We start from the raw sequence: 576716 nt of genomic DNA, 5'->3' as shown, positions 1-576716 counted from the left end.
CTCTGGACTCAATCAGTGCTACTTGACTGGTTAAAATTTATGTCAGGAATACGTTTTTCTAAATCTTCACTGTGTGAAAATGGGAAAAAAAGTATTATTATGAGACTGAATGCAAATATGAATAACATATTTTTTTTGACTTTACCAGCTGAAGTCAGTAAATTGTCTAAATATAACTTGCTTGAGCTCAAAGACTGCTGTTAAACTACCACATACAATACTTTTATGTGTACTGCATACAGGTATAGGTGTGTACAGTGATAGTCAGCAAAATTCTGACACTGCAAATAATAAACATTGGCTTTATAGGCATAGTTTTCAATGCTTCCAGTAACACTTAACACTTCAAGGTATTTATTAAGAACATGATTATGGTTACAGGAATATTAAAAACAATCATACCATCTTTTCTGTTGAAAAGCTTTTATGCTCTCATGTATCAGAGACAAATTTCAGGGGTTGAAATTTGTCAGAGACTCATACATTGCCATGGACATAGTTTGAAGTGTCCTATAAGAAAAATTCTCCAAGCAGACTGTGGCATATGCCTTTGAAAAATCTTACATGCTTCTTACCCTGCAGTTAAAACCCCTGAAAGGGTATGAGCAGTAAGTACTCTGGAGTTGAGAGCTTCTGGAGACTGATCAAGATTTTCACCTGAAAATTCACTACCTGATTTTTCTGAAGTGCTGATTAGTCACAGTCACAAACTCCAAATTAGCAAAAAGTTTTTGCTCTTAAACTTGGTCTCACCAGATATCCTGCTGAAGAGTTCTTGTGACAATAAATTGAGTGAGGCTTATGGAACACTCCAACGATGTCTGTAAGGAAATCTGTAATTCTGTTTTGAAAAAAAAAAAAAGAGCTTGAATGGTATTCAGTGAATGTGAATAATGTGTGGCTGCATTGTGAACTGATGTGAAGTAACATGCCAAAGAGAGATTCCTAACACTTGTCAAATAAAAGTGGCTGTATTTTTTTTTTTTTTTTTTTAAATTATGTAATCAAGGAAGTGAAAACTGTGTGCTAAAGTAAATGAATAAAGGAGCTGCCTTAAGCTTGAATGTAAAACATTTAATTTGATATTTCTTCACTCCACAGTCATTGTAAATTCTTTCATGTTAGTTACTGTATGTAATGAAATATTTGCTATAATCTTATTTCCACTGTAAGACTGGAAAAAATTGTAGGTGGATAGATTTTCAGATTTGATACAGTAGAGGTTAGATCTGGAAATTTGTTTAAAACTAAGGACTTAAAATTAATACAAATTTTCTACAAGTTAAACACAGTTTGGAAATATTTTTGTGCATCACTTGCTCTATATTTTAGATAATTAAAAAACACTGAAAATATGTTATATATTATGCATATAGGCAGATAAAAGAATAGCATTTGCTATGTTTTCTTACACTCTTTTAAATTAAATACCTCTTAAACCAATCAGATTTTACATGACTTTTCTATGGGCTATATTTACTCTTGTAAAAGATTTCTCAAATTTGACTTGGCACCTCTTCATGAATGGAACGAATTTAAGAATCAACCACTCAAAACATTTTCCTGTTGATATGAGTATACTTGTTACATCCACAAACAATGAAAGAATTTGCAGACAAGCACTTTGGAGTTGGAGTACACCTAAATAAAAGCTATGCACACAAGCTTACATTTGTTTCTCTGTGCTTAACAGTTGAAGCAGTGCCCTGTACACCACCTTTGTAATAGATGACTGCATTTATTCTTTTTGTGTAGTGTTGCCTGCAGCACTCATATTTCAGATATGTGGGTTATATTTTCTGTTAAAATGAATAGTAAAGGTACTAGAAAAATGTGGATCTCACACAAAGCTCAAGACCATTTGTAAAGCAGATGTTCTTCAGAGAAAGGCCTTAATTACAGACTCACAGAATGGTTGAGGTTGGAAGGGACCTCCAGAGATCTAGTCCAACCCCCCTGCTCAAGCAGGATCACCTAGCATATGTTACACAGGATAGCATCCAGGTGGTATTATCTCTAAAGAAGAAGACTCTACAACCTCTCTGGGCAGCCTGTTCTAGTGCTCTGTCACCTGAACTGTAAAGAAGTTCTTCCTCATATTGCGATGAAACATCCTGCTTTAGCTTTCTTAACCTGGCTGCTTGAACAATTTCTCTGTATTCCTCCTAGGCTACCTATCCTTGTTTCCACCCTCTGGAGGCCTCATTTTTTTCTGCTTGAGTTTGACCAGAAACTCCTTGTTCATCCATGCAGGCCTTCTGGCGTTTTTGTCTGACTTCTTATTTGTTGGGATGCATCACCCCAGAGTTTGGAGGAGGTGATCCTTGAATCAGCCTTAATCTGATGATCAAGGTGATCCTTGAGCCAGTTTTATTGGGCCCCTGTTCCCTCCAGGACTTTGTCCCATCATACTCTACCAAGCAGATCCTTGAAGAGGCCAAAGTCTGCTCTTCCAAAATCCAGTATAGTGAGCCTGCAGTGCTCCTTTCTCTCTGCCTTCAGGATCCTATACTCCACATTTCCTGGTCACAGCAGCCAAGGCTGCTCTCGAGTTTCCCATTCCCCACCAGCCCATCCTTGTTGGTGAGAATGAGGTCCATCATAGCACCTTTCCTAGTTGGCTCCTCTACCACTTGGAGAATGCAGGTATCATCAATACATTCCAGGAGTCTTGTGGATTGCATGTGCGCTTCTGTGTTGTCCCTCCAACAAACATCAGGGTTGAAGTCCCCCATGAGGACCAGGGCTTGTGAATCTCAGGGTGCTCCTGTCTGTCTGTAGAGGGCCTCATCTGCTCAGTCTTCATGGTTGGATGGCCTGTAGCACAACCCCCTTGTCTCCCCTGTCTGTCCTTCCTCAAGTCCCTCTATCCCTCCATTCCAACATGCTTGCCATGGGAGCCATCCCACTATTATCTCTAATGCCAGTGAGGTCATACCTGTGGGTGTGCATACATCTCTAACTCCTCTTGTTTATTCCCCATGCTATGTATATTAGCACAGAGACATTTAAGTTAGACCTTTGATTAAATATTAAAGTGTACTTTTTGTTTTGTTTTGTTTTGAAAAGAAAGCATCTGTGCTCTTCTTTAATGGTGAAACTTGCTTAATTGCTTTCCTGCACAGGGGCTTAGATTGAATATTTAAGATTATTTATCTTGGTACTGTTTTGACCCTCTGCACTAGGAGAAAGGGACTGAATTTGTCACTGAAAATGTGCTGTATCTAGTTACCCCATTTGTACATGCAACACTGAATTTGGAGGGTTACTAAATACTATGTCCCCATATTGCAAGCCTTTAATAGAATAAACCTATCTGGCCTAAGAATTTGGAAGACTAGCCATATCAATGCATAGAGAACACTTCAAAATCCTCCAGAAATCCATGGGACAAAAGACAGTGAACACTGTGTGTGAGCACAAATTCAGGGTGTCTGAGAAAGTATGGCTTCTCCAAAAAAGAGCAGCCGAGGAGAACAGGTTGTTTGAAGCAGACAGCATTCTTATTATGTTAATAGGTTTTGTGCTAAAACAAAATCTGCATTAAAGTCCTGGATTTTGTAAACAAGCTGTCAACAACACTTTTTATGTATTCATATTACATTTTGTCTTATTATTCTTAGTAAAATTGATGCCAACTTGCATTACATTTGATTGTGAAATGATAAACACATCCTAGGGATAGAAGATAAAGGGATTCATACAGATTTATCCTCTATAAAGCTGAGCAAAATATCTTGCATACCATAAATATGCATTTAGTTTCTCAATGTGTTTAAGAGGAAAATGTCTCATAATTGCAGGAGGTAAGCAACAGTGAAGGCACTGTGTCTCATTACAATTCAGGGAATGATAGAGGAAAATGATGGCAAGAGGTCTGATGCAGCAAATGGAAAATGTATGTTCAATTTGAATTCTCCATGCCATTTAACAGTACAGTTGGAGTCAGACCTGTTCTATTTTCTGCAGTTTTAGTTATCCAGTGCCTAGCAGCTTGTTGTAAGCTTTTCACTTCTATTCGCTTTATCATCATTACATTGGGGAGATGAATTAATCAAAGCTACTTCAAACTGCACAGCAGTGACATTTGCTTTGGTAACTGAAGGATTACAGAGCTCAGGGGTGACAATGAAAGGAAAGAGGATAACCTTAGCCCTGCTTATGAGCCAGACTAACCCTTGGGATGGAGCCATCGATTCTGACATCAGACATGTTTGCATCTTGGTGGGCTTTGCAGCTCCCCATCACAGATCTAATTTAGGACTCTGTAGTAGATTCTCCCAGGCTGCAATGGAGCAAGAAGTAAGATTTTGCTTCTGGTGTGCTCAGGAACCAGTTCTGACTGGTAGCATGAAAATAACCCCTTACTACCTCCACCCCAAACTATCCAGCTGGTCACAGCTCCCAACAGCTCCTGACAGCAGCTTCATTTCATGCTGAGTTGCTCTGTTTTGTGGAAGCTATATTGTTTGTCATTACATCCAATGACAACTCAAAACAGCTGCTTAGTACAGCCAAGGGACCATCACAGAACCAAAAGCAAAAGGCAGCAAACGTTAAACAAACTCCCCAGAGAAGACCAATGAAAACAAAAAACAAACAAGAAAAACCCCACCAACAAACACAAACAAAATCATGGCTGCATGGCTCTTCTTCTAAGAAAGAAATGATTTGAACCCCACAGCCTACTGGAAGTGCCTGCTCTCCTTTTCTGGTGTAGTCACAAAGGCTGTAGAACATGGGATGAGGCTTCATGGCTGTAAGCAACTGCCAACCAATAGTGTCTCCTACAGCAATATCTCATGCCACAACTAATATGGGAGTGAGAGGGTAACCAAACCATGACCAAAAAGCCTGCAAGGTATCCTAGCAGTTATCTAGTCATTTATGTAATTTCAAATGTTTTTCAAATGTTTCCAGGGCAGGTGTTAGGTGTGTTTTATTTCTGATTTTGTGCAGGAGCAAATGATTGTGCAATGGAGGAGAAGCCATTTAAATCACTTGGCACCCATAAAATCTTGTATCCTATGCAGGTTGACTTTTTTTTTTTTTTTTTTTTTTTTTTTTTGTGGATGCATCTAGGGATGGGCCAAGGAACTGTGAAGGAAAAAAAATGATTCTTCTGGTGCAAGGGTGGCTCATACCTGTGCCTGTCTCCAGCCTGGAAATAAGCTTAGCAAGTATGATACAAACACTATGAGTTGGATAAATAGTTTTGAGGCAATAAATTAACACGTGCAGAGCTTAGTTCAATTCATACCTCAGTGGAATTCTCTGTTTAGGAGATGTTTTAGTCCCCATTAATTCTAATACTGCCTCTTCTGATCAAAATAGATGTCCTGACCTTTTAAACCTGCCTCAGCTAAGTACCTGAAGCCCTGAAGTGATCTTGTTGCAAATTTATGCTAAATGTTCATTTCTTCCCCATGCTTTTTGATTCCTCTTGTTTATTTCTGAGGAGTTCTCCCAAGTCTTCCTGCAGCTTGTTCACCTCTACAGTACAAAAGGGTACTTTAATGACTCCTAAATAAATGACCAACTAGCTTTGGAAATATTGTGGATTTGTGTCATTGTCAAAGGAAACTATACTCGGAAGCCTAAGCCATCAACAGGAACTGAAATTTCACTTATATGTGGAAAAATAGTAGCTCTTCTGATGAGATACACAAGTCAGAATACTAGCATAAAATGACTGACTAGACATACATCTATCTAGAGGCAACTTACACAAGAGGTCAGAGAAAACTGACACACAAAGGTCTACCTGGCTGTTACCTTTGTCACACCTGATGGTAACCTTTTTGTGACTCAAAATGCAGTCAGATAAGCCTATGTTTTTTACCCAAAGAAACCCGATCTGGCAAATTCATTGCACCTCTGTTATAAAGCACCTGTCTTTCTGATGAAAGGAGAATGAGATCTAACCTTCCCATACATCTGAAACAACTGTTGTTCAGTGGTCTGATAGAGACATAAATCCGCCTCTCTATCAATATCTTTTTCTCTAATAATTATTAGGTTATGTGTTAGTGTGTTAACATACACTTAGCTATGTTATTAATGAGCTTAACTTCACTGATTATACTTCATTATGGAAATGTCTGTAATATAGGGATGTCTCTATTGTTGTAGGACTGGGTTTATTAAAATGCAGAGTAGTGAGATGGGGCCATGTCACCTTTAAGGCTGACCTACCCAGGACCTCACTTTGGATCCTTGCATCAAGATGAGCTTCTGTGGTGATGTACCTGCTCACACTAGAATTAAAATAGGTGCTCTGTATTCACTTGGTGTGAAACTGAATATAAAAATTACAGCAGCTCCAACTCTGCTTCGACCTGGTTTGTTAAAAGTGATAAATTGATAGAGAAAACCCTTTTAGACATGAATACACAGTAAAAGAAAACCAATTAATTAGAGCTTGGATTAAACGAGCATCAGTGTTTAGTGAGGAAGTAGTCCCTGCTGCTATATAGAAAGCTTTAGCCCTCAAGAGGATGTGACTAAAGGACACCAGACTGAATCACTTAAGTAGTCATGCTGTCAGTAGACATTAACAAAGGTTGCTTTTGCATACTGATAATAGAGACCCTGGCCTGTATCATGTGAATCTTTATTATCTTCTATCTAAGAAAGCAAACCAACTGAAAAAAATGTTAATGGTAAAAAGGGACAAGCATAGCTGTAAGTGCTGATCAGCTGTGCTTGAGTTATCTGGCTTATCACATCTACCAAGACGCCCTTGTTGCCCAGGCACTGGTTCATTCAGCTGAAATCCACAGTGCCTCAAATGCAGTGTAATTGCTCTGAAACTCAAGAGAAAAGGGGATTAGTTTGTACAGCAATCTTGCTCTCTTTGATGTGATTCTTAACTGCATTGGAAAATGTGTTCAAAATATTTAAACACCAGGCTACCTCCCTGGAGTCCAGCACTGATTGCAGCACATCCCAGCACAGTGTATGGGTATTCCTGCCACCTACATTTGGCCTTGAACATATGTGCAGAAGAGGACTGAAGCTAGAAGCCCAGAGTTCCAAGTCTGCCCCCAGAACCTTAAGTGTGCATGCAAGGGGCAAATACAATTGCCTAAGCTGAAGAAAATATATCAGAAAGTATGCAGGCCAGGTCTGTGTCTGAAGTAACTTGGTGAGGGAGGGAAGCATATTTTGAACACTTTGGAAGCTGAGTTTATTGTTTGATTGTAGAAGTGAAACCTTTCTGCTATCAAATTTAAAAGGCACCATTAAAATGCTGCTCTGTTGCTACTGCTGAGCAGAATGTGCAATTTCTTATCTCTCTTTCCAACTTGACTGTTGCTTTGTCTTCACTGCTATTAGCTATATTCCTGCCTCGCAGATTTTCCATCTCTTTTATGAATATGCTCCACTGATACAAACACATTTAGATCTATACTGCTGAGTCTATGCTCAGAAGGTTTTACTAGTGTAACTACATAACATGATTAGAGTTTTATATGACATTTTGTGTCCTTATTCTTTCCCTGTGGCTGTTTTGTCTCAGATACACTTTCATTCAGTCTCACTAGAATTTTCCTACTTTTTCTCCTATTACATCTCTGTTTTATTTTCCCTTTTCAGATGTGTACATTAAATGTTTCTGTCTTTAATTTTTCTATTTTTTCTCCTCGTTTAATCTCTCTCTCTCTCTTTTTTTTTTTTTTTTTTTTTTTTTTTTTACTTTTTTTCTTTCTTTTCTTTCTTTTTTTTTTTTTTCTTAACTTCAACTGGTTCCACTTTTTTTTTTTTTTTTTTTTTTTTCCCATCTATTGCCTTGTATTCTCTTTCTGGCAGTTCTTCTCTTCTTCCAAATATTTACAGGCTTCTTGAGAGCAGAAATTGGACCATTTTGTTATTTGCTCACTCCTCAACTTTCTGACATTTCAGGTATCTACCAAAGGTTAATTTTGTAAAAAGATATTCATATTTGATGTCTCTATGTTCTTTTGAGGGAGGGAAGAAAAAAGATGCTACTGCTTTTCCAAGTCATCTATCACCCTGTCAGTTTTTCTATTTTTCTCCTAAAATTGTGGTAAAAGATTTTGGCTACTTGTATAAGATGATCCTTTAAATTCTACATTGTATGTGTGGTACAGGCATGGCACATATTTCTGTATAAGAAATCCCAGATAGGAAAATGAGTCTGTTACAGCTTACTAGCCAGGATGCCACATTTGGTCTGTTGAGTGGTGGCAGGTGTGTTTATAGCAGCATAGATCAGAATCCTCTCTATGAAAGTGTTCCTCACACTACTATTTTCATATGACTGCCACCTTCCTCCAAAGAGGGGCTTAAAAAAACCCATAAAATCTGTCTGTGGCAGGGTATATATGGTGTAAACAACACATGTTGCAGTACTTTTAAGCCAGAAATGATCCTAATGATGCTTTAAATAAAAGAGCTTTTGTGCATCACAATAGCACAAAATCAAAGACCTGTCAGGAAAAAAAAGGTTTTGAGAATATTCAAACAATACAACTGCAGCCCCAAAAAGAGATCTGAGACATCCGTAAATTATAAATGCACCACTTCGAATATAATTAGTACTAGCTTCCTTTGAGCCCAATTATAAGTGCACTAAAACAGTGCCACCTGCAACAGCACAGAATCACAATCACAGAATTTTCTAGGTTGGAAGAGACCTCAAGATCATCGAGTCCAACCTCTGAAATAAGCAAATAAGCATTTTGTAACACTGTGGAGGCATTTAACATTGTAACGCAATGCTTAAGCATTTTACAAAGGTTTGCAAGTGTGACCAAAGAAACAACAAAAGATTTGTGTAGCCACAGGTAGGAGACTTGGGAAAACATGTAAACAGGAACATAGATTGCCAAGTTTTAGGCAAAATAGCATTAGCAGGAACATGTTGTAAGCAAACTTGGTAACGGTTTGTTTTAAAGTTTAACCCTGGCCTAATTTGTCCATCTCTTAAACATTCCCATCATAACAACCTAATGGATCTGTATGCATATACCTACATGCACAGTTGCAATGTAGTGCATCACACTGTAAGAGAGGTTGATCTGAATGGGTTCTGTGCCTCAGAGTTGAAGCCAACACAAGCACCACTGAGGTACGTTGTTGCACTGACCAAACCAGCTGAGAGCAGGACTTGCTCTCTCTTGGTAGGGCTGGTGTTCCTGGGGAGATGAGAAATACCTCTGTAACCTCCATTATCTTCTTACACCTCCAAACTTGGTTCTTCTCAGAAGTCAAAACCCTTTAGCAACGTCTTGCAGATGTACAGGAAGGAGAAAATGCTCATTGTTTGCCTGTGACATGTGGGAGGTCTCAGCAAGGAAGAAGAGCTTTTTTCTGCTTCATTTGCTGTTACTCCTGAATTTCATCTGAATGGATGGTCCCCAGATCCCCATAAGTATCTCTTTTTCAGAGTTATCAGTGCAGGCAGTTTTGAGTATAGCAATGAAGATAAGTGTACTGTTTGATGCCCAGCTGGCCGGGGGCTTTTAATCTTTCCAGCACGTGGACAGCAACTGTTGAGATGGGACAGGGAGAAGGTAGCCCCTGTGGACATCAGCAGCCATGGGGATGTGATGGTCAGCAAGTGAGCACTTGGAGTCTTCTGGTGGGCAGGACGTTACTTGTTCAGTGGTTCAGGCCCAATGGACATCCTTGAAGTGGGGCTGGAAGGAGCCTGATGCTGGCCAAGAGGATTGTCGGAACCAACTGGCTGGGACCTGCAGAAGGATCCAGGAGTTAGGCAAAAAGGCTTCACAGCAGGTAGAGGAGAAGAGGAAAAAAAAGGTGAGCGTGGAAATTTATCTTGATTGAGTAGTATTTTTTCTGGCAAGGGAGGGAGAGAATATTTCTTTAGCCTAATGGGGCAGGAAGGACAGAGGAAGAAAAGGTCAGCCTGGAAGATGTGTCAGGTAGTGGTTAACCACAGTCCCAAAGGCTTGTGCTGCAGCAAGGGTTTTGTAAGCCAGGAAAAATACGCATGTGGAGCACTAGTAACCTCACCTTGGTGGTTCTTGCATTCCCTTTGGAAATATTTATGTGCAGCTCTTGGTGTCAGAGTGCAACCCTTTCAAATGTTTCCACTTTTCTTCCAGTAAAACACTTTTTCTTAGACACATAAATCATGAAGCTTAATTTTCTCTAACATTTCCTGAGATAAACACTGGCTAATAAAGTCCAAAGAGACATAAATGGATTCTCATTATTAAATTAAAATTGTAGGGTGCATGTCAGCAATTTGGTATTTGTGTACAAATATTCAGCAGTTACAACGAAAAATAATTCCAGGATTAAAATAATCTACATATTCATCTTTAGTTGTGTTCAAAATGGAAAACGGGAACACTTGAGAAATAAAGTTAGTTTAACTAACAATTTATGAATATTCTGAGTTTGATTAATAGTCTTTAAGTTGCCATTCTTCTACTGGAACAGAATCACCTCATCACAGTTCCTCTTATCTTTTACTTTATAGCAATGGTTGCTTTCATGTCTCGCTTGCTGTAGCTTGGATTTTAAATTTGTGTCTTATTCTCTCTTGACAGTATTTGTCTTTCTTTTTTGCCTCATTGGTTCCAGATAATTATTTATACCCATTTTACTTTCAGATTTTTGTAACCTTGACAGCTTTGCCTACAGGGATGTTTTTCTGTTTTACCACACAATTTCCTAACCACCTGGCTGTTCCGATGGGATTAGATTCTTTAATAATTCTCCTTTATTGACAGGGATAGGTAACTCGTGGTACTAGACTACATTTTGGGGTGCTGCCAGTCTCGAGTGACTCTTATGCTGCAGAGTGGAGAAATTTTGATTGCCTTTTATAATGCCTTTCCAGTGATGCTTTGTGGTGGACCTCAGACTTGTTCAGGCACTGTGACATTAAAGTTTTAGCACTGAAGTTTTGGTTTAAATTATTAGGGAAGTTGACTCTGGATGTTTACTTAAATGCTCCTGATATCATTTAAATTCTGTCTCTGCTACCACAAGAGTTATAGCTCTGATCACTTCTGATGTTTTAGTGAAAGACCTGGATGACATTCAGGTCCATAATCATCAAAGCCTATGCTGCAATGATTGTTTAGACTGGGGAATAGATGCCAGTTTCTATACAACAGGAACTTCTAAAGGAAATACATGTATAAGCAAGACAAAATAGGTTCTCCAGGAATTTTCCAGCCAAAGCTGGGAAGTGTTTAAGGAGTTGCAGGGCTTCCAGTCATGAGAATCTAGCACTGAGGACAGAGATAAGTTTTCGGTCTATGAGTATTGTAGATATTTAAAACATTTAATTTTATATATATAAAATGTTTGTCTGTGTATGTATATATATGTATACATGTATGTATATATATGTGTTGTCACAGGGATTACCAAAGTGGACTGAATTCTTTGCATAGTTTTGTAAAACATGACTGAAATACTCATTTTAGTCTATTGTTCTGTAGCAGAAGTGGTGTAAAGGATAAAGAACAAACTGTTGAGTACAGGTAGAGATAAGTGACTCAGAGCAAATGGGACAATTAAATTCTCAAAGATATTTGAGTGCCCTTTTCCTGTCTGATTATTTTTTCTATTTTTTTTTTTTTTTTTTTGAGACAATTGAGTTTGGCAGACTGCAACTATTGCAGATGATGGCAGAGAAAGGATGCATGCACAGTATCAGAGGCGGAAGCAGCCATCTACTATAACTACAACCTCCATGCATCCTAGTTCCTGTAGAAGGGCAGAGGGTTCATACAGGTAAGGTGCTGCTCTTGCCTCTACCACTGTGCTGAGAGAGTAAGTGGGAGAAAACTTTAGACGTTGCTTTTTTAAAAAGTAGTAATTCTATGTTTCCATTAAAAATAATGGAAGTTCTGCCACTAGATTGAAAAAATGTATGGATATGTTTTCTTTTTGTTTTCATGTTTTTCCAAATATTTATCTTGCAAATTGATACTGCTACAACATCTCCTAGCATTGACACTCTGGTGGCCTAGCGCTCTTCTCCTCTGTATATAGTGGGTTCCTTCAGACAGTTGCTGCCTCCCTTTGGGATGAGAAAAATCCCTATTGCACTGTCATACCTTACTGCCAGAGGCACCTGTGTGCCTTAGGGCATGCTACGTGCCCTCTGGGACCTCAGGTGAAGGAGAGAAGAGGCATATCAGGATGCGAATATATCAGGAAATCTTGACAAAAATAAGTGTGTGCATACTCGTATGTATGTATATATATATAAATGTGTATATCTGTATACAAAGTAGTTTTTGTAACCTTGGCATGCAGGAACCCTCTCTGTCTCCATGTTTCCCAATGACCTGCACTGGCTGTTGCTAGTGTGCAGTTCAGCAACCATTTCTGTAACAGACAGCTTCCTGTCATGTCTCTGTCCGGATGTCAATACACTTGTATCTGAATGGAGATTGACTAGAACATGCAGTAGGTATTTTTTGTTTTTACTTTTATTATTTGTGTGCTTACTCTCTGGCATTCTTCACATAAAGAAGAAGAAAAAAGGCCTGCAGCATATGTTTCACAATCCCATTTACTCCCATTAGCACACAGACATATTCTGTTTCAAATTGACTTTTAAAACAGACTTCATATCAAATCCATTTTAAAAATAGTTTGTACCTACCCCAGGGAGATCTGGAATCCTTTAAAGCCTACAGCAATTTGCATTCAGAAAAAAATGTTCAAGTCAAGCTTTATCAGCTCACGCTGTGCACAGTTTGGTGTGTTCAGAGAGGATTGTAAAAACTAAGAGCTTTGCAACTTGTAGCAGTGTGAACATAGGGCTGATACAGTGTTTAGGATAAAAGAACAGCTTCTTACTCTTAAATAAAAGGAACAAAATCAGTGTTTTGAACCTTGCATCTTCTCTGCTTGATTAGAGGTGTTAATTATTTCAGCATAATCACTGTCTGTGTTCACAAAGTGTGGTCCCCTCAGGACACTGTGCTACCTCTTATCAGCTGCCTTTGAATGGCACCACTCTGCTCAGCTGGAGTCGTGCTTTGCAAAGCGTGTCAGATGGGGTCAATAGATCTTTTCAGCTCCTGCTTTACAGCCGTGTATCTGCCTGAGTGCTCCTTGGTTATTCATCTTCTTTGTGTAACTGGGCATTACAGAAGGAAGTCATTTTTCCTTCTGCATGTTTTAGTTACACACAGTTCCATCCTTATTTTAAGCTAAGTTTTAGGGAATCATTTTGGGATAAAAGCAAAAAGGTTTATGGGGTCTTCTGTAAACCCACCTATAAAGCTTTCAACTGCCTCTTTGGAGTAATCCTAGATGTGTTCTCGAGGACCAAGGCCTTTGGACATCTGAGTTCTTGAGCTTCTGATGGGTGCAGCTACCTTTCTTTCAGCAACAGCAAATGTGAATTTACTAAGGGGACACTCTTTGGTCTTTGTGTCAACAGTGTGATTGATAAGCCTAGTATATGGAAGGAAAAGAACAGAAAAGTGATGGGCAACCCAGTCTTCTGAATCCAGGCAGCTTCAAGTGCTGTTTGCTCTTTGATGACTCTTCTACCTCTTCTCAAAGTCTTCAAGAATTTGTGCTCAATTTTTATTGCAACAAGCCTTTGTTGATATTACTATTCTTCAATATTCTCCTTGTTTTCTATATCTCTTCATGCCAAGTAATTGCTTTTTTACCTTGGCAGTTTTCTGCACAACATAAGCCGTCCTGGGAGAATTCTAAATATTAGCAGCAGAGCTGTGTCCTAGATTGGATATTATATTATAAATATATAATACAGAGTGAATATAATATTATAAATATACTCCGTACCTGAAAGTTAGTTTTCACTTTCTCTTCTCAAAGAGAATCTCTTCTTCTTTTACAACATCTCCCTTGAACTAAGTTTTCATGGATTGTAGCCATTATCCTTTGTCTTTCTGTATCCCTCACAAGAAAAAATGAAAGTCATAAGTATTTCTTTGTATTCTGTTGTCCTGATTTCTTCTAGGTTATTGTCAGGTTATAATTTTAAAGGCAAAACTGGTTGGAGAAGACAAATCATTTCCTGGTAGGAAATTTCCTAGTAGGAATTTGTAAATCAAGAAAGAAACACATCTTTGGACTGCGGTGCAATGTCTGAGCATTTTCAGTGAGCTGAAACATGATTCACAATTGTCTGCATATTGACAGAAATGTTCTTTGGCTCACTCTTGCTGCAGGTCCTATAATTCATACCCTTGAAGAGCTTCAGGAGCAAGCTGGAGCTTTTTAAATAATAATTTGCAAAAATGATAATTGCAGACCTGTCATACAGTGGATAATGCCATAGAGACATTCCGACAAGGGAGGCCTATGTTTTTTAGGAAAAAATCATGATTGCCTCTAAGGACAGATGAATTACAAGTAACTGTTCCATGACATGTCAAGAGAGCAGCTGGAGATCAAGCACAATCTGTAGCTGAAATATTTTAATGGTGGACTGCAAAGAAAAAATCTGACTTTTTGCCTTTTTCCATCATGTGTACAATTTTTCAAGGACTAATGGATTTCTTCTCTTTACTTGTTAGTATAATTAGCAGCTATGTCCCCTTATTCAACTCCCTTTAGCCGGAGAAATCTATTATTCACATGGGTGATCATAGAATCATAGAATATCCTAGTTGAAAGGAACCCACAAGGATCATCGAGTCCAATTCCTGGGTCCACACAGAACCACCCAAAAATTCAGACCATGTATTTGAGAGCATTGTCCAAACACTTTTTGAATTCCTGAAGGCTTGGTGCCATGACCACTTCCCTGGGGAGCCTGTCCTAGTGCTCAACCACCCTCTTGGTGAAGAACTATTTCCTGGTATCCATTCTAACTGTCCCATGTCACAGCTTCAAGCTGTTCCCTCGGGTCCTATCACTGGTCACCAGAAAGCAGAGATCAGCACTTGCCCCTCCGCTCTCCCTCGTCAGGAAGCTGTAGACCATGATGACACTTCTCCTCAGTCTCCTCTTCCTTGAGCTGAACAAAACAAGGGATCTCAGCTGCTCCTCATATATCTTGCCCTGACACCTCAGACAATCTTCACCTTATTATGCTTTTATCTAACTTACTCCTGACACCTCAGACAATCTTCACCTTATTATGCTTTTATCTAACTGTATTCTGGCCATTTTGTCCAGAAGGATACCGTGAGAGACAGTATCAGAAACTTTATTGAAATCCAGAAAGTTTACATCGTCTGATTTCCTTTGGTCAAATAGCTGGGTAATCTTGTGACATCAACATTTAGGTCTTTTAAAGGCCTTACCAAAACTGTAAAAGAAACTGAAACAGTTTAAGAAATCAAGGAAAAAGAGGCAGTTATAAGCACAAGACACATATGAGCACAATAAAAGTTGCCTTTTAGCACATGCATGAGCAGTGTTTTGTAGATAATATAGCACCATCACCTCTGCAGTAACAGGAAAATTGATGCAAGGGAAGGACTCTGTGTAGCAGAACCACAGCCTCCCTCCCTCTTTTTACTAACTCTGTGAAACAGGAGGGGAGATATGAAAAGGACCCACTTTTTAAGCTTTCTAACTCTGGTGGAAGAGATGATGCCCTGTGGGGCACCCACAGGAACGATCGGCTCCGGGCTGCCACTGACAGAGCTGAAGACTGGTCTGCCAGGGAACCTGCTTACTTCCCTCCCTTGCTGCAAATTTACTCCCCAAGAGTCTCATTTGTCTCTGTTCTGTATTCTCTCTCTATTTTTCACAGGTCTTTCTGAAGCATAGCTAACTGTTTCTTCCCTTCTTCCATAAATCTTGCTACTTGTTTTCATCACTCTGTGTGGCAGTGCTCTCCTATCTGAGACCATCTGAGATTGCCTTGCCATTTCTCTGAGACTGACTCTAGGTCTCCCCACTGACTTTTCTAAGTTATTCCTTCCTTCCATCCCCATCTAACTGTGGTTTGTTCTTTCATGAAGAGAAGAGAAACAAGGCACTGTTGCATACCTGAAGCCTGGGATGTCTCTGACTTGCCTGTCATGCCTGTTAGTCAAACTTCAACCATTTCTTTGTTAGAGCATCTTTTGACAGAGGATTCACCTAGGAGAATAGTGAAAACAAAGGTTATCCTGAATAATCACTGCATTATGCTTATGCTGCTTCATCTCTTCCCAGTGATTCAGTCTAGACTATTCCTTATTTGTATGTTCTAAAAAGATCTGGGAAAGAAAAAAGAAAAGGAAGGGTGGGGAAGGGGGGGGCGGAAGAGAGGTTGAAGGAAAATAACAACAAAAACAACAATAATAATAAACAGATTTTGTTGTTGTTGTTTCCCAGCAAGTAAGTTAACTTTTCTGCCTCCCACTGTTTCACCAAGTATGCCATTCCTTTCCATGTAAATCACTTTGGGAAGTGGATATGTCCCTTCTGTTCATCCAGGTTCAGCAGTTTCAGTGGTTCCATCATTCTGGTATCAGTGACAATGAGCTGTTTTAGTACTATACCACATTTAGGGACAAGCTGTGTCTAGCTGGGCATATATGAAAAATAAAAAATAAAAAATTCTTGAGACAGGAACTAACACTCAAAATCTAAACAAACTGATCTTCAAATTTCCAGTAACCTCATGACGAAAGAAGCCTGAACCTGTTAAAAATGCTAAGTAAGAAAATAATTTATTCCTTGAAGGTTGCACTCAAGGAGTTGTGGTCAACTCAATTTACAAGTGGAGATCAGTAATAAGCGGTGTTCTGCAGGGGTCGGTATTGGGACTGGTGCTGTTTAACAACTTTGTTAGTGATGTGGACAATGGGATTGAGCGCACCTTCAGCAAGTTTGCCAGTGACACCAAGCTGTGTGGTGTGGTTGACACACTGGAGAGATGCCATCCAGAGGGACCCAGAAAGGCTTGAGAAGTGGGCTTGTGTGAAACTCGTGACATTCAAAAAGGCCAAGTGCACCTGGGCTGGGGCAATCCCGAACACAATTACAGGTTGGGTAGAGAATGGATTGAGAACTTGTAAGCCAACCATATCCTGGGCTGCATCAAAAGCAGTGTGGCCAGTAGGTTGAGAGAGGTGATTCTCCCCCCTCTGCTCTGCCCTTGTGAGACCCCACTTGGAGCACTGCGTTCAGCTCTGGGGCACCCAGCACAAGAAGAACATGGATGTATTAGAACAAGTCCAGAGGAGGGCCACATAGATGCTCAAGGGGCTGAAGCACCTCTCATGTAAAGACAGGCCGAGGGAGTTGGGGTTTAGCCTGGAGAAGAGAAGGCTTCAGGGAGACCTTACAGTGGCCTTCCAGTACCTAAAGGGGGCCTACAGAAATGTTGGGAAGGGACTCCCCAGGACAAGGATTACTGGTTTTAAACTAAAAAAGGGTAGATTTATATTAGATAATAGGAATAAATTGTTTATGCAGAGGTTGATGAGGCCCTAGAACAGGTTTCTCAGAGAAGCTGTGGATGCCCCACACTTGGAAGTGTTTAAGGCCAGGATGGATGGGGCTTTGGACAACCCGGTTTGGTGAGAGGTGTTCCTGCCCATGGCCAGATCATCAATTAGATGATATTTAAGGTTCCCTCCAACCCAAACCACTATATGATTCTATGATTTTATGGTTCTGTGATCTTGCTGAACAGGGTACAAGGCCATCATAATAGATATAATGAAAATAACTAGAAAGATTATTTGCCCATTTATTCAGCTGCCTTTAAATCTGAGCAGATTATGATGTTGATATTTCAAAGTTGCTGAAAAATTGTGGAGACAAGCTCATGCTGCAAATCACAGCTTTTGAAATGACAAGTGATATTTCTCAGACTTCTGGAAAATGACATGCACTATTGCTGATGAAACAACAGATCCTGTCACACTAGCAGACAGTTAAAAGCAGAGCCAGACTCAGTAAAGATTTTGAAAATGTTGCAAGATCACTGAATTAGTTAAAGAATTGTCCAAATGACAAGGAGTACATTAAGATCTGAAATGTATTCTGATACTCCACTGGGCTATCATCCCGCTATCCACCTGCATGTTATAGCAGTATCAAAACATCAATTTCAAAATTTTAGGCATACAGCTATAACATGCTGTTCAGCTCCATGGACAAACAAGACTCCTCATATCCTGCATTTCAAGGAAAGGCATTCTGAAAAGGCAGTGAGTTTTGTTTTATTTATTTTTAATGACTCAAAGACTCAACAAAATGGAGTATCAGGCAGAATCTAAGCAAGAACTGTGCCTGGATTTATGCAAAATTTGAACCGACTGCTTTCAAAAGGAAAAAAAAAAAAGTATGAGGGAATTGCCTTTTGCATGCTTCTCCTGACTCAGGCATCTTTAATCTTCACATAGCCATTTGTGCATACTGTCAGCTGTGCATAAATGTAATTTTATTGTCTTAATTGGAATAGCACATATTTTAAATTCTCAGCAATGCAATGATTATATTTAGGAGATTAATATAATTAAATACTGTTTTCCCTTAATTTTTTTCCCATATATTGGTGCGTCACCTACCATGCTACATCATATTGTGTGGTATCTCATTGCAAAATGACCCCACATTAATTAAAACATTTTAAAAGGAATTTTCATAAAACTCCTTCATTGTTAAAAACCTTCATTTCCATCCAAAATGTCAAAAGACACAAACAGTGGTTAAGAATGCAAAGCACTGAAATAATTCATTTAATCAGGTAGTATCTGGTTTTGGCCTGAATCAAAATAATTAAAAATATATTTTGCATTAGAAATGAATCTTAGGTCTTTGTACAATTATCTGTGATTAATAATATGGGTGGGATTTCCTTTTGTTCCTCTTGCTTTTGTCTTCTTGTAGTTACAAGGAAACTACCTAATGACTGTTTACCTCACTTTCTGCACCTGTAAAATTGGAGTTATACTACTAATTCCTACAGTGCTCTTATATGGGTGAATGAGAATCCCAGAATTCCAGAATGGTTGAGATTGGAAGGGAATTCTGGAGCCCACCTGTTTCAAGCCCTGCTCCAGCAGGACCACCCACCTCAGGCTGCCTGGGCCCATCTCCAGGCAGCTTTGGAAGGCCTCCAAGGAGGAGACCCCACAGCCCCTCTGGGCAGCCTGTGCAGGGCTCCTCACCCGCAGAGCACAGAAGTGCTGCCTGGTGCTCAGAGGGAGCCTCCTGGATGATTGTTTGTGCCCAGTGCCTCTTGTCCAGGCACTAGGAACCACTGAAAAGAGCCTGGGTATTTCTTCGTTGCACCTTCCCTTCAGTTGTTTATAGGCATTGGTGAGATCCCCCTGAACCTCCTCTTCTCCAGGCTGAACAAACTCAGCTCTCTCAGCCTGCTCATAGGAGAAGGGTTCCAGTCCCTAAAAAATCTTTGTGGCCCTATGTTGGGCTCTTTTCAGTATGTCCACATTGCTCCTGTGATGGAGAAGAAGCCCCATGCAAGTTTTCTTTTTCTTTTGCTAACTCTTGAATAGAGAATTTTGAATAATTTTTTAGTTTCTCAAGTGATAATTTAGAATGTTGGGATAATGCTTTGCTAATACAGACTCCCCTCAACTACCACCAACAGAAGTTGGTGTCTCCCACTTGCTTCTATTCTCTTTTACCTTTGGCAAAGACTTTATGGGCACCTGGAATGCAACCATTAAATGCTGCTGGGATGAAACAGGGAAAATCTTTCCTTTGGACACTTGTTGGCACACACTACACGAGGACTTGAGCTGAAAAAGATTTGAGAAATCACGCTGGTTACACAGGGAGTTTTGAAGGTGGTGAGCTGACTTTTGTGATGCCACCAGTCACCTGGTAGCAGACAAACCCAGGGAGGGGAGAGATGCACTGAGGCTGCAAGCAGCCCTGGCATGTATTACAGAGGTTCTGGGTATGTTTTTTTTTTATAAAGACTGATTGTGTCCTTCAGCAAATTTCCTTTTACTAGTATAACATTTAATTTTCACATATGAACTGTAAAAGTTTCATCTGATGCTATCCACAGAAAGAAAAATCATTGGATTTTTCCAATTTTTTGTGTTTTGAAAAAACACAATTGAAAATTAAGTTTTAATTTCCATTTTTTAATTAGTCTAATTTTTGTCTGGCTATTAATTAAGGGAGAATGGGCTTGATTTTTATGCCTGTATTCAATGGTACATAAATAATAGGAAAAAGAAAACACACACACACACACAAACAACTATAACATACCGAATCTGACAGCCTGAGAGAGGTGAAGCTGTAGTAGCTCTATGCCCCAGGTCCAATCAGTAGTGGAGCTGAAAATGAATTTTCAGTAGGTTCATAGAGCACATATATATACCACATACATACTTATTTGCATATGTATGTGCATATATGCCTGTATACATGTCTGGCCACACAGATCACAGACAGAGAGAGCACTCACATACACACAAACAGCACAGATGGTCTTGTTCTGTCTCTACCCCAGCTGAGCAGGATGGAGATCCACTGGTGTGAACATACATAATATACATATGTAGACAATTACAGTGTGGATCCCTCCAGCAGCTGGGCTCAAACACTCACTCTGCCCAGTATCTATCCCTGGATCCCAGTCTCCCCAGTTGTTGGCCCCTGAACATATGAGTCCCTGAGGCCACGGATCCCTTCCAGTTGGTTCCTTCCCTAACACATCCCATAAAGCATCCTTCCTTAACATCCCATAGTCAGCTTTGTGCAATCCCCAGATGCTCTTCCTCTGTAAGGTGTCCCATGCACCTAGACAACTTCTTGGCCCAAAACATTCTTCAGACTTGATTCATCTTGATGGGTTTCATGTCTGGGTCATGGGGCTGAAGCTGTTCTGGGACAGCCCTGAGAAGAACCCAGACAAGTTGTCCCTTCCTCCAAGTAAGTCTTTAATTTGAGTTTGCTTTTGTGTCCCTGTGCTTCTCTGGGCTTGTGAAGATAGGTATTTGATGGGCTAACAGTGCCTTTGATGAGCCTAGGAACACCTGGGGCAGGGTGTGATGTTGGCTTTCCTCTGGTGCTCCTTTGAGGTGTGCTGACAAACTTTTATCACATAACCTATGATGAATATGTTCCTACTACTGCACCACCCTTTACATAAAACTCCTTCACTCCTCTGCAAATTTTACTTCTTTGAAAGGGTAGATTTTGTCTTTGGGCAATGCTAGGAGGCAAAATTTTCATTAGAATAGCTAACTGGTTTAAAGGCAAACTCTCTAAAAATCAGCATTACAATAGTGAAATTTAGTAAGTGTTTTCTAGTCATGTTTTAATCTCAGTATACCAGCAGAAATATTCCTCACACACTGTCCTACAGGCTCAGAATGACAGTACTAATGTAATTCTGCAAATGATGTATAAGCATGAAGTCTTCTATCTGAACAGGAGCCTATCAACCTCAGCAGACTCTTAGCAGGTGTAATAATGTCCTTGTAAATTCAAAGGTAACCTGCACAAATCAAAAGGTCCTCCGTGTGAATCTCTTCCTGTGTCCTTGGAAGAGATGTTGCTAACTTTCCTGATACTTGGTGTTGGTCTCAAAGCCCCTGAATCTTGGTTTTCATTTTTTCAATTTTCAGCATTGCAGAAAGAAACTCAAAAATGCCAGACCTGTGGCAACTTGAAGAAGAATAAAAGGAAAAAAAAAAAAGTTTTTTTTTTTTAAATGTTGTTATTTTTACACATCTCATTCAGTGTGTTTCCATGGCATAATGTATGAAATCTGGATAGCCACAAGAGTGTTGTAGAGAGGCAATATAACACATTTTTAGTGTAAATTATTATTAAAAATTGCAGTAGACTCCAAGGACAAGCAATTCAAAAGTTATGAAAAGAACCTTACACTGAGATGTAAAAATAACAGTTTATGTCATCTGGAAATAAAGCATGAGTGCTGAGGAAGGAAATAAAGTAGTTGCTTTCATAATTCATTTAAGACCATTTGGGCCTAGGCCCCAAATCCTCTCTCATTTTCAGTTTGGCATTCTGTACTCACAGTCCTCTGAGGAACTATAAAAGCAGTGTCTGCGCCCAACATACAGAAATAACATTTGAAGGCAGAATACACACTGGTAAAACCAGAGCATTTTCAAAGCTCAGTAAACAGCTCCTTACACTCAAGCTATTATTCGTGTTTCTACAAATATTTAGGAATTTTTTATTTTTTATTTTAGCCCAATGGCTAGTGGTAGATAATGATTCAACTTGGAGGCACAGTATGTAGGTTAGATACTGTGTGCTCATACATTTCTTTTTAGAAAATCTGTATTCTATAGCAAATGCTTCTAATAAATGCTCTCTCTTTCTTTTATCTGGAAAATGAGTAAATTATTAAAAATAAAATTGAAAACCATGTGGGTCTGTAAGTTCATCATTGAGAAAAACTGTCATTCTAGTAAACTCCCTGTTTTCTAAAACTTTTATCCATGATCTGGAAGGCTGGAAATGCTTAGTTATTAATTAAGAATTTTATTGTGCAATATGTCTATAAGTAGTAAATATTAATTTCTATAACTGAGAGGGAAGTAACAATGCTCCACCAAAGATGCTTAATACCATATCTTTATTTTATTTATTTATTTTTTATCTTCTTTTTAAAAGTACATTTCTCCCTTCCCCCTTGATAATCTGGGAAGATCAGATGTATGAAAATCTATCACATTACATTTACTTGTTGTAGGAAGTCAAACACTTAACAAATAAGATATTTACTGAAATTCTAATATAGCATCAGAGATGATATTTACATTCTCAGTTTGCCTTTTTAAAGGTGGATCTTAATGTGATAGTTCTCATTAAAATGCACCTACAAATGTAAATTGAAATAGAAAACTACAATTTTGTCTTCTCTAATAAGAGCAGCAGTAGGTTTTTTGACTTTTCTGATGTAGAAAAACTTGATCTCGGATTCACTGCTTTCACTGTGTAAGGATTTCATGATGTACTGTGTATACAAATACAAATCTTTTACATTTGACCTCTGAAAAGCAGTATGCTCTTACTGCTTGAAGAATAGTTTCCTTGCATTGCTACTTTTCTCTGGTGACAGTAAAGGAAATTCAAAAGTCTTCCAAATGTATTTTATATTTTTTGAGAATTTGAGGAGGAAACAGAGAAGCTTTTTGGTGGTATCTTTTTTTCTGTCTTCAGAAAGTACCATTAATTTAACTTCTCAGGAAATTATATTAGCCTCAGAACAACAAAGCCCCAGATTGCTTCTATGACATTCATTATATGTAGAAGAAAAAGAAATGAATGAGTATCTGGTCTAATTTTTTAAAACTCTGAAAATAAAAGAGCATGTTTGTAGTTCTCTACATATCCCCAGATGGCTGCTAGAAAAGGAAAATGTGCAGTTAAGGTGATCTCATTTGGAAATGACATCCCAGAGATCAGAGGCACTGAATTGCTTTCATCTCTGCCTACAATACATTTCCTTTTAGAAACCACATATGTTCAAATAAAAAACATAGGCCAAATTAGTTCTGTGTCAGCCAGATCCCTGCAAATGTACATCATCTTCAAATATGCATTGGAGAAGAGTTTAAATTTGTGTTTGTATCCTAATCCTCTCAGGATAACATTAGAATTATCCAGACACTGTCACTGCCTCTAGGTTAAGTAAAAGCTTCCAAACCTGCTTGCATCTGTCAGTGGCAGATTGCAACTAACACCATGCAATTGGCACCATGCAACCGGAGACTGATTAGAAAGAGCCGAGAGATTTTGCTGCTTAGTCCTATTCTTTTGTTTGTTAATTAATTAATGTATACATTAAATTAAAATAAAAACAAACAAAACAAAACAAAACAAAAAAACTAGTGCTTAACTTACCCAGTTTTGTTGAAGTCGTGTGTAATGAGGATGCATATATTTTGTATGGGTTTCTGTAGGTGTATGCTGTAATTTCCCAGAACATCAGAAAAATGTGATCAGACATAACTTTTTTCAATTCCACAACAGCTCTTTGAAAGATTGCTTTTTGGTTTATAGAAGAAATTTATTGCTGGACAGATTTTTCAACCTACTGAATTCCTGTTAACAGCTAAAAATATTGATGCCAGCTATTTCAGAAGTCTTCTATTTAGCTGAAGTATTTGGATAGTTATGTACTGTCCTCCTACTTTGAGACTTTCCTACATCTAAATAAAGATTTTTCCTACACCTAAATTGCCCATCAACAAGCAGTTGCTATTTGGCAGACAATTAACATAATGAGAAAAAAAAATGCTCATTGGAGCAGTATGCTTCTTTCAGCTGAGAAGAGGAACCCTTATAAACAGAAGCAATAAAGATATCCGATTTTATCTATTGCCAGTAAAGATGAGGCATTTGTTCAAAGTTAATGTATACTACACAATAAATTAAATACATGACTTTCTTTATCAGAGAAGCTGCAGGCATCTCTGGGAAACCAACCTCATTTATGAAGGAAGAAAGAGGAAAACCTGCAATGTAGTTTAAGATTAGCATCCTACAGCATGCTAATGCTTTTCTGCTTCCCCTCCTTGGTCCAAACAGAAGGCAGTAAGTATGGGAAGTGTTTTAAAAAGTGTTTGTCTCCATCTTCAGCATTAAACTCAGGCAAGTGACTGTGTGCAGAAAAAGTTGCTTTTAAAAAGAGGATTGCTCTTGGCTGATGTGTCTGGCAAGAACCTGCCGCTGTAGCTTCATATAGGGAAAAGAAAGCAGAGCCAGTCTTTTGGTCCTTTCAGTTTAGGTTCAAATTAAAGAATTAACAGATATTTAGAAAGCAGAAATACAGGAGATGATTAACTGAGTTTCTAAGAGCAGGTATTCAGCTTGCCCTTGGCTTGCCTAAGCTGTGGGAACATGAGAAAGTGATGCTCTGCAAAGCTGAAATGCTATCTGAATGAATCATGGAATGAATCATTGTCTTGGGTTGGAAGGGACCTTAAACATCACCTGGCTCTAACCCCCCTGCCATAGGCAGGGTTGCCATCCACCAGATCAGGTTGCCCAGGGCCTCACGTAACCTGGTCTTGAACACCTCCAGGGATGGGTCATCTACAGCTTCTCTGGGAAACCTGTTCCAGTGTCTCACCACCCTCTAAGTGAAGAATTTCCTTCTAACATTTATTTTAATATAAATTTAAATTTATACTTTTTTAATATAAAACTATTCCCCTTTGTCCTGTCATTATTTGATTGAGCAAAGAGTCACTCTCCATCTTTTTTATAAATCCCCTTTAAGTCCTTAAAGGCCACAATGAGGTCACCCTGGAGCCTTCTTTTCTGTAGGCTGAATATCTTCTTCTGTGTCAAAGGCCTTACAGGACTCCAGGTAGATGACATCATTCGGTCTTCCCTTGTCCAGTGATGCAGTCACTCTGTTGTAGAAAGCCACCAGACTGGTCAGTCATGATTTGTTCTTGGTGAAGCCATGCTGGCTGTCTTGGATGACCTTTTTATCTTTCATGTACCTTGAAACAGAAGATACGGAAACATCAAGAATAGAATACCTGCATCAACTACATCATCCATAAATCCATATGTCTTAAACTTCAGACTTCATGAACAATGTTGTGTTTAGACTTCATGGTGGGGCTGTTCTGGATGAGGGCTGAAAAGAGAAGTATCTGATGTGGGCACAGAACCATTTAGCTGGGTGGGATGGGAGGCTGGTGTGAGGGATGGGAAGGAGACCAGTGACAACAAGACAGGACATTGGCCTTTTCAAGGAAGCCTTTGCAAGCCTTCCAGCCATGTCCTCCAGACCTTTCAGGGCTGATATTACTCTGAGGGACGTTTGCAGAACCTTTGACCAAATACTTCTACTGTGACAGACCCCAGATCAGCCTTTCTTGCTGGTCCCTAAATCATCTGAATACCTACCAGTGAGGTGGGCAGTGCATTCCTACCATCTCAGCCTACCCTGAAGCCTGTGAAGAGTGGCCAGTTCCTGACTAAGACATACCTGGTGGTCCCTTGAATGTGTGGTGAGCGTTGGCAGTTGTGGAAGCACTTGACTTGTGTGCAAGGCATTCTGACATTCCTCCTAAAGACAGAAGACAGTTGTCACCTCTTCCCACCCTGTGACACTGATTACCCTTTGCCCAAATATGCAGCTTGTCTATCCTCACCACTGGGGCTGCTCCTTCCAGAGTAAGGATGAACCTTTTCATATGTAAGGCACAGGAGGCTATGTCTGTGCAGTTAATAGAATAAGTGAATAAGAGCAGGTCTGGAGACCAAAGAAGGAGGTTGTGAAGACCTGAAAGCCGCATTTCAGGGAAATTTATTTTGGATTAGAGCTGGTTTGCTCTTGCTCACTGCATGCCCAATAGGAGCTGGAGAGCTTTAGGTGTGCTCCTGGCATGAATCTTCTAGTTTGCTTTAATCCAAGAGTAACTTTGAGCACTCTAATGTCACTCCAGTGATGTGAACCAAGGTCACACCATACGATGCATGAGAATAAAATTTGCTTTAAAATTGTGCTTTCAGTGAGACACCAATGCAGACTCACTCAAAGAAACACAAAATATTTTAGACTGGAGAACCTGTACCCAGGGTGTTAAATATACCCCTTGAACGTGCCTTCTTTTGCTAGTCCAGGCCCTCTGTTTTGTGTATTTTGAAAGATGTACACAGAATGTGATAATCCTGTTGAACATAGTGAAATATTTCCTTGAGTTGACGTCTTCAACTGGCACTGGGTAGTCAGAACATCTGTGCCAAAAACTGTGATTAAAAAAGTCTCATTCAGGAAAGGATATAAAAAAAGAACAGAAGGGTTTGTTGACCTTTCTTTTGCTACAGAATACTAAAACCTGAATAAATGTTTAGGTGCATAAGTTTTCCTCCCTAATACACCTCTCATGATTTTATAGGGATACTGGGTGCACCACCTCATAGAAAAGCTGCACACTGAGTGCTTTGGAAATGTTATATGCAGGGCTTTTCCATAATCAGCAACTGTTACTGCCTTTTCCTTAGAAGACCACAACAAAACTGAGAGAACAGTAACATCTGAGCTGTACAACTGATTGAATTTCTTTTTCAGCCAATACAATGAAGCATTTACAAACATTTATAAGTTGATGTGAAATAAGGCTCTTCACTTATGGCTGTTTCACTTCACATTGCTAAATATTCTTCAAGCTAGAGAGAGGAAGAGTATCTCAGTGGTAAGTTAATTAAGGGCCTTACTGAAAAATGTAGTTTTAAATCCCTGTTTGTATGAATATTCAATTTACAGAAAGTGTAACAGGAGACACTGTACTTACTGATAAACTAAATATCTTTTGTGAGTGCTGAAATGCTTGCTGTTAGTCAGACAGAATGGGGACTTGAATGATGGCTTCTGGCTTGGAGTTGCCAAGGTTGGTTCCAGGGCTGTTGTGGAGGGAGGGAGGAGAAAGCAATGACACCTCTTTTCCCTTACTTTTATAAGGGAGTATGATCACATGCCTGGCCCTTAAAAAACAAAACTAAACAAAAAAAAACCAACACACACAATAATGCTGATGGGATGCAGATGCCTAAATGTGTCTAATGCCATTCTATCTATCTTAGGATAGGTGAACATGGAGTTAGTTGGAGGTTAGGTCCCAGGCTGCTTTACAGTTGGAGCCAAATGGGATATTCACAGGCATGTCAAATGACTTTAGGTATCATAATAGGTGGTGGAGCCTCAGTCTCAGTTTCAGAAATGCAAAAAGAATATACTGATTTTTAGTTTTTTGTACATGGCTAAAGTTGAGTGCTTATCAGACTATGTCTCTCAGTAATCTCCCTATTTATGTGACAACAGGTACTTACTTATATGATAATGAAGGATAAATTGCCAAGAACAATTGGCATGCCATTGTTGTAGGTAAAGAGCAAAAGAGATATTTCAGTCCACTGTTTCACTCACAGATACTTCTCTAGGAAATAAACACAGGAGCAGAAATTCTTCAAATGTCACAGGCAGGCTGACATTATGAAGCTTTAAGTGTCTGGAGAAAATGAGGTGGTAGCACAGGGCAGCAAATTCCCCATTTCAGTGGAAAAAACATCTCTGCGGCAACCAGAGTGATCCAGCACCAGCAAAGGTTTAGCACTGTATACCGTACTGGGCTTTCCTAAACAGGTATTTGATGCCAGCACAAAATCACATCTCAGAAGATAGAGGGATTTTGCTTGTCAGCTGAGATCATGTAATATATGGGCTTTATATAAAAATTCCTCAGGTTTTCTCAACTCAACTATTTGCTGCAGTGCATATGGCAGCTCAGACAAACTGGCACAGTCTCCCTGAAAATATTGGCTAAGTGCTTTCAATTTCAGTTAAAAATAATTTGCAGTTCAACTACAGTCAGCTTTGGTTACATGAAAAAACGGGGGATGATCAACAATATTAGCATTTAAAAGTTCACTTAATGAATGGAATTAGTGTTACAACGGGGACCATTCTGGTTTCCACATGATGGTCAGGTTTTTTACAGTTTATTTTGCATAGGTCTCTCTGGTGATGTCTGTGAGCTCAGATGCTGCCTGCCCAGGAGCACCACTGCTGTCTTTACATGGGCTGTCTGAGCAGCAGCACCACTTGTGCATTCCATTTCTAACACCTCCTCAAGTAGAAGAATGAGCTGAACAATGTCATATGCCCAGGGCAGACATTAGTTATCAGATTGTTGATATGTAGGTCACTGAATGCACAGCTTTGCTCAATGTTTTTGCAAGCCAAGACCCATGTGAGCATTACTCAGATATATTTTAAGAGGACAACCTCATAAGTTTTATAAAAGTTTGAAGAAATCTCATGCATTTGAAAGGTTGATATGAATTTCAGCATAGTCTGCGAGGCCAGAGACATACCTGACAACTGTTAGCTGTAAACCACAGTTGTATTAACACCTAAAAAATTCTCCATACTACATAGGTCCTTGGCCTATGTGGATCTTTTGGAGAATAATTTAGTAGTATGTGTGTATTTTTGAATTATGTGTTTCTTCCATACTCAGGACAGCTGATTAGTTAGTTTATGATCACATTACAATTTAATTTGTAAAATGGTTTATGTGGTCTCTCCTTATCTGGTTTAAAACTCATCTCAATGTGTCCAGTCAGTTGTCGTTGCAATTATTTGTGTGTCAATAAATAAAAACAAAATGTCCTTATGTTGAGTGCACCTTACAGTTGAGATGGTCTTTTCTTCAGAAAGTGGAACAACATATACTCACAATTGCTAAGTTGAGAAGGCTTACACTGTCTAAGTCAATCCTCTCCATCTTCTTGCATACACATTGCTAGGTTTGGAGAAAGTCTTTCTAGTAATCCTACTAGAGCCAGTCTACAAACTGTCACAAAGGTTTGCCTGGTATGATGTGGAAAGGTGCTAATTATTTTTCCTTGCAATTTAGAAACTCCCATTTTTCTTTGCTATACTCATGGCATAAGGAGACCCTGGGTCCAAAAAAATTATCTTTGCAATGTTAATCCTCACGATGTGTGGTGGTTTTACCCTGCTATGCAGCCAAACTCTACCACAGCCACTATCTCACTCCCCAACCTCAAAGGGAAAGGGGGAGAAAATATGATGGAAAGGTCTCAGGGGTTGAGATAAGGATGGGGAGATTACTCATCGATTGCCGTCATGGGCAAAACAGACTCAGCATAGGCAAATTAATAGATTTTTTTTTGCCTGTCATTAGCAGGCAGTGAGTAACCAAAAGCAAATAAAAAACACTTGGTCTGGATTATGTTTTAATGTGTAATTCTGCATATTACAACAGCAAATCTGTCATTTAATATATCTGTGCATAAGAAAATAAGGATTTTGTTTTGTTTTGTTTTCACTCTGGTTCTTTATGTAGAATTGCATAAAGCTTGACTGTGGTGGTATAGCTCTGTCTTGACCCAGGGATGTCTGTAAGAAACCTAAGGCTTCAATTCAGAGAAAAAAAAGATAAATAAATAAAAATAAAAGGTCAGGAAAGCAAACAGTTTTGCTGGTACAATCCCTTTTCATCATAGATATCATTTTAGTTGAAGAGCTCACTGCTCTGGGCTAGATTTCCTTTCTCAGAATATAAGTTTTTTACTCAGAAATTTAACTGGACAAGTAGTAGACTTTTCATTCTAGTGGCTGAGTAACAAATTAAGAAAAGTGTGAGACAGAACAAAAGTAAGCATGTATTTATGTATTTACTTAATTCTTGAAATGACATTTAAACATATACTCCCCCGAGTTGCACAGAAACATATTTGCAGGTCAATAAATGAAATTTACTTCAGTGTAAGTCAAAGGTGTTTTTATGTATGTGTGTATGTATATATTTCTTTATTTATTTTTATTTGTCAATGAGGAATTATTTACATCCATTATATACAGATTATTATTTTTTTCTTAATTTAATGTTTAAAACTTCTCCTGTCTGTCATCAGGACATGGCTTGAGGTCACTTATAATGCTGCCAGCCAAGCATATTAATCCATCCTGCATTTCAAATGTGGAAAGAAATAATTTACAGATACTCAGATTTCCTTTCTCCTTGCTCTGTTGGAACTACTGGGGTAGAATTTAGTCATTTCTTCCAGATTAAAGAAAAAAAAAAAAAAAGGAAAGGAAAAGAAAAGAAAAAGCAAATATTAATGTATCAAAGCTTGATCTATGGTGTTTGATATATATATTGGTCAGAAATGTCACCGTCTGGGCTGATCTGACCTAGGGAAAGACTATATGGTCTTCCAGACTTCCATTTTCCTCCATGACTCCCAGTGAGCCTCATTTCTTTTTGTGCCTGTCTCTGCACATTCAGGTTTGCAAAACACAGGCATCCTTTAAATGCTTTTGGTTCAAACTCCAGTAGCCCCGAGGTAAAGATTAGCAAGCTGCAGTACTGAGCTGGTCACTGTGACATTTTTCATATCAGCACCTGGTTTGGAACATTTTAAGGACTATAAGTAATGAGGTTAGCTTTCTCATTCAACCTGCTTTTGATTAATATGCTGAGACAAAATGTCCTCAGCAGTTTTTTTTTTTTTTTTTTTTTTCCTCATGGTGTTCTATATAAACAAAATATACTGTAGGAGTAAGTACCCCATGTGGCTGACTGAGCTAGGCTGTCCTGGGAAAGCAAAGGTTGTGTGTGCAATAATTTCTTACAGCACAGTCAGGAAGATGAGTTAGCAAGCCATAACACCTTAGTCACCCGAGTCCTCACAGCCAGCCCACAAAGTAACAGTACTGTGCTATTTATAATAAACATTATGTCTGTAGAAAGGATTACAGATGCTCTGAACTTTTTCAGTATTTATAAACCAAACAATACAAAAGTAAAATAATTCTCAGAATGGTACCCTAGATCTGAGGTGGGGATTTTGGGAGGTTCTGGTCATGTTTCTTGCCCATGACATTTTTCCCATATCTCATGTGAAAACACCATTCCTGTCTCATAAGCTTCACAGTGCTTCTCAAGTAGTTAAAAAAAAAAAATTTAAAAATTAAAAATGACAGCAACATTTGTCAAATAAATTTAAAATCTTCTTTTCATTTAGTAGCCTGTAATGTGAACAATGACTTCAAGCTAGTTTTTGAGACATCTTCGTAGAAGAGGAAGTCTAAGCACTCAAAGAAGGCTAAGCAGTGTGGATGTGTATTACTGAGTAAGACATCAGATATATAAATGACTGTTATGCACTATGTTATTCCTAAGTCTTTTTTTTTTTTTTTTTTTTTTTTTTTTTTTTTTTTTCCCTCTAGTGTAAGCTAAATTTTAAACAAGAAGGTATATGAAAAAGCAGGAAAGAAGAGGTAATTGTCATATCAGGGCAATCCTTTCCTCTGAGAAACCTGAAGCATCTTTGACATCTGAGTTTAGAGGTGTTATAGGTGGAAGGGCATGACAGTAACAGCATAAGGATATCAGCAAGAGAACAATATAGGGAAAAAAAGACACAGCATTTCAGGTGAAAGATTATAGAGCTGCAAGTGAAAGACAGACTACAGAACTGCAAATCTAAGATCTTTAACATCACAAAGGTTAAGGCACAGACCAACATGGGGACTTAAAGAATTTGATGGGACATCCATTATTCCTCAAAGAGAAGAAGACAAGATCAATAGAAGAATACATAGACCACTTGCAGCTTGACAGGGTTTTACAAGTTCCCTTAATTGCTCAGTTTGCTCCCTTTGCATCTTTCAAAACAATAATGATACCTGGTTCTATAGGTCAGTGACAAGAATCAAGAATCCAGTTTGACAACTTTGAAGGAGGAATTTAGATTTCAGTTTAGATCCCCTTCATGGTTCCCATAACTGCTCCAGGAAAGGGAGAAAATATTAGGTGTATGGTAAATATATGGTAAATATGTGAACAGATGTGGTTGATGGATGTTGACTTTTTTTTTTTGAGGATATTTGGAATCAGAATAATTCAGTGCTTTTTGGGGCTTCCTAAGCCTGAGATAATTTTATGACCATCATCTGCTGTCATGCAAAATGACACTGGGGGAGGGTCCCAGCTTCTTTGTCAGCCAAAGTTTTAACTGTAACTAAACTCAGGACAACCCTTGTGAAGCCTCCATCATTTTGACCACCTGGGGACACAACTGAAGAAAGTAAGTATTGCCAGGAGAATTTCTTAATCATTTTTGCTTAGCAGCAACAGCTTGGAGTATTGAAGCCAAACATCTGAAATGTTAAATAAGATGAGTAAAAGAGCTAACAGGTGGGAATCTGCAGTGTTGCTTCCTTGACAAAGAACAAATACCTGGCAGGGATTTCTATCATAAAAGGAACTTGGTGGTAAAGTAAATAGAGAGAATGGCCCCTCTCTGGAGAACAAAATAATGCCCTTAGTGGCATACACTGTGGTGGTCACTGATAGAGTACAGTAGATGCTGGTGGGTTGTTCAGACTCAGGTAATTGAAATGACTTTGTTGCTACTTCTTTGTTCTAAATATTTTCAAGTTACAGGTGTTCTGCTACTATAAATTGAACACAAATAATTTTGTGTAAGAGTAATAATTTAACAACAATTTAACAATCAATTATTTGTACACTGCCTAAAACCATGCTGCTACTATTCGTTTCATGGCTCAGTGCTCAAAATTTGTAAAGAGAGTGGCTCTACACTGAAAACCCTTGAGAAATGATTGTCTCAATTGTCTATTTGGGAATGACATTAATTAAAGAATACCCAGGCACAGTAACCATGTAGAAAGCCGTCAGTGACAATAGCATGAATGCTCCTAAGGGCTTTGTCCATACAACCTGCATGTTTTGCATCAATAAAAAGTTAATTAATAAGATGTCAGATTAAAAGGTTCTTTTTTTTCTAACCCTAAAATTCAAAACCAAGCATTGCTACAAATCTCAAAATTGTACTCCTTCTGTTATGATGCTTCTTTGGGCCATTTGTGCTGCACGTTTAGCCATTTACAGAGACTCTGCAAGCAGGGTATACGCATATTTAAATGATAAGAAAATTATATCTTGACCAACACACACAAAATTTAGCATGTATTTAACAAACCACATAATTTGTTATACTATCCACACCAGTAAGACATTCAGAGTATTTGCAGGCTGAGCAGGCATTAGTCAGAAAGGGAAGGATTGAATTGCTTTGGTGTATGGCATGGAACATGTTCCCAAGCTGTAAGCCTCAAACTTTTTATTTTATATATATATATATTTTTTATTAGAGATCCTGTCTCAGCAATCTTACCTTTGTGTGAAAAGTTATGTTCCTTATCTTTGTTCTACAGACTATTTCACAGTTCTTTCTCAACACTCAGCAATATCCACAGCACTCTGAACTAAGGTTATGCAGCTGGGCCATGTCAGTGGCTTCCCAATCCTGACATGCAGGAAGCCAAGTCCCTCAGACAAGTTACAGAAGGGTAAGGAAAGGGAGACTTACACTGTCTCCCATTTCATATTCCCCATTCAATTGAGGTCAATGAAACAAGGAACAGAAACTGCAGCAGAGACTTTCCCATATGCTGAAATTTAACTTTAGACAAGATGATAGTTGAAAGATATTCTGAGGTAAATCCTTTGATTTTTTTTCCTGACCCCTTTCAAATTGGATAGTTGGTATTACTCGAATTGCTCTGCACTAGTCAGATGATCCTGAAGTACAGGTTCAAAGTGATTAAAAAGCTACAGAAGGATCCCTGCATATGAGTTTGAGTTTCCTTCTGGTTGAATATCATCCATTCACAAACATGATGTCCCTTGTATTCTCCTGGCTCACACTAGACTGTTATAAGAGATATCACTATAATCTTTATATTGTTAAATTATTTATGGAATTGAACAATATTTTAAACCTCACACAAACCTCATATAGGTTTGAAGGAAGCTCAGGAATTCTCTAGTCCACAGCCTGATCAAAATAGTGCTGGCTTCAAAGCTGTATCAGGTTGCTCAGAGCCTGTTGCCCAGAGAAGTTTTGAAAACCTCCAAGGATGATGATCACAAAAAATCTCCTGGCAAGATGTTCCAGTATTTGACAGTCCTCATGGTGAATATCTTTTTCTTTACTTTCAGTCAGAATTTTTGCGGCAAGTTGTGCCTGTTGCCTTTTGTTCTTTGTAGTGCATGTCTGAGAAGAGTCTGACCCTATTTTCTCTGCAAACCCTTTTTACGTAGTATAAGATGGTAGTAAAATTCTCATTTTGCATTTTTTTTTTTCCAGGCTAAATAAGTCCAGCTCCTTTAATTTCATATTTTAAGCCACATGCTCCAGTACTCCTCATTTACCCTTCTCTGTACTCTCAAGTCTGTCAATGTCTTTCTTGTACTGGGGAGCCCAAACTAGACACTCCAGAAGTGTCCCCACAGGTGAACAGCAAGGAGAATAACCACCTCCCCTGACCTGCTGACTCTGATACTGCTCATACAGCCCAAGATGCTGTCTTCATCTCTGGTCACTCTGCTGACCTATATTCCAGTTGACGTCCACTAGGATATATAGGCCTTGTTTGCAAATCTGTTTTTTAACAGCCTTCCAGTTAGCCCCCAGCATGTTCTTATGCTAACCCAGGTGTAGGGCTTTGCACTTACGTATGTTGAACTTCATGAGGTTCCTGTCAGCCCTTTTCTCCAGCCTGTTGAGATCCCTCTGGATGCTAGACCTACCTTAGAGTTTATCATCCACTCCTCTATGCCTCTACTTTATAAATAATAAAAAATGACATACAAATGTGCATAATTTTCAAATTTACACTGTCCTTTTTCCTCAAATGCTGTCAGTAAGAATACAGTAGTTTTTCCTAATTACAAGGGATAAGAAGCAATCTTTGAGCTTGGGGCAAATTTTACAAATGTGCATTCACCTGATTATGTATAAGGTCAGATCTCCAGTGGTTATGCATTATTCCCTCTACTGGCTTTAATTTTTGCTTTTCCACTGCTTTTCTCCCCTTGCTTTTGGATGATAAGGAAAGAAGTGAAAGATATCCAAAGTTCTCCCAAAACAGTGGGAAAATCATCCTTTACTTCAATAGACCAGCATTCCCTTCAATATTTCAACTTCCCTGTTGTAAAAAGAAAAACTTCAGTTGAAAGAATGCAGTGAAGAACATAACAGGACATTTTATAGTTTACTCTGCTAAACAGAACAAAGCATAACAATCTTCAAAAATGATATAAAGACACAAGATGTTTACTATAGAATAACACATTTTGCACTTTATGTTTATTTTGGCTTCTAATTTGCTTAAAAGCCCTGCAGAGAGAAGCATTTACGTTTTGATAAAAAGGGCCAGCATATACATTAGCACACTTAGGTGGCCTTGTTTGCATGGGCAATGGAGTTTGATTTTAATCTCATCTAATCTAAATGATGTTTATGTTAGATTTTCCCAGAGAGCTGCAGTGAGGGATCCCATGTCTGTGCAGTGACGGAGGCACTTCCCAGATTTCTTAAAAGAAACACCATTTCCAGATGCCTTTGCTTATATTTTGTCCTTAGTTCAACTCAAATGTCAGAAAGCAATTAACTGTTTTCATCCTTGTTTCTGGCTGGATGCAGTCAGAAGGAAGGTGCTTCATTTTCAGAACATTTGATGTGAAGGGCTAAATTTTCACTTCAGTGCGTGGGCTTCGTCCCTCTGCCTCTTATTAACACTAATGGGGATCCCTTCACTAAATCCTCTGTAGTACACTGAAAATCTCTTCCTGTTTATAACTCAGTGTTATGTTGTTGTTTCTCCCCGGATTTTTTCTTGAGTGGATTATTTCCATTTTTATGCCCATGCTTTCATATAAAATAGGAGAAGGTTTTAACATTTCCAGGCAGTATAATTTGCCTTTCGTGACTTTAGGAGCTTTAAGATGATTAATATGTTGTAGTTTTCATTTCCCTTTAAACTTGCACATACAAAGAAGCACTTCTTGCTTCCCCCAAAAAGGAATAAAGTACACATCCCTAGGTTTTTTCTTCAGTTTTATTGCAAGTTACTTCTGTGCCTACTTCTTCAAGACACAAAATCCCAATATGTGGCTCATCCTCACCGACACCTAGCAAGAGTACATTGCAGTTCCTGCAGGGGCCATGTGCTCAGGTCTTATCTTAATGTATTGCTGGGAGTGTCGAGGAATTTGAAACACTGGAAAGCACTCTCAAATTTCACACCATACAAGTGCTCCTTCTGTGGAAAAGCATTGCTCTGGGCATGTGTAAGGTGTGTTACTGACTTGTCAGCTAGAGGTACATAATACCAATTAAATATAGAGTTATGTGGACAGATGAAAGCTGATCACAACTGCCACTTCAGGGTGGAGGAAAGCTGCAGCAAGAAATGAAGTGAGAAAGCTGTGCAAACATGAAGGTTTTAAGAAATACCTGAAATGTCTAGCATGCCTGGAGAGCAAAATGAACATGTTGTGTTCAAAGGCTATGTTTATAGAAGTAAATAAAACATGGCTAGGAACTATACTGGGCATTGATGTCAATTGGTGCTGACTGGTATGTTTCTCTGCAAAGGAACTGTCTTATTCTCCAAAGCAGTTTGCCTGTGCACAAACTGTATGCACACTGAGGATAGTCTCTGGCATGTGCAAACTCCTGAACCATGCCTGGGAATCATTTATATGACATGGGCCAGTTTGAGCCTGAACTGTTTCAGAGACTTGTCCACCTGCTTAACAGTACAGAGGGTTGCACTGCTTAATTCACTGGTATAAATATATCCATACTGTTTTCACATATACATTTGCCACTTTGGATGGCTGACATGAGAAAAATAGTAAAGGTAGGTCAGCTCAGGCTTTATCTGAGATGGCAGCCAAGGTGCAAAGTTTTGACTCAGCAAGCTGACTCTGAATGTGGCCTTCTAGTAGCACATGTTAACACTCAAACTATCCCATCTTTGCTGTTGTTGCTGTCCTTCCTATCTAGATTAAATCTGCCACATTCATTATATGATGTGGACAGATAATATGTTCCCTAGAATTCAATTTCCATTTTAAAAATCATTTGGGTGTTCAGCTTCCTAAAAGTCAGTAGAGTTTAGGTTTCAAACTATTCAGCCTCTTTTTCAAAGGCTGCTCTGCCTATCTCCCTGCGTGGCTCACTCCCTATTGCTTATGAACACTACCAGGAAGTCTCTAATAACTATAAATGGCTAGGGCTCATTATTGTGGTTCTCCACTGGAAAACAAACAAACAAACAAAACACACAAACAAACAAACAACAACAGAACCCACTAGTTTTTAGTTCACTGCCCATTAAAAGTATAACAGATTGAGTAGGATGGAAGAGTCCTGACAGCTGAATGATTCACACCACTCAGAGAAATCTTAATTATTCTGGCTACTGGCACTTCTACTTCTTTAAATAAGGACTGCCATTGTGTGTTACAAAATAAAAATACACTTTTAAATAGGAAAAAAAAAAAAAGAAGAAGAAGAGAAAGGTTTGGGTTTGTTGAATTTATGCCTGAAAACCATCTCTATGATATCTTTACTTGAAGATCAACAAAAAGCTCTAGCATTTCTCCTTTTCCCTTCCAAATAAACCCTTGCATTTTACAAAAAGTGTAGATAACATGCAGATGATTTTTAAATTCCAATTTAAAGCTACAAGAGGTGACAACAATTATCATAGAATCACAGAATCATGGAATCATTAAGGTTGGAAAAGACCTCCAAGATCATCTAGTCCAGCCATCACCCTACCACCAATGTCACCCACTGAACCATGTCCCTAAGCACCAGGTCCAACCTTTCCTTAAACACCACCAGGGAGGGTGACACCACCACCTCCCTGGGCAACCCATTCCAATGCCTGACTGCTCTTTCTGAGAAGAAATGTCTCCTATTTCCAACCTGAACCTCCCCTTGTTCAACTTGAGGCCATTCCCTCTAGTCCTATCGCTGGTTATCTGCGAGAAGAGGCTGACCCCCAGCTTCTCACACCTTCCTTTTAGGTAGTTGTAGAGAGCAATAAGGTCTCCCCTGAGCCTCCTCTTCTCCAGACTAAACAACCAGAGTTCCCTCAGCTGCTCCTCACAGGACTTGTGTTCCAGGCCCTTCACCAGCTTTGTAGCCTTCTCTGGACGCACTCCAGGGCCTCGGTGTCTTTCTTGTAATGAGGGGCCCAAAACTCAACACAGTACTTGAAGTGTGGCCTCACCAGAGCTGAGTACAGGGAGATGATCACTTCCCTGGTCCTTCTGGCTGCATTATTCCTGATACAAGCCAGGATGCCGTTGGTCTTCTTGGCCACCTGGGCACACTGCCTACTCATGTTCAGGTGAGCATAAGTCAGCACCCCCAGGTCCTTATCCTCTGCACAGCTTTCGAGCCACTCTGCCCAAAGCATGTAGCATGGGGTTGTTTTGACCAAAGTGCAGGACCTGGCACTTAGCCATTTTGAACCTCATCCCATTGGCATCTGCCCGTTGATTCAACCTGTTGGGGTCTCTCTGCAGAGACTTCCTACCCTCCAGCAAATTGACAATTCTACCCAACCTGCAAACTTACTAAGGGTGTGCTCAATTCCTTCATCCAAATCATCAATAAAGATGTTAAAGAGGATGGGCCCCAACACTGACCCCTGGGGAACCTCACTCATGACTGGTCACCTGTTACAGGAAGAACGGCCGAAAACACGACAGACACTATTATGGTCAAATCATGCTCTCCCTTTATTACCCAAATAGCCTGACTTTTATAGCAAACTTAACAGGGGTGGATAGTGTCTCACACAAGATTATTGGTCAAAAGCACTCAGACAAACAACTGCAAGAAAACAACCCCACCTGCAAGAAAACCACCCCCTTGTGATTAGCAGTCACATAGATCTTGTCCTTGAAGCCAGCTGCTGGCAATGATATTTTTCTAAATTCGTCAATTGGGTGATGTGGGAACACTGTCATGGGAACTTCTCATAGTTGTCCTGGTAGCTTGGTTTGCTCAGCTGCAGCAAGTCATGGGATCTTTGCTGTTTCAAAAATCCCTCAACAGTCACCAGCTGGATTTCACTCCATTCACCACTACTCTGGGCCTGGCCGTCCATCTAGTTTTTAACCCAGTAAGGAATGTACCTGTCCAAGCCATGGGCTGACAGCTTCTCCAGGAGAATACTGTGGGAGACTGTGTCAAAGGCCTTGCTGAAGTCTAGGTAGACTACATCAACAGCCTTTTCTTCATCTACCAGGTGTGTCAACCAGTCATAGAAGAAGATGAGGTTGGTCAGGCTGGACTTGCCTTTCATGAACCCATGCTGACTGGACCTGAGCCCCCAGTGGTCCCGCATACTTTCCATGATTGCATTCAAGATGACCCGCTCCATCACCTTTCATGGCACTGAAGTCAGGCTGACAGGCCTATAGTTGCCTGGGTCCTCCTTACGACCCTTCTTACAGATGGGTGTCACATTAGCAAGTCTCCAGTCATCCAAGACCTCTCTGGATGACCACGACTGCTGATAGATGATGGAAAGTGGCCCAGCAATCATGTCCACCAGCTCCCTCAGCACCCTCGGGTAGATCACATCTGGCCCCATGGACTCGTGACAGTCCAGGTGGAGCAGCAGGTCTCTAACTGTTTCCACCTAAAATGTAGGCGGGTTTCTTCTGCTCCCTATCCCAGACTTATAGGTTGGGAGGCTAAGTACCCCAAGGATAAGTGGTCTGACAAGTAAAGAAAGATGTGAAGAAGGCATTAAGAACCTCAGCCTTTTCCTTATCCTCAGTAGTCCTGTTCTCCCCTGTGTTCAGTAAAGGATGGAGATTCTCCTTGGCCCTCATCTTGCTGTTAGTATATTTATAAAAACATTTTTTGGGGGGTTATTGTATGTGTTATTATAGTTGCCATATTTCTTTCAGTGAAATATGCTTTGAACCAGATTCATTAGATGGTGGAAAAGACTGAAGTGCAAGTCCCTAAATATCAGAAAAAACTCACACAGACCTTCCATTTTTTTTTGTCAGCTCATGAATGAGTGTCAAGAATCATATTTCTGAGATTCACTGACTATGTTCCTGCTGGCTGTTAAAAGGCACTAGTAACTGCAGTTACATTTCATTTATCATTGTCTTCCAGCACTTCAGAGCATTATTTTCCCCCCACACATTTCAATGGATTTGATACCAATTTTTTTTAAAAATAGGGGGTAAGTTTATGACAGCCATATCCTGATAATGGAACAAGTCAAATCCTCAAGGAATGCTGGGAGCTCTTTTCAATTATCCACACAAACAGAGTCCAACTGATTGCACTTTACTCCCTTCACATTTTTCATTCAGATTATATTCCTCTGAGGCATACTTATTGTACTCTAATAAATTATGTTGGTCAATCTATTGCAAACAATATTTTAACTCATGAATGTCTCTAGAAATTATTGCTATATTTGGAGAGCTTGATGTCTTGTGGAAGATGACACCTTCTACAGAGCTCAGGTGAGTTGAGTTGAGCTTGAGTTGACAGACCTTGGACAGCTAGAAACCTAAGAGTTACATCCAGGTTTTGAAGGATTATGTAATGATGTCTTTTTCATCCTATTCTCCCCATGATTTTTTCCTATAAAAGGATATAATTTAGACAGAGGGCCTGTTTTTCCCGTGTTTCTTGTTCTGTGTTGAAATAAGGAACAGCACATAAAGAACAGAATAAAGAAAGAACAGAATAAAGGTTAGGAACTCTGTATTCCACCTGTTTTACTATTATTATTATTATTATTATTATTATTATTATTATTATTACATTCTTTATTATTTGAGGTTTTAAAAATTCCTTGTAATAGAATTAGTAAGTACATTTTTTTTCAGGATGTTAGTCTCCCACTTAAAAGGCATCATTTTCAAGGTGCTAAACCTTCTGATGAGTATTTTCAGGTAATCGCTGGAGGAGATTACTTGGTGGTGGATACTAAAATTGCCTTACTTTAGAAACCTCTGATAGGAATGTCATAAGTTTAGCAAGATCAGAACTGGGTAGAAGCAGAGAGACTGAATGACCTCTTGAGGTCTCTTGTAAGTCTGTTTTCTATGAGCTGTGTATGAGTTACTCAGAAAAATAAAACACGAAGTAAAATTACTTAGGAAGACAGAGGACTAAAAACAGTACTTCTGTTTCTCTTGAAGTTTGTAGAGTGAAAGCTGGAAAAAAGCCTTGATTATTGTACAAGATTTATGTGTACAAAATAAGCTTCAAACAAGTTTCAAAAATAAAATACTGCCCTTGGAAATCTGCATAGATATTCAACAAAATGACTGTATTGATTTGGTTACTGCCTTCTACTGTTTCTGTTTTTGGTGGCTTGAAAATTCTCAGAGACCATGTGAAATTTCTTAGGTTTGTCATCTTCCTTGTGGAGAAAAGCTCCTACCTGTTTTCTTCAAATATTAGAGTTCTGATATTAAAATTATTAAATTAAATGATATTATGTTATTAAATAAACTCACAATATGTGAGACAGATTTTTAAATCCCCTTCCATTTTACAAGACTAATGTAGCTTTCTACAGTATTAAAACTACAGCATCCACATAAGGACAATTTATTCAGCGTTTTACAGAAAAAGGACATTTTTATTTTTTTTATATATATGTTTCTTAAGATATAATGCAAAGTTGTCCACCGAATGTCAAAGACATATAATTGCCTCTGTAACTATTACTTCAGCTCTTTCCAGAATTATTTAATGACTAAGATGTACTTAATTAAAATGTTGGAAATCAAGGAAGCAAGCTCAAAAAATGTTGCTAGGGCTCACTGCTTGTGTTTCTAAGCCCTGTCTCTGCACACTTGAGTGAGTTCTGCTTGTTCTCTCTGTTTGTTGTCATTGTTTGTTATGTGTTTTGGTGGATGACTGTACCAGGAGAAAAAAAAAAAAAAAGAGAGAGAGAGAAAAAAAAAAAAAAGATAAAAAGAGGGAATACAGGTCAGAGCTGAATAAAGCTATCTCTTGGTAAGCTCAGATGTCTGGCAGTTGGACTAGAGGACCTTTGAAGGTCTCTTCTATCTGAACTGTTCTAGTTTAGTATAATCTAGTCTATGAAGGAAATCCGTTGAAACAAGAGCATATGAAGTAAAAGTGAATTACATATTATTTAAATTGCTCTCTATGTTTAGCTTTATAACATATTATATATTATAACATCTGTCTATATATTATGTTCCATCACTATAATAGTTTTTAAACAGTTTTTCAAAAAGGAAGAATTGTAGACAGTTATTTATGTCAAAGATATGCTCAAGAAGTTTGGAAAACAGTAAATAATTCAGGTTTTATGACCCATCTGCCAAGAAAAACTTATAGCATGGGCAGTTCTGCAATTATATTTCTAGAACGCCAAGTGGACTGCTTAAATGAGTTCTGGCTCAGCTTATGAGAGAAAGCTTGGTCTTGATTTCTGGCTTGTGACATAAGAATTCAGAGAACAGAAAACTCTCTCTACATAAAGAATATGTAGCACTAGATTTCCTGATACCTTTTTAAGATTCTCATGTCCTCTGAAGAAAGAAAAGAATGCTATCAAAACTTGCTAAAAAAATGCTATCAAAAAATGCTATAGTTCATAGAATCACGGAATATCTGAGTTGGAAGGGACCCACAAGGATCACTGAGTCCAACTCCTGGGTCCTTAAAGGACCACTCAAAAAATCAGACCCTACGTCTGAGAGCATTGTCCAAATGCTTCTTGAACTTCTGCAGGCTCAGTGCCATGACCACTTTCCTGGGGAGCCTGTTCTAGTGCCTGGCCACCCTCTCAGTGAAGAAACATTCGTTAATATGAGCCTCCCCTGTCACAGCTCCATGCCATTCCCATTGCTGGTCACCAGAGAGAAGAGCTCAGCACTGTCTCTCTGCTTCCCCTCAAAGGGTAGTTGTAGACTGTGATGAGGTCTCCCATCAGCCTCCTTCTCTGGGCTGAACATTCCAAGTGACCTCAGCTGCTCCTCATATGTCTTCCACTCTAGACCCTTTACCATCTTTGTTGCCCTCCTTTGGACACTTACAGCTTTATATCTTATACCATGGCATCCCAAACTGCACACAGTAGTGAGGCCACACCAATGCAGCATAGAGTGGGACAATCGCTTCCCTTGACTGGCTAGCTGTACCATGCTTGATGTACATGAGGGTGTTCTTGGCCCTCCTGGCTGCCAGGGCACACTGCTGGTTCATGTTCAGCTTGCTGTCAAGCAAAACACCCAGATCCCTTTCTGCGGGGCTGATCTCCAGCATCTTGTCCCCCAGTCTGTATGTGTAACCAGGGTTGCTCCTTCCTAGGTGCAGAATCCAATACTTGTTCTTGTAAAACTTCATATTGTTGGTGATTGCCCAGCTCTCTAATTTATCAAGATCTTTCTAAAAGGTCTCACTATCCTTGACAGAGTCAACAGCTCCACCCAATTTGCTATCATCCATGAACTTGTCCAAAAAAACTTCAAGTCCTTCATCCAAATCATTTATGAAAACATTGAAGAGGGCTAGTCCTAAAATGGAGCCCCTAGTTTGCATTCATTTTGCTATAGATGATACAAAGAGGTGGAGAACCTGTCTCCTGATATTTTTGCTGTTTAAGATGAGCAAATTACTTAGCCATGTTCACAGAAAATGAAAAGAGGTGAAGTCTCTGAAGAACTCACTGAAGGAACTATAAACTTCCAGTGAACAGAAGTGTGCTATACTAATATAGCAAGGATTTCCATATTTCTTTGCTCATAGGCCAGTATGGACAGAGAAGACAGCAGTGCTGTCACTGAACTGATGATCTATTTGTTTCATGCACTTCCAAAAGTTATCATGATTCATGCTGACACTTTCTCTGTGGTTTATTATTACATTGAAAAATAGTGTTATACATCAAGTTTTTCAAATTGGTCTGTGGAGACACATGCTACTTATGGAATCATATTTCAAAACCTCATTCAGTAAACAACGAGAAAAGCACATTTTCTTAGTATATATTGTGCAAAACCTATTATGGAAACTATTGATAGTTGTGATAAAGGTAAAGAGGTTAGGCCTCAAATTTATTCTAGACATGGTTATGTAAGCTTGAGAAGATGCATAGTATACAGTAAACGCATTCCTGTTCATTATGCTCCAAGCTTGGACATGAGATAGTAATAACAACTATAAAAATAGTTCTGCCACTAATTTTCCAGTTATATTAGGAAGACAGGATTTTCTAAAATCATATATCAAGTCTTTTCTGAAAAAGCCTGAAAGAATGAGGACTTGGGTGTAAACATGTTATAAGTTTACTATGAATTATTTTTGACTTGTGAAGTGGCAACAGTAGGACCTAATGGTTAAAGAAGTTATAAATGCGAGTGACAAACAAAAAGAAAGAACCAAAATTTCACTCACTTTAGGTCATATTTGAACGCACAAGCAAAATCTGTATACTGATGGCAAACTGATTTTGTCTTAATGATTTTCTTTTTACAGAATCACAGAATCACAGAATTTCTAGGTTGGAAGAGACCTCAAGATCATCGAGTCCAACCTCTGACCTAACACTAGCAGTCCCCACAAAACCATATCCCTAAGCTCTACATCTAAATGTCTTTTAAAGACCTCCAGGGATGGTGACTCCACCACTTCCCTAAGCAGCCTCTTCCAATGTCTAACAACCCTTTCGGTAAAGAAATTCTTCCTAATATCCAACCTAAAACACCCCTGGTGCAACTTTAGCCCATTCCCCCTTGTCTTGTCACCAGGCACGTGGGAGAACAGACCAACCCCCACCTCACTACAGCCTCCTTTAAGGTACCTATAGAGAGCAATAAGGTCACCCCTGAGCCTCCTCTTCTCCAGGCTGAACAAGCCCAGCTCCCTCAGCCGCTCCTCGTAAGACTTGTTCTCCAGGTCCCTCACCAGCTTTGTCACCCTTCTCTGGACTCGCTCAAGCACCTCAATGTCCTTCTTGTAGCGAGGGGCCCAAAACTGAACACAGTACTCAAGGTGCGGCCTCACCAGAGCCGAGTACAGGGGGACGATCACCTCCCTAGCCCTGTTGGCCACACTGTTTCTTATGCAAACCAGGATGCCATTGGCCTTCTTGGCCACCTGAGCACACTGCTGGCTTATATTCAGCCGACTATCAACCATCACTCCCAGGTCCTTCTCTGCCTGGCAGCTCTCCAACCACTCATCTCCCAGCCTGTAGCTCTGCTTGGGGTTATTGCGCCCCAGGTGCAGGACCCGGCACTTGGCCTTGTTGAACTTCATGCAGTTGACCTCAGCCCATCGGTGCAGCCTATCCAGATCCTCCTGCAGAGCCTTCCTACCCTTGAGCAGATCAACACACGCATCTAACTTGGTGTCATCCAAAGATTCTTTAGAAAGATTCTGACAGATCCTGGCAGATCACCTGGCACATCTACAAGTTACATGAGGAATCGTACAGAATGATCAAATTTTTCAGGGAACATCAAGGAGAAGCTCTTAAACACTCTTAGACACAGTTACCTGTGGAGGTTAATAATCAATAAAAGGCTGTCATGAATTAATTACAAATATAGGAATAACTACATTTTTATATTAACTTCCAGGATGTCATGCTCTATTCCTCTGGCAAAGCTCCCTGTTTAGTCATGTGGCATTTAAACTGAAATGTGGGTCCTGTTTGGAGATCTGAACTAGTGTGCAAGCATTGTTCTGGCCTTTGGTCCCCAAAAGAGAGGACTTTCACAGAAGATGGATATGGTTTTGTTAAAACATATACAAAATAATTCTGAAAAATAAGTTTTAATCACCTGATTTCACACACAACTAAGTTAAGTTAGGATTCTTTGATATAGAGTAGTATTCAATAGAATATTGAATAGTGTTCTTAGGGCAAGAATAACATTAGTAGCTAAGCATAAATGCATATTTTAACTTAACCTTTCAGTAAAACATACCTAATATAAGGTTTTAATCTTCTTTCCCATGGATGTTCTTTTGCAATGGACTCTTATTCCCTCCTACTATCTTCTCAGAAAAAAACAAAACACTCTGTATTCATGAATATGATATTAATGACTATTCAGAATGACTTTTGACCATAAAGATTCATCAAGAGAAGATAAACAAAATCCACCAGATCTAATGCTGTGAAATAAGAATTAACAGTTCAAGTTTGTTTAGACTATACAAGTATGTAAGAGCAATTATTATCCAAACACTCTATCCAGATGAGAACTGCACTGAAAATGGGATTTAGAATAAGTATAATAAATAAATAAATAAATAAATAATATAAATTTAATCTATAATGTATACTTTGGAGTACAGTTCTCATCTATGTTTGCTGATACTAAGACAACAGCTTGTCACTTACACAGGGAGATTTTCTAATGACATTAGCATTTTGAGTAGGTTTGAATGTGGCCAAGACCCTGAAAATAGCTGCTTTGATATCTGTGCGATATTCACTCTGGTTCATTTTTTGTGTATTTCTACTATTTTCATATTTACAGCTTTTTTTTTTTTTTTTTCATTTTTTCTTTTTTTTCCCCCCGCTGTGTTTAAATAACTCTTCAATTCTCAATGGCTGAACTTGCCACTTGTGTGACGTCAGCTGAGGAGTAGACTTTTTGTTCTTTTTATGATGGCAGTAACATACTAACTGGTTTTTATAAACTCACTTTACACCTCCCAGTGATGCCAATGAAGATGGCTTACTGTCTGACCTTTTTTATTCACAGAAAATTTTAAATCAATCTCATGTTGGACTTAAAGTAATTTTTGCTTTTAGCCACAAAAGACTAACCCTCCCAGTTTTCTCCTGTAGCCTCTGCCCCATAAATCCCTCATATTACTTTACTCCTTCCTGTGAACCTCAGAAGTGGTACCCTGCACTGTGTTTCCCTTGCAGAGCTAGCAGGATATCTCTGTGCTGGGTGTGAGCAGGGCACTATGAGAAGGGGGAGTGAGATGGGGAGCGAGTGTGACAGCCATGTTGGCTGGTCTCTACCTCCAGCCTACCTCAAAATTTGGAGTTTGGAAGTAGGGCTCTCACATTCTGACATACATGCCAAACAGAGCTGTGAGAGACATCTGTGCTGTTTTCTCTCATTTGTAGGGTTATAATGCTCAATCTGAAATTTATTCAGGACTTTTGCTTGCCTCTCCCTCCTTTTCTCTCTGAACCTCCTGAGAGTTTCCTCAAGTATTGAAGTTTGGGTATATAGGATCATTCTCCTAATGTACATGCTCACCCTACTAATTAAACCATTTGTTAACCAGTTAAACCATTTGTTCCTTGTGGAAGTGTACTTCAGTCTTCCTAACATGTCCTTCTGTCTTTCTGGTAAATTTTCATCATAATCTCTTCTGGCCTAGACTTCACCAGAATAAACACATTATGTTTAATCTCCTCTCATATAATACAACCTTAATTTTCCTCCTATGTTAACATCTCCTTCTGCACTTTTTCCAATTTCAATTTATTTTTTCTAATCATAGCTGACAAGAAACGTGTGCATTCCACACACTGTGTAACATGTAACACTGCAATAACACTTGTATTTCCCTGTGACCACAAACATCTCAAAGATATCATTTCACCTTTCTGAATGTAACCTTGTATTTATTGCACATAATTACGGTGTCAGTGACAAGACTTTCCAAAGCTTTGTCCCTGGCTCCTTTCCTACTTCAGAGTCCATCTCTTTGTGAGAGATGGAGAGGTGAGACTGTCCTATGTGTCACAACGTTTATCTAGTCAAAGAAATGAATAAGGAGAACTGAAGTTTATAATTTTCCTGGCAAGCACAGTTAAAAAAGTTATGGTGATAAAAGTAATGAAAAATCTATTGGAAAAAAATTCATCCTAATAGCTTCCAAAAATCTCACAAACACTTTAAAGAAACTTGAATAATAATTGCAGGGGAAAATGGGGAAAAGAGGATGAAGTAAAAATGGTATAATGATCACTTGCTAATTTTGGTTACTCATCCCACTGGCTAATTGACCCTGTGTATATTCCTCTGTGTTAATCACCATGCATTGTATATCATAATAGCTAAGAAGACCAGCATTTTCTTTTATTGCTATTTTTAGTAGGTTTTACTGGGTAATATTTGAATTCTTTGATAACCAGTAAAATTTCTTTCTGTCAGAGGAGATTTACACATTTTATTTCTTGCCTGGTTAATTGCTAGTTGTGTGTAGTACAAGGAAATAGTGCCATTTGCTAGTTATAAATAGATAATGACACCTTAAATAGTTGTATTATGACCTATACTCATAAATAATATTATGTTGAGTTCCTGAGGCTCTGAGTGAAGTAGATGGACAGTGAAAAAAGTATAGCTGTCTTTGAATGAGATTCTTTTGCTTCAATAATCATGACATTTTATTCAAAACTATGCAGAATAACTGCAGCCTGCAATGCCCTGTAGACACATTAAGAATGTTTCAACAGATGCTGATGCAAATCTGATATTTAAATCTAGCCTCATCTTTAGAATGATATTCTAATTTACTTAAAGTCCCCAGTTTCCAGCTGTGTGTGGTTTGTAAGCTGGAGAATGCATTATTGCAACTATATTCAGCAGAAAATATTCCATAATGGACTTAAAAAATGATCATAGTCAAGTAAATATATTCCTTTCTGAGTGGTGAATCAATATGCACATAAAATTTTGCAGTACGAGTGGATATGTTTCTTTTTGCTTCAGAGACATGAGAAGTCTAGGAAAACTTTAATGAGAAACAAGTGCATATAACAAAGGTTTCCTAGGCCTAGTTTATCTTCTGCAAAAGGAATGGAAGCTAGGCCTGGTGCTGTTGTGGAAGTGATGAACTGAAACATGGAATTAGCAAGATAATACTCAAGAAGGAGAAACAGAAGTTTCAGACTATAAAACAAATGGAAATACCTCTAATCTTTGTCCAAGTGATTTGCTTAACTTTCTGGTAACTTCCTCAGTCAGATATGACTTTCTGGGAGGCATTCTTAACAGACTAAGGAAAGTCTCAATAAGGAGAATTAGTTATCTGATTAATGTTGAGATGATACTTTGTGAATTAAGGACTTGGGCTGCAAAGTAACTTATTTAAATACAGTGATTTAGACTGATCAACTGTTACTCTGTGAATTTAGTGACAGCAGGTTTTAGATATATAGATATCTCTCAAGATTTTAGATATAAATAGCTCTCAAGCTATTTCCTGTAGTGATTGTAGTCCTGCTAGTTTAGTTTAAGCTCCTTCTACATTAAAAGGAGAGGCTCAAATTCCCAGACCAGCTTCTTAGCATATGTACACATGACACATTAAACTAAATGAATATCTGATCTCTCAGGACTCACCTTCTTTAACCGAGGTTAAATCTAAAATGTCTTTGGTATTCATAGTAGAAAGCACCTTCTTGTGAAAACTTTTCCCAAGAGTTTTTCTCTAGAGCTCCAGACCAGCTACTCTCTATTAACTTTTACAGCTTGAGCTATTCTGCAAGGTTAATAATTTTAAAAATGACCCTTTAAACCACCCATCTGGAATTCACATATACTTAACACCATTTGAATAAAAGCTGAACATGCTGACTTTTTTACAGACCTAGGCCAGTCACCTAGGCCAGTTTTCTTTTTTAATAGATTGTTAAAGAATGGAAGAACAGTCTTATCAGTGGAGACAAAAAACACAGTGAATCCTCTGTTTTGTACAGAAACTATAGCTTTCTTAATTATTAGTAGTAAAATGTGAAAAATACTTGAAAAAGATGTATTATTTTTAGAAATCAGGTCACATAATGATGCAAATGTTCCTAAATGGGGAAGTTTTATGTACTGGGACAATAGTGCTAATAACCGTGCACTGGGGAGTTATTAGGAATTTTTCTCCTGACCACTTCTATGTGGAGTATGAATAGTCTACTTACTAAAATTAAAGAAAAAAAGATTCCTCTAATTGTGTTGCTTTTGAAAGAACATTTATGCAATTAAATGGTCAGAAAAAAAAAATATCTCAGTAACCGTCTTGGTAATAAAGGGATATCTCTACATAAAGTGTTTCTGAAGAGGCATGCTCCAGGCTAGCCAGCAGCCAGCTATTAACCGTGGTGTTGCCAAGCAACACCACCTTGCTTTCTTAAAATTAAAATGAGATCCTCTCTCATTTTGCAGAGCACTGGGGTTGAAATGGAGGGGACACAGAAGCCCTTCAAGTGAAAAAAAAAAAGAGCTCGAACTTTGTGGAGTTACTTATTCTCTATGTAGTTGAATAATTTATGACTATTCTTATTCTGTAGCTCAAAGATTCATTTGTCGTGGCCATCACTGTAAAGTTTGAGCAGGTATGTATATCAGATGTAGCATACCAGCACTTCTGTATAGATTTATAAAAATCAAATTACAATCAAATTACATATTCTTAGTGTTTTGTTTTGTTTTGTTTTGTTTTTCAGTCACCGCATTGTTCTGTGTTAGTGCAGTTATCTTTCTATCATATATCTCATGTTGAACTGGAAAGTAAGATCGTGATAACAGGTGACTAACATAACAAAGACAAGTGTGGATTATGACCTCTTATCATCATCACAAAACAGCAGCTGCAGTCTAGAGGACCAGCTACTGTCCTGGTTTCAGTTAGAACAGAATTAATTTTCTTCCTAGTAGCTGGTGGAATGCTGTGTTTTGGCTTAGGATGAGAAGAGTGCTGATAACACCCCGATGTTTTAATTGTTGCAGAGCAGTGCTTATACCAAGCCAAGGACACCTCAGACTTTTGCTCTGTCCTGCCAACAGGCAGGCTGGGGGTACAGTAAGAGCTGGGAGGGGACAGACCCAGGACAGGTGACCCGAACTAGCCAAAGGGGTATTCCATACCATCTGACGTCATGCTAAACAATATATAGGGGTGGCTAGCCGGGGGGGGGGCGGCCGGACTGCTCGGGGTTAAGCTGGGCATCGGTCAGCGGAGGGAGGCCCTGCCTCCAGCCAGGGGGAGGAAAGGGATAATCGAGTTTATTGGACTGTGTGGATTCGATGGCCTGGCACATCAGACGCACAGAAGTATAAGGCTTTAGTAGACACCGGTGCACAATGCACTATAATGCCATCGAGCTATAAAGGACCAGAGCCCATCTATATTTGTGGAGTGACAGGGGGATCTCAGCAGTTGACTGTATTGGAGGCTGAAGTGAGTCTGACTGGGAATGAGTGGGAAAAGCACCGTATTGTGACTGGCCCGGATGCTCCATGTATCCTTGGCATAGACTATCTCAGAAGAGGATATTGCAAGGACCCAAAAGGGTTCCGGTGGGCTTTTGGTATAGCTGCCTTAGAGACAGAGGGCATTAAACAATTATCTACCTTGCCTGGTCTCTCAGAGGACCCCTCTGTTGTGGGGTTGCTGAGGGTCGAAGAACAGCAAGTGCCAATCGCTACCACAACTGTGCACCGGCGGCAATATCGCACTAACCGAGACTCCCTGATTCCCATCCATAAGCTAATTCGTCAATTGGAGAGCCAAGGAGTGATCAGCAAGACTCATTCACCTTTCAATAGTCCCATATGGCCAGTGCGAAAGTCTAATGGCGAGTGGAGACTAACAGTGGACTATCGTGGCCTGAACGAAGTGACGCCACCACTGAGTGCTGCAGTGCCGGACATGCTGGAACTTCAGTACGAACTTGAATCGAAGGCAGCCAAGTGGTACGCCACAATTGATATCGCTAATGCATTTTTCTCCATCCCTCTAGCAGCAGAGTGCAGGCCACAGTTTGCTTTCACTTGGAGGGGAGTCCAATATACTTGGAATCGACTGCCCCAGGGGTGGAAACACAGCCCTACCATTTGCCATGGGCTGATCCAGTCTGCACTGGAGCAGGGGGAAGCTCCTGAACACCTGCAGTACATCGATGACATTATTGTGTGGGGTGACACAGCAGAGGAAGTTTTCGAGAAAGGGAAGAAAATAGTCCAAATCCTTCTGAAAGCCGGTTTTGCCATAAAACAAAATAAAGTCAAAGGACCTGCACAAGAGATCCAGTTTTTAGGAATAAAATGGCAAGATGGACGTCGTCAAATCCCAATGGATGTGATCAACAAAATAACAGCTATGTCTCCACCAACTAACAAAAAAGAAACACAGACTTTCCTAGGTGTTGTGGGGTTTTGGAGAATGCACATCCCAAATTACAGTCTGATTGTAAACCCGCTCTACCAAGTAACCCGTAAGAAGAATGAGTTTGAATGGGGCCCTGAACAACGACAAGCCTTTGAACAAATTAAGCAGGAAATAGTCCATGCAGTAGCCCTTGGGCCAGTTCGAACAGGACCAGATGTAAAGAATGTGCTCTACACTGCAGCCGGGGAGAACGGCCCCACCTGGAGCCTCTGGCAGAAAGAACCTGGGGAAACTCGAGGTCGGCCCCTGGGGTTTTGGAGCCGGGGATACAGAGGGTCTGAGGCCCGCTATACTCCAACTGAAAAGGAGATACTGGCAGCATATGAAAGAGTTCGATCTGCTTCAGAGGTGGTCGGTACTGAAGCGCAGCTCCTCCTAGCACCCCGATTGCCGGTACTAGGCTGGATGTTCAAGGGAAGGGTCTCTTCTACGCATCATGCAACTGATGCTACATGGAGCAAGTGGATTGCACTAATTACTCAGCGGGCTCGAATAGGAAACCCCAGTCGCCCAGGAATATTGGAAGTGATTATGGACTGGCCAGAAGGTAAATACTTTGGGATATCATCAGAGGAGGAGGTGGGTCGTGCTGAAGAAGCCCCACTGTACAACCAGTTACCAGAAAATGAAAAGAAATATGCCCTGTTCACTGATGGGTCCTGTCGTATTGTGGGGAAGCATCGAAGATGGAAGGCTGCTGTATGGAGTCCTACACGACGAGTTGCAGAAGCTGCTGAGGGAGAAGGTGAATCGAGTCAGTTTGCAGAAGTGAAGGCCATTCAGCTGGCTTTAGACATTGCTGAACGAGAAAAATGGCCAGTTCTCTATCTCTACACCGATTCGTGGATGGTAGCAAATGCCCTGTGGGGATGGTTACAGCAATGGAAGCAAAACAACTGGCAGCGTAGGGGCAAACCCATCTGGGCTGCTGCATTGTGGCAAGATATTGCTGCTCAGGTAGAGAACCTGGCTGTGAAAGTATGTGACGTAGATGCTCATGTGCCCAAGAATAGGGCTACTGAAGAACATCAGAACAACCAGCAGGTGGATCAGGCTGCTAAGATTGAAGTAGCTCAGGTGGATCTGGATTGGCAGCATAAAGGTGAATTATTTATAGCCCGATGGGCCCATGACACCTCAGGCCATCAAGGTAGAGATGCAACATACAGATGGGCTCGTGATCGAGGGGTGGACCTGACCATGGACGCTATAGCACAGGTTATTCATGACTGTGAAACATGTGCTGCAATCAAGCAAGCCAAACGGTCAAAGCCTCTTTGGTATGGAGGACGATGGCTGAAATATAAATATGGAGAGGCCTGGCAGATTGATTACATCACACTCCCTCAAACTCGCAATGGCAAGCGCCATGTACTTACAATGGTGGAAGCAACCACCGGATGGCTGGAAACATACCCTGTGCCTCATGCCACCGCCCGGAACACTATCCTGGGCCTTGAAAAGCAAGTCCTATGGCGACATGGTACCCCAGAAAGAATAGAGTCAGACAATGGAACTCATTTCCGAAACAACCTTATAGACACTTGGGCCAAAGAACATGGTATTGAGTGGGTGTATCACATCCCCTATCATGCACCAGCCTCCGGGAAAGTTGAACGATACAATGGACTGTTAAAGACTACATTGAAAGCAATGGGCGCTGGGACATTCAAAAACTGGGATACGCATTTGGCAAAGGCCACCTGGCTAGTCAATACTAGGGGATCTGCCAACCGAGCTGGACCTGCCCAATCAAACCTGTTACGTACTGTAGATGGGGATAAAGTTCCTGTAGTGCATGTAAAAAATATGCTGGGTAAAACAGTCTGGGCTACTCCTGCCTCAGGAAAAGGCAAACCCATTCGTGGAATTGTTTTCGCTCAGGGACCTGGATACACTTGGTGGGTGATGCAAAAGAACGGAGAGGTCCGGTGTGTACCTCAAGGAGATTTAATACTGGGTGAGAATAGCCCATGAACTGAATTGTACCATCTTAATTGCTATATAATACTGTATGTTACCACTACCATGACTACTATAGGTGACTAATTAGAATGTATGGAAAAGAGTGTAACCTGAGCATGACATAAATGGTATGGAATAAGGGGTGGATAGATGTCCTGGTTTCAGTTAGAACAGAATTAATTTTCTTCCTAGTAGCTGGTGGAATGCTGTGTTTTGGCTTAGGATGAGAAGAGTGCTGATAACACCCCGATGTTTTAATTGTTGCAGAGCAGTGCTTATACCAAGCCAAGGACACCTCAGACTTTTGCTCTGTCCTGCCAACAGGCAGGCTGGGGGTACAGTAAGAGCTGGGAGGGGACAGACCCAGGACAGGTGACCCGAACTAGCCAAAGGGGTATTCCATACCATCTGACGTCATGCTAAACAATATATAGGGGTGGCTAGCCGGGGGGGGGGGGCCGGACTGCTCGGGGTTAAGCTGGGCATCGGTCAGCGGGTGGTGAGCAATTGCATTGTGCATCACTTGTTTGTACATATTATTAGTAGTAGTACTATTATCATCATTGTATTATTATTATTATTATTATTATTATTTTCCTGTCTTATTAAACTGTCTTTATCTCAACTCACGAGCTTCACTTTCCATTTCTCTCCCCCGTCCCAGAGAGGGAGGGGGGAGGGTGAGCGAACGGCTGCGTGGTGTTTAGCTGCCAGCCGGGTTAAACCACGACAGCTACTCTACAGTGTTACCCAAAAAATCAACTAATGAAGTCCCTGGATGAGGTTTGTGAATTCATAAACTAGGGAGAAACAATGTAATACACTGTAAAATCAGGGTGTAAGAAGACTTTCCCACTGGCTGCTTGAGGAAGGAGAATGTAGAACTTTGCAGGGTGAAAGCTTAGACATGGACCTGAGAGTTGCAACAGAAATATCTCTCAGGGATTCCCAGAAAGGGAGACTGCATTATACTCCATTGCTGCCTATCCATAGTGCCTTCCTGTGGGAGAGAGGTATTCGTTTGCAGATTTCCAAGAAAAGGCTGCATGAAATGTTCACTCCACTAGGTCTTGAAGAGAGAAATAATGTATTCACAGATTTTATCTTCTTATTTCTAGAAACATTGTGAGTGTACAAGAAATCTGGTAGAGACCTGGGAGAGCTGGCACTAATTTTTAGATGTAGGAAGTTGATTTCTGATTCATTGCTAGGGGTATGAAACTAGAAAGAGATCTCAAAAAATCCCCCAAAATCAAAGGGTTGGGTACAGCTCTGGATTGAGACACTAGTACTGTAGGTGTCCACATGTGAGACAGGTACCTAAGCCACTCTGAAGGAGCCAAAATAGCATAAGTACTTTAGAGAGTTACCCATCTCGTCCTCCAAGGATTGCTTAGGTGCCAATGTTTGGTCAACTGAACAGATGTCTTTAGGCTCCCCTGTCCTTACCGATAAATTCAGTTGCCTAAATCTAGGTGGTTGAGTGAAGATCTAGAACACCAGTGACGATAATGAACACTTAGGTAGCTCACAAACTAAGTCACAGACACTTGTTGATATCTGAATGTTAGGCTAAATAATTCCTCCCCATAGGAGATAATTCAGTTATCTAACATTAACACCTATTTCCATTCCAGGTCACTGGAGATAGCCACCTGGCTGCTAGGTGCCAGTTTTGAAGGATAAAGTCCTACATTCTTCTGCCATTTCATCTCACCCACAAATCTTGGACATTGCAGGACTTCTAAAAGAAAGCTGGCTGTTTTTTTTTTTTTTTTTTTTTTTTTTAATTATTATTTATTTATTTATTTATTTATTTTCCCCAGGTGGAAGATTCCATGACATCCACTGCTTTGCTCCACATGAAGAAACCTGCCACCTGTTTTCTGAGGATCTGACCAGTGCAATTCTAAAACAAAGGGTATGATTCGTCACATCAAACTTCAGAGATTAGAAGTGTAGGAGCAATTTTCAATTGCCAAGCATACCTTTCTAGTGCCATTTCAGACAGCCGATATGATCTGAGACTTCTGCATGGGCCAATTAGGTACTATACAGCACATACAGGAGGATGGGTCTGGAAACAAGGTGGGTTAATGTGGTGAATTTAAAATAGTAATAGGTACCAGTGTTTAGGTAACTAAATCCCATTATAGGTGTCTATATCCAAGCTAGATACTCTCTACTCCTTTAACTGTCTACATAGGGAAAGGGGGCCTGCAAAGGATATTTTTGAATGCAGATCTAGGTCTACTTCAGTAAAGCAGAATGAAGATGTCTCAAGAGGTGATAACACAAGATTCACCTATGGTTCTCATGACTATATAAGCATTACTATTGTGCTGAATATGTTCTGCAGAGGTCAACAACCTCCAAAGCAGTAAGGTAATAAAGCTTAATAGTCTAAGATATAGTGACATTTTTTATGCTGACATTATGTCATGCTCTCTGATCCACTGTGCCGCTTGCACTGCATGGTAAAGGTGAAAATTATTTCTGATCTAATTCATATAAAGTTTGCTCCTGTGATACTGTTTAAGCAAGCCTAATTAGTGAGGTGTGAATTAATGTAAAGCATTGCGTTATTACACAGTAGATGGCAGGATTTCCAGGAGTGAAAGGATATTCTACCTTTGTATTGTTTGTAGTCACAAGTACTTTTTTAACAGAAAAGCAAAACAAACAAAAACCAAATGATGTAAGTTAAAGACAATTACTGTTTCCCATAAGCAAAACAGAGAGTTTTTCTTCAGGTACAGACAACACAGCCCTAACTGTATAAGTGGAATTGATTTCCATAGTAATCTTTCAGTTGATCTGTCAGGTTTCTTCAGAGCCTTATAGAAGGTCATCTGAGGTTAACCCTTGTTTTTCGTGTTACACTAAGCAGAACACCTCTAACTGACAAGAAATTATTAATGTATATGTGGGACTTTCATAACCTCCTCTGATTACAAGCTGAAGATCTTTAGATCATTATCATATTTTGTTTCCCATACAGCTAAGAGGAAAAGTCCAGATTCAGCCCTGTTGAGGATAAGGTCCTAAATTAGGAAAAAATGGTGGGAAAAGACTATTGGTGTACCAAAAACTAAGAGGCCCTATTACAGTGTAGCTAATGTAGGAGATACTGACAGTCATATTTCCAAGAAAATTTCTATCCAATAACAGCATAAAAATCTCTTGAATTTTTTAATATATTTGTTTGTGTGTAGTGGCTTGATAATATTTTTTGTCATATTATTGATTACTATCTCAAATGATCTATTTTTTTCTGTGAGGATCTACTAAGAGGTTTTTACATGGGAAAAAATCTCTCTTTGCCAAATCACAGGATCACAGGATGGCTGCAGCTTGAAGACAACTCTGGAGATTAGCTCATCCAACTTCTTACTCAGAGCAGGGTCAGTTACAACAGGCTGCCTGGGGTTGTGCTCAAATATAAGTATTAATTGTGCTGATCCTCAGGGCTGGCATTTGAAAACATCTATGATACTTTTGTGATGCTATTTAGGCTTGAACTGGTGACTACCAAGAAAAACTGGTAGAAATAAAGTCTTCAGAAGATTAGAAGGGTTGAAATAACGGTTATAATTGTCTAAACTCATATACTATAAACAAAATAAGACATATACATATGACTGTCTTAAAACTTCTTTGAAATATCCTCTCAGTCTGATTTATAAAATGTACCACATTCTTTGAATTAGAATGACATTTTATCTCATTTAGATACATCTGGACCAGGACAGCTCCCTTATATTTTATTTATATGTGCCTGATTTTTCTCATTGTCCCATCTTGTCTTCATGGTTTTAATGAAACATTCGAGTGCCCAGTAGAGATAGTAAGAATGTCTGACATTTACAAATGCCACTTTAATAAACACCTCTGGAAATCCTGTGTATTGTCATTGGCTTGACTGAACATTAGAAGAATGAAAAGAAACTGTTCCTTTCCAGTTAGAGCTTATGAACCGTTATAACCTATGAATAGCAGAAACACTCTTCTGCCAGCTATCAGGATATACAGTGTACCTCAAAAGTACTTTCTTCATCATAATTCCTGTTGATTATCTTACAGAAACATACAGTTTAAAGTTCACTTGTCTTCCTCAATTACTTCTTCCAACTACTGTAGGTTTTTTTCACTTGGCTTTCATAAATCTTAATTTTAAACACAAGGATCTTTTTGACAGCTGTTTTTGTTTGCTTTCATTAAAAAGAAACTAGCACTTTTCTTCTAAATATACTTTCTCTTACTGTGTTTTGTACTTCTCTGACAAAAGTCATAGCAAGATTTTTCTTCTCTAGGTTTGGCTGTCCTAGAGTAGCCATGAGTACAGTGGTCACTTCTGCAGTATGTGAGAAAGAGACACAGATTCTCTGGGTATATTAATGTAATCTCTTGGGCTGCAAAGGTGATTTTAAATTCTTAGTAGAAAACACTACAGACTTAAAAGCCAAAGCTGCAAATCAGGATACATTCTACATTGTAGTATTTTTAAAAGACAATGCTGCAAATAACTAACATTTTATGGGACAGCTGCTATTCAATACCTAGAGGAGCAAGAATAAGTGTACTGTGGGAAAAAGAATTTCCTTGGCTTCTTTCTTATGGATATACTACAGTGTTACTGTCAGCATGAACTTGCTGGAAGAGAGATTGAGAGCTGTAGCTTTCTCAGTTTAGTGTTCAGGGACATCTGCCAGGTGGTGGAGAAATCAATGTGAATGAAACACTGGAGAGCGGCAAGCATGAAGGAACATGCAGGAACCTGTCATTTGGCACAAGGCAGTAGCAAAAATCATAATACATACAACTAATGTTGGAAACAAAGCAAATAAACTTAGGGAAATAATGTATAACTGAAGTGCCAACAAAACTAAGGATGATCTCAAATACCATTCTACTGCATGTTGCTGTAAAAATATTACTCTAATCAAGCCCTTCACATCCATTTGAAGCACAAAAGGTAAATATCATTACCCATAACTCACACAGAGAGAAATGAATCAGAGAGATTAGGTAACCCAGGATAACAGCAGAGGACATTGGCAGTGGGGACAGGATTATAACAAAGAATTCCTGGGTCCCCAAAAGATCAGACCCTTTTATGCCTGAAAAACAAAGCAGAAGATTTTAAAAGACTGCTGGAGATAGTGATTGGAGACAGAGAGAAGAATGATGAGGTAGGTGACAGTGTCAGGAACTGAAAGTTCCAAGAAAACAAGAAAAAGAAGATAAAGTTATCTTGAAAAATGAGGACTGCCTTAGTGTCTGAGTTGTGAATGTGCAAGAACTGAAACAACTCATTAATGCTGATATTTGCTAACATTCAGTGTTAATCTCATGTTCTATGCTTGAAAAATCCAGCACCCCATCGCTGTGGTGTAGAGAAAATTTGGGGAAATAAAAACCTTTTCCAGGTACCTATCATGAATATATTTGGTCCAAATATTAAATTCAGGGAAAAAATGCAAACATTTGTATTTTGGACTCCTGGCATTGATCTATATGCTGCTTTCATCCCAAGAGCACTTTTGACTCTTACTGATCATTCAAGTTAGCTGATAAAGGTGTTATTTTTTCTTTTTTAATTTTTTTTTAAAAAACAAACAAACAAAAAAACCACAACCATAAACTTTTGTTGTTTTTGTTTAATTTTATCAAACAGTTACTTTCCATCTTTCCATTCTATATGCTGTGTTTCCATGCTATTGCAAGCTTTGGGGTTCCTTTCTGATATCCATTAATAAAAAAGGAAAACAAGACTCTTCAGGGCAGCAGAATGGTCAGCAAACAAAAGCAGAAGCTTGGGTAATAAGAGCAGCTATTAGAGTCTTAAGAACAACAAAAGCCTTTGGTATATCTGAAGATTTGACTTGTGGGGAAAGAACTGTGAAGCAATGATATAGGTCTTTGAAACACCAGAAAAGATTAAAGTGTTTTGGGTAAAAGATAAGTAGCTTTGTTAGAAATTAGACATTGGAACAGGCTGCTCAGGGAAGTGGTGGAGTCACCATCCCTGGAAGTCTTTAAAAGATGTTTAGATGTAGAGCTTAGGGATATGGTTTAGTGGGGACTGTTAGCATTAGGTCAGAGGTTGGACTCAATGATCTTGAGGTCTCTTCCAACCTAGAAATTCTGTGATTCTGTGTGAAATGTTGCAGTGGCTTTCTAAGAGCTCCTTATGGCAATGGGTCTCTTAGGATCCTGGTGAAGTGTCACTTGACCTCAGACAATGGTGAATCAGAAGACAATGAAAGAAGTTCTACAGAAACACTGGAAATATCATCCCTCTAAAATGTTTTTTTTTTTTTTTTACATATGTTCCAGTGCCGACAAACAAGGAAAATGAAGCAAACTGCAAAAGATGAATAACAATTCAAAGTTTGGCTTTAATTGACTGTAAATGAAGAAGCTGTGCAAAGTGTTTGAAGCAGCTCCTTATCTCAAAAGCTAGGAAAGATTGTTCTCATGTTTATGAAGCACATTTTGATCATCTTAACAAAGCACAGTGTATTCTTCAGCTTGGATGAAAGCACAAATGGTTTGTGAATAATTAGCAACAAAGCAAGGATAGGGAACACTTCCATAAGTCGAAGGATCTGTTCAGCACTGACAGTGTTAATAGTTGCTGATGCAAGAAGCTATGTGCTGGTTTTGACAAAGTTTGCTTAGGACATCATAAATTACAGTCTGTAGCACGCATTGATTTGTATTTCTATCTTTCCCACCAAACCAAATGAACTGTAATTAGGAAGCGTTTTTAGCTGATCACTGTTCATACTTTATCTGCTAAGATGAAGCTTAAAATGATTTCATACTTCTGTGTGAAACTAGTGCTTGTGCAATCTCAAGGACTATGTAGAGATGAGTTACTCTCAACCACGTTAGTATTGTGCATTTTAGATTAAGGTTCCAACATTTTTAAAATTTTGAAATAAGTAACTGTTTCTTTTTAATCTTTGCCTGTGACCCTGAAACATCACTGTAAAATGAGTTTCATTTAAATTGGTGCAAATCTGTGGAGCAGCTTAAGGGACTATAAATTTGATTAGTGAGGGATTTAGGAGAATAACCACATTCACATACTTTCTTACACTATTTTCGATTTCAACTTGTTCTCAGTGGCTGTTTTCACGTATGAGATCACCTCAAAATTTCTATCCCAGAAGAGCAGCTTGCACATAAATCATTGTTATGTTGCCTCATCCAATTTGTTCATCATACTTAATATACTCTGCATTGCAATACCTTTTATCAGTTGTTTCAAAAGCAAAATAAACTTTTCTGATGTTTGGGTATGCAACACTGCATCCAGAGGAACTTTAGGCTACAATTCTGCTTTTCTCCAGTATTCATATTCAAAACAAGTTCTCCAAAGGAGACAATGAGATGAAAAGGACACATATAATGACTTAATTATTTTCATGTACTATGAGCTTGTCAGGAGAAAGCTATTGAAGTATGCTCTATTAAAACCTGTACATTTCAGCAGTGCTGTTACAGCTGCACAGTGAACACCTGGAAACAGAACGAACAAGAGATGAAAATGGGATGATGCTGTCTTTATTGTTCAATTTAAGTTGCTCGGGAGGGCACAAAACTCGATGTGGCTTGCCCACAGTATCTCTGTAGTGGGCCAAAAGCTTTAAGAAGCATTTACATTAGTGATTTTGACTGCATCAGAACATGTGTTTCAAGAAAATCTCTAGATTGTCCATACTTACCTCAACTTGATTCATAACCTGGAGCAACACAAGTGTGGAAATTGGATTCCTTTAAATGAAACTTAAAGTAGAGGTTGCCCAATTGCTAACTGTTAATTATAGGAACAGTTTAAGGTAGTCTGAAGGAACCCTTTATAAAGTGGATATATCAAGGATATCTAATACTTGGTATGAAAAGTCACTCTCCATATCACCTCCTACTGCACTATGCTATTTGCTAGTGGAGCCAGAATCATATTTATTGTCAGGGAATGGCCAAATCTAGAGAAGAAAACAAAGAAGCATCCAGAAAGGGCTTTCAAAATTTCCCTAGGAATTCAAAATCCATCGAGTACTCTGTATGAAGAATTGCACACAAATATTAAAATCATGAGTTATTAAGCAATCTGAATATTGTTTGATTGAAATGGGAGGCTTATTTGTACCAGGAACAGAGCTTCTCAGCCAAAATGGAGCTGTTGATGGTTTTGCAGGTATAGCGAAAGATCTGTTAGGTGGCATTTGGGCTAAGAGAGACCACATCATTTTTGTCAATCATGGAGTTAGTGATTGCCAGCATCTTTGACTATAAGCAAATAAGAACTGTTTTTGGTATGGATGTTACAACACTCTTTCTGTTCTTGGTCTTCCTTAGAATTAACAACAACAATAAAAGGGTGAAGCAGGGTGAGAGCGTGACTCTTGTCTCCTCTTGAGCTGTATCTGATGTTCAAGAAAAAGAAAGTTTATTTTTTATCCTTAGGAACCCCAAATATTTCAGTGTGATTGACTTAAAGAAGAGGCTTATCAGAAAAAGAAACCTCAAGAAACTGGCTGCTTGTGGCTTGGACTGGTGTACGCTTCATTGAGTTAAAAACTGACTGGCTGGATAGCCGGGCCCAAAGAGTTGTGGTGAAGGGAGTCAAATCCAGTTGGAGGCCAGTCACTAGTGGACTCCCCCAGGGCTTGGCACTGGGGCCAGTCCTCTTTAGTGTCTTAATATCTTTATTGATGATCTGGATGAGGGGATCGAGTGCACCCTCAGTAAGTTCGCAGATGACACCAAGTTAGGTGCGTGTGTCGATTTGCTCGAGGGTAGGAAGGCTCTACAGAAGGATCTGGATAGGCTGGACTGATGGGCTGGGGCCAACTGTATGAAGTTCAACAAGGCCAAGTGCCGGGTCCTGCACCTGGGGCGTAATAACCCCAAGCAGAGCTACAGGCTGGGAGATGAGTGGTTGGAAAGCTGCCTGGCGGAGCAGGACCTGGGAGTATTGGTTGATAGTCGGCTGAATATGAGCCAGCAGTGTGCTCAGGTGGCCAAGAAGGCCAACGGCATCCTGGCTTGTATAAGAAGGAGTGTGGCCAACAGGTCTAGGGAAGTGACTGTCCTCCTGTAGTTGGCTTTGGTGAGGCCGCACCTTGAGTACTGTGTTCAGTTTTGGGCCCCTCTCTACAAGTGAGGTGGGGGTTGGTCTATTCTCCCACGTGCCTGGTGAAAAAATGAAGGGTTATGGGCTAAAGTTGCACCAGGGGTGTTTTAGGTTGGATATTAGGAAGAACTTCTTTACTGAGAGGGTTGTGAGGCATTGGAATGGGCTGCCCAGGGCAGTGGTGGAGTCACCATCCCTGGAGGTCTTTAAAAGACGTTTAGATGTTGAACTTAGTGATATGGTTTAGTGGAGGACTTGTTAGTGTTAGGTCAGAGGTTGGACTCAATGATCTTGAGGTCTCTTCCAACTTAGAAGTTCTATGATTCTGTGATTCTGTGAAAAAATCTGATTTCATATTAAACAAGTTCAAAATTATATCTCTAAGATTTGTTAATGCAAGAGCTACATATCAGAGGTGGCTCAGGAAAATGCTGACAAGACTATGATTTTTAGTCATTTATGTTGAATTTTAGCAAAAGTTGGAAGGACTACAAGTAACAAATAACATAGGGGGGTTTGTTAGGAATATATTTGCTTTAAAACTGGTGAAGAGTTTGTTTATTGATAAGTGCAGAGAAAAGTGGGATTCATCTTACATTTGCATCTGACCTTGTTATCTTAGCTTTCTTCAGTAGCTTTTTAGAGGAATGGACAACTTCAGAGTGTAATTGTAGGCTTCTGCTTTAAGATAAGTATTAATTTTTCCATAAAGTTTGCAACTATAGGATAACACAGGCACTTCAGAAGGCACTGGGGAGCACAGTGCATAAACAGTCAAGTTGGCTCTACACATAATCAGATCTTACTTGGCTTTAGCATATTGTGGAATATAAATGACGTGCTTAACTTTGGACATGAATTAAGAATTAACCATATGCCTACTACTAGCTCAGCATGGCATAAACACAGTTATGTGGCTATCAGACCAGAAACAGTACTACATCTTACTCCATCTCCTTGAAAGACTTATGTTTGCAAAAAGCAGTCAGTAGTTGGAGGCAGGTCATTTTGTTCCCCTCCAGTCTTCTCAGGGCACAGTTTGAACCACTAAAAGAACCCAGACTGTCCATGGAAAAAGGCAGATGTGTCCACCCCATAGGACTTAGGTATGCTTCCCTTCATCAGTGCCAGATTTCTACAGGCCTAAAATCATTGTTTTCTATCTATTTATGAATGTCTCTTTTGACTTTATGTTCATAGCCATGTAAGTTTTTAATGAATAAATTACACTGAAGAAAGGCAGGATATAATTTAACAGTATCTAAGGTCCTAATAATTCATATATTATTTTATATGGTTAATGTATATTTAACATATTGTGAGCTAGGATAAAAGGTATTAGCTCTTTGAATTTTAGCTATTTGTCTTGTTGAGAGGGTGAGGGGTTTTTGCTTTAGTACTCTGGCACTTGTCAGCTGCTTATGATTATCTGCATCAAGTCACAGATTTGTAGTCCTAGGCTTTTGCCACAGACTGGTTCAAGCATTGGTAAACATCACAGACTTGTAATGTTCCATACCTCATGTGCTCTTCCCACTTTGCCTTTCCCTTTCCTTCCAATAAATGGGCACACAGTTTTCCCTGTCTTCTAGCCTACCACATTCCTCCTCCTTTCTGTGCTGGCCCTTCTTTCTATTCCCTTAACGGTCATCCCCTCTGCTTACCTTCCATGGTCATCTCAGTTCACTTCCTTGTTCCCTGTCACTCCTTGCTGTCTGCTACACCTTCCCATTTATTAAAAAGAGGTTTTATGGGGAAGACAACATGGTTGTGTGTTTAAATGATGCCTTAGGTGACTTAATACTGTAAGACTAGAGCTTGGTGACACATGCATTTTTTTCAGTACCCCAGATTAGCACCCCTTTGCGCTTAAAATCATGAGATAATATTACTAAATATACACACACACACAATATTCCTGTATCAAAACCTGTGTAGATTAAATATTTTCTGTACATACACACACATTTTTTTTCCTATTTTTGCTTTCTGGAATATAACTTCATGTGTTCAAATATTTTCCCAAAAAAAGGCAAGAAATCTGCTATTAAAAAAAAAAAAAAAAAAAGTAGATAAAAATATTGTGCAGATAAATATTGTGCAAATGTAACTTCTTTTTCATTTTTTTTTCCTTTGCTTAGATATATATGGTAAACGTAATTAGAGTATTTCACAGATTTAAGATGGAGTGAAATTTCATACTGAGACATAAGACCTAGACCTGGCTCTCAGTGCCCTGTGTGCAGCCAGAAAATGCATCTTGAATATGAAGTGACCACTGCTCCTGTTGTCATGTTAATGTGGCAAGCGAACACAGCACTTCCTAGTGACAAGGCGACACTTCTATACTATCTCATAAAAAGATTAAAAATATTTTTCTTATGAAAAGGACTTTGATGTTTGCATGCTATTTTTATATCTATTCATCAGCTTCTCTTCATACTGATTACACTTTTTAGTTAATATATACAAAAACTGTTTCCAGGCAAGTACTAATTAAAGCTATCTTTATGGACAAATAGGAGAAAAGAAAGAAAAACAGTTTGAGTACAGAGTTTTGCATTTAACCCTTTCATACCCAACTGGGAATTATCTTCACAGCTTTGTAAAGAAAAATTAATAATTCTTGCTACTACTTTGTTTCCTGGAACACATTAACATAATTATTTTTTCAACCATTACGATCCCCTAATAATGTAAGTAAATCAGGATTAATATCCCTACGTAAGAGAAGGAAAAATAGCTAAGTCCATAGAAAGTCAGGGAATTATCAAAACTCAAGAAATTCAGGGTTCACACTGTCACTGTGTCTCACTGCACAGAGATGCCAGTAACCTCTTCATATCTTCTTCACAAAAAATAGAGTTTCAGGATATTTTAGGCACATGTTCTGCTCATAACTTGGGAACAAATGTTGTGAAACCAGTTCCTAAAGCACATATATTGATGTATTTTTCTGACATCGGTGGAATTATAACACAAATTTGAAACACTAAAAATATTGCCACTCACTTTATTCAGAGCAGAAATGGGTTTAAAATGAGATTTTCAGTGCTGTTCAGAACACAAATTCTGATTGATTTAGCTAATTCAGTAATTCCCTTCTCAAATTTTAGTCTGATTTTGTAAAGAAACATAGCTAACAAGATTATTTATTATTTATTGAGTATTTATCTGTATAGTCCAGTGTGTCCAGTGAGATCTGGACAATATTTAAACTACAGATCAAATTCAGTCAAACGGATGGAGAGGGAGAGTTATGAAAATAGGATATCAAGTAGAGAATACAGAGACTTTGTTTTCTTATGGGAGAAAGGCTGAAAAAAAGCACACACACGCATCTTTTATCTCATCAGAGAATCAATATATGCTTTGCTGTATCATCTGCTCACAAATTTACTCCAGTGTGTTTTTCCATATCACTTGTTTATCCTGTGTCTGTAAGTTCTCGCATGAGTATACACAAATATGATTCACCACACTATCTTTATTCACCAATAAGCACATCCTTAGTGAACTATGTTTACCAGGATCTACTCACAGACTGTGTTGAATTAGATTAGGGTAAAAAAGATAAAAAAGATGGTGGCTGTTTGCATCCTCTTTGTACTCCTGAGTGACATAGGTTCAGGTTGGCAATGGTGTTGCAGCCACGCTGTGCAGAAGGACAGCTTGTTGGGGCAAGATTGCTAGACATGCTTTCAATTAGTTAATCTGGGTACTCAAAGTGTAGTGTAGTGTAGCAACTGCAGGTTTACCCTCCATGTGTGTGACTTCTTGATGCCATGGCTGGATTGCTTTGGACAAATTGGTTTGGACAATCAAATTTTTCTGGAGCAGTTATAGTCATGTATGACTTAGGCTGCCCGTTTGCTTTGGACATATTGTTTTGGTCGAAGGTGTGTTTGCTTTGTTATTATATTGTTGCTTGTATCAGACTCTGATCGGTCAATAACCCACAGTGAACAGTTAGTCACTGCAGGTTGACAGAGAACCTTGAAATAAGACATCTGAATTTAAATGTTGCTAGTTTCAAGGCTTGTGGGTATTCATTAGAGATAAAAAAAAAAAAAAAAAAAAAAAAAAAAGATATACATAAAATATAAAACCTTTGCAATTCCCAGTTCTTGAATGGAAGACAATACTTAAAATGAAGGGCTCGGTCTTTAACTTAGCCATACTGCTAGACCCCAGATCAAGAAAAATCTTAAAAGAACTTAGTCTTGATCCAGACTGTTCAAATTACATGAAGGTTACACGTGTGTAAGGACGTTGTTGTAACGGAATGACAATGTTCAGCAGAATTGGGCCAGTATTTCTCCAAACTGCAAATGTAAAACCCATCTTGGCAATTTCATGATGTAAAAGTGCAAATTCAGCCGGTTTTACTAATCAAATTAGATGAATATACTAACAGGAAACAGAACCCAGCTATATTTTTTTTGTGTGCTGACAGGTTATGAATCTGTGAGAAATGCAACTACATGCTAGGTCTGCATATGTCCACATGAAATAGGCCATGCATTTTGAAAAAAAATCTTTAATTTATAAAAAAAATAATAATAATGAAATGGTGGATGACTATAACTGAGCAAGTTGATTGCTTGAATATCCAGTATATATAAATACGCACATATATAATACAAATATGTACAAAATATTTGTGTTTGATGTATCCATCATTGATTTGACTTATAAAAGAATCTGTTGAAAGCTTTTAACATATTCCACACCATTTCATCCATATGCATTTTCTACTTTTTCCTGTGCTATGGAAAACAAAATGTCTAAATGCAGTTACTATATGTTTGGGTTGGCTCAATTATCACTAGGAGATTAAAAAAGAAATACAAAAAAAATTAATATAATCGGTATATTTGATTTTGGCAAAAGGTTAAATCCTTAGAGTTATACACAACTCTTGAATAATTCCAATTTGTCAATATACTCTTATTCTGAGTAAAATACATCTTAATTTGGCCAAGGACTCAGAACTTTTGAAGTTCCTCAGCTCTTCAAAATAAGGCTTTTGTGTGATAGAAATCATATTAAGAACCTGTTTCGGCTATGTATACATAAAAATATGTCTTGTAGACAAAAGAATCAGTGTTACTTTGATATTTTACTGCTAGGAGTTCACAAGGTCATGAGGACATGTACAGAAACACCCTTACAGTAAGCCAAACTATCATTATTTTTTAGCCAGACCATCAAGTAAAACATTAAATACTGTGATGTTGCCAATGAAAACACAGCAGAAAGTCCTAAAACTCCCTGCTCTTTTATTATTTTTCTTCATATAGTCTGTCAAATTTTCAATGACAAAAAAACCCACATTATTTCAGATGCAAATGTCTTCATTTGGATGTGTGATTGTAAATTTAGAGGCAGTCTATTTGCACGTTGACAGTTAATTTCATCTTTAAACACTCTACTGAACAAAGATTTCTGTGGACCTAAAATTTGTCAGTATTTTACGCTCCTTTGAATATGTAGCTGTCTTATATCCTGCACTTACTGAATGGACTGACATAAAATCATGACAAAAGTGTTACATGGAATTGTACAATGTTAATACACACAACTCACTTAAACTGGAAAGGTCATTTAATGGTAATGTTTTGTTGAGGTGAGTATGGTGAGGGTAGGGGCTGATTTAAATATTTGCCTTAGTAGCTGTACTGACTATGACTCAACATAAATTTTTGCTGGTAGTTTTTCACTTCCCTTTTATATTTTTTTTAAGTCTTTCCATATGAACCAACAGTCGTTTAAGAAAATAGCTACACTATTGCTTCACTCATATTAAAACAGCACCCCAGTGAGAGAGCTCTGGTAGCCTGTTGTCTTTGTTACAAACAAATGTCACAAATATTGCACTCTTCAAAATTTTTATGGACATTTTTTCACATTTGAAAGACTGGACGGGTCAATATTGATTGAGTGGCTGAGATAGCTGAAAGAAATGATTTAGTCCTTTTCAAAGTCATACATGGCTGCAAATAGACTGAGTTAAGAGGCCAAAGGGAAGACACAGAACCTGTAAGAACCAATTTTTTCATTTCTTTCCTGTTATGTGTCATTTATCTTCAGCTGATATGTTAAGGTGAATAATAATGAGAATGGGAAAAATGGTTATATTATTTTCAGGGCACATATATATATATAAATATATATATTGCTGCTTTTCTGCAGTATGGTTTTTTTTTTTTTTTTTTTTCCTTTGAAGTATGATAAAGGACAATAAATGCTTTTTTTACATCTGAAATTATGCATCATTTCATTAAGGTCAGTGAAGAGACCATGGCAATTTATCCCCTGACATTTCCTATACTAGTCTTTCCTGATTTCTAAGTATTGCAGCACTGCACACTTAGCTAGTAAAGAAGACACCTTGTGACTCCTATCACTGATGAGTTGCTTAAATTTATCCCAAAGCTTTAGTGGAAGCATGACTCAAAGTGAAGTTGAACACATGATTAGTCGAATAAATCATCAAGAAGTTTACCAAATACAAATGCAAAATTAATTCTAATATTAGATTAAATATTTTAACATCACTTATACGATATGTGATTTGGAAAATGTGTCTTTATTAGCTTAGTGTTGACTTTAACGTATTTTGTCTTCATATTGCACCTCCAAAATCATTTTTTAATTCAATAGATTTTTTACATTAGTACATCTGCCTGCCACCAATTTGAATTCTGTGCATGTTGGTTATATTTTTATATGAGCAATTATATTATTGATATTGCTGTGGTAATGAAAAATCAAATGGCCCTTCAATGTGTATAACACTTAATGGAAACAAATGTCATTCAAGCTAGTGAAAGTGCTGAGACCCACAAGGGTCCACAAAGAGACTGAAAGCTGAATAGTTTATCCTTGCAAGAGAAAGGAGGCTATTGCTGTGAGAAATTATAGCTCTCCTTTCATTCTCTCTACTGATCCAGCTCCTATTGGAATGAAAGGAAAGGCTCCTGTTGTCAGACTGGAGGTTTATAATGCAAGCAAGTTTCTGAAATAGAATAAATCTTCCTCTCTTGTTACTTTTTAGCTGCCTGATTTGTAAGTGCAGAGTTCTGCTGTTATCTTCCATGCTGTGCAATCCAAAACATCACCAAAGCAATTGTACTAGTTCCTCCATGCTCAGCCTCCCAGATGAAGTTGGTGCCATGAGTAGGATGTCAGAAGGGAAAATGGGTAGGACAAGATCCATGGTGCTTCTTAATGTAGTTCAAGGCACAGGTACCAAGAACTGAAGGGAGGAGACAGAGTGAACTGAGGACAGGATAAGGAACAAGTTTTTTTTTTTGTTTTGTTTTGTTTTGTGAAATTAAAGAGATGTATTAGAATCAAAGTAAGAACCAGAGTGGGGATAAATTATTGCTAGAGGTTAAGGAAATAATAATAAAAAAATAAATGGTTAATATATGCTCATCTTTAAATAGCAAACCTACTCTTGGCCAGTTCAGTACAGCACTTAAAATACTCTCTGTATGTTTGTCATCTAATCAGTTCCAGCTGGGATCAGAGACTTTATTTTCAAGTTTGCAAACCTATCCTGACACAGTGCTTTGTTGATTCAGGTACTAAAAAGGAAGTTTTCAGGACAATAAGATTCAAAGATTGCATAGAAGAAGAAGAAAAAAAAATCATTGCAAAATATTTTAAATGTATAGAATAAAGAACAGTAACATGAATCACTGGGGAGACACAGTGATTACAACCCTCTAACCTACTGCAATTACACAATTCTAATTCCACATTGAATTTAAATTCATTGAGAAAAGATATGTGGAGTGGGGATTACAATTTATTCACTAGAATTTCTGTGTGCTTATTATTTTTGCATTACGTTGTCAGGTACCTCATAGCACTTACTCAAAAAAGTGGGTTCAATTACTTGCTTTCAAACATCCCTCAAAACATACACATAATGATCTGTTTTGTTTAAAATACGTTTTGTGGAAAGGTACAGTTACGGAATAGTAACTAGGCTCATATCCTGGACCTTATTTTTAGATGAACACTCTGGATATGTTACAGCCATATTACAGTCTATGTCTAATACAATCTGTGTATTGCAGTATAATGAATATCAGCTTCTCCCCACTCCCTCCCTAGTTCTTAGTCCTAGTGTCTCAGTCTTACCAGAATAAAACCTGAACGAACAAGTTGCACAGGATCTCCAGCATAATCCAAACAGGTTTCCTATTTTCCATTGTTATTATTTATTTATTTATTTATTTATAGGGATAGAACTGTTCCTTCTTTTTTTCTGTAAGGCCACGTGCATTTATGAGCATGATCCATTAGGAATAATAAGATAGCATTTTAATATACAAAAGGAAAACAATAAACATAATATCCGATATACTGATAAATCTTATTAGATTTATTTAAATATGAAAGATGATCACTTTTTTCTTGACTAATAATGAAAATTTAATTTTTTCTTAATTTTTCTTTCTGTCACAGAACGCAATCAGCACCACTTACTAAGTAAGCACTGCCCCCAGTAAAGAAGAATGCAAGAACTCAGATAACACCTCTGGTTACTCTTTTTTTTTATTATTATTATTATTATTTTTTCCTTCTACCTCTTTGAGAGAACAAGCAAAGGTTATTGCCACTTAAAGAAGCAATTAATACAGGATCAGTTTTATGGCAAATATGCCTTCCAGAGCTTCTGTTAGTGCAGCTTCTCTCCTAAAGGAGCTTGCTCTTATTGTATTACCATCACTGCTGGTATGATGACTTGAAAGCATAGGAAGGTTCATGACCCCTCTAGAACCTTCCTAATGGCGGTATAGATCATTGCATTCCCTTCATGGTATGTCTCTTCCTACCCAAAGAACTAAGTAGTTGGATTTGTTTTACTGTATTTTATAATATGTTTAAGTGTCCTAATAACAAAACAGTGCTTCAAGAACAGTTTTTACTTCAATGAAACAAATCCAGTCACTCTTTTTTGGTGGAGAAGGTGGCAGACATTTGACCAAAATCAAAATATTTTCTCTATGACACTTATCTTCTGCTTCATTCCCTTTCCCAGAATTTAAATCTGCAACCTTCTTTCTCTTACCTATTGTTAATCTGGCTTGCAGAGCTTAATGTGACTATGTGTTATTCGTGCTTGGGGCAGGGAAGTCTGATTTTGCCTACTATGAGTTAAAAAGTTGCTAGCATTCATTCTTAACAATAAATGCTATCTTGGTAGAGTTAGCATTGACAGGTCTTCCTCTGTTGGTCAATTTCTGTCTCAGGTGTGAGCAAAACTCCAACAAAATATGACTACGTTTGTAATCTAGCAGATGAAGGATATTTTTCACCTTTATAACATGTATTTCCACTTGTGGAAGCAAGAGTTATTTGGCAGGGTTATTTGAAATGGATTTTAGGTATGAGTCGAAGCCTACTGTCAGTTGCATGCTGAAATGCAAATATTCATTATGCTTGATTTGGAGTTCTGTATGTGGGAGATGCTATGAATTTGTGAAATGATGGGACAATAGAAGTATATTTTGGGGATTTAATTTGTCCATAAATGTTAATTAAATAGGCTGAGTTACAAGGTATTTTTAATAAAATACTAATAAAAGCAAGGCATACAGAGATGTGTTTCTTCTCTGAGTTGCAACGGGTAATGTACCATTGAATATTTTGTATTGCACCATTGCAAACAAGTGAAATACAGTCTTATTCAGAGCTTTCTGTTCTTTTGTTTACTGCAATTACAGTAAAAAGGGTTTTAAGAAGTTTTACAAGCATTTGGAAACTATTCAGATTTTGTAGATGAATAAGCCAAATGCCATCTTCTAGTAGCCACATGGATAGGTCCACCTGGAGCCAGCTTGACACATCTGATCCAAGACGTCATATGATTGTTCCTGCACAGTGTAAGCTACATCACATGATCGATGAGACAGACTTCTTGCATATGGGGTTTCTGCAATGTCTAGCTGCTCAGTGCAGACCAACACTGAGTCTGGATCTACCAAAATGGAGGTGTGGTAACTCATATGTTGGAAGCTGTCTGGAGTTCACCAGGAGCTACCTGACCCTGATCCCCTTTGCATGCATTCTCCTGACTTTGTGGGTGCCATTCCCTGTATGACAGGAAGGAGGTTGCTGAGCAATGTGATGTGAAGGCCTCAACCTTGGCACAGGGTATGTGTGGGCAGCTTGGAAGAAATGGAAATGTGGTAGGATCAGGTTATTAATGTCTCAGTGTGGAGTGAATGAGTCTGGCTCAGCACAGCAGGCATTACAAGTCCTCAGTAGTTTCTTGTTTTGAAGTCAAACCAGTCTGTTTTGAAGGAAACTGATAAGGGAAGGCAAATCTGATGGCTTCCAGGATCCAAAATTTCCTCCCAGTTTAGACTAGACATTAGAAGGAAATTCTTCACTGTAAGGCTAGTGAGGCACAGGAACAGGTTGCCCAGAGAAGCTGTGGATGCCCCATCCCTGAAGGTGTTCAAGGACAGGCTGGATGGGGCCTTGTCCAACCTGATCTAGTGGGTGGCATCCTTGCCCATAGCAGCGGGGTTGGAGTTAGATGATCTTTAAGGAGCCTTCCAACTCAAACCTTTCAATGATTCTATAATCCAGCAGATTTCTCATCCAATTTCCTGTTTGCTGTTGTTGAGCAGGTTCTTCAGAGACACTAATACACACACACACACACTTCCAACAATGGCCAGCCAAAAAGACCAATAGAAAGTGAGGGAGCATTCCTTAACCAGCACAAGAACTTTGAATGGTGGAAAGGCTCTAACAGCATGTGAACTGTGCTTTATCACTCTTGAGCTTTCTCACCACTCACCTACACAGACACAGACTCCGGCTGTGGAGGCCCCTTTTATGTCTACTCCCCTCCATTTTCTTACACTTCTCCCTGCCTTTGGCCCTTCTCCTAAGCATCCTATAAAGAGCTTTGCATGTTCCCAAAATGCCTTTAAATAACCCTTAGTAATCTTGGTCTTCCCTTGTAATACTCATGATTATCTTCTTTGCCCCATTCTAACTTACTGAGATCTGTCTGAAACTCTTCAAGGCAACCAGATTGTCTTAAAAATTGTTCCCTTGACCTGAGGTAGGTAGACGCACCTTAGCTACCTAACACTTAATTAAATTTTGGAAAACCTTCTTAGATAAATTCTCCCTTTTATGAATTCTCTGATGAGAATAAATGGAAATAAGATTTTTCACATAAGTTTTTTTCTTAATCCCTTTTTTTAAAATTCACTATTTGAGGCTATGAAGTTATTTAATAAACAGGATATCTTGTAAGAATAAGAGTTGCAAAAGTAAGTTTCTTGGGCTTGAAACATGCTGCCTAACTACTTCTAGGATGTCTCTTCTTGCACTGTATAGAGAGTGTGAGTTCCTAAACTTGGAATTTACGTTTTTCTGAGTAAATGGGAGGGTCGAAATTTTGCTTACTCAGCTCTCACCATCTTATGAGCTCTTCTGTGGATGTAGCCCTTTATATTGTAATGCTGTTATTTATATTATTCATATTAAGACAATACATGTGGAAAAGAAACATTTTTCTTAGAAAGAAAAACAGAACTTGTGAGTCATTACACCTATTTTCTGATTTTTATATTCATTTTATGGACTTTCTCAGTCTATAAATTGGAAATAATCCCAGAAAATGAATAAATGGATTACTCTGATTACAATTTCAATTAAAAAAAAAAAAAAAGATGAAGAGAGAGAATGCACAGTGTAGTCAATCAGGAAATATTATGCTAATTACTGTAAAGATAACAGCTGTTCATACTCTTCAGATTATTAACACCTTCTACACTCCAGCAGGGAATCATCCCATGCAATGCTAATCTTCCATGTGCAAACAACTGCTGTTCCTTCACAGGGAAGTGGGTAATACATTCTTCTCTCTGACAGAACAATAGACAAGCAACAGCAGCCAGAACAGAAGTTTTATGACTTTCAAGATTTTGTTAATGTCATTGGTGCTACAAACTGTACAATACATATGCTACTATCAGAAAAAAAAATGTGGTTATTATAAAGAAAAAATCACATCCAGACTTTTATATTTAAATAAATTACTAGATTGTGCCATTTTTTTTTTTTTTCCTTTTCCTTCCTTTTTTTTTTTTTTGTTTACCTTTTTTTTTTTTTTTTTTTTTTTTTCCTTTTTAAATTGATTTAAAAATGGTGAATACCCAACATTAGCTCTGAACTGCTACTCTTAAAAGGTATGTTTTTGACTTAGTAAATCAGATCTATAACCAGATTACTATGCTGCTCACTGTTGTTCACTTTCTGGATTATGGAAGTAACTTCCAGCATATTGGTACCCTACATGTTCAGTTCATGCTACATAGCAGATAAAAAAATAAAAATAAAAATAAAAATAAAAAAATCTATTGAAAAATCATTTCCTATCGTGGAATATCTGCTGTGATGTGCTGAAGTGATGGAACAACATTTTATATACAAAATACACAACTTGAAAAACAAAAATCTCCACTCTACATCTCTGCAGCATAGGCTTTGAAAATGAAGTGATACATCCAACAGAAAAAACACAAGTGAGTTGTGGAATTAGCAAATATGAAGGCTCTCTGAGCTGTTCCACCTTATGAGAGTTAAATTAAAATTAAATGAGAAATTTAAAAGTTGTAAAGACTGACAAAAAGAGGGGAAAAAATCATGTAACCCTTGAGCAAATGAGATAATTGCATAATAACACTATCCTTTAGCATTATGTGTGGATTTTGTTCAGTGAATGAATCACATATCAGTGCAGGTGCTGTGTGCTAGTCTTTACAAAAGTGTAGGCAGGTTCCTGTGTTGTGGCTGGAAATTAGAAAGTTTGTCACACTCAGCATCCCCAACTCCTCTTCACTAGACAGAAAGTTGAAAATTGAGATTTCCTACTCTGATGCATAGGCAGTTCCCTCTAGTGTGGTCCTGTCAAAGTGCTCTACATCTGCTGTTCTTCCTCCCTACCCCTCTTGGAGCACTGTTCAGGTGCATGAACTATTTTGAGTCATTTTGACAGCAGTGGGACATCTTGAGAGCAGCTGTGTCAGCAGAACTGAGGGTTTGTAACTCTTGACAAAATTACTAATTTATAAGTTCTGAAGAGTTCAGTTTTCATTGCTCACAAACATTCATGTTTTGCTGTTACTTCTGGTCAGCCTACAGATAAGGAACGTCATTAACAGGGTGAGTCACTGGGTGAATCAGTTCTGCAGAAACTTGAAGTGTTGAAAAGGGTTATACTTCCTCACCTAGACTCGGACTGAGCTCAAGAAAAAAGCCAAATGACCTCCATAATCCACATACAGAAGGACAGCAGTGACGTACACTTAACCTTTTTCCTCTTTAGTTTGTCCACAGGCTTCATTATCTCAGAGATATTTAGTGCATCAGGCTGCTTTTTTGTGTGGATGATGAGCTATTCCACAACACATCTCAAACAGGAGGCCACTTTACTTCAGCATTCATGGGACACCAGAAAATGCAAAATGCTTTATTATTAACAGATCATCTAGAAAAATTATTTTAAAAAGAATTACACTCTCAGGTGTGTGACATAGATATCAGATGTAGACAAGCTGGTAGCAGACTGAGTTTAGCAAACTGATGATTTTTCAGGACATCTAAATAAATGTTAATATTTCACAGCTGATCTTATTGAGATTCTCTTCACCAAACCTTAGGTGTTTTCAGCATAGACATCTGAGCTAGCTGGCAGTCCTTGTGGACTTCTTGGCAGGCAATGGTTACTTTGAGGGCAAAAGTTTTGAAAAAACAAAAATTTGAGCAAATGGTAGTGCTAAATTTAGGATGAGGTCAAGTGAATTACTGAAATGCTTCCACAGTCTAAAAAGAGAGGATACAGATATTCACTGGCATGAATTGTCTCTATTCAATCAGATTAATACCATCTTTTGTATTAAATTTACAGTAAACTTCATTCTAATTTAGTTGAACATTAAAATACAGTAGATGCATCAGTGTATAATTCTACTTTAGAAATATACCATGCAATAACAACATTTTTAATGAAGAAAAACTTTCACAGAAGGTGACTTGTTAAGTATTGTCTTAAAATCTCCAGACATTTTTTAAAATCTGAAGCAAAACAAACATCCCTGCCCCCTCCCAGTTTTAATAAAGGACAGTGCCATATTAAAAGCTTCTGCAAGGTTTGTTCTCCTTTAGACATCTGCAGCTCTGTTAGAAGGAGTTTGTAATGAATTCAATTTTAAGAGTTTGTTTGGATATTTAAAATCTCCAAAGAGTGACTTCCTAGCTTCTGTGCCAGGGATTATGTGGTGCTTGATTTCTGAGTCCAACTCTTTCTAAGTAATTACTGTTTTAACTGAAGTGTAAAATTACGCATCTGAAAATGTGTACCTATTGATTATAGTAGTGAAGAGGAAAAGGAAAAGATAGTCTTTAAGAAGCTCTTATCTGTAAGTATGATAGAAACATGTGACATGTTAATGAAACATTTATAGTCCCCCAAAATGTAGTGCTACTCATGTTTCACTGTTAGGATGGAATGTACAGGAAGAATTTAAAACAGAAAGTATTTCTCTTGTGTACTAAGAGAGTCTTTAACATATGCTAAAGTTAGATGTATATGAAAACGATCTTTTCTACAGTTTTGACGGAAAAATACACTAGATACACTATCAATGCCATTCAAGTCATGAAGTTAAAGATTTCTCTGATCATTTCATCCGTTGTGTTTTTGTTTGTTTGTTTCTTGTGAGTATAACACTTTCTAACGAATATGTATACACATTTTAAAATTTAAATGTGGAAAAATTGGAACATTCCAGGGAAAAAAAACACTTATTAAATTTAGGGAAAAGTTGTCATGTGATGTACAACTTCCTTTTTATTTATTTTTATTTTTTATTTTTTGGTACCGCTTCCTGTAAGAAAATGAATGTCTCTCCTTATATATGTGTTCCCATGACCCCCCCGCCCCAGAACAAAACACCCCATCCTTTCATCCTTTCTGGTGGAGTTGTGTTCTCAGGAAAATATTTTGTATACTGTGTTCTGTGTTGCAGACTGTGGCTATACTAGATTTGCTCTGAGATAAAACCTTGACAATAAAGCTTGGGGAATAAAGAGTTTGGGGAACTCTGTGTGCATCAACATTTTGTCTGGTTCCTTCCATCAGCAGGAGTTGGAAAAAACTTACCACATTCATGAAGGTGTTTGTGTTGTGTTTGGAAGTATATGTTTTCTTGCTTTGGGTCATCTTGGGTTTCCAGTTCATGTGTCTGAAGCCTGTTTTTGTGATATATGTGTTAGCATTCTGTTATTCCATATGAAGTTGGCTGAATGTTTTGGGAAGCCTGGGATAGTTTCCAATAGTTGTTTATAATTAGGAACATCTCAAGTGGTGGTATTTTTTCACATCAGTGAAAAATAGGAAAAATAGTTACTTTTAGTACTCATTTAATCATCAGCATTGCTAAACTGTATTTTTTGTATAATCTTTTTCATTCCATGTATTATGCATTGCTCCTTTTCTTCTGTATTATTATTTTATTCCTCCTGCACAAGGACATTCTGTCATTTTGAAACAGGAGCTGCCACAATCTAGATTGAAAGTATCTGTCATAAAACTCACTTAAATTTTCACCCTGTGATTCCATGGGCTTTGAATCAATCCCAGAGAAACTGGTCATTGAGTTGGAGGTGGTTATTACTTCCACAACACAATTGCTAATTAATGCTGTACTTGCTTTGCTGATTCATGGGAAGGTGCTGAATTAACCAGAGCAAGTGATTCATGACATACAGCTGAGCAAAGACATAGTCCTCTGTAGAAATCTTGATTGTCAAGTTTGTAGCTTTCTTTCCTGTATTTAGAACCTACAGGAGGAACTGATACCTCCCTGCAAACTAGCAGGATTCTGGAGGATACTGTGTAATAACTGTCAAGGTTGGCTCCTGTGCTCAACCTTCTGCTTCCCAGTTCTTCTGACACACCAAAATTAAATTTTATCATACTCCCCTGACAAGGAGAAGTAAGTATACAGACAATTATCAGGTCTGGGACAAGGCTTGACTTCTCTTAATTTCTCAATCTAACAACATCCCCTCTGCTTTCTCAGGGCCTGGGTCACATGAGATCAGGAACAAGAAAGCCTCTTATCTTCACTGAAGCCAACTGTAGACAGAAATGACATTTATTAACAGGTTATTGTATCTGTATTCCACTTTCCAGGATAATTTATAGAGGTGGAAAACCTGCAAAGGATTTTTCCAGACTTGTCCAAAGACAAGTCTTTATCCTGGAAAGTGGTGAAGCTCTCTGCAAACCTGGAGGGGAGTCCCTGGCTGTGAAATGGGGCTTTGGAACCAAAATTATGTAGGTTTGCTAAAAGCTCTTTTCCTCCCTCTGTCATCGCCTCTTTTATACAGAGCAGTCAATTATGCTGTCCTCAGCCCACTTACCAGGTAAAGGTCCCATACTACCCTCACATCTTCTGGGGGGAGAGTACCGAGGAAACGGTTCTAATGACAGAATTAGTATCCAGATAAGACTGGGATGAGGCTATTTCTTGTCTAGTCAAGAAGATATTCTGTAGCTAAGAACATGAAAGACCAATTGCACACATATCCAGGTTAGGACTTAAAGGTATGGATGGCTTGACAAATACATGGACAAAAAGCTGGATGGATTATCAGCGGTTAACAGGTCATGCCTTACATACATGTAGATGCTTGTGATGTGTAGTGCAGAGGTGTGCCATGGGACCTGTCTTGTTTAACATCTTTGTTAATGAATAAGCCTAGCAGTGGGCCCAAAAGGTGGTAGGGCTAGGGCACTTGCCCCATGAGGAGAGAGGGAGGGAGCTGCCCTTATTCAGATTGCAAAAGGGATGGCACTGGGGAACCTAGCAGTCCCCCCATCCAATACCTTCACTGAGGAAATGCAAATGTCATGATGGTGGGAAAGGTAACAGACAATGGGCACAAATTGAAATAACAGAGGAGAATCTTTTCCCCATGAGCAACTTGATGAGGTCTCATAGCTGACCCTACTTTGGGCAGGTTTTTAGACTACCTGACTTCCTGAGGTTCCTTTCAACTTGCATTTTCCTTTAATTCCTATGATCCTCCAACATCTTATCCTAGACATTTTTTAACCAAGATTTCCATTGTTACAGCCTTTCCAGATCCTTTTACAGCAATTTTGACTTTTTCTATTTTATCTTTCTATTTTATCTATCTTTCTACTCATTATTTCTATCTGTGATTCTCTGTAAAGTGTCTCTTATCATTGGATGAAGAAGGAAATGCAAAAGTCAAATCACCTGACTGTTAGGATGTACCAGCATAGATCCTTACATTTAGACTACTTGCCTAGAGGTCCACTGTAACTCACAGAGAGAAAGAGACATTTTTGGAATTACATTCATCTTATCAGAAGGTGGACGTTAAAATAGGTTGTCTGGATAGTGTGTAAGAATACTTTTCTCCACTGGCTATTCAGGAAGTTTAGATGAATAGCTTAGATGTAGCTGCCTGTAATACAGTTGCCCACGGAGTTAAATGAGATCATTCATACCTGAAGTGCCTGCAATTACCCACTACCCTTTCTCCCTTCTCTTTACACTGAGAGCTGTATGACAGACTGAAACCAACTAGCTCCTGAGATCTTTTGCCTTTGTTGGTGGTGGCGTGTGAAGCCCTGTGGGAATAATTCAAGAGTAGCATGAATATGTGAGTAAAAATGGCTTTGCTCATTGTACAGAAACCATAAATGGCTGACAGGTCTTCAGAAAAAAATTGATCTTGATAACGCTAATGGCAATTTTCTCATACTTGTCATCATAGCATGAACTGGCCAGAAATATTTTCCCCTTTCCCCTACTTTGTATTTAGTAGAAGATAACTCAATTTTCAAGGCTTAATATTTCTATGGGTGGAGGAAAGGAGAAAAAATACCAGGAAAATGATGTTGCAACTCTATATCTTAAACCTACCAGCTGAACGATAATCCCAAATTATTCCTTCTGCTCACAGGAAGATCAAGAACTGATCCTGCATCATTCATTAGGTCTGTGCACAGATCCTCTGAGCCCATTAAATTTATGAAAGAATTGTATGCTGAAGAGTCTGGCTGTTGTTGCAAAATTTCAGGAGGAGGAGAGGAATACAATTTTAAGATTGAAGTCTGAGTGATCTTTTAAATCTCTTATATGGGGATATACAAACAAGTCTGCAGAATACCTAGGTTATGGGAAATTAATCATGCTATCTCCAGTTGACAGTTACAGTGATTAATGTGCAGAGACCTTTCATATCTCAAAGCACCAGCATATTAATCTCATAAATTTAGGCAAGTGACATCAGTTATATGCAGTCATATCGTAGCAGAAGTCTCAAATTTGCAATGATAGGGCTGTGTTAATTTACTGCCTAAGTACTGCATTGGCTTACAAGAAAACTTATTTTTGACTGTTGAAAAACACATAAGTTCCATTTCTAGGTAGGAGCTTTTCGTAACTAGATTCAATCCTGTAAATCAGAGTGAAAAATTTAATACTTTTGGTCCTGTTCCCATTAAGTCAATGGCAAAAACACAATTTTGCTCTTTATGTTCCTTTCAGCAAGTAATTTGTGACTCATAAATTTACTTATTATTACCTGACAATATTTTTCTGTCTTCTTCTCCCTTCTCCGTACTGTGTGATTTTCTGTGAATGGTTTGTGGCAGATAATGAAGAAACAGCATTTGAAACCAGATTTATTCTGGCCAAAGCTGTTTGGAATTTTTCTTTTTTCTTATAGAATGAGTATGTGACAGTCAGTATGAAGTGTACCTGAGAGAAAAGAGCATTGAAGATGTCACCAGGTAAGCAAGGAATAAGCCTGGAACAGGTGGAGGTTTAGACATGATAAGGAGGAGTTGGAAGAATTTTTGCAATTAAAAATTTTTCTTTTCTTCATCTAAACTATGCCAGTGAAGGAAAATAACCTAACATCCATGTTTCTGGCTCATTATTGAATAGAATTTAAGAATTTAATAAGAATTTAATTTAATAGAATTTAAAAGTAATTTTTCATTGCATTTGACCTAGGTAATTGTACAAACACATAATAGAAATGGGGGGCATATTTCTTCATTGAATTCACACAAAATAATTGTATGTAAGCATAATAAAAATAGTAGGTGTATTTTTGGTTCTGATCCTGTTAATTAGGAAGATAGTTGTCATTGATTTCAATGAAATGATTTCACACAAGTTCTTTAAAGTTTTCCAATCTAGGTAGAGCATAAACAGCACACATAGGAGACAAAAATGACCTATGGGCTTGAACTTCTTTTTTTGTACGTCTACAAATAAGTGTGATAAGTCTTGCAAATTTAAATTACTTCTGTACTTTTTTTTTTTTTTTTTTTTTTTTTTTTCAGGTAGAAATGGATAATGAAAGAATATTTGAAACTGTGGTTTATAAAGTTAAGGTTATGGAGCACTGAAAAGACCAGTTTTTGACACTTCTAATGAAAGAGAAGAACTTTAATGAATTTGTGGATTAGAATGGAAAGAATGTCAGCAACTGAAACGTAATTAAACCTGAAGAGGGAACAAAATGTAAAATGCAGTTATTGTGTAGCAGCACACAACTGGCAAGTGTGTGCAGCTCCCTGAAGTCTAAACATCATAGGAAAGTATTGACCAAATGATTACAGTGATGAGGGTCAGAGAAAGACACTTATGCCTCTGTTTATATTGAAGGATACTGAAAAGCTTTAAAAAATTACTTCTACCTACTGAAACAAGATGGTATGGATTTTCTGGCTTAAGAATATCTGAAAGGGAAAGAAAGAGAAAGGTTTATTTGCTCAAGCTTCATAGGAATTCCTACAGAAAGATGGGAAAAAAAAAAAAACACACACAAAAAGAAACAAACAAACAAAAAAAAAAAACACAAAAGAGCAAGAGAGAGAGAGAAAAGTTTTGGGATTTGAGTGGCATAGATTTATACAGTATATAATGACAACTACTTTAGCTCAAAATCATATGATTGCAAACCACTTATTTGGTACAGAGGGATAGAAAGGTCTTTATTTTTATGGATGTTTGTAAAAATCTGTCCTGGTATTGGCAGAGTTAGTGTTCTTCACAGAGGCTCATACAGCGCTGTGTTTTGAATTTGTAGTGAAGGTAGTGGTGCTAACACACTGATGTTTAGTTGTTGCCAAGCAGTGCTTGCACAGATTCAAAGACTTTTCTGTTTATTGGGCTGCCCTCCCAGCAAGGAGGCTGGAGGTGCACAAGCAGCTGAGAGGGGACGCAGACAGGACAGCCGATCCAAACTGACCAAAGGGATAACCCATACTGTATAGTGTCATGGTCATCAGTAAAACTGGTGTAAATAAGGAGTAAGTGGTGGATGTTGAAGTGATGGCATGTGTCTTCCCAAGAAAGGTTACACTCAAGCTTCTGCTTTCCAGGAAATGGCTGAGGGGAAGTAGTGAATTCTGTGTTCTGCTTTGCTTGTGCATGCAGTTTTGCTAGACCTAGTGAACTGTCTTTATCTCAGGCCATGAACTCTTGCACTTTTACTTTTCCAGTTCTCTTTCCTCATCCCACCTGGGAAGAGGGAGTAGCTCTGTACTGCTGAGCTGCCTACTGGGGTTAAACTACAATAAAGCTAGTGTTTACCACTATGTAATACTTCCCTGTTCTGTTCAATCAGAGAAGAGCTATTGAACTTATTGGGTAATAGACTGGCACTGGGGGATGTCACTGGTTGGGATGGGAGTTTCAGCATTTTGTCCTCCCATTACAACAACCACTCTTGAATAATGAAATAATTGTCTCTGCTAGCACCAAGCTTTGACTGCTGGAAGTAACAATAATACGGTCATACTGAATTAAAAATTGTTTTCCATTTAAATTTGAGAACAAGTTAAACCAAGAATCTTCTTCAGCAAAAGACCTGGAATCTCAGTTTTCACTCCTTTTCTTTTTTAAAGTCTCTGTTGTATTTATCCTGTAGAATGATGCATCCCTCAAAGACTTTGCCTGATCTCTAGTTCTGCTGAAATCAAATACGTCTGTAGAGACCAACAATGTCATCATAAAATACTACTATGTACTTTATAACACAGGGAATAACATTGTTCCCTGAAAGATAGAGAAAATTAGATTCATCGTAGGCAGGTGTAAGCATTGAGGATCATAGAAAGTCTTGTGCTTTGACACTATATATCGTCTTTGAACAATTCACTCTGATGTTCACTTTCCTTGTAGTCGATGAAGAGGAACAGGCACCTTTAGGGCATGATTAAGCTACTGTTTTAGATAACTATTCAGGATGAGTTCAGCTGCACATTTTTTTTTTTTCCTTTTACTGTAGGAGAAGCTTGAGGTCATTAACACCCATGTAGGTGCTGTAATGTGTTTAGATGAATACTCACTTGAGAGTCTAATTCTCTCTGCAGAAAATATTTCTGCCTTCTTTTCCACCTGTGACTGAACAAGCAGAACTGCCTGGCTACTTTGGGAAAACTAGATGGCTTTATGAAGTAGACAAATGCAAATATAGAAAAGCATCATCTGTCACCATCTCTAAACAAAACCATGGCAGCAGAGGAACAAACAAGTCCTTATATTAAAGAGCATTATATCCATTTTGGCAATGATGGCCAACATGGTAATTCTATCTACCAAAACCTGCAATAGTAGCTGGGTAAATTTGATCAAATATTGATGTTTATGGAAGATATATCAATCTGTTTCAGGTAAATGATATTTTTTTAATTAACAGTTGTGTGCATTAATTAATTTATGTATTTGTTGTTTTCCTAGTGACATAGACTTGTTTTTTAAACAAAATTTGTTTTTTCAGATAATCAAACTGTTGTGTTATCATCTCAATGCAGTACTGTATGTGCACAGGAAAATACAGAAATTGTTATGAGTCTTCCTTTCAGGATGAATAGAAAGATTAATACAGATATGAAACCCATTAATATGTTGATTTAGACAATAACAATAATAACAACAAACACTCCCCATAGTCTCCTGATTAATTTAGTCCACAATGTTCTGGGCCTACTAAAGTAAGAAACAAAGGACCAATGAGTACTGGGAGTATGAGTCTCTTCCATGTCTTTGGTTTTATTACTTCTCAAATTCATTCTTTGAAATGTACTGTCTATCAAGTATAACACTCTATTTGCACAAGTAGTACTCCAGCAGTGCCAGGCTCCCTCCTGCCACCCCAAAACTCCCAGGCCAAATCTCTCTGTGCAGGATGTCTAGAAGCTGCCCATACACAAATCCTGCCATACACATTGACAGCTACCCATGCAGATAGATAAGAAGAAATTAAATTGCCTCTGGATAAACACCTATTCCATGGAAGCTGCAAAGAATAGACTTAATTAGTATAGTGCACATAAAGGACACATTGTTCCACCTGGAATAAAAGCTCTTTGAACATAAACTCCCTAGCAACCATGGCACCGAAAGCCACAGCTCCCCCTGAAAAGTCATAGGGGGCACCCCTGTTTTGTCCAGTCCTTTTAATTACTAATCCTGCCAGGAGCTTGGCAAAGAGCAGGTTCAACATCTTTTTCAAAACAGACTACTATAATTCTAAAATTAACTATTGAAGCTGCCTCTGCCAAGTGTAAGTAAAGAGTTGAAAGACTATAGGGAACAAGAAGAGATGGAGCTGAAGCTTTGATCTTCTTCATGAATTCAATACCGATTGCAAGTGGACTGAGAACACTACTGTAACTGCACTGACATATCCTGCTTGCTTACTGTAGTGTGCCAAGATACTTTGGACAGTCTGCCTTTTCTGAAAGCGGGTCTGTCAAAGTGTTGTGGTACAGCAGTCTCTGAAAGTTTGACTCAGAGGAATATGCTAGAAGAGAAACAGTACCAACCGTCTTGTCTTCATCAGTAAGAAGACACAGACTGCTTGAGAAGTCCTCAATACTGTGTACAGCCACAGGCAAACACATGCTTCCTTACAGTGTCAAATAAAGTAAATGATTCTGATGCCTGCAGTGTGTTCATTCCTCTGCCATGCTTCCTACCTGCTATGAAGATATGGGACCATTGCTCTATGCCACTAAAAGCTCACCCCACCGAAATATGTACTGCACATCAGTCTGATTTACCATAAAAAGATGGCTTTATCATAACTTTTGGCAGCAGATGACTTTTCAGAAGCAGAATGAGTAATCATTTGTGCTTTCAAAACTCCTCACCTAGTTATTCAGCTGGCTTGCTCTGCATCCTCCCAGGCAGCTGTTACTTCCTCCATCTGGCTTACTTTGTCACCACCCCTTGCTGCTCCTTTTGGCTTTGTTGATTCTCTCCTAAGTTCCCTGACTACTCCTGAGTTTGTTGCACTTTTCAAACCCTTTCAGCTGGTGCTGTGATCTCTGGTTGTCCTGCAGTAAGTACTGCTAGGGCTGACTGTTCCACTTGGAGGAATGATCTCCAAAGAATATTTGAGTCCCTCAGGAAATGGCATAATGCAGTAGAGCAGTTAGTAATCTTTACAGGCATTAATATTAATCCAGACCTTGGCATCATGACAGCAAGCTGTGCTGCATGGAAGCTTTGTCTTGCTGAGGTGATGTACAGCTAAATGATTGACTATTCTTGGCTATTAATGAAATATTTCTTTTTGGGTCAAATGAAAATTGAAATGTTTCAAATGTATTTTGATTCAAGCTTATTTTTTTTTTCCTCTCCAATGTGATCATTAAACAGAAAAATAAATTATTCACACAGCCATACCGAAGATTTTTTTTACTCTCTTTCTGTTATTATCTGACACAAGGAACATTTAGTCACAATTCTAGACAGATATTATTTGTGCACAGCTAAGAGAAAAATCACCTTCTTAATCCTAAATCCCTGCAAATTGTAAGGGAAAATTGGAAGACAATAACTAAAAGACCAAACAAGAATGACCACTGAGAGAGGAAGTGCTGGTTCTTTTGCTACTAGACAAAGATCTTTTTTTTGTGACTAATACACGATGAACCTGTATTTGCATGAAAGCATATTTACCCCTAGAAGGTCCCATAGAAATGCCTGTAATTATTCAACTGAAATCTGCAAACGGTTGATAATATGAGGCACAGAAAATGAGAAGATGAAGGTAGAGCCCAATTCACAACACTTGCAGAGCCAAACACAGGGCAGTCACAGCCACTCATCAGCATGATAAAGGTTAAGGGAGCCACTGGAGGGCTAAGCTCTTCTGTGGACATCTCTCCAGCTGTAGGCAATCTTCCCATTTCTGTTCATTCCTTGGACCCTTAGTTTTGAGACTGGACAAAGATGTTTCTTTTTCCCTCCAATCCCAGTGGGACTAACTCAGAAAAGGAACAGTAAAAGGAGTCAAAAAGGATAGTAAAGGGTCCTCATCTGGAGAATGCTTATTAGAAGTTCCTGCAGTCTGTATGTTAAACACACACACAGAAACAAACACACAAATCATCTGCAGGGATAGACTTGTATAGTTGCAACTATTCTGTAAGCTGATAAAAACAAAGAAGGAAATAATTTATTTGGAAAGAGCAGAAAATTTGCCCCCTTACAATACTCAAACATCCGAATTCTGAAGTCCTTTGCATGGACAAAGATAATTACACAATCTTTAATCATTTCATGATGATCTTATATATTCTATTCCAGTTGTTACAGAGGTGTAATTAATGTATGCATTACACTTTTTTCCCTAATTTCTATATGTGAAAATTATTTTTAATAATTTGCTTTTAAAAGCAAAAACTTTTAAATTATTACTATCACTGAGAATGCAGACATGAAATTTGCTATTTTAACTTGTTTATGCATTTGTCAGTACATAGTTTTCATTGTTGTGTTTGCAGAAATAGGTCTGAAATCAATTTCCTTTGACAGTTTTACATTTTACACAGCAATAGTGTAGAAAAAGATATTTACAAACTAGGAAAATATCACACCACAGAAGTGTGCACAGAGGAACAAAGGCAAGAAAACACATGAAATTATTTTCACAGTATTTTTGTACAGAAGGACTAGAATTTACACCTTGAAACAGCAAATTATGTTAATATATCTTCATTCTATAAATAAAATATCTGAAGTACCTTAGAGCATTGCATGAATGAGAGAGGAAGAAGTTAGTAATGTTTTGATAGACACTTCTATGTGTCCTATAGCAATTTCATTAGACGAATGTGGGGTTGTGGACAGTAGGATTCTTCACAGCCTTTCTCTGTAAATATGTACTTTGAGCATATGATACAAACTGGACAGTAACTGAACTAGGAGTTCATGTAAAACTGAAATCGTGAAGGATGACTCTGGTACTTCAAGTACAGACAAATCAACTGCTAAAAGCAAACAGGGACAGATTTGTTCTGCTAACTTAAAATTTGACTAAGTTAATTAACACTGATTTATTACTGACTCTTACCTTGTGACCCCCATCAGCAGCAGCAGATCCTCCTCTGCAGACTTGCTGTTTACCCAGTCATTCAGACTTCATTCCAGGAGCAATACTTTAGATTTGACCCTACTGTATTTCACACTATTTCAGTTGAATGTGGAAGTGTTAACAGGTTGTTTTAATATTTTTAGTTCACATACATTAGAAATCAGTCGTATGAAGTTTTCAATACAGGTATGTATCTGAATATATTTTTCTTTCTCTACAGGCAGGACATTTATCTTAGTATCACAGTAGGAAACCTTCAGATAGCTGTGGTGAAATTCCAAGACGGAATGAAGCGAACAGCTTTCAAAGCTAACCACAAATCATAATCTGAATGTCACACAAGAGTTTTAGGAGGTGGAATTTCAAGGTAAATGCGATGCTTTCTGAGAAAGTTCCCTTCCCTTGCCTTGCCTTCCCCTCCCTTGCCTTATTCTTCCCTTATCCTTCCCTTCCCTAACCTTCACTTCCCCCCCCCCTCCCTTCTCCCTTTCCCCCTCTCTCCTCTCACCCTTCTCCCTTCCTCCCTCTCCCTTACTCTTCCCCTTCCCTTTCCTTGAAATTTAACTAACCTCAAAATCATAGAATAAAATATCCCATGTTGGAAAGGACCCATAAGGATCATCGAGTCTATCTCCTGGCACCACAGAGGTCTACCCAAAAATTCATACCATGTGACTAAGTGCACAGTCCAAACGCTTCTTAAACTCTAAGAGGCTTGGTGCTGTGACTATGTCCCTGGGGAGCCTGTTCCAGTGCCGACCTCCCTCTGAGTGAAGAACCTCTTCTTGATATCCAGTCTGAACCTCCCCTGTTGCAGCTTGACACCATTCCCTCGGGTTCTATCACTGGTCACTAAAGAGAATAGATTGGCACCTGCCCCTCTGCTTCCCCTCGTGATGAAGCTGTAGGCCACAATGAGGTCTCCCTTCAGGCTCCTCTTTTCCAGGCTGAACAGCTCAAGTGACCCCAGCCACTCCTCATACATCTTCCCCTCTAGGCCCTTCACCATCTTCGTAGCCCTCCTCTGGACACTCTCTAACAGTTCAATGTCCTTTTTGTTCTGTGGTGCCCAGAAATGCACACAGTACTCGAGATGAGGCCACACCAGTGCAGAGTATGGCAGGTCAAAAACTTCCCTCAACTGACTAGCAACGCCGTGCTTGATTCCTCCTATGATTTCTAATTCATTTTTGTGTCAAGTAGTATTGTTCATTATTTCAGATCTACTACTCTGGTTTATATCTTATGTTAAATGTGCCAAGTACTAAAGCTTCCACTACTCCTATTTTACCTTTTTTATTATTATTTATTTTTTTCTTTTTTCAACTGCCTTTTCTTCACACATGACAGGTGCCCCTGAGGAAACAGGAACTCTTCTCTTGTGCAGACTACTTGGAGAAATGTAAAAAAATTCCTTGTTTAAATGAAAAAGACCAGGGTACAAATAGTTCAGAAAAGAGTAAAATAAGCAAAATCACAACACAGGCATGCTCACATTCAAGGAGATCAATCCACTGTATACAGATCCTTCATTCATATCTTTCATGGAAGATTCATCTTACTCAGTTTATACCATGTAAGTCTCAAAGCACATCTTCTTCCTCTGAAGTCTGAGGTATCTTTTTCTCATCTCTTTTTGTGTGATGACTGATGTCTAGATAAGAGTAGGTCCACAGTAGGTCCAGGGACTTATTCTTCCAGGACAATTATTTTTAGATGCAGAAGAAAGTCAACCAGGACTCTGCAAGTAACTGTGTTTCTATTTATAATTAGCATCCCTTTCTCCAGCTGAGCACTGCAGCTTAAAGGTCAAGTGATGTTTGATACTACACACAGCTTTCCTGACAATGTCATTAAAGCCCTAACCACCTACAGAATTTGTTTTTAGACAAATGTTGATGTATTCTCCTTAATATCCTTCTTTATCCCAAAATAGATTAGGTGAATTCTAAAATCACCTAATTACAACAAGAGGACATTAATGCTTTATAAGAAATTGCCTATCGTGTGTACATTTTACACACTTTTTTTTTTTTTTTTCCCCCATAAAATTCTTCCAGATACAAATGGTTAAAGGGGAAGCTCATTCATACTTGCTGGGGAGGGGAGGGGGGGGGAAATCCCTTACTCCACCCATTTATAATTATATTAATTACATGCATATACAAATACACTGTTCCTTTGACATTAATTACTTACAGTAAAGAGCTTTGTGAAATATTCAGTGCTGCACACACAAAAGTGGCTAAGAAACCAATGGTCACAAATATAATGGGAACTCAAGTAAGGATCATAGAAAAGTTTCCTGTTAGCAGCTGAGAAAGAAACATAAAAATACAAAGATAAATAAGCTGTAGGTTTGTTTACAAAATGTAATTCAAACTGTCTTTGCAGATCAAATCTTTGATCTTTGTAGTAATTTTCCACTAGAATGGGTAGTCTGTAATATACTTTTAATTATTATTTGCGCGGGCAGGGCGAGCGGGGGGCCCATCGTCGCTCTGTTGCAGCTGCCTCTCCCTTCGGTGCTTGTAACCTGCTTGTGTAGAACCTGACCATGGTATCAACCAGACAGAAAAACGTGGCCTCCACATCTCATGCGGCATCTCCAGCCACGGTCACCAGTGTGGCTACTCAGACGGAGGGCTCGGGGAAACACGCAGCCATCCAGGTCCTGGGCTGCAGAGTGTGCCCCAGCCTTCTGTCAGTCTCTGACAGCAGTGGTGGGTATGCCTGTGGGAGGTGTGCCCAGGTTGAAGAACTGCTCAGACAGGTAGCGGAGCTCCAGGAGGAGGTGAACAGGCTCAGCAGCATCAGCGAATCAGAGAGGGAAATTGACTGGTGGAGGTGCGCTCTACCCTCTCTGAGGCAGGCTCACGAGCCTGCCACAGCACAGGCGTCTCCTGTTATGCAGAAGACGGAGGTTCCCTCCTCCTGCCAGGCAGCGGGAGGAGACCTAGATCAAGGGGGGGAATGGAGGCAGGTGCTTATTCGGGGTGGTAGGCGGTGCTTATTCGGGGTGGTAGGCGAGCCCTCTCTCTGCCCACCTCACCTTCTCATCTACCCTTAAATAATCGATATGAAGGACTAGAACAAGACAATCTGAATGACAAAGTAGATAAAAACCCATCCCAGTTGGAGGGGGTGCCTAAGACAAGGTGACCTACACATCGCTAACTAGAGTCGAAGGGGGAAGGGGCTAAAACCAGGTGCGCCAGTGAAGACCTAAGGGATGGTACGCTAGAATCAGAGGGGCTGTGTGCCAGTGGGGTCCTTTGGTCAGATCCACAAGGTGCTGAGTGTAAGGAGACCCACCTGAAGTGCTTTTACACAAACGCACGCAGTATGAGGAATAAAATAGATGAGCTAGAAGTCCTGGCCCAGTCCCGCAACTACGACATCATCGGCATAAGCGAAACCTGGTGGGATGAGTCCTGTGACTGGGGTGTTGCGATAGATGGTTACAGGCTCTTCAGGAGGGACAGGCAGGGTAGGCGAGGTGGTGGGGTGGCGATGTATGTGAAGCAGGGGCTGGACTGTGTGGAACTTCAGGTCGGCGATGGCAAAGTTGAGAGCCTCTGGGTAAGGATCAAGGGACGAACGAATAAAGGGGATGTCGTTGTGGGAGTCTATTACAGACCGCCTGGCCAGGACGATAGCGCCGATAAATTATTCTTTACAGAACTAAGAGAGGCCTCGAGATTAACTCCCCTTGTCCTTATGGGGGACTTCAACTTGCCGGACGTTAACTGGGAGTGCCACACGGCTGACACGAGCAAGTCCAGGAGGTTCATGAAGCACCTAGATGATAACTTCTTGGTGCAGGTGCTAACGGAGCCAACTAGGAAAGGTGCCCTCCTAGACCTGTTGCTAGAAAACAGAGAGGGTCTGGTGGGAGATGTGGTGATTGGTGGCCGCCTCGGTCATAGCGACCATGAAGTGGTTGAGTTCAAAATTTATGGTGACAGAAGGAAAAGTGCCACCAAAACCTCATCCCTAGATATGGGGAAAGCGGACTTCAGGCTGCTCAGGGAACTAGTCAGTAAGGTCCCCTGGGAAACTGCTCTTGAAGGCCTCGATGTCCACCAGTGCTGGTCACTCTTTAAGCGATGCCTCCTAGAAGCACAAGATCAGGCAATTCCTAAATATTGCAAGTCAGGCAGGCGGGGCAGGAGGCCGGTGTGGCTGACCAGGAACATTCTAATGGAGATTAGGCGGAAACAGAGAGTGTTTCGCTACTGGAAGGAGGGCCAGGTGTCATGGAAAGAATACAGGGATGTTGTTCGTGTTTATAGGGAGAAAGTTCGTGTGGCCAAAGCACACCTGGAGTTGAAGCTGGCTGTGTCTGTGAGAGAAAATAAAAAGGGTTTTTTTAGATATGTAAATGGAAAAAGGAGAACTAAAGAATACATAGGGCCGCTCCTTGATAGGGAAGGTCTCCTCACAGACAATGACATAGGCAAAGCAGACACGCTTAACGCCTTCTTTGCCTCTGTCTTCAATGCCGATGATGGGCTTCGGGACCCAGGGTGCCCTGAGCTGGAGGACCGGGACGGTGGGGATGACAAACTCCCAACCGACCCTGAACGTGTGCGGGATTTGCTACTCCACCTGGATCCCTACAAGTCCATGGGTCCGGATGGGATTCATCCCCGGGTGCTGAAAGAGCTGGCGGACGTCATCGCGGAACCTCTCTCAATTATTTTTCAACAATCCTGGTAATTTGGAGAGGTCCCGGTAGACTGGAAGCTGGCAAATGTTGTGCCGATTTTCAAGAAGGGTCAGAAAGAAGACCCTAGCAATTACAGGCCTCTCAGTCTCATGTCAGTGCCTGGTAAAATCATGGAGAAGATGGTTCTCGGACTTATTGAGGCGCACCTGGGTGACAAAGCAGTCATTGGTCCCAGCCAGCATGGGTTTGTGAAGGGTAGGTCCTGTCTAACTAACCTGATTTCCTTTTATGGTAAGAGCACCCGTATGGTGGACCAAGAGAAACCAGCTGATGTGATTTTTTTGGACTTCAGCAAGGCTTTTGACACGGTTTCCCATAGGATCCTACTGGACAAAATGTCCACCATACAGCTAAATAAAAACATCATACGATGGGTGAGCAATTGGCTAACGGGCAGGGCCCAAAGGGTTATGGTAATTGGGGCTGCATCAGGCTGGCGGGCGGTCACCAGTGGGGTCCCTCAAGGCTCCATTTTAGGGCTGGTACTTTTCAATATTTTTATAAACGATCTGGATGTAGGAATAGAAGGTATTTTGAGCAAGTTTGCTGACGACACCAAATTTGGAGGAGTTGTGGACTCGATTGAGGGTGGAAAGGCCTTGCAGAGGGATCTGGATAGGTTGGAGAGCTGGGTGATCACCAACCGCATGAAGTTCAATAAGAGCAAGTGCCGGGTCCTGCACCTGGGACGGGGAAACCCTGGCTGCACGTACAGACTGGGCGATGAGATGCTGGAGAGCAGCCTAGAAGAGAGGGATCTGGGGGTCGTGGTAGACAGCAAGCTGAATACGAGCCAGCAGTGTGCCCTGGCAGCCAGGAGGGCCAACCGTGTCCTGGGGTGCATCAAGCACGGCATCGCTAGTAGGTCAAGGGAGGTGATTGTCCCGCTCTACTCTGCACTGGTGCGGCCTCACCTCGAGTACTGTGTGCAGTTCTGGGCACCACAGTATAAAAAGGACATGAAACTGTTGGAAAGTGTCCAGAGGAGGGCTACGAAGATGGTGAAAGGCCTGGAGGGGAAGACGTACGAAGAACGGCTGAGGTCACTGGGCCTGTTCAGCCTGGAGAAGAGGAGGCTGAGGGGAGACCTCATCACAGTCTACAACTTCCTCGTAAGGGGGTGTCGAGAGGCAGGAGACCTTTTCTCCATTAACACCAGTGACAGGACCCACGGGAACGGGGTTAAGCTGAGGCAGGGGAAATTTAGGCTTGACATCAGGAGGGGGTTCTTCACAGAGAGGGTGGTTGCACACTGGAGCAGGCCCCCCAGGGAAGTGGTCACTGCACCGAGCCTGTCTGAATTTAAGAAGAGATTGGACTGTGAACTTAGGCACATGGTCTGAACTTTTGGGTAGACCTGTGCGGTGTCAAGAGTTGGACTTGATGATCCTTAAGGGTCCCTTCCAACTCAGGATATTCTATGATTCTATGATGATGATGATGATGATGATGATGGTGATGATGATGATGATTTTTAACCCTAATAAAGTTTAATGTTGTTAAAATTTTGCTTAAGTTTCCCCAACTCTTAGGTCTTTTTCTTTATATTTCCATTTCTGAACAATGGAGAAAATTTCACAGAACAAGTGAAGTGGGAAGGGACCTCTGAAGATCACCTGGTACAACCCTCTGCCGAGCAGGATCACCTAAAGCATATTGCACAGGATGGCATCCAGGTGGGTTTTGAATATCTCCAGAGAAGGAGACTCCACAACCTTTCTGGGCTACCTGTGCCAGTGCTCTTTCACCCTTACAGTAAAGAAATATTTTCTCACAAATTTACCACTGAAGGGAACAATGGCAGCATTGTTGCTTTTCTCCTTGCAAGAAATATTTTTATGGCTAAGTTTATGCAGGGGGGAAAATCCAATTAGAGTTAACCAAAGTCCCAGTAGTGAATGAAGTAGGGCTTAGAAGTACTAGTAGGGTATTACATGGAAGTTCCCTCAAAGGAAAAAATAAATCCTATTATGCCATGAGTGCCAGATTACCTATAGGTAGAGAAATTATGTCATTCCTCTCTCAAATTCCAGCTTGACATACAAGCATGGCATGTCTACTACAAATGTGTGTACTAAGCTGTTTTAACCACTGGTTCCAAATATCGTCATAGTTTCTGTACAGTTAATTTAATTTGAAGTTCTGTAAGCACTGCCACCTAAAATATGAAGTCAAAACAACAATTCCTGTATAATAATTGAGTACGTCCTCAAAAGTTCTGCACCTTTAAAGCAAAAAAAAAAAAAAAAAAAAAAAAAAAAAAAAAAAGAGGTGTATTTGAAATTAGGTGTATTAGGGAAGTACTCTGATTTTATAGCTTTGGTACAGAGGAAAAGACACAAGCAAAACTGAACACTGATTTCTGAATCTCACACAGATGACTGACTTCACAACAAAACCGCTTACTTCCTATAGTCATATGGAGATGTACAGTGACTTAGCTATAAGTAAATGGATATGTATATTGAATTCTAGAGGCTTGTGTGGTATAGTTGCCACTGGCTATGAGCATCAGTCCTTTCATCACTAAAGCCTTAAAACTCTTTCAAGCAGTAGATCAACACATCACCACCTTCCTTAAGGCTCCCATGAGAGACTTCACTGCCTGTATCCTCCTGCTTAACTACTACGTACGTTTGCACATCATAGGTAATTGTTTATATTTCTGCTCTTCTTCCTCTTTTTGCAAGACTCATTCTGTAATTGATAGATGTTTTGCAGGATAAAGTGTTCAGGAAAATTATGCTTGAACTTAAATATTGTTAGGTTGAATTTTACGGCTTTGTTTAGCTGTATTTGTTTAGCTGTATAGGTCAAGTGCACCAGTGTGATCACTGAAAGTGCAAATGAGTCACTGTTTTCTATCCTATTGCTCATCATTAATTCTAGAAAAATACCGGTTCTCTGTTGTGGAAAGGAAATGAAGTCTTTGAAATAGCTTGTATGCAAATGCAACTCTGATCCCAATAATATAAGTGTTGTAACAGGGGTTAACATTAATTATGTGTGGAAGGGTTTGCATGATCAGGCCTCCCATCTTTCCTCAGAGCAGAAAACTACTTTTACCTAATGAGTAGAGGTGTATTTAGTCCAAGCTTTCTAAAATGTTGGGTACCTCATTCAGTGAAAGCTAATTTGAGCTATTTCAAAGGAACTTATTTTACATATATAGTGCAAGAAATACCTCTTTGAATATATTAATCAGGTTTAATTTAGATATTTCACACTAGGAACCTAGAACACTTCTGAATCTTTTAAAAATTTATAGACATGTTCTTTTATTTTTCCAGAATTTAAGAAGAAATGGAAAACTATATGCAATTTTAGAGAAGGAAACAAAACATACAAGCTTTTTGCTATACATTCGTTTCTTCCCTAGACTTAGAATGATTATAGAGGAAAAGAATTTTCCTAAACTGAACTAAAATCTTCATGTGGTCTATTTAAAAATTCCATTTTCAGAAAGAAAATTGTCACTTTGACAGAACTTGCTTCTCCCAGGGTGTCAGTAATGGCTATCCGGAAAAAAAAAAAACAACAAACAAACAAACAAACAAAAAAAAACACACACATACCTAGCACATTAATCTGCAAAACCATCAGGGTATAAAAAGAACTGACTGTATGAAAGACATTGCAATAAATGCAGTCATTATCTTTACAGGTCTACTCAACTCATTTAAAAGTCAAACACTACAGCCTAGAAAAACGCATTATGACAACTTCTCTGTGTAGTGATTTCTCTGTTATATATTGAAATAAAGAATACAGTGTAGGAAAATGACTCCTATAACTATGTTTCTAGAGTTACTTTTGTCATTGTAGAATAAGAATATTGAGAATGTACCTTCTTTAGAAGATAACCCATTTTTATTTCGTGTCTTGCACTGAAAAATTATTCCTTAAGTGCCAGGAAAAAATAAATGAATAAAATAACTGGTGCTTCGCAAAATGTGTAATGTTTATGTTCCACACCTGCAACAGAAAATGGAAGGGCTTGATCTTTGAGTCAAGTCATATTCTTACCTTAACAGTAGCATTAGGTTCTTAACCTCTAGAATTTTGGCATAGTTTAGGCATTCTTCATTTTCTTTCTGAACTCCACCTTGAGCTGAACTAAGATTTATGTCATCCCATGTATGTTTTGTTAACAAATAATGTACTTAAGGAATAAGAACCTACAGAATATAAGAACCTACAGAATATATATATTTTTTGGAAGATAATAACTTACCTGGGTGTTTCATCTCAGAGGATTTTGTATGTTCCATGATTTTATAGCTAGCTATTTAATAATTGTCCTGTGTGAAATAAAATGGACATGCTGACGTAAAATCTATGGCCAGCAGAAGATTACCATAGTACAGAAGGCCAGCAGAGAGTACCGTAACTGACATATATTTATTTATTTGTTTGTTTGTTTATCCTGAATTTAAAGCCACAGGGGATTTCCAGTTCATTTCTTCTGACCTGTAGTATATCACAGGAGGTATATCATGTATAGATTGGCCTTCCAGACACCGTTATTTTATTAGTGTAGTATTTTTTAATAGTGAATGCAGAATGCACACTTTGCAAGTGCTTTTTTCCAGGTCAGCCCAGAATCTGTAAGAGGATGCTTGTCTCAACATGAAAAAGTAGGTAAGTGCATATTATTTTGGTAGTGCAGGTACAGATAGAAGAAGGGCGAGAGTGACAAGACACTGTGCAACTAGAAGATGTTTCATGATTTTTCTTAGGTTACTACACACAAATGTCTGACCCCCTTTTGTGAGAAAACTTAAACCTTGTACTTCTCCTGAAGCCATTGTGATGGTATTGAAGACTTAAAATAAATTTTATGTACTAGTACTGTTAAAAAGAGTGATGGGAAGGAAATTTCTGAGAATAAAATAAGCCTGAAGCTTATCTGGTATACCCAGTATACCCTTCTCTACCGACTGTTAATTCAGCAATGAAGGGGGTGAAAATTATATGCTGTGATCTACTTATTTTTTCCAGTTATTTTCTTATTGTGTTAATTCAGAATAACTAAATAGCTGTATAAGGCCACAGAACTGTGTCTTTATTCTCAAATAAACAAATAGAAGCAACAATTGTTTAACTTGGCAACTATTGTGTGGCAATGATGAATGTGAAAACAAAGATGCAAGGAACAAGCATCAAAATTGAAGCTCTCTTTCCATCTGTTTGCTTCGGTTTAAAAGAGGTTGATATGAGGGCATGACATCAATAAAAGTTGAAGATATTATCATTCCTGCACCCTTGCTATTTGTGCAATATGAGGAATATTGCAAACCCACCCTTGCAGAGTGGGATTTCAGGATGCTGTGATTTTTGCCATGTACAGATGTGTGAGACTTGTTTAACTGTGCAAGGTTCCCCATACACCTAAGGCAGGGATAAGTCATGAAGAGCTCTGCGGTGTTTCAAAGGAGACCCCCTAGCCACCACATACAGTGGGACAATCAATCTAGCTTGAGGATGATTCTCTCTGACACTCTCTGAGCTACTGAGGAGCCAACTAGCTCCAATCTAGCTGTTTTTAGCCCATCCACATATTTTCGTCCCTCCATAAATACAGAAAAAGCACACAGCAACATAGAGCCATCACAGTAAAACACACTGCTAGAAATCATGATTAAATGGGAATGATGTACTGAGTATGATTCACTCCACAGAAGTCTCTCTCAAGGCCAGGTGCTTCTTAGCTGTTTTCATTAATGCCTTTGCAAAGCATTTGATAAGTAAGGAGTGGGAACATGCTAGGGTTCACTGCTCAATATTGCTCGTTAGCCATCCTTTTAACTGTCTTTGTTCATTAGTTTTATTCCTAGCTTGCAGATAGCTTTGCACTTCATCAACCTGAGAGATGGTGTCTGTAAACAGTCAAAAAAAAAAACTCTAAAGTATAGACTAATTTTGAAAACCTCCCTACTTTGTAGCCTTAAAGGCAAAATTGCAATCATTGCAGAGAGGGACAACTTCTTTTGTTCTCATCAGTGATACTCCAAGAATTCTCTGCTCTCTTCATGGGTGTACTCAGGAGTCCTACAGGTCTTGTGGGGACCTAGCTCCTGGTTTGGTTGCAAAAGAAGGATTTCAGGATGAATTTTGCCATAGTTATTCAGCAGTTTGTGTTCAAGCACAATTTTTACTTTTGTATGTTTTAAGGCTTTAATAGCATCTTTTACAGTTTCTGTGTGCAAAAATTCAGCCAGCATTTGTTGTTGTTGTTGTTTTCCAAACCACATTTTAGAAGCTTGTAGACTGTTTGGATGGGATTCCTCTTACTGGGTTTTAGAGCTGGGATTTGTTTGCTCATCCACAAGCATATAGTGCAACTTGACACATCTGTTGATATCTCAGGCATCCAGGCTGACTGCCCATTTCAAAAGTCACTTATGCTGTTTTGTAATGACATTTCTTCCTTGTACCTACTGTTTGTACCTACTCTGTGTCACTTTATCACATAGACAATCACAGTGCAGTTTTTGGCTTCATGCACAGTATGTTGAGGAGTTGTGCTTTTGTCTAGATAAGTAACAAAAATATTCAGTTAAAGTTATACAGCAGTGGCAACATTAGCCCATTGTTGTTTTGTACATATAAACCAAAATCAAAACAAGTATGTCACTGGGCAGTTTAGTCCAATGCAAAGACTGGACGTGTTGAAAGAGAAAAGCCTGACTAAATTATTAGTTATTCATGGACCACAAGGACAGGAAAAAAGTGTGTACCTTTCCTTCCCCCCACTTGCCAAACAAAAGAAACTTACTCAAAGTTTGAATAATTGCACGTAAGATAAAGGGGAAAAATGCAAAACATTAACTAAGAATAACATGTAAGAATTTCTGAAGGTGAATTATCTGAGGAGAAAAAAATGCAAGGAAAACATCATCCTATTGCTCAATAAAAGTGGAAAGTTCTATAGCAGATGACTAGTAAAACAATTAATAAGAAGGTCAGTCTTTGCTGTCATTTTGCCACACTTCACTAAACAGGTCAATCGTAATCAGGTGGGTAGCTTTAAAAAAAACAAGTTAGAGAATATCAAAATCTGTCCTACATTATCTGAGTGACTGAAGGACTTTCAAAACTGCAAGTAGTTACTTTTGAAAATGTGAAGGAGATAACATTGAATTAAATATCCATGACTGGAAAAAGACAATGAAAATGCCCGTGTCCTTAAAATGAGAAGGCAAAAGAAAAGGAAAAAAAATAGAAAAGAAAAAAAAAAGAAAGAGAAGGATGACAAATGGCATGCTTAGATACTTTAAATTTCTGGAAAATAAATTAATTATAAATTCAAATATAATAAAGCAAAATTTTTTAAACACACATAAAAATAACTCTTCACAATTATAATTTATCAAATGTATCAAACCAATCTAATGCAGTGAAGTAAGAAGCCCTATGTTACAAAGGTTCTTATATCTATCTCACTTTATCATTTGGAATGCAAGCTAGGAAAATATTCAACAGAAAGGGTAGACTGAGGAAGGTAACATCAGACCTCCAGATATTCAAGGCCAGTTGAAGAAATGGTTCATCTCAGGATTCACTTCCATGAGAATGAGAACCAAGTGAGACCTGCAGGTGGGAACTGTGGGTTTTGCAAAAAGCAGGCTAGAGAACATCTGTTGAGACAGCAGCTCAGTGAATGAAGGTGTATAAACACCTCTATCATGTGTTTGGGACTTGAAATAATTCTTCCTCTTTGATCCTAGTAATACGCGAGCAAAACTCTGAGCAGTGTTTATTACATAACATAAATTCAACAAGTAGATAAATAAATAAATGCATACGTGGAGAAAATCAGATGGCAAGTATCGTTTAGAAAATATTATGAATAAGGAAAAGTTAAAGGTTTGGAGTTCTTTGGTTCAGAAAGGAAATAGCTTAATACAGTGATGAGATGACATTTCAAAAAGTTAGCTATAAAGACCAAAGGAATAAAGTCCTTATATTTTCTGTGAAAAGGACAAAATGCCACTGAAAGTCTTTAAGTATTTGACAGGACTGACATAAGTATAGCTGAACCTGCCTTGGGGAGGGACAGGGGATGGATGATCTAAGTGCTTTCCAGTCCTGTGGTTTGTGAACTGTAGCCCAATATCTATATTAAGTAAAGCTGAGATATTAATTTATTATTGATGGTGCAATTTTTAAGTGGTTTTATTTAAAAGCAGAATTTTTGAGATAAATAATCCGTAACATTCATACCTTTTTTGAGCTGACTTGGAGAATAACTATATAAATTGAGTAAGTCATCATTTCTCTGTCTGATCTCAGCTGGACATGACCAGAATCAATGCAAGAACCTGAGTCAGATCTTTAGAAAGGCTTCAATTATTTTGGATTGATTTCATTTTAAGGCGTTACAGTCACACTGTGATTAATGACTCTAGTAATGGTACAGTTTTTCACTGGAGCTGTCACAGGCAGTCCATTTTTAAAGAGATCCTTTGGGCTTTATTCCAAAGAACAAATGGGCAGCACTGACCCACCAAGAAAGCAATTAGTTATAACTGTTAGTATTTCCACATGTATTTGCCCACCAAAGCTTCCCACTGACACACATTGGTGTCGCCAGCCATTTCAGGTTCTTGTACCTAGATTCTTACCATTACACACCACATCATGCTTTGCTGGAGCATCCCAGCAAGAGTGTTCAAAATCTCTGTGTTTTCTGAGTCAAAGCATGAACTTGCATCCATGGAGATTCTATGTTTAGACATTGAATATTAGGGTGAGGTCTTTTCCAGATGCTTCTGCTTCAGGAGCATCATACTTTGCAGCAGGTATGCAACATTCACTTTGTCATGAAGAACAAGAGGTACCTGCAATCCCATTGCTTCATGTACTCACAGGAATGTGAATTCCATTCACCAAATCACAAAACAAGATTTTGGTTGGTGTTGAACTAAATTTGAAGTCTCCCAGGACTTAGAGGAGGGAAATGTTTATTTTATCTATCTGCTGGTTTATCAGCTAGGTATTTATTTTGTTTTTCAGCTGCTTGTTTGCATGGACATAGTGTGTCTTGTGGGTAGACTATCCCTGACTGAAGTGTGCTCTGGCCATTCCCCAGAAAGTTCAGTCCTGTGGCAGCAGAGGCTGGGGAAGGCTTAAAAATATTAAAAAAAAATGTCCAGGAGCTGTGACTGTGCTTGTCTTTCAAAAGCCTTGTGTATTAAACTGTTGGCCAGCATCTGCCTTCTGGCAACTCTGTACATACCAAACAGCAGTAACTGAAGAATTTGCTGCATAAGATAACTGCCAAGTGATGGGTTGAGATGCTTAGTGATGCTTTAAACCTTTAATGGCTTGTTCCAATGGTGAAGCAGGGAATTTGAATCCTTGAGCATTCCCGGTGTCTCACTGAAATCAGTTGTGCATCACCACTGCTGGAGACAGGGTGCTCTGCAGCCTCTGGAGGGCTCAGTCTCGGATTGTTCATTTGCTGTGTTACTGGTGGCTGCTCTACCTGAGCCTGCCATGCCCTCCCACTCCGCTCACAGGTTTGTGGGAGAAGCAGAGAGCAACAGAGCAGTACATGTTATTTATTCATGGCTTCTAAACATTCAGGAAAGCCTGTGTTAGGAAAGGGATTTGACCTACATCTTTGCTCTTTCAATATTGAGTTAGCATGAGTGGGGTTTCATCTGCTGAACTCTTGACTTCTGAAAATGTAACTAGTTGTCTAGACTCAATTTATTGTAAGAAAAAAGAGAAAAAGAATGTTTCAACAGAGCATTTGTTCTTACTTATTTTGGATGCCTGCTCTGAGGTTGCAGTGATTCTCTCTGTAAAGGTTAATATTGTGGGACCCCCAAAGACTGCCTTTGTTGGATAAAATGCTTGAGGTGTATATGCAGCACCTGTTCATTTACACCTTTTTATTTTTATTTATTTATTTATTTATTTTAATCACAGCCTTCACCTTCACAGGTGACTTTTTCTACCTTTTCTCTTTCTTTCTTCTGGTTCTTTAATATGTCTCCTTTTCTAAGAAGGTCAGCTGCATCCCAGGCTGCATCAACAGAAGAGTGGTCAGCACGTTGAGGGAGGTGATTGTGCCCCTATGCTCTGCTCTTGTGAGGTTGCACCTGGAGTACTGTGAACAGGTTTGGGGCCCCCCGGCACAAGAAGGATGTGGAGCTGTTAGAACAGGTCCAGAGGAGGGCTAAGAAGATTATCAAGGGGCTGGAGCACCTTTCCTATGAAGAAAGGGTGAGAGAGCTGGGGCTGTTCACTCTGGAGAAGAGAAGGCTCTGAGTTGACCTCATTGAAGCTTTTCAGTACTTAAAGGGGGCTTACAAAAAGATGGAGAGACACTCTTTGCTCAATCATATAATGACAGGACCAGGGGGAATGGTTTCAAACTAAAAGAGGGAAGATTTAGATTAGAGATTAAGAGGAAATTCTTCACTCAGAGGGTGGTGAGGCCCTGGAACAGGTTGCCCAGAGAAGCTGTGGATACCCCATCCCTGGAGGTGTTCAAGACCAGGTTAGATGAGGCTCTGGTTAACCTGATCTAGTGGGTGTCATATGGTGGGGGATTTGAACTAGATGGTCTTTAACATGGCTTCCAACCCAAGCCGTTCTATGATTCTAGGTGTCTTCCCAAGATCTGCATTATCCTGAAATATCAGCTTGGTAAATGCTGTGTGATAGCAGAATTGGCATCCCAGATGAATCATATTTGACATACATTAAAATTATGCAGAAACATGTAATAAAATTATGACTAATACAGGAATGACACACTGTCTGACAAGTTAGGCAAACATAAGTCACTACCCTTAAATGGAGATTCCAGAATCAGCTGAAAAGCAGTTAACTTTTTCAACCTGGAATAACACAACCTGTGTTTATTGATCTCTGTCTTTGTGCACATAAGAAGAAAGATTGATCTGAGATGTCTAAGCTCCTCTGTGAATGGTATCTATTTAAAACTTTTCAAGGCACAAAAATCCATCTCAGTGTTTTACATCAAAGTGGATATAACACAAAGTGGGTATTACTGGCCTGGGATGGATTCACGTGAAGTGAGTAGTGCAGGTGTTGTCTGCAGCACAGGCTCCACTGCCTCTAGGTACCCAGGGTCCCACTGTCCCCTGCCAGGCAGGGAGAGAGCCTCAAGCTTTAATATATAAGGCTGGAGAAACATAAACTTATGGGCACTGCAATAGCATGGCCACAGTAGTGTGGTGCTGTTCTAATTAGCCTCATCTGAGTTAATTAACAAACTTGTAAACTGAACTCAGTCAGATAGTGCTTTTGCCTCCAGTTCTGGAAGAAGCTCATTCAGAGCCTGTTCGGCGGTCTGTGCACTGAGCACCACTGCACCTTCTAGCAACACCCTTCAAAAGGCAGTAACCTAATGCCACTTTCTGGCTTCCTTTAATGCCAGCAGAGGCTCAGGGAGCCATCAGGACTCAGAGGGCATCGTCCAGCAAAGAGGCAAGGTCACAAGCAGTGGTGCTATGAAGGTTGTCTGTGCATTGGGGCTGGTCAGGGACGGTGAACTGGCACTGGCACAATGACAACAGTGGCATCAGAGCAGGGACTGAGGAGCTGCCTGCAGCAATGACTGCCCCTAGCAGTGGGCTTCCAAGCAGCAGGCTTCTCAGGAGACAAAAGCTGTGTCTTCACCACAGATACATGCTGCAGCTTTGCAGTCCCCTCTTATGCCATGTGTTGACCTTGCTTGTCTCCAAAGAAGGTAGGAATAACAGCAGCAACCGGAGCCCTGCTCTGTCTCGACTATTTTTTCCCCTTGAAAGAAAGGAATTAGTCTTTTCAATACAGTATAAACTATAGTCATACAGGAGCTTTTCTTATAAAACTTCTCATTGAAAAAGAAAAGGACTGAGGACATCATTAAAGTAAAAGCTTCCTTAATACCTTATATCAACATGGCCTTTACTGCTTTAATTTTCTTCCTTTCCTGCATTATTAATAGGTCTTATCAAGATTTTTAATTTTAACCATTACTGTGGAACAAAGCAACCCAAAATCACTGTTCAAATCCCTGAACTTTTTAACCCGTTTGTTGCTGTATCTAGTTGTCATGTTAACTCTGTTGTGACACTGGTCCCACTGGTTCTGATAAAAATAAAACACTGTAGCACAAACAATTCCAGCTTCTGGATCTGAATCTGCACCTGCAGCTCTCATAGGACTCTGCGGCTATGCACAACACTGCTCATTGTAGCTGAGGACCGACCAGAACCATCACAGGAGGAAGATTTTCCCAGTGTTACTTGATGTATCTATTAAAGAAACAAAGACAGATTTACACAGTTCTCCTAAGCTAGTTCAGAGTCTTAATTCCAGATCACGATGCCTACATATGTGCTGTTCCAAGGATGTTCAGATGTTCCAAGGAATGTTAAAATGAGTACATGCAATAATATATATTTAACAAATTTCTGGAACTTTTGTTTCTTTTCCTGAGTTTTTCAAATTTTGTATTTGAAAACCCTTCTGACTTTAAAATTTGTGTAACTTTTTGAATCAGTGCTAAAAGATAGTTTCATTAGCAGGTAACATCTGATGTGCTCTGGACCAAATATTTTTGAGGTGACTGAATTGTTCCTGGTCAAAACATGAGGGAAGACAACTTTGGGCCCCATTTTATGAGTTCAGAGAGCATTTATTTATCCATTCGAACAGTTATAAGCTGGGATACTTCAGTTATCACCAAATTTGCAATGTGATAGCCGAAGCATCACAAGGGTGACTTTTTTGTTTGTTTGTTTTTTCCTACCATAGGACAAAATATGAAGTTTCTCTGGTCAGTAATTTTAATTTTCATCTTTAATTTCTGAAAATCAATGCTCATACCACCCCCCCAGGGGGCATGTTTTCACAGGGCAAGGACAGATGATATTTTTAATGGGATCTGTGCAGCAAGTGTGGCAGAGCTTATTATTATTCTCTCATAGGGTGCATTGAAAAGTAACACTTAATAAAAAGGACCACAGGAAGCCAACATCAAGTGGTACCTTTTATTAAATACAAAGCATCTGTGCCTTACACATTTTGGGGAAAAGTGAAGCTTAGTCTTATCTTTTGTCTATTCTTTTAAATGCATCAGGAAAGAAATTACAAAGCTGTTTAGGGCCCTAAACACAGGCAAGCACTCAGATCCATCCTAAGCACTGGAGCATTGCCGTGCAGCCCTTAGCGGAACCTAACATTCAGGTACCAGATTTTCTAGAAGCAGCCACATCCAGCTAGTGTACCCCAGAACCCCTCCCCCCCCCCCCCCCCCCACACACACACACAGGAAGGGGGGAGTGTGTGACTGAATAAAGCAGCCCTGTCTGGAGTTATAGGTATTTTCTGTAGGGACTCTAGGATTTTTATTTTATTTTATTTTATTTTTTTAAATTGTAATCCACAGTTCTGCTGCCATCTAACACGTAAACCAAGATTATTATTTTTAAAATAAAAAATTATTAACTGTCATTGTTCCAGCTTCAGATAACTAAAAATGTAGGTGAATTTACAAGTCCATGTTCTGCATAAGGTGTTTCAACTCTGAGAATAGCACATACAGAGCACTGTTCAGTTTAACAAATGTAATATCAATTTTAGAGTGGTTTGAACAGGTCTCTGTACTTCAGTGAAGTGAGATTTACTTCCTAGACCAAATCAAATGCTTACTTGTGGGTGTCCAGCACCTTGTCAGCTGCTCTGAGGCACCTGGCTTGTTTTCCAGATGCCCTACCAGGGGTTCTGCCCATGTCTTGCAGGTGTCTCAGGTACTCACTCCATAGTACTTCTGTATGTATACCAAATGTGGGCAAATGACTCAAACTCACAGAATCACAGAATCACAGAATTTTCTAGGTTGGAAGAGACCTCAAGGTCATCGAGACAACTCTTCATTGTCTGTCATGGGAACTTAAACAGTCAGGGTGTAACTCAGTTGACTAACGCTAGCCAGTCATAGAACACCTTTTTAGGAACTATGGGAAATCTCTCTGGGCCTCCAAAAGTTGTCACAAAGGCACCAGTCCTCTGTCACATCCATGCGAACAGATCATAGAATCACAGAAAGGGACTTTAAAGGGAAATTGGAAGGGACTTTAAATATCATCTAGTTCCAACCCCCCACTATAGGCAGGGATACCACCCACTAGAGCATCTGTTGGCTGCAAAAGAGACCAGAAGGTTAACGTCAGCTCTCAGAGCTGTAATTTCATTGTCTTGACAGGCTTGGTTGGAGAAAACAAAACAAAACAAAAAAGGTCACTGAAAGCATCTGGGGAACTTTTTGATACTTCATTTTCAAAATGAAGGCTAAGCTGCAATGCAATCAGGTCATCCCAGAGGTGAGATATGCAACTGAGAGTTACTGCAAGCTGTGCTGTTTCAGTTGATTGCAAGACAAATCAGGACATTTTAGTAACTCACAACTGTTTTCAGGAGTTTCAGAAATTTTGTGAAGAAAAAAACTTCTGCTTGGAACCACTAGCTCCATGACCCTGAAATACTTCATTCAAAGCTTCTTGGAGTCAGCACAGTTCCTCTCTAGCCAAAATAGGTTTGTGCCTATCACTGAGCTATAGATTCTGTGAGCATCAGGTCAGAGTCTTGGCATCACACCAACTGATCTGCTGTGGACAGGAGAAAGAATAGTGAACCCCCTGCAACAGCTCTCATAAATCAATGTTGCAGCTATTTTTAGTTAAACTGTCAAGGATGTTGCTTTCTCAGAACCGTTGCTGGCTCTGGGGAATTTCTGCTTCACAGTAAATTTTTATAAAAGTGGGTTTTAATCTGCTTTGAATTAAGATCATATGTCAAAAAAAATCCTTTTACACTGAAAATTCTGTTTTATTGGCTACAGTGAGACAGGAAATCATACTGGAAAAGGGTGGTCAGAGTATAGCTGAAACTAAAGATGTCTCTGCTTTTACCATGCCATGTCTGCAATTGCCAAGCACTTAGAACCAGTACACATTCACTCGTTGATACTGGATTAAACCCTCCTGTTCATTTTATTAAATTACCCAGAATCAGCCTAAGGTATATGAAAGTAATTGGTTCAGTCGCAATGGCTCATCTAAATCCACATATTGAAGGAAAAAGGTAAAATATTCTTTCCATGAATTTCATTAGAAGTAATAAATAAGCAGGAGTCAATTCAACAAGGACACGATAGTTAGCTAATCCTACTACAAATTCTTCCAAATCAGTTAGGAGTAAATCTGTACAAATATCAAATTATGGGCTAAATAATATCATGTAACAATTTGTCAGTATCACTAGCAGTAAATCCTCAGATTAGTCAAAACCATCAAATGAACACTGCAAATAATCACTTCTAAATCCTAAAGCAAGAAGGTCAAGGAGGAAACCATTCATTTAGTTCCAAAACACAATTGACATACAGCCATGGCATAAATCCTTAGCTGGGTAAATATTTTAGCATAAAAAGCAAGTGAGCATATATCTACATTACAATCTCAGAAGCCAATTAATATTTTCTTTTGGAAGTTCACCATCTAGTACAAATGTTAATCAGCATGCTCTCTCCCAGGGAATATAAATATTACAAAGGTATATTGATGAGCAAGTATATCAGCAGTTCTCTCACTGATCTACTACTGACAAAAACCTAGGAAAATCACAATGTTTCATTGGAAAGGAATACATTTTACTTTACTGCAGATATATTCTCTGGTGCTTTCCTGTGCAGCTATAATTCAGACTTAGACAAGGCTACAAGGATTCCAAAGATTGCACACACACACACACACACCCTGCCACCCACCAATGGAGTTCAATGGAGTTACATGGATAACATAAAAGATATTCAAACATTTCAGCTCTTGTAGTCTGTGGACCTACTTGGAATGGGGAACTTCCACTGCAGTTAAATGTATTTCTGATGTTTGTTTTCTGCACTGCAAGGTGTCTCTAGATCTTTCCCTCATTTCAGACTGAAGAACGAGTGTTGTCATTTCTCCTGGGGATTTTGGAAAGGAAGGTTTAAAGTGATGGTGCCTGGACATACATGCAGGCCTCAGAGGGGCTTATGGTGGATGGATCATCCCTACCTCATCTTACCCCACTAACTCCAGTCATCAGTCAAACAGGGATGTCATATAACAGAGAGCAGGATCTGATGTCAATATAGTGACCACATGCAATCTGTGGCTAATTACAAAGTTGCTTTTGAAACCATCCATCTTTCACATCTCCTAATTTTGACTTTCATCCACAAATGAAGAAAAAACATCAGGTGAATCTTTGAGAATGAATCTAAGATTCGGATTTGAAGTTTCACTTCTTCAGCTTCTGGGACTGGTGACAAAACAGCACTTCACCTGGTTGTCCAAAACAGCACTTAAACAGCCACTCCAGAGAGCAGTCCAATAAACACATTTGTTCCCTTCACCTCTGTCAAACTTCTGTGCACACCTCAGAGTAAATCTGAATACATTTAATGACAGCTGTCAAATCAGTTCATTCATAAGGGAGAATTAGGGTAGTCTGGCTTCTTGTTTGAAGGCTAATAAAACATCTTTTATGTTGAAGGTCACTATATTTTCTGTATTCTAGAATAACAACAAAGTTTTTAAATGGTAATTAAACTAAAGCCATTAACATTTATTTAAGTCTGAATTTGTATAAGGGCCATATTTTACATTTATTCTGAATAGTTTATTACACATTACATTTCTTTCTTTTACCTCTTTCTTTCTCTCTCCTTTTTTTTTTTTTTTTTTTTTTTTTCTTTCTACATTGTTTTTAATGTCTTAAAGGAAGGAATTTTAGGTATTCAGATTATCTGCCTAGATCCTGCTTCCATATGAAATCCATAGCCCTGATGTTGAGCTACTGGGGCCTGCAGAAAAATTGCAGTTTTATAGATGAGTGCTGCTAACAGAGGTGAAGTGAAAAAATGTGCCTAGTAGACCCAATTCTCATATCTAAGCTCTGGAGAGGAGCTAAGATTTCTGATCTATTCTGGGCTTTAGAACTTACCACTAGGTATTTCCCTGCTTACCACAAAAAATTTGGAGCACCTCTAATTTGCAGTGCTCTCCATGCTGTCACTAGGATCTCTAGGTGCTTTGCATTACAGCTCAGGTAACTGAAAATGTAAACTTGATAAGTTACAGGAACAAAAGTCGTCTACTAGATCTGGCCCAAGGTGACTATCAGTTGGAATGAAAAGTTTACCAAAACATAGACATTGAGAACACCATAGAAAGCAATGTGAGCAATTCTGTTGTGTTCAAACACTTGTATGTGCATATATTTTAAATAAGAAAGAATTTTAAAGGAACTTATTCAAAATTAAAGTGAATTTTTCTCTCTGTAGCATTACAGACAAGTTTTCCCTCATCAAAACTTCAGCTGAAAGTGCCAAGACTCACAGTTCTTGACAGAAATTACTCTAACTGAAAACTGAATGAATGGCTTTGGGTGCAAAATTGATACTGTAGTGCAGTCAAGACAGGAGAGATCTGTATGTTCAATGGGTCCTATCTTTGTGAATAATACAAAGGAAAAAAAATAGTGTTGTCACATCAACTTAGATGAATGACAGAACATTAGGTCACACTGTCTAGATGTTCGTTTAAACACAGCTGATAGTTTGTTCCTGACTTTTTGAAAGGAACCAGTAGGCAAAGAAAAAGATATAACATTTATTTGAAAGGTTAAGATGTATCTTAGCTATGAACCGCTGTACTTATCTAGAAAAGATTCCTGGTGGAAAATGACAAGAAAAAGAAACAGTCCTACTGATATTAGGCAGACTTTTCAGACTGTAAACATTTTTAAGTCTAGATGGACCTTCATTTGAGGCCTGCCTGTTAGTACTTATCCAGTCACAACTATCACTCCTCAATGCCAGAGTATTATTCTCAAATTACAGTGATCTGAAACAGAATAGAGAAAGACAGATACCTCTGCAAAACTGACAGGCAAAGTGGAAAAGCTTTGCTGAAGATCATACTCTTCCTCGTCATGTGAGCTGGAGCACATACTAGCACAGATGGACAGAGAGGCAACCACAATGCCTTCAGCTTCCCCAGCAAATGATCTTCAGCTATTAAGTGTTGCATAACAGTTCATAGTTTTTGGCTGAGAGAGTGGTGCATCAAGACCTTACAAAAAACGATACTAGAGTTTCTTCAGGTTACACCTCCACTATACTCACAGTGCCATGATCTGTCACCAAGGTGAAGCCCCAGCTCAGTGGGATCCCCACTTTTATGGATCCCCAGAGGAGCTGCAGTGTCCAGTGGCAGATATAGCGACTGAGGTACTATTTCTCACTCTTCAGCCAAACTGGGCCACATACAGAAAATGTTCCAGCTGTTTGGATTGCTCTGATGGTATATATCATTCTGGGTGATATGTAATGCTTGGGAGGAAAGTGTCCCAAAGGCTAACGTCCATCTAATCTCTCTCTTGCCATTGTGTGACAGAGATTAAGTAGTAATGCAGCTACCAGCTGAGTCTGGTAATCTGAATTTAGATTACCATGCACTCTAAAATAAACATTTTTTCCAACTATATGGCAAAACAGTTTACATTTGTCATATCGAACTGGGAGACTGGTGAAACCTGCTAGCACAACAATGATCCCAGGTATGGTCTGAATAGAAAGCACGAATTCTGAGCAGTTCTACTGCAACATTTAATGAACAGTTTGTCCTAGGATTTAAAATGTTATTAATTAAGGTTCACAATTGCCCATAAGTACTGATTATCTTGTTATTAAAACCAATACCTGTAAATGGTATCATTGCTAATTGTCATGTTCCGTGTAATACTGAGTCATAATATTTAGGAGTATAAATGAAACTAAATAGTGTAACCCTTTTCCTGGTTTAGAAAGAAAACACAATTATTACGTCAATGTCACCAAAAAGAAAGGATTGCCAGTTAAGGTGGTTTTGAAACTATTGTTACTACAAGACAAGATATTATAATATGGAGCCATGAATAGCTACTGGAAGCTTCCATCAAGATTCCAGTCAACTTTATAGAAACTCTAAGACACAGTTTTCTGCAGAAAGATAGGTAGAAAATATTCAATTGGTATTGCTCAGTCATTTTAAGCCACAGTTTTCTTACAACAGTATTTAGCTCTCAACTACACAATATAAGGCAGCCTCTAGCCTTTAAATTGTCTTTAAGTGAGTTTCCTGTGGAGATAAAACAGAAAAGAAGCTATAAAATACAATCTCGGTAATGGATTGCTAGACTAGTGGTTCCCCAATGAATTTTGCAGCCACTGTGATGCTGGCTATCATTTGGACAGTTACTGTCTGATTGCTATTTAGGGTTATATATATTTTGTTACACCAGGAAATTGTTGCAGAAATTATTAACAAAAATAGATTAACATTTAACCTTTGAATTGAGTTGGGAAACTATTTTAAAATTTAGGAACGTACCCTTAGTTGACATATGTCCGTGTCTGTCAAAGACAAGAAAATATTTTACTATAGTTGAGGAAACAGGTTTGGGCTAATATGTAATCTGAAATATTTATATTTTACCTGTGCTGTACAGGGATTCATATTAAAAAACATCAAGTGGCCAGGAGATACACATAAATTACTACTGGTCTGCAGACTTGGCTTCCTGCAGTTCCCATATCTCATACCTGTAATAGTAGTTGTGTGTTCCTCATACACTTTTAAAATAGTGACCATAGTAATCAGAAGCCATTACATGACTAAATTATTTCACTGGTCTAGGTGAAATACTAAAAAACAAACAAAAAAACTAATTTATTTTTTTCTGTTTGCCTTGACTGGTACCCACACCAGAACTATTTGGGAGACACAGTGGAATCTCTAACACTGAGTAAGTGTCAGTGGAAGAGATAAGGGAACAAATCACAAAATTATTCTTTATAAATTGTGCTGTCTTTTCTTGCAATTCACCCAACAGCTCTCTAAATGAAGAATATCTGAACTGGTGCACAACATTAAGCTTACAATTACTTCCATGTTACAGTACCAGGCTATTGTGGCACAATTTTCTGTAAAGGATTCCAGGTTAGGTGCAATGAAATACTGAGCAGTAAGCAATTCGGAGGAACAACATTACATGGATAACTACTAATTACTGGGGAAGACTGAACACAGGTTTTGTAAAGGGAAGTCCCATCTCACAGAATTACTACATTACGGTGAAGGCATTACTGTAGACATGATAAGATCTGATTGCCAGATATATTTGGTGTTCTGAAAGCAATTTGTCCAGGTTCCTCACCAATGATAGATTCTTTAAGAGCATAACAGGGGATGCGTCTGCATATGACTAAAGAGAAAAGGGAAATAAATGTTCAGGATTCAAGCTGAAGGAAATAACCAATGAAGTTATCCAAGATAATAAAAATAAGGGTAAAGGTAAGGTGTAAAAAGAGTAAAGACTACAGAAGGTCCTAGTGACACAGAGTAGATGAAATAGCAGATGAAACTAAATACACATAAACCGCAGTCAAAGTTTTGGGACGGCTTCTGTGCAAGGAATAACTGAAATAGATACAGACTCTTCAGCCTTGAAAATAGACAACTGACAGGATACATATGATACAGGTCTAAAAAATCTTCATGGATAAGGGGTGCAGGAAACAAATTCAATGTAAGAACTAAATGGCCTCCAAACAGGCTATTTTTCCTCCACAGGAGGAAAATACAAAACATTGAAAAAGAGGTGACTCTTCAGTTAATATATTGTTAAACTAAAGATGTTGTAGACATGCAAAGTGTTGTACATGTAGATACTAGCTTACAGGTCTTCAAAGAGTTACTAGATGAAGCAATGGGAGACGAACCCACAGAAAGGTTTGAAATGCAAAGAGACCACTTCTGCTTTGGAGTGTCATGATATGAGATGTCTTGTGGTATACTCAGCCAAGGTGTATTAACTCAGCCACCTTGTATTTTTATTTTCATTTTTTAAATTGTTATTTTAAAGTAAAAAAGCAGGAGTGGGAAGAGGGAGTGAAGGGGCAGTATCAAGTCTGGAGTGGGAGCTCAGCTCTTTGCCCAGTCTGGCAGGGAGTTGCAGTAAATACTGGGAGTCCCCAGGGACTGGTTATTTCAGGAAGGAGATGACCAGGCTGCATCACACCATGGAGTGTGGAGCAGTAATGAATGATTTGAAGGTGTACATAATATCGACAAATCAAGATGCAGATAAGTAGCGATGGTGATGTATTAATATGTTAAAATAATTTCAGAATTGCAAGCTATTATACTGTTGCAACAACATTTGATGTATTACCATTTTGTTGAGCTATGAATTTGTTTCCTATAAATCCAATATGTTTAAAATCCTTGTGTTTCTCAAACTGTTTTGCAATTAAGAACATGGTGCTGTTTCATGTCTAATCAGTGACGTAAACTAAAATGAATAAAGACATTTTCATTTGAAATTAACAGAAATTGAGATCCTTTAATGAATAAAATATAAACTGCAGCCCCTTCACAGATAGCAATCACCTTCAAAAAGCCCTTGGTAAAGGTATGGCAAAGGTTGAAGATGTTTACTATAGAATATTACTGTTTTATTATATTTTCCCAAACAGTTCTAGTCTTCAAGCAGAGACAAGATATATAATGTCTTGGTTGCCTCTCTTTCTAAAAAAAAATGACTGATCTGGAAAGTATATACTCTAGATCCCTTTTCACCTATTTCTATCTGGAAGATAGTGGACAGCAAAACTTTTCTGGATTATCTGTTAAACTCTTTTCTGGTCTCTTCCTTCAAGTCTGGTAGAAATACTGAGTAGCTGTTTTAAATATGTCTCCTTGCTTTAGCCTACAGTCTTTTTTGGTATATCTGGTATATTTAATCTGCCTTACACTAATTCCCTCTCCTCATCACCAAAGAAGAGGTGCATCATTATAACTTTACCTAACAACCTCCTCAACCTGTTGAAATACACATAATACACTTTCATTGTTTATCATCTGATCCTTTTGCCTAACTATTCTCTGATCCTTTTGACCCAGTAATATTTAGATTTTTAAAAATCTGTCTTCCTCAGTCAGTGCTTTGACTATAAATTCAACTAAAATTAGGACTCCAATCCTAATATGAAATGATGGCTCAACAAGAAGTAGAGGAAGTGCTAGAGTTACAAATAAACACAGCAGTATTTAATTCATCTACTAATCAGTTCCTTAGGATTTTGAAAGATCTAAAACAGTCTGGTACTGAGTGACAGATGTTCAACCACTGTATCCGGGCTCTGAAGACATTGCAGCTGCATCACAAAAAAAAAAAATAAAAATTATGTGGGCTCTCCCCAGATGCAAATATGATGTAAATGCAAATTTATACAGTTAGAGGCTATGTGCAAACTTTCATGTGCAATCTTATTTGCTGCAGTTCCAATCAATGTGATTCTGTTGGATGAAAATCATGAACAGTGGGGCCATTAATCAAATAGAAGAAAGGGTCACCAGCACATCTGACCTCCATAGTGCCAACGAATATGAAATGTGAAAGCAGTAATTCTGAATGCTGTAGGATTGCTGATTGCAGAGTCTTTATGCCTCATAGTAATCCTGAGATATGCCATTTATTCTGTCATATCTGATAAGTCCTCCGACACTTGTTTTTGAATTCCCTCCCTTCCCCCTTCTGACTTCTATCTGACCAGATCTCTTAGCAGAGAGTCTCTTAACAAGCAGTGATTACATTTTACATCTATAAAAAATATCTGATTTTCCAGACACCTAGTTATTTAGACAGCTGGTGGCTTTTGTCAACTACATTGTGTAGATATGTGATCTGTGTCACTGCAATGAACTTTTTAACAGGACATGAAATATCTCAAGATGTGCAGATAAACCCTAGATTGGAAAGTACTTGAATTAAGACAGAATTAATAAAATGGGACTGAATGATTTGCTATTGACTGTTTTATTGATCATTTCTGCTCCAGTGATTTAACTATACAGTGCATTAGAAGCTAATTATTTTCTTGTAGCACTTAAAATGCTAATGAAATATGGAGTGCTTGTGAGCAAATTGCTTCCACACACTGAAGAGATAGCACAATTGACAGGCATCAGTCTGTCTAACTATCAGCTCCACAGAACATCAGGTGAACTTCACTAAAAGCTCATGTGAATATCTGTTTCCACCCTATAAAAAGTTTTATGCAAAGAAAATATTCTAGGTGTGACTGTTGTGCTCGAGACTGTCATGTAGAGTACCAATGACTTTCAAGTTGACCCTAATTTTGATTTTTGCATTGATGTTCTTGTCTTTTCTGTTTTGTATCCTTCTAACATTGATGTTTCTGGGAGGCTTCCTAGAGAAGTACTCTTAAAACCAAAACAAGACAAAACAAAACAAAATAAACAAACAAAAAAACACCTTCAAATACATCTGAAACTGAACAGTATTATAATTCTCATTTAACTAAAAATAGGTGAAACAGTGTATGCTCTTCGAGGTTATGTATGTTGTTTGTCTACATAATGCTCCAGTGCTTGGACTTCTCACAGATTTTAAGGAACTGTCCAGGAGATTGTTTGCAGAAAATGAAATTTGCAGTAACAAGGCCAAAATCACTAACTGGGTAAAGCTTGGTTGTTTTCTTTCCAATAGCACTTGCTGTAACTATTAACCAAAATTGAGAAAGGTGTTGTATGTTACTGCAAGTATAGGTAGTAGAGTGTACACTGATGGCCAGATTTCATGCTTACCTTATCTTCTTGGAAGGCTTCAGGAATAATAATGAAATAACCTCAACATAAACAAGGAAGTATATTGTTTCCCAAGGGATTTGTTAATTTCATTTTCATAATATGAGATTTCTTAAAATGAAAATCTGACAGTCTTTCTGACCTTGACAAAGTGATGAGCATTACCCTTCAGAAAGCAAAATTTCTTTGATATTTCTGTTTTGGCTAAGATTTCTGGCAATCAATACCTGCTGGGAAAAATCTTATTCTGGATAGGAACCAACAGAAAGGATGTCTGTTTTGTTGTTGTTGTTGTTTGTTTGTTGTCTCCTAAGTAGAAGAAGTAGATTTGTGCATAAGCTTACTTAACATGTCCAGTCTTCTGTGGCAGGAATAGAGTTAATATTGCAAGTAAGCTCCCCCAAGAAAGAAAGTCAATTAGCTGAGAAAAAAAACATTAACTGCATAATAACAAAAACATTGTTTTGAGCCTTTGGGGCTACGAAGTGACTGTTCTTAATCATTTAACCAAGAAACATCAGAAGAGAAGGCATAATATGTATTTAAAGAGAATAAAAATATCAGTGGACTGTTTTGGATCATCTGCGCCATCTTAAGTTCCACAGAGCACCTCTGGCACTTCATGCAGTCTTCCTCTACATGTGAGGGAGGTTGTACAGTATTACATAATTTCAGAAACACTTCAGTTTTCTTTTGCTAAGACGAAACAAAACAAACAAAAAAAAGATCTAAGATTCCTGCAGTTGGTAAAAACAGGGGATAGCAGGTAGGTCTCATACAGTGATATCAGATACTTCTAGCAGCTTCAAACAACAGAGTCAAAACAGCAAAATCATATTATTCTACTCCAAGATCCATTTGACTGCCACAGCATCCTGAAAGTTATATCAGTCATGGCAATGGGCTCGTCAGTCTGCAGTTTTACTCATAGGGATTCTTTGATAAATTGGGAGGGACCTCATACTTCAAATTCATCATTGTAGATAACACAGGTGCTTATTAGTGCAAGATATAAAGAATATATATATAAAGAATAATTTCTTTACTGAAAGGGTTGTGAGGCATTGGAACAGGCTGCCCAGGGAAGTGGTGGAGTCACCATCCCTGGAAGTCTTCAAAAGACGTTTAGATGTAGAGCTTAGGGATATGGTTTAGTGGGGACTGCTAGTGTTAGGTCAGAGGTTGGACTCGATGATCTTGAGGTCTCTTCGAACCTAGAAATTCTGTGATTCTGTGATATATGGTTCTGTATCTACCACACCTGCACAAAGCAGCCCTGCTGCAGGGAACGTGGGTCACAGGGGGGAACTGTACACACCTGGGCATTTCACAGAGCAAGTGAATGAAGTGGGCTTACTGTTTTGTCTCTCTTGATGTGTGCTGAGGAAGTTACATCTTTGGATCTGTGATTTCCAACCAGGTAAACCTCTTTTTATTTATTTATTTATTTATTTTTTTTGTGGCACAGAGCATTCATACTGGAAGGAGGGGAGACATCATGCACTGCTTCTTCCACATGCATGACTAGAAAGAGGTGAGGGAAGCTGGAAAACTGGGTGAGAGAGATACTTGATTTAGGTAAATCGTTTAATCAGTAGGAAGAGAGATCCTTGAGACTTGTTGTTTGTTTGTTTCCTGATTTCACCATTAGGAATGTTGTATTGTATTACAGAAAGTGGCTTTCATCTCTGATTCCATAGCCCCAGAAGATGCTAAGATATTATTTAAGATTGTGTATGATGCCTTCCTTAAACAGAGCAGGAAAAAAAAATCATACAGATTGAACTGTATAAGAACTCAGATAATTGCTCTATGGCATTTCCAGCTGTGAAAGACAACATATGTCTCCTGTCCTATTCATCTCTGGGAAACACAGGCTTCCTCCATTACCCATTTAAGTTTAGATCACTCATGTATATGTGGGTATTCACATGAAGGTTAACAACTTCTAAGGCTGTTAAAAGTTAAAGAACAGATACCTTCTTTATAAATCCCTGTAAGATTGTTTTATATTAAATAATGGTAGGAAAAAATGTTTGTAGCTTGCAGCATCTATTTTGCTGGCAAAGGGATAAATGTAATCAATATTGCAGATTTTTCCCAAGAAGATACTCATTTCCATCATTAATGAGCTAGAAAGTTGAACTGCCTCAAGTTTCATTTGACTGGCAGCTTCAGTGACTTGGTCAAAAACAAAGTGATGTTAAGAAATTCTGGGAAAAAAAAATCCTCTTTTTTTTCTTCCTTTTTTTTTTTTTTTTTCTTTTTCTTTTTTCTTTCTCTTCTTTTCTTTGAATGTTCTGAATTTGCTGATGCTTTGAAGCCAAACTTACCTGCAGGAAAGGCTTGTTCTTTTCAGGAGTTTGTGCTAATCTTAAGCACAATTGTTACTGAACTGGGGACTTCTACAACTGCACATGCTTTGATAACAACCACAGAATAAAGTACACATGGTTTTTGATAGGTTCAGTGCTGACTCAAAAAGGGGCTGAGAACTGTATAAATTTAATTTGGCTCCAGCCAGAGCCTGCTTGGTACCAGCTTGGTCCCCAGCCCAGGAATGCCTATCAGGCTCTAGTGACTCCATGCTCTTGGGCAGGGAAATTCTCTTCTGGGAACAGCTTTTCACATTTGGCATTTTAATGTCCAATGTTCATTACTGAAAAATGTTTTGCAAATAATAACAATGACAGCAACTACAATAATAGCAAGAAACAGGAAAAATTCAAGTAGTCTGTTGTTACCACTGATTTTATCAAGCCCTTGGTTTTCTGTTCAGTCATACTCACAGACATAGCATGCATGCACTATTTTAACAGTTAATTAATTAACTCATTAATACCTCAGAGGGTTCCTGCTATTGTAATTGTATTCGTAGGAGCTCTCTGTTCGCACCCTTTTTGGAATAAATGAGTTGCTCGTAGAAGTCAAACTGTGCTTTGTGGTATGCCTTTTATTTGTTCTTGAATAAATGTCAAGAGGGGCTTTCTTGGAAGCTTTATTGTGTTCCTTTGGCCCCGGCAAAAAAGACAGACTGCTATAAACTTAGACTGTTATCATTGAAGTTGATTACACTGTGGAAATTTTAGCATCTGACCACATGCTAGTTATCAATATTTTGTACCACTTCAGTGTTACACACTTAGATGGTGACTTTCAGCAAAAAAAATAACTTCTCATGCATGTTCCAGGTAAGTAGGATTTACACTAAAAACAAACTTAGAATGGAGAATTTTGCTGAATACTACAGCTATTTACAACAGGAGAAGCTCTGTCTTTCTGATTTCCAAACACTTTTTCTTGCATTTCCATATTTGGAATCAAGAACTTGAACAGGGATGTACTTATGTAATGCAACGCTAAGTGATACATCTGGCACAAATACTTCTTATTCATTAAAACAATGACTGTAAGTACTATTCATTCAAGAGCTGCAGTAATACAAACTCTGCTAAATATTTCAGATCCAAGTCCAACACAAAATGTAACAAAATAACTTGCACTATTGTAATTGGTCTTCTTACTAAATAATATATATATATATATATATATTTGTGGATGTGAAAGCAGCAAGCTGTTAATCATACTGCTGTTGGCGAAGGATAATTTGCATTACTGAATTTGTTACATATTTGATGAAATGCCAGGATAAGATATGTTGTATCTCTCACAAACAACAGAAGATAAAAATTATAAAGCTCTAGAGGCACATTAAGAAATACAAGCATTGGCTACTCGCTGTGGACCAGATTTTTATAGGTGTATGTGATAAGTACTGAATACATAATTTCTGGATATGCTTTCATTTCAATGTCTTAGATCATAAGCAATACAGTTGGATTAAATCAGTATTTGCCACAGTACAACTAAGAATAGAACTTGGAATGAAATGTGAGAAAAAAAAATTAAAAATTCTTATTTTCCTCTTAATAATATCATTACTGCCTTTTCTTGTTGTAACACGTCTTATCCTACATATTCATAATTACAATGAAAGTCTACCTTTTATCCTTTTATCATGTGTTAGAGATTCCAGTGGATATAAAATCATTTTTTTTTTTCTTTCTTTTTTTTTTTTTCTTATGGAATAAGGAAGCACATAATAATGTACAGGTGTTCATAGTCATAATTTCCCTTGCCCCATAGAATGCTTTTTTCTTTCAGAGATGAGAAGAATTTTTTTTTCTCCCCTCTGTAAAGGTGAGGAGGAATAAGGGATGGGGTGGGTGATGCTCTTTGTAGCAGAGGCAAATTCTGGAGCACTAGTAATATTTATGGCTCCAAATTGACAAGAGCTCACAGTGTCAGTTACAGATATTTAAATCCATGAGGTGTTATTAGATCACCTAGTCTGACTTCTGAATAACACCTGCATTACACTTAATCCATTTCCCTCTGTTCTGAAACTAGTAGCTTGCATTTAGTAAAATCATCAAACCTTGATGTGAAGACTTCAAAAGATGTTTTTCTCCCAGTTACTAGTCATATGTGCTTTCAAAAGTTTCTTCTGTATCTTGAAGCTCTGTGTGTGTCTTGAAGCATATAAACCTTGAAGCTCTACATGGTTATATAATTTGCATTGAGCCTTTCTGTTTTTACTTCTTTCTGTTCTTACTGCTTGGGATTTACCAATGCGTCAAGCAAAGGCTCTCCCTTCTGGGACGGGGACTAGGGATTGACTTCTACTCTAGATGGCCCTGCTTGGGCAGGGGTGGGACTAGATAATCTCCAGAGGTCCTTTCCAACCTCTGACATCTTATGACTCAGTGAAACACCTCCATGTGTTAGGTGGTGGCAAGGGCAACCTGGGCAGGGTTTTCAGGAGCACGAAGTGAAACCCTCTCAGAGCAGCTGCAGTCACACGGATGCAAAAGCTGATCTGTGAGCCTTTCTTATGACTCAGGTGAATATTTTAGAAGATGGTGAAGCCATGGAGTAAAAGCTTAAAACAACAAAACTGTTACATGGCTGGACTGAGATTATTTGCCACACTATTTGATGCAATGATTCATCCGTCAGCAAAAGCTCATCCATGGCTACAGATTTGTTCAGCAACCAGCCATCAGACAGCAAGGGGTCACACTGGTTCTGGAAATGAGGCTGTGAATGTGAGGTCACAATTCAGGTGCTACCCAAATTCAAAGGCATAGCTCCCTACATGTAGTAGCTGACTGTTTCAAACTCATAGGACTGGGTGAGGTTCTGGGAAATAAGATGTTCTTAAACCATTATGACACTGGCCTGTAATTTCCTATTTCCTAAACAGAAGTCCAGATGGTCAATAGCAATATTCTTCAATCAAAATGTAGATAAGTCAAGGGAAGTGCAGAAAATAAATAACATTTCATCTTTGACTGAGCTGTGAAATTCTTCTTTCATTCCAAAAAGACTAGTCTAACAACAAAATGCAACAAAACAAAACAAAACAAAACCAAAAAACAAACAAACATACAAAATAAAACCAAAAAACAAACAAACATAAAATAGTCCAAATTAAGCAAAATATGCAATTTTGACTGCATAAAACAGTCCAAATTAAAAACAAATCAAAATTCTGTCTTCCTCAGTATTGGTCTGTATAGTAAGAGTATGCTTTTTTTCTTTTTTCTTTTTCTTAGAAATTCACATTTATTTTCTAATGGTTATCACACAGTAAGCCAGTAAGACAGCAAAGACTAGAATATGTTCAAGTATTAGTTTCTACTTTATCACATTACATCTAAATTTATTTTTGGACTCTTTTGTCAGAAAAAAAATATAAATAAAATTGAAGTAATAAGTATGTTAAAGATAAATAGATTTTGTAGTAGCTAGGTTGACAGATGCACATTCGATTGTTTTCAAAATCAATTTTATCCAAAGTTGGTCTCAAGCATATGTATTCCCACAGGAGAACTAATCATGAAAACTCTGACAGCATTATAACTCAATGATGTTTGACCTATTTTTCACCAAGAATTTGTAAGGTTCTTCTAGTTTATTTACATTTTCCTACCATATACATCTACATCTGAGATGCCCTGACATGTGATAGAGGAAAATTGGCACAGTGAAGCATAAATCCTCTGAGCAGACAGAAAGAAGTACATCTTAGTGCAAAGGTTCACCCTTGAGCGTTATAGCCTTTCCTATCTGACAAAAGCAGGAAAGAAATGTGTGACTGTGGTGGTTTTACCGTGCTGGGCAGCTAAACCCCCCAACCGCTTTCTCACTCCCCCTCCTTTAGATGAGGAGGGGGAGAAGTAAAGCAAAGAACAACTCACGGGTTGAGATAAGGATAATTTAATTAAAGAGAAATAATTATAATAATTAAATAAAGACTACCGTGAACTAAACAATTTAACTAAGGGGAAATAAAAAGGGAAAGGGGAAAAGGGAGGGGAAAAGGAAAAATAAAAAGAAGGGAGGAAAACAAACAAACAAAATAAATGATGGCTATATGGAAGTGCAGAGGAAAGAAATTACTCTCTACTTCCCACAAATGAGCGATGATTGACCATGTCCTTGAAGCAAGGCCTCAACACACGCAGCCGGTGTTCGAGAGGAGGACCGACATTTTCCCAACGAGAGCCCACCCCTCCCCTCTTCTTCCTGTTTCCACCTTTTATTGCTGAGTGTGACACCACATGGTATGGAATATCCCTTTGATTGGTTTAGGTCAGCTGCCCTAGTGATGTTTCTCTCCTCACTTTTTGCCCACCCCCTAGGAGGGTTAGAGAAAGGCCCGATGCTGTGCCACTGCTGCTCAGCAGTAGACACAACACTGGTGTGATAACACTGCTGTTCCAGCTACAAGTGCAGAGTACGGCACTGTATGGGCTGCTGCAGGGAAAGTTAACATTCCAGCCAGACCCAGTACAGTGACTAGCTCTGAGGTAGCTACCAGCCTCAGCTGACTCCTAACCAAAACATCCTCACTCTTATGCCTCTTCAGAATTTCTGCTAGGATAAAGCTAGTATTTTCTTCCTCAAGCTGGCTAGAATAATGAAATAAAGAATTAATTAATTAATGTACACATCTTAAGCAGCTGTATTGATTCCCATTAATTCACCTACTTCATTTTTGTAAGAATGCAGATTTTGGTAGATAATGGTAATATACTACCTTCTAGGAGAAAATTTTTGTTGTCAAATTTCAATTAATTCTCTTGGATCAGAAAAACTATGGATTACAATATGTTATCCATATTTCCATGCAACTGGTGATCTTATAACATTAGCTAACTGTCAGTGAAATCCCAGAGGATTCCTAGCCTATGCAAATCATATTTTTTTTTTAAACTCCAAATTCTGAGCTTTGAGGGAAGAAATAATATTAAACTGCAGTTGCCAGAAACCCAAGTAACAACTTATTTGAAATGTGACAGGCTGAGACCAGAATGATAAATTCTATTTGACTTTGAAACCCTCCATGTGAGATTAAAAATGGAGTATACTTCAAGTATATAACAGGGAAAAAAAAAAAGTTATGTGATATTCATTCAGATATAGGACAAGTTCAGAAAATTATTCAGAAAAAAATACGACTTACAAAGTGTGTGCACTCTAATTGGCTTGAAATTTTTCGGAGAATCTGAAATGGTTTCCGCCTTATCAAAAAACACTTCCACAATAGAAGAAAATTGTCTTCCTATTGTGATTTCCCTACTTACAATAATCCTTTAATCAAACACTGCAAACCAGTCTAATAGAACAAATGAAGGGAGCTATATGATGTTTTAAATTTATTCAGGTCATAAAAGCCCATAAATTCTTTATGTATGCCTCTCTTTCTCTATGCTGCTCATTCTGGTTGGGAGTCAAGCTACAGGTAACTGAACCATGACTTTGGCTCACTGGTATGAAAGTTTGGGGAGAAACAAAGTATGTTCTGAGATCAAATGGGCTGAATACAAAATAGCATTTGGGGCACTACCATTGCTTATTGTGGAAACTTTTAGGAGTAGACCAGGCCCATACATCACACCAAAAGACAGAAAAAATCTTTGTGCTCCAGATGAGCTAAGTTATTTCAAGTGGTTCTTGTAAATGAAATGAGAGACAGAAAAGTGGGAACCATGAGCATATAACCAATGCTTGATAACTCTTCAGCACACACACTGTTGCCAAAGTGATAAATCTGGGTAGTGAGCAGTTGAGCAGTCAGCAGCTGAGACAAAGACAGTCTGTCCTCTAATAGAAAAGTTCCACTGTATATATATACTACTGTGTGGAACAAAGCAGTGATTTGTAGTCTCATAAACAAGATCTCACCAGATAGCCTGGGGCTCTCAGGTACCTGTTGTACATAAAAGCTCCAGCAGATTCCGATTCTCTAAGTTCAAAGTATTTGTAAGTCCAAAGTGGCCACAGGCTCTTTGCTCTCGTCAGATCTTAAAAATTTTCCAGTTCTTTCTCTGAGTCTGGTAATGCCTCTTTTTACCTCAGTAGTTGCTTATCCTGTTTCATCTTCATTCACTTCAGCTTCTTCTCTTCATCCAGGGGTGGGTGTCAAGAGGATGGAGCCAGTCTCTTTTCAGTTGTGCTCAGTGAGATGGTGAGAGAGATGGTGAGAGGCACAGACTGATGCACAGGAAATTCCAGCTGAATATGAGAGGGCACTCGGAGGATGACAGAGTACTGGGACAGGTTGCCCAGAGAGCTTGTGGGGTCTCCTTCTCTGGAGATATTCAAAACCCACTGGGATGACACTGGGTGATCCTGGTTGGAACAGATGATCTTCAGAGGTCCTTTCCAGCCTTGGCAACTCTGTAATTCTGCATTTCTCTGATCTTTGTGAGTTTTCAGTCACACACTGGCAAATAACACTTTCTAAGTTCTGTCATGATTATATATGACAACTGTTCCTCAAGTCAGTGACTATTAGCCATTTACAAAGCTGTTCTCAAGTGATAACAGAAATTAATGTTTATTAGTAGCACAACCTGAGCTCTCCTTGATGCTGTTTTGGGAGACAACAGTGCAATTATTCTGGTCTCCAGGTGATGAGAAGACCCTTTGGACTCACCGAGGCTGCAGGGCAGACAGTGGACTGGAGGGAACGAACAAGGAACAAGGACCCCCATCAATTTACCTCCAATTCAGTAAAGCAACAACAAACAAAACAAAACAAAACAAAGAAAAAAGGAATACTACTTCACATTAATCAGATTAACCAACGTGAGCAGTACTGGCCTTGCAGTGATGGAAACCAAAAACATCTTTCATTTTTGAGAACTGACTTACTGGGGGGGGGGGGGGGGGGGGGGAAGAAAAAAAAAAAGGAAAAAAAAAAAAGAGAAAAAAGAAGGAAAAAAAAAAAAAGAAAAAATAAGGGAAAAAAAAAAAAAAAAAAGGAAAAACAGAAAAAAAATTTGGTTGGAAACTATCCTGAAGCTCAACATTGTAACTTTTATAGTTACAATAACAAGCTCAGCTTATAGCTTCATACCAGTATGAAGCTTGTAGCTTCATACCAGTCTGTTTCTATAAAGAAGTTAATGTATATGGCAATCGCACAGTCTCGATGCTTGTTTATAAAGCAGAGAGCCACAATAGGAGAAAGCTCAGAAAAATACATACGAAGCAAGGATACAATGTGTAAGAGCTGAGGGCAAGAACACTTTCTAGATTTGACTGCCTGCTGTCTGCTTAACTGATGAATAAGTTTTTAGCCAGGCTTCAGAACCCAAACACCTTAAAACAAATGGGCCTGAGCACATATTAGAAAAAGGTTTCTGATTACAAAAATCCTTGGCTATTGTTTTCTGAGGTTATGCATTATCTTAATTATATGATACATGCTGAAAACACATTTTCTTAGCAGGTGTATATACTTTATCTATTGACATTTATATCAAATGTATTTTAATGACCAGATGCCTGGTATCGCAATTCTGTAACTATAAAAGCTGAAACAAACAACTTTCTATAGCACCTCTTGGCTTTGAAATTTGTGCATAAGAAAAACAAACAAACAAACAAACCAAACCAAACCAAAACAAAACAAAACAAAAAACTCACCTCACCAGCACATTCCCCCATACATTCTTGTTGTGTCACTGGAGTCTCCAAGGTTGGAAACATATGGTTTAAAAAACAAATAAAAAGGTTAAACAGTGCACTAGAAATATATAGAAATAATTATTCCTTAATGTATATAGAAATAAATCATTATTTCTTTGTTATTTTGTCATACTTTACTCAGAATGATCAGATTCCCCTGTGTAGCTAAAGGTGACATAGACTGCTGATTTTAAACAATCAGCAATTCAGATTTAGTCCAGGAACTCCCGAGAAACTCATCTGATTCCAACAAACTACAACTGAGAGTTAATTACTATATTATTAAAATATTGCTTTCATTATTCTATGCTGCAAAAGGAAATAGCAATGCAATATATACAGCACAGTATTGATGTATTTTTTAAATAGTCAGACTTTTTAAAATATCAAAATTGAGATGATCATATCCAAATACCCACTTGCTGTTACATGTGCTGTTTTCAAAGTGGAACTTGGATTAATTTCATACATAGCTGAAATAATTGATAGATATTCAAGTTAGGAAGAAGGGAGATACATTTTGAAAATAAATACATAAAATCCTACAGATTTAAATGTCTAACTACTAAAACCTAACCAGAATTTTGACACAGAAGATGCATATTTTCCCTGATAAGATTAGAAAGCCTCCTTCTGAAATGTGCACACATCTTCCCTTTGAGCAAGCTCATATGCTTTTGGAAAGATCTCTCCGTTCTGCAGGAAAGAGGTATATTTGTCATTTATAAAATTATTCACATGAAACATAATGTTTATATGCATAAATACAAGTTTTTTATTCATGTTTTATATGCACAAATACCTGAGAAAAAGAAAACAAATTAAAAATCAACCTCTGATCAAACAATAAATCCACTACACTCTAAGAAGGAAAGAACATGGGATATATGCTGTTCCAGGAAGGATATAAATAGAAGAGGAAAATATCAGAAATAAAATGTAAGTCCTAATTTTACTGATCAAAAAATGGTATTGTTATAAAAGTACTGCAAGTAATTTTTTCTGTTTAACAAAGGGTAAGATCATACAATCAGATGTATTGAGTTATTGCAGATTAGCAACATACTATTTCTCATCTGATATGGGCATTCTCCTGCTATTGAAAATGTCACCATCTACTTTGTGGCATAACTCATTCCTTTAGAGACATATGAGCAAACCCTAAGCACAAATTCTCTTAGGAAAAAACAATTACTAATTTTTTGTTTCCTGTCTGAGCCGGAATTTATACAACATCACTCATGCAATCATGTCTGTATCTCTACAAAGTAACCAGCATCATGCCATGAAGTATAATTCATTTGATGTATATGTCTCCAGGAAAGCTAGCCATTTAGACTCCTGTCAATGGCAATGGGGAGAAACTGGTGTTTCTGGACTGTCATTCAATTCCTTCCAAAGTAGCCATGTAGAATAAGGCAGGCAAATCATGATGACTTTTTCACACCACTGACTATAAAGAAACCTGAGGGTGACTACCTAAGATGTGGTTATCAATGTGGACTGGGCATTTAGAATTAGCTCATTCCTGAGCTAAAACTACAGCAAGCACTAACATATACAGGAAATTAAAGGAATTTAAAAGGATGTTTTGGAAGCAGAACCTCTAAAGATGAATTAGCGAAGATCCACTGATGATAGCAGTTATTCCTGTGGGCCTGGGTCTTCCTGGATAATCTAAGTGCTTTGAAGTTATGTGCTGCAGTACCTAAGTATGGAGTGGTTGGAACCCAGAATAAAAAGTGGAGCTTAAAGCAAGGTGACCAGAGTCACCTTGGCACCAAGTGCATTATATGAAATAGGCATCTACCTCAAAAAGACAGTATGAAATATCCTCACGATGAATGGCTGAGATGCATTTGAACTGCTGGTCTCTCTGGAGTTCAGGGACTTGACTGAGACCTTGCATAAAAGTACTTATAGTCACTTGTGAGTCAGACCTTTGTACCTTGCTTAAATCCTTGCCTACAACTCCTTTGAAAACACTGAGCTGAGATCACTGGACTCTTTGATTACTTCATGTCGATGTGTTGAGCTTTTACCTACCTATGCGTATTTTAAAACACCGCTGCAAATGTTTGCAAAGAAGGTGGGAGAGAACCTTTTGTGTTTAGATGGATGCACCATGCAGCAGAGAGTGGAAGATACAGAGGACAGAAGAGAACATTTGAACTTGCAGTGTGGAAACCCACACCTGACAAAGATTTCTTGGTACTCCCGTGCTTCTTCTGAATGTCACTGCAATCCTACCGTGTTAAAAAAATAATGTAAGGAGAAGAGAGTTCAAACATTGGTTAAAAATAGAAGCTCAGTCTTAAGACATCATAACTGAGAGGATGAAATCTGTGACATAATATATTGAATAATAATAGAAAAAGAGAAATATTGACTGGAAAATTAAGTGAACTTAGAGGTAAAGGACATGCTATGGTAATCATAGTTGCATTAACACCGCATTAATACTTCAGTCTTTTATGGAGACAGACTACATATTCTAGTTGCCATTAGAAGAATATTTATTCCATATCTGCTTTATTTAATAGTTATTTTGTAGAACAAGCATGAGAGCAATATGATAAGATGCACATAAATCTTCTGGAAATACATATATATATATATCAGCAGCAATGGAAAAAATATCAGTTTAATATACTTCATGCCCTGTCTCTGTTAAGCTACAGATTTCATTTACTCTACATACAAAGTGTCTCTACGTAAAGATACTGACTGGATCAACTAAAGCGTGGAAATTATGTTTTTATTAGGAAGAACAGTGGGGTGGGGTATGGACATTCAGTTATGTAGGGGCACTTTTACCTACTTTTTTTTTCCCCCCATTTTTTTTTAAGATGTCTTTCTCCAAAACACTCCAGTTTTAGAGTGTTTTGAAGTAGTTAACCAAGCATTGCTTTCAGAAAGCTCTTTGGACAGGATTCTACTATCACTGCTTTCAGAGGGTACAAAGTATCTCAGACTTGCTGTGATAGTCACAGATAGCCTCTGGCCTAATTTGAGAGGAATGGGTCATGGGTGGAATGAGCTGAATCAGTGTATGAGATCTTGAGACTAGAAAAGAAAAGCATTCAGATCCTGTGAATTAAACCTGGGCTGTAACAGTTATATTCATCTGGGTATGGTGGTCACGTGTTACGTGTGTCAATGTATATTGTCAAAGTTTTTATAAGTAAATTTGTGGCTTTACTGACATTGAGTTTTGAATGGACCTCCCCACTGGTATTTATAAATGCGTGAAATCTTGGGGATACACATACCTGGTGCTACTGGCAGTACTGTCTTTCCCATGTTTGTGATATACAACCTGACAAAGGTTCAATGTATGCTTCATCTCTGCTTCTTCTCTTTCTTCTCCCATGCCCATCCGTCAAATTGGTGCCACCAACATAGGGTACTCACTTACAAAGGAGAGGAAAAGTAGAGTTGTACTCATCCTTTCTCCTTCTCCTGGTGACAGTGTTTCTCTCCCTTTCAAGTAAAGCACCAGCAGAGAGCAGCTGTGTGCACAGGACCCAGGAAAAGGCCAATTGGATTGGCAGTCCTATTCCTAAGAGCAAGGAGGATCTTCCCTTGGAAGAAATTTGGGAATAGATCCAAAATAGTTCCATGGTCAGATTGGCTAGGATAAAAAAAGCAGAGAGAAGAGGCTTTGCATCCCCATCTACAAACATCTGCACTAACACCTATCTCCATCCAAGATCTAATAAATGTGTGACAGTCACATGAGGACTTTTTTTTTTTTTTCCTGTATCAATCTGACAAATACTCTGTATCAATCTGACAAATACTTTTGGGAGGATTGCGAACAATAATTATGAATCTTGTCAGTCCCATTTTAGATACCACATCATCTATCAGCATGAAAACTCACCAGCTTTTTGTCAGGATATACCCGTCTTCTCTATTATACCTGGGTAACAGAGAAGAGCAATATATTCTGCTAAATAATAGAATCATAGAATGGTTTGGGCTGGAAGGAACACCATCCAGCTCCAACTCACTGCCATGGGCAGGGACACCTCCCACCAGACCATGCTGCCTTAAGTCAGCATCCAACCTGGCCTTGAACACCTTCAGGGATGGTGCATCCACAGCTTCTCTGGGCAGCCTGTTCTAGCGCCTTACCACCCTCAGAGTAAAGTTAACTGTATATTTGAATGACTAATTCCACTCCATTTATCTGGACACTGAAACAGAACTGTTAAATAGAAAGCCTAAACATCACTAGTTTCTTGGTTATCTGTCACAAGTTTTCATGTTAAATAAGAATTTAATCTTCTGGTTGAATTTATGCAGCAAAGAAACATCACTGTCCCTCAAAATCAGTTTGCTGCACAAATTTTGTCTATGAATGTTGCTAAAAAAGTAGTTGCCATTCTACCAGGGCCTTTTTTTCCTGTCATATTATTAAGAATGTAGATGTATAAAAATGTACATTTAAATATATATGTGACAGTAGTCTGTCTTTAAAAAAAAACAAACAAAACAAACAAACAAACAAACAAAACAGTGCAATTAGTTTATATGATATACTCCATAATAAAGTTATAAAATGAATCTATATTATAAGTAGCTTCCAGTCAGAGATGGACTGAGCAGAATTACGATTACGTCTTTTGTCTCAGAAGGGATCGTTTCTCCTGTTTGCAGAACAGATTGACATTTATTTACACTGCAATAGCAAATCACCATGAGTTCCTTTTTAATATATTTATTATAGCTCTTGATTTTGTTTTCTGCATTATTGCTTTTCTAAACAGCAATTTCCAGCTTTTTATCTCTGCTAATTATTTTTTTTCTCCATAAATATATTACTTTACATTTATCTGTTTTAAGTCTCAACTACTTTTATCTGCCTCTGCTGTCTTGCCAATGGATCTGCAAGGCTGCTATATGCTGTTTTGGACAGACTTCAGCAGTTTACAGCCATTACCATTAGACCAACTCCTTATACTTTTTTGCCTTTTTTATTTTGTCTTCACCTGTTCATTCCTGTTGTATGATTTGTTTAGACTATAATTACTCATAATATTCATTTGGTAATTGCTAACTATATGACATTGTCCCCTGCTTCACTGCCAAGATTGACAAAAGGCCAACATTTTAATGCATCTGAATGTCACCAATATCAGCCTCGAAATGGACATGGTATGCCAAACTGGATTCTGATCTTCAGCTCCTCAAAGTGTAATGCTGTTCAGAATTGTTGCTTGGTTGCAGTTCCCACTTCTCAAGGCAGATGAATGTATGACTCAAAAAACCCCCACACCAACAACCAGCACCACCACCAAAAATAAAAACAACCAAACATAAAACAACAAAACAAAACAGAACCCTTCCTTAAAGGCTTTCTGAATTGCAAAGGGAAAACAGATTTTCTCTTTACTATTTTTCACTTTTGTCTTGTTATTTTGAGATCTCAGGCAGAAAACTGTTGGGCAAACTGTTTTTGACCTCTCCCCCAAAATGGTCATTTATAGTCATTCAAATCTTGTTCCACACTGATTTTCAAGATACAGTCTAGACAGGAGAAAACTATGCATGCCTCACAATACAGACTGTATACAAACTAGAAGAAGCTGGAAGAAGATTGTACCCTTCATGAGACACATGACGTATTGCCAGTTCAGAATTGTCTCAGTTCCACAGTTGTTCTTCCATTCATTAACACATGGAAATCAGATCTGTCAAATCATTAAATTGCCATTATGGCAATGTTATAGATATTAAATTCATAATTCGTTCCCAGATTTCTGCTTTACAGTTTCCTCATCATTCCAGGAGATATATATTACAATCAGGTTTGTGGGTTCAGCTATTATCATTTTGGACAAATTACAGAGGAAAAAGGGACATAAAAGTACAGATGTTCAAAACAACCTTTATTCTGTTTATTCTCTCAGTTCTCAGTGTTTCTCCACTGGACCTTTACCTCCTTCTGTGTCTCCTCTTTGCCCCTATGCAGGCAGCTCTGCTCCTGTTTGAGTGACTCAGCTGCTCTGGCTTTTTACGTCCCTTGGTGTTTCTCTTGTGTTCCTTCATGTCCCTTTTGCTCTGGCATCTCTCTCCTGCTGTGTTTTCCTGCTCTGCTGTCCCTCCTAACATCTTTCTCCACTTCTCTTTCTGTCTAGTGCTAACTACCCTTTCATAAAATGTTTTCACAGAGGTATCATAAACTCACTCCATTGGTTCATTTTGGGTTGCAGTGGGTTGCTGTGTGTCCAGTGCAGGGCAGTCGCTGTCCTCCTTCTCTAACGCAAGTCACTCCTCCAGCCTGCCCTGTTCTGGGGCACCCCTGGGCCAGTGTCTTCCCCAGGCAAGACATAACGACAGTGCTGACCCACCAGAAGTGGCAAGACCACGACTATTCCTCGATTCAGCAATGACCTGGCAAAAAAAAGTTATTTGCTCACTGCTCATATAGCTCATAAGATGCAAAAGAAAGACTTGGCAACAGAGGCAAACAAGAAAAAATGTGTAGTGACCTGGAGTTGAAACACACGTGCTTTCTGCATATGTGCAAAAAGTGTAAAAAAGTGTAAAAAACTTCCGAAGCTATTTAACCTCAGACTCAAATGATAATAGCTCTGTTGAACTGGCTAATTCATGATATTTTAAATACATTTACATATTTGGCATTAATTCACTACATAGTAATGGTTTGCTCAGAATCTGTCATTTCATATGTGAAGCCAGTATTCATTTGTCCCAGATACATTACTGTGAATTTACCTGGACTTGATTTTTTTTTTTTCCTCTAGTACTTGGTCTCCAGGCTTTCCAGCAACTTCTTATAATCAGACCTTGACTTTTCTACCCTGCATACATTAGTGCCATCAGTAAATTCTGTAACCCAAGCACGCACCTATGTGAAAAGCTCATAGACTGAGTTACTCCTGCATTTTGTGGAAATTAAGTATGCTATTTCTTTGCCAGTAGAAAAATCAGTGTAGGCTCCATTCACTCATTTAAGCAAGAACTTTCATCCCTTCCTGATGGGAGTTTAATCTTTGTTTAAGGGTAGAGGAAGGTCTGTTCTGTGTCTGACTTTGAAAGGAGGAATCTCTGTTCCTCTCAGATCTTTGTGACCAGCTTCTATTGCCTATCCTCATCTCAGTCCCAGTTGCAAAAGACGCCTCCCTGGCAAAAGCCTACAAGACTTTGGACATCTGCATTTAACTCACTTTAGTATGTCAAATTGCAGAGGATATTGCACTCACTGTCATTGGGTCCTTCACAGCATGCCTGCTAACTAACTAAATTTGCAGTCACTTTCGACTTGACTGATGATGTGGTAATACATTTGCCAAGTCCATCTTGAGTTATACTCAAGAATTGCATTTTCAGTTAAGGAGCGCTAGCAATTGTGATATAACTGCCTTTCAGCTATAGTTTGCTGTTTGAGCGTTTCCAAGCAGACAGGTACATTTAGCACACTTGCATCAGTTAGATGCTTCTGAAAAGAAAACAGGCATGCAGGCACATCAATAAGCACCTGAAACTTACTTTATTCCAAGGAAGTGTGGACTGCAGTGATGGACAGGTCTTCTACTAGTAGTGATTTATTTATTTTTTTTCCCTGCCTGAGAGTGACATACCTATTTAGGGTATTTATCATTAGCATTTAACAAAACTGAACATTGAAGTGTTGATTTAATATGAAACCTTTTTTTTTTTTTCAAACAAGCAGCTTAATAAATACTATCGACTCTTTAAATTCAGAGAAAATATTCCTTTGAAACATCTTGTGAAGATAAATTGATTTTTTTTTAATTTTTTTTTTGTAGATGGGGTGACTGCGAGGACAGGGATTAGAAGCCATGTACTACCATATCTCTGCTGGGAGAAGTCAATAAAACTGGAGGAGGAGAACTATTGATCTAGAAAACCTGTGTTCATGTCATTTGTTTTTTAGCTAGCCCAGTGGTAAAAATCGTACTTGGTTTCCTAGAGTGCTTACTACATTTCTTTCTGTTGTCCATGTCCTTTACCAGCACTATCTCTGTAAAAAAGGCTGCTCAGGCTAGGCCATACACTAACTTGGAAGATGAAGCTCCACAGCTGTCTCAGCATCTCTCCACCAGACCTTGGGCAAATTGTGCATCAATTTTCTATCCAGCATGTAAACAACCCATGCTTCTTTTCCACACCTTTCTGTTTTACCTTTTTGGACTCAGACTGCAAACAGGAGCTAGGAGTATCCAGTTCTATACAGTCCTTGGAGATAGAGAATAAATTTTGTGCTACAAATCTGATATAATTAAGTGTTCAGGAGCTCCTGTAATACAAATAATTACATTGAAAAAGTCATTTAAAATAAATATTCACACTGACAAATCAAGCCTCCAAACTTAGAATATATAAAAACTGAGCTGAAGGCTTCAAGGGAATCTCTCTTTTGTATCAGATACAAGACCTGCTCAGAGAAGAAAGAATGAAGTGGTAGAGGATTACACACAGAAAAAAGGCGTTTCATCATGCTTTCTAAGCTGTGAAAATTCTTGGCACAAGATGTTAAAAGTTTATGTGAATTCCAAAAAACAGTTGGAAAAAAATCATAGAAGAGAACAACAGTGGAGTGGTTCTTTCACTGTTCCCTAGGTATCCACTATTGGCTACTGTGGTATTTTTGAGGTGAATCTCCTGCCCAACCACACTTTCTGTGCTTTGGTTTGCATTGTGGATTTGTGTCAAAAAGCGTGAAGAGGATTCCTGCTATATTGGACTAAACAGGAAAGTGTGCTCTATGATCATGCGTAATGCACCATAACTACGCTGAGTCACTCAGTCCATGACCTACAGCTAGTCTGAAGTGTAAAAAGAACATTGACAAAGAACCAGTCTTCCTAACCATACATGCTACCATACTCAAGGGAAAAAAAAATATTTTTAATTTCAAAATAGACTGTCACACTGAGGTGGATACTGTACCTAGAAAGTTAAAAGTTGATGAGTAAAAATGAAACCTTAAAATGGCAAGTGTCCAGCTCCTTAACTCTACTGGTCACAGCTGTTGTTCCTTCCAATAATGTAAGGGTTAAACAATCCTCTGTATAAAGATAGATGCTAATTTTTATTGATGTTTTTGTGGGCTTGAGATCATCTAAAATGTGTCAGAATTTTTCTTTCTCCATTAGTAAGTAGCCAACTTGAAAAACAAGACAGGTACAAGATTATATATATACCTATGTTTTAATTTTTAATGTCAATTACATATTTACTTGTGAATCTTATCATGCCCTTTTCTCTCTCACCTTTTTGCCAGCATACCATTTACTCAAGCCTATAGGGCTCAGCTGGAGTCCTGCAGGGGTCAAACAAATTACATGGTATCAGAGTAGGGGCCCATTTTCCGGAGAACCATCCCACCCCTGACAAACACATACAGTTTTATTCAGTTTATAGTGAGACCTGAAGGAGAAGAAAATGAAGGACATTTCCCTGTACCTGGGAAGTAGTAGTGTTGTAATGATAAGTGAACCTCTCCTGAGCATCAGCCTGAGGAAGGCTGACTGAGTTCTTTGCTGGCAGAAGCAAACACAAAAAAAATGACAAGTTTTAGGGTGGTAATGGTGAATATAAGCCTAATCTTTCATATCAGGGTAAATATCACATGAAATTTCCTTTATAGTTTTTAAGTATAATTGAATGCTGGTATGTACCTGGGTGTAATTAGGTACAGAAGGAAGAGCTGGCAAAGTTGACTGAAATAAATATATTGATGTCCAGAATGAGAGAGCAGTTGATGAATTTCCTTTAAGCCACAGTAAAGTAGGTAGAGTAATAATAATAAGTATTGCAGAGGACTCCCTACTGGCTTAACTTATTAACGGATAATTTATTTGCAATCAGTGGAGAAGTCCAAAATAGAGTAAATGATTATTAATTTTCAACTTGTATGCACACATCTGATGGATTTTATTTTTTTTTTATTTTTCCCTGTGAGTCTTTCACATCTCAGGTAAGAATTTATTTTCTTTCTGTCTCAAAAGAGGGGAAAAAGTATTGTAAGCGTAAGGAAAAAAAAATCACCTATAGATGGCACCAGTGAGCAGGAACTATAGCTTAGTTGCATGACAGTTGTGACAGCGAGGGAAAGCCAGGAAAATAGTGTGCTGCGAAGATGTTACTAATTGGGCTTTCTTTTGTGTCCTTTAAATGAAACTAGAGGAACACGGGAATAATACAACTCACTTGTCATCACTGCAAATCTCAGTTGCACTTCTTCAGGTATCAGAGCAGGTCAGACAAAGGCATTTGTCAGGTGGCTTATAGGAACAGATGTGTCATGCCAGCTTCTCTTTGCTTCCTGGTAACATACAGGCAGTAATGTCCCAAAGCAACTCTTTGCAGAAATCACAGAGGATATAACATCTGGAGAGCATGTTTTTCCATCAGTTCTGGAAATATTTAACACATGCTAGAAAGACTTCCACAAATTCAAGCCCAGACAATTTAACAAAGACTTCCAAGGCAGCCTTCTGGTACCACCATCACTCACATCTGGGTTCATCCCAGACAGTCCATTCTCCCAGTCCTGACTGCTGGTATGAAGCTTTCTGTATGGCATGGCATTAAAAAATTGTACTCCTCAGAGATAATAAAAGAGATGTGGGACAACGTGGGATTTCCACTAGGATTATTTCACCATTTTTCTATTTCTAGTTTTTGTTGTTGTTGTTGTTTTGTTTTGTTTTGTTTTGTTTTGTTTTTTTAAAAGAAGGCATTATCAGGTCATGTTGCAAGTTGACAAAATAGGCAAAATATATTTTCATTTTGTAGCCTTAGGCTAAATAAAAAATATTGAAAACTTCATATAATAACTCACTTTGCCATTGAACTTTAATGTCTATGCTGGGCGATTGTGTGGAAATATGTGGTCATATGAAAGACTGAAACGTGAAAGTAATTCATTTATATTTCTACAGATTATGAAAGGCAGGAGACAAGCTAAATAGTATATATATGACAAATTCTCAAATCACATGGCTATGTTTTCTCCAGTTACACTAATTGTCACCAGTTTCTAGATTTCTCCATCTCTAGATGTAGTGGTACTCAAAAACAAAGGCAAGTATTTTAGAAAATTGGATAGGGGAGAAGCTAAGAACAAGGACTTGAAACAATGCAACATTTACGTAATGTATGCCAGAAACTTTTTCTTTATTAAAAAATGCTTTCCAGATAAATAACAGGCACTCAAGACAGCCATTATTTTCCTCTGCAATCATCCTTTCATGTAATCTATACAAGTATTCTCACAGGAATAATTACAAAGTATTTTGATGACTACTATTAACAATCAACTGAATTGCATTTCAGAATAGTTCCTCTCAGATTGTGACCATTTAAAAAGTATTGTCAACATATGCCCAGAAGTTTGGAGAGAAAATAGACTGAGTCTGCAAGGGAGGCGGAGAAAAGGAAAGATTGAGCCAGATAATTAAAGACACAGATGCAGAAGCTACATGTATGAAAAGAGGATGAATATAATTATAGAATTCAGGCTCATGAGGAAGAATTTAATTTTCCAAGCTTCACAAGAATAATCCTTATGAAAGCTTCTTAGAAAGTAAAAAATAGGGTGCCCTTTTCTGAATTAATTCCAAATTGTAGAAAAAAATAGGATTAAACAATAATTCAAATGACCACATCTGAGTTTAACTGCAGCACTTCAGTTAACATTATGAAGTGTATAGTAACAGGTAGTTTTGATGGCCTCTGTCCTAGACTGTGAAGGGAGTCAGCACAAGAAGTTGCAATGTAACATTATTTTTTCCATTTTTTTTTTCGTTTTTCTTTTTCCCCTTTAGTCTGTTATTTCAGGACTACTTCGATACTTGGAGAAGAGTAGCAAGTAGAATTTAAAGTGTGGGAGTGAAGTACGTGATTCAAGGAAGTAGATGTTATTGTGTTACTTGACATTATTATTTTATAAAATCCCAGAAGAGATTGCAAAGAAAAGCAGGAAAGGTGAAGACATGGTGTCTAATGAGAAGTTGAATACCAAAGGTAGAGCTGTTAGTCTGTTCAAAATCTTTGTTACTGCTAAACAATTTTTCAGAGATGGCTAATGCAGTGAGTTAATCTGTTTGTACTTAAATATTTTACCTAGTGTTCAAAGGAAATTTTTCGAGGCAATAGAAATGAATACAAAGTTGACTAAAGCAGAATTATCAGGATTGAAAAAGATGACCAGTGTATTCTTTAGGGATCAGACTTGAAATTTTCCCTGCTGCAGATATAATTTTTGACATCTAAGGTAGAACTAGGCAAAAGCTGCTGATGAAAAACTCAGACGTAGAGAGGTATTATTGAAGCTGAAGAGCAACTGGCAATAACACAAGAGGAATTGAATCTTTTCATCAGCTAGTCTGACTAGAGGCGGGATGAAATCTAACAGGAGAAAAATCAGAGCCCTATATTGGGAGGCCAATGATAAGGCTGCGAGCTTGGGAACTACAGGAGCCTTCAGCCACACAGCACTGAACCAGGCACAAAAGTAGACAGAGGGACCATGCTGGTAGGCCATGGCCCATGGTCACAGACAGGACACAGACTGGGGAGCAAGGTCACTGCCATCACCCCAGACTGGGGAGAAGCTGAAGGGAGATTTTCTTGTTGCTTATATTGGAACACATCATACCCACATGAGCTCAGAGCACAATGCCCATCTCCTTTTTACCAGGAATTAATCAGTCGTATATATGATGTCTATCTGTATATACAGTTATATGTACATAAGCAATGTACAAATGTGTAAATATATATTTCATTTATTTCTAAACAGATATACTTTACAGATGCATCTATGTATATGTACAAATCTATATAAATATATATATGTACATATTCACATATGTGTACACATGAATATGGCAAATATATACACACATAAAGATCACAGAATCATAGAATCATTTGTGTTGGAAAAGACCTTCAAGATCATATAAGTTGTATATCACATACATATATATAAATATACACATCATATAAGATATGTAAGTTAAATGTTCCTTAAAGTATATATATAAAATTCAGGAAAAAATCTTTAACAAGAGCTATTAAAATGAATAATTGAAGTTTAAATGTGAATAGAAAGTAAACACAAATAAAAGGCAGGGTCAGATCCCCTCACTTGACAAGGCTGCTGAACAAGCACTAGCATGTTGGGGTGTTGGGGGAGGAACATGCGAAAAGGTTTTGTGTGGTGGGGTGGCAACACTATGCTGGAACACACCCAAGGCCCATGGCCCTGTCTTAGGAGGTCACCAAAGGCTCCTACACAGCTTTACCAGGTGCCAAGCAGAGTCCAGTCCTTCAAGCCACACCAAGAGGCCCCTGCAGCAGACACCAGTCCAATGGGACAGCCCTGGACTGCTACCGGGGCTGCTTCTGATCTTGGCATGGGACTTCAGTGCATGGGCAACACTGTCTGAAAAAATATAAAAGCTGAACAAAATACTAGGTTCAGAAAAAGCGTGCATGGGACCAGTAAGGAAAAGCCCCAGAGGGGTTCCCAGGAAAGGCCACATGAACTGGAAGAACTGTCTGATGGGCCCATGAGACAGGTGAGCAGATAACTGCAGCTGGGTACTGGGTGTGCTGAATCGGTTTGGGAAGGACCTCTTCTTGAATGCAGCCCTGTGGAGCCAGGCATGACAGCACATGGGGAACACCATTGTGGGATGGGGTGTTTTTTTCCTCCAAGGGCTCCAGGAAAACAACATACAAGTTTTCTCTGTCCTGAGCTCTCCACACTGTCTAATCCAGGCAATGCTGGATGGGATTCCAAGGAGCTTGCTGTGGGGAGAGCCTCTGGCTCCTCTCCAGAACTCACAAACAGGAAAAAAGGGCATAATGAGCCCTCCTTGTTCTGGTTCTGGAAGGGCACTTGGAAGGGTTGTGGGAGGGCAGAGCAAGCAGGTTCCTCATCTGCTTGAAAAGTGATGGCAAAAGGAGGACTTGGAAGAAGCCCAGCAGCCTTATCTTTCAGAGTCATGCTCAGGGTCCCCAGTGTCTGCATCACACCTCCAGGAAGGCAGCAGGCATCTGGGCACTGCTGGCCCAGATCCTGCAGATCTACCTCAGTGGCTGAGGTACCCATTTATGTTAGAGCCCCTCTGGAACTACTGAAGCTAGAGTGAGTGTTGCCTGGAGCTGATGGAAAAGTATGTAATTTTGATCCATGAACACATGGATTTGTGTCTGTCCATCTTGGGCAAGGCAGTAAATGCTACAGCTCTTTGGCTCCTCCTTGGGTCCTTGGAAAGTGTTCCCCCAAAAGGCTTGCTCTTTCTCTGCCTTGCTGGGAGACAGACAGGGCTGAAGCTGAGCAGCATACACTAATCTCCCTCCCTACACAGCTGTCTCCTCATTTCTTTTTGGCAAGTTAAGTAGACTCGTCTATTACTCATCTAGTGAAACTTAGATCTCTGTGAAATTGTTGCCTACAAGTGGCTTGGCTATGTAGGATTCTTTTAAAGTCAGTCCCACGCTTGCACTCTAAAGCATATTTCAATTCTTTGGCCAATCTCCTTCAATGTATTTATTTATTTGTTTATTTTGCCATTTTTCATGCTTTATCTTAAATTGTGAATAATTGAATTTCATACAGATTTTTCAGAACATACTGATGAGTGGTCCAAAGTGAATTTGGAGTGTGTACTGCAAGGAAATATCCAGTTAGAGATATCCTGGAAACACCTCGGTATGGAAGAGAAAATACCTATCTAATTTTAAGATGTATCATGGCTGACTTCTGAGATGAATGCAAACAACATGATTGGGAATAATAAAATTAATCAGGATCAAGAAGGTCACTCCCTATCCTATGACTTATTCCAGCAAAAACTGTCCTCTGACACATGTAACGTTGCTATTGCTTCTCTACCCATTGCTCCCCTGCTGAGACATCCCAAGATCTCATTAGCCTTTTGACCACATTACAGTATATAAGTAGGTAATTTTGATCCTTGGGCCAGCAACCAGAAAGGTTGCAGCATCATTACGGACAATTAAAGAGAAAGTATGAAAGAAGAAATGCATCAATAGATGACTGTTCATTAATAAACAAATTTTGTACACTAAGGATGACATTTCTCAGAACAACTTCTTACAATGTTAATCAAATTTACATCACAATAAAGGTTCAGAATTCAGCTTGTCTGAGAAACTAGATTGATATTTTTATAGGCATTTCTGTGGTATTAATCTCCATGGCATTCAAGCACTTCAGAGGAAGAAATGCTGTGAGATAGTTTGAAGTGTGTTTCAGGATACTTTTGTATTTTTGAGTGCATTTATTCCTTTTCACACCATATAGGATAGGATTTTTTGTTGTTGTTGTTTAAATGATTGACATTGCAAAACCCACGTGGCTCCAGTCTGAAATTCATTTATGTATAAATAGCTGTCTATGAATTCCCCCATATAAATAGTTTTGTTTTATTTTTTTTTATACTTTTATTTTTATTTTCAAATAAACTTTATTATGCTCACAGGTTCTTTAGGCCTAAAGAAACAATGCTACATTTAACTTCTTATTTAAGAGGAAAGACTAAGCAAGCTGGGCCTGTTTAGCCTTCAGAACAGGAGACAGAGAGGAGATCCTATCAACCTCTATAAATACCTGAGGGGACAATGTAAAGAGGATGGGGCCAAACTCTTCTCAGTGGTGGCCAATGATAGTACAAAGGTTAATTGGTATAAATTGAACCACAGGAAGTTTCATTGCTGTATGAGGAAGAACTTTTTCATGGTTCAGGTGACAGAGCACTGGAACAGACTGCCTAGAGAGGTTGTGGAGTCTCTTTCTCTGGAGATATTCAAAACCTGCCTGGATGCCATCCTGAGTAACATGCTCTAGGTGACTGTTATTGAGAAGGGGGGCGTTGGACTAGATGATCTTTGGAGGTCCCTTCCAACTTCAACCATTTTGCGATTCTGTGAAGACCCCCCCCCCAACACATTTTTTTTTTTTTTTTTTTCCAGTCTGTGGACAATTTAATGAAAGAAATGGGGTTTGATGGTATCTATTTCTTTAGCACCCAGAAGGAGAAAAAGCAGGTTTCATCTGTGTTATTTAGAAGAACCTTTTAACTGTATTTTCTCACACTTTTTATTGCAGTTTCTAACAGTGCCTCTGAGTTAAGGAAATGGCATTTTTTTGTTTTGCAGACAAAGAGCTAAGGCAGTTTGCTAAGTACACAGCTTTGCAACCTGATGGCCACATCATTGCCAGACTGGAACTCTGCAACTGGAATCATTTTCTGTGTCCAAGTACCTAAATCACTATTTTCTCCTGCTGCTCTCAGTCAAGTGAGCTAAACAGATCTTTCCTGAGACAAAGGAGATGCCACAGAATAGCATAGCTTGCTGCAGCTTTCACTTCAGTGAATACATGCATCTGTCATGTGTCATGTCTGTCACCCAAGTGGGTGATCTGGGTACTTAATCCAGCTCTAGCTGTCTTTATTCCATTTACCTAAGGTAAGAGAAGTTATTTCTGGGGAATTTCATTCAAAGGTGAAAATCTAGTTTGATTCAGTTGCTCTTATATACATATGATTTATCATACAAGACTTCTGGAGGCTAGGATGGACAACCTGCTGGGCCCAAACTGGCATGAGAGCAAGTCTGAACAAAGAATTCATATGCTATGTCTGAGCAAAATGGTAAACAAAACAAAACAAAACAAAACAAACAAACAAAAAACCACAACAGAGTCCCATTCTTACCTACATATTTTTGTTAACTGTAAAGAGACTTTAGATGTCTAGATTAGTTTTAGCCATCTGAAACTGAGATCGATCCCTACCCTGGGCATGAGTGTTTTTGTTGTAGAGTTAGGTTAACAATATACACATATATATATTTTAAATATCATAGATCATAGAATGGTTTGGGTTGGAGGAGATCTTAAAGACCATCTAGTTCCAGCCACCCTGCTATGAAAAGGGACATCTTCCACTAGACCAGGTTGCTCAAAGTTCCCTCCAACCTGACCTTGAAACTCCTCCTGAAAAGATTACCAAAGCCCATGTATACTTTAGGTTAAGATCATGTTTAGTGCTATGAAAAACAAATGTTTAAAATGAACAAAGCCTGTAGAAACCATATGTGTACTGCCATTAGATGTGATGTGCAATTGGGTGTAATATACATCAGTATTATACATATTGTTATTTCTCTGTTTATATATTAAAGCGGCATGATTACAAAGTGTATGACTAAATCTGTAATAACATATGTAGCATAAAAAAAACTTAAATACTTATTATAGCATAAAAAAAACTTAAATACTTATTAATATGCAAAATACTTAATTTAAATGCTCCAGGGCATTAATAAGAAGGATATAATATCTTTTTTTTTCTAGCTGTAATGCATCAGTTAAAAACTTCATAATCTCAGAGCAAGGATGTTACAATGGGAAGCAAACCTCCTTACAGTATAGCACTTCACAGGAAAATAGGTCCAATAATTTACAGAATGATGAAATTACACTATTGACTGACAAATATGAAATTATTAAAGAGCATGGAGAAGTGCTCTCAACATGCTTACAAAGCTCAACTTCCAGAAACATTTTCACTAAAATGTATGTGTGCTGTTATGCAAAATGCTCCTAAGTGCTGAAGTACATAGTATTTTTGTAAGGTTTGTGTGGAAAGTACCTACAGTGTCTTCAACTATAGTTTTTTAAAAATTAATTTTGATATTACTAGAAATGCTGGACTATTTACTTAACTATTAATAGAGTATGAGTTACAGAACAGGAGAGCAAATACTCCATATGGCTCTAACCATGTGCTTCAAGTTTGACTTGAAGAACCTAAGCTGAAGGGTAGGAACCTTGAATATCTTGGCTGACTCAGCAAAGAAGCATGCAGTGCTGCTACCTATCCATCAGCTTGCAGAAACAAGTAATTATGCCCTCTTGTCTTTGTCTGTCAGGGTAATTTCCTGTAGAGTGAGAAAATAGTGATGAAAAGAGAGAAAGAGTTCATCTTATCCAGGGAAATGCATGAAAACTGTTTTTTAGTAATCCTCGAGGAACCCTGCTTAAACAAGCAGTGTTACTGTTTTCCAAAGGAGAAGGATGTAACTCCTGTTCTACAGGGGACTCTCAATGTAAGTACTGTGATCTCCACAGGTTATGAAAAAGGGGGGGAGGGGGGGATGCAGAACAGAAGTAAAAAACAGCCCTGCTGCAGCTGGATGGCAATAGAGTGAAGGGGAGCAGTTACACTGGAGCTGGAGGACAGGCTCAGCAGGGGCACCCTTTTGGCAGGCAAGCTTTAGTGGGATAAATTAAAACAGCTGGTTGGTTGCCTGTGGTGAGTCACACTGAACCAGCATTCAGACAGCAATGGCCATTGTCTGTCTCATACAATTTCTGTAGCAATTATGGCCAGACAGAAGTGCAGCCCTACTCCCTGTTATGCTGATAACAATGGCCACATCCCTGTTTGTGAATGGAGGCCAGTCTCTGTCAAAAGACTGTTGGATGATATATGAGAAAAGCATGAAAAACCATTCCAGCTAGGAATTCACATTCGTGTGGCTCTGCCAGCTCCGAGTTATTCTTTGCATTGTGCCAAGTACAGGATGAAATACAAGTCAGAAGGGGAGGATTGTGTACCTCCTGCAACAAACCATATGGATGTGAGAATCTACATGCTCCAGAGTTGTGCATGCTGAGCACTTTTCCTCCATACTTCATTGGTAAGAGTTTTTTCATACATAATGGTATGTATTCTCAAAGCAGATAGGTATACCCTGCTGTCCACTGAGGCTGTGTTCCTGTAAAATGTGATGGTCAATTATTCAACTAACAGGAAGGGAGTCTGTGTGCAGGGTTTGAGAAACTCACACAACTGAAAAACACAGGGACAGTAGGTCACTGACAATAACGTAAAGTCTTCTGATTCCAGTATCACTGCTGAAAAAAGAAAGATTTCAGTGGTATGAATGAAGAGCAGAGGCAAGAGTGATGCTGCTGCATAGCCATGCTCAAGGTTCTCAGTATGTTTCTGCTAGTGTTTGTGTGATGCACAAATAATATATTAGTGGAATATTTAAAATACTGTGTCATGGACTACTATGTTTATATTCTCAGCAGTAATTTTAGCAAACAGGTGTTTGGCAGGAACAGTTCAATATGACTGGATGGCTCAGGGTAGTTTTGATGGAAGAAGTAACAGTTATGACAACATTTAGCAGAGACAATATGAAATGATTGATGATGAGCCTCCAAAATGACGGTAGAAAAATGAGAGACACTGGGGAGCTGTTCACCTGAAGTCTGATGCATACCAAGGAGAGCAATGTAATGTGCAGCACATCACTTTACTTGAGTCTTCCTCATGTAGAACAAGTCATTGCAAGTCTGGTAAAAATTACATTAAAATCACAAGGCTGTACATAATCTCCAGAATGCAGTTATTTCCTGTTTCATATCATTCTGTTTTCGTAGTTGTTACTGTCTTTTGATCCTCACCCTGTTTAGAAAAGCTTGAGGTCATTCAGAACCTAACTGGAAAGATATTTAAGAGACATGGTGTCTGTTGCAGAGAAGCAACCATGACTTTTTGAGACTCCTGTGCCATATACTTTCTTTATATAGATACCTTTGGATATGAAATTGCTGCATGCTATGGTGAAATATAGAAATGTTTGAGCTGATTTTCTTCAGATGTCTTGATGTGGAGAGGTAGCCCAACCTCTTTAGCCCAGAGCTCCCTGTGCAGCAAAATAAGTGATCTCATGTACAGCTCCGTGTTGTCACAGTGAAAACACTCCTTGTACTTCTGCCAATGTAAGCAGTCTACACTTTGAAACTGCAGGCACACCATATGCACAATAACATAAGGTTATATATGTAGCAGGTACTGTAGACATATTGGTGTTGGTATTTTCCTTTAATCCTAAAAAGAACATGGAAATCCCTAAATGTTCTTCATGACTGTGCTATTGCTTATGGAACTTCCTTACAATATTATTGTTCTACATTCCTCAGTGTAGAATCCCTGCTTCTACTGTTTAAGAGATAATGTGCGTGGGATTCATCTTCCACAATTGTTTATGGCTTCTTTTAGGCTCCCTTTATAGTAGCTGAAAAATGAATGAATTCTTTTAGAGTCTGGTTTATGTGACTCCAGTTTCAGATGCCTACTTTAAGATGAGTTGTTTTCTAGAAGGAAGTGTCTATGTGTCTCTATCAGCTGTAAAGGGAATTTAGATGATTAACTCCAGTAACAGTGTTTACAGATTTCTATCTATATTTCTGCAGAAGAACTTTGTTTTGTGTATATTGCTTTTATTTATTTATTTATTTAAATTGAGTTTTTGTTTGACTGGACTTTTGCAATATAGTAATATGAATTTATTTTTGCCTGATAACCACCTTCAGTAACTCATACAATAGCGTGCTTGGAAAGGTCCTTTCTTTTCCTGCTCTCATGGGTCTGTTGCTCATAGGTGACACAGTGATGGTGTAGTGGGTTTACGTGGCAAGGTTTTGGTAGCAGGGGGCCATAGGGGTGGTTTCTGTGAGAAAGATCTAGAAGCTGCCCCATGTTTGGGAAGGGCCCCATTGTTTTCCAGATCTGAGCCAATAAGCGATGTTGTTTGCGCCTCTGTGAGAGCATATTTAAGACAGCGAAAAAAACGCTGTGCCAGACAGCAGCCAGGAGTGAGAGAACAGCCTTGCACATGCCAAGGTCAGTGTAGAGGGAGGGGGAGAGGTGCTCCAGGCGCCGGAGCAGAAGTCCCCTGCGGCCTGTGGTGAGGACCATGGTGAAGCAGGATGTCCCCCTGCAGCCCATGGAGTACCACGGTGGAGCAGGGTTCCACGCTGCAGCCCGTGGAGGAGACCACGGTGGAGCAGGTGGCCCTGCACCGACGGAGGCTGCCGCCTGTGGAAGACCCCTGCCGGAGCAGATTCCGGGCCGGACCTGTAGCCCGTGGAGAGGAGCCCACGCAGGAGCAGGTGACCTGGCAGGAGCTGCTGCCCGTAGGGGAGCCAGGTTGGAGCAGTTTTCTCCTGAGGGATGGACCCCGTGGTACGGACCCATATCTGGAGCAGTTCTGGAAGAGCTGCTGCCTGTGGGAAGCCCACTCCGGATCAGTTCATCAAGGACTGCATCCCGTGGGTGGGACCCCACAGCACAGGGGACGAGAGTGACCGAGAAGGAGCGGCAGAGAAGAAGAGCTGTAGACTGACCATAACCCCCATTCCCCCGTTCCCCTGCGCCGCTCGGGGGAGGAGGTGGAAGAGGGTGGATGGGGGGGAAGGTGCTTTTGGTTTGCTTTTTCCTTTGTTTTCTCATTTCTCTCGCTTGTTAGTATTAGGCAATAAATCTTACTATCTCCTTATGCCGAGTCTGTTTTGCCCGTTACAATAATTATTGCGTGATTTTCTTGTCCTTATCTCAATCCTTGAGCCCTTTTCACATATTTTCTCCCCATTCCTCTTTGAGGAGGGGGAGTGAGAGAGCGGCTGTGGTGGAGCTCGGCTGCCCACTCGAGCGGAACCATGACAGATGGGGACTTCTCACACCATGGAATCATAATGGGGTTTCAATTTGGAGTGATGGGGAGAGCAAAAGTGCTGATGATACCTGTGGTCCTATAGCATAGGAAGTAAAGCCTGTGAATATTCAGATTACCTGTCAGGATTATCAATGTCCTGAATAATAATCATTCTTTGAGCCTGAAGGCCCCCTTTTCTGTCTCAAGTACATTGCTTTCTGCTGCCTGGCACCTTGGGTTGTGGGAAAATTGCACTCCCTGTTGCTTTTGTAGAGCTGTAATGGGCAACTCTCTCCTGTCCTGCATGCTGACATGAACAAGCACTTCCTAAGCTACCTAAATGCCTAAGAGTTTAAGCTCTTCCTGGCTTTTGCATTTCTGGGGGTGTCATCTGTGTGCAAGTGCTCAAATCTGCTCTGTGACTTTGTGCTACGTTTTAGTAGCTTTCAGAGTTGCATTGTAAATTAGCTCATGCTGTGAATTCAACTCACCTTAGGATGTATCCTGCACCAGCCAATTTACGTAGATGCCACCTATCACTGTGTCATTCAAGACTTCGTGCCATGTCATGAGGACATTGTCAACATTTTCCAATACTTCATCCCTGGAATGAACTCTTAAACCCTTCCCAGAACCAGCTGCACAGCAGATGCTACTTGATTTGATTTGCTTGCACAAAGCTTAGACGTTCTGTTCTGGTAGGCTTCTCCTTAGATGTATGAAATCAATTCCTGTACTGGAAAGGTCTTCATGTGGTCATCAGTTTCAGTCTAGCTTTGTTTCATACATGCAGAACTAATGAGTTCAGTGTCCCTATTAATCAAATAGGTGTAGACACATGGCACAGGTACAGTAGCAACATTTGGGCCAAAGCTACCAGATAGAAATAAGCTCACTAACTCAGTTTCTTAATCTTTCTCTAAGTTTTCCATGTTCACCTATCCATATAGTCTCCCCTTGTGAATTGGCTTTGTACATGGCTAAAGAGGAATGAACTTAAGAATCTTGTAGGGAATCATTTTTTTTTCACCCTTTTGGATACAGCTGTCTACTGCACAGTAGTTACAAAACAAACAGACAGTTTATTTTATTTGTATATGTAATATATAAGAAGAGTAAAACAAAATCAAACAACCTCCCAACAAAACAAAACAAAAACAAACAAACAAATAAAAAACCCCACCAAAGTTGCTATCTACCTGTTACTGTAATGACTGTGGTTAGGTCTTTGGAAGATCTAGTACACATTACATGACAGTAAAGGCTAGACATGCAATTATTATTATTATTATTATTATTATTATTATTATGTGTGTTTGTTCACTTATTTGTGTGTTTTCATATACATAAAATTTCTTCCTATATGTTCACACAAGATGAAGATAGATATGAAGATAAGATACCTTATAAATCCTCTGTAACAATGAACCTATTACTCAGTCACACACCGCATTATTCAAAATTAATACCTCTGACTATTGCAGTCTGAATTTATGTAGAAATGTAATATGTATGTTATCCACTACAGCAGCTAGGGATTTTCCTTCATGTAACATAATATGTAAATCACAGAATCACAGAATCACACAGGATTTCTAGGTTGGAAGAGACCTCAAGATCATCGAGTCCAACCTCTACCTAACGCTAGCAGTCCCCACTAAACCATATCCCTAAGCTCTACATCTAAACATCTTTTGAAGACTTCCAGGGAAGGTGACTCCACCACTTCCCTGGGCAGCCTGTTCCAACGCCTAACAACCCTTTCAGTAAAGAAGTTCTTCCTAACATCTAACCTAAAACTCCCCTGGCTCAACTTAAGCCCATTCCCCCTCATCCTGTCACCAGGCACGTGGGAGAACAGACCAACCCCCACCTCGCTACAGCCTCCCTTGAGGTACCTATAGAGAGCGATAAGGTCGCCCCTGAGCCTCCTCTTCTCCAGGCTGAACAAGCCCAGCTCCCTCAGCCGCTCCTCGTAGGACTTGTTCTCCAGGCCCCTCACCAGCTTCGTCACCCTTCTCTGCACCCGCTCAAGCACCTCGATGTCCTTCTTGTAGCGAGGGGCCTAAAACTGAACACAGTACTCGAGGTGCGGCCTCACCAGAGCTGAGTACAGGGGGACGATCACCTCCCTAGCCCTGCTGGTCACACTGTTCCTGATAAAAGCCAGGATGCCGTTGGCCTTCTTGGCCACCTGAGCATACTGCTGGCTCATATTCAGCTGACTATCAACCATCACTCCCAGGTCCTTCTCTGCCTGGCAGCTTTCCAACCATTCCTCTCCCAGCCTGTAGCTCAGCTTGGGGTTATTGCGCCCCAGCTGCAGGACCCGGCACTTGGCCTTGTTGAACTTCATGCACCCATCGGTGCAGCCTATCCAGATCCTCCTGCAGAGCTTTTCTACCCTCAAGCAGATTAACACACGCACCTAACTTGGTGTCATCTGTGAACTTACTGAGGGTGCACTCGATGCCCTCGTCCAGATCATCGATGAAGATATTAAAGAGGACCGGCCCCAGCTCCGAGCCCTGGGGGACGCCACTAGTGACTGGCCTCCAACTGGACTTGGCTCCATTCACCACGACTCTTTGGGCCCGGCTATCCAGCCAGTTTCTAACCCAACGAAGCGTGCGCCAGTCCAAGCCAAGAGCAGCCAGTTTCTTGAGGAGAATGCTGTGGGAGATGGTGTCAAAAGCCTTGCTGAAGTCAAGGTAGACCACATCCACAGCCTTTCCCTCATCCACCCAGCGCGTCACTTTGTCATAGAAGGAGATCAGGTTTGTCAAGCAGGATCTGCCTTTCATAAACCCATGCTGACTGAGCCTGATCGCCTGCTTGCCCTGCAAGTGCTGCGTGATGACTCTCAGGAGGATCTGCTCCATGAGCTTCCCTGGCACTGAGGTCAAACTGACAGGCCTGTAGTTTCTCGGGTCTGCCCTCCGGCCCTTCTTGTAGATGGGCGTCACATTTGCTAGCCGCCAGTCAACTGGAACCTCCCCCGATCGCCAGGACTGCTGATAAATGATGGACAGTGGCTTGGCCAGCTCCTCTGCCAGTTCTCTCAGTACCCTTGGGTGGATCCCATCTGGCCCCATCGACTTGTGCACATCCAAGTGCTGTAGCAGGTCACCAACCAGTTCTTCATGGATAGTGAGGGCCACATCCTGCTCCCCATCCCCTTCCACCAGCTCAGGGTACTGAGTATCCAGAGAACATCCGGTATTGCCGCTAAAGACTGAGGCAAAGAAGGCGTTGAGAACCTCCGCCTTTTCCTCATCTCTTGTAACTAAGTTTCCCCCCGCATCCAGTAAAGGATGGAGATTCTCCTTAGTCCTCCTTTTTGTGTTGATGTATTAACATTAAATGGTATATGTTACAAACTTGCAAAGGGAAAATAAGATTGGGATCGTGTCAAATGCTTCTTTTAAGAAATTATATGATAAATAAATTTGTTTTATTTGCCAAAACCAGGACAGCAATATACATTATAAAAATCATTGACATAAGTTACATGTTCAAACTGAGACTTTGAATAGTCTTAAAAAAATAAATAAAAAAAAAATCAATTTCTACAGAGAGCACTGAGAGACCTCACTAGGAACACACAATGTGATCCTTGACATGGCTTAAGTGCTATATAAAGATAAATTGTTCAGAGACTGAACAACAGTGGCTTGTATGGTGGTTTCAGTTATGTCATTGTTCACTGCATATCTAGTTGAATATTATGGAAGAGATAACTGATCAAAGAATTCCTTTTATTGAATCATAGAAATGTTGATTAGAAGGTGAGAAGGTTTTTTCATTGGTTGGTTGTCTTTGTTTTTTTTTGTTGTTTGTTTTTGATGTTCTGTAGTTCAACTTCATGCTAGAAGAACATCATCAACATTAGATCAGGTTCTGTCCTGCCAGATCTTGAAAGCCTCAGTGGAGAGAGCTCCCACAGCACTTCTGGGAAGCCCTTTCCTGTGCTATACTGCGTTGTGGAAAAGCCATTCCTCATGTCCAGCCTGAGCCTCCCAAGGTGATATCTGTGCTCCTTGCTACATCATAGCAGTAATGAGAAGAGACTGAAATTCTGGCTGTAATTTTTTTGTAACTCCCTTCAGGTATTTGCAGTTTGTGACTGGAACATCCCTTAAGGTGCTGTTTATCAGTTCAAATGAACAGTTCCTCAGCTTGGAATCATAGAAACACAAGGTTGGAAAGGACTTACAAGATCATCTAGTCCATCCGTCCTCCTATCACCAGTACTACTCACTAAGCTACTAAATCATATCTCATAGCACCTTGTGGCCATTTCCTTGAGTCCTATCATTCGTTATCTGGGAGAAGAGGCCAACCTTCTCCTCATCATAACTTCCCTTTAGGAAGTTGTAGAGTGCAATGAGGTCTCCCACTTCTCACATTTCATCTGCTCTTGGTCCCTGGCTGTCTTAGTAGCTACCTAACTAGTCCCCACTAGTTTTTCAGTATCCCTCCTAATAATGTGATTTGGGGAGGACACACCATAACAGGCATATTATTTCATGTGTGGCCTCACCAGTACTGAATACAGGGTGATAACGAATTCCTCTGATTCTGGACATAGTCATAGTCATAGCTCTGCCCATTTCAGAGTCAGACGAGCTGTATTGAGAGCACATTGTTACCTTATATTCCACCTGCCAATCACAGTAATCTTCACCAACTTTTCATGCTATTCAGCTAGCTGGTTACAAGCCAGTATTGATGCATGGGTTTGATCATCAGCTGGCACAGTATATTACACCATTCCTTGATGAACTCCATGAGGTTTCTGTTTGCTTACTCCACAGATTAAGGTCCAGGAATGAACCATTTAATGGTTCAGTGGATTTGAAAGATGACAGTATTCAGAGATGTGCTGTCAATTGCAATATCAATTTTTAATAATGACAGCAAATTTGTAGTATGAATCCTAGGAGGTCTGGGGGGATTCTTAGTCAGATCCTATGTATAATCATTCAAGAACCTGTGGTAGTTTTACTCAGCTGGGCAGCTGAACTCCACCACAACAACCCTCTCACTCCTTCTCCTCAGAAGAAAAGGGGGAGAAAGAACTATGCTGGAAGAAAAGAAGGGTCACGGGCTGAGGTAATTTAATTAAAGGGAACAGTAAGAGGGAAAACAAAACAAACAAAACCAAACCAAAACAAACCAAAACAAAAAACAAACAAAAACAAAACAAAACAAACAAACAAAAAAGCAAAGTCTGAGTGAAAGGACACAGAAAGAAAAAATATATATTCTCTACTTCTCATTAATGAGCAATGTTTGGCCACATCCTGGGAAACAGGGCCTCAATAAATACAAGCAGCAGATGTTTAGGTGGACAAACATTTTCATAATGAGTTCCACCCCTCCCCCCCCCCCCTCTTTCTCCTTCTCCTTTCCCAACTTTTAAGGAATATTCCTTTGGTTCATTTAGGTCAGCTGCCCTGGCGATGTCCCCTCCCCACCTCGTGCCCACCCCCAGCCTGCTGGCTCTGGGGGGCGTTGGAGGGAGTCCTGATGCTGTGCCAGCACTGCTCAGCAATAGACACAAAGCTGGTGTGATATCAGGACTGTTCTGGCTACAAGTGCAGAGCACAGCACTGCATAGGCTACTTCAGGGAAAGCTAACTCCATCCCAGCCAGACCCAGTACAGAGGCATTACAGCTTTTGCTTGTATTTCAACTAGTATGAACACTAGAAATAAAGGGAGTCAATGGGAATTTTGTGTTTAGCTTCTACAGGTGTAATTTCTTTGAGTGGAAAATTCTATAAAAGACATTGGTCAAAACACTTGACCTGGCATTTGACAAGTTTCAATGTAGAAAATGAATGAGTATCTTTAAAGCAAGAGTATTTCATAGTCAAACATATGGAAACAGAATGCCTCAGGGCTTGGGAGAGGTTTGGGATGAGTACAAATACTGTCAATTCAGTTTCTACTTGAAAGTAGAAAGAATTCTGTAGTGCCCTGACCAACCCTTGGATGTATCAGGTCCAATCTTTCTGATAAAGTCTAACTTTTCATTAATATACTAATGTCTGCAGGAACTGAGGATACCTTAGGAAGGATTCCCTCACTTGCTAAAGAAGGGTGAGAATTTTATTTTTTTATTTTTTTGGTCTTTCTTCTGTGGTATTTGTGGAGTTTTGGTTGATGAGTACAAGAATCAAGAAAACCTAGCTGGACCTAAAATAATACAAATTCGGAAGACAACCTAAAAACAAAAGCTGATAAGGAATCTCTCTCTGTATGTGAAAATATGTGTCTATGATATGCGTTAGTTGTATAATGCTTGGGCTAATGAAATGACTCTTGGCCCAGACGTTACGCAAATGAAAAACTGCTTCTTTTAGGGCCGGTTCTATTGCAGTTTGGAGGAATATATAATAAAATATAATAAAAATAAGCAAACGTGCAAATGAATAAATAAAAGACCTCACTGGCACAAGTTGTTGCATATGAAACTTTAGCATATCTTACTTATTTTGCATAGTTAATGCAAATGACTTCCATTTGTAAACCAATTTTTTAAAATGTGAGTTATTTTACTATGGCTATTAACTGACGGTTGTCTTCTAAATACCTACCTATTGGAAAAAATTTTTTCTATTTGTTCCTTAATTTCTGAATAGCTCCCTGATATTCAGCTTTGCTCATTTTCCATTTCACAGCCTGAGCTTACTTTAACTGAAACTGCCAAACAGTAATTCAGTTCTTAACTAGATTTGTGGTGGTGAGACAGAGGGTAACATAAAAAGGCAGAACTTATTGGCACAATTCATCATACTAGTTTATTGCACACTTGAGCCTACTGGGCAGGAAATGTTATTAAATTGGAAGACATATCAGATCCTTATGAATTTGGCAGGATGAGCACCTTAAATCTCTGGAAGGTCTGATGTGCTCAACTCACATTTTGTCAGCCACAACAACTGACTGCAAGAATGCAGGTGGTCCAGGTTATGCTCTGCTACGGACTACAGCTGGCATTATGCTCACACTAGCAATGGTATGCTTTAAGGGCTAATGTGTAGAAGGCAAATGTCATGACAAAAATTATGCCTACCTGTTACTCTGGTGTTTGGGGCACAACAACTGCTACTGGTTATTGCACGTCAAACACTGTTAGAATAAGTGCCAGCCATTGTTAAAGAAGTGAAGTGCAGAATCTATGTTTAATTCTGAGTAGGTAGATCAGTACTAATAACCAGACATATTGAAACACAAATGGAGATAAAAAATGAATTGCATAGCAAACCAATAATTGGAAACAGTGGAGTTAATGAAGGTAAGGAAGATATCCTACTGCAAGTTTATGAAAAACTATAGAAGAATTAAGTGTACTTCTTGTTTGTGAAATGAAATAAAATATCTTTTGGAAAAAAAAAAAAAAAAAGGAAAAAAAAAAAAGGAAAAAAAAAAAAGCCTTAGTGGTAAGACCAAAAAGAAGGTGCAGCAAGTTTCGACAGGGAAATTCTTAGTGCACTTCCAGAGAAATCTGGGAAGTTTCTGCTTTATCTGTGGCCCCGGTATCAACTCCAGTATCACTATGGACTGGAATCCTGAAAAGAAGCAGGGATTTCACATCTGAGTTGGCTCAGACCTGGCAATTCTATGGTAATAAACATACAGAAGAAGGAATGAAGTTGCATTCCAAGAAGACACTCTTAATAATAAGTGACTGCCAAACAAATTATACTTGTAAAAATACTGAGAATAATTTTATCAGGAAATTTCATTGTGTACGCAAATCCAAAGAACTAGCGTTCTAATAAAAAAATGGATTAGATGAATTAGAAGAGTTTTGAAGACAAATTTGATCAAAGCTTTTAAATTATGAAGTGTTTATATTTAAGCAGGTTTTGCTACAGACACAGCTTATTTCTGGATTTCTCTTTACATTGTATAGGATATTCTTTCCACTTTGTACTAGCCCCATGAGTAAGCCTTAGTTTCAAATCTTTTTGCTTACTGGCTGCTTATACTGACTATAAAATATATTTTTAAGAATCTTCTGAAATTCATTTCAAAAACACCCTGTCAGAAGGGTACCACACTATATGTCTACCCTTAGTCAGATTTTCAGGTATTTGTTTCTGTTCTTTTAAGTTTTCATAAGATAAAAAAATAAATTTTCATAGGATAAGAAAATACAATCACATATGCACACAATACTTGTATTTTTTCTTAATGTGTATTTATTTGTATCCAGAAATACAAATGTTGGGATCAAAATACGAATATAAATAGTATTCTAGACGCACAGCCCTACTCGTTAACACAAAGTAAAGTGGAATGGATGTGGTCAATAGGGCAAAGTCATTGTCTGAGAACTTGAGGAGATGAAGCACACAGGTGTTTGTCTTTTCTGGTTAGGTCATTCTGGGGGATCACTAGGATGGCTATCTAACTTAGAAGGACAAACTGGTACTAGTGCTACCTGTATTATTCAAGGCACATTGGGCACATAATTGTACTTTCATTTCACTATGACATCACAAGCTGCACTGCTAGCAAAGAAATCACACACCCCTAAGAAAAACTTAGTAAGGAAGGATAATTAGAAATCTAAAGTTGTATTTGTGTTCAGTAAGAAAATTCAATTTGGCACATAGTTGGCAGAGTTTATGTGATTACTAAAATTGCACTCACCTGAAAATAATTAAAAAAAAAAAAATCCATATATTGTCAAGTATTGGAAGAAAAAATGTTTTGAAAAGAGCATACTGAGAGTTCAAAACAGGATTGTATGAGATGGTTGGTGACTGCCTGTGAAAGTCACAGACTGGACTCAAATTTCTTACAGTCTGATGTTCCTACCTGTGACAACTGCCTGTTGGCTCACGATTTAGGGTTACTATTGCACGTGAGCATGAATGACAATAAAGTCACAAGACTCCTTAAAACTATAGTAGAGAATATGGAGGCTGATACTGTAACCTCTCTGCACAAGATTTGCCACTTTTGTTCAGGGGAGCATTGCTTTGTGGAAAGTTATTTTGAAATGTTGTTCCCTTTTGGAGCACTCTGGTAGTGTTGTACTTCCCCATTCTGCTTGTGTAACTCTATTGTATGCAACTATTTTACCAACTTTCTATGAATTCAAAAGGAGCTCACACTGTAAAGATCCCATATTGTCTTTATGTATAGAATTGACTGTGTAACATGCTCTTTGCTGCATTCCTTTCTCAGCGATATTTTACAAATATGGTGTCAATATCAGTATCTCCATTTTCTTTGAAGGTGGAAGTTAGAAATTTTGGCATTCACCTGTTCTAGGCCTCTCACTTTACATGCATAAATTGCAAACCTCTCTCTGTGCTTTTAGGCCAGTCAATGGGTAGCCAATCCATCCTGAACAAAGCTCTTCCTTTTTGCTTGTAAGAATATTTTAACCTAACTCCCTCTTTTGTCAACAGCATTGAGGGTTTTTAACTCAGGTAGACCTGGAGACCTTCTCTTTTAAAACTAGTAATCATATCAGTCTCAATAATAATCAGTCACCAGCTTCACTGTGGATATTTCATCCTTTGTATTTTATAATATATTGTGTCTGTACAACTTCACCTATCGCAAGCATTGCCAAAGGCTGCAAGAAGGTAAAGAAACATTAAGAGAATATTGATTGCCTTGAAGAAGCTGTTGGAATTACTAATGGGGGCATTTGGGTTCCGCTATAGGAAGCTCTGCAGCCTGGCTTAGGCTTCCAAGAAAAGCTGAATTCTGTGACTGCTTTGATGGCATCAAATAGTCTGTTGTGGCTTCTCTGGCTAGTGTCATTCGTTACCTAGATAAAAGAATACCTGTCAAATAACTGACTGCATTACTGCCTGGTTTGCCTGTCTCAGTCCTTGAGAAATCCTGTTGAAGGCATATGAATAAACATAAGCACAGATCTTCCACTCTTTTACTTTGTCCTTCATAAACAGCAAGTGATTAGAAGATCAGAACACATGCTTTGACAGAAAGTAGAGTATTCTCAAATGTCTAGCTCTGAGGCACAGAACTTCATGATGAATTTTATTGTCTAATTTAATATATATTCTTGGAAAACCCTTGAGGAATCTAGATACATACAGATACTGATTTGAGAACCCACAACAAAAGAGGAAAACTAAAATAAAGTACAGTTTGTAGAAAGGAATGCATAATAACAGAACTTGGATATACCTCTTGAGGAATGATACTGGAAACTAGCGAAGTGCTGGAAGTCAGTCATAATCCAAAACCATTTAAAGAACCAGCTGCTAGGTAAATTGGATTATTAAAACCCATATTTAGGACTTATTATTAAGCCCTAATTTAGAACTTAGTCCTAAACTGCGTTACAGGGCATCATATCTCTTCCAGTAAGCCACCACAGGTACACTGTATAAAAACTCATTATCTCGTCAAAGCAATATTTTTTTTTCTCTGTTAAAACATGATTTCATTATAGATATAAAACATTGCTTTATTTTTAACATCCAAAACAATTGCCTAAATTAAGAGAAAAGTAGATTATGTGTTTATTCTTTCCAGACAAGCTATGAATCCCTGGGGAAAAGGCAAGAGTGTTAAGGCCACTGAACCTTGAAGGAAGGCCTTTATTTTTTGCTTATGTACAGGTGTCTCTGAAGAAGACAATGGGCTAAAAATCTTATATACATATAAATAGGCTATAAGACTAACGACACTATGCTTTTTCTAGTATGAAAGTGAAAATTTCAAACCTTGCTATTGAATAGGTTAGAAATCAGAATATTTCTGCTGTGATGTGATACAGCCTGCGACTGGATCGGTGGCACTTTTAAACATTGCTTCCAGCAGACCCTGAAATATGAAAATAAATGACATATGCTCTCCCCAGATTGTTTTCTCTTGTGTTCCCCTGTGTTTTCTCTTGCCTTGTGTCACCACAACCAAGTGGTAAGTCATTAGTGAAGGATCATTGCAGGATGGCCACTGTGCATGAGTCAATGTTTCAATCTGTTGGCTCCTCCTCAAATATCTTCTAGAAATACACAGTAAATATTTTGTAAAAGTTGACAATGAATGCCTTACTAAAAGAACACCCTATTCTTTGTGCTCTGCACTTGCTACTAGTGGTGGAGCAAAATAAGAGGTGGAGCAAAAGAGAAATTAAAAGAAAATAAAAGAGGATTAGAAAGTGTTGGCATATTTTTACAGTGTTGTCCTTGAAATTTGTTCAATGTATTAGAATAATAATATCAGAATAAGCTTCTAATCTATCACAGTCTCAGACTTCTGGGAAGTGGTGATTGAATTAGCAATTAAATGTTAACTGGAGAGCTGGAGCATGTCAGCATCACAAGTTAGGGCAATGCTGTCTACCCCAATAAAGTAGAGTGAGAGTTTAACCAGTGCCACAGAGCATGACTATAGTTCTCTGAAACACTTCAGTTTGATGTTCATTTTCTTTCAGTAAGATTAAGCCTGGCAATACTTAATAATTATTTCATTCATTGGCAGAAAATGAGCAATGGAGTCTACAAAGACAAGGTTGGTGGGGGAGTAACACTGAACCCTCCCACGTTATAGATGACAAGTATCACTACATTTGCCCAGCATTGGCTAGGAGAAGGTTTGTGTCTTGAGCAGCTGGTTCTCTCTGCACATCCCCTATGGCCTCCATTACGAGGACAGTTAAGGCAAAGCATGAAGATGCCTGAAACTAGTTTGCAGTTGCAGGACCAAACAGCAAAGGAATTGAGCTGATTTTGTGCTTGCCAATGATGAAGGGAAGGAGAGAAGGAAAGAAGGGAAGGAGGAAGAAGAGACCTAAACTGAACCAATAGAAGAAAAAAACACCCTCACCTTTCAACCATGAAATGCCTTTCCAGTGAATGGTCTGGTTTTTGCCTGCTTTAAACAGTCTTTTATAAAATGACCCGGATGAGGTAAATATCAGCCTTGAGCTGATGCTCAGCACTTCTCAAGTAGAATCAAGTTGCTGAGTGAAGAAGGAAGGATTTTGCTAAATTTCTGAAATCCCACTGCAGTTTTTTTGCTAGTTAAGAATTAAGGAAACTACAGGCTTCTTAAGAAATACAGAAAAATCAGTCAAGTCTTGGTGTGTAAGCTGATGACATCTAGAACAACGGTATTCAGGAAGAACTCCAGTAAGGTCTTTGGCCCTCTTTCTGACTCAAAGGCCAGGAATAGTATATCCTTCAATATGGAGAAATGCTAAAGGCACTAATGTAAGAGGCACAAAGATTTCACTGCTACCTTGAAAAAAAATCACTTACTTGAGTGAGCAGCTAAGATCATTGGACATGGCTTGCCTTTTTTTGTGCTTTATGGAAATAGAGAAAGAGCAGCCAATGGGAAAAGTACAGTGAATTATGGACAGCCTCTGCAAGTTGCAGTGAATGTTTGGTTGGCAGCTTAGTAGGTAATACCAACTGTCCAGATTGTGAGGCTGATGAAATATGTCTTAAAACATTTACAATCTTCCTTCCCACAGAATAACCAGTATGGCAAATATGATTTTCCAGAGCTGTTTTGCACTTGTTCACTTCAAGCATGGGCAAGCCACTCATCTTTCTAGATGTATGGTGAAATTTGGTGTAAAAAGGAGGTAAGCATGCTTCCCTAGGTCACAAAAAGATTGGGGAAGGTGAGTAGTAATAAATTCATGAAGCAACATGAGGTTTTAGGTTCATAGACAGATTAGAGATGTAAAAGTGTTGGAGATAGTTATCTGAGTTATTTGGCAGGATGCTTCCAGTTCCTGAAATATCATTTCTTATCAGCTAAAGGCTCATATGTCACTGCTGTTCCAGCTGATGAATACGTAAACCACCAGGTGGATGATTTGGAATTAGCTGTTGGTAGATGGTGTGAAAAACAGAATGAGAGGAGTGGGACAGCAATAAAAACAATCTCTTCCTCCTGTTTTTGTTTCACATTACTTGTCACTGTTTCTGTGAAGACAGTTATAGATTTTTGGATTCTTCCTGCTGTAATTGTAATCATTTTTATTGACCCAACATATAAGTGAGAGATGATGAGGGAGGAAAGAAAAATCTGAAAGAGAAAAAAAAGGTTAACAAAATGCCTAAGGAGACTTAATCTAAAAAAAAATAAAAATAAAATAAAAGATTTAATCTAAGAAAGTTGCACTAAAATTGTGTAGAGTATTTCAGTTCCACAGTACTGCTAGACATGGAGATAGCATAAACTGGCTGCAAGTTGTTATATACTTATTCATAGTAGAATGTCTGTAAAAGAAGGATGCATGTTAGACATCAACGCCAGAAGAATTAAGAAGAGTGAATTAAGCTTAAAACTAATTTTTTACATTCTTAATTGCCTTGAAAATGCTGCTTTTAATGCAGGAAAACACTGTCAATCAACTTTTAAGTGAAGGGAGAGAAATAAGAGGTTTGATTTTATGTCTAGTCATCTTGGAAAAGTTGGTTGTCTCACAGCAAAAAAAAAAAAAAAAAAAAAAAGCTAAAAAACCTTAAAAAACCTCACAATCTTTCTGTAACTTCAGAATGGAAAGAATGCAATGTGAAGTTCCTTGATTTTGTGGTTTTACATACTTATCCAAATACAAATGAGTTGATTTTAAGAATTTTTATTTTATTTTATTTTATTTTATTTTATTTTATTTTATTTTATTTTATTTTATTTTATTTTATTTTATTTTATTTTATTTTATTTTATTTTATTTTATTTTATTTTATTCTTCCCTTCCCTTCCTTGCCTTGGAAAAGTATAAAATATAACAAAAAGAAGTAGGTGAATAATTGCAAGTCATGAGTATGAAATCATCTGATTCAAAAACATTCTAGAAGGCTGAAAGGTGCTTCTTATATTTCTCGTGCACAGTAGTGTTAATCCTTTTCAATTTACAAAGGAAGTAAAAGAATATCTGGAGGTTAATAAGGATATTCCTTGCTACTACAGAAGGGTCTGGCAAACAGATATATGTGGACGATGTTATCTAGGTGTCTAGAATAACTACATTTTGAATGATGCAGAACCTAGAAAACTTATCTTCCCTGACCTCTATAGTTTCACAATTGCTGCCAAAGCATAGAGCAGTGAAGCAGAGAGAGCAAACCAAGCAACTAGGAGTAAGCAGACAAATGTATTCTGGAACATTTCAGCTTACAGCTACTTGCCTTACTTGCCTTTTGTCTTTTTTTTTTTTTTTTTTTTTTTTTTGTGTGTGTGTACTTAAATCCAGAGTAAAATATATTACAAAGTAGAATATGCCCTTTGTTGTCAGTATAACAGAGGAAACCAGTACTGTCTGCAGATTCTTTCTTGGTTAGGAGCATGGAAAAGAGTGGAATTATATGCTTTCAAGTTCTGCTTATGAAAGTAGTCAGAAAGAAGAGGCAATATAAATGGACTTAACCTTAGTCTTTCAAGTAAGGAACTGACAAGACTGTGTGCTTTTAGCTGTAGTGGACAGGCATGAGCAGAAGTGCATAAATACACACATATCATCAAAAATGGGAACATTTTACTTCCATACTTACTCTTGGGACATTCACTGATATGGAATTGCTAAACAAACTTTACTCATTCAGGATTTAGAACCATAGAATCATTAGGATTGGAAAAGACCTCCAAGATAATCTGGTCCAACCACCAATATCACCCACTAAACCATGTTCCTAAGCACCATGTCCAACCTTTCCTTAAACATCCCCAGGGATAGTGACTCCACCACTTCCCTGGACAACCCATTCCAATGACTGACTGCTCTTTCTGAGAGGAAATTTAATGGTGGAAGCTACCTCATTGTGTTTCATCTGTCTAAATACTCCCACCTAAATCAACTGGTTGTGCAGAGGGTTTGCAGGATCAGGTCCTCAAAAGGTAATTGTTTCCAATCTCGTATTTCGGCTTGATGTATTACTGGTATTCTTATAAAATATGGCGGAATGTGGCTGTTAGGATAGATTAAAATGTAATTCCAGACCAGGATATTAAACTTCAATTCAACCTCCTTCTTCCATTACTGAAAATACAAGTTTCATTCTTAAATAAAGCCACATTTCCAATGCAGGACACAAAGGTTTACATAGTAGTAAGTTTACAGAGTAATTTGTGACTGAAAGTTAGCAAAAGCTTCAACAAGTATTTTGAAATCAGAAGGTCATTATTGTTTTACAAGACATCAAAATGGGAAGATTTTTTTTCAAAATAAGGTTTTGATACTGCCCACAAATATTTCTTCTCTGTGTTTGTAATTTGAGTTTCATTAGTTCTTGGAGAAGTGGTTTCCCTCTCTCCCTAAACTCAGTTTTCATCGCTGATATTTTAGACAAGTAAAAAACAGAAGATAAACTAGATTTATCTTTCATATTAGTAATTTTTCTTAATTAAAATTTACTGGAAGCACAGGGAAACAGCAATGACAGACAGTGATGTTTCAAAGAACATGACAGCATTTCTCTTCTAATTATCATTGCAATAGCTTTTTCGTGTTTGCAGAATTTTCCTTCTGAGAAGAAAAGGAACTGCTGGAACTGCTCTTAAATCACATCTACAATTAAAAAAAAAAAAAAAAAATTCCAAATACTGTATGGAAGAAACACACTTTTTTTTTTTTTTTTTTTTTTTTTTTTTTTTTTTTTTGAGGTGAATCTGTCTAATCGTTTGTAACAGTTCTTCTGTAACAGTTTTGTTATCCAAAGGGTAGTGAAAAGCCATCGCTATCTAGTCTTGAATTTGTTTAATTCCTTAATAACAATTGAGACAGTCTGTAAAAAAAGTAATCTAGTTTAACACTGTAAAACTAATTGTTGAAAAAAACGGTCCTTTTAAGAATACAATGGTCAAAAGTTTGAAAAGTACAAAATACCCCTCTGTACTAAAATGTAGTTGGTAGTTTAGGAAAGATCAAGACAACCTTCTCTACATGTGCCAGCTATTCCATGTTTGATCCAGGGGTGACAGTCCCATAAAAGTATTCAGTCTTCAGGTCAGATCCAAGGAATATATGACATAAATAAGGACTGCAAAATTTAACTTTATGGAAGAAATTAAAATGGCCTTTGGCATTCATTTTTTTTTTATTATTTTTTTTAATTTTATTTTATAAAATAACTTTGGAAGAGAAAAGATAGGAATGCATGAGAGCACTTTTTAGTAAATTGCAATCTGAAGAAAGTCACATATTCCTAGTGCTATTATTATATAGTGATTTTTACTCATGGCCTATAAACTGTAATCTGCTACAATGACACAAACAAGCAGGAATCTTGTCCTGCTTCAAGTAGAGTACTTTAGAAATCAATGACCATCCTGTGTTTAACCAGTCATAAAAAAGACAGTTAAAAGCTTGAAAAACAGTAGAAGTTATGCCTAGAGTTGTCTCAGAGATAGTCAAGTTTTATTTATATCAAAATATTAGCGTTCTTAGAACTCTGCCTTTTCATCTCAAATTAAAACCAATACATTTGGTAAGTGGCTAATTCCACAAATCCCAGACCTTTGCAGTGAGTAGCTTCCCTGTTTTAATCTCACCAAAGACATTTATTACTGTCTTTTGGTGGTTTCTCTATATCAAGGAGATCATCAGGAAAATATTTCCTAGAACCTACGGGAAATAGCTCAAGCAAGTTTAAATATAAATGGGTGGTTTCACTGGCTTTAGCTTGTTTGCTAGTGCCAGTATATGTTTCTCTGAGCCTCAGGGATATGGCAACATTTTGAAGAAAGTATGGGAATGAAGAACAAAAATGACATACTTAACCCTTGCCTGAATTGTGTATAGCTTCTATGCCAAGGGAGAATAGTAAGAATTCTAATATACAATAATTATTCATAAACATTGCTTACACTACAAATTCAGCTGAATTTTGTAAGAATCTTTCCCTTAAAATGAATAGCAGTAAGGAGAGAATTCTTCCACATTTTTCTTTCTCAGGAAATTACATATTAAAATTCTTCATCAGGCTCTGTGATGGTGAAGGTTAATGTGGCCTCTATAATTTGAGATGAATCTGACCATGTCCTTCACTTTTTCTGCACCTCCACAGTGTGAAAACACGACAGTCTTCACCACTACAGGCAACATTTAAAGATAGAGGTATCCAACCCAGTAGACCAGGTTAAACAGCAGGAAGGACGTAGGAAAAAAGACCCTAGAGTAAGAATCAAGTTCTAAGATGTCTATGTGAATCCGTCCTCTCCTCCATGAGCCTGATTTACATTCTTCATAACAACAGAAAAAGCTCTGGCAGTCTTTCCCATCCAGACATTCATAGACACACGCCTCTTCAAATTCTTGCCAGTACATGGCATTGTTCAATGTGATGACTGTAGTTGGTGGTCTCATATCAAGTACAGAATAATTCTGAGGAGAGAAAAAGAAATCAACAGTTTGATAAACTTTTATGGATGATGCACAATTGATAATCATGGGAAAAAACACAGGAGACATGAAAGATGATAGGAGTAAGATGTCAATACCACAGGAATTCTAGATTTAGGGAACAACTTTCTTTCCCTCAAAGGATGCCTTTTCAGAAGAATTTCCATATAGATGTTGTGGAGTGGCAACTTAAATAAGCTGCATTCTCTTAACCTTACCATGATTTGTAAAAACAGATATGGTTAGCAACAGATAACTATGATTTCAGCACAGGATTTTAAATGCCACTCCTAGGCATGTGCCCTTAGTGGTTTTTGCACTAATCATGCTCAGAAGCAGGACACTTGGATATCATGCCTCAGAGTTTGACTCGCACTTACAGATCTCTCCTTCTTCAATGAAATCGCTATTTACATTTTGTCACCTTTCCTGTCACATCATTTCCTGTTCATGAAAGGTACTTTCTTATGATAATATCTCTCATCAAGCCAGTCACCTGACCCTCACAAAGGTCACCTCCTCTGCTGTCATCACCAGGAAAGCTAGGAAAGCTCCTATCTGCTTTGCTGCCTGTCTGCACCATCCTGACAAAGTAGACCTCAGCGCTGTCATCGTGGTTTTCTCCAAGTGTTTTCTCAGGGGTCCCTCCCCTTCCCATTGTATTAAGCATTGCCATTGCCTGGATGAGCATGTACTAACAAGCTACACATGCTCCTGCATCATGCCTCCTTACACTCTAGAGGGAGCTGTCTAGGAAAGTCCAGGCCCCTTCTATGCTTGCTATACAGAATATACCTTCTGTTGAAGGTGTGGAGACATACATGAAAACTTTCACCCTGCATGTGAAACAGGTCACAGTTAAGGTGCCTCTTAGGATATTTTCCTTCTTCTGTTTGATTTTGCATGCCACAGTATTACCCATCTCATTACATATGAGCTAAGAATTTGATGTGGGAGCTCTCCTGCTCAGATGTCGGTGTCTGTGATGTAGGTAACTACTTCTGAACATGGTCCCTAAGCTATCCAGCCATTTACTTCTTGGGCACAATTCATCTCAGTGTAAGTAAATAACTAAAATCTTCCAGGTACATTGTGAAATGAACAGCAAACAGATTCCAATTTAGAAGCAGATTATTGTGAATCCATTTATTGTGAATGACTATCTCTGAGATTAGATAACACAAATTACACTGTCCTGGTCTTCTCTTTCATTTGTAAAGTTTCAGGTGGCTGATGTCAGAATTTTACAATGGGCTGCCACATGGAAAAGGTCTCAGGTTATTGTACATTCCTGTAGCACTTTGGACAGAAAAATGGCTATCATTAAAGTATACATGGAATTGTGCTGTACTACTATATCATATATTGTCCATTTCCTGCATGCTTTTTGAAAATTTCCTACTCATGGACTAACCTTTTTTATATACCTGGCTACAATTTTTGTTTTAAAAAGTATAAAGGCAAATTTAGATCCCCCATATGATTTTGGAAAATGAAGAGAAAGAAATACCCTGGTTTTGCAAAGAAAACATTCTCATCTATCAATATATATTTTTTTAATTTGTTATTGTTTTGTTCTACCAAGTTTCTACTCATGGCATAAGATAAATATACCGATAAAACAATTAGGTTAATCTGGATGCTTTAATTTCTGTCAGTTAAGAAGGGTCTAGAGCTGACTAGATACCAAGTGAAGGTGAATGGTATCTGCTTGGTCACAGAATCACAGAACCACAGAATGGCTGAGTTGGTAAGGCACTACTGGAGGCCATCTGGTCCAACCCCCCTACTCAAGCAGGGGCACCCAGAGGCCTTGCCCAGGACCATCTCCAGGAGGCTTTTTAAAATCTCCAAGAAGGAGACCCCACAACATCTTTGGGCAGCCTATGCCAGCACTGTCACCTGCAGGAAGTACAGAAGTGCTTTCTGATGTTCAGAGGGAACCTCCAGTGTTCCATTTTGTGCCGATTGTCTCTGGTCCTGTCACTGGGAACCACAGGAAAGAGCCTGGCACCATTCTCTTTGCATGTTTCCTATAAATATTTATAGACACTGGTGAGATCCCCCTGAGCCTTCTCTTCTCCAGCCTGAACAGGCCTAGATCTTAGCCTTTCCTCACAAGTGGGCTGCTCCAGTATCTTTTCATTTTCACTGGAATCTCTCCAGTTCATGTCTCTCTTATACTGGGGAGCCCAGAACTGGACACAGTGCTCCTGGTATGGCCCCACCATTGCTGAGTAGAGGGGAAAGATTACCTCCTTCAACCCATTGGCAGTGCTTTGCCTAATGCAGTCCAGGATACTGTTAGCCTTCTGTGAGGCAAACATTTGACACTATTTTCCACAGCATTCTGCTAGTGAAACTGGCTGTTCCTGGCTGGGATGGAAGTAATTTTCACCAGGTAGAATACTGAATGGATTGCCAGGCCCAAAGGGTCATTGTGAATGGAGTTAAATCTGGTTGTCAGCCAGTCACAAGTGGTATTCCCAAGGGCTCAGTATTGGTGTGAGCTATGTTTAATATTTTTATCAATAATATTGATAAGGAGATTGAGTGCACCCTTAGGAATTTCACAGATGACACCAAACTGGGCAGGAACGTTGATCTGCTCGTGGGTAGGAAGGCTCTGCAGAGGGATCTGGATAGGCTGGATTGATGGGCTGTGTCCATTGTGTCCAGTCATTTAACAAGGCTAAATGCTGGGTATTGTGCTGGGTCACAACAGCCCCATGCAGTGATACAGGCTTGGGGAAGAATGGCTTGAAAGTTGCCTGGCAGAAAAAGACCTGCGGGTGTTGGTCAACAGCCAGATGAACATCAGCAAGCAGTGGGCCCAGGTGGCCAAGAAGGCCAATGGCATCCTGGCCTGAATCAGAAATAGCATGGCCAGCAAGACAAGGGAAGTCCAGAGTACTGCGTTCAGCTCTGGGCCCCTGAGCAACAGAGGGACACAGACTGAGGGTGTTGACATTGTTCAGCCTGGAGAAGAGCAGGCTCCAGGGAGGCCTTATAGCAGCCTTCCAGGACCTAAAGAGGGCCTACAGGAAAACTGGGGAGGGACTTTTTGTCAGGGAGTGGAGTGACAGGACAAGGGGTAATGGCTTTAAACTAACAGGGAGTAGATTTAGATTAGATATTAGGAAGAAAATCTTTACTCAGAGGACAGTGAGGCACTGGTACAGGCTGCCCAGAGAAGCTGTGGCTGCCCCATCCCTGGAGGTGCTCAAGGCCAGGCTGGATGGGGCTTTGGGCAACCTGGTCTGGTGCGAGGTGTCCCTGCCCATGGCAGGGGGTTGGAACTGGGTGATCTTTAAGGTCCCTTCCAACCCAAACCATTCTATGATTCTAAGTGATTGTCCCTCTGTACTTAGCACTAGTGAGACTACACCTTGAGTACTATGTTCAGTTTTGAGCCCCTCACTACCAGAAAGATAGTGAGCTGCTACAACGCATTCAGAGAAGAGCAATGAAGCTGGTGAAGGGACTAGAAAGTAAAACATATGAGGAGCAGCTGAGGAAACTGGGCTTGTTTAGTCTGGAAGAGGCTGAGGGGAGACCTGATCACTGTCTAACAACTACCTGAAAGGACATTGTAGTTAAGAGTGTGTTGGTCTCTTTTCTCAGGTGACAAGTGATAGGACATGAGGAAACAGTCTTAAGTTGCACCAGGGGAGGTTTAGATTTCATATCAGGAAGAATTTTGTTCACAGAAGAGTGATTGAGTATTGGAATGGGCTGCCCAGGTGTCATGGATAGGCTGGGATAGAGTTAATTTTCTTCACAGGTGCTCTCACAATGTTGTGTTTTGGATTTTTGATGAAAATAGTGGTGATAACACACCAATGTTTTCAGTTGTTGCAGAGCAGTGCTTACACAGAGCCAAGGAGTTTTCAGCTTCTCGTCCAACCCCTGCCAGCGTGGAGGATGGGAGTACACCAGGAAAGGTGACCCAGGCTGACCAAAGGGATATTCCATCCCATATGACATCATGCTAAGCAATACAAGCTGGGGTAAAGAAGTATTGGTATATGTGTGTGTGTGACATTTGGAGTGATGGCATTTGTCTTCCTAAAAAACATTACATATGATGAGCCCTGCTTTCCTGGAAGTGGCTGAACACTTGCCTGCTGATGGGAAGCAGCAAGTGAATTCAATGTGCTTTATTGACTTAACATTTCAGAAAATTATTTCCAGAGAATGACAGCAGTAGGAAGTATATAAATGCAATGTCTCCTGTAAGCCATTCATTATCAATAAGCAGACTTTCAATACTATATGAGCTCTTTATAGAGTAAAATAAATACTTCAGAAATCTTTTTTTTTTTTTTTTTTTTTTTTTAAGAGCATTTTTTTAAAAATATTTATAGAAGGTGAGCTAGTAACATGGAGCTAGCAGTTGTAAATCATAAAGTTCAGATTATACAAATCAAGAAATGTGAATAGAATGGTTTGGTTCTGTTGTTGTACTTATTTGTATCTGATTACTGAAAAACAGATCATCCAAGCAGCTGATTAATTGGCCCTCTGCCTACTTTGTGTATATTGTAGTATGTATCATGGTTACAGATTTCATACAAAATAGAGACACAATTTTTTGCTCAGTTTAAATTTTATTACAGTGGTACTTAAAGAAATAGTTACCTGGAAGTTTGAGGAATAGAATTAATTCTATTTGTAGATACAGTACTAACGCAACTCTGTGCTAAACTTTTGTTCCTAAAAAAAATTCAACTGAAAATTTGCTAAAGACTTTACAGATACACATAAATGAATTATTTTCTATGAAATTCAGTTAAATCTCCATGTACATTTATGGTAGGTCTTGTGCTTATTACTTTTTACTAGAATGTAATGAGAAACTGTAGTATTACATAAAGCAGACACATGACATTCCTAGGTAGAAATAGCACATAATGTTTACACTTCTCTTCTCCCTCCCAAATCATTTGATAAATCCTGATAGAAAGAGGCAGTTATGTTCCTCTGCCAAAGCCAAAAACAAAGTGACCTTTTATCAAAAAAGCAAAACAATATTTATAGTGAAGTCAAGGTAAAGCATAACATAGCAATACAGCTTTATCAGAAATTATTGCATATAAAAGTCAACCATACATTCCAGCCTCCATTGCTATCAGAGAATAAAATAGTATACTTACCATCACATGACCAAAACTGACATCAGGTAGCTTAAATAAAGATAACAAAAGAAATATTCAGAAGAAAACATAATTATTGCTTCATATTCATCCAATGTTCAATAATGTTTCTTAAAATAAACCCTAAAATGCATTTCTCCATAGAACTATTCATACTGAATATTCAGTATACTTAGCATAATATTCTGCACAATTTATAGCTGCATGAAACCTCAGCAGAATGTGCACCTAGTTTCCATCCACTTTGTCTTTATTCAACATTTTTTTTTTTTTAATTTAGCAAACGATAGCTAAGTAAGGATTTCTTCTTGTGTTAACCTAAATATCATCAATGTTGCATGTTTTCCCTCAGCTTCTTTCACATGTCTGGAAATATATCCAACTCACAGATACTAATGGCTTTTTCATTCAGTCTCCCTATAGGATGGCAATTTTAGTTTGATCATTAGCAAGTTCATTTTGACTGTCTCATAAATTTCTTTTGGTAACACTCTTCTTTTGTCTTTCTTGTGCAATGCATTTTTACAAGAAGCTATTAGAGGTTTAATGGAGTTTTCATTGACTAAGTTTATGGGTTTCTAGGCTTTCTCTAATTCCATATGCATTCTGTCTTTTCCTGCATTAGTTCTTCATTCAATCACTTTCTGTAGCACTTCATTCAATCCATTTCTGTCTCATGATCTATGATGCCTTGAACCTAGCCTTCTCTCTTTCCAATTTCCTCCTTCACATTTTTTCCTGTTATGCTTCCTATTCCTGTTTTCCTGATTTTTTCCTCCATTGCACAAAATGGCATCCAATCTCTCCAACTACCGATCTCAAACACAGATTTTCCAGTGATGTTGAGTGGACAACCTGCTTCCCCTTCCTGGCATTTAAACTGAGTTTTTCTTTTTCTTCATTATACTGCCTCTTGCCATTCTCAGTCAATTATGATGGACACCAGAAAATTCTTCCTACATGGCTGTTTTAATTCTACATAAAGAACTTTAGTGTTCATTAATCCTGGGTGAGTCTTTTTGTCCAAAAATGCAACCACATATAATACCTTTGTAAGTGATCTCATCTGTTTTTGTATGTGGAAACATTTGTGCATAGGGTTAAAAACAAATACTGGTTCCCACCCCCCTCCCCCCCAAAACAAAACAAAACAAAACAAAACAAAACAAAAAAAAAAAAAACAAAGAAAACAACAAAAAAAATGAAATCTCGTTTGTAAAGTTCACAAATATTTCCAGACCTGTTAAGCCACAAGATAACATATGAATTTGAATATACATCGATGTACCTATAATTGTATAAAAAGCTATGAACTCTCTTCCAGTGGAGTCCTTTTTGACTAACAGCACAATAATGGGAGGGAAAAAAAAATACATGGGCATGGCTTCTGCTTCATGGTCAGCAGAATGCATCTGTTAGGAAACTTTCTGAGCAGTTAGGAAAGTTTCTGAGCAAACTTTCTCCATTGGCTTTCAGTGCAGATCATACCATGAACTGGGAAAAGCTAGGACGAGTGGAGTGTCATGAGTGACAGGATGTCACTGAATGATTCTCTGCTCTCAGGGCCAGATACAGTCTCAAAAACAAATTAAAGCACTCCCATCTTACCGACTTTTTCTTCTTAGTACAGTTTGGTTTCCTGCAGCTGGAGTAGTAGTTGAGGGTTGCATACTCCATCAGAGCAGCGAAGACAAATAGAAAGCATACAGTCACAAACAAATCCATAGCGGTGACATAGGAGACACGGGGTAATGACTTCCTTGCAATGGTACTCAAAGTTGTCATGGTCAATACTGTGGTAATTCCTGCAGAGGAAATCTGATTTTAATTGTATGCAACATCCTTTCTGCAGCCACAGAATAACCTTTGGAAACCAACACATAAAACAGAGTGCCAAAGTCTACCCAATTAATTAAAGGAAATTCATTAATTTCATCTGGTAGTATAAAAGCAATGAAAAAAAATAACATCAGTAGAATCACTGGTACTTTGTAAACAAATATTTCCTCAGCTGTTTACATTTGTCTTTGCAAAACTGAGGTTCTCATGCCTCTCAGTGTGGTTTTCCTCATCTCTTCTTTTTCTGGTCCCAGTTAGGTTGGAGTTGGGGGTTCAGGAGGAGAAAATGAAATTTTTGAAGAAAAGTGTAAAGCTTAAAAGATATCGAACCCAGAACAATTAAAGAAGCAAAGAAAGAAGCAACAACAACAACAAAAGTAGAACAACAACAAAGAAGGAAACATGGAGTTCATCACAGCAATACTGCTGTAATGAAGAATCTTGTACTAAGCGGGAAGGGAAGGGAAGGGAAGGGAAGGGAAGGGAAGGGAAGGGAAGGGAAGGGAAGGGAAGGGAAGGGAAGGGAAGGGAAGGGAAGGGAAGGGAAGGGAAGGGAAGGGAAGGGAAGGGAAGGGAAGGGAAGGGAAGGGAAGGGAAGGGAAGGGAAGGGAAGGGAAGGGAAGGGAAGGGAAGGGAAGGGAAGGGAAGGGAAGGGAAGGGAAGGGAAGGGAAGGGAAAAAACTTGCTGCAAATCTCTGACTATGAAAAATATATTTTTTACAGTGCTGCTTTCTTGGGATTGCTCCATTGCTGTTTTCCTTCTGACTCAGGGAAAACAGACAAAATTCAGATGTAACCTTAATAGAAATAGCCTTTTCAATTTGTACAAAGCATCACATCTTAGATTGATTTAGTAATAATGAATAAAATCAGGATTACTTAAAGTGAAATATCCTGAAACAATAAAACCAGTATTAGAATGAAGTCTATGGGGTGTCAGTTGTTTGGCTGCTGGGGTAATTCATATCATTTGTGTTCATTTCTCAGCAATAGAAGTCTTTTCATTCCTGCTTTGGACTGATGCTTTTAATCATCTGTTATGTACTGCAAGCCTTCTGATAGAAAAAAAAAATAAAACTCCTCAATGATTTGGAAAGAAAAATAAAGCTCTCACTCAAATAAGTCTCAAGAGAGAGCCTGCTCTAAAAACAACATAACTGTAAGGTAATCTTGCTTTTTATAGTTAAAGTGGTATTTTGCAATGGTACACAGTGTTTGAAATGGCAGGGAATAACTGAAATTATGCCCTATAGTAAAATTATTTCCCACAAATGGCACTCTGGAGAGAAAGAAGTCCTATGGATTACTTTTGACTACTTTCTCTTCACAAAAGAATGCCCACCTTTGATTTGTAGCATTTGATAGAAACTACAGTAATTCACAAGAATAACCCTCCCCATTCAAATCATCAGAAAGTTCCTGGAAGAGCCAGAATAGTTCCTGAGCCTAGACCTTCTCTTACAACAAATAGCAAATAGAAATGGGAAAAAATGTTGCTGAAAAAATCACCACCCAATAACTAAGATCAAAACAATACTGGTAGGAAGTGGGAAACTCCCTTATTCAGTGCATGTAACCTCAATATTTGGTTGTGTTGCACCAGAATCCAGAGCATCCACTGTACTACATGCAAACTTTAAGCTAGCCAGTTCATCTGTCAATACAAATGTAACAGCACAAATAGTACAAAAGAGTTGCCCGAGTATTACAGATTTTTTTTTTCAACTTTCTCTGAGGTTTTGTGGCTTTCGCTAAATTACTACTACTACTTCAGTCTACATATGAACTGCAATTACATTTCTGAACTTCAGCATAGACATGTTTTTAGAATTTGTAAATGTATTTTGTATCTAAAAGATATTAGGAAAATATATGTTTCCTCTCAGCTATGCCACTTCCCAATATATGTGGCTGCCGTGATCCAGCTACAAGTCTCCAGGTCTCCATACCCCTCAAATACAGCTCTGGAGCTAACTGATGCTTCTAAAAGCTCCAGAGACAATCTCCATAGGTAACCATTCACCACAGTAGTCAACTGCACAGACGTCCAGCTGCAAAAGATGTTGGCTCACTAGCCTTGATTTGGCCCATACTAACTATAAGTTAATTTGACTTTTTGTATGACCATACCACAGGCCTTGGTGTTAGTGGCCACAGGCCACTATGATGAACTATTTTGTAGGTATCTGTAATGACAACCAGCTGCCACGCTGCATATGGACTGAAAGGTGGAGAAGTGAAAGAAAAATTGCCATTGGCCTTTGTACTTAAGTACAAAAGTCCTCAACTCAGACTATGTCTGTTTCTTAAGCCTAAATGTGATATCCTGACAGAATTATGCCCGAGACTGAAAACCTTAAAGCTTTAGCTGAGAACTAAGAAAAACCAACCCAGCAAATTGTGTTGTCTATACATCACTGCTACAGGTCTTGGAGTTTTGAGTGGCTACAGACCAATTTTAACCGATTGAAGCACAATAGTTCCACTAAATTTAAAGATTCAACAATGATATAAGATTTCTCTCTTTCTCCCTCTCTCTTTATTTTTTTTTTTTCCTTTTGAAACTGATACTATCCATCACTTTGACAACAAATCACATTTTGCTATCAGAATACAAAACCTCAGGGAAAGGAAAGCTTAATATTATCACACGCAGTCACAGTTTCTGGATTATGTGCCACATTTCAAATTATGGCAAGGACATGAGGTAAGTGCTAAGCACATAGATGGAAACATCTAAAGGTAAAAGAAACAGATCTCTACTTCTATTATTTTTTATAAAATATTTTTACAGTATATGAAATCCAACATAAAATAATCATTCTTCATTTAAACTGAGGATTGGACTTGGATTCCAACTCAGATCATAAGCAAATAAAGAGTTTTTGAAATAATTAAATTCTCTCTATCAATTTTATCAAATTTTATCAAATCTGACACATTGACACAAGTTTTGAAATATTAAACTGAGTCTTATGGGGACACATACAGAGAGCAAGGAGAATGAGGTGCACAAGATAATACAGTTTTGTATTCCTATTTATAAGTCAGAATATACAGATATGCACATACGCAACATCTATCATTTCCAAACAGAATATCTAGATACCTTACCCTTATCTCATTTTATCTATCCTACTGAGAAAAATTGGTTTGTTGACTGGTTTCAAATACAATAAATCTTGGCAGGTGAAACTGTTAGGTCTCTCACTTTGGGGATAGAAGGGCTGTAAAGTGAGCTTTGTGTCTGTTATTGAAATTTGCAGTCCTGTGAAACTGTCTTTGTCAACAGAAATCTATATTTAAGCCATAGACAGATTTGAAGTGATCTGGCTTCAAAATTTTCAGGTAGACACGTGTGAGTGGCAGCACGTTTGCGAATACCATTTGTGGCATTTATATTCTCTGGGCAAATTCCATACCAAAGATACTATTTAATAAATCAAAAGGTATTGTCTGGTAGATCAATGATGTAGGGATATATAAGGCATGAGAACACTTTAACCTTTAGATCATTGGTCTAAACAGTTATTTAAGATTATTACTGGCTGAAAGCTGCTTACTGTACAGCAGTTGGCCAAGTGAGGTAGCAAGACTATCAGTGTTAGAAACTCTTTGGTTAGGGAGGCTCAAATTTTCTTATTTTCTTGTGGGAAAATGTATACTGCCTTACTTGTTTATAAATTTCATCTCTTCAACATTTCTGGTCTGTCACCTGTTTTTTCCCCTTGTGAATGAGCTTAAGATGGAATGGTATGCAATGTTCATTTTTTATCAAACATCATCTGTATCTTCCTTTATATCAACACATTGCTGGTCTTGATACCCACTGCATTTTTTTTAACCTACAGTTTGAAGTTGCTGTGTAGCAACTGCCCAGTCATATTATATGTTATACCCATTTTATAAAAGCAGGGGAAAAGCTCAGAAAAAATCTTCAGTTTAACCTAATTCCCTTCATCCTTGTGAAAAGCAACCTCTTATTTTCCAAATCATAACTTTTCTTCAGACACTTGCTGTCTGCTCTTGACTGTGAACATTGGGAGAAGATCATTTTGATTACTAGAGATGGGCAGAAACAGCAGAGAGCCATTTTTTTTTTTTTTTCTTCTCTTTGAATGGAGAGGAATATAAGCAAGGATCACAAAACACAGTTCTCATCCAACACTCAAATTCTATTTCCATTTTCCCACTGACTCTTCAGGTGGCCTGGAATGAGTCACGTTGTCACTCTGGGCCTCAGCCCCTCAAAGAGCATGTTAAAAAGGGGTTATGATGCCAAGTCTTAAAGTGCACTTTGCTGCCTCTGGACAGTGCTGCTGAAAGGATTATTATGGTCCCATTTTTCCCCTCAGTCAAATATCCCTGATTGCATTTAGTTTTTCCAGTACAGAAATAGCTTATTACTTAAAGTTATTCAGAAAGGGGTAAAACCTGTCCTTCATGTAACCCTGAGTAGTTGCCAATAGCTTAGGAAATTACTCATTAATTTCAGAGAGTGAAATGTTTCCCTGATGCTAGTCCTTCACATTAATGCAGTTATACTTGGGGCATTTTTGGTGCACTGAGTCTACAATTCATTTCAACTAATTAGCGGGACAATTTCAGTGGTTTGCCTTTGGCTGTATTACTCACAGTTTTGCCATGCACCACTCTCCAAATGTGCATGTGTGTGTTGTTGCTCAGACAGATTTATAGGCTGCATTATACAAGGACACCTACAGTAAACTGGGAACATCTGCTTACTGCATCCCAAGAGTCAAGAGGCCATTTGCAATTTGGGAGCAACAGGACTCTGTGCACAGAAAGAGGTGACCCACATACATACATTTTGTAGTCATTCGACTTTATTTATTAAAAAAGTTATATTTTAGCCCAGTAATTAAATTCTCTATGAGAGTTTTAGGAGTTAGTCACTGTTACCACTGAATACAGCCTTGGAACATTTCAATTCATGACCTCAATATATGAATACATTTTTTCTCTGAAGTTCCTGCTGGTTATGGGGGTGAGGCAGGGAGAATAACACTGTTGTGACCAGAGCTCTAACCTACATCTGAGTCTAATTAATTGAAAAAATGAACTGTATGGTGTAGGGAACTTCCCTCAGGGACAGGATATGAACGCTTCTTCCAGAAAATTAGTAATGCAATCTGTTAGACACCTTTCTTCCCATTTTTCTTTTCTCTTAAATAAATTAAGCATTATGAACGATAAACCAAATTGATGTTGTGTGACTCTCTGCACACACATAGGGCTTTCCACTCCTAGTTAAAAAAGACAGAGCGTGGCCAATCTTTCCTTATCTCCATTGAGCCATCTAATTTAAGAAGAAAGTTCTTCAGCAGGGAAGTATGCTAAAGGCCTGTTGCTCAATTTTCTGGTCACTAGAGGCAAGTCTACTCAGCCAGCAACAGGCGAATGCACATCTGCTCCATCCTCACCTTTGGGCCATCTTCACACAGTCCAGGAAGTGGAGGGAGTCACAGAATAACTCTTAGTCTTAGGGTACATCATGTAGCCAGAGCCACAGTGTAAAGGCACTTTGGCATTCACAGAAGGGGAATGAAGACTGAACATTCCTTTCTCAGAAAATTACCTCATGAAACTGGACCCATGTGATGCCACATGGCTTTTAATGGTCTATGTTTGTTAGTTTTACAAATTTCTGGAGCAAATCCTGGAGATTATGATTTTGTGCTGACCTCATGAAAAATGGGTTTTAGCACAGAATTATCTGTAAAATATGAACCAGTGATCTCTGTTTGCAGTTGTCTTATTATAGGTTTTCTGAGATTTTTCTTCCTATTGATTCTGCTGTACAGCTCCATGTCACTGAGCTGCTCTTGGCTTGAAAGATGCCCTTTGTCACTTGCTAAGATTTAAAGCTGAAATAGCCTCCACCTAGAAAGGTGCCTAAGGACTGATAGCAGGAATGGCTGCCATACAGCTTAATTGCTTAAATAAAGCTGAGGTTATTAAGGAATTTACACTTAGAGGATACGGTAAGGATATGGTATTTTTTCTGTCATTCAGTGGAAAGTTAAGCTATTGAAACAGAAGTTTTAGGAGGAAGAAGGTTTTTATCCTATGCCTTAGGACACCCTGAATAGGTGGCCATATGCTTTTTTCCATAAGTCAAGGACTTAGAAAGTGACTTCTGTAAGAGTTCAAGGGACATAGCAGCTAAAATCTCATTCAAAATGAATGGGCTTCAAAATCTTGTTAACACTTCCCATTTTTTTTAATTTTATTTTTTATTTTTTTCACTTCATAGCCTTCAGGGGGTTTCTACTGGAAACTACAGTACTCTTAAAATTGGTGGCTGCTCAGATTTATTAGTGCAGGAGAGGGACAGACAGGAACAGGACAAGTCCTTTTGAAGAACTGTATATAAGCTGCACAGTTGAATAAGTTGTCTTCCTCCTGAGATCAAGTACTGTGCCTCTGCTTTGGTGTTTGGAAGGGAGCTAACAGAAATGGATTCACATGAGAAGTAACAAGCATTTCTGGTAAAGGCTTAGTTATTTGGGTGGAAAAGGATTAAAAGTACTGTTGGCCCTTGATCAGCTATTGAGGAGAGACAAAAGGTTCATACAAATGGCCTTTTCTATCCTGTGGCTAAATGAAGACCTGTGAGTACACAGCAGCCCTTGAGGACACCATGCCTGCTGCCTTCTTGTGACCTCTGAGAAGGTTCAGCTTGTTTGCAGCTTTTATTCTTCAGTAATTCCTTGCAGCAGTATCACCCTCTCAAACCTGGGGACTCAGGTTCTCTTACAAATGTTTCCTATCCATTTCTGTCCAAATATTGGGCAGGTGAGTATTTAATAGCTTGTTGGTTTGTATTTAAATGATACAGAGGGTCTAGCTGGTTAAATAGAGATGGTGAGAAACTCCAGCAGGAATAAGCAGTGAATAACTAGGAATGCTAACATTTGCTCTTAAAAACAGACATTTAAACCTTGACACAACCTCCCCTTTTTCCTAGACTTCTAAAAAATTTAGTTATTTGCGGCTCAGGAGTACAATGTTTTGTTTTGTTTTGTTTTGTTTTGTTTTGTTTTGTTTTTCCTTCAATTCTGATTTACACCTGTATTTGGCTATTATACAGCCCTATGCCCTTGGAGCTTGCAAAACTTGCAGGTTTTCATATAGACATAAGAGTAAATGGTCAAAGTTTCTGAGTGTATCCTAAAGAACAATGCTAAAATGCACACAACAGTCCTGACACAAATAAGATGCTCAGAAACCTTTTCCAGCACTTCTTCTCTACAGCACTTTTTCTTTCCCGCAACTTTTTCCTCTACAACCTGTGAAAAATATCTATACACCTAGTGTGGAGCTTAACTTCAAGTGTACAAGCTTAAAACATCTTGAATGAGTTAATGTTATTATATCCTACAGTTTTCAGGTTGCATAGGACATTATATCCTGTGGGGAAGCATTTCAGAAGAGAAGGAAGCCAGCAGTGCAATTAATTAATTCTTGAAAAATGTCACCAAAATATCATAGCGAGAAGAAAGAGACAGCCATTAATTCTAGAATATTATGCAAAATAGGTGGCAGTGTCATTCCAAAGGGCTGGGGTAGATTACTTTAAATTACCCTCTTAAAGGCAGAAAACCAAAGGCTTCAATGATAAATATATCCAGGTCTGCAAGACATGGTAGCATTAATCCAGAGTATATATCTTGCTGTGTCTTTGAAAGGAAGCTGACATTTTCAAATGATAGTGGAGGAACTACATGAAAAGAGCAGAGAAAGGAACTATTAACAACTTACCTAATGCTGTTCTTGCTGGTGTGGCATCTTTTTTAATCCAAAAGGATACCCAGGAAAGAACAACTGTTAATATACAGGGAATGTACGTTTGAATAGTGAAGTATCCCATTCTTCTACTTAAGTCGAAGTATATAGTCATGACTACATAATCACCTGCAGTAATAGCACAGAAAATAAATTGACATTGTGGTGAGATAAAGTCAGATGTTCATTGAGCTGCTCTTTTAAGCCTCATAAAATGCTGCATATGAAATATTTCTTAGTGTTTTGACAGCATCTGTATTGTAATACTTGTATGAAATAGAATTTAAATAAACATTTTCATTCTAATTTCCTTTATTTTTAGGTCTCTGTGGAAATGTTGACCTGTTTGGACAGAGGCTCTCAGGAATCATTCTGGATGAGAAAGTTTTTGAAAAGCATCTTGGCTTTCCAGAGTTGGTATTTCTGGATGGCTACGTGGCCACAAACATGAATCTACCATCACTCACCAGATGCTGTAACTAAGCACACAAAATCCCTCTTTCAACAAACTTTGCTTTCTCTGCCCTCATCTTAGGTTTGAGTGACTTCTGTTATCTTTTTCTGAGATTTGAGTCAGGTGGTTGGGGTCTTTATAGCAAGTGTAGCATGGACATCAATATGCCTTTACATAAGAAGTTATTTATAGACAACAGAGCTTCAGTGTTGGTGAAAGAGGTCAGACTGTATGCTTTTAAAGGTCTCATCACTACAAATCAAGAGTCTGTTTTTGTCATCATTCCTCCATCTCAAAGCAATAGTGGTCACTCATAGTATCTGTTAACTTTCAGAAGATGAGCCTGGATATAATGTTTATTATTCTGCTGGATACTAAAAATCATAATATCAAGAGCTCAGTAAGAAGTCTGGTTTATCTCACATTATGTGATTTTCCTCACAGTATCTCTTCTGCTAACCTTTATGACTCCACAGGGGATAATAATCTGTCCCTCTCTCTCTACCCAGTAGAGGCTACCGACCTTATCACCTCTATCCTTAGCAGTAACTCCCGCAGCTTCACAGCTGTTAACTATCTTTTTCTCTCAGACAGTCACAGTGATTAACAATAATGAAACTGAACTGAGACCAATATCTGTACTTTGCTTGAAGTATATTTGTTGATTCAATTTTATATGTGAATAGGAGTTTATGCATCCGAGAACTTTTTTTTTATCCGATTAAATCACTTAACTAATAAATTATATTGCTTCTTGTTACAAGCCTTGACTTTTTAGAATAAGATATTTGCACAAGAGATGATTTCCTATAGGTAGGTAAATGTGTCTTGTTGCTGTAAAACTCCATAAGACCAAATAAATTGGTAACAGAGATTAATCCTCAAAGAAATGTATACATGACTCTTCCAAGTAGAGGCAGAATGAGTTAATTTGGATTTGAGACAAATTAAAGCATATTTTTCTAGTATCAGAAAGAATATGAACAAAAGAATTAAATACAGTTGGTATTTGATTATAGCTAAATATGATGTAGAAAAGAAATTAATTCAGTACAAATAACTTCCACCCAAAGACACACCAAAGGCCAATATAATATGAGTGAACTACCATAAATGGCAAAGTAAAAGGTAAATAAATATATGAGGATGGCATCTGGGGACAGAAACTTAGAACAGTGTGTCAATAGGAATTGTTCTATGTGTAAGTACATCATTCTGAGAGAGATATATGGAAGAGGTTTGATAAGACCATAGGTGCTTCCATCACGCCTCTGTTAGATTAGCCTGTGCATTTTCATGAGTACTGTGCAAGTACAAACCTTATGACCCCGAGAAGTTGGACATCATTCCAAAAGATTCGGGTGTTTGGCATATAAAGGCAGAGCTTTAATGGAAGAGCCCAGTGCTGTTACAAGTAAGAAGCATTGAAGTACATCATGGCATAGAGAGTCTTGTGGGTTGTTCACAGGCAGGGGGTTACTTTCATTCCACTGATTCACAGCACTTTTCCCTGTGCAAGGAATGGCACCAAGGAATTGACATGGGTAAGTAACCATTGGTTCTTCTGGTTTATTTTTAAATTACATCAGTTTCCTAATCTGGTTTACAATAATGAAGAAAGATTTACTCTACAAGAGCTGAGGTCATTTGGCAGAAATAGGAGTACAAATTCAGAGGCTGTGTAAACCAGTTCTTCTAGTGACGGGAACAAACCCAACTACCATGAAAAAAGCATAAGATAATGTTTCAAATGCTGTCTGTCAAGGTAGATGGGTGAGCTAAAAAGGAAGTATGAGACTATAGGAAATGCAATATGTCCTTACTTTTTCTATTACTTCTTGCATCTAGAACTGCACAGCTACTGATAAGCTGCTTGAGAATAATAGAAACCAAAGCAAGCTGCTGACTTCTCATTGTGTACCACAATATATGATACACTCAATTCCAGTACACACACAGGTCTCTAATCCTCTGACTTGCATTACAGTGATATACAGCAGAGCAAATAAGAGTGAAGCTAGATATGGATGGCAAGATACTCTCTAGTAAGATAGACTCTGCTTCCAAGATCTTCAACAGAAACAAACCTGACAAACTGAGAGCAGTAGAAAATTAACAAGCATTTCAACTATTTTGCAGACAAGAACACTGAGGCATAGATTCAACGATGGAGAGAGTTCACATTTAGCTAGGAACTTATTCATTGTATTTCAGGTATGATTCACTTCACCTGTCTTTAGACATCTAAAAGGGAGATTCTACAAATGACCTGCACATTGTGGCCTCCTTTGTTTACCCAATGAAAAGAAACTGGTACTTTTAGTATGCGTTTTATCTAATCTGTTTTAGGGCTTCACTTCAGAAGGAAGTCACTCTAGAAGAAGGTGAAAGTGCCCAAAATATTTACATTTGTTGCCAAGGATTAAAAAAGGTGTATGATAGTATCAAATGTGGCCAAAGACACTGTAGATACTTAGATCAGCTTTTTAAAGGATATTTTATTTACTTTTCTCCCTTGTTTCATGGTTCAACTTTATGCCCTCTTTCTGGAAACCATGCACAACTTTTTATCTGCTTGTTCTCAGTTCATGTCAGTCCTCCATTCCTTCCACTACTTTTTCTTACAACAGACCTACTTTTTTTTTTTTTTTTTTTTTTTTTTTTTTTTTTTTTGTCTCAAATAAAGAAACGACCACAATATCCTTTATTTGCAGAAACCATGACTTGACTGAATTTTACAAAGAACTGCAAATTCCCAAATACCCAACAAAGTCCCATAGCTGTCTAATAAGCACCCAGTGAAGTGAATTAATCCTAGGATAATGACTGTCTACATTCATTTATTCACTAACCTATTTTCTTGTCTGAAATTCACACAAAAATTCTCATATGAAAAAGAGAGACCCAGTCACAAAGGCAGCGGCTGTACATAACCAACTTGTACTCTCTGTGCCATACTTTACCTTACACGCTGACAGACAATACACAAAGACATTGGGAGAACAGTTTGGTTCAGTGGAATTACTGGCACAAAGGGGAGGTAAAACTTTAAGATTAGAATTAGCTGTTTCTCCTACAGTACTCTCACAGTACTTGGAGAGGACACATCTTGGAGAATATGAATGTTGATGGAAATGCATAGGAGGAGGAGGAGAAAATCACTACTGCTGAAATGGCAACTGAAAGCACAAATGTTGGTATTGCTGTCAAAACCAAGCACTTTTCTGTACAATATGTACTAGATGAATTTTTAATAGCTATGGTAAATTATGTTTTGCAACTAAGTGACCACTTCAGTTCTTCTATCCTCAGAAAAGTCAGCTGCTTTTGAGACACCTGGATTGTCTCTTCGCATACAGAAGAACAGGCTTGTCTGTGAAATGGCTGTCTGTTTGATGTATTGTTTCAAAATGCATTATTGTTATTAAAGTCTAAATTACTCCTACAAACCTACATTATCCTCTATATATCTAAAAGCACTTTGCTTCAGTTTAATGGAAAGTAACCATTTTATGTATATATGACTTTCTCTATACACACAAAATAATTTGACAGGTATTTAAGGTTTATGGAGAACTAATTTTCAGAACAAAGAAACTCTATTCAAAGAGACCTGACCTGTGATCTGTTCTGTTCATCCTGCAGGCACAAGCAACCTGAAGGAGAGAAAAAGCTTTCAAACACTGCACTCAGCCTCCTCACTCCTTCACCGGCCTTCAGAGCTCCGCCTGCCATTACTGTGACTGCTAGGAGAGGAGCTGGGGCTCACTATGTGACAAAACCCTGCAGTGCAGACAAGATGGGAAAGCCTCCTTCCAAACTGCATATCATTAAATCAGTGTATTTGGTTTAAAAGTAGTCACAGAGTGATTGCCTGGCTATGAACCACTGAAATAGCTAATAGTAAGAAACTTCACTTTGAAACTCAGAGAGGAATTCTACTTTTTAACAGCTTGAAGAATTTGCTAGGAAGGCAAACTAACTTTTAACTGAACTATCAGACCAATTCACTGCAATAATGAAAATTACCTTGAGGCAAAATAGTGCCTGACCAGTTTTCTATAATGAGAACAAAAATGCATCTGGAGGCAACAAATCTGGAGTAACAGGAATAGTGCAGCCAGGCTTCCCATGAAACCAAAAGGACTGTTGTCTGTGACCCATAGGACTTGTATTCGTTTAACAATTTAGAATGAAAGTAGGACACCATTTGGAACAATCATGATTTTTTTTTTTTTTAGGGAATAACTACTGTGGATTTTGATGAACTAGGCTATAGTCCATTTCTATTTGCTGTTGAAGACTAATGCCATGGGTGACAGAACTGCTGGGAGTTTGCTTATATTTCACCAAGAACAGTGGCCTTTAAAGGTGAAATATTTGAGTAGAATGCCATTGGTTACTTTACTTTAAGAAAAGCTTACACAAATACAACATGATATATTGCAAATCATTTTATATAATACATAGATTCATTCTCCCATTATACTCTGAGGTTAACATGTACTGCAATCCCAATTATCTTAGAAAAAAAAAAAAAGTTAAGGATGAAGACTTTACAGAGAATGCAATATTAAACTACAATGTACACATAGAACAATTTCAGCATGTAAGTGGAAGTTTACACTGAAATTCTCCATCACCAGAACTGGGGAATAACAAGTGGCAGAGTTTATCCAAGTTGTTGATAGTTTTATTGCAGAGGAAAAACAACAACAACAACAACAAAACAAAACAAAACTAAAAAACATAATCATTAGAAGGAGGACTTATACAGTATGTCATGAGTATTTCTTTATCAGCAAAAACACCAAGAGTGCATTGAGGTATCGTCTTTATTATCAAATTTACCCAGCAGCAAGCAACCTAATTTTCTGATCTTCAGTGCTTTTTATTTATTTATTATTATTTTTTTTTCCCATTTTGTTTTTATTTGGAAGCCAAGAGAAGACCCTATTTAATAATGCCATTCACTCTTCACTTCCTCCCACTCTGCTTTTTAAATTTAGCTATCAAACTCTCCCTTTTTCTTTCCTGAACTAGGCTTCTCTAATTTCTTAATAAGTCGAAAATTTTCTACTAGTTTGGCCACTGCCCATCAGGCACACAGTAGTGTCCTTGAGTGACAAATGCCTTCATTTACAATTCTTTTCTTTGATGCCGTGGTAGAGCTGCATTATGGGTGATTTGAAAACTGTTAGATAAAGCCAAGGATTGCTCCTGTTGTTGAATACATTGGTCAGACAGATGACAAGTAAAACCAGTGGAAAACAAATTTTAATCTAAGTCAATATGTACAAAAGTTTTTGGGACTCATACTTGTGGTAGTGCTGGTATCAACAGGAAACATGCAAGTTTCAGGTTCAAGAGCTGATTTTGGGTTCCAGACTTTGCACAATCTGGAAAGAATATTTCAGTACAAAATCAGTCAGAAATAGAGACTGTGATACAAAATGCAATCCTGCAGCCCTGTCCAATTCAGAGAAAGAAAAGGAAAACAAACAAACAAACAAACAAAAAAAAGCAGCCTTCTGTATCTCAAAGTTTGTGAATTTATAATTGCCTTTGGCCTCACCAGTGTGTGTATGTGTATGTGCCTGTACACATGCACAAGCACAAGTACAGTGTAGCCCAGAGCTGGCTTTTAGTGCTTATACCTGCAACACAGATTTTCCAGAAATACATGCACACCATGAGTGCCAATTGATTACTTATGCTATCATAGACAGTCATATCTATGCCAGTATACAGCAAAAAGAAAAAAAAAAAAAAAAGAGACCTAACACCAACAGCACTGCTTCTTCTGGTAGACATCATGTGTAGTTATATGCAAATACATACTTGTAAGTGTGTGTAATAAAAATCAAATATTGTCATATTACTCTGGAGTGGGAAAAGCAAAGACCAGATCCCGGGTTGTCTGAACAGAACTTTTTTTTTGAAACTCAGGAAAGAACAAGACTTTGTCCTAAATTATCAGAACAGAAAAACTTAAAAGTTTGGTTTGGTTTGGTTTGGTTTGGTTTGGTTTGGTTTGGTTTGGTTTGGTGTGTGTGTAATGACATGAAGAATATAATATCAGGGATCATATTTTTATTTGAAGCTATCAATTTCTTTATATCACTATCAAAATTTGTATTTATGCTATTTGTTCTTTTGAAACTCCACACAGTGGAGTTTCATTTTCTTTGATACAAGGAGCATTCTCAAAAGATTTATGTAAAATGACAGTTTTGTTAAATGAACTACTACCTGCTTTTAAAAGGTACTGACTATATTTCCACCAATTACAGTTATTTCATTCTCTGATTCTGGCATTTATCATTAAATCTGGAAAAACAATGAAGTTATGTAAAGCTCTAATTTCTTTCTAATGATATTATTTTCAGAATTATTTGCATACATAGGTTGTATGATTGAACTTTTAATGAACAACTGAAATCGAATAATTAAAAGACTCTTTTATTTGTTGTGCCCTAACCAATTCAATGGTGTACCAGCACTTTCAAAAGCAGTTACTTTTGATTCCAGTGTTATCATTATGTCAGTATGTAGCTGTAGCCCAAATCCTGTGTTAAATTTATGGAATTCTTTGAGGGTACACAGGAGATAGATCAACAGACATTAATATAACTGACCTCCAAAATTATTTCTGAAAATACAAGCTTTGCAACAAAAAATATGAATGATGATAGCATTTATTTTCCTTATCTAAGAATGTTTTGCTTATTTGTGTACTTATATACTTACATGCTTTTATACTTATATAGCCTGCTCTGCCATATCCTACTATTCATTCTTCCCAATCCTGCTACTGCACGCAATACTCTCCTCCAAAGAAATCTATGTGAACCTATAGTATATTATTTCTCTATATGTTATTACAAGAATATTACAAGCATCTGGATTTGTTTCAGACTGTTCAGGCCTATTGTGTTTAGGCATAATGACATTTTTGTTTTAGAACATAAAGTATCGTTTTGTATATTCAAAATGGGATTTCAAATAGGATACTAATGAAGATGATGGATTTTTAATTTGACTATTATAGGTACTAATAATATTGGAAAATCCTCAAAAAATGCAATTTCATCAAGACATATAATGAGAATAAAAATATATATTACACTAAAGGCAAGAATTTGATCCATGGCTACAAGTCCAGCTTGATTCCTCACTTAATAGATGAAAAGCTTCACACATAACCTCCTTTTGCATTCATGCATCAAGCTGAGAGAAATTCAATAAATGAATATGGTGTAGCATGCATGATCCGTTGCTCTTTATTTGTAAGAAGATCTTGCTATTTACCATATCTAGATTTTTTTTTTTTCTTCTTAAAGAATAAAGCAAGCAAAAGCAGATGAAATAAAAAACAATAATAAATTACCTATGTTAAACTACCTATTATTAAAATAGATGCCTGTGGCAGTGAAAGTAGGCAAAGGATTGTAGTGAAAATGAGTGTCATTTATGTAGGGTCTTTTTTTTTGTTTGGTTGTTTGGTTGTTTTTTGTTTGTTTGTTTTTGAGAGAGTGCAGTTTTTTTGATGGGAAGCTGTGCAGTGCTTTTAGAACAGAACACTCTTGATGCTTCGTGGAGTATCAAATACTGTAGAACATCTGGAAAGATACAACATTAAGGACTGTGCATAAAACCCCAAGTTTTATGTCATCTGTAAATGCTCATCACTACTTTATTTAATTAGGAATGAATTTCTTACGAGAGCTGTTTTTTCTGGCAGGAGGCCCCTTTTACTGAAGTTTGTTCTGAAGTTCCACAGGACTGTGTTTGGTGAACTTGTAATTCCAGAAACAATTGAAATAGTTTTCATTTTATCAAAAATTCCCATGTCAACTTTTCCCAATGAAGTGATCTAATTTTTTTTTTTTTTTTTTTTTTTTAATCATGGAAATGCAACATTTTATTTGACCTGAAATATTGATTCTTTTTGGCCTTACCACCATTTGTGACTGTACTATTGACATATTTCACTTAACTGTGCCCATTTCTTTCTGTCTATAGTGACATCTTGTTCACCTCATCTGTCGCTAACGTATGCTCTTGTGGCATAATTTTTCTTATAATCTTTTCAGAGGTTGAAATGGTATCTCACCAGTGGAAGCTTACCCCAGTTCTTCTTATTGCACCCTGGAAGAGTCTATGGTGATCATGTGGTCTCACTTTCTCTGCAGTATCAGATTTCTCTGAACTATAAACCCAATAATTATGGATAAAGTAGAACATCTTTCAGAAAGGCATCCTATATTCATATAAGATTTTCTAGCAATGGGAGTTGTACTGCAGTCCTTGAAGTTCTTTCAGGGCTTACTCATTTTCGTTAATAAAAACAGGTGCTTTTTTTCTTAATCTGCAGTTGTCTTGCATAAACTCAGACCTTGAGCCTTAATGAATCTTTGCTAGACTGAAGGACTGATTGGTTTTCTTTTTCTTATGTAGGTATGTAGAGATGTTAATCAACTACCCTTTGTCCTTCAAGATAAACACTTATGGTCTCTTAATACAGGGAATGATTTCCGGTCTCCAATAAATCTTCTTACTCTTTCATGCATTTTCAAAATAACTCCTGAATTACAGTCATCAGAGTTAGGTCTTATTTTAATAGCAGTTGCCTATGATATAAAGATAGAATAAATGCCTTTCTTCTAGATGATATTTCTCTGCCTATGTACCCAATATCTGTGCTCAGTATTTTGGCCACACCAGGAGTGTATTTTAAACAGATTATTAATTGACAAGAAATATCCCAGAACCTTTAGACCTGCAGCACCCAGAATGAGAGGTCTCCAGTTCTGGGAAAGCAAAGTCTATGGGCTTCAATCCCGAACAGATGTCCAGTAGTAATGAAATACCTATTAGACATGAATTCAGGCTACAAAACTATCTGAACGTCTTTCCATCCTGACTTGTCCTTCTCATTATTGACGATTCCCTCTGTCATTGTGTCACCTATAAACGTAATGAGTTTTAATGTTACATTTGCTTTTCTGTTATTAATAAAAAGTACTAAACAGCATGAAGCCAGAAAGCATGGCATCTGAACAGAAGGTCCTGATGAATAATGTTTTTAAGCGATGTTAAATATTACCAGGTAGTCAAAATTTAATCCTTTCATATATGCCACAATGATTTTCTTATCACTGTAGCTTCTTAATCAAAATGTCATATTACATCAAGTGACATGTCTTAAAAATGTCCATTATAACAGCACAAATGTATAAACTCATAAGATGATATTGAGTTAGTCTGACAAGAGCTAGTTTCTATGAATCAATGTTTATTGGTGTTAATTATATTATCCTTTATGTTTGTATTAATCCATTCCTGGATCAGATGTCACGTTACTTTGATTGAGATCAATGCCAGGATAAAAGGCCTGTAATTACTTTGGTTGGTCTATTTAGAGATTTTTGAGTATGTAAAATAAAACCTAAATCTGTATTATTTCTCCTTAGTCCACCAAAATTTCCATGAAGTCTTGTTACAAATTGGCAGTAGTGATCCCTGGTCAAACCTTTAAACAATTATTATCAAGTTACTAAAGGCTTAATGAAGAAGTTGTGTTGAGGAAGTGGCTGGTAACATATATTCACAATTTCCCACAAATGGAAAAGAATAAGTGATTGCTCTCATTCAAAAACCGTATACTACTTTTTCTTTTACATTTTAATTTTCTATCTCACATAGAATTTCTGCATGCTAGAAGCAATGCTTTTTGAGCTAAGAAGTTGTAAAAGGCAATGTCAAGAAATTCCCAGAGATAATAGTGTTTGCAGAAGGGGTTTTCTGGTGTAGTCTTTCAGATTAAAGCTGTCATGCACAGCTATTTTTCACTTTACATTGTAGGTAGATGTGTTATGTTTTTCTACAGAGCTATCTGGTAGTCTGAAGCACATGGAAGCTTGCATTCTGTTTGCTTTTTATCTGCTAGAAGAAAAATATTGATCCATATGCATTCCTAATTATTTATTTCTAAGATATTTGATAGTTGGAAAAAGTTAATGCATTTTCTAAATGTTATTTTAGCTCCTTCTTTTGCCTACTCAAGCCTTTCTTACTGGATTATTATCAGTCTTTTTTACATTCCCAACAGGGACTATTTCATCTCTTCCAATTTCATTGATAACAACTTTTTAAAATGTATGTTCATAAAAAAAGCAATCCCTCTTACCTTTATTGATTTCCCTAGATTATACCTCTGGTATTTATTTCATGTTTTCTCCCTTATATCCCCTAGTGCCTTTGTTGCAATGTGCTGTTAATAAATTAATTTTGTGCTAACTAAAAGCTCCCTCTTTCCTGTTCCTAATAACCCTTTTTGTTTTAATGTACTGCCCTTCCGGATTATTTAGTCAGCCTTTTTAATACTTCCTAGTTCCTTTGTGATGAATGAAAAAGCCAGCCTAAATCTCATCCAAATCCAACTACTTCTCATATGTTCATCCCTATTTATGAGTAATATTTTTCATTTCTGTACTGCAAACTCACAAACTTTCACTGGTGTTCATCGGAAGTATTTCCTTCTTTTAGTTCAGCTGGCAATAAACTTGGCTTTAACTTGCCAATAATGTTAGCTTAAAATTGTGAAAGACATAAAATCAGAGATTTAGCCCATCTGTTGATATTGCTTGCTCTCTCTAAGGATTTGCTTTTGCTTATTGATGAATTCTCTTTATCTGATATTCTGCAGTGTGAAATATTTAAGTTATAGGAGAATAATATGCATTGAATTTTCAAGGGGCTCCTCTTAAATTACATACTGTCAGAAAAACTACTAGTGCCATCCCTGTTGCAAATTAAAGACTAGAGCTGTTTTCCCTGAATACCTTACAGTAACATGTTTTAATAAATCTCTTCACTCCTGGCCAAAGGCCTGAAGGTCTTTCTGCATCTTCCCATGCAGAAAGGAAGCGTGAGCATGAAGAACAGAAGAGAGAAGTTTTCATAAAATTCTGAAGAAAGGAGTGAGCAGCATAAGAGGTTCAGGGATTCTAGGGTAATGTTTCATTCACAGTTCTTGGTGGAACATAAAGTGGAGCAGCTATAGTAAAGGAACATACCTACATTCACTGATGCCAGAAATTAACTAGTTTTTGGCAAGCAAAAAGAGTTCTGTGTAATGAAGCCAGACCAAACTATGGATTTATTTTTCAACCATGCTAACTTTTTGAAGAGCTATTTCATCTATGTCATCATTATTTCATCAAAAATAAATACCAGTGAAATTACCTAATAATGTATGAATTCTGGTGGAAGTAGAATGGCCTGCCATACTTCGACCCACGAATCAACATGAAAGACATGGTCCATTCAAACAGAGATTGAGAATTGTGTCAGATCTGTGCAATTTAAAGGACACATGAAATGAACAGTAATTGTAATGTTAAAAGTTCTCAAAAATTCAGCAACTTCAGCTAACTACTTATAAGAGGAGGACAATCTGAGAATGGCTAAACATGGGATAATCTACTTTTTAAAAAAAAATATTTAATGACTGTGCTGCTGTGTTAGTTGGCACTCCAGTCTTCACATAGAAGCAAACAGAAGAGAGTGTAACTTATTTTTTCCTGTATGTCTGTAAAACATTAAGATTTCATATATATTTGATTGAAAGGGCCAAGTCTGTTTCATTCATGAAAAAGGGCTCAGATATTTTAAGAGCTGCTCTTGTGAAACAGAGTAACTGGAAGCTGGCAGCTGGTAATTTTTTTGTACATCTGGTTGCACCACTTGTTTTCTGTATGAACAGTCTTCATCTCCGGTCCTTGAAGGCCTGGGAATTGTAACCATGCCTTGATTTCATTAAAAAATGTTGCGAACTCTCGCCTAGACGATGTCTTCTGTTGAATGCAGCCTAAATATTGGTGGTAACACTTTCAAAAGCATTTCATTCTATTGAAAATCAATGAGGTACAAGTTTCTAAGTCACTTATGTCACCTATTTACAAGGAAAACTGGATGAGCATGAAAGAAGCTCTAAGTACAGTACGCTCTGTCACCAGCCCACATTACAGCTGTAAGAATGCCTTGGTAATACTGATGGATTGCCAATCTCAATAAGGTCACTTGGGACCACTGCTACCAGGCATCCACAGCATACAAGGCCCCTTATAAATATATTCATGCCACAGATTTACCAACAGGCACTTTTGAGAGTTTTGTCCCAGCACACTAAGTAACCTAGTACACTAGGTTTGTCCTAAGTACACTAATTTTACGTAAGCAAACACAATCTGTCAGCACTGGTGGTCTAATAAGAACATGGGAACAACATTCTTTATATTTCACTCATATTAAATCTGAAGAAGAACAAGTAGCAACGTTTACATTTCTGAAGGACTTAGGAACTCAAAAACTAGGTGTTTAATTTGGCACCAGATGGGCACCATCCCCCCCCCTTTTTTTTTCCTTTTTTTTTTTTTTTTTTTCCTTTTTTTTCCCCACAGCCAGCATTATCTTTGCCCTGTGCTTTGCTTCCACAGACAATCTGAATGCTGCAATATGTATACTGCATGCACAAAACAGTAACAGGTTAGAAATAACCAGCGGGGGTGATATGATTCATCCTTGTGAGGAGGAAACGGGAAATTCATACATAGGGTCCCATTTAAATAGGATAAGCACCTTTGCAACCTGACCACATACAGAATAGCTATCACAGTTGGGACCTGTTTTGTCTAAGAGCTACCTGAGCAAGAGTTAATTTTGGGAAAGACACATAAGCAATGTTTTCATATTTTTCTTCAGTAACTGTACTGATTTTAAATACCATCAAGACAGATTTGGGAAGTACATAATTTACACAGGTTGGTCACAAGTCTAAGATCATTAATGCTTAGTGTGCATCAACCTGTTTGGAAGAGCTGGCTTGAGGAATAAGACTGGTCTGAAGGTTTAGACCTTGAATCTTCCTTGAAGGATGCTCTAAACGAGTGCCATGGCTGGGTCCCCGCTGACAGCACCTGCTTACTGAACACTAGTTTTTGACCATTTGATGATGTGCAATTTACATAATATTTCAGAATGGCATTAGATTAGCCCAGAGTAGAAGTCAGCAGTGTTTAAATAGGTATTCCAAGAGTTTCTGTCAACATGGAGTAAAGATTGCTGTGTCCAGTTGTTCCAATAAAAAGTGTTTCAGCAAAAAAACTAGGGAACGAAAAACATACTGTGTCTACACTTTTTATGATTTTTTTTGTTGTTGTTATTGTTTGCTTGTTTGTTTTTGACTACAGAATTCAAGTCTCGACTACCAATAATTTGCCAAATATGCAGTAATTTTGTGATAGGAGTAATGGGAATAAACAGACTTGTGCTGTACTTAGGTAAAAGGCTATTGAGCTAAGCCATTACATGGTTTAGCCCCTGGAGTCAGGTTTCTATGGCACTGCCAATCAGTTATGGAAAACTTTGTGTCTTTGTACATAAATAAAATGTTAATGAGATTCTGAGTGCAACTCCCTAAAGTTGTCAGAAAACGAATAGGATGGACTATTAAAACCAAAGACCTTGGAAGGACTTGAAAAATTACATGTAATGAAAGCAGGTTGCTTTTCCATTAATCTGTAAGAGTTTCTTTAGGATAAGGACAACAGTACTGATACATACCAAATTGAAAATGACAAATCACCTATAAGCAATGCTTTGAGTTGTGGTTTTTGTTTTGTTTTGGTTTTGTTTTGGTTTTATGTTTGGTCATCATTTCTTTGCAATTTTAAGGATGCATGGGCCATCTGTAAAAATCTATTCAGAAATTAATTTTGGCAAACTGTGCTGCAGCCTTGAAGACTTTTACTTTCAGAACTTTCAGAAACATTACCCTAAATTAAGAAGGTTAAAAAGTTCTTATTCATAACCTGGTTTGATTTAAACTGATTTTGGTAGATATTGTAATTAATTACTGACATAAAGTAACTGCCAAAGCCAAAGCAATTATTTTATGTGCTAAAAACAGCACATTTGCATAACCGTAGTACTAAAACTACAACAAAAAGACAACAACCAAACCAAAATAAATCTGCTTTTATTCTGAGGACATATTCAAATGAATTTATGAAATCTCTAACCTCCTTGCATTTCTCCCTGAATCAAGCTTCATTTACCTGGTTTATCTCAGCTGTAGCTACCTATCCTCAGGCAGTCTTCATTTCTGTTTCACTAATTCCTTCATATGATTCCCTTCTTACTTTAAGCAAAGAGATATATGCAATTTAGCTCATTTCAACATATCACAGTTTTTTCCCCTCTAGTTTACTCTCTTTTACTCTCTGAATTACTTTGGAGATTAGCATTCTAAGAGTTTCCTATACATTTAATTTTAATGTCAGAAAATGCAATTTGTTCTTTTAAATAATCATTAAACACATTTTTTGCTGAAGCCAATAGAATTGATAACTTCTAAATACTAGCCAGAGTGACCTATACTCTTGCAAGATAACTGCATCAGAAATGGCAATCATAATTAGTTCCCATGAGCACTCAAATATCTGTCAATCCTTGTGGTGTTTTTTATAATGCCACCCATAAATTATGAATTTTAAGTGGTTTTAATCAAGGCCTGGATAATTTAATGCAGCAGACAATATTATAAAAATGTTTCTGATATATTTGTATGGCTGTGAAAACACATAGACATAAAAGATAGCTTTCAGGACTGCAACAACATATGAACATGGCAGTAAGATCAGGATTTGGTTAAACTTGGTATATATATACTGCTCTTGCTGTTGCACCCCGTCAACCTTGCAATAATGAACTTCAGCAATAGCTGATATTCTTACTAATATTCATAATTATGTATCTATTCCATCCTTGAATATCTACACAACCAGTCACGATTGTTCTTTTCCACAGATAGGCAGTCCTGGATCTGAAGTTTTAAATCTACCTACTGTATTTCTAATATCTACAATAAGACTTAGATGGATATAATCAAGAACAGCTCTAAATCTAAACCTAAATCTAAATCTGGTATGTTCTGTTTTCAGTTGTCAGCTGTATATCTTTTCCTTTGTAAGACTTTTTCTGGAGGAGAATTGCCATTCATTTTAGCCTGTCCTGCTAAATGAGGCTCTTCAGATTCTCTCTTGTATTGATTGTCTAGGGTAATTCTTTAAACAGGTTCATGTCAAAACCAGCAGAATACAATGTTAAGAGCTGAAAACTTCCTTTTTGTTCCCTGTGTTCTTCAAGGTGTCTTTCGGTACAGAGTGGTGCATTGTTAATGCAGATTGCCTTGATTTTCCCTGCAGGAGACTATCAAATCTCACAAAGCCTGAAGCCCTGCAAGCAGGGGATAATACACTTTTGGCAGTTCCCTCCAGATAGCAGTGAATGACAAAAGCTGAAATGGTCAAAGCTTTGTGGTTGTTGCATTTAGGCAGTTGTTTGCTTGTGATAAAACAAGAAGCCTCCTTTCTTGATCTTCATCCAAAGTTTTGCTAGATTCAATGGCTTGTATTGAACCTATCCACTTCCAAGTTCCCTTGGACCACTACTGGCTATGACCTCTTAAAACACTGTGCTAGAAAAGAATAAAACATTTCACCAGACATTTTGTTGATAGCAGAGAATTAGATATATCTGAGTGTCTTGGATTCCCAGGGTTTGAGCAGCAATGTAGTATTTTAACAATGGTTAATATATTCTGCCACTTTCCAAAGTCTTTTCTCACTCAGAGCTCTGACTTTCTAGTCAGTTTATGCAAACAGCTCCGATATCAGGTCATAGCTTCTTGTCCCACTCCCAGCCTCCTCATCCCTGCGCTAAGCCCCAGTCTTTCCAACATTGCACTGCTGCATTGCCCATAACGTTACAGTTTTCTTGTCCAGCCTTCTCTGTTTTCCATTTTCCTCCTCTCCTCTTGCACACATCTTTTACACTTTGTTTCTCCCTGGGTGTTAGTGACCTTGTCCAACCAGTCCCAGCCCCTGATCTTTTAAGATAGTTTAATTAATTCATTAATGACCTGTAAAGAGCAATGCAGCAAAATCACCAAATGAGGCATGCTTTCAGGTTAATTAAGTTTGAGAAAACTGGAGGAGAAGATTCATTTCACCCTGGATATAGAGGACATTTTTATGTTTGTCCTTCAGTGTGATCTTCTGACTGAAGGGAGCGTGGATTGGGCCCACAAACTATTCAAAGAGAACAAGGTGAGGGATTTTCACTGGAAAGCTGACACTGGATTTATTAACACTAAAGTACAAGATCTTCCTGGCATGCCTTAATTCACAGGATGACTTTACAGAGGCAGAGTGGGGACATTTTAAACTTTACTAGCCTTCTTGCTTCTTTCTCAAATTGATGCACTTTCATATACATTTATTTTAACAATTTGGTATTATTACAAGTATTTATTTTTTTTTTCATTTACTTACTATTTTGGAAGCACAATTTCTTCAGTTGCTCTTGTGCTTTGAACAAGAAGCAACTAAGCATTCAACAGAACACTCCACCGACCAAAACTGCTGAAAAGTTAGCTACCTAATGGACACACAGAAGATTGGACCATGATCCTAGAAACATCAGGGCATGCCAACTTATGATTTACATTGTTGGATAACATATTTCAAGAAAAAATGAGTGGAGGGCTAAACATCTTGTAGACACTTTGTTTACCATTAAGTCAATATTTCATTAAAATATTTCCAGGTGCTTAAGTATTTGCAGTATTAGGATTGTATCAGGCTTTAATTATATTTGGTTGGTTGAACGTTTGATTCATAACACTGCCACTTTTCATTATTAATGCTAAGGTTGTCAACTTAGTAAAAACTCTGAATAGGAACATCAAAGCTAGAAATCATCATAGATCCTGTAATAGTAATGCTTGAGGCTGCATTTACATAGAGCTGCAGAGGTAGAAAACTGTTTTCTTTCATCAGTGAAAAAAGTACATGTTTAATTCCACAGACATAAAGAGGTTTTCCTGTTTTTTTTTGTTGTTGTTGTTGTTGTTGTTCAGTTGATTGTTTAGTTTGTTCTTTTAATTTTAATTTTTATTTTTTGCTTTTACTTAAGCATATATAAGTGGTACTAGATGCAAACCTCAAATTTTCTATATTGCAGTGAAACAAATAAATCTTCCCTCTTTTCCATTTTCTTGTCTCCAATACTGCAAATCATTGTACATTTTTTTTTTTGTAATGAAAAAATGATATAAACGCATTTGTAGTTTTATAGTAGAAAACAAGTATACTTAAATTACATATAGTAAAACTTCTGAGGCCGAAACCCTATCTCTTCTTTTTTTTTGAAGTCATGCAAACCTAGATAAAAATATTTTAAATATTGTATTCTGATTGGTTGTCATTTTTACATTTCCTTTAAATAAGCAAAAGTTACTGCAGAAGGTTCAAGGGAAGAAAGAAGCACTTCCCTACCACATCTCTTTCTTCCCATTTTTCTGATTTTAAGTATAATAATAATAAAAAAAAAATACCTTTTAAGCAGTTTACCAAATTGATTTTGAAGTGTGAAAAGCTGCAGATGTCAAAAGACTGTTGTTGTTGTTGTTTTTATTATTATTATTATTATTATTATTATTATTATTATTAAAGAGAGAAAGTAGAGGAGGGAGGAAAATCTTTAAAAGTTCACTTACTCATGTTTAAAAATACGTTACTTACTCGAAGTTAAAAATATGTTTCCTTTTCTCTTCTTGATAGAAAGTGATCTAAATATCCAGTAACAGGATGTCTGGTAATATGATGTGGTGGAGAACTGGGGGAAAATGACGAAGAAATGGGAAAGAGAAAAAAGAAGCAAGCAAAGAGTCCTGAAGGGTAGGTGTGGAAATCTGAGTTGGCTTTCACATGTCAGAGTGGAACTGGCATAAAATTGGTCAATTAAGATAAAACCCAGCATTTTTGACTATACCTTAACTGCCATAGTGATATTATTAGTGATCTGTACTATTTACAATGTGTCTGTGGCATTTTTCATCCAATACCAGGAGCCATAAATGACACCACATCCCATTATTAAAATCTTAAGATTATAATTAAGTGTGATAGGCTAAAGAAGATCTCATCCCCTCTTTGGTTAACATATAATTCTCAAATTCACCTTGACTATTGCTAAATGGATTTGTTGTTATTTGTTTAGTATTTGCTGAATAGCGTCAACTAGTAATTTAACTATACAGTTATTAAAAAAACAAACAAACAAACAAACAAAAAACAAACAACAAAACAAAACACACACACACAAAGAACTTTATGATTTGTAGACCAAAATTTCATTATCTCTGCCTTAACTGTAAGACAGCTTTTCTAAATTGGAGAATAACAAATGACTTTAAGAACAAAGCAAATAGGAAGTAATAAAAAATGGCAAACCATTGTGTTAATGTGCAAAAAGATTTATGAATTACATTACATTACAAAACAATGAATGTAAAGAAAAAATCTTCAACATTATTCTTTTCTTGGTCAGTTCCACTCTGAAATGACTTAAGGCCTTCTTTACTTACAGAAATTCAAATGAAATAGTATAAGATGAAGGCCTTTCTGAATACATAATGCTAAAGTTACCTCATCATTGCTGTATTTCAGATTAGCTTTCTGAAGAAATGCTAAAAGTGATAATGGCATCTTACATCATCTACCCTATATCAGCTTGAAGTTTACAGTAAGCAGACAATGAATTTATTTTTTCTTTTTTTTTTTTTTTTTGTGAGCCAGTGTCAATAATTAAAAATACCTCAAATACTAATGATACCTCAAATACTAATGATAGTATTTTACAAAAATCTTACTGTCAAAGTGGAATTACCTCAAGAAAATCGTGACTTCAAAATTCTCTCTCTCTCTTTTTTTTTTTTTTTTTTTTTTTTTTTTTTTTTTTTCCCAGCAATGGGAACATTGACTTTTTATTGTCTTTGACTTTGACTAAGCAAAGTCTTCAATAAGTTTTTATTTCTGTAGGTTGCAGCACTTAAGATTTATTTATTTATTTATTTATTTTCCTTGCCAGATTGTTAAATTCTTTGGGAAGCAGTGGAGGAAATGTGCATATATTTTTGAATTCATGGGCTTGCAAAAGAAGTTTATCTCCAGGAGTTTTGATAGGAAGAAATTATCTTACAATGCAATGCTTAATAAGGTCTTAACATGTTTGAAACTGTATTGGGATGTTTTTGTTGGTTTAAGCTCAGATGAAACTATGGGAGTAATTTCCTCTTTCCTCAGGAGGACCAAGAAGCAGGTGCAGAATAATTGCCAGTGGTACTCATATTTTCAGAAATTGTTTCAAGTATAGGGCAAAAAGGGGGTCTACTGGCTGCCCAATATCTGAGAAAATCAGAAGTTACAGAAAACAGGAGCAATGAAAAAAGTATTCTTTGCTATAATTTCTAAACTTCTCAGGAGTGCTCCTGTCATAAAACATTATTTATTGTATTTGTTTTTGGTGGTGGTGGTAAGATTTTAGGTTTTGCACAAAGGAATTAAACCTGTATAAAATGCAGTTTTATTTTAAGGTTGTGACAATGCGAAAAACATTTCATTATGCTTTAAGAAATCCTCCATTTCTGGAAGATTGGGTATTTATTATCATCCTGTAATCCTTATTTATTTATTTATTTATTTATTTATTTATTTATTTATTTATTTATTTCTGCAAATCTCACCATGGATCTGATTTTTAAATGTATGATGTTAAAGAACGGGATTAAGCATTATGTATAACAGGCCTGAGTTATGAGCCTACAGCTGAGCAAAAGGGGTTTCTGTTATCTCAGATGACATGATTAAATCCAAAGTTTCTACAGCTGTAACTACAGAGTAGAGTGGCAAGACCAAAGCAGCTGTCAGCTACTTTAAATGATGCTTGAGAAAGCTAAAAGTCAGCTCTGCACCCTTGCTAGGGTTCCCTGAGGCTGATGGAGGGGAATTTCATCAGCTCAGTATTGAGAGTACTCTTCAGGCATGCTCTTCGTTGCAGACAGGGTAGTCCCACTGCACTATGCAGCCTCCCTGCTTCAATGTTTCTGGTGACTTCAAGGGGAAAAGAGAGCCTAAGATGGTTCCTTGAAGGCTTCTGATGAAGCCTGTGCCATGGATTGACACAGTCTGGAGATAGCTTGAGAGAGATTAATTAATTCCAGATGTGTAAAGCCTGATGTGTGCCCTGAAGTTCAGAGTCTGCTGGGGAGATATTTACAGGCAATGTTCAGATTTACTCAAGGACTCAGTTTTCACAGAAGTGCCCTTCAATATGTGGCATCAAGAATTAATCTATCTATTCACATAAATAAGAAGAAACTACAACAAAGTATGCTTCACATTTAAATGTGCTTCTATTTTTCTATTGTGTTAACACAGGCAACATTTACTGAGGTTTCCTCTTTTTAAAGGAGTCATTTAGAAAAGCAAACAGGCATGCTTTATCTCAGAGGAAGAACTGAAAAATAAGGATACAATAAAAAACCTGTATTGGGAGTGTATAAATTCGAATTAACACAAAAGACATTTGTACCAGTATTTTGTATTAGTAGACATATGTTTAACAGTATATATTTCCTGGGAGGTATTGTTATTAAAAAGAAAAATAAAGAGAAAAAGGAAAAAAAAAAAAAAAAGGAAAAAGAAAAAGACTACATGGAGAGGAATTCTAACAAGAGTGGACCAAGACACAGATTAAAACTATGATCCAGAAGTTTGGCTTCAGCTTTGCCTAAAATTTTTCATCATTTTGACAAGTATGCAACTGCTGCATGAAGATGTATAGGAAATATTTTTAATATCCTTACATGCTTTTAGCAGCCTCCATCTAGTGAACGATGTATAAGATGTATATTCTTTTTTTTTTTTTCTCTTCAAGCTGCTTTATAATTCTTCTATGATTCTTGTACATCATTATTCTAAGAAAATTTATGTTTTGAATCAATACTACTGAAGGAATAATTTTTCACACTGTTTATAATATGCAAAAGACATGCCTGAAGCTGTGAACATGAAGAGCAGAAAACTCTTTAGGTGGTTTTTTCACTCTAACTGCTCCTACTTGTAGGAGGCCTGCAATTAAGTTTGATAGTGAATTGAATTAGAATGTAGGTGGTGGTTCTGTACTTCTCAGATGAAAATCTTTATTTTATACTTAATTAAAAATACATTCTTCTCTGTATGCACAAAACTATACATTGTTTTGTTCTTGGGGTGTGTGTGTGGGGGGTGGGGATTGTGTTCCCCAGGTTCAAGGCAGGCTTGAAAAAAATGAATAAACTGAAGGGAACTTCCTGTAACTAAGGGTACTTAAAACTAACACCACAAATGTAGCTGTGGACTGTTTCTGTTAAAGAAAGAAAAAGTAGATGAGTTTGTGAAGCCTTCACACTGGGGAGGAGCATAGCTGCAAGTTTTCCAAATGCCAGTCTTTAGAGGTCAAATCAGAAAGGCAGTTTTGATTCTCCTCTCCACAAGGGATAAACACAAGATGATAATGTTCTGAAGAATGGGGAAAGGTTTGAAAAACAGACTGAATAGAAAATGTCCCACTATCATACAGAATTTTTCTATATAAGGATATTGTCCACTATACAAGGATATTGTCCAAGAATATCGTTCTACCAATGTTTAGTGTGACAAGATATAAAAAGACTAAATGGACTCAACTTGCAAGGTGGATTCAAAAAGGAAATGTACTCAGGAGGATTCATCTGCTCAGAAGCAGAGACACTGGGAGAACATAGTAGTGTATCAAAACACTCAGGTGTTTTGATATCCTTGGCTTGATGCAATTTACCTATCCACACTTGGGATTATGTATTTCCCTCTTGTGAAATAATGAAACAGGTCCACAGCTCCAGTTTGTCTCAAGAAGACTAAGACTGTTTCTCTGATATAATGGATGATAAACTATTTTGGTATCTTCTGCCAAGTTTATTTTGTAAATACCACAATGAATCCTGGCTGACACCAGCTCAGATTTTGTCACTGCCAAACTTGGCACAATTGGCAAGGGTTCTTGCCTCTGGTTTGCAGTGGGATGCTGTGGCAGCCTTGGTCATGATAGGCTTCCTCACATTTCAGGAATGCTGTTGCATGTTATCCCATATCAATATTGTTGTTGAATAGGAAGGTTTGGAAACTTCCTAAACACTTGTACTGTACTGAAATAGTAATGTCCTCTACTATTTCCTGAGCTACCTGACATTGTAGCTTTTACTTGCCAGCCTCTACGGCAGGTAATGGAAAGATGTGCATTGGGATAAATCCATCATCCGGCAACTGTTAATAGAAGAGATTTTGGTTCTTGCCAATGTAACTATCTCACAGAAGGTATTGACTGAAATGGAGTTGCTACTAGGAACAAGGTACAAATGTTGTGAATATTAGCAGCAGAAAAGGGTCCTAGAGGTAAAGACCTACAAATTACCACATGGTAGGAATCTGGAAACATGACCTGATGTGAAAGAGTAAAAGTTAAACTTAGAGAGACCGTGCTAGCATTTAACGAGTATGTGACACACTTTTTCTAAGGTATGCTAAATTAAAATCTAAAAAGCCACTTGCACCTTTCTGCTACATGTGAATAGTCATCCAATTTTGTATCTTAAAATTCTCATTAAGATCTCAGATTCAGCAGTGAGTAAAATATATAACATCATGTGCAATGCTAAATGCTAAATTAAGTCCAATTGCTGCTTTTTAAAGACTTTTAGATAACATTGTAGCAACCTTAGGCAAAGGCCAAACCTTCACAATTTGAATTAATGCAAAATTTTTGATTGAGCCAATCCTAAATCACCAATACAGCAGTGTAATGACACAGAAGTAGAAATAAAAGCCAGAGGAGCAACAAATACAACATTACCAATGCAAGACTAATTAATTCAAGAGCATCCTAAAGTTATATAGACATGAAACTTCTAAATATGGAACTATGAAAAGACTGTGTTTTTGCTTATATATTTATTTATTTATTTTCCATGCAATGTGAAAATCATTAAAAAAGACATTTTGAGATCCTTAACAAGTACAACAGGAGATTTTTAAGGAAAAAATAGTTTCCTGATGAAATTTTCCCTGGAGAAGAAAACACAGGTGAAGAGCTGCCTTTGAGACTTCTACTGTCTGCTTTTATCTTTTGCTTTTACCACGAAGTAAAGTTTCTTTATTTTTTAATCTCTCTCCCACATTTGCAGCAATAAAGGCCTATACAAGGGACACTACAAAGCTGTCTCCACAAGACAAAGAATAAGAATGAAATCAGTTATACCTGCAGTTCTGCCAATCATAACATATGGAGAGTAAAATCCACTTGACCAGTTCTAATAATCATTTGTATTATTCATAAATAGAAGAAGGAAGGTGTTTATAGAGCAGGTTATCCATTCCCTGATTGATAAGTTGAGCTTTCTTTGTTGCAAGTGACTGAACGATTACTTAGAGAGAACTGTACATTAAATAGCTAATTTCAGGCTTCTGCGTTTCAGGGCCTCATCCCAGGCCAGCAACAGTTAAAAGTTCCGTTAACCTTAGTAGGCTATGGATCAAGCTGTCAATCACTCTCTTCAATAGCTATCTTACATGAGACATTTTTATTTAAGAAGGGCTACTGCTAGATTTGCAGGGTGATATAAAAGTTTTGATTCTCAAAAGTGTCAGTCAAACTCATAATCAACAAAGAAAAACACTACTGGAATAGAAGTATTGTTAGTACTCATTCATTTAATTGTTACATTCCCAACCTCAGTGGCTAATGACAAGCTTATCAGAATCTATCATACAAAGTGTACAAACGCATATGAAGTGTACAACTGTTGTAAAAAAAAAAATAGTTGAAATTTCACTTAGAAAACATATGGCTTTTTCAAAATATTCATGCTGATTGATTATCATTTGACATGAATATCTTTTAAAAGTCAATATAGCCACTGTTGATTCTCTCTGCTAAACTGGAATTTGATTTATTGCAAATATTGTATCAGAGATAAAAAAAAAAAAGCAAATGAAAACATTATTGCTAAATCTTCTTATAATCAGTCTAGTTTTCTGTTTTCTTGTGAGTTGGTGTTTACTGTCAGAAAAGAAGTCTTAATATACCCTCATTCCAGAGGCAATTACAGTGGCAAGGACTGGGTTTAATGTATTTCATTAAGGACAAGGCTGTGGAGAAAGCTGCAGAAAAGACAGAAAAAATAAGTGAAAACTAAGTTGTGAATGCCAGGATGGTGTGCACCTCAGTGTGTGTGTGTGAAGGTAGCAAGCAGAGATATCTTTGGCACTGGAGATGGAGAGATGGAGTAGAAGGGCTTCAAAGGGCATGTTTCTGGTACTTACCAGTTGGCAATGCTGGGGCTGCTGTAGATGAGGGCCTATAAGCACAGAAGATGTGCAAGTCTGAGTCTGTATGTGTGTGCTTGTGTAGATAAGGTGAGAAAGGTGAAAAAGAGGGGAGTATGATACAGAGAAGTGGGCAGCAGAGTTTGGTGAAGTATCACCAAACTCTAAAGCACCTAAAGCATCAGTTCTCTCTTTATGGTTCTATTGCCTTGTAGTAGTTATACCCAGCTGGGCAGCTGAACTCCACTACAACTGTTCTCTCACTCCCCCTCAGAAGAAGAGGGGGAGCAGAAAGTATGCTGGAAAGAAGAAGAAAAAAAGAAAAAAGAAAAAAAAAAAAAAAGGCTTGCAGTTTGAGATAAGGATTATTTAATTAAAGGGAAAAGGAAGGGGAAAAAATATCAAAGGCTGTGTGGAAGCACAGATATAGAGAAAAATTACTGTCTCTTTCCCATCAACAAGTGATGTTTGACCATGTCCTGGTGTCCTGGGAAATGGGCCCTCAATATACATAGTGGTTGTTTGGGAGGACAGATGTCTTCATAACGAGAGCCCCCCCTTCCCTTTCCCTTTGTCCACCTTATATTGCTGAGTGTGACACCACAAGGTAAGGAATACCCCTTTGGCTGGTGTAGGTCAGCTGCCCTGGCGATGTCCCCTCCCCATCACTTGCCCACCCCCAGCCTACTGGCTCTGGGGGGCTTGCAGGGAGTCCTGATGCTGTGCCTGCACTGCTCAGCAATAGACACAACACCGGTGTAATACCAGTGCCATTCTAGCTACACGCGCACAGCACTGTGCTGTATGGGCTGCTGCAGGGAAAATTAACTCCATCCCAGCCAGACCCAGTACACAACTGTAAAAAAAAACAACTTATATTCATCTTCAAGACAACACAGGATTTTAGTTTGAATCCTGATTTCTTAAGAAGCTATGAGTCTAAATGACAGACACAGATTTTAGAAAGCCCAAACCTGATTTAATGAACTTTGGGAACAAATGCAAGCATAGCTTGTAGATTTGCAAAGTCTAAAATTCAGACTCCAAATTTCAAGAGCCCAAGGACAGCAATGAATATAATTACACATACAAGACATAAAGGAAGACCCCAGAACTGTGAGGATGAATACCTGAAGTCTCAAAAGGCCAGGGGAGGTGTGTCAGGACTGAAGAGCTGGAGAGAAGAGCATTTTGGTGGGATAATTCTCCCACCAAAAAGCATTTGCTGTTTTACCTCTTTGTGGAGGTGTGACTGACTCTTTCCACACACAGATGCCTGACAGACAGAAGTTTTATCTAGCACCAGGGGAAAGCAGGTTTACAACTCCTGGAATCCAGCTGCAACTCCACTCATACATTCAGACTTAAAAACCAAAAAAACCAATTATCTTTCTCCACTTCTGCACTTACATTAGTCAAGCAGGATGGGACAGGGGGAGAAGGGAACACTATTTGGAAGAGGAGAGGACACTATCTGGAATAATGAGAACCAAGAGTAGATGTCTGTTGAGGGCTGGAAACCAAACCCTAACCATTAGAGCATTTGAGATTATTTAATATCCTGGCAGAATGAGGCCAAGCTTCTACAAAGCCATGTATGTAAAAAAAAAAAAAAAAAAGGTAATATTTTCATGTGGTATGGGACATTTATTTCTCCACTTCTCTTTTGAATGCCATCTGACTAACAACAGCCTATGCAGCATGGCTGGCTGAGGTGAATCCCAACAAATTTGGTATTTGAGAAAGAAAAAAAATAAACACAAAAAATACAAATACACATTTGTCTTGAGAAGAATATACCAATGACAAGCACTCTCTGGTGTGCCATCAGGGCTCAGTAGGACATTAAAAAAAGTCAATGATGTTTAAAAAACAAAAGAGCTTCATGAATATTCATTAAGTAAATATCCTCAGATTAGTTAGTCTGTACAGGAGAAGATGTAGCTGAATCAGTTCATTAAAAACAAGCATGCACAGACTCACTCATATTCATCAGTTATGGCATCTGGTGCATCTTTTCTCATTTACTGTTGTGAGTGAACAAATTGCCCCAATCAGCCTGTGATCACCTTTCTTTGCTATCTCGCTTGCAATCCCTTCCCCATGCTGAGGGGCTCAGGTGCTTACTGTTGCCTGGCCTTGCTTCATCAACCTGATGTCCAGGTTGGGTGGTGGTCCTTCCTCATCAGCTCACACCTAAGGGGTAATGGCTGAACCCCAGACTGCCATGGGGCTGCTTGGCTCTTCTCATGTAGACACTTGTGAAACTTCTGCACCTACAACTGATTGACTGGGGGGAAAGTGACAATTAAAAGCAGAAGTGTTGATTTTGAAATGGTTTCTGAAGCCAGCTGTTCTTTGATCATCTAACTCAAGAGCTAGACACCTGAACATCTCTTCCTGTGGATAAGTCGCTGGGAGTGTGTTACTCTTGTGAAAAAGTTGAGAAACATCAGCTAATGCCTGTATTCACCTGACCCACCCCTTGACCTGATGGGGGCTCCCGCAGTGAAACTTGACCTTCCTATAAATTCATGCTTATTACTCCCTTCTCCTGCTAAAAGCTATTTTTGTAGGTGTTTGCATATTCTTGAAATACAAGCAGTGCTTGCTTTCTTATTTTTGTTATAGAATAGCTTTTTACTTGCCATTGAATGTCTCCTTCAACAGAGGACTTACTTTAGAATGTGTTGTTACTAACATTATCCCACAGAGCTTTACCTGAATGTGTGAAAACAGATACTGACCTTGCTTTGCAGTCCTGTGATGTAGGACTGAGAGCATTGCATAAGCTGAGGTTCTTGCTGAAACAGCAATTTCAAAATATAAAACACAATTTAAAAGTTATTTGACAAGAAGTCTCCACTAATCATCACCCACCTGTTGTATGCAAAGGTGTACCTTTTTATGGCAGCAGTTATGGCTATTTATTGGGTATGGGTATTACTTGGGGTTATTCAGAATGTATGAAATAATACTTTGTCTGATTCCCTGTATTTCATTTGTAACGATCAGCTATTAAGGATTTAAAACAGGGCACTTTTATAGTGTTCTGTATTTCCGATGCATTAGCTTGAACTTATTTATGCAAAAGCTTCTTTGGACTGCAAGAATCTCTCAAGCTAAAGGCATCTTAGGAAAAAACAAAAACAAAAACAAACAAAAACAAAAACAAACAAACAACAACAACAACAAAAAACATAAATAGAACTTATATGCTTCAAAGAAGTTTTCACATAAATTAAAATCCAATTCAGTAGCTACAAGGTCTTTGTGTTTATCTAGCAGTGTGAAAAACTAAGTGGTTTAAAAAGAATGAATACACTTTCCCTGGGGTGGGTGTGTGTGGGAAGCATGAGCAGAAAGCACAAGCTACATCTCACTCCATGAGATTTACTTGTGGATTCCTAATGATTCAGAGTGGTGTAAGGTGAAGGACAGGGGTTTTGTTTTTTCTTTGTTCCCTACTTCCTCCCCGCTCCCTTCCTCCCACCTGGAAAGACTGGGACTGGAAAACCTGTTGTTTAACACCTGGCTACCCAGCTACTGTCATCAAGAAGGCTTTGACTTTTGCGATCGTGGAAGGTACTTTGATGAAACAGGTTACTGGGGAGAAACGAGGCCTGGCTATCTAGGATAGATAGGAAGGAGAATCTTCTCTGGCAGGCTGGCTGCCTTAGTGAATTAGGCCCTAAACTAACAAACCTGGGTGATTGGGCCCTAGACCAGGCTATTCATATGTTTGTGAGCAACAGGGTGGTAGAGTGCACCTATCAGAGGTGAGGAATGTCCTCCAGCTGTCCAAAAAAGGCTTGGTCAAAAAGGATGGATAGCTGGTCCGGATTAAGTGCCTCTATACAACCACTCACAGCAAAGGTAACAAACAGGAGGAGCTAGTAGCCACTGCACAGCTGGAAAACTGATTTGACTGATACTTGGTGGGACAAATCACACAAAGGGAGTGCTGCAATTGATGGCTATAAACTATTCAGGAGGAAAAGTGAGGCAGGAAAGGTGAAGGAGTAGTTGCCCTCTATGAAAAAAAAAAAAAAAAAAAAAGGGGGGGGGAGGAGGTATTGACTGCATGGAGATGTCTTTGGGGAAAAACAACAACATACATGTTGACATCTTACAGGTGAAAATTAGAGACCAAGTGCAGGGTCCTGCACCTGAGATGGGTCAGTCACAAAAAAGGATACAGCCTGGGTGATGACTGGACACAGAACTGTCCTGTGGAGAAGGACCTTGGGGTACTGGTGGATGAACACCTCTATATGAGCCAACAATACGCATTTGTAGCCCAGAAAGTCAACTGTTCCCTGGGGTGCAACTAAAGAAGTGTGGCCAGAAGATCAAGGGAGGTGGTTCTCCCCCTCTGCTCTCATGAGACCCCACCTGGATTGCTGTGTTCAGGTCTGGGACCCCCAACACAAGAAGGACATGGCTGTATTGGAATAAGGCCACAAGAACGATCATAGAGCTGCAGCACCTCTTGTTTAAACACAGGCTGAGAGGGTTGGCGTTGTTCAGCTTGGACAAGAGAAGCTCCATGGAGATGTTATAGTGGCCTTCTAGTTCCTAAAGGGGACTACAGGAAAGCCTGGGAGGGATTCTGTCAAGGCATGTTGTGATAAGACAAGGGCTAATGGCTTTAAACTAACTGAGGGTAGATTTTGATTAGATATTAGGAAGAAATTCTTTACTCAGAGGACAGTGAGGAACTGGCACAGGTTGTCCAGAGAAGCTGTGGATACCCCCTGCCTGGAATTGCTCAAGGCCAGGTTGGATAGAGCTTTGGCAACCTGATCTAGTGGAAGGCATCTGGCCCATGGCAGGGGAGTTGGAGTTAAATGATCTTTAAGGCGCCTTCCAACCCAAACCATTCTGTGACTCTATAATTTACTGTGAACACACAGTGATGTCTCTAAATTATGACTCTCTCTCTCTCTCTCTCTCTTCTGTTTTCACGATCACCCTTCCATTGGATGATTTGCAAGTTTAAAATTTCAAGTTTTTCTCCTTATATGCAGTTCCTTTTTTTTTTTTTTTTTTTCTTCCCACAGCTCAGTGCCAGGTGGTTTAGTATTCCCTCTACTTTAATTATCTTTATAAACCTTATTTGACATTGTAGCATGAGAATTGTTCTTGCTATAGTATTTGAGTATCTTGCCAGATGGCAACAGGGGAATTCTCTCATACTTGTGAATTAGTTTGACATCACCTAACAGTGAGAGCTTGCTTAGGGTGTAAAGGTGCATGGCGACAGCACCAGCACAGTGAGCTCTGCTGTGCATTCCATGTGTTCATCAGATGTAGTAGGTATTAATTGGGTTATATGTGTATCTTAGCATGAAATTCAAAATCATCCTCAAGAAAAAAGATGAGTACCTCTTCCAGATGGCCATGAAAACTTTTCCTGGCTGACAGATTATTGTAAGAAAAGACAGTATTCTTGTAAGAGTAAAGCACATCACTGTGTTAATGCTTTAACTCACTGCTGGCACAAGGTAAGATATGTCAGCATTATGACAGTATTTCTCATCTTGCTTAGATTTCAGACATAGTCTTTGTTATAGCTGGCTTCCTACCTGTATAACTCCAAAACTGCCAGATTAACATAAGGGTTATTTAAATGTTTGGGGAAAAAAAAAAAAAAAAAAAGGAAGCCTGAAATAATATCAACTAGCAGAACTCTGCTGAGTACAAAATCTAGTCATTTGGGGAAAATGAACTGGCTTATACAAATACTGGAAGAAAAGCAACATGTTGCCGTGTGGTCAGTGTGACCTGTCTTCATTATCACTGTAACACTGCTGATAAGGAGCTTAAAAGGTACATCTGAACTGGATCCAGGTAGGTAATGCTGTGGCAGCTCCCATACTGTAGATGAACACATACTTTATTGAGAAGTAATAGTGTCATAAAACAGCAGGAGGATGTAAGTTAGAAGTAAAAAAAGATGTTAGGCTTTTGAATCCATCTTCTGTTAGTGGAGGACTGTGGAGGACTGTTGCCTGCAGTACATTTTCTCATACTTTGTCTGATCTACTTTGTCCTGTATAATAGTAGTTTCCGTAATTTCCCTGAGGAGGAACAGATGACAGTTTAGTAGCTCTCATTGTCAGGAAGCTGCTGTTGGTACTCTGCCTGCTTTCCTTTTCCCAACTCCATCTCATAACTCTGAACAATTTCCTGAGCTGCACTCTAAACAATGCTGCTCCTTCTGTCTCCACGCTGTAAAAGGATGGTGACTGGTGGGACATCTACAGGCTCCCTGAGGCTAGTCCATGGCAAGTGGCATCTCCAGGGAGCAGCCCAAAACCAAGGGAGCTCCTGTGTGTCCACATTACTGTAGGGGCAACCCTAACACAGCCTCCCTGTTATGCATATACTTCTGTGCTCACTGCAGGTAGTCAGAGAAATATCTTAAATTTTGCCTCTGAGACATATTCCACAGTCCCAGGCAGGCTTTATGCCCCACCCTCCTTTTGGGAATCCTTGCAATGTAGCATAAAGCATGCTCAAGGTTTCCCAATGCACTAGTTAGTTTTCCATACTCCGGGCCCTGGGTTGATGAGTGCCTCAAAAAGAACATAGGAAATATATTTCCTGAGGCATTAACAGTCATGCCTGCCTTAGTGGCACTAAGAGACATGGTTTAGCAATGGGACTCAGTAGGTCAGGCAGGTTATTGGACTTGATGACCTCAAAGGTTTCTTCCAACCTCAATGATTATATGATTCTATAAATAGATACTTTAATGAGTTATTATTTCATGCTTTGTTATTACTCAACAGCTCCTGGTTCAATTTATTGATTACTCCTCTGATAAATTTGCATTCCTAAGAAACTCACAGACTTCAAGGGTTTGTATCCATAACATAAAAAACTTTTACATACTTGTAACATTTTGATCTGCTAAATTACCAAAACAAAATATTCGCTAAAACTTTAGTGACGTTTCATTAAAAAATAAAATAAAATAAAAGTTGCTATCCAGTCCTGAGAATACATTAGTAATGTCAGTCGGTAGGCAATCACCCAACAGCAGTAGTTTCAGAGATTAATCATTTTTATTAATTGTTCAGTGTTTCCCAAATTGTAACATAACACTGCTTATAATAATAATAATAATAATAGTAATAGGATTTTCAAAAATTTACCATCAGTTAAGCAGGTGGTTACTTCTAATAGGTCTCTGGCTGAGAGAAGACTTAACAAATGATAATCATAGAGCTTACTACAGAATCAGAGTAATCATGAAGCTTACTTCAGTCATGCATAAAGTTTTGATAGTGTTTGAATTTCGTAAGAACTTATCCAGCTCAGCTAACATGCTATTTAAACACCTTTTTACCCATGTTGCTGTTATTACAAGAAAGAGTAATACTTCTGAAGGAATAAAAGAGGCATTATTAGATTTTAATTACAGTCAGTCAGTAAGGTCATTAGCAAAGGCATATATCAGCTGAGAAACAGAGTGACTTTGAAATATCAAGAAAAATACTAAGCCTGTGGCTAAATGATTAACTACTCAAGAAAGGTTCTAGCATCACTAACCCTACCATTGTGCTTAAAATCTTTAATTTATGGTGAAGATATATGTCTCAATGCAGGAATAGCTTAAATAAACTTAACCGAGAATAATATAAAAATTTAAGTATATAACAAACAGCCATGCCAAGGTATCATTTATTCTTTAGTTTGTGAAATTACATAAAGAGTAAAGAAAAAGAAAATGAAGTTAACCAAAAAAAGGAAGTTAACCAAAGCCAACAGTTTTAAAGTCTTCACTTTAGAGGTCTTATGTCAACATAGATACACATGACAATCAACTTACATTTGAATGAAAGCAAACTTGGAATAAATATTTTGAAATATGTAGTTTTCTAAAATAAGCACTGCCATTTGTGTCATTCTTACCTGCAGAGGTTTTCACAATTTCTGAAGTATTTCTGAGACCCATAAAGTCAAACTGATAGAGTCTCCAAGACTTCTGGTCAGCAGCCTCTACTGAGTTTTTTCTCCATCTGTAAATCATTTCTTCTTTAGGGTAGCCATCTAAAAATAAATAAATAAATAAATACATATATACATTTTATTTCATAAAAAGGATGGTGCCGAAAAGTATCTGCCTCATATTTGAGAACAAATCAATTTCTGATCTGATGCTTTGTCAGTGATCTTGGTGGCAGAATTCAACAAAAGAGTAACAAGGCACACAAAAATAGAGTTGTAATTCGAGGAATGCTACGATTCTGCATGATTTTTTTTTTCCCAATGGAGAAAAATTCTGATTTGTTCTATCGAAAGTAGATTTCTTCAGAGATGCCATTGATTTGAAGTCCAGACATCCAGACATAGTAAATATACTGATTTACATGCATTCTAAATAAGTTGTGAAAGCTAATAAAAGGAAAAAAAAATGTTGGTGGGGAAGATGTAAACAATTGAAAAGGACAGATTGTTTTAAATGTGACAATAGTTCTAATGGTATGTGTGCTACTATACTTCCAAAATGAACTCAAAACAATGCAGAAACTTGTGAATTTTTTAATTAGCCTGGGATTCTTAATGTGATTATGCCATCATCTTACTTTAAAGGCCACAGTATTTAACAAGGCATCACCTGATCTACACAGCTGAAATAGCTTCTGAAAGTCTTTATCAATTTAGAACTTAGAAAACAGAATTCTCATGCCAATATTTAATTTCTTTTTTTTTTTTTTTTGTAAGAGACTGCATTTTCCAATAGCAGTCCAACAGAAAATTTTCAACCAGCCCTAATCATAATAATAGACCATCTAGAAAACAACATGCCCACAACAGTTAAGACTAGATTGTTCTCTAATGCATAATCCAATACATTCCTATTCATCTAAAAATTAATACAGTAGGTGTAGATTACAAAGCAAATTAAAAACCTAACAACAATAGGCAGTTAATATACCTATCTCATCAGTATTTTTTTTCCCCATTAGTTACTAATAAGTTTTGATATTTACGTTGCAAAACATCTTCTGTGGTCATGGTGCTATTTCTTTGATGTGTTCCTATCTGCGATTTTGTCAGCTTGTTTAAAGTTTCATCCCACTGGGGCATTGTTATAAGGTGTACATGACCTCATTTATCCCTTTTCATAACACAGCATGAAAATTACCCACAAGTCCCTCAATTCTAATCTGTACAAAATTACTATGTGTTAATTCAAAATGTAACATTCACATATTTTCCATCAATGTAAATAAAGGAACAACACATGAAGAACCCAAATGAATAATAAGCACAAGCCCTGCCACTCTCCACAAGATCTCTTGCTGCCAAGCAATTTTCACTGCCAATTCTGTTGTGCCAGTTTGTGAGATTGATTTAAAGATTAATTTTTTTTTTTTTTTTGACTGGCAGATTACGGCAGAAGATGCAGAGGTACAGTGAAAGAATAGAGAGCTTTGCAGGGTCTGGTGGCCTTAGCCATGAATACTCTGAAATCTCCTTGAGCCTGGCTCCTATTTGACTGAGCACTCTGATCACATTTCTAACCAAACAATGTCTTTGTCTAACTGAAAGGCCTACATTTTACCTCAAAAGCCTTAACTTGGTTTAATTTGGATACTTTTTTCCCCACAGTTCAGGACAAAAGAGGCATCAGATGTCCTCCTCATCATGCTGTGGCTGCTGTGTTCTCACACCAGGTGGCAGTGGCAGAATTGTCCCCTCCCTTCAAAGCAGAATTGGGATTATAAGGGAGGCTGCCAATGTGTTCTGTACCTCCTAGTATGCATGTGCTACCCAATACAGAGGAAATGAAACCACTGTCCTCTTGCACTCCCTGCACCAGCTCACACTGCAGAACTTGTTGCCCAAAGCACTGATTTGCAGATTTTGTAGCAGGCAGGACCCCTTTTCTCAGGTGAATTCAAAAATATTCTCTCATAAAAATCACATTGAAGACACCAAAATATTAGGATCTTAAAAATGTGGGATTGTGTTTGCATTATGACAGGAGAAATTTGATCAGCAAGAGATAACTCCAGAGAGTATGGATCTTTCTTTGGTGACTCACTGAGTTCACTAATATTTTGGAAGGAAAGAACAGTTTCGGGAGAGTTGAAAGTGTCAACTTATTTCATTTGACATATTCAAAATTAAAGATTTCAGCTCTGTCATATTTCAGTCGAACATTTTAAAAATTAAATCTTTAAATTTTTAACTTCAAATATATATTTTTATTTTATTTTATTAAGGTTTAACCATAATTATTGCAAGTAAAAATATTTTAAATATCCTGGAAGTAACATTTTCTTAAACATATTATTTTAGATGGATCTAAAATGAACATTTTACTTTTCTTCCAAGCGTTACTGAAAAAGTTGCATCAGTTAGTCTTTAATTCAACTTCTTTGCCCCTTTGTATGTGCCACTAGTGAGACCGCATCTTGAGTACCGTGTTCAGGTTTGTGCCTCTTACTACAAGAAGAATATAGTTACTTGAGCATGTGCAGAGAAGAGCAACAAAGCTGGTGAAGGGACTAGAAAGGGACAAGATATAAGGAGCAGCTAAGGGAAATGAGGAGGTTTAATCTGGTGCAGAGAAGGCCTCATCGCTCTCTATTGGTACCTGAAAGGAGGCTGCGGCAAAAAGGATGTTGGTTTCTTTTCTCAAGTGACAAGTGATAGAAAGTAAGGAAATGGTCTCAAGTTTTGCCAGAGGAAGTTTAGATTGGATATCAGGAAGAAATTCATCATGGAGAGGGCAGTCTAGCACTGGAACGGGCTGACCAGAGAAGTGATGGAGTCCCCATCCCTGGATGTATTTAAGAGACATCTTTGTGGTGCTCAGGGACATGGTTTAGTGGTGGACTTGGTACAGTTAGGTTGGATCTGATGACCTTAAGGGTCTTCTTCAACCCAGATGATTCTATGATTCTGCCTGATTTTTGGTCTTTCTACTTCATCCCATGGGTAGCCCACCTAAAATTCATTACAGTGTCAGTAACATGTGAAACTTGCTGTTGTATGAAGTAAGACATAGCTATTTATCCTGGTACAAGTAGCACACAGTCAGGAGCAAGTTGATGATTCTTGTTGTTCAGTATTTTTCCTGTATTTTTGTCTAAGAGACAGATTCAATTTGAGAATGACTACTTTCAGTATTACTCATTGCCATTAGATAGTAAGTAACTGACTTCAGGAGACCATCATGCCCTTTCAGTAACACTCCCTTTTATCCACAGATACTGACATCTGCTCTTACAATGGCTGGGTTACTTAAATCACGGGAGGCAGGTATGTGTGGTTCAATGGGAGTTTCAACCTTTTAAATAACTGCTGTTATGTTCAGCTCCAGTGCTGGGTGACTTTCTTTTTCAATTCATTTAAAAATATAATATTTCTTATGGAAAAAATGACACATCTGATTGAACAGTATTTCACACCTAAGATTTATCTAACTTTCAGAGTGGACAATGACTGTTCACAATGGTACTTTCAGTGATAAGTAATATTTCTTGTATATAGCCTAATTACTTCTAGCACTATAAATGTATCATTTTAGAAAATATCAGACTTGGAGTTTTCAGTGTTTCCAGAAGAAAACACAAGCTCTACTATTCAGCCTACAACACAACTATGAATATAATATCTATAGAAATATCTGTTTTCTTTCACTTCATCAGCATACCAAATGGCAGTAAATTACCTTAAATTCTTGACCTTGTGGCATCAAGCCATCCATGCTAATCAAATTTCTATCAAATATATTTAACCTGACAATTTACTCTAGGGTATGTGAGAATATCCATTCTGCAGCAGAGCAAGACTCCAAGAGAACAAGGAGGGTTTTCAGTGTGTGCTAGTAAGTCAGCAAGGAAAACAGAATGGGAAAAAGACAACCCCAACAACCAAATGACACTTCTGTGTTACAGCTGTCCAAGCTCTGGTAATATGAAACTCAAGAGCTGTTCAGCCTAAGACCTCCATTCACCCTCCCCCTCCCATTAATTTATTTGTGTGCCTTTATGTTCTGCCTTTTTTTGGCCTGATAGTTGTTTTGTATGTTCTGTTGTAGCTATTCATATCTTCCAAAGGTTTAAGATTTATATTCTAATGTATCAAAGAGAGCACCTTGAACATTTTTTTTTTCATAAGACTGGCACTTACATGCATTTGTAAAAAGAAATCAAGAAAAAAATTGTTGAATTTATTTCTTTAAGAGCCGTGTAGGAAGTATCCATGTAATACCTCCTGTTTACTTTCACCAAACATATTTAATGGCTATTCCAGTTAATACAAATGATTGGTACCTTGATGTTTTACTCAAAGGCTTAAACATACGTATTTACAAAGTGTACCACTGATTTTAACTCCAGTAATGGAAACACAGATAAGTAATAAATGCATTTTTTGCTGTTTGGGAGGTAAACTTATTATAACAGAAAGCCAAATTGTCATGACAACCTGTGAGAGTCTGTGGATTTTGTTTTATTTCCCTTTTATTATTGGAATAGTTGAAGTCATGTTACCACATCTTCTCACATCACCACCATAGCATTTATAACTGACAGGTTAAAAATAGTTAAACTTAATTCTTCATGCTCATACTGCTTCACTTTCTCTGGAGACTAAGTGGTTTGCACAGAAGCCTCTACCAAACTGCTGGAGTAATGGTCAAGACCAGAAACATCACCAGGCTGGATAGATGTGTGCAGTCACAAGGTAGGAGAGAAAAATGGTGTCAAGTGGCACTTGAAGAACATCTGCTTCAGGAATCAGTCCTGATGAAACATCAGCAACTTCCATAATATGAGCATTGATATATTCATGCCTACTAGTGCATACTGACTCTAATCTTGATTTCCCCTGTGCTGTTGCTGTTTTGGGCATCTCTGATCAATGCTTGATTTCTTTGTGTTACCTTTTTTTCTGTGTGATAATGAATCTATTTTAGCAAGGGTATAGAAGGGAGGAAGACAGCAAAAAAGGGGTCATATCAAAAAGGACACAGACAACTGAAGGAACAAACTTCCATCCAAAAAATCTTTTATTGGAAACATCCTCCTGAAGTTAATAAAAATGAGAGACATGGAAAGAAAAAAAAAAAAAAAGAAAAAAAAAAGGAAGAAAAAAAAGTCTTTTGACTTTTTAGACATCTTTTTTTTCTTTTTTACTGCTGGTTCTTCTCACTTAGTATTCAAATATAACACAGACAGACCCTGCTTGTAGTAGAAAGAATAATGAAACAAGGAAACTCATATCTCCTTCCTAGATTTAGAAAAATTTATATGCCCAGAGTGAGCAATGAGGAGTTAATCAGCAGCAAAGCTGAAAATGTAGGGGAAGCAGGCAAGAAATGAAGAATCAGTTCGGTTAAGTATCTGCCAGGAGGCTGATGCTTGTGAGTGGAGTATATATTTGAAAAACATAGCTGGATTCTGGGAATGTTCTGCTTTTCCAGGGGTGGTAGAGATACTCTCGAAGTCAGGAGAAAGTGTGATCTGACAGACAAGCTGTCGCCATCAGCTAGTACTCAGTTTACACCACAGACATGGAGGGTGTGTGGTAGATTGAACTGCTACTGATTAACGTACTCCAGCGAGAGAAGGATACCCTGATGCAATTAGATACAGGCCATTTGAGATAGCCCTTTACACCTTGCAGCCAGCTGCTTCCATACACACTTTGCTTCCTTGGATGCAAAATTCTTCTTCAGGCTAATTGGGAGACCTGTGTCAACACTGCCTTGGTCAGACAAAGAGGATAATGAAGTCCAGAAATGCAACTTTCTCTGGTACCATGCTATGGATGGCAAATCAGATGCTGTCTGAGCTTTTTTCTTGCTATCTGTATTTCTAAATGCTTCCTCATTGGACAGCAAACTGCATTTAAAATCCTAAATTCTCTGTGTTTCAGAGGTAGAGGTTTCACAGTGTAATCCTGTATCTGTCTGATTTTTGTCCTCAAAAGGTGTATGTGCTTTTAACTAGAAGAATCCTTCAGGTTCCCCCATTAAAAATGACATTACCTTAGATTTCATGACTTCATGCACTTATTAAGCAAAATTGTATCACAGAAAGTGCAAAGTTCCATTTCAACTTGTTTAAGGTAGAATAAAATAAAAATAAGGGGTATAGAAGCTTCATTATGTCTTTTCAGAATGGTTATTAGGGTAGAGAGAAGTAGGGTAAGAGAACTGAGACATTTCTTTGTGTTTACTTAGGACCTATGGAAAAAAAAACAACAATTTAATGCAGATTGAGTTCTCTGTTCACAAATGAAGTGTTTTTTTTTTTTTTTTTTTTTTTTTTTTTTTTTTTCTTCTCACTGTTTTAAAAATAAAAAAGAAAAATGATGAGGTATTTCAAAAGGCAGCTATAATAAAAAAAGACAGACAGGAATGCTGTAAAGATAGCTTTAAAACCTGAAGTGATTTATTTCAGCAGTTGCAGATAATTGCACTTCGGTGATAACTACAGTAACTATAAATGTTATTCTTTGCCCTATTTTCTTTCATTGGTAATTGACACCTTATTAACTGTACATTAGCTCATGAAAAAATCGACCAACATAATTATAACTGTAGAACAATGGATCTAAAACTGCCCTGATTACATCTTTCAATGAAGAGAGAAAGATTTTCTACTTAAAATGTATTTTAATATGATTGTGATATCACTCTGGCAAAAAAACTAGAGGATCCAGTCACTATCATCAACAGTAATGATTAATTACCCTTTTACCCTGGACTAATTCTGTTTTTTTGAGAGAAGTGCTAGAACACTAATACAATTTACTGATATATTACATAGTAGCTTAACTTTTGGGAGGAAGTTGTGGCATCAGTGCATCTTTTGGGCCTTCAAAATAGAAAGGAGGAAAAGACAAGTGTGGCTGTCAGCAAAGGAAGTCCCAAAAGAAGGATTTTCTGTTAACTAGATCTTGCAGGAGGTATACATTTTCCTCATTTCTTGCAACTCATAGACAAATTCTAATCTCACCTCAGAGAAAACAGCAAAGCTAATAAAAGGTGAAAATGAGAAGGGAAAGAAGGAAAAAGAATGAACAAGACTAGACTGAGAAGAGAAACATGTTTTCTATTGAAGATGTTTTGAGATGTGGCTTTTCTGCTTGCTACTTTCTGAAACAATCACAGTTTTCTTTTAAAATCAAACAGATAGTTCTCATCTATGAGTGCTATGATTTGGTCACAAACAGCCCCAGTAGTGAGAAATCATATTCAATCATATCATAGGTGGAATAGTTTGAGATCATATTTAGAAATAATAGCAATTCTATTTCAACATCACATCTTTGCACGTCTTTATGCCTAACAAACATTTTTCCTTTTAATTCATTTGAAATTGGTACCAAGAGTGATTTGTTTTGGAAAACTTTTTTTTTTTTTTTTTGTCATATATTGTCCCTATAATCCCACTTTCTATTGTCTTGCAAATGACTTCACCACCACCCCCCCAAAACAAACAAACAAACAAACAGTTTTGTCATCGTCATCCAGCCTATCTTAATGTTTTGTTATGCATTTTTATTTATATACTTGTTTTTACTGCTTGCTAACAGTTTTATTTGGAAGGCAATTTTCAGAAGCCTCACATACAGCAAATGCTATTGCCTATCTCTTTGCACTGCTCTGGCTAGCAGATTATCTCACAAATTATTCCACTGATAATTAGAACACCTGCTAAATGTTCAGATTTGTCTAATTTAGCTATATTGCAACTCTGTTCTTATCATTAATGGCAGATGGGATCATCTTGCTCCTGGCTTACTGGATATAAATTGCACCTTTTCTAAGGAGCATTCTTGCATAGATCTATATACTAAGGGCGTATATAGAAATCTTGCTTAGCCATACACATTTCATGCTTTTTATGGAATAGATGCTTCACCCCAACCTCATGTTCTATAGTGTACAGAACAATGTGAAGATTTTACCTTTAGTTTTCTGCCACTGTCTTGCAGAGAAAAAATCAAGCCCTGAAATTGTTTTTCCTAGTCTGGGTTCTCTCCTGATCTGAATTTTTCTGGAATATATATTTGTTCTATTCTCCATGTATTTAGGTGCTTTCTGGTTATTACAAAGGTGCCAGAAAGAAATGGAATTTCATTTTCTCACCGTGTGCACTGATTTTTCCTTACTCACATAGCTATTTCATAGTCTTGCCTTTTCTCCTCTCCTTAATCTGTATTTAATGGGGCCTACAATATTGTCTGAGTGATGTTGAGATTTCAAGAGCTGTATTCTACTACTGAGAGATCAGCCTTATTATTGTACTGCTAAATGTATACATTGAGTTCCATAGTAGAAAACAAACAGTGCAAAATGAATATTCTAGCAGCTACATTTTTGAGTTTAGGTGATTACATGAACTCGAATGAGAAAACAAAAAAACAGTTCTCTATAGAGCTTGTAAGTGACTGTCAAATAATATTATGATGTATGCAGGATTTTCTCATGTTTCCAGAGGAGGTTCAGACTAGATATTAGGAAAAATCTCTTTGCCATGAGGATGGTCAAACACTGGAACAGGCTTCCTAGCAAGGGTAGGAAGCCCATAAATGCTCATTATCAACTTCAACTACTTTGGGTATTATAAGCTAGAAGCTATTATAAGCTACTGTACTATTACTAAGCTACTTGTAGTTATGCATTTTAATGGCAATAGTTAACTTTATCTTCAGTGATACTAGTACTTAGTACTAGTATCTAGATACTAGATACTTAGTACTGCTAAGATTTAGCTAAGACTATCCTAATGAGAAAGACAACATTGTTTACTTCATCCATTGCTTTGTTAGACAAATTGCTGGGAAAATGTGTTTTGTATCATCTGAAATCATATAATGAATAAGCTAAGATTCCGTCAGGGAGTCAGAACTCCAGTAATGTAAACAAGATGGTCATAAAGAGCTAAGAAAATTAAAAAATAAAAACACACCTGTAAAGTTTTCTGTTTTTTACTGCAAATGGGGGAAAAGGAGATAATTTACTTACAGGTTTCTTCCTTTCATTTGCAAGTAAACTATATAAGCTTTTTATTTCAATATTTGATATGAGGATTTTTTTTAACACTGAGCATTCATTTTATGTTTCTCACATGAAGAAGAAAGTGTTCAAAGATCATACTAAACACGCATAATCCTGATATTCCAACTGCTAATCAATTATAAGTAAGTTTATATTAAGTATGAATGCAACTAGACAAAGGGTATCCATTAACAATTTGATAACACAATATTATGATTAGAAATGTAGTTTATCAACATGTAAATATAAGTGAATAAGCTATTCCTTGTAAAAAGTAAATAGAAATAACTGGCAAGGAATATCCTACATTTCTTAAGAGAGGGAAGAATATTTTGTATTCTCAAACAAAATAATAATAATAATTGGGTAAGTATAGTTAAAAACAAATGACATTCACTGTTTGAAAGTAGCTGCTAAGATGAAATAGTAATAGCATCCACAGAAGTAATAACATCCACCTATTTACCAGTTCTTGGGGTAGAAATATACGGCAAACTATGCACATTTTCGCCTGTACATAAATTTTCTATCCTATTTCAATTACAACAATAATTGTAGTTATATATTAAGTTTACATAGTCCACAGGGTTTGTGACTAGCCTGTCCAATACATTTTAACACCCATGGAACCAGATATCAATAATGTTTTTATTTATTTATTTATTATTTATTTATTTTCTGAATTGCCATGAAACCCATTTCAGACTTCACTGGAAAACCACTGGAATACCAGAAAAGCCTATGAGCTTCCAGAAGCCTTCAGAAATGTGTAGTGCTTCATCAATGGAAGCAGGTTATGATTGAAGATTTCCGTGCAAGACTATCAAGTCTTCAAGTATTCTCAGAATGTGTCACAAATGGTTAATAAAAGATAATTAATTTGGGCACCAGAATGCTCAAAACTGAAAATGCAGCATCTTTTTCCAGTGTCATTTCACAGAACAAAATGACAGTTTACAGTATAAACTACATTAAAAAGAAAAAAAAAAAAAAAGGCATAAGATTAGGTGAGTTTATCTTTTCAAAGATTTTTGAAGTACTTTTGCAGCTGTTGAAAAAATCCACCACCACCACCAAAAACAAATAATAAAAAACATCCAAATAACCAACAATAAAAAAAAGGGGAGAGAGAAAAAAAAAAAAAAAAAAAAAAAAAGAGAGAGAGAGAGGAAAACCAACCATATATTTTTTTTTTTTTTTTTTTTTTCACTGAAAGACTCATTATTTCTCTTTCTGTTTTACATCACAATCTAATTTAACACGTGGAACAGTTATTTACATCTAGGTTCTTCCACTCAGATGTTTTCAGTCTAACAGCTCTTTACAAAGAAACAAAGAAAAAAACTTTATTCATGTGGTTGTTATCATTCTATAGGTAGATTTATCAGCATTTACACACTTTTTTTAGTCATTGGCACACATGTGAACTTTCATACAAAATGAAAAAAATATATATATAGCAGTCTAAAGTAAGGCAACAAAGATTCCTGTTATTTGTAATAGGAATATTATTTGTAGCTTGTTTCAATTTCAGCTCCCTGGAACTTGTCTGCACTTTACTGGCATAGCATGCAAGAGTAGGCAACTAATGATACATGTTAACACACTTTTGGAATCCCATAATGCTTACAGAAAGAGTAGTTTCTGTAAAGGCTATGTCTAAGATCTAGTAACAGCTCATTAGAAATTATCTGATGAAATGAAGTTTCACACAAACAGGACACTTTGTTGATTCTGATATATTTATATTCACACTCCATTAAATTAGGAAGAGTACTGCACACTGTTTTTCTTTAGACATCGGCAACAGTGTTATGATGAATTAGTATATACATTAATTTTGAATCCACTAAATACAACCTGCATCTTCTCTGGTAATAGTTATGGGCGCCTTGGTTTGGAAATTTACTTTCCAAGCGTCTCAGGGTTGTTGCTTCTCCATTTAATGCCTTTCTTTCCCAAAATCTAATATATATCTCATCTCACTCACTGATGGAAATTATACAATACTCCTGTGTAGTGCACCATCCCATGTCCTTTTCTCACATTTTGAGGTACACATTGATCACAGCAACATTACTGTGATGAGTCCGTGTATCACAGTGACTGTAAATTTCATTATATTATACTATACTATAGGATAAATTCTGAGTCTCTTGATAGCTTCTTTCTCAATTTTTGGTCCCAGACACTAATCAATTGATCAGTATGTACTCACTCAGTCAGTGGCATTCCAATACGTAAAGAAGGGCTACAGGAAAGTCAGGGAGGGACTCTATCGCAGAGTATAGTGATAGGACAAGGAGCAATGGCTTTAAACTAAAAGAGGGTAGGTTTAGATTAGATATGAGTAGGAAATTCTTTACTATGAGGATGGTGAGGCAGTGGAACAGGTTGTCCAGAGAAGCTGTGGATGCCCCATCTCTGGAACTGTTTAAAGCCAGGTTGGATGGGGCTTTGGGCAACCTGATCTGGTGGGAGGTGTCCCTGCCCATGTCGGGGGGTTGGAACTGGGCAATCTTTAAGGCCCCTTCCAACCCAAACCATTTTGTGATTCTATGATTCTATGATTATTGCTCTAAAATTGAAGGACTGTGGTGGAGCTAAGGCTGAAGAAGCCAACTCACCAATACTTTTGCCTAATAAAATGAAGAGATCAGATGTCATCCATGTTTTGGCTGGGATAGAGTTAATTTTCTTCCTAGTAGTTGGTATGGCGCTGTGTTTTGGATTTAGGATGAGCAATTAAAACTCACTCAAGTTTTAATTGTTTCAGAGCAGTTCTTACACAGAACCAAGCATTTTTCAGCTTCTTGTGATGTCCTGCCAGTGAGATATCAGCCCAAATGGATATCCCATACCATATAGCATCATGTTAAGCAGTAAAACTGGGGTGAGTTGGCCGGAAGAGCTGCCATTGCTCAGGGACTGGCAAGGCATCTCTTGGCTGGTGGTGAGCAATTGTATTACACATCACTTGCTTTGTTTATTCTTTTTTACATTATATATATATTTTTCCTTTTATTTCCTCTTTTTTTATTTTTCTTTAGTATTTAACTGTCTTTATCTCAACCCATGAGTTCTTGTACTCTTCTTTTTGATTCTTTCATCCCTCTGCAGGGGACAGGGAGCGAGCGAGTAGCTGTGCAGTGTCTAGCTGCCTGCCAGATTAAACCACAATAGCTGTACTTCCTTCATGCTTCCTTCATTTTTGCATGTGATGCAGTATTCCTCAGTTCTTAAGTTCATATAAAGTTCTTAAGTTCATATAAAGCATTGCTCATAGTTAACTCAGAAGTATTGAATTGTTCTTCAGTAACTTCTCTGAGAACAAAATAAGTCTATGTACCATCTACAGGTAGTTTTTTCTGCTTCATTTTCCCCTGAAGCTAAAGTGACAGTGTTGTATAGTAGCACACCACACAACTGACTTCAACAGCTCTGAATCCTCCAGAGGCTGTGGTCCCCCAAGTCCTTCCAGACCACCAGACATCCTTCTCAGCTCATAAAAAAACAAAATGTTGTGACTACAGAGGTGCTCCAAGCTATGCCAGAAAATCCCTTCCTCAACTTCTGTGGCACTGGGAGCCTGGCAGGCCTGCCCCAGGCAAAGGTGCTTTCTGGCCCTAGTTAATTCACATACCTGCCTTTCTTACAGCTGGTAAAAAGGCAAGGATACCACTTTCACAAAGCAGCTGCCAGGTGCTGTCAGAATCATTTGTTTTTGCAAAACATGTGCCCATATTTCTGAAAGAAAATATTATCTGTATATCCAGCTCATGGGAAACCCTTTTTAAGAAATGTTTGTGTGTGTCTGTATTTAGACCAAAAAATAAATGAATCTCATTACAGAACAATGAGATTCTTTGTGCAAGATCCTATTCGTGAAAATCCTTTTTTTTTGTAGACATTTGGGATAGGTTGAATCTCTGTTTCTCCCCAGGCTCTCAATTGCTCTGTACTCTTGTTAATCCTCACTTCCTGACTCTAACCTGAACACCTATCTTCTGAAAAGTGCACTTCATGGCTATTCCAGACCCAGTATAAATCATACTGACAAGTATTAGTAGGAAAAAAAAAAAAAAGTCAGAAAATCAAAAGCTCAGCAATTTTTGCTTCATGTGTCTCTGGGCCAAGTTACAGTAATTAAATCTTTTTTAGCATGGTTCACTTAGGAAATGAGGCTTATGTAATTATACTCCTTGTGTATGTTTGTGTCTGCCCTTGCTTCAATAACTTTGGCACCCATTGATGGGTTTTAGTGAAATTTGACGGAAGAAGGTAAACCTTACAGTTGATGTATTCTGTAAATAAAAGATCACAAACAGGGAAGACAGTTCTTAATAATGCCCCCAGAGGAGGAAAAGGCTGTAGACTTATTAAGGATCAGAGAAAGGCCACAAACACTCATCCTTAAGTTGCATGCCCTTAAGATACCAGTCTTTATTAGCTTCACTGTTCCTGCGGTCACAAATTTGGCTGATGCTGGGAATACCATGCTACTCTGACGGGTTTAGAGGACTCGTTCTGCAAAGAAGGGGAGGGGGAAAGAGCACCTGCTCTTAGAAATATAAATGTGGACTCATCCAGTCCCAATGCATGTTGCAGAGCTCAACGTCTCAATTTTCAGTCTCCACACATCTCCTGACCGTGTCTGTAGCATATCGGTTCCCTTGTGTTGCATTCATCATAAGTTTTTCCAGCAGTGCTACTTGTTTTACCATCCCTCCCAAGGGATCTTCTCCTACTACCACACAGTGATTTGGCAGATGGTGTGTCTAATTCAGATTTAACCTGCTCAAATGGCTTTGGCCAGGGACATGGATAAGTAAGAGACTGCATCCTTCAACCTATCGGCAGGAATGTGACTTCCTGGGCACTGCTTTCTGCTTTTCAGCAAGCATAGGTTTTTCAACTGTAACTGATGACCTTGCCTTGAAGTTCTATTGTTTCATGCCACATGTATTCATGTGCATATTCAAAATGTGCCCCACCCAGATCACCACTGACACCAGATCTTTTCCATTTACATTATCTTCACCCTTTTTAACTTCTGTCTTTATCTCAAATTTTAGTCCTGGACTATCTTTCCAGCCTATTGCACTGCCTTTCCTTGAAAGTATTTTGGAAGAGAAATATGTTTTAATTATCTCCTTTTCCCCCAGCTGTTTCCTACTCTTCCTGGTAATTTAAAATGCAGAGCAAGTGATCTTCATTCTGTCTGTCTGCTCATTGAGGACAGATTGCTGAAGATGCTAGAGGCAGCAATCATTCAAAATGTTGCCAGGATGGGAAGCCAAACTCCAAAAAACATGGCATGTCCTATGGCTGAGAGGATTCACTGAAACATGGAATAAAGCAATTCGGATGTAATGGGCTCAGATGGTGGGTCTAAGTCTTTAAATCTTGTACAAGCTTTCCAGGACTCTGGCATAGACAAAAGAGTCATCAGAAACAGGCACACTGCTGCCCCAGAAAGCAGACTGTTGCTGACTATGTCTGTCCTAGTGTTGCCTCTCTTCACTCGCCAGGAGGAGGCTTTTAAATCAAGGAAATAAAGATAGCAAGAATGAATGCACAAGTGAAGGAGGAGAGCAAGAAGAACCCTATAGCCCAAACTATGCTCCTTGACTTATACTTGCATGCTGGAACACGCAGAAGAATAGCAGGTGAGACAGGCACAGAAGACAACATTTGTTTCGTCTTTCAAATTGAATCCCAGTGAGAAAGGAACCAGATAATGTTCAAAGTGAAATCTGAATATCTTGAAAACTTGAACTAATCTGTTACAAGATTCCCAGATAAAGAAAGGATACAATTTTGTGAACATGAGAGCTCTATATCTTGAATAATAGACCAGTTATTCAGGCTTGACTCTACTAACAATGAAAACCATGTTTCTCAGTTAAGGGAAGGAGAACCGCCCACTCATTACAGCAGCATATCTATCTGTACAAGTCTCCCTGTCCTAATTGTCAAAGGTTTCCTATTTCCTTTGAAAGGGGTCACCTAAGCCCAGGGCTGCTTGTACAGAGTCAAGCAGTCCCCACACCTTTCATAGAAATTAGACCATCTGTAATGAAACCATCTGTCTGTATGTGATAAATCCTGCTCTTTTCTGCAAAAAGTTTCCCATGTCTGCTAATTTGGCAACATAAATAAACACATAGATAGAATAATAACCATCCTGTCTTCTCAGCTGGTTTGGCAGAAGAAATTTTCAAACAAAACAACAGTAACAGTAAGGCTATCACACTGCAAAGCAGGCAGTGCAGCAGCACTCACAGAATCAAAGGAATCCTCATCATTATTGACAAATAACACTGACAGTGGTCCCATGGACTTCCACAAACCAAGCTGTGTGATAGGTAAGGAGTGAAAATGTAGCTGAAGTTCAAGAGTCCAAGTCCATCAACTTCAGCATGGTTAGACAATTTGAACAGCATGCAAAACTAGGTACTGAACCTCAGAATAGAGGGAGATAAAACCTACAGTAGGTTAGGATAAGAGAATCATCTCCAGAAAATACTATGTCCATCTTCAATTTATTTATTTATTTATTTATTTATTTATTTATTTATTTATTTATTTATTTATTAAAGGATATATAACTTACACTGGATCAATCTTCAGTTTACCACACCCTTATCTGGATGCAAAGACTCAGAGAAATGGCATAGCGAGGAGAAAAATGAGAGAGAAATCGCCTATGCTTTCCAGTGGCAGAGAGAAGATAGGATTCTCTCTATGCTTCACTTACCTTGCTGAGGACATGAGGGTGGCACCCACTATTTAAAGTTTTTACTGGCAAGTAAGTTTTTACTTCAGTATCCTCTTCTCCTGCTGATCACTCTGTACACACTGCCATTTGCTCCACAGAGCTTCCTATTGTGATACTCAACTATTTCGAGCCTCTAAGCCATTGTATTATTAAAAGAAAAGTATATATTTCTCATGTTTCTAGAGGTGCTAATTAGTATGCTGGAGATGTTAATTAGCTGAAGTGCTCCTCACTTCAGAACAACAGGATGGCACATGTGAGAGGACACCATGCAAACATCCTCCCTTTAGGTGAAAAACCGGTCAGCTTTTTTTTTGTTCCTTGTAGCCCAGCCTTCTGATGCATGGAGACCCCTTGGTCTGCTTCTCTTTAAAAATATCATCCAGTTTCTGAGCAATTACTTCAAGCTTATATTTCCCCTTACTTTTTGATGAGATTAAGATATGGGTGAGAGTTATTTTTAGGAGGTTATAATAGCTACAGATGCTTTGAAGAGATCATTTCATGAGGCACGTTTCCTCTACAACTGTACAGAAGTCAAGAGAATTTTAAGAGTGAAAAGTCACTTTTCCAGACTCAGCATCTCATAATGAGATGGCACCTGCTGCTCATCTATATTATAATGAAGCAAAGCCAAGCCCTTTAAAGCTGGCTACATTTTGAAACCATTCTGAGTTATGACATATGGAGAGGTAGATGTTGATGCTGCAGCAAAGGCTGACTAGCAGATTGCTTCAACAAGGTGCTATGGGTAACTGGAATATGAAGTAAATTTTAATGACCAAAGGGGCCTTAAAGTCTCACCTTTAAAGTAGACTGCCATAGCAGAGTTTATATAAACCATGAGGAGATAAGGGCTGAAGGGAGAAATTCTTTTGTCAGTCACACTTCCAGGTGCGTTTTTGTATTAAAAAAGTACTGCTAGATAATTTTTATCAAGAAACAAACAACAACACAAATACAAAGCCAACCAAACAAAAATCCCAATCATTTTAAAAGCAGTGGCTGCCTTTTTTTAACTATCACAGGAAATGTGAACTATCCTGTGTATTTCTTGCATCCTTTCTAAATGTGACAGTGTAATTAGAAAAATTTCAGGGAAGCGCAGCTGCAAAGCTAAACTTGTCCTGTGGCTGAAGTGCACAGACAAAGTTAGAACTCTGGCAGTGATGATGGAGCTCATCCTCAGGAGATTTTTAAGACTTACTTGGGGTTTGACATGTGATACAGAGAAAGAAGCATGTTACTGTGCTGTTACAGAGCAAAGACCAAAAGTCACCATGATCCTGTTCCCAGATCTTTTTGCCTGAGGAGGCAGTCACATATGCTTCTGGTTGAGACTCTGCTGTTTCTCACACATTAGCTCTGTTGGTGGGTGAGAAGGCAAAGTAGAGCCCTCACCTGCTCCCTGCTCCTGGGGTAGAATACAGAAACGTTGACACCCTGAATTTGTTCTCCCTCTCCCTTCTTTCCTAACTGTACAGGCAACTCGCCCAGGGACACAAGGAGCCTGACATCAATCTCAGTCTGGATTACCATGAAAGTCATATGTTCAGTCTCCATTCCCAGAAGCTGCAATAGGTCTCCTACATACATACAGTTGCCCGATGCACTGGAAGCCCACACACACATCCAAATTACACCATCCTGATCTTTATGGTTGCTGAAAAATGAAAAATGCAGCTGAAGTTAGACACTGTGGTAGCTGATATTTATGACATACACAGCTTGAGCTCAGACCTCAGAAGTCCCTTCCATGGGACTATAAAATGAACATTTGCAAGAAAAGGGAGTTAGTAGAACAGCAGTACTGAAGATATGTATGACACCAAATTAGTATGTCAACAAAGTGCACAGACTACATGTAACAGGCTGCTCTAATAATTTTTCTGTATCCTTCCATTGTGCATAATTCTTTAGTTTGTATCTCACTGCATATCAGTCTGGACTACTATGTTTTAAAAACTAATAAGAATAGCACTTCTGTAAATCTTCAAAAATTAGTGCTTTTCTCAAACAGATAGGAACTTAAAGACTCATAGATTAGTGTTCTGAGTCAAAAAGTTCTTTTCTGCAGTTTTTTTTTTTATTTTATCAATCTTTACTTTTGAGAAAAAAAAAATATGAGGGGGCAATGCAGAAGCATGGTAATAAATTCAGAAACTCTATCAAATTTGGAAGGATTATCACTGCTTGCATAACAGCTTGTTTCAATAGGATGTCAGATATTGTTTTAAATGAATAGCCTGGCATTGTGGCTAGGTGTGATTCAAGACATTCAAGTTTCTAGGTGATCTGAGAGAAATTTTTTCTAATCTTCTTGCAATGTACTGTCAAATTAACAATTTTTCAAGATAAAAACATATTTCTGTAATGGAGAAGCAGATATTTTATGTCTATGTGGCTGAAGGTCTGATGTTGCTCAAGTTTTCTCACATCTGGCAGGACACTGATGCGGTAAATCTGAGCCTAGGAGTCTTGCCACAGTATGCCTGTTAAGGCAGGGCTGGAGATGGTCATCCTTGGGACAGAACAGCTTTTCTCTGAGGAAGTGGCAATCCCATTCACTTCCAATGTGAACACTGTCATTCTGCCACAGGGAATAATGCAGGTACACAAGCTCTTTTCCTCTAGGAGATTCAGGTGTGCAGCAGAAATATAAGATGTTAAAATCCATGTTGCCAAGAATCTTAATTCATTTATCCACCTCATAGCTACCCTACTACTTAGGGATGATAATCTCAAACATTTCACCACGAGCTTATTAGGTATCTGCGATCCCCTGCAACAACTCTTAAGAACTGACCGGTGGATCCCTTTCACTTCTTGGGTCTGTACCAGCATAACACACACCAGGTGGAAGACACTGAGTTACACAGTCAGCTTTCCAGAGTCTAAATTAAAGCTGTAACAGCTCTTGGAAAAGGTCTGGTAAGATCAGTGAAAACCTTGCTCTCCAAAGGGCTGCAGCAGTCAGAAAATAAATACAAATCAAGTAAAATGTAAGAACTAACAAGAATGGAAAAGACAGTCTGAAAATGTAACAATTCCATTGCAAAGTACACTGTCACCTGAAATACGGTACTCATCTCCAGCTGTCCTATTAAAAAAAAAAATAAGAAGAGGCAGCTAAGAGGTGAATGATCGGAATGGCTGAACTGAGAAACCTTTGTATGAAAAGAGATTGAAAAGTTTGGGACAGTTTACTTTAGGAAAAAATAATAATAAAGGACTAAGAGGTGTTGACAACAGCTTTCAAAATAACTGATGACATCTAGAAGGTGGCATGAGTGCTTCTACATGTGTCCCCACAGACTATAAAGAGGAGGAAACATGCTATTAAAGTCAGAGTGCAGAAAATTAAAAAGAAATATATAACTATTTTTCAATGAAGTACACAATCGGCCAATAAAGTTTATTGTCCAGTGACAGTTATTATCAAAACTATCATTATAAAACTCCAAAGACACTAAACAAGCCTGCAGTTAATCAAGAGACCAGGATGTATGGAATAGGTATTTAAGAAAAATGAAAGAGGCTCAGGAAAGTCATAAACCCTCTTCTTTTCAGCACACATCTTGACCTGTACCTGAGAGCATCAGGAAGCTCCCCTCTTGGGAGGAATGATGGGGTCCCCCCTGCGGAGAGGAAGGCAGAAGGGTTACCATAGGTGCTGCCAGGAAATCTACCCGTGTCAATGGAGGGTCTTTTCTTCCTTATCAGATTGCCTGTGTTGGCAGCTTCTCTCAACTCGAGGTGCATAAAATAGTACAGAAGTGCAGAAATCACCAGTCTTGTCTTCTTGTCACCTGGTTTACCTTGGACAAGTCTCTGGCTGCAGGGTAATTGTCTGGGAAGGCATGGATACCCACCATAGGCCTGACTCAGATCTGTGCAGAATCCACAAGCTTCACATTGGCAGATTCTCATATTAACAAATTATTTAATTCTCTCAGTTTCTCAAAAACGTCAGGTGTTACCTGTTGCTCGAACATGAGGCTGGACGAGACATAAGAGATGTAATGGTCTGTTTTGATCTAGTAGTTCTTGTGCTTCTGACAGAGTACTTATGTTAATAAAATGCTCTGCTTCTGCTGTCCTTGCACACCCAGGAGGTGTGAGCCAAGATAATTTTCTTCCTTGCAATATTGAGCAGAGCTAAAAGGGTGAGTCCTTTTCCAAAATAGCTTGGAGACACATTCATTATTTTAGTGTTCTTCACACTTTGCTGATAATGCATTTCTTGTTTATGTCTGGGAAGCAAATATACTCCCTTTTGTCATCAGTCTTAGATCCTGCTACACTTCTGCTGAGCTCTCTACCCTGGACACCATTCCACTGGTTATGTTGTAAATCATTTCTTTGCCTCAGGACCTTATATTTGCAAGGTCAATTGCCACTGAAATTATGATTACTATAAAGCTGCTATGCACAAAGAGGCTGACAATCACAGTGCCCTTGAGCAGTGACTGTAGGAGGTGGCTACCATCCCACTTTCTGCACCAGACAAAACTATAGTTAACCATTATAATGTTCACTCTGCAGTAGGGTCCCAGAGAGGGAAAACTGAAGAGCAGTCCTGTGATTTCATTGCTGGTATTAATATTAAACAAAAATACATTCAGAAAGGTCTTCAAAATTTGAGCTTTTACAGACATCATATTGATCCTGGCTCATAAACTTACTTCTTCTTAGATAATCTAAATAAAAGTCCCCTTACTGCACATTTTCATATTTATAGCTGGAACCCAAGACTAAATTCCTGATCTGCTACAGAAGAACAGAGTCTAATTTTTACTTTATGAATATAAATCTAAACAAAGTAGAGGAATAAGACTTTCTTATAGGAAAAATTCATAAGGTAACTGTTTCTGAACTGACACTGGATCATATTTGGGTAATGTCTGCTGAACCCTAGGTCTCAGGAGAGCAGAGAGACAAAGCCAACAAGCACCAGTACCCAGTGGCACGGGAGACCTGCGTGGAACCTCCTCCCCATTTCGGACAGAGACCAGCAGGGGAGGCAATTCAGAGAAGTGACAGCTGCAGGCCATCCTGGAAGACCAACAGTCATGAGAAGTAGAGGACTCTGGTGTCTCCAGCTACATAGAATCACAGAATTTTCTAGGTTGGAAGAGACCTCAAGGTCATCGAGTCCAACCTCTGACCTAACGCTAACAGTCCCCACTAAACCATATCCCTAAGCTATACATCTAAACGTCTTTTGAAGACTTCCAGGGATGGTGACTCCACCACTTCCCTGGGCAGCCTGTTCCAGTGCCTCACAACCCTTTCAGTGAAGAAGTTCTTCCTAACATCTAACCTAAAACTCCCCTGGCTCAACTTAAGCCCATTCCCCCTCGTCCTGTCACCAGGCACGTGGGAGAACAGGCCAACCCCCACCTCGCTACAGCCTCCCTTGAGGTACCTATAAAGAGCGATAAGGTCACCCCTGAGCCTCCTCTTCTCCAGGCTGAACAAGCCCAGCTCCCTCAGCCGCTCCTCGTAGGACTTGTTCTCCAGGCCCCTCACCAGCTTCGTCGCCCTTCTCTGCACCTGCTCAAGCACCTCGATGTCCTTCTTGTAGCGAGGGGCCCAAAACTGAACACAGTACTCGAGGTGCGGCCTCACCAGAGCTGAGTACAGGGGGACGATCACCTCCCTAGCCCTGCTGGTCACACTGTTCCTGATACAAGCCAGGATGCCGTTGGCCTTCTTGGCCACCTGAGCACACTGCTGGCTCATATTCAGCCGACGAACATCAGTCGTACATCAGCTACACTGCACTGCTCATCCCAGTGGGTCACTGGTTTCCCAGTGTCCTGTTGCACATTTGAGACGATCCTTTGAAATGTTCCAAAGTCCTGTTGTTACAGTAAGCATGTTTTCAGGTCCATACACTTTCCTAGTCTCTTGACATTCAAGCTTATAACCTCGAATATGTCAATTTGTTTGACTATTATTGAACTTGCCAACAGTTCATCCTATTCTTAAGAAACCAGACATCCAAAACCAGATGTCATATTCCAGTAGTACTTGAGGTGGGACTATCCAATAAAGGACAAGCATTTCACAACCTCCTCCTAGCTGGTGCTGGGAACACAAAGGGGCAACAGCACTTGTGCAGACACAGGCACCTCCAATTTCCACCTAGGTGCTCTTTCTGGGCAATGCCATTTTCCAGACACCTAGCTAAATGGCTCCATTTTCTCCAGAGTGGGTAAATATTTTAGGATAGAGCCCATTTCTAACCATATCAATTCAAAAGGACTGTAAGACATCACCAAAAAGTTAGTAAGATCCCTTAATATGTTCCTCAATCCTGTGTTACACCACAAACTGCACCAGCACTGGTGTTGTTCACCAATTGGGAGCTGGTGGTTTATAGCATGTTTGCACCTACAGTAATTCAAAGGAGGAGATATTACTGCTGATGCTTTATTTACAGGGCAGACCTGCAGATCCTTCAACCTGCAAGTTCCCTGGGAAGGCTAAGTAAATTCTACATTTTGGCTCAGAAGGAATTAAAACCAGACAAGGGTTTTGCCAAGGGCCACTCTGCAAACTTCACAGGAGAATTTTGGATGCATGGGACTACATTAAGGAAAGCAAATGGCATCTGTCCTGCTTCTCTCTCTGTGTTAATTTCAGAGCAAAAGGATTCTGTAATAATGAAAAAATATTGATAGCCTTTCCTCAGTAATGAATTCAAAGTTTACAGAACACAGCAGGGACTCTGGCATAGCAACATCGCATTCCTTAAGAAACATGGTTATTACAAAAGTATTAAATTATTTTTCAATAAAATATTTCACTTGCATAAACACATAAAGCAGCTGGAAAGAAAAATCAAATTCTATTTCTGTTTTTAAGCCCCAGTGATAAATGGTTTCCTTCAGATTCCAGAAGAGATAAATTTAAAGACAGGCTTGCACGCAGCCATGCTTTCTGCTATCCTCTCATCGAGGGCTCAGGAATGCCGTATTGAAGATAAAATTTAATTTTCATGAGAGGACAGGATGACTCAGGCACCTGATAATGACACGTAGAGCCTTTCGCCTTTGTAAGCTACTGGTTCAAGTAAAGGTCAAACTGTGGCTGATCTTTGCTCCCCTTTGATGATAGCTGGGTACATGGTCTGTGACAGGAGTTGCTCCTCCCCAGTTACTTTTTATGCCTTCACAGCTGGCACAGTACAAATTGTTTTACCTGCCAAATACTGCAGAGATATGGGGATGGTAGTGGTGGTGAGGAGGCCAACAACTTCTTTGTCATTGCTGAATGTTTGGCCTTCTTCCTTCTGATCAAGTTGGAAAATTTATATTTGGCAGCAGAATGAAGATTCACTACTCATCCTGGATGATTTCTGTGACTGGCAGAGAATTTAATTCTCCAGTGTTTTCAGCCCAAGAGCTTTCAGGAGGATTTGAAATCAATTTTAAAACAAATTCTCCTTCCTCCTCCCCCAACACAATGAATATTACATATACAAAAAGGAAAAAAAAAAAAGACTAAAAATATCTCCACCTTCCTACACGTGAGCTTCCCTTTGAATGACTATTGATCAGTGAATTTATAAGTGAACTGTATATTATTTAGCACTGACCAGATATAAGAGGGGAAAAATAAATATGTTCTTTCAAAATCAAAAGGTTCTTGTCATTCTGGCACACAGTCTGTGTGACAAAGGGGAAGAAAAGGCACTGAAAAGGTGCATCTCCCAGAAATTGAATGAAACCCAGTGACAGTTCTTCCCTGGAAGCTATTGCTACCTTACCATCCTGGTATGGAACTGAAATATTATCTGGAGTTGTATTTATACATGCTCACAGGAAAGACAGCTAATGTCTTTCCAAAGGAGAGAAAAGCTTACTCCATCAGTGGAGTCTGCTAATATTTTTATATTATTTTCTGTCTGAAACCTTCAAAAGGAGGATATGATGTTAAGAACATTTTTCTCAACTGTGCTACCTTCAGTCACCTTCAGAACCCTGACCTTTGTGAACACAAGAGGTTTATATTTCTATGCAGTGGAACAACACCATATTAAAAGCACAAGAAGTGCGGAGTGACTGCATATGATCTGATTTTCATGAAGGGAAAATAAAAGGCAATTTAAGTCTTTGAATTTTTTCTGTGTTTCTTCTTATGGAGGCAAAATGAGACTCGACTAAAAGAAAAGGCAGAAGTAGAGGAAGGATGACGTGCATCCTCATCTCCCTTTGTGCCTCTGCCTCGAGCTGAATCTGCTATCCTGCAGAGCCTGCTGCTCACAGTTGCCAAATCACTGAGTATATGTGAAGCACCTTGGTGTGGGAGGTTTTTACTATTTCAATTATTTTTCACATCCTACCTACAAGATTACCAAACTGTAGCTCTCTGTGGTACTGTAAGTCTGTACAGAACAACATGAAGTCAAAATCACATTGCTGTGACCTAAACTTAGGGTTGCCAGAAACATTGGCTATATCACTAATCAGCTTTCTGCTTCTTTTGGATCACATCAGAATTTCATTCCGCTTCTGTTACCTTATCAGCAAGATACATCAACTACAACAACAAGATTCAAACTGTAGTTTTGGCAAATGGAATTACTTGAACTACAGCAACATTAGAACTTTCTATATGTTTTACTATCTACAAATATAAAACACTCACTCTGTTTAGAAGAATAAAAATTAAAGGGCATTTAGTATCTCTCTGGATAAGCTTAATTTTACATGGAAAACTATACCAAAACATTTAACAAGAACATCTATCACTAATGTCATAGACATTAGAGAGATCAAGCAACCTATTTAGTTCCAGGAGGAAAGGGCTATGTTCAATGAAGAATACTTGGATATTTAATACAGTACATAGGAAATTACTCATTTATTATTTTTCATGAAATATGAATTAAAAATGACTTCCACAGCAGCTACATGTAGTCTTAGGGCATTTGTTTATTTTAATGTTAAGGAAACATTAAAACAAACAAACAAACAAAACTAAAAGATTTGGGGAAAATATTTTTTAATTGATTGAAAACTTTCTAGATAAAATTAATTTAAACTTGATTGCTTTTCAATTAAATAATTTTTGAACAGACTAATATAAATTTAATTTAAAATAAAGATTAAAAAAAAGTTCGCGTGCTAAAGTATATACATGTGTATAGTTCCCAGGAAAGACAAACTTCAGCATATACCTAATTTTTAGCAGATCAGATCCCTCAAGGTTAATAAGAAGTCAAAAGGGCTTTAGAACACATTTTTATGGGTCAGAAATCAAAATCGAAATGGAAGAGATCTGCAGATATTCACCTGTGGAATACTTAAAACTGGAACTCTCCCTTGGACAGAGAAAGACCAGATTCATCAGGATTTTGTCTTTTCCCCACTACACAAAGCCCAATGGAATCACTGATCAGAGGTATCACTGAACTGATACCACTCGCACTTCTTTCTCCGTATCACCACTTGCAAATTCATTTATGCATGAATTAATAATGATTATGCAAATCTATAGAAATACTCAAAAACACTTTAACACATTTAAATGTGTTGTAATTAATAAATTATTCTTGATTATCAGCAAATGTTCAGCCTAATGACATGAACCAGTACATTTAACTGGCATTTAAAAGTAATGCACAAAACAGGTTTGGAGATTTACGTCAAAAGATTTGCTGCTGTGCTTGTTCTAACAAAATCTGTTTTCTTTCCATAAATACTAACATGAGTTACTTCCCTATATATTCAAATACTGTTTATTGAAAATAAAAGCTTAATGTGGATGCACATGCAAACTGGAAGGGTTGCAGCTAAGATATTAGATTTCTTAGTTATTATTTGATTTTCAGGAATCCATTCAGAAGGAAAAAGTAATGTTGTGATGGCTACATACAAAACAGGTGTGTACAGTTAATTATTCCAGAGTGAAAGTTTTGCTTTTGTGTATGTTAGCACAAAGGATTCATTATCTGTCACAAGAAACATAATGGTAAAATGAAAATGTATTTATTAATTATTTATAAAAGCAAAAGTCATGTTGAAATGCAGAGGATCTATGTTACATTAATCACCATGTGTCCGGTTCTTCAATGATGCAGTCAAAAATAAAAATTATTATTTTTAATAATAATAATAATAAATGATTTCTTCATGACTTCAAGAGGCCAATGTGAAACTTTAGTTCAATGATTTAGTTTTTTTGTTTACCCTATGTTCTTGGTTCCATATTTCCCAACAAATGCTTTAAGCTAATTTTGTTGAGGAATATCCTTTTTCCTGGTCTGCTGCCCAAACAGCAAAAAGCACTTACTGTTATTTTCTTACTATGCTATCCAAAAATAGAATGAATGTAAATAAATATTCTATTCCTGACACAATCACTGGGGCAAATTTGCTGTGTAAATTCAGAGTAGCTTAAATAACAGCAGCAAAATCAGATATGAGCTGATATCAGTTCTGTACCTTGTTTTTTAAGACTAAATTAGTCAGATTAATATATTTGGGTTAACACTGAATTTTAGTGGGTAAATATATGCCTTCCTTCATTGGGGTGGCTAAATTTGGCCCACTCCACATAGGTTTGGATCAAGACAAATATGGACTCTACTTCTCCTGGAGCACTGCCCATTAAAAATGTATGTCCAGTTTCTATCACCTAAAGCTGATCCTAGTGATTAATGCTTAACTCTGAAAGCTCCCTTAGTTAGGACCAAGGATGGATCAAGAAGATGTAGCCTGTAGTGCCTTGACAGTATGAATCATGGTGTTCATTTTGTTCATTTTTCTTTTTCTTTCTTTCCTCCTTTTTTTTTTTTTTTTTTTTTCAATTGCCCTCCCTCCTGTCTTCAATGGATTCTTTGTGTGTTTCAGCAGCAGGCATTATGTAGTGAATGCAGCACTCTCCAAGAGGTCTGTTATAGCCCAAAAAGGACCAGCAACTCCATCCACTATAAGCAGCAGATGAAAAATGTTCATTATGTTTCTAGTGCAGCCTATGGCTAATTATATAGATTTATCAGTCCATGAGTTGCTCGAGGATGTCTTGAACCTTTTAAAGTAAACAACAGATAATTAATTATTCATTGAATAAATTAATGGAATAAATAATTGAATGAATTGAATAAATTGAGTGAATAATCTGGTATTTAACATGTATATCCATCTTCAAAAGCATCTGGGCTCATGCAAGTGTTCCTTATTGCAGAAGACTTTAAAATAATTACATTTTGGTTGAAGACAAAATGTGTCTATTCTTTCATACTGGTGGAGATTATAATACCAAGATGGTTGTTTTTTGAAGAAAAACAAAACACATAACACTAGGAATTGATTTTAAAATAACAATAATAGAATATATTTATCTTCTGCAGGAACATATTTTCTAAAAAAAAAATAAATAAATATATATATGTATAAATAAATCTTTTACCACTTCTTTCTGGGTTTTTGATTTGTTTATTTGCTTGCTTCCTTGCTTGCTTGTTTGCTTGTGGTTTTTTTTTTCATGGTTGAACCTCAGAATAACCCATTAGTCCTGTTTCACCATTAGGGAGCAGGTAATGGTATATATTCAAAATCAGATAGAATATTTCTTCTAGTAAATGAGAGCCTCAAAGAAATTTGGAGTTTCCCTAAAGAAGCCAGGATACAGTTAAATTTTCACCTCCTATGAATTTCTTGGTGTTCTTTAGGAATGTGTTAACCATACTATTTATTACTGAAATCTGTAAATAAGCATCACTCAGTCCAACAAGACATTAATTATAAATAAATCTTCTGCCCAATCTAAGTATTGGATGTTTATGGAATTTATTTGTGCATGTAGGGCAAAGACTGTAAAGCATAAAACCAGTCATTAACTTGAAGAGTATGTGCTTTTCTCATGTATTTCCTAACATTTTTCAATTACTTAAAGTTCCATTTTGTGAGGTGAATGATCTCTGTGGAAGCTGATTCCTTCAGCATTCATTTCTCTTCCCTGTCTCCTCAGGGCTTATATACTTCTTTTGCAAATTAAAATCCCATTTTTCTTCCAAATATTTATTTGCTTGTATAAATGCATGCATATAGCTACTCCATCAAATTTAAATGATATAATAGTCTGAATGAATATTATGACTTGAATATTAGGTTTTCTACAGCAGAGCCACTGAAAGTTTGTTGCAGTACAGATAAAGCAAAACTGTGACTAAGATGGAGAGTCAGACCAGTTAGCCAAAGCAAGATTTTCCAAAACTATTGCTCAGAAGTTAAAATAAGGTTGAACCCTTTGGGAGCAAGAAAGTATCATTATCTGTATCGCCTTATTTTACAGTTTTATGCTTTTTTCCACCTCTTCTGGTCTCCAGCCAGGATCATAAATGCAAAAAAAAAAAAAAAAAAAAAAAAAAAAAAAAAAAGAAAGGCAATGAAATAGGCTATTCTAATGCCACCTGCTCAGAAGCAGAATCCAACAATGTTCACAGCTGCTGCTGTAGGAGTTACAGCACAAGTTCATGAGTTGACGAGCATGATGTTTGGGGGACTGCAGATTTATAACAACTTGAAAAATTCAGTAAAGCTCTCTAGTTGTTCTGTCAAACTATATAATCTGTACCTGGACCCAGCCACATTCTGTCAAAGAATATGCATCATGTACCTAAGCACTTAAATCAGGAATAATGTGAGCCTGATTAAACCTGGACTCATTACGCAAGCTAGATATAAATCCAAGGAACAGCTAAACGGAAGCGAGGTAACAAATATGTCCAAGTATTAACATTCTTATGTATATTCTATATGTATCTCCAGATAGGTAGAGTGACTACTTTTACAATTCCTGTGAAACCTGGGCCTGTCTGCACAAACTATCATAGAGAGTGAAGCTGTAAAATGATGAAAGGGAAAGGGAAAGGGAAAGGGAAAGGGAAAGGGAAAGGGAAAGGGAAAGGGAAAGGGAAAGGGAAAGGGAAAGGGAAAGGGAAAGGGAAAGGGAAAGGGAAAGGGAAAGGGAAAGGGAAAGAGAAAGGGAAAGGGAAAGGGAAAGGGAAAGGGAAAGGGAAAGGGAAAGGGAAAGGGAAATGAGTGCTCTGAGGGTTAGATTTTTATTTATTTATTTATTTGTTCATTCATTTTAGCAATGGGGGAGTTGGTATTGGAAGTACTGTAATGGCCCTAGAGCCTTTTCATCTGTTCATGGACTGCAGAGAGACAGACTATTCCCAGAAGATGGTCCAGAGGTGGTAAGAAAACAGCCAGTACCAGAATCTACTTAGACCAAAGAAAAGTGTAAAAAGCATCTAAGTTCAACATTATTTGACCAAAATGTATGTGTCTAGAGAGTGTCCAAGTGGCTATGCTCCTGCAGAACTCTGTGGTAAAGGATCAAATTGGGTTGAATATTTTTCAGAAGTGAAATGTTTCTGATGACAATGTCACCTACACCAGACTTATCTTCTTTATCCACCCCCCCACCCTAAACATGCACTGGTTCACAGGTGTCCATTCCGGCTCCCAATTGCTCCCATACTCAGACGCATGGTGCTGGAAGTCCTTGAGTACCACCCCCCAAACTAGTGATGTTGCAGGACGTTTCACAGGCAGTGCTGCGAGGAAGTTCAGGGAGCTGTAGTGTTCCAATACAGGTATGTCCTTGCAAAGCTCTGTTTGAAAGACTACAACTCCCAGAATATTCCACTGTTTCATAATTGCTGCAGAGACTTTTGTAAGATGACACCTGCTACAGGAGAAAAAAAAATGCAGGGAATCAATTGTTAGTGTGGAAAAAGTAATCAGGAAATTGTAATTTCAAATTAACACTCCAGACATATTACATATTGAGTTGTTTTTAGATGGCTTGAGAGACTCAGGTACAGAAGAGGACTTTATACAAAGAGAAAAACAGCAATACAAAAATGATTATTTGTACTTCATGGATTTTCTTTTTCACATTCCAAGGTAGCACTGAAAAAGGGATCCTCTAGATCCCAGGTGCTGAACTCCAAAACAAAACTAGAAGACAACATTTGGGGCAGACATAACTATAGTCTGAATGGGAGAGCTTAGCAGCTGTACATACTTGGGTACACACTCCTCATTCTGGCAGGCATTCAGTGGCAGGACTATTACCCTGTGTCATAAAGAGACATATATCACCTCTTTCTATTCAAATACACATACAACTTTGTCTCACCAAATCACAGAAATCACCTAAGCAGTGCAGTGAAGAGTGCACTTGAAAGGGACTTCTCAGGACTTCTTTAAACTTCCAGTCCAGGGTTCCACAAATCTTCCCAGTCCTGATCCCCAAATATTCCTACAAGATTATTTTTGCTACCATGAACTTTTTTAAAAAAACAACAACACAAAAACCATCTACAGAAGATCAGATTCTAGCATATGCTAGAAGTTTCTATATCATTCTATTTCTTACCTAAAATTATGTGCTCCCAGACAGAGACATATCTAGAATATTTTTTACTGTGCAACTGCTTCAAATCATTTCCTGGGCTAAACATCCTGAAGACCAATAATAAACTGCACAACAACAAAATGAAATACCCGAGGACTAACACTCTAAAACTTTTCTGATGAGCAACAACATCCCTGAGAGAGGCCTGAAAACAGCAAGTAAAAAAATGGAAACTGACACAGAAAGAGATTCCTCCAAATTCTGAACACCTCTAGCTTCATATTTTATTCAGTATTTAATCAAGAACAGAAATACTTTGTCAATATGTATGCCACACCAAATTTTGAAGTTTTTTAGATTGGCCCCAGTTTCTGTGCGCATCTTGGACATTAACACTCTTCTGAGGATGAGGTTCCCTTCCTCCCTTTCCCCCCCCATTATTACAGAGCAACAGCTTCTCCTTTCCAGAATGCTGTAATCTGCAAAGACTAACATCAGCAGTACAGTGATAATGACAGTAGCCAACCCATGAATTGTTTGTTGTACTTGACTTCAATTGACCATGAAAGATACACACAACAGAAGATGAAAAGACTATCATAACTGTAAACATTCAGAGGATAATGTGTTATGTACTCTATTTGCATTTGCAATTTGGAAGAACAGCTGGAAAGTTAGACAGGAAATACTCTATGAATTTACATGCTCCATAAATAAGTCTATTGTACTGCAGGCTATATATCAAGGTCTTTAGCACATGAATCAATTGTACTGTAGATTCCTGGCCTGTCATAAGGGAGTCCTCTAACTGCAGAGAGGGTTTTCCAAGTATGTGAATAAATAAACTTCCTATGCACATCAGTGAAAGCCAACCTCTTTCAACAGACTTCATCTTCAGAGGTCTGCTCTCCTCCCCTCAATCAGGTTTGGTACCTGTACTTTGAGGCAGCGAGTCTCACCTTATATTGAGGAGTGAGAGCTACTGCTTTACCTTGCCCTGGCATTGTCTGCTCTAACGTAGCAGGCTCTTGTACCTGCAGAAGGTACAAGATATAGCCTTCAGGATCTACCAAAGATTTTCATTTTCATTTTGTCATCTACTTTTTTCTTTTTTTTTTTTCATTTTTCTTTTCTTTTTTTTTTTTTTTTTTTTTTTTTTTTCTTTTCTGGAACTTATCTGGGATTGGTCTGGGTGAAAACTGAAGAGAAAATTCATCTTTTAGTCTTTAAAATATTTTAACCTTTTAAAGCTAAGAATCAGTCAAAAAACTGAGGAGCATTAAATTTCATATTTAAGGATTTAAGGATTTCACCTTTTGATCTCACTGGAGATCAAGAGAAATATGTGTGTACATGTATGTTTTCATAGTGTACTAGAGAATGGCATGGATGGTTCATGGTGTGTGGATGCATTTCTTCCTGGGAAACCCCAGTATGTTAGAACCTCTAAAAGCAAGTAACATAGACTTTAATGTGGATCCTGGGCTCACTTATATGATGGAAAATTACCTTTTAATAATACTATGACTGTTCATGTAACCAGGAATCTTCCTATGCTAAAAATCACCATTGGTGCAGAGTTTACCAAAGTGTTAACAGTTAAAGTGTCAACAGCATCTTCTCTGAGCCCAAAGTGGGGTGTAGTATGAGGTACAGGAGTTCATGCTTCCAGCTTTGATTCTTCTATTCAGCCAGTAACATGTCAGACAATATGGGAAGTATGGCAGTCTTTTCTTACAACCAGAACTTTTTTCCATTTCATTAAAATACAGCTTTCCAGCAGATTTCAGTTTTACAAGAATATTTTCCACCCAGAATTCCAGTTTTGCATTATTTTACTACATTGTAGGGAAAAAAAAAATAGACTTTTCTACTTTTTTGTTTGTTTGTTTGTTTATACAATTTTACCAAAACTGAGAACATCTTAACCTTGCTGCTGGTAACCATTTGTTGCAAGCTCATCTTCTCAGAAAAAAATGGAAATGTAGAACATGTAACTCATGTTTAGTACCCATATACATTGCAGAAAGGACAGAAAATAACTTTGAATTTACTAGATGTGTCTGCTTTCAGAATAGGATCTTCAGAAAGGATTTAGCACTAGCTTATACTGAATAAGCTGCTTCTGCCTTAAAGAAAAGAGAGGTAAGAAAATAAATGAAAGTGTAAATTCTAGGATAACCCAGTATAATATTCAGATTAATCTCCCCCAGTTTAGGTATCTAAAACTTAGAGCTAGTCATCTGAGACTATCCAGACAATCTTTGTGTGTATGTCCTTAGAAGGTGATTCAGCATATCCTAAGAGTTTTCTTACACGTATCAATTGAATCACATTCTGGAGGTACATATTTTCCTTCATTTATGAAAGACCATGGGAACACTCTTCACTAGGTGAGATGGACCCCATCCTCAAAGGCCAAAAATTCAAAGATGGTTAAAAAATAGTTTAAAATATATTAGTTGATATATTTTCATGCTAGATTTACCTGTGCTGATAACTCATAGGACTCATATAACGATCTTGTTTTGGTTTCAAGGAGTGGAGCCTGGTCTACAGGTGTGGACTTCCTCATGTTCAATACAGCTGGTAGGGAGAAGAGACCCTAGAGCAAATAATCACTTTGTTGTTGATCTTGTTGGGCTTCTCCCAACTCTATAGAAACTTTGTGTACTAAGCCCACAGACAAGTCTGATGTCCATAAATATAGGGTGGTGGGGAAATTAGAGCCATGGAGCAAAAAAAAGGAGCAAAAGAAGCTAACAGTATATACACACCTATTAGTTCAGTATTGCATCGTCCCACATCTCTATAGTGATGGGATGAAGGAACTAAAGACCCATTAGATGCTACCTATCATGTGTACTTCTTTGCACAAGATATACATGCCTTGTCTGGTTTCAGAATTCCACACAGAAGAGGCTTGGTATGTTTCCTGCTTCTGTTTTTAATTAGCAAGAAAACAGAAGGGACAGAAGGTGCATGTTCTGTGTCACCTTTACAGTGGGTTTTCTGTTACATTTTTATTCCTTCTGTCCTTCTTCCCTGGTTATTTATTTTGTTAACAATCTGCCTGCAGCTACTTTTTTTTTTTTTTTTTTTTTTTAATTAGCACTATGTCTGATTTTAGTAGAAAAGCCAAAGAAGAACAATCAATGTGTAGAATAAATCCCTTCTATACAATCCCTTCAATATAATCCCTTCAATACATCATTTAATGCTTTGTTTCAGTAATCCTGCTTACAATCACTTGTCTTCATGTATCACAGCCATTATAGAGAGAGTAGTAGTATTACTGTGCAATAGTTCGGATGAAAAGACATTTGCAATGTGGATGGTGTTACTTCATTTGGGTGACTCGTACATCTATTCTTTCCACCATTCATGTAGCCATCCACCTATATACTACTACATAGATATAGATACCGGTTTCCGTACTGAATTATCATTCTTTCTTTAAGTCAATTAGTCTACCTTTTCGTTAGAGATATCTGTAATTTCTCCCACAGCTAATTAGCTGATGTTTGTACAATATCTAATCTGTTATGTTTAAATTCTCTGCTACAGTGTGCAGAACTGGAATGCTATGCTAGAGAGACATTCAACACCTTTACTGCTAGAAAGTAGCAGTAAATGGGTGATCTTTAGTCTGCAGAGGAGAAAAAAGAGGAAGAAGTGTTAGGAAAAGAACGTTGTCAGAGGTTTACACTGGTGAAAGACAATTTGATTTTAAATTAGATTTAAACTATGTACAGTGGAATGAATCATTGTTTGGTGGAAGAGGATGACTTTTTGTTCACCAAGTTAAAATCTTAATATTTTCTGCTCTGTGTCAGATCAAGAAATCAACCTGACTTCCATTCATGCTACAGATACATTGCATTCAGAGAAGGTAACTCTGGAGAACCACTGATAAACCTGCCTGTGGTGAATGCTGTAGGATGTATAAACTCATCTATATGCCAGATATAGGTTTTGACACTTCCTGTTATTGAGTACTATTGAGTTGTCAACTAAGCTGGAGCTTAGAAGTGTCAGATATAAAAAATGCAGATCTATGATATGTTTCTGATGAACATTACTTCACAGGTCACATTTTATTGGGACAGAGTAATGAGCTGACATGTAAGAAAGTTAAACTGATCAGAATAATTGTTCTTTGATCAGTATATATATTCACCCAGATTTAGCACAGGAATCAACTGAGCTTATGCTAAACTAGTGATCAGTCACAATCTTACATGTCACTATTTTGATATACAAGCTGTTAAAGAAAGATTAAAAGTAATAATTTCCTCCTTGCATTGCCTAACTTGGTGAACACAACCAAGGTTGATGAAATATCAAGCAAAGTGCTTCTTGATCATGTTTTCTCTCTCTCTCTCTCCTTTTTTTTTTTTTTTTTTTTTTTTATATATATATATATATATAATCCAAAAGGATAGATAAATGAAAAAGCACATTTAAAACATAAAGATTCACTAAGTTGAATGTGTTAACACTAAATCATCAAGTTGAGTCAAACTCAAGCTAAATCTGAGACGAGTTTTGTGAAATTAGACTTTGTAAAATATTACAGATTTCATACTTGTATTTGCTGAAGATGTTACAGTTACATGACTAAATACGTGTGCCTGCAAAAATGATCTTTTAGTATACCAAATACTACACAGATATGTAGCAAATATGAAGAGTATTTCACTGTCATTGTTTTCATATTTTTTTTACAGAGTATTAAAAAAAAGATGCAATTAAATCCACCAATGTGCTACACAAAATGTCCTGCAAGACCAATGACTGCATCTTCACTGTTTTAGACTGTTATACTGAGGGAGATAAAAATCTCACAGGTTCATACAAGATCTTTCATACAAGGCTTTTTCTCTGACTCCTCTGCTTCCATGAAATTTTTGGATCGATGCACCCAGCAAACTTTCAGTATTTTTCTGTTATTGTCTGCCATCTCTTGCTAACTGTTTCAGGTGACAAGCCACCTCCATTAATGATTTAAATACCAGCTAAGAGTGTACTTTAAGAACACTCAGAAACTCACTGAAATGTGCATGCTTGGTGGGAGAAGGGAAGATCATTGTGTAGAAATGTTGTCATGGCAGTGTTTTTGTGGCAGTCAGATTGAAAACACTCTTTCAGCTGTACTCCGAAAAGAGAATATCTGAGTTGAAAGAAAAGCTTGCTCTTTCACATGAACTGAGCTCCTTCAGTGAAAAAGTGAGTTCAAAGTGGAAAAGGAAGCTTGAACAGCCACTCCAAAGACTGCAGAGGTTTGGATGTGGGTCAGTACACTGATTTTTAGAAGTAATACTCTTTGAAGCATCTGGACTCATTGTATAATAAGCTCCATAGTGCCTTGTTCATAAATGAACTTCATCTAAGTGTAGATCTGAGTCTCTACTTGCATGAAGTATGCAATTACCTGTTGCAGACAGCACTCTCATATGTTAAAAAAGAATGAGTAGTGCTTTTCACTAGTTTCAGTGTGTGATGCTACTGTGTAAAAAGACCAGACAAGGAAAGCCCTTTATTGCTTAACAAGTACAGTCCTCATGAGAATTCAAACTCAATTCCATTGGCTTTACTGACAAATAACTTTTTAATAATGCATGTTCTATGTGAGCACAGTAAAGCTCACACAGAAAGGAAAGATAGAGCTGGGTTTTCTACCATGAGCTGCAAAATAATTTAGCAGTTTCCAGCTCAATTTCTCAATCATACTGCAAAACAGTATTTTTGGAGAAAGCATTTCTGGAGAGAATAAGAAAGGCATAAAATAAATATTTTTCATTTGATGCCAAGATTATATTGCAAATTTCAAAATGGAAAGAAAATATATCTTAATTTGAAAGTTGTGTGCTATTGCCATTGTAATACACATGACAGCCTCTTGCGCTATATTTTCCTGGACATTTCCCACACCAAAATTTTGCTTTAAACCTTTTATGTTAATGACATGAGGAATTCAGTACTTTGACAAGCTAGCAGCTCTGTCAAAGATTGCTCAACAGTTTTAGAGGCATTCATACCTGTAGAGTTAATAATACTTTTAACGTGCCTTGGGAACAAGAAGACAAGAGTTTTTCTTTGAGCTTTCTACATTTAAGGAGTTATGTCACACTTCCAACATCTCTTTGACAACACAGATGTCATTTTTACAATGGATTACTGTGTTGTTTCACATAATGGTATGCAGTAGTGAAGGGGCACTGCTTATGAATACTTTTTTCTCTTACCCATGTATTAAAAAAATGCTTAAAAATGGCTGCCAAAAGAAAGAAAACACACAAAACTTCTTGAGATGGTAGAGCTTTATCTGATTGTGAGCCTGGGCTGAAATCTCAGAGCAAATGAGTATTCTATTTGTGTTTTGGTTCATGAGCTGTACATGAAACTACTTTCTCCTTTGTCATCTCATATCATACTGAAAGACAACCAAGCAAACAAACAAAAATAACATAAACCCTTCACTAAAAAAAGAAAAAGATTACAATTTTTATATGGAAAAGTCTTCCATGTTGTGGCTAATATTCCTTACTGAGGGTATCATGAGATTTTCCCTCAGCTCACATTAACTGTAGCAGGATTCTTGAGTGCTAAGAATAGAGACTATTCCCCTTTCGTTTAATTTGTTTAAATATTAATAGAGCAACCTCACTGCAGGCCACACAATGACAAGAGGAAATTGTGACTTCAAAGAAGTTACATTCATAGAAACAGAGCAAAATTAATATTAGAAGGGATCTCAGGAAGTCTTTTTGTTCAAGCCCCTTTTTTGTTCAAAGCTGGGCCAATTTCAAAGCTAGATCAGGCTATGTCCAGCTGAATTTTGAAAATCTCTAGGGAAGGTGACTCCACAGCCCCTTTTGGGCATTTTTTCCTATACTTAGCTACTCTGACAATTATTTTAAAAAAAAAAAAAAAACTTATACCTTTCCAGGATTTCCTTTCCTGCAACGTCAGTCATCATTGCTTTGCATTCTTCTGCTATGTGTTTTTGAGAGTTTGGCCCCAGAAACAACATTTCCCCTTAGCCTTCCCTTTTCCAGGCTGAGTGAACACAGGTCCCTCAGCCTCTTCCCAGCCACCATAGTGGCATTCAGCTGGACTCTGTCCAGTTTGTTGATATCTGCCTTGTATTGAGGTACACAGAACTGGCCTTACCAGAGAGGAAGAGGAAGGAATAATCACTTTTCAAAAATCTGTTGTCTTTGCTTTTCTCGGTATTTCCCAGTGTCCAGTTATCACAAGAGTGCACTGATAAATCACATTCAACTTTCTATCCACCACGATAGCCAGGCCCTGCAAAGCTGCAATTTAAATCAGTCTATGCCCAGTCTAAACGTTCCTGGTCCCTTGATCTTCCACCATACCATCAGTTTCAGAATAGTTTTAAACAATATGCTCTCCATATTCAAAAGCATTCTGGTTAGGACCATATATCTCTTAAGCTATGAGGAAGACCAATCAAGTCATTGACTGGGGAAACTGCTATCTGTCTTGTCAGTGCAAGGCATTGAACTGGAATTAAATTGCAAACAAACCCTGTAGGAATTGCTGTTGGGACTTACGGTTTAACCCACCAGGAAGCTAAGCACCGCGCAGCTATTTGCTCACTCCCCCCTCATGGGATAGGGAAGAGAATCAGAAAACCAGTAAAATTCATGGGCTGAGATAAATATAGTTTAATAGAACTGAAAAGGAAGAAATAATAATAATTAATAATAATAATAAAATACACAAAACAAGTGATGCACAATGCAATTCCTCACCACCAGCCAAACAATGCTCAGCCAACTCCCAAGCAATGTCAGACTCACTGGCCAACTCCCTCCATTTGAATTGTTCATCATGATGCTGTATGTTATGGGATACCCCTTTGGCCAGTTTGGGTCAGCTGTCCTGGTTCTGTCCGCTTTCAGTTCCTTGTGTACCTCTATCCTCCTCACTGGCAGGGCAGTGTGAAGAATCAAAAAGTCCTTGACTTAGTGTCAGCACTGCTCTGCAACAACTGAAACATCCGTGTGTTATCAACATATATATATATATATATTTTTTTTTTTTTTCTGCTAAATCCAAACATGGTGCCATAACAGCTGCTATGAAGAAAATTAATTCTATCACAGCCACAACCAGAACAGTCCTGAAGCCCGCAGAGCCAGGGATAACCAAGGCCACAGGAACGGGGACACAGGGTGAGTAACAGGATCCCTGATAAAATCTACTAAGGCTTTTTTTCAATGCAAAATTTCTTGCCAACTTGTAAGTCCAATCTTTAAAGATACTCAGAGATATCTAATGGAGAATTACAGTGAAGGAGTTGAAGATTTTTCTCCCCACATCTGCCTCTCTTCTAGATATAACCATACCAGAAACAGGAAAGTATAAGGAAGTTAGATTTATTAGCCATATAGCTTAAATATGTAATGTACTCACTTAAACTGAAATTAGTGGGGCAGCCATTAAGATAAAATAAATAAATAAATAAATAAAAAATCTCAGCAGTATTCACAAGAAGATATTTGTCTAAGCCTTTGTAATTCTAGGCTGTCTGAATCCTGTTATCTTCTGTAGTTACTTGCCTGTGCTGCCTTAGCCATCTCTTAGCTCTGCTTCAAGAAGAACCAGAGCTATGCTGTTTTTGCATCATGACTCATTTTTCGCCCTAAGTGGTTTGTAAAGGTTCCTTTATGTATGTTGACAGAATCAAGATGCCCTTTTTCAACAGCATCTTCAAGCACTCAGCTATCAGTGAGATTCAGCAAGGTTTCAAAATATTTTCCAAGAGCACCTGGAGTGACTGTTTGCTGATTGTTTATCTGATTGCCATCCCACCTATAGATCTTACACACATACATGTATACAGGGAGGTTTTAAATTAAACTAGCAGTTGACAGTTCTGAAACAAACTGAAGGTGATATTTGTTCCCCAAAACATGGTACAATGATGGAAGTCATCAGCACAAGATGTTGTAGATACCAAAAGATAGTATAAAGTTTAAAAGGCAACAAGAAATATTATGGATGGAAAATGAAAACACAGATGAAAACACAAAGATATCATCTTTAGCTCAAGACTTGTGAGAAGTCATATAGAGGACAGGGGAATGCACAAAAGAGGAAAGACTATAAACTTTCCTGATTTTGTACTCTTTTCTAGGCATCTGCACCTGGCCACTGCTAGGAATTGATACAGAGCTGGAACTCTAGGCTGACTGTGTACAGCTGATCTTATGTTCACAAGTGAGTTGCTAACTATAGTACAGCAGTGATAAGAGGAAAAATAAAGCTGTAATTCTAGAGCTCAAACTATTCAGAAAGATATTAGAAGACCTGTGTATATCATATCTTATGGCCAATCCTGTCTACATAATCTATATATCATAAATAGCATATCTGTGAGATTTAAGATTCTGCACAGAATGCTCTGAATTTTCTTCCACCTCTAGGGAGTCAATCACCTACATCAAACACCCATTTGTTTTGTTGGATAACAGAGTTACCATACAAGAGTCCTGTAGTAACTCTTCCTGTTGAACGGTTCAATCACCACGTTTATTTTAGTATACAATTATTTCTGTCATGAAGCTGTATGAAGAAAAGATTTTTAAGGAATATTTCTGACAAAAATGCAGAATGCACATTATAGAGTTATAAAAGAAAGCAATACTCAATATAGAAATATGAACTGATTTATTTGGCTATAGGGACTCTGGGCTGGAAGTAGCAAAGCTTTTCTTAAGCAAGCGAGCAACCAAAAAAACAAAACAAAACAAAACAAAAACAACAATAACAACAACAAAAACACACACACACACACAAAAAAAAAAAAAAAACAAAAAAAAACAAAAAAAACACTAAACTTAAATTTATTTATGTTTGCAAAAGTTTACAGGATGACATGGCAGTTTTTCCTGGTATAATGTAAGTACTAAGGAATCACAAATTTATTGAGACTTGGTCAGTCTTTCACTTAAAATCAGTCTTATTTTACAAGAATAACAGAACTTCTGCTGTGCTTCTGGGGAACCAGGTAACCTTGTTTCAGGTCAATTTTTTTTTTGCCTTTCTCTCTACTTTCAAAACTTTGCTTTTAAAAAGCCTCCTAATGACTTTTGAAACCTCTATGCAATATATAACTGCTGGTAGACTAACTGGTAATGCATTATTTATTATGTAAATTGTTATTACACGCTAGCCTTGACATCCAATCTTTGTGGGCATGTGTAGGTACTTCGTAAAGCACTGGCATTTCTTCTGTATTTTTTTTTTTTATTTATGACATATAAAAGTCTGCTTGCTAAAAAGAAAAATCCCATGGTTCTGTGATGTGAGTACCCAAGTTATGCAGCATCAAGAATCTCAATTGAGTGGATTCAACAGTAGACTACCGAAGTACTTCTGAGCTTTTCACTCATTTTGGGTTTTATCTGTTCTTTGCTTGCATTCTGCAAGAAGAGGATGATAACTAAATGCAATTTAGGAACTTGTGTAAGCTCATCCTTCTTTTGTCAGGCAATTCAGAAAAATAACAGCAGCTTTCAGAAGAACTGCAAACATTTTGGAGGACTGGATCAGAGTAAAATGATCTGGATAAATTGGAAGTAGGGTCAATAGGGTCAAAAATCAACAAGATGCAGCTTGTTATAAACATATTAACTGTGTAGCTTAACGATGGCTGTTCAACAGCTTCGCAGATAAATACACAAACATCATTCAAGGTTCATGTCTACTTACACAGTGTGCCAGGCTTTATGAAAAATGCAGAAAAGCTGCAGAGAATTCTTCAGACAAGATGAGTGAAAACAGATACAGGGTGCATGAAGACAGGTTGGAAAAAATCAGATCAAAACTAAATGCTTAGTTTTGGGGAAAACAAATAAACAATCAAACAAACACTAGAAGACTAAAGCTTAAGTAAAGGAAAATTTGTTTACACTGTAGAATTCCCTCCTGAGGGTTTTTATTTGTTTATTTATTTATTTATTTAGAGCTGATAAAATCAGCTTTTATTAGGGTTGATATTGGTGTCCTTGACCCTCTCTCAGTGCAAAAGGTATTAGACAACCTCTTGATTTTTTTTTATTTTTTATTTTATTTTTTTAAAAGCACCACTGCCTTTAAAAAAAGAATGCACTGTGAAAGTCTCCAGGGCATCAGAAGCACTTCTCTCCAGCTACAAGAATGTGGCATTCCTGGTACATAGACATCTGGAACAGGTACAGTACCTGTAGGAGTAGCCACTTTAAAAATGTCACATTTTTGCTTTGCCTCTGAGGTAAGCTCATTCATAGCAATGGTGAGAGGAAAATCTGTATTTTCAGGTGTCTATTTGAGCATAATCAGGCTGATACTGGTTTACCATAGAGAACAAAAAGTTCCTAAATACCAACGCCATTCTAAATCAAAGAAGAATATTTGTTTGGAGGGTTACTGTCAGTGCTCTTCTGCCAGCAGATCTTGGGGATTTGAATCAGCTTCATTACTGGAGTTAAGTAAATAACTCTCTCTCTTTCATAAGTAGCCAGACCACTGCTATTTTATTGTTACTATCTTTTTTATTCTTGGCTAGACATTCACTATTTGAGTATTAAAACGACAAGAATTTGCAATGGGAAAAAAAATTAAGAAAGTTCTGATTTTTTCCTCTCCGTCTCTGCAGTGAAACCTTTCTATCGCAAAGAAAACATCCCGGGGACAATTCCAATTTCATAAGAGATGTGGTGTAATTGCACTGAATGCAAGAACTGTTGGTTTGTACCACTCTGGTCACTAATCCCTGAACGGATATTCAGGCTGTGCCTATTCAATGGAGTGCCCCCGTGTGCCAGCCCCCGTGTAGCCAGCTGACCAGATTTTGTGTTCACCAGAGTAACAATACCTTATACCGCACTCACAGTTGGGCAGTGTTGCCATGGTAACTGAAAAACCTGGTAGCAAAACATCTCCTGCATAAACAAAAGCTCTAATAATAACTAGCGAACTATTTACCTTTTTATCCTCAGTATCCAGCGGTACTGTGAGCTCATTTGTTAAGTATTTCCTGCCTCACAAACACGTTGACATTACTCAGTCTGCAAGGTCTCTAGCTGAGCTTTAGTGTCATTGTTAAGCAGACTTAGCAAATTGTCCTGGTTTCAGTTAGGACAGAGTTAATTTTCTTCCTAGTAGCTGGTAGAATGCTATGTTTTGGCTTAGGATGAGAAGAGTGCTGATAACATGTTGATGTTTTAATTGTTGCAGAGCAGCGCTTACACCAAGCCAAGGATGTTTCAGCTTCTCACTCTGTCCTGCCAACAGGCAGGCTGGGGTTGCAGCAAGAGCTGGGAGGGGACAGACCCAGAGCAGGTTACCCAAACTAGCCAAAGGGGTATTCCATACCCTCTGACATCATGCTAAACAATATACATAGGGGTGGCTAGCCAGGGGGAGGAGGGCCGGACTGCTCGGGGTTAGGCTGGGCATCAGTCAGCAAGTGGTGAGCAATTGCATTGTACATCACTTGTTTTGTACACATTATTAGTAGTAGTACCATTATCATTATTATTGTTATTATTATTTTCCTGTCTTAATAAACTGTCTTTATCTCAACTCACTGGCTTCACTTTCCCATTTCTCTCCCCCATCCCAGAGAGGGAAGGGGGAGGGTGAGCTATGTGGTGTTTAGCTGCAGGCCAGGTTAAACCAGAACACAAGTATACTTCAGAAAATGTATGTACCAGTATAGAAATTTTACTCCTGGAAACCAGTTTGGAGCATCATTCATACATTTATTCTGATATTTTGACTAAAAACAATATAACTTTTTTTGGTGTGCTAATTTTAATCACCTTACAGCAGCACAAAAGTAGAATAATATAGATCAGACAGGCCTCATGTATGATCCATTTTTGATGGTTCTTGCAAAAAGTCTTAATTTACTTGTTGTCAATTTAACTTTGCAGTCGGGTAATAGAAATTACAAAATGAACTTTTATACTCTGTTACTGTTTTGTTAAACATCAGATTAATTTGTGTTCTTCTGTGTTTGAATTTTTGAAGCACATTTATTTCAGAACATACTTAGTAGATAAACATCTGGGAAGTAAACCATGGGAATGCACCCACTCTGACATATACCCCTTGAAGAGAAGCTTCAATTCTGCAAAACATCCATACTTATGAGGGACAGGTTTTCATCTTTCCCAAGATCGTAAGTTAAAGTCTAGTGAAAATCACTGCAGTTGACTGATAACATCCTTTAAAAACAACTACATTACACAATTACTCTAAATATACCCTTTGAAAGTTCTTCACATACTGTATGTTCTGGTTTTATCTCTAAGAGCTCTGTAACCCTTTATTAAATACAGACCTCTGACACACTCTCTAAACAAGAACAGAGTATATTACTTCAGTAAATCAGGTTTGAAAACATTTTGCAAAGCAGTTAGGCATTAATGAAATTGTTCCAAAGGTCACTAGGTTTAGTTCAATTTCCTGTTAAGTGGAGATGAGAACTCAGTGTATAATTAATAGCAAATGAGTGAATCAATTTCACCTTCCCATTGTAGTTACAAGTTCTTTCAGCAAGTTACCATACTCTAAAGGATGTTCTGAAAGCATCGCTGCATTTCACAATTTCTACTCTTGTAGTGTTTGAGCTGGTTTGTCTCTTGGCATGACATTGTCAGACCCTACAGCACGTGGGCCTGCTGCATTCCCTCATCTCTCCAAGTTGCGCTCCCTCAGCTCCCCTTGCACTGGACATATAATACAGCAGCAGTACATGTACCTTGTCAATGGCAGAATATCACAGTTGATCAAACATACTGGAAAGAAATTAACTGTAAAAAAAAGGCTAACAATTGCCAGGAAGCTTTTGGAAGTTTTGAAGTCTAGGATCCACACTAAATGTGGAGTGGAGCCCCAGGATATGATACAATGCACATTGCATTTTTTTTTTTTTTTCAGGAAAAGGTTAAAGAAAAATCCAGGTATCTGAGGGGAAGATGCCTGCAGCTTTAAAGTCTAAAAAAGAATGCTCTGTCACTACATAGCAGTAACACTGGTAATCACTGTAATCAATTTTTTTAAAGCTAAGAGAGCAATTCAGCTGAATGATAAAACTGCTTACCACAGTGATTAAACACAGAGCATGCAGCATCATAAGAGCACCAGCCCATCAAAATCAACAACTCCAGGCTCAAAAGAGGTTGCAAATGTCATATGATAAACTGGGTAACTATATACACAGTAAAAAAGCTTGAGAAGGAAATCAGGAGCAGCCTGTCTCTAAAAACCTTCCGCAAGTCATCAGAAACTTCTAACACATGGAGTCCGAGGGATGTCATTGTAATATAAAGAGAGCATAGATCTTTTTGGTTACGCAGTTCATTTACAACTGCAGTTTTGTGTATGATTTAACTGGACTTCTTCCCATAACATGAAACTCAGTGACCGATTTTAGTGTTTCATCACATTTTTTTTCATTGCAGATTATAAAAAATGAACTGAATTCAGTGGTTGCCAACAATAAAATGAATACTTCTGATAGGCTTATCATCAAAATGAAGAACATTGTTGTCTTCCATATGTCACTGCATGTTCAGCTCTCTACCTAGCATTTTCAGCTTCTTGTGTATTTGTATTTGAAGCATGTCCAAGAGCAAATATAGACATACAATGGAAATGCTTAGGTTTCTCCACTGAACACTACTAACCCTCTTAATCCATATCTGTATCTAAAAATATAGCATAGGGACCTGTCGCAGAATGACAGAAAAATCAAGTAATACCGATTGGAGAACCACTGAGGTCAGACAACATGAGATCCTGAAGAGAAGACAGATTTTCAGTCCTTCCCTTCTGAAAACAACAACAACCAACAAACCAACCAAACAACAACAACAACAAAACCCACCTCCTTCTTCACTTTGTTTCCTCTGAAGGACTGAGAGTACCCATACATTTTTCCTTAGAATCTAAGATAAACAATTATTTTATCAAAAGCTTTCTCAAAGGAAGCTTCTGCTCAGTAGTTGCTGTGGGGATATTATTCCACAAAGATGTAGGAAATGTGGGTTCTTCTACCTTGCTGAATAGATAGATCCAAGTTAACTTACCCATGGTAGGCTGAGAAACTTTTTCTCTGTTCTTTAGACCAAGAACTGTTCGCTAAGGAACAAAGCCTGAACAACAAAAAAAAAAAGCCTGCCTGAGCTGGCAGGGCTCATTGAGAGGGCTTTAAACTAGGTAGGAAGGGGGATGGGGCTGAAGCGAGGATTGTTGGGGCTGTGCCAGGGGGAACAATGGCAAGGCCAGAGGATAAGGCAATGGCCCAGCTGAAGTGCATCTACACCAATGCACGCAGCATGGGTAACAAACAGGAGGAGCTGGAAGCCATCGTGCAGCAGGCAGGCTACGACTTGGTTGCCATCACGGAGACGTGGTGGGACCAGTCTCATGACTGGAGTGCTGCAATGCCTGGCTATAAGCTCTTTAGAAGGGACAGGCAGCACAGAAGGGGTGGTGGTGTGGCTCTCTATATTAGAGAGTCTTTCGAGGTTGTAGAACTCGAGGCTGGGAATGACAAGGTCGAGTCCCTTTGGGTTAGGATTGGCAGGGACAACAAGGCTAGTGTCCTGGTCGGGGTCTGCTATAGACCGCCGAACCAGGATGAGGAGACGGATGAGGAATTCTACAGGCAGCTGACAGAAGTCACGAAATTGTCAGCTCTTGTGCTCGTGGGGGACTTCAACTTCCCTAACATATCCTGGAAGCACAACACAGCCCTGAGAAAGCAGTCTAGGAGGTTTCTGGAGAGCGTGGAAGATAGCTTCCTGATGCAGCTGGTTAGTAAACCTACCAGGGGTGGTGCCCCGCTAGACCTTCTCTTCACAAACAGAGAAGGACTGGTGGAGGATGTGATTGTCGGGAGCTGTCTTGGGCAGAGTGACCACGAAATGGTGGAGTTCACTATTCTTGGTGAGGCCAGGAAGGGGACCAGTAAAACCGCTGTATTGGACTTTCGGAGGGCTGACTTTGAGCTGCTCAGAACACTGGTTGGTGGAGTCCCTTGGGAGGCGGTTCTGAAGGGCAGAGGGGTCCAGGAAGGCTGGGCACTCCTCAAGAGGGAAATCTTAATGGCGCAGGAACGGTCTGTCCCCACGTGCCCAAAGACGAGCTGGCAGGGAAGAAGACCAGCCTGGCTCAACAGAGAATTGTGGCTTGATCTTAGGAGAAAAAAGAGGGTTTATAATCTTTGGAAAAGTGGGCAGGCCACTAGGGAGGACTATAAGGATGTAGCGAGGCTGTGCAGGGACAAAATTAGAAAGGCCAAAGCTCATCTGGAGCTCAATCTGGCTACTGCCATTAAAGATAACAAAAAACATTTCTATAAATACATCAACACAAAAAGGAGGACTAAGGAGAATCTCCATCCTTTACTGGATGCGGGGGGAAACTTAGTTACAAGAGATGAGGAAAAGGCGGAGGTGCTCAATGCCTTCTTTGCCTCAGTCTTTAGCGGCAATACCGGTTGTTCTCTGGATACTCAGTGCCCTGAGCTAGTGGAAGGGGAGGGGGAGCAGGATGTGGCCCTCACTATCCATGAAGAACTGGTTGGTGACCTGCTACGGCACTTGGATGTGCACAAGTCGATGGGGCCAGATGGGATCCACCCAAGGGTACTGAGAGAACTGGCAGAGGAGCTGGCCAAGCCACTGTCCATCATTTATCAGCAGTCCTGGCGATCGGGGGAGGTCCCAGTTGACTGGCAGCTAGCAAATGTGACGCCCATCTACAAGAAGGGCCAGAGGGCAGACCCGGGAAACTACAGGCCTGTCAGTTTGACCTCAGTGCCAGGGAAGCTCATGGAGCAGATCCTCCTGAGAGTCATCATGCAGCACTTGCAGGGCAAGCAGGCGATCAGGCCCAGTCAGCATGGGTTTATGAAAGGCAGGTCCTGCTTGACGAACCTGATCTCCTTCTATGACAAAGTGACGCGCTGGGTGGACGAGGGAAAGGCTGTGGATGTGGTCTACCTTGACTTCAGCAAGGCTTTTGACACCGTCTCCCACAGCATTCTCCTCAAGAAACTGGCTGCTCTTGGCTTGGACAGGCGCACGCTTCATTGGGTTAGAAACTGGCTGGATAGCCGGGCCCAAAGAGTCGTGGTGAATGGAGCCAAGTCCAGTTGGAGGCCAGTCACTAGTGGCATCCCCCAGGGCTCGGTGCTGGGGCTGGTCCTCTTTAATATCTTCATCGATGATCTGGACAAGGGCATCGAGTGCACCCTCAGTAAGTTTGCAGATGACACCAAGTTAGGTGCGTGTGTCGATCTGCTCGAGGGTAGGAAGGCTCTGCAGGAAGATCCGGATAGGCTGGACCGATGGGCTGAGGTCAACTGCATGAAGTTCAACAAGGCCAAGTGCCGGGTCCTGCACCTGGGGTGCAATAACCCCAAGCTGAGCTACAGGCTGGGAGAGGAATGGTTGGAGAGCTGCCAGGCAGAGAAGGACCTGGGAGTGATGGTGGATAGTCGGCTGAATATGAGCCAGCAGTGTGCTCCGGTGGCCAAGAAGGCCAACAGCATCCTGGCTTGTATCAGGAACAGTGTGACCAGCAGGGCTAGGGAGGTGATCGTCCCCCTGTACTCAGCTCTGGTGAGGCTGCACCTCGAGTACTGTGCTCAGTTTTGGGCCCCTCGCTACAAGAAGGACATCGAGGTGCTTGAGCAGGTGCAGAGAAGGGCGACGAAGCTGGTGAGGGGCCTGGAGAACAAGTCCTACGAGGAGCGGCTGAGGGAGCTGGGCTTGTTCAGCCTGGAGAAGAGGAGGCTCAGGGGCGACCTTATCGCTCTTTATAGGTACCTCAAGGGAGGCTGTAGCGAGGTGGGGGTTGGTCTGTTCTCCCACGTGCCTGGTGACAGGACGAGGGGGAATGGGCTTAAGTTGAGCCAGGGGAGTTTTAGGCTGGATGTTAGGAAGAACTTCTTTACCGAAAGGGTTGTGAAGCGTTGGAACAGGCTGCCCAGGGAAGTGGTGGAGTCACCATCCCTGGAAGTCTTCAAAAGACGTTTAGATGTAGAGCTTAGGGATATGGTTTAGTGGGGACTGCTAGCGTTAGGTCAGAGGTTGGACTCTATGATCTTGAGGTCTCTTCCAACCTAGAAATTCTGTGTGATTCTGTGATTCTGTGAAATGTTGGAACTGACTTTGCTTTAACTTTTCTATTGGAATTTTTGGAAATGGAAGTTTACATCTATGGTATTAAGCTTCTCTTGTTGCACGTACAAGAAATGTTGAATTATCAACAGGGAAAATAGCACAATGCTAACCAAGATACTGAAAGTCCCTGGAATAGTCCAGGGACACCCCCTAGTAGGTAGGGTCTAGAGAACTCCCCTTAAACTGAAAAGAGTTTGATTTCAGGGCTCTTCTATTCTCTAGACAAACAACATAGTGACTAAGGATGCTACACTGATTCTTGCTGGTACACTCTCTGAAGTCCAGGGAGGTGGATCCAGCAGGCAACATAGTGGAATACAAAATCAGTATTCCCTAATTAGTGTCATAAGTGCAAAAGGTGCAGGACTCTGTCACCACAGTACAAAGATGCTAGTCTGTCTAAGGGCTGCTGTCTTATAATAACTGGGAGAAGCAAATATCTAAGCAAAGAAATTTCTACAAACTTAGATTGCCTGTGACAGTGACCTTTTCCAAAACTGTTTGCTAGCGTATTTAACAGAAACTGTGTGATGTTCCCTACAAAAGTGAATGCCATCTTATTTAGAAAGGTGGGAACACAATACATCCCCACCTTGTGGTGGTTTTACTCGAGCGGGATGTTGAGCTCACCACAGCCACTCTCTCTCACTTCCCCTCCTCAGAGGGAAAGGGGGAGAAAATGCGATGCAAGGGGCTCAAGGGTTGAGATAAGGACAGGGACATCGCTCAACAATTATCATCCTGTGCAAAACACAATCAGAGCAGGGAGACAGTAAAACTTACTGTGTATTACTAACAAGCTAGAGAAGTGAGAAACCAAGGAAAGGAACCAAAAACACCATCTCCACGTCCACCCTCTTCCACCTCCTCCCCCTCAAGTGGTACAGAGGAATGGGGGTAATGAAGGCTGTGGTCAGTCCCTAATGCTTTGTCTCCACTGCTCCTTCGCGGTCCCTCTCTGCCCTTGCTACACGTGGTGTCCCTCCCACAGGATGCCATCCTTCCTGAACTGAGCCTGCGGGGGCTTCCCACAGGCAGCAGTTCTTCAAGAACGGCTCCCACGTGGCTCAGTACCACGGGGTCCATCCCCCAGGAGCAAAGTGCTCCAGCACGGGTCCCCCACGAGCGGCAACTCCCCCCAGACCCACTGCTCCTGCGTGGGCTCCTCTCCACGGGCTGCAGCTCCAGCCTAGGGCCTGCTCCTGTGGGAGATGCCTCCTTGCTCTGGCTCCTCTGGTTTGGCTGTCAGTTGAAAGATCATCACATTGTGGTCAATGGTAACGATTCACCTCTCACCACCTAATGGTGAGAGCTAGAGCTATTTCAGTTGTGAAGTTGCCTAGAATTTCAGCCCAACACAGGCCTTAGGTCCCAATGGCAAGACTCCCTGTTTAGAATAACAGTAAAACAACCAAAGGAAAAATAAATATAAAACATGGAGGCTTTATCAGTAATGGTGGTGGAGTTTGGAGCTCAAACTGGCAAAAGATGATGAAGAAACAAGAATAATCTGTAAAAAGAATGCCAAACTCCCTCCCTCCTCCTAAAATGGGTTTCTTCTCTCTTTTAGACTTTAACTCTTTTGAATTTTGGGGAAGTGTCTTCTGCTTCCCTGCTACCATATTCACCTTGGCTAGCTATTTTTATATCTTTATTTTGATGCTTAATATCTCTTGATGTATTTTTTTTTTTTTTTCAGTGTGTAGAAGCTTGGCTAAGTGCTTTTTGAACCATATATATTTTTAGTCTCCGTAGCTCTGTGACAAAGAGTTTAAATATTAAATTGCATGGCATATAAGGGAAAGTAAAGCTATCTGTTTATAGAAAACCTGCCTTCCATCCTCTTCACTTGATGCTCCCCTGTTCTCAAGTTACTAAGAAACACAAAATAATCTTTTTTTTTTTTTTTTTTTTTTTTCTCATTCTTTGTGTCACTGATAATTTAATCCACTCTATGTAATCCATTCAACATTGTCATGACAACTTTCCAGAGCATTTGGCAATTTGGCAATCTTTTAGTTTTTTAAGCTTGAATACTTTGGTGGCATACACAAATTCTTTCTCCTCATTTCATCTCTCTTTTCTGGTCATTTATAAATATGGTGAACAGCAGAGCTCCTTCTGAGACCCCCACCTCTGCTGTTGCATGCATCACAAAACATTTTTTTTTTGCTTCCTACTTCTCAGCTTCCAGTAATGGCCACATTTCTGTTTGCATCTAGCTTGTCTTCCATACTTTGATTTAATCCTGAAATGATTTCTGGGAAATACTATTAGAATTTTTTACCTTAAAAATTCCATAAAGTTTTCTGTTAGTATATCTTATGACCGGAACAGAAAATTAGAATGGGAACCTGAAATGGAGTACTATTTTATGTTTAATTTACTTAAGTCTCTTTTTTCCCCTCTAATTGTAGATGTCAACGTGCTGCACTGACAAAATCCACAAGTTACCTAACTAAGAGAATAAGGACTGAGAGATACTGAGGGAAATAGTAGCAGGAATATCTCTGTTTAAGATTTGTGCCTGTTTTTGTGTTTGAAAAACAACTTTGAAAGAAGTGGGCTGGTTTGGAGTCCAGGTATTTTTGTGCCTTTGTTTGCATTTGGAATATATTAAAAGGCATGAGAGCAGCAGCTGGGAGGTAGATGATTAATCACAGAAGGAGCTAAGTTTAACTCCCTTGTAGGACCAGCTTTCTCTTCACACATAACCTTGTTCATGCTGAGTAGTATTTTGCTGCTGTGAATCATTCATATGAGATTAATGTTGCTGTTAGTTTCAAAAAGGAAGCCCTACTGAAGACATTGAGGTTTGCCAAGCACTTAATCTAAAGACAATTGGATTATATATTTAGCAGTGAAAGTACATTCTATCCTAGACTATGAGTGGCAATAATCAATTATAAGATAGAAAATAAAATTCACATTTTTCAGTCATTCTGATGTTCCTTGTTTCTGCTTCCATTCTATCCCTGATTTAGACTCATCTTCGTATACCTAGATGAAAAGTTCATTGGTGCATTATTCCTAATATAATAATAATTACTCCCTAATTCAGCTAATTATTCCCTGCTGCCTTCACTGCAAAACTCTCATTTTCAGTACACCCAGATCTTTTTTTTTTTTTTTTCTTTCTTTTTATTCTTTATATGTCTCAGCTCATCCCTTCTTTCACTTCAGGAAAGCACGAAATCTTTATCCACATATTCAAGAAGTTCCTCATCAAGGTCCTTAAGTACATGTGACTGGAGTCAGCAGGGCTACTGAGCTGCTTAATACAAGCACAAACTTTGGGAACAAAAAAACAAAAGTTTCCAAATATGTAGATAAACAATCTATAGAAGTTCAGAACTTCAATTAAGCTGGAATCAGAATGAGCAGAAGAACAGAATCTGCATTATAACTACAAACAAATGTGGGGCAGAACATATTTGAGAACTTAGTCTTTCTACTTCAAAATTGTGTATGAGCTGTATGGTATTACTGAGCCATAAGATATGTGAGACTTTTATGGGGCTAATTTTAGTCTGATTTCCAAGGAAATCAGCTATTCTCTTGTCTGTCTGCATGTCATCTCCTTCCACACTAATTTATGAACCAACAGGCCAGCTTCAATCAAATATTAAAAAAAAACAAAAACAAAAACAAGCAAACAAAAAAAGAAATCTCAAAGATTTGAAGTTTTTACAGGTTTCCTGAGCCAGTAACAGCTACAGCTCCTTGGCTATCTGAACCCTGTGTGCACAAAGTAAGTCTGTGTCCCCTGTCTGATGAGCATGCCCTAGGACTTGGGGCACAACCTGAGGATACTGTAGGTATTGGGGACAAAGTGTGTTGGAAATGGGGTTTTATTATCTCCATGTCTCATTGGAACAACAGGCTGCACTTAAACAACATGGGCAGTTGCTAAAATATAACTAGTATCCCAAGTACACTTGTTACGGGAAGCAAAAAATTACTATTTAAAGCACTCCTTTTTTTTTTTTTTTCCCTCCATCATAGACTTAATGAACTACAATACAATTTCTCCAAGAGTAGAAGCTACTTTAAGGATTTAGATACACATTTTCTGTTCCAGCTAAAAGAAACCTGGTATAAAATTGGCATTCACTAGGTTTTGTCAGTGAGTAAGTCATGCTGGAAGAGTGGCTTAGAAAAGACATGCTCATTTGACATTGTAAAATTCTGTAACCCTCCTGACTGCCTGTAATTCTTTCTGGTGGAAGGTTGAGCAGTACCATTCTATAGTGTCGTCTGTGCTGGTAGTGAATCAGAGTATTTTAATGTTTTATCTAATTTAGTAATAAGTGCTCTCTGCTTCCAGTGCAGTCATTCACAGCTATTCTATATCACAAATACATGTACTAAGTCAGCCTCACACTTCAAAAGCAAATGCAAAATCAGACAGCTGAAGTCCTAGTTCAGAAAAACAAACAAACAAACAAATAAAACTAGCACCTTAAGCTATTTTAACATTCAGTTACATGCTACTATTCTGACTACTTTGGTTCCTCAGCAGGAATATCTTACTTGGAAATCACCTCTTGTGGTATTACCCTGTGGAACACTAATACCAGACATTAAAAAATATTTGCTCATTATCACACTGTAGATTAACATCCTTGAGGGGATTCTATAGAGAGAAACAGCAAGCAAGCAATTGCCTTTCATTAAATTATACCTAAAAGATTAATGTATTATGAAGGAGACAGAGACTACATGCATTCACTAACTTCAGAATCACCCAGAGGATGCCTGTTGAGCTGGGGTATGAACATAATAATAGAAGTTATTTTACAATCCCCCCCCCCCCCCCAAAAAAAAAAAAAAAAAAAAAAAAAGATTATTCAGCTTTTCCCGAAATGTAAACTATAATGTGGGCGGATGGTATCACCAAAGTAGACATATTTATATACATATACTATTATATTTGTATTTACAAATGGTTTTAGTATTAAAAATTACTCTAATCTTCAAATTCTACCTCTGCAAAATGTGAATTGCAGGTTGCACGATTTCCAAGTACCTCTAAATGAAGAAAGCACTACAGAGAAAACTTTACAGTTATTATTTATGCTTGCAGTTCTGGAGGAAGGAAAAAATGAGGAATTCCTTGACAATCCATTTATAACACTCAGTATCTGTGAGGCAGCTTCTCTTGTAACTGAATTTGAGACCAGTCAGGTTGTCAAGACTGTATTGAAAAATCTGTGCTAGTCATCAGTGACAGTCCTGCTACTGATATTCTGTCAAGGAAAAGGCAGAACACATGGCTCCATCAAATGCAATCCAGTGGTCTGATTATAGAAAGGTATCCACTCATAATAACGTAACAGTTATTAGAACAAATATGGAGAAAGAAAAAAAAAAAAACAACAAATAAACACAACACACACAGACAAAAAAAAGAAAACAAGATTGGTCTCTTTTAAAAGCCAATGGTCTCTTTCTTGGTAGTTCTTCTTCCCTTTTTTTTTTTTTTTTTTTTTTTTTTTTTTGAATAAAACACACATGCATTCACACACTTGTACAGAGAGGAAAATGGCAAAAAACAGAACAAGGTGGAACTGAATACAAAGTGAAGGGTGTCTTCTCTTGCACCTACAAGGAAGAGCTTGCTCTAAAGTTTTCATCTGAAATGTCATTTATCAATGACATTTGTATTTATACAATACAAACAGGACTGTAAAAAGATAAAGGGATATCCCAGTTCACATATATGTCATGCTGATAAACAGAGTAATGAATATATTTCCTGGAAACAACAGTTCAGTATATATAGTAGTAATCATAAAGTACATAAGGTCCAGAAACAAACAAATGAACAACAACAACAAAAGATTACGTAAATTTGCCAAAATGATGGAAATTATCTTCTCAACTTACATTCATCTCAAAGCGGCTCAAGACATCTACTTAACTATATAGTTTAACAAATGAGCAGTCATTCACCAGTGACAAATGAGCAAATGAGCAAATTCACCAGGCTGATGCAACAATTTAATAATCACTGAGTAGTTAGACTGGCTTTACGAAATATGACCAGTATCTCCAATAATGAAATGTGACAGACAAAACGTCAGTAAGATATCTTCAGATAACATTCCTTGAACAGTTGATATGTGAATGAAGATTGAATTTAGTCTCGTTCTTTACAGCAAAAACAGAAAACACAGTACAACAAGGTTTTGTTTTTTGTTTGTTTTTGTTTTTTCCAACGTTAACTTTCTCTAAGAGATGTTGCTTTCAGTTTCAGGAGTCAACAAATGATTCAGTTTTGCTAAAGGGAATGTGAAGGGGAAAAAAATCTCTCTCCCTCATTTCTGTTAAAAACAACTTGCAGTCCTTAATATAGTAGGAAGTCTACTGTATTAGTTTTCCACGGCAATCTCTCTACCAAGTCAGCAAGAACCATCATCAGCTAATAAATGATCCAAGGATGGTAACCGTGTTCTTCGGTGGAAAAATAAATACCCAGTTACAACAGTCCTTTGGGAGGTAACAGTAAATAACTGAAAACAGAACATCTCCACTTAAAATAAATTAAACTGTAATTCCTGGATGATTCAAAGTGGATGAACCTGGGGGAGAGTGAGAAATCCAAGCAATCAAAACCTATTAGTCGTATTTAGTAACAGCACATAAGAAGAATTATAACTGTACTCATTTATTCTGTCTAACAAATAAAATATACATAGCTCTTCAAATAAAAGACAGATCAGGTGAGGGATTCTCAAACCAGACTGATGATTTCCAGCAGTTGTTGCATATCTAAAAGGAGCTGAACTCTCCCAGGAGAATGCAGGTGCACAGCACAGCAAGAAACCAGACGATATGTTGTGCTTGCTTATGTGGCAAGGTTTTTGTAGCACGGGGATGGGAGGGCTGCAGAGCCCAGCAGCTGCCCCATGTCAGATCAGAGTCAGCTCCAGCCGACTCCAAAAGGGACCTGCTGCTGGCCAGAGCTGAGCCAGGGAGCGATGCTGGGTGGGCCTCTGGGACAGCAGATTTAGGGAAAACCAAACCAAACCAAACCAACCAAATAAACAAACAATAAAACAAAAACAAAACACCACCAACAAAACACCTGCTGCACAACAGCAGCTTACAGAATGAGAAATGAGGAACTTTTGCAGTCCCCAAGGTGAGTGCAGCAGGAGGGCAGGAGGTGCTCCAGGCACACAGCAGCAGTTCCCCCATGGCCTGTGGAGAGGCCCCTGGTGGAGCAGGGGCAGGGAGTGACTGTGAGGATGTGGTGGAGACAAAATGTTAGGGACTGACCACAGCCCCCATTCCCCAATGCCACTTGGGGGAAAGATATAGGAGAAAGGGGGAGGGGTGGGGAAGGGGGAGGTGTTCTTAGTTTGCTTTTAGTTCTCATTGCTCTACTCTGGTATCAGCAGGCAATAAATTATATTAATCTCCCTATGCTGAATCTGTTTTTCCCCTGAGAGTACCTGGTGAGTGATCTCCCTGTCCTCATCTCAACCCTTGAGACCTTTTTTCATTATATTTTCTCCCTCAGTTCCTTTGAGGATTGGAAGTGAGAGAGCAGTGTGGGGGAGTTGAACTAGCCATCACTGTGAAATCACCACAGGAAAATGGGATGCAAGTTCCCATGCAGAAAAGAAAAATAATACATAATTTCTTACACCCCCTTGAAAGCTAACTGACTAGATCCTTAGATATCTCTGTTTCTGCAGTGCAGCGGTAGAGAACAAAGCCCTCAGCTGAAAATCCAGAGTTAATCTGAGTAGCAGCACAAGACACAAGCTTCAAATACATATATGGAAGTATTCTATCCCCCTGTGCTAGTACTGACTTGATGGTTATGTTCTTTGCCTGCCCTCTGTCTCTCTCACCTCTACCAGTCAGTGAATGATTGTGCCCTAGAAGCTACTTCTTATCCTTCTTATCCACTTACAAGGGAAATAGCCTCAACTGTATCTCTGACCTTATGTTGCAATCGGTATCAGTGATGGTTCACCTTAAAGTGCAATTGACTTTAAAGGCCGAGAGACAGTGATTGTTCTCTCCCAACTGTAAATACAAGGGAATAAAATGTGTTTTCTGTGTTTTAGCTATTTCTCTGCAAGTAAAGACATTCACTGAAACTGTATTAGTGTTTCTGTTTATTCTCATTGCCCATCAAGTTTGGACATGCATAGTAATGGCAGTGTTCTTGTTCTAATTTGGTTCCTGTCACTATTGTGACTCTTAATGAATGTTTTGTGCACGGTGTTCCTGCAATTTGCTTTCAGGAAGAAGTTTTGCATTTGTTTGGGATGCAAATCAGCCAAGAAAAGATGAGAAATATAATACTACTGGAACTGTTTGTTTATTTCCCTTAGAATTCAATATAAGAAACCCTTTAGATATTTAGAAGAGAAACAAAACACTATAAACAATAGTATGAGTTGAAACTGTGACTTTATACTTACAGGGTTCTAAGTGAAAACTGCAAGTCATTGTAAGAATAAGTGAAAGACCAATTTCATTAGTTCAAGTTATTAGACTAAATAATTGTTTTTCTTTTTATTTGTTCAAAAACAAGTTAGGTATAATAAACAAATGAACCATATATTTTTAGCATTCTTTATACATATTCTATTCAAAGCATACAGTTCCTCTGGGAGTGTTCTTCACTTGAGAGAAATTCAGATTTTGCACATTCTATTTCGTCACATTATTTACTCATCTGTATCCCAGACTTTACAACAAATAGCAGAGTAAGAGAATCTACTGTAGAAACACTAAAGAACTTCATGAAATCACAACTGCCAACTTACTTCAGTCAGCTGTTCTTCACCTGATAAACTTCTGAAAACATCTGGCAGTCTTTAAACCTTTGTGAAATACCAGAAAAAAAGGTAATTTCATCTGAAAAATAATGACCTCTTTCCACATGGTCAAGATCTTTGTTTTCCAGGAACAAAGGGGGAAAATAATATACTTGCCTTCAGAAGCTTATCAGCCAAAGGATGCAAAGGATGCATAATTTAGTCAGATGTAAAAATGAGTCAAAAGAGAGCATATTCATTATTTACAAAAAGCACAGAAAAGTATGCTTCCATCTTTGCCCAAATTCCATATACAGATGAGTCTCACAGTGTTGCTGGAGATTCAGAAGGGGAGATGAGTCTTGTAACTGTAAAGGTAGAGTACTTCCATAGATGCTGGATTTATTAAAGTTGCAAATATTCATATATTTTACCCAGCAGAACTGCTATACAGGTAGTTCAGTCTACGCATACAGCAGGTACTTCATTTGGATAGATGGTTCTAATAAGGAGAACACCTACAACAGCCATCCCAGAAAAATAAACCACTCATTTTCAAGGAAAAGCACAAATGGTGTCAAAAAAAATCATCTAGGAGACAAACAAAACAAGCAAGTCTTAAGAAATCAAGGTTCCCTAAACAGAGTATCTAAACCCTCAAGTTCAGAATGAGCCACTATCTTGATTGTCATGCAGCTGGTCTGTTTGCAGGGCATCCACTTGGTGAGTTGCAGCTGTGGAAATGGGAAACTGAAACCAACATCTAGTAACAAGCTGTCACAATTAACAGAAGCCTCAGACAATTTCAATGTATATTTACTGGCAGTTAACTAAGTTCTCTGGTTAGCTCCCATTCCCTGGATCTCTGATTGTCCCTATTGCATGTATTTATTTCAAAACACTCATTTAAGATAAAACTGTTAACTTCCCAGATGAAGATACAGTACTCTTTTGGATTTGATTCACTCCAGGGACCAATCCTAAAAGACAGTATTGATAAATGTAAGCCAGGTTTGTTCCTTTCCTCCTTACATGGTGGAAATGTGTATCCATCCTGGCACATGACATCCTCAGATATTCCCCACACATTCCCATGCAAATCCAAATTGTGGACCTGGACATGGACAATAAGTGCTCTACTGCAATCTCAATAAATATCATTTTGGTGGTCTGCAGCACAGACCCATTCAATGCTGATATCAAAGAAAAAGACCCTTCAGAAAATACTACTCGTGTTTACAGACACTGCACCACAGTACAGAAAATTAGAAAGAACAAAAAGAAATGCAAAATAATACGCAACTCTGAAGTGACTGAAATTTGTACAGTACCTTTCATGTGTACAATGCCTTGCTCTCAAGTACTTAATCTGGACTCCCTACTTCTGGGAGAGGTGTGTGACTACCTTTGAAGTCCAGCAGTGAAATTGTCATAGCTGAGTAAAGTTATAATCCACAAACACGAGAGAGAGAGACAAAGGTGTAAAGCAGCACAAGCCTTAAATAACTGTAGTTAAAGCTCAAGCTCACCCTCCTAGAATGCTTCTTTGCTTCACATGGGAGGAAAGAACTCATATGCAAAGAAAATGATAGTTCAGTGTTTAATGGCAGATTGTCCCTGGAAGAATGGTGGTGGAGAAGTGGTTTTCCATCTAGACCAAAATAACTTATTCATAGCTAATGTTATCTTAATTAAACACAGTAATTTATTAAACACAATGATTAGATGCAGTAATTAAACCCATTAATTAAATACTGTAGCTTACCCCATTTTCCGTGGTGAGTTGTACCTCTTTACACAGTCCTTATAGCTGAGATGATTTGTTTCACTTTAATCATAAATAACAAAATCCACCAAAGCAATAAAACAGAATGAAAGCGCATCCGTTTCCATTTCTAACCCCCACAAAGCCTTCTCTTATCTCTCTGTGATAAACAAAGCACTGGAATTCATGAGGTGCTTCTCAACTTGACTTTAATTCTTATTAGAAGGCAGTATGTGACCAGAAGGTGGTTCAGACTGAGAAGACCTGATCAGAGGTCAAAACCTCTGCAGGGGAACACCTCCACTCTCAGAGCTCATTTTGGTGGACTTTTTCAGATCACACCTAAAAGACAAAACCTGAAACTGTCAGATTCACACTACATTCAGGTGAGACAACAGAGAAGTGATATTCACTGAATATTAGCCTAGAAGATATGAAAAAATGTAAAAAAAAAAAAAAAATAATAATCCTCTCTCAGTCTCTGGGGTTTCAAATCTACATGATCTACTAAATACAGGAGTGTCTCATGTTGTATAGAAGGCTGGGTGGATTAGGATTCCATACTGTCTGATAAGGACAGGCCAAATATAATCCAAGATTCACTGGGTTAATTAATCAATGGCATGACCTATGGTTAGGACAGACTTGGTCCATGTTCCCACATCTATTTTTGTATTTTTCCACTGTCAGCATTATATAGTGTGGAGAGATTTAAAGCCCTTGGAGATTAAAAAGAGAATGAAAACTATTCTCTTATATGTAGGGCAAAAGCTGCTACTTGATAGGGATGAAAATACTACTCTATACCATTTTCATAAAAAATAAAAAAATAAATAAAAAAAAAGATTTTATAAACCTAACCCAAAAGAGACTCTGGGGCAACAGTAGCAGACAGTTTTCTGAAGCCCTTACTAGATGTCTAAGGGCTGGAAAGAGAAAAGGTCATTAAACATCCCTCTCCTTACTTTGTCTAACACCTATCTCTAAGCAGCTTCAGTCTCTGAGTACCAGCCTTTGGGAATCCAAGCAGCCTGTGCTGAACTTCCCCTGCCATGGGGAATTCCTCTGAATTCCTCTGTGGAGATAAACTGCCTCATTTCAAACTTGTGAGCATGCCACTGGATCTAATAGAGACTCTCTGCTTGATTTAACTAATTTAACTAATTTAACTTGTTAACTAATGGGGAGATACCTATATAACAGAACATAGTGTCAATACTCGAACAGGGAATGCTTCTCTGTCAAAAGCAAAAGTGTTCACAAAGCAAAAGAGAATTAATGAAACTGTCCCTGAGTCTTTCTCTCCCTGAACTCTCCAAACATAGCAGCTTAACCTTCCTTAGAGACTCCTGCTTCACAGACTGAGATTTCCTAACAACTTCCCAATAGGCAAACTGTGTTCCTTTTCCTTAAAACATGAAGCATATATTTCAATTTCACCAAATAATCTCCATTCATCAAACAAGGACATTCCTGGTTGCATGTTTGAGGGCTACCTCTGTGCAGGGAGAAATACTTGGCCAATTTCCTTCTTCTTGGTTAATACTTTTCAGGCCACCAGAAGCCATGTAGTAAATAAAGCTTTAAATTCCACAACAATTCCACAAACTTTGTAAAATAGAGATTCTCCTTATTCTGGAATGGTTCCATGTAATACCATCATCCATGGCAAATAGGATGTCAACTGTGAAACAAGAGCTAGGATGTAATTACAGTAGTCTTGAAAGGAAAAGGAGCAACAATCAGAGAAGCAATCACAGCCTTGATGAAGAATGTAAAAACTCCTGAGAAGAATGCAAATATCAAACAAAACAAAACTATACCACCACCTCAAAACAGCTCCGCTCCCATTGCCCACTCCCCCTCAAAAAAAAACAACAAACAAACATAAAACAAACAAACAAACAAAACAAAAACAAGCAGATAACTTGGACAAAACAAAGAAAGACAAAACAAAGAGTTTTGTGCAGTATGTTCATTGCACTGTGGCATATGTAAGACCACAATCAAGCCGTTATCTGGAATAACATGTTAAAAAATGTAATTATGCCTAAATAAAGTTAATGGGCTAGAAAAATGGCTCAACAGCTTAAAATATCTAATGACTTTGAGAGCAGCTTAATTATAAATACATTAATTCTAGTCTTAGCTCATGAATATTTTCATCTATCGTAACAGTCATGAAAAAATGTTCAAGTTTTTGTTTAAAAAAAATCATTGCAAAATAGTATTTTCCTATTTCTTTCTGATCTACTTTCTATTACAAAAACCTGTGCCTGAACACAGTAAACAAATAGCAGTTTGAGCTGATGTTGCAAGTTAACCGGGCAGGCAGCTAAGCACCACACAGTTGTTTGCTCACTCCTCTCCCTCACCCCCAATCCCTTCCTGCCCAGTGGGATGGGGAAGAGAATTGGGAAAAAAAGCAAAATTCAGGCATTGAGATAGGGACAGTTTAATGGGAAAGAAAATTGTGTGTGGCTGGGGGAAGAGGAATATACAAAGCAAGTGATACACAACACAATTGCTCACCACCAGAAAGATGAAGCCCAGACAGTCCCTGAGCAGCAGTAGCACCCCCTGGCCAATTCCACCCATTTTATTGTTCAGCACAATGCCATATGGCATGCAATATCCCTTTGGCTAGTTTGGGTCAGCTGTTCTGGTTCTGTTCCATCCCAGTTTCTTGTCTACCCCCAGCCTCCATGCTGGCAGGGCTGCATGAGAGGCTGAAAAGTCCTTGACTTAGTGTATGCACCATTCAAGTGTGTTGTCAGCATTATTTTCCTCTTAAATCCAAAACACAGCACCACACAAGCTACTAGGAAAAAAAAATAAAATTAACTCTATCCCAGAGAAAAAAAGGACAGCTGGTATGATAGCAGACAGTGCAATATGATAAGATACCTGCTTGTGAAAAGCCCTGAGACTGAAATAGTTTTAGCCCAATATTGTGCTAATGTGCTGATTCTCCAAAAGAAAAACAAATGCAAGGTTAGTACACACTTTATCTTTCAATGGCACTTAGCAGTGCTTTGATGCCAAAACAGAAGGTACAGTTCCACAGAAGTCTGTCCTGGTTTCTCAATATTTTTACTAGTAGCAATAAAATAAACCAAAATTAAACTTTCCAATGACATCAAGTTCAAAATAAACTGGGCAAACTAGGGAAATGCCTTGAGGATAACAGGATATATAGTTCAATAGGAAGAAACACAGATATTGAATTTGTGATGTAAGTTTTCCATTCCATTTAATTTAACTTAAAAAAAAAATGTGAAAAGTAATTAGAGAGAAAATAACTATCTATCATTGATCTAAATACGTGAACTAAAAGTGTCTGTTTAGACTAGAGAAGATTATAGCAGGCATAAGAAACCTAGGTAATTTTTTCAGCTTCATAAAAAGACATCTCCTGTATGAGAAGAACAAAGAGTAATGGCTTTAAATTGCATGACATGAATTCATTCAGGTAAAAAAAAAAAAAAAAAAAAAAGCCCAGACAAGACAAAACGGACAAAACATAGTGGTAAGGACAGTGAAATGCAAGTACAGACTGCCTGGGCAGGCTGGTTCCAGCCTTCACAGCTGGCAGGCTGGCAGGTCTGAAGGTGTAGTGGGTTTACGTGGCAAGGTTTTGGTAGCAGGGAGCCATAGGGGTGGTTTCTGTGAGAAAGATCTAGAAGCTGCCCCATGTTTGGGAAGGGCCCCATTGTTTTCCAGATCTGAGCCAATAAGCGATGTTGTTTTGCGCCTCTGTGAGAGCATATTTAAGACAGGGAAAAAACGCTGCGCCACACAGCAGCCGGGAGAGTCAAGGGAGTGAGAGAACAGCCTTGCACCAAGGTCAGTGTAGAAGGAGGGGGAGAGGTGCTCCAGGCGCGGGAGCAGAAGTCCCCTGTGGCCTGTGGTGAGGACCATGGTGAAGCAGGATGTCCCCCTGCAGCCCATGGAGTACCACGGTGGAGCAGGGTTCCATGCTGCAGCCCGTGGAGGAGACCACGGTGGAGCAGGTGGCCCTGCACCGACGGAGGCTGCCGCCTGTGGAAGACCCCTGCCGGAGCAGATTCTGGGCCGGACCTGTAGCCCGTGGAGAGGAGCCCACGCAGGAGCAGGTGATCTGGCAGGAGCTGCTGCCCGTAGGGGAGCCAGGTTGGAGCAGTTTTCTCCTGAGGGATGGACCCCGTGGTACGGACCCATATCTGGAGCAGTTCTGGAAGAGCTGCTGCCTGTGGGAAGCCCACGCCGGATCAGTTCATCAAGGACTGCATCCCGTGGGTGGGACCCCACAGCACAGGGGACGAGAGTGACCGAGAAGGAGCGGCAGAGAAGAAGTGCTGTAGACTGATCATAACCCCCATTCCCCCGTTCCCCTGCGCCGCTCGGGGGGAGGAGGTGGAAGAGGGTGGATGGGGGGGAAGGTGCTTTTGGTTTGCTTTTTCCTTCGTTTTCTCACTTCTCTCGCTTGTTAGTAATAGGCAATAAATCTTACTATCTCCTTATGCCGAGTCTGTTTTGCCCGTTACAATAATTATTGCGTGATTTTCTCGTCCTTATCTCAATCCTTGAGCCCTTTTCACATATTTTCTCCCCATTCCTCTTTGAGGAGGGGGAGTGAGAGAGCGGCTGTGGTGGAGCTCGGCTGCCCACTCGAGCGGAACCACGACACAAGGACAGGCATGGGGTGTATTCATGGGGACACCATACATACACCTGGCTAGTCTTTGCTTTGGACCTCCCAGGCTTCCTCCACCTCTATTTTCTACTGCAACTCAGAGCTGTGGTTAGTTTACACCTGTCATGTTGTTTCTTGTCTAGAAGGAAATGTAGCCTCCCCATGGAGGCTCTTGAGAGTTGCCAGTTCCCTGCTCAGTGCTGTGGTGAGTAATTTACTGAAAACGGGCTGCTTCTTTATTGTTTTTTAAAAGTTTAAGAAATAAATACTTGAAAAAACAAAACAAAACAAACAAACAAAAACTTGTTATAATGTAAAGGGGGAGGGGAATGAACTGGTGTATCGTTCTTGTCATTTCTTTGCTGAAAGGCATAAGTTTAAGACAGCAACAGTAACAGAAAATGAATTGGCACTTCGCACTACACTATACTGTGAAGGGCAGAGGGGTTCAGGAAGGCTGGGCGCTCTTCAAGAGGGAAATCTTAATGGCGCAGGAACGGTCTGTCCCCACGTGCCCAAAGACGAGCTGGCAGGGAAGAAGACCAGCCTGGCTCAAGAGAGAATTGTGGCTTGATCTTAGGAGGAAAAAGAGGGTTTATAATCTTTGGAAAAGTGGGCAGGCCACTAGGGAGGACTTTAAAGATGTAGCAAGGCTGTGCAGGGACAAAATTAGGAAGGCCAAAGCTCATCTGGAGCTCAATCTGGCTACTGCCATTAAAGATAACAAAAAACGTTTCTATAAATACATCAACACAAAAAGGAGGACTAAGGAGAATCTCCATCCTTTACTGGATGCGGGGGGAAACTTAGTTACAAGAGATGAGGAAAAGGCGGAGGTGCTCAATGCCTTCTTTGCCTCAGTCTTTAGCGGCAATACCGGTTGTTCTCTGGATACTCAGTACCCTGAGCTGGTGGAAGGGGATGGGGAGCAGGATGTGGCCCTCACTATCCATGAAGAACTGGTTGGTGACCTGCTACGGCACTTGGATGTGCACAAGTCGATGGGGCCAGATGGGATCCACCCAAGGGTACTGAGAGAACTGGCAGAGGAGCTGGCCAAGCCACTGTCCATCATTTATCAGATGTCCTGGCGATCGGGGGAGGTCCCAGTTGACTGGCGGATAGCAAATGTGACGCCCATCTACAAGAAGGGCCGGAGGGCAGACCCGGGAAACTACAGGCCTGTCAGTTTGACCTCAGTGCCAGGGAAGCTCATGGAGCAGATCCTCCTGAGAGTCATCACGCAGCACTTGCAGGGCAAGCAGGCGATCAGGCCCAGTCAGCATGGGTTTATGAAAGGCAGGTCCTGCTTGACGAACCTGATCTCCTTCTATGACAAAGTGACGCGCTGGGTGGATGAGGGAAAGGCTGTGGATGTGGTCTACCTTGACTTCAGCAAGGCTTTTGACACCATCTCCCACAGCATTCTCCTCAAGAAACTGGCTGCTCTTGGCTTGGACAGGCGCACGCTTCATTGGGTTAGAAACTGGCTGGATAGCCGGGCCCAAAGAGTCGTGGTGAATGGAGCCAAGTCCAGTTGGAGGCCAGTCACTAGTGGCGTCCCCCAGGGCTCGGTGCTGGGGCTGGTCCTCTTTAATATCTTCATCGATGATCTGGACAAGGGCATCGAGTGCACCCTCAGTAAGTTCGCAGATGACACCAAGTTAGGTGCGTGTGTCGATCTGATTGAGGGTAGGAAGGCTCTGCAGGAAGATCCGGATAGGCTGGACCGATGGGCTGAGGTCAACTGCATGAAGTTCAACAAGGCCAAGTGCCGGGTCCTGCACCTGGGGTGCAATAACCCCAAGCTGAGCTACAGGCTGGGAGAGGAATGGTTGGAGAGCTGCCAGGCAGAGAAGGACCTGGGAGTGATGGTGGATAGTCGGCTGAATATGAGCCAGCAGTGTGCTCCGGTGGCCAAGAAGGCCAACGGCATCCTGGCTTGTATCAGGAACAGTGTGACCAGCAGGGCTAGGGAGGTGATCGTCCCCCTGTACTCAGCTCTGGTGAGGCTGCACCTCGAGTACTGTGCTCAGTTTTGGGCCCCTCGCTACAAGAAGGACATCGAGGTGCTTGAGCGGGTGCAGAGAAGGGCGACGAAGCTGGTGAGGGGCCTGGAGAACAAGTCCTACGAGGAGCGGCTGAGGGAGCTGGGCTTGTTCAGCCTGGAGAAGAGGAGGCTCAGGGGCGACCTTATCGCTCTTTATAGGTACCTCAAGGGAGGCTGTAGCGAGGTGGGGGTTGGTCTGTTCTCCCACGTGCCTGGTGACAGGACGAGGGGGAATGGGCTTAAGTTGAGCCAGGGGAGTTTTAGGTTAGTTGTTAGGAAGAACTTCTTCACTGAAAGGGTTGTGAGGCATTGGAACAGGCTGCCCAGGGAAGTGGTGGAGTCACCATCCCTGGAAGTCTTCAAAAGATGTTTAGATGTAGAGCTTAGGGATATGGTTTAGTGGGGACTGCTAGTGTTAGGTCAGAGGTTGGACTCGATGATCTTGAGGTCTCTTCCAACCTAGAAATTCTGTGTGATTCTGTGATTCTGTCTTCACAGTGCTATTCTTATTATTCTTCAGATGTTACCACTCCTCACACATCAGAGAGAGAAACACTCCCTTTCTGAGGCCTACATGTCAGTTGAGTCCTGGATAAGGTGCTAATGAAGATGGCAGTATCTGAATGTTGGATAGCTTGTGAGGTGGACAGGTGTTACCCATTCTCTGGACATGCAGATCTACTCTGCATGGCGTGGCTTCTCTCCAGTCTCAAGGCCTGGTTTTCTTTCCTTCAAAATGAAGGCTAAAAAAAGCTCATTTTTTTCCCCTCTGCCCCCAAAAGTAATAGGGTAATGTTGGGGACCATACTCATACCCTCTGCTGTCACTAACTTACTTCTAAACCTGGACTCTGTAGGGAGCAACAGACCAATATTTGAAGTATAAACACTATCATTTTGTTAGCCTCATCTTTACAAAACACCAGGGAGACTGAATTGTGAAAGAACCTAACCCTTGTACAGACATAAGAAGCATCCTTGAAGTTGAGATGTGATGCTGAAAACATCAAGGCACAAGAGCTCACACACCACTCACGATTTAGTGCTAACATTGATTTCAGATCAATATTTGGAAAAATGAACATTGCTTTACAAATAAATATTAAAGCTAAGGACTTTAAACAAACAAACAAACAAACAAAAAAACAACAACAACAACAAAAAAAAAAAGGAAACCTGAGCATTCAGTCTTTCAGCTTTGTATGTTTTATATTTGATTGCAGTGTTTAAGTTTAGGATAACCATGAGCATTGTTTCAATGGAAATGAAATTTGTAAAGTGCCCTAATATTCTGTGAATGAAATGCCGTATTGTCTTTTGGTCCCAAGAGACCATGGTTCAAAAATTAAGACTTTTATGGAATTTCCAGAGATTAGTAAAGCTAAAAGTCACCAAATAAATATCAGTATGATCACTTCTTTTTCTTACTTACATCCAGACCAAGAGGTGTCCCTTCTGCTATGCAACTGGGTGCACTGCGGGTTTTATCAGAGCCATTAGAGTAGTGTACCTAGGTGGGTGATGGAGTCTGACTGAAGGCAGGGCACTTCAAACAGGCCGAGACCAGCAATCACTCTTCAGGATGTATGATGTCTGGGTGTGGATGTTTTTTGTTTTTGTTTTTGTTTTTGTTTTTGTTTTTGTTTTTTCCAGCAGACATGGGACAAATAAGAAAAGATCTCTCCTCCCTGTTTACAGAAGCCAGATCAAATCTGACTGAGCTACTGACTTCAAAGGTCCAAATACATTGGCAGGGATTCACTTTTGCTGTGGGCTATGATATTGTATACTAAATATAAAGCTTGAGTAAACAGTCTGCTGGGCACACTTTGTATTTTACTTGTGATTCGTATCAAGCTGTATTTAAAGGGAAATTCGGTTCAATTTTAAGTAAACAAAACTGGCATTTAGAATTGTTTCAATAAAAATTGTTTCAATAAAAATACCTCGAATATGTTGTACATAGAACAAGAAAGCTTTATCAAAACATATTCTAAATCTGAACATAAGCTTTTTATTGAAGAAATTAAATATTATTTGTACTTAGTTAATTGAAAAAATTCTGTCAGATCATCCTAGCCAAGATTTTAGTGAAACTAATTCTGATCTGCTTGCATCTCAGATTAAATAATATTGCATTATTAGATTAAAAACACTCTTTTTTTTTTTTTTTTTTTTTTTTCCCCAGCTTCTACTCAGTTTGACTAGAAATGAAGCATGTATTGAATTGAACATGATGGATAATCTGGAGAGAATCATTTTTCTGAGGTTACGGGATCAGTTTTATCTGACGAGGGTTCAGTTTTGCATTGCTGTAAAACTTCAACAAAATAAAAGTTCCTAATTAGTGAAACTAATGCCAAAATGATTTGGTCTTTTTCAAAACTCCTCTTCTCTGCTTAACTGCTGAAGCATTTTTCTGCCTTCCAGTACAGATAATATTGGCTGATGCAAATATGATTTAAATATCTTCAGAACCAGAATAAACAGAATGGTACTTTAAAATAATAAAATCAACATTTAAATCCAGCATAAACTATTTATTTAGGCTGCTTCCATAGACTAATCTACAGTGCAGTACCAGAGATATAGTCACAGAAAATGTATATGCTTTGATTTCTCCAGGACAGGCAAAGCGTGTTTCTTGACTCTTCTTTCACTTTGTCCTCAACTTTTACTCCTCCTTAGCTGTGCAGAAGCAATTGCTGGTGCTGCACTCTGAACATGACCAGTGAAGTGAGCCAGCACCTGTGCTCACTTCTGAGAGGTCAGCATGTTGTGTTGGAGACAAGAAGAAATTACAAGCACCTTAGAAGTGGAAGCGTGTGGAAATTCTTACTCTGGTTTTGTTTGCCCTTGGTCTTACAGTGTGAAAGTGTCACCTATCTCACCTACAGGATATGTGCAGGCATGTGGTCTGCATGGTACTGCAGGCACCATGGTATTACAGGAAATCTGCACTATCATCAGCAGAGATACATGTATATGCACATGTATTTTACCTGCATCTGATGCCCACTTCAGAGGGCTTTCCATTTTGCCCGATGTGAGATGAGGAATTTTTCACTGAGTTACTAGCCCCAGTGGATGCCCCCTCCATGGAAGAGTTTAAGACTAGGTTGGATGGGGATTTGAGCAACCTGGTCTAGTGAAAGGTGTCCCTAGCAGGGGAGGTTGGAACTGGATGTCATTTAAGGTGTCTTCCTATCCAAAGCATTCTGTGATTCTATGGTTCTCTATTATAATATGGCTTTCACTGAGGTCAAGAGGAGCCATACGAACATAGAAGGGCAGAATTTGACCCTTTTGATTCTTTATTTTCTTGGGAGGCAATGAGAACAGAAATGTCATCATTGTAGGAATAAAAAAGTTATATTCACAGATCTGTATTTTTTTAGTATCTCAGCTTTGTATTTTTTGCTTCTTCAGTCTTCCTTTGACAAAGTTCTCAGAGTTCCAAAGTTCTCTGGTCCCTGAAAACCAGGACATGGAGGACACTGCCCTTTCACAATACTTTCCCATATAAATGCATGAATAAAGCACAAGTCACATTTGTCAGCTGGAGGGTCATATTGAAGTCATGTGCATGCTTTTCATTATTTCTAGTGAATAAAAGCCCTTCTGATGATATGCCACCTTTCACTCTTCCTTAACCAGCATGTAGCTATTCCGACAACTCCATGACAGCTGAATCCAGAAACTTTTCATTTATGTAATCTCCAAAATTCAGTATAAACAATCCTGTGCAAGGATCTAAACCTTCTGTCTTCTGTCATAAGCTATGGTTTAGTTATAGCTGATGAAGACTTGACACATGCATTGTAGTTATTAAGAAATGGTCATATTTCCACCAGTTTGTCCAATATTCTAATATGTTGTTCAATATTTTATATATATATATGTATAAACCGTTTGTTTTTTAATTATTTTTTTTCCCAACCTCTGAAATGTAGCATTTTCACATTTGTCAGTTACTCTGAGTAGTTGATTTTGCATTTATGGAACACCTTTATATATACTGCAGAACACATCCCCCACCCATTAAAATTTAGGTTATGAAACACTGAAAAAGAGAAGGGAGTTCTTGGTTACAGTTACGAAAATAGCATCATATTAGTATCATTACTGTCCCTGAACACTGCAAAATAAATACAGTAAATGCACTTAAAATCATTATGACACATTGGGATAAAATACCATATTGTTCTTTTTGTACTATTTATATGCCTATAAGCTTTGTTTTTAGAAGTTCAAAACACTATGTTGTGTTGTGTTTCAAAGATGTACTACAATGTCATAGAACCATTAAGTTTGGAAAAGATCTCCAAGATTGTCTGGTCCAACCATCCCTCTACCACCAATTTCACCCACTAAACCAGGTCCAACCCTTACTTAAACACCACCACCCCCACCCAGGGATGGTGATGCCGCCACCTCCCCAGGCAACGCGTTCCAATGTCTGACTGCTCTTTCTGAGAAGAAATGTCTCCTAATGTCCAACCTGAACCTCCTGTGGTGCAACTTGAGGCCATTCTCTCTAGTCCTATCACCAGTTATCTGTGAGAAGAGGCCAACCTCCAGTTCCTCACACCTTTCTTTCAGGTAGTTGTAGAGAGCAATAAGGTCTCCCCTGATCTTCCTCTTCTCCAGACTAAACAACCAGAGTTCCCTCAGCTGCTCCTCACAGAACTTGTGTTCCAGGCCCTTCACCAGCTTTGTAGCCATGCTCTGGACATGTTCCAGGGCCCCCGATGTCCTTCCTGTAGTAAGGGGCCCAAAGCTGAACACAGTACTCGAAGTGCGGCCTCACCAGAGACGAGTACAGGGTGACGATCACCTCCCTGGTCCTTCTGGCTACACTATTCCTGATACAAGGCAGGATGCTGTTGGCCTTCTTGGTCCTCTGGACACACTGCTGGCTTATGTTCAGGCAAGCATCCACTGACCCCCAGATCCTTTTCCTCTGCACAGCTTTCCAGCCACCCTGCCTCAAGCCTGTAGTGTTGCATGGGATTATTGTGCCCCAAGTGCAGGACTCTGCACTTAGTCATGTTGAACCTCATCCCATTGGTCTCTGCCCATCTATCCAACCTGTCCAGATCCCTCCAGCCAGTTTTTAACCCAGCAAAGAGTGTACCTGTCCAAGCCACGGGCTGCCAGTTTCTCCAGGAGAATGCTGTGGGAGACTGTGTTAAAGGTATACTACATCAGCTGCCTTTCCCTCATCCACCAGGTGAATCACCCGGTCATAGAAGGAGATGAGGTTGGTCAGGCATATGAGTGCCCTGCAACCAACATTTGAATTAGGGAGTTCCCAGCCCATGTACAAGGGACACTTCCACTTCAGGACATAAGATAAACCAAGGCATTAGAAGGCAATCTCATCCTCATTTTACCACCTTGTCACAGTATTGACATACTTTGGGGTAAATGATTAGACTACTGGTATAAATTCAACAGTCTTACAGGGAGTTTTAATTGCTTAAGGCTTAGCTTCATGAAATGTTAATCTTTTCCACTTAATATTTACTTAAAGCTTATTATAGTTCATCCTTTTGCACAGGAATTGAAATTAGTTATCTAATTGTCTTTCTGCAAATTTGTATATTAAGCATGGATTGGTGATTAGAATACTCAAAGAGCTGTGATTAATGCATTTTGCTGTATGCTTGGGGAACTTACAGTTTATCTAGTGAAAAGATGTAAAGCTCAAAAAGATTATTTTAAAAACACACATTAGAACTGACATTCCAGTTGTGTGAAAGATCTTTCTCTGAGGCAGCTGATAAAATATCAAAGGATGTTTGAATTACTCTAGTATTACATTCAGTAGGAAAATCTACTAAGGTGGTTATTAAATTCCTATCAGATACTAGTCAAAATACATAAAAAAGAAATAAAGATAAATCTAGGGACACATTCTATATGATGGGGAACTAAAATGCTTTATCCTTTCAAACAGAAATATATTTATTCAAATAAACACTAACTCAACCTTCATAACCATGCATTTTTTGACTGCATAAATGAAACTATATGGGAAAATAAAATTTATGGTTAGATTGATCTACTCTTATTTGTTCTTGCTGGTTTCTTAGTTCATTAAAAATGGAAGTGATTGAAGTGAGGTTAAAAGAACACTAGCTAAGGAAGCACATAGCTAAATACATGATTCTATTCTACATGTAAAAATCACAAATTACATTTTTTTGTTCTAAGATTAGACATGCTCAGAACAGTTCCATAATATTGAATCATGAGCTCAGTGGTACTGTAATTCTGCAGTTAAGAAACCTACTGACAGCACTCATTACTACTGTAATTCCAGAATCATGATAGTTAATTCAAAAAAGAAAAAAAGCTTTTAAAGGCTACCTAAAAATAATTTGGCTGAAGTATATATTTTTGAAACCTCTGTTTGAAAAGACAAAAAAATAATACATTGTATCCCTTCCTTGGAATTTTCAGACTGCTGCAGTGGAGGTATTATTTTAGTTTTACTTAAACAATACATAAACTCTTATCCAAGCATTTCAATTGTATTTCATAGACAGCTTAAAATCATACCTGGCATAATCTTATGTTTTTTGATTTATTTATTTTTTTAATTATACAGTAATGAATGACACTGGGTTTCACATAAATCTAATGTTTTGAGTTACATCACCTTTGTCTACAAAATCCTCAGTTAGAAAAGCAGTTAGATTTATCCTTCTTTATTCTATATGCTCACTGTCCTTTCCTAATCTTTGAAGTACGAAGCTATGAGTTGGCACAGTTTCAATGAAATTTGACAGAGAGAAAATCCTTATTTACCTGTCTGCAAATATACATGCTTTAATATTCTCTTAATTAGCTTAATGGTGTGTAGTATATGGGCGGACAATGGGTGGACAATGTTCCAAACATTTTCTTATGAAATATTCTGCTTTATTTACAACCTCTTAAAATCTGATCTCCACAAAATTTCCAGAAACCTTACTGTAAGAAAATTTTGCTTTAAATACATGTATGCGGAAAGTGTGCTACTTTTAACAAGACTACGTCTAACACCTGGCTAAAAAAAATGTCTACAGAGGAAATGCCTACTGCTGTGATGTTCTTGTTCTGGAAATATTATTAAATAAGCTTTATTTATTTATTTATTTATCTATCTATTTATTTATTTATTTAAAGAGCTAAAAATTATTGTATACTACAAATAATTCAGTTTTGCTGGATTACTCCACTGTTAACAAGTGTTGATTACACATATATGATTGGGTTGTGGTACAGCAAAGTTGATCAATCTCCCAGACTCCCAAGCCAGAAATCAAAATTGAAAGTAAATAGTGTCTGCACCTGATTCACTTTAGCTCACCTCATCATTCTTGCTAAGAAACTTCCCTCAGTAATAATTGTGCCTCATTGCAGTGAAGTTAATCCATAAGAGCAGGTAAATATCTACCTATAGAATCATAAAATCATCTAGATTGGAAAAGACCTTCAACGTCATCAAGTCCAACCATCAACCTGGCCTACCGAGTCCCATCCCTAAACCATGTTCCTTAGTGACACATCCACGCATTTCTAAAATACCCCCAGGGATGGGGACTCCATCACTTCCCTGGGCAGCCTGTTCCAATGCCTGACATTTCTTCTCTCTGTGAAGAAATTCTTCTTAATGTCCAATCTAAACCTCCCCATGTGCAACTTGAGGTTGTTCACATACTATCATTTTTTCACCTGAGAAAATAGACCAGCTTCTATCACTAAATGTATCACTGTGGTTAACTTCTCTAACACATTCCTATTAACAAGTTTTTACTTTGGTTGGTGGGTTTGTCTTGTTTGCAAATACTGCAACATATTGTTATTGGTTATTGCATTTTATGATAATAACCTGATGAGAAATCAATGAAGATATTTATTAAAATATTCTTCAAACATTGAACTTGCCAAAAAAATACTTTATCTTTTTTTTTTTTTATTATTTGATAACTGCTTAGTATATGATGTTTGCTTACATAATCTTCTCTAGAACACACAGTGAAATATACCTCTCTTAATATACATGTAACTTCTTGCTATTTCCCCTCTTTTTCTTTTAACCAGTGAGAGGACCACCACTTGTTTTATATGAAATTTCTTCTTAAACATTTCAGGACACAAGCTGTGATCCCGTGAAAATAACATATGACAGTATATGACAGTGTAAAACTGAATTACTATGTTATACTGAACTGAAGAGAATATTCAGATCAAGGTTTATTATAGGTTACTCTTACTTAAGATCATTTAGCCACAGCTCCAAGGTTTTCATGATTCTGCATACTGGAGAATACACAGACTTTGATCCACAGCCCTGTATGAGCAAACTTTGGGAAAATGACTAGACTAAAACTAATCCTACATGTTCTGCAGAACTATAACATTTGAGGCTTTCATAACAGCAAGGTATGCTGAAGCAATGATGATAATTTATATCTGAACTAACGATAAATCCATCAGAACTTATTACATGTCCTTAGAAGCATTTATCTTGCAAGACAACCGCTTTCTCATACAGACAAGTATTTCAGGCAAAGAGAGAACATTCAACTTTCTCAGTTATATAACAAATTTTATCCCTAATTTGATTATTATTTTATATTGGATTACTTAGAAGTAAACAGAATATGCTGACTTAATATATTTCTGTTCTGAAAAGTACATTGCTACTTTACTTTTCAAATAGCAGATTTTACATTTTGAAAGTAGTACCTTGTGACACAAGTGATCAAGGATGTTCCTCAAATTTGGTTTTTGTTTTTCCAAAATATTCCAGCAAATGAAGAGAAAATATCATTCAAATATTACAGACTGTTTATATACATGTATTTATACAAGAGCTTGAAAGAAAGTTCCAATGCAATATAATAAAGTGCATCATTTTTTTAGATCACAGCTCATGCACTGAGAATTTTTTTATGGAAGAACTACAGCATGTCCAAAATTCAAATACAATTACACTAGTACCTTTTGGACAAATTTAATGTCTCAGATGCTTATATTAGCAAATGGAATAGTGTTGTAAAAATAATCCTTTAAACCATGTATTCTGATGTTCAAATAAGCAGAAAAATAGAAAATTCAGACTACCACAATATACTGAAAATTAGCAGCAATTTTGTGACCTCTCTCTGTTATTATGTTTTCAAATTAGCCAAGCTTGCAAGGTTATCTGAACAGTATTTGAATCTCTATAGTTATGTTACTCAAATTATGATCTGTCCTTTACTAAATCTTCCATACACCTGTAGTAGGCTTATATCTACTGAATGTAATATTATTTTATTTATTATACTCCATTGCATTAGTCTAAATGGAATTATTCTGTAACAGTCTTTGAATTCATTTAACATGGCTTTCCACTGTAAATGATTTAACAAACAGACTAATACTTCTTGTTAGACATTTTATTGAATGCTTTGAATAGACAGAATTTCATGTCATAACTATCAATCTCTACAGTAACATGTGCTTAATTCTTAGTTAGTTGAGACCCCTGTCCACATCCACAAGTATATTTGGATAATATGAGCAATATGAAGCCTGAACCAACAAAGCAGCATACTCAGTTTGAAGCTGTAAGGCAACAAAATTGATATATTTGACCCAGAATTTTACAGTGGCCGATATATACTTCTGTTTGAATATAAAGTCAAGGCCCTGATTAATGTAGTGATAATTATTTTGCTTCTGCAGTGAGTGTCTGTGTACTCCACCACACCCAAGAACCTTTGCAGAAAAATGGAGTTTCTTTGTTTCTAGCAGATTTTTTTTTGATTGTTCATTAAAGCAGATGCACAACTGTAACAAACAGGAAATAAAGACAACTACCACCAAAAGTATCAAGACTGAATTCTGTTGAGAACTGCACATTGAAAAACAAGGAACAAATGATACTAAGGGCAGAACATGGCTACACAGCAGTACCTTCTGTAGATCTCCACCAGTTCAATTTCATAATATCCTAATGGGAGGTTCCACTTTTTAAGTAACAGATAGAAATTCTAATTTTTTCTTATTTATCTTTTATTTTTTTTTTAGTAATAACTCTGCGTGTTTGCATTTTGTGAGACAAAGGGGTAAAAAGATAATTATATTTGGGTGGAGGTTACCAGATGACTAATAACTATTTGAGTTGCCATCTCAACAATACTTAATCAGTAGGTTATGATAGAATTTTAGTTTACAACTATCCAGACATGAATATACATTTGGACATATGGGAAATTTAACACATGGAGGTGGAAGAATGATTATTTATACCATCTAACTTAAAATGTCTGACTTGTAAGCTCTCAAAGCAGCTGTATAGCTCAGTGCTCTGAATCATCCTGTTAAAAGCCAAACCTTCTTCACTGACTACCTTGAAAGTCTTCACTCAGAACTTTAGTAGCTCAGTTAGATGATGGAAATCTCCCTATTCTCCTCCTTCATCTTTCCTACATATCAATATATGCATATATCTCATACCTGCAAACATTTAGAAAGGGTGTAGTAATGAAAGAACAGAAGAGTAATGCTGTGTAGAGATCATAGGACACATTCAACATGTACTTCATCTAGGTTGTCATTACTAATAAAAGAAACCATATAATTTAATAACTGAAGGGGGGCTAAGTAAAATAATTGATTCTTTTACACAGAACTCAGAACCATGGGATGAATAAGGACCATATTTTAAGTGGAATACTTAAGGCAACAAAGGAATTTTTACTCCTGTGCAGGAAAGACTAGCGCACAGAAAACATCCTAAGGGTGAGAGATAAAGTACTAGGGTATGCAGAACAGTCTTAAAGGCAACTACTTAAAGAATAAATAAATAAATAAATAAATAAATATAAAAATCGGATAAAATTTTGTAGAATTAGAAAATGACATTTCCTTTTGCTGATCTTTTCCATAGACTCCTACATAACAGAGCATTAATCTCTAATTTGACATCATGCACTTTCATCTTGCTCTTATTGTCCCATTTTGGTGCCTAACATTTGGAAAAGGTCTTTTCTACAGAGTCTTACAAATCAAGAACCCATCCTTTAAAATGTTGCAACAGATGACAGCACTTTTGACTGTCAAAAAATGCTTTCTAATAATTCCTCTCTATATAAGCAATCTTTGTAAATAATTCACTCTGTGTATGTTCCATGACCTAACCTTATTGTTAGTTTCCCAAAGAAGGCAAGCTACTGATATCTTCACATACTCAGTATCACAGCTTTAAGTACCAGTTTCCACTGGAAACTTTAGCATTTCAAACATACCAATGAATAATATTGAAAATACTAAGCTATAAAAAAATTGTTAGACCTTTGTTATACATAAAATAAAATAGTTTCAATCTTAAAATACAATTCACAATCATCACATGATGCTACTAGTTCCAGTGAACAACACATTATTTCTTTAGGAAGTAGAAGTAATCGTAGAAGTAGTAGAAGTAGAAGTAATTGTAGAAGTAGAAGCAGAAGCAGAAGCAGAAGCAGAAGCAGAAGCAGAAGCAGAAGCAGAAGTAGAAGTAGAAGTAGAAGTAGAACACATGGATGTGCCACTTGTCAAATTGCCTGATTTTCCTTGGAAGAGGTTGAAATGCAATAAGATAATTCAAATACTGGTGAGTCTTAAAAGAAAATTAGGGAATGACTTACACTTCTCCATTCCCTCATGCACAGCCTAGCCAAGGTGATAATATCTACCTCTGTGCCTTTCAGAAGGAAGTAATGTGCCTTTGTGCACAAAGAAGCAAATAAGTACTCTCAGACTGGATGCAATTAGGGGTCAAATTACAGAAAGCACCTACCCTGAAATCTAGACACAGCTAAAATATTGATTCAAGTTAAAATAAGATTTATCTTGCTTGTAAAGATACTTTCTAGAAGTGGTAATACTTGAGCTAACTGAAAATTTTCCACCTGAATCTTTTTCTGTCAGAAAAGACGCTGTCAGTGAACTGAATTTCTCTGCAGAAACACACCGATTTCCACAGCAACAAAACCTGCAAAGTCAGTCATGAATCTCCTTCAGAGGAAAAATGTCTCTTGCACACTTGCACAGTTCTACTGATGGCTGCAATTGACCTGTTAACATACATGTATATATTTGGATTCAGATTGACAACACAAAAATGTATTTTATTTGTGAAATGTTACATAGTATAATACCTTAAGGCTATTAGAGTTGAACACAACTGTTAGCTGAACACAACTTGCATATGATTGCATATTTTGTGCTATTCCAATAATGGACAAAGCTAGAGATACAATGTGTTTGTTTTGTTTGTTTGTTTGTTTTGTTTGTTTGTTTTTTTTTCTTCTCCAAATTCACTGAATGTCAGAAAACTTCAGAAGAATTATTTATTTATTTATTTTTAACCCTGTTGCCAAAGGGAGTTTGTCATTGCCTTCAGAAGAGCAAGTATTTTTCTTCAGATACTTCATGAATAAGAAAAAAAAACCTTGTTTCCTCTGTTAGGGCCTCTAGTACTCCCTACAAGAGTTAGTTGCTCTCTACTGTCCAAGGCACATCTTCATAGATACTAATGTGATTCCTGCATAATTGTTCTAACTATGTAGTACATCCTTCTCTAATTTGAGAGATGACAAATTTTTTACAATCTTTTTTGACATCTATTCTTGTCAACCTACACCCCAGAGAGGGTGGTTAATGAGGGAAGCAAATAACTTGACTGAACGTTTTCTGAACTTACTCTGCTTCCCGGTTCTATCAACCTTTGTCCTTGTTCCAAATGAATCCAGGAAGAAATGATGAGCTTAGCACATTTGACAGGGAAGACTGGTGGTCTGAGTCACCTGCATACTATAAAATGATGGACAGTACATGATCTGGGAGAAGGCTTTGCTGAAACATGATCTCTTCCTTCTCTTTACTTTGTTAATACATTGCTAGAAACTGAATGGTAATAACTATTTTTACATTATTAATGCAGCTACAACAACATGTTATTTTCAAGCATGAACAGAGACACTCTTTATAAAAATGACACTTTGGGGGTTCATGGGACATTCAGAGATGTCTTCCTGTACCTTTCTGCATCCATATAATGTATGCCATTGCAATGGCAGCTATCCAAATGTACAACATCAGTAGGCCTAAAGGCAGCATCCCTGCTCCCAGGGCTCACTTTTAGGACCAGTCCTCTTCAACGTTTTCATAAAAGATTTGGATGAAGGACTTAAATGTTCAGGCTGGATATCAAGAAGAGGTTCTTCACTGGGAGGATGGTTTTGGCATTGGAACAGGCTCCCCAGAGAAGTGGCCATGGCACTAAGCCTGACCTAAGGCACTAAGCCTGAGTTCAAGAAGCACTTGGATAAGGCACATGCTCTGATTTTATTCATTTATTTACTTGTTTGACGGAAGGGGTGGGGAGGTAGGGGGAGGGATCCACTTGGGGCCCAGGATTTGGACATTTGGAATCAGTTATCCTTTTGGATCCCTTCCAACTCAGATATTGTATGATTCTATAATCCTCTTTGCAGTCTCCCATCAAGTATTTATACATGTTGATTAATTTCTGTCCACATAAATCACCAGATTTCTAATGTATGAGGAGAGATTGAGAGAGCTGGGACTGTTCAAATTGCAGAAGACAAGGTTCAGGGGAGCCTAACCTTCTGTCCAGATGCAGGAGTAAAGATAGTGTAGCCAGGCTCTTCTCAGCAGTGCCCAGTGAATGAACAAGAGGCAATGGGCACAAACTAAAATACATTGAAGTTCAACATAAACATAAGAAAACACTGTTTTCACTGTGGGCGTGGTTGAACACTGGAACAAGTTGTCCAGAGAAACTATGGAGTCTCTATCCATGGAGATATTCAAGACCAAGCTGGACATGGAATGGAGCAACCTGCTGTAGCTGACCCAACTCTGAGTAGGTGGGACTGGAAAATCCCCAGAGGCTCTATCCAACCTCAGACATCCCATGACTCCATGATTCCTCTTGCCCATTAAAAGCACAGAGCCTATGCAGAGAAATAAAATGCCACAGTAACAATTAGCTCCTTTGTGGATGCTGGGATGAAAGTAAATTAAACAGAAATATAGCCTTCTTAGAGATTTGAGAATGGCTTACATTACAGTTGGTTACATTTGTGGTAGATGACCTTGTGTTACTAGTGGTAATAGTCAGGACGCAATGCCCAGGGCACTGCTCTGAATGTACTTTATGTTTCTCAGGTTCTTATGGCCAATGTTTTCATTGCACCACACGTCTACTATGCAGTGGGAATTTCTTCATTTTACTTCAAATTGCATTCACACAGTTCATTCCTCCAAAGCAGTGAAAACTATCCTCTACTCATTTATTTTTTAACTTTGAAATTAACTGTCTCTGACTTTTCATACATTCAATTCACAGGGAAAATGTCATGCCTTAAACTAATCAGACCACCTTTAATTCAGGAAGCCACTGTCCCCTTTTACCCTAGATATCATCCAATATTAGACACTCAATGCAGTACTGAACCACAGGAAAGAAAGCTATAATTTAATTATAGGTTTGTTACAGTATTTTAACAGACACAAAATTGTTCCATCACACTTGTGATTTGAAACAATCAGTCAGTCCACCATTTGACTCTTTGTGGCTGAGCTTAAGAACAGAAATAGCTAGGTGCACTTACATTATTGTAGCTGGTTTAACAGTTAGTATAGGGGCCATTGTAAAAATGAAATGATAATTGTGAAGAACAGAAACATTGCTATTTTAAAGTTTAAGAATTAAAATTACGTTTAAAATAGCTTTTAATGGTTCTTTCCATCTGCAATAAATAGTAAAAATATTCATCTTTGCTCCTTGTTTCCAATTGAAATGTCCATTTATGCAACTAATACAGCAGATAGTGTACACTACTTGTGTAAGACAAGCTTTGTGCTGGGAAATAAAGAGGAGTTAGGAAGGTGCATCCATAGTCTACAGTAGACACAACAGAGACAGTAGAGACAATGCCAGAAGGAATAACTGGTAGACTCTTTGCTACTCATGAGTTGAGAACAAGTGGCCCAGGATTCCTGAACTCTTGGTTTTCATGAGAATGAAAATACAGGTGATTTTCCTACCTGAAACAGTTTCTCTAAATTGCAGGCTAGCTGATGCTGCCCTGGAGTTTATTTTCCAGTTTTCAGAGCGATCAGGTAAGCAACTTTCCATAAATTCACATTGTGGTGGCACTTCTACAAACTCTTTCAGTCCCAAGTACCTCTGAGAGCTACAATAAAACCCAGCTGGTAGATTTGGATGTTAGAGTGTTCTGTTGATCAAAGTCTGGAAAAGACCTGTTCTTTCTTTAAGCATTCTCTGCCCATGGTCTTCAGTTTTATATGGTATATATGGTTTACACCTTTGGTACCTTCCACCACCCCCACCACCCCTCTCCACCCAACTAAAAAAAAATTACCTTTGAGCAAGCAGGGAATATCCCAATGACCTATTCTAACTAAACTCTTGGTTTTCTTCCAGGAATTGAAATTGTGATTTGGGTTTGAAAAAAAAATAAATTAAAAACTCTCTGTTCAAAAGCCATGTTCGGAATAGTATAAGGAAGGATAGCCTTATCATATTGTTTGTATGTTGTTGGTTATCTTTTTGAACCATGTGGGTCATTTGAGGAATCACTGCCACTGTGATACTTGTCATGGATTGTACCTGACTTGAGAACAAGAAGACATCATTATTCCCATACGCAGGGAATAAAATGAGCAAAATGGAGTTAGGGGGAGATGGCGTCATTAGAAAATGTATGCCTCACAAATAACATCAGTAGCACGCAACAATATTGAGTTAGTATTTCAGAAGAAACTGAAAGCAGGAGGCAGCCATGGAAGAGAATCTTTTAGAAGATATGGCCAGGTACATATTGGGGAAAAGTATTAAAATATTACTCTCTGACAGAGTTTGGAAAGCAGACAACGTTCTCTCACAGACAGTTCACAAAATGCTGGTGGTTTTTGTTTGTTTGTTTGTTTTTTCCAAATTTTAAAATCCAATTATAAATATTTAAATGCAAAATGAGATTTCCCACTCCAAATCTGAAATTGCAAGTGGTTTAATCAGAATAATAGGAAAATGAAGCACCAATAAAAGGAAAAAAAAGTCACAAAATTCAGATGATATAAATTTGCTTAAGATGTAGCAAATACCATTTCTATTTGCCTCTAATCCAGAGGTGATATCAAACTGAGAGACATGGACAAAAAAAAAAAAAAAAAAAAAAAAAAGAGAAATGTCTAAATGCGAATAGGCTAGGCTGATGGCATTTTGCTTTACAAAAGTACTACTTTTCCTCCATTTACTAGGTTATTAAAATCGACATGCTGATGTATTGAAATAACCTTTTAAAGAAGAACGTGGCCTTGTGCCTGGCAAAGATTGACCTTACTGTGACTGTTTCAGTAGCTTGACACAAAAAGTCCAGTGACACAGGAGTGAGGACAAAACGGAGCTTGAAATCCCTTTTCATTCTTTTTTCCATTCTGTAAGTCTGCCTGATCTCTGTATCAAACACAGAGAGGGCCATTCCAGCCATTAAAAGGTATGTGGCTTTCAGGCAAAAAGTGAAGTTCCCAGTCTGAAGCATGTAGGTATAGGTTAAACATGGAAAAGAATAAATTCTCAGTTCAATCCAGAAAATTACAACTGTCAAAATAAACAGAACAAAGCTTTAACAGACATGCTTACTCCTGAGGTTTCCTCCTTTTGCTCAAGAAAGTCAGGAATTCTCCAAACTCTCTATGAATGCAGAATAGAGAAAATCAGATGGAAATGGACATTGCAATAAGAAACCAAAAAAAAAAAAAAAGTTAAAAATAATCTAAAATAATCTAAAAAAAAAAAAATAATTATAATTTAATCTGGTAAATCTGTAAAAGGTAGAGTTCAAAAAATGAGCAAAGCCACAGGAGAAAAAACCCTGATGGTTCTGTGAATTATTTTTCATACCAGTGTATAATTTTCTGTACATTAAATAGAAACACATTCATTACCTGATAAATCCTTTTTGTCTGAATTAGAACACAGCAGGACAAAAAATTTCCTGATTTTCCCCATCCTGATATCTGTATAGATTAATGCTGAGTAGGATAATATAAAGGTTAAGAACATCCTCTGTCCACAAGCATATTTAAAAAATACATTTTCTATATACAAAATTTAAAAAAAATAACGTAAGATGATTCACTTTAGCCCTGAAGAATTTTATCCTATTTTTCAATGAACTGCATCTGGAAACAGTGAGTGTAAAGTGACTAGTTTACTAAGTCTCACCAAGTTTTAGACAGTTATGCCATCTTCACTGTCCTTCTGTAAATGTGTAATTTAACGCTGTGATTAGCTACCTAATGTCTAAGAAATACAAAACTGGGATCCCTGTCTAATTTTAACAGGAAATAAAAAGCCAGAATTCTGTTGAGAAAGATTAATTAGTATAAAATTCAATAATGTTCAAATACCTCTAATGGAATTCACACAAATAAGTTTGTTTGTTTTTACAAAAAAATACTGATTTACAGGGAAAGTAGTCTCCATTAGTAACCTAAATACACAGCCAGTTTCCTGATATTCATATAGCCTGATCAATGGCTGCCTTACTTTAATTTCTTCACCAACAAACTACCACAAAGTGATGTTTATGAGACTTGGGCTGAGTTGTCCCTGTTAGTCACAAGTGGTCATCACCAGATCACAGCTAACTATAGCCAAATAGGCATTATTTTTCACTCCTCACAATTCCCTGAAGATCTGCTACCTCTTCTATGCTTGCTGGTGTGTGTGGGAGGGAAAAGTGCTCTTCTAACAGCAACACCTCTACATCAGTTGAGGACATAATATTCTCCAAGGCTAGATTAATCCACAACATATGGTTGATACAAAACAATGTGCACAAAACACAACTACTAAAATGTTCAATTACTGCATCCAATTAAAATAAATAAAATGCCAGTGATGTGCCACCCAAACCCAAAATAATAATACAATTAGATTAAAGAATTTAGTTTACTGCAATAAGATTTGACCAAAAAAAGGAAAAAATGAAAAAATAATTGCAATAATAATAATTAGGAAAACAAAAATAAAAACTCAACAACAAGAAAATAAAAATCTTTACAATTTATTTTTAAACTTCTATGGTCAAGCATTTTAGGAGATAATATTTCTAAAATATTTGCCAAGCTTAGTAATACTGCCATAGGTTTATTGCCACAGATAAAAGAAGAAGCAAATGTAAACAGAATTGAAAACCGAGGAGGCTATTTTCAGCGTTCAAGTGGCAGAAATGCAAAGAAATGAAGATCAACATTATCGGTGAAGAACAGATATGGTTTCTTTCCCACTTGCTATTCAGAAGAATACTATACAAACGGAAGTACATATCTGCTGAGAAGAATTATTGCCTATCTCATCCTCTTAGCGTGAAGACAGACTACATCAAAGCCTGTACCTGCCATCAGTTTTTACTTATGGGTCTTGGTTGAAGCTGATTCAGAAAATATATTGATTAATAAAAATATTTTTTTCTGCCACTCAACTTGGGAGATGACTGACAGAAAGTCAAGAAGTACATCAGGCAATATGGTGCTTGAATGACTTGTACTGCCTGGTCATCTGCTTCTTGATCTGTTGTTGACTTTTGGCTTAGAGAAGATGAAATAACCTTTACTGTTATTTGACTTCTGCAAAATCAGAAGCACTGACAGAACCAGGAGCACTACATTAGGAGTTAGCGAGTCCTCTTTCTAAAATTAACTCAGGCACAAACATTGTTTTGGAAAATGCTCAAAAAAAAAAAAAAAAAAAAAAAAAGTGAAAAATAACTACAGTCTAGAGCAAAATCTATGTAAGATACCCAAGAATTTCATTATGGGGAATACAAGTAGCAGCTGTAGAGCACTGTAAGCCTATATTTAACACACACATAGACAGCCACAAGTCTCTGGTGTGCATTCATCACAGAAAGGCACTGACACCATATTCAGAATGGGAAGGCAGCAGATGCTTCCTCCATGGTAACAGGTGGCAATTACTATGGAGACCAATGGGTCTCTGATACCAAATTTGCTTGCTATGCTGACTATGATTTTGTATGCAGAGTGTTTCTCTTGTGACATAGGAAAACAGCAGAGGTGGCGTAGCCAGAAACATTCAGGCAATAGTCTGAAGGCAGTATCTTACAACATCAGACTCACCAGTGACCAGGGGTAACTGAGAAAATAAAGAGGAAGGGGACAGCAGGAAGTAAATAAACTAAGACCCATGAAAAATGAGAAAGAGGGAAAAATAGATTTTCCTGTAGTCCTAAAGAGTAGACAATAATGGTAGAAAGTGGAAAATAATGACAGAATGGGTACACTTCCTAGGGAATGAACTGGGGAGAAATTTCCACCTGAGTTTTCCAGGGACATCATTTTTTTTGCAAGTTTATCTTGGGTTTTGTTTCCTTTTTATTTTATTTTATTTTATAATTTTTATTTTTATCTTCTAGATAATTATCTGGGTTGTGCGCCTTTGTGGAATGTTCTTTTCAGAAAAGAGGAAAGAATATATTATACAGAATCCCCATTAAATTCGAAACAGAGACATTTGTGCATCTTGACAGTCTCCATTTCATTTGCTAGCCATCAGGTATTTTCATCAATTTCCCTTTCAATAATATCATTATTGAAATTGTGAAAACTGAAGAATATTTTTTGCTGCAGAAATAACAGAAGAAATTTTAAAGACTTTACTAATTCTTCCTTTTCTCTCTTGCTTGGTTAATGAGATGAAGGAAAACACAACTAATGAAGACTGAATAGCTGAATGAATCTGTAGAACAGATATAGGGAATCTAATTTGAATAGAGACCATACAAATAATAGTTGATGCAAGCTTTTAATGTACGTTATTCAAGCCAGCCAAAAAGAAATCAAAATGTTATTTCCAGTTTTCAAAACCTCCTTTGAATATCGTGTGCCTTCGTGGGGAGTATTTGATTTGCAAATGAACTTAAATCTGAATACCAAGTTACATTTACTTTTGCCTCTTTCAAAAAAAAAAATTAAAAAAAAATAAAAATAAAAGGAATATATATATATTGCATTGCCCACCCCTATCTGTTTCACTGGCATTGCTTGTCAAATATTCCATTCATATGCTGGCAATTGAAATAGCAGTGCTTGATTTTAGTTTATTAATAAATGTTTCCTACAAAAAGATCTATGCCTATATTTTGAAAATTATTTCATGTCTGTTTTCCCACTGACACATGGTGTTTTCAGAGTTGTTCCTTCTCTGTAGAAAGTCCTCCAGGACAGCTAGGTACTATTTTTTTCAACTCTGCCAGTGAATCTACAGCCAGCAACCCCCTCTCACATGGGATTAGTCCATCTGAGATACAAAAATTTGCATTTCTCTGTGTTAAGCTTTATAAGATACCTGTCATTTCATTTCTCCAGCTTTTTTAGGGTCCCTATGTGTGGCAGCCTTGGACTCCAGCGTACTGCCACCAACTGCCCTACTCCCTCCACCCTTCCAGTCTGCCATCACCCTCAACCTTGCTGAGAGGTCAATGCTGTCCCATCATCTAGATCATCTTAAAAAGATATTAAACAGCATTGATGCCTGAGGGATGCCACTAGTAACTGTTCATCAGGTAGATTTTGTACAACTGATCCTTTGAGCTAGCAGCTCGGATAATTTTCCATATAACTTGCAATTCATTTATCTAATACATAGCTCACTAATTTGGCTACAAGAACGCTGTGGGAGACCATGCAAATGCTTCATACAACATCCACCATTCTCCCTTTATCCACAAAACCAATCATCTCGTCACAGAGGGCAATCAGGTTGGTCTGATTTGACCATGATAAATCCACGCTGGTTATCTCATGGATAAATCAAAGGTTTAATTTCTTTCCTGTGCTTGAAAACAGTTTCAAGGAGAACTTGCTCCATAACCTTCCAAGGGACTGAGGTTATGTTTCTCCTTCTTCAAGATAGCTGTGATATTGCTTTTTAACAGTCATCAGTAATCTACCTTAATCAACATGATCTCTCAAAGGTGATACAAAGTGTCTTTGCAATGCCATTGTCCATCTATCTCAGCTCTTCTTGATGCACTTCACCTAGTCTAATGGAATTGTGTATGTCCAGCTAGTGTAAGTGGTTTCTACTTGTCTTTCACAGTTCACTTCGCAGACTCTGCCAATAAGCTCAGGGACCTAGAAACAGTTTGTACTAGAAACAAAGGAGGAAAAAAGGCATTAAGTACCTCAAGTTTTGTCAATATCCTTTGTCACTAGGAACATTATCCTATGGAGCATCAGGCCCACATTTGCCTTAGCCTCCCTTTTGCTGCCAATTTTCTTGTACAAACTCCTCCTGTTGCTATTGCATCACTTGCTAGTTTCATGTTTAGCTACTCTTTGGCTTTCCTAACTCAATTTCTGCATGCTTCAACTTTATATTACTTTCAAGGTAACTTCTTCCTGCTTCTACCTTCTGTGTACTTTCTTTCTGCATTTGAGATCAGTCGGGAGTTTCCTTTCATCCATGCAGGCCTTCTGTCCCATTTATTTGACTTCCTGAAGACTGGAGCAGGCTGTTCTTTTGCCCTGATGTCAGAGTACATTACTCTCTGACCAGATTTTTTTTGATCCTCCGCATGATGAGGGATTAACGTTTCATATTAAGCTTACTTAGTTGTAGGTATTTGACATTACACAGGATTTTGATTTAGTAGAGTGCAATGGCAATGCACTGAAGTGACAAGACAAGTACAATATAGCAATTGCAATACACAGTTGAATTGCTATACAAATGTGATTCCCATTACCAATCTCTGTACACTCTACCATCATGACACTGATCTTCCACAGACACTGGGAAAGAATAACTGGGTTAAAGACATCTCAAGCACTTTGCTCTCCTAAAAGCACATTTTTTTACTTGTTCAGTGTTTATGTTGGGCTGAATAACACATGCACTTCTCCCCCCCCCCCCCCATACTGGTCTGGCTAGCTCAGGAAAACATTGCTTTCTACTAATTATCTCACAGAAGCTGTTTACAAAACCACATCCTGATGATCCACTAATACAGCTGTATACCTTAAAACAAAGGTCATTTTCCAATCCCTTTTGTGCCAAGATAATTTCATCTTTCTTTACAATAATTGGAGTCATCCATTGCTCCTCATTCTCACCCATCTCCTCTGAGCCTACTTCCCTTGTAGGGGTTTGTGGACACATCATACCTGAAAAGGCTGTCCTTGAAGGTCAGTGAACTGTCTTAAGCTCTGAACACCTCTGCAACCCCCATCCCACATCTCCCTTCTTTACCCCAGATTTTATTGCTGAGCATGATGTCATATGGGATGGGACGTCCCTTTGGTCATCTTTGGTCATCCAGCTGTCCTGGATGTGTCTCCCCAGCTCCCTACAAACCCACAGCCTCCCCACTGGCAGGGCAGCACGAGAAGTAGAAAAGTTCTTGAATCCATGCAAGCACTGCTCTGCAACAACTGAAAACATTGGTGTGTTATCACCACTACCTTCAGCAAAAATCCAAAACACAGTAATATTTAAGCCTCTGTGAAGAAAACCAACTCTAACACAGCCAAAAACAGACTGTTCCTCATTGAATAGGCCAGTAGTTTATATCAAGTTATATACTGTTATACTCAAGAATGAATTGATAGTCTATATAGCATGTGGGCAGAAGTGAAATTTAGAGGAATCCTAGGCTAGGACAACACAGAAGAAAAATGGTAATTGTATGAGACATTTTTCTCTGACTAAAATACTAAATCCCTCTCTTAAAAGCAAGAAAACCCAACAAATTAAGGAAATAAAAACACCAAAGCCAGAGATTTAAGATGTCCTGTGCTTTTCCTTTGTTATCCAGCTACATGCTATATAAAAAGCGTCTTGGTAGATCTGCTGTTTCACTTAAAGACCCAATGCCTATAAACAACAAAAACATATACATTCCTAAGCTGGCATTTTAAAATGAAATTTTCAAGTCTCACAGTTGCAAACTGACAACTGAAAATAAGACTCAGTGATTAAAGACTCAGTGAGTACAGAAATCCTCTGGAATGTCCCCTCTCTGATAATTTGGTCACCCGGCACCATTAAAATTCTTACATTTAATGTTGGCCATGCACAGCAAACTAATCAGTCAATGACTACAACATCAAGCATTACAAGTACTATGTGTTCAGTGATGCCCCTGCACATATTCATGGACCAGCTAGTTTTGCATTCAAAGATCTTTAGTGGAACTCCTATGCCATATAGCCAAAAGGATATCCACAGCTCTAAACTTCTTCAGATCTATCTCTATTCCATCAGGGCATGTGAATTTTGTGTCTCTATGCTATCACAGCACTTAAGTTTGGGGTTGGTTTGCAACATGCCATGACACAAAAGTCTCTCCTCCTCCAAGCCAATAACCTGAAGTCTTTCTGGAATCAGTCTATTAGCATTACAGATACCCATAGATTTCTTACAGTATCAAAGTGCAACACAGCAGTCCAAACTGAAACACTGACATCTTATAAATCCACCAAAGACAGCAGGGGCTTATTTACTTTTGCACAAACACTGAACACATTAAACCTGGGATAATATTAAATATAACTGAGGCTAATACTCAAGTAGTTATCCTTACCAAAAATAAAAATGCAGATAATACCACTTACAGCATTTTAATTAATTCCTGTACATTTTGCTAGATCTCTACTCAGCCTTTTTAAGTAGGTCTGTTGCTCTTTTCATTTATAAGATCATATCCCATTCACAGTGGTATAAGAACAAAAGAACAGACAATTTGTAAGATAGTAAAAATTAAAAAATAAATAAATAAATAAAATAAAAGAATAAAAGACCCAGACCCAGAAAGCTATGGTCTCTGTCAAAAGCTTTTCTATATAAAACATCACGTGAAAGGTTTAACAGCCAAATGAAGAAAGTCACACCAACTGTTCGATTTCTGGCTTTGCATGTAACATAAATAAGTCTCTCTTTAAATGTATTTATCCATTAAAAATTAAAGATAAGGAACTGTGAGAAGCAACTTCCATTACTTCTCTCTTGAGACAGATCAGCAATATTCATTTCATATGTTACAGCTTTATAAATGTGACTGCAGTATATCTTATGCAGTCACTAGTACCTGTAAGGTGTAAGTTCATCCTTGCAACTGTAATAAGTTTGGTAGGTATAAAATTGCTCTAACTTTGAAACTAAGAGCTTTAAAATCCTTCAGGACTGAAAATGAAAGTTATACAAAGAGAGAATGGTTATTGAAAAAAAGAGCTTGAAAATAATGACACTTGATAGATTAGATAAATATTTTAGGTCAGTTCTTGAAAGCCTCTTTAGTTTCTAATGGCCTTTTATAGTTGGGAAAGTAGCAATTAATTCACCTGACTTGAGAGGTAAAGGATACACTAAACACTATTTCAAAGAACTTACAAAAATCTCTCTGAAAGATACCTGAAACCTTGTTTCTCTAATTTTAAGGAGATACAAACTTTCTGACTATTGCAGGCATTGGGTTTTCTTACGGTTTCAAAAGTTCTTTAATCCTGTGATGGATATTGGTTTAAAGCTGAAGTTAAGATGAAAATTATTAAGCAGATTTGGAAGTGCAGTCATTCATGATAGTACTAGTATTATGAGTTCTTTCCAGAACTTCAAAAGGTTTTGTTTTGATAATCACAGAGAAGTGTATGTCTATCTGAACAATATTTCAGTCTCACATTCAGTTATCACAATTGTCCAGAAATCCTACAGAGGTAAAACCGCTAGTGAGGGATTTCTGATATGTCTTTCCTTTTCATTTGAGAAATACTTAGAGAACATTTTTACAGTATTTCAGCAATTCTGATCCAAGTTCTGATTAAAATGAAAAAAGAAAATAAAAAATATATGATAAGAAAACTATAGAACAGAGAATTGTTGAGTTTTTTGTTGTTGTTGTTTGTTTGTTTGTTTTGTTTTGTTTTTAAGAGAAATGCAAAAGCTGGCCAGTTTGTTTCAGTAAACGACAAAAATTTCAGCTCAGTTGAACTGATCTGAACTGTTTTGAACTGATTTTTATGAAATAGAATTTAGAAAAACAAGACCAAAGAAGCTATATGAATTCTGCATTAAGCATGTTTTCTCTCTTTTTATGTTTAAGCCCTAATCAGTAATATAATTATACATTTTATTTTTCTGTTGGTCTTCGTCTAGTTTGTGTACTAGCTTTCTGCCTTCTCTCTCTACTTCCCAATTCCAAACTTCTTGTTACTGTGAATACTTTACCCAGATATTTACTCATAATCATTCTACTTCTCCCTAGGTTTTTTCCTTATCTCCTTGATTTTCCGGACCTGTCCCTTTAAACACGCATACAATTATCCATTTTCCCCTCTGTCAACATCTGTATCATGAGAAGATTTAAGGAAAGTCTTTAGTCCTTAAATCTTCTTGTTCCTGTTTTTATTCCTTCAATTTTTCATTCTTCCTCTTTTTACTTGTCCAGCTGAATGTCACTTGAGACTTGCCATGCAGAGGCCACCCTGACCTTTCAAGCAGGGAGACTTTCTATGGTTTACCACTGTGGTTTCACAGGTGCATCTCAGCCTCTCAACTCCTTGCTGTTCCTTGCCAGAGAAGGAAGAAGCTGGAAGGAACGTCTTTCCTCACCAGACCAGATAAAGGGAGGGAATTCTGGCCACAGCCAGTCTACGCAGGAATGCAACGTAACATAGGGTAGGTGGAAAGAGGTAATAGTCATGAGGAGAAGACAATGGAATGAATGGAAAAAAGCAGGGATGGAGAGGAAAAAGGCAAAAGAGAAGAAAGTACATGGAGTGTGTGTGGAGGGTATAAGGAAAAATAAGAAGGAAAAAAAAAAAGGGAGAAAATGAAAGGGTTGTAGAAAATAGAGACACCTAGAAGACATCTGAAAACCATTGTGAAAGGTAAGAAGTGATTCTGTGAGAACTGACTAGATGCCAGAAAAGAGAGTAAACAGATCTCATGTACCTGACCTGTGACAAGAACTGGAATTAGTGTCTAATGTGAGTGGAGTGGAAACAACTGCTGGAGTCAGTGTCAGAGTCATTGCGTACTGGTGTGGTGTGAAATGTTGATAGCCATTGGGTGGAAAAATTAGCTCTCACAGCAGTATGCTGTGATGTAAAAATCAATTCCCAGAATCTGCAGAGAGTGGGAAGAGCTCTAGGGAAATCAAAGGATAAATTCTATATCCTCCCTGACTTTTGAACATATTACCCGATTATATTAGTCTTTGGAAGAATTGAAGGCTTTGATCAACAAAAGTTTACCTTACTTGCTAATAATATACCCATGACTGCTGGTGGTAATAACCATCATAAAATAAAAACATATAGAAACAGCATTACCATTTCTAATAGGACATACACTCAGTAATCCAGAAAAATAAACTGACTACAGGAAGCTGCAACAACTTTTCATTCTTTGCACTCCCTCATTCATTCCCCTTTTTTTGGTTCCTTATGAAAGCCAACATTGAAAACTGATTCTCTTAAAAAATTGACAAGGAAAGATGGTTTTCACAAACACAGATTTATAACTCAGAATATGATCAAATTAATTTATAAGGAAGATTGAATATTTACAAAAAAATATGTATCTTGTTTTGAATGTAAAAAAAAATGTATCATAGAGTCTCACAGGTTGGAAGGCACTTCAGTAAGTCTCTTGTTCAACCTCCTGCTCAAAATAGGGTTGACACTGAATTCAGGTCAGGTGTTTCAAGGCTTTATCCACTTGTGTCTTTAAAACCTCTAATAACAGAGACTGCACATTGCTCCCGGACAACCTGCTCCAATGCTTGACTGACATTTCTGGCTTGACTGCCAGAAGATTTTTTTTCTTTTACCAAGTCAGAACCTCCTTTGCTTCAATTAATGACCATTATCTTATTATACTGCTGTTCATGTTGGTGTAGTGTCTAAACATTAAAGATTACTACATCACTGGTTTGTGTTTTCTTTTGGTATATACGGTTAAGTAAAATACTCGCTGGAAGACACCTTTTTGTGGGTGTAATGAATCGCAATAAAAAGGATTATAAATAAATGTGCAACTGTCATTCTGGAATCACAGAAACACCTGAATTTTCCTTCTGAAACTCCCCTATGAGTAGTGATTAGTCTCATCTTGCTTAACATTTGAAATCTGATAGTATCACAGACAAGGATTTTTGGCTGTCAATTTTGCTAAGCCTTGACATAATAAATACTGCTATATTTTGCACATAAATCAATAGAAGCCTACAGTACAAATCCCCCAAACAACTTTGAGGTTTGCAAGTTTCTGGGAGCAGCCTTTTATCTTCCTCTCTGCAGTCTTGTGTAGGTTAGACAAGAAAACCTTTAAAGATTTCAACTCTGGACTTTAGGGAAAGGTTTTTGGGACAAAAAGAAAGAAAGGAGAAACCATGTTATGAAACACTTGGGTATCACAGTTTCCTTTTAATCATAAGAGACATTTATCCAAGAGTTTGCGGTTGCCTTCTCCGGCTGCCAGAGGCAAGCAATGTTGTCTTATTGAAATGTTGATTTTCAGACAACTGCTGTGAACAAATACACTGTTCAGATCACAAAGTTCCCTTCTGTTTAAAGTCATCACTATCAGGCAAACTTCTCCATGCTCATGTGGTCTAGTAGCTTCATTTAAAATCAATCAATACAGGAAGAAAGTACCCGTAAGATACAAACATGCACCTCTTGCTTCTTTCTTTCCTCTTTAACTTGAAAACGGCAACAGAGCTTACAGAATTTAAAAGTGGGCAACGCTGACTGTTTGCTCTAAATGATTACCTTTTTTCTTTTTTTTTTTTTTCTTCCCTAAATTAGGTGGCATTTCTGTTTTGTTTCAGACAAATGCATAGGAAGTACTGTAAGTGCAAAATAGCTATTATTTTTCCCTTATGTCTTATATTTTGAAATACATTAAGCACATGTTCTTCACATAAAACCTTTTGCAGTGAGAAAATCAGAGTCAGATATGATTTAAAAAAAATGTAAAACAGCCAGTATATGATCAAGCAAAATTTAGAAGTAAATAGAGAATCTCTCCATTGTCCTTTTCAGAAAAGATTTGAAACTAAGCATTATGTATTCAGTATTAAAGTGTTTCAGGATATCACAGGGTGCATCCCTCATTCTTATCAGGACAAAATATTCCTAAAATATTTCAGAAAGATAAAATCATCATAAATGAATCATAAATTCATCAAAAAGTTATGTTTATATCTCACAGGAATAATCTTCCTTCCCCCCTCCCCCCCAAAAAAAACAAACAAACAAAAAAAACAAACTGTGCAAATTCCTCCTCAGTTCTGACATTGTCTTCACCTCTTCAAATGGCATGATCAATGCAGAGTATACTATTGCAATTTACCTAGAAAATAATATTCCCCCCCCTCCTTTTCTATTTTTTAAGCACCATTATAGGAAATGTGCTTCCAAGTGTCAAATCAGTTAATACAGATAAGAGAGAGAGTTATAAGCATAGCAGCATCACAGTATCTCAAGGCTACAAGTGAATATTTATTTCATAGTCCCTTAAGAACAGCTAAAGTGCACTCAGTTTGTGTGTTTCAGGGGATTTGCAATAGGATTTGTTCCTCTTTTTGCTTCATTCTGTTTTACTCTAGGCAGCTTCTTGCATATTGCTTATTGCCTTATTAGATTATTACCTGCCAGTAATAAAAAGATTGAAAGCTTTTTATTCTTATCAATCTATTTTCTCATCCTCTTTCATTCTTCTTGGTTTGTGTACGTGATAGTAATTGTGCAGAAGTATGCATGCCCCTGAGAGAGAGAGATTAAAAGAGATTCTTTATGCAGGTTTGTAGTTATATTCCTTGACTTTTTACTGAGGACAAAACTGGAGCAGATGGAGACATCAGGATGGATGTTCTTTTCTAAGATACTCATCTACAAATAAGGACTATATCAACCTTCCACATTTATGTTTATCATCTACTCCAGTGCAGTAATACCTTTAATTAGGAATTTTGTAGACTTCAATATATCATGGGACATGGTATAGAATGACTTGAACTTAGTGACCCAGGCCAGAAACTTTGTTAATCTTTTCTTTCTATGAGAGGGCTATATCAGCCATGGAGTAACTCTAATGTAGTTTACTAGTAGCCTGTGTTGCTAAAGACAAAAATAGAAATATATTGATGACAGCACCTAAATACTGTGAATTTCAATTCACTCCACTTCCTGATAATCAAATTTGTTTTTAATGAGGCTTGTATTTTTTCACTGGTGGTGGTTTTCCAAAAGAAATAAACACAGACGTCCAATCCGGCTGCCAGAGTGAAAAAAATAAAGGGCATTAATTGGGATGTTCCTAAACTGATGCACTCAGGACTGACCAAGAAGAAGTTCAGCTAACTTTGTTTACCGGTGCCCAACAAAGGACATCAATGAAAGTGGCAGCAAAGCAATGGACGAATTAAACCAGTCTACTTAAGGTTATGTAGCAGCTGGTGGAGCTGGGAGAACTTACGAACTCCTTGGTGCAAAATCACACCTTAGACAGCTCTTAACTCCCATCAAGGCAAAACAAAGTGACACAACAGCCCTCCCCATAGTCACTTGGTTTCCCTGGGAAGGAAACTCAGGCAGAAGATGATGGAATGGATGGGACCTCAATGTTTTCTGCATAAGCCCTGTGATTTGTCCAATTGTACAATAAGAGCATGTACAAATGTACAATGTACAATAGTTCAATCTACATGCCTCCCTATGTAATATAGGGAGGTAATATACCTTCCTATACCTATATAAAGTTTTTATGTATATACATATATATATAAAGGTAATATACCTTTCTTATAATTGATGGAAAGATTTTGTGAGAAAGTCATCTGTTCCTGAACCATAACATTAGCAGCAAGACTGACAGAAGCCACAATATGAAAATTTAGGGAGAAGATAAACTATAATATTCATGACTAATGCAAACATTACATCATAACAATTTCCATTAAACAGTTAATGGGTGACATCGGTAGTAAGGTGATGGTTGGACCAGATGATCTTGAAGGTCTTTTCCAACCTTAATGATTCTATGATTCTATTTAGATATACAAAAGTACAGTGTTTTGTGAAACAAACAAACAAACAAACAAACAGAGGAATCAAACAAAAATCTAAAGCTTATGGGAGAATATAAAAATATTTAAGAATAAAGTTAAATTTGATGTCTCAATTTATGTTACTGCTTTTCTTCCATCTTAATCTTATTTCTTGTTTGTCTGAGAGGTTCTCTGATATTAAGAGATATAATGCCTGTGCATTTTATTTTGACAGATATATATGCTACACAACAAAAAAAAAAAAAAAAAAAGGATTCAAGTTTTAGTATTTTTCCTGTAGCTTGCCCATTACAAAAAAGTTAATTGCCTTTTAAGGAGATAGACCTGCCCTTCATAGCGAGGGATTCAGCTGGACAGACCTCAGAAACATCTTTCTAATGGGAGTAAATATAAAAGGCATTTCTATGACTGTCTCTAGCACTGACGACAAAACCGCTTTCAGAGCTGCACTACTGCATTAATTCCTTCCCTTTCTGTGTTCTGTGGACCCTGGTGATATGTTTTTGTTTCTCTGTTAATTTTGAAGAAGCAGAATCAATATGCAAGAAAAGGAAGTTTTCTCATGGAAGTTTCATGTTTCCAGGCTGACTTGTTTTGCCAGGCTGTGTTAAAGGTAAACACAACTGACAAGACTATCAGGCTGAGGACTTGATGCTTTCGCCTTATTTATTGAATCTGCTAGACACTTTTGATGGTTTCTACTAATTTCATCATCATTAGTCAGTCAAACTGAGCAAAAGTAACAACCATTGAGCAACAACCATTGACTGGATTCTAGCTAATACACATCTAATCTGAGAGTCAATAGTTTTTTTGTTGTTTGTTAGTTTGTTTAACTTCTGTAGCGTTGTGAAGGTTATCCGACCTTGCCCATTCATGTTTCTCCTTTATCTTCTTTTCTTACCTCCCCAGTGATTTTGCTTGGCATTTATCCTGCTTCTAACATTGATGCAGTATTTGGTTCTCAATGTGCTAAATGGCTTCTCTACCCTTAGAGGCAATTCTTCAGTATTCTTCACTTCTCATAAGATACCAGTGAATTCAAGTACACAGTTGTCATTGTTCAGAGATGCATCACTAAACAATCCTCAGTGTGGTTTCTGAGGCCTTTCTTCTTTCCAGAAGAAAGCATTGCATCCAATTAAAAAAAATAAAATAAAAATCCACCCATTACAACAACTAAAGTAATTAGAAAACTATGTGCTCTCCATATGGGGTAACACCAGTGTATATACAATAGAGCATGAATCTTGGAAGGTGCCTTAGGAAGTTTCATCAAGAATCAAGTTCACCACTAAAGAACAAAATCTGTCATAACCCAAACAAGAGTGAAATGTGCACAGCATCAGAGTTTGGGCATTGCTCACTATTGATCCATCTCTGATTATTGCCTGTAAGAGCAGCATGATGCTTGCCATTCAGTTTGCTTTCTCAAGTTGAAATAAAACACCCACAAAGGGGCACTTTTATCTTACTTACAGAAAATCTTATTGCTATGACTCTACAACTGCGACAGAGCAGATTTCTGTTCCAGAATGTCCCCACATTGTCCTCGTCCTGTGAGGCAACTGTTTCTTACAGAGTGCCAAAACCAGTCATTCTTTCTTATGGTAAAAAAATAGGATGCCAAGGAATGTGACTATCTCCTGATGCTCTGTATATATTACAAAGATGATCTCTATAAGTTAAGTTACAAATGCAGTGTTGCTAGGAGTTTGAGTGATGGATCAGTCTCGCCATAGAGATCAGATTCATTTGCAAACCAGATATCACATACCTAAATAAGCAAATAGCAATATGTACAATAAATATGTAGAATATAGTAGCTGTTATATTACATTTCCAGGTGAAAGTTATTTTCTTTCTTTCTGTGGAACTTTTCACATTGTCAAAAAAAAAAAAAAAAAAAAAAAAAAGCTCACACTGGCACATGGGAAGATGCTTAAAGGATGCTTAAAGCGGTTTTGGCTTCAAGTAAATAATGAATATAATGAGGCATGTGGTAAAATCATTGGAATGAACAATAACTGTCACATGACAGAGGCTCTTGTGCCTTCTGCTGATACCTTCAGCTGCCAGACAAGTGAAGAGCCACCTGCCTTCCTTCAGAGTTTTTCTCTTATTTTCCCCTGACACTGTAGATATGAATTAGTTGTCTATTTATATTCTTGATCAAAATTGCTCACTGGCATGTTTTTTCCAAACTTATTTTGGTACTGATTAAAAATAAATAAATAAATAAAATATAATCATTTCTTAATTATAAAAAAAAAAAAAAAAATAACAGAGAAAGAAGACTAGATTCTCTGGGAAAATAGATTGCCCCTGTTTTCTTGCTAGACTTGCTGTTTTCTTGTTTGAAAGTAAGTCAGAGCTGGGAATCCCAGCTATGAAATCCAGTTTCCTACCTTCAACATTGGATCCTGGAATGCTAACACTGTTCTTGCTCTGCAGCAGATTGCCTAGAGAGTTTGTCCCTGTGACACAGTTCTCCTATCTTCCTCAGACAGCCGTGCAGGGCAAATGGAGATATCACGGATCCTCAGAAGACTGCTGCAAAAATGGGGTAGGTATGAGCTTCCTGGAATAGCCTACCATCAATCCAGTCTCAGCAAGAGTTTGCTGGAGCTAGGATATAATGAGTCAAGCATTTTAGGCTTTTCTAATCAGCACTTGCTGTAATTTTACACTAAGGTTTCATTTTTTACTGGAAGTAATGGCAGCTGCTGCCTCTCCAGAAGAGCCCTCAATCTCATGGAGAAAAGTCTCAAGAGTCACTATAAAACAAGAGAGAGATTTGGTCTGCTATTAGCCCCAAACCTTAGCCCTCTGTGAGGAACAGAAATCCCCAGAAGAGCAAGGGATAATATATTAACCACCACCATCAACTATCCCTGATCTAGGAGACCTAGACATCCTTAACCTCAGCAAAGTTTCACTGCCTTTTCTGTTAAACAGAAATTGTGTGTGTATTAGTGGCTATGTACAGAGATAATATCAGATGGCTTTAACTCTGATACACTTGTATCACAATGTAGGGCTTAAATTTGGAATCGGGATAAAACCATAGAACTGTAAATGTTTAGAAAGATATCTCTGGTATACCTTATACAATATGCACTAGTTTGACATAAATCTACCAGAAATTAGATTTAGAAAGTATAACTTTACAATGAATGCACTTATATAATGGATGAATTTGGCCAATTTCATAGGTATATAGCACATCTTATTGGAGTAATTAGCAGAATGAAAATTATCAGAAATTCCGATTCAAATATCTTGTAAAATTTTATGAATCTTGGCTTGAGTAGGAGATGGAGGGTCATAAAAATCTAAAAAACACTTAACACAATGTCTGTTATGTATTGAGAAATGTATTGAGTCCTCCTAGAAGAGGAAAAAGCTGCAATAGCTTAAAATATGCTCATCACAAAACCTTAATCAAGAATTCCATTGATGCCCCATAACCTGGTTCAGCCCACTACAGAGAGCACATATGGGAAGTTCAGATTTGGATTAAAGTTCTTTCTGTGCATTGCAAAGTCTTCCTAGCATCTTTAATGCTGCTCCCCTTGAGATGTGAACATTAAACAGTGTTCCTTCTGGCCAGTTCTTCATCAGGAATAAAATTCTGCCCTCAAACTTTGTTTAATGATTCTACTGGTGATACATGAGATGAAATAAAGCACAACTCATTCCACAAAACCAGCATTTCCTTTTCTAGGCTAGAAGGAATAATAAAGAAACATATTAAAATTGGTGATGACAGCTACTTCTGCTGGAAAATTAATATGAGGCTCAAAGTACTGATCATCTAAATTGCATATCCATAAGTGGTTTCATGTTCAAAGGGGTAACATTTGATTGAACTATGTTTATATTTAGAAAATGGGCATCTTCCTTTTCAAGCACTGTGTTATATTTCGATGGATTCTTTTTAAATGCATTTCACATTTCCATACTTTTTGCTGCAGTACTTTACATGCTTTTGTAAGTCACTTTTAAAAAATACTTGAACTTTTTAGAAGGCTAAAAGTACATGCTTTAAGGCCTGTCTGAGCAAACTAACCGTCTACAGCTGGCAAATTTGCTTGCCCCTATCTTCAACCGAACTGAAAACATTTGGGTCGTTCATATGCATATTTTAGTGTTTGCAGTAGGAATGGCATTCCAGAGATGCCCACCCTTTCCTGCCTTGCATCAATCCTCCAATAATGGTCCACTCAGGACTCTGTAGACCTTCTCACTTGGTAAAAGATAAAATTGGCTACAAAAATACCATCGGTTCTATAAGCTAAATCTAAGGGGCTTTTTAAAATGAACAGTATTGTTGGGTTTTTATCAGAACAGCAGCAAGAAAAATAAAGCAACAAAACCCCATTAATCAACTCAGAGTGACAATTTTTATTCTGTCATCTTGCACTGCAGCTCAACATTACTGCATCTGGTAAGGCTTCATTTTTGGTGTGGCTGTCATATTGTCTCCTGAAGGAGTGTCACAAATCTAGGATAATCTTGAGCACTCTGTACAGAGTGATCTCTTTATGCTTAATAACTACCAATGCATTTCTCTTCCAATGATTTGTCCAAACAGTTTTGGATCTTAGTCAATTTTAACATCCAGAGTATCCTATGGCACACGTTTCACAACAAATTGCACTTCTCATTTCTAGTCTGCATTTTTCTGCTTGTGTTTTATTTGTTTATTCTTGTTCTGACACTGTCCTTTAGACAGAATGTCTCTTCTTCCTTACTGATATTTATGTAAATCCTAACTACCTTAATAAACTAGCTTTTCTGGCAGTACCCTGAAATGAGGATGAACAATCTACAATGTTCAAACCAGCATAGAATATATATAACCAAGGCAGTAACAGCATACTTGAGTACCACAAGTATCACAGCAGACTCCCTCAGCTCAGAAAGATAAATTAACCCAAATGAAGAACCACACTTATAGAATATTTTTATGCACCAGTAGATAGTACTTTAAAAGCATGTGAAGAATATGTGATCACCTAGAGCAAAATCTAACATGCCTGCTACATAGGGATCAAGTCACAGTATTCACTTTTTCTACCCATTCACAAGCAAACACACATCGATAGATTTCATTGGCATTTACACCAGTGTTGCAGCATCTCTGTATGAAGGAAACCTGCCTGTGACATGTGGTTATTCTGACCAGACTGGCTCACAGACTGGGAAAGATCTGCCACATCTCAACACTGATCAGACTGCTCCAGGAACGGTTCTTGAACAAGACTAGCTGCTCAGGCCAGCTGTTACTGTGGTTATGGTCCCCAGTCAGTGTCCATCTCCAAATTGTTTTTATGAGGTGTTCCTTAGATGTAACCAAAAAATAGGCACTCAAAAATCACTTTGGAGGAGGATAAATTATATGTTCCAAACATATAATTTGGAACATAAATAATGTTTGGAAGGGGTAGATAGGTTTTAGTAAGCCCTGTTAGCATGCTTAGCAGACTCTTTTTTATAAACTGTTGTTCTTCTTATTCTGGCAAGTGGATCAAGTACGGTTTAGTATTCCCACCCAAGGAATATTAGCTGTCTCCAGAGCAATGAAAGGGTTAGGGTGTAAGTTTGTTGGCACTAGAGGAAAATCCTCTAGAAATAATTTTAGTTTAGTTTCACATTTCTGAATTATCAAAGGAAATGTATATATGGTAAAAAACAACCAACCAGAAAAAAAAGAAAAAAAAAAAGGCAAAAAAAAAAAAAAAGGCACCACAAATATCAACCTTGTTTGTGTTTGTGTAGAGATGCGGGGAGTATTTTCCAGAACTTGTGCTTTTTTGTGCTTGCTTACAGTGGAAGCTGCAAAGATTTGTCTGCATGCAGGAGAACAAACAAAAGGGATTCAGAGGGAAGGGGTGCTACGCTGTGCATTCTACAACCATTTCTATTTTATCCAAGGATATATGTCTTGGAATCAGTAATAATCTTGTCTCCTCAGAAACTTATCATAGCAGGCAGTAATAAATCATTCAGGCATTCACTCAGTCATTCCCTTTCTAAGTCCCACTGTGTATCATGTATCTTGGGACCACTATGAATGCGCATAACACTGAAAATACAACAGATTAAGAAAACAAACCAGTCACACAGGAGATTGTCCTACGACAATTGTAGTGCTAAAAGAGTTCATGGAAAGGAAAAAAACTTGGTATGAAACTAAAGACATAGGCTCTTGTAATCAACATGAGCAAGGAGGATAACAAAGCTATAAAACGTTATTTTATTATTCTTCCACATGTTATTCCATCTGACAAGAAATTATAAGGAATACATACAGAAAAACTTAGTTGCATTCAGTACTGCCTAGCTACTAGTGAAGGTGAGGTTTGAAGTGGTTTCCTTATCTATTAGTGTTCACCTTCTTCTTTGGATATTGCTAATGCAGGACCTATCAAATTTCTGTGATACATTTAATTAGTATCTCTGGACTGGGACTCCTTTGCCAGTACTGGAACAAAAAAGCAGTAGTTTGCCACAAGGCAAGGGCAGCTTTATGCAATAACTAAGTGTAGCTGAGGTGCATATAGTTCAGTGACAAATATTCATTAGCAGGAAAGCTCATTCAGGAGGTACTTGCCTCCTGTCCACTTATATATACATTTATTGCACATATCCAAATTTAGCACATAACTGTGTATTTTTGCCCAGGCTCACTTATCTATGTAGATCATAAAACCCAGCAAAATAGTGTTAATATGTTTTGGGGAATTCAGATGTTTACATTGGCAGATTTTTTGTAAACACTTTCCTGGGGAAAAAGAAGAAAACCTGGATCAGCTGAAACCCAGAGCCAGTTTCTAATTTAGTGTCATTGTTTGCATAATATTCATAAAGGGAAATCAATACACTTCCATCACAGCAGTATATCTGTCATGAAGGTATTAAAATAGTTTTCTATCACTTCTTAATAGATAGTGAAAAAAATACTATTTTCTAAGTAGAAAGACAATACAATGCATTTCCTATTCACTTTGGGAAAACATAGATATTAAGACCTGTAGTTTATCAAAGGAAAAACCTTTAGTAGACACTCTTTTAAAATTGTTTGTAAAACATTTGTGTTGTATAACTTTGGATTACACGACTGTGCAGCTGTAACTATGAACAGACAGTTCTCAAGTTTTTTTAAATGAATCAGTATGAAATGAACTTTCTCTCACAGTAATATTAGATCTCAAGATAAATTTGCTTGACTTTTGTTTTCCATCCATTTCAATAATGCATTTGTTGATATCTGCTACATAGATTTAAAACAAACCAACAGTACATACAATACAACATTAGGATTACTGGACAAGATAAGAAATAAAATGGAAATAAGTTTCTAAGTATCTACTCCATTTACTTTAGATTATGGAACAGAGGCTACTCTGTGCTACTTGCTATACTGTGCTACTTGCTATAGACTCACACGTTCAGAGATTACTGTGTTTATCCCTAAACTGTGCACCTTCACAAGAAAACTGCAATTTATTTTCTCATTTACATGTGATATGATATTATAGATTAACACAGCAAGGAATGGCATGAGTATCTGTTTGTGCTGAAAGTGACTATAGGATCAAATAAAAAGGCCGGTTCTAGCAAAAATAAAAGAATAACTCTATGGAAAACTTCATGGCATAAATCCCTCAACCAGGAATGCTAGAGAGGAAACAAAAAAATCCTCTGAATATATAAGCAAACCTAAATTTCCTATACCTGTTGTGGAATGTTTGAGAAACCTAACAGAAATCAGAAATAAATTCATGCCTCTACATGCCACTCATGTACAACAATAAAGTGTCAAAATAGTACTTACAGCTAGAGAATATCAGTGGACATGAGTGTTCATCCATTGGGAAATTGTGTAGCTGCAGCTGGCACTCAGCGTTGATGGTAAGCCTGTAGAGAAACCAAGTGACTGTCACTAAACACCAGCAGAATGAACAGCTAGAGGAGGAAACTGGGCAACCTTAAGTGGTCATACCAGAGAGCTTTGATATTTGTAAATTGTCCATTGGATATTTAGGCCTACTCCAAAACAAATATCACTTAAAAAACATAAATAATTTCAATAACATCATTAAGACTTTCCTGATCCCAAGAAATTTGTGCATATGTTTTTCTTGATAAACACCAATCAATTCATCATTAAAGAACATGGGATAGAGACAACTATCCATTAAAAAAATAACAGAAAACTGGCTGATGTGGTTTTATGCAATTCCACAAAATTAAAATATCATAAAGAATCTGATGAGATTAGGAATAGTCTCTTCATTAATTTATATTATAGTGTGAACTTATAATTCATTCAGTCATTTTGGGATGTCTCTTAAAAATGTATAAAAACTCTGTATACCAGTCTCAGCTGTACAGATGTTGCAAACACAAATCAGCAGAAAGGTCTTCAGCTCCATTTGAAAAGTTTTTTTTTGTGATATCCTAGCCCAAAGGACATTATGAATGGACTTGATATAAAAACAACTATTATAAACAGGTAAATTTTATTATGAAAGATTACAAAGTGAATTTATAGTAATAGTAGATTACCTTAAATTCTGGTTTATTGTCTAGTGTTTTTCAGGAAACAGATGCTATATTAATTGCACGTCTGAATTTATGTAGCAAGTGTGAGGCATGGTTTTTGTTGTTGGTGGTGGTTTTGTTTTGTTTTTAATACTCAAAATCTAACAAAATGAATTGGCTAAGGTCTGCGTATCTAATTTAGGATGGGATGGAGAAAACCTCCGTGTCCTGGAGAAGGTCACTTATAAGGAACTTTGTGTTGATGTTAGAAGAGGATCTGGGGTGTTACAGCAGGAGTAGGCAGGCAAGAAGAGAGAGAGGCAAGGAGCGAGACTGAACCTTGTGCACAGAATTGTACTTTCTCCTGAATACAGAATGTTTATCAACACATCATAGAAGCTAGATATGCAATAATTATCACTCCCATGCCATACTGATTCTGTGTGGTCACCTAAGTCAAACAAATTAGTTGTTTCTGAATTAAAGAGTGTTATCTGTGAGCAATGGTCATTCTAACAGCCTCTTCCATGAGAAAAAGGAGGCTGACATGAGTGTAGAAAAGGATTCAGAACAGCTTTCACAGCCCGTTCAAACTTGGTCAAATAGTAATCCATTTTTAGATCGTTTGGGTAAATTTTGCAGTCCATGTGTCAAATAGTTTTTTTACATAAGTATGTAAGTCTAACAATCATTAGGGAGATATGCAACTTTTCCTGAAAACTAAAATAAGACTACAAAACAAACACACAAACAAACCAAACAAGCAAAAACACAATAGGTGATTACAGCTGTCAATTTAATCACCAAGGTCTTTAGCTAAAGGCTACTGAAATAAGCAAGAGTTCTGTCACTGAGAAGCAAGCCTAAGAAGGGCACTAAAAATGTCAATAGCATTTTCAATTGTTTAATTCATTATTTGACATTTCACTGACATAAATTTCACTATTTGACAAAGACTTGCCATTGCATGGCCATTGCAGTTGGGCTCCAACTGCAGTTGCAGGTATGACCAGAATATGCTGTTGCTCTGAGAAGGCTAAACACAATCAGTGCAGAAAACGTAGCATGAAAGATGCGTCTGAAAAAGTTTGCCTTGTGGAGTCTGGCTCATGGCAGAACTCCCTTCTGAACAATTCATCTCTTCTGTAAGTAAACATTTTGATTTCCACAGGCTCTTTTCATGCAAATATATACAGTATTTCTAATACCATACAGTCGATGGTATCACGAAGATTAGAAAAATTCTAAAAGCCTTTCCTCCAGCAATTCACCCTTGTGATGAGATGTGACAGACTATCTTTCACCGTGACTTATTTGAAGAATCAAGTATTGGCATTAGCATGAATTTAGAAATATTTTATCCAGTCCTGCATCTAACTCTGATCAGAAAGGTTTCTGGCAGATTTTATGGACTGCATGCTCCTGATTTTTTTACAAACCCTGAAAAAAATTACTTCTATAATTTACACAGACCTGTTTCCAATACTTAGAGTCTCATTTTTAAGAGACAAGACTTTGCTTCTAAACTGCAGTGCTTACACCTGAATATTTCACTGTTTTGTCAAGAAAGGTCAGGTAAGCATCAGGAAGAAAACAGCAGAGCAGAACAGGAAGAATGCTGAAAATTACTTTGGAGCTAATAGTGTGAGAAGCTTTCACCCAGTGCTCTGACTGCTCACCTGAGGGTGTACAGGATCTTGCCATCATTCCATATCCGGAGGAGCTGGTTGGGGGTGGTGATCCAGTGAGCTTCTGCCGTCTTGGAGTTCCGAAATATCGTGTCTGGAATCCAGATCAACCCAACCATGTTGCTGTTCAGAGTCAGTATTTTCATGGTGCTGTTGAAGCGAAGACGACTGTCTGTCCACGTCTGGGCAAAAAATATATCAATTTGATATTCCTGCAATGAAAGCATGATATGCAAATTGAAATCAATTCCACACTTCTCATTACTGTTTAATCTAGAGTAAAGGTTTATCTGGACGTAAAGTAGCAAGGCACATTCAGGCTAAGGGAGCTGTGTTTTCTTATTTATTGTGAGTTTTTTTTTTTTTTTTCCTTTAGAAAACAAGCAAAACAACCTCTCTTACTTTTGTCTTATGCTGTAGTAATTTCTGCACTAGCTCATTCTTTTCCATTTTCTCTAAAAATTTATAGCTACAAGATACAATTTGTAGAGACTTTGTCATCGGGCAGAATGATGAAAGAGGTGTGAAAAATGAACAAGAACAGCACAGGTAAACTGGGGAATTATAAATTCCTCTGACTTTTGCAATGCCTTTTGTGTGTGTGTTTGTGTGGTGTGTGTGTGTGTGTGTGTAAATTCAATAAATTAATTATTCTGTTTGTTACCAACTGTTTAACTACTCTTCCAGCAGAATTGAAAAGGCATGTTTGTGCTTCCTTAAAGACCCTCAAATGCTAAGAGATGTGCAGTCACTAACTTTCTGCCCTGAACAGATGAATATCATAGCTTAAATGAATCTCATTCTTTCTTTCACTCCCCTTTTAATTTTTTGTTACTGTAGGTAAGCAGTCATAGTAGGTATAACAATGCAGAAATTAAAATACACACAGACATAAAGATAGAGCTATATAGCTGAATACATCAACACACTGATATATGCATTTAATACTCCGTGGAAGAAACTGTTAAAACCAGTTTTGCATTGTGACCTGCAGTCATTTGAAGACAGAACAGCTCACATTTGCATTAGTCCCATTTCCTCACCATCCTTCCAGACTGCTTTATCTGCAAATCCTGTGAAGACATTTGATCACATTAAGACCCTCTCAGTGTTTCAGTATGGGTTGCATCCACAACAGTGGTGGCATTTGCTCATATGACGCAAAGTGTGTACCCTACAACACAGGCTAATGCAGGGGCTGAGCTACACCAGAGGAAGCAAGCTCCTTAAATCACCTGGTACATGCACTCTTGGTATATCCAAACAAAGGAGAATTTAGGCTCTGGAGAATTTAGGCTCTCTAGTATGTCTTTGCTTTTGACTGCTCTGAACTTGCTTTTATTGCATTTCTTTTTCTCTTTGTCTCTTCCTAAATTTCTCTTTTAAAAGGGAGTGTGTAAAAAGAAACGCTATTATACCAACAGTATTCTATATTGTTTTATTTATAGATTGTTAGAAGAGCTTGTAGTCTGAACTGAGGACAGCATTTTTGTTAAGAGCCATCTGGTTCTCCTGCACTATTAAATTTTTAGCAGGCCATCCTTTTAGAGCTGATGCTGTAACACCAGTAAACCTAACTCACTGATACTGTAATACCAATCCAAAACATGCTCTCGGCCTCTCATCTCTAAATGGCAAATGATCAATAGGTGATCAATACTAGTGGTGCTAGCATGTATCCAAGTATTAAATAATAGATCACCTTAGGAATTAAAGCCAAGCCACCAAATGAATTAAGGACCATGTTTCTTTGTAGCCTATCTCACTGCTGTTTTTCACTGTATTAACCTGATTTTCTTAGGGAAGTGGACAGATTTGAATCTGAAGAGACTCTTCTTTCATCTTGATGATCACAGTTACACATCTTCAGACACTTAAAGGCTGCAATGTATTGTACACAACACACTGTTATTGCTACCCAGAGAGCTGATCTTGTTTTATTACAATGAACTCTATTATTTTATCCTTGAAAGTCCAGTGACAAGAGTTAGTTTGGCATATTCTGCTTCTATAGAAAAGCATATGCCAGACATGTCTATAGGTTTCTCCAAATGCTGAGTGAGTAGAGTTGCTTTTTTTAGTTCACATGTGAGAATCAGTATTTATAGAACCAAAGACCATTTGTATACAGCTGGCTAATGACAGTTCTGTCTTTTCACAGGACGAGATTTTGCATGATATTCATATTTGAGGTTATTTTATATGAATGCTTTATTTTGGTTCTCAAATGTTTACTAAATATAGGGTTAGTCATAATTCCCTTCTGGTAGATTGTACATATGTGATGATATTTAGGATTTTAGGATTTATAATATTTAGAATTTCTCCCATACCAAAGGAAAAAAGCTCCTGAGCTATGTAGTACTGTGTCTTGAAGGGTACTGCAGCTAGATCTGAGCACAGTGGGCACCAGAAACAGCATAGATGCATCAGTGTGGTTTCTAGCCAAGCAGACTACTCTGGACGAGAAACAGATTACATTACCAGGACCATGCTAACACCACTGTCCAACTCCCACTCTGCCTTTCCTTCACTTATTATTGCAATTAAAACACCTCAGAAATGATCATTCATCAAAATATCTCTCCCATGGGATACTGTAGCTCTGCACATTAATAAAAATGTTTCGGCTCTGATTAAATGGTTCACAGATTTTCTGAGGTATTTAGGCATTTATTTTGTTACAAACCACTTTTCTTCTTACAAACCTTGGTCATAAAAAGCAAAATAATACTTCAAAAAGGAAAGCTGATGAAAACTTGAAATCAGATGCATTTATTTTGTCGACATTTTATCCCTATTTTTTATTTAAAATATTTACAATGCTTAGTTCAGAATGTACAAAAATTTGCCCCTATAAGACAATTTTTCTCAGTACAAAAAAGCACACATTTCCATTTAATATCTGAATTTCAATTTCATGTTTTATATTCTCTACATTAAACCTTTTTAGGAGCAGATGATCCTAAAACCTTTTTTAGGATCAGTACATCCTTTACATTACTCTTTGTAATTGCTTCAGTTTTCAACCAAGCAGATAATGGGGTGGTATTAACTCTACAACGAAGAGACCGAGGTCAGTTTCTAGACACTGGCACTCAGTTCTTCACTTCTAATGGAGCTAGTTGCTGGGCACACTTCAGCAAAATTACCTTTATCTTCACTGAAAACAGATACTCAGTTCCTAGTGAAGTCAAAAGCTTGCATACACTGCTTTGCACAAAGCTGGTACAGTGATCTCCAACACACAGCATCCAACAAGAATTAGCCAGAAGAAAGGTTTCTATGTTGTTCCCACATACAGGCCAATACAATAGAATACAACAAAAGAATGCTCTTCCTTTGCTAGCTAATAGCTGCCATTTAGATGAATGCCTATATTCAAAGAAAAACCTTTAGGAAAGGTGATGGTTGCTTTTAAGAATGTTCAGGCAAGTCTGGGTTTCAGTGGAAGGATGCTTCAGATGAAGCAACATCCTACAGCTCTAATAATGGTCTTTATGTGCTTGTCTGCCACCACACCAGAAGTGTTGCTAATACCCTTCTGCTTCTTTCTTTTCCTGTTTAATCTTTGGCAGCAACCACTGATTATTACAATGAACACTGGAAGAAATTGATAATAATAATACATTTTCAAAAGGGCTTCTCAACTGCAGAAAGGTGAAACAGCATTCTCAAAAATGTTTCCTTGTTCTACAAGCATCTGTCTTGCCATGCTACCAGTACCAATTTAAGATTTTTTTTTATTATTTTTTTTTGCTTATACCATGTATACACTGTATCTGGATATGTTAATTGTAGCTATGCTTCACCGCAGACACACTTCTGAAAAGATCTTGTTGTTGAGAAGACATAAGGGACAACTATATGGGGAAAAATAGGTCTACTTGTTAACAGGAAGGGAAATTCTAGGGAAATATTGTTTTCTTCAGTATAGCACATATTTCTGAAATAATATAAAAGTTATCTGATACCAAATTCAATTATAAACTTGAAGGCATTGATAGAAAAATACTTTATCAACTTTATTAGATGTCATTATGTTTGGCTTTTAAAAATAATTTCACAGAGCGTGTTACATTTATAATTTAAATTTCTTATGCTTGTAAAGTTCATCAAAATGGAATCAAAATGGAATCTGTTTGCAGCAGGGTTTTACAATCTTCCCAAATCTGATTACATAAGGGAAACATTTTTTCCCTCTGTGTTGTGTTCACAACATGGTAAATGAAATGAATTTAAGAAATTGAAAGAGCAAGTAGGTGAAACTAAAACATGAGAATGTTTCCCAAAAGAAGCCTACTGATACACACGAATACTCAGTTGAATTTCTACATTCACATCATCAGACCTTTTTAAAGAAATTTTATATTTTCAATAATTTTTTTGCTTCTGGAAAGTCTAACAATTTTCAGTAAAATTAAATCCATTAATTTTCTTAGATCATATCAAAATACAAAGTTTCATATCTAGCAGCTAATGCATAGCTGAGTAAAATATGTTTTGTTTTGTTTTTTTTAATTTTTATTTTTATTTTCTCCCATGATGACTAGCTTATGACCAAAGAAACTGTAATCAATTCTTTTTCTTTTTCTTTTTCTTTTTTTTTCAGTTTAACCTTAGGTGACTGCATTATCTTATACTTGTCATGATGTAAAAAGTCAGTTCTACTTTTAAGACTTATTTAGAAATATTTAGTACAATCTGAAAGCAATGTAAGTAACATTTTGTCACTGAGAAACTCTAGCACCTCCAACAAATTATCTTTATAAAGAAAACTTTAGAATTGGTGTTTGACAACACTCACTTAACTTCCAGAAGTAACACCCAAATCCAGGAAAACATATTATGGGCCTTGCACCTATACTGCAGCAAGTAATTGTCTCATGGAGAACATTTATTTCCATTCAAATTTTATAAGCACTCCTTTAGATCTGAAACTTTTGCTGAGAAAAATGTCTTCAGATAATGAGAAAAAGTGACTGACTTTTTTTATTTTTTTTCCCCAAATCAAATGATGATTTAATTAGAGTTGTTTTTTTTTTTGTTTATTTGTTTGTTTGTTTGCTTGCTTGCTTGGTTTATGGTTATGAACAGAACAGTAAGCTAGAGACAATTTTTATTTCTTTCTATTGATTTATGGGCAGAAGGACATAACCAAGAGGTAACACCAACATAACATCACCTGCAAATAATGACTCATTGGGTTCATTCTACTTGATTTTAGCATATTTTTCATATTTTTAAATATTCTTAGTATGGTTTCATTAGTGCCTTAAAAATCAAGCCAGCAGTGAATTATCTGCCCTCCAACTGTGCATAATGACTAATGATTGGAAACACCTTGAAAGTGCTGTGTCTTGAGGCATCTGTAGTCACAGAGAAAAATACACTGTTTACAACCAGGTCTTCAATTGTTTTCTCAGTCAAAAGAGGAGTTAACATGTGTTGGCAATACAGGAAGCTTTTCTCCAATCATGATATATCATTTTAGCTGTGGGTTAATCCTGGAAAATACTATTTAATTGACTGTCACAGTTGGGTGATCTATTTGAATGACTATAGATAATAGTATGGTATGCCTTTGTTGCTTCTGCTGCAGCCTTCTCATTTTCTGTGTTTTCACAATTCCTTACAACAACAATAACAGCAATGACAACATCAAGAGTCCTGTTCTTGGAAGACATGCAAGAATTTCCTGCATGATGCTTTCCAGATTCTTACTGTTGCCTATCAGACAAAATAGCACCACCACAAGACACTATTTGCCCACATTATATGACACCTCTAGGCTTCACAGCTATTGCTATTTTCCTGATCTTTTCAGAGTATTTTCTCCAATTCTTCCACAATTTTTTTTTTAATTGTTGAGACTGTTTATTTTGTTGATGGAGTAAGACTACCTGATTAAAGCTGTTACTGGGATTTCTATGAGGCTAGTACACAATCAACTAAAAATACCTAAATAATTAGAGTCCAGTGTAGATTATGACCATTCTGTGCCGTCCGCATCCCTTATGTAATAATTCAAACCACTGCAGATGCTGCTCCCATAAACTTGAAATTAGCCCAATAAACTGTGTAAAGGATAAAATCACCTTTAATTACAAAAAAAAAAAAAAAAAGGTTGACTGCACAAAAGTGGGTGATCCTGATTGTAAGTCTTTAACTGTTCTGGAAATAAATAAGTTCCCTTTTACATTTCATTACAAACCATTCTGTATGAAGTATGCCAAAAAAAAAAAAAAGAAAAAAAAAAGAAAAAAAAAAAAAGTAGTGTCCTTAAAATTCAACAATATAAATAATATTACAGAAAATTACAGACAGGTTTGTTCAGGGAAGCAGGAGAGAAATGAGAGAAAACTTCACAGCTTAAACAGAAGAAACTTTGTAGTTTGCCCTTTAGAAGCAGAAGACAAAGCAGTCTAAATTCAGTCTCCTATGACAGCAACTGCCTGTAACTTTTGTCTGTCATTTCTACTTATTTACATCAGCCTGGTCAGATCCTTCACAGCTGTAGCCCTGGTTTATGATTCAAGGTCATTTTCAGCCTCAGTTCTCTGAACCCCTCACTGAGTCCTTGTCTTCATCAGAAATTCGTTTCTTTCTCATTCAACAACATGGCTCTCTTGTCCTCCCAACACATTACACCACCCTCTCAGTAGAGGAAAATCTTTGAAGGGCGGGAGTTTTCCTCTTCTTATATTCAGCCACAGCACACACTAAAGACTCCCAGAAATGTTATTTCTACATGCCCTTGCCACACTCAGACTAAAAGTACAAAAATAAGGTTTTGAGATACTTTGTTTTATAAGAAATGTCCCAGAAATTGAAGAAACATTCATGATATCTGCTTGTTTAGTCTGCAATATGGTGCACTTGAAGAAGTCCATTTTCAACGAAAGAATATTTTTTTTCCAGCCAAGCTCACTGCTGAAAGGTATAAGTTTAATCAACAACTGAATTGCCAAAGATTACCCTGCAAAGGGCTGTCTGACTGATTCAGTCTCCTCTTGAGTTGTGTGACAAATAAAAGAAAGAAGAAATGCTCCCTGAAATAAGGAAAGAGTGGTTTCTTTTTCCTGAACCAGAAGATTCACACACCTGATTTCAAAATACCAAGAGTAATTACAAGGTGCACAGCCCACCTTCAACTTCCCTGATTTGTGATATCTTACCCTGGATAAACAGACCACAAGAAGGAGAGAATTGTCATCTGTTTGGGTGGAAAGCCTTCGGAATTGGCTTTTGATAATTTGAAAGGGAACAGGCTGTGCTCATGGCTAGATTTTATCTTGGTGGAAATAAATACTCCTACAGCAATTGCTGCATGATGTATGCTGTTTATTTCCCAGATTGCACTGTACAGACATTATAAAAAGCCAGGAATCATGGCAACTCCAGGAGAGACCTGTAAGGCTTAAAATGTTACCTCAGTATTTGTTTTTGAATCACAAGTGCAACTTACATTCTACTTTCAAAAAATTTGTAACAAACTCTCAGATATGCTATGGAAAGGAACTGAAGGTGTTGGGAGAGCCTAACACTTTCCAGTGAAGCCATTTTGAACCATAAACCCTTTTTTTTTTTCTTTTGTTTTGTTTGTTTGTTTGTTTGTTTGTTTGTTTTCCATTTTAATGTATAATGCAGGAAGAAATAAATTAAATCTGCTGGAGAAAACATGGTAAAATAAATAGCGCATTTCATTGGCAGTGTGTATGCAAAACCCTTTTTGTATCAACAGGACCCACACAAGCCTTCTGTGAGGACAACCTTTATCAGACACATCCTGAAAATTCACCTAGCTTTCTGCATGGGGAGTGGAGCCCACCAGAAGGGCTGCCACAAACTTGGCCTGAAGTAGCTCTGCCAGTGCAGAGCTATCATGTTTACAGAGGTTGTTCAGGAGCTGAATTTCAGGGATTTGCTTCACATGACCCACAATAACGGGTTTCAGGGCCTCAGGGATGGGACTTTATGGCTCATCTTCTCATTCTTCTGCAATCTGCTCTGTTTCAATTCTCCATGCTCCTGCTTCACCTCCAACTTCTGCTGCTATTATTCGTAGGCTCCGAGAGGTGGAAGAGCTCAAGAAACATTTCCCTACTTCTGAGCTTTTTTCTTCTCTTGATGAGTTTATCTTCCCTAGCATCATTGAGGCAGTACCTTTAAAAGACCTCCAAAATAAATATACAGACAAAGATACTGGATGATTAAATTTTCAGTGGCATTAAAATATGTATTTCCAAGAACTTTCCAAACTGTTTTTTGTTTAGAAATACTTTGAATAACTTGCTCCTTCAGGAGAATTTGGTTTAACACTTTCATAAAGCTACAAGCATGATTGTTACATGGAGAAAATACAAAGGAAAGAAAAAGTCAACTTTGAGATTGCCACCAGTGCTATTTAGGTTAACACTGGCAAAATATTTCTAGAAGCAGATACAATCATCAGCTGAACCCTTTGAGTCAATAAATAAATAAATAAAAGCTCTTCTCATTGTAACTTCAACAGGCATCTTAGAGCAGGGAGGACAGAAGCTCATCTTCTTCACTGTAGCTCTGCCTTCTGGCTGTGTTAGGAGATTAGTTCATTGATTTTTTTGCTGTTCTATGAGGCAACAGACAGCTAACCTCACGCTAAAAACAAAACATGCAATTAAGAAAAATCATGTCGCATTTCCTCTCCCTGAGGAAACATTTTTCTGTGTCACTGAACCTATTTTGGCTCCTTGGAGGCTAGCTCCAGTCTTCTTTATTCCAGACAACTTTTGACACTTGGTAGAAGGAAGGCCAGGAGATGTTTGCGATAGCATATTCCCATAGATACCTCCATGCTTCCTCTTTATTCTGCACTGATGAATTATCTCTTCTCGTTCAATCAACCATGCCACAATCAGAAACAAAGCATGAAATTAGAACAAATACTGCTTATTTTAGAAAACCAAATGTAGATCTGCTATTCTTTACCCATCCCTTTTGATGGAAGACCACCCATTCTTGTTGAATATTGCTGCCTACCATTTCTTTTGGGACTTGTCTGTTGAATACGTTTTCTTTTAGAACACTGCCAAAGACATCCTGATTGCTATCACCACTTCACAACTGCACTTAACACAGGGTGTGTGAAGAGGGATAGAGTTCATAACCTGATTCAGGCAGGGCCTGATGATAAACTCTGCCTTGATAATCCCTAACTATCTGTACATAAACTTGGCCCCTTTAGAAAAAGGGATGCCCAAAATATGCAAGGAAGGCACAAGGGAAATAGAGGTGGGGGGATATGTGGTAAAGGGCAGAGTTTTTGTCACTGTATGTTGTCAATATAATTCAAAATGGCAATCAGAATAGTCACTCCTAAAGAGACTGTTGCTTGAAGAAAAAATGTTGTTGGCATTGACAAAGAAAGTACAGTGGCCACTCTGACCTGTAATTTAAGTTTTACAAAGACAGCAAACAGTTTGGGATTTACTTAGAGGAGAGAGGGGGGAGAGTCTCTGGAAGTGTCATTCCATGTGGTAAGAAACCAAGGTTTCTTGTGAACTAACTTGTGATTTTAGTAAGATAGATGCATGAGGACAAGCTTAACTTCTGTAGAAATAGTAAAGAAATAAAAATAAATAATCACTGAACAGAAAAAAAAAAAAAAAAAAAAAAAAAGAAAGAAAGAAAACATGAATTCTGTGAACGTATGTTAATGACTGTACTTAATATAATAAAGTACACTATTAAGGTCTCCTAAGAATATTTGATATCTGAAAAAAAATCATAAAACAAATTATAATGATACTCAGTATTTTTCATCTATTATAAAAGACTAATCAACTTTATAAGCATACCTTTTGGAGTGTTAGCTTATTCAAAACAGAAGCTAAACTTCCCTGTTCCTGAAAATAAATGCACTCTCAGAGATTGCAGATAATAATACCTTATGCAAATAATCTCTGTATTAAAAAAAAGAGTATGTTTTAAAGATGGCGAGAAAGCCTGTTGGCCAAAAAAGTGTAAGAGCATTTTGAAACATCTTTTATGCCATTGGCAAAATAGAAAAGAGGAAGTTACCCTAATATTTGTATGCATATTGTCACTCAGCACAAGAACAGCTGTAACGAAACAGAAGACAGGGCAGTGATGAAAAGACACCCATCTCAGCCTGAAGGATCAGATACAGTGAAGGTCTCATGCAGAATTGGGAGTGAGAGAAGAATTGGGAGTAAGAAGCACTCTGTAAGGAGGAAGATGGCATAAACAGTTGGAGAAAAGTCCTGTTCGAACTGTCCCCCTTCACTGTCATTTTTAGGGTATCTTCTGAGGCTTGAGAATCCACACACTGCTCTACTACAGTAGCCATGTTTCACAGAAAGGTGCAACTCATCCTTATGACAACCTCATTAGGTAAATAAAATTATAAACTTCATTTTCTTTTTCAGAATCTGAGATAGTGAGGACATCAGTATTTCCTCCAGGGCTATGCAGGAAAGCTAGAGCTCACCAAGGATTTAAACATCTAGTCCTTCAAAACCCCTCCTGCAGGAAATCAGTTACCCATTACCAAACATTTTCAAGGGCAAAAATAAATAAATACATACAGTTCTGCATTTGTTGGACTTTCCTCAAAGACAGCACTAACACAGTGATTACACCCACACAGCTGAACACAGGGGGACTGCAGACATAGCTCAAGCACTGCGCTCCTTGTCATTCACCAGCTTCATTGCCAGCTGACTTTCTTGCCTTATTCCTTCCCAGGCAAATCTCCCACAGGTTCAGCTCACACTAAAAATCTAGACATACTCCAGCCAGTGCCACTGAGTCCTGGGGACAAGTATTAATCCCTGGCCATCTCATATTCACACAAATAGACATACCCTGGGCACAAAACCTAAATTAATTGCAACATAAATAGAATCTAAAAGGATGACAGAAATCAGGAAAATAAACTAAATAATAGTGACAGAGAGAGTTATATCCTACATCCCCAGCAATATTTGAATAGGTGCTATTGGCATCCAACAAAACGATGCACAAAAAAGCCAACAGCACTCAATATGCTAGAGAAAGCACATTTGTAAAAGCTCTCATTGGCATTTGAGGGAAATGCACTTGTATAACCACTTTAAAACTGAGAACAAGACTGTTTTGCCACAGAGACATGGAGAGACACTCTGCAATGTGCCTCAGCTGAGCTAAAGTTCTTTGTGCTTGCTCTCAGCCTCCTAAGGAGCTGGCACAAGTCTTCACTCCTTTGCACTGTTGGCTTTGGCAGAACCAGACCCCTGTGCTTCTGCCTTGCAGGGGGGCATGCTCAGAGCTGAGGCTCCATAGCCAAAATACATAGCCTGTGAGACTATGCTGGCTACCTTTAGCAGGCTGAGCCTAGCCTTCCCACATCTCCAAACAGAGGGCACTCCAGTTATCAGAGCTTAGATCTTCAGTCAAATAAGGAAGGGAAATGGCTTCAGTCTTCATCTTCACAACACAGGCATGGAGACATTTTATTGTCTCCATGTCTCTTCAGTGTCTCCACCTTTGGGGCTCTTTTTTTTTTTTTTTTTTTTTTTTTTTGATTCATGTCCAAAATGTCCTTGCATGCTGTTCCAAGGTAATCCCTGTGCTCCCCTCAGCCAGGTCTCAGCCAGGATTCCTTCCATGTCCTATCATGTTAGGTGGCTTGATACGCAGAATAGCTTTGTCTCCCTTTAAGACCCTACATTCCAAGCTAAATTTGATCAAATTCCAGCTCCCCCTAGATTTCAGTCCATTCTTTTTTTTTGATATGAGACTCATATTAAATCAGCTATTGACATTGGTAATTCTTCATTGTCCCTAGTCTGGGGGGAGAAAAGTGACAACAGATGAAATAGCAGATGGCTGATTGCCATTCACTGGGCCATTCAATGACAGCAATTTCAGGAGTCTGGGCTGTTCAGTTTCATATGAGCACATTCCCCTTATAGTCACTAACTCCATCACTCCCCAGCTGGGGAAATTCAAAAGGAGTTTACCAGAAATTTTCAATACCTGATATTATCAGAAAAAAAAAAATAAAATAAAAAATGGAGCACCTAAAGAAAAAAATAGTAAGATCTATCTTTCAAAGATCATTAGGAAAATTGAAATATTGTCAAGTAATGATGTGTATCGTAAACACACTCCCTACCACAGTTTAAACTCGCTTCCTATCTCAGCATCTGTGCTAGCACTGCAGGATTAATAACTGATACTGGATTGTAATTTTGCAACATATTTGAAAGAATAAGCAGTGATTCTGCTACTACTTGTGAACTGGTTATGCTCTCATTAATAAAAAGAGATTCCAATGAGTGCATCTTGTGTGATAAAAAAGCTTAATCTCTAGTACTGTCCCAGTGCCTAACTAGAAATGAAGTCAGTAACACACACAGGCAATAGCTTAGGTGCACCTTACACATTGTAGCTAACCCCCTGGTACCACCAGGGAATTAGAAGTAAGAGCAGCAGCATCTCCAGCCCAAGTGGCACTCCATCCTTTGCTGTGGAAACACTTCCATCTGCGCCCCCCTTCTGCTGGTCCCCTCCCCATTGCTATAGTAACCTCTTGACACCAGCCCCACTTCTGCAACCCCTGTGTTTCTCCGTAGTTCTGCTGGACACCCACCCAACCCTGCCTGGGTTAACCTTCCCTCAGCACTGCGCTGCTGGAAACGTAATGCAGGGAGGTGTAGGGAGAGCACCGGTGTACCTCAGACAGAAGAGGCTGCAGGGGTGTTGCTTGTTTTATTTGGATGCACTTCTGCAGGGAAATGCTACAGAGGAAAGGAATAGGGTCAACATAATGCTCATATGTCACTTTCTGTGGTGTACAGACTCAGGCCAATCCTTTGCACAGCAGTGAGTGTCACTGGTAATTAATTTTAGTGCAGCCTCTTTGCCTGTATAATTTTGCCTGTATTATTTTAACAGCAGAAGAGAAGCAATAATATTGACCTAGCCACATTTATCTAACTCTATGTATTTTGGCTTTGGTCTGCCTTTCCTTCATTTCTGAGCACTCTTCTTATACTGATAAGAGTGTTACTTTTATTTCTGTTTTGTTTTGCTTTTTCCTGATTTTAACAAAAGGAATATGAAAATAAAGCTCAGTATCTTACAGTATTTATTGCTGAATCCTGTTAAAGGTTCTCCATCCTTGAACATTTTCCACTGCAACTTCATAAGCTGTCAAACACAAAGTTTTCTGATTTTTCTTAACTGCTTCAAACATTCCCAGCTTATTAAAGCTCCTTTCACCAGAGGAATATGATAAATCTTTGATGACCAATCCTACAACTGAACTGTAAGAGGCATACATGTATAACCTGATGTCCAGCAAGAAGGCAACTGGAAGTTTAAGGGCTAAAAATAGCTCCCACTTTTACCCAGTATCAATCCACATTCATGTTGTTTTCTTCACTTGTTTTCCAGACTTGGTGCTGATGTGACAGGAGTTAAAAACTCAGCTCTAATTCAACAACTTATCCCAGTATGGAAAAAGTGATCTATTTTCTATGGCAATTTGCTATCTCACTGTTATTCTCTAAAACATATTTTATAATGCCCAGCTGTGAAGTTTTGCTTTAAAAGTGTTTCATGAAACAATTCATAATACACATTCCAATTGCCTACGAAAGGGAAAAGTTATTATAGCAGTTTCAATACCAAAACTAGTTCATTGTGAACAACATGAAAGAAGTGGACATGTTTTTTTGCTAATGGAACCCTGCATGAATCCTTACTTTTTAATTTACTAGGATAACAGCAAGAATGAAAACAAAGGACCCAAAGCACAGATTGTTCTAAGCAGATATTTCTCATTCTTAAAATGTGGAATGAAAGCCATGAGAAAGATGGTTGAAATTGTTCTGGAGGCTATAATTGCATGAAAAAAAAAAAATGAACTAAGGAATGTAAGAACTCTTGAAAGCAGCTATTGAACTACAGAATTTTTAATTATGCATTTCTTAAAAAGCAACCTTCTGTCCTAGTAGATAAATACATACATATAAGCCAGCTGTCATTGGAATGAGCAAAACTTAATGCAGTTTATGTCTTTCTGTAAATCCATAAGAACAGTCATCAGGATTGCATAATGACCACCTGCTGCAACTTTGCTCATTTTAGTTTAGTGACCTTCATAATAAAAGTGGCATTACCAGACTGGGAGAAATGAGTGATCAAATAGTAAACCAAAGATTCTGAACCTTCATTTGTGGTTCATTTAATCTTGTTTTTATTACAACACAGAGGTTTAGAAATTCTTCAGAGATTAATGAGATTGAACAATCACAACAGCAAAGATGGGAATGGTTCTACCTGATTCAAACTCTGGACAGTTTTCAGTGCAATACAACTAAATGCATCTAAAATTGAAGACAATTGATCTGGAGACTAACAATGTCATGACAGCTGAAGACAAAAATGTAAACTTCTTCAAAAGCATGGCAATCTTTATCTAGATGAGAGTGAATATTCATCAAAATATTTAAGTACCTAAATCATGCTTCTAAGTTTAGAAGCAGAAGTTCAGGAGAACAACCCCAGACAGTTCTTATGAAATTTGCTGAGATGCTTCAGACTTCCTAAATGTCTTCCTAAATTCCTTAAAAATATGCCATGGAGCAAAGTCAGTACAATGTCAGTAGAGTCCTTGTTAGTGATGTGACAGGTAAGCAGGCCATAGCCAAAGGGGTTTTAACCCTGAGCTCCCAAATCCCAGAATGGAATATTGTTGGGGACAGGCTGAAGAAGATGGATGTTCTAGATGGTAACTAGAACACCCCTATGGTAACTAGATGGTAACTAGTCAACAGGAGATGAGCACTTCATATTAGGCCAATACTGTGTCTAAAAGAAAAAATAACACACTAAAGCTTTGTCCTCCTGCATCCTGCAACCCAACCTAAGAAAGTGCCTTCTGGCCCTGTCTTTCACAGTTTCACAGAAGCACTACTGGTTATGCAAAAGACAGTGATTCAAAGCATTCCTTCTCAAATAAAATGTACTTTTAATTAATTTAGGTACCCCAGAACTCAGATTAGTGCCATTATAAATGTAGAAGTGGGAACAAATCTCAGAACTTGCCCAGTGTTCGGGTACACAGGGAGGCAGTCAAGCATATGGATTATAGTACAAGAGACTGGAGATAAATGCTTAAACCTGGGATGAATACCACAACCCTTAAGACCTCTTATTTCAGTTTGACAAGTGTTGCAATAGACCAATAAATGTAGCAGAAAAAACAGTACTTTTCCACCACCCCTTGAAAGTTTCCATAATACATAGAAATCTATTTTTCATAACAAAGATTGAAATAAAAAGTCATTCAAGCCAGTTGAGTAAACCATGATATTTGATGTGGTTCAGTCAGCTTTCTTACATAGAAAAGTAAAGACATTAGAAATAAAGACAAAATGCTGATGTGACATTCAAATGCATTTAAGCAGGTGAGAATTCTTAAGTAGATCAAAGATAAAGTAATCAAATGGCAAACAGCCTAAACTGATCAAAATGAATAGCAAGCAAATGGAAGTAAATGATCAAAGCATTGCACCTGCTGCCCAAATGATATCTACGTTGGAAGTACATTAATACCCTAAAGAACTATCTCCATTCTTATTAGAGACCTAAATACTGAATCTGTTAATCACAAGCAAGCCCTCACTCCTGCCAGAAATAGTTTCATATATACACCCAAGTGACTTGTACTCAACACATTAATGGATCAGGAAAGGATTATAACAAACAGTAGGAACAGTAGTATATAACACCAAAAGTTCCAAATCTTACAGTAAAACAAGGTTCAGGTTAGAGAAATTTAATAGGAAATATAGTTCTATTATGTGACTAAGAGTTTATACATCAAAATCATTTTAGTATTTGCAAGTGAGGTTTATAATGACACTAGTCAGTATGGGTATCTGACTTGTCCCATTATAGAAATTTATTTTTAGTACATATTACAAATGCAGTATCAATATCAAGTAAATGACTCAGAATGACTCCATAATTATTGTTTTTATTTCAGTAAAAAGTACAGCCATTTCTGAGTATTAAGTTATAATAGCAACATCATCTTATTTAAAATTACAAAGTTCTTGAAAACTCTTTAGAAACATTCTTGTGATTTGGATCAAGAACACAGAAGTTGCATGGAAGGGTAGCTTTGTGTTAGAAAACATACTTCACTTTGTATGCTGAGAATCTGCCCCAAATGTGATCTAAAGAAAACTAAACTAAATTAAACTAAACTAAAATAATAAGAATAATAACACCCCACTCATATCACAGTTTGTGCATTCTTGCTAGAAATTTTCTAGATTCTTGCAGCTAAATTTTCCAGAAAATCTGTCCAAAGTAGACATTTTTCTCAGTTGGCAGTAAACAGGACTTTGTAATCATTGCTCTGAAGTGCCAAAGCCTAAGCTACTGGGCAAAAAGTAAATATCTCATCTTTTCTGATCTGCACATTCTATTACAGAGTGAAAAAAAAATACCCCTTTTCTGACCTGTCCATTATTTTCTTCACATGTACTGTGGATGGAGGACTTTTCTTTCAGAATTATACTTCAGCAGAACTCAGAAAGACTTCAGCACAACATTCCTAGCCACGTGGCAGAGATAAAGGAAAAAAAGAACTTGACCAAATAAATTTCCATCAATTTAAGAGTTACACAATTTCGCAAAGAGCACTGCATCACACCAGGTATTTCAGAGGTTATTCAATCTGCGCTGTTTACAGTGGGATATGGGCATGAAGAGAGAAATGACTGTGACTATGCATACAAATAGTTCAAAATGTATGTAAACTGCTGTATTGTTGCAGGTAAATGCTGACTTATATAGCAATGAACTGATAGATCTGATAAATCAATCTCGGTAAAGTATTGACTTTGGTTGGACAAATTGGTTTGGATAAATGCTAGAAAATGAAGGATAAAGATTGGACATGAGATTTCTGAGAAAAACTGTAGCAAATTTGGATTTATAATGACAAGAACTTCCTACAGAAAATATACAATTAAATTGTTTGGGGTTTACTAAAATATCAGTAAAAACTGAAGACATTCACAAAGCTTTCTTGCTCCTGCAAAACCTATGGAGATTTCATTTTCCACATAAGTAAGTTGAATTGAAGGTCCCACTACACATAAAATAGCTGAATTCAATCAGGTTTTCTTCCTTACCTCTCTCCCCCCACCTGCATAAGATAAGTGTTACTTGTCTTTTTCTAATATACAAATGGGACGATAATGCACAGAATTTAAGATACCTATTTAGAATTTTCATTTTGTACACAATTGTATTGGGTTTAAATGGCAAGGTTTAGGTAGCAGGGGGCTGCAGGGGTGACCTCTGTGAGCAGCGCCCAGCAGATGCCCCATGTCAGAGCGAAGCCACGAAACAACACTGGATGGGCCTCTGGGACAGCAGATTTAAGGAAGGGGGAAAAAAAGCTGTGCTGCAGCAGCTGGGAGGGTGAGGAGTGAGAAGCAGCCCTGTAGCCCCCAAGGTGAGTGCAGCAGGAGGGCAGGAGGTGTTCCAGGCACATAGAAGCAGTTCCCCTGCAGCCGGTGGAGAAGCCCCCAGTGGAGCAGGTTGATGTGGCCTGGAGGAGGCTGTGGCCCATGGAGAGCCCCCGCAGGAGCAGGCCCCGGGCTGGAGCTGCTGCCCATGGAGAGGAGCCCACACAGGAGCAGGGGGCCTGGGGGGAGCTGCCGCCCACCCGTGGGGGACCCCGGCTGGAGCAGTTTGCTCCTGGGGGATGGATGGACCCCGGGGTACATACGGAGCCATGTGGGAGCAGTTCTTGAAGAGCTGCTGCCTGTGGGCAGCCCCCGAAGGCTCAGCTGGGGAAGGACGGCATCCCATGGGAGGGACCCCACATGGAGCAGGTGCAGAGAGAGACTGAAGAAGGAGTGGAGACAAAGTGTTAAGGACTGACTGCAGCCCCCGTTCCCCATTTCCTTGTGCTGCTCTGGAGGAGAAGGTACAAGAGGGCGGATGTGGACAAGGTGGTTTTAGTTTCATTTTAGTCATTCACTGTTCTACATGTAAACTACTAGTGATAGGCAATAAATTACATTAATCTTCCTATGTGAAGTCTGTTTTCCACCGATGATAATTGCTGAGTGATCACCCTGTCCTTATCTCTACCCTTAAGCCCCCTCCATTGCATTTTCTTCCCCTTTCCCTTGAGGAGGGAGAGGAAGAGAGAGGTTGTGGTGGAGTTCAGCTGCCCAGGAAGGTAAAATCACAAAAACAATTTAGTAATGACAACACGGCTTCACTTAAGGGCACATTGTGCCTGACAGATCTGGTGGTCTTGTACAACATGGTTAAAGCATTGGTGGATGGGGTAGAGACACTGACATCATCTGCCTGGACTTGTGCAAAGTATTTGATAATGCCCTGCATGACATCCTTGTCTCTAAATTACAGAGACATGGATTTGACAGATAGACCACTCAGTGGGTAAGGAATCAGCTGGATGGTCACACTCAAAATGTTGCGGTCAATGGCTCAAAGTCTAGGGGGAGGTCAATGATAAGTCACATTCCTCAGGGTTTTGTATTGGGACCAGCACTGTTTAACATCTTTGTTGGTGACATGGACAGTGGGACTGAGTGCACCCTCAGCAAGTTTGCCAATGACACCCAGCTGTGTGGTGTGGTCCATATGCTGGAGGGAAGGGACCTGAACAAGCCTGAGAGGTGGGCTTGTGTGAACCTCATGAAGTTCAACAAGACCAAGTACAAGGTCCTGCATTGGGGCTGGGACAATCCCAAGCACAAATACAGGCTGGGTGGAGAACGCATTGAGGGCAGCTCTGATGAGAAGGATATGGGGGTGTTGGTTGATGAGAAGCTCAACATGAACCGGTAATGTGCAATTGCAGCCCAGAAAGCCAAGCATATGCTGGGCTGAATGAAAAGCAGCATGGCCAGCAGGGTGAGAGAGGTGATTCTCTCTCTCTACTCTGCTCTCATGAGTGCTCCACCTGGAGCACTACATTCAGCTCTAGGAGCCTCAGCACAAGAAGGGTGTGGAAGTATTTGAACAAGTCCAGAGGAGGACCATGAAGATGATAAATGAGGCCAGATGATAAAAGAGGCCAGAGCACCTCTCCTGTGAAGACAGGATGAAGGAATTGGGGTTGTTCAGCCTGGAGAAGAGAAGGCTTCAAGGAGATCTTATACTGGCTTTCCAATAACTAAAGAGGCCTATATAAAAGCTGGGAAGGGACTCTTTGTCAAGGAGTAATGGCTTTAAACTAAAAGAGAGTAGATTTAGATTAGATATAAGAAGGAAATTCTTTACTCAGAGGACAGTGAGGCACTGGCACAGGCTGCCCAGAGAAGCTGTGGATGCCCCATCCCTGGAGGTGTTCAAGGCCAGGCTGTGTGGGGATTTGAGTAACCTGGTCTAGTGGAAGAACTGGATAATCATTAAGGTACTCTCCAAAGCAAACCATTCTATGATTCTCTGAAATCCAAGTTTCATTCTGAACCCCTTATTTTGATTCCTATTTTTATTAGGCTATTGCTCCATTCTATACATTCAATGGATGTATCCATATTCTGCCTCTGGACTACTGAAAAAAAAAAAATCTATTTAATGTCTTAAGCTGTTTAAACTTCATCATCCTCACGTTCTCAAAGAGTAGTGATATTCTTCTTTGCCTTCTACACACTAAGCATTTTTTTTCTGTCTGCTTTTAAACATTTTGTAGACCACTGTGTGGAAGGTAAGCTTGTCTTACCTGCTTTCTATAACCTAAACAAGAACTAGTAAAATTAAAAAATAAAATAAAATAAAAATCAGCCCAAGCTAAAGCTAGAGATCTTCCCTTTTAATATATCAACCGACGTGAAACAAGTTAGTGTGTCAATATACACTAACAAACAATCCAAATTTTTATCTTTGGTGGTTGTACCACTGTGCTAGGATAAAGCTTCGATCAAGCAAAATAGTTTTGTTTTAGTGGCCTATCTGTGAAAAGGGTTTGTGTACCTTCCAACCCCTCTATATTTGGAGAGAGCACAGGACACCTTCAGGTGTCCTCAACTTCTGTTAAAACTCAGAACTTCAATCTATCATGAAACCATATAGGCTGTTTTTCAATACTTGTTGTAGAGAGGTGGATGTGGAGAAAAGCAGAGATTGCCTGAGCAGGTGTACAATATAATAGCAGGGTAAGGAGGAACAGCCCAAGTGGCTGCTTGACAGGATGCTTGACTGAGCCACAAGGAGAAAGATTCAAGGATCTGTGCTCTGACTCACATCAAAGTTAATGTTATGCTTTCATAAATATTATTATCACAAATATGAAAAAAATAAAGCAAATGATTTTCAGTTTAGGATCACTGATACAAATCACAAGAAGTCTTGTGAAGCTTCAGCAGAGGGACCTTGACACCAGAAGCCACCTGAACCAAGTGGTGAATCATGGAGCTTTTCAAGTTTGGAAAGCATTTGCAGCTGGTCAGAGGAATTGTCAAGAACACTCTGGTATGATTTACAGTAACATAGCTGTCATTAGCTCTTCTGTCATTTCTTGATTCTCAAGTAAGATTTATACCTTCATATGTTTGCAACAACAATGCATCTTCCATTACCCCTCTGTTCTTTCATTTGTTATTGACTTAAGCTCCTAAAGGTTAAAGGGCATACCCAGAGTGCTATATTTCTCTGTGTCTTTATTAAGTAAAGGCAGGACTATTTTTTGTTTTGTTAAACATTAACAACACGCTGAACAATGCTGCCTGTGTATTGTGCTAATTGATTTGCTCTCCCTAAAGTGCTATCATAAGGCAGGGATCTGTCAATCTCAAACTATTTAATTTCCTTACAACAGCTACCTTATCTGTACTATCTATTTTAAACAGTCTCTTGCAGACTGTTTAAAAGGCAACAGGGCTCTGAAAAAAACAACACAGTACATCTCAGATTTAACATCCTTTGCATGCTCAGTGTGACCCTTTGCTTTGGGTGATATGACCATACAAATTAGTGAGACATTTTATATGACAGAATATTATTATTGGTACTCTATAAGTTGCTGAAAAGGATTTAAAACGTCAGTTCTACTACTATGGCAGATTGGTACAAAATAAGAGAGATATTAATTGTCTGATTTTCTTTATGTACATGCAATTTTGATGCAACAAGTAAAATGATTTCAAGTATTACTTCCTAATGACTTCTGACATTAAAATCTTCAAATCAATTAGTGCACTTGAAAAAAATTACTTGCTACACTAGGCACTAAATAACTATATAAAGTACAAAATACATAGCTCATAATCAAACAGAATCACAGAATCACAGAACTGTAGGGGTTGGAAGGGACCTCGAAAGAGCATCAGGTCCAACACCCCTGACAAAGCAGGTTCCTCAGAGCAGGCTGCCCAGGTAGGTGTCCAGACAGGCCTTGAATATCTCCAGAGAAGGAAACTCCACAACTTCCCTGGGCAGCCTGCTCCAATGCTCCGTCACCCTCACCATGAAGAAGTTGTTTCACATGTCAGTGCAGAACTTCCTGTGCTCTAACTTGCAGCCATTGCCCCTTGTTCTATCCCCACAATCCACCGAGAAGAGGTTGACTACATCCTTCTGTCCCCCACCCCTCAGATATTTGTATACACTGAGGAGATCCCCTCTCAGTCTTCTCTTCTCCAGGCTGAACAGACCCAGGTCTCTCAGCTTTTCTTCATAGGGAAGATGCTCCAGACCCCGTATCATCTTTGTGGCCCTCTGCTGGACTCTTTCCAGGAGGTCCCTGTCTTTCTTGTACTGGGGAGCCCAGAACTGGACACAGTACTCCAGGTGAGACCTGACCAGGGCAGAGTAGAGGGGGAGGATCACCTCCCTTGACCTGCTGGCCACGCTCCTTTTAATGCACACCAGGATCCCATTAGCCCTCTTGGCCACAAGGGCACACTGCTGGCTCATGGTCAACCTGTCATCCACCAGGACCCCCAGGTCCTTCTCCTCAGAGCTCCTCTCCAGCAGGTTGTCCCCCAGCCTGTACTGATACTTTGGGTTGTTCCTTCCCAGGTGCAGGACTCTACACTTGCTCTTATTAAATCTCATTTGGTTTCTTCCTGCCCATCTCTCCAGCCTATCCAGGTCTCGCTGAATGGCAGCACAGCCTTCTGGCGTGTCAGCCACTCCTCCCAGCTTTGTGTCATTGGCATACTTGTTGAGGGCAGACACTATTCCCTCATCAAGGTTGTCAATGAAGATGTTGAACAAGACCGGACCCAGCACCGACCCCTGGGGAACACCGCTAGTCACAGGCCTCCAGCCAGACTCTGCTCCGCTGATCACCACCCTCTGAGCTCAGCCAGTCAGCCAGTTCTCAACCCACCTTGTCGTCCACTCATCTATCCCACTCTTTCTCAGCTTTGTTAGTAGGATGTCATGGGAGACAGTATTGAAATCCTTGCTAAAGTCAAGGTAGATGACATACACCACTCTCCCCCCATCTACCCAGCTGGTGATGCCATCATAGAAGGCAATGAGGTTGGTCGAGCACGACTTCCCCTTGGTGAATCCATGCTGACTACTCCTCATAACATTCTTCTCTTCCAATTGCTTGGAGATGGCATCCAGAACAAGCTGCTCCAATACCTTTTCAGGGACAGAGTTGAGACTGACTGGCCTGTAGTTTCCCAGATCCTCCTTCCTGCTCTTCTTGAAGACCGGAGTGACATTGGCTATCCTCCAGTCTGCAGGCACCTCACCCATTCTCCAGGACCTTTCAAAGATGATAGAGAGTGGTTCGGTGATCACATCTGCCAGCTCCCTTAGCACACGCAGATGCATCCCATTGGGACCCACGGATTTGTGTGCGTTGAGCCCACTCAGATGCTCCCACATCCACCAGGGTGGGAGCCCTCCGTTTCCCAGACCCTTTCTCCTATTGCCAGGGGTGAGGAGTCCCAGTGGATTGTCCTTGAAGCAAAGACTGAAGCAAAGAAAGCATTCAGTATCTCTGCCTTCTCAGTGTCTCCCATGACCAGGACACCCCCTCATTCAGCAAGGGACCCACATTATCCCTAGTCTTCCTCTTGCTATTTACATACTTGAAAAAACCCTTCTTATTATCCTTTATCTCTTTTGCAAGCCTCATCTCTAGGTGGGCTTTAGCCTTCCTCGTCGCGTCCCTGCAGGCCCTGACAACACATCTATACTCTTCCCAAGAGGAAAGGCCCTTTTTCCACATTTCATAGACCTTCCTCTTCCTTTTGATGAGCTCCTTGCTCATCCACACGGGTTTCCTGCCCGCCTTCCCCTATTTCCTATTCTTCAGGATGCACCAATCCTGAGCATGGAACAAGTGATGCTTAAATGTAGCCCAGCTCTCACAAGCACCCTTGCCTTCTAGCAACCTATCCCATAAGATACTCCCAAGCAAGTCCCGGAAGAGGTTGAAGTTGGCTCTTCGAAAGTCCAGGGTAGCAATCCTGCTTTTAGCCTTACCTCCTTTGCCTAGTTCCATCTGGAACTCCACCATTTCATGGTCTCTGCATCCCAAGCTGCCCCCAACCTTCACGTCCCTAACAAGGCCATCCCTGTTGGTAAGAACAAGATCCAGGAGCACCCCCTGTCTCATTGGCTCCTCCACCACCTGCATCAGAAAATTGTCCTCAACGCATTGTAGGAACCGTTTGGACTGCTTGTGCCTGGCCGAGTTGCTTACCCAGCAGATGTCTGGGTAATTGAAGTCCCCCATGAGGACCAGCGCTCATGATCGTGAGGCTACTAGCAGCTGCTCGTAGAAGGCCTCATTGACTTCCTCCACCTGATCTGGAGACCTGTAGTAGACCCCTGCCACCATGTCTCCCATACCAGTCCGCCCCTTAATTCTTACCCACAAGCTCTCCACTTGTCGTTCACCCTCCCTTAGCTGGAGCTGGGTACACTCTAATTGCTCCCTCACATAAAGGGCAACCCCATCCCCTCGCTTCCCCAACCTGTCTTTCCTAAAGAGGACATAGCCCTCAATGACAGCGTTCCAGTCATGCGAGCTGTCCCACCACGTCTCAGTGATCACAACGAGATCATGGCCCTGTGACCGAACACAGATCTCAAGCTCATCCTGTTTATTTCCCATGCTCTGCGCATTGGTGTACAGCCACTTTAGGGAAGCAGCAGGTGCTGGGGGGATGCAAGAAGAAGATAATGGACAGGGGATCAGGAACGCTACCTTCTCTGAGAAGCCCTCAGACAATCCTATGGGAGAGCTCAGAAGTTTTTCCCTGTCTTCAACAGTGACAGTAGTGACAACTTCCCCCAGCCCTTCTCTGTCATCTTTAGCTCCCCTCCCTTCCCCCATCAAACCTAGTTTAAAGCCCTGGTAATCAGCCCAGAGAGCTTGCTCCCCAACACTCTTGTGCCCCACTTGCTCAGTTGGAGTCTGTCCATAGCCCACATACCTGGCTTCTCAAAGGATGGCCCAAGATCAAAATACCCAGATCCCTGGTCCAGACACTGTTTGGGTTGCCGCCTCAGACCGACCTCTGCGATGGGTGCCCACCATGGCAAGGTCTAGGTTCTCCTCCCTGCCCCGCTTGAACTGCCCCACTCAAACTGCCTATGCTAACTGCCAAGCTGGTCCTGTTAGCACATCCTCTTTGCGGCTCTCCAATCATTTTTCCTTCACCCAGGACTCAATTTACCTTGTGAAAAATTTGCCACATTCTTGAAGCAGTGCCTACTTCTGCATTTGCAAAAGCAGTTAGCTCTAAAGCAGTTCATGCTGGATATATTTTTGTGATGTTGCTTGTTAGGTTTACTCCAAGCATTCACTCCAGTGCCACAAAATGGAACTTGAACTGCTCTGTTGCAAAAGTGGCAGCTCAGACCAAAAAAAAAAAAAAAAAAAAAAAAAAAAAAATGTTATCAGATTGATCAATTAATTGCATAAAAGGGCTGCTTATCCTGCAAAAGGCAGTCTCCAGAATGTCCTTCCAAAGTAGCAGCTATGGGTCCTCAGCAGCTATGGATTTAAAGAAGGACAGAGTTTTTATTACTGGTCTCTCCAGAATGATTTTGGAAGACATTATAATAAACTCCCTTCAAACAATTCACACAATGGATAAGGCTGACCCAGTGGAAATTAGTTCTCCTTTTTCAATTATAAGCCCTTGAAAAATTACCTTGTACATGATTACTTTAGCAGCACTAAGCTTGTTAAGTTTGCAGTTTAAGAACACATTGCTGTGGAGTGCCTGAGCACCCCAATTGTCAGCTGTGCAGGGAAGAGGAAGCTAAGACCTAGGCAGAGCATTACAAGATGCTAATAATAATAATAATAATAATAATAATAATAATAATAATAATAATAATATATGAGCCAGCAGTGTGCTCAGGTGGCCAAGAAGGCCAACAGCATCCTGGCTTGTATCAGGAACAGTGTGACCAGCAGGGCTAGGGAGGTGATCGTCCCCCTGTACTCAGCTCTGGTGAGGCCGCACCTCGAGTACTGTGTTCAGTTTTGGGCCCCTCGCTACAAGAAGGACATCGAGGTGCTTGAGCGGGTGCAGAGAAGGGCGACGAAGCTGGTGAGGGGCCTGGAGAACAAGTCCTACGAGGAGCGGCTGAGGGAGCTGGGCTTGTTCAGCCTGGAGAAGAGGAGGCTCAGGGGCGACCTTATCGCTCTCTATGGGTACCTCAAGGGAGGCTGTAGCGAGGTGGGGGTTGGCCTGTTCTCCCACGTGCCTGGTGACAGGACGAGGGGGAATGGGCTTAAGTTGAGCCAGGGCAGTTTTAGGTTAGATGTTAGGAAGAACTTCTTCACTGAAAGGGTTGTGAGGCACTGGAACAGGCTGTCCAGGGAAGTGGTGGAGTCACCATCCCTGGAAGTCTTCAAAAGACGTTTAGATGTAGAGCTTAGGGAAATGGTTTAGTGGGGACTGTTAGCGTTAGGTCAGAGGTTGGACTCGATGATCTTGAGGTCTCTTCCAACCTAGAAAATTCTGTGATTCTGTGTGATATTACTCCATTTTTTTCCTCTTTTTTTTTTTTTTTTTTTTTTTTTTGTGAAAAATTTACTACACATCTCTTGACCAGTGTGTCAGAATCCCCACAGAAGATTTATGTACAGATCCATCCATAAAGATATAGAAATTCTACTGATATAATATGAATTGAAAAGTTAGGAAACCTACTCATACTGCAAAGCTAATTGACATTTTGTAGTGGCTAGAAATGGCATCAAAGTCACATGAAGAGGTAATTGTAATACTATGGTGAAACTATATAGGAGAGGATTACTACTGACATTGCAATTCTAATATTGACATTTACTTACACAAGTGCTTAACTAAATCTATGTATATATTCCCTTGATATACTTGTAGAATAAGGCACTGCTGTTTGATGTAAACATATTTTTCCCTATAAGCTTCTAGGAGAATATTTAAGTATAAATTTGTGATCAGTGTTTCAAGTTTTGTTGCTTGTGTGTAGTTTCTGCAGCAACATCTATGCCACCTAAATGCTTGATTGGCAGAGTTGTAAGGCTGATAGCTGGCAGGACAAGCAATTACTGACAGCTGACAGGTAGGTGGTGCATACTTTTCAAGACAGCACTATGCATCTGAATGCATATATATGGTATCAAGCCAAAATTTGGGCACCCAAGTTCACATCTTTTACTCCATTTAACAATTAATTAACATAGTCATTTCAGTTTTTATATGGAGCAAGTATTCCAGGGTGGATTTACACCATTTGAATTATGGGCAGAAATAGAAGTTTAGAAAACATCCAGCCATTTCACTATTTGTGTTACAGGTCTTAGCTGGACCAACAAATAGCAAAGAACTCTATATGCTTCACAGATGGCAATATATTACATTAAAAAAGCCAGATAACAGAATACTGTCTTTTGCCAGGGAGAACCCCACTAAAGAAAATAAAACTGAACCAGAAAGCAGCTCCCCTGCTCTCCAAGGAGCTGCAGTACTGCACTGAAAGCTAGTGGCAAGTGGAGAAATTCCCAGAAGACTTTCTAGTGGCAGGAAAATTCCTCCTCACTGTGATAAATGTCTGTGACTCTCACCGGTCATTGGAAACAGCTGAATTCACAGTAGGAGATTTACTGCAGAAGGAAGCCCATGAAAGCTTCTGGCTGCAGGACAACAGCAGGGAGAAAGCTATCAGAAGCTCATACTTGTGTTACCTGAATTGTCCATTACAGAAAGGCAATGGTCTGCGTGAAGAAATCTGTGTCTGCAAACCTGTGACAAGTCCCCACTGTATGTCCTTCCAAACAAAAAAAGACTGCCAAAGAGGTCAGTTGTATATTGGTGGCTAGTCCAACAATTTTCCAGCCTCAAAGTAGTCCCCAAGGCAAAGGAGCAAACACCAACATCAAATCTTCCCCTAGAATGTAAAACAACATTTCACTATACTTGTTGGAACTGCAGCAATATGCAGCAGTACAGGTCTGAATTGCTCAGGTTCTGTGTCATGCCACCAGCATCTTCTTAGAGCAATATCCTGTCAATAGAGGTGTACAGTCTAAAATTCTTTCATTATATTCCTTCACCATAACCTACTTTTTTTTTTTTTTTTTATAAGCAAGTCCTGTTCTCCGATTAGCCTGAGGTAAAGACTTATCTGATTCTGAGTTATGATGGAAACAACATATCTTTGTGTACAAATCATTACTTCACGAAGCTTGTTAACAGAACACTATTCACAGTCTAAACACCCTTCATGGGACAGTTTCATGGAGACTTCCGTCTTGGAACAGTTTATTTCCATGAAGGAAATGCACTGAGTTAGGAAATCAGATCAGGACTAGCCTCAACTTTTTCATTCAGAACTATATTTGCTATGGGTGTATGTCATTGCCTCTGCTATCAAATATCATTGCACAATTAACCAGGGTTAGCCAAAAATTCTGCCCATGTTTTTGAAAGTTTTAAGGTACCAAGTCACTTTTTTCACTGTGACTCAGTAAGAAAAACTAAAATATCAGAATTGCTCACAAAGTAAATCATTCAAGACTATTTTTTCAACCTTCTAGAACTTGTTTATCCATAAACATCTTATCTTGATACATTATAAATCTGTCAAGAAATGAGAATCTCAATAATATTGTGCCAAAACCCCTTTTCAATGAAAGTTATATTCTATCCTAAGGTCTTAATTTAGTTGAATCAACATTTCCTAGTATATTACTGTGAGAATTTTTTCTCCCTGGCCTCAGGAAGCAATAGCATTAAATTATTTGTTCAGTAAATGAAAGGAAAACTTACAAGGTTACTCAGAGTGAAACTGGGAACAGAATAAGATTGACATCTTCCATATAATAGAGCAAAATATCACCCATTTATCCATATGGCCTACTAAAATCACTATGCCAAATCTTACAGTCTTGGCTACTGATATAAGGTGATACTAGTGTTTGATAGCAGATAACATCTCCACACCATTCAGCTACAGCTTGGTGGAAAAAGCAGTAATTCCAAACCTTGGTGCTTTAGGGTTGAATTATCAGTTTTGTAATTCTTACAGGAAAACGTGAATTACTACCTTTTACTAACTAGGGAAATTATTTACCTTTATTCTTACTCCTCTAATAGCAGAGGGGCACTTTGAGGCACTAATTGAACCAGCTTCTAAGACTGCACAAGACAGTTCCTTCCAGCTGAGCAGTGTAGAAGTGCTATGTGCTGTTTCCAGCTCTCCCTGAAATAAAACTATTTATTTAATTTACATAATAGGAAAACCAAATGCATAACAATTTTTAAGATCATAGAAGCATCATAGCATGCTGTAGAATATAATTATTAGTAAGCAACTGCTAACCATCAGATAGTTATTATTTCTGCTAGATTAAACAATATTAATTTATTTAACACCTGAAAAGATCTGGGCTTGGTCCCTTTTAGTCACCTCTCTCACTTTACCTCCTCAGATATGCCTCTCCTTCAAGCTCAGATATATGTGCAACTGCAGAGCAAGGCAAATCAACTTTTAAACAATGCAAAATACTAATTTTTACTACACTGACAACTGAATAAAGGGAATCCACTGAGTCTGGATTGCATAACAAATAAACATTTTCTGCTTCTGCAATGTCTTGTGTTTCTACAAAGGAGCAATGAAGATCCCTTTCACTCTAGACCACCACACATTGGTTGAGTCTCAAACACAATGCATGAATCTTGCAAGGCCTGAGCACGGCAGCTAGTGGGAAGGCACAGCAGCAGTGCCAGATCCAGCTCAGGTGGCTGAAGCTGATGTCTCTCCATTTCCATTGCTCCCCCTTCACCAAAGAAGATGCTCCAAAGTCAACTTGGGCAGGTCTGTACTCACATCAGAACATAACAGCCAATCTCTCTCTATAAGAACATATACACCACCTGTCTCCACTGTTAAATCTGTATACACCGTTTACTCATCCTATGGTCATTCACCACTGCCTCTCACAGCAGGCTTCTGGGGTTCAAAGATAAATTGACGCCAAGTTCATTTTATGTGTCTATCTAATTTTAACCATCATTTACTTAGAATGGCTTCTGAGAGGTGCTCAGTTATTAAAAATTCAAATCAAATTGTATCATTGGTGCTTTAAAGAATATCATGCTGACATAACAGGTACACAAAGCAGTAGTATATAGATGCAGTTAATAACCTATAACCAGAGAAGGCCATCAATAAAAATAAAAACAAAACAAAACAAAAAACAAACAAACAAACAACAAAAAAGAAAACAGCAACACAACTATATTCAAAAATAATGAAAGCTACACATTAGCTTATGCTCTCTGAACTAACTTGAATGGGCTGTGGCTTATGACCAATTTAGAATAATTTACCATCCAGATAGTCAGCACTGGAACAATAAAAATCCCATTTGTTTAGATTTATTTTAACAGCAAGATAATCATAGACTAATCACATATGCATCTTTTTCCCTACTGCATAATATACATTTTCATTTAGGCAAAATTATAGAATTTTAAATTCACTGGCCTTAGAAGAACAGAAAGGTAAAACCAATTATTTAAATGAATAAAAAAAAGCCTTTGGGTTATTGATAATTCAGACCTCTAACAGAGAAAAGGCAATAATATTACATCATAGATTTCAATATTCAAAGCAAGAAAACTGTCTGGTTTATTTTTATACTACTGACTTATCTCTGATTTGAAGATACACCAGTGTCATGCTAGGCACCTTTCTTAAAAATAAACAAGTTAAACAAAAGTAAGTTGGTAAAACTTAAACAAAACAACCTGAGCAGCCAAACTCAAACTGTCTTAGCTGTTTTCAGAATGTATCTTCACTTAAATAATGTTAACCCAAGATTTAGGTCTGTATGCAAGTGGTTAAATTTCATGCTAATTCGTGAAAATAGCAGGAATGATTTTATGGGTATTTTCTTCCATATCAGTGTTTCTTAAGTTGTTTTTCATAGCTCCAAATGGCTCCCTCAACAAATGTAATGTGTCCAAGGACAATGATGGGCCAGAGGGTGGCAGCTATTGGAAGGGCAACCCAGGAGACTGGCATTTTGCTAGCAGGTGAAAAGCCAGGGTAATATTCACTGTTCACCTCCAACAAAAGGTGGGGAAGCCTCCTGCAGAAACTTCACCAGAAGTAAATCAATGCTTTCAAAGCAGCAGTGCACAAGCAAAATATTTATTTGCAATGACTTTTTTTTAAAGCTTTCAGCCAGGAATCGTATTCCTCTATACAGTCCTGCATGTGTAAGTGGAATGCTGTCCCAGAGGCAGGAGCGCAGGGATGAAGCACCACTCCTTGTCTCTCCACTTATGGGCTCCAGCCACAGAGGAGAGCACACCTGGACAACAGGCCTCCCAGAACTGGTTATGCATCAAAGGTCTCTTTGCTGCACATAACCCTTGAACAGCTGGTAGCACTTTATACATTTTGAGCAATGGACATATGTTGCCTTGCAGGCTTTCAGTGCTCCGGCTCTTCTCTGATTTTCTAGGAACAGAACTACTCAATGATCACTTCCCCTCTGATCTTGTGGGTGACCTGCATTATTCATAGTTATTTCTCGACTCGTATGTTTGCAAACAAAGAGCTGTAAACATGAAGAATAATGAAGCCTGATATGCAAGAGGACATTAACATAGATATACATGAAAAATAATGGTGTCATTCTTTTTAATTAGACTTTGTGAACTATTCCTCCAACAGTACCTTATGGCTCTGAGGGTAAAATCGGTTAAGCAGCTAAATAAGCATGCTGTTGGGATGGTTACATCATGACAGACTTGTCTGTAAAAAACAATCCTGGGAAGAAGCTGATCTTTTTTTTACTGCTACTATTCATCAGTAACTGAAGCATAATCAGCTGTGACTGGCTGAGGAACCTGCCTGCATGTAATTTAGGAATTCTGGTTAATTATGTAAAATTGCTCAATATTTAATGTCTCAGTGTGTAATGAATCAGCCGTGAACTAGCTAAGTCCTTTTCAAATTACTGCCCACTCTGTCTGGAAGATGAGCCCACAGATAATGAAAGACAGAAGTTAACTGAAATATTTAGGGTTTGGATGAACCCCACGGTCAAACCAAAAAAAAAAAAAAAAAAAAAAAAGGAATTTGGGGGCAAGGCAGTGAGAAAAGGGAAAATCATTTTTGATTTGAGAGCAGCTGAGGAAAGAGACACCAACTGCAGAGAGGAGAAAGAAAGGGGTGACGACTGGATGACTGGCAGGAGATGTCAGTTGCAGAAAGGGCTGTAGGTGTCCTGGACCACCTGATAATGGACCTGGACCACCAAAGAATGAGGGAATTCAGGCACAAAAGATCATCCTGACTTGCTATTGTTTTGCTGAGATTTAGCTCTCTCTTGGACTTTCAAGGACAGAGAAAACTTCTCAAATTCCTTATTTCAACTAGCATTTGTCCTTGAAGAACAAAATCTTTTATCTAAGCACTAACACAATTAATTTCTGGAACAAGTGTCCTTCAGTTTCTGGTGTTTCCGTCACTATGCCCCTGACAGCCACTGAGGAATGATCTGTGCCAGTCCTGAAGGCTTCTCCTGGAGCCAGAGGGAAAAGAAAAGGTGGGGGGAAAGGGAAGCTAAGTAGCTCATCTGACCTCATCAAGAAGATTCAGCAGGGTAGGAGTGGACAGAAGACTGGGTTGGACCTCCTGGGTGTTAATATGAAGGTCAGTTTATGTGACCAGATGGAAGCTGTGCTTCTCCTAGTCCATCACAGAAACAGGTTCAGATGTCTAGTGTCTGTGCTGAGAAGAAATGTCACAGACCCCACAGAAAACAAGAAAACTCACACCTGGAAAAATTAAGGAATAAGTAGATGTAACACTGTGGGCCCAAACACAAAAGCATGGTGAACCCTGGGGACCTTGACTGAGGTTCTGAGGCTGGGTAGAATGGCCTTTCTTTGCAACCTCTCACTTCACTAGCAGGAACAAACAAATGTTCAGTTACTCACCTAGAAGAATTTTATGTTCTATGCAATTTAAATTCTCATTTTCAATATCATTAACTGTTTTGTTTTTGCAGGATAGAAAACTGATTAAGCTCCATTTCTACACTGTACTATCAAGTTATTTTTGATCGCATAAAGATGATTTTGAGGATACTGTCACTATAGAAACTAGTGTGAAAGGAAGTTCTTTTGCTCTATTTTCCCATTAGACAAAGCACAGAAAATACTGTCTTTATTAGCAGGTAGAAATGGATAGAGTTGCATTTAAATATTTTCCTCTTGCTCCTCTTTAACCACTTCTGTATTTGATAATATTGCCTTTTTAAAAGCTTTTATCATCTTTGTTTAAGACAGGGGTTTTCCCTTTTTCACCTGCAGGTTGTTCTGTTTGTATGTGCGTGTGCCTCTGCTTGAGTGTGTCACAAACAGCAGAGTACCAGACACCACGAACAAAATACAACAGAAAATCCTTTTAGATTGAAACTGATGTTGTTTAAACACATTATTAAAGAACATGCATTTTTGGACATGGGAAATCTCAAACTAACATTCTTTCCACAAAGTCTAAGTTTGTCTTCATGCATAATACACAAAGCAGTCAGGATGAGTAATGGCTTAGGAGTGGAATAAATCTGAAAAAATCATTTCTTAAATTATGATATTACTACGCATAGGATAGTAATATCTAGATGCTCTGAGACACACAGTCCCTATTTGTGCCCCCAGTTGTGCTAGAGTCTATACCTACACATTGTAAATCAAATTTTCACTTCTAAAAAATTTATGATTTCAGTATACAAGGGCTTTGGAATGATCCTGTGGTTTTGGTACCTTATCATTACTCTGCCTACAATGTGAGCATAGCCACCGTTTCTCCTTGCTGCCTGTCCCATGAGGAAAACCTGCCTGTTTTGTGAAGAAAGGGCTTTGAACCATTCTCACAAAGTTAGAGAATACCATCAGAAGGCAGGCACAAGAGCAATCAGAGTTGCACAGAGAACCTCAGCTGTGGCAGGTATGCAGGCTGTGTGGTCAGCCATGGGGGAGCGGTGACGGTCACAGAAGGAAGGTGATACACGACCACTTCTGCAACCGACTGTCAGCTGTGTCTGACTAAGCAAGTGCTCCTGACTCACTCTCCAGCAAAGCCAAACAGCTTAAATCACCAGTGCTCTGCACTGAGCATCCCAGCACCAGAAACTACAAGATCACAGCACTGCTGAGACAGGGAAAAGATTTTCCATGTCATGGTCTCACATGAGGTAAAATGCTTACCTAGGCATTAGGCAGGGCACAGGAACAGCTGTGGGTCATATCCCTGGGTAAAACATACCCCAAACATACATGTAACTGTTGCTCCATGCTCAGATCCCCTTCCAACCTGCCAGTAACAGAACATATGGGTCCCTTGTGACTTGCCTCATGGACATGTGGGCAACATCAGCAAGGATTTTAATCCAAAAGCCATCGTGAAAGAGACACCGATTGAAAAGGCATATTGATCATCTTTGGGAGACATCTGTGAATGAATGAAGACTGACTGGAAGTGAACACAATTTCAATAACTCAGACTTCCAAAGACCAACAGCCCCATTTTTTTTATACCAACAGTAAATCTTTTAAGACAAAGAAGTTCAACAAATATAAAGCCACTTTAGCACTATTCAAACATCAAGTGATGTCAAAGCCAATAGGAAGGAACTGACAAGCAGCAGAGAAAATGCTTGACTCCTTCCAAAAGCCAGTCTGGTATGATATTATCAAGACAGTTCAGGGTTGACTTGTTTAATGCCACAGACTGAAGTCATCATCTTGGCTTTGGTTTCTAAAATGCTTACGTCAATAAAATTCTCCTATCCCTCAGTTTTCCTTATGTCTTCCTGGGAACATGTGTAGCATTCACAACTTAGTTATGCTTTCTGCTTTTTAGATTATTTTACAGGGTTCTTTACCCATTTATTTTCATATTTATGGAGGACCAAGAGTGCACGAGGCAATAGAGTGGACCACTTTCTGCCAAAGTAGTAGGTTGCTACTTACAGATACATCTGCTTTGAGTGAAGGACGCTGACTTAAGGTGACCAGAAGAAAGGAAGAGAATGTTGTGGAAGGTCGTGATCTAACCCAGCCGGCAGCTAAACACCACACAGCTGTTCACTCACCCTCCCCCCTCCCTCTCTGGGATGGGGGAGAGAAATGGGAAAGAGAAGCCCGTGAGTTGAGATAAAGACAGTTTATTAAGACAGGAAAATAATAATAATAATAATAATAATAATAATAGTACTACTACTAATAATAATGTGTACAAAACAAGTGATGCACAATGCAATTGCTCACCACCCGCTGACTGATGCCCAGCCTAACCCTGAACAATTCAGCCCTCTTCCCCCAGCTAGCCACCCCTATATATGGAATCATCCAATTACACCATTTAATCCAGTATAGAAAACTGCATTGCACCAGTTGATACATAGAAAAATTATTTAAGTGTCTGCAGTGCTTTGCAGCAGATCTGTACCCATCTGTAAATGAAATGAAATGGTCTACCAAAATTCAATAGAAATCTATGCTTTATTCACTACTAATATCCTGCCAATAAAGTATTTAAAGTAAGAAAATGCTATCCTGAGAATCACTAGTGCAAACCGTTGATGAAACATACTGATTTGGTCTTCATAGATTATTTTTTAAATAATGTTTTGGCCTGAATTGGAAGGGACCCATAAGGATCATCAAGTCCAACTCCTGGCACCACACAGGTCTATCCAAAAGTTTAGGCCATGTGACTAAGTGCACAGTCCAATCGCTTTTTAAATTCAGTCAGGCTTGGTGCAGTGACTATGTCCCTGGGGAGCCTGTTCCAGTGTACAACCATCCTCTTGCTGAACCTCTTCCTGATGTCAAGCCTACATTTCCCCTGCCTCACTTTAACACCATTCCCTATCACTGGTATCATGGATAGGTCACCTGCCTCTCCACTCCCTCTTGCGAGGAAGTTGTAGACCACGATGAGGTCCCCCCTCAGCCTCCTTTTCTCCAGACTGAACAGGCCGAGTGCCCTCAGCCGCTCCTCATATGTCTTCCCCTCTAGGCCCTTCACCATCTTCGTCGCCCTCCTCTGGACACTCTCCAACAGTTTAATGTCCTTTTTGTACTATGGTGCCCAATGGATTTTTCCAATTGAATGGATTTCCAATGGAACAGGTTTTTCAAAAGAGGTTTTGGAGCTGAAAATACCTATCACTTCACTAAAATATTTTTTAAAGAAAATTTAACCTACATTGTCACAGACTATTATCTGAGCTCTCTCTATGGCCTTCATCTATAGTGCTCCCACTGAAGCTAGATGAATATCTTGCACTTTGTATAGAATTTGTGCAGATGCAAAAGGAAGGCAAAGTAAGGCTAAGTACATAAAATGTTGCCTATTTGCAGTAGTATAAATGACTTCAGAGTTGACAAGACATCAAAATATAGCTATGTAGTCTATACATTTTGTCAGAATTTGTCAGAAAGATTTCTTGTGACTCCAGGATAAAAATATTTTATGATTACAGGATGATGAATATTGAGTATTTTACCACTCACAGATACAACTATACTACCATATCCTGAACATGTGTGGAATAAATGAAGTCTTTTATGCTGAAAAACAATAAATATTCATAAATTAATGGGAACTACACTCCTGAGGTTAATGGATGACTACCTGGAATTTCTCACTTTTGTGTACCACAACTCCTGCAGATCATTTGTTCTTGCATAAATGGATATGTTAACAACCCTTATACAGCTACCCAAGCCAATGACATTTTATCATGATTAACATTTGTACTAAATAAAAAATATAAAAAAATAAAAAACATAACAACACTAACGCTGAGCTTTTAAACAAAAGCTAAGGAAATCTGCAGGAAAACTGTATTTGTTCCTAGGCAGTGCTATTTTCAATTACCTGTTTGTGCACACTGACATTTTATTTTTTAAAATTGTTTTAATAGAGCCCAAAGTAGCAATTTAAAACCGCAATGCCCAAATCTAAATAGAGCTGAAAATACCCCGAGGTGTTCACCAGGAGGCGGCTTTTTAAAATCAAATGATGCGCCTTTGGCACTCAGAACATCAACAGGTTGAACTCAGTGAAAGAAGACAATAGCAAATGATGGGCAGGGGATGGCAGAGCTCCCTCCAACTGAAATTGAATTTGACTGAGGAGAGATGGAGTGATGTAGTTGGAAACACTTCCATCATAATCAGAGATCATAACAGGCAATCACATCAAACTGTGTACTGCTCTTGGAAGGTGCTGTGGTGCTGCACTTAGAAGGCACAATTACAGGAATACCTGGAAATGAAAGCAATGTGTTGTTCAGTGTGAAAGGATACATAGAGAAAATATAGATACCGGCTTTTCAGAGCTGAAAAGTAGTGTTATGTTGTTGAACAGAAAGAATCTAACACTGATCCTTCTGGGGTCAGGTACTCCAAACATTTACCAGCTCTCAGATTTTGCCTTGTAAAATTTATTAAGAACTGCACTTGCAAAACAGCTCAGCATTGAAAGAATGGAGGACAATGAATAATTTAACTGTACTCAGTCTTCTGTGAAAATATATAGAACATCAAGAGATAAAAATACGTAAAGAAGATTTTAATATTATTACACGTTACACCTCCAAGATTATTCTTAGAAATATTCTGAAACAGAAAATGTATTTTTAAGATGCAAATATTTACATTTAAAGCTCTTCTCTCAAATATGCTTTCATACGTCCAACTTAGTACTCTTTTTAACAAAATCCACAAGTTCTGAAGCTTAGTTTTGTTTCAAAGTTTGTACTAGCTGTTCATTACTCACTCATTTATGGTTCACAACACACACACATTCTTTTTATCCCAAGGCATGCAGAAAAGAAAAGGTTCTTCTAGAAAGTGGGGAGAAAACTTTCAATTTTTGATTTCTGTTTTTATTTTTATTTATTTTAATCAAAATATTTTTCTCCAAGGTGTTTCAGTCTTTTTTGTCTTTACTGAATGGGAGGGCATAGAGAAAATGGAGCCAGATTCTCCTCAGAGGAGTACAGTGACAGAACAAGAAGAAACAGACACAAGGCATAGCAAGGGAGTTTCTGATCTGATGTTATGAAAAGAAAAAAATAGATAAAAAATACCATAACAGTGTCCAATATTGGAATAGTCTGCAAAGAGAGGTTTGTTGGAGATATTCAAAATCTGAATGAACAAAAGCTTGAGCAACCTGATCTGAGTCATCTGTGCTTTAAATGGTAAGTAGGACCAAATGACAACCAGAGGTCCCTTTAAGTCCATGTCATTTCATGATTCTAAAATGTAAGGTTATCAGATATAAGCTAGAGACAGCTAGTTGGCTTCATACCAAATGAATTAAACATGTTATCTTTAAAGCAAATAATAGGGAAAAAAAAAGTAAATAAATAAATAAATGACATTTCTACATAGCATGGAACTCATTTTTTAGTTTCTTTTTATACTAAATTCTGAATAAATTTACCATTAGTTATTGCAACAAAGATATGTAATTCCATGGAATACTGTTTCTTCAAAACTAATTTAACTAGCTCTGCTCTTTTGATCGCTATTCCTTTGGAACAATAATTAATTTTATATAAAAGCTAGTTTTTCAAAGCAACTAGTGAGTTGTGGTGTCTCTGTGTTGTAGTTCTTATGAGATACCCAAAGAGGCCTTGATTTTCAGAAAAGATGAAGAAAGTCACCACCTAAAAATTAGCTCCATTTATAGAGCTTCTTTTTTGGATTCAGTGGTCTTTTTTGTTTGTTTATTTTAATAATTCTGGCCAAGCAGACTATGAAAAAAACATGATTATCCTTCCTCCTGCCTTGTCTCTGTGTTCTTTGCCTCTGCCATTAAATATGTTATTTGGAGTTCTAGTTGGCAAAATATCGACTGTGGTAATGAATGATTTGTATAAATTCACTATCTCTGTTATGTTCACTACAAGTCAGAAAATTCAAGCAACAAACAAGGTTCGACTGGCCTTCTTCAGGCTTTAGATAAGCATTTTCTTCAAGCATGTCTTAAGCTTCAGGGTAATGTAATTAGAATGAGTCACCATGATTTTGAGATTAAGGTCTTTTATTTTTTTTATTATTTTTTATTTTTTGGTTTAACGCTCTGCTCAGTGCAGGTCCATGTAAATCAGGTAGAACAGGATTTTATGTAAAGGACCTCTTAATATCTCCAAGGAAGGAAATTTCACAGCAGCCTCTGGGCAGCCTGGTCCAATGTCTGGTAAAGCTCATGGTATTTTTTTTCCTTATATCAAATATGAATGTCTTCTGTTGCAGATTTTGTTTGTTGCACTTTTTTTTTTAATTATTTTTTATTATTTTTCTCCCCACTATGCACCAGACAAATCTGGCTCCATCATGTTATCTACAGTTGAGCTAAATCTAAGCTAAGGTCAACAATAAAGAAAGCAGGCAGATCCTGGGGAGAGACAAAATGCCTTAGGCCACATTTAAGCCTACTCTTAATCACATTATCTAGACATAACTTCAGGCATAGCAGAACTGGAAGAAAGAGAACTTCTTGAGGAGTAGTTCCTGTCTCAAAGATTTCAGCAAAGACAGTCAATTTGTTGCAGATTCAGAGAAAAAAAAAAGTGTATGAGTGTATGTAAACCAATGCTAACTAAGTATGGACTAAATTTAAAATGAAGTTTATCGCAAAGTTCTTGTGAACCTAACAAACTCCAGGCTTTGGAAATTGAAAAGATATGGCAAGAAATTAGTTAGTAGCAGCTAAAAGATAAGTGGATGGTGCATCTGTAAATAAAACTAAACTTGTGCGTTGAGACTGTTGTAGGCAAAACAAAACAAATGACAACAACAACAACAAAAACAACTTAAATTGTGAATGCTTATTAGTGGCAGATAATTAGATGTAAGAGGAGCAGGTGAATGTCCCAAACTGAACTTTTGAACTCTCACATACAAGTGCGCAGCTTGCTATCTGCAGACTGTATGGGTTAGCTGCAGATTTTGATAACAAAGGTCCGAAGAGGAGTGCTGTATCCTGAATCCTCCAATTAAAAACAAACATGAAACAGTACCACCAATTAGGATGATCATGCCTTGTGATTCTGGAAAAACTGGGTGCTAGCAGGTTAGAGTAAGGGTCCCATGAAGTGAAGATCCTCAATGAAAGAAAGACCCTTGAAGTATGGGAAAACTCTGGAGATAAGGGAGGTGCATGGGAACAAACACTGGGGACACTGAGGGACCTTGGTCACAAACAGATGAGACAGGAAAGCAGCTGCACAGCACAAACAGACACAACTTTCTGTTCCACCCTCCTAGAACAACAGCGATCTCCCTGATGGGAAGGGAAGCTGAGCCCTGTTGAATGCACTGCTGAGGGGTGAACAAGTGACTGTATGAGACAATCAAATATAATCTTAATTGTTCCTAAATAAAGCCAAGTATCCAGATGCACTATGGGTAGTTGTTCACTCTATCTCAACCATGGCAGAGACAAAAAAATAATAATTCATATAGCAACACTACCTGCCAAACGGAAAGTCTCTATCTTATCCTCAGTTATCTCAGTCTTCACAGCACTATACCACTCAGGTTATGTAGGTATGCAACAATGTAGTAAGACACAATGCTCCTTAATGCACATGACAGCACAGACAACATTTCCTTGTGTGCAACATAATGTGCAAAGCAATTCCCCAATTTTTGTAGCTGATCTGCAGTCAACAATGAGGATGTTTCCATTTATGAAAGGAGAAATCACAGCCACAGGTAATCAGCTGCACATTTTATTTAAGATATATAGCAGTTATCAATTTCAGATAATAGTTTTCTTACAAAATGAGAGCAATTGGCATGTTCAGCAGTGGCAATGCTTTACAATATGCAGAAAAAACAGCAACACAAACCAAGAGTCAATAGAAAAAATTAAGAAGAAAGGGAGAAAAGAATGTTAAGTCTTCAGAGGACTAATGAAAGGTGGCTTGCACTAAGTTTTTCTTCCCATTTCCATAAATGCAAGTGAGTCAAATACATTTGTTCAACCATTATCTCATCTAGAGAGGAAGTAGCCAATAAAAGCACCACCTATAAAGGGCAAAAAAAGGCCAGGTGAAGGCCAGCAACACAGAAAAATGAGACTAGTACATAGAAAAGAAAGAACTAATGAGGCTTTAGAAATAATTGAACCTGGTCCCTGTACCGGGAGGTCATGATTTTTCAAGTACTAAACCCAAATAATTTTAATCACACTATGCAGAAAAGAGCATTTACATGCAAACACCATCACCTACATTAATTAATATGACTCTGACAAGTTATTGTTCCTTTTTTTTTTTTTTTTTCCCTCCCCATTTATAACAAAGTTTAGCTGGCCCATGAACGAATCCACTGGCAAGCCAAGTTGCATGGCTACTGTTGACCTTTCCGATTACCTCGAAGAGAGAAACAGCCATTTAGATATGTTGCAATTTCATGACTGGTAAACTTTCCAATGCAAACACAAGCTACACTCCTGAAGGCATAGTTCTCGCAGTTGCCACTAAGTGTCACTGTTCACATAGACTCAAAATCCCCATTAGGATGCAAATAAAACCTGGGCTTGGAGAGGACACAGTGGGGTTGGGTGGTTTTGAGTGTAGAAACCTCTTGAGTTTTCACCACTCATGTCACCACAGTCAGCTACTGGATAACTATTGGGCTACTTCACCTCCCAGGTCACAGACTGGGATCTGCTGGGAGACAATGGTGAGAAGGGATCATAATTACTGAGGGCAAGCATAAACACTGGCTAGGGAGTGGTGAGCTAGAAGAGTAACATGCAGTGCAAGGAACTTGAGGTGAAATATTTGAGATTCAGTAAGAACAGCTCCTCACACCACCTCTGTTGCAATGACTGTGAAAACCTTTCTAGCCTATTTCACAGAAGTCAAACAGGTTAGCTGAAAACACCAGTCAGTTGTTATTCTGCATTGTAGCAGGGCCCACCTGTGCACTTATTTGGATTTTAAACAAACAAAAAAACAAAACAAACAAACAAAACAAACAAACAAAACAAACTAAACAAAACAAACTAAACACAGTAGCTTGCTGAGGCAAATGTAGAACAAAGGCTAAGCTTTTCTTGGGAAAAGGGTTCAATAGCATTAGTAGGTTTTGTTCCTGGAGTTGAATTACTTCCTAGAAACCAGATATAAACTAGAAAAAATTCTATTAATGGTGTTTGACCATCTATTTTCAGAACCAGTCTATATGTGAACACAAATCATGTTTAGAACCAAAGACAGACACCACCAGCATCTCCACTACAGAGTCATTCTATCCATCTTTCCTCACTCTGAAACACAGCACCAGTGTCCAAATGACCAACAGAATCAATAATAATGGTGGAGAAGATAATACTACCTCTAATATGGACAATGGTCTAGATACTTTATGTAGACCAATTTTCAGTGCACCTTGGATGAGCAGAACCTGCTGAGCAGTACTGGCTGTACTTATAAAAACCTGAGAGTCAAGAGTGAGTGAGAAAGAAACATGTATAACCCAGGTACAGATACTTCTTTCTCAGTCTGATAACAGCACAATTTTTTCTAGAAATTCAGCTGCAACTTTCTTCAACATGGGATGGGTTTCAATGATGCTAGCACTTTTCCACTCATCTAATTCCACTGTGAATTTGCTCAGACTCAGTTGAGTTATTTTTAATTAGCTCAGTCATTGCAATTATTTAGATAATACTTTATTCAATGTATATATAAATGTGCAATCTACCTCACCTATCTTATTCATACAGCATTTCCTTTGCAGATTCTCTCTCTAAAATACCTTTTGCCTTACTTTAATAGTCTTTGGATCTGACCTTTCTTTACATTCATTTATACATTGCTTACACCAGGACAACATTTGATAAGGACAAGTGAGATGCAAAAATAATCAGTCATACTGGGGTTACCTATAACGCTATATAGGTTGATCTTGAGCTATCTTAATGTCTTTCTTCTTTATATGTTAGTAATGTAATAAACAGAAGAAAAAAAAAAAAAGGCAAAACAAAACAAACAACAAAATAAAAACAGTAATAATATAAAACCATTGCCATTTTAGCTGCCAGATAATATATTTCTTCTGCAGAAACTAAGATTCAGTGAATATTTCTATGACCAATATAGAAATATCTGTCAAGGACTAGGAGCCCTCTCAATCTCTTTCAGCTTCCTCATTTCTCATAGTTTAGTCTCCATATTAATATTTATAAAAGCCTTACTTTTGGAGGATAGTGAACTCCCATTTTGTGCTATGAAACCAAGTAATTCTGGGTCATTTAATGCATCTATTGCTAATGAAATACAACACTAGGCACTCTATAACACTTTCCAAATATTAATTCAGCTTTAATACAGCATGTCCTTTGTCTCTGAAATATTTTCTAACCCCATAGTTCCCTTGTTCTATTTAGATGCAGTTCATGAGTCCAAATAAACATGTCTTGGTAAGATTTCCCAGCTTCTTATGCTCTAGTCAGATGCTGTTCTGGCTTACACTAGTTTGGGGCCTCAGAGAATGTTATCATTGTTGATGAGCCACAGTCATGTGAGGAAAGAAAATATGCAGAACGTGATAAAATGTGGAAGAAGGGTAGGGCCTGAAAGAGCTCCTGTGTAGGAAGAACAAGATATGGTACATCACAGTCTTCTCATACCTGATATTGAAGAAAGTCCAGGTGTCACCTGGATGACACAAGAAGAGATGTTTAGGTCTCTTTGGGTATATTTTCCTTGGCTATGAATTTCCTTGATCCCAGTAAATAAAAGTCTTTCTGCAGTATATTTCTTCATCATCTCTTATGTGCATTATTCCTCACATGTACACTAGCCTTTAATCAAATAATCAAATATATTCATTGCCTGGATGAACTGCAGGAACACAACAGTCTCCTCACCCAGCAGCCATGTCTTAAACCCACTTTGCATGGCACTTTCAATTAACTCTCCTGTTTATCAACTCCTCCCATTTCCTGCTTTTGAGTCTCTTGATAACATCATTAGAAGCGATATTTACATAAAATCTATTATTTGTTTATCTCTCTTGTATTAAAACATTTACTGAACTCATAAGAAAATAATGAAAGTGGTTGAAGATAATTCCGGTTCACTTGTTTAGTTAATAAAAAAAGGGGAAAAAAGATGACGGAGGTGGATTTGTAAAAGGCCTCTTTTCAAGTGCTCTGGTAAGCCTACTGAGGATGATTGTGGATATCTTTCTAGTCAGCTGCTCTTTTGATGTTTCTTTCACCTTTAAATGAGAATAGAAAATATTGTTTTTTGTTGTTGTTGTGTTCTCCTGGTCCTTTGCTTCTGGTGAGTAATTCTTTTCATTGCTTGTCTCTTTTCTATAAGACGGCAAATTTATGTTTTGTTGCTGTTGTTATTGTGTTATTCTTTTATATATATATAAATAAAATATAAATATAAAATATAATATATAAAAAATATATTATATTAAAATATATAAAATATAATATATATATATAAATAAAATATAAATATAATATATATATATATATTCCCTGGACAAAGAAATAATCAGTCCCCTGTAACTTCCGGCCCGCACCTTTTGATCTTTCCCATCAGCAGGAATTTCACAGACAGACGTTTGAGAAATAAAACCTATAGTCTGGGAAAGGAACACTGAAAAGTAGTTTGGAGTGTTGATCCTATTGGCCTATTTCTTTACCACTGCCTTCATAATTATTATAGATCACAGAACACCAGAGGGCTTTCTGGAGACCTCTAGACAAAATCATAAGAGTCTAATTGAGTTATGAGATAAGAGATAAGCAGATAAGAGTTTAACCTCCTCAGTAATGAACAGCGGAAAAGGGGAAAAGCCGATATTTATTTATTTTAGTGAATCCTATCCTACCTCCCTCTCTCTCTCCAAGAAACACTTGGTGCTTCTCAAACGCCTGCAGGGCAATACTAGAATTGGAGCCAGTCTCTTTGCTGGTGTGAGAGAGTGGGCTGCCAACAGACCCAATTCAGATATGAGCAAAAGTGCAAAAGCCAAGATAGAATCCAGAAATAACCAGGATATGGAGGTTGGGTTCAAGAGTCAGACTGAGCCCCAAATTAACACACATTCTACAAAGGAAAACAAAAAACTTCAATAGTTAAAAACAGCCTTTGAACTCTGATGATAAAGACCTTTATCTTGTGTTACTTCCACATTAGGAATAAGCTTTCTCTATTCCAACAGAAACCAGAAGCTTTCCTATTTCCAAATCTGCAAATGCATAAAAAGTTTCAGAGCTTGCCTAAGGTCCAGAGTAAAAAATGACAGGCACAATACATGTATTTATTGCCCTAGGAAAAGTACCAAACTGGAATATGGGAAAACTACATTCAAAACCCAACTCATGAAGTACTCTTATCGGTAGAACATTTATATTATTTGGTGTGTCTCCTTTCCTTCACCTCTCTTGAAGCTTTGTACAGTGAATAAAAGAAGAATTAAATCCTTACTGAAAAGATCTAAGCTCACATACAATCCTATTGCAGCTTTCTTTCATATTTTCAGTACATCTAAACAGACTTTTGCAGGCAATGATAGCACACTGAACTCCATGCCAAGTTTCTTAGCCAAAACATTGCAAGACAAGCTACATGGCTGCAGAGTTTCTGATTCAAATCCATCTGGCAGGTATGAGGTATATGCAGGCTTCTTTTGAATGCACTTTTAAAACTATCTATAAACCTATAAACACAGTGAAACTAAGCCCTAGAACAACAGATTTACAGGCATTTCAGAATACATGACTGCCTGAACTTCAGAAAATCATCTAGGATACCTACCTTTTCATCTGAATGAGCTGAGTGCTTTGTATGTGTGAATCTATGATGCCTTTCTTGAGCACAAAATTAATTTTCAAATACCTTGCATTTCAGTCTAAATCACATGATTTTATTACACATGGAAGCACACTTACAGGGCAGCTGATTCCTGATGTGAATTAAGATCTTGTCCCTTTGGAGCACACAAGGACCTATATTGTGCTCAGCTGTTCACTGATGTCTCCATCAATTAAGCTCCTAGTAAGTGTTCTCACCACTATATTCTCTCTCCTGAGGGCATGTAGATATTGAAGGATATTCTCTGCTCCAAGAAGCAGCAGCTTCTCAGACCATTCTGAGCAGCATGGTCCCAGGCTCCTGTCATCCTCGATGGACTTGCATATGAGGGCAATTCTAATATAGGACAAACTGCTGCCAGCTTTCAAAGTTTGAGTGGGTTCATCAGTAGAAATAAGATAGGAAACAGACCGATCACCTTTGCCTTTTGAAAATTTGCTTTGAATGGCTGAAACCATCTAAAGCTAATGACAGGCAAGGCACACTTTCAGCAAGGTTCAGGAAAATCTTGGGTAGAAAAACTAGGAATTTGGATTACTTCTGAGGATGGAAAGGCAGAGAGAAGACTCTTGGTCTTAGTTTCATTACATAAATTTGGCTGTCACGAATGATTGCAAAACAATCTGGCTTGAGCTTTGGGATAAGGATAACTATTACAAGCAAACAGCAACTGCATGTTGAAGAGCTTCTGGAAGCTAAAGAGATTAGGAAGAGTATGCGAACACAGTTCAAGTCTTCTGTCATTGCCACAAAACGACATTTTTAGTTTATTCTAGGACTGACTTTGAGCACCATTCTGCTATCAAAATGAAGCTAAGAAGCACAGAGAGGAAAAGAAGCATAATACTAACTTAACTTTGAACTCTGAAAGACTTCATATCTCTCACCCTACCAACTCTGAGCAAATGTCAGCTCTTGGTTCTTTTAACCCCTTTCCTTTGTAATTCTTCCCTAAGCAACCCAGGCGGCTTCCCCTCTGAGCCATCTCTTCCTGTCCATTGTGTAAGGAGCCTATCCACCCAGCTCAGAGTAGGTAACAAGCAGGTGGCAAGTTGTGAGGGTTTCGCTGACAAAGGGGACAACAGTTTTGCTACTGCCAAGGACAGTGGTATAACACATAATGATTTAATTTTTATACGAAAAAGCCATAAACTCATATTAGAACAAACAAAAAACCTCTCTCCCTTACCTTTGTGCATTTCTGCCCTTCTTATCAGATACAGTTAAAAAAAAAATCCTATTAAATGGAAAAGCAGACACTTGCCATTTGCTTAGCAAACAGATTTATTTTCATTAAATACACTGGAGAACAAGATAAGCAAGGCATCTAACCTGCTTCCAGCAATCCGAGCAAGAGCTTAAAAAAACATGTCTATACCCAGCTTTGTGTTCAGGCAACTTACAGAACATTCTCCAGCTTGAACAATCAGAGGTGCAGGCTGAGACATTATTCTATAAAGATTTGAATGCCTCTCAAGTCATTTCCCTCTGCTCTGTCAGTAGACAACTTTGATTTATAGACTTGTCACATCTTCATCAGCTATCACTGTTGAAAAGAAAATGACTTGAGAAGAAGGAGAAAAACTGTAGCAAGTGATTTCTGTAGTTAACTAATACGGGTGAGGAGTAAACTGACTGCAAGTGTTATAGAATGAGGATAGATAATTGGAAGGCAAGATGTTTTTCTAAAGCCTGGCTCCATCTGATTATCTCACACAACAATGAGAACAATGAGAAAGGACTGAAGAGCAGCAGTCATGGCATTCCCTCAGAAAACAAGAAGTGGAAAGTCTCCTGCTTCTCCCACTTGTCCTGATAAGCAGGCCCATCTTGCTTCAGCATAGTATCAGTAACACTTCCTTTCTATCTGTCACTGGTATTGACACATGCATTTCTGCTGCATTACAAAAAGGATACAAACAAATAAGCAAAACCAGGCCCATTGCAACATATAGGACTCTTTTTTGTTTTTTGTTTTTGTTTTTGAGGAAAAATGGGGATCTAGATCAGCTGCTTACAAAGACTTGACATCATCACTTATTTTTCTCACTGTTCCAAATAGCCATAGTCAGTTTATTGTCAGGGATTTGGAGTACTGTAAAACTATGCTTTGCAGTACTATGATACTGTTGATACAGCAGAAGATATGGCAGAAGGCAAACACAGTGGTATAGAATCATATCGTAGAATCATAGAACAGCTTGGGTTGGAAAGGACATTAAAGACCATCCAGTTCCAACCCCCCTGCCATGGGCAGGGATGCCACCCACTAGATCATGTTGCCCAGGGTCTTGTTCAGCCTGGCCTTGAACACCTCCAGGGATAGGGCATCCACAGCTTCTCTGGGCAGCCTGTGCCAGTGCCTCAACATCCTCTGAGTGAAGTTCCTCCTACACTTCTCTGGGTTCATTAATAAGGGCATGCCAGATCTTTCACACAGAGGCAACCATATGTTAGAATAAACAGGAATGTGGTGCACAGACATCTACATGACCCCAAAAAGCATTCAGTCCAACAGATATTACTATTAGTCCTGGAAAGCGTGAGATCTCATCTCCTAGAGATAGAGATATCCCTTCAGAACCATGGGCACATCTTCCTCACTAACTTTAAATGTAGGCAAGCATCAGTTTCAAGAAGAATTTTAGATCCAGATTACTCGCTTACTCTGGTGGTTGGCTGCTTTGGAAGGTTCATGCCAGAACTGCTAGATGGGTACAGTGTCACAGTGTACACCAACTAAGAGGCCCATCATTTTGATTAAAGGAGTAATTGTTCATGTCTCAAGTCTTCTAGAGGATTATTCTGTCCACTGTTTGTTGAGCTTTCTAGTTGTGTGCTCTTCGTAGTTGTTGGTTTTGTTTGTTTTTTGGGTTTTTTTTTTGTTTTTTTTTTTTTGTTTTTTTTTTTTGTTGTTGTTGTTGTTTTGTTTTGTTTTTTGTTTGTTTGTTTGTTTGGTTTGTTTTTATTTTATTTCTTCCCCAATTTTAAGCTTGTGTTTTTTTCTCTTTCTTATCTCCAAGGCTTGTCCTTTTTCTTATTTTTGAATTTAAGCCTGACCTTTCCTATTCTGTCACAGTGTTAGATGAGTTCTTTGTCTTTATTTAGTTAGATTTACTTTCCTGGGCTTTTCACATTTTACAGCTCGAGATTTCTCTCAGCAAATTAATACCTTGTCTTTAACAGACCATCTTTTTATCTGCATCATTAAAACTGCTCAGTGGCAGCTTTAAAGTTTTCTTTGTATTTTGAATGAAACCTAGCTATGTGGAAAAGAAATTATCCCTTTAAGCATGCTGTCCATTCAGCCCACATGCACTTTGTTGTCCTACGTTAGTTTTAACACATTTCAGAGTTTCAGATTTTAGAGAAACACAAGATGAACGATCAGACAACACTTGTAGGGTAAGATGCATCTGGATGGTGGAAATATATGTTACTTCATACGTTAAGTGAAATAATATCTCTTAAGACTACATGGATAGCACGCAGACTCAAAAAATGCTTTGCAGTTTGTGGATATTATTTCTATAATCACAATACAGACAGTGTTATCCCAGCCATTCCAAAATCAGCTGGGTTTACAGGCATGCTAGCTAGACTCGCTAAACCTAGTTTGCTTCACTCAAAACAGTGATTCACAGTCATGCTTTTCATTCTTTATATATTTTTAGTAGTGCCAATGCTAATACTTTGCACTGACTCAGAACAGCTTGCTGGAGCCACTAAATTCTCCAGTCTCTCTAGAACTGAGATAAGCTTTTTGTATTCTGGTTAGATATTGGCTGTCTTTAAAACTACTGCAGTTTTAAATTTCTCCAAGCCTCCTTGGTTTTATTCTTGTACACATGGTTTTATTTGTATTGCTCTTGTTTGTTTCTTTGTTTGTTGTTTGTTTTTGTTTTGCTTTTGTTTTTGTTGGTTGCTTGCCTTTTGTGTTGTTTTTTGGTTTCGTTTGGTTTTAAAGTGCCATCATATGCTTTTGTCTAGTCATAAAATTAATTGCAATTAAATGCTAAGGGAAGTGTTTGTTGTTTTTTTTTTTTTTTTACCACAGAGAGTAAGACAGAGGGAAAAAAAAGGGAATAGACAAAGTTTAGCATACCAAAAGAACTGTGGAAATTGGTGGAGATTGATGGAAGATATGCTTCGCAAGCAGACGAATTTCAGTATTTCACAGTGAATCTGGAATCAGAAAAAGCCTTTGGGGTATGGGATTATTTTGCTTATATGGAATGTTGGGTAACTTGCTACGACAAAGGAAATCAGTGAATGTGCTGATGAAACCAGGAAGGAGTCAAGTTTATGTTATATAAAAGTATCTGAAATAACATTTGTATTCCTAAATCAGTCAGTTTATTAGAAGAATTTGACATAATCTAAAATTAAAATCATGTTTCTTTTTATGAGTCCTTTGTAGAGAAAAAAATTCAAAGATATTTTGGTGCACTAACACACTTCATGAACACAGAGTTTCTTCTACCTACAATCTATCACCTTTTAAGAGGTTGAAGAAACATGACATTGAAAAAAAAATAGAATCTTAAACCAGTTGAGCTACAGGCTTTCTGCTCAAGTGTCCACACAGCAACGAGTACCTTAAAAGCAATCATATCAGATGTTCTGGAACAAACTTGCCTGAATGACCAGGCTTCAATCCAAATCATTGCTTTCAGAGTGGTGAGCAGTCAGCACTGTGAATAGGTATCCCAGTCCTGTTCTGCTGGGCACTCTATTTTGCATGATGTGCAGTTTTGCTCCATAGCATTTTGCCAGATAAATATCAGAAGCCACACACAGCCAACAAAAACTGTAAACTCAGGAGTTTAACTTCCAAAATAGGCTAACCACCTTGGCTAACCATCAGAGGTAGCAACATTTTAGGATTACAACTGGTCTTTGTTTGGAGTTACCCATGGATATCATCCATCTGCTCTGTTAGCTGTACCTGATACAAAAGCTTTCCTAACCATCTGGGAAAATGGTTTTTAATTGGCAATGGACACACCTCCTTCGCTGCTAGCCAAAGGATAACAAGTTTGTTCTTGGCAGACAGATTACTGCAAAACTCTTGATGGAGACATGAAAAGGCATACTTGGTATAGACTAAAGGAAGTTTCTGACTTGACTCAGAAAATGTATGGAACAGTATTGCTGATTTTCATTCCCTGTGCCAGGCTGGGATGGAAAAGGGCACTTTTCTGAATTGAACCTGTACGAATCACATGAATTAATTCAGAGTGAATTATTACATACCAGATGAACTACTATGTGAGGTCAGTTTATTCCAGGACTATGATAAATACTAATGATGTTTATATTCTGCATCTCTCCAGAGTGCTTTCATGCTGGCTGATGAGGCCATTTCCCAGCCAACCAGACTGTATGAAAGAACTACCTAAATATCATGGAAGAGCATACATTCAGGAGACAGCAGTGTCTCATGACAGGAACAGGAGGCTTGTGAGTAATCTCTGTCATGTTATGACGGATGCTGTGCAACACAGCATTTAGTTAAAATAAATGAGAAAACCTCACCCAGTGTGAGTGAACTAGATTATTATAACCCATGATGCCCTTAGTAGACTAATCCCTAGCAGAGCTCATTGGCCATATTGTAATTAAACAATGAGATGAGATCTAGTTACACATCATACCTTCATTGCTCCCAATTTATTTGGAAAGAAACCCAGGTGTGTGGTAGGATAACAGTTGTGGGAAGCTTCTGTAGGTCTCCCACTTGACAAGACGAGAAGGGGGGGGTCTGTTGAAACTGGTGCAATGTATACCTCTCCCACCACACAAACTCAGTTTATGGGGAATAGGTAGAAATCTTGCAGGTGTCTTCCAAGTGTTATGACACAGCTAATGACATAACCTTTTTTAACTTTAAATGTGACAGTCAGCAGGGGAAAGGAAATGCACCTGGGACTTCTTGGTCTGAACTTCTGCTCCCCAGCTGCAGGATTTTGGGGAATATGGGAACTGCTCAGATTCTGTGTTATTACAGAGGAGGAGGTTTGCAAAGGCAAGGTTGTCTCTGATCAGACTCTGTTATTGAACTGTCTTCACTCATTTGGCCAGAGGGAGAAAAGTTCTCCAAATATCTAGCTTCTGTCTTTTGTCTCCCTTCAGATTTTCCAGGAATCAGGGATCTGATCAAATTTCTCTCCTTGAGACTCTGGTAAAAAGGAACAAGTAACAAGCAATAGCTGGTTTTGTGTGTTTGTTTATTTATTTCACTATTTCTAGTGCAGAAAAAATATTTCAACTGAATTCTGAGTTGGCACAACTGCAAGTCTTCTCCCAGAACTGAATATCTGCACAAATGGCATAGTCAAGCTTTCTTCTCCATGAAGTGCTGCTACAGCGTTATGGTGTACAGCATCTTGAAGAGGCTAAAAGAGTGATCGAGTAAGGAAAATACAGAAACTATTCAAGATGTTGGTGATAGGAATTTACTTTGCTGCTTATGTTGTGGTTTTGTTTGTTTGTTTTTGTTTTGTTTATTTATTTTTGTTTTTGTTTGGGGTGGGGAAGGGGAAACAAAGGCAGAGTTAGAAACAGGAGGGTGGATAGAATAAAGGTTAAGAACTGCACATGCATTTAATGTCTCTCTTTCCTTTGGTGACATATGATCCTTGTGACCAAGAAACAGGAAGTACCCATTTAGGAAACCAAAGGAAAGCTCAACAGGAGGTGAATTAATACTACTCACCAGAATAGTCCCCACCAGCAGAAGTGGAAAGATTAAAGGACAAACTGAAATAAAATAACAAAGCAGCTCTGTCTAGTCCCTTTCATCCAAAAGAGAGCACTCACTGTACCTTGAAATCTATTTTGTGTCTCCTGCAGAAAGTCTGCTGTGAAAGAAATGGAGTTTTATAATGATTATTTGGAGCCTTAGGGGTTAAGAGCATCCTCTGGTTCACATTACTGCTGCCTTACTACCCCCAGCACATTTTCATGTGTATCCTAATCAGTTTATTTACTTTTTGGATGCTATTTTTGATACCAGGAAGAAATGTCTGGGTAGAACACTGTAAAATCTCTCCCTTCATAGTGAATGATGAAAATGCTTCAAAATACATTTCAGACTGCATTATAAACTGTATCTGATAATGTGAAAGCTCTGTCTTCAATCAGTGCATTGGACAAATTAGTTTTAGGCTCTGACTGCTCATCACAGCTTTAATATGTGGTCTTATTTTTTTAATCTGACATGTCAAAAGAGAGATGGCAGGTAGCACAAGGCTGCCCCTCAGATGTAAGGCATGCGGAGAGTTTCTCACAGCAGGCAATTGAAAGAAACAGCATCTAGAAATGAAAAGAAGGGGAGAAAGAAATATGTGAATGTCTCAGAAACAGCAGCAAAGCACCATGATTAGAAGCATGAGAAGCAAGAAAGGGAATTATGGCAGATGTCAGATGGGAAAGAAGAAAGATTTGTCTTGCCAAGAGATTTGATTATGAATGCAGTCAGAAAAAGAGCAACTAGGTAATGTTCAAACACTATGGTGGCATTTAGTAGACACTCATGCAAAGCACTTAATGTAACTTCTGTGTGATAAAGTTTCACAGAATCACAGAATCACAGAACTGTAGGGGTTGGAAGGGACCTCGAAAGAGCATCAGGTCCAACACCCCTGACAAAGCAGGTTCCTCAGAGCAGGCTGCCCAGGTAGGTGTCCAGACAGGCCTTGAATATCTCCAGAGAAGGAAACTCCACAACTTCCCTGGGCAGCCTGCTCCAATGCTCCGTCACCCTCACCATGAAGAAGTTAGTGCAGAACTTCCTGTGCTCTAACTTGCAGCCATTGCCCCTTGTTCTATCCCCACAAATCACTGAGAAGAGGTTGACTACATCCTTCTGTCCCCCACCCCTCAGATATTTATATACACTGAGGAGATCCCCTCTCAGTCTTCTCTTCTCCAGGCTGAACAGACCCAGATCTCTCAGCTTTTCTTCATAGGGAAGATGCTCCAGACCCCGTATCATCTTTGTGGCCCTCTGCTGGACTCTTTCCAGGAGGTCCCTGTCTTTCTTGTACTGGGGAGCCCAGAACTGGACACAGTACTCCAGGTGAGACCTGACCAGGGCAGAGTAGAGGGGGAGGATCACCTCCCTTGACCTGCTGGCCATGCTCCTTTTAATGCACACCAGGATCCCATTAGCCCTCTTGGCCACAAGGGCACACTGCTGGCTCATGGTCAACCTGTCATCCACCAGGACCCCCAGGTCCTTCTCCTCAGAGCTCCTCTCCAGCAGGTTGTCCCCCAGCCTGTACTGATACTTTGGGTTGTTCCTTCCCAGGTGCAGGACTCTACACTTGCTCTTATTAAATCTCATTTGGTTTCTTCCTGCCCATCTCTCCAGCCTATCCAGGTCTCGCTAAATGGCAGCACAGCCTTCTGGCGTGTCAGCCACTCCTCCCAGCTTTGTGTCATTGGCATACTTGTTGAGGGCAGACACTATTCCCTCATCAAGGTTGTCAATGAAGATGTTGAACAAGACCGGACCCAGCACCGACCCCTGGGGAACACCGCTAGTCACAGGCCTCCAGCCAGACTCTGCTCCGCTGATCACCACCCTCTGAGCTCAGCCAGTCAGCCAGTTTGTCGTCCACTCATCTATCCCACACTTTCTCAGCTTTGCTAGTAGGATGTCATGGGAGACAGTACTGAAAGCCTTGCTAAAGTTTAAAGTTTTTTTTTAACTTTTTTGAAAGTTTAATTTAGAGTATGTAAACATTTTGTACTGGGTGTAGATGGTTTTCTTTCAGGAGGTCTTTGTGTCTTTTGTCGAAAAGGGTGTTATTGCTCACCAACACCCTGGCCACCATCAAAGTCCTTAGTGTCTGTATTCTTCTGGTGTTATGCCCAGTAAAATGAAAATTGATGTTTTTTCTGAATAAGGTCATACCCTGTTCTCTGGAATAAGAGAAAGTGAAGTACCATCTCTAGTGTTCTTTTAAGCCAATACATACTTCTTCACCTCCATCTGGAACTGCATCTTTGTAGCACTGAGATTAAATACATCCTTGTTGTGATAACTATACTCAAACACTTTCTGACCCTTTGCTTCAAAGCTCAGGAGACATCAGCAATGAACAGTTTCCCAACCGCAGGCAAATACACAGGCACTCTGCAGATCCGTAAGTGTAGTAATGCAAATTACAAGATGACACTTCTAAGGCCAGGAGCCAAGAACTGGAAAGGATTCAACCACAGAAGCCCACCAGCCTTTAAAACGGGGTGCTTGAGGATAACCAGTCTATATGAAGCCAAAGAATATCAATGGACTTTTTTTCACTGAAGGTGTGAAAAGTGGTTTAGAACAGCAGCTAGTTAAACCACAATCTAGGGAGCACAGTAACATAACAGCCTGTTAAACCCATAATTATTTCCAAAAGGTATCTATGACATCTTCTAATTTCAGCATTTAATATACCCTTAGCTCATACTTGTGTGTAAAGGTCATTTCCATATGCAAGTCATTTACAAATTTAATGGAATAACCCTCCTTATAACTTAATACAAAAGTTATATCAGTTATATCAGAACTTCTTGTTAAGTTTGAATGGGGTTAAAATATCTGAGAAAGCATAAGATACTGCTGGTATTTTCCTTGGTTTATGGACTATGAACACTAAAAACAGAGCAGTTCTAGTATTCATTTTTTATATATCCCTTTAATGGAAATGCACCAACTAGTTGTGTTTTTTTTGTTTGTTTGTTTGTTTGTTTGTTTCTAGAACAAAGGCAGTGCCAGAACATAACTATCTGATATTTTACTGTGCTCTTCAAGTTCTATTGCACTTTCTTTTCTTAGAAGACACAAACCTGTCAAGGACTGGTTAGTACTTCACTGAATGCTTGATTTTCTAATGGACTCAGTGAAAAGATGGAAAATGGCCTCCTAAAAAATACTGACGCCTTTCTCCAAAAAAAAAAAAAAAAAAGAAAAGTCATTAAAGATAGGAATTTCATGTACAGTGAATTAAAGAAAATTTGTGAGTCCATCATGGATACAGGATTTCTTACTATTTCATTTCATATGAATTATATGAAATATTAGAATTCCTGAAGTTATACCTGGAACAGTTTAAAAGGATAGCTGTGGAGACAGGCATTGGTTAAAGCACACAGCCCTTCAAGAGGATCACTTTTTTGTACTCTCTCTGCTCATTCCAACACAACAAACCAAATTTTAAGTGAAAATGCTTGCAGAGAGCAAAATATCTACATTAATTAAAGTAATATGAAAAGTCTATATTTTGTTTCTTCTCTGTGTCTTCCTCTGGGAAGACTATATTTGTTTGAATCTTATGTGTTAAATGTAGCAGGAGGAGGCTGGAAGGTACTTAAGATGTTCACCTCATGTTTTTCGTGCACAGAAAAGAAAAATAACATAAATGTAGTCACAGCAATGGACAAATGGATAAATGGGTACCAGTTGGTAGAATGCTGGGCTTTACTTCTGGAAGAGGGAGTAAAGTACTAATCTGGAATATGTTGATAATATCAGTAGACTGAAATGCAGTTTAAATGCAGAACTATGCGCCTAGCCTAAGTTAGGTAACGTAGGTTACCTCTACAGTCACTGGACCTCATTATAACAAGCAGCCATGGATCTATGTATGTAAGCCAATTCACTTTAATGTAAGTGAAAGGATGATACTTCAAGCTTCCAGATTTTGAAGAGGGTAGACGCTGACTTAGTTGAACTGGAGAGCTTAAGGAATGTGATGCAGAGGCAGTTTTGAATTTGTATAAGCCAAAGAGATCATTACTGGTTCTTGACTAAGATAAGCGTTTGGTAGTAACCAAGAAGCTTACACTAATAAAGTGTATGGGGAGGCTGATCTACAAAACATTCTCTGAGGAATATCATGGGCACAGTGTGGATAACATTTGGTCTAAAAGCTCAAAGTTGTTCCTACTGCAGGAAGTCTTGCAAGACAGCTTTTCATCTGTGCTCCTCAGATGTTCTATGTTTCAGTTTCTTTGAAGAGGAGAAAGGAGGCTTCAGCATTCCTGCCTCATGGCAGAAGGAAACCTGATATAAATTAAAGACATCTGGGTGTCCTGAATGTCCAGTCAAAAAAGAATGGAGTCAGTATATTTCTTAGATAGGGACAATACCATAAAAAGTGATCAGAACAAAAGGGTAGATTTCAACAAATGTTCATAATGGAAAAGCAAATAATGTTTAGAACAACAAATAATGGACACCACTGAAGAACAACTAAAATTTGAATGCCGTCTTTTTAAAAACATAGAAGTTGAAACATAGAAGTTGTAAGACCCAGTCCAATTGCTGAGTAGTTGCACTAAACTCTAAGAGTATCAGCTAAGTTTAATAGTAAAAGTTAAATCCACAACTTGGGGTATTATAATACCCCAATCAAGAAAGACTGTATGTATACAAAAGCATCAATATTTTCTTGCAGATGTTCCAGCAATTATAAGACTGCTTTGGTAACTCAGTGTGTAGCTGTAGGCTGACACGGTTGCATGGTTTAACTAGCATTCATAATTATTAGCCTGCAATGCATGTTTAAAAAATTGATTTATTGTTCAACTGGTTTGAAAATGCTTCTGTGTCCACAGACTTTATGACCAGGAAAGGTTCTGAAACAGAGTACCAGTAGGACTTAGAGGAGAAAAACATTTAACTACTTTTAAGACTGAGCTATATCAGTTTATGAAGTGTATTGAGACACATCAGGATACCAGGAGTTGCTTTTACATTTTATTTTAAATAAAGGTATCAGGCATGCCTACAATAAAAAAAAAAAAAAAAAAAAAAACCACAATAAAAAAAAAAAAATAAAAAACTTTCAAAAAGCAGTGTTCTTTGACAGTACTACTAATGCTTACTTTGTATTGTATTCATTTTGCAGCCAGAATCAGCTCTGATTCTAAAAGATGCCAATAATTCAACTTACTTAAATAAATTTTAAGAAAAATATCTTGGAAAGAGAATTGCCATGTAGTTTGGTCATGTTATCTTTTGAAGTCAGCAGAGACTGTAACTCAGTAAAAAAATTTCACCTCTTATGGACAAATATTCTACATCAGTGAAGAATGATATATTATTTTCATTTACACGATGCATCCACCTTTATTTCCGAATTGGTTCCAATAAATTCACAGTTTTAAAATATATAGATTTATTTTTGAATCAGAGGAATTTCTTTCGGTTCTTTTTCCTCCACAGCCATAGTTTAAGAAAATGCTGAAATGATGGCTAAGTGCCCATCATAATAGATATATACTTTTTTATGATATTATAATTTATGAGATATCTTTGACAGTAGACTATGCGAATATATGAAAGAAAACTCACATGATGGATATGAATTATCAACCACACTTCTTACAGATGGAATTATTCAGTCTTTAAATATATTTATATATATATATACTTTAAATTGCTTAAATTCACTGATGCTACAGTGGAAAATGAATAGGATTATAAAGAGAACAGCATAATCATCAGGTACACTGTATCCCAAATTACACAGTATCAAAACCAATGGGAGCTTTAGGGATCTGAAGGCTAAATGAAAAGAAGGAATCACCCATAGAATTAGGGCAACAATACAATAATAAAAGAAGTATACTTGGTGTTCTTCAGGATGATCCAGAACAGATTTAACAAGAAACCATAGCACTCTTCTCACCATCTACACTATCTGGTATGCCTCATCTTCCAGGTCAGATGATAAGCCATCCACTGTACCACCATACAGTCATTACTCAATTCACAGTCTGGCTGCACCCAACCCTTGATAAATCTCATGCTTCTATACCATTTGCAACCTGAGAGCATTTGTATACATACCGATCAGGGAAAGTGTTATATGGCTGTGAAGACTTATACAAAACTTCGCATTAGTATTCAGACAAAATAATTCATATTGCTAATCTAGAAGCTCTTGGTGGGTTTAGGAGTCATCCAGTTAGGAAACTAAATAACTTAGCTGAGCAATCTCAGCATGAATAACAAATTAAGAACAGTCACAGAGAATAGCTTGAGAGTAAGCTGTAAGGTGAAAAGGCTCATATCAGAGTTTATGCTGAAGGATTCAAAGTAATCAACAACTCCATGAAAAAAGCAATGCCTGACAGTAGATTATTCACACATAGCAAATAAAGTTAGCTTCATTCACAGTGTTTGCTGTGAATAGCTGGTCTTTTGCTGCTCTGCTGTGTGAGGAAGAACTATAGCCATGCCAAAGCTGCTACAGCAACTGGAGAACCAGCATGCTCCCTGGGGACAAAACTGGCTTGACCAGTGCATCTGTGATGTTGTTTAATCTTAAAAACTCCTAAAGCTTTTAGAAATTATTTTTTTGACATTCAAAATCTATATTTTGAATCTATTTTGAATCTATTTTTAATTTTTTTTTTTTTTTTTTTTTTTTTCTAGACAGAACTTATTTCAGTGCACTTGGAAGAGCCCAATGAAACAAATATTTTTCTCAGTCAGTATATAAAAGAAATACATTCTGAAATTACTCTCATCACACAATGATAACAGAGAGCATGACACCATATACAAGTATACTTTGGGAAGTCTGGTAACTATTTAAAGTCACACACTGCACTTTCACAGAACAAAACCACTTTGACCACAACACATTGGGCATTAACATATTCTCCATAATTTTTCATTTGCTGATACAACCTTGCAAATGTGAGATCAAATAACTTTAACCGGATCTGATGTAGAGTCAAATGTGGGTTGGTTTGTTTGATTTTTTTCTGAGCGCATGGATGAGTAGCCAAGATAGATGCTAGCCACCAAGATGCCCCAGAAAATTCTCCAGTCTACCACTTTTTCCATTGAACTGTAGTCACTTCACAGAAATAAATATAGCTGGTTAGCTAGATAAACAGATATTAGTAATGTATAACAGTATTAGTACTACTGTAGCTAGCAGGCCCAGGGACATTCCTTCCCCTCGATTCAGCTCTTGTGAGGCCACATCTATAGAACTGTGTCCAGTTTGGGGCTCTCCACTGCAAGGAAGATAGTGGAACACTGAATTAAATCCTGTGGTGGTCCCAAGATGGTCAGAGACTAGAGCATATAACATGCGGGCAGAGGCTGAGAGAGCTGGGTCAGTTCAATCTTAAAGAAGTTAAGGTTTGGGGGGAGACCTTTACACTGTTTACAACTACCTTATCAGAAGACAGAACAAGATTCATCTTAGTGATGCGGAACATCAGGGTGAAAGGTAAAGGACCCAAGGTGGAACACATGAAAATATGATTAGATAAAGAGAAAAGAATATTTTACCTGTTAGGTGGTCAACTACTGGAAAAAGAACCCAGAGAGGTTGAGGAATCACCATCCCTGGCAATGTTAAGATCTGAATGGACATGGCCCTGAGTAACCTGATCAGACTTGCCTGCTTTAAGCATAGGATCGGACTAGGTGACCTTTGGTGTTACCTTCCAGCCTAAACTATTTTATGACTTTGTGATTTTAAATATATATACAGATATATAAAACAAAAAGTTAAACATTAGAGTACAGAAGTTACTCAAAAATCAGACCTCATATCTGGTGCTTGGAAGTAGGGAGAAGGAAAGAAAGAATATCAGATGTTATTATTTGAGGTTATACACTCTGCCATGCATACAACCAAGTGACTATTAGAATTTTCAGATAAATTGCAAATCATGAAAACAAGGAGAAATTAACACGAGTTTTCAAAGAAGAGGAGAAGCTTTCTAAGTATCCTAGTCATTTTACAGGGCTTTCTGCTTTTGAACCTACAGTCTCCCACAAAGACAGTTAAGAAAGTTTTTAATGGGATTTGAGAAATCTGCACTCTAAATGTATAGTTCATCTCAGTTCGTCCCATGTGATGGATGGAAAAGAACGAATTCAAAGCCACTTAAAATCACACCAGCAAGTTTGAGAACAGTTAACATTTTGTTTAGCCAGAAATTTAGGTGGGTAGCAATGTAATTTTTACTCATGACATGAAAAAATAAAAATCTCAAGTTCTCATGTGCATGATTTCAGTACTTTTACTGTTAAAATTACTTGGACAGGGCAGGGAAGTGGTTGTATTAATATGCAATACCAGACAGCTAAAACTATTGAAATGAGAACTAAGTTTAATACTGACTGCTTTAGTGGGTGAAAATGAATCATAAGTTCCCATTTCCCCATCCTGTAAAATACTATCTGCCTACATCCTTTGTAATGTGAAGGAAATGAAAATACTCAAATAACATTGTAAGGAAAGGAAATTACTAAATTATAGTTTTGTGATTAGCAACAATAAAACCACCACCCGTTGTTCAGAAAAGTCAAAAATTACATTTAGTAAAGGGTATTCCGAATGTCATAGTATTCAAACATAATTAAAATCGATATAAAAATATGCAAATAAACAACATTATCCTGCATTTCTTTCATTTTGTCTGCTAAAAAACAAAATAAATTCCCCAAACAGCTGTTGTTGGACTGGAAATATTTTGGCAATTTTTACTATCAATAGATTAATATTTATAGGAAAATATTTTGTATTTTGAGGGGGCAGTCTCTTGGGCTATCACTGTGCTTTTAGCACTGCAGATGTCTCTGAATATTTCCTTATAGCTAGCTGCTGTGAAAATAAGTACATACAGACGGAAGTACAGCAAGGCGATACAGATTTATAGTACCCCAGGCACTAATGTTTTATGCACTTTTTAATGTTACATTTAAAAATTTATGAGCATCTACTCTACTAACCAAGACCATCTCTATTCCTGGCAGTTAAAGTGGGGCTTTATATATAACCAGGTGAGCTGGTTTGGGAATCTAGCAATGAAGCCTGTTTTCAGAATCCCAGTAGTGTCTATATAACATAGTGTCTAATTAACATAGTAGGCTCTACATTAATTCCTTAAATTAAGTACTGGAAGAATAAGCATTGATTCTGTGGTCATTGAGATATCTGAGGTCATCTGAATGATCTAAAAATCCTTCTACCATTGTAATCTATGAATGTAGGCATGACTATTTGATTGAGAGTAAGCAACCAGGATAACAAATAAAACATAAAAACAAACAGAAAACAAAAGCAGCTTAATGAGAAAAGAGCAGCTTCCAAATGCTAATTAAAAAAAAAAAAAAAAAAAAAAAAGTGAAAACAGACTAAACACAGACTAATAGCATTACTAAAAACAAAACAAACAAACAAACCTCCCGTAAGTATTCTCTCTTATGTAAGTCCCATATTTGGCATTAAGCCTTTCCTTATTTATGGAGTCATTCCAAATTTGATTACTCAGCCATTTATACAGAATTTTTAATGTACAGAACTTACAGCACTGCTTTCCTGTTATCTTTGAGATGGGAAAACTGAGGGCAGAAGAGTGGTGTGAAACTGTGTTAGCTTTGAAATATATTCCAGTTCCCTGTTACTGCTTAACTACTTCCTTCTTCTTCAGAATACTTTCTAAGGCATTATGTGGTGTAGCTACAAAATGCAGAGGTGATAGCATGGGCAGAATGATTTCTGAACATACTTCCCCAAACATCAATTTAACCTTTCTTAACAATTATGAATTGGTTGATAGATGTAATTCAGTAAAGCATCTGATGGAACACAGTTTCAAAACATTATCAGTGGGTGATTTGCATTTAACATTTACTGTACAACTCAATCGCTGCTATTATATTAAAGGTGTGGTGATTTATCACAACATAATTAGCTGAAAAGCCTGGCAATATAAATTAGTCCCACTTCAAGACACTAAGAAAATTCAACCTCCTACTGAGATTTTTAGTTTATTTATTAAAGCTATGTAAATTTTTGTAAAAGAAAAATTCACACATAACATCTCTTGACTCCCTAACTCTTTTATAGGAAGACAGCAGATACAAGACATGACCATGGGAAGCCTAATACAACATCTCAGTTTCTTACAAAATCTTACATCCACACATGCAAGGATCGCTAGTCAGACTAAACCAGGACAGCCTACAATACTCATTTTAAAACAATGTCTAAAACTTCTAAGATGAGGCAAATGCAATCATCATCTACAGTGTTTTTTCATCACACTGTATTTTATGCAATACATTTTATGGTTAACAAAATGGTTAGGACCTGTAAGGCATGATTGTGTACTTGATATGCCAAGGAACATCAAATGAGAGTCCAAGTGCTTCCAAAGCACAAATTCCTGGTTAAGCAAATGTCATCATGACATTTAGATAAAAGTCCATATTGCTGTAACTGGAAAGGAAAATGTGGAATATATAATGAACTGCAAAGATATACATATTGGTTATCCTGTTGTAGTGCACCAGTTTATGCTGAAGAAGTTGGTCTTGCTCTACCGTAACACCAATTTTCATATGGAAATGTCTTCCTTGGTCTCAATACCCACATAAGTGAATACCAATTTGAACATCTCAAACACAAGTGGGGATAGCATACTATCGCAAATTTATTAGTAGATCCAGAGGTGATAGCTCTTCCTAGAATCTTAGAAAAAGAAAGAAACCTAATATATATATATACATACAACTATGGTATTTGCTTGTGGCTTAAAATTCACTGCAAAAATGGTTGGCAACCTCATTGAACTATATATACTAGAAAGCTAATTAGATACAACCCATTTTGTTAATTTACAAAAGGTCCTACAGACATAAATAAGCCCCATTACAACATATAACGAGTACAAAAAGAGAAATGAATTTTTGATGGTATTATAATACTAAATAGGGACACATAGATCATATCTAGTTATTCTGATTTCATAAAAGTAACAGAAAAACCTGGTGAAGTAAGTCAGGGAAAGTGCCTGCTGACACAGGCAACATATTGTAACGTATTGTAACATATTGTATTTATGTATGCTACATATTGTAACAATACAATATTTTGTATTGTTATACAAAATAGTAAAATGGAAGTTTCTAATTACTATTAACAATAGAACAGTAGGTTCTATTGTGTCTTCATATCTGCCCACCAATCATCTTAAAGAGCTGAAGCTACTTAGATCATACCCAGGTGATTTTTATTTTTTTTAAGTCTCTTAAAATCCAGTCATTCTGTTCTACAAGAATGACTACAAATCTGTAGAGGGCACATCCTCTTCCATTCCAAAAATATTCATGAAAGTAAGATGTAATTTATGACTGAACATCATTGTATTACAGGGTAAGTTATTTCGTCATTTCCATGTAACACTGACAAAATATAAAATCCTTAGGAGCATTAGGTATAAAGTTAAACAAAAAAATAGGACAGGTCCTGCTTAAAATTAGTTTGATGTGAAGGAATATTTTTAGACAATTCAGAAGGTCTTGTCAATCTCCAACAAAAGCAAGTAGTTGGCTGATTTAGATTCAGAGTATTAAAGCCTGTACAACTGAAAATCTCTTTAGGAGAGATATGCCTTTAAAAGACAATTTAGAAATTCTCCTCAGACAAGAATTTTATACTGGGAAAGTGTATCTGATGTCTCTTTGATGGCTGATAAGCTATTAACTGTCCACTGGAAAGCTCATTGAGCACCACCCTCCTTTCACTTCTCAAGAATGAAGGCAGATATTTGGTTGCAGTTTAGTGCACATTTGCAGTCAAAGTAGTACTTAATCACAGGTAACAGCTGAAAGCCATAATCTGGATGTAACCACTGAGAAAGATTTAAAATTGCCTCTGAATAAACCCCTGGCACAGGTGGGACAGAACCTTACCCCACACAAATACGTCTCACCCAGGTATAATGCATTACCAAGTATTCATGTATATCCAGTTGTTTGAAAGATGTTCCATGTATCAAACTCTATTCTGAGATTCCTTAGAAATACTCTACAAGGGTGTCTGATTTGGCCTATGATTTAGCAATACACTTTCTTACATAAAATAGATAAACATCAAAACAGCACAAAGTTTGTTAGTCAAGGGAATCCAAAAAAGATTGTGTAAAGGTATGTGTTGCATAGATTACTTCTCAGCTTACATTGTCAGACCTATCTGATGCTATCTGCCTTTACAAACTGGTCTGCTGTTCTCCTTTCTTATGGCTGACAGTGGTGCAGATGGCCACAGAAGCAATTTAGATAGGTGGGTGCCTTCCAACTAAGGGAGGAGAACATACTGAAGAGGCCACTTGCTCCCAGAGAACAGCAAATTAGCCAGAAATAGCGGAGAAAGAGGGAATAGCGGAGAATGAGTAGGAAAGGACAAAGAAATAAAGACTGACAGAAATTACAAAAGAGAGAAGGTTCTGGAATACCTTCTGAGTGGTGATTTAAAATAGAATTGATTGGTAGATTTAAAGTAGAAGTAAAATAAGAAGAATGCTGCCTCTTTAAAGGTAAATATTTCAGGTAGGATCTATCTTACTCAACATTAGATATGTACAAAATAGCTATCCACATGCCAACAACTCACTGTAGGATTCTCAGGAGAAAAACAGGTTATTTAAACCATTTATACTCTAGAAGTGTCTGGTTTTATTCCTCCTTGGAATATCCAGAGAGGATAAATGCCTTTTTCAGAATTAGAAATCTACATTTGAAACCTGTGGGGAAGAATCATACCCATAACTGATTTGAATGCATACCATATTCTTAAGGGGATGAAAAATACAAGATTATATGAAGAAACATGTTGAATTTGTGCACAGATTTACCAAATGTTTTTACAATCTTACATTTAGCAAGGGAAATTGTTTTTGTATTGTTTTGTTTTGCTTTGGTTTTGTTAGATTTTCATTTTTGCTGCACATTTATCTTAGGACAGGTACGCTGCATAACTTTGAGACATCAAAAAACCCTACTTTAATAACTCCACATACTGGAGCTATGCAGGCATTTGTATTGTTTGGTTAATAACCAATTACCTTTAAGCTTTGCTGCATCTGGCTTTTAGATTCTGATAATTGGTTTGGTCATCTCCACATTCCAAATAAGCCATTTTCTTTAATGTATTTTGAGACTTCTCATTTATTTTAATATTATATCCATCAGGGAATAGTGTAGAAAATTTCAGGGTAGCTTTGTCTGCTACATTCAAGGTAACCTACATACTCACTACAGTAGCCAAATGATTGTCAAGCACTTGATTTGCAGACATTTTATTTTTTTAAGGTCATGCTAAACTTGCAGAGATTGAACCTTCTGCCAATATAACTACAGAAAATAAAAAATAAAATAAAAAAAACTTTTGTCTAATGAAATGGTCTACCCTTGCAACATTTAACAGTAGTAAATATGACCTTAGGGTCATATTTCTCCCAATTCAATGAGGTCAGAATTTTATCTCTGGGAAAAAGTTTTGTCCTTTAGTTGAATTGAAAAAAAAAAAAAAAAGGTCATGCCTCAGATATCTTGTATGTGAAATGGACAAGCATCAGCAGGAAATATTCACAATACTATGTATATCACATGAATCGTCCTTTATCCATCCTTCAAGATCTGAGGCAGAAATGGGCAAAGGAACTGGAAAGGAAATTAAATTTGCATCAGTGAATGGAGAGGGGAAAAATATGCATATATCTAGTTGGTTGAAATTATTCTTTCTGCATTAAAAAAAAAAAAAAACAGCACTGACATTTTTGCAATATGAAGTATCCAAAAAGTCTGGCTGAGAGTGAGACTGAACCATTCCTATGGTTCATACAATGTCTGAATCAGTTTCCTTTGCTTATATAAGAGGCAGCAATTATATGTTAGCATGTCTAGTCAGTTACTGTTGTAATACATCTACCTGTTATTCTAGTCTTAGAATGGTAACTAAGAGTTCTTATTGACTTATAAAGTATGCACGTGCACTCTTTTTACAAATATTTTTTGTCCCATAACTTACACTCTGATATGTTCCATAAATTCAACTCTTTAAGTTGGGCTGCAAGTACACATAACACAGATATATTTCTCAAGTCAGTTCTAGTTTATACAGCAGGTTCACTTCATTTCCTGTGAAGAGAAGTTCTAAATGGTTTGAACTCCACATGCTCTTTGAGTTATCGACAAATTGTTTCACACCCCTTGCAGCATTTCTGAGAAAAGTTACATATTTACATTTCAAGTACAGTTTTGCAGTGCCTTACTATTGGTTTATGTATGTTTGTGAAGAAAATATGTATCTTTTCCACTTCCTCAAAGCACTGTTAGATATTCCAGCATTCTGAGACTTTTTTCACTTTTCTTTAAAAAAAAAAACTGAAACATTTAAAAACCACTATATACTGATAATCTTAGTCAGATTAAAACTGTGTGTTGACTGGTTCTATTTGCAGCACTTGAACAGTATTAAAATTTTAACTCAGTGAAGGAAAAGGCTTTTTCTCTTCTTTTATATTTATTTGTACACTTCTTGGGATTTTGTGCCCACCTATTTTCCACCTAGAGTTAGCTAAGAGCACGGTCAATAGGATCTTAATTCATATGCAAAACAGAACCACTCTGGTAGAAGCAGAGAATAATAGCATAACATTTATATTTATAAAAGTGCTCAATAGTTTATACAAAGCATGCTAGGGGACTGAATTAGAGGATGCTGTTCCATCCCCATGCAGAGGAGAAAATAACCACAGAGATGTACAATTCACCTACTTTTGACAAGAAATTTGTGTAGCAGCTAAGGTAACTTTACTTTTCTGTCCGACTAATCACTAAGACAGAAACACACTTTGTTGTTTTACTTGAAACAATTTGAACAAATTGACCCTAAAAATCTGTGTGCAACTGGCATTTATTGGAACAAAGCTTAAAGAAAATAACTGGTATAGCAAATAAAATGAAAGTGTATGAAATGAAAACCAGAGCACCATTTTATGTTAACAAAGTGTCTGGGACAAATTTCCCCCTCTGGTACCTGTAATATAATATGAAGTGCTATAACACAGCACAGTTTGTGAATTTTTTATGTTTTGTTCTTGATCAGAAGCTAAAGCAAAAGGAAAAAAAAAAAGTATTTTATTATGTACGAAAGTTGCGTTGACATGAAAGAGGTGAAATTGCTGCAGGACTACAGGACTAGGCGGGATAGATTTATAAAGTCATCTACCATTGTAGCAGAGAGATCAGCATAATGCTGAGAAAAGCAGCATGCATTTGCCATGGATTATTACAGAGAGATGGTTGTGTACTTTCAACTGGTCTTTGTGGGCATTCTCAAAAGAAAGTTATATTTGTGAAGAGGAGAAAGGGGGAAAAAATATATTAACCCCCAAGGTTCCCATTTGACTACCTAGTATACTCAATCATATAATAGGAACAGTTTCTACAGATAAAAAGAAACCTAAAACAGATCAGTTGAAGGCTTATAGACACTGATCTAGTCATACCAAGCATGCTACAAGACAATGAGTACTGCTATGCAACCCCCATCCCAAAGCAGTTGGGAATATTTGCATTAAGTTTGTAAAAAGTTGTAAAGTTGTTGTAAAAAGTGATAATCTCCATTCTTCTAGTTAGAAAGTAAGGGAATGATGTGAGAGTAGACAGACAGCAAAAAGGTGGAGATACTCTTTCCACAGCCTCAGATCTGCCTTTCCCAGGCTTTAGAGCACAGCAAACGTTGAAAAGACTGAAAAGGGAGTCTCATGCTCTGAATTTTTTAGTGTTAAAAAATAAAAACAAATCCAACCATCAGAGAAAAGCTTGTGACATACCAGGGTGGCTAGAGAAGCTTACAAAGAAGAAGTTCGGAAGCATGCATGCATCCATTCCTCAGGCAATAGACAAAATTGATGTTCATGAAGGGAAAAAAAAGGATCTTTTTCCTGCCCCTTCTTGCACTAGAGAATTTTTAAGAAGTAATTGACAATGTATCTAAACACTTCAGACTCAACAGGATTTTCAGACACACACCTATCTATATGCATGTTCCACAGATCTGAATTATTCAAGATGCTTGAGTCTTATAAAAACAAGGTTGAACAGACCTCCTTGATAAACTTATGCCACTTGCATTTGTGTTCATTGTCAAAAATATTAAACAACTATGTCAACTGGATATAGAGGAAGGGAAAAAATAAACAACAGGATAAAATAAATAAATAAATAAATAAATAAATAAATAGACCCTTTCTAAAATATTGCAGAACTTCAAGATTTGTTTTTCTTCTGTTCTATTTTCTTCTATTCTTCTAGTCTTCTATTTTTGCAACCCCTTCATGAAGGAATAACCATAGAATTGCTGTAGGTACCGCTGATGTGATTAACTTTATTCTTCTAAATATTAGCTGAACTGGTTGAAACTGAAGTACACATTTAAGAATTAATAATAATAATAATTAAAAAAATAATGTAAAGTTAAAAAACAAACAAACAAACAAAAAAAAAAAAAAAAACTTCTAATTATATAGGAAGCTGAAGCTTTCCCTTGTTTGTAATGAACAGAAACTAATATAGCTTATGTTTACCTGCTTTTGTAAATAACTTTTCAGAGATCTTAAAAATATTTAGTATAGAATATTGAATGAAGAAATATTTAATAATGATCATGGAGTACTTTGATTCCATAAACAAAATCCCAGCATAACTCCCTCACCAGTTTTTGGGGAGAATAGGGCTATATAATATCACAGTAAAAACAGTAATTGCTATTTTTATTTCTGATACCCCTTGCAGATTTTTAAACTGCTACATCTATACAAATAGGGAAAAAAATGAAAGGGAAGATGAGAAAGGAAAAGGGAGAGGGAAAAGGAAAATGAGAAGGAGAGGAGAGGAGAGGAGAGGAGAGGAGAGGAGAGGAGAGGAGAGGAGAGGAGAGGAGAGGAGAGGAGAGGAGAGGAGAGGAGAGGAGAGGAGAGGAGAGGAGAGGGGAGGGGAGGGGAGGGGAGGGGAGGGGAGGGGAGGGGAGGGGAGGGGAGGGGAGGGGAGGGGAGGGGAGGGGAGGGGAGGGGAGGGGAGGGGAGGGGAGGGGAGGGGAGGGGAGGGGAGGGGAGGGGAGGGAAGGGGAGGGAAGGGAAGGGAAGGGAAGGGAAGGGAAGGGAAGGGAAGGGAAGGGAAGGGAAGGGAAGGGAAGGGAAGGGAAGGGAAGGGAAGGGAAGGGAAGGGAAGGGAAGGGAAGGGAAGGGAAGGGAAGGGAAGGGAAGGGAAGGGAAGGGAAGGGAAGGGAAGGGAAGGGAAGGGAAGGAAAGGAAAGGAAAGGAAAGGAAAGGAAAGGAAAGGAAAGGAAAGGAAAGGAAAGGAAAGGAAAGGAAAGGAAAGGAAAGGAAAGGAAAGGAAAGGAAAGGAAAGGAAAGGAAAGGAAAGGAAAGGAAAGGAAAGGAAAGGAACAAGAGAGAAAGAGAGAGAAAGAAAGAGAGAAATAGGGAAAGAAGGAAAGAAGGAAGGAAGGAAGGAAGGAAGGAAGGAAGGAAGGAAGGAAGGAAGGAAGGAAGGAAGGAAGGAAGGAAGGAAGGAAGGAAGGAAGGAAGGAAGGAAGGAAGGAAGGAAGGAAGGAAGGAAGGAAGGAAGGAAGGAAGGAAGGAAGGAAAAAAGAAAAAAATCTCCACATCACTGTAAGTGGAGAAACTGAAATCAAAGGACTAAAATTGGTCCATTTGTCAAAAATCATAAACTTCTTTAGAAGAAAGTACACAAAATAGGTACTAAGGTCTGGATTTCTACTTATCTTACCTATGAAATCACATTTTCTTAAATGTGAATTGCATAGCTAAAATGACAGCCAGAGTCATGAAAGAGAAAGCAATGAAGACAGCATATGCATGTATGCACCCATCTGAGTATCTGCAGACCTATGTATTTATATACAACTTCTGTGAAGTCAAGTTGGCACACATAACTTTAGCCTTCAGTTCTAGGAGAAATCTGCAATCACCATTACTTTGTTCATGAAGAGTATACGTTCTTTTTACTACTGATGAGGGAAAGGGGTCCCTAGGCCTTGTAAGTCTCTTAAGTGGAGGAGCTTTTTTGTCAACCATTCATCTCAAAAACAAAACTACACCAAAAGCAGTTGCGATAGCATGTCTCATTTATTCACAATTTGCAGCATTTGCTCAGCTCATAAAAGCTGTATTATGGGTCACTGTGGATGAGGCTCTTCCCACGTTGACATGTTAATGACAGCTGCTGCCTCTCAGGTGAACTTCTCTTTGGTATCTACTCAGTCAAAATAATTATCAACAGTTTTTCTTCTGGCAATTCAAACTTCAGCTTCCTTTCATTAATGCATACCTGTGTGCAACTTCACTGCCATGAGTAATTCAGTTGATTTAAATGGAGATATTCAAACATTCAACTTCAGCAGCATACAGACAGCATTTGTGGGATTGGATCTTTGTATTAACATCAGTATCTTTCAATTTCTGGCAAACAAAAGATCTAAAGACCTGAATAACCATGAAGGAAAGTTGAGAGCTGCCGGCTGTCATGGCACAACTCATCAACAGCCTCCTCATTTAACTGTCCTGTTAGCATATTTATTTCCTTCTTTTATCCAGACAGCCATAAGTGAAAAAGCTCCCATAGGAATATACCGCTATAGGAATATTGCTTGCTCTGAACTTCTAAACTTATCAACTTATCTTGCACCTGAAATATTATACCAAAAACAAAACAAAACAAAACAAACAAAAAAAAAACTTGAAAATTTGCTTCTGAGATTTCCACAACTTTGAGTTTCTAACTTAAGAATTCTTCGCCAGCAGTGCATTGGTGCAATGACCATTCTGAATACATAGGACAAATGGAAGAAACCTTCCACAAATAAATACATAAATAAATAAATAAATAAATGATAATAAATTAATAGTTTTCAAGATTTTAAAAGGTCTGCTGATGTTACATGTATCTGAGGTGCTGAGAAGGAGCTATATGGTCTTTGATTTCCTTGGATAGCTTGGGGATGACTTAAGATCCATTACATGGACCTGGCCTCCAAATGTAACCTGCAGCCATGCCCTTTATTATACTTGAGATGAAGAACATGATGCTTCCAGGACATCTGTAAAAACAAACTTTTACCCATGTAATCTAAAAGCTCGAAGAACTACAAAGAAAGAGAAAGGGGACTGAGCTAATCCCTTGCCTTGGTTTGTCTTTACTATAAAAGTTGTTCAGATGCTTTGCTGGAAAAGAAAGAATGGAAAAAGAGTAGTGTACAAACTATCTGAAGATATCATCAATGGTATATCATCAGTGGTAAGCTAGTTTTAAAATTAAGTATAATAAAATAAGGAGGTAGTACATTTCTCTCCTGTAAAATGAGCTCAGAAATGCATAAGGATGCATCATATTACAAATATTGTTCACCTTGAACAGTTTCCTCTGTAATGAAGGGAAATTTTAAAGGTCAGACATACATTAGTTGGAAAAGAAATTATTGCCATAACATTGTTCTTGTTGAGAGGACTAATAGATTGTCATTGATAAATTTATTTCTGTAACTACAGTAAGCACCCTTTGTTAAAATTGGACAGAGATAAATTATATTTTTAAAGCTATCAGTTCTAGAAAATTAAATCTATGAGCTTTGAAGACTGCTTATAATTTTACACTCTCTGGTACAACAATGCTGTGTAATACTGTGAAAAGACTATCAAAGTTTTTACTTCATCCTAGCATAGATTTTATTTTCTATGCTATTAATGGTTTGCAGAAACACTTTTCCAGCAAAAAAACCTACTAGAAGCAAAGGCAAAATGACAGTCCAGAAAATGATCATTTGTGTGCAGGAAAGCACTCTGTCTACATTTTAAGAAATTCACATCACTGAAACTTTTTGCACATCACTACATAAATCGTGTTGTTAGTTGAACATATAATTCAAATGCTGTATAATAGGTATTTATGTATATGAGTACACCCAGTTATACTTCTAGGGCTTACTCTAAACCCTTGCAAAAAAATCCTGCTGTCTTCAAAGGGATTTAGATATACTTGCTAGCTATCTGCCTATAAAAGTTTCTGGCTCACCTGCTGCCCAAACAGAGATGCATTAAAGCAGGATAAAGAAAGGCAGAAAAAGAACTGAGCTCATTTTAAAGTGGCACAGAGTGAAATGGTCCTCTGCAGGCACATAAGGCTGCTACAAATGAATACATGGAGCCATTCCTACCTTCCCAAATTATTGAGACAAGCTAACCTGCTGCTTATAGCTCTAGAAAAGTACAAGTATAACCACAATTAAAATTTACAATTACCATATTTCACTGAGTAGCTCTGAACAGTATTCCAGATAAGCTGAAGAATAAACATTTGCTGGAAAATCTTCAATAACAGTTTGAACGAGAACATATCACACAGTTACACATGTAAATAGTGAAGCTTTGCCCTGTGCATTTTTTTTTCCTCCCGTTACATAAATGTATGCTTAAGGTGAGTAGACACTGTATTATTTTGTCCCATAGGCAAGACTAAGAAAGCTTTGAAATAATCACCTGTTCAGCATTCATCTGATACCCAATAAATTTTGTGAGGAATATGTCAGAATTCTGGTTTCATATCACTTCCACAATCCTGTGCATTTAGGACAGAATACTAATCATTTAATGCAGAAGAACTCACGCACAACCTGAAAATACCCATTATAATTCCTTATTAATGGACAAAACAGGCAACATAAGGAAGGCATGTAGAAACACAAGGGAGACCAGAATAGATGAAGGACATGAGAACTAAGAAAAATAGTTATTAACAGAGTTAAATAAAGAGAAATATATATATATATATATATTTTTAATGGTGTAGCAAAAATATAAAGAAAGGTAGTCCATAATCTGCAAGAATATAAGACTTTCCCAGTCTTTCCCCTTACCCCCCTGAAACATCATTTTAAAATTTTGCAGTGTAGAAAGGAAGGAAACATTAATATGTAACCTGTCTATCATGTTAATTGTGAACTGATGCTTCAAACTTGGCAAACCAAGTGTTTACAGATATTGTAGCAAGAGTCAGAATGTAAAAGAAAACAAAGATTTTGGGAAGAAAAAAAAAAGTATACATCTGGAAAAAAAATAAATTATACATGCTCTGTTGCATTCAGAAGCCTGTTAACTTATAATTTCTACTAGTATGTGTCTTACCTTGTCAGGTAGCCCTGCTGAATTCCATGCTCCTCTGGGTGCTGTGCATGCTTCTGCACCCTGTTGAAATGAATTATTCTATTGTGGAGTGAAATTAATGCCTTTCTAACTCAAAAAAAAAAAAAAAATATATAGAACCAGAACAAGGCCGAAGTTTGGAGTCTCACAGAGGCTTCACACTTATTTACTTTATTATTATTATTATTATTATTACTATTTTAAGGCTAGGAAGATTTGCCAGTTTTTTCTCCAGGATTTTCCTCACAGGAATATGATACATGTGTACATGTATGCATTGTATCATGTATGGGTGATGGGGACTTCAACAGCAACAACCCTACCATGACAGGAAAGGTTGGACATGTTTTAGTAGGTGATATTGGTAGTAGGGTGATGGTTAGACCAGATGATCTTGAAGGTCTTTTCCAAACTTAATGATTCTATGATTCTGTGACATATTAGCACAAGCTGTGCGTTGCAAGAAAAGCCTCTAATGGGGAGTATATGTCTATCCTCAAGTGGATGGTGAAGAGACTTACTGAACACTTGACTTATTGAACTTCAGCAAAATACTAGGAACCTTGGCTTTTATCCTATCTTATCTTTGCACAACTTCTCTGGTCTAGCCACCTACAGCATTGCAACTCCAGCTGTGCTTCACAAGCCACACATGTAAGAGAGTAGAAAGACTTTCTGTGTTCAGTTGCAAGTCCTTTCTCTCCTCCAGGAAAAATCTTAGAATATCAGTCTAAGTCTTAATGAATTTCATGCAAAGAGCATAGAGAGAAACATTCTGGAAAAAAAAAAAAAAAAAAAAAAAAAAAAAAAGTAATATGCTGCACTGTTGTGTTTTTTGTTGTTGTTGTTGTTGGTTGGTTGGTTGGTTGGTTGGTTTTGGTTGGTTTTGTTTTTTTGTTAAACCAGAGATAATTTCAGATAATGTCCTACAGGGTCAGGACACCTGAGTTTTAGATAATTCTTACTTGTTTATCTTTATAGATGTGATTAATACTTAGAGTTGAAAAAGAGCGTATCTACATTGAGACATAATTTAAAGAATACCCTTTGTGAATTTGGTGACACCTTGCTATATGCAAAATATGAGCAAAGTTTTTCAGGCTCTGTAAATTGCATTTTCTACTCTAAAACACTCAATTAATAGATATTTGAAGCTTCACAATTTCTATTTTTTCCAACTACTATATTAAACTTATTGCAGTGATTGACTGATAAGAGTATCAATTCTCTTCACAGATCTAACTTTAAATTTTAATTTAGAAGGCTAAGTGGTGCTTAATATATTAGATGGATCAAATTACTTTGTTCACATTCTGAAATTACTGTAAAACTAGTCATCAACATTCAGATATCTTTTCAGTCTAATCAGAAAAGTACTCAAGTCATCTTTCCTATTGCAATGTTGTCTTTGAAGTTTACTAATTATTTCATAGTGTCAAATTTCCTACTATCTGCCAAGAATCATTCTAGTTAGAGAGAAGTAAATATTTAATTTATTGATTCACTGGAATAAAAATATTATGTTAAGAGATGCTAATTCAAATTAAATTACTTCTTGTACCATAATACTCATTGCAACTTAAATATTTCGGTGTTTTAGTTACAGAATTAGAAAGCATCCATTTCCTTTAGATGTTTGCCACCTGAAACATAGCTAATCGAATTACATAATTGTTACATTCAAAAAGCACATGATCGTTCTACATATATCAATTTTATTATTTCAATACGACCCTACGTGGCAACTAAGTATCTATACAGAACCGTATTTATATATGCAGGTAGATACGAATCTACCTCTATTCAAACAAACAAAAATACTGCAATTGGAATGCAACGTTAATAAAAGTTATAATTAAAAACAAAAAAGCAATATATTCCTAAGTCAAATTCTGAAACTAGATTAAGCTTTACATAGCTAGCATGTAAACCTACTGATTACAGTTGTGGTCATTTCAAAAGAAAAGTGGTGGCTTTTTTTGGGGGGGGGATTACAATGAAAAATAGTGATACGGTTCAAGAAGCAGTATCAGTGAATACTTCTCTCCAGTTTTCATCATTAGGTGCTACTTCTAAACAATTCTATTTTCAGGATTGTAGAATAACACATTGATAAAGTACAAAAGTCTATTTCGCAGAGTCCTCTTGAAATAAGGCTACTTTAAAAGCTCTTGAGGGAAATAGTTTGTCTAATTTTTGATATATTACGAAATTTTATCACTCACTCCCTATATGCCTTAGAAGCAAGGATTCATTCAAAATCCAATAAATAATAATTACTCATTAAACAATAATTTTGTGATTCAGCAAAAGTGAGTTTTAAAAGTCTAAATTAGAGTCTGCATTTTCAAATCCATCACTATTTGCATTCACTTTTCTACTGTCTCTGACTGATTAAAGACTGAAGCTTGATCTATGAAGAGACTTCAGCACCAAAATATTGAATGTTGAAGCTCTCTGGCCAGGCAGTGACATTTGACACCCACATTTCCTATAAGACAGGAAGAGTCTTACCAGCTGTCTGACCATTGCCTATGGAAAAGGTAAGAAGAAGGGCTAGTTTTAAAAACTCTCTCTTTTCAAAATAAAAAGCTTTTTGTATCATAATAGCACATGTATTTATTCGGGATTCAAAGTTCCAAAATTGCTTCTGAAAGCAGGCATTTAAAAAGCCCTTAATTTAAAAAACAAACAAACAAAAGAGATAGTGAGGAGGTTATGAACATCATAACCTTTCTTTCCATATACGGTAGAAAAGGAAAAGGAAATCACTCATAAAGGAAATCACTCAAAATATACACTACAGGTCTACAGTTAATACTATGGTTTTATAATAGAGACTTGAGCTTAATTGCCTCATCTTCCTTGGACAGCTTGAACCCCATCTCAGGAGGACAGTCAGATCCAGAATACAAGGAAAATCAGTACTTGATGCAACTGAACCTATTAGGTCTTATATGCAATAAATAAATATTAAAAACAAACAAACAAACAAGTAAATAAATTATTGCAGGGAAAGATAGCCTACTAGCTTAGCAGTAAAGGCAGTCACTTGGGTAGAGGGACTGGGTCTCCTTGGAAGGCCATATATTTTCAATAACGAGATGATTTATAGAAGCAAACAAAAGTGCACACACGCTCCTTCACCTTACCATAGTGGCAAATGGAATTTGCAGCAACTGAATGGCAGTTTGGGGGATCTAGGTTTTCAATTTAGGTATCTAAGATCTAATGTTTCATTTCTTCACCCTTTAGTAAATACTGAAAGTTATCTTGTCCTCTCCTTCTGTTTTCTTCAGTTCAAGATCCTGGAGAATTACTAGAGCTTCAGAAGCATAAAATTTAACTCACAGGAAAAAGAAATTTCAGTTTAAAAAGACAACGTACAAATTGTACACTGAGAGAGATTAGGCATGCAAGCCGTAGAACTTAATGTGAGTAGAGAATAGTCAGTAGTGTTAATATAATGCCCAATTTTGCTGGTCAGTACAATCAGCAATGTATAACCATCTGCCCTTGTATCCCCCGATAGGCCTTGGCAAGTGGCAGCAGATGGGATGTAAAAGCAACAGATCTCTGAGTCTGTGAAATCTAAGTAAAAAACAGGGTGTGTTCACAATCATGTAAATCTTGGGAATGATCTTGAATTCAAAGGGCTACTATGGATGGCTCCCATTACTACTCTGAAACCACATGTTGAACCATCCAACATCAGTTCCCTAGCACTTGATTAGCTCATGAAGTTGACAGCCAAAGAGAACCAGGTGATCTTAATCTCCAGCTACAGAGCAATTTGAAAAAGTCATCTTTATCTGGATGTAACCAACAACACCTTGTCAAGTACACACAAACATTTACTTAGATAAGCAACTTTGGCCAAGACAGACAACTTCACAGAAATGTCTTGAAAAGTAGCCTACATACAACTGGCATATGAATAGCATATAGAGTGGGAAAAATAAGTACACACAGAAAAACACTTTTCCAATCTGTTTCCTAGGTGTGCATCACTCCATCCTGGATTTCAGAGCATGGGGCACAGCGGATAACACACCACTGTTATGCTACTCTGTGAATGAAGCCGAGCACTAAATCTCAGCAGGCACAAGATCCCAAAACTCCACTGAAATTATAATCAGAGCATGTTCTGAAAATTATTCATCCTCTAAGTTATATATTCCTTGGAAAATAATGGGAGTGATAGACAGGAAACTGTAGAATTAATTGCTGACAAAAACCCAGCACCTTCCACTAACACCTAAGTACTTTTTAAACAATTAGTTAAAATATACCATGTCTAGGAGAGCTGGAAGAGAACAATACACTTCTATGGACTTGAGCTACCTCATGGCTTGCAGCTCCAGTGGCTTTTGAAGACTGTTTGTTAATGACAGTTTGCAACATTGTAGCAAACCAAGGCCTGTAATTTTCAGATTTTATTTTTAGAAATAGTTATTGGAGCACTGTGGCATTGATGGCTATGAAAGAAGAAATAAAAGAAAGTGGGGGAAAAAAAGCCCATGCAGAATTAAAGGCTTTTCAAGTTTCCTGAAGAGAGTTTTTCAGAACAAGAGGTGGGTTGTGGGTTTATTTTTTTTCTGTTCCTCAGGGGAAGGGCAGGAATTTAAGTTCAAGGGCATAACATATGTAAAGCACAATCAGTGTGAAATGCCTGGCATTGTATCACATTCATAAAAAGTTACCACTAGAAAAATATGTGGTCGAATTGAAACACACACACAATTTCTACAAAAATAGGGAGAGAAAATATTAGCTAGAAAAAATGGTGTCAAGATGAAGAGTAGGCTTTCTTTCAGTCTTACTCAGCACTGCAGTCAGGGTCATACCACAAAAACAGATAGTCTGATCTCAATTAATTCCGAATGGGGTCATTAGAGGCAGAAAATACTCCTACATGGGTTAATTTAATTATAACTTCTAGCAACTGAAAAGCCTTTTAACTTTGCTTGAACATAGACTAGTTTTCAATAGTTTAGTCCAAATGCTCAAGCAGTTATTTTTGAATGAGTTTCTTTCCAGAGCTGACAAGTCTTGACACAGCTGCTTTTGTCAAGAGGGTCTGAAACCCACTTATATAGTTATAGCTTTGTTTTCTGTACCAGATATATTTGTGTTCACTGTTTTACCTTGCACTGTCAATTGTACAGCTACATGCTGTCTTAAAAATCATCTTGACATTAGCATATATCCCCTCTCTGACTGCCTGCTGAAAGAATGCAGTTTGTTAATGCCACACTGCAACCTGTTCCCTCTATTTTGCTTTTACAATTTCCTAAATACATTATGGTCTTCCCTGCAAATATGCAGACATTATCTTCACTAAACAGCCTCCAGAAGAGGAAAAATCACTGAAGTAAAGGTCATGACATATAAAACCAACCCTCACCTTTCAAATATCATCAATGAAATTTAAAAGTGCCAGGCCAAAATTTGCTTGGAAGGCCCTGACTGTGCACATCAACACTGTCACCATCCCAACCTGCTGGACCAGCTATCTTCAGAAAAAGTAAATGAAAAAATCAGCCTGCTTCCTCATGCTCTCTATGACCTTAAGAGTGATTCAAAACTGCAAAACAAGCAACTGGTTCATCTCCTGTCTGGGTAGATGATGTAACGCACAACTTCAAATAAAAGGCAATTCAGTCATTCACAGTAATTTCACTGTGCTTAAAAGTTCAAGAGCATGGACAAATCTTTATAAATCGTGTTTTAACTCACTCATTGTCTCCTGTCTCATTCTGTTCTTTCCATGGCTTTATGTGATATTAACTATGGGTTTCTGTGCAGTTCATAGCTAGGCTATTACTTCCAGAAGAACATGGAGGAACAGAGTCAGTTCAGAAGGCTTCCCAGAGACTTCAGGGGACTCTGGAACTGATAATATTCAGCAGCTAAAGTATCAGATCATGTAGGCTGCTTTATGCTCTTTAAATTACATCCTGCTTCTAAAAACAATTTCAAAAGATATTGCACAGCAGATCTCATTATGACTCTCATGGGTGGCTGGCTGGAATAAAAAATAAAAATGAAAAGCTCTTTCAAGACTGAATCTTTTTATTTCTCACTACAACTACTATGAGACCACCTGCCTTTTTACAGTGTTTGTAAAGCCAGTATCTTAACTATCATGCAAAAGTTTCCATTTATATAGCTAGGAACATTCAGTATCACAGTGTTTTCCTTTCGTTCTCTATACAGACGTTTCGATGAAAGCAGTTGTACAATCTCTCTTCCCAGTCAAATCCTGTCAAGTTCTGCCTAGACCTCCCATACAGTTTCTGGCATGATGCAGCAAGACATCATTTAATTGACAAAAACAAGGAAACAAAACACACTTTGAAAAACTGTGTTGCACAGTGTGTGGTGTAATTTGTCCTAGTTGTACATGCATCTTTTTCCCGATTCCTAAACAACATGTGCATGAGTATAAACACACTACATGTTTATTATTTTCTTCCATGTGGTCCTAAGAGGTTTATTTTTTTCCTCAAGCTCTTTAAAAAAGCAAAACAAAATAAAACACAAAAAAAATGTATTTGGGACAACTTCAGAATTTCTTCTTTATAAATAATGGCAATAATAATAAGACTCCAAACCTGTAATGAGCTCTGTGCAGAACATGTCCTTAGTTTGTCTGAAATCCTTCCACTTGGAATTTATGCTGCTTCAGAGATCAAAGCTCTGGGGTGTCAGATGGGTTGTATATTGGTACCTGGAGTTCATGGTAGAATTTACACCTGTTTTATAAGCCACAAACCTAGTTCATGGCACATATTACCTGTTTTCCATTGGCTCATTCTGCTTAGTCTACAACTTGCTGCATTATTCAAAAATAATTGAATGCCTTATTTGGAAGCTAAAACATCTTTCAAAGTGTTCAAAAAGTCATAAATAAATTTGCAAGGACTGTGCTTTCAATTGCTAAGCCAAACAGCAAAATATATTACTTACTCCATTGAGCTATCATCATTTCCTTCCTTTCCTTCCTGTACCTCTGATCTATTTATAAAGACCTTTATGTGCAAATGGTATTCATCTATCATCAATTTTTTATTACATTATAGTTGGTTTGAAAAATAATTAGTTAACTTCACTTCTTTTCTCTTTAATATCCTTTAGACTTGGTAGAACTTGTTTTTAAAATAATGGGTTTCTATGATTTTTAAGCTGTCTTGCTCAGTTCTACTACTCTTTCCCCTCTCACCCACCCCAGCTTGGCAACTATTGTATCTGTTAGAAATACAGGGGGGGGGGGACATAGAATCACAGACTGGATTTCCACTCACTGTAAAGAGATAAACTAATGGTTTATCAATTATTTAAATCAGTGTGAATTCTACCGTGATGTAGGAACACGGTATTTTTCCATTAGGGCTTTTTTTCTTTTTTCTTTTTGTTGTTTTACTGTTGTAAATATCTATAATGCAAATGTGTCTCAGACAATAAGGAAGCTATGCGGCGCTTCTGGCTGAATAGTAGCTTTAATTTGAATACATGTAGTCCAAAAGAGTAGAGCAACTAGCAAGCATGCATGAAAGCCGTATAAGTAATTTTGTTATAACTGTTCCTACATCAGCTAGCAGTACCTTCTTCCACAGTAGTCCCGTTACTTTGGATGCAATAGGCTGTTGAACTGGCAAATAACAGGTTCTAAATACCAGACAGTCAAACCAACAAATGGGAAAGAATTGTTAAGTGACACTAGTCCCCTCCTCAAACAGGACAGCTTAGATAATAAATAGATTTCCTCAATGTTGAAAGCAGAACACCACATCCAAATACCACAGAACTAATCAGCTTCTAGGCTAAAGAGAAGGACAATTATGTGGGAAGTTGTGAGTGCCCCCATCCTCACTAAACCTCTCTCCAAGAGTATTTGCTCTTTCTGGAGCTACAATATCCTGCATTTGTAGTGACTTAACTGCAAAAGTAGGCTTTTGAAAAACAAGACAGTGCTAAGAGCTTTTTTCTTCTTCCATTCCATCCTCTGGGCTGCAGGAGTATTCCCTACGCTGGTCCTGTAGCCATTCACATGTGCTTGGACATGAGGTATATCCCTGAGATGGAGAGATAAGAGAAGCCTGGCCTGTTTTCTACATCTTCCTGCTGTTCAGAAGAGCTCAGGCAGGAAGCACAATACCAGGGAGAAGCACAGTATAGAAGCACACAAAGTTAGTGCAGTGGATGCTGAAACAGCAATAGGATCTATAAAGACTGGTATTATTTGGTATCTATGGCCGTGTTTAAAGCAACAGTGCAAACCTTCTAAGCACTATGAGACCACCCAGTTATGAAGTGCTTGTCTAACACAAAGGAAATAGTAAGAATAGCTCTTCAGAAAGTCACCCAGCAGAGGTGTGTGCTCCCCTTGACAAGCTATCAAGAGAGGGAATGAGAAGGTCAAAAACAATACCTTGAGGTAACTCAGCTCACATTTACCCAGTTAAAAGGGAAGACACTTGTTGCAGGGGACAGGAAAGACAGAAAAAACATCTCTATCCTCTTCTCACTGAAAGTTTATTCTTGTTAACAGCTCTTCCAATAATGGGATGCTTCTTTTACTCCATGTAATGTAAATTGGAGGAGAGGACTATTGTACCGAGAAGCTGGTACACTTGGCTTTTCATTAACCTGGCCCTGAATGTACTGTTGCTTTGAAATGATGCCTCATTGCAATGATATACCAAAAATCACATCGACACAGGTCCATCTGCATCAAAATCCTGTGCACAGGCTCCTCAATGATGGAAATGATACTAATGCTATCACTGATTTTGACAAATTTCTAATGATTATAATAGAAAAATCAGATCTTTAAGGATCTGATGAAAACTTTCAGACAAAAATAACCTTTAAGCTTTTCATTTCCAAAGATAAGCCAGCAAAGTTTTAAAGGATAAGTGCAGCTATTTTCCTATGACAATCAATATATTTTACACACTTTTTTCTGCATATTATGCTATGCAACAGTCAGCTGAGAAACAGAGATTCAATGGCAGAGGTTGAAAACCTGAGACAACATCACATCCAAGGCAGCCTATTTCTGCATGTCACAACAATGATAGACAGTCTGAAAGGTGCAAAAATAAAGATTAGACAGTCTATAAATGTGTTTTTATGTGCAAAGTATACAATTTAAAAGCTTACCCATTATACAGGTTCAAAACAACCCTTTGAAAACAAAGAAAGAGCTTATTTGAATTGCTTCTTAATGCATCCAGCAAAACAGAAGTAGGAAATTAAGCAGATTGGGTATTGTCAGGAAAAGGAGTAATTAATGTAAGGAGATAGGAGGCAAGCTTCAAACATAACCATAGTAGCACACTGACATTATCAATAATAGATGAACTGATGTACTTAAACATAATACTGTAACTGAATCTCTGGTTTGATAGAAAAGCTGGAAAGTACAAAGTTGTATGCTCTAGAAGTGCCGATTTTCCTCCATTGGCCCCAGAGTGACTGCCTCCCCTGCAAATGGCATGCAACTTTGGTGGCATCCAACTGAAGTGGGAGATTCTGGTAAAGCCAGACCAAACAATGCCAATTCACCCTCAACAAAACTAATAAGAGTATGGTGATGTTACTACACAGACTTCAAATAAAGGATTAAGCAGCCAGTAATTTCATTAAAAGAATCCCACATCCTTATCAAATGCCAAAGGTAATGCCTTATCCTCTGCCCCAATTCAGTCCACACCATGCTTGCTCACAAAGTGCTAATATGGCTATTAATGTCAGCAAACAGTGTGTTGCTACCATTCAGATCCCAGAGGCACAAGAACACCCATTTAGTGTGGGCTGATGCTCCAAACACATCTTCATGTTTGTTGCCTGAGGATGACTGAAAGCTTGAGGTCAGAAAATAAAATAAAATCTGTCAGCATTTTCTATTTGAAAATCATCCTTATGACTGCATGACTTGGATGCTTACATATGATAATGTAGACTTTGAACAGCATTAAGCACAGAATACATTTGTTTCTAGCTGACAAAAAAAAAAAAAAAAAAAAAAAAAAAGTGCAAGAAATCCATTAGCACAGTCCCTGTGTTTTTTATGCTCCATTCAAAGAACACCAAGAGTCAGTGGGAAAGCTCCTACTGTGTGTGGGCTAAGTATTTCTCAGAGGAAGAGATATTTTTGGAGCAGCGGGGATTACTTAGGTTCTGGAATTTCTCTTATCTTGTCTATCATTTTTGCCACCAGCATAATAGTAATGATGATATTCCGTATGAATATCGAAAAGAAAAGATTGGAAGGGACTTTGTTGTTTCTTGAATCCTTTCCCCCCCCCCCCCCCCCCCCCCCCCTCCCCCCAGTTCCATTCTTTTATTAAAAAGTTATTGAAAACTGGAGTATTCACACCAAGAATTTTCCAGAAACTACCAACTGAGACTGAGGTTTTCACAAGGCCAGAGTCTGGGTATGAACCTCTTTGGGTTATATTGCTTTTTAATATCTGGCTGATTGACAGTCAATTTAAACTTCAGTGAGAGAGTCAGCAGCAGAATTACTGTAGTTCACTGACCAGCCTTCTTCCTTCTCTAGCCAGAAATCCTACTTCATACTCATTTAAATGGAAAATTTCTCCCTTCCAATCCAGTATCATTGCTGTATCATGAGTTGTCATGAAAAGAAGAAGGAAACCTTTTTATTTCATAACTTGTATAAACTTAAGGGTTTATGAGGATGTGACTTCACTTCTTTGAATTTGGTGAACAGTAACCATTTTTTATTCCTGCCAGCCTGTTAACAGGGTTTTAATGCTTGTTTAATGAAGCTTGGAGAAATGGAAATGTTATTCTGTTTCTGTCTGCTTAGCTGCTTTCTTAGGGGTTGTATTAGCTCTTTCAGAATTTTACATTTTTTTAGCAGCAATATTTTTCAATTTCACAGGAATTACAGCATATATTAGCCTTTTAAGGAATTTCCTTTTCTTTGTTTTAGCATACATTATAAACAGCCTTCCTGGGCATTTTGCCTTTTAATCTCATCACAATTATTTATTTATTTTTATCTACTTTCTCTTCCATTTAAATTAGGTATATCAAATAATGTAAAAAAATCCAAATTTAGGAAACAAAAAATTGTATCATATTGTTAGTATATCATGAATAAACATGTTTTCAGGACTGCCATTCCATCATTAAGATTTTTTTCCTCCTTCCCTGACTGTTTTTAGAGTAAACTGTAATTTAGTTATATTAGGGATTGTATTTATATAAAACTCATTTGAGTTATGCAATACCATCTTTACAATCCTCTTGGTTAGAACATGTGTTATTATTAGTCATTTCACTGAATAATACAATATTTGATACAAACAGATATTTCTTAGTTTAAACATTCGATTGAAATGACTGCCCTGAGGGTAAAGGTTTGTCCTTTATATAGATGAGCTTTCTCCAGGGATGGTTGAAGGCTATGGAGAGATCTCTTAAAGTATGAAAGGCAATAACGTTTTGAGCTCCCAAGTTCAAAAAAAGTTTCTTTGACCCTGCTTCATATAACCTATTTACAGTAAATATATACAGTATAGATTTCATAAAATAATACAAACAAAATATTTCACTGTACACACTTCTTCCCTTGGGGTATAGAGAAAAGAATAAATATGCGACAGATGTTAGTCATTGCTAAAGGCACTTAGATAGCATGGTGAAAAGAACAGCTTGGGAATCAATATACTCTGTGACTTCTCTATGATAGTTATGCAGCATATGCTTTCATTGCCATTCATAGCTCATTTTAAACAAGTATTTTTATTTTTTTTTTTTCCAGAGCTGATTTATTCATTTACTTTGCATCTCTTGTGCTGGGGATTGAGAGTGTAGTACACTATCAAAGTACACTATCAAAGTAAAAACTAGTAGGGTATCTTCCCTAGGAGCTTCAAACAACATTTACTGTCTCTCCTCCTGTTGTCCTCTCTCAATACCTTTAGGAATTTTAATGTAAACCCTGATGATGAACAGTACAAACCCTCCTGTCAAGAGTCATTCTACATGGCTCTGTGGATTCCAGAGGCTCATTGAAGACAGAGAAAGGGTTTTTTTTGTAGTAGTAGTTTTAGAGCTACAGTCTTAGTTGTGGAACTCTCCTACGTTAGATCCATATTTCACTTATATGCATCATGCTAATTTGGAGTCTCATGAAATATATTTTAACAGGATGAATAAGTAATACAATAAAAGTACCTTCACAGCTGAGATCAGAAAGGATTATTCTAAAACATTGTTTTGAAAAAACATTTTTCTCATTTTGGATGTACACCGCTTCTCTGTTACTTGTGTTAAAAGTCCCCATCAGAGTAACAACATCCTTTGAGACTAGGTAAAAACAATCTGTGTTCAAAGTAAAGTGTGAACTGAATCTGTAACATCAAACCTTTGCAGAGTTATTAAAATTCATGTTCTAGAAGATGTAGCTTGATCTTCTTTATTACATCATTTGGAAAAGGAACCAGTTTTTAAATGTTACTGAAAAATACAGTAGAAAAATGTAATCCAGTTTGCTTTCCAAGTCTGGAGGCTTTATATTACATAAAAATTCCAAAGGAATTTTACATACAGGTAAACATCAGATCTCTACTCCAAAACCTTGCATTTTCTGTGTGCAAAACTATCTTATCTTTTGTTTTATTTACTTGTGCTTCTTGATGGGGAAAAAACACCCACATAAAATATGATAATGAAAATCAGCATAATGTTTAATCTTGTGAAACTTCAACTGTTCTAAACCAGTATGATGCCTTCCACAGTTCAGGATATGTTACAAGAAGAGTCAATATTTCAAATATATTTTTTATCAATAGGAATTATTAGAACATCCAAATATTGGGCAGAGTTTTTAAACATAATTGGTTTCTTTTGAAAGGTCACCTTCTCTTTGAACAGGTTTTAAGAGGCTCTAACTTCAGGAAAAAAATAAAACAATATTCTAGAAGAGTAAAACTGACAAATTCCTGAGTCAGTCCAGATGGTGTGGGGGTTTGGTATTTTCCTTAAGTAAGTCTTTCTTCTACTTCATAGTTTGAAAACCTAGGTCAACACCAAATAAAAAAATAAATAAACTGTTCTGGGCCCTCGTTTAAATGTCTTTTCCAAGGAGTTCAAGCAATAGCTTAGATAACTGATGAGGGTGAACATGAAAAATACAATAAAATACAATAAAATACAATAAAATACAATAAAATACAATACAATACAATACAATACAATAAAATAAAATAAAATAAAATAAAATAAAATAAAATAAAATAAAATAAAATAAAATAAAATAAAATAAAATAAACCTTCTGGGATAATAGATACAGGGCTTAGAGTCCCCAAATAATCATAATACTTATTTTCTGTAGCTCTCTAAGTAGGCACAACTGATAATAATTAAGTTTGAAAGAGTGCTGTCTAAGGACAAAGAAAAGAAGTATAATCATTCTGACATTCAGAATTAATTCAGATCGAGGATTGTTAGTTGAGATCTTTCCCTTAACATTAATATTGATTACATTTATCATGAAATTGTATTTGACCCCCTCCTCACCCATTGTTACACATGATCCCAACAACAATGCACCTTTTCATGCACTCTTTCCCTTGGTCACAAGGTGAAATCAAGGTCTCATTGAAAATTATTTCCACTGTTATCTTTACAAACTATTTCCACTGTTTATCTTTAGTGCCACCAAAATAATTCAAATGATATTCTACCACTGTAAGAACTGAAAAATAAATTTCACCCAAACCAGTATTTATGGTGGAGTCATAGAATGGTTTGGGTTGGAAGGGACCTTGAAGATCATCCAGTTTCAACCCCCTTGCAGGGACATCTCCCACCAGACCATGTTGCTCAAAGCCCCATCCAGCCTGGCCTTGGGATGGGGCATCCACAGCTTCTCTGGGAAACCTGTTCCAGTGTCTCACTACCCTCTGAGTAAAGAATTTCCTCCTAATATCTAACCTAAATCTCCCCCTTTTTAATTTATAACAACTCCCTTTTGTCTTATCACTATCTGCCTGTTTAAAAAGTCACTCTTCATCTTTTTATAAGCCCTCTTTAGGAACTGAAAGGCCGTAATGATGTTTCCCTGGAGCCTTCTCTTCTCCAGGCTGAACAACCCTGCCTCTCACAGCCTTTCTTCATAGAAGAGGTGCTCCAGCCATCTGATCATCTCTGTGTCCCTCCTCTGGACCTGTTCTAACAGCCTCACATTCTTCATGTGCTGGGGGCCCCAGACCTGGATGCAGGACTCTGAGTGGGGCCTCACAAGAGCAGAGTAGAAGTGGACAATCACCTCCCTCTACCTGCCGGCCACTCCTCTCTTGATGCAGCCCATGAGTTGCATGAGTTGGTGTCGTGGTTTAACCTAGCTGGCCGCTGAACACTACACAGCCGTTCGCTCACCCTCCCCCCTCCCTCTCTGGGATGGGGCAGAGAAATGGGAAAGTGAAGCCCGTGAGTTGAGATAAAGAAAGTTTATTAAGACAGGAAAATAATAATAACAATAATAATAATAACGATAATAATAATAACAATTATGATAATAGTACTACTACTAATAATCTGTATAAACAAGTGATGCACAATGCTCACCACCCGCTGACCGATGCCCAGCCTAACCCCAAGCAGTCCGGCCCCCCTCCCCTGGCTAGCCACCCCTATATATTGTTTAGCATGACGTCAGATGGTATGGAATACCCCTTTGGCTAGTTTGGGTCACCTGTCCCGGGTCTGTCCCCTCCCAGCTCTTGCTGCACCCCCAGCCTGCCTGTTGGCAGGACAGAGCAAGAAGCTGAGATGTCCTTGGCTTCGTGCAAGCACTGCTCTGCAACAATTAAAATATTGGGGTGTTATCAGCACTCTTCTCATCCTAAGCCAAAACATAGCATTCTACCAGTACTAGGAAGAAAATTAACTCTGTCCTAACTGAAACAAAGACAGTTGGCATTCTGGGCTGCTAGTGGGCAATTGCTGGCTCATGTAGAGCTTTTCGTCCACCAGAACCCCCAGGTCCTTCTCTACAGGGCTGCTCTCAATGAGTTCTTCTCCTAGACCGTACTCATGTGCCCTGACCCAGGTGCAGCACATTGCACCTGGATTTATTGAACCTCATGAGGTTCACATGGGCCCACTTCTCAGGCTTCTCCAGGTCCCTTTGGATGGCATCCCTTCCTTCTGTTGTATCAACAGTTGTATCAACCACTCAGCTTGGTGTTGTCTGCAAACTTGCTGAGGGTACACTCAATTCCACTGCCTATGTCACTGATGAAGACATTAAACACCATTAGCCCCAAGACAGACCCCTGAGGGATACCACCCATCACCAGCCTCCACTTGGACATAGAGCAGTTGATCTCAAATCTCTGGGTGCAGCTGTCCAGCTAATTCCTTATCCACTGAATGGTCCACCTTTCAAATCCTTCTCTCTCCAATTTAGAGAACAGGTTGTCATGAAGGACCACATCAAAGGCCTTACAGAAGTCCAGGTAGATGATATTGGTCAGTCTTCCCTTGTCAAGAGATGCATTTACTCTATCATGGAAGACCACCAGATTGGTCAGCCATATTTGCCCTTGCAGAAGCCATGCTGGCTGTCTCTGCTCACCTTCTTGTCTTGCATGTACCTTGACATTGCTTCCAGGATGATTTCTTCCATGATCTTTCCAGGCACAGAGGTGAGGCTTATGAGTCTTCAGTTTCTACCCTGGGCCCTCTTTTCTACCCTTTTTAAAAATGGAAGTGATGTTTCCATTTTTTCCAGTCACTAGGGACTTCACCTGACTGCCAGGACTTTTAAAATACATGTATGTTGGAGGGAGGCTTGGCAACTACGTCAGCTAGTTCCCTCAGGCCCCCTGTCAGGACATGTCATCAGGTCCCATAGACTTGTACCTGTTCATCACCTGTTCCTCACCTGTTCATCAGGTGGTCTCGAACCTGTTCTTTGCTTACAGTGGGAGGGACTTTGCTCCCTCAGCCCTCACCTACAGGTTCAGGGAAATGAGAGATGTGGGAAGCCTGACTGTCAGCAAAGACTGAGGGAAAGAATTTGTTGAGTACCTCAGCCTTCTCCTTGTCAGTAATTAACAGCTCTTCATTATCATTTATCAGAGGGGGATCATTCTCCTTGGCATTTCTTTTCTGGCCAATGTACTCATAGAATTCCTCCTTGTTATTTTTTTCCTTCCCTTGCCAATCTCAGTTCCACCTGTGCCTTGGCTTTCTCACCCCCATCCCCACACATCCAGACAGCATCCCTGTACTCTTCCCAGGCCACATGTCCCTGTTTGCCCTGCCTGTGCATTTCCTTCTTGCACTTCAGTCTGATCAGCAGGTCCTTGCTCAGCCATCCCAGCTTCCCATCGTCCCTTCTGGATTTCTTACACATGGGGACAGGAAGCTCTTGCACTCAAAGGGAAGTGTCCTTACAGAGTTGCCAGCTCTGATCAGTTCCTTTGTCCCTAAGGACAGTGTCAGGATTTACAGTACTGATAGCTGCAGTTAGAATCCATAACGTATTTTCAGGCAACTAAATAAATGTATTCCTTTGCAAAAGGTTTGCATTCCTGGGAGATCACACCAGAGAAAAACATCTTATTTCCTTTCTAGAACTTTTAGAAGTAGTTCAGAAGGCGTCCTTTCTACAAGATCCTTCTTATAAGACAGGCATAGTCAGTGTCTTAACAGTTATGATTTTACCAGTGGTGGCATTCATTTCTGGGGGAATACTCCACATCTGAACTGTTGAAACACTTCTTTTGTTATCCTCCTTCAGACTGAATTATTTCCCAAGAACACTATAATTCATTCTTATTCTATAGTGTTTTAAGTTACCCTTATTTGAGTTCAGTTCTTGGAGAGCTGAAATCCTATCTAAAATATTTCCTGTGGTGTTTCTATTCTGATTTCCTAAAACAACATTTTCAATTTCATGGGAAACAAGTCATTCAGCTTTGAGTAAAAGAAAAAGAAATCCTTTGAATTCACTTGACCTTTACCTGAACAGGAGTAATTACTCCTATTTTCAAAGCTATATTGCACTTATAGAATATATTTGTTCACCTTGTGATGGAGATTACTGATGAAATTCCCTCTGAAAAGAAAACACATCTTTATAGCAAAGCTGGTCAAATACCCGAACAGGCTGCTCAGAAGGCTTGAGGAGTCTCAATGTGGAGATATTCAAAACCTGTCTGGACACAGTCCTGTGCAACCTGTTCTAATTGATCATGCCCCAAGCAGTATGTGGGATTAGATTATCCTTGAGGTGTCTTTTGAGGTGCCTTCCTGACTCAGCCATTCTGTGATTCTGTGATTCCATGTGAAATAGAAAAAATAAGGTTCTTCATCCATCAGGACAGGAAAAAAAAAAATCTGGAAGATTTGTCCAACCAAATGAAGGAAGGAAGGAAGGAAGGAAGGAAGGAAGGAAGGAAGGAAGGAAGGAAGGAAGGAAGAAAGGAAGGAAGGAAAATAATTACACTCACATCTAGTAAGTGGCTGGCTTTGAAACATCTTGTTGAGCAACTATTTGTTGAAATGTGTATCAACACAGCAAATAATAAAATCCCAGTTTAAAATATCTGATATGGAACCACAGGACCTTAAGTGATGTCCTCATTATACTATACTCTAGTGTCCTGTCTTTATCTGTAAAATATTTTACAGGTGTGTGAAAACATCTTTTAATCAAAGACATCACACATTGAGCTTCCTATATTTTACACAAGATCATATTTCTCTCTGTGCAGAAATCATTTACAAGTTACACTTTTTAATACAAGTCTGATTTAGAAATTGGTCAAGAAGAAACTTGCAGTGTATAGTCCCTTCCTCTTTCAAGCATACACTGTTCTCCCTCAAAAACAGCAATTCATAAAGAAATTATAAACTTTTCCTAACTGTATAGAGGGTTTTCATTTCCATCATTCCCCAGTGAGATGAGGATCTCATAGTCTGATGAGTAGAAATCTGAATTCCCAGTCTTCATTTGTTGAGAATAAATCCATGAATTTAAGTATTTCTGTTACATTTTTCTTCAATAAAAGTTGCAAAATTCTCACCCTTGAATCTTCTAATTATCAAACAGACAATTGCAAGGTAAATGTGCAGTAATCTATATTGCATGGCAGTCTTCCTCCATGAGAAAACCCTCTCAGAAAGCAGAGCTTCTGACCTGTCTGCCTATTCTAAAACACAAAGATCCCTGCAAGCAAAACTTTATTTTCCCTTAGTTTTGTCTTGCCTCTCTACAAACTTCTTTCCATGTCTCCCTCCTCATCTACAAAATTGTACGGCACACATTGCAAGCTCAGCTGTAGCTAACTTCTCATTCACCTGGACTTGATAGTTCTCCCTGGGCCCTACTAAAGAGACACTTTCTTTTCTCATCTCTCTCTGGCAAGTAGATTTTGAGCTGTTGCTACCTTTCATCAAACACTGCATTTTAGTAGTGAATGAAGCAATTTCTGAGTAATCAGTAAATTAGGCTATAGAGCACTTTGGGATGCTTCTGGATGACAGGTGTTATGCAAAAAGAAATCATTATAACCAAATCATTTGTGACAAAGTCTTTATTAGCTGATGGCGGGTTGGTAGTCAAAGTAAAATGAATTGCTATTCACTTCAGTAACTCATTTTGATTTGTCACTGCCTAAACCAAAAAGCCCATTTTGCAACACTAGTCGAGAAAGGTAGCTTTAGCCATAGCTATAACTTGGTGGTTCCTCGTGACTCGAGGTAAGCTTGTAGACCCCCTGCAATATAGCATTGGTCAAAGGGCATCATTTCAAGGGCAGAGCAGGTAGCTTAGTCTTTCTGCACAAGGCTGTCATCAGCTGAGCTCTCCATGATGCAAGGAAAAACATTTTTTTGCAGTGGACAGGCTACTTCTAGGTAGACAGTCCCAGGGCTTCCTGCCCAGTATTTTATCTCCAGAAGAGCCCCAGGCCCAAACAAACCATATTCACAATCTCAGTTAAATTCAGTTATAACTCATTTTATTTCTTGATGTATTTTAACTCACTGAAACTCAGTCCCAGAATTTGTGATGATTTTCATTATTCTGTTTGAAGTTTTCATTGACATGGGTTAAAATTCTTCTTCTTTGAAAGAGGACTTGAGTCATGTGTGGTTTTTGTGGGTGATGGTAAGTGTATCTACATAATTGCAAAAACAGCAATCCAGCAATCATTCTTTAAAAAGCAATCCATTTAATGTATTTATATCTTCTAGCAGTATTTAAATATCCAAGCTAAGTATTGCTTACCACCACATTTTATTAGATATGTAGTAAAGTATGCCAATAAACCAGGCAATAAATGGACTTTATATCTGATAATTCAACAGAAAAACAATCAATGAAGAATCAAACACTATGTTTTATAGTAATGCAAGAACTATACTAGCAAAATAAACGTGTTATTATTTCACATGATCAGTATTGTCTGCTAACTGTGTTTTCATATGGTAGTTTTCCAAGGAACGTGTTGGTGAAAAGACAAGCTAATGCAAAAAGTTTATGAAGAAGACATATCCCTCTGCATTTGCAAGTATGGCAATCTGCAGTCAGGTCCTGCTCTTCTCCCAGACACAATTAAGCTAGGAATCTAATGAAACTAAAATCTGTGTTACATGAAATCAATTTTTGTAGTAAAGAGGCAAATTAAGTTTAAATTAAAAAAAAAAAAAAAAAAAGAGCATTGCTTTAAAGACCCAGCAACTAATTTAATAGCTGTCACTTTAAACATAAAGGATGAAAATAAAACACCCGTGATTGCTGTGTTATTTACTTCTAACAACCCTTACCATTATAGATCACAAATGTATCTTTTGGGAGGCTGCATGTGACATATTTAATTGTTGTTACCCCATCGGAGTCTCTGGAGAACACTAAGTATGAAATTCACTGTGACTGAAAATACATAATACAGACAATTAAAAGAGTGCACAATTTGCCATCTCAGATTTATTACTCTAATGTAATCATTAACAATCACTTGATTTGGCTTATTAAAATTGCAGATCTAACCTCCTATAATCTCCCATCAAATCACATGAATGACAGAAGTCTAACCTTCTCATTTACAATAACCTATTCTTAACATTTAGGGATTGGAGTTAAAATTTTAAGTCGTGACTGCAAGAATGACACACTGAGAAGTATCATAATTCAAACACATTTCCAAATAGCCAAATAGAAAGCCCTACATTCATATACATATAATAAGGCATTTTATGCTGAGGTTGTACATTATCCCAGGAAGCAGTAACTCTGAAAATAATGTTGGGTCATGGAGGAAAAGCAACAGACAGGCTTCTGAGATTGATAAAGATGTTGATGTAACCAGTGTTTATTTGCACAAAGAATAACGGGACATTACCTGCGATTTTGTAATGGTAATGGTTCCCACATTTTAAATATGATATTGGAAATTCAGAGCTAATTCAAAGATATAAACAAAATTTGATATGTAAGATTAGATATTGATATTGATATATAGGTAGCAATGTTCCTATTTTCATTCACATTGGTACAGAAAGACTCATTTGTGATAGCAGAGATTGCTGATGAAATCAGTGACAATCTTTTGCTGGTTTTGGAAAAGAATAATTGTTTTCACACAAAATATAAATAATTTAAACTAAAATAAATGTGAAGGTCTAGATGCGAATATTATGACATTTAGACTAATGGGTATAGCTCTAATTCATCCATACAAGGACTCTTCTCCAATTCACCTATTCAAAGCATTTAAATTAAAACAAACAAACAAACAAAAAAAAATCTGAATAGAAAGGGAAGGGAGCTAGTTAAAAATAAGGACAGGAAAAAGGACAGAAAGACAGAAATGACAGGACTAGAGTGTAAAAAAATATCTGAATATTCTATGCTAAATATTCTAGGTCAAAGTTGTGATGGAAATGAACATATATTTTGAATTTACCATCTAAGTCTTCCTGAAATAGAAAGCACTAGAGCAGAAACAATCTTTGGAATACGTATTCCTCAGACTAAGAAAATCCACTACAATTTCAGATGTCATGCATTCCGTGTCATAGATATATTTATGGCAGTCTATTATCCAAACAGGCTGTTTGAACTTCACTCTGTTACAATCTATGACATATTCAATTTTCTGCCTTTGCTGCTTTCCACATCAATGGATTTTATATTGTCTACAAGAGGTTGAGGCATTTTCCTACTGCTCACTTTAGAAGATAGAGACAAAAACATGTCCTCACTTCAAACTAATTTTCAAACATTTCTCTTATAATTCAGACTATTTATTTCCATGACTTTTATTTGCATTTCCAGTCTCCCATAAGAACTGAACAACCTTTTTTCAGGTTTAACGGACTACATAAAAACAGAAGTGAGCTGACAGTTCAGAGATCCAAAAGTGTTTTAAAACAACCCCCAAACTATATTTACAGGTTTTAAGGGAAAACTACAAAAATAGATTAAATTTTTATCTCAGAAAGGACAAAGAATCACCATACTGCCCATGCAAAGTTTAGGTTTTTCCAAATTTGAAGTCTGCAAGGGAGATGTATACATGTATATACAAAATATGTACTGGGGGAGCATTTTGGATTGTGTGGTACTGCTTGTTATAACAAGTCATTCTCTTCCTCTCACTTCCATGATTTTTTGCCTGGTTCACCCAGCATTGTCATTGTGGCTTGGTTTTGTAGCTTCCACTTTTTTCATACAGTTTCTTTCTGTTTCACTAGCAAAACATAAGATAAAGCATGCTTGTATTTCACCAAAAATAAAGTGAAAAAATATCTAATACATCTGGCAACCTGCTCTAGGGAACCTGCTTTGGCAGGGGAGTTGGACCTGACAATCTCTTGAGGTCCTTTCCAACCCCTACAGTTCTGTGATTCAACACAAGAAGTGACAGTAGTTTTCATACATCCACCTTTGAAGGCAACTTTTTATTTGACTAGTTCAAAGATTTTATACTTTTAAATAACACCAGATAGTTTATAACTAAGTGCTCTTTTAATAAAAAGTATTTTGAGGACATTCATGATAACTGATGGATGAATTCCTAAGCTTTTGGGATTAAAAGGAATGGCTGCAGCCTACACTTCAGACTGGTCTGCAGAAAAAATGAGAAAGTAATCATGGAATACCTCTGGGTATAACCCACATTTTGGAAACTGAAAACCACCGACATTTCTTAAATAGTGGTCTTTACCAGAACATTGGATATATACTCACATTTTTTTAATAAAATCTATAGAAATACAAATTAGTGCTTTCCATAAAAATTATCAGTCCGTGGTGCCATGCATTAAGTAAGTCTTCCATGGCTAGTCTTCTTTGTTTTTGCAGTTCAGCCATTGTTCTGTTCCCGAAGCTAACTGGTTTCAACAATAATATAAATGACCACAGCAAGCACAGAGGTGTTTGCACAATACAGACCTAGACTACTATAACACAGTGTGGTGGTTTTACCGTGCTGGGCAGCTAAACCCCACAACCGCTCTCTCACTCCCCCTCTTTTTAGATGAGGAGGGGGAGAAGTAAAGCAAAGAACAACTCACGGGTTGAGATAAGGATAATTTAATTAAAGGGAAATAATAATAATAATTAAATAAATATTATTATGAACTAAACAATTTAACTAAAGGGAAATAAAAAGGGAAAGGGGAAAAGGGAGGGGGAAAGGGAAAATAAAAAGAAGGGAGGAAAACAAACAAATAAAATAAATGAAGGCTATGTGGAAGTGCAGAGAAAAGAAATTACTTTCCACAAATGAACGATGATTGACCGTGTCCTTGAATCAGGGCTTCAATGCACGTAGCCGGTGTTCGGGAGGAGGACCAACGTTTTCACAATGAGAGCCCACCCCTCCCCTCTTCTTCCTGTTCCCACCTTTTATTGCTGAGTGTGACATCACATGGTATGGAATATCCCTTTGGTTGGTTGAAGTCAGCTGCCCTAGTGATGTTTCTCTCCTCACTTTTTGCCCACCCCCTAGAAGGGTTAGAAAGAGGCCCGATGCTGTGCCACTGCTGCTCAGCAGTAGACACAACACTGGTGTGATAACACTGCTGTTCCAGCTACAAGTGCAGAGTACAGCACTGTATGGGCTGCTGCAGGGAAAGTTAACATTCCAGCCAGACCCAGTACACACAGTAATATTACTATAACATAGTAATCTTCCTAATCAAGAGCATTGGACAGCCAAAGAATGTTCTTATTGTTGATGGCCCATCCCTGCAAGTGTTCAAGGCCAGGTTGGATGGTGCTTTGAGCAACCTTGTCTAATGAAAAGTGTCCATACCCATGGCAGGGAGGTTGGAACTAGGTGATCTTTAGTATCCCTTCCAACCCAAACCATTATGTGATTATGGTATAACTTCCTAGAATCACATCTGTGCTGACAATATTTATACTGTTGGCACAGAAAGAGTAGCAGTCGGTAGGTGTTTCACTAGAAACTAAAGAAAGCCTTGGCTGTCTTCCAGTTTGCTTTTTTTTCCCTTCACTTACTCTTGTCAACATCTCCCTTGCTCCTAGTGGTAAATCAGATGCAAAGGCAGAACAAAAATAGTACCATGTCCTGCATCATATTAATCACTGATTCTCATAAATCTCCCAATTTACTGAACTTCCTAAAATGAGTCCAGAATGCTTTCACAAGAATATTTTCAGAGGGATTTCTCAGTCTGGGTCCTTCTTCTGATCAGATTTACCTAAGAATGGAAAAATCTCTGGAACAGCAGAGCTGACTGAGTGAAGACAAAATCCTTCTTTCTTCCTTCAGTTTGTCTTATCCTGTGTCAAGACACTGAAGCTTGAGACTGGAGAGCCTCCATTTACCTGCCCTGGCTAGTGGTAGTAGCAAGGGCTTAGTACTGATCACTGTCACTGATTCAGGGAATGTGCTATACCAGTGCTTCACAGGATAAACATTGACGTGTTTGGTTGTTATATATATGGCATAACACATATATGACACAGGTGAGGAATAGGAAATGCATAATCTTAGAAAAGGACCTCAAGACACGACCAGTTCCTCTCCCAGCACAGACATTTTGATCATGCATGCCCACTTTGATGCAGTCAGATTCTGGTCTAGTCTTCAAAACTGCTGGTTATAAGTATCCCACTACCTTTCCAGAGAGTTTCTTTCAGAATTTCATTGCACTTTGAAGTATAGCAAGTTCTTTCTAATAACCCAAATCTCCCTTTCTGGAAGTGAAACCAAAGTTTCTAGGCAAGTATGAAAACCAACCCCTAAATGACAACCTTCTTCTTTTCTGTCTGAATTGACAACTGTGTTGTTTCAGATGTCTTTCATGATGTCATAGCATCATAGTAAACTCCCTGCAGCTTCTAAAATTGAGAGACAATAAAACACATTTTATAATGTTCCCCCATAAGCTTAATCGTTGATCTACATGTATGATGCTGAAAAAGAGGAAAATTGTTTTCCAAGTTTCTAATTTACTAGTCCAATTCTTAGGCTAACCAAATCTTCTAATGGAATTTAGAAGAATTTAGGTCTTTTGTATTTTTTACCAAGTCCATATCTGTGTACTCAAGTGGTAACAACCAGTTTACGAATGATTACTACAGGTTCTTACTTTCAGAATTTCTGATGATCAAAATAATTGCAGAACAACCTTCACCTACCATTTCTCATGTGTTATTGTAATCTTATCTATTTATTCAATTAGTTTAGCCTTTTTTTTTTTTTTTTTTTTTTCTCTCTCTCTGAGAAGAGCTTTATTCTGATTGTTTTCTTTATTTGAAGATGTTTGCCAAATATTCAGATTTCTACATCTGGTCTTCCTAAAATATTGACTTCAAGCCTGCCTCTGCACCAAGAGAAGGCATTGGAAGCTTTAATCAAGAGGATAATGCTTACTGGCTATCTGTGGGGTATAATCACCTGCATCACAATAGTTTTGCTCCCTAATTAGTTAAATTAACTTCTATGACTATGAGAAGATGGGAAAAATCAAAGGCTTTTCAGAAGAGGTAGCTTAGATGCTGCCATCATTAATGTCTCCATGAATACACTAAAGAAGTTGAGATTTTTGCTTTTCAGATGCCTTCTTGGGGGCAAATCATTCACAAGAATGTTTGTATACAACTAATTTAAAGGGTGTTGAGCAGTATTGAAAGACTTTCACGGCTTTTACTAAAGGAAATAATCACCCCATGAAGCTTATTTCAAACAAAGAGTTCCATATTCAGCAGTAACTAATGAAGACTGCTTTTCTATACAGCCACATGCGCAGCAGTTGGATTCTGAAGTCAGATTATCATTTTACTAAGTTGTTGATGATTTTCATTATGGACCCCTTAGTGTTTAATAATATAGCTAAGTTCATGTCTTACAGGGACACTATTACAGTGACTCTCCTCTCCATACTACATTATTTTTTATGGAATCAGTAAGAGAGAGTAAATCTTTAAAACAATTACTCTTGTATTAATTTGGTATAAGCAAGTAGGTTTGGAAGTTATCCTGTGGTAGAATGAATGCAAGTAGAGACATTGCTTCTTCAAGAAAACCACCTAAGAACTGTAGCCTCCTCTCAGCACTTCATCGGCATATGTTTTATAAAATACAGGTTTTCTATGAAGTATTTTTAATCTGAAATGTAATATTGTTCTTAAGGAAGCAACACAGATGGTTGTCCAAGGTGAGATCTGCATTTATGTTTAGTTCCTCCCCAGCCTTTATTTAACAAGGCATCCATGGCACAGGGCAACCAAAAGAAGGTGTGGGATCCAGGAGTCTCTGATGAAGAAGTACACCAGACACACATTGTTTGCTTAATGCACGTTTCTCATTTCTTTAGGCCCAAGTCCTCTTCTTCTTCTGTATTTCAGCCAAAGACATCTAGTTTGCATAATAAAAGGAAGAATTTGTTTCATTTGTTTCTGAGGCACACTCAGAACCCTATATTAAAATGGAGCACTTCAAAACTTCAAAGTACCATCCTGATTTGTTTTAAGGAAAAGCTACAAATGGATTTGGCAGAGGAAAAAAAAAAAAGAGAGAGAGAGAGAAAGAACAGAGGCTACATGACCCTCTCCGCATACTATTATTGATCAAAATGAAAGTATTAAATCTTTGTTGTTCTGGCAAAATTCCATGTTAATAGCAGTTCTATAAATACACAGAAGGCCCAGATGGAGACCTGTGGATAAGTTGCTGGAAACAGAAAGATTGCTTCTTTCATTTGTCTGACAGTCCCAAACTGTAGCTTCAACATATAAGAAATACAGGGGGAGATGTGACAACTGGGAAAAGGCAAATATTGTCATCCATTTTTTTAAAAAAAGGCTGGAAGGTCAGTTCAGGGAACCACATGCCCATCATGCTCACTTTGGTTCTCAGGGAAATCACAGAGCAAGTCCTCTTGGAGTACATTTCTGGGTACAAGAAGGAGAAGGTGACTGGGAACAGTGAACATGGATCTACCAAGGATATATCACACCCAACAAACCTGCTTTCCTTTTACGATGAAATGACCGGACATGTGGGTGAAGGATGAGCTATGGATGTAATCCTTCAGCAAGGATTTCACCACTGTTTCCCACAAGATTCTTGTATCCAAGTTAAAATGATACGATCTGAGTGAGTGAGCAACTATACAAATAAAAAAAAGGTTGGATGATTAGGCTCAGAAGGTAGCTATCAATGAGTCATACTCTATCTGGAGATGAGTAACAACTGGAGTACCACAGAAGTCTATCCTAGGACCTGTTTAACATCTCTGTTAAGGATCTTGGACAGGTGACAAGGTTCAGTCTCATTAAATTTGCAGGTGTAATCAAAGTGAGCGGAACAGTTGATACCTTCAAGAGAAGGGACCATCCAAAGGGACCTGGGCAGATTGGAACCAACAGTAACCTCACACAATTCAGCAATGACAAATGCTATTATTCTATGGCTCTACTTTTTTTTTTTTTTTTTTTCCTGAATATAATGCTCTCTTCTTAAGAGCTTTTCAATTTTATTATTAGAACTCAGTCATTAGAGAGCAAGTCTTACGAGGAGTGGCTGAGGGAGCTGGAGTTGTTTAGCTTGGAGAAAAGGAGGCTCAGGAGAGACCTTATTGTACTTTGCAATTACCTTAAAGGAGGTTGTAGAGAGGTGTGGATAGGGTTCTTCTCCCAAACAACAAGTGATAAGATGAGGGGAAATGGCCTCAAGTTGCACCAGGGGAGGTTTATGTTGGATGTTAGGAGAAATTTATTTACTGAAAGGGTTGTGTGGCATTGGAATAGGTTGCTCAGGGAAGTGGTTGAGTCACCGCCCCCAAAAGTCTTCAAGAAATGTGTAGATGTACAACTTAGTAGCATGGCTTAGTGGTGGACTTGTCAGTACTAGGTTAAAAGTTGGACTAGATGAACTTAGAGGTCTTTTCCAACCTGAATGATTCTATAATTATAGATTTTTTTTTTCTTACTGTATACAGCTTGTTAAAATTGTAGCTCATAGTTCAACCATTTTATGTTGCAAGTTAGGTGTTTTTTTTTGTTTGTTTGTTTGTTTGTTTGTTTTTAGCACAGAACATTATATTAAGGGCTTAAACAGATGAACTGACACCTGTACGGCAATTAGTTAAAAAAGCATTCTCTGAAAATGGAAAGACAAGTAACAAAAGTCTCTCTTGAATGCCACACTTATTTTCCCCCCCTACTATGGAGACTATGGACTATGGAGAAACTATAGGCCAGATATCATCACAGTATCTTAACCCTTCTTCAAACATTTTTATGGGTTAGAAGAAACACTCAAATTTTCTGAGTTCTTTAAGAAGTAACTTGTCAACTGACATTTCCCCCTGTACTCAGCTCTGGTGAGGCCGCACCTCAAGTACTGTGTTCAGTTTTGGGCCCCTCGCTACAAGAAGGACATCAAGGTGCTTGAGTGGGTGCAGAGAAGGGCGACGAAGCTGGTGAGGGGCCTGGAGAACAAGTCCTACGAGGAGCGGCTGAGGGAGCTGGGCTTGTTCAGCCTGGAGAAGAGGAGGCTCAGGGGCAACCTTATCGCTCTCTATAGGTACCTCAAGGGAGGCTGTAGCGAGGTGGGGGTTGGTCTGTTCTCCCACGTGCCTGGTGACAGGATGAGGGGGAATGGGCTTAAGTTGAGCCAGGGCAGTTTTAGGTTAGATGTTAGGAAGAACTTCTTCACTGAAAGGGTTGTGAGGCATTGGAACAGGCTGCCCAGGGAAGTGGTGGAGTCACCATCCCTGGAAGTCTTCAAAAGACGTTTAGATGTAGAGCTTAGGGATATGGTTTAGTGGGGACTGTGCGTTAGGTCAGAGGTTGGACTCGATGATCTTGAGGTCTCTTCCAACCTAGAAATTCTGTGATTCTGTGATAACCAAATGATCTTGAGGGTCTTTTCAAACCTTTATAATGCTGATTCTACAATGTGCCACCAAAATGATTAGTCTGATATTGTAGTGTGCGCTTGCAGCTCAGAAGGCCAACAGCATCTAAAGAAGAGTGGCCTGCAGGTTAAGGGAGATGACTGTCCTCCTCTACTCTGCCCTTGTGAGACGGCCCAGGCTGACCAAAGGGATATCCCGTATGACGTGGTGTCATGCTCAGTCCACTTGGAGTCCACTTGGAGTCCAGTCAGGAGCCCCCAGCACAAGAAGGATGTTCAGAGGTGGGCTACAAAGTTGATCAGAGGGCTGAAGCACCTCTCCTAAGAAGAAAGGCTGAGAGAGCTGGGGATGTCGAGCCTAAAGAAGAGAAGGCTCCAGGGTGACCTCATTGCAGTTTTTAATACTTAAAGTGGACTTATAAAAAAGATGCAGAGCAACTTTTTGCTCAGGCAGACAATAACAGGACAAAGGTGAGTGGTTTAAAATTAAAAGAGGGGGAGATTTAGATGTTAGGAGGAAATTCTTCACTCTGGGGGTGGTAAGGCACTGGAACAGGTTGCCCAGAGAAGCTGTGGATGCTCCATCCATGAAGCTGTTCAAGGCCAGGTTGGACAAGGCCCTGGGCAACCTGATCTAGTGGGTGGTATCCCTGCCCATGGCAGGGGGGTTGGAACTAGATGATCTTTAAGGTCCCTTCCAACCCAAGCTCTTCTATGATTCTCTGACTCAGATCTAAGTTTGAAGAATACTTAAGAAAACTGGACATATATAAGTGCATGGGCTCTGGTGGGATGCAACCACATTGCTGAAGTAGTTGGCTGATGTCCATTCTTGAAAATCTTTGAAAAATCATGGAAATTGGGAGAGCTGTCTGAGAAATGCAGAAAAACAAATGTCACTGTCTTCAAAAAAGGCAAGAGAGGGGATTGAGGAACTACAGACTAATCAGCCTCACCTCACTCCCTGGGAAGGTAATAGAGCATATAATACTGGAAACCATTTCCAGGCATGTGAAGGACACAAAGGTGACTAGGAGCAGTCAGCATGGATACACAGAGGGGAAGTCATGCTTGACCAATCCGATAAGCTTATATAACAAAATGACTGATTTGGTAAATGAGTGTAGAGCAGTGAATACTGTCTACTTGGACTTCAGTAATACTGTCTCCCATAAAATCCTCATAGGAAAGCTGATGAAGTATGGCTTGGATGGGCAGACAGTAAAGTGGATTAAAAACTGGGTATATGATTGGGACCAGATGGTGGTGAGCAGTGGCACAAGGTCTGCTTGGAGGCCAGTAACTAGCAGAGTATGCCAGAAGCCAATAATGGATCCAATCCCATTCAACATCTTCATTAATGATCTGGATGATGGGGGTAGAGGTGTATACCCTCAGTAATTGTGCAGATGGCCCAAAACTGTGAAGAGAAGCTGATATAGCAGAAGGCTGTACTACCATCCAGAAGGACTATCACAGGCTGGAGAAATGGACTGACAGAAACCTCATGAAGTTCAACACATAGTGCAATTCCTGCACCTGGGGAGGAATAACCCCAGGCTGGAGGCTACCCAGCAGGAAAGCAGCATGATAGAAAAGTACCTTGGCTGTAAGCCAACAGTAAGCCAACAATGTGTCCTTGCCGCAAAGATGGCTAATGGTATCCTGGGCTGCATTAGGCAAAGAGTTGTCAGCAGGTCAAAGGAAGTGATCCCTCCCCTCTACTCAGCCCTGGTGAGGCCACATCTGGGGTACTGTGTCCAGTTCTGGGCTCCTCAGAACAAGAAAGGCGTGGACATACTGGAAAGTCTAATGAAGGGACATGAAGGTGTTTAAAGGACTAGAGAACCTCTCACATGATTGAAGGCTGAGAAAGATGAGACTGTTCAACCTAGAGAAGGCTCAGGGGGAATCTTGTCAATTTATATAACTACATAAAGGTAGAGTAGAAAGATGAAGGCAGGCTCTTCAGTGGTGCCCAGTGACAGGAAAAGAGGCAGTGGGCACAAACTGAAACACAGAAGGATCTGTCTGAACATCAGAAAACTGAGCACTGGCACCCAGAGAGGTTGTGGAGTCTCTCTCCTTGAAGATCTCCAAAAGCTGCCTGGAGATGGTCCTATGCAACCTGCTGCAGGTTGCCTTGCTTGAGCGGGGGGGTTGGACAAGACAACCTGCAGAGATCACTTCTCACACTACCCTGCCAGCCAGGACGCTCCACCAGGGGGTGCACCAGGCGCTGGGAGGGGCACAGTCAGGACACACGGCCCAGGCTGACCAAAGGGATATCCCGTATGACGTGGTGTCATGCTCAGCAATAAAAGCTGGGGGAAAGAAGGAGGAAAGTGGGGACGTTCAGAGAGGTGGTGTTTGTCTTCCCAAACAACCATCATGTGTGATGAGCCCTCTTTTCCTAGGAATGGAAAACTTGTGTGTCGATGAGAAGTTGCAAAGTTATTCCTTATTTGCACATGCAGCTTTTGCTTCACCTAGTGATCTGTCCTTAACTCATCCCATGAGTTCTCATACTTTTACCTTTCCGATTCTCTCCCCCATCCCACCTGGGGAGCGTGAGTGAGCAGCTCTGCCTTTGAATGAACTACAATCCCCCCTCTTGCCCTTTTTGAATGTGTACACATTCACACACTCAAGAAAGATACTGATAATTAAATTAAATATTAACTTTACTTCAGTGGAAATCTGGGAGAAGGGCAGTAAGAGCATCTTTCCAGACTATGAAAGTTCTCTTCAGGAATCAGAAATCAGAACTGAATAGGAATTTGAATGACAAAAGAAATAGAAAACTCTACAATCAAAACCACTGCTGCTATTGCAGTGGATACATATGGGAACTTAGAGGTAATCCTACCATGACTTCTCCCCCTGTGAGCACGTACACAGTTTGTGGACTTTAATATCACCATATGAATTCTGCATCTTGGCCTCCTGTCTCTTATGAACAAGTGGCATTGCCAACACTATCTGACTGCTACTTAAAAGCTTCAGGATGCATTTGTCTCAGTGAAATTTACAGCCTGTATTAGAACAGAGCCCAGAAGCAGTATTACAGATTTGTAATCAGCACATATTCTCTAGCAATGAGCATATTATAAAAATCTACAGCTAGATAAAGTAATTCTAAAAATGGACTGCCAAAGATAAAGGTGTAGATACTCCTACTGAGCTGAGTGAATGCATTTGAAAAGAGTCAGTATTTCACTGGGACACATTAACCTGTATAGAACATTAGCAGTAAGTTTCAATTCTGTATGTGTTTAAGCATAGATCTAATTTTAGTTCAATGTGGCTATTCTTCCTGAAGTCATGGAATCAAGGGAAATAACTCTGGAGAGGACTGGATATTTCACCATACCACCCTGAAGTACAAACATACAGTGACACAATTCTGAGTACCTTTGCACTGGTCTCTGTTCCATAGGAATACCCTGAGCTTTCATGTGCAAGGCCTAGTGTACAATGAGGGAAAAAAAAAAAATGTCTGGCCTAAAAGAAGCTAAGAAAATATTCTTAGCAATCCTAAAAGCCATATAGAGGACTGGTTGATATACTGGTTTTCTACTGATCTACACATCAGAAGAAAAAAAGTTTATAATAGCTCCCTGCAAACTAATACTATTCCAAGAAAAACTTGCTTTTTTTTCCAATATCACTATATCTCTGCAGGGGCGGGCATTGCATAAGAATATCACCTAGAATATTGCCTGTTTTTTAATGTTTGCATTTTTCCTGTAGAAATCTGACCTGTGATATATTTCAACAATGTGCATCAGGAAAAAAAAATAATAAAATAACATCAGCTCTCTGTTCTGCTACAGTTCTTGACCTATAAATCAACTTGACAAACAAACAAACAAAAAGTTATCTCTGCTTTGAAATATACTTACTGTGGAAAATTGTGGAGAAAAAAAAAATCTTTACAAAAGATTACACATGAATATTTCTATTGGGAGTTAAATAAAGTTGAGTTTTCCAAAGAGCATTGGTGTTATATGTGTCATTTCTCAGTAAAACCCATCTAATAATGATCCTTGAAACTATGAACTCACTTTTACTTGTCCTGTCATGGTGGTGATGCCAGTCACACTTCTGATGAGGTACTGTTCCTGCAAGGTGCCTCTGCTTCTCTTTCTCACTAGGAGGCAAATTGGAGAATATTTTCTTGTTCCACCTAACAGATATATTCTGGGTGACTAATTGGTTAGAAATGCTTACAGGGAATAGAAGTGCAAGTAAAACAAACAAACAAAAAATTGCATTTAAGCCTGTGCCAAAATTACAAGATTAGGAGGAGACATGGAAAAAAAAAATCAAATAAAGACAGTGATAAAATGGAAATGTAAACCTTATTTCAGCTAGATTAAGGAGATAAAGTTCACATTAGCAGCATTTACATGCAAACTACAACAGAAGTAAATTCTGACAGCACACTCTTCTGCCTTGCACACAAAGAGCTGATGTTTGTTCAACAACCTGCAATGTTTGAAACGAGATGTTCCACAGCAAGGACTGCAGGACGCTGGAGACAGAGCTTGTCAAGCCCAGCAGTGGAGAGAAGCGTGAAGATCCTAGCTTTTGATGGTCTGCTGGATTCTCTTTACACTAATCTTTTTAACCACTTGGCAATTTCACTGCTGAAAGCCTCTTGTGTCTGAAAAAGCAGAGTGTGCGAATGGAAAGAACTCATGTTGGGGTGATGCCAAGCTTGCAAACTGGGTTTGGAATTGTCTGCTCAGCACCAAGTGGCATACTTTCACTTATGTATAGCACTCTGGTAAGCAGCTGAGTCAAGACATGCTGTCTCACGGCTTCTCTCTTCTTCTGTTCCAGGCACTGTGAATATTGTCCAAGCTACAGCTAATGCGGAAATTCACAGTCTGGTGCTCTTCTTCAGTGCTATTATCATATTCATAGCTTTTTCTAAAGCCTTGAGATTTGCCACTATGTACACACAGGGTGGTTTTGGTACTGCACACAGTGAATTCAATGTGATCACAAGAGTAGTCCTGATCCGATGCCCATCTATTGCTATAGGTTAGAATTTGAAAAAGGGATGCAGATTCCTACTAAGATTTTTCAGAAGTTGTGTGTTTCCTAACTGTCAATGAAACACTAGGAACTGTAAATCTACTGACATGGTCAATTACTTGCTTTCGTCCTAGGAACTGTAAATCTACTGATTTACAGTAGTTCATTTACTCACATTGGTGCTCCTCTACTTTCTGAACTCAAGGACTTTTAAAATTTGGCCCCAGGTCAATTACAATTTACCATGAAACAATGTGCATAAAACCTAAAAACCTAAAACCATTTGTACTTCCCCACTGACTTACATACACAGTCTGGAAGCACAGCCCATTTGAAACTACAAGTCTCAGTAAAATTTGTTACTTCAATTCAGCTCTTAATTTGCGGTAGCTTTTATTTCCTCAGATATGGTAAACCACTGTTCATCTCCTGCCTGACCATTCAGTAACAAAATTTGTCAGCTTTGTACTTATGCCATTACTTCCAATTTATTTGACTGGTTAATTCTAATTGCACCCCAGTAGAAACCATTTATAATCCACTCCTCTGAAAAACTCCATAAAAACTAAAACAAAACCAGGGCATTTGAACTTCCTACTCAGCCCCAGAGTCTGGAACTGCTTCAGCTGCCATTTCAGTGCCTCTAATCTCTTAAAATGTAATTGCTTTTATTACATCAGTATGGACCTTACTGGCTGCCACTCTTTTTAACCTATTTCTTTCAACAATCACATTTAACCTTTGTCAGCAAGCGTGGATTATTAGTTGAAAGCAAGGGCATAGGCAGCACATTATGAAGAGAACTGTAATGGGGAGAACAAGAAAAATCACTTGCGGTAGGGGTTTTGAAAGTATTTTTCATCTAGGAATGCACGGCCACACACAGCCATGCCTGCTTCTCTGTGGGGAAAAACGACAGTGACTCCAGGATTTTACAAAAGGAGCTTTAGATTTCTAATCTGACTTTAAATCCAGCTGCTGGGAACTAACTCCGAAATTGTCATCGTCCTCATCATCTGTGTGAGGGGTACCTGCCCCTCACACAGATGAGGGGCTCACAGATGAGGGGCTCAAGAGTGAGCTCTCTTCTTGCCTTACCCAGCCAGCACAGAGGGAGATGACTGCTGTCACCCACGGCTCCAGGACTCTACAGGCAAGAATGCAACAAGTGTGAACAGACAGCAACAAGAAACAGGAACCTGCTATATGTACACTTTGCTGATTCAGACTCACTGCGAAGGCTTTATTTCTTAAATGTAGCAAAAAGTTATTCTCCAAGCCACCCTCAGCTTTCCTGCAGATACAAAACTCTTAGCTGTCTACAGATTCTGACCCCATTCAGTAAACATGACCATTTACACCAACAGCAAACCTCCTCCAGTCAGAATCCCCTCATTACTGAAGTGGCACAGGAACAGCATGCCTTGTCTTATGTTGTCTTCTCACTGTCACCGAGATGTGGAAAAATCTCCAGCAAAGATGTGTCCCCAGCACTACAGAACATAGCAACCCCACAAGCAGTTGAAGTAAGCTTCCTTGAAATGATGGATAAGTGATAAAAAAAGAACAGGCCTGCTTCAGTTTAAGAACAGTTTATATTGATAAAATATAGGAGCAGGTTTAAGCTGACTTTCACACTCCCATTCTAGTTTGTATCAGTCATAAACCAAAATGTATTCATACGAGCAGTGACCTTGCTTTAACTAGAACATGCTCAAAATAAACACATCCTAATTTGAGTTGCATGGTGTGATAACTTTATGCACGTCTCAGTGATGGAGAGAGATTTTTTAATAGGGACTGTAGTGACAGGACAAGGAAGAATGGTTTAAAACTAAAAGAGGGCAGATTTAGAATAGGTATAGGGAAGAAACTCAGAGGGTGGTGAGGCCCAGGTACTCAGAGAAGCTGTGGATGTCCCATCCCTGGAAGTGTTCAAGGCCTGGTTAGATGAGGTTTTGAGCAACCTGGTCTACTAGGAGGTGTTCCTGTCCATGGCAGGGTTGGTGGAACTAGATGGTCTTAAAGGTTCCTTTCAACCCAACCCATTCTGTGATTATGTAACTTTATGATTTACAGACAGATATTCAGCAATGCCAGCAGAAGACCACCATTGTCATCTACTGATCTGATATTCCCAAACCAAAAGAAAAAATACTAAAAACTCTCTTCTATGTTTAGGAACATACTACAAGCCGAGGGGACATTGAGAACTTTTTCTCTGGCACCAGTGGTGGTGAACGAGTTCAATAAGCTACTGAATATTTCTTTATAACAGATGTGAGGTCAACAGAGATGTCATGACTGTATTTCCATTTTTAAATACAAGGTCATAGTTTGGTAGGGTACTGGGAAGAGGAGGGCTGGTTTTATTTATTTATTTATATTAAAATCTCACTGCCTCACTTGGACACAGTACCCTAAACACTAAATAAAGACTTCAAAAATAGATTATGGTGAGATTGCAGTTCAGTCTGTTTCCTAGCAAATGAGAGAGAGAAGAACTATCCTGGGTAACTATCTGTCTTAAAAACATCATGAAAAATCGTTTGTTATATCTGTGTTTGTAAGTTTTAACTTAAGTGGTTTATCACAAGGTGTTATTGGAAGGCTGATAGTCATTTGTAAACTGTTAATGGAAAGCAAATCTCATATATTACTTCCCTCTATCAACAGAGAGCAGCTAGAATTTGAAACTTTGCATAAAAATAAGTAGTTAGACCAACTGAAGAAGCACGTTGACAGATCAACTAAACAGATTGTATGGCTGCAGGAGACAGATGTATTACAAGTAAAAGAATCTGAGCATTGGAAATGTCTTGGGGCTAGCTTGGCAACATGTTTTCTTGCTGAGAATATTCTACAAGACTGATTCTGGTTATTGTGCCTGAGAAGCACATATGAAATTCAGCTTAAGTAAACAGGAAACTTGTTTTGTTAAATTCAATGTTCTATGTCCATCTCTGTTCATGCCGAACACCATATTTTTAATAAATGAATACTCAATGTTACCCTGACACATTATGCAGAATTAAATCAAGATGAGTTAGGTAGTTACTGCATTAGACTGCACTAGCAGTCTTTGCTGAGGACTTCAAAGTTCTTTTACTTAGCATACCTTACATTTTTTTTTCCTAAGAAGACTCTCTCATGCAAGTTTCTCCTTGTGCAGGAAAAAAAAAAAAAAAAAAAGAAAAAAAAAAAAAGAAAAAAAAAAGTGTCATATGGTAGATCATATTGCTGTCACTTTCCTGGAAGCAGCTCAGACTTTTTGGCAATAGGCGCACTACAATGATATGAATAGAAGTTAATTGAGCACAGTTCGGAGAGTTATGTAAGTGGCATGTTATACATTTACCCATAGGGAGAACTCTAACAGCCATGTTCATTAGCAACAGTTAATGGGTTGAGTTAGGCATTCGAATCTCTTTGCCCAAACTGTAGTGAATATTCCACCCAAGTGGTACCATTAGCCTATTGAAAATCCTTTTCACAGAAAAAGAAATTGTATTGAAATATTCTTTCTACATGGATTCAGTAAGTCTGAAAACAAATACACATTTATTTTTTTAAATTCTGTAAAAATTTTTGATAGTAAAAAATATCCCAGGTAGTGATACAAAGCAGTGATACAAAGGTTTTAATTGAGAAGGAAAGAGACTGACTTTCCTGGATCCCCATTCCACTTTCCCTTGAACACCTAAACTTCCTCTACTAAGGTGCATGATGATGTATGTATATGAGCATGGTAAAATGATGCTGTAATATAAAACTACTTCATTATAGATTATGAATAAAACCAAACAGAAAAGCTGAATAAGACAAGGTATCAGGGAGGATTAATCTCAGTTATTATATAAAACTATTATCAAATAGTTTTATTAACTATACAAAAAATAGGTGCCACCACCAAAAATAAATAATTATTTTAAAAAGAATTATAACATTTTCAGGTGCAATGGAAGTGGCTTTAAGCAGTTACAGGACAGAATGAGAATTTAAAATTAAATTTTAAATTAATTTTAAACTTAGAAAATGGAGAATGTGCAGGAGGAAAACTAGATGAAATTTGATACAACGTATGTAAATTTCCATATGTAGGTCATTGTCTTCAGCTACACAAGCAAAAAGGGTACCTGAAAATATCCTTCTGCTTTATACGACAGTGGTAAGGCCTCAGCTATAAAATGAATCTGAGACCTACTTTCAAGCATGAAACCTGTATTGGAACAGACTGTCATGAAGTTAAAAGGCAACACAGAGTATGATCACAGAAGTAAAAGATCTCAAATTCCTGGGAAAGACTGAATGAACTGTTGAATTAGAGACATTAATCTGAAAAATAAGAGACTCAACAAAACCTCATAGTCTGCAAATATGCAAAAGGTTCATGCACTCTGTTCTCCATATTTGCAATGACCAATGCAGGAACGGGGTATTTGGGTTCCTAAGAGCATGGAGTATGAAGTACTGGAGTGTGAACAGTCTAGGGAATCTCCATCCTTGCATGCATAAAAATTGATAAAACAAGTAATGATATGGTGAGCAGGAAGATGGGCTAGCTCTCTTAATTCCAGACTTTTGATTTGATGTTGCATGGGTTAGCAATGAAGGGGAGGTTTACCAGCCTACTGAGCATAGGATACAAGCATAAAGACAAAAGAAATCATAGGGAAATGAATAATTCTCTCAAAGAGCCTCCTACATCACATCACTATCTTTACAGCCTCCAGCAACACTAACATTGACTATCTTCTTGTATGCAGTTCTGTGATCACAGATCAAAAAACATCTCCCCAAAACCTGCTGGCCACCGTTCATTCCTTAGACAGCACAGAAATGCACCATCTTTTCTAGATGTGTTTTATTTGTTGAGGTGAAAGACGAGATCTACAACCCCAGTGTCCTTGAGAACAAATTCCTCCACAAGGAGACAACTGTTCTCATTTCCATTTTCTGAATGCCATGACTGCTTTGCTGTCCATTCTGCAGTCCAAAACCAGCTTTTCACATGAAGACAGCAAGAGAGTAGGCCAAACATACTTACTAGGAGAGTCAACCATTTTGTTTCTGAACTCTGAATTGTATGAAGCATATATTGTAGAAGCATTGTATGATGCTTCTAGGCAGCCTTACTTGCGCTTTGCAGTTCGGTGAGATGGACAAAGTACTACCAGACTAGAACAATTTCAAGAAACTGGAAAAAAGAGGAAAGTAGATTGTCCTCAGATAGGGAGACAGTACTGGAGATGGGATTAAGATGAAGCAAACTCAACTTGAACTGTGATTAAAGATCACTAGCCATTACCTCCTATTAAAGTCAGTTTCTGCACTGAAATTTTCCATTTCTATCTGCACTCATGTCCACTTCTGCTTCTATGCAAAAGGATTCAAAGCATGCAGATTGTATTTAAATAATTTAACTATCATTACTTATCAAACCAGATCCACTATCCCTCTTGGTCTGATGTAGCTTCATTGCTCCAATACTGCATAAAGAAGAAGAAACACAAAGGAGAGAAATAATAACTATAATAACCACTTGCTGTTTGTTTTCTGGTTTTGCTCTTTATTAGTAATTTTATAGATGGTGTTTTCAAGCACATTTTTAAAAAAGAATTAAGATATATATTTTTCTCCAGGAATGATTGGAACTATTTTGTTTTTAGAGGATTTCATTAAAAGCAGCTGATGTGGTGCTCAGGACTATATTTGTCTTCTGCTTGTTCCTCACTTAACATAATATTCCTGTTTTTTATCTTTTAACTTCATGACAATTTACTCACCTAAGAAGTGCAAATAAGGGATGGCATCTTAAATATATATATATATATATATAAGGACAGCAACAATCTCTAAGAACCTAAGAGCAGGAATGGAGAAAGAAGTGAAAAAGTGTTACAACATATGTAAAAACAGAGAATTCAAGAACTGCAACGTAGCATTCATTTACGCTCGGTAAGTCTTTAAGGTTCTTTCATGAAAAGAAAAAACATTTTCCTGGGGCCTCTTGCTGACTAATTTTTTCTTGACTAAGTAATTCCATGTTTGCACTTCCAAGGTCAGGAAGCCTGGGACTGTTCCAGGATCAATGAAGACTCTTTTCCTGGTTTTGTTCAGGCACAATCTCTGTCTCTTGCTTGACATATCTCTATCTTTGGTGCTTGGACAAAAAAAATGTAAACCCCTTTTTTAGTTTATTACCTGTTCATTCTTGTAAGAGCACCACCTTGAAAGTCTTTTTTGGTGGTTTTAAATGTTAGTTAATATAAGGAGATTTCTCTCAACAACATATGCTTTATCTGTCCATCAAAAATGTTACACGCACTCAGTACTGGCAAAACCTTCAGACTTTCTTCCCCTTTGCTTTCCCATTCTGATATAAAAACAAGCAGAAAACCCACAAGCTATCTGCCATTTGTAAATATTTAATAAATACTGTAGGAGAAGATTCCAAGAATAATTACTTCAGATTATGTTTTGCTACACCACAGCTATCTTCATCAGTTGCCATGCTGAATGACAAACCATTATAAAAGCAAGCCTAAAGCAGTGAATATTTATGCTTGCATGTGATTTGCATGAAGAACAAACACTAGTTACAAGTAATGCAAACAAACTTCTTTGCAGTAAAATAAGGCACAAAGGATCAGCTAGCAGCACAAATGACTTTGGGGTACAGTTTTCCAGACTCTTACCAAACTTCACGCTTAAACGAATTATTGTTCTTATAATGTCTTTCTAAATTGTGAGAGCTTTGCTACTGATTTTAGTTGGAATCAAGTCAGTATTACAACAGCACAGCAACAATTTTAAAAGTATGTCTCTCTTGAAAAAATGTATCAGGACATATAACTTTTAACTTAAAACACCTTTCACTCAAGAATCCTACCACATTCAGAAGTGCTGGGACCATCTTTTTCTCCCTGGACACTGGAGTTTTTTTGTTTGCTTGCTTTATTCCCTGAGCTCATTTTGAGTAGATAAACTCCATGGAATCCTTAAGGAAACCAGTTTTTGTAGATTCATGAACCAAACCAAGAAAAGCTGAGGAGACTTGAAGAAAGAAAAACAGAAGAAACAAAATATAATACCTTAGCCTAAATAAAGAACAATAGTCTGGGATCTGCTAAAATCAAGCACATGGCTAAAAAAGAAAAATACATATATATTCTACAGAAAAAAAAAAAAAAAAAAAGTATATCAATGGATTTTTTCCAGTACCTACTGTACTCTGATAATAAAACTATAGATACCAAACTATCAGTAGGTAAAAGAGACAGGTGCAAATGTAAATCAGTTTTAATCTCGTGAAAGAGCTGTAGATCAACTTTGGTTTTTGTCTGTTGCAAACTAGTGTTCTAAACCCTGGTAGAGAGGTTCATAGACCAGGGTTTTCCCATATTTTATCAGTTGGTTAATCTTCCCACTTTTACACAACAAAAGCTGTCAGACTTTGGAAGGGTCTTGCCACATACCTTGCTTCCAACCTCTCCAGACAAAGGGAACAACAATCCAGTAAACTTACACCTTTGTTTCCCATTAACTCAGCTTTTTTTTTTTTTTTAAGTGAATACCAGAAATAAAGTATTTTGGATGGGACTAAATTAAGCTTTTCTGTCAGCAGACCATAAAACTCTGGGGTCTTCTTTTCTTAAAAGAAAAATCACTGAATTTTGTTAATCTGAAGTGATTCTTCCACTTCTCCCAATTCAACTGATTGGGAAGCTAAACTTAGTCAATTAGTCATATTCCCAAAGGGCAAATGCAAACGAGTTATCAATGTTTCTTGAAAAGCTGACAGACTACCTCTACTAATTAATTAGCACACAGTTCCCATTAAAATGGGTGGACTTGTCATTAAGTCATTAAATTCCTTGGCTACTTGCAGTGATTAAAATCCACATCCCCAAAGCCTTGAAGGATATTGCCTGTGTACATCAAGGTGCTACTGCATGAATGATGAGCAATAAAAATAATTTATAGAAGTCTGAATTTAATTGACCATGCTGCCAGCTTCCCTTTCAAGGGATTGGAGGGACAAGTTACCAGTTTAAATTAAAATCCCATGTATCATTACAAGAACAACAGAAACTGACTGCAACATCTCTTGATTACAATTCAGAGGGGATTAGAAGCTCTAAAAGTTTCATAATTCAAGAATATATGTCTACACATTGGTCAATCTACCACAATATCAGAACTCCTACTAGGAATACAAAGAATTTTTCTTAACAGGATCATACAGCTAGATCCAGAAAGAGAATATTTTAGTCAGTAAAAATAAAACATAAAAAAAAAAAAATTAATTTCACATTTAACACAAAAACAAATTAAAAACAAAAAGCACAAAACAGATCATTAATGCTTTTCCATGACCAGTTTTTAACTAAGTAGTGTTAAAAGATGCATTTTTATGTTCATAACACAATTAAAGACAATTTTTAATTTTTAATAACTTCAATACTTCCCTTTTCTCAGAGCCATAGTCTATTATTTTCCTTGTGTGCCCCTGTTATGGCCGAACTAATCACCCTGTCCTATGCAAAGGACTGTGATAAAAGTTAATGAATAAACACCTGCTGTGCAGATCTGATTACTAGTAGCACCAGCTCGCAGTAAGAGCACTAAGGGAAGAACAAACCTTTATTTGACTGTCTTTGCTTAAAAGGCATAGCACCACACTGCAAGCCATCATTGTGGCGCCAGGAGTTGGACCCAATGATCCCCATGGGTCAATTCCAACTTGGGATATTCTGTGATTGTGTGATATTCAGCAGCAAGTTGGTGGAGCAGGAAAGTCTGAAAGAATCTGACTTCCTTCCAACATAAAGAAAGTGAGGCTTGGGCATCTTGCTGACAATCATAGCAATTGGCAGCAACAGTCATTTTCTAGGAGCATTTTGAGCCCAATTCACTTTTAATGGGAAGAAAGTAAGAAGCACCCCAATAACATTTATAATGTATCAGAGGCAGGATCCTCACATGCACACACAAGCCCTGGAAATTTCTTACCTGAAAGTTAGGTAAGAATCTTCTCTTTTATTACATTACAGTATGCCAGAGTATCAAAAAGAAACAGAAACAGAAGGAAAGAAGGAAAGAAAAAGAAAGGAAGGAAGGAAGGAAGGAGGGAAGGAGGGAAGGAGGGAAGGAGGGAAGGAGGGAAGGAGGGAAGGAGGGAAGGAAGGAAGGAAGGAAGGAAGGAAGGAAGGAAGGAAGGAAGGAAGGAAGGAAGGAAGGAAGGAAGGAAGGAAGGAAGGAAGGAAGGAAGGAAGGAAGGAAGGAAGGAAGGAAGGAAAAAAAAATTAAACAAAAAGCAGTGTAATCCTGTTGCAATTGGTATATTCGGTATTGACTGTCAGAAAGATCATAAAGGATCTTGATAAAGGAAATGATGATAAAGGAAGGCATCTACAAGTTTTATTCTTGATCACAAGGATACAGACGCTGTGTCTGCTAAATAGTTAATGCTGTAGTGCTGCAACATTGTCTTTCTACAAACATCTATTTAGGTGCAGAGGAAAAACAAATAAACAAAATGCAGTCTCCGGAACTCATCTAATTTTGAGTCAGCTTATTTCAAATGCCCCAACTACAAAAAACTCTTAAAAATGCATTTATTTCTTAATCGCTCCTCTTTCAATTTTAACTATCACCAATGCTGCTGGACACATTGCTTACTAATATTAAATGCAAATTTTCCATGGCTAGAATTATACCCAGCTCCAAACTGAATTTTGGAAGAAATCCTTATTTTCTTTTAAACAGATAAGTATGAAACTCAGCATTGATCAAAATCCTAATATAAATACAATTAAATATGTTATGTAGAAGCATCTCCAAACTAAAGCAGGGTTTCATTTTTCTAAGCTGAACAGTTTTCAAAGCTCCTAGATCTGCATTTTGAGCTTCAAACTCAACTTTGAGTATAGTAGGTTCCTTTCTGGCAAAGCAGTGGTTCTTGCTCTTGACACTTGCCATGGATGCTAAGTTTAGTCTCCTAATGAACCAAACAGGACTTAAAAATATAGCAAAGAAACCATAACAGTTTTCAAAAAATTGCTGTAAAGTTGACCTATCTGATATACTCCAATACACATGTTTGAGGGACACAAGTAGAGCTGTCCATGCTTTGAGTGAAAGAGTAACAGTCTTCCTCTCAACTCATTAGAATCACATTAAATTTCTTTTATTTAATGTGAACTTGTGGCTAGAAAGGGAAATCCAAACAATTCTTCTTTTAGATAGAAGCATTGATCAGAAAAAGGTGGAGGAACAAGAACTGAAATGATAGGAAAAAATCTATGTCAAAGTATTACTTAAAAACTTAAATTACTGAAATACTCAATTGGAAATGAGTTGGGGGGGGGTGATTTTGCTTTTTTTGTGTTGTTGTGTTGTTGTTGTTAACGCATCAGCAGGTAGTGCTCTGTGGAAGAAATGGGTTCTTTATTTATGTCAGATGTTTGACAAACCATTTGTAGAGCTTAATGGATGTTTTTATAAATCATTTCCAATTCTTCCTTTGAGCTTCTTTTCAGCTATTTAGACTCTGAATGTTAGAAATATGTAAAGCTCATATTTCAACCACAGAAAGGCTTCATTGCTACAAATACCAGCAATTACCTCAGATTTTGTACTGCGGATTGCTGTTAGCTGAAAAGTGAAAAGTAATTAATATCTCTAATTTAATGAAAATGCTCTGTTAATTGAAAATGGTATTTCAGAAATTATTTGGATTACCTTAGCTATTATATCTTACTACCTTAATTTCTGTATCTATAGAAAGAAAAGCATCAACTTGTACATGGGAAAATAAAGTCTAAATTTTACACAAGGAAAAAATACAAAAGAAGTTTCTCAATATATTTTTCTCAACTACCTTTAGAAAAGCCATGAATGACAACAGGTGTATAAGTATTTAACTAAGTGCATGTCTTCAAACTCCATAAATTCAGGAAGTTTCCTTCAGTGACAAGGAGTAGTTAGAATATCACCATGCAAGGAAGGCTGTTAGTCTCCAGCTTAATGTCACTGAAGTTAACTTGCCAGTCCCCTTGGTCATGACACTTTAGAAATTTAATATTCTGATTACATTTCCCATTACAAACACAGGATGGTACTGGCAAATTCCTACAGTTTCTCAAATTTTGCTGTTGTATTTGAATAATGATCTGTTATGTACTATCTTTCCCACTCTCAAATCAGAGCAAATCTTGCAACATACCCAAGAGGGAATGGAACAGAAAATACTACTTAAGCCTAAGATTAAATGGAGAATTTTAATAACATATCTACAATATGCCTGCTCTGGGCTTTATAGTGGAGAAGCAGACCTGTACAGACAATTTCAACATATCTATCTCAGCCATCTTCTATCAACGTTTATAACACACTTTGCAGGTCAGCTTTATTCAGAAGGTCACAGGGTGGCTGAGGCAGGAAGGCTTCTCTGGGATCATCCAGTACAACCCCTGCTCAGGCAGGGTCAGCTACAGCAGGTTCTTCAGGTCCATGTCCAGTCAGGTCTTGAACATCTCCACAGATGGAAACCACAAAGTTTCTGGGCAAACTGCTCCACTATTTAACTAACCTCACCACACAGAAGTATTTTCTTATGTTTAAGTGGAATTTCTTGTATTTTAATTTGTGCCCATTGCCTCTCAATGGAAACCACTGAGGAGACTTCAGTTCTGTCTTTTTCCTTCCTTCCTTCAGGCATTTATACACATTGATGAGAATGCTCAAGTCTTCTCCAGGCTGAACAATCCCAGCACTCTCAGATGTTTTTGTAATGTTACAGGAAAAATTATCTTAATGGGATTCTTAATATTCATTTGTTTAACTTATGTTGCAATAAAATATAAGTATTCTGGAGGTCCAAAACCATTTATTAACACAGACAAAATTATGTTTGATTTAATCCATTTCTTCACTCATAGTAATAAGGAATTGATGCGTGTCTTCACATCTTCATACAATAAAATTGTGAATTAATAGCCTTAGACAATATAAAATTTGAAAAATATGTAAATTCTCTAGCAACTAGTCTTTAAAAAAATCTTTAAAAAGTCTACTGTATTTCATATGGAGATTTGTGATGATGAGCATACTGTTGCACTATTGGCATTTGGAGACGTTATTATTCCATAAAGAACTAAAACATGTTATGTGGCTGTCTTGCTAAAGTAGACTTCCCAAAGTGTCTAGAAGTTTAGAATAAGTACTGTGAAAGAAGGAGGAAGGGGAGAAATTTAAAAGCATTTTTATGAACTGCACAGAATATTCATCTGGCAAATTTCTGTAGAATGACTGGGAAATTCCGCAAGATGAATGTAGATATTTTGAGGTGCCAATGCACTTCCCCCTCTAAATTTGCAGAGAAACAATGAAACACCAATCTTTCACAGACTTGGCACATACACAATTAAAAATCTTTGCCAGAAGTGTCAAAGCAAACATTTCTTATACAAGCAGTGCAAGAATAGCTTCAACTTAAGCACAGGAATAGAACATGTAAGTTATTTTTTACCTCAATTTCTCTCATGTTATATTGGAACATGTTAAGATGTAGCTGATATGCTTCCATCACCCAAGGGTCCCTCTTTGGTCTCTTTCCTGTTAACAGTTCATTTTCTGGAACAAGGAGCCTCTGTCATCTCTCCTTCATCCTCAGCTTCACCCAAACCATCACTCAATTTCATTTAACAGAGATTGTTGTCATAGCCAAAACTTCCCCTACATGAATCTGTGCAACATCTTTCCCGCTTTGTTCTTTGGTTTGTTTCTTGGTGGAGGGAAAATATTTGTTGCCCAGTAATAAGTTCAAGCATCACTTAAATTGGGGGGCTTGGGAACTCTTCCAAGCTTCAGGGTCTGAAGCTATCCTACTCATATCTATAGCAAGGCAGGGCTCAGGCATACAATAGTCTTGCCTAAACCCTAATGTCTTCCTAAAGGAAACCCATCCACACAGGTTGAACAGGAGTCATAACTCACATTGACCAGGTCGCTACAGCATAGTCACTGTTTGGCTTAGAAACAACCTCAACTGAACAGATGGTGTCCCAGTTCAGGCAGCCTCATTACCTTTAGAGAGCACAGTTGTTAAGAATTAACTTCTCTGACAAGTTCTCTGTCTTCTTCCTGACAGGGTAGATGGTATGTGACAATTTTTTGTTGGCTAGTGGCTGAATAACAGACCCTTAAAAATCCAATGGTTTCAGATTTTTAAACTGCACAAATTGGGCAGAACCCCTTTCCCCCAGTCATCACAGAGTTGGATGATCTCTCCCTTTAACCAGATTCCCCAGTTCCTGCAAACAAAATATGCTGTTAGATGGCAAATTTTCTTCTCCCGAGTGTGTGATCACATGTAGCTATAAGCCATCCAGAAATCGTTGCCAGACCATGAAAAGATGAGGATTAACCCTCCATAAAATGTTATTTATAGAAGGCAAACCATTAACTATGGCCAAATTAGTGATTCTCTGCTGTTTTCACAGTGACATTCCATACTCAAACTTTCCTAAATTTCCCTGAATAAAGCTCTTAATTTTTTGACAATCATTTCTTCTGAGTTTCTTTTTCCCCCATTTTCATGGTCGTTGCTCTATTTTGACAGCAAAGTTTTACCTGCTGGTGAGGACTAGGCTGATCAGAGAGATTCTCTTGTGCGTTAGACTTTTCCAGTATGTATCATCACTGTCCTAGAAAGCCATGAGTCATGGACTGCTAAAAGTATTGTTCAAGTAAAACATGAAAAAAAAAAAAAAAAAAAAAACAACAAACAAAACAACTACAACAAAACTATACTACTCATTACATGCACACAACAGATTAAATGTGGTTTATAAATCATGCTAAGTGGTTGGTCAGATTTTTGGCTGGAATCTCTTCCTGCTTTTGATTGTTCTGCCTCATTATTTAAACACAAATTTGGGAAAAAAATAAATATTTTGAAATTTGTGTTAAAGCAGGCACCTATTCAGTAGATTCCTGATGTAGTAACTAGAAATCTGTATTTGCAGGGTTAATCTGAAACAGAAGTACATTCTATCAAGTATGAAAATTGAGTTTCAATCAGTGAAAGCAGCAATACAAGAAAAAAAAAATCCTAAAGTTTGATGTTTTCCCTTCTGTAAAATACTCAGATTGTTTTTCCAATGCCAGTATTTCTTATATCACATTGCTATCAGATTTTGTTTATCCATTTAAAAAAAAAAAAAAAAAAAGGAAGAATATAGCAAGTGTTTGATAAAATTGTAAATTATTTATGGGAATTATCCTTAACAACATTGCTCCATTAAGCTGTAGCCTGTTGGCTGAGATTTTAACCAGTCTCAGTTTAAAGTCTGAAACTGATCGATAAGTGATGTCCTTCATGCACCAGTAAGAAATATAACCCAACAGTGGTTTTGCTTGTGTGCATTATTATTCCTCATCTTTTCCTTCTTACGCCCCTGGGAAGATGCTAATGTTCCATCCAAAAATTGCTATTAAGCCCTTTGGGGCCAGAGGCAGAAAAGTGAGGGCCTTGAGTCCTTCCAGACTTTGAAGAGTACATGGTCAGCCTCCTATTCTCACTGTCATATGCATCTTGTAGTCCAAAACAAAAGTTAGACACGTCAAATACGATGCAAAAGAGCAATAACTGATAGGAAAGGTGATATTCCTCTAAGAGTCAAAACACATATTAGCCCAATTCTAACCTAAGAAATGGATTTCTGAGAATGTCTGTAAGCTAAAGGAAAATAACAGTGTCCAGGAAAACAATACTTTAAAAATACCTCTGTATATTATATTATACATTTACTTTTCTGATATACTTTCATGTTCTAATATACAGAATTTTGGATGTGCAATCTTTTACAACATCTTGATTTCAAATTCAAACAAGAAAACAGTTTAAGTAGTACATCAATATTTAATTAAAATCCTGTGTGCTTGCACATTTTCTTCCTGTTTTTAAAGGGAAAGAAACTAGAGCTATTTGTCTTCATCTTTTAAAGCACCACTGGCTATAATCAATGAACTTTGGGGCTTTTTGATCTCACAGCCACAAGCTAGACATTTCAGAGCCAAATTATGGTCATTTTTGCAGGAGAATACTTTGGGCTTTGAATACTTTGAATACTTTGAGTAATTACCAGTACTCAAGCCCCAAAATCAAATACAAGTAACTAATCTGTTAGCAGAGTACTAAGCTATGACATAGAGTTGCCTTTCCATCAGAGATTATTTAAATTAATTCACCACTAACAGGAAAGGACGAAACAAACAAAACCAAAATCTTTCTCCAGTCTTCTCAGGATTTCAGTCTCTGAGATCCACTTTAATTTTCCTGAACAATGAGGATGCTTATCAGCAATCCTACAAATAAAATGAATACAGATCCTGCAAATAGCTAACAAGTGGTACTATTCAGCATAAGGAGCTTTCCAAAATGAGATTTGTGTCAGTCATTTTCCTACTGCCAGTTTCTTCAAGGCTTTGTGATTACAGCAGGGGGTTTTGGGAAGAGTTACATGGAATGGTAAGTGATTGACAACTGGCTACACATTTTCCAAGGGATCTGTATTTCATAATTTAACTCCAAATGAATGCTTAATAGATGGAAATAAGCAAGAGAGGATGCCTTATTAGTATATGACCTGCCTTCTAATGAGAGGATTTAAAAAGGGAGGAAATACAAATCAGAGAAAACAGAACAGGAAAATTGAAGATGAAAGACAAAAGTGAAAAGCTGAGCTGACAAAACAAGAATGAGATAATCTAGTTTTACTCTTGCAATCAATAGAGAAGTCTACAGGCTATATTTTTAGACAGTCTTTTTAGAGGTGGCACTTCAGCCAGAACGTAGAGAATGTACAGGGACTCAAGGTATAATAGTCCCAGGTTTAACAAGATTTATAGTCTCCGAAAAGAAGAATAGGAAGCAACTTACTAACAGTGTCTTGCAAGACTAGAAGACTTGGAAATCAAAGAACTTAGTGGAGAGCAGACTCTACTTTACATGGAAATGAACAGCACCATCAAACAAGCTACATTTAACTGATATATTCTGTAATTAGTATTTCCCACTACGGTGCTTAGAGAAAGGCACGTATACCGCTTTTACACACTACATAAATAAAGTGTGATATGGATACTTCCTCAGAATTAAATACAGTCACATTGAAAGCCTACTGGTGTTAATGGAAATCAGCTTTGATTTAATCGTAATCCTCACTGTTAGAGATTTTGACTGTGTGAAAAATTCTGAAAAAGGCACAAACAAGTCACTATGAAGTATGATCTAAGATTATGTTCTCTTTACTCCTTACAGTTACTCATTACCAATTCTGTAGCAAAAGGTCTTGAAGTCTCATTTAACGCTTCTTTTCTATATGTTAGTGGTGAACCTTTTCTCTCTTATACTGACAAGGTAAAGTGACCTGTATTACCTAATAGAAGTGTAGAGGTATCTATGACCAAAGGAGCAATGCAACAGAACAAGCACAGAACAAAAGTACTTCTGAAAGAAACAGATGTGTTGGAGTGTGTCTCCTGATAGCCTCAGCAACATAGTACAAAGTCTCTGCAAGGCCCTTATTTGCCAATGTTTTCTCTCATCAACCTAATTTTGTGATACTACATCTTCCCAGGAGACAAAAAAAATAAATAAAAATAAAAAATAAATAAAAAAATAAATAAAAAAATAAAAAATGTGGAGTACTTCTAGCCTTATGGATTAAAAAGCGTCAATGTAAGAAGTGGTGGGCATCTTGGCAAAGAACCTGCACCCTTACTCATTGATCTACTTTCCTTGCAAGTCCAAAAGGAGATATAGCCTAGAGTTTTCAGTACATTTACAGAGCTAAAACAGCTCTGTAGAGCCTAAAATTAGGAGTTTCTGAATTTGCATCAAATTTCAGCAAGACAAGTCTTCTATGGCAAGCTAGTTTTCATGGTATGAGTAGCAATTAGTAGCCATTAATGTGCATTTTATTGAAGCTACAATGAAAACATATAGGGGATATTGCCAGAGCCCAAATCCTCCCCTCACAGTGATGTCACATGCACAGGACAGAAGCTGATGCAGAAGGCTACCTTTCTAGTTTGGTAGCCACACACAATAACTGTCACAGTAAGAAGAAAGTAAACTGAACCAAGCTACATGTATGCCATTTGTAATTTCAAGTAATTGTCAGCCCTGACACCACACTTCAAAAATGACGTATGTTCCACCTCAGTATTGATTGCTAAACCTACAAAACAAACAAAACAAATAAAACCTTCTATTTGTTCTATTTAATCAAGTCTCCAAGACAAAAAAAAAAAAAAAAAAAAAGTTATGTTCTCTAGATATCTGAACTGCAATACAGCAGTCATAGCAGAATGTCTTGAACATTGTCTTTACCAGTCCACTCCCTAGATGGATAGCAATACACACACCAAGAAATAGGTTTGGTTAAACACCTCAAAAATTATCAAAGTGAAAAAACACATGGCTGGGACATTGGTTTGTGATAGTCCAAAAATATACATATATATATATATATATATATATATAAGTAAAAGTGAGTAGCAAAATATTTGCTGTAAAAGACAAATATTTTAGATGCACAAATATCCTCATTACAGACAGTAAAGGGAAAGAATGTAGGAACTGAATTAGTATGTTACTGAAACTATGTTCAGTAACATAGTATGTTCAGTAGTATGTTACTGAAAACTGAGAAGTTAAAAGTAGTAAAATGTAGTAAATTGCTTCTGCAGTTGGCAGCACTGTAACAGAAGCACGGCGTTCTGAGCTGATCCTAGTATCTTCAAGATCCTTTAAGAAGAAGAGGTCACTGAAAAAGGAAAAAAGTTAAAAGCATATTTCTGTTTGTGGAAGAAACTATCCATTGTCTGAACTGCAAAATTCTTAGGTAACCTTTTTAGAAAAACCCAGACACAGCTGTGTTTACACTTTCAGATACATACTTATATTCATCTGAATATAACAGTAGTAGGTAATTTTACAAATTAATTAATCAAATGTGTTCTGTAGGAGTCTGCTGTCTCATGATACATTTTTATATTCTTGGTAGAAAGAAAACAATGCAGGCATTAGTATAAAACCTTGCTTATTATTCATAATGATCTCTCTGGATTCCTAGGTAACGAGTGCAAAAATACATCAGAAGCATCCTAGTGAAAAGAATTTCAAATGCATCCTAAGTCTAAACATTACCATCGTTTTGAGAGGTGCTTCCAAATGTCAGAAAGCAAATTACATTTGATGTTGAGCCAAAGCATTTCAGTGTAGAAGCATCACTTGAAGCTTCTATTAATAGTATGATCTATTTTAAGGAAGAAGCACTACTCTGATTTTATATGGTCTTCCTTAAAGTTTCAGGAATTCATCTTTAACATCTCACCGTCTTTTCTATCTAGCTCATTTAGATTTGTGGTTTTCCAGTGAACTATATGGCCATAGAGTGTGCTCTTGATTTCAATTAGATAATTCCATTATTTACTGATGTTTCCATTCATGGTCTCTTAGAGTACTTCTAAATGTTTAGGGTTAAGCAAATTCCAATCTGTTATCTTACAATTAAACATTAATTCAAATGTGAATTATTGTTCATCTCCAACCATAGCGTTATTGCTTCTGGCTTACACAAAGAAGTCTGCACGAGTTAAAGTGCTTACTGGCCAAGCTTTTAGAGATGGCAATGTACTTAGTATTATACCCATCTGAAGTATCTTTTAGCATTGAAAAGCATCCAAAGCTTTTCATACCTCATGCCTTAAAACATTCAGGCAATCTTTTCAGAATGAAAGAAGCTCTTTTCAAAGAGATCGCTAAGAATATTAAGAGACTGCTCCTAGCTGCTAGTTCTACTTACAAAAATAATCATTCTGTAGAAAGAACAGTAGTTGAAGGTGGATTTCTTTCAGCTTCATGAGAATTTTAGCACCTATAGGCCTTAGTCAATGAAAAGAGGGACAGGTTAGAATAAACTGTTCCTTGTAAATATATAGGATAGATGTCTAAAATGGATACCTTGGAGGAAATGGATCCTCTCTCAACCGGCTCTACAAAGGACCTAGATAATTAGTTAGATGTAGTTTCTAGAGGGCTTATGAGTAGCTAGAGTCTGTTAAGAGGCATGCCACTCAAATGCCTTCCTCACCTATGATACCAGTAAAGCCTATTGGGCTCTGAGGCAAACCATGGAGAGATGTTAAGGTAAATTAACACTTCTAGCGGTTATCCAGAGTCAATCAAAAAATGACAAAAGTTAGAACTTAGATGTTATGAGTCTTAACAGTATAACGTGGAGCATCCAGGACCTGCAAGCAAAATTAGGGGCAGTCGACCAAGCTGTCTTTGGATGTTGGACACTGTGCTCTCTTTATGTGGACTATATAGTTTGCATTTTTGATAATTAAACAGGATTTACAACATACTTATTAGCCCCAGATTAGCAGTGTTTAAAGACCCATTTTCTCAGATCTTTCACTCTTTTTGCTTCCCTCACTTAAAAAGTCAGTCACTTAGAGCAATGGAAGATCTGTTTACTTTCATAGTGCCTCAGATACTGGAGACGTGGTGGCTACAAAGCAGAAGTCACAGCACTAGCCATCCTTATCCTGGGTTCATATTTCCTGGACCCTTCCTGCTGAAAAAATACAGATTGAGCCATTCTTTCTACTTTGTGTTTTTGTCCTTTACCTCAATTGCTTCAAGAAATTATTTAAGTGATTAGTTAACAGGCTTTTCTAAAAGGTGTTTAATAACCTGTTTCATTATGACTTTCTTGCTTTAGGAACATTCAAGTGTCCATTCAAGTAACTCTTTGTTATTTATTTGACTCATCATACCTTTAAATATTTATGCATGCACCTGCACTGAAAGCTACTCAGTTTTGCATTGCTGGATTTATTCTTCCAGGACTCTACTCAAAGAGGACATTCAAGATATTGCTCTAAAAGAGCTTTGCATCAATGGTCTTTCTAATTGCAATGAACTCAAACTCTTAGATGACCTTTGGAAATCCCTATTTATGATATTTGCACCACATGCAATCAAAAAACATGTACTGTGAATGTGCAGAAAGTAGATTAGCATTTTTCATCTTTCAAAAAAATCAGAATTACATACATATATTTATTTTTCCTAGATTCTTTTCTCCTATTCATAAGTTTTATTTCTTTGGCAGAATTACTGCAACCAGCAGTTTCCCCAGTGGGAAAGGGTAGGGGAAGGAAAGATACACATTCCTTTCCCCAAAAATCTTAACTTCATTAGTCTAAAAAGTATCTTGCAATCTATACAAATAAAAACATCAAGCTATTAGGCAGCAATAGAGTGTTTTATTCATCTGTAGTTCAGACCTTGGAGTATTAAACATATCTGTGTACAAAATGTCTTTTTCTACTGCTAAATAAAGTCACCATGTCTTCTCCTGGCTCCCATGACGCAATAGGAACTAGCTAATTATAGCATATGTAATAAATGCTTAATGCTTTGCTACCCTTCCCTCTAGAAATTAACTGACCATGCATACATTGAAACCTGATGAGATTTCTTTGCTAGACCAAGTAGCACACATCACAATGTTCTCCACAGCCCTGGTCGTTTGTCATCCAGACTTCAGACCTGATCAGAGCACACGCTATTACTCCATTATGATCTTTCTGATGAAATGAAAGGGTATTGCGGTTTATTCCCAGCAGGTAGTTAAGTACCACACAGGCACTCGCTCACTCTCCCCAGGTGGGACTGGGGAGAGAATTGGAAAGATAAAAGGGTGAGAACTCGTGGGTTGAGAACAAGGAATTAATTCGCTACTTTCCGTTGTCAGGCAAGTGCTCAGCCACTTCCAGGAAAGCAGGGCTCATCACGCATAATGGGAAGACAAACACCATCACTCCAAATGTCTCCCTCCCCCTCTCTTTCTTTCTCCCAGCTTTTACTGCTGAGCATGATGCCACATGGTACGGGATATCCCTTTGGTCAGCGTGGGCCAGCTGTGCTGACTGTGTCCCCTCCCAGCTCCTGGTGCACCACCAGCCTCCTGGCTGGTAGGGCAGCATGAGAAGCTGAACAGTTCTTGGCTCTGTGTAATCACTGCTCCGCAACAACTAAACATCAGGGTGTTATCAGTACTATCCTCATCACAAATCCAAAACACGGAATTGAGAGAGCCTCTACAAAGAAAATTAACTGCATCCCAACCAAAACCATGAAAAAGGGAAAGCATTGGGGTTTTGCCTCACCATGATATTGGGATCTACCTAGGACTGCACCCAGACTTGTGAAAGTCAAAGCATTTCCAGGTCTACAGGTTTAACAGAGTCATTATTGTCACCTGATAAAGCCAATGGTCTAATGACTCAAGCAGTGACAGTTCACTGCATGAAAGAGATGCCCAAAAACAAAGCCAGCAGAGTGAGCAGTGCCAGCTACATTTCTTTACATGGCTCCTGCCACATTTCTTTAAATTCATGCAACCCTACATAATGGAAGTTTATGTCAATGTCTCAAGGTTTGTCAGTTTTACTTGTTCCATTACATATTCTACTACAAAACAGACCTCCCACCGTGGGAAGAATATCCAGAGCCACGGGTACATGGATGGTCTTCTACAAGTAACAAGAAGAGTATCCAGCATAATACACAGTTTTCTTGCTGATTTGGGCTACCTATTAGAATACAGTCCAGACAAAAAAATGCTATTAAGGTGCAGCCAAGACAGAATCCCAGCAGTACCTATGACAGGATTCTGCCTAAAGGGAGAGAGACAGATCTGTAGGTGAAGCTCTGGCATGATCTATGCCTCCTTTGGATAACTATGACACAGAGCCACATAAGTGTCTCTTTCTCATCAGGAAGCTTCAGTGAACATACCATACCAGCATTAACTACAGAACAGCAGCGACATATGCCCTTTAGTTCAGGGACTGGCAAGGTGGGCTTCAAATTACTCAAGAAGTGACAAGAACAGGTTCACAGGTGAATTTGGCAAAGAAAAGAGTCAAGAGGGGAAAGCAGGAGGTAAGGAAAGGGAGAAAAAATATTAGCAATATTCTGTTTGTGGAGAAGAGGGAGGAGTTGAACTTTTGGGAGGAAGGATACAATTGTGTCTGTGTTATTTCCCCCTCATTTTTAGCAGAGAAACAGTTGTACAGCATCATTTCTATTTAAAACAAATGCAGCTATCATGAATCCAGAAGCAATTACTTCTGACTTGGAACTAGTTCAGGCTTAACACCCTTCCTGTGCCATCTCAGGCTACAATTTGTTTGTGGGCTGTTAACTGTAGCTGCAAGATTGCTGAATTTTACTGCTTGGTGACCATTGAGTTATTATGAAGAACTCAAGTGGTTAATGAATTGTCACACCCTACAAACCTCAGAGAGAATCCTATGACCTCTTTGAGATCACCAGGATGTAAAAAAGTGCTCTGCAGCACAGAAGCAGTCCTGTCACTGGTTGATTGATATGAATCAAATTATTTGAACATGATCTTAAGATTAATACACTGAGGATAAGCCTAATACACCATTCTCACTGGGCAATATTATCTCCTGACTTCACTGACATTCACAAGCTGATCTGCTTTGAGGGTTTAAAAAGAAAAAAAAAAAAAAAGAAAGAAAGAAAGAAAGAAAGAAAGCTATTTTGAATATCTTTTCATCCTCTGAAAGATACAGCTGCCCTAAAATAGAGGACACTGTTATTTGTATACTACTTAAACAAAGCAAAATCTCTTTCACTTATTCATGTAAAAACTTATTATAGTTAATTTTTAGCTCCTGGTGCATTTATATAGCCTGTTTATGCCATTGCTATACCTGCAGAGCACTGTTACAATGATAGTTTAAATCAAAAAAAGACTAAGGTTGTTTCTCTTCAACATTCTTTTGTTGTATTTACATTCCCATCCTCAGCTAAAGACTCAGACTTTTTCCTATTCAGCTACATATTGAATCATCAATTTAGTTTTCACTTTGATGAAACTCTCATCTGGCTCAGGAGGACCTGTTAAATAATGGCCCTAACCTCAATGCAGTCTCTGTGGAGTATCAAGCTTGTTTGTGCAAGGCGAAGAACCTGTTGTAATCACTTTGGGAAACCGTTTATACCACATTGTGTTCTCAAAACCTGTGGTGTTCATAAGAGGTACTAGAAGGCTGAGAATTTTAAGGATATCATACCAAGAGATATAACATTTGAATCAACATCTTTTATCTACCTTAAGACACGGTAAACAAAAAGTTATGCTAACACCTTACAGTGGATTGGACATACAACTGCTAAAAGAAGACAGACTTGCAGAACGGAAAGCATGTCTCCCTTGAAAACCAGGAGAGAAAAATACATGCTTGGAAGGTTCAACTCATCTCATCCTAAAGTAGACAGCTATTTTTGGTCAAATGACAATTAATCCCAGAAATACTGTATACAAGTACTGCTACTAAATCAGAGGTAGCTGTCATAAATTAAAGATGAAATCTAACTGAAGTTTTTCATTCAAATTACTTTCCAGTTTTATTGTTGTAGCTAAAACAGAACTCTAGACAAAGTGAAAACAATACACACAAAATACAAATGTCATTTCCAAAATAATTATTGAGCATAGAGTCCTCCAAAAAGTCTGTTCATATTTTTTTCCTCTCCAGAGAGGCATCTAGCTGTTATTTCTATAAATAGGCCATTTCTTGTTCAGTCAGTTTCCTTTCTCTTCATGTAGTCATCCAGGGAAGCTGGATTTTCCTTTTACAAGACATGCTACTCTCTTCTGTCCAAATCCCTTGATCATCTATTCCTTCAGCATTTCACGACCTTTGCATTTTTACAACACTATCTTCTCTCTTCTGTTTCTAGGAAATTCCACTAGTCTTAGCTTTAATTCTCCTTCCTTATTCACCTTTCCTATGTCTCTTCTCTGTCCTCAGATGAACAGGAGCTCCCTTGATTAGAAGACTTCCATTACAAACAGAATTTCAATTTAAAGCAAGTGGTGGATATGCTTGTACCTCGAGTTGTTCAATAATATAAGCACACAATTTCTGGCTGACATTATTTAACAGGTCACACATGAACTTTCATGTAACCCATGGAGCCATGGACCACTGTTGAATATACTGCACTTTTTTTTTTTTCTTTTTTTCCCCAGAGTGTTCATGCATGGCTTACATGAGGATTGCCATCGCAGGATTCATCTCTCCAACCACGCAATATGAATCTCTTATTCCTTAGCATATGAATCTCTTACTCCTTACTCTCAGATGTCATCATGATAGTAACTGGAAGTGATTTTGAGATATATGCATTCCTGCAGTCTGAACATTTTGAGTGAAAGAGCTGAAAATGCTTTCTTCCCTGGAAAAGGAGAATGTGATCAATACTATTTCAGAAGTACAGATAGTAACAGACTTGTGTTCAATTAGAATTATCTTTAACTGACCTGAAGAAGATTTCTGAACAAAAGAACCAAGTTCCCAACTAGAATGGTAACACCTGCAAAACAGTGTGTTGTGCTACAAAAGGTCAAAGCAAGAGATGAAATGATAAAACACCCTCTTTACAGTTCTATCTCACTATTTCCAACTCGGAATAGTCCCTAGAGAAAATGATTGTGGGATAAACAAACTACTAGTCCAATTTTTATTACAAGTTTTATTCACTACTGAACACTACAACAAAGTTGCAATAAGTCATCTGAAATAATTTAAGTTCCCAGAGCCACCATGCTGAAGCATATAAAGTTAGATGTAATTCTGACAAAAGTTTAATAGTGCATATTAACTTATTCTAACATTAGATTCTGCACTCTGTTACATTTCCTTAGGTCTGGTTTCTTGGAAGCAAACTGTGGGTGGGAATACAAGTTTCTTTTTGTATAACCTTGAAACAAAATGGTATATATCTACCAGAGGGAAAAAAAAAAATCCTAAGTACTGAGGATTTCTGCAGCAGACCTCCTACTGCAAAACCAGAAATAAATTCTAGCATTAGGTTAGCTCCACTGTTGGAGGTAAACCCTAACTCCATGATGGTTCTCTAAATAGCTAGACTCCTTCAGCAGTCAGTTTCATGTTTAGGCACAGTAACAGGGAAATGCATCTGTTTATTACCTCTTTTAATCCAATATACCATACCACTGGTGCCCTCAGGATAAAAGCCTTACTGTCTGCTGCTCAGTATGCAGCTCTGTCTATGTTATGCTATAGTATAAAATGGTTCAGACTTAACACAGTACCAGAACACACAATAAAGATTATCATAGCACAACAAACTATTATATATATATTATTGAAATTAAACCTGTCTCTCACTAAGTAAAGAATGCACTGAAAAATCAGTTCACACCAAAGCAATGAAATATGTATATGTAAAAAACATACCCAGTCATCAAACATATGAGTACAACCAGACCAGTCCTTCAGCTAACTCCCCAGTAGTTTGTGCATGTAGGCAGTGACCAATGAATTATGGTCAAATACTAGTTTTTATATATATTTTAAATGTAATTTGTTTATCACTATTGAATTTACAGATGAAGGGAGAAAAAGGAAGAAAATAAAAAAGGAAGAAAGAAGAATTAAGCTAACACCAAATTACTTATGGATATAGAACAATCACCTAGATCCTCCATGAAAACCTATGCACCTCATTACTTATAAATACTGTTGCTCTTGTTCCTCCACTGTTGACAGATCTCTACCTTAAACTGACTTGGTCTGGGTAGCCTCACCATAAATGTACCCATCCTAACACTGTGTCAAAAGTCTTCTTACTTATTAGATAACATGTGGTACCTACTTGATAACGATGTAAGGAACCAAACCAGATAATGTTCCAGGCTAAACATATAATGTACAAGATGCTGTGAAGTATTTTATGATGAAAATGTTGGTGCAGACCAAGCATCAAAAAAAACCTCTTCCAGATAATAGCAGGTCATCATTCATTCAAATACAAATGAGAAATAGATACTAAAAAATACCGATGTCAAATGCTTGAAGTTCTTTCTAGGACAGATAATATACTATATTTTAAAGAATAAGAGTAAAGAAAGATTTAATGAGATAAGAGTCTTACTAAGTTAATTGCAGACCCTATTAGAAAACTCTTCTACCATGTCCCAGTCTGCTGATTTCAGAAACAGTGGGGCAAAGCAGCAACACGGACTCACAGCTCAGTTCCAACAGCAGCATAATCAATGTTCAGAAAGAATCAAGGAATATGACCCTTGCACAAACGTCAGAATTGTTTTAAGTATGTTTTCCTTGGGGTTGGGAAAGAAAAGCAAAAAGGAAATCTATTTTTATCTCAAACATTAGCCTTCAAATTTATTAGCTGTATACAATTTTCAACACCCAGACTAAATTTTAGATTAGCATTTGGTTTAGGATTTGGTATATTCAGGAACACGTTTTAAAAGAAGAATTAACTGTTCAGGCAATTTCTATTTATAACTGAAAGAATGCATTCAAATAGCTTTTGTCATGAAGAAAAAACTGAAGTGTTTTTTTGTAAGCCCACAAGCTGTAGGCAGTTAGTTCTTAATATATGCTGTTCCTTTGGGAATTTGAGGGCTGGAAAGGACAGTTAGAGAATCTGAAAAAGTTTAGGTCTTTTGCCTGAAGAGAGCTGCTGAGCAGGGAGGTCACTAACTACTTTTCGTTGAATGTTTAAAAAAACACATTAGTGCTCTATTCTGTTGTTAGTAGTATTATTATAAAAATGGGATTTCCCATTTCAGCACACAGTATTATTACTATTTATGTGGTGATACTGTAACACTTAACTGAATAATACATATTCATATTCTGACAGACTATGCTTGGAATTACAACAGTTCATGCATAGCCTGCAATTTCTGGCAATATGTATAGGAACACATTCTGGCAAAAGAATGCTCTCTTCCAGTTTCATTTTTATTAGCAAAGACCATAAAATATCCTGCTCATTAAAATCTGAATAACTTCCATTGGGAGTGCACTTTTCTGAAAGTGTTTTCTTACAGCTGGCTGCAAGATAGATCTGCTGGCTAACCAGGGCTCTAATAGGACATTATGCAATCTACAGCATAGCAAGAAGACAGTTGCATAATCAGAACAACTATTAACAACTCCACTAAAAATGGTAAGTGCTTAAGTGCAACTGAGTAACATGGAAGAAACAAAAGAAGCTAAGATTGTCAGTCTGAGGTCCTGAATTAAATGTTTACACATTATTTTATTGCTTTCATTGCAAGGATGCTAAGAATAAGTCCATCACAAAGGCAGCACCATATAAAATGAGACCATAATTCACATGTACTAGAAATGTCATTATTAACTGGAGCACAGGACTCCAGTGCAGATCACCATGCCTTAATTCTCAAGAGTTGCTCCAGTGCTTCTCAAGCCCAGGCAGCCATGTGATGAATATCTAGTTTAAAGGATCTACAGTACCTCTGCACCAGAGTGCTGAGTGCACTAACCACATTTACTTGCCCTGATCAGCATCACCCGGGACCCTCACTCATACTTTCTGCTCATGGGGCCTGATTTCAGCACATGCTGGAGCCATCAGTACCTGCCTCAGTAACCCTGCAGGAATGCTCGTCTCTGCAGTCATGCCTGTGTCCTGCCATGGATCTCCTTGATCCTGACCCTAATTTGCAGGCTGACATCCCAACCTGGACTAGGTGCAGCCCCACCAGCACTGAAATTTCAGGCAACCACTGAGTTTCCAGTTTGTCTTTTATCTTAGCTAGTTCAGTTATCTCAGTTATGCAGGCAATCCAGGGAATTAACGACTGATGTTTACTATGATGGTATGACAAATTGTTACAGGACCTCCCTGGGTGAGACCTTTGGAGAGAGTTCTAGAGATGTAGTGCTCTGAAGAACACTGTCCACAAGTCTTCTTTGCAACAACTGCATGAAGAAACAGGTAAATAGTTTGATCTAGAATTGTGCCTCAGAGCAACACAGATTTGTGTAGACACAGCAGCGCTTACAGGCTTCTATATATTCACTAGTCCCTGAGTACAGGGTCTCACTAGTCACTGAGTATATTCACATATATTCACATATAATCACAAAGTCCCAAAAGTACTGACCTCTCCAGTACTCTGGCTATTTCAATTAATTCAGACAAAATGTGTGCAAGCAGATATCATTTAAAATTCCCATCCTGTTACCAAGGTATAGGACACAAGAAATATACGGTGTGACCCCCTCACACTTCTGTTTGCAGCAAAATCTCAAGCAGCTCTTCCACCTTGGTATCTTACTCGACACAAAATAAACAAAGACATAAATATGTTTCAATGACTGCATGATGTAGTATTTAGATGTCAATACTCCAAAATTTCAGCCTAAAACAGCAACGGGAAGTTCAAAGTCATGCTTATACTGAAGCAGTTAATTAAGCCTCATTGCTCACACTTAATGGTAAGATTCTTGTTGTCTTTCTTATTTGTGGTCAAAGGACCACTACTGGCCTCAGATGTGGGGGAACAAATCAGCATTTTGATACCACATGGAAGTTTATTACAATAAAAATCCCTGCAGATCAACATAAAATTGAAAACTTTATGCAATATCTATCATGGTGATTTAGTCATATCTATATTCAAAAGTCCCAAAGTAAGTACTAAAAAAAAAGTGTTATCTAAAACCTTATTGAAGGCCTATGAACATTCATAGGAATCTTTCAAGTTTCTAATAAAATGCATGTTTTTCTGGAAGCAGATTAAAGATTCTGTTCAAAGGACTTCTAACAGATGACTGTAGATCTACTTCAATAAACTGCAAAGGCTAAGGGATTTAAGACAAGTGCCATATTGTTCAACTGGAAACAACCTGAAGTTAAAAGATTTTTTTTACATGACACTGAACATTATTACATTGTAAATCTACACGTAAATAGCAGAGCTATACGAGAAAGCACTAGGGAACAAAAAATGGATTAAATACTTTATTACAAGTAATCTGGTGATTCTGTGATAACATTTGTCACCTGGAATGATGGAACTGGACTAAATTTGATTAAATTTAGTCCTACATTGTGGCTTGTGACAGCTGAATATCATACCTTAACAAGATCTCTCAAAACCCTCTTACTTCTCCTTAGATAAGAGGATATTGCTTTAGTTTCACTGTTCTAATGGCTAGAAATGTTATTTTCATCCCACAAGGATTAATGCGTACCTATAACTGCATGTTTCTATTACCCTTGTGCTTTGAACTTCTTCTTCCCTGGTGTTGAGCCTCATAAGAGTATATAATGATCAGCAATCAAACATCATGTTACTAAACACATCAGACTCGCTTACATTGTTCAGCTTTACTGTTCTGGTGGAGCTGAGTTGGGTTAAATCATCATAATACAAATCTCCAGATCATCTATCTCTTCAAGTGAGGTGGCATAACCATGTATCAGCTCATTTCCTCATTTCTTCTCCCAGTTCTGCCAAAGTTATCTTAAAGCATTTTTCTGCAGCAGGATTTTCTGTTTTGACAGAAATGGGTTGGATAACACATAAACATAATATCTACTATGCTCAATTGCAGTCAAAACGGCTTATCTGAGATCAGCTTTCGGTTTTCTTCCTAGAAAGTAGAATTTTAGTAGCTCTTCTCCACACCTTTTCCATCTTTCTTAGAGAGTTTCAGCTCTCATCCCACCTTACACTATTATAGTCTTACGCTGGTGATAAATTTGAAATTTTATGCATCAGGTAGAGAGTGGCTAGTCTCTTGGCCTGACTGCACATTTGTACTTCACATCTTTATTCCTTCATTCCTTTCAGTTATTCTTCCTTTGCACAGTCTCCTAATTCAATTTAGCAAGTATTCATTTAATTTGTGGACCACACCACACCCCCAGTGCACAAAAGCCCTAGTTTTCCATAGTCTATTTGTACTTGGCAACTAGGAGTTTTGATGTTCTTTGCACAGCACTTTACCTTTTGAATTTCTTACTTTATCTCCAGACTCTTTTGATAAAAGTGCTGGCTTTTCACTGATTACTCCACTTTCCATTCTTAATAGACTATTTGCTGACTCCTAATTCCACTTTAGCTAGTTCTGGAGCCCTCTCCTTCATTATCCCTTTCACCTCCACCCTACTCCTCCTTTTGCTCGGGATACAAGTCAGTTTTATAACTTTGAAGTAACTACAAGCCTCTTTAACATTAAATTTCTTGAGATGTGCAATCAACCTGACTTCATTAAAGAATTCACTTAAAGTTCTGAAGATATGATTTTTAAAATAAATCAACTGGAAGGAAAATCGAAGCAGGTCTACAGTGAAAGTTAAGGAAAACCCATGTGTGACCCCTTAAAATAAACAGGTTTATTTCTCAAAAAATAAAATTTTCAATACTTATAAAACCCTGCATTACTGGGTTTTGGCCCAGTAATTATTTAGTAAAAAAGTCAGACTGCTATTACACCCAGGAATAAGTGAACTTTATGCTGACCTTCACACATTAGCTAAGAAAATTACAAGCCCTAAAGTGACCAGACTTTTTCATTAAAAAGTAAAATTCTTTTAAGCTAACAACTTAATTATGCAGTGCAGTCAGCAAGGGTAAAGCACCATAACAGGTATGACATGCTACACTGATAAGAAAGGGGTGCAAAAGATGTTTAACTAAAAACAGAATGAAAATAAAAGTCTAAAAAGGAAAGTAAATATTTAAAAACAAATTATTATTATTTCAAAGAACATTAAAATTACTTCTACAGGCAGAAATCTTATATAATCTATCTAAATTGACAACTAAGTTTCAAGAAAGCAATCATATGATCATACCTTCTTTTCTTTTAATTTCTGTTTGAAATTAAAAATATCAAACAATAATTTGGCACTCATACAGTTTCTTCAATTTCCTATATTACATTATATTATACACTATATTTAAACCTACTGAAAAGTTCTCATTAAGTTTTTCATTGTAGTTATAGGAAAACTTAAATTCACATATCAATAACAGTTCTAGCAAAACTTTTCACAATAGCATGTTGAAAATGTCTATTGCTACTAAAGTCCAATCCTAGGAATATACAGGACATCCTATATATCCTATATATGAAATTACTTTAAAAGGAAAAACAAAAGAAAACATCCAAAATCACCCAAACAATTATTTGCAAAAGGAAAAGGGAATTCAGACAATACCTGTTCCACCTCTACCACAATTTCATTATAGAGCTATCCCACAGCCAACCAACAACGCTATTAAAACATAATCTACCTTCCTGTAATAGTACATAACAATCAGACAGGTATCTCTCACTTCCGTAAAACATCTGTTGTCAGAAACTCTGGATCTTATAGGTGTTGTTGTAAAGAGACATTGATGCCCGTCAGAATGTTTCCCCCTGAAAGATAGTGAATTTTTTTTGTAGAAATCCTGGAACAATTGGTGGAGCGAGTATCTTTCAACCATGCAACCCACTGCAAGTTTTAGGAATCAGAGATTTCACATATCAATCAAGTCTCTATTTTAACAATCGGTTTTCACAGTAAACTGTTCTATGACAGTTCAGTTTGTTGCAGAAGGAAAAATCCTCCGTGTATCTTCTTTTACCTTTATTTCTTGCCTTCTCTTATGTTTTGACAGCTTCTCCTCCTCTGTTTCCAGTATATCCACCTCTTCCTCCATTCTCAGTTTATTCTTCAACTTCATCATCATGGTCATGTATTTCCCACATTACACTCCCAGTACAACATTCTCTTTAATGTTGTCTTGTTTTGTAGACAGCTGCAAATATTTGAGTTGTACCCAAAACTTTCACTCTGTTTTCTTACTACCCTTTAAATTTCAGCAACATTTCAGTTGCATTTTAGGCCTCCATTCTCTCTTTTGTAGAGGAAAAAAAAAAAAAACAGCCTTTCATCAGGTTCAAGTACAATGTCCCACATCTTTGGCATCCAAAAATTTAAGACTACCCTTCTTCAGACAAAGCATCCAAAATAAATTCCTTCATCCACTGACTCCTTTCATTTTGGCTTCTCAGTTTGACATTTTCTTCCCTAGTAACAGAAGTATCTTAGCACCAACACAGATTCCTGCTAACACAATGAGGATCAAAATGTCCAATTTCAGATTAAGATATACAGGTTCCTATTAGGACTCTATTTATTAGTATTAGATCTTGGAAATACTGCTGATCAGATCAATTTAGAGAGAATAAAGGTTTTGCAGCTAATCGATCAATCGGTTTAACTGTCATAGTACATAATACCTTAATCTTTTGGCATGCATGTATAAAAGTACACATAGATATTCTACTTTTCTACAGAAAAGCATTTCTGTAACATTTTCATGGTCTTCCAGACAGCAATATCCCAATAAGCATTATTACATAAATTACAGCATCTTTGGGATGGTCTTGTTGCATGAATGGTACCAAGAGCTAGTGCTTCAGGATTTCATGACTTTTTAAGGGTGTGATAGATTGGACATCTGGGTCTGATACAGGAAACAAGTTTGTTACAACCACACTCTGTTGTCTCTACTTACCCACAAGGAAAGGTAAGAAAAAGTACAGTAGAGAGAAGAGCAATTAATCAATTAAAATTGCATAATGAGCCTGGAACACAATCAAAATTGTCCAAGTCCCTTCGCAATGCTCTATACCCTACTCCACATCACAACTTGGTGTCATAAAATTTGAACTAAAGTGGACATTCCTTAGTTTCCCTACAATCAGGTCACAATTACAATGACAAGCTTTCAGAAATGAATACTCAGGCAATTGTAAAGAAAAGTAAAACTACCACAGCTTTTGCCAATCTACTTTGGCTGTTCCATGCTTTACGAAGTATGTCTTCTTTTTTAGAATTCTTATGAAGAAACCCAATATTACTATATTAGAAGATGCCTAATTCAGTTCCTAACACCTTACAGCTATACTTGCAAGCTAATCTGCAGACTTCAAAATCTGTTTAGATGACAGCTGGTTCAAAAAATCATTTAAAAAAAGTAAAAATATTTTAGTTTTTAGTATCTTGTGGTCTGTTATCTACTCAGCATTTTCCCTTCTGATGATTTAAGGAAATTTCTCTTTTATAGTTCATAGCAATATTTATTAGACTTGCAGATTTTTCTAATGCTAGCAAGAAGGAAGACCAATTCTTCCACATAAAGATGGATAAGGCAACTGTAAAATAAGTTGCCTTAATAAAAGCAAAGTGATATTAAGCAAGAACAGACTCAAGCATTGGAAACCATGAAAAATGGAATACAGCTGAGAAAAATCTACATAAATTACCTGAACGTACCTTTAAAATAACACTAGCAACTTTAAAAAGCTTCTCTTTCAGCTAGTTTCAATAATTTTAGATAGTCTAGAAGCCTTTGTCAGCCTTTCATGCCGTTCTTGTACATTCAAAACTCCCTTTGTTATGACCTACCCTGAAATTAATCTTTTTAAAATTCTTTCCATTATGGCATGGTAATGAGAGTCATATCTCTATGAATTATCAAAGGCTACTAAATTCAAGATAATCAGGCACAGCACAAGAAAATATGAGACAAGTTTGCCAAATTCCAGCATTTTTATTTGACTAATGCACTATTCAACATTTTTCAGTAACAAAAAGTAGTAGTCTACTATCGCATTGGCTTGAATGTTACTGTTGACATTATAAAAAATATATTCATATATTTTTATATTTATTCAAATATATTCCATAGCTTGAACCTAAGATCTTTAGAAAGGTATTAATATTTAGCAGTTAAACCCCAAGGACTTTCTCAGTTAGGCCCTCTTGCCACAACCTTTATGAGACTGAGGTATTTTCTCAAAAAAAAAAAAAAAAAAAAAAAAAAAAAAAAAAAAAAACACCTAATTCATCTGGAAACCCAGCTTATACAACAAGGATTGTGAACAGCATCTTAAAAGTAACAAGATGAAGTGGCAAAACTCTAGATAGAAGCCAGCAAACTTTGATAAATGCATGTAGATAAATTAAAATACTAGGAGTTGATAGGAAAGACTTTAAGATGTTTATTTATTAAACACTATTTTTACTATTAATTTATGAAATTAAATACATAGTATTTGTGAAAAAATACTCCAAGAAGCTAAAGGAGGCATAAGAACACTAATATCACACACTGCTGTTTACACACTGCTGTTTTTCTTATGAATTCAGAAAAGAGTTACAAAGCTGGAGCAGGGCCTGGACCACAAGTCCTGTGAGGAGCAGCTGAGGGAATTGGGGTTGTTTAGTCTGGAAAAGAGGAGGCTCAGGGGAGACTTCATTGCTCTCTAGAACTACCTGAAAGGAACCTGGGGGTCGGCCTCTTCTCACAGAAAACTAGCGATAGGACTAGAGGGAATGGACTCAAGTTGTGCCACGGGATGTTCAGGTTGGAAATTAGGACACATTTCTTCTCAGAAGGAGTAGTCAGGCATTGGGATGGGTTGCCCAGGGAGGTGGTAGAGTCACCGTCCCTGGGGGTGTTCAAGGGAAGGTTGGAGACATGCTTGGGGACATGGTTTAGTGGGTTACATTGGTGGTACCAGATGGACCAGATGATCTTGGAAGTCTTTTCCAACCTTAATGATTCTATGATGCCATGATAAGAGAAATATAATGAACAGGAGTTATTTCAAATTTTCTTAACTACATTATCATTAATGGTGAACAAGTAAATACCAGATGGATGATGGCATATAAAGTACACATGATTATCCAAAAGAGAAGGTAAAGTAAGAATAAACTCCAGTGACTTGCTAGATGGATAACAAGAATTCAGAACAGGTTGAGTATATCACTTCTTCTTGCCCTTTGAGTTCCTCTGCTTGATTACAGTATTCATCTCCCAGTCTTTCCATAAAACAACTCACTTTCTTCCAAAGAGGTCTCAAACATTTCCAGAATAGGTTTGACTATACAGAAATAGGTAGACTTCCATATTTTTGGAAGCCACTACTAATCTTTGAAAAGAAGTTTAGCAATGCACAGAGGAAACATAGGTTTTGTTCATTTTTCATTTTTCATCCTACCACATAATTACTTTGCACTGTTCTGTTGAATTCAAGAGAATAATTGCATGGTCATTTCTGCAAATAAATGTTTCATGAAATCTCTCATCATCTATCTCTCTTTAGCTTTTAGCTAAAGCAAGCCTTTACAAATAATATCTGTGACAGTAAGAAATGAGCTGTTTGCTATAGGTAAAATATAGTTTAATTTTACTTTTTTTTTTTTTTTTTTTTAATTTTACAGTTTACAGGACACTTTTTTTTTCAGCTCTTTTGCACAGCATAAATATATTGCCATGCTGAAGCCCCCTTGATCTGGAAACATCCCTCCACCCTCACAATGGGGCAAAGCCATGGTCTTCCTCAGATACCTTCCCATTCGTGAACCCCACATTCTTCCCTTGAAGGTCAAAACACACTAGGAACAATGCAGGTTGAGGTTTCCTCCCAGCCTGAAGCCACAACACAGTCAAGGTGTGCAACAGCAACTGGAAAGCGCATAGATATTTTAATATACTTCATATTTCTGAGCAACCAGTAAGAGAAGAAAAATGAGAAGAGGGAGACTGTCACATACATACAACCTGCAAAGTAGGTAAGTGACGAGGAAAGCTGGTGTCTTTTTCCTAGATCTCCGCAGTTTGATTTGGGAAGGATGGTCTTGAGGCAGCCTGCTGTCATGAAACTCTTTTTCTGTGACCTAGCATAAACATTTCTAGAACATGAGGAATAAGGTTATAAACTCATGGAGGATTACTGTAAACCTTTGTTAAGATATGCATAGAGGTGCACCATTTTTTATTTATTTTTTATGTTTTCTTAAATCAAAGGTAGAAAAAATGCAGAAATAAATAGCTACACATTCTTGTCTGTGAATCACTTCTGAGTTGCCAAAGCAGACACTTCACAATACTTTTAATGAGTTTGTCAAGGAGTTGTATCTTGCCCTAGTTTGCTGGTATCAAACGCCTTCAGGACACTTTGCTGACACTCTTATGATGATCACAAAGTCATGGTTATCAGGAATGAAGTACTGAATTGCTTAATTAGACCAAATACATGCACGTACATTTGCAGTTTGCTCAACTGTAATAACAGTTTATGAGAGCTGGAATAACTCCGTGATCAATATGGCTAATTTAGTAATAAAAACTAAACCCCAGGAAACAAAAAACAATTCCTTTTTAAAGGAAGCAAAAAATGATTGCTAAAGGAAAGAGCAGCTCTCTATGTTTAAATATCAGCAGTGTTATTAAACCACCAACAACTATTGCCAGCTTTAATCCCTTGGAAACAAATTGATGATATCTGCATTGCCATATATTTCTGTTGATAAACTGTCAGACCCTGAGAGATAGCCTGCTGTAGCTGGACTCGTACATACTTGGACTAACTTCTGCAGATACCAGGATTTCGTAGCTTCAAATGGTTGCCTTGGACACAAAGTGACCCAGAGTTTTAAAAATAGAGCAGTTTCTACATGTGGATTAGATAGTCAGCATTCTTTGAGTCAGCCGAATGAAGATAAATCAAAGCTCGGAAGGGCTGGGAAGAAGCTTCCTAGCCATTCTGTCTGATTGCTAAATTAAATCAACTGGGGTTGAAAGAATATTGCAATTACGCGTAGCTACACCATTATTTCCCCAATGGGAAAGTGTCCTTTCATCCATAGATTAGCTCAGCCAATAAAGGTATTGCACAGTTAACATTTCACTTTTGCTACAGTAAACTTATCAAGCAAGATTGGTTACTGCATTAGAAAGCCATTGAAAAGAAAACTCTGAATAATCTCTCGTGAGAGAGATTTTGACAGCCTGATGTGTAGCCCTTTCCCAATCCTCCTTCTCACCCTCAAATTAACTTTTCAAGGGTATCAATTATAACATATATCCTTCCATGACAACGATCAGCAACTCTCCTAAATAATAAGAAAATAAGAGGTACCCGTCCATTATCTTGCCCCTGTATATGGAATCCAAAAGCAACAACAACAACAACAAAAAAAAACAAAACAAACAAACAAAAAAAAACAATCATGAGACTACATATCTCTTAATATCTCTTAATATTCTTAATGCCTTGGTCAGTCTTACCCTGTAATAACTAACCACATGTTGCTACATTAAAACTGTGCTACCAAATTCATCACATATTTGTCTGACCCAAGCATAGTCAAATGTCATATTAAGAATGCATCCTTGATCTAGTGTGCACTTCCTATAGAACATTGGTCCTGCTTAGATCAAAGGAATAGTTGAATCCTGATTAAGAGCATACAAAAACACTAAAAGGGAAAAACAGAACTCAGAGAGGTACCATGAGATACAAATGTCACGAAAAAGACTCTCCCATAATGTGCTGACAGATGAATTGGTGAGAGGGTGATTCAGTAACAGGCTATGAAGTGGATGGAAGAGTGGCTGGACCACTGTGCTCATGTGGCTGTCAGCAGTGGTACAACGGGATCAATATAGTTCAGTCCACTATTATTTCAGGTCTCTGTGAATGACATGAGTGATGGGACATGTTTCGCTCTCAGAAAGCGTGGATCAAAGCGGGGGAGCGATGAACATGCAGGGGGACTGCGTTACTGTTCAGAAATACTTCAATAGGTTGTAGAAGTAGCAGACTGACAGAAACTTCATGAAATTGAACACAGACAAATGGAAACTTTTGCATCTGGGATGAAAAAACTCCATGGAATACAACAGGCTGGGTGCTGACAGGCTAGAAAACAGCTTCATAGGAAAGGGCTTGAGGCCTTAGGTGGACATGTTAACCATGAATCAGCAATATGCTGTTGCAGAGATAAAAGCCAATCACCCATGGAGCTGCATTGACAAGAGCATAGCCAGTGGGTTGAAGGATGTGATTATTTTGCTCTGTTCAGCACTCATGAAACTGCATGTGGAGCACTGTGCCAGTTTGGAGCTCCTCAGTACAAGACATTGACATGCTGGAGCAAGTCCAGCAAAGGACCATCAAGACCATCAGGAAACTGGAAAACATGACATGAATAGAGATGAAGAGAAGAGGATATGTTCAGCCTAAAGAAAGGGATGAGGAGAATTCATCACCTACCTAGTGGGAGGGTATAAAGAAGACAGACCCATACTCTTCTCAGAGGCACATAGAGACAGGATGAAAGGCAATGGACACAGATAGATTTCCAATTATATATATATTTAAAAACAAAGCAAAACAAAACAAAACAAAACACATGGCAGTGGTCAAACATACTGCAACAGACTGTCCAGAGAAGCTGCGGAATCTTCACCCTTGTAGAAACACTAATCTGCACTAGCTGAGGCCCCAAGCAACCTGACCAAACTGGACCTGCTCTGAGCTAGACTAGATGACTGGATTTCCAGATGATCAGATATGTAGATTTGTCCCTGCCAGCCTAAATTATTCCATGATTCTAAGCATGAATGCAGAATGTCATTTTCCTACATTTTTCAGATCGGTAGCAACATATTTTTGCTGATGAATTAAAAAGCAACCAACAATGTGTTTAATAACAAGTATTTAAACTTAACCACCTTTTCTCACCCAAGACGAGACCATGTTTGGTTGATTCACACATTCCTACTCAAAGCAGGATTGAAAGCACAAAACTGCAGTCATGCTGAAGACCAAAAACTTAAGTCACGTAATCATTTAGTGTACATTAAGTCCCTTACAAAACAGTCAGAGTGGTATGTAAAAAAAAGATACTGATTCAGACCCTGCAACTGAAAAAAACTGTCTGATAGACTGGAACACCACCCAGGTGTCCACCTCTGCTGACACAGGTCTGATCCTTCTCCTTCTAACTACAGAGAAACTGAGAATTCTCTCTGTTCAGATCCAAAGGAATCATCAGGCTAATACATTCTGCTTTAACTGTGATTTTTTTTTTAAGTTCTTTATATTTGGTCTATCACTTGAAAAGCCCAAGATTAAAAACTGAAAAAAACCACTGCCTGTAGAAAGGACTGCTCCCTGCTCTTGCAATCACCATTTAAAGATTTCTATTTAAGAAGAAAAATTGAACAGAGAAATATGAGAAACCTGAATTTCATCACAGTTTTTTCAGCTGGCTCACTGATTAGTCAAAATCATCCCCCCTTGATCCCTTCCACATGCCATTTTTGTAATTGCATGTATAATGAATGAGAGGCCTCTTCTGCTAATATTTTTTTCCAAGACCACATAAGCATGTCTAAACTGATGAAAATCTTCAATCATACACCTTGGGCAATGCTTTATTGCCCAGATTCCTTGGGGGCTGCAATTTCATCTTCAACGCTTTGGCATTTTCTTAGTTAATTCTGATCCATCTTGATTTCCTCTCCATATGCACATTGAAAAAAATCAATACTTTCTAAAAGCATATAAACTTTGGACTGATTAACTTTTGTGAACTTTGGAAAGTTTTAAGATTCATCCATCAGTGATTATAATGTACTTCACACACAGGCAAACACCATTACATAGCATACATTGACATTTGCAATCTTAAAATGTTACAACTGTAAGAGCTGACATTTATTCAAGTATTCCTCATATTTTTAATTTCAAAACAGACTGTATATTAGGCAAATAGTAGGCATTTAATATTAATCATATTTATTAGACAGCAATTATACAAAATCCACTACAGTCCTGCTGTACACACTGTTATAAATATTCCATGTCCTAAAGAATTGGTAGTTATGACAGAACAAGGGCAGAAAGAAGGCAAAAAATTTTGCACAGTTACAGAAGAGCAGCCAGCTAGGTAGCAGTTGTGCTGGAAGGGAGAAATCAATGTTATGAGGATGTGGAATGGGATAAGTAAGGACAGGATAAGTTGCACAAAAAGCCAAGAAAAGACAGAAACTGGAGTTTTCAAGAGAAATGAGAGTAAGAAATTAAGAAAGAACTGGTATAAAGGCGAATTAAATTGACTAGGGAGAAAAAAAACAGGTGAACAGATATTAGATTCCTTCGTTTGTAATATGTTCTCAGTAATGGATTTCAGTAGCTTTTCCATTCACTTGCTACACATTATTCTCATTATATATTTCTCTTATGTTAAATATAACCATATTTGGTTACTAATTATTGAGAATTTTTTCTTCCCCTTTACTAATTCAGCTTTGGTTACTGCCATCAGTGCTCCCTCTCAGGCACAGAGTTATTCCTTGCCCATAACAGAGTCTTTTTGTTCCTTTCAGACAAAGAAATCTCAGCCAGGGATTCTATTCCCAATGAAGCAAGCACTGCAAAAAGCACAGACATTGTCAACTCAGTGTTCACTAACAAAGACCTAGCCAATCAATATACAGCCATAACAAACAAACACACGATTCTATGGTCTACAAAGCAAGTGCCAAGACAGCTACTGTGAATTATATATTAAAGTAAGTGCAGCTTCATAGTCTTTATAAGAGCATGGTACAGAAAGGTCCCTCTGGTCACAAAGCCAACTGAGACTATCAGAGCATTCAAGACACACAAATATTCCTCTGACTTGAAGACCCATCTAGCAATCCACCTCTCTTTTCTTTATAGCACATCTTTTATTCCCTCCATCATGAAACATTACCTGTATTACATGCAGGACAACATCCAATACTTTTTCTATTCACAACTTCTCTGAGTTAGCAGTGACATCTCCCTGTCTGAAGCATTTAAAAAGCCTGTACTATATGTCTTGCATACCTGACATAAGAATAGTCCCAATGTTCCCACTTTGCTGAACAAAAGGCCTGACAAAATTTTATGGCCACAGCCTGTAGAGGGAATAACTGGCAGCAATAAATTGCCTATTACAACAGGTGGAAGACTGCAGGTACAAAGTGATTCTGTCATTTCCTTCCAGCATCCACAGGCAAATCAACAAATCCTCTCAGCAGGACTTTTGGAGTCTGTTAAATTTAACAGAATTATAGCATAATAGGAGTAGAAAGGACCACGTTGCCATGCACTTGATCCATTAAAATATGGAATTGAGCCACTGACCTGCACAGTTGAATCACATTAGAAAAAGTCAAACACACTTAAGATTCAAAACCACCTGAGAACTCCAAAAAACATTTCAACTTTTTATATTATGAGGAAAAGTGGAGGTATTCATGAGCAATCAGATCCCTCTTCCTGCTTTGAGCAGTTAACCTGTTCAGCCAGCTTAGCGTGACATACAAAAATATGATAACCTGATATAATGGAATGTTTTTGTTGAGGGGCAAGACAGGAATGGTCTCATCATAGAAATTTACTCTCTTTTTGTGTCCTCCCTGAGTAAGAACCAAATCTAAAAGCATTTCTTCTCACTTTGAATTTGGGTTCCTTATTAAAGGAGTAGGTTGACCTATCACATGAAGTTTGCTGTTGGCAGATTTTGTCTGTGAGCAGGCATTTAGTAAAAGAAATCACTGTTTTCAAAAGTTAGGACAGTTGTGCTAATTCAGTTCTCACATCTAAACAGTTTTCTCGGATTAAAATTTCTTTGCATTCATTACGCCTTTTTGTGTGGTTGGAGACAAATGTGCCTACAAAGCCATTAGTAAAGACCAGCAAGGAAAGAAAAAAAAACACGAAACAATAAAAAACTCTTGAACTGTCATCAGTGCAGAGGGGAAATAGACAATTGTTTACATGTAACAGCTCAAAATGTAATCACGAACACTAGAGTGAAACAAGACATGGAGAAAAAGAAAGAGAAAAAAAAAAAAAGAAAAGAAATAACCATGAACCAAGGAGACTGCAACTTTACCACACGGTTGTCCTCTAAAGAAAACAAACCTCCAAATCCCAAAACATCATTATCATCATATTTACTTCAAAGGCTTTATAAAAATATACACAATTTTTGAGAGGGAAAAAAATGGGTTGAGAAATATTCAGATGGAGAAAAAAATACAAACGATCTGCTGAGAATCTTTTGAATAAGCTGAAAAGCAGCATACTGTATTTCATATTGCCCTTAAGCTACACGTTGAGTAAGTCTGTCAGGTTTTGTTATCTCAAGATAAACATAGAGCTAAACAACCTCTCTGGGATGTAAAATTTTGTTTGTTCCACTCACGTTTCTTCTTCTTACACATACAAGCACTATTGACAGTATTATAATAAATAACCCATTAATTAACATCTTTTATGCAAAATTCCTTCTATTGAAAACAGCTGGAGATTGCATCTGTATGGATATTTAACAGTTTGGCCATTTACAAGAATAACATTAAAAATTGTAGGCTGATTTTACAAGGCACTGGATTAAATCAACAGGTGAGCACGGAAAATTTGTAAAGCCTTGCCTCCAACAATCATATTCTCTTAACATGGTATAGAATTTGCCATATACCTTCAAGCAACATACATTGAACATCAACCTAAACCTATCTTCATATTAAATTAGCATTCCTTGACTGTCTACATCAGAATATTTAGGAGGAAAGCAAAAGGAAAGATTCCTGCTAAATCTTTGGACCCCGCCAGCCCCAGCAACAGCATGCAATAAATTGTATGTAAATAGATTATGGGGAATTATTTGGAGAATATCAGTCTCTCACTTCGAACTATGGGTTGGGGCACAGAATATTTGTGGAGTTGACTGTGAAGTAGAAAAAAAGATAACTTAAAACTCACTAATTACCCATTTACAGTAGCATTCAGCTAAGAGGTGTAAACTCTGGTGTTCAGATTTCATCTCTTCCACTAAGGACAAGACAGCTGATCTGCACTCTCCCACCTGTCAGATGAAAGGACTCTGATTACTTCTTCAGTCACTGCGTTTCTACATAAAGTTCAAGAAATCCTCGTGATTCCTGAGTAGAAAACTGTTCTTTTAAAGACTATGTGAAACTCACAGGTTTCAGATAAAAAATGCTAGAGTTTATATAAAAAACATTAAAAGCAATCTGCTCATTCTCAGCAACCTCAGTTCTGCAATTCTCATCATTCAAGATCTCAGTGCTGAGCTGCCCTTCTGCCAAAGAGCAGGCTGCCACAGCTCTTGCAGGCTGATTTACTGTTGAATGTGGCAGTGTCTGGGTGAGTTCAGGCAACCTTGTTTATTTTTTTGTTTGTTAAAATCCAGTACTGGCACAGATCTAGCCAAACGTGCAGGCAATCCATCCCTCAGAAAAATTTTGTCTAGTCATGTGTATGTGGCTTCCACTTTAAAAACAACAGCTGAATTGCCACCAGAAAGTGAGATCCCCAGCTAGTTCCAACACCTCCTACACAGAGACATGAAAGGTATGTGGTAAAACTAAGATTAATTCAAGCACTTCACCAAAGATGGAGTTATACCTACACCTAACGTAGTACCCGTGAAGGATGCCTTTTAAGTCTCAAAGCTACTGGCCATCCCAGAAATTCCATGAGTGAACTATTAAAGAAATTACCACTTCCTTTAAAGAGTGACAGAATTTTAACACTTACTTAAACCATGCCTAATTGCAGAACTTACACCTTGCAGCTGTAGACAGAGGAAGATGGTAAAATGAGAACAAGGCAGAGTAGCTTTCAGTTGTAGATGAAAGCAACACCAAGTGGAAATTCCTATTTTCTAGTGCTCTTAGGAGAGCCCATGAAGTTTGTAGCTAGCACCAATTCACAGTCAGACAGGCACTTAAGGATATAGTAGAGAAAAATATATGGAAATATAAGATTTTATGGACAAGAATATATATTTTATGTATAAGAATATATATCAGAATGCTGTGAAGGTCCTTTCCATCCATCTTGTTTTAATATGTGTCAGGTAGGTTAACATACTCATCTTCCAATGTTAACTCAGAAAAAGAGCTCAGAGAAGTCTCGTCATACTCTCAGTCTGAGGCAGCAAATAAATAAAAAAATAATCGATTTTTTGGTGTTCTAAACAGAGGTCATGGTTTTCCTGAGCATTTTCTATTAGGCAATATGTAGAGCCACAGGACTTACCTTACATTCAAGATGCATCAGCTCAGTATCTATTGCAGTGTTGCATATCAGACCACAAGTGTCCAATTACATTCTTAAAGTAACAATCAACTTAAAGTAACAAAGCAACAATCAACTAATTGTTGATAAGGAACAAATGCACTAAGAGCCATTCTGAGAAGTTTGCTATAAAAGTCTTTTCCCATGTCTTACCAGATTTTGACAGAAGCAGAATCCAATTCTACTGAAGCAGCACCATGCTGCTTCAACCTCAAGACACACGTTGTCTCCTTACAAACACCTGCTTGTACTGCAATAGGAATAAAGAGAAATATTTAATGAACAGAGTTCCTGACATGTTTGTGTATGCTGATGGAGGAATTGTTTTTGCAGAAATATAGTAGATCAAGAAATGCTTGACTGCATTGTCATGCCTGACTGCAAGTGAATAAGAAATGTCAACCATGACTTCGATTTTTCAGTCAAAAAACAGTATTTAAATATAATTTTTGTGAATATTTTCCTAGTTTTTGATGTACAGAATAATCTACTATATGCCACCATACCATATGTAAGGTTCAAAATACTAGCTCCATTACATTGAGCTCTATTTGAGCTACAAGATCATCTTAGTTCTCAGTAACTATTAATCACTACTTGCCATCCTCTTCAGAGACCAGGAGAGTTTGCCAGTTTCACAAACATTTGATGTCAGGATAAGAATGGTAATGAATTTGGGGCAAAACCTGTACTGTTCACTCAGATTAAACATACCCAGGCCTAAGCCTAAATCATATGGTTCTCCTTCCAGTTATACACTGGCCCTGTACATGTATGCCAACATCAGAGTGATTCAGGTAGCTGTCCAGATAAGGAGAAATATATGGACACTAGTCCATAGCTGACAGCCATCCCCACTAGCAATATGAATAGAACAAAAAAGATAGTTAGATCCAAACTTGTGCACAGCTACCAAAAGAAATATAATCATGGCCTTCAATTCCCACTTAGGTTTTAAAGAACCCTGAAGGCTCTACTAATAGGTTTTTCGATCCATTCTCCCTAGCATATCCCCTTTTTTACCCCACCCTGCTCTTTCTTTTTATCTCCAGTCCAGATTTCTCCATACCCCAACTCACGGCCAGTCTCCTGTCCTACCTTTTACTCTCTTCAAGATGGCCATGTCTCAGTCAGTTCTTCCTACACTTATTTCATGCCTTTCAGCACCTGACACTGCCCCAAGCCCCATGTCCACTGCAGTCAGGCAATTCCCTCCTCCATGTTGCTGCAGTGCCGCAAGATCCCTTGGAGCAGAGAAGACCATTCTTTCAGACCAGCTGCAGCAACTCAAATGTAAACTCTCCAGGAAATATGGCCCACACTCAGAATGAAACATATGCAACACGGGTGAAATCAAGGGATTTAAGCTGCTAAAATCGTTATTCTCTGCAGAGAATGTGCAAACAGACTTGCAGGCAGGTTTTCACAGTGACAACAGAAGGCATCCCTGACATAGAGGAAATGCACTTGTCTCTCTCACCCTCCTCCCCAAAGCCTTAAAATTTTATGTCCTTTCCAACTAGCCTGAGGCAGTAAAGTTCAGGGAGAGGCAGAGGGCCGCTCACTTTTGAATGTGAAAAAACCAAACACCTCCTCCGAGTTTTGCTTCAGAAGGAGCCAAACAATTCTGTCTGAACCACCTGTGGCAAATAAAAGCTTGTTGCTGTATATCTGTTGTCAAAGATATACATCCCCAAATCTTCATAATACTCAACTGAAAACTGGTATTTATAAAGAAAAATATCACATATAACTTAAATTAGTTTCTATTATTAATTCTATTATTATTATCTATTATTCTTCTATTCTTAGTTCTATTATTATTATCTATTAGTTTCTGGTTTTAATTATTTTAATTCTTCTATTAGTTTCCATTACTTACAGTTTCCTAAGTAAAACTGACCTAGTCCTGCATCAAATCCTGGAAAACACATAATTAAAAAAACAACCAAAGACTTAACTCATGGAAGGGCTTCACTTTCTTAATGAAAATGGAAGCTAGTTTTGCAAGTTCAATTACACACAATAATAATGAAAAAACACTTTCAAATCCAGTTCCTGAACTTGGCTTCCATGTGATACTCTTCATAAATCATGCCACTTTAGAGGTTGACAGATTTTTCACAAGTTCCCTCCCGGTTATTTAATGTAGCTTTTGATTAATCAATGGTTTTTCATTTTATTAAAATATTTCTACAATGACCCTTGGTAATCTAGACCTATAGAGAGGTTTGAAATTTCAGAGATGCTAATCTGTGCTATTAGAACCTTCATGTATGTAACATGGTAAGATATATTAGCAACAGCAGAAAAAGGATTGCTGAATCCACCTTCTGACTCCACAAAGGGCAACCAGAGAATTAAGCCATGTATCTGAGAGCGTGTCCAAATGCTGCTTGGACTAAGGCAGTCTCTGTGCTGTGACCACTGCCCTGGGGAGCCTGTCCCAGTGCCCGACCACCCTCTGGGTGCAGACCCTTTCCCTAACCCCCAGCCTGACCCTCCCCTGTCCCAGCTCCATGCCGTCCCCTCGGGTCCTGTCGCTGTCCCCAGAGAGCAGAGCTCAGCGCCTGCCCCTCCGCTCCCCTCGTGAGGGAGCTGCAGGCCGCCATGAGGCCTCCCCTCAGCCTGCTCTGCTCTGGGTTGAGCAAACCAAGGGACCTCAATCCCTCCTCATATGTCTATGCCCTCCAGATCATCTTCACTGCCCTCTCAGATACCCTCTCAAATGTTTGATGGAATTTTACTGGCACAATGCTAATGTAACTGCCAGTAAAGTTACTTCTATCAGAGAGTTGTACCCAGTTGCTGATTGTCCCAGCACAGAGGGCTTCATTAGCAAAGCATGTTTACTCCATACTCTAGCTGTTGGCTTTTCTGATGAGGTACTCTGAAAGGAGTCCCTGTCCTAAACATTGCTATATCAGCAAAGGTTTCATGCATAAATCTGGGCTAATCTGAAGATCATTCACAAGCTGGCTAGTCAGTGCATCAACTGCCATTGTTCCCAGTAGCTGGAATATTCATATGATGCCAGTTTAGACAGACATTTTAGAAACCCAAAAGAAACTTTAAAATAATTCCTTTAATCAACTTCTCTTTACAGTGTATCAATCTAGTGATGGCACAACCTGTCAAATCTTTGTGCACTAGTCCAGTTAGGCACCTTCCAAAATACAGGTCTAATTTTATTTTTTAAGGAGTTCTCCTAGCCTTCTTACATTTGTTTTCACTTTCTTTATACCCCTTTTACAGAACCTTCCAGGTGGCAAAGAAATGCTCAGCCATATTTACACAAATACAGTTTCAGACACTAGAGAACGCATCGCAGGGAAAATAATGAAGATAAACTTAGCTACTTTCAGGTGAGTGCAATCAGACAATCCTGCAGTCTTCTTTTTCTTTTTTCTTTTTTTTTTTTTAATACACTCTACAAAAGATTTTAGTATTATGCAGAAAAAAAAGAAAAAACAAAAAAACAACAACAACAACAACAAAAAAAAAAAAAAAAAAAAAAAAAAAAAAAAAAAAACAGAAAGACAGAAAGACAGAAAGAAAGAAAGAAAGAACGAAAGAAAAAAACACTGACCTGATACCTAACTCTTTGATCTGGAAACAATGATGGACTAGAAGAGATGGGCACATTTCCATTTATGCTGATGCAGTCAGCTGTTTACATCAGGTGAGAACCTGGCCCCTCTGTGAAAATCAGTGCACAGCATCAGGCACCAGGCAGATCCTTCATTGCTGTGTACATCATGTTTATTCGGCCCCATCCAACAGCGTAGAAATTCCCCAGTTTACTGGTGTTTCTCTTTGCCCTTACCACAACAGTGCGAATTAAAAGAAAAGACAGAAGGCAGTGAGGATCCAACATGCTCAAAATAAACTTGGGTTTACTTTGGATCTTATTATTATGAGTCTCTCTGTACGGAATATTTTAGGAGAACACGGCTCAAATTTATGCCTGGCACAATTCCATTCACTTCCTGAGAGACTAATTTAGCTTTTTTATTGTTTATGCTGTTTCAAACATTACACATAGGTATCAGCATAAGTCAGGAACAGAGACAAAATCATTGACTGCATTTACCTAGATCCTTATGTATGCCCTAATTGAATCACAAGCAAAAATGATTGCATGAACTGAATTTTTCCAAAATTGTTAGTCTGATTTCAAACCAGCATCGAGACGAGAAGCAAGCCCACATTATTCTGACCAAACAATATAGCTTGATAGCTCATCTCAGTGTCTAATGAAGTAACGTTTGCATAATGCATGAAGGCCAATTTAGGAAAATTGAAACTGCTTTGCCTTAAAGATGGCCAGATGTTTAGTGAGCATGTGATCAAGTGACAATTTCACCCAGAGAAATGAAGATCAAGAACAGGGCAGGTAAATAATACAGGAGGAAATTTTTCATTTCCATTTACAGTGGGAAAAACCAGCAACCGGTTTGGTGATCTCAATTCTTCAATCACCAAAAGCAGTAAAATTAAGTAACTGACATTATTAGACAGAAAGTTGTTTTATTACAGTACAGTGATCTCTATAAATTGAAAGAATAAGGTCATACCTTTCTACAGTTCACAATTTTGATTGCCTTGTAATTCAACCTCAGTCTACAGACCTTCTAGGTAACAAAAATATCATACTGTGCCCATGCTGTAAATACACCTTGGGGAAATATCCACCTACAATTTAAAAGCACAGAACTATCAGTCTGATATATGGAGTGTGTGTAAGTGGATGGCAGTTATTTCTTTGTCTCAGTTGCCTGACACACCTTACCAAATATGAATTATCCCTTGAGCCCACTAGCTACTGTTTTCAAAAATAATTCTGAGAGGCAAGGTCTGAAAACATGGGTAATTTATTCTTATTGGGTAGCCAATACAGATGAAAAAAAATATAAAAAATAATAATAATCACAAAATCTTGGGCACTCATGTCCTTTTTCTGATCCAAGAGGGACTTTACAAATTCAGACCTACTGAGAAAAATATGTTCTGGGTAGAAATAAGTTACATTAACCAATTGACAAAAAAAGATAAAGGTTAGTATTTACAACTAAGGTAGAAAAAGGTGCAACTGACAGGAGAGGTGAAAAGTATTTGCCACTTGTGGAGGTTAGCAGGAGCATAAGTTGTTCTGAGACATAAAACCAATGTCTCAGAACCACTGTCAAGCCTATGCTTTTCCATGTTCAATAGAATTATGAATTTTGTTTCAAAGCTTCTTCTTTTGAAGATATTAAGTAATCTTTCTAAAGGATAAGGACCAGGAGGTCTGAAATTGCATAGCTGTCTTATAAAGCGTTCTCAAAATAGTACCCACCATTTTTGTCTTTCCCCCTCTGTTGCAGTTCACTGTGACACATCACATTTGTTCTGTTTCTCCCATACGGTCTTCACAAGAACTTTTGGCTTCACAGACGAATATTAATACAGAAGAAGATTACGCAACAGCTTAATATTCACCAGGTCTATCTCAAACATAATGACATGTCTGCATGACCAAGTGTGACCTAACTCCTGAACTTGACATAAGTCTTCCTCAGGCTTATTAACCACAGTAGGCCTCAATGTGATTATTCCCTAATCTGGACAGTTCATTAATAATAGAGCACCTGGTGAGTGCTCACAGCCTTGATCATGAACAAAGGGGGTACGGCCCTAGAGCAGGTGACCATTCAAGTCCCTTATGGGGAACTAAATTACATTGGAGGTCAAGAGCAATATGATAAGAATTCTAAGTTTGACTACAAGCCAATCACTTTATCTTATAAACACAGCAGACAGAGAAAGCCTAATTTGAGAGCTAACAAGGAGAGCTCCTTGCTGAAGCAGCAAGCTGCATGGCAGTGATCTCCTCTTGGGCAGGGATGCCTCTCAAGGTTACTCCTTGAGGTCAAGAGATCCTTGCTGACTCCGCTTGTTGGTGAGGAAAACTTTAATTTTTAATGGTACCTGATTTACGTTAACATTTAGCAACTTGAATATGCAGTAGACTAATCACTATAACTCTTGTCATCACAATGAATTAATGATATCAGTCTCCTTACTATAATAAATGAAATCGCTGCTGTATCATTAAAACCAGTGTTGGATATCTCCTGTGGCACCAAGAGCTTCTCTGTTTTACCAAATTTACCTTCTTTATAAAAGCCAACCTGATATCCCTCCTTCAAATCTTGTTTTACTATACCTCAAATCAAAACAACCCTACTACTACAATATTGCTTTTATGACCAGAATTCCTATGGAAGAATGCTTAGCAGAAAGCACCAAGAATTCTACAGATTTCTTCTAAATTGCTAATCCCACCTAAATTGAGTGTGCACTATGTATGCAAGGAAAATATCAATGGAACAAAGGTTGATACAAGTATTTAAGTACCATCAAAATTTATGGTATCTAGTCACTGCACAAAAGAGGGACACCTTCCTACCTTTGTGAACATGGGCCTCAATTTCTCAAGCCACATGTATGAGAATTACAACAGATTACTGTTGCTATGTATTTAACACCTCCCAGGTAAAGGCACATAACTAAGTTCCTTAAGCACTTTTCAAAATCCCACTCTTCTTGCAAAATACACCAAACAACTCAGAGATAGCAAGATACAGTTTCCAAGTCTCCCAAGGAATATAATTTTCTAGATAAACTCACAGCACACACAGCTAGCCTTGTGGTAAGCACAGAAAGGGAGGTAGTAGTTTCTTCAGTTTAAGAATCTCACATCTTCTTCAAGGAAGAAACCTATGAAAACATATAAAGAACCTGGCAATTGTCACAAGTTTTGACCACATAAAAGTCTCTTCTCCAGATCATAAAAGTAATAAGTGAAGACTACAGTGATTTGTAAGGAGAAAAGTGTATGATGTTAACAAAAGCATGAAGGTATTGAGATACAAATATATCCCCAGAAGTCTGTAGACTTTTGTAACTGCAGAAATCTAGCTTTTTTATTATTATTATTATTCAGTTCTTTGTAGTCACTCAGCAGAAATACCTTGTCTGTACCAGAAAAGGCATTTCTGTAAGTACTGAAGAGTCAAAGGACACTGTGATCACAGAAAGCTTGGCAGGAAGTGAAATATAATTATCTGAACCTTATTTCTCAGCAATGAAACAATAAAGGAAATTATGTCCAATTAGATTGATGGCAAGTTCTCATGCAGAAAAAAATAAGAGTACATGGGTTCTTCTGGGCTTTATTCATCGTAAGAACTACAGGAAAAGAATCACAGAATGGCTGAGGCTGTCAGGGCCTTCTGGAGGCCACCAGGCCCCAGCCCTGCCCCAGCAGGGCCACCCAGCGCAGGCTGCCCAGGCCCATCTCCAGGTGGCTTTGGAAGGCCTCCAAGGAGGAAACCCCACAGCCTCTCTGAGCAGCCTGCGCCAGGGCTCCTCACCCGCACAGCACAGAAGTGCTGCCTGGTGCTCAGAGGGATCATCCTGTGGGCCAGTTTGTTGCCAGTTTGTTGCCCAGCAGGTTTTTTTTTTTTCCCCTTCCTTAACTCTGCTCTCCCAGAGGCACACCCAGAATTGCTCCCTGGCTCAGCTCTGGCCAGTGGCTGGAGCTTTTGGAGGCGGCTGGAGCTGGCTCTGCTCTGACCTGGAGCAGCTGCTGGGCTCTGCTCACAGAGGCCACCCCTGCAGCCCCCCACTACCAAATCCTTGCCTCATAAACCCAATACAACACCTTTTAGGATAACGCTAAGACCAAGCCATCTGTATTTAGTGTTCTGCTTGAACTCTGTAAGACAGAGCAGCAAAGAGAAGATCAGTCCATGACCAAAGACTTGTGACAGAAACATCTGTAACTATAATTCATCCAATAAGCAAACTGAATTTTCTGCCAATGTAGTAAATTCTAGCAACAAACATTTTACAACTACATATTACAACACATAAGCTGCATTACAGGAATATGAACATTGTGCTAGTCCTTCCCGTTTCACTTCACATAAGGGCAGCTTAAGGCCTTTATCCAAGTGTTTATCAGCTGCTACATATTTTAAAATAGGGCACTAGAGGAGAATGCAAGCAGAAACTAACAAAGTGATATGTAAAATATAAGTATAAATAAATAAATAAAATCCACGGTAATTTTTTTCCCTACGGGTTCCTCATTTCCACTCTTAAGTTTCACTTCTGAGACTATGTTCGCCTCTCACAAGTTTCATGGTGGTATGTGAGTAATAAATACACTCAAGTTTCAGCCTACAACTACTGCTACCTCCCAAAAAAATTTTCATAGCCAGGCACTGACTACCAGAGCTTGTATCAACAAGAATGAGTCTGTATGTGAGGTGAAGTTGATTTATCTGCAAAAATCCATGAAGCCTTGAAGTTTTCTATATTTCATACCTTTTTCTCTAGAGTAACCCAAGCTCTATGACAATATATGAACATGCTCAAGAAGTAAGAATAGTAACTTGACTGTAATCTAGCAAAATGCTTAAGCATACAATTAGTATCTTAGTCCTCCTAAATAAATAGTCTCACTCAAACTGAAACTTACAGAGCAAAAACGAGGCTTCTAAAATTTGAAAGGAAAAATAAAAACATCCTGAGGCATTCCATTATTTTAGAGATGATCTACACTCACCAGGTAGAAAACTCACCCCTCTAAAAAAAATAATTAATAAATCTCCCCCTAGACAAGTGCTTTACAAATAGATTCACAGACAGAGAGATATAGTTAGAAGATACATTTTATATCTAAATCAGAGAGATACAGATTTGAAGGGTGGACCATTCAGCAGATAAGGAATTGGCTGGATGGTTGCAACCAGAGAGTTGTGCTAAATGGCTCAGTGTCCAGGTGGAGGCAAGTGACGAGTGGTGTCCTTCAGGGGTCCATCTTGGTATCAGTGCTGTTTCATATCTTCATCAGTGACATAGACAATGGGATTGCGTACACCCTCAGCGAGTTTGCAGACAACAACAAGCTGAGTGATGCAGTTGATACAACAGAAAGTAGAGATGCTATTCAAAGGGACCTGGACAACTTAGAGAAGTGGGCCCAAGTAAACCTAATGAGGTTCATCAAATCCAGGTGCCAGGTGATGCACCTGGGTTAGGGCAATCCCAGACATGAGTACAGACTGGGAGAATTCATTGATACTTGATTTGAAGAGAAAGGACTTGGGGGTTCTGGTGGACAAAAAGCTCCACATGAGCCAGCAGTGTGTGCTTGCAGCCCAGAAGGCCAACTGCATCCTGGGTTGCATCAACAAAGAGGCCAGCAGGGTGAGGGAGGTGATTGTGCCCCTCTGCTCTGCCCTTGTGAGGCAGTACTTGAAGTACTGCAGCCAGGTGTGGGGTCCCTAGCACAAGTTAAAAAGCGTCCAGAGGAAGGCCACCAAGATGATTTAGTGGTTACTATTTGTGATAGGGGGCAGTTGGACCAGAGTTGGAGATTTTTTCCAACCTTAATGATTTTATGATCAGAGGGCTGGAGCACTGCCCCTGTGAAGACAGGCTGAAAAAGCTGGGGTTATTCAGCCTGGAGAAGAGGAGGACATTATTTCAGTACTTAAAGAGGGATTCTAGAAAAGATGGAGAGCAATTTTTTTACACAGGCAGACAATGACAGGACAAGGGGAAATGGTTTTAAACTAAAAAAAAAAAAAAAAAAAAAAAAAAAAAAAAAAAAAAAAAGGGAGATTTAGATTAGATGTTAGGAGAAAATTCTTCACTCTGGGGGTGGTGGGGCACTGGAACAGGTTGCCCAGAGAAGCTATAGCTGCCCCCCATGCCCCCCATCCCTGGAGGTGTTCAAGGCCAGTCTGGATGGTGCTTGGAGCAACCTGGACTAGTGGGAGGTGTCCCTGCCCATGGCAGGGGGGTTGGAAATAAATAGTCCTTAAGGTCCCTTCCAACCCAAACCATTCTGTGATTCTTTAAAAATTACACTCCAAGTTCACAATGAATACCAGTGTATTATGCCTGTGCTCAAATAGTGTTCTGCATGATCTTTGAAAAGCTAAAAAAGAAGCCTGTAAAGCAAATATTGGGGGCTTCACAGTGGGGTAGAAAACAGATGAAACGTGGGTTTAAATTCGCTTTAATTATGTTTCTATAGTTGTAGATGCTCCAATAATAGTTTTAATTATCACTAAATAGGAATACATGCTAAAATTATGCAAGAAATTCAGACTTAATCATAAACTCTGAAAATTATTTTAGACTAGTCTCCGCATCAAGACTATTCTTTTAATGCCTATCATGTCTAGTAGAGAAGCAAAATGAGCATGTGGCGACTTTGAAACTGAAGTTCAAAGAAGTCTATCAACACATTAGGGGGCAAAAGAGAGTAAAGATTGCCTTTATTCTACAATACTGAACAGAACAAAAGGCAGCATCCATAAAGATGTATGATATAGGTGAGAGCATGGACAGAAAAGAATGAAGTGATGAAACACACCAGAGAAACACTCTATGAATTACATTTTCAGATTACCTGAGAATAAAGAAATCAGCATATATCCAGCAGATAAGCAATTAATAGTTTTATGAACAGGTAAGTACAGTTTCTGAGCTTGTTTCTCATGGTGCTTCTTCAATATATTTCCTGTACAGCTGCAGTACAATGAGATTCTGGTTGCTAAAACCACAGAGGTATCAACATTTTCCTTCACCTCCAACTTGTGCTGCAGCCTCATGTTCCTGTATCTACTCAGTTAAAAAAGACTGTAGGTGTACACACACAGACACAGAAGCACACACTTTGATGCTACTGAGATTGAATAGTCTATGTAATCTCAGTGTGTTTATATTTCTGTTCAACAAAAATGCTCCTAGAGGACGTTTTTTTCCCCACCATTTACATCTGATTCCCACTTTGCATATTGACATCGTCTCTTTTCTTTTTCTGTTCTTCTATACACAAACCGTTTCTAGTTATCTATAAAAAAATAAAAAATAAAAAGCTGCGGGAAGCCACATTAGTATCTAAGTTTTATACAACAACTTAGAAACCACTTATGGTTGTTAACAAGAATCAGATTGTTGACAAGAACTGGAGCATGGATTTTAATATAAAATTATATGCTTCCTGGACACCATTTTGAATGGTGTAAAATAAAAAGACATTAAGGTATGAAAATGAAGTAATCTTCAATTCACATGCCTATTTTAAAATATAAAGTGTGGGGAAAAATAAAATCAAGATTTGAGATGAATTTACTTATTTTAAAAAGTCACTTAGAAGATCCCTAACAGCAGTAGAAATATGTTCATTATGATTACAGAAATAACAACACTTTTAAATGTCAAAAGGTTTAAGTAAATTATTGTGATAGATATGAATATTGCATCCCACAAGTCAGGGTCTCCAATAACATTATAACACGAAATGGCAAGTAGCAGATTTTTTTAACTCACTCTGTAAAGAGATAAAAAACAGAATAAAGGGATATAATATAAGCACGAGGAGATCTGAATTGGCTCTCAACATCCATGTGTCAATTACTTTAAAATCAACCAGATTTTGGTTCTTTTAAATCAGCCTAAACTTACATCCTTTTTTTTTTTTTTTTTTCGATAAAGGACAGATAACAGTGTATTTATATGATGAATGGCTTTTATCTTTTAAAAAAGCAAACCTAGAAATTTTAATGGGGTTAAAATCTCAGTGTTTTACATTTTAAAATCCTTGTCTATTAACAATCACCTCTGTCATTTCATAACATCATACCATGGCATCAAACACTGAAATAACCTTCTTCAAAGCTAGTGCCAGTGGAGACTACATCCTAGTTTATTATTCAGCTTGCTTTGACTTCTTTATCCTTATACAATGCCTATTTTTTGATAATTAATACTATCTTTTTCTTAGACTACGCCTCAGAGAAATCTTTCATGTCACAGGCGAAGGAAAAGTAACTACTGTAGATTCAGAAAATAAGTTTCTATTGTCATCATAAAGAGGTTATAACGATGAGTCTCTAATAGAAGAACACATACACTAACTTCCTACAATCACCTGGTTGGTTTTTTTTGTTTTGTTTTGTTTTTTTCTGGAGATCTTGAGATTCTAAAAAGATATTTTTGAAAGCAACCAGGGAGTGAATCACTGTTAAAGCCTTTAGGGAAAGCAACAAAAACCTGTCGTGTGGACTATGCCAACTTTGGCACAGAGAGCATTACCTTTGCCTTGATTGAAAGCCTTTTTAAAGCAATTCCTAACATTTCTTTTCCCTGTGGCACTTCCAACCTCATTCTAAGAGGATTTCTTTTTTCTCAGGGCCATAAGTATTCACATACAATTTATCCAAGGCTATCTTTGCTGTAGGCAAGGATCTGGCAGCTACTGTCTTTTCCATGACTGTTAAAGAAACAATGAGAAGTTAATATTCATACTCAAGTCAAATCATGATTACACAAAGTTACTGACACCTAAAAATGTCTGGTCTATGAAATTGGCTTGAACATTCGGTTGAACACCCACTGAATAGACAACTTTAAGAAAATAATTTTACTTTCAAGGTTTCACCCACAGGATGAAAAGTGCTGATCAAAACTGATAAGAAAATACACCTGCAGAGTTTGACCTCTAGAGAAACTCCCCATGATTTTCCCTCAGAAGTATTGCAGATTAAGAAAAATGTGATAGAGCTAAGGGCTAAGTTTGGAAGTACACAGCAGGGAAGTCCTCCTTGTACATGTTGATGATCTCACTCTTGAAACAGAGGAGATGGAAATCAATGCAATCATCTTTCTTTTTGCTCAATCAACTGCCATCTTGCTGAGTTACCTTGACAGAATAGCTCAACTTTTAATAACAATTTAGGGGAGAAAAGCTAAAAGTTCCTGTCCTGCTGAGAAATATAGAGGGAGGTCTATATGTAGTTTCTCTCTCTTTTTTTTTTTTTCTCCCTAGAATACTGATCTGAATTCTGTACACAATTCCTCTCTCTTTGAGAGCTCAGTTATACAGTCCCTTCCTTTCTCTTCTTCTGCTGCCCATAATTACCTGCTAATGTTTCTGTTCAGCTCTTTGTGTATTCATGTTCCAGTGTTTCACGGGCTATCTGAAACACTTATATAATTAATAAATAAATAAGTGAAAATAATTTTTGATTTTTTAATTTCAAAAGAAACGATTTGTGCTTTTTTTTTTTTTTTTTTCCCAGTAGAGCATCACAGAGCCACTGTTTGCTGTAGCCAAACAGTTGACATTGTAGTATAAGTAAGGGCAAGCGTAGCTCCCCAGAGTAGTTCTGCCACTGACGAGACCAGTCATCATACAGAACCATAATTTGTAGGTTTTTAAAGAGAATTTCCCGTATTTGTTGTAATTTTTAAACTACAAGCTCATTTCTGCTCTCTCATGTAAGTCCGGACAAACTCCAAAGTCAGAAAGCAGAAATGGAGCCTTTGGACAAAGGTTTGCTACATTTGTGTGCTTTATGTTAAGCTCCTACATCTATAATTAGGTTTGACAATAGAAGTAAACCTCAAAAGTGCTTAGCTAGTTCAGATTCAGTTTCAGTGGGACATACTGTCCACAAACATATATGAAACTCTGACCATTTATATGATCATCTATACATTTCTATTCAATATAAATACAGCTTTAAGCAGACTTGAGTTTTGAGACTTAAAACTTCAGGTACCTACATTTTATATTCTGACTTTTCATTCATCATTATTGTATTTACCTTCTTGTCCTTACAGACTATGCTATTTTTTTTCCATCTGTAAACAAAAAATATCCCTACACCATATTCTTATTGACCATCCCAATAAGAACATCCACTATCAAAGAGATACAGTGCACATTCCTTTAATTGACATTTTGTTGCATTTTTCCATCTTCGCACCGTAAGACACCTTAAACTCAAAGTTAAGGGATAAATAAACTAGTCATGTTTTGACTGTGACATAACCAGCTTCCAAGAACCACTAGTTGTTTTTATTAATATTTTTTCCATCTTCCCACCTGAAGAAGTTCCTATTAAATGCTGTCTTAAATAATATTTCAATTTATTTTCCATCACCATAGTATTTTATTTAGAAGGTAATTCAGTGAGGCAAAACAAGTAAATATCCTCTCTATAGTTCCTATTCTTTTTGAACAGAGTACCCATGTTAATGCAAGCCATAAACAGAACAAATCTTCCATTAAATCATTCCCTAGAGAACTCATTTTGGTACACAGTTGGGGAAGGGTAAGATAATTAACTATTTATGAGTTCAAGAAATGGAGCAGGTACACCCATTGCTTGGTATTCGGTGCTTCACGTAAAGAAATATGACCAATACATTTCAGAGTCTTTGAATATGTGCCCAAGTTGTTCCTAGCACATAATTTGTTCTGTCTTTACTTGTCAGATTTCCCATTGTCAGAGGCAGGAGGAGTCTTCCCCCAACCAGTGTTTAACACGTTGCAATACTTTGCATCCTCCTTTATACATAGACAATAACAAACACTTGGGCTAAATGACCAGCTTTCAAATTCAGAAGCATTTGTTCCAAAACCACAAGCCATACATACAGTACACTTATTAGATTCATATATCACCATAGTACCCACCAGCCTTTGAATGTCAACGTGAACACAAGAAAGACCCTGCTTTGATGAGTTAGTATAACATCTTCACTAATAAGTAAATTAAGACATTAACAAGTATTTTTCTTTTTCAGATTCTACTTTTCAGAATTGTAAGATAAAATCAACCTAGTTTACAATGGAAGTTATTGCACTGAATTCAAACCCACAGTCACATAAGTAGTCACAGCAACCTATACCTCTACAGCTAAACAAATATTCAGCTTGCTTTCTAACTCGTATGTTTTGTTGCAGAACTGAGGAACATCCTGGAAGTAAGAAGACCACAACAGCTGACCAACCATTACTATTCAATAGGTTCATTATTGTCACAGTATCACACAAACTATTTTACTATTTTACCTGCCTTTACACATGCAATACAGATATGGATAACTTCTTCAAAATTATACTGTAAGGCTAAAGATTGTTGATAACTCAGTGAAAGAAAAATAACCACTGAAAGGATGATGAATTTCAAACAAATATACTGATAATACATGGTATTATTCCATGTTATCAAGTTACTAACTCCATGTTATAAAATTCCATATATTCAACCAACTCTTGAAACAGCAATCAAGAATTTTCTTGACAGTAGATTTGTTTTATATTTATTTTTCCCTGACTGCTATTTTACCATTCAAAATCTACCTGCATTTTATGGGAGACAACACAGAACATGATACTGCTTGAAGGTTTGTTCTCCTCTTGAAGAGACATAAAAGAGTTATCTGAAAAAACAGAGCTACAGCTGAAAACAGAACTAAATCAGCAATCAAAACAACTTATGCCAGTGTTATTTATTATCTTTTTCAAAAGCTAGTATTGATGCCAAGACCAACAGTCCAGATAAAAATCTTTGTTAGCAAGTCGCTTACCATATTTATTGATGATACAGGACCAATGCTGTTGACATAAATATCAACATCAATAACTGTTGGTTTTACTGTGGAGAAAAAAAAAAAATCACTTAATATTATTTTGCAGCAAACATAAGTAATCACTTCAAACAGTTTCCTCCCCAATATCCATAAGGTTTATTCTTCAGATAAAATCAGGAGCTACTGAGAAATAAGGATTATGTATCTTTAAGGAAGACAAGGTTCTTTTCCTCCCCACCAATACAAATTGCCACAACTTACAGCACTTCATCATCATGATCCTCATTTATCTCAGCAGCAATTTGTTACAGAAAATTTTATTGATAAGTAGAGTAGCTCAAAGTCAAAACTTAAGTTGACTGACATGAAACTAAAAAAAATGCAATGTGTATCTTTTTTCCATTTCCTCAACATCCAGGTAGTTTAAAGGATGTTTCTTCCACACCAATATATATATATATATATATATATATTTTTATTATCATTATTATTTTTCAGATTTTCTCATCTCATCAGTCCTGATTTTATCCTTAGATTAAATAACTATAAAATCAATTTTACTAAACCTGAGCAACTTTCCTCCTTTCAATTTAGACTCATTCCCTTCAACTCACGTTGCCTTTGCACTCATTCATCTAAAGCATTTGAATTTGATTTGGTTTAGTTTATACTAGTTTCTCACAAGAACTTCCATGTTTTCAGACTTCCAGAGTTTAATTCAAAGACAACAGGTAGGCCAGATATCCTTTCTTTAGCTTAGGCATCTAGGATCTATCTTTCTTTCAGCATGTTCAGTGTCATCATACCTGCTGAACATTATTCAGATAGCTCTTCCAGGTAATGTAGTATAACTCTAAAATAATGCCACTCTTCCATAAAGAAGCATGGTTTTTACCTGTACTGTCTTCCTTCGGATTCTGCAGGATATACATTAACTTCTATGCTGAGATCTGAACTGGTGTATTACTTGTCTCAATAGTTAGTTACTTCAAAACCAAATAAACATATATCATGTTCTGACCTGCATGGCCATAATTGATACAAACCTGTCCCTAATAGGCCAACAGCCTCTGTTCTCCCAGAGGCACTTTCCCTTTTCCATGGTCTTTAAAAAATCTCCAGAGAGCAATACAAACCACTGAAGTTGAGGAACTAACACTTCTATCCAACTATGGTGAACTCTGGACTTTTTTGTACTAAACCTTAAACCACCTGGGCTTGCAGGTACATCAGCTAACCAAAACTCAAGAGAGCCTTCCTCAGGCAAGCTCCTGAGTGGAGAAGTAAGGAACAGTTAAAAACCACAGTTGCAAGGGAAGCTCAGGAGGGTAACAGCTAATCTGAAATTTAAGAAGCCACCCAACACAAAGCTGAAGACAGAAAAGAATCTCTGCATGCAAAAACAAATATTTTTTGCCCTATCCCCCAGATTTCAAACAATGAGATGCTGAGGAATTTTAAGAACTTGAAAAGTTACATGGTTCAGAAAAAAAATAGGCAAGGCAGGCTGTCTCATCATTTAAAACTTTGTAATGTACTTCTCTCCTCATGAAGACCAGATCTAATGTTGCAAAAAAGACATTAAGATGTGTACAGATAGTGGTCAAAGATGATAATCATTCTCTGTAATTCGTGAAGCACTGCACACTTCTTGAACTGTATGTGGTCAGAGCATCTGGGACCTCATTTAAGGTCATGGTTTCAAATTGTCTGCAGTAGTGGCTTATAAATTCAGATCTTCCCTTCAGCAAAAGAAAAACTGAACTCAGCTGAACAAGCACAACTGATTAATGCAACTCTAATTGTACCCAGCTAATAACTAAATAGGAGTCTAGCAGCTTCTGGTAATGAGACTCGCCTCAAAACGCAGTAATAAATGTCATTACGTAGAAATTGGTAATAGCAGGGAACTACAGCTAGCAAGATAACATACATGGAATAAAAGGCTTTGATCCAGATGGAAGGTCAACACCAAGGAGTTCTGGTAAACACTCGCTCTGAGCTTTTTCCTCTCTGCACTAGTGTGGCCTCACCTCAATTTCTGTGTGCAGGTTTGGGTGCCACAATACAAGAAGGGCACAGAACTATTACAGTGTCCAAAAGAAGACTACAAAGATAGTGAAGGTTCTGGAGAGCAAGACGTATGAGGAGCAGCCAAGGTCCCTTGGTTTGTTCAGCCCAGAGCAGAGCAGGCTGAGGGGAGGCCTCATGGTGGCCTGCAGCTCCCTCACGAGGGGAGCAGAGGGGCAGGCGCTGAGCTCTGCTCTCTGGGGACAGCGACAGGGCCCGAGGGAACGGCATGGAGCTGGGACAGGGGAGGATCAGGCTGGGGGTTAGGGAAAGGTTCTTCATCAAGAGGGTGGTTGGACACTGAAACAGGCTCCCCAGGAAAGTGGTCACAGCACCAAGCCTGCCAGAGTTCAAGAAGCATTTGGACAGCACTCTCAGATATAGGGTCTGATTTTGGAGTGGTGCTGTGTGGAGCAAGGAGCTGGGCTCAATCCTTGTGAGTCCCTTCCAACTCAGGATATTTTATGATTCTGTGATTCTATGAACATTAACAAGATTAGACTTAGTGATGCACATCAGCATGCAATTGGATCTTGGGAGGATCAGGGACAAAGTTCAGGACCAGAACACAGTGCTTAGAATCCATTTTTTTTTTAATCACTGCAGTTAAATATATAAATAGGTTATGAGATAATAATTTCTCCTGAATGTGCTGGGCCAAATTCCCTCCTGGTGAAAAAGAAATAAAAGTAAAAATAAAAATAAAAATAAAAATGAAGCATTGTTTTCATAGATGCTAAAGAGTATTTGGTCTTATGCACAGCAAAAGTCTAATCTTGAAGCAGAAGAAAACTAAACAGCAGCCATTTCTTATGTCAAACAAAGTCATCTTCTAGCTTCATAAAGTCCCAGAGAAATTAAAATTAAAATTAATAATAATAATAAAAATAATAATAAATCTATATAAGATACTATATTCCTACAACAGCCAAACAGACTGGAAGTTTCTTTGAGTGATATTTTGTTTTCCTAGGCAGAGGCATCAAATAGAATTGTATGGTAGGTATGTGTTCAGGTTTTGAAAGAAAAGGCAAAAAAGTAAATTTCTTGTTGCATGTGGTCTTTCATGGATATAAACATATACCTGGGAGAACCATCACGTATGAGTTTTAGAGTCCTTACACAAGATTTTAATTCAGAATACCAACTACGATGGGGCAAAGATTTTAAGATTACTTTATTCAAAATGCACTATGAAAAAGAAAATAACCAGGTCTGAAAGTTATCATGTCTTCTGTTTAAAAAGAACTCTTCCTCTACCAGTCTTCAAAAATAAACTGTGATGCATGGAAAGACAGAAATAATCACACTATCAATTGTTCCAAGGCCTGCTCTGTTTTTCTATGTACTACATACAGTTGTGAACACTCAGTTCAAGGACTGACTAGGCCCTGTGTGGAGATGATGAGCTGCAAGCAGATGGAACCTTTCTTGCACAGTCTCGTTGCTCAAGCAACAGAAGTGTTAGTACCTCACTAAAAGTGGCAGTGAGATTACAAATGGATCCTCAGCTTTAGGACTATTTTGATATCGGCAGCAACCCAAAATCATTCAAAAGAGCTGTCAGAAACCCAGAAAAATTACTGACAGAACCATGTATATATCACATACTGGACGTGGTGCTTAAGGACGTGGTTTAGTGGGTGACATTGGTACTAGCATGATGGTTGGACCATGTGATCTTGAAGGTCTTTTCCAACCTTAATGATTCTATGATTCTATACAGGAGAGCAACTAAAGGTTGTCGACAAATGTACCAACCTTCTCAAAGTTCTTTGATACAGTTTTTAATATATGGTGGTTAGGTTTCCCTGAAAGACAGTGTAAGCACATCCAAGTAACTAGTGTTATGCTGCTACACAGTGCTATCTAAGGTTAGCTAACTGTTTATCGCCATCATTACATCTTCAAACATGTTGGTTTTAATCGAGAAGGGGACTTATCAAGCCAATCAAAATATCTGCAAACAAAACTAGAGGTCACATGAATATTTAGCTAGTAGTCCCCATCTGATCCAAATGTCATGTCTTTGAGACAGATGAGTGTTTATATTCTGGTCAGTCTTGTGACTATCGCATTGCAAAAACATCCAAGTGAAATTTGTCTACAAACTTCAGACAGTTTAAGAGAAATCTAGACACAGGAGTTGTGAGTTCAGCACTGTCTGCAAAGCTCAGTAAAGAAGCCAGGTGAACACTTGGCCAGTAAGCCGAAAGCTAGGTCAGGTGTGTTCACACAACTACAAAATACAGAAACAATCGATTTTGTGTAGTCCTCTCTTAGATATACATTGGTGAAATAAACAGTGCCAGAACTTGAATCTCATTAAAATCCAAGTAGATTTTACTCCTGGACACATGGAAGCAGATCTAGTGTGTAAAAAACTGGGCAGGTAAATCAGAAAGATAATTTTAAAAGATTTGTGAGGAAATGAAAAAGGGTTTGTTGAATAAATTCACACATCTTTTAGTGAAAAAATCTTCAATAAGTTCCCAACATTTTAATGTGCTTATTTTGTATTTTAAATCATCCTGTCCTTTTAAAATCCTTCTATATTTTGGTGGATATCTGCTATTCAGAACTGACGCTTATTTCATGAATGAGACCGATTTTGCTTTCTTCCTACAGAAAGCTTCCTCCACATTTGAAGTCTGTCCAAATAGCATTTATGATTCTGCACAGATCATAAATATTTAGAATTATTTTTAAAAGTTTAATGTCTATAAATATTTTTATTGGAAAGCTCATTTAAGCATGAATAGAACTGTCTGGGCTCTCATAAATTTTAAAATAAAATTCATTTTTGTAGAGGTTTAACCTTTTTTACATTGCTCAAGCAACTCTCAAATCTAAATTGCGCTTATTTTAATCAATATACCGGTAGTAAAAATCTTATGGATCAATATACACTTATTTATAGAAGCAAAGCAATTAGCAGTAGATTTTTAGAAGGCACATAACCTGTTCATGAAATACGCAGACCCTAAACTCAAAGTTCCACAAGGCTCCTGATCAAAAAAGTTTTCTGAACACGAAAGATTAACAAGATTGGTCTTATGGTAATGAAATAGTCCTTGAAATTACCCTGCAATTATATTTTACATTATCTCATTTGCACATAAATTGCTATTTTTAAACTGCAGAAAAGCAGTAATAAATCTTTAGACAGTTATTGGTAACTGTAGTAGTTGTGATTATTGTGTTATTGTTTACTTTCCATTAGTGGTGATGACTATTAATATTTTCCTACATGACCTTACAGGTGACATCTAATTACTTTTTTGTTCCTGTAAAACAAACTGCTATTGCTAACAAGTCCCTTCTCAGAGAGAGTTGTAGTCAGCTAAAACTTCTGTATTTTAGGACAAATTACCACACTTGAAAAAAAAAAAAAAAAAAAAAAGGTTAATGGGTCAATGGGGTGGGGGGGAAATTAAGGAGCCATTTTTTCAGCACAGCAGAGAATGGGCTCGAACAAGTCCTTCACTTGCTACAGCCAAGTAAACTCTGACAAAACAGTCACCCCCATGATTTAAAAACAAACTACCGAAAGGGAACTGCAAATGAAAATCAGAATGAAGATTAAAAATTGTGTGTAGACTTGAAAGACAATGTGAATGAACGCAGTACCAGGATGAGAACAGAGTCTTTTGAACATGATAATATTCACGTGCTAGGTTCTGTTGCCTTTCTATCCAGGACTGAATGACAGCATACACATAAAAAGACTCCCTCCACCAACTATGAATCTTTTATCACTTTTATTCTACTTTCACTATCAGCATCAATCAGTCATTAGCACTTTCATCTTTCATTTATCTTTCCCCAATGCACAAGCTGTGATTTTTATGGTATTGTGGTGTTTGGCAATGAAAACTGTAGCCCTTACATGGTTAGGCTGGTTTTACTATGACTCCCTGAAGTTTCCATTATGGCTTTATTTATATTCATGGTGGGTAGTTCCTATGTGGTACCATAAGACCCAACAACAATTAAATTTGTTCCTGCAAAGTCTGGCAAGCTAGCAAACAAGGTCTGGATGAATAACACTAGTTACAGGAAAACTATACAATTGCAAAAGAGAACAACAATGTTTTCAAATAATATGTGCAGAAAATTCTCCTTCCTTAAAGATGACAGAAAAATCTTCTGCTTTGTGCTACAACCTTGAAGTGAGAAATGTAGCACTGTACATCTGCCAAATTTACAAATATCTGCCCAGAAAGCATCTTTGATAAAACCAAAAATAAAAAAACACCTGTAAATATATTTCTGCATTTTGAAGAGCCAGCATAGTCTAGGTAACCACAAAAATAAGGAGAGAGATAAAAGGGGACGTGTAATGGGTATCTCAGACTTTTCCTGACTTTTGCCTAACTTTTGATCTATGGCTTCCTGAAACTATATGCTGCTTTCCCTGCCTCAACTCTGATTCCTTAGGTGAATCTATGGAAAAGAAAAGAACTAGAAGCTGCTATATATAATTTTGGGTCTGACAGTTTAGCTAAAGAGTTTGGCAAATATTAATTGTTAACTAAACTTCCCTACCAACAATGCCTCTTAAGACTCGGTCTGAGTGTATATCAAGTCATTTCAACAAGTAATCACTGCCAGGAAACAAGACTCTGAATAAGTTATCTGAATAAATTAATTATTTACATTCACACAGATCATGTTTTAATCTAAGGGACCTTGCTGTTAAGTACTCAGTTAAAATGTCTCTTTCTCAAAAACAAACCCAGTATGTCTCTGTCAATCCAATAGACTACATGCAAGACTTAACTACTGCTAAGGTACAAGTGGCTCCTGAGAAATGAGACAAAAGAGCAGTCTTATCTGCAAAGAACTGTATTACTTGGGTTCCGTTATTAGATTAGTTTCAGAAAAACACAATGTTTGAATACTGAAATATTTCTATACGTTGAAACATTGTCAGCTTCAATTAAAATTTTGCTTTTCAGAATTGATTTAACCAGGTGTTCTAAAAAAAAAAAGGCAAACAAAAATGCTAAATAACAATAAGCCACATTCTTTTTTTCTATTTAAGCAGAAACATTACATTTGAAGGTTGCAGGGTCACTACATTAGAATAAAACTTCTCTAATTATCCTTCGAATATGTCCCGTAAGAGTTTTACCCAAGAGGAGGAGGAGTAAAAAGTACAGTTTTTCCCCTTGACAGCTGAAAAGCTGTGAACCAAACCAGGTCAGCAATCAAACTCACAAATTCCCCTTTGCTCAGCTCCATGGTTAGGATCTTAGAAAAGCAGAATGTATGCGTGAAAAAAGTTAATTGTCAACAGCCTATGCTAATCAGGTATGTTCTCATGCTAGATTTTGAATGAAGCTATATTTGATGTACTGTCACTACACTGGCACCAGAGTAGGATTAGGTGCAACAAGCACCTTTTTATGTCACATTTTAAAACAGACTTGGACTGCAGATTTCAAAATCTAAAGCTTGGGCTTTGGAGTAGCCATAGAGCAGTTTATCCATTATTTATTAGCCTTGTTACTAATATTTGAGAAGTGTTTGTGGCAAAGTTTGCAGAACGAAGTGTCAATTACTAAAGATGCTGCAGAATTAAAACTCCTGCAAGCAACTGAGAAATCCCTTCTACCCTCCCACACAGAACAGAGATTGCTCTTACTTGTACTGAATAGCAACCCTTTTCTCAGGAACATTCCTCATATAGGTGTGCTTTTACATAAAGCATAGGAAATAACTGGCACCAAAATAAGTTTCATATTTACTGTATTACCCGTGGAAACAGGCAGCTAATGGATTTCCAGTTTGGTAACTGAACCAGAACAAAAGTTTTCTGGATAAGGACAATCCACTTTCCTTAGTATCAATAAAAATCAAAACATTTCTGATTTTTTTTCTTATGCTCTTTTTTACCTCCTGAGCTCTCACTAGATTCAGCCAATTCTTATCTGAGTCTTGACCACAGCATTCCTAACTTATTTTATATAACCTATAAACCTTCCCTATAAACCATATAGCCTCCCATATAAACCTAAACTGAACTAGTCTCCACAGTCTTCTGTGGTGATCAATACTAGAAACCAGGACTATGACTCTTCCTTCCTGAGAGCTAACATAGCACAAACAAGTTCCTCTCTCTCTCCTTCCCATTTTGTAGTACCTTTAACCACTGCTGAGACCTCCACGTAGAACTGTCTATAATCAGTCCTTAAATGACAGCTATCTCTCTCCCTACTTCCTAAGCACTCTGACACTGTCTCTCATAAGCTAGCACAAAAGGAGCCTTACACCAGAAAGTAGTAATTTTGCCTTGCATGACAGTTTACAGCTTTCTCTGTGCAATGATATAGGAAATATTTTGATCTGGGAGGCAATAAGCAACCCCCTGTCACCACATATAGGGAAGCCTTGCTGGAGCTAATTTAAAGAATATCAGGTGTGGCAATCAGCAGCTAGCAAAAATAACTTGACAGCCACAGCGGTAATAGCCTGTGGTGCACTTTAGGGTGCATTTCTGCAAGGCCCGCCGGGAAGGCAGGTCAGAGAGAAGAAAGGTTCTACTGCAGCCTCAGAACTCAAGGTTTTCATTAAGCGTGTGCTTAAAAATGCACATCTTCTTTAAAAAGCAACAGAATAAAAGTTGTGCCCACTCACCCAACAGATCTGCTCCTGGCATGCACTGAGAAACTGCTTAAATCAGCTACAGAGAAAACTTTCATCAGCCTGAAAAGAGAACTGCTATTAAACCCTGCCTGGCCAGCACAGTAAATGCATGTCGGACAGAATTTACTCTACTGTTTGTCAACAAAAATGAGCCCACCTATTTCTACTTCCTAAGCCTTTACAAACCTATGCAAGGCACTGAAAGTTGCACAGCTGTTTGTGAGACTACTCTGGTCTTGACAAAATTGGCTAACAAAAATACTTTAGGAGCAAAGAAAACCAGATTGACACTCCATACAGACAGAATCTGTGGAGTCAGAAGACAAAAAGGCATTAAAATAGGTTTATGTGGCTGGGCATAAATATAAATAAATAAGCATACACTTTAAAGTGAATTCATTTGAGCTTGTAAATAGACAATAAATACAGGGGACCAATAGAGGCTATAGGGATGACATAAAGGATCACAGAGGAATCTTAGTTATTGCAGTTTTGGCAAAAAAAAAGGAAGAAAAAGCAGGCATTGGCAGTCAAACTGCCACAGAACACAAGTTGATGATGCTACCTTCAACACGTGCAGTTCAGATCTTTCCCCGACAGAATGATACATTTGAAAAACCAAAGATGCAAACATGCAATACAAATCATCCTACTGCTCTTTTCTACCCTTTAGTGAATAATATCATTAAAATCAATATTATTCATAGTTGTTTTGTCTCTCCCATAATGTTCTTGCCTCAGGTCTGACTTGATGTCAGCTAAGTAACTCTAAGGCACAAGAAGTTCTGTCTTGTAACTTTATATTCCTTGATTTGTTTTTTTTTATCTTTTTTTTTTTTTTTTTTTTTTTTTAAGCTTCATTGCTAACACTTACGATCACACTCTACTTTCAATTGCCTTGCCCTGGGTAGTTTGAGTACACTCTAGTAGTCCCCTCTAGTTGTTTTTTTTCTTAGCAGCACTATTTTGCCTCAGTCTCTGAAATAGAGGCTAATTGAAAGTATTAAACTTTCCCTGGCAGATCATAAATAATTGCAAAGATCATTGCAGCAGCCTGAAATGCAGGGGAAATAACATCTACAATGTTGGGCTTTTTTAGGCTTTTTTTTTTTTTTTAAATGCTAAACCAGAAATTTATCAATTTCCTAACTCCACTTTCTTGCATTAGGAACACCATGGGGAAAGGTAATGGACAGCAGTTCTGGCTGTTTATACCTGGCAAGCATCTGTAACTCCATGTTCTAGTCCTGTTGTGTTCTGGGAGAGGTATTTCAGGAGCTGGGAAAAAGCGCAGGTAATTGCAGGAAGGCTGGAGAGCACTTGGTCAGACTGCAGGGTGTGTTTAAGAATACCCTTTGCACTGAAATTAGAGTGCTGAGGTAACTGCTTGCTAAAGATGCTTAGGGAATGATTGTGTTCTCTACAAAGTACTGGAGAAATAACGTGTTTTCTTCCACAGCAGCAAGTTGATATTAAGAAGGAAGCTCAGAGTTCAGCTCAGCTTATGAATTAACATTAATATTACTACTGCCTTGTCATGACTTAAATTTTGCACATTAGTTATTGCTTCTTAGAAAACAAGATGAAATAAAGTCTTCTTCCTGAGGTAAGCAAACTAGCTACCAAAAGTCAATTCTTGAGACATATAATGCTCTTCGTGCTCCAAATGAGTACTGTGTCCCAATATCAGTTTAGGGTGAGTTTTTTTTCCTCTCCCTACTAAATTCCAAAACCTCTCACATAGTAACCTTTTTTATGGGTTAGGTGAGTTTCAAAACAAGAGAAAAAAAAAAAGTTACTAATATCTCTCACACATAAAGCTCACTCAGGGAATGTGATGACCCACCTTGTAAATTGGGTGAAACGTTTACTTTGGAGGAATACACTGTTACATTTTTTTTTCCATATTTAAGACAATTTAAATTCCATATGGAAAGTAAGTGCTAAACAATGTAGTGTAATAAAGCTAGTTTTTATTTTCTAGGACTCCATTGTGCACTAGGCTGTTCTTTATGGAAGGTGAGAAGGAAGGCTTCATTAAAGTAAACTGAAGTTTATTTTTCTTTGCCATGGGCTATTTAATTTTCTTGTGGTTTGAGTTTTCTTAAAAATAATAAAATAAAATAAATAAAATAAAACAACACAGAACTTAGATTTTGAATCAGTTAATCAAAAAAAAAAAAAAGAGCAATGGCAAAAAAGCCGGGATATTAATGAAATACATTAAGACTGAGATTTTTCTAGATGTAATCATCATCATCATTCTACTCTGTGGCCTGTTGATTTGTCTATTATTTCTGTTCTTGTTTTATTTGATAAAGAGAGAGTAAAATTTCAAGGCCAGAACTTGTATCCTACTAAATGGCAGGAGTTAATTCAGTGTGATGTCAGGAAAAAAAAAATAAAAAAAAAAATCACTCCACATGCTTAGAAAATATTGTATATTCTGTGAATGGGTCTTCACTTCGAAGGACTTTAAAACATACTCTGGAATACCTGCCTAAGGAAGAGATTTTAAGACCTTCACAGTTCAGAGTGGATTTACTTGTTACCTGGGACTGGTTCCTTTCAGACCATGCAACAGAGCCATGATTCTCAGCCCTATAATTGTACCTGGTAAAAAGTGGATAGAAATGATGCTAAGATGCTTTGTCTCCATAAAACACTTCTTTAATCAGTACACTAGCATAAGCTCTTCAGTGTGAGGTGCTTTCTCTTCTCTTCCTTTTTCCTTTTTTTGTTTTTCCCCCCAGTTCCAAGAGACATGCACGTTCTGTGGTATGCTGGAAAACCACCAGATGCTACCATTAAAATGAAAACCCGCACAAGTTTTGATAGTTACAGAGACAAGAACTCTATGAAGTGTGTGGCCACAGGGGATGCAGTCAGACATGCCCCTACTGGTAGAACACTTTGTTTCTGAAGTCTGAAGGCTCCTTTTACCTACACGTGTTTAAGTTGTCATATTTCTGATACCCTTCACAGCGTAACTACTCTGCCTGATCCTTGTTCTGTTCAATCCTTCCTTTAAAATCCTGGCTTGAAAGCTTGAACGTGATGCCTGTACTGCCCAGCACCACCAGCTGAACACAGATTTGAGCACGTGTTCTGACCAACATTCAATTACATGAAAACCAAGGCCAAACATAAGGGAGGATAAGAAACAAAACAAACAAAAAGCACTGCCAAAAAGAAAAATGCAAGCCCTGGCCTGGTATATTAGCATTGACCTATAGACTCTTTACAGTACTTTAGATGGGCTGGGTGGGATAGGAGGAAGGAGAGTGGCTGAGGGTCTGTTTACAAGGGTCCACTCACTGATGAATATACTCCTGGCCTGGAGGTGATGTGATTACTGAATTACTTGGTGCCCAGAGTGCGGCAAGTGGGCACTCACAGTATGCCTGTACAGTGCCAGAAAGTACCTGGACATACCTGAGTTAATCAGAATGTCAGGTTCCCTAGGAAGGATAAAAAAAAAAACACAGAAAAGCCACCACCTGAGCTAGCATGCACTCTCATTTGTCATATTCTCCTCCCTGTGGCCTTTGGTTTCCAAAAGTGTGTTCCCCAAAAAAATAAAAAATCCAGTCCTAAACTATGAAAGTCCAGAGAACTCCATTCCAACTACATTCAGAAAGGAGATAATTTCTTAAGGAGCACCGCTGAAGCTACCCACTGTTAGTAATAGTGATTTTGCAATAGAGATTGGAAAGCTGACTGTAGAGCAATGTGGCATGAAATGGTCAATCTCCTCTGTCCTGTAGAACAACTGATTTGCTTACAGGCAGCATTGCACAAATTTAAGGTCATAACAAGTAGCTGACTGCATGTGAGTCCTGGATTTAACCCTCAGTGCCTTTCGTAGGCTGCACTTCTGCTTGATTCTGAAGACTACTTCTCTCTTCCTGCACTGGTTAATTCCATGTTTTTTATAAACTCCAAAGCATGCATTTTGTTTTTCTACACTCTATATTATCTAGTCTACTTCTTTCCCCTCCCCTAGGGCTTTTACTGATAACATATTAACACTGGGACCTTCAGGGTAGGGATACAGTTCTGTGGCCAAGAGAAGTCGACCATCTCATTCAGGTGATAACCTTCTCCCAGATGGAAAGGAAGATGTGCCAGTGTGTGAGCAACCACCTGGCAATTCAGGGAAGCAAGATATAATGTCTGATTCTCTAACATTCCCCTGATGTTCTCCTTGATAAATGCTTAGTCTCCTCAGCTTCAAAAGGGCAACGTTATTTATCTGCAAAGGTAGGTGAAGAGAGAAGAGGGACCAGGGAACAGGGCACAGAGGTGAAGTAACTTCTCCAGCATCTGAACAACACTCAGCGCAAGTTCTGAAGTAGCCAGATTCCTATCAGTGAGAAAAACGGCTTAGGGCTGAGATGCTTAGTAGAAATAGATAGATGTAGTCAAGAACTGTAAAGTATTTCTTTGGTACTATATACAAAGAGCTATGTAATTTAACTCCTTTCTATAAAACAGGATTTATGAAAGTTTGTGGAGAGACAAAAGGAATTACTTTGGTAACAATGATTTTCCAGTGCTGTAGGCAATGTCTGACCTCTATAATTTTACAGCAACTGACATGGGGACTTTGAATGATTACTTTGCCCCACATTGGCATAACATAATTTACTTCAACTGAAGTCAGTGATATGAAGACATAGTGTACAAAGTAAAATTAAAAAAAAAAAAAAAAGTCTGAGAATGTCTTCCAGATGTTGATATGGATTGCGGAACTGTATTAAAGCACTTTTCCACAAGATATTAAAGATCAGCTGAATCCAATATGACAAACTAAGTAGGAGAGAAAAATGACACTCCATCATAGAAGCAGAGACGTCTATCAAATATGATCTTAGTAAATACTACAGAAAAACAAAGTAGTATCTATAAAAAGAAATATAAAGTACCCTTCTTTCATAGCATGGCATAGTGTTGTTTTTTTTTCTGGTGTTTTTTTTTTTCCCCTCTGGAATTGTTGTAACATGTAGCTGTGAGACACAAATAATTCTAAAGGGAAATACCCACAGATAGCTCTTACTTACATCTAAACTTACCCAAAGGGATGACCTAGTAAGTACATCAACACATATGCCATCACAAAATAGTGGTCTGTTATAATCAGTGGTAGAAGTTCTCTCTTTAAACAATTTTCAAAAATTTAGCAACAGTAAATTATCTTTGGTGGCTGTTTCCAGCTTCCCCTCTTCCCAGTTTATTCTGAACTACATGCAAGGTGCAGTAAATGTAAATGATAAGTTATCTCTGATTTCTGTCACACAAGCTGGACAGCAGTTGTGCTACAGCCATTCTGATCTAAAGCTGCAACAAGACATAACCATAAAGGTAAAAAATATTGGCTTGAAATAACATTATAAAAATTAAAAAGAGATTTAAAAAGAAAATAGCTCAAGATGGTTATATGTTATACATAGGTAATTACTAGCTCGTATCTAAATGTATTCCTGTATGTATGAGTACTGCCCATGAGACACTTCATTCTATCAGATTTCACTGGAGATAAGGTATTTGCTGGTTTGGGGGAGAAAATACCTATTTACACAGGCAAGTCCTAGTGTCTTCTTCTCATCACCAAGGAACATAACTTCTGTGATCACACTTTAGAGGCAGTAGATGCACACTCTTCTCTTGCTGTGCCCTACTTTTTGATTTTAATATACCTTTTTTTTTTTTTTTTTTTTTGATTACTCCTCAGAGCCTGTGGCTTAAGTTTTCCATATGCATGTATTGGATGACAAAAGAGGTAAGTTTGTTCACAAGCCTGCCAAAGACCTAGAGCTAGCCTTTCCGTTTCTTTGTACAAACTATACACACAAAATAGAGTTTAGCATGCCAAATTACCGTCACATCTTCCCATGAGAATTAGTATTTAGAGGAAGCTTACTTGGAAATGAACGTGAGCCAAAGACACTTAATCTCCACTCTCACAAACATTTGTGTGTGCTAACCAAAATGTAACATAATGCTTTTTCTGTGTCCGTAGATACTTTTCCTCCCTGTGCAGAAAGGAGTACTTACTTCCAATATCTGGCCGTAGCTTTTTGTCATACTCTCGCAATAGCTTGTTTAGTATGAGAGTCACATCTGTGTCCTGTGTTTTTGGAGCTAAAACCCATTTTTGGTTGGTTGTTCCATCTTCATATTCATCTTCTTCAACCTTTCTGGAACTGCAATAACAAATCAAATAATAGATATTATTTTACATAACTACAAAATGAGAATTCACATTCTGAGTAAATCTGCAGAGTCTTTTTAAGAAGTTCTAGATTTCTCCCTTGGTTTTGTCTATCTACCCACTCTTAAGCTGTTTTTACAACAGGATATTCCCATTAACAGCTGATGAGTATCTGAGGATGGGTCAAAAGTGAAACTCATTTTGAAGTTGTCTTCTGCCAGTCTCTCAAATAAGTAATTATCTGTGCGTTAATACAGCTATCAGAACAGTATTTAACATCCTATATTTTAAACAACCTATCCCAACTGCATAGTTACCCAATACATTTACAATACACTCTTACAAGGAGCAAACATCTGCAGTATTATTTTATGAATCCATCAAGACAACTGATCCATCTCTTGCACAAAGGCTAATAAGAGTATTAAAAATTCAGACCTTTTAATACTTCCTGATCATTTTATCTTATTAATAAATTATTATATTCTCAATGCCTGAATCTCAGAGTTTAATGTATTACAAGGCTTAGAATTAAGAGCTTGCTCCTTGAATATAAGATGGATTATCACAAGCACACAAATACGTTTCATAAATTAATTGGAATTTCAGAGTCTCCCTGTGGTTTTTATGACATTTTTAAAAAACAGCTCTACACCAAGAGTTATGACTCTCTTTTCCTTCACAGGTGGATTACTTTTATTTTAAGAGAATGGTAATGCAAATGTGGTGAAACTACAGTTGCCCAGGAATCACAGCTAGAGCTACTTTCACACGTGACTAATTTCATTTGTGCAGCTTTTTTTGTGCACGAACAGTAAAATGTTGATTTGAAGATGTATCCTTTGGTATCTTAGAAACCAAATCTGTTTGATCTCTCTCGCTGGAGAAAATCCATTACAGTTAAACTGAGATGAAGTTATTGGGAGAAAAGGTAACCTCAGTGGCAGAACCCACAGCAGTAATCATCTATTGCTTGGACCTGCAATTGCCCTGGCAATGTGCTATCATTTTGCATATTAGCCACAAATTGCTTGATATGACCTCACAAATTGCAGGTGACCTGGGTACAATTTCTTAATATTTTTTTGAAATCTAGCCCCTAAGAATCTTGTACTGAGAGAGCTCATATAACCAAGTTCCAGAAGTACATAAAACTTGGGGAAATATTTGAATAGATGAGTTACTTCTCTGTTAGAGAGTTGTATTTTTTATAACTTGATCTTTTTTTTTGTTGGAATTCACCCAATGAGTATTTAAAAACCCTAAGAGGATCCTTTGTTTTTTCTTTTCTCCCTCAGGTTCACAACAAGCCATATGTTTTAATATTGCAGTTCCGGGACCATTCTCAAAGGAGGCACCATCTCCAAGCACACACAGTTGATATTCCACAGCTGAAACACTGCAGTGATGCTGAATTGCTGATAGGAAAGGAGTACACGATCATACGTCTTTTTCTGCTACACTCACCACAACTTTACTGGAGACATTCAGACTGCACGTGGAAACAAGAATCGAGTTCATGTAGGATCATGATTCCCATTTCAGGGAGCAGCTTCTTTATAACCAGTTGCTAGTATGATTCTAGGCACTAACAGAGCTCTTAAATCCCCTCAAACTAGCAGCTTGCTTCCTAGAAAGCACCTCCAAGTGATGTAAATTCCTACCTACATCCCAGATTAAGACTGGGGGTGGGAGAGGTTTCATAGTGAATCAGACCAACACAGTAGATAGACATTTTTCAAGGTGTTTTGTTCTCCTCCTCAAGAGTTTCACTTCTCTTGCTTGCCTCTGTGCAATTAGATTCTTGGAAGGCACCTGAGGTTGCCATTTCCCCTGTAGCCTTACTGGGGACTGCCAAACTCCCAGCTTATTCCTGCTGTCCATAGGGATGATGTTGGGCCATTCCCAAAGGGTGAGGAAGAAGGGCTACACACCTTCCCCAAACCCCCCCTCAGGGGCCACTAGCTTTGACCCTATGAGGAGACAGAGGAGGCAGCAAGCAACCCCCCAAGCAGAAAGGCTTTTCCCCAAGAGGCTGTAGGTGAATGGGCTTATTTCATGGGTCAAGAGTGCCCAGGATCTGCACTGGGGGCTGCCGCGAAGCAGCCTCGGGTTCCTGTGAGGACTTGGGAAGGGCAGAGGGAAGGGAAGGGAAGGGAAGGGAAGGGAAGGGAAGGGAAGGGAAGGGAAGGGAAGGGAAGGGAAGGGAAGGGAAGGGAAGGGAAGGGAAGGGAAGGGAAGGGAAGGGAAGGGAAGGGAAGCCCTGCCCGTCCCCAGGCCCCTCTCCCGCCTCGGGGTGCCGGGGCCGCTGGCAGCGCCCAGGACCCCTGGGGGCCGTTTGGCCCCGCGGGGTTCATGGCCGGCAGCGGGCGAGGCGGGCAAGGGCAGCCCCGGGCGCGCTGAAGCGACCCCGGGCCCCGGCAGCTGCAGGCAAGGTAAAACTTTCTGCCGGGCCGGCTCGGGGGGAGCCCTCTCCGGCCCCCTCCGCCGGCGTTTGGGAGGGAAGCCCCGGGACGGTGGCAGATGGGAGAGCCCGGTGTCCGCACAGGGCGGCGAGCACCCGACAAACTCCGGAGAGCCGCCCTCGCAAACCCCGGCGCGGGGAGGAGAGGAGATGGAGGGGTGGGGAGGCGAAAAGGGAGCGGGGACTTACCGGGCGTGAAACACCGAGAGGAGGAAGAAGACGGCGAGGAGCTTAGCGGGCATGGTCCGGGCAGAGCTGGCCAGGTAAGGGGTGTAGCGGGACCAAGGAGAGGCTGCGGGAGGCTCGCATGCGAACGGCGGCGAGGCGAAGCTCTGAGTCTCCCCTCCCGTGTCTCCACAGCTTTATACCCTGAAGAAAAATACCCCCGTTCACACTGCTCCGGGAAGGGAGGGGGGAGTGAAAAAAAAAAAAAAAAAAAAAAAAAAAAGCCAAAGTGGGCTGGATAGGGGGGGGAAATCCCCGTCGGAGAGCCCCTGCCGGGGCCAGAAGCAGAGCGGGGTCTCGGCAGTGTGAGCGAGCTGCGGCGCTTCCCGCACCCCGCCCGCAGCCGTCGGGAGCAGCGGGGCCGTCCCTCCCGCTCCCCGCCGTGCCCCCCCCGGCTGCTGAGCCCCGGCCCCGCCGGGGAAGGGGCGCTCCTCGCCTCCCTGCTCCTCCCCACGCACGCACACACCTCCCTTCCCTTCCCTTCCCTTCCCTTCCCTTCCCTTCCCTTCCCTTCCCTTCCCTTCCCTTCCCTTCCCTTCCCTTCCCTTCCCTTCCCTTCCCTTCCCTTCCCTTCCCTTCCCTTCCCTTCCCTCTCCTCCCCGCCGCGCAGAGCCCAACAGGTGCCCCCCGCACCTTCCTCCCCTCCTTCCTCCTCCTCCTCCTCCCCGCTGATCGGGGGTGCCGGGTGCTGTGCCGCTGTGCCTAGCTGCTTGCTGCATCGCTACAGGCATCTATATGCGTGCCTACACCCGTATAGATCTATAAGGCAGAATGTATACATGTATGTATGTATGCGACAGACCGGGCTGAGTGGCTTTTTGAGGGGCATCGTTGGGATGAATGAGGGTTGTGTTTGTTTTTTTTCTGCAGCAAAGTGTGTGCAGGGCAAAAAGAGTTTGGGTCTGGACATCGCGTGTCTTTCTGCTCCGCTAGGATGAGATTTTTTGCGACTCCGGGTGTCTTTTCAGCAGGCGTCAGGGTGATAAAGAAAATCCCCCTTTGCTCTCAGGATCGGAAATGACAAAATTTCACTTACGCTGTGATAAGCTGGAAACAGAAAGCCCTGCTAAGGTACAGCGAGCGATCGTTTCACTGCGATAAGGAAGCCCAGAGGCATGCATCTCTGCCTCCTCCTCCGTTAAACGTTATTTCCAAGTTCTGGGGGAGTCTTTTTTAATTAGGACATTGCATTAAGAAAAAAAGTTCCGACAGAAGATGCATTCCTGCTTCTAGCCCAGCTTCCACGCCTAGAAAAGCTGCCCAGAAAGCGCTTTCTGTTCCCCAAGTTATTTAATGAAGAAACGAGCCCAGCTTAGGGAAAATCCGCTGCGAGACGGCCAATTCATTCACAGCCGTGGTGCACTTTCCCTTCCATTTATTTATTTATTTATTTGTTTATTTATTTATTTATTTATTTATTTATTTATCACCTTAAACTTATCCTCGCTACATCATACAGAGATCCTTCGGGGTTGACCCCGGCTACTGGCCACAGGACGAGCGCCGGTCGCCACCGCCGGCGGAGCAGCGGCCGCGGGGGCCCCTGGCGGCAGCGGGGAGAAGCGCGGCGGGTGCTGAGGGGTCTCCCGGTGGGCACCCCTCGAGCCCCGGCCGGGGGCTGTGTGGGGCTGCCCCGGTGGAGCTGACCCCAAGGAGGATGGCAGTGAGCCCCAGGGCTCAGGCTGGTCTCCCGGAGTCGGTGATCTTCGCTGCCTCCTCGCCAAGGTGCGAGGAAAAAAAAAAAAAAACACTAAAGAAGCTTGAGATTTTCTTTTCTCTTGGCCTCGGTGGGCTGTGTTGATGCCCAAGGAGTGCTTTAGCTCTGCCGTCTGTTATACTTCAGGCCTGTGACATTTCTACTTCTCCCTTTGTGCTCACGCTCACATCCTTTGCTCTTTAAAGCTCCCCCTGCCTTCGCTGAGGCTTTTCAAGTTGTGTATTCAGGTAAGGATTATGATTATCCAGCACATGTTTTAATAAAAGAACGTTTTATTACCCACTGTAACGACAGGAAAATGTGTATGCTCTCCAGCACAATAAAGTGGATCCATATTTTAATTTACTTTTCATTGCGTCTTCACAGAAGCTACTACTATTTTTTCCACCTGAAAGGTACCAAAAGCTGAAGCCTCTGCAGCACTTGTTGTCTGGGGGATCTAAGGGTCTTGGGAAGCTGCCATGCAGGGAACTAGTACACGTAATAAAAGGGGAAATGCAGAGGGAAGGAACAGGTCCCACAAAGCAAGTGGCCTGCTTGTGAGAACCGTGTGCCCCCCTTCTAGCCCCAAGCACTTCCCTGCTGCTAGGCACCTCAGCTTTCCTGTGACTGAATACTGAAGGCAAGCCCTCATCAGTGGCTCTCTCAGCTCCCCAGCCACCCACGAGCAACACAAAGGGCTGATTGGAGGTGTTTTGGGGTGTCAGTGACACCAGCCTGCAGTGAGTGGCCAGCTGAGCCCAGGTCCCCAGAGGCCAAGCTGGCTGAGAGTGGCTGCGGCTCCACAGTTTGTTAGCACGTGTGACAAGTTATGCAGTATTTTTCATCCTGTGTGCAGTACGTCATTGTGTTCCCCACCTATAAACGTAACCCATCACTGTCCAGCATGTTGCAAGCTATTGGTTTTCCTCTGAAACTCTCAACATTTGTCTAACTGAAATAAATTACTTGGTATCTTCAGTTAACGTTTTGCTTTTCATTTTGTTTTTAGCCAGTGCCAATTTAAACGGCAACTTTTAAGACATGATGATCATAAGAAGTGATAATTGCTTTTGAGGATGGTAGTGAAAAAGCCAGTAATGCAGTACAGAATGGGGCAGTTACACTTTAGTCTAAATAAGTGGCAATCCAAGGGAGATCCTTCAGACGTCCTTTGGGCTTCATAAAATATAACCTCTATTCTTTCTTCCCCAGAACTGAAGGAATGTCCATAACAAAATAGTGGAAGATGCAAAGGTGGTAAGGTGAGGATGTCATCTGAGACACTGTAACCATGCTGTGGCCATATTTAAGTGTTTGTAATGAAATAAAAACATACAAAAAAAAAAAAAAAAAAAAAAAAAAAAAAAAAACAGGAAGAATTGGAGCAATTTGATCAAGCACTGCTTTAGAATAATTTAGGTTTCTTTGAACATTTCAGTGTCAGTTCCAATCTGAGGAGCAAGGGCGTTAGGGGAAATATATCCTTATTACGAAGAACATTATCTGCAGATTTAAAAAACAAATAGCTGTTCAAGTGCTGCATTAATCTTGCCTGCACAAGCTGAATAACAAAGCAGCTTCATTGAGCTTTCTTGAAAGTTTAATTTATATGTTAAAGAAGATTTTTTGAAAGGCAAGATTATTTCATAAAATCATTCCTTTCTTACTTTTGTACAAATTCATTTAGTTATTCCACAGAGACCACATTCCGTTTACAAAAAAGCAGAACGCAATTCAAGGTAGCAGAACAGGGTTAAGCTTTTGAAATACATTGTTGCCTAAATTCATCCTGGAGTAAGCTGGCACAGCTCGAATATCAGAAATAAAAACCTTTTCCATTGCATTTGATTTGTTCTTTCATTCTTAATGGGCGCAACTGAGGAAATTTGGCAGTAGAACTGCACGCACTTACTCTCCAGTGCTGAATTGTTGTAAGCAATCACTTTTCAACAGTTTTTCATGAAAGCACACAGGCAAAACCCAGCGACGAGCCATCCCTACTCATTAGCCTCTTTGGCCGTGACCAGGCTGTGAAGGAGATGCGCCCTGCAGGGCCCCAGCTCCACTGTGTTGGGGGTACCAGCACAGCTCCCCAGCTCCCGGGGGACCGATCTCCATCCAGGGGAAGCCCGAGGAGGCTGATGTACTTCCAGCTACCGCCCAAGCCTGCTTCAGGATGGGCCAAGGTGTTTTCTTGGAGCCAAGATCTGGGAAATGCTCCCATCTCCCACAGTTCAGATGCCATCGGTGAGTAATGGTCTCCCACGCAGACTGTTCCGCTGCTCGCAGCGAGTTTATTTAAATTGTTAGGTGTTGTGTGGCGTGAGGCAGTGGCATTTACGTATTTCAGCCTTGAATCGATCGGCTCATTGAAGCATCTCCCGAACTATGGGGCAACACCTACTGTTCAGGCAGCAGCTCACACTGGGAGGTCGTTTGTTCTTCTGTCGTTTCAACTCTGAGCAAGGATGAGGAATGTGTGGGATCCTCTGAGAAATGAAAGACAGGCAGCTTCTTCAGGAGTTTTCAACGTGATTTAGCAAATCCACGGTAACAGAGCAAACCCTAACCACAATTTACTGCCTTTATCTTCAAACACAGAAAGCAATAGTCAACAACTGGAAATTACATTTATCACTGGAAGTGATAAAACGTCTCTGGTGTCATATGCCTTTAGCAGGTAGTTAATTGTTGGTTCTTCTACACATCAGGTAAATTTCAATACATTGTCTATTAAATTAAAACAAAGGGCCCAATCCTGTAGCTCCTGTTTGCAGGTAGTTCTGTGTTCAGACTCTTCATACATGTAAAATTAGACTCTGAGCTCCTGGCACTGAGTCCAGAAATGGAGACCAGAAAGTGATGCTGAGACATTCAGGGTAAGAGTCAGGCTTGGGTCTGAGTGAATACAGCAAACATGAAAAAGCCTCTAAGGCAGACAGAATAGCTCTGGAGAAGGTGCTTTAAAGAGGGTTTTGATTTTCTCATTCACGTAGGGGAAAGCTTCAAATTGAAAGCTTTTTGTAGGAGTTAGAGGACAGTAAAAAGCAACTTTTTGTGATTCATTTCTGTTCTGGGATTTGTGAGTATTTAGATATCCTTTTACTACACATGGTCTCCTCTGGAGGTTCACAGATTGCTCATACTTTTCAGCCATGCAGTAAATACAGCCTCTGTAGAAGCATGCTGGTGCCACTGCCACAAGTACGGTGTGACCTAAGGGTCTGAGCAGCTATTGCTGTCCTCCAACCTTCTCTGCTGGAGGACATACACTGAGGAGCTTTATGGGGTTGGTACAAAGGTCTGCCTAGGGCAGTATCCTTTCTATGAAAGTGGCCAGAAGAGGTTTATTGAGAAGAGGCACTGAGTATGTATATATGATATTCCTCCCAAGTACTCCTCTAGCTTCTTGCAGGCAACATAGGAAGGCAATATAGTTTCTGTCAATTTAGAGAATTGTGAAGCAACAGTCCCACACTCCAGATTGGACTTGAACCCATAGTACCCAGCTTTGGTCAGTGTCTATCACACTAATTCCTTAATCTTTCTCTATTCAATAACAGGTATTTTTTTTAAACCCTACAACTACCTCATGTTCCTGTGGGAAAGGTGGGGGAACAATACAACAAAACAACACAAAACTAAAACAAACAAAGAGCAAAAAACATTATTATTATTATTATTTTACCACAAAACCCACCACCTTGTTTTTGTCACTTGAATGTTTGCTATCTGAGGGGAAGAAGTGTTAAGTAACACTCTTACCATCCAAAGTAAAACAAACAAACAAAAAAACTCCTATTGAACAGAATCCAGCTTGCCTTTTATGATTGCAGATGTTATCATAAATGATAATGTGCGATAAAAAATTTTGAGAGCCTGTGCCACCTTTAGGCTGCAAGAATGATTGGGAAGAGATGGAACTTACAGGTACTGATGCATACCTGCCAACAACTCGGTAGTTAGTGTGCATACTTTTGGGGTCAAAAAAAAGGCAAGTCTCCACATGGACTACCTCCTAATTGATCCTTATCAGTCCACCCACCATTCCCGGACACCTGGTTGAGCAAGATAACTTTGGTGCATTGCGTTGTGTCAGTGATGTCATGAGAGTTACATCTCATCTGTCACTCTGGTGGGACTGGAAGCAGTGAGCTGCGGGCAGATTCCTAGCAAGGAGACTTGTCCATGGTCATATGGTTACCAATGTCCATGGGTATGCACATCCCATCTAGGAGCAATTGCTGTGTTTGCCTGCCTGGATGCACGTTGGGCTCTTCTCTCCTTCTCTGGATCTTCATGGAGCCCTGCCCCGAGCGCAGCTCTGCACTCATTATACATTTCTGTGGACATAGGCAGGGGCAGCAGAGGCTGCAGCTGAGAGGGTCTGTCTTGCATATACATAAAGATCTTCCCTCTGTCAGTCACCAGGTGTTTTTAGCTGTTTTGGAGGTGCATAGTGAGCAAATTACTGTGGATGGCCAGTGCAACATGTGTGCATTTTGCTGAGAAAACAGAAGGTCTCCCAGGCTCTCGCCTTTTTGTGGGAGTAACCTATGTGCAAGAAAAGAAATAACCACAGGGATTTATGAAGCTTTGCTGCCCAAAAGGCCTTGCATTTTTTCACTGTTTTGATCCCCAAAGGACTGAATTAATTGCATCCAAATAACATCATCCCACTTTAAAAACAGTGAAGTGAATGAGGAGCTACGTGGCTGATAAATCCACATGGGAAGCTGAAATTAATACAGAGATCCAAAGCCTCACCTTGCCTCAGGGCAGCACTGTAACTAATAGATGGGCATGCCCCTTATGGGCTCCTCCCTGCCAGCTACTCAGTCACCTGGCTTCTCTCTGGCCACTGGGAATCTGCAAAAGTCCAATTACACAGCAGCATCAGGGAAAAAAAAAAAAAAAAAAAAAAAGGAATACACTCATGAGCTTTTTTCTCAGCAATGTTTAGGAATGAAGGGGAAGAAGAGATGACACGAGAAGCCCAGACAGCTCCCCAGTCCTGGAGTGGACCCTGACCTCCAAGTGAAGCAGAAACTCCACCCTTAAACAGAGACTTTATGAAATTTTGAGGAGAGACCAACATGCAAAAGGGATGTCTCAGGAAGGGCACAGGCTCTCCTCTCTGTCCCAAATAGAACGTAGGACTGATGCTCCACAGCAAAATAACACTGAATTCTGAAATATCCCAGTTCACTGTCTTCACTCCATATGTACCTTTCTGGGCAACAGTGAGGATGTATCATGCACACACATCTGCTTCACTGCATGCATATATGCTTTCCATTTAATTCTTCTGGCTCCAGTGGTGATTTTTTGATCTCTAAAATGATAACCAGTATAAGAATGACATTTTGCAATCAAGTGTCGAATGCATTTTTTATTTAAACATTAAGATTAAATTACAAAAGCTTCTGGAACAAAGAAAGATGCCAAGGAGAAAAGAGCTGAAAACTCAGATTGCATTTTCTCATTCATTGTGAAAGCAAAACACATTGGCAGCAGCAAGGCGTTTTATAGAAAATTTTCAGATGGACAGTACAAAGACCTTTCTGTCAATATTGTCACTGAAATACCTTGCTGTCATGAAGCACTTTTTTTTTTTTTTTTTTTTCTGATCACACTTCTTAGTGTTGTCTGATTGGTTTTCACTGTGGGAAACAAGTAATAATTATTTCAGAATTATCATAATTCTTTACTGTTTATTTCTGCTAATATAACACAATCTTCTCAGGAAAACGTCCAAACATTAGCTGCTTTACCTTAATAAAATGTCTACTGCCATTGTCAAAAGTTTTATTTGCACAAATATGTTCCTAATCTATGTTAATTTCATGCAATATATCTCTAATTTTTGGAATAGATACTGAGAACCATTCAAGAAAATTTCCTTGTAATGCAAAACCCAATTTTATTTTATTTTTTAAGGGCAAGATTCCACACCTTTATTTACACAAGTAGCATCTCGCTCTCTGTGTTACTCCACTGCAAGCTAGAGGCTCAAGCAGTGAAAATCAGCATAGCCCCATTAGGATTAACTGCCTTGTATTAACTTATATTAAAGAAAACTGGGCTGAGCAGTTTTATCTGTGGAGTAATGCGCTACCTATAACCAGTAAAGGTGCTCAAACATAGCCCTACAGTTAATAATTTGGCACATTTACAACTGGCATTACTCACAGTAACCTATCAGATGACAATAGTGGAGCTCTTCTGTAAAATAGAGGTTAAGCCTACATTTGTATGACTGTACATCTGAAGTATAAAAACCACGATATGTAGTACACGTGAACAGTTAAAAAATATAACTTATTTTATTTGTAAACTATCAATGCAAGATACTCAGCAGCAAAGAAGCCATGTTCAATGTCTTCTGATCTTTTATCAAGATCTGTTGCTGTAAGTAATATAATTGTCTCTGAAACATCTGAGGTTACATGTAGAAACAATCAAGGCAATATTATTTGTACATATTATTAAACATGCAAAAAACTTCCTGAAGAATATTGCCCAAATGTAGAAAGTTGTCTGGATCTCAAATTTTCCTTGGTAGCATCTGCTTTGTAAGTATGGCTCACATGTGGCTTTAGAGTCCTTCAGTTTATTTTGGAGAATTGGCACCTTTAATGACAGGCTCCCTATTCAAATATGTGGCCCAGTAGACTAAGTTAAAAGTTCCGAATAGCACTGGAAAAATTATCCGGGACATTTTGTCAATCTTACTGATGCTGTTGTAAGTCTTTTTGCTTTCGGCAGGCTTTTCTTCTGTGGACTTGGCTGGAGCAGAAGCTGTGTTTGAGATGACAGATGGGGTTGAGTCCTTTGGCATGTTTGGGGCAGGGGTCATCTTCCCAGTGCTGTAAGTATTTGTTGATTTATTTCCCAGCAATTGGCGCTCTTTTTTCTGCAGTGCAAAGACCAAAACGTTAGACCACAGAAACAGAAAGTGGAAACAGGTTCTCAGGATACCAGACCCCAAACTTAAGCACTGTAATCAATCATGCTAACAAACGCTGGGGGGCTATTCTGACTTTGACTCCCAAACAGCTGTTTCTGCCTCCATGTTATAGCTCTTACTCAGGCTAAAGCTTTCCTGATGTCAGAGATAATGAAGCAAGGCTGTCTGGACCCAGATCCCAGGGGGCATGTATGTTAGCAGCTTCTCCTGTCAGGGTGAAGCAGCCCTGCAGCTGGAGAGGCTGCTGCCCCCACGCCAGCCATGCCCTCCTGGCTGAAGGCAGCAGTGCGGTGAAGGGCTCGGTGTCTCTGCTAGCCCCCCTCCTGGTACTGCTCTGGCAGGGTGCCTGCCAACACAGACTTTCTCCAGGACATCATTCGCTAAGAGTCAGTCCTATTCCAAAATGTTCCTTTTGGCTTGAAACTCAAGGTTGTGTTTTCAAAGAATGCTCTTTTGCCTCAGTTTATCAAAATTATTGTGGTAGGACCATAACCCATGGAGCTCAACGTGAGCCTTGCCATTTATCTGGGAGAGCACACAGAGTCCTCCTCAGAGTTACCTCTTATGGCTTCGTAGCTGATTATCACAAATTTGGTCACTACATGTCACACGCACTCAATGCCCTATATTTTTTGGAAAACAGTCCGCTTCATATAGATGGCAGAGACTGACAGTCTACCTCTCTGAACAGAAGAAGGCATATTTCCTTGCAAATATTCCTCTATAGGAAGGTAAGAGTATATCACAAATTAACTAAACGGAGAAGATGGAAATCCTGCATTCATTCATATGAACTATGCGGAGTTAGTGCTTTTTATTCTGGGTATTTAAAACACGTAAGGTAAGCACCTTGATTTTAGCAGCTTCCTGGGCTTTTTTGCCATCCCATGCCCAACTCCTCTTGGTGAAATAGTTGACTGTTGCAAATTCAATCAATGCAGAAAATACAAAGGCGTAGCAGACTGCTATAAACCAGTCCATTGCAGTAGCATAGGCCACTTTTGGCAAAGAGTTGCGGGCACTGATACTTAAGGTGGTCATGGTGAGGACTGTTGTTACTCCTGTAAAGGAGGAAAAACAAGAGGCAGAGATCAGCTTGGTAGCCCTTAGGAGATTCCCAGTAAGTTATGAGTGGGCCCCAACTCAGTGTGATAGCTAGAAAGGCCACATGAAGTAAATCAGTATTTGCAAAGTTTGGTCTGAAAGAATGAGATACTTCTCTGAAAAAGAAAAAAAATGAAAGCCTCTGTCCTCAGGTGTTTACTTCTCTGTGTTCAGGTTATCTGTAGTTACAGTGTACTTAAGCATGATTTTAAGGATAATACAAGCCCAACTGTTGCAGAAACCAAAATCCTACTAGCATTTTATCCTTGTACATTGATGCATGATATATATAGGGTGTCACTTGTCAATTGGTAACATGATATAATAAATGATCAACCTGTTCAGCAATAACTGTCATAATAAAGTGTGATTATTGCTTTTATTTTCTCACATGGAGATTTTATCATTGAAATTGCTGACTTATTTATTCCCTTGACTATAGCTCCTCCCTCCACAGAAGTCAGTAGCTGACAGAGCTGCCACTAGTTCCATCTGTGGACAGATGCCTCCAGCAGGACAAAACTGAACTCTCAGTTATGCCTTCATGAATCTAAAATCAGCATCACCAGTCAGCAACGTGATGCTGGCACCTGTACTCCCTGTACAGATCGTTAATTGATTTTTTATCAAAGGTGCTGACAGATTTCAGTAGGCTCCTATAGATGAATGGCTCTATTAAGAACTGTTGGCCAAAGTTTCACGCACAAAGCTGCTCCCACTCCCCTCATTTCTCATCTAGTAGGTTTTTTGATTTCATCAACCTTCAGTTAAGACTGTTTATTTTTTTGCAATCTTCTAGTGATAAGTCGAGTAATTTAAGAGACCCCAAAGGATTTTTCCATGACAGCTTCTGTAGTAAATATACATTTTCTAAATGCAAAATCATATTAATTTGTTTGATGGTAATAGAGATAATTGTCACTAATTAACCTCTACATGGTTTTTCCCAGATAAACATCTTGAAAACACAGATAAACAAAATGTTTTTAAGTGAAATCTGTTTCAAATGCTTAGACTAGAGTATGTACTATCATCATATGCATAGCTTTTTGTTCTAAACCATCACATATTTAACCTGAGTGGGGAAAAAAAACAAAAACAAAAACAAAAAAACAACAAAAAAAAAAAAACCCTGAAATTACAACAATCCGATTCTTCTGTTTTCCATCCTTAACCCTCATATAATTGATTCTTATGCTTTTTTTTTTTTTTTTTTTTTTTTTTGAAAAAGCCCAGACAGTGTTTTTAAATGGATTTTGAAAATGGAAGAGAGCATGAGAACATCTACAACACAAGCAGAAATGAGCTCTGTGGTTTTGTTACAGAAAATCACATCCACAAACAAGTCCTTTCCTTCCTCCATGCTGTGAGAGAGTCAGGTACTCACCAAAGACAGTCCGAGCAGGGACAGATTCTCTGTTCAGCCAAAACGACACTTGTGATAAGATCACAGTCATGATGCAAGGAAGGTATGTCTGGATGACAAAATAACCGATTTTCCTTTTGAGATGAAAATGTGCTGTCATAATAGTATATTCGCCTAAGGGGAGAAAAATGCATACATGGCTAAAATAAGAGAGGCTTACTGATTTGGGGGTTTAAGCAGGACAGCTACACCTCCTTTTTCAGGATACAATTCAGCCACTCTTAATAGTATGGAGAATATCTAGATTTCTGTACTATGGAATACAGAAGCAGAAGACAGTGACTGACTACTACTGCACTGAAAACCTGCAGTCCTTTTATGCACCTGGCACGTCTTGATGTTCACAGGCATGAAATCTCTGGATTGCTGGCAGTGCCTGTTTTTGACCATGTCCCACAAACTGTCCCGTCAGAGTAACAATTAAGGCCATCTACTCTTAGAAACCCGATTTAGAAGCAGGGCTTAACCTCGTTAGGGACCTGTTAATGCCAAGCCATCAGTTTTCAAGAATGACAACAGGTCCAGACGCTCCTCCTGCACCACACTTTAGTGACTGCCTGTCCCAGTATCTGTGCTTCAAAAATTCATGTTTTTCCCAGAGATTTTAAGAGGTCTTGTTGATTGGAGTATCTAAATCCATCAAATTGCTTCTCCAGGAAAAAATAAATCCTTCTGGAGCATGCAGTTTTCCTAGAATTTTGTATGCCTTGACTCTTGGAAAGATTACATGTTTCTGGACAGACATTGTGCCATGTCTTGCTCACTTGGGCAATTATTAGAGTACTGCCTTCATGAAGAATTCACTAAAAGCTGCTACAGCAGTGTTGAACTCCATGTCTTTTTTATATGCCAAATTCACAGCATTGCCTTAATCTGGCTTTTGTCAGGCCCTCTGAATTTCAATACAAGCCTAAAAAAAATGCACTCCAAAACAGACAGACCAGCTGTCATCTTCCCTAACAGTTCAATAAAAAATCAGAACTTAAGCAGCTCTTTCAGACTGTTCCTGTAAAACCATAGTTGTTACTGATGGCCATTCATTGATGGTAACTGCTCCCCAAAGTCAAAAACTTGCTATCTGAGAACAGGCTACCATTTTTCTGGGGAAAAATAGAGCTTAAACATAAGCATAAAAAACAACCAACCCCCTTTGAGCCCTAGCAGATCTCTACTTATATTGACTTCAAATTAATTTAAAAGCATGCATTATTCAGCTGGATGCTGATGAATCAGAGTAATGCTTGTTCTGAAAAGTGTATTGTCCTCTGAGAATAAAACAAATATAATTTCCCTTTTGACTTATATATTTTTCAGATCCTGGGAATTTTGGGGCTCATAACTCAAATTTTCTAAAGAACAAATTGAATGAAGACCTTAACGACTTGAGCTAAAGGATTAGCTATAATCTCTGTTGCAAGAATGGACTGTTACCTTCCATAGAGCAAACACTAAAGGAAAATATATAACAGACTGAATCTGCGTTGAGTAAATTGCATTAAGTTGCAGCCAGCATTGCGAAGCAGTTAGATTTGGTGGATTATTGCTAAGTGACAATATGGCTAATTAGCAGACAACAGGTCTACAGTGAGAGGTCTTCTGCAGGTATAGCTATCCTGAAGAGTTGAGGTAGAGGAGTTCTGTTCTTTTGGATGAAGTTTACAGACTTATTCACACTGAGAATTTTAGACTGAAAGACTGGAATAGCATAGAACTGCCTCACCTGACAGCCTGCCTTAATCTTTATGACTTCCTTCTAGAGTCTGATTTTCTGGTGAAATGCTTTCCTGACGAGGGATGTGGGGATGGACAGGGGATGCTGTGAAACTGGGGAGAAAATCCCTGAGAAGCAACATCTAATTTCCTGCCATTTAGTGTAATTTTGAACCAGAGATGCTGAACATGCTGTGGTCTCACTTGCTCTTTATTTAGGAGCTCTCAGTTTGTGGATTACCAATAAAATATGCCAGGAGCAGCGGGGTCTACGTGCCTGTAATCTCCTTCTGAGTTGCTGCTGCACTGGGATGTGTTTGAGTCCCAGTGTCCCTGCTTGCTAAGGAGTGACGATGTGCATTATTGATTTTGACAGTATGTTTTTGGAGCTGGAATAAAAAAAAAAATCTGCACAGCTTCAGCAGAGCAACAGGATCCATCTTTTTCTTTTGATGAATACGGAAAATGAATGCCTATATTTTGATGTTCTTCCATAGCTGATTCTTACCTTTTTGTTTTCTTTAACCTACCAAACCTCTTGTCTCCACTGAAATAATATCACCTGATTTTGTATTTGCTCTTCTTCCAGCTGCTATTTTTTCCTATTTTCCCTGTTGCCCTTTTCAAAAATGCCTGCACTAGGAACATCCTCTCCAGCAGACTAGGGGCTGGCAAAAAAAAAAACAAACAAAAACAAAAACAGAGCTTGTTTTTTAATGCCCTGGGACCACTGCTTGAAGTAATGTTAAAAGCTGCCTGAGTTGGCCTTTTGTTTATAGAGAAGGAACTCCTGGCTCTGTTGGAGTGGCAAAATTCCCTCTTACTTCTGTAAGGCCACAGTATATCCTTAGATCAGTAGCTTTCTTGAACAAGGGGTAATTTTTCTGTAGCACTTATAGATGAGAGTCCTGCTCCTGGTGGGGTCCACTCACCACTGCAAAAACAATTCTAATCACAGATTTAGCACTGGTGAAAAGCTCAAGAGAGCATTTCTTCCCAGAGCTATGCTACTGAGCTGCTGCTGGTCTTAAGTTTTTCTGATGCTTTAAAAGCTAATACAGTGGCTTTTTTTGGTACCCAGGTGATGGAGTTCTGGAGACTGTGCTTACAAATTTTCATGATCTCACATGCTTTCTTCCAATGCCATTATGCTGGGGTTCACAGGAGTATTTCAGTGAGGATGGGCCAGACCCTAGGCTTGTTTGGTTGCCATATATGCCTCAAATCAGTTTTATCAACAGTTCTAGCACAATCCTGATGTTAGGTCTGTGACACTGCAGTCCCTGATCATGCTGACATCCACAACATTTTGGTCCACAAGAGAAGCCTGTGTTATTTTGATAGTGCTGCACAGGAAACACTCATCTCAAGAAAAAAAAAAAAAAAAAAAAAAAATCAGACTTATTTGGTGCAGAATGAAGGGCTGATTTTTTACTGTATTATTTAGGCTTTGGATATTTCAGAGTTTGGGCTCCAGCTGGCAGAATTGAAAAGAGTGGGTTTGTGTTTTGTTTTGTGGCACTGCAGATCCTAAGTTAGCAATGAGAGATTCTGGGTCTGGGCAACAGAGCTGGGCAACCATTTGCAGAAACCAGCAAGATCCACGTGGACCCAGATCCCATATCTAAATGCTTTCAGCAACACAACAGCAGGATGCACCAGATGTTGGCGCTGCTGGAAGCAGTGCGAGATGTCAAGTATCTTCTCTTCTGGGGGAATAATATTTGGGGATGTTAGCACAAAAAAACACACCACACAGGTGGCATATGTCAGAGCCATTTTCTGTGGCAAAGCTAAAATGTTCCCGATTTCAAAATTGGTTGGTGAATTGGGAGCTCCAGGATACCTTTTCTGAGAAGACAGATAAACATAGCAGCTTGGGTACAAAATCAGCAGAATCCCACAGGACTGCTGCAGGTCCAGTATTTCCAATTTAAAAAAAAACAAAAAAACAAAACAAAAAAAAAAAAAAACTGTTAGAAAGAGAAGCATAAATGTCCCGTGACATATACAAGCATTTTGCCTATGCAACTGCAAGGGCTGTGTATTTTGACTCATGTGTCAAAAAAATATAAATAAATAAATAAATAAAGTAAAAAATCCCAGCAGTTGGATTCATGCAACAGCTACAGCTATTTATTTTTTTTTTCCTTTTTCACTTTCAAAAATGCAATAGAAGGAAGAAATGCCTTAGATGGCTGTTCATAAGTAACCCTGATTTCTGGCCTACCACGAGCTTGATGAAGTCCAGAAAATCCATCGTGCACTGATGCTTTCCCGAGTGCAAAATCGGATTTTTGCATTTTGCTAATCCCCAGTTACAATCTGTGTCCTGCTCTTTGTGATCCACCCTGCAATCAGAATCCAGCCACCCCAGATGCAACCCTGGACACTAATATAAAATCTTGACATTGGAAAACAAGCATTTGTTAGCCTAAATCTTAGTGTACAGGAGGGAGGAGGCTACTGGGCAGCACCTTTGGGCTTTGGAGAGTGCGGCATTCCCTTGGGCTGAGGACTACAAGGAGCTTTCCGAGGCAGACTGCAAGCTGGTGGTGGCCCGGAGCTGACACACTGGAGCACACGCTGCTGGGACTGGGTTGTTTTCTGGCTCTGAGGAGCAGGACAAGCTTGTAGGAGATGCCCCAGTACATCCTCTGGATCTTTTTTTTGGCCATGATGAAGGCAAGAGGGGAGTTGCCATTCATCGCAGAGAACAACGCAGCTATGATGGTAAACTGGTAAGGACAAAGGTGTCTTTCTTTGCTCTTTAATGGGGGATAGCAATACATATTTGTCCTTTTTCTACCACAGTGGCTCCTCTGACTCTGTCATCTCTTGACTTTTATATGTCTTTGCTTTAGAAATAGCTTTGTGACTCCTGAGTTAGGCAAAGGGAAGGGATGAAGCTCCATAGTGGTTGTGTGTTGTGGGTCCTTTGTGCTGCCTGAGGCAAGCTTCCCCTTGCTTTGTCTTGTGTTTGGAGAGTAAGAGACAAGCTCAACCACCCCCTTTACTGGACACATTTGGACATTTTGAGTAGAAAGATTTATGTGCCTTGATGCTTTGGTCAAAGTAACCTTGTGTGTGAGTGTAGTCCTGCCTGTTTTCACATCTCCTAAATTTCCTGTGGATAGTAACCAGTTCTTAACTTGATCTATACCTCATCCTCTACAATCCTGCCCTCAGCTCCAAGCCTGTCATTTTTCACCAGGGATGCGTCTGCATCTCCAGAAGACACCAGGCAATTAGACCGGCTTTGTCATTGCTAATTACATTTCTTCCTGCCGCAGGGTGTCCCCCATTGCCCCCCAGGCCCCGCGGTGGAAACCTCCTTTCCCTTCAAGGCAGGCTATGTTGTTCCTGCGGGCTGAGGAGCCCTCATGCTCCGTGCCACTAATGCTCTCAGGACGAGTGCATTGTGTAACCTGGTTAAGCTCCTGTCCCACAGGGCCCCTGTGACGCCTGTCACAGCCTCGCCCCCCCCCCGGGACTCCCCCGCCAATGCGCGCCCAGGGCTGCCCTTGTGTGGGGGCCTTAAGAAGCAAGGGGGGGACAGCGCACGTGGGTGCCTGGTCCGGGATTAAACCTTCTTTGCCTCCCTAATGCTGCCACATCTGGTGCCTCCACGTCCAGCTGGGGAGGAAACGGGAATCCTCGGGGCTGGCAGCTCCTCTCCAGCAGTGGGGTCCCCTGGGCACACTGCAGAGCCACGCCACCGCGGCCACCTGCCCTCCTCTCCCTCCTCCTCCCCCCACCGCGGCCTCATCGAGCAAATCATTTTAAAGCGATGATTGAAACGGATCAAACGCGTGGGTGGTGTTTGCCTCCCGGGGTGGTTCCTCCCACAGGGAAATACGCCAGTAATAGCGCTGGCAGCCTGGGCAAAGGCAGCTGCCAAGAAGCTGTGTGCAGTGTCTCCAGCACTCCTGTTAAATAGCGAGAGCTTGGATGCATCTTCTGCAGTGGCTTTGTAAAGTACCTAACAGCCAGCACAGGGCCCTCTCCAATTTAATACCTCTGCTAAGTAGCCAGGAACCTGCCCAGATCTCCCTAGCACCCCACATCCTACAGACGCATCCCTGTCCTCCCTGAAAAACAACCAGAGCCTTTCAGCAACCAGGGCGTGGAAATAGTCTGCCTACCTGTACTGGTGCTGATGTTTTCAGTTCCTACAGTCTGTCCCATCAGGTGGTACTGGTTAAGTCGTGAACCATCTTCGGCCACCACCACAGACGTTGTGGTGCTATTAGTCCACACATAGATCACTTCAGAATTGGGATAAGCATCTGTTGACACAGGGAAAAAGAGATGGTGATGAGTAAAAAACACCGTGTAATATTTTAGTGAATCCTTAAATGATAAATGGTGGGGAGAGGGAAGAATGGAGGAGTGAGAGTGAATGGAGAAAAACAAATAAAGATGATATAATCATGTTCCCATATGCCCAGCTCAAAAAATATTAGGTTGAAGCCTTCTAATATAACAGATGTGTGGGATGGTTTGTCAGAGGGTGGAACAGTGCAGGTATAAATATAATCCATCACAACCACTCGATTTGAGAGAGCAGCTCAGACCCATACTCACGTAGATGGCAGCTCCTAAACCCTAGCGAGCTGCAGAAGGCATTTCTTGAAGTCTCCCCCTCAAAAGCACTCATGCGCCTCGAGTGCCTAGGCAAGGGGGAGCTTCTGTGTCTCATCCCATTTCCACGATAAAATACCAAGTGATGCTGTGGGCAAGCACGGGATCTGCTGTGTGTGCTGAGTTTGGGATATGTACACATGGGTGAGGGGATGTGTGTGGGGGACGAATGCAGATGAAGGAAGCTGGGACAAATGTGTGTGTCCCTCTGTGCGTGCATGTCTGTGACCCAAAAGAGCAGAGAAAGTACTGAGGGGTGGGATGGCATGAAGGAGAGCAGGAGCTGGATGTTGTGCTTACTGGAGCAAACTGGTGGTGGTGCAGATACACCTGCACGCCTGGAGATGCGAACGTAACAAGATCTCTCTTATGAGCCTTTGGAAGTCCTTGGAAATAAAGGCAGTGGCAGAACTGCCAACTCACTCCCTCCTCAGTAATGTTGCTGTTATTTTTAAAGCCTTAACACCTGGAGTAATTAAGCTATTATAAAAGAATCTCATTTTTCTTTTAGAAATACTGACAACGCTGTCTTTTATTTTTATTTTTTAAGCTTTCTCTGCATATTAAGTAAAAAAAAAAAAAAAAAGAAAAAAAAAGGAGCTGACTATGCTTTTAAATATATTTTATTTAATTAAGGAGATCTCACACTTCTTACCTGAGCACCCTGGTTATTGAGAGCTTTCGGGTAACTTTACTGCAGGCATGTTACATAGGCAGGAGTCCACTGTACTAATATCTGGACAACATGCGAGGCTTACTTTCCCAGTGGGATGTGAAATGCAGATAGAGCTTGAAGGAGGTGAAATCAAATACAAATATCTCACCTTCTGCACTCTGTAACTAGTAAGATGGTGGTGCAGAATGTTTTCTTCTGAAAAAACTCATGTCCTACTTCGATACAATCTAGTAGGCAACATGTGGTGGCCTTCCAGATAAGAACTTGAAAGGCAAAGGCAGGCAGCTATCTTGAAGGTTGTATGTACAGTGTACTGTCTCCAACAGACCACAAGTTTTGGTTGCCAGAGCCAGCAAGCTGTCTTGGAAAGCAGTGATGCCACAGAGGACTTAAAAACTTTCCCAGAGAGCAGCTCAACATGAACTTCTGAGGCACTGCAATGGGAAAAATTTGCTAAGGCAGCCCCTGAATTCATAGAACAAGGAATGTCAAGCAGCAAATGGGAGGACATCCTTGTTCAGGTTAGGAGCAGCTGTAGCACAATGAGCTGCAGATCACTTGGATGCAGCAGGGAGGAAAGCAGTACCTTGTTTTCCCTGTTGCTAATCTTCCCTTAGCATCTGTGGGAAGTGCTACCAGAGGCAGAATGCTAGGCTGGGTACACCTTTGATCTGACTTTTTACAGCTATTCTTACATTGTTGTCCACACTTTTGAAAAGCTATGGAAATAATGACAGAGAAAGACGGTTCAAAAGAGGGTCACAAGTATCTCCAGGGACTGGAAAACAAGTGTTATGATTTGCAGCTTAAGGAGCTCAACTTATTTAGCTCACTGACAAGAAGCTGAGACATGACTCAATCACTGAGCATAGATACTTCCATGCAGAAAAGAAATCTAAGAACAGGGTGGATTTTTCACACTACTGACAAAAGGAAAAGAAAAAAAAAACAGTGCCTGAAAGATGGTTTCAGAGAGATTCTGATGAAGAATAGGACACAATTTCCTAATTGGGGGTTGGGGTGTGATTAAACAGTGGATAGCTAATCTTCCAAGAAAAGACCATGGGCTGCTGTCACTAGAAATATAAAGATAGGATGAGATCTTTTTCATCATACCTCTGACAGTAGCTTGTTGCTGCTGTGCTCATTGCTGGAGCTAATCCAAGTTTTGGAATTTGAGAATCTATGAATCCTCCATCCTTATTAGCCATGCAGCCATGCAGGACTGCCCACACGCCTTTCATATGCTTGTATTTGTAGCTGTGGAGTAAAATTACTGTAATTACATCTCATGATCTGCTTTGAAAAACTACGAAGGAATTTCTTCCCTACTGCAAAATATTTGCATCACAAAAAATGGTGGAATTTCACCTTTCCCTTAAGAGAAGAGATGCTCTCCTCATCTCAGAGATGATTACAAGTTTATAGCATTTTTAAGTAATTCCAAAGCTAGATCTGGAGAAAAGTAGGAGGAGATGGATTGGTTTAAAAAGATGCTGCAGAAAACCCTCTTTCTAAAATGGTTTGTTATGGTATATCTGGTATATGTTGTTCATATGCTGATAGCCCCAGTGAATGTTGGATTTGTGTAGGACACTTTTCTGTTGAAAGCACTGTAACCAAATTCCACTGAAATTGAGACCACAATGGGACACAGGCCAATAAGGTTTGAAAGGTATTCAGATGTATTATTTCTTAGCTCTACCCACCCTTGATGGTCCTAAACTAAGCCAGTGTCTCTGCTTTGAATTGCAGCCTTTATTGGGTAGTTAAACACATGCACCTGTGCAAGCTTGGGGGCTCTTATCCTGGAGCATCCCAGCACATTCTCAAGTAAAAAAAATAATATCTGTAATTCAAACAGAGGCTGGGAGGTGCCAAACTGCACCCAGACACACCAGATCTCACAGGCAATGAGGAATTTTACAGGAATTTTCTTCTCTCTGCAGTACAGTCTCCTTTGCTTGCTTCTGCTCTGACTTCAAAGTAACCACAATGGGACTGCAAGAGCTTCTTGTGCAGGAGCAGAAGGGTGGCTATTGATAGGGCTTGACAAGATAAGGGTTGCACATATCCTTATGGAGCCCACCCCAAATGGATGCATTCAGCAGTGACTTCCCTGCCTCCAAAGAAGTCTGTCACATTAGGAATAGGATAAATATACCCCAGTCTATGGATAACCTGTTGCACAGGATCGTGGATATGACCTCTATCTTCCATGCAACTGTAAGAAAACAAGGCCTGTGTTTTAAAAGGCTGTAATAAAGGATTTTTTTGCTTAATGCCTCACTCTGGGAAGGCTATGAGAATCTAAAATTCCTTGTAAGAAAGAGAAGAATTGAGAAAATGTCAAAACAGGAATGTGAATGTAAAAAGATGCAGCCACCCCCTCAGTCCCTAAGCACCCTTGAGAGAAATGTACAGCTCTGACAGGAATGGGCTACCCCACAAACCTTGGTGTGGCAGCAGAACCATCGACCATGTTTTTTTTCTGGTCATCTAGATAAACCTGTTGGTGCCTGCGTAATTGTACTACATGTGTGTCTTCCTGCCTCAAACCTTCTGCTACACCTTCCCAGAAGCCTCAGACTCCAGTTATCCTGAGCTTGACTACCAAAAGCTCCAGCTCCACTCCCGATAACCCATGCAGTATAATTAGGCACAGTCATATTGAAAGCTGAAAGTGTGGGAGTAGTCTAGAATAATGTTATTTTGCTATCGGGATAGAGCAGCTGCTAATGGAGAGATGGTATTATTCACTGTCATACCAAACTGTGTAAAAACCTCCCTCTATTTCAGTAAAGCTCCCAGAAGGTTTCTAGTCTGCCTTGCTCACTGAAGGACTGAAGAACTTCAGCTCCTGCTTTCTAGAGTTATGGGAAAGGCTTACTGCTGATCAGGGAATGAGGCCCTCACCTCCTCCACACGGTGTGCACACTGAGCAAGGAATCTCCCAGAGATTAACAGGAAAATGTAGTAAATGCTTTAGGTTAGCAAGCTAGAAGAACACTGCTGGTGTTGCTGTAAAAGAAAGCCCAAATTCAAAGCCACTGAAAATACAACTGAGACTGCTTGGCTTTCATTCTAATTTAAGCAAGTAGGCTTCTGCTATTCTGAATCTAAATAATTAATTTGGTGTTCTTTACAATCATTTTGCTAGCTTGCCAAAGAAAGGGGGAAGCCTCATTCAATTATTCTTTCTCTTCTACACTCACTCTTTCAAAAAGCAAGAAAAAAAGGTAGCAGTTGAGATGAACGGCTGAAAATACAGAGAGGTATGATGTTATTAGAAGAAAGAAAATGACAACAGATATATTTCTAGTGGGCATTTGATAAATGACTGCAGACTTATCACCTACCAAAATGATGAAATAAAGTCATTTCTTCTCTTATCTGTTTATTAATGAGTGGATCCATTTTTCTACATTCCAACATCCAACATACACCGCAGTGAATATAAAACCCATAAAGAACTCCTTTGTTGTTTTTCCAGCCTCACCACTATCTTCCTACTCTCATATATCTGGCAAGGTGAGCATGAAATGGCCCTTCTTACACCAGTGAACAAAGGGCATGCAAGCAACCACAGTAAATGGGAGGAAATACATTAAGACAGGGTCTAACAGAGCAAAACAGCCAGTTGGTAAGACCTAGAGGAACCTTGCCATTCATTCACCCCTTGCAGGGTGCCCTGTTTTCCCTTGGACAGTTGTACCTGAGCAGGAAAAGACACACTGGGACAACTGTCTGCATTGACTTGTTGGCCTCTTTCAAGGTGTTTCTACTTCAGTTTTGGAAAGCCTTACAGTAAGGATTTTAAAAGGACAGAAATTAGATCTTCAGCTGCCCTCTCCAGTGAATGAAACAGTGTGAGTCATGCAGCACTCTCCCAGTGAGCAGTCCATCAGCAGGAAGCCTTCTTCTGCCACTGCCCCCACCATAGGAGCTAGCTCCACCTGTGGCTACTGACACACATTTTCCCTTCTCCCCTTTCTTTCTCTTCTACATTTAAATAAACTCCAGGAAAAAAAATAATAAAAAAATAACAATAATTAAAAAAAAAAATCTTAGCTCCTTAAGTCAAACAAACCAAATATGTATGACTGAGTCCAAACTTTAGGTCTGTGGGACCCAGATAGATTTCTAGGACTGAATTTTTTAAGCTATAATCACCCACAAAAAAATCTACAATTGCATGCTACAATTAAATAAACTGCCTAGCCACAGTCCGTGACTGGATTTTTTTCTTTTAGAAATACACTACTTAGAGATACCTAAAGAGATAACTGTAGAAATTTGACTCAGCTTGTTTTCTATTTTACTCATTACAACTGTGCAGCTACATTCTTAGCTTTTACTATCATATTTATTACATGCCTCAGGATTGTCAGACTGCCTGATTTTGGAAGCACTGCTAACCCCTGTTGAAGTCTGTTGATTGTGAAAGCTGTGCATAAATTGTTTTTAGAAACTCTAGTTATAATAGCAATATTCAAACAAATATCTACGTCCATCTCTCTGTCTATGTATTTGACTCACTTAAAAGAGACCGTTAGATAACTCAATAGAGATCCAGATTTACAATCTTGCAGATTTCTGCAGGCAGTAAAACAGTGCTGCTAAGAAGCCATAAGGTAGCAGCTTGAATTCCAAAATTCAGGCTGGGTTTCTCCTCGTTGGTGCTTGAATACTTTTTACCTTATTACACAGCACTGTCAATGTTTGCGTCTATACAGCTGAGGCTAGATTCGAGTTCTGTAATTGGAATTTCCCATTAAATTGAGTTGATGAGAATGAATCAGTGTACAAATGAGATCACTCTATAGGAAGAAGAAGTGATTGAGTAAAAATGTAAATTTAAGTATAAAAATAACAAACGGTTCTAAATATGCATGGACTAGGTCTAGGGGGAAATAGCTTTTTATAAAAGTAAGTTATTAAAGTAAAACAGTGATTTAAATTCTAAGAGAAATGTATTCACCTATTCAATGACTAAGAGCATAAATCAAGACTTTTCCATAGTGTGATGCTGGATTCTGCTGTTCTTGTGGGAGTTTGAGGGTCACAGAAATTACTTAAGGGACCTGAAATCATCGGAATTAAAACCGACCATTTAAACTGGCATGAGCTTACAGCATCTTGATAAACAGCATGAATGACTTTGAATACATGCCATGGACAAGAAGCATAACGTAAATGAGAATCACTTAGAATCACAGAGTGGTTGGGGCTGGAAGGAATATACTGAAATCATCCAATCCAAACCCCTGCTCAAGCAGGGACACCTAGAGCCAGTTGTCCAGAAACACGTCCACACAGCTGTTGACTGTCTCCGAGGATGTCTCCACAACCTCTCTAGGCAACCTATTCCACTGTTTGACCACCCTCAAAGTGAAAATGTTTTCTTGTGTTCTAATATAATTTCATGCTTTTAAATTTGTGCCCATCATCTCTTGTCCCTTCACTGGGCACCACGGAGAAGAGCCTGTCTCTCCCCTTTTTATTCCCTCCCATGACATATTTATACAGATGGAATAAATCCCCTTGAACTTTCTCTTCTCAGTGCTAAACAGTCCCAGCTTTCTCAGCCTCTCACCATATGAAAGATGCTCCAGCCTTTAAATTTTATTTGTGGTCCTGCACCTGATATGTTCCACAAAGGCTATACCTTTCTTGTACTGGGGAGCTCAGAATGGGACATAGAGCCCCAAATGTAAGTAGAAATTAAAAACTCAGAAGGAAATATACTTGGAATGGCATAATATTATCTAGATAGGACAAAAGAGAACCGACAAGGAGGAAATCATCGTCATGGATTAAAGCAACTCTTCTATGAAACTGATTAGAAAAGATAATAGGACACCATTGACTGTGAAATAGTCAGCAGGAATTTCAGCCTTACAAAAATGATCATTGTTTCTGTCCTTCCAGAATTTACAATAAAAATATATCTTGATAATATCAGCAGTATTTTAGATGTTTTCCCAATACAAAGTTTTATTCAATCTTTTTTTTTTTTTTTTTTTTTTTTTTTCACATTCCACAGGGAATGGAATAGGATGCTTTAAAAAATGTGCTAGACAGGTCTCAAGAGACTTCATTACTAAGCAACACTAATATACTGTACTGATCATTACTAAAAAAATAAAGCCCTAAGTTAGATCGAAATGACTCTGTTTCAGAATGTAATTTATAAGTCACCTTAGGAAAAGGTGGGAATAGGAATGTGATAGAAGTGTCTACGGCTTGGAAATTAAACGGAAACACCGACTGCACCCACAAGGTGGTGTGAAATACAGAACTGAAGATGCCTGCGAAATTTGTTTTGAGACACAGAGTTTTATGATGTTCCTTCAGCTTTTCAAAGCAAGTGATAGGTGGAAGGTCCTACTTAATTTTAGAAATTCCAGTTCATGGGGGAAAACTCTAAATGTGACCCTACTTAGAGCTTAAAAACATAAAGCAAAGGAAGAAAAAAGCCTTGTGATTTTGCCTGAAAGAAGCTTCGTAATTCTGGAGGTGTGATTCATGGTTAGCATAGGCAAGGCTTCTGACTGCTTTAATACAATAAATTAGCTATTTGCAAGCTGGTACACTAAATCACAGTCATACCAATGATGAACGCAACACAAATACTAATGAACAGTTGCACTGATAATTCACCCAGCCACAGTACCCTCCCAGGATGCTATTACACCAACTAAGAATAGCCCTGAGGTAGAAGCTGTGCAGAGTAATGCAGAGTTTCTCTCAAGGATCACTGTGGAGGCCTAATTTGGCAACCGGGGCACTGCCCCTCAGAGAGGTGTGCATATTTGCCCTCATGCAGGCAGTGTCACCACCAGGACTGTTGGTGATTCGCTGCTCCATCCTGTATGCCCACACGGCAATGAGGAGCCATCAGAGCAGTGCATATATTCCCCAGGCACAGGGACTGCAACTGCAAACTGACTCCTTGCTGTGAAATCTGACAATGTAGGTACCTCATGCATGGCATACCAACCAGAGCTGGGATCCCCAGGCTCTGCTCAGAGAAAGAGAACAGCAAACAGGGAAAGTTTTTCCTGTGGGATACCCTGGACCACATCAAAAGGGCAACAGATGGGCACATTTAGACAAATAACCTGTGCCACCCACGCCATGGGCAGACTGAAAGGGGTGACTAAACAGGGGCTGCTGCTGGGTTATTTCATGTCCACACGCTCTGAGGCATAAGGTCATCTTCCCAAAGTACCTGCTCTCATCTGAGAGCTGACTTCAGGGAGAAGGTGATGTCTTCCCTTTTTTGCTCATTCTTTTCAATCCCCCTTCCCATTTCTTCCTTTCACTGCAGTCAATATTTATAACACAACATCCTCCTTTATTTTGGGATTTAGTCTCAGTTGTCTTGATCTAGAACTAATCCAAGAATGGATTCTCTAACATATGCAATGATGGCTGCACAACTAACTTTCATATGGAAGGGCTCAAAATCTGGTATTCTGGCCTTGATGTTTTCTTTTTTTTTTCTGTTACGGCTGGTAAAAATATCTGTTGCAAGAGTAATACAGCAACCGAGCAGAAGGATGTGCTGGGATGACATTTAAAAATCTGAAATATCCTGGAACCTCCCTGACCATACACTGGTCTTTGTAGGCCTGGCATATGGCAGTTCCAAATTGGTTGGCCAGTTTGAGTGCCATAGGAACATTTAATGAACTTTGAATTTTCAATCACTATATTAGGCAGCTATATTAACTGCTTCATTAGATAAAACAGCATGGTCATGAGGAAGACGCTAGAGATTTAATTTACTTTTTGCAAAGCAAATAAAAGTATCCTCCAAAGTGTGACTGACAACATTACTCACACTGCACAGTATCTTACTCTGTAAGCAATCTTGATTGCAGTGGTCCACTCATTTTGCAAGCTGCTGCTTAATATCAGCAAAGCTAATGAGATCAGCTCTCCAGGAGTATCGCTGGGGGTTCCTTTGAGAAATTTCCTTTCCCTTTGAGAAATGCTGAGTGAATGTTAGAAGGATTTAAAGGGTGCTTTCAAAAACACAGTAGTTTTGGCCAAAACTTACTTTATGGAGTGAAACCATGACCTTATCATAATTAATGGAAGTTCATCCCCACCCACTTCAGTGGCACCAGGCACTCCCAGGCAATACATCTACTGAGCAACCATTCTGAACATCATGATTTATGCATCAGTAGGACCTGAAACCAGGCAAGAGTGATTGGGACTACTTGCAGAACTAAATATATGTCTTTGTTTCCGAAACTGGTCTCTTAATGAAGACATTTACAACTCTCAGAAGTACTGCTACACTAATAACACTGTGCGAATGTATAATCAATAGACAGGTAGAGGCAGTAGGCTGAAATATTATTGTTCAAGCACTTTAACACTGCTCAGAGACTACAACCACCAGAACTTATTCTTTATGCCCAAGTTGCAGTCACTTAAGGCTCAGCAGTGGGATAACTCCCCAAACCCCAAGGTCAGAAAACAGATCCTCTTGTTCCCATCCTCAGCTGCTAGCCTCAGCTCAAACTTATCTGGGTTTTCCTGAATCCTGGAAGCCAGCCCTCTGGCAGACATATCACTATTTTGTATACCATCACATGCTGCAGTATGATTGAAAATGTCAGGCACGCAAGGCTACTTGAAACTCTGAAGAGCATCGTCTGCTCCAGGGCCCTTCAGGGCAGCAGTGCAGAATGAGGTGCACCTGCAGTCCTGAGAACGGGTGCTGGTGCGGAGACCCAGCAGCACAGCTTCTATTTCTGCTCCCGACACTGAGCTGGAGGGTGACCTTCTGGAAGAGACTCCAGCTTTTTCAGGCCGGGACTAGGCTACTTTGTGGGGTCACAGCATAGCCTGGTATTTAAGAGAAGGGGACTGCTCCAGTTTGCTATGTGAAGGCAACCACACGCTTGCTCTCCTTTCTCCCTCCCTGCACCTTCCACTTGCATATCACTGAGGCTTTTTCATTTCCCTTCATAATGAAAACAAAAAAGGAGTGTTTTGTTAATGGGCACAGAACAGCCCGAGGCCATCAGTTGCTGAACTCTGTGGTGGATAAAAGCCCTTTCCACTGGGAGCCTTTCTGAAGGGAGCTGGTGCTCGTCAGAGAAAGCCCCATTTTGCATGCATGTGTCCGTCACAGCACTAAAACGTCCCCTCTTTGGGAACCTGTCCCCTCTGGCCACAGAGACCCGGGCCCAAAGGCTCTTAACTATTCATCTTCCCTGTACACAAGTAAAACATTTCCTTATTGACAGCCATCAGCTGACCTATTTTAGTCATCTGCTTTAGGAGGAGATTAACCTGAGTGTAAAAATATCTGCTTCTCTCCCCTGACTATAAGAGGGGTGAGAGTGGTTAGCTCAGCTGTATATATTTACTCTGCAGAAATATAAATTTAGGAGAGAAGGATCTCATCTTTGCTGACAGATTTACTACTGGGATGCTTTCGGCAAAGCGGCTAGCTGGTAGCACAGGCTGGACGTGAGCAGACTTTCAGTGGACGTGGTATGGGAATGGGGAAAAAAAAAAAAGACAGCCCTTCAGGCTTTCCATCTTCCCTTCTATTTCTTCACCAAAGACAACCTGAAAAGACTACTTATTTTAAAGAAACTTGCTGAACTCAAACTGCAGCATGCAGTAAATCACAGCTTGGGCTAACCTGGCTTTTGGTACAGGGGATGAGGCTAACACGGGACCTGGCAATTTGGAGGAAGGACTGATGGCTGACAAGAGACCGAGGTGTCAGGAAGGAGCTGCCAGACTGGAAACTGAAATCAAAGTTTCGGCAGTGTCTTGCAGCTTTTTTTTTCTTTCTCCCAAAGCTGTAGGCAAGTCATTAATGTACTGCAGTAGCACTGGGAGGCTCTAATTGAACCTAGGGACCCATAACGACAGAGGCAATAAAAGCAGGTAATGAACCACTCTATCTTTGCTCAGAAGAGACTGTAATTGCTCTCTGCCTCCTTCATCCTCACCTGCAAAATGCAGGCAGAGGAGACCTACCTGCCTCACACCAGTATCATGAGAATGATTTCAGAAGCGTTTATGAAATGCTTACAAGTCACAGAAACAGCCACCTTAGAAAACAACAGCCATTAAAAACCTGGCGTGTGAAGCAGTGGAGCAGTTTTTACCCATTTGTCCCATTTACAAATAATATCCCATTTACTGGTGGCATAAACCTGTGATCCACAGCTGGCGACTTTAAGCCCTCACTGTGCTTTTGGGGGCATTATGGGCCAAGTAACGTCTTCACAGGTTTGCACCCAAGGATCATTTGCAAGCTATAGATGCCTTAAGCCCATGAAGCAGAGAGTGTCTGCATGTTATTTTCCACTGCTGACAACTCAAATTGAATCACAGCTTTCCTGCAATCAGGCAGTTGCGCAGCCTTTAAATGTCGGATGTAATCTCCAGAGTGGGAAATACATGCTGATGCTTGTATCATCAGCAAAGCACCTGGATCTCCACACTGTTCTGCCACTACAGCATAGAGACCTCTTTTAGGCGAGGGGAAAAAATGCTGTTGAGTATCTCCACACTAGTTCCTCCCCCTGCTTGAACTTTTGTTTTCTTGAGCTCATGCCAGTCAAGCTTTTCCTCCTGAAAAACCTGCTGTGTGTGGGCCACCTCCCGATGAAGAGGCTGCCCAGCAGGCAGGAGGCTTGCAAGCTTTCAGCCACGGCTGCTCAAGCAGCTACAGAAGATGCCGGCTGAGCCCCAGGGAAGCACTCCTAACAAATACAAAACCCAGTTTCCATAACCATGATCCTGCCTGCATGTTGGCCCTCCAGGCTGGGAGGGAGCCGAGCCCATAGCCATTGCAGCCCAGCTTTTGTGCTGACTACAAGCTGGACAGGGAAGACTTTTTTCAGGCATTTATTCTGACTTTTATTTTCTTCTCTATTATGAACCTAAGGGGAAAAAGTGACTGGCATCTGAACAGATGATCACAAAAAGTAGGAACTGACTGATCCAAACCCAGGCAGTGTTTCACAGGAAAATAATCGCACCCAGAGGATGGGATGGTAGCAAATGTTGCATTTTTAATGTATTTTTAAAATTCTCTTGGTGCAGACCTGAGTATACGTGATAAAGTCTTTGAAAAATTAATTAATGACAGTGACTACAAACTCCTAGGAGGAAACTAGCAGGTTCTCCAACTTTTTCTGGAAAGTCCTGAATGTATCATTGATGCAGGTGAAGGAAAACTGATTGATGTGACAATTTTGGGGGGCTTTTAGAAAGGGACCTTTTCACTTCTTTCACGCTAACAGGTACCACTTAGTTGGGAAACCTAACAAACAAGTGAGAAGCTAGGGCCATATTTATTGGTAAGTTCTGCTCAAGGACAGAGTCCCATAATAACACCTGTGGAAACATGATGCACACAGTCCAGGCTCAGGAGACCACTTTTTAAATTCTAAGCAGATTTCTCTTGAGAAAGGCTTCTTAGATTTCTGAAATACTCAATTATTATAGTATTTCCTTTTAAGCACCACGTTCCTTCAATCTCCTGCCCTTTGGGAGCTCCAGGCTGCATTGCTCCACATTTTGTATGGGACTGAACACAAGAAATTTGTGAAGATGCTGACTGCACTGTCTGTTTAAAATGCTGGACTGAAGAGGTACCTATGTTCTTACAGATGTGTATTTGAAATGAGTACAGGCAAGCTGTACCACCTGTGAGATCACAGAAGTAATTATTGGTATAATCTACTCCACTCAGTGTAGGAGAAACAGCAAAGCTCCTATAAGATGCTTGCAGAAATAGTAAAGTTGTCTCTATACAAAAGAGCATTGCTGACTTCTTCATTAAGACTCCTTGAAAAAATGTGACTTCCAACATAAATAACTAATATAGTACCTAGAGGAAATACAACAGCTCGCTGCCAACATACATGTATGCAACACGTAACTGATCTACAGCAGCAACTGTTTCTTCTGAACAATGTATAACAGAGGTATCTAATCCTGAGCTGGCTACATAGAGAAAAATAGATTTCTAAGTTTCTCTGATCAAGGCAAAATGTACTTATCTACTTCTGAGTTAGTATTGCAGAGAAATAGGGACTTCTAAAATATGATTCATCTCATCCTTAGGCAGTAGTCAAAAATAGTTCTAATGAGCTGTACTACAAAAGTACTTACTTCCTTTCAGTGGCCATAAAGGGAGTCCAAACAACAAACTGATACAGTTGTCTATCTAAAATTGTCACAGACCCATCCTGTCCATGTTCCGATGTTTCACTATCAATGTAAGACTTTCAGTATGAGACAAACCACTCCGTTCATTCTGGAGCTGAGCATTTCCACATCCCAGAACTGAGAGGAGACACAGCAGATTTGGGCAAATCTTGTAGAGCCTAGTGGCTCTTGTGAATCCCTATGAATTTATGAGTGTGTTTCAGTCAACACAGTCCCATGACTAGTCATGTGTCCACAATTCCAAGGAATCTAAAGACAAATAACAGCAATTACTGTTAAGTGGTCTCCACCTTCTCCACTAATTTTAAGGCATATATGAAAAATTAGTTCAGGCTAGATGACTATGCTTTACTACCTAAATTTAAGTAAAATTAAAACGCAGGTCCAAGCCATTGTTTAGATTGCTATTGCCTGACACCACCACAAGCATCTCTTCCAGCATGTCTACAGACCCAGTCTTTAAACAACTTAAAATTAGCAGAGACAAATTACAGCTAAAGTGGTTGTTGGTAACCAGTGGGAATATGTGATAGGAGGAGGGAGCTGAGAAATGTATCAAATGTCAGAAATTTTAGTAATCAACTAGCTTTACCTTATTTTAGTCATTCAGGTTTCTACTGCAATGTAGGTATCTAAGTAAGAAGTGTAATGTAAATTTAAGAAAATGTAAACTTTAAGAAAACGTACAAGACTTTACCTGAGCAAGCAGCATACCTCCCTTGACTTCATGTAAAGCTTATGTAAACCACATAGAGGCCAAACTTTAAATGTCTATATTAAGTAACTTTTCCTTTAGATCACTAAATCTCAACTTAGTCTTAAACTTGGCCACTCTTAGCATTTCATAGAGAACCTCCCTGCTTCTCTCCATGTGCCATTTCCAAAAGCAGGCACCAACGCTTTCAACACACCTTATTGCCTATTTCAGCTTTCAGGAAAAGGCTCAGGAACCTTTTCTGGCCAGCTAATAAGGGCAAATAATAGAACAATTCTGCTTCTTCATTTGGGCCTGTGGCTCCAACACTCCCTGGGAACAACCTGTGAAAACCTACTGAAGAGTCATTTCCCTTTTCTTTCAGTCTCCTAAAATCAACATCTCTGTGTTCTTGGTTTGTTTGTTTTAATTATTTAATTATTTGTATACAAGCCTTTTATCCACACATTTTGAGACTTTTTTATCACACTTTACTAAAAAGGAATTTAAGTCTGTTTTGCAGATTCTGTTTTGAAGTTGTCCCTCCACACCTGCAGTTCTACAGCTTCACAAGTGTTAATGGGGGGAAGCACAAAATTGAGAAACTCCCTATAGGTGTCTTCACCTCAGATCCATCTGAGTTATTTCTGAGAATGATGAAGAAACTTCACCACCAGGGGGATTTTCTTAAAAAACTTTTTTGGAGTAATGGCTCAGCAGCTGTAGGTGCATGGATAGTTTGTAAACAGTGAGAGCTTTACTAGAGCTGTCTCACTGCCGCAATAAGATGCCTGGGATGCTGGTGAACCTCTTGCCCACTCATTACTCTGACTTCACCAGCCACCTTTGAGCAAAATAATTTGATCATGCCTTCTGCTATACAAATATCCTGTGCACTTTTTGTTATCAAAGACCACAGAAGACACCATGACTCAGTATGAGCTGTTACAAAGGAAGATGTACACAAACTATGTTAAATTCTTTCTTCAGATACTACAGATTTTACTTAGCACTGTTTTCTCACAGTCTGCAATCTCTCTATTCGATCTACAACAATCAATCTTCTCCATCCACATGGCCAAATGAAATTCATCAGGAAAAAAAGCCAGGCCTGTTTTTCCACAGCACTGCTTGTGAGCTAGGGGATCTCATTATTTTCAGAATATTCATTAGAATCTCCACTTACTCTAAAAATAGTAGGATTTTTTTTTTTTTTTTTCAGTTGAGTGACTAGTGGGCAACAGATTCATGCATATATTTGTTCCACAACACAAGATAAACGTATGTACTCAGACACCACGCCTTCAAAAAGCAGTTGCCATAAATAGAGTCCACATTACAATATTTGACATCGTCAAAGCACCAGTTAACGTTCACTAATAGCAATTAACTAATTCATCTTCAGGGCAACCCTGCAAGCTAGGTAAAACTGATATAATTAACGCATGAGTAAAATGAGATTTAGGAGTTAAGTCAGTTGCCTGGGCAGAGGCCTTTGTGGTCGAGTGGATTAGACATCTGTCTCTCCAACCAAAGAAGTTGAGTCTAATCCTTTTTCTGACATTGATTTGCTGTGTGACCTTACGGAAAGTCAATTAACTTCTCTGCCTTAGCTGCCCTAGCGATAATGATGCTTACCTTCCCGGTGACACATGGGCGTTTGGAGACTGCACTGAACGATACTTTTAATGTACTCTTAAGGCCTATCAGTGGAAGAGGTGAAACGTTAAAGCTTCCTAGCTTTAACATCCTTGCTGTCTTATCTAATTCCTCCCTCCCACACCAAAAATAGCTTGAGGGCAAGAAGGAATTTCTTCAAGCTAAGACCCAGCTTGTGAAAACATGGCTGGCACCAGGAAGTGCCAGCAGATCCTATTTGGCCTACAAATTTACTAGAGTACAGGTCAGTACTAGAAATCCAACGGGAGTTTGGGGAGGGACTTTGTTGGGGAATGCAGTGATAGGACAAGGAACAATGGCTTGAAACTAAAAGAGAGATTTAGATTAGATCTTAAGAGGAAATTCTTCATTCAGAGGGTGGTGAGGCCCTGGCACAGGTTGCCCAGAGAAGCTGTGGATGCCCCATCCCTGGAGGTGTTCAAAGCCAGGCTGGATGGGGCTTTGGGCAGCCTGGTCTGGTGGGAGGTGTCCCTGCCCCCGTGATGGGGTGGTTGGAACTGGGTGGGCTTTAAGGTCCCTTCCAACCCAAACCTTTTTGTGATTCTATGAATTTTGTTTTGAACTTGCCCATGAAAGAAACTAGGAAGAAAAATGCCACGTTGCTGTGATGTGGCACACAGACTGCTCTGGCCATCCAAACCCAGCACCCCTGACTCAGAGTGAAGCTTCTTTGCAGAGCTTAGCTCTGAGAGGCTGTGCCCATGTACCATCCTCACCTTCCTGGTAGCTCTAAATAACATTCCTGTGGGATGATTTCTACAGGTAGCCTTAGTGCTAGCAGGGACACAAGCCCAGAGAGGAAGTACCTCTGTGTACACAGTGCCTGGAGTAGACCCCCTCGCCATGCTGCAGGCGTGAGCTGGCCACCTGCAAGCACTGGGGAACTGTACATCTAAAATCTGCTCTGTTAGTTCATTAGCAGCTGTCCTTGAGCTTCTGTCCTCTAGCCAGCATAGCATTTCATGACATGCCATAGGACATTTAGAGGTATTGCTTCTGCAGTTGGTGTTTGAACTGCCTGGCAGGTATCTAGGCTGGGGGTGTGTGCATGTAATTTTATACCTTTTTCTGTATGTGACCTTGCTTTGAATTATTTCTGCAAAATACAATGCTGCCTCAGCCTATAAAAATTCCTATATTCTAATACAGCAAAACCCAGTCAAACGGGACATAAGAAATCAACATTTACCTTTATATCTGTGAGCAAGATTAACACTCGTTCTCTTTAATATTGAAAGAAATGTCAGAGTTTTTTCCCTTTTGCCTGCTGAATTATAGCAAGCACAGCCAGAAAACTAATAACCTGCTGCCATCTGTGATGACACACCGATGCTTCCTGGAATCCTTTCTCTTGTGCATCTGCCCTGCGCTGGCTGCTTTGTTCTGCTGTCCCGTGCTCCCCACCCACTGACCCGATAGCATTCGTCTTTTCTCCACCCTCTCGGCTCTACTGATAATATGTTTAACATTTGCTTTGATGCTAGTCCTTGAGGCTTTTCAAAATCCTTCTTGGAAAGTACACCATTAAAAAGAAACCCTTTGGGGAAAGACGGGGAGGAAAGCTTAAGCAGAAAGTGCATGTGCTTGTGTATAACAAACTCCTCTGTGTTTGTCTTGCTGAAAGCTTGAAGATGGCTTAATGCAAACCTGCATTGCTGGAAATAGGGAATAAATACTGTGCTCTCCTAAAATACAGCTGGGCTAATTCAATAAACTCTGACTTGTTGGCTGCTACTTGTGCAAATATCTGCACATTACATTACAATAAAGTACTAATGAGCTGTCAGATCAATAATACAGATATTCCCAAAGCTGAAAGATTGATGATAGCTTGTCGCTATGTATTTGCTTACTGCTGAGACCACCAGTATGGACTAGCACGGGCCAAACGGCTCCATGCCAGAAACTGTGGAAGAAGTTAAAGATAACCTGAAGTAGCTTATAAAATTTACTCTGCAATTGTCTACTGAGTGTAGCACATAGCATGAATTGAAACCGTATTCAGCTTTCACATGCCTAAAATAAGACTTTTCAGTGTTTTTCCTGTGGGATAAAATTACCAGTACAGTAAAGAACATGTAATACTAGGAAGGACATCTTATTTTTCTTTCTTTTTCCTCTCATTTTTTTTTCCAGTAGACTTTGTTTAACCCTACATACAAATAATCACACTTTCCTGTGCATTGCTTTTCCATGTTTAAGTTGGGAACGAAATGCGTGGTTTGCCTATAATTTTTTTTAAGTTGGATGTAAAGGAGTATGAGGTCTCTGGATCTTGAGATAAGTTAAAGTTGCCGAGGTAAACAGACACACTTGAACTTGCAGTGACCTTGCAAAATATTGGTGGCTGTTCAGACAAAACTGGATTGCAAGATGGAAGGGAAATCAGTTCATCTTAAGTTTGGTAATTTGGTAATCATTACTGTAAACAGTGTTTTTACTTCTTATTATGATCACAAGAAGACAATGCATAGCCAGTATGAAACCAGTGCAGATATAGAAGATAAAGGCAAAGCTTAATCTTGGTAGGATTAGTGACTCTAAATTGATATGACTGAAAAAAACATTGAAAAATGCTGAAGCTAGGTAGCTTCAGGGACAAGCAAAATGCCTTGTCTGGTAATTTTCAAAAGTCTTTAGAGACACTGATTGCACCTGGAACCTCTGATTTGATTACTGAAATAAAAAATGCCTACTGTAGTAGCCTCATCTGTACTTTAATTAAGAGCTTTGTATTTAAATATAACCATCTGATCCCCTGAGGTTATTTTTAAAGTAAGCTTCTGGCAAGGCACCAGTATGGTAGATTAGAGGCTTGGAATTGAGGGAAAATCATCATTCAGCATACAGTTTAGAATAATGTGTGCATATATAGAGGTATATACAAAATCATGTAACAAGATACAGGTCTGGATTTATTAAAGCCAAATGGAGAGATATTTCTTCTTTTAATGTTCTTGTTCTCTTTTAATACATGCAACGTACATATTGCACTGCGGTCTGATTCATGTAAACACCGTAACGGCACAATCAATCTACACAAAAACTACAGCCATCACTTAGTTGTCTGCATCTACTACTACATCTCACGCCAGCCACTGAATGTGGTATGGGTACATCAACTCGCAGTTTACCAGGAAGCACACCAGCATGAGCTGAACAGCAGCAGTGACAAATGAAGCACACTGATGGCAAGCGAGCAGTGAGAAGCAGTGGGGGTGGCAGACTGGGGGTGCCAAGGAGCAGTCTTAAAAGGGGAGGGTGAAGGAAGGGCAAAAGACTCATACAAGACACCGCCAAACATGAAAAGCCAGGTAGCAAGGGATTTTTCTGTATCTTATTTGAGAAAAGAACTTACAGCTTCCAAATTTTAATGGGCAAGCATGTGCATCCATGGGGAAATCTTCAAGCTGCATGGGACACTCGGCAGAGATGGTCAATCTGTGAGGAAGGAAAAGAAAACCTGTCATTTTTCATCGGCTCCTTCCCTCTAGGCCCTTTACGTGTGAGTGCTGACACAAGCAAGCTTTTCCTGATGGCTCCTGGTTCCTGCTGAAAGCACAGCAGCCCCCTGCTAACCTGAACAGGAGATAAACCAGGCAGAGAATGGTGCTTGTGGGCCTTATCTGGTGCTGCTCAGCCACACGGACTGGTTTTTATTTATGCAGGCCGTTTCAGTAAGATCACCCTTTCTTATTTGTACGTGCAGGAGCTCCTGTGCTGGAGCTTCTGCCACAGACCTCATTCTTATCTGCTTTGTGTAGGTACTACCACCAAACCAGGAGTCTGACTGCTGAGTAAAGCACTGGTACAGACACAAAGAAGCACTGACTTTTCCTATCAGAGCCATTGAAAAGGGCCTAGTAATTTAGTTCACCTTCCTTTACCCCAAATTCTCCTCATACAAAAGGGGAAATATTGCCTGCCTTCTGCAAAGCACTTTTGAACAAATGAAAACTGCTGTACATAAAATAAGCATAACTACATTTGTATGACAGACTGTAACATCATCTCCAATCTCCAAATACTTTTTCTGTTTGTTTGTTTGTTTTCTAAGTGAAAAAAATTCTGCCTGGCTATGTGCTTACTGCTGTGTATTACCATAGTGAAATGGATATTCTGGATACTCCCACCAAGCTAAGCATATAGTACTGGAGTTAGTTTCTGTGCAAGTCATGTGGTATGGGGGCAATCCACTTCGGTTCAACATCCTGTGAAGTACTGTCAGGAAAACACGACTGGGACAGCCCTGCCACTATGTGGGAACTCTTGAGCTATAGTAGACATATGGGAAGAAGAGGAAAAACCCTTAGAAAAAGCAGACACATCCCATGGATGTTCTGCTTGATACGCAGATCGAGCTGAATGCAAATAAAAGTCTGAGGTACATTTCTGAGCACTGCAATATATCAGTTATACCTATACCAAATATATCAACAGAGCCAAAGCTGAGTTCACTAGGTGTATGCAGCATATAGCACAATGAAAATCTATTTTTAATTAGGCCATTTTGATATTTGCTTGGTACAAATGGTTTGCTTGGGATGGTGAAGACACAAATCTCATTTTACATTATGAATACCCATATGCCTTTCTCACATAATGCAGCTATCCCATCTCAGAGGTGACAGAGCAGAGACAAAGCACCAAGGACTGCCTTGTGCTGGGGTAATGCAGGGCTCTGTTGGAGGGGAGCCCTGGTTCCTTACCAAGCTGCTTCCCCATGGAACAAATCTCTGCAAAGAAATCCACAACATCCTACTACCAGCACATAGAAGTACCCTTTCATATCACAGTAGAGCCATGTAGCCAGACTGCCTAGCTATATGCCCTCAGTGCTACCACACCAAAGCGAGTACTCTTGCTATGAGAACTCCTATCCAAAAGGACCATAAAGTGTGACAATCTGTCTGTGTACAGATGGCACAGCGCTTAGACAGTCCAATTCAATACAACACAATGATGCCTTACTGGGGCACTCAGGCTACATGGACAATAAATTGGGGGAAACAGCTCCACTCACTGCCAACACACAGAAATTCTGGAGCTTTACCAGCAGCTGGAAATGACAAAAATAAGCACACAGAAATGTAATAGTATCGTTGGCTAGGGATCATATTATGAGGATGATCTGGGAAACAGGGAAGGAAAAAGGCAAACTGCAAACAGTAATAGAAGATATAAAGATAATAAACCATATAAAGCAAAAAATGTCCAGCTCAGAACAGAGATAATGTATCATTTTGTAAGAACAGACAGGAAGCCTACAATATAGAAAAGAAGTAACTGAGGCCTGAGATACCTGCCCTTAGGCAAACCTGCTCTTGGAATTTATTTTTATAAAAGAAATTTCAAAATCACTAAAATATGGAGTTGTCTGCAGAGGAGACTGCCCTTGGGCACCAGAGCGAGCAAAGCCAGTCACTGAGAGTGCAACATGGATGAATTTAACAATCTGGTGCTAGCAGCATCCTGTCCAGAACCTGCATGCTTTTCATAAAAATTAATCTAACTGGTACCTGAAAGGCAGCCTGCAACCCTTCCTATGCATTGATATATCTTCTGTATTAAGTATTGCAAATTTAATTTCCTTGATAAGTTCAGAAACCTTGCTCTAAGATAAAGCTGACATGTTTTACTGCAGTACACCTCCTCTCTCTTCGTCTACCAATGGTTATAGTAAGTTGTTTCATAGAACCACAGAATGGTTTGGGTTGGAAGGGACTTTAAAGATTGCCCAGTTCCAACCCCCCCCTACCAGGGGCAGGGACACCTCCCACTAGACCAGGTTGCTCAAAGCCCCATACAGCCTGACCTTGAACACCTCAAGGCTGCAGCTTCATAACACTTACAGTACTTCCCATCTTCAAACATCAAAGGAAAGGATCCCTATATCCATCTTACCAACAGAGCATCTGTGGAATCATGAAGCTAAGTGAAGGAAGATTCAATTCAGAATCATGAATAAGACCTTCTGTTTCATCTGAATGTCTTAGGAATTACAACTTGCTGCCTGAATCTCTGGGAAAAAAAAAATAGTCTTATGTGTAATGAGGAAGGCTGTTGACATTCCTGAACTGTAATTGTGGAGAAGTGAAGGTGAGGTGCAAAGAGAATGTGACCTAGTGGAATTCAATTACCTCTGCCCCCACCCCCCCAAAAAAAAATTATATATATACATATATATGTATATATCTGCCTATATTAAATGAAAGGGTATCAACTACAGCTTTAAGGAACTGTACTGCCAGAACTTGTCTCAGAAGCTGCAATATATCTCAGGTACCAGGGCTACTCTTCTGCCCTCTCTGAAGTCCCCAACCCACCAAAGGCAGCACATTCGTTAGGATGACACCTGGTACTATCTCCTGGGTCTAGCCCAGGTGTAAGGAGAAACGAGTTTAGCAGCTGCAAATGCACTTGGTTACAGCCTTCCCTTTTGTTGCATGGATTCTTTGAAAGAAGTTCCTTTCACTGGTTCTCTCTGATATCTGCATGTTTCTTTCCCTTTCCCATGACTCCAACCTAGGACCACTCCTAATCTGGCCATCTTGAGCAAAAGAGCTGGCTATGCCTGTTATATGCTAATCCTAGGAGCACACAGCTGAATCTCTTATGTACTTTTAAAATGCTTGGTGAACACTCCCCTGGTTACCTCTTACACAGTGTGCACTGCTTGATGCTGGTGCAGGGTCTTGTAAAGGGGAACACAACAGAAACCTTGACTATGCATTCTGATATATTGCGTAAATGTCACCACCGTAAATTTTTGCACAGCACTCTACGCCCAATGATAGTCATTTTTCATTGAAGTGTGAGGACCTGAAAAACAGCCCCACTGTTTGACTGTGGCCAAAATTGACTTCTGGTTCAAAGAGACTAGATTTTCAACTGCATGCAGGAAAAAAGAAGCTGCACAGCAGCCATCTGTCATGGTCTCAGGGCTGGAAGCGCGGGTCACTGCATAAAGATTTGCTCTTAGGTGCAGAGTACAAAGTACAAATTCAGATAATAGCTCCAAGAATCACAAAGAAACTGGTGTCCGGGTCTGCTCCTTCAAATATCAGCTGGGGTGATATTTGCACACTTCTTTTAGCATTGCGTCACAGGTTACGTACATTTTGCATATCCCATCTTACACAGCTGATTACAACACAGCTACTCCCAGTTTGCAGCTATTGCAGGAAGAGAAAGGAAATCTTGACATGCAAATATAAAACAGCCTTTGTATAATCCTTTTGACATGGTCACTGCAGAGTGACCTTACTGTGCAGTTACCTGAGCTAGAGGCAATCTCAAAACCAGGGTTTTTCTGTCACAGTATCAGCACTGTTCAAACTGCAGTCCTTTCAAACAGAAGCATTTAAAAGCTTCCCTCCTCCACTATCATTCTGTCTTAATAAAAGCTCTATGGGATTAGTTTCACTCAAACAGAGTTTTTGACAAGATTATAAGTAGCTGTTAAAGGTCCATTACAATGGGAGGATGAAACCCTGATTTTACTGAAGTTAAAGGTAAAATTCTCCCTGACATCAATGGGCCTGGTATTCACCCAAAATATGTAAGAAACCCTGGTTACAGCTGCTGATTTATTATTAACTACAAAATTTCACTTTCATAATGCTCCAAATACTTACACTGCTATTCAAAAGGTAATCATCCAGCAAAACCCTATAGCATACCTTTATTACCTGAGAAAAAAAAAAAAAGTTGTCTACAAATTATTTCACATATTATTCATAATTGTAAATGAAACTTTCATCAAGCCTATATTATGTGTTGCCTTTACTTTAAGAACATAAAATGATCACCGATGTTCTGTTTCAACAAAGTACACTTCAGATGCATATAATGAATACCCTTCTAAGAAACATAGCAAGACTTCACAGCAAGACATCTTCAGTCCATAAAAGTCATCTTCAAACATTTCTTCTAGAGAATTAAGCATGCTGACTCTTTCATGAGGCCATTCCTTTTTAACAGGTGAGGGAAGAAGGAGGTGTGCGATGAGAGAATAAATGCAGATGCTTGGGACCCAGTCACCCACTGGGTGTGCTGCAAGGAGTTCCTTGGCAGAAGTCCTGGTGGCACAATGCACCCTGCCCCTCAAGACACTTTTACACGGCACTTCAGGGCTCTCCTCGCTGATCCTGCAGTTGCCCGAGGGGGGCTGAAGGGCACAATACAGGTATTAAGGGATGGGGAGGAGAAGGACGAAGAAAGTTGAGGGATGCTGTCACATATTTCTCTCAATGCAAGGAGCATTACTCTTGGAAAAAGAGTTGGGAGATTGAGCAAAACCGTCATGTCTCTGGCTCCCTGGAAGTGTAGAAAACACTTTCTGGAGTATTATCTGCAGCTGTCAGGCTACAGAGGTGACTGGTGAGGGCAGTCACCTGCTTGGAGAGCTAGCAGACAGCCATGGCAACCTGCTTTTTCTTATCAGCTACTAGGTCTAGTATGCAAACAAATAAAGAGAGAGATTTAGGAGGAGAAAGCAGAAAGACAGAGTTACCAGTGGCTTTTAGAAGTAGTTAAAGCAAGTGTTAAATAATTGAAGAGTTACTGATGAAGGTGATGCGTTGCAGTTGTGACTTGTTGGCTTAGAGGTACTGGAGTCAGGGCGATATGAGGCTCTCCTGCCTGCCTGCCTTAGCCCCCAGACCAGCTCAGTCTTCTGAGTTCCTTGCTTTTGTGCACTGGCCTTGCCTCCAATTAAAGGAAACATTTTAATGCTTTGCTTTGGCCCTGCCTATGCTGGCAACCAGTTACTACTGTGGGGCTCAGGCCAGAATTGATGCAGAGGAGCCAAAATGCCCTGCCCATCATGAAGCTAGCCACAACTATTTTCCTTAGAAAAGGCAAAATGTTTACTTGAAACCCATCTCAAAACTACCTCAGCTTCTCCCAGGAATGCCAAAACAGAGTTAGGTGGATTCAGCCTTACCCAAGACACACCTCATCCAAAACAGCTGGCTGGTTCTCTGCAAAGAGAGACTTCGCTGTTGGGACAGACCCTTCTGCTGGAGGGTCTCCAGAAGCTTCCCCAGGTGCCTACTCCAACGGGACCTCAGCAGAACAGTTCATGCCTTGGTGGCATCTCTGGTACACACCCTTGTTCACTCACATGGATAACAGAAAAATAAAGATTTTTTTTTTTAGACTGAGTTGATTGGCAATTGATTACTCTCAGTATTTCAAACACCACCATGCTCACAAAGCTCCATCATCACGTTGGATAAGTGGCCAAAGGAGGATTCAAAGCCTTGTTCTGCCCCTCTTTGTGGGACATGAAGGCAGTTTTTATTTATAATGCTGTTTGTACACTCACTTCCTTGGGATCACCATGTAAAATGACCACAGAACAGAAATTAAAGCATTGAGCTGGAGTGAGGAGATCTGCAGAAACTTCAGTCTTGGCTTATTTCTCTTTCTTAATCACTCTGCCAAGATACTACCCTTTCCCAACTTTTCTGTGTTGTAGAAATGTATTATGTTTATGTGACACTGAAATGTACTTTGGAAATGCCAAAGAGCACAGTCTATGGAAGACTAAGAACTCCAATTACTGATGTTTTTCTGAGCTGTGAATTCAGAGGCATGGTGTACTTGGCAGCAAAACTCATTTTAAGTGAACCAAACCCTTAGCATAGCTTATGCAGAAGTGTGAGAACAAGTCTTTAATTGTCTACATTAACTGTGCTGAAGATTAGGTTATCCTGAGATGGTCTGAGGTGGATGGGATTGATTTCAAAAACTGTGCCACTACAGGAACAACCTCCCTGAACACAGAATACCTTGACACATCCTGAGCACACTCGTTAATGGGGGCAAGGAGAGATGTTCAGCCTCTACACACAGGATGTTCTTAGAAAGGCAGTGAAACAACCCATAGGGCACTTAAATTATCTGATTTTGATGGTGATTTGGGAAGATACAGAAACAACTGTGGGGATCGTGGAAAGATATAGACTTTTATCATGGGGATTGGTCTATTCTCCCACGTGCCTGATGACAGGACGAGGGGAAATGGGCTAAAGTTGTGCCAGGGGAGGTTTAGGTTGGATATTAGGAAGAACTTCTTTACTGAAAGGGTTGTTAGGCATTGTAATGGGCTGCCCAGGGAAGTGGTGGAGTCACCATCCCTGGAGGTATTTAAAAGACGTTTAGATGTAGAGCTTAGGGATATGGTTTAGTGGAGGACTTGTTAGTGTTAGGTTAGAGGTTGGAGTCGGTGATCTTGGAGGTCTCTTCCAACCTAATTGTAAAATGTGATTCTCTGAATCACATTTCCAACTCCTGGCAAAAGTTTACAGTAGTGGTAATACCTTTCATTAATCAATATGGGTAAAAACAGTGAACGGAGCACTGAATTTATGCTTATGTATCCTTGCCATGCAAATCCAAGAGCAAAATAACTCTCTCTGAAATAAATCTATTTTTATCAGATTAACTCGTGCAGTCAAAAAAACACAAGCTTTTGGGCAGTTAAGACCTTCATTAGGTTCTCTGTCTACAAACCTTACTTTCCTAGAGAAACTTTAGACCTATATGGCTGTACTATAAATGCATAGTGCAGTATCACATCTAGTTGATAGTTTCAGTTAAAAGGCTCTCCAAATGTTTCTCCCTTTTGGTCCCCTATATATGATGAACACTCATTGACACTCCATGAAGACAGCCTTCACATCTCTCCCCTGCAGTAGCTTGTATTTTTACTTAATTCTTGAATTTATAATAATAATAATGATAATAATAGTCAACATCATCATCATCATCTAGCTGGTGCTAGCAATACCAATAGCTCATGTCATTTTTGATATAGGTATAATGGTAAATAGGGAAATATCTCAACCAGCCCACACTTCACTATACCATATTGTCCCAAGTCTACATGCTACATGTCTCAACCATGATCACCTAACCAACGTGGCCAGTGGCAGCAGTGTCCAGAGTCACAACAGGGGTCATCTGAGCCTTGTTTTCAGTGTGAGAAGACCCAAGTACAGGAGCAACAAGGGAGCACAGAAAGCTCCAGCACATGCCATAGGAAATGGAGGCTAAGGACTGTGATGGATGCAGCACAATGCACCTGCCCTCCAGTTTTGATGCTGCCAATTAAACAATTTGATCAGCACAGATTTTCTGACTGGCCAAAGGGGCTTTTGTTCCTCCATTTCTGTCTGTCAATGTGGCACACAGCCCCCCTTTGGATGAGCGCCTCTTGGCTGCACAGCCATCCTTCCTCCCCATTCATACAGCCTTTATATTTGTACAGATAGGCACAAAACCACATGCAGAATTTCCTATAGAAAAAATAAATAAATAAAGCAAAATGGATTTATAAAGTAATAACGGGTGGGGGGGACCAGATGGGCAGTACCAGCTTGTTTGGACTCTCTTACATCAAGACTGGGATGCACATGGTAGGATGGGTAGAAGGGTTTTTGATTTGGCAGCCCTAAACAAAAAGCTGAAATCCTTGATTATTTTCCATGGTTCGGATGAACGATCTAGAGTTCCAAAACATTACATTACAGTTTCCTTTCAGCAACACACATATGACCCCAGACTCCACTTATTCACTTCACATCTCTACGTCCACCTCCCAGGCCCCTCTCATCAAGATCTCTTGTCTTCTGAGTATGTTCTTCCACACTTCTGTGTGAAAGGGGCACACATCAAGTGATTTGATGATCTGCTCTTTCGCTTGGAAACACATGATCTTTACCCTGCTCGTTCACACAGAAACACATGCATATGCATGTACACATGCACCACAGAAAAAGGCCAGCTCAGTGACACCTTCAGAAGTGACAGTAAAGCAAGAGCAGGTAAAACGGTAAAAGACATAATTCTACTATGTTCCAGCATTGGACTTTGCAAATGTAGAGATGGCATTTTGAGTTTTATTGATAATGAAATCAATTTGCATAGTTAATGTTTTTAAGATGCACAGTTAGTAGCAGAAACATAGTAGGTGTTTATTATTTTGACTGAAGAGCGTTTCTTTATTTTCCTGACCTTTTAGATGAATCTCTAAGCCAGAACACAGCATTTTTACATGGACAAGACATATGACAAGTTCATTAGCCACTGAAAAGAAGACTGTGGAGCAATCAGACATCCTCATGAAGTCTGAACTGAGCCTTCTAAATAGCCCAGGGTGTTATCTCCCCTTCTGGTCTCCAAGTTCCCTGGCTCAAATTCCTGACAAGAGTATACAAAGGAAAGGCCACCCTTACTTACAGAAATTCTTCCTAGGTTTTTACATTGGGTATAATGCATATAAAGGACACGACCTCTGGACTTTAGCTAGAACCTGGTGAAAAAAAAAGTCACTTCATAATTTAGAGCAGTTGGATAGAAACAACAGTTCAGAAATTTTTTAAATACATAAATATAATTGTAATATATATTTGTTCATATATTTTCTGGAACTTTTAATTAACAGCAGTGAACAGAGTAGTCAGGCTGAACATCATCATAAGATGTGTTAACATAATAAGACCTCTTAGAAAGTAGCTGAGATCTCCAAAGGTAATGTCTTAAGAGCAGGTAACATGCTGCCAGTGGTACAGACTACCAGTTAAATGACAGACAAGCCATATATATTTCTTCACCCAGACTGCCATACCAAGACACTTTCCTGTAGGAAGGCTGAAGAAGACAAGTGGAAAGGAATGGCATAGGACAACAAAGACTATTCCTACCCAAAAAGAAACTAGGAACCATTCTGTTGCATGACTTTACTCCACTACACGTTAGCAATATGATGAAACCTTCAGAGAAGGGCAAATTACCATGAATTTCCTACAGGGTAATAACATGCCTGTGTTATAACATGCTTTAGGAGTAATCTCTCACTCCACCATGAAGTGTTCATCTGCTCAGATGTTTCTGAAGCATGTTAGAGCAGCATGTTAGACCTCAGATGCCTACACCACAACCTGTATCACTTCTGATTTATTTCCCAGTGACCGTCAGATACTCTCCTCAAAATCCTTCCACACCCATTTCCTACAAAGCCTTATCCCATGCAAGCCCTCAAATGCATCTTCTCAATCCCCAGCTCTTGGCTCAGCCATGGGTTCCTGGCCCACACCAGCACCTAGCTAGCCTCTGGCATCCCTCACCACACAGCCTTTTCCTCACCAACAAAATTCTTACCTAATAGACACCACAAGGGTTTTTCCCTTCATCAAAACTACCAAAGGCAGGATTGCGATTTATAGGGGTTTCTTTTACTCTTCCTACGGTGCATTGTAAAAGTGCAGGAGTGAAACCAATTTAAGTGCACTCACAAGTGCTGTACTTGCACAGCCTTGGGCTTTGTGTTGCATGGAAAGGAAACAGTGAAAGTCCTCCACAACACCGCTGGAGGGCCAGTTGCTGCTCAGAACATTCCACAGCCTTTAGTGGATTGCACACCAGCAATCTCCAGTCTACATGAGTATGGGAGCAGAAACCCCCTATGGAAGTAAGTAAATGGGATAGGATTTGTGTCACTAGTCGTTGGTACCAATAGCAACAGTAGCATCCCTAGGTTCTTCTTTCTGCCATTGTGAAAAAAAAAATAACAGGAACCCCCGTCAGCGTAACTGGAGAGAAATAAGCATCCTTCATACTGAAGTAGACATCTACAATAATGCAGACAACCAACTTCTTAAAATATTCCCTCCCTTGAACTGGGAGCAATTATGAGCCAAGAGGCTCAGCTGCAGCCATCAGCGTTACAGATGAATGAAATTAGCTGAGGTGAATCCCACCCATACGGCCTGGTATACTCCACCACTGTGTATTACAGATCACTCATTGGCAGGCTACTGCTTCAGCACAAGCATAAATGCACTTCTGGGGATGGTATTTCCAATTAGGCAGATGAAGATTTTAATTTCAGTTTAAGTGAACCAACTAGGGAGTTCACTGCAATGTTTTGCTCCCCTGGTGATAAAAAAGATAGAGTAGCCAAAACAATTCTTCAACATCTAAGAGGTACTTCTGAAGCCCTGAACATAACCTGGGACCTGTCCACACATTTGGGCAAAGAGAGAGTCACCAATGCAGCTGTGCTTTCCTGCTAGCAGCAGCAAACGGTACTTGGCCTAGTTCATTTTTATAAAATGGGAACATGACTGAAATTGTACCATCTCACCTCAACAGAAAGATAGGTCTGCATCAGTGCTCAGTGCTGAGCTGAAACTAAAGGTGGATCTTTTGTAACCCCTCAAAGTCCAGCCAAACATCTCCCTCATCCAAAGAAGGGCTGGCCTTGGTTTGGGTTTTGTCTTTTAATCAATTTTACCCTTGCTGTGAGAGTTCCTGTCTTTGTGATAGAGATCTCTGCAGGGCTCTGCCCACTTTTATTACCAGCAGAATAGGCTATTGTCATGCACTCTGCATAGGGACTATATTTGGGCAGGTAATAATTACCCTTTTTGATTGTATTACACCACAGTCTCCTCTGATGCCTTTCCCTCCCTGTGGATAATTCCAGCTCTGGATTTTTCAAAACAACAAATCTTGGTTCCATAAAGGACAACTTTTGAGAAATGGGGCAACGTGCAATAAAATCAGAGAAACTGGAACCAATAGGCCTGGTGTTAAAACAAGAATCCTGCTAATACGCTGTCCTCAGGGAAGGGCCCTTCACTTTGTATATCCCTGTTTCTCTTGCTCTGTCAAAATGTGAATTGATGAAAAGCAACTGAGAGTCCTTGGCACCACAGCAGTTTTTTACCACTCTGTAAGATGCAGCCCAAAGTGAAGAAATATTATTTTTTTTTTTTTCTTCCAGCTTCAGGCTTTTTGAAGCTTGAATATGAAAGAAGAGGCAGAAAGCAGCAAGTCTTTAACACAGTGAAAGGAAATGTGTGTTTGTATGGTTTGATAGCTCCTAATTAGTTTTGTAATATTTATACAATGCCCAAAGCATTGCCAGATCCCTTTCTGTAAAAAATAAATGGATGCATAAATGAAATCTTCCCTCTGAAATGAGAACAACACACACAAATTGAACAGAAACGTTCCCGTCCAGATAGCTGGCTGATTGAATATTAACATCTCTTTTTAAAGTGTAAATTTGCTGGTCACTCCTCACTCAGGGCCACACAAGCAAATCTGCATCTGGGAAAGGGCGCCTTCTGGCACTGACAGCACTTACAAACCCACACATTTCTCATAGAATAATTTTCCCTTAAAAAAAGAAGAAAACAAGAACAAGCAAACAAAACCTGGCTTTCCCAATCAAAACCTTGAAAACAGCAGTGCGTCTTCCAGTTAATTGGCTTTATTGTCAATATCTCTACAGTTTGAAATGGTTAGCTTGCTAATGAAGTGTTTCATATAGGAGCAGACCGTGTGCTAACATGCACCAAGAACACATGTACACTTGCACTTGCAGTTTTAACGCTCAGTGCTAATGTTAAGAAACTCGATTTTCAGCACGGTTAAACCAGTGCATCAGCTACAGAGCACCCAGCAGCGTGGTGATGCTGCCACCAAGTGGACGGCTAATCTACACACTGCAAAACAGTAAATGTCTTCCATGAATGAACGTAAATTAAAATCTTTCGTATTTTGGGCCTGTACGAAAGATTTTGGAGTTTCTTAACAACGTACTGACAAATATCTTCTTCTCCCAAGCTGATACAAAACGTGTTTGCAGGTTAATGCTACATGTTTAACTGCAAACACTCTCATATTCTCAGATTTTCAGTCGTCATAATACGGGGGAAATCTGTACTTCACACATATGACCAGGTGACATTTAAAATCCCAAATTCCAGAAGATTTCTGGCTACCCAGAGGTAAGAAAGGTGGTATGGGGCTCTCTTCAGAAAGTGATGACACAAAAAGATTGCTCAGTACACAGAAGCTGTGAGAAACCCATCTAAAAACTGCCTATGAAGTACTCTCCAAAAGTTCAAGTGCGATCCAAAAGCTTAGTTCTAGTGAGCGTGCTCTACCTCATATAATTTCTGGCAGTAAAGGCAGTCTGGCAGCACTTGGTAGCACTTTTTCCAGCATTTTACAGCAAAGTTTATCAAAGCTTTTATCTTTATAGTCATTCCCCGCTGAGTAAAAAAAAGGCTGCTCACTGAGACATTTGAGTTCTATTAGCCTGAAAAGGCTACTTAAATCACAGTCCTTGAAATAGAATAGTTTTAAGGAACACATGAGCTTTATGCCTTTTACAGCATTTATTTCTTAACTAAGATATACTAAATAATTTCTGAGTATTTGAAGGGAAAGGGGAATCTCTCACTCTTTTTTTTTTTTTTTTTCCCTCCATTTACAAAGCTATTTTCTATACAGATCAGTGAAATATGAAGCACATTTACTAGTGCTTTTTTACCACAGTGCTCTTACTGAAAATAAATAAATAAATAATGAAAATGGAGCTGCAGACAATGCTCCCCTCTAGGGGCGGAAAAAGAATTTGCAACACTTACTTCAGCAGTGTATCATTTGTAAACCACATTATCGAAATAAAACAAATAAGGCCCACCAAATCAAAACCAATCAGAATTATTAAGCTATTCCCTACAGAGAATATTGCTGCCTACAAAATCTATCTAAAGAGCATATTGTGTTCTTATATTCAGGCAGAAGAGTTTTAATAACGCACATTATAGAAGCCTCTTTATTACATTTCCCCAGCAAAATACATCCCATCAACTTCCGACCCAGACAACATATCATCAAATGCAATATGCAAAGAATTCATTTTTTCTTTGTAAGTAAACACATTTATCATGAAAATATATGTACTGACAAGTGCTAAAGCTGGAAGTTTGCTCCACTGATCAAACCGGGTATATTTGGAAGTCAAATAAGATGGAAGGTCAGCATTGGCTCGGCTGCTTTCCTCCTCTTCATTCAGGCAGCCAGATGCGAGGTTGCAAAAGCAATTCCGGCATCGCTGTCAATGACAGAGGGTCCGATCCTCCCTGCACAGATTACTCCTACGTACAGTCTGGGAAGCTCGCGATTCCTCCTTGGAAACAAGGGGAATGCAGAGCTAATGGAGGACTGTCTCCACATCCCCAAATTCTGAGGACCAAGCAAGCCTGGTGGGAGCTGTGGGACATGAAGTACATGCCCCAGCTGGGACCCGCTACCTCCAACCAGCACACCACCACCAGGACGAGAAGTTTTGCCCCAAAAAATCCCCACGGCACCTATCTTCTTGGGGAAAGCCTCACTGGGTAGCGCTGATGAGCTGATACCTCCATGGGAACTTGTGCAGGGCTGGCAGTGGCTGGAGGGGGCTGAGTGAAGGTCATAGACACCACAGTGTGGGTCAGGATGGGCTTCTCCAACCACCTTGTGGCACTGCATCCACTGCTCCCACTGCTGCAGTGTCCATTGTGAAAGACTGAGACCCCTGAGGTAGCACAGCTCTGTGCACCTTACAAAAACAGTCCCTTGGCTTGGGCTTGAACAGAATAGGATATACACTCTTTTATTTTTAAAGTTATTACTTGCAATAGTGGAAAGAAAGCTATTTAAAAAGCTTTGCGCTCCATTTCTTATCACATACACCACGGTTAGTGGGAATTTATTTCCACACACATGCACACCCCCACACAATACTCTACAAAAAATATATATTTTTTTTAGGCTACAAAAGCATTCTGTGTCTTTCTGTAGTCTATAAATACATCAATTCCAAAGAGCCTTAGCCTAATGTTTTCAGAGAGTGAGTATCCATCCCACCTAACTGTACAAGTGCCTCCCAGAGGTGTAAGTAAGGCTGCTGCTGAAGTCCTCCCTTGTCACTGCTGCTGTCATCCGGGCTGTGCACCCAGGTTTCTTTTCTATGAATACCAGAGGAAAAGACACTGGGGGAGATGATGAGAAAGTCTGGGTCAAGCCCTAATTGCCCAACAAATCTGTGCTCTGCTGCATTTCTTTAACACTGCAGAACCCAGGGCTTTCCTCCCCAAAAAAATCATGCCAGCTGCAAATTTGACACACTGTGTAATGTTTTGCTCCGAGTTGACTGCTAGCCTGCTCTGGGCTTCACCAACACAAGTAATTTACACAGATCATCATGAATCTCTTCTGTGGCAGCCCCTGGTGTTGTATTAGGGCAGTCCTGGCAAGGCTGGCTTTAAGGCCAGCATTAGCTATAGTTATTTTCACTTTCATCCATCTAAACATATATGTGCTTATCCTCACATTATTTCAGGAGTTTATTATTGCTGAAAGCAATAACTTGGCAAAAAAGTGTGAGAAAGAACAGCGATACATATAGCCAGAGAAAATAAGGGGAAATTAGGTTCTTCTCCTTCTTGTAAACATTACCTCTACCATGTCTTAGCCTTTTTAGCACTAGAGCAGGTACAACAGTGACAGTCTAAAGCTGTAAGACATAAGGATACCTTAACTCTTCTAAATCTCTTTTCCTCTTTTCCTGTCAAGACAAGGGATTTAAGGCCAGGGCCAAATAATAAATAAATCAGGGCAGCAACACCTGAAATAAAACTGGGGATGCTCTAGGTGCCTGCATACAGAAGCATAATACCCCAAGCCCCGACAAGCCCAGACGGAGAGAGCTTGGGGCTCCCATAGAGCCAGCCCCACAGAACCAGACACAGCAGGACAGGAGCACTCAGATTTGCTGAAAACCCCCATTTCAAGGCACTTCAGCACTTAATGCCATGCTCCCAGCCTCTTTGATGGGTCTCAGACATCACTACATGCTCATATAAGACAAGCTTAGAATAGTTTTTTTCTTTCATCTCTTTTCAAGTGTTGTCCGTATGACTACACTCTCAGAGAAAGCCCTGTTGAAGATACAAGGCAGTCTTAATTACTACAGCCTAATTACTTTTAATGAGCAAATCGCTGTACACTGATGTGGGATTTAGCCCGAGAAGAACTTCAGACAATCCTCTAATGTTACTGATATTATATCTAATATCTAGGTTATGCAATAATGAATCTTGACAGTATCCTCTAATCAGATGAGGAGCACAACCCTGAAGAACTAAGATGCTGGTTTGCTTCTATGTCAGTGTAATGCACCAGCTTTGTTTTCAGGAAAATACTTGCTAAAACAGCTCCACAGTGCTTCTAACATACATTGTTTATCCCTAAGGTGATTCACCTTTTAGCACAATTAGCAAAATTGAAAAAGTAATAACAAAAGCTTCGAAGGTTCAGGATATACTACCCCAGAACAAGATGCCAATCTCTGGCCTTTGGGACAGTTCTCCTGCAATCAGCACTGCAGCTGCAAACACAAATAGTAAGAGAGAACAGATCTTCACAAAAAATGCTGGACTGAATCATCAAATCTGTTGAGAATATGCCTTCCATTTAATCAAAGGAAATATTTAAGCACCAGCAGTATTCAGAAGCTACAAATTAATTGGTACTTGGAGGCAGTGATTATGTTTTCCACTTTTCTTGATATTCACACAAATATGTGTGAAGGACTGGTTGCCTGGCTTTACTATGGGTGGGGGAAGTGGCATACCCCACCAGTATTTGCAGAGCTAGTTAGGAAACCACATCAGGAGAAATGAATCCAGGTTATTACCTCATGGTATACAGCAGAGTGCCGTCATCCTCAAGGCGCAGAAGTTTGTTTGGGGTTGTCATGTTGTGAGCAATAGACTTCTTGCCATTGTGGAAAAAAGTGTCTGGTGTCCAAATCTTGCTGGCGAGCAGATTGTTAAGGGGGAGGCGCTGCATAGGACCTTTGAATCGAAGTCTTTCATCTTTCCAGCTTTGTCGGAAAAAAACATCAATGGTATATTCCTGGCACAAAGAAACAACCGGGTTATGGCAGGGTCAGAACAGTAGTGATGGTTCTGAAAATGGCTTTAGCCCCGTAAATACAACTGAGCTGGGAGCCACATGCGAGAACTTACCATCTCTGTGTCTGACACGGGACCAAAACTGGTAACATAGATATCTGTTTTCACCTGTGTTATTCTCTCTGTAATAAATATAGGCTCTGAGTCAGTAATTGCTTTAAGATGCAATTCGTGCTTCTGATGCATTTCTCTTTTAACAACTTCTGAATCACTCCAAGATCCCCAAAAGATTGAAATTAAGAAGACATTTGAGGAGGAATTTCTTCCATGATCAAATGCAAACATCGACCTTTGAGAGCCCAGGCTCTTTCCTTATGATCAGTGGAAAGAAACAGGCCCTTCAAAGGTGCAATTCCCCTGACTGATAGCTTTCGATGCCTGCCACAGGATGAAACAAAGTGTGCCTTGGAAAGGCCTATTTCCTTCTGCTGAACTGGGTGATTTGCTCAATGGCAGACATCTACATTATAGATGTCCAAAGCTAGGTGAAATTAATTCCACCCTTAAGACCTTTAGGTCTTGCTGGCATCTTTTCAAACCGAGGACTAATTTAATTTAAGGGCAGAAATTTCAGAAGTTCGTTACGTAAGATAGGAGCATCGAGCCCTATTTTCAAGCATCTCTGCGTAAAGTGAGAGAAGAAGGAGAGAAAGGAACGAAAGCAATGTGTTGGTCTCACAAGAGGAAACGGTGGGGGTAGCCAGATTAAAAAAGGGCCAGGAAGAAACATAACAGATGGTTTACACATGGGAAGGAGATGAGAGAAATCTGGGGGAAAGAGAGCTGAGGGAGGGCTCAACAAGGTTAGGATGGCAAGTAACTATTCACATGTTACGGTTTTAAAATAGCTGCTGTAGAGGTTATCAAAATGACATATCAATAGAGATTTGCTGTAGCTGTCTAAACACGGATGGTTTGAGGTTCTGTTTTAAACAGATTTTTGTTGCTGGCATAATTTTATACATGCTGACCAGCTAAGGAACCCTGCGGCAACCTGCTAGCACCATGTCTCGCTCACCTTAAGAGAGAGAAAAGGAAACCAAAATGAATTCAATTACATAAAGCATGCATCATGCATGCTCTTCTCATCCAACCTCAAAGGGTTGATGACTGAAATAAAGGGATGTCAGTGACCCCTATATGGAGCCCTGCTTGCCAGGAGACAAGTCTGATTTCTGGCCTGTCTCTCATCAAGGCTGCACCAAGTCCATACGTGAGGGTGGCAGGGGTCACTCTGTAGCACCATCACCCACACAGTTCACCGGCCACAGCCAACATGCCAGTCTACCTCCCAGTCCCGGGCGCAGCCGGTTGTCATAGCCATCCAGCAGACCATCCAAGATCCTGGTGAATATGGTAATGTTATCATTGGCGTCCTCTTTTCCTGGTGCTGTTGGCGTTTGCGAGAAGCTATTTCATGCAAAAGAAAAGAAACACGTCAAAAACTGCATCAATCTCAAGGGACCTCAAGGAAACTTCAAGATGAGAGCCTCCGAGCTTCCTGCCCTCTCCCCTCCCATTTCACCTCATCCTGGTTTTTCCCCGGCAATAGTTCTTCAGTCTTGGGAAACTGCATCAGCTCATGGTAGGGCTGGATGAGCAGCACGGATTTTCCTGGAGATGCTCCCTCAAGTCTGCCTGAAGGTACTATTTAATCCTTACACACCAAACACCTTCTCGTTTCTACACGTTACGTAACTTATCCCCAGAACAAAGGACAAATTCTAACCTCATTTGAGGATTACAAACTCCCACTGCATCCAAAAATCCCACCCCAGCTATCACTGGGGTACCTGAAAGGAATACTGCAGCACCAAGACAACAATTCTTCATGCCTCCTCTCTCTTCTGCATAAATTATCCCCCACACACCTTGTAGTATGCAAATAACAACAACATGTAGTGGGCTTTGCTCCATATATTTGCACCAGATTTTTTTTTCTGCATTCAATCTGAACTCCTTTTTTTTTTTTTTTTTTTTTTTTAAGTGACTTATGGACAGGTATATTTCAGAAAGGGTCCTTCAAGCCAGCAAAATACCACTGATTTTTTATTTTAAACTTGTCTGCTCAGGTATCTAAGGCTCAGACCTAGGAAGCTGGCTTACATAGAAGCACCCACAAGGATTCCCCAGCTTACAGCACTACTAAAACTTGCATTTTTAAATCCATTTCATTTTAATTTAAAGACACTCAGGAGAATCCCCTGCCTACTAATGCCTTTGCTTAACTAAAGAACAGATAAAAGACACGTAAGTTATCCATAAACAGGCTTCACTTGCAGCAAGCAATAAGACCCTCTTAAAATGGCAAGTTTTCTCAGACTTGGTGTTTATTCAGCTTTAAGTCTCTGCTGAAATCACCAAGAAATGTTCCATCTGTGAAAGAGGGCACATCACCCCACAGGTAGCCATACCCTACTTTATGCACCTGATCTCGGTGTGAACTAGTGACCCAGAGATAAAAAAGATAATAATTCTTGGTTATTTATCACCAATCCCCAGGGAAATAAATCTGCAAATAAACAGAGACTCTCCAAGCATTCCTCTGAATAGATTGCCTTGCAGAATGCCTGTAAAATATGCATGATACTTACCTAACAGAACAAGAATTATACGAAGAAAGATAAGTGACCTCAACCTGTACCTCCACAAGATTTACACTAATGCGACCTGGCTGATACCCATGCACTCAGCCTGGGCACAGTCTGGAAGTTTTATGGGCACAAGACCTGGCTCATGACAAGCTGCTGGTGGCCACATAACACCCCCTACACACTAGTCAGACCCATTTTGGGGGACACACAGTCCTGTGTCTGCCCCCACTACATCTTGTGTGCTTCTGCTGGAAAAAGAAAGGATTGCAGAGCCTCTCAGGAAAGGGAGCAAGGCCAGGCTGGTCTGATTCCCAGAAATGCAGAAGCACATAGAAACTCCTGGCCAAGAGTGGTTCCTCACAGCATGGGTGAGGTTGGCAATGCTGCCACCCTCAACAAGCTCATCATGGGGAGAGCCTGAAGCCACCACAAAAGGACAAGCCACCACAAAAGGACTTTCCCCCTGTACTCAGCTCTGGTGAGGCCGCACCTCGAGTACTGTGTTCAGTTTTGGGCCCCTCGCTACAAGAAGGACATGGAGGTGCTTGAGCGGGTGCAGAGAAGGGCAACGAAGCTGGTGAGGGGCCTGGAGAACAAGTCCTACGAGGAGCGGCTGAGGGAGCTGGGCTTGTTCAGCCTGGAGAAGAGGAGGCTCAGGGGCGACCTTATCGCTCTCTATGGGTACCTCAAGGGAGGCTGTAGCGAGGTGGGGGTTGGCCTGTTCTCCCACGTGCCTGGTGACAGGACGAGGGGGAATGGGCTTAAGTTGAGCCAGGGGAGTTTTAGGTTAGATGTTAGGAAGAACTTCTTCACTGAAAGGGTTGTGAGGCACTGGAACAGGCTGCCCAGGGAAGTGGTGGAGTCACCATCCCTGGAAGTCTTCAAAAGACGTTTAGATGTAGAGCTTAGGGAAATGGTTTAGTGGGGACTGTTAGCGTTAGGTCAGAGGTTGGACTCGATGATCTTGAGGTCTCTTCCAACCTAGAAAATTCTGTGATTCTGTGACATTCCCGCTGCTGCAGGCAAAAGTTCATCTGTGAATCTCACCCATTTTTTAGGCTGTCCTATCTCTCCATGGTCTGAAGATCAAACTAACGACCAGTTTTCTCTGTTGCGCAACAGTAAGGCAGATATGTTTGACTAAAATGATATGCAGTTAGTCCAGTGGATGCAAACTGATTAAAGAAACTTTATACATCCTGGCACATTGGGCCATCCAAAACAAAAGACTATATATATTTTTTGTCAGTTATAACCAAATGGATTCACTGCTTAGTAAAGGTGTTACATACACATGGCACCTTAACAAAAAGGGACAGGAGATGGAAGTCACACAGGTTCTTCCTATGCAGTTATCATAACTAAAGCTTAGGTAAAAGCACTACTTAAAACTTTTCTCAGTTTCTCTTTAGCCCATTTTCTTGAGAAAGAGACATGTGTCATGCTGTCTGCCTGTTCCGCCATATCAACATAGGAAGCCATTTCCATTTTCCAATCCATCTGACAAAGAAGCAGAGAGATCAAACTTCATTTCGTTCCCACAGGTTTCATGAGAAGCAGTGACTAGACAAGGGGAGAGAAATCTAAATTAGTGCCTCATTAAGTAAAAATGTGAGGTCAGCAGCCGCCTATTCCCTCTGGCTCGCTGACTGGGCCAGTCAGCATGCATGTAGCTCAAAAACAGCCTCAGCAAAACCAGCCCACCTCCTCCCTGCTAATTAAGAGATACGGAGGAGACTTGCAGGGTGATTAGGAAAGATACTGGGAGAAATAGACTGCAGAGGTAAAATGTAGGTATTGCAATGGGAGATGGGAACAAGAGATGCCAAATGTGGAGCTTGGGTTATTGTAAAACTACGGTGCTGAGGACGCAGCATACAGAGCTCCACTAGTTTCTCTGCTCTTGAAAAAAGCTTGTTATTTTTAGTGCTTACGTCTGAATTCAAAGCCAATTGAACTCAGAGGAAAGATTCCCATTGAACTATTTTTGGGGAGACAGGACAAAATATATCTAGTTCTCATAACCTCTCTTCTGCATCTAACATGAGTAATTGATGTTGCTTCTTTCTATCTTGGCTACACACATCTTTCCCCAGAACAGCATACACACCCCAAATACTGAAATACTTGTATAACCCCACAAGAAAAGCTAATTAATAGATGACAAAGATGGGGAAATGACTACCGTGAAGACTCATAAAAAGTCTGTACCTCATCTGCAAAACAGCAATCCAATTTAGATTTGGCAGATCACTTCACCCATACGTGAAAGACAAAGACGGCATCTGATGCTGAATTTTAGAGAAATGTCAGTATTATGTGAAGTTGTGTCTGTACATGGATTACTGTTTGCCATTAATGCAAATGTTATTTTTTATTTCATATAAAAGTTAGGGTGTTGTTTGAATTTCTGAGATTGCTGGTAAAACAGCAGTTCACATTTCAGTTTAAGTGCTGAGGTTGTCTTTTATGACATCAAAGCTTTAAGACTGGACTGTTAAAGTTGCACACATTGTTGAGTATTAGATATTATAGCTGTATGAATAATACAGCTATAAGAAAAGAGGTGATATCCTGAACCAGTTGTTTCCACGCATGTAAAGGTTATGTTTTATCAGCAAATTAGTAGGTAAACACATTATTGTCTTGCTGCAATCAAAAATGTTTTTGAAGGAGACATTTTCAGTTATGGAATATAAATAAACCTTGAAAAGAACCTTAGGAGATGCTAAGAAAATTCAAAGATAATTAAATTTAAAGCTCATTATTGAACATAAACTAAACCAACCAGGAATACTTCTCATTATATTTATTTAATACTGCAATTTCATGGTGACTCAAAAAATCAGAAGCTACAGAAAAGGCCATCAGTGTAAAATGTAATAACTCTCTAAAGATGCTCAACTACCTCTTCTGATGAGTTCATCGCTTACCATTTTAAACATTGTCTTTTTTGCTATCTAGTCAAAATTGTGACATGTTCTATTCATAACTCTGTTGTAATAAGAGGAAAATGTATTGTAGATATTTCATGATTTTCCTGAAACTTTTTAAAAAAAAAAAAATAATAATAATAATAATAAAGTAAGACACACTAGAAAATAACTGAGGAATATTTTGCAATTGCAAACTTTTTTTATTATTATTATTTTTTTCCTCTCTCTCTTTCTCTCTCTCTCTTACAAGTAAAGTTTCCAAGAACTTGCTTTAATAGGATTGGGAATTATACCAGAACTTGAGACAAATTAACAGTTGGTAGAGAAAACAGTGGAGAATGCATTTGCACAGTTCTGGATGCTGTCAGCTGGACAGATATCAAAGGAAATATGTTTACTTTTCCGAGTGGGCTTCTTCCCATCCCTTTCTTACAGATTCTTCAGATCTAAAAATGCTGATACTTTGTGAATTTTAGCCCTGACAATTCATTTCTTTCACAACGGATTAGGATACAGGAAAGAGATGCCAGAAAATACTGAAACTTTAACAGTCCTTGCAGATGTTTTAAGAATAATTTCATTATTTTATTTACCAAGAGCAGTATTTCACTACCTGCTGGGAATAGGCAATTTTTGAGCAGTGTGACAAAAGCCTGCATCCCATAGAGCGGTATCCTATCACCCTCACCCCTCATACCCCTTTATGTCCATTTCAGCATCCTGAGCTTCTCCCCAAGATGTTACACACCTCCCAGTACACCCTGCTTCCCCGAGCTGCTGAAATGCAGGCTGACAGAAAGGCAATACATGTGGGATGGCCTGCAGGTAGCACCTGCTACCTGGTCAGCCTGCTTAATGTTGGCAAGATGGTGATGCTCAAACCACAGCTTTCTGCTCAGCAGAGGAATGAACCTCTTCCTGCCTTCCCTGTGCAGCAATTCCCTTGCTTTTCCAGTTGTGGGAACTGGCTGATGGGTTTCTGACATGTTTGCAAAGCTATCTGGAGGCATGGAGAAGGAAAGCAACACAGGATACAAAAAAAAAAAAAAAATAAAATAAAGATGAGCACAACCATGTAAGCATATGATAATTTTCAGAAAATGAGTCTTAAAAATCCAAGGAAGAACTCCCCAGCATCTGTGACTACTCAGAAAGGCATAACCCATCAGAACAAACTGCTCAGGGTTGCAGAGACGAACTTGAAGCAAATGCCACAGCCTGAAGGAGAGGTATGTTTAGACTAAATAGCAGGATTATGTTCTCAGTGATAAGGACAGTGAGCTAGTGGGAAAGTATGTGAAACTACAGACCCGCTGCAGAGCAAATTCTCACCGCGCACAGAAAAGTGTTGCGTTGGCTAGAGCTACGTTTAATTGGGATCTTCTGTTTCCCGTGTTTCTACTATTATAAATATTATTAGCAGATGGTGACTGAACTGTGGTTACACCAACAACATCCGTCCCTGCTGGTTTAGGCTCTCGGACAGATTTCTGAAATCGCACTCCTAAAACGCAAGCGTGTGCAGGGACTGTCATCAGCTTGTCCCCAAAAATGTCCCCACATGCAGCCTGGGGCTTGTAAAAATGAGCCAAGGCGCAATGAGGCTGGTCAGCATGTGGCTGATTGTGTGCCACCTCATCCCTGGAACATCTCCCTGCTAACCAGCAGCCCATCACCCATCCTCAGGGCTGGGATGGGCAAGATGCTCAGCCCTGCCCCAGCACCCACAGCATCTGCCATGACAGGACCTTGCACAAACTGATTCCACCTGTGGGATGCTCGATCCCACAAACTCCACCTCACTACGTTGATCTTGCAGGGCATCAGTCTGAAGGGGGTGGAATCCAAACTATTTCGAATTTCCACTGACCTGCTGCCAGGAGAGCACCCACTTTCTGCCTGCTTTTGACAGTCTGATCCTTCAGACCTTGCAGGCATGAAACTGTGAGTGAGTTCAGTGCAACCCTTCACGTAAAACAGACAGAAGGAATCAGACTCCTGTCTCATCTGAAAACACCCCCCACAGTTATATTCGATATCTAATTATTGTCTAACCCTAATGTGAATTAACTTTTTTTTTAGCCCTGAAGTGACCAGCTAGTTGGACCAGATTATCTTTGTAGGTGCTTTCCAACTGAACTATTCTACTCTACGCTATTCTAAATAGCTCACAATGGTCTGTAAGGTAAATATCTCCAAATATTTCAGTACTATATCGTAACTCATTAGATCATGATATAACTTGAGGCTGAAGTCACACAAGCTTGAAAAAGCCTTGACTCGTGGTGGATTCTATGCAGAAGTAGGGTCACAGAAAAATTACACCAATAGGGATAAGGGAATCATATGCTCTTCTCCTTCGACCTATATCCTTGAATCTTAATTCTATGATTTTTCCTTAAATAACTTCTACCAACCATGCCTACAGTCCTCCTCTACGGCCTACTGATGAGGATAACACTCAATAGTCATTCCACATTTATGTTAACCATTAATCACAGACTTTTGCTGAGATTTCTGAAGTAGCCTAGGAGACTGAGATACATAATTCCTGTTTATTTTACCAGGCATTGTGCATCAAAATCCCCAAAGGTGGCTTTAGCTAAGTCATCAAAAACTGTATTTATGATTTAATATAATCATGGAATGACTATGGAGGATCATACACAAATCTCTGCCTTCATCTATAAAGTTTTGCTGCATTTTGCTTTTTAATTTGTGGTCATTTAGCCAATCACTTTTGTTTAGCACATTGCTAAAAGCACTGAAATGCGGCAGTGCAATCCAAACACGGATGAAGCTAATAAAAAAGAATCTGGTAGCAACAGCAAGTATTATCAGTATTAGGTTCTGGATCGTAGCAGTTAATAAAGCAGCCTACATGTAAATTGTACCGTTCCGTCCTGAAGAGTCAGTCCCAAAGCACTTAGCAAATTACACTCTGAAACTGCTTCTGCTTCTGAAACAGAAGCGCTGGAGCATCCTCTGTCTTTTGAGCAGGGTCAAAGTTCAGCCCTAAGGCAGCATGTGAATGGCGCAGTGGATTGGTGCTGCTTATCTCTGCAGGCCCTGACTACAATTATGAAATCAGAAAAATTGGGGGTGGGGGGGTGAGGGGTTGTTACGTGATGATCTTGTTGTAGTGCACGGCAGCTTTTTGACTAACTCACAGAAGACGAGTGTCCTACATTCCTGTAACTGTCCTGCTCTGGTTACCTGACAGGTTATGGGACACGATTCCCACCTGAAACTTCTGTTCATAATTTATTTGGGAGTCAAAAGGGAGAGTTAAGCCTCTTTTTTTGCAGTCTCTATTCTTCTGTTCAATGAGCAATGCAGAAGGTAGACAACCCCCCCACCAAAAAGGTTGTGCCAAACTAGTGCAGTTAACACCTTCTGTAGGGATAAGGGCAGTCAGAAAGGACTTGAGGCAACAGTCCTCAAGATGTCCTCAGTGTGGTAATACTTGGTTATACCCCTACCATGTCAAGACAAGTTCAACACCAGTTCCACACCACCTAAGCCCTCTTCATTTCCATCAAGAAGTCCAGTGAGGGTTTTGCCCTAGGCCATAGTGAAAGCAGGACTGAGCTTTTCCAAGGTGAATAAAGCAGACTGCAGCAATTTACCTTCCCTGTGGGTGCAGGTCTGCAGCTGTTCATACATGGCACTATGGTCACAGCTTTCTGTGCACCTACTTAAGACACACACTAAAGACAGGGCTGAGTCTTGCTTACAGTACAGAGAGTTGTCATTCAAGGTTTGGTCTTCTAGTTCCAATCTGGAAAAAAATACTTTGATTGAAATAAGAAGCTAATTTGCATCTCCATTTTGTACCTTCTTTTAGCAAAGAAGTGATGGGTATGCTTGTGAATCAGCACACTGGGAGGATTTTTCTTTTTTTTTTTTTTTTTTTTTTCTTTTTTCTGGTGAAATCATAAATAATTGTTCTCCTCCACAAAAAAAGAATCAACCTACGTTTCCAGAGCACTTGCTAAATGTTTCTTCGGGGTTCAGTGGCATAGTCTGATCTTGGAAAGTTCTGAAGATATCTCATTTTAGGGAAAACATGTAAATAGGGTTTTTCTGTTTGTTTTGTGGGTGTGTTTTGAAGAACTACAGTAGGAGTACTTCTTCAATACAGTTTTAAAAATCTCACAATCAAGAAAGCACCCAAAGCAAAAAATGAGGAAGCAGAATTCCTTGCTATGCACCTCAGGGAAATGTAATTTCTAATTACTCTAGCAAGTTTCAAATTCAGCTGTCCTCCTGAGCGGCCACAATCTTACTCACTAAGAAGCCTATACCAGCTAGGAGCATGCACTGGGTCCTGCTGCTGTTGCAGTCTGGCACTGCTGCCTGCAGCCTGTGCCGCCAGGTGAGAGGGAAGGTGCGAGCCCTCCTCAGTGCAACCACACCAGCAGCCAGTGCATCAGCACCCGGCTGTTCCATGGCCAGCTCAGGGCACTCAGCAGCCAAAGGCCCAGGCTGAATTTCCACGTTCCCCCCCTGCAAAAATGATATGAGCATAGAGAGCTGATAGGAAACAGAAAATTGGAGCAGGAAGGCAAACCGCTCCTTTTCTCCCGACACCGGTACATTCAGATCAAATGCAAAGCTTGCTTGTTTTGTGCTGCTGCTCCACACCACATGGAGCCAAAGCTTTTCATTTCCTTCAAAAAGACACAGCAGAAATTCAAACACAATTGGCAACTTACCCGAAGTGGCTGGCTAAACTCATGGAAACGCAGAAGAGGAAGAAGTTTTTGATCATGATAAAGCCAGAGACCGTTCCATTGTCCATTCCAGAGGAGATGAGTAACGCAGGTGGTTGCTTTGGTAAAGGTGCAGCTGCTCACTTTGTTCTCACGCTGCAACAATACAAAAAAAAGAAAAATTATTACATGGACGAGCAGCAGGACAGCCGACTTCAGCTCACACCGCATCTTCTGCTCTCTGTGTTTTTCACAAACTTCTTCAGGCTTATGTAAACATCATCTGTTTATGTAAAATTCTATATCTTCAAGGACATGTTTTACCTTCTGCTGACAGCAAACTGCAAAACAGGAAAAATTCTTAGTGGCCCAGTTTTCCTTTACATTTGTTTGTCATGTAAGTAACTAAAGAAATCATTTCCCAAATGCCAGTTTTGACCATTTACCTATTTCAACAACTTCCACACGCCTGCAAACCCCAAGCTGTGTGCAGCCTCCGCATCCCTTCGTTCCATCGCAATTTTTTCCCATTAAATACCCGGCTTCCCCTTCCAAAATCCCAGTTAAAATGCCAAGAAACACCTACTGCTTCTTGGAATTCACGCTGCTGATGCACGGCTTAGCAAAAGGAAGGGGGGGTGGGGGGTGTAAAAAAGTGACCTTCCTTGCAAAGGCACATAAACCTCACGCTAGCACCAAGAACGCCAGTAACGTTGCTGCTCCAGCGACCGCTGCTTCTCGGATACCTGCCTCAGCCACCAGATCACCAATTTCAGCATCGTGCTCTAACGTTTGCCTCCGTGCCCTATTAAAGAAAAGGAAAAAAAAAAAAAAAAAAAAAGCAAGCAAAAGAAAAAAAAAAAAACAAACAAACAAACAAACAAAAACAACAACAACAAAAAAAAAAAAAAAAAAAAAAAAAAAAAAAAAAAAACAAAAAACAAAAACAGAGGGCAGCTGCCTGGATTTTCCACCTGCACCCCGCTCCCACCGGCAAAAACTCACTCCCCCCTCCCGGCCCGGAGCCAAAGACGCCAAACCCAAAGATGTCAAACCCAAAAATGCCAAACCCAAAGATGCCAAATCCAAAGATGCCCAAGCCAAAGATGCTAAGGATGCTAAACCCGAAGCCGAGCCGCCCCCGGGCTGCCCCGCAGCGAGTCCCGCTCGCTCTGCTCCACGCCGGGGGGACGCGGCCGCTGCCCTCCCGCACGGCACCTGCCTGCCCGCGACCCCCGACCCTTCCCCTTCTTTCCCATCTCTTTCCTTCCCCTCCCTTCCCTTCTCGTCCCTTCCCCTCCCTTCCCTTCTCGTCCCTTCCCCACCCCGCCGCCGAAGTTTGCCGCGGCCGTGCGCCGGCCCGTCGGGGCTGGGGGTCCCGGGTCTTACCGGCCGCCCGCGGAGGGGTGGTCGAGGGCGAAGGGGGGCGGTGTCGGCCCCAAAGTTGCGGCGCGGAGCGGGAGCGCCGCCGCTGCCTCTCCCGCCGCTGGCAGGCGCGGCCCCGCCGCAGCGCCGCGCCCGCGCCCGCACCGCCCCCGCGCGCAGCCCGGCGGCGGGAGCGCGGGTCGGTGCGCGGGGGGCGCGCACCCCCGGACCCCCTTCCCGGGGTCGCTCCTGGAGATGGGGACCGTCCAGCGGCCAGGGAGCGCGGCGGTACAAGGGCGGGTGAGGCAGCGGGAGGTTCCCTATGTACCCATATACATCCCCATATGCACGTATAGACACTTATATCCATGCCCACAACATGGATATATCCACATATATCCCCCTATATATGTATAGACACATATATCTGCGCCCGCATCCTTTCCCATAGCTGGTGGACCTGCACTATGCCATCCCAGCTCTTAAATGGAGAAGCTCAGATTTGTGCACCCAGCTTCTTTTGGAGCTCTCGTTGCTTTGCACACACTGGTGTTTCAGGAGGCCTGCAGTAATTTGCGGTTTGGTTGTGTAGGAAAAGGGGTGCGTTCCTTCGGCACCTCAACACAAGCAGTGTTACACTTAGTACCTGCTCAAGCTCAGGCTGCTCGCAGAGAATTGTAGCATCCTGGCATCATCAAGGTTGGAAAAGACCTCCAAGATCATCTGGTCTAACTGTCCTCCTATCACCAGTATCACCCACTAAGGCATGTCCCTAAGAGTGGAGCAGCTGGTGCATTTTGACCCATTCAAAGGATGCAACGAGTGCATCATGGTTTCTGTTTCCCTGGATTCTTTGAAGTGCATGCAACACTTCGTAGCATACACCTTATGTAGGATAAAAGTGATTTAAATGTATACTGCTAAGACTGTACTTTGAATTAATACTCCAAACTCAGTTATTAAATGAGATAATGTCTAACTTTCAGGCAACTTTATGGACCAATGAAGCATGTATTTTTCTTATATCCATTAAAAAACTCTGAGAAATTAATCCTACCAACAAAATCAATGTCTAATCTCTAGCTCATTGCCACCAGTGGTGCTGCTATACATACACCTAGTTCATGGTCTGCACAACTTGAGTTGAAACTTGGTCCTTATGAACTCGAATCTTAATTTTTTTGGTTATATGCAGTGCGTGCTTGTCTGTGTCTGGATTTTCAAGCAATGCGTGATCCTGAATGCAGAGCCAATGACATGCACTGTTCCCTGGTGCTCCTCAGTGACTTCAGTAAATATGAAGTTGTGAATGAATGCTGCTATCAGAAGCGCTTTTTGCATGCTTAAAAATATCTAAGTAGCATGAAGCGGCAGTACTTTCTCACGATAATATTCTTGCCTAGGAGGGCTTAAATCAGATTTTTTACAGTGCTTTGATTTCTAGTGCGAACTATTTATATCTCTGTATAGGTGACGTTGTAAAAATATGTTATCTTTAAATAATTTTACGAAAGAAAGACGGAGAAGTATTGGCCTAGAAATTCCCTCTGAGCGGGTGGGAGCTGCACGCTCTTCCGCTGCTTGCTCCAGTTCGCGGAGCCGAGCGTCAATTCCTCTAACTTGCCGGAGCTTCTCCTCAAAGCCATATGCTGTGGATTCACTTCACAAAATCGAAGGAGAAGAAAGCATTTAAGTCTCCGGGATGCAAAACAGCGACAAAAATGTTATAACACGCATTGGCTTCAGTACACAGGGAAAATAAATAAAAATAAACATAAAAATAAATGAAAATAAAGATTAAAATTAAAATAAAAAAAATAATAATAATAAAAGAAAAACGCCTCCCGCAGTGAAACGGTGAATTTGACGAATACCTCCTGAATTTAGGGTGCGCCCAGCCGACCCCCCCGCCCTGCCAGAGCCCTGCTGCTGCCCCCGAAGGGCCGCCAGGGGGCGGCCCCGCTCCACCGCACCCCGCTCGAGGCTGGGAAGGGGAACGGTGCCCCCACGGAGCCGGCGGAGCGAGGGGCTGAGGCTGGGGGCTCCTGGCAGCTTTTTTCTGATTTTTTTTTTCTCTCTCTTTTTTTTTTTTTTTTCTTCTTTCTTTTCTATAGTCTTCTGTATGGCAACAGCGTAACCCAGACCAGGTCCGGTTTGCCAGCTAATTATAGCTAATGACGCGGTATCTCTGACACGCGTTGTTTATAACGCAAGGTATTAACTCCTGGGCAAAGGTCCCTTCTCTAGAGCTTGTCAGACATTACTTGTGTAGGTTTTCTAATTGGATCCCTGCAGGATGGTGGCTTTGACCCGTGCTGTTACAAGCCGTAGAGAGATCTTCACTTCGAAGGCTACAGCATTGTGCACGTCCACCGCTGTGTGTTTTTCCAGGCACTCCCCTGTGATTCACACTGACCCTACTTGTATTCTTACCCTCCTTGTTCAGTTTTAAAGGATGTGTTGAATCTAGTATGTGAAATAATTGCTTTTTATTGTGGTCAAGGATATTTTTTTTTTTTCTGTGCTGGTGTTTAGCAAAAGCTGGTGTAGCCTTCAATAAGCCATTTCATACTGTGATTTTCTTCAATATTAGGAGAAGTTCTGCATGGTACCTCTCTGAGATTTCTCCTCCCCCATCATTAATTAATGCAGCTTATTTGCTGAAATGAGTGCATGTGAGCTAGATCACTTTCTATATTGAGGGATAAAAAAAAAAAAAAAAAAAAAAAAAAAAACAGGCAAATTGTGCTGTGATTTTTTCCATGATATGAGGGACCACTTGCACACTGGGGAGCTCACCAGGAAATATGCACCAAGTCCTAATGCTGTGAAGCTTCATGCTGGGAGGTAGCCGGTTTCTCCAGCAACCACAGGCAGCTCTGTCAGGGACCAAGCCATTCCTTCTCCTCCCTGCAGAGCTAGAGAAAGCTCCCAAAGTTGCATGGAGGTGTGATGTGCTGTGGGCACTGACCGAAGCAGTAGGCTCCTAGCAGGTATTCTCTACCACCGTTTCTCTTGGGACATCCGGGTGGAGAGGACTGCCTGTTTCCTTGAGATTTTCTGGCATTGGCCTCTCAGCTAAGACTCCTCAAAATGCAGTTCTCGGGACTGTGGTTTTGGTGATATGAATCCTTTCCCAGCAGAGAGCAGTCTGAATTCGTCAGTCATCGCATGAACTAGCCATCAGCTAATACTGGTCAGTCTCAACACAGAGACTGAAGGAAAGGTAGAAGCCTTATTTCCACTCCCATCTTTCTCAATATCCCTAGGGATCACAGGCAAGAGGTTTCTGCTAATCCCGGGTGAGTGCTGTCCTCCCTCATACAAGAGACATGGACGTACTGCAGAGAGCCCAGCAAAGGGCTAAGAAGATAGTGAGGGTACTGGAGCATCTCTTATGAGGAGAGGCTGAGAGAGCTGGGACCATTCAGCCTGGAGAAAAGGAGGCTTGGCAGAATTTTATTTACATGTATAAGTACCTGATGGGAGGGAATGCAGAAGAGGGAGCTGCGCTTTGCTCAGTGGTGCCCAGTAACCTGACAAGGGGCAATGGGCACTAATCTAAAACTGTGAAATTCCATCAGAATACAAGAAAACAATTTTACTATGAAAATGGTCAGCAGCACAAGTTGCCCAGAGAGGCGGTGGAGTCTCCGCCTGTGGAGATGTCCCAGACCTGACAGGAACAGCCTGCTGCAGCTGGCCCTGGCTGGCCCTGCCACCAGCCACCCTGTGGCCCCGTGACGAGCAAACAGCGTCATCCTGGGAAACTCTCTATTACTCCTCCCAAAACAGTATCTGGTAGCGAAATGATATAAATAACCTCAGTGACGTGAGAGAGATTAAGCCTGATAGATTTTGAAGCATCATTTTCTGTACTTCTGAACGATAAGAAAGGATACTAAAAGCTTTTTTTTTTTTTTTTTTTTTTTTTCTCCCCTCCCCCCTCCCCTCTTGTGCATGCCCTCTCTATGGTGCTGTGGACACCCGTAAAACACAATCAGTCCATTCCTCTTGTCTGTCAAGCCATGCTGCAGACAGAGCTGCATTTAGGACCTGGTGTTTTGTTTGGTTATTTCATGCTTAGCATCCCGGTGGCAATAGAGAGTTACTAAATGGAGCTTTGTGAAACACAGCTGGGTGCAGCGTAACGCTGGGGAGGACTGCTTGGAGACAGAGTTTGTCCCCTTTTGTGTGACAGAATGCATCAGAGGTACCACAGGGAGAAAGAGGCATGACTGCCCTCCCTGCCCCAGCAAAACTCTAGCTGGCTGTGAGAAGGGATGCCTTTAGAAAGCAGCACTGATGCTTCGGTCTGCTATTTGTTGCAATTCCCAAATCTGCAGGTTCAAAGGTCCAAAAACTTTATCTGAGGCTAATCTTCAGTGGATTGCTTTCTGCACACATTCAGTTTAAAAAAGAACAAAAGGCTGCATTTTCTGCTCATCAGTTCATCCTCTCTGTTGTGGGCAAGCTACTCTCCAACCCATTTCCACATGTTAGACTAACAGCTGAGCGAACATTGAGCGTGTGCCTGAACACTGCTGTCATGGATTTATAGGATGCCCTGAGCTTCACAGTGTTTCAGGAAATCAGACCAGACACTATACCTTACAGAGATATGGGATAAGAACAGCCCTATTTCTCAAAAGTGGCTGGCAAGAAATGTAAATGAGTCCTGACCTGTATTAGACACTTTGCCCCATTAGACATGGGAAATGATATGTAGAGGCAACTCCCCCCCTGCCATGGGAGTGGAGAACATTTCCAACATTTCCCAGTCTATTGTAATGTTTTAAACCCTTGGATTAGAGTATTGAAGCAAAGATTGCCTGTTACTTACAATGGCATCCCTGTTGTTCTGCACCCACACCCCCTTTCTTTTCCCAAAAACCTACCTTACCATCTGACTCCTTACCATTCCCTCTCCCTTCCAGCTCCAATTCTTCCTGCAAACTAGCCCATCTTGTCCAGATTTACATGGTTAAGTGCCACTAGTTGGTCAGGAGCATTGGGTCAGGGCCAAAGGTGGCCCTGCACTGGCCCCTCAGAGCTGTTTTGGGAAAGCACTGAACACAGGCAGGTTCCCATTGCTCACTCATGTCAGTCCAGCTTGCCAATGAGGCAGCTGTTTTCTCCTCTGCCCTGGAAAAGAGGCACTTTTCTTTACACCACTGGGCAGCAATGCAAAGAGAAAGTGTGGGGTCAAGCCTGATCATGGGTGGTTTTCACATGAAAGAGCTGAGGTATTATCCACATTCCTGCCAGGTTCAGATGTGAAATCCTCTCCCTGTTCATACAGAGCCTACTGAAGTCTGCCCTTCAGATTTCAAGTCAAAGGGATTTGCAGCATGTGCCACATCAAGAACTGGTAGTTCATTGTCCCTGTTTGGGGGAAAGAAGGGGCCACCCAGCAGCAGTCCCATCCTGTATCCTGAAATTCCCAGGCAATTGACTGCGCATCTTCCACTGCTCCAGAATTTAAATTTTAGGCATGAAATACATAAACCCTACTTTTGCATATAAAGCGGTAATAGTGTAAAGGATGAGTAAGTGTTCTTCTAAACATGTAGAATACTTGTGACTAATGTGTTCGGCTAGATTATGCTAAACACTGGCGATACATGCTTACATCTAAAATGTTGCAGTTTTCTGTGTACGCTTAGATATTTTTACTGCACACAAGTGGGCATCGAATAAGAAAGCTTCTGAACTGAGACTTCATGATCTTATAATATATAAAATATCTTTAGTTAATTTCTTCAAAATGGCTAAATTCGCTGGTTAGTATTTTAGCTGGCTAGAGTAGCAGTTATGGCTATACTTGAAAAATAATGGGCCATTAAGGTAGCACTGTATTTCATCATTAAGGCCTCAGTCCTCCTGTCTAGTGGTTCAGCTTCATCTTTTCTGTAAGTATCACAGCACATGGTGCACTTCTTGAGAGGACAGAGTACACCTTTAAATATACACGTGACCAGAAAAACAACTGACTGTATTCTGAAGCATCTAAGAAAGCACTTGATGGAGAATAACCACAATGATTCAGATTCATGCATATGATTCATAAAGACAGATTAATCAGGTTTAAACTGGAGGATACAAGTTGTACATCAATATTCAAGGTTTTATGCATACGCTACTATACATGTAATTCCTTCATAGCAGGAAGGAGAGAACAAATCTTAGAAGGAACAACATAAAAATCATTGAAATAAGATGGACAGACTGATGCTGATAAATTCTTCATTAGGCATTTATTGAAGCATCCATAATAGATGGAAGACGAATGTACAATATAGGACTGAAGTAACCTAATGTACTTAGTGATGTTAAGAACAGAGCATGTGAAGTTTAGAAATTGGTTAAATACAGACAATTTTATTATGTATACATATGTATGTATGGATATCTCTGTCATATTTAAGTTATAAACTATAAATATTTATGTCTATTTATACATATTTGTACATAACAAATCTACCTGTCATCTGGGTTTTGGCTATGTAAATGCTAAGATAAGATTGGATTAGCGTGTTTTAAGTTGTTTTGATGAACTCACATCTTTTTTGCCTGCTATAGTTGCCATATGTACTGCATTTCTCTGAGTTGTTTATACGTGCACTGGGCATATTGACAGAACTCATTATTTCTGTCTGTGATCAACACAGGTAGCTGTCAAAGATACCAGCAAATATTAGTTTCCACTCTTGTAAAATTTTATAAATGCTTTCAAGTCACCCTGTAATGATTCACAGTAATAATTAGCTGCTGCTACAAAAAATACATTAATGCATACCATTTGGAAAGCTGTAGACACAACTTACATTTATTTTAGGATTTGCAATATACTGCTTTTCAGGCTGAATTTATTGGCAAAGGTTAGGTGGGAATAAATGTTCTCAGCACTTCCAAATCCCATTAAAGCTGACTTCTGTTATATAGATTCAAGTGCTATAATTAATAAAATTTTGAGAAAAATTAGTTTTTAAATGGTTTGATCTAGAATTACCAGTTACAGAAAATGGAAAGAGCTGGGGGAAAAAAAAAAAAAAAAAAAAAAAAAAAAGCACCCTGTTTTGGAAAACATATTGGTAGGGATTTCATGGTGATCTACATGTAACATTACAGGATGGTAAATCTTAATGATTGAACTATATACCACACCAATGCAGGCGATGTCAGGATGTCAGTCCTACAGCTTTGTGCAAAATCCTTTTGTCAGTTCCAGTGCACTAGAATTCAGAAAGATACAAATTATAGTATATATTACGTTTATCAGTCAACAAGCCAAATCTTCATGTACAATCTTCAATTTGGTTTAAGTGAAGGGCAGTGGAGCTAAGTCTATACATCAGCTGAGGTTATGCCTTGAGTGTGACCCAATAATTATGAGTCAGTCAATGAGAGCTTGCTGAAGAATGAGATTTGAGCAAATATTAAGTCGAGTTCTTCCTTCCATTCCCCCCCCCCCTTTTTTTTCCCTCAGTTTATTCAATAAAACATGCAGGTGGCTTGCTCTTGAAACAACTGCACAGCAGTCTAAAATCTGGCAGCTGGATTAGCCAAAGGAAAAAAAAAAAAAAAAAAAAAAAAAAAAAGTAGACAACAATACAACAATACTGGAGATATTAAGCATTTTGATTTTGGTATTTCTAAAAAAAAAAAAAAAAAAAAGTCAGACGCCATTTGGGATGGAAGAAGAGGATAATGGCACAAAAATAGTTAAAAACAGCTGTGAGGAACTGGCATGCAACCCATGCTAAAGATATTCCCTTGGCCATGAGAAACACAGATCAACCCTTTGTTATGGGCAGGCATTATCTCTTTGAACTTAGGGAACTTTGTATGGGTGTTCCTTGGTCTTTCCTGGCAAACTGTTCCACTTTTACAGAAGTGATTAAGTTTTCAGTGGGTCAGCAGTCCAGTGGAAATGAACACCTGTGTGCCAGCCTGCAACCTCCAGCAGCTTTCTTTGGCCATTTCTGCCGTAGTTTTGGAAGGGAGTAAAGGGGCACAAGGGCAGGAGGGACACCATGGCACACTCTTTCCAGGTCCCTGGGCTGCAAAAATAGGTATCAGGATCTGCCGAGTAGCCCTGCATTGATACACTCATGGCCTTGCTTTGAAGTCTACACCCACTCCATGAGATGCAGTTTTTGGAGAAATGGTACTACTTGCGTAAGCAAGATGAACTGGATTTATCATCATGCTTTTCACACCTTCAGCAACTGAACACTAGTGCATTAGATTCAAATTTCCAGCTATACGTCTGAATGGATGTCAGGCAGTTGGTCAATTGTATACAGGCAATTTATAGACT

General features: G+C 38.7%; 2 protein-coding genes and 1 long non-coding RNA gene across 8 annotated transcripts; 1 reads left to right on the top strand and 2 right to left on the bottom strand.

Moving 5' to 3' along the window:
- Positions 1-163319: 163319 nt before the first annotated feature.
- On the bottom strand, positions 163320-505539 carry GABRG3 (gamma-aminobutyric acid type A receptor subunit gamma3). Of its 2 annotated transcripts, XM_084538857.1 has the most exons (11): positions 504757-505539; positions 504088-504267; positions 501278-501426; positions 486497-486564; positions 320182-320402; positions 317793-317875; positions 213991-214128; positions 181279-181431; positions 173263-173459; positions 171655-171684; positions 163320-166480 (listed from the first exon to the last, which is right to left on the bottom strand). In XM_084538857.1, the coding sequence occupies exons 2-11, from the start codon at positions 504138-504140 to the stop codon at positions 166202-166204; spliced, it is 1371 nt and encodes a 456-aa protein (XP_084394983.1). In that variant the 5' UTR covers positions 504141-504267; positions 504757-505539; the 3' UTR covers positions 163320-166201. The 2 variants fall into 2 exon arrangements, with proteins under 2 accessions (XP_084394983.1, XP_084394984.1); XM_084538858.1 differs by lacking the exon at positions 504757-505539 and having other exon boundaries at positions 504088-504277.
- On the top strand, positions 211202-218522 carry LOC311446173. Its single transcript, XR_014698775.1, has 4 exons — positions 211202-211319; positions 211416-211574; positions 217302-217353; positions 217850-218522. It is a non-coding gene; the product is annotated as an uncharacterized lncRNA (long non-coding RNA).
- Positions 505540-511194: 5655 nt separating the features above from the next.
- Positions 511195-568531, bottom strand: GABRA5 (gamma-aminobutyric acid type A receptor subunit alpha5). 5 transcript variants are annotated; one of them, XM_084505599.1, is made up of 11 exons: positions 568418-568531; positions 567775-567833; positions 567032-567184; positions 558072-558193; positions 556838-556905; positions 556504-556724; positions 540310-540392; positions 521178-521321; positions 515284-515436; positions 513642-513853; positions 511195-512738 (listed from the first exon to the last, which is right to left on the bottom strand). In XM_084505599.1, the coding sequence occupies exons 3-11, from the start codon at positions 567115-567117 to the stop codon at positions 512436-512438; spliced, it is 1392 nt and encodes a 463-aa protein (XP_084361725.1). In that variant the 5' UTR covers positions 567118-567184; positions 567775-567833; positions 568418-568531; the 3' UTR covers positions 511195-512435. The 5 variants fall into 5 exon arrangements, with proteins under 5 accessions (XP_084361725.1, XP_084361724.1, XP_084361727.1 ...); XM_084505598.1 differs by having other exon boundaries at positions 567779-567833; positions 568418-568528; XM_084505601.1 differs by lacking the exon at positions 567775-567833 and having other exon boundaries at positions 568418-568486.
- Between the last annotated feature and the right edge of the window lie 8185 nt (positions 568532-576716).

This window comes from Aythya ferina (genome assembly GCF_964211825.1).
Source record: "Aythya ferina genome assembly, chromosome: 1".
Classification (NCBI taxonomy): Eukaryota; Metazoa; Chordata; class Aves; order Anseriformes; family Anatidae; genus Aythya; species Aythya ferina.
Note: the sequence above shows the minus strand (reverse complement) of the source record. Positions and strands in the feature narration are given on the sequence as shown.

Coding starts and splice junctions, on each gene's coding strand:
- GABRG3 (XM_084538857.1), bottom strand. CDS start 504,140: ATGCCCGCTAAGCTCCTCGCCGTCTTCTTCCTCCTCTCGGTGTTTCAC. Junction 501,427..504,087: donor CTCTCGGTGTTTCACGCCCG/GTAAGTCCCCGC, acceptor TTGTTATTGCAG/TTCCAGAAAGGTTGAAGAAG. Junction 317,876..320,181: donor AAGATCCTGTACACCCTCAG/GTGAGCAGTCAG, acceptor GTTTCTCTACAG/GCTTACCATCAACGCTGAGT.
- GABRA5 (XM_084505599.1), bottom strand. CDS start 567,117: ATGGACAATGGAACGGTCTCTGGCTTTATCATGATCAAAAACTTCTTC. Junction 556,725..556,837: donor CCGTGTCAGACACAGAGATG/GTAAGTTCTCGC, acceptor TCTTTGTGCCAG/GAATATACCATTGATGTTTT. Junction 540,393..556,503: donor ACTCTGCTGTATACCATGAG/GTAATAACCTGG, acceptor CCTTCCTCACAG/ATTGACCATCTCTGCCGAGT.